The 502,594-nt window shown below is 38.6% G+C and overlaps 1 protein-coding gene, 3 long non-coding RNA genes and 1 pseudogene across 10 annotated transcripts; 3 read left to right on the forward strand and 2 right to left on the reverse strand.

The window, feature by feature from the left end:
- Positions 1–16,649: 16,649 nt before the first annotated feature.
- LOC123381235 lies at positions 16,650–313,147 on the reverse strand. Of its 2 annotated transcripts, XR_006588017.1 has the most exons (4): positions 313,016–313,147; positions 304,603–304,721; positions 60,549–60,674; positions 16,650–16,818 (listed from the first exon to the last, which is right to left on the reverse strand). It is a non-coding gene; the product is annotated as an uncharacterized LOC123381235 (long non-coding RNA). The 2 variants fall into 2 exon arrangements; XR_006588018.1 differs by lacking the exons at positions 16,650–16,818; positions 60,549–60,674 and adding an exon at positions 282,338–282,394.
- LOC101096015 lies at positions 228,248–228,856 on the forward strand (annotated as a pseudogene).
- RBBP8 (RB binding protein 8, endonuclease) lies at positions 294,836–406,036 on the forward strand. Of its 4 annotated transcripts, XM_019815064.3 has the most exons (20): positions 294,945–295,000; positions 313,075–313,159; positions 316,710–316,915; positions 331,890–331,932; positions 340,595–340,690; positions 351,521–351,633; positions 359,000–359,066; positions 370,567–370,742; positions 374,101–374,205; positions 378,404–378,501; positions 380,331–380,437; positions 381,986–382,874; positions 382,957–383,080; positions 387,075–387,163; positions 387,803–387,920; positions 391,451–391,594; positions 395,440–395,509; positions 399,596–399,692; positions 403,132–403,273; positions 405,127–406,036. In XM_019815064.3, the coding sequence occupies exons 3-20, from the start codon at positions 316,807–316,809 to the stop codon at positions 405,222–405,224; spliced, it is 2,685 nt and encodes an 894-aa protein (XP_019670623.1). In that variant the 5' UTR covers positions 294,945–295,000; positions 313,075–313,159; positions 316,710–316,806; the 3' UTR covers positions 405,225–406,036. The 4 variants fall into 4 exon arrangements, with proteins under 4 accessions (XP_019670624.1, XP_019670623.1, XP_011286376.1 ...); XM_019815065.3 differs by lacking the exon at positions 313,075–313,159 and having other exon boundaries at positions 294,836–295,000; XM_011288074.4 differs by lacking the exons at positions 294,945–295,000; positions 313,075–313,159 and adding an exon at positions 313,586–313,792.
- Positions 406,037–415,297: 9,261 nt separating this feature from the next.
- On the forward strand, positions 415,298–421,859 carry LOC109493360. Its single transcript, XR_002737083.2, has 4 exons — positions 415,298–415,569; positions 417,592–417,792; positions 418,806–418,954; positions 421,143–421,859. It is a non-coding gene; the product is annotated as an uncharacterized LOC109493360 (long non-coding RNA).
- Positions 421,860–446,064: 24,205 nt separating this feature from the next.
- LOC109493361 lies at positions 446,065–471,042 on the reverse strand. 3 transcript variants are annotated; one of them, XR_002147573.2, is made up of 4 exons: positions 470,705–471,036; positions 456,617–456,681; positions 455,773–455,914; positions 446,065–446,586 (listed from the first exon to the last, which is right to left on the reverse strand). It is a non-coding gene; the product is annotated as an uncharacterized LOC109493361 (long non-coding RNA). The 3 variants fall into 3 exon arrangements; XR_006588062.1 differs by lacking the exon at positions 446,065–446,586 and adding an exon at positions 446,615–450,236 and having other exon boundaries at positions 470,705–471,042; XR_002147574.3 differs by lacking the exon at positions 446,065–446,586 and adding an exon at positions 446,615–450,239 and having other exon boundaries at positions 470,705–471,040.
- Positions 471,043–502,594: the final 31,552 nt, after the last annotated feature.

Raw genomic sequence — 502,594 nt, forward strand, 5'->3', positions numbered from 1 at the left:
TAAGTGCACGATTGAGTGGCATTAAGTACATTCACGTTGTTGTGCAACCATCATGACCATCTATCTCCAGAACTTTTTTATCTTCCAAAACAGAAATTCTGCAGCCATTAAACATAAACTCCCATCCCCTCCTCCCCCAGCCCCTGGCAACCACCATTCCATTGTCTATCTCTATGAATTTGAGTACCTCATAAAAGTGGAATCATATGGTATCTGTCCTTTTATAATCGGCTTATTTCATTTTAGCATAATGTCTTCAAGGTTCACCCATGTTGCTCATATGTCAGGATTTCCTTCTTTTTTAAGACTGAATAATATCCCATTGTAAGTATATATCACATTTTGTTTATCTGTCAATGGACATTTGTCGAAAATATTTTTCAAGTATACAAGAAAAATAAATAAAAATCTCTTTTAGGAAGTAAAAGCATGTATGCAAGAGACTTAAAGCTATATTTTTTAATAGACTACTGAGGATTGATAGAGTAAAAAAAATAGCTTAATCATTTTATGGAGCTTGTTTTCAATTAAAGCTACAGAATTTGGTTTACCTAGCATTATAGTCTCTGCCGCCACCTCCCACCCCATCCGAACGTCAGCATAGGGTCACATGTGATGGGTACACAATAAATGTGTGCTCAGTTTCCAAGTCAGACACAGGGAAAATCAAATGAGGTATATATTATCATGGTTTTTCTTAAGATTTCCATTGACTATACTAAAGAAGAATGCAAAGGTTCTGGCAGAAATCTGGTAGAAAGAACATTCTCCTGGAAGAACAACGTATCTGTTGATTTCTTAATTTCTAGCAACAGAAACAAACCCTAATGGAATGAGCCACAAAGGAGTTTATTAAAAGAATATTGTGTAGCTCATGGAATCACAAGATGGATAGAGGGCCAGGCTTGAGGCTTCCAGAAACAATGCCCCCAAACCATGTCCAAAACTGGCCTGAGGAGGAAAACACCACCAAAGGTTATGCTGACACTGACCAGGGGGTGTCCACCTTGAACTGCCACCAGGACTTCACTGCACCCAGCCACTACCACACATTGCCATTTCTGCTCTGGATACAAATCTCACACTGTCTGCAGCTTCCCAAACCTACAAACCTGGACCTCCATCTCAATAGCAAAATGGATTCCACAGAGGCCCTTGCTCAAATGGTAAGGCGTGTCTCAAGTAAGTACAGTGATTGATGGGGCGCCTTTATAGACACGCCTCAAAGGTGTCTGGGAAGTAAGTTTTGTTTCTTCTGAGGGAGGTGGGATGCATCAGGATGATGATTCCCCACATGTAGAAAGGGTTCAAAAGGTGTGGGCGTCCTCTACTGAAGGTATGGGGACTAAGATTATAGGGCAGAGGAACAGGTAAAACCCAATCCTAATTATTAGAATCAGCAATTATTTTAAAATACCATTAACACCTGATGTGGAGAAAGCAAAATGAATTGACAAGTTTTCAGAGAGTTCATTTCAGCTCCCACTGCCATTATAAACTTATAAAGCATCACTGAGAACTTCTCTCTCTAGAAAGAGTTTTGGCCTTAGGGCACCTGGGTGGCTCCATCAGTTAAGCATCTCCAACTTTGCTCAGGTCATGATCTCGCAGTTCGTAGGTTCAAGCCCCACATCGGGCTCTGCACGGACAGTGTGGAGCCTGCTGCTTGGGATTCTCTCTCTCCCTCTCTCTCCCCTCTCCTGCTCTTGTGTGCACTCTCTCTCAAAATAAATAAATAAACTTAAAAAAAAATAAAGAAAGAAAGAGCTTCGGCCCTGGTAAGGGAAACCAGAGCTCAAGTGAGCAATAATTCATAGCAGCTATAATGTTTAAGGAAGGAGCCGTACCGTGTACTTAGACATTTGAGTTATTGTTCCTCTATTAATTCCTGTACATTTTCTTCTATATTTTGATTGTGAAAGAAAATCTACATTATTATCTTAAATTTACATTCAGGTTGGAAAAGTAGAAAATATTAGATCATATCTTAAAACTTCTATTTGTATTATCCACATTTTTTTCATTGACCCTTACACCCTCAACCAAATATCACCAGGCAAAACAGACACGTGCCTGAAAAAAAACTACTGCCAAAGGGCTGGTGTTGGTGGCTCTGACTTATTGGAAATGGCAAACATGCAAGGGGTCACGTGCATCAGCTTGGAGTCAGATGTCAGAGAAAGAACATCGTTTCATCTGACAATGGCTTTCTCCCTAAATTACCCCAAATGGGCCAATCCCTAAGTATCACAGTTGTCATGAGTTTTTAAAAAAGAAAAGAAAAATAACTTCCATGAAAACCTATACTTGCAAGTAACTCCGTTTCTAATAGTTACAGTCACGCACATCAAGGAAATCTACCTACTGGGAGATATGTTTGTTTACTGGCATTTTCCCCAAAGTATTAGTCCTTGGATTCTTCAACTACATATAGTCTTCGTCCATGAAAAAGGATTCATTAAATATACTCAAGGTGACCGAGAAAAAAATTTTAATCTACAGTTGACACTTCCAAGTATCATGGTGAACTGATTTGGTTCATAAAAATGCTATTTAGCAGAATTTTTCTTACTTTAAGTTGCTAAGGATACTATAAAAATTGTACCTTCAGGAAGATCTGTGGCAGTCTAATGAATGTACTATTAAGAAAGAAAGAAAGAAAGAAAGAAAGAAAGAAAGAAAGAAAGAAAGAAAGAAAGAAAAGCATGGAATCCAAAGTAGAAAATGAAAATCATAGGCTAGAAGAATAATTTTTAGCCTGAAAGAAAGAGTTCAGATCATCTAATCTAGGGTTCACAAATACTTGGGGGTAAGGAGAGTTATCTTCTTAGTTTCTGTCCAAGGAAGACACAAGGCAGCAGTTTCCAGCTGAGTCCACACATACATAGTCTCATAATCCTTCTTACAGACCTCTAGTAGCCTCTATCATACACATATGTAAAGAAACTATTTGCAATCCCTGGTATTCTGAGCTCCTCAGTTGACATACATGTGAAAGCTGAATGGCGGGTGGTGACTAAAGTCTTGGCCAATGTCATGCACCTAGGAAAGACTCAGCATTATAACCCTGATCATCTGTGCATGACTTAGATTGAATACATAGAGCCATAGAATACACCGCACTCAGCTGATTGCAATCAAGGTTCTGAATTCCCAAGTTTAGTAATCGTAATGCTCCTAAAAGAGGTTATATTATCAATTTTATTATTTCCATTATAAGAGAAGTACAATAGGAAAAAATAACATGGCTTGTGATGGAGTGTGTATGAATTCATTTATTGTTCATAAAAAGGGAATTTTATTCTTTTTACCATGATTCAAAGGAAAATATTAAAGCTTTCCCTGTACATGAAATTATGATTAGATTATGGGTGTGATTTAAATGTAATACCCTTAAAAACAGGGGATGGGATGTACAGAATTGGGACAGAAGAGCTCTTTTGCATGAAATTTTCTTTGTTACAACAATGAAAAATTCAGACTATACCATTAGCACATGCAGTTTGAACAACTATTTACCTCCATATAAAAACAATGATGATCATAAATATCTTTTGGATTTAAGCATGCCTTGCTCCATCCACTAACACAGCCTCATTATCTTGTTTAAGTTTGATGTGTTGTATCCATCACTCCATTCAACTCACAAGTGAAAATAAAACCTAGAAATTAGATGCCTAGCAGTAAAAGTGCCCAGAAAGAAGACAAATAAAAGAATCACTCTTGGTTGTAATAATTCACCTAAGATCAGAGAAGTCTTATATAGTGACACATGCTGTTTCTAGACTTTTTTTCTCAAGTGTAATTTTGTTGATTTTCTTTTAAAAAGTTTTTATCAATATAACACACAAACACATACGCACGCACACACACATTACACCCTAAAACCAACTACTTTTCAACTTTTTAAGCTGTTGATTCTAGTATTTATTCCTGTATTTCTAAATAATATGTCTTGATTTATCCATTTATGGTTTATCCTTTATGGTAGACAAAAATTTTAGCTCCCCTATATATCTTTTTTCTTTCCCTTTGCACTCTCATTTTTTTTGTTAGATCCATAATCATTATTATAACTATGGAAATATTGTTACTATATTGCGGGATCATCTAGGAAAGCAGTGTTCTATGATTTCTTTCTTGTAAAACTTTGTATTTTTCTTAAAGTTAATAGTTGCCTCATATACTCATATATTTAGTTTTCTTTGATGGTATGGCCAAATCTTCCAACATTTCCCTACAGCTTTGTAAAATGCCTCTCAATACAATTTTCCACAAAGTCAAAACTAAAAGTTTCTCTGAGCTGCATTTTGCTTTTTGTGGAGACATTTTTCCTCCACCTGCTCCAGTTTTCCTGGCTGTTCCCTCGGTCTCTTGCACAATTATTGCGCTAGTGCTTTCCTTGGCACATCTGCGACACTGGATACCCCTCTTTCCCAGATTCCATGTCCTCCTCTTTCTTGGAATACAGTAGCCTTCCCTTGTCCATGACTTTGCTTTCCACTTTCAGTTACTTGCAGTCAACTATGGCCCAGAAGTAGATGATCCTCCTCCTTCTGATGTATTGTTAGAAGGTCAATACTAGCACGACACTAAGTCATAATGCCTATTCATTCATCTCACTCATCTCATATAGGCATTTTATCATCTCACATCCTCACAAGAAGGACGAGTACATATATATATATATATATATATATATATATATATATATATAACCCTTAAGATTCCATCAAAAAACTGCTAGAATTGGTGAATGAATTCAGGAAAGTCGCAGGATACAAATCAATATACACAAATCCATTGCATGTCCGTACACTAATAATAAAGTAGCAGAAAGAGAAATTAAGAAAACAAAAACAATAAAGTACCCTACATATGCTCCTTTCCAATTGCATGAATGTATCAAAATAAAGGATTTTACTGTCATTTCCAGTTGATTCTGGAAACAAATCTAGAATTAGTATTTTCACGTTTTCCTATTTTTATTTTATAGAAAAAATATATGTATATAGATGTACATGTATGATTTTTATAAAATCTTATATAAAAATATAAAATTACATATATATAAATATATCTATAACCAACATATATATGGATTTGAAACACACTAAAAGTTTATTATGATAGAGTAGCATGGTGTACAAGCAGAATTTAATCTTTTTTAAAAATAAACATTTCTTTAAAAAAAGAAAAAGAAAACAGAGTTTTATGTTGCTAACAATAAACAAACAAACTTCCAGCAGCTCAAGAAAATTGGAAACTCAGAACTCCCAGGGTTCACAGAGGCTCTGAACTTGGCCAAATCAACTGCTTCGAACCCATTTTTTTTTGTGGGATTGGGGACAGCTCAGTTCTTTCCATGGCAACCGACTGTGCTGTCATAAACACTACAGGATGGTCTCTAAATGATCCAGCAGTTGCTGGACTACGAGGGAGATAAGATCTCATTAAAAATACAAAAATTGGAGCTAACATACCAGAATATGGAGATATATTGACAAGGGGATCTACATTATATATACACAGTCCTTTCTCATTTGGCCTCATAAGGAAAAAGGCCTTGTTTGGTGAAAACCAATATGGATTAATTTTGGTCTTCCTTAAATAGTTCTTACACAAATTACCTGCCAACAGTAAAGGTGGTAAAGAGAGGGAAAACCAATACAGACAGTCCTTTTTGAAGTGTGATTTTGCCTTTGTCCAAAAACATCACCCCAAACTTAGGGTAATTTTTTAGTTAAGAGCTATTTTTCCTCTTAAAAGGATAAAACGCAGAGGCTCCTGGGTGGCTCAGTCGGTTGAGCGTCTGACTTCAGCTCAGGTCATGATCTCACAGCTTGTGAGTTTGAGCCCCACGTTGTGCTCTGTGCTGACAGCTCGGAGCCTGGAGTCTGCTTCAGATTCTGTGTCTCCCTGTCTCTCTGCCCCTGACCCACTCTCATTCTGTCTCTGTCTCTTTCAAAAATAAACATTTTTTTTAAAAAGGATAAAACTTGCTGTATTCTTTCCTAATTAGAAAAAAGTCTTATCCATAAAATTTAGAAACACATAAAACATAGAAAATAAAAATCACCTATAATTTCACCACCCTGAAAAAAAACTTTTTAAGCAACTAGAATCATGCTGAATGTAGAGTTTTTTAAATAATTTTTTAATGTTTATTTATTCTTGAGAGAAAGAGAGAGAGAGAAACAGAATATGAGTGGGGGAGGGGAAGAGAGCAAGGGAGACACCGAATTTGAAGCAAACTCCAGGCAATGAGCTGTCAGCACAGAGCCCAACGCGGGGCTCGAACTCACAAAGATCATGACCTGAGTCGAAATTGGACGTTTAACCAACCGAGCCACCCAGGTGCCCATGAATGTGGAGTTATATCTTGCTATTCTTCATATAGCATATCATGAGCTTTATTGTATGTCATGAAAAATGTTTCACAAACATGTCATTTAGCTAATGTCTAGTATATGAATGCACCATAGTTTGTATAACATTTTCCTGTTTTAGGGAGATGTTTCAATGAACTAAATTTTTCAGTATCACAAATAACGTAATGGTGAACATCACATAAATAAACCTTTACTCACATTTCCTATTATTTTATTGAAATACATTATTAAATATGAAATTATTAGGAAAAGGGTTATGAACATCTTTAAGGTCTTTTCACTAAGAACCCTTTTCAGAAGTTTTCTCTATTCTTACTTGTTTATATTCCCAGATGCACTTTGTTTAAAATTTTCACATTATAGAAAAAGTTATAGGGATAACATCAAAACTATAAATTCAAATGGGAAGAACTGACATTTTTACAATTTTCAGAAACTTGATATGTGTATCCATTTATTAAAATCTTTTATATCTCAATAAACTTTTGAAGCTTTTTTCATATTGTTCCCACACATTCTTGTATTTAAATTTTTTGTTGCTATTATAAATACAATATTCTTGTCATTGTATTGTTTAATCAGAGATTGCTGGGATAGAAAAATTAGTTACTAATTTTAGAAATATTTATCTTCTAACCAATTTATTTAACTATCTTGTTATTTATAACAAGCTTATAGTTGGTGCATTTGTGTGTGTGTGTGTGTGAGAGAGAGAGAGAGACAGAGAGACAGAGAGAGAGAGAGAGAGAGAGAGAGAGAGAGAGATGTGGCATATAATCATTCTAGCTGAAATCATTACATTTTGGCTTTTTCTTTCCAGTAGCAATCCTCCTTTGTTTTGAGTTCTTGTCTCTTCCATTGGGCACAGCTTTCAGAAAAGTTAATTAGTAAAGGTAATAGATGGCATATTTGATGACAATAACCTTGTACATGTCCCACCGCTAAATATGTTGGTTGTTAAAGTTAATACTGGAGGAGGACACATGTATATCTCTAAAGGAGTTACACAGGTAGCAGGAATACTGGAGCAGACCAGGTGAAAGATTATAGAGCTTGATGGAAACTGTGACAAACCAGAGGGTATTCCTTCCAAAGGGAGCACACAGCAGGTGCCCAGCTGAAACCTATTATATGCTATGAAAATGTGGACTTACTGTTAACAGATCTTTCATTTTTTTCATGTTAGAAAAGTTACCATTAACCTAGTCCTATACAACAGGCATTTAAAAAATGTTTGCTGAAGTGAAACAATTCAGTATATTTAAGAGAAAAAGGCACTGAAAATTAAGGACTTCTATTTCTTACTTAGAGTAGTTTTTTTTAAGTTTTGTCATAATTCATTATCCTAAAAGACTCAATATAGGAAATTTTGGAAATGCATAAGATAACGACATTTTTAAAGTTAAATATAGCATCACCACCCAGTCAATGGCTAACATTTTGGCACATTTTTATTCTAAACTATTATTGAATACATAACATATAAATATATGCACACATATATTTCGTTGTATTTTTTAGTCTCTCATGTGTACAATGTATAAAGTAAATAAGTAGAAGTACATTTAAGTGTTTATAAATAATATTACTATAAAATTAAGGTTATATTTTATATAATGTTTCATAATATACTTTTTCCAGGTCACATTATATATTATATGTGAACATTTTCTCATGCCACTAAATGATTTTTAAAATACACTTGGAAAAAATAATTCTGCATAGTATTCTATCATAGTAATGCATCATAAATTATTTAACTAATGTTCTTTTTGGGTTATATAGGTTTATCCAATTTTTTAATGTTATAAATATTGCAACAATAAAAAGTCATGTACATAAATCTTTGTACACGTCTCTGATTAGTTCTTCTAGATAAATTCCTAGACGTGAAATAACGAGACCCAAGGGCAGGAATTTTTCAAATTTGGATATACATTGCCAAGTTGCCCTTCAGATGTGGTTGGGTACGTTCCCACCAGCAAACTACAAGATTGTTCACTCTCACCTCCCCAATATTGAGTATTAATTTTGTCAATTTGGTGGGGGAAATGTTTTAATTTATATTTCTTTGATTACAAGTAAAATTTAAATGTGTATTTGAATATATTTATTGGGGTTTTTATATTTCTTCTTTTGTTAATTATTTGCCTATATCCTTTGCCAACTTTTCCATTTGGATGTACATCTTTTTTGAAAATATTTTTCACTTTATATATCTTAAGGATGTAATATGTTAGTCACATATATTTCAAATATTATTTTCAGTTTATTTGTTTTTGTCAGTGTTGATTTATTTAACATAGAAATTACAACTCATAAAATATTTCATTGTTTCAATTTTCATTGTTTGGTTCTTTTTCATCATGTTTAGGAAAACCTTTTCAACTGTAATATCAAATAAGAAAATCACTAATACATTTTCTACTTCTTTCAAGATTTCTTTTTTTTTTAATTTAACATTATAATTTAGATGAATATGTGTGATGGGGTGAAAATAGGGACATATTCTTGTTTTTGTTTTGTTTTCCCCCGACATTTAGTCAGTTGTTGCAGATTGATTTTCACATACTAATGTCACCCTTTGCATGAATTTGGGAAATTTTATTATTTTTTAAGCAAGTTCTAAGATTTATAAATACTAGGATCTATTTCAGAACTTTCAAGGCTCACCAGTTTTGTCCAGTGTGACACTCTTCAAATTATTATATCCATATAATGGAGTTTATTATGTGAGAGTGTAAATCCTTCCTATTTATTTTTGACAATTTCCTGACCTATCAATAATTTGATAAAGGTATAAATCAACTTGGTTCTCAATGTCTTGTTTTACTCTATTTATAAAATAGTGTGTAAGTGATACAGAGGTTCCTCAAAAAGTTAAAAGTAGAACTACCCTACAAGCCAGCAATTGCACTACTAGGTATTTATCCAAAAGATACAAAAATACTATTCAAAGGGGCACATGCACCCCAATGTTCATAGCAGTGCTATTAATAATGGCCAAATTACAGGAAGAGCCTGTATGTCCATCGACAGATGAATGGATAAAGAAGATGTGATATATATACAATGGAATATTACTCAGCCATCAAAAAGAATAAAATCTTGCCATTTGCAACAACATGGATGGAACTACAGTGTATTATGCTAAGTGAAGTAAGCCAGAGAAAGAAAAATACCATATGATTTCACTCACATGTGGAATTTAAGAAACAAAACAGATGAACATAGGGGAAGGGAAGGAAAAATAAAATAAGATAAAAACAGAGGGAGGCAAACCATAAGAGACTCTGAACTATAGAGAACAAGCTGAGGGTTGCTGGAGGGGAGGTGGGTTGGGGAATGGGCTAAATGGGTGATGGACATTAAGGAGGACACTTGTGATGAGCACTGGGTCTTATACGTAAGTGATGAATTACTAAATTCTATTCTTGAAATAAATACTGCACTATGTGTTAACTAACTGGAATTTAAATAAAAACTTGGGAAGAAAACAAAAATTAAATTAATTAAAAAAATTAAGAACACTTGAGGCTATCAGAAATATTTTAACATTGACTGTATATTTGGTCATACTATGCAATTTTTCTTATTTTGTTCTAGTGGTGGTACTGTGATTATGTTTTTAAAAATGCAGTGCTTGCTTTTTAACAATATATATCAAATAATGAAAAAAAACAATGTGTACATGATAAATACTTTATTTGGCAACAATATTAATGTCAATTCTTTTGTACCATGAATTTCTTCTTCCTAGACCTAATTAACCATTAGAAAAATTAACCAACTTTGAGTACAGTATTTAACTTCTCTTAGCCTCAATATCTTCATCAGGAAGAATGGAAAGAGAAAGAAAGAAAGAAAGAAAGAAAGAAAGAAAGAAAGAAAGAAAGAAAGAAAGAAAGAAAGAAAGAAAGAAAAAAAGAAAGAAAGAAAGAAAGAAAGAAAGAAAGAAAGAAAGAAAGAAAGAAAGAGGAGGGCACCTGTTAGAATGAGCACTGGGTGTTGTATGGAAACCAATCTAACAATAAATTTCATAATAAAAAAACTAAAAAATAAAAAAATATAAATAAAAGAAAGAAAGAAAGAAAGAAAGAAAGAAAGAAAGAAAGAAAAGAAAGAGGTGGAGAGGGAGGGAGGGAGGAAGGTAGAAAAAAGAAAGGAAGAAAGGAATCTCTTCTGATATCCAGTTTTAAAATACCTGAGTAATGTCTCTTCTCACAAATTATTCAAAACCCTCAAAGAATAAAAAACAATTTTAAATTGGATCTCTAACAAAACCAAGAAACATCTGAAATCTGAAATCTGAAACCACAGAACGGAAGGAGGATAATATAAAAGAACGAGTATCCAACGGGAATGTGGGAGAATGGAGATAGGATAGAAGTAGCTAAATTTCTTATTTTAAAAAGTTAGCAACCCCTTTTCAAGATAAGAAGTGCACCCTGAGGTGTAAATCACAACATTTTTCCCCATCAATGGGTGTGGTGTGTGCCAACCAGTGAAAGGCCCTTTCCTGGGCCTGGCTTGGATCCCACAAGAAGCAGAAGCAGAGAAGGCAAGATTGAACAAGGAATCACACTGACAAACCATGTTTGCAGGAAGTAGTCTGTCAAAACAGGTAGAAGGAAAGGAACTACCTTTTGAGCTGCCTTGCAATGCCAATTCTGGTTGGTTTGCAAGAAATAAAGGCTGAAAGAACTCTTGAGACACTCTCAGCTATGTGTCATAATAACTGCTGATCTGGAACATGGACCTCTACCTAACCTGTGTGAAGGTCCTACAAATAGTTGGTCTGTGTTCATTATCACATGAGCAACAATCAAAACGAAAAGGATAAGATTTCATTATTTAAAAACAGGAAAAAATGACGAGTTGAAGAAATTCACCAGAACACTGAAAAAAGTAGATGAAAATTTTGTGCAAACATTTCATTATGAATTTAAAAAACTTGGTGAGAAGAAAAATGTAAAGCTCCAGCAAACAATATAAGCCCCAAATAAATGAAGGTACACATCATATTCACAAGTGATATAACACAGTAAGATGTCAATAATCTACTAATTGAATACAAACTAAACTTCCACTTGGATATTTTTCAGAACTCAATGGACTTATTCTCAAATGTATGTAGAAGGATAATGTATGTCCAAAAACCCAAATAGCTAAGTAAGATGTCGTAAAGAAGAGCAGAGAGTGTAGACTCCTTACCATTTATCAAGATACTGCAAAGCTTTAGTAAAAAATCCAGTAAAGTTTTGATGCACAGATACATAAATCAATGGAACAAATAGAGAGACACAGAGCTCAAGAATGGATCTATGTGTATGTGACAAATTTTAATACTATAAAAAATGAAAGACATATTCATTAAATAATGACATTGGAAAAGCTGGCTTTTTTATGGAAAAAAAGAAAGTTGGATCACTACCTTACACCATAAACCGGGGTGGACTTTAGATGATTCAAGACCCACTTGTAAAAAAGAAAGCACTATACGTCAGTAGAAAACAAGACAAGAGACTGTTTCGGTTAAATAGGAATGAGTAAAATCTTCCTAGACAAGATCTTCCAAAAATAAAAAACCACTTACAATATCAAAATTAAATGTTTTTGTTTAATGCAAGACACCATAAACAAAGAAAAAAGACAGATGACTAACAAGAAGTTCAGACTCGCTAGTAATCAGAGGAAAACAAATGAAAACAACAAAGAGATACCTCTTGACACTTATAAGAATGGGAAAAAGTTGGAAAAGTGGATAATATCAAGAATTGACTAGGACATGGAAAGAATGAAACTTACATTTACTGTTAGTGAATGGGTAAACTGGCATAGACATTCTGAAGTGCAATCTGGCAGTATTTAGAGAAACAGAGCATGTGTCTATTTTATGACTCAAAAATTCCATATCTGGAGTTACATCCCAAAGAATTCTCAAACTAGTTGGGACTTGAGCAAAAATATAAATTGTGACAGTCTGGGTGGCAAATATGGGGAATTAAAGGCAACCTTAAATGTCATCTCATCACATAGAAAAATACATAGGTAAAGTGAGCTGCCAAACGATGGAATAGTACACTGCAGTTAGAATAAATGGATTAGATATCCAGACAGTACAATGAATAGTTATTAAAAGTACAAGATTGAGTAAGTAAATAAAAGGAACAATCCTTATCTTCTCATTTCCTTCATCTTTCTATTTCCTTTCTTATCCGACTTAAATTCTGTGTTCCGTGATTATAACCACTCTTTTACATATGTCTAGACTTTCTTGTCCTTCTTCACTTTGTGGTATTAATCTCACTATTGGAGTCAGAATTTTTAGAAAGGAAGAAAGGAGATAAAGATTTAATATCAACAATAAAATAGAAACCTTGTTGTCCTTACTTTGAACTGGAAGTAGTATAAACTAGTATAAACTCATGGCAGAAGTAATCTTTGAAACATAGGCATGCACACATTTCCCAGCTCCATCTAGTTAAAAGGCCTAGCTACGATAGCCAACACAATAGCAATAAGCACCCCTAATGTCCAAACTTAGTTTCTAAAAATAATTTCCCACTAAAAGTAACTAAGGCTTCTGGGGAAAATGTCCACTTCCAGATCTGGGACAGGAAATGTGCAAAATAAGCCTGGAATATCTTTTTAAACAAGTAGGTAAAGAACTATCAATGACTTTATTTGTGTCTAAAGACCTCAGGAGCCAATTTCGATAGGTTCCCACTGGCCAAAGACAGAACAATTTGAATATCGATGAGTATAATAACTTCAATGGACTAAAACATACCAAATATGTTTAAAATCCATGCATTCATAATAATACAAAACAAAACAACTGGTCACCTTTGACAGATATTAAGAATCAACTCTTTATTTTGAAAACTAATAAACAAAGGGAAAGAATCAAGTATTTTTCTTCTCTTTCTTATATGAATGCATCTCCAGTGATTACAGTTCAGTGTACTTTGCATCCATACAAATAGTTAATGAGGAAAGCATCTCTGTTTAGAAATAGCCCATCTAATAAATGAAGTAAAATGATACAATTAGAATATCACCATTTCCCAAGCTCTAATAAATCAACAGACCCAGGAAATAATTATCAATGACTTCTAATGCCACAAAAAGAAAAACAACCAGATGTTATTTAGTCTTCCCCTCAAAAAAATCAAATCTGAATTTGATCACATCTCTAGATCTAATTAAATTTATAGGAAATACAGAGGAATAAAGGAATATGATAACCCCATGGGGAGCCAATCAGCAAAATCCAAAATATAAGAACCTCTAAAGGATAAACGATCCAATTTCTTCAACAAAAATGTGCAAGGTAAAAAAAAAAAAAAGCTAGAGGGTGAACCTATAGATTAAAAAGAGATTTAAGAGATATAAATAATTGTGATATATGGATTTTATTTAGATCCCAATTTGAACAAGTGAACTACAAGAAAAAGACAATTAAGGGAACATGTTCATTGACTAGATATTTAAGGATATTATGAAACTATTATGAAATATTTTAACATACAAAAAGTTGTGCTTTTTTCAAATTACTATCTTTTAGCGATCTACACTTAAATATTTACAGAGGAAATTATACAAAATCTTGGGTTTGCTTTACAACAATCTGAGTGGCAGAGGGAAGAGAGCTGGAGGAAATGAAACTGGCTGTGAGTTGAAAACTGTTGAAGCTGGATGATGAGTATGAGGAGTTTCATCACCCCATTCTCTCTCCTTTTGATGTGTTTGAAATTTTCTATAATAAAATTTCTTAATTAGTTATAATGGGATAAAAAAAAATCCTCTTTACCATGGGAACAAAAATGTAAAACACCTAGGAAAATGGGTAATTGGTATAAGAAAATAAAACTTTAGAACATTATTAAAAGGCACAATAGAAGACTTTAACAAATAAAAGTGCACCATTGGGTGGTAAACCCCATCATACAAAGACGATTTTCCTAACCCTAACTCTTCTCCATAATGTAGTCTAAGAATAAAATGCAATCCCAATAAAAATACAAAAGTGTTCTTATATGTCAGTAAGCTGATTCAAATAAAAAAAAAAAAGTAAGTACATATGATAATCCAGAAAATCAGGGATGAGGGATAAGGGAAAAGGGACAAACCCTAATATACATTAAAGTCTTATGAGACTAGTGCAAAGAAAAGATCAGTGGAAGGGAAAACAAAATTCAGAAATAAATCTAAAAATACAAAGTAACATAGCACAGAATATAGGTGGCATTTTAAATATGTGAAAAAAGATGTATTAATAATGTCATTGAATTAGTGATTAATCATCCAAAAAAAATTAAACTTGGACCTATACTACTAGAAATCGACATGTGATATAAAACACAAAAGCCATTAAAAAATATTTGTAAATCAGCTTATATAAATAGCAAATACTAAGCAAAGCAAAAGCAAAATCTTAAAAAAAAATCCAAAGTCAAAAGACAAATCAGGGGAAAATATTATACCATACATCACAATTTCCGTAATATATAAAGAACTCTTACAATTAAAAAAAAAAAAAGACTAACAATCCAGGAGGGAATCAGAGTATAGGATACAGATACAAATGGTCAGTCTGCCAAAAAGTAAATGCACGTGACACTTAAACATGTGAAAAGATGCTTCAACTCACCAGTGCAAGTTCACAGCACACAGCACACTGGGTTTCCACCAGGGTGAGGAAACACTCATACGTTCTTAGTGTAAGTGAGAATCATTTAAGTTGTTTAAAGGGAAATTTGACAATATTTCCAAATTTTTTTTTTTTAATTTTTTTTTTCAACGTTTATTTTTATTTTTGGGACAGAGAGAGACAGAGCATGAACAGGGGAGGGGCAGAGAGAGAGGGAGACACAGACTCGGAAACAGGCTCCAGGCTCCGAGCCATCAGCCCAGAGCCTGGCGCGGGGCTCGAACTCACGGACCGCGAGATCATGACCTGGCTGAAGTCGGACGTTTAACCGACTGGGCCACCCAGGCGCCCCAATATTTCCAAATTTTAAAAGCACACACACTTTGACCCAGAAGTGTTGGTATAGAATTTATACTGTAGCTATACTCAAAATGTTGAAGTGAAGTATGCACAAATTTACTTACTGCAATATTATTTGTCACAGCAAAAGGCTGAAGCATCATAAATGTCCATCAGCAGGGACTGCTTAATAAAATATAGTATACCCAGACAATGGGATACTATACCCCAGTTAAAAAGAAAGAGGCAGGCCTTAACATACAACTTGCAAGGATCTTCTAACATATTTAATACACCAAAAATACTATTATATGAAAAAAGTCAAAGTGCAGAATAGTATACATACTATGCAGCCATTTAGTAAAAAGGAGAGTAAAAGAATAAAAGAAACTGGTAGGTGTGGTTGTTTTTTTTCAATTTTGTAGCCTGAGTATGTGTTAACTCTTCAAAAATAACTTCTGATGGTTTTATGAAGATTAATTTTGTAAGATAATTTATGTGAAAGTCTTTGTAAACTTTGAAGTTCTGTGCAAATACAACTTAAATAAACCGCTGTTTACTGGGATTAGATCCTCACTTCCTGGGTTCAAGAACTGATTCACTTTCTGTATAGTTACTCAATATCTTGGAGTCTTGATAACTGAGTCTCAATTTCTTTCTCTCTGAACAATAATCCTTCCATCTTCATAGGAATTGCTATGAGGACCACTGAAGACAATTTATCTGAAAGTGCTTTGTAAACGACAAAGTTTTCAAAACTGTAAGTTGTCATATTTATAAAGTTAAAAGTTAAAATGTATGGTGTAAACTCTGAGTGACACAGGATTACAAAGATGGACAAGATCGGATAAATTAGCCCTGTACCGTCTAATACGGTGGCCATTCCAATGTTGCTACTAGCACTTGAAATATGGCAAGTTCAAACTGAAATGTGCTGTAAGTGTAAAACAGACATCAGATTTTGAAGACCTAGTAAACAAAAATGTACAATATCTCATTGATGTAAGTTTATATAATATTTTTGAGATACTGAATTAAATTAAAACATCATTGAAATTAATAATTGCACCTGATTTTTTATTTTTTTTAATTTTTTTAACATTTATTTATTTTTGAGACAGAGAGAGACAGAGCATGAATGGGGGAGAGTCAGAGAGAGAGGAAGACTCAGAATCTGAAATAGGCTCCAGGCTCTGAGCAGTCAGCACAGAGCCCGACGCGGGGCTCGAACTCATGGGCCGCGAGATCATAACCTGAGCCGAAGTCGGAGGCTTAACCGACTGAGCCACCCAGGCACCCCGACACCTGATTTTTTAAATATGCCTACTAGAACACTTCAAGTTACATATGCAGCTTACCTTACATTTTGCTGGACAGTCCTGGACAAGACAGTTTAGGAGTGACTTGTTCAAGGCAAGATTTGGATTTGACCTGAAAGGAGGAATAAGGACTTGAAGAAACAGAGAAGTGACGAATTTCTGGCATTACTGGCAACATATGCCAACATACAGGACAGTCCTGTGCAGGGCTCAAATTCAAGCCTCAGTGAAGATGCTGCCTGAATGGTTGGAAGAAATCCAAATGAGACGAGGCAGAGTTGGATAAGCAGTTTGAGTCTAGATAATGACAGAGTTGGAGGATCAATCTGAAGTTTGCATCTCACTGGGAGTGTTTGTAAAGCAGGCTCGGTAAAGCAAGTTGAGGCAGGGAATAATGCCTGCCAAGCAAGGTTTTACCTACAGTCCACTTGTTATTATCCCGTTGCAGTATATGTGTTCACTGTGTTTGCTCTATACCAAGACTATCCGGATTTGGGATGGTTCACTGTTAATGAAGAAGAAGGAAATGAGGAAGAGAAAGAGCTAAAAAGGGAGTCCCTATTTATTGGAACTTAGAGCACTGTGCTAGGCATAGGCATAGTACGTACATATGCTACCCCACTTGTTCTCGTACAATCCTATGGGAACCTGAGCATTGTCTCCATTTTACATAAGGCAAGATCATTCAGATATAAGTTGTCAGAGGTCATTCCAGTTATTCCATACAGGACTAGCACTGAAGGCCAGTTCTGACTGACCAATTCTCACTATACAATGCTGCCTATTAGAAAGAAAAAATAAAAAGTGAACGACAAACCATGCTATTGAACATATTTCTTCACTTCCAAGCCTACATAGTAAAAGTGTGAAAGGAGGAAGGGATGCAGATTTTCAATGAAATCCTGGTGGCTTTGAATAATGAACATTCTACTCCTAGCTCCATGACTATAAATAAATAAGACTTAAATGAATTCATGCATTAATATATCTGGGGTGAAATGGCAAATTTCAAATGAGGCTTTTAAGCAGATTGAGGATTTGTTGTTTTTTAAACTGACCACACATTTACTGAGAAATTTAGAGTAGGGTGATATCACTGTGGTTCAGATTTTGAATCTCTGTGGGGGGAAATGGGGGAGGGGGATGGAAGAACCAGAAAACATGCCATCAAGTGACTGTGGGAGGGGAAGAAGTCATTTCTGTCATATTCTTCCTAAAGAGGTTACAAGAAAGTGAGCAGTTTAATATCCAAGGAAGAAATAAGGTATAGATGAAAGAGTCTAAGATAGTACGGGTGGCATGGGGAGTTATATCTACCTGGTATCTCCTTCCCCTTGGGGGAAGGGTCATGACTTCCATGTTCATGAATTTCTAATCTAGAAGATATCCATGCAAAACAAAGACAATACACTTATGGATCAACATAGTCTCTGCAAGGAAGGGACGTGCCTGATCAAGCTGTCAGAAACCACCCAAAGTCTCTCAGCGTGTGCCCCTTTGCTGTTCTAGAAGCTGTGTCAGTTCTTTGAACAAACTTTATTTTTTCAGGCAACTCACCAAATGGTGATGTAAACCTCGAAGGCTGACAAGTTGGATCCCAGTTCTAGCTTTTTCTCAGAAAACTTTGCTTTGTCGGTTAGAACAACTTTTAGAGGACGCAGACAAGACTTTTATTAACTGGGATAATAATTGGCAGCACCGGAAAGTTAGAGCAAACCCAAGTTCTGGAGAGTTAACTAGATGTCAGAAACAAGTCTCTGCTCACAAAGGACATAGAATTTAATAAAATATACACAATCAAATACTACTACAAGATAGCATAAAATAAAAGCACATGAGTAGTATAAACAGAAGCAGATCACCACAGTATTGGAACAAGGAGAATAGAGATAAGAGCCATTATCTGATTCCATGTAAAATTCCATCTTGAACCACGAGAAGCTAAGAAGGGAGCGTTAGTTCTTGCTGCTTCTTCTGATGCCTTTGATGTTGGAATCAGGATAAATTATAGAAAATAGATTTTTATAGCTCTTCCAGAAAAATTCTCTTAATTATATGTATGATTAGATGTGTCCGCATACTATAAACTCAGAGGATAGACTCCTAATTGTGAAAAACAATATTAAAACTAATGTATGAATTAAGTTGTTTCTTTTTATTGTATTAAATTTGCAAGGAAACAAAAATAAATGAAACAAACAAAAACTCTGAGGATTAAAAACAGAATGACAGCTTGGTTCGCATATCTTATTTCTCTGTTCCACATGTATAATAATTCAGATCACAATAAGAATCTTCACTTTGTAGGCCATATAGAATGCAAAGAATACATTCCTGAGTGGTGCAAATGAGGAGGTGGGCAACAAAGTGAAATCTTGTTTGCATCGTCTTGCAAATTTGGCATTCAATTTTCCAACAGGGAAAAAATGTAATTTCAATTCCTTAATGCTGTGAATAAAGTTTGACAGCTGTGAAACTGACTTATATACTGATTTTGCTTACACGGTCACATAATCTATCCCTTATGCTAGGAAATCTAGGTGGTAGAAATAATCAGTATTTCAGATACAATTCAAGAGGAGTGTGTGGTAAGGTAAATGGACAATATAACAAGTTGTTTCCTACAAAGATATTCTGAAGCATTCTTTGAGATAGTACCAGAGGAAAATGTTTTACTTTTTATTTTTAAAAAAAATTTTAATGTTTTATTTGTTTTGAGAGAGAGAGAAAGAGAGAGAGAGAGAGTATGAGCAGGAGAGGGGCAGAGAGAGAGGGAGACACAGAATCTGAAGGGAGGGGGCTCAAACTCATGAGCTGCGAGATTATGACCTGAGCCGGAGTTGGATGCTTAACTGACTGAGCCACACAGCCACCCCAAAAATGTTTTAAATTTTGGAGTTAATGCTCTTTTGGCTAGCCATTTTAAAAACAATCTTATGGGAAAATGTTCAATCATATTATTAATAAAATCAGGGCAATTATAAACAAAATATATTTGTTGCCAAACAAATTAGCTAAGATTGTTTTTAATGAGGATACCAATGCTGTGAAAGTATAACGTAGTGGGCATTTTCATACATTGCTGATGTGAGCATTCATTGGAACACTTGTTTTCCAAAGCAATTTAATGACACATATCAAAAGTCTTTAAAGCATTCAAGCCCTTTGATTCACTATTCCTACTTCTGGGAATCCTCTTATAAAAAAAAAATAGAAATGTTGTAGAAATTTTATGAACAAAAATCTCACTAATGGAATAAAAGTCCTTCCCTTCAGTCTGACTGAAACAATTTAGGTCATGTACTCACCACTGGACCACGCACAATGCCCAGAGCATATTCAGACAAGCTAAGACTGAGTTTCTGAGCCAGCCATCAGAAGGAAAAATGGGAAAATCAAGACTGGCCTAGACTAATCACTAAAGACCCCCAGAGCTGGAGTCAGTTCCTGGAACTATGTTTCTGTTACACAATGGGAGAGGAGTTGAATGCATGATAGGAGCTGACCTCCTTGGCCACCACATCTGGTCCTCCAATTTTCCCCACTTCAGTGGCCCCTGGATCTGCCAGCTTACTTAAGCTGATAAAATGGAATCATCCCTCATAGTCCCCTTTTCCTTGTCCCCCACATCCAGTGCAACACTAAATCCTATTATTAGGCAGAACTGTGTGAAATTCCCGGTACGTGGTATCTTTGACTTACAAAGTTCTACCTGCAAAATATTTCTCAAATCCACTCATTTTTTTCTTCTCCACTGTACCACGCTACTTGAAGCCACCCCATTCTTCACAAAGACAACTGCTATGCCAACCTAACCAATCTTATTTCCGCTCATCTGCATTCCTCCTTTTAAAGCTCATCAATGGGTCCCTATGGCTCATAGAAAACACCGCAAACTTCTTAGCCAGACTGTGGAAGCCCTGCATCTTCACACTCTTGCCTAGAAATCTGGTCTCCTTTGAGGTCACTCTCCCCATCACACTCTGTGCTCCAGATTCACTGATCCCATCTTCCTCTCTCATATCCCTCCTGCCATGCCCTCTGCCTGGAGTGCTTCCCCCTCACTCATCAACTTGCCAGTTCTATACATCCTTCCTATTTCCACCTCAATTTACCCTCTCAAACCAGCCTTTCCTGATTTCCCAACCTAGTTTATTACCTGCCCCAGCCCCCAGTTATTCTCTCATAATGACCTACTTGTTTCCTTTCTGGAAACAATTTTTAGTTGCCCATTTATTTTGTTGTTGTTATTGTGTACTTGTTTAATACTCTCTTTCTACTACACTGGAAAGTTTTTTGTTTGTTTTTGTCTTTTTTGTGTCTTTTTTGTTTGTTTTTCATTATTACTGGGGACACAACAAACTTTTTTTTTAATTAATTTTATTTATTTTTGGGAGAAAGAGTGAGAGAGAGTGCAAGCAGGGGAGGGGCAGAGGGAGAGGGAGAGAGAGAATCTCAAGCAGGCTCCATGCCCAGCACAGAGCCTGATGTGGGGCTCAACCTCACAACTATGAGATCATGACCTGAGCCAAAATCAAAAGTCAGACGCTTAACTAACTGAGACACTCAGGCACCCCCATAGTAAACTTTCAATAAATATTTGTTGAATGAATAATTGTATGATAAACAAATAAATCAATAGGCTAGATTAAAATGTTGATAGGAAAAAATAGGCTATAAAATTGTGTGGCCACTATTATTATAACTATTTTGTTGGACCAAGCATTAAAGAAAGAAAGGCTCAGAAAGAAATAAAACAAAATGATAATAGAAGTTGTTTGGATGATGGGATTATGAGTAATTTGAATTCTTATCTCTTTGCTTTTCTGTACTTTCAAATTTTCCTTAAGGAGTATCTAAAACTTGAAAATTACATATTTTACAACTTTGAGAGCAATCTTTACTTCCTCTATAATTCTCCTTACAAACATGAATTTTTGATCTCTCAATATTTATTATAAGTTGTTCTATACAAATTTTTCCAGCATATATAACCAATTTCCCTCATTATGGCATACAGAATTTGAAGAATCTACAGGGAGATTCTAAATGGAATCCTTGCTCTATATGGATACATGACAAGAGAGTCATTAATTCCTTGTTCCACAGTGTAAAGAAAAGTAATTTGATTACATAAAAATCTACATGGCATTGTCTATTATAATAAATAATAGATAAATGTGTATATGTCATATATGAATAATATAGAATTACCCGTTTTTCCATATATGTTGGTGTACTTGACATTTCCTAGCAGTTTCATGCACATAGGTCTCTGAAACTCCATCATTGGGACTTTCAGAAATCAGTGTAATCATCAGTAAAGATCACTGTCTATTTCTTGAATAAATTCTCTGTTCATCCCCACCAAATATTCCAAAAACCTTCCCTTCACTCTGACGTCTCCATTTTTAAAATATCAGATGTGTTCATATAATAAAAGGGGAATGCAAAATTCTTTCACTTCCCAACATCTTTCAAATCCATACACTTCTTGTCTCATATCTCCATCCCACCTTCACCCCTCTAATCCAGGCCACTGTCATCTCCAACCTGGACACAGCTACAATCCCCTAACTGGTTCCTTCCATCCATTTAAAAACAAACCACCACCACCAACAACAGCAACAACAAACACCTTTATTAGGATACAGTTTATAGAAAATACAGCACACCTATTTGGTCATACATTTCAATGAGTTTTGACAAATCTATACCTCCGTGGACTCACCACCACCACTATAAAGATGTAAAACATTTCCATCACCCCAAATTTTCCCTTATGCCCCATCCTAATAAATCCATTGTATGGAAATGCCACATTGTTTATTCATTCTTTCTTTATGGACACAAAAGTCATTTCCAGTTTTTTGGCTATTGTGAATACATTTGCTACCAACATTCATGTATTAGTCTTTGTGTAGACATGTTTTAATTTCCAATGGGTAAATACACAGAACTGCTGAATCATATGCTACATATATTTTTAACTTCATAAGAAACTGCCAACTGTTTTCAAAAGTGGATGTAACATGTTGCATTTGACCAGCAATGTATAAAAATTCCAGTTACTGAGGTGCCTGGGTGGCTCAGTCAGTTAAGCACCTGACTCTTGATTTTGGCTCAGATCATGATCTCACATTTGTGAGATCAAGCCCCAAGTCGGACTCCATGCTGGTCATGGAGGCTGCTTAAGATTCTCTCTCTTCCTGTCCCTCTGCCCCTCCCCTGCTTGCTTGTGCTCTCTCTCTCTCTCTCTCAAAAAAAAAAAAAAAATCCAGTTGCCAACATCCTTACCAACATTTGGCATTGTCAATCTTTCCAATTTTAGCTATTCTGAAATGTGTATATTGATACCTTATTGTGGTTTAAATTTACAATTCCCTAATGGCTAAAGATGTTGAGCACCTTTTTATGTGACTATTAGCTATTTATATATCTTTCTTTGTTAAGTGTTTTTCAAACATATTGCCCATTTTAAAAACTGGGTTATGTGTCTACTTATAATTGAGTTATAAGGTTTTTGTTTGTTTATTTGAGTTATAAGTTTTTAATGTGGTTTAGGTACAATTACTTTGGCAGATATATGTATTGTAAACATGTTCTCCCAGTCTTTGATATGAACATTTATATTCGTGAGAATATTTTTCAAAAAGCAGAAGATTTTAGTTTTGATGGAAGTCAATTTATCAAAATTTTCTTTTATAGTTCATGCTTTTTGTGTCCTAAGAAATCTTTGCCTACCTCAAAGATGTAAAGATTTTCATCTACATTTTTTCCAGGAATTTTATAGGTTTTGCATTCCCATAAAAATTTTAGAATCTGGGGGCACCTGGGTGGCTCAGTCAGTTAAGTGTCCAACTCAATTTCTGCCCAGGTCATGATCTCAACAATTTGTAAGTTTGAGCCCTGCATTGGCCTCTGTGCTGACAGTGTGGAGCCTGCTTGGGAATCTCTCTCTCCTTGTCTCTCTGCACCTCCCCTGCTTGTGCTGTCTCTGTCTCTCTCTCAAAATAAATAAAAAATTTAAAAACATTTTAGAATCTGGTTGGAAACTTTTACCAAAAAAAAAAAAATCCTGCTAAAATTTAATTGGCATTGTGTTGAATAGATCACTTTGCAGAGAACAGCTATCCTACAAATATTGAATCTTCCCACCCATGAATCTGGTATCTCTTTTCACTATTAAATCTTTTTTTAATTTCTCTGAGTGATGTTTGACAGTTTTTATTGTAAAGATGCTGCACTTATTTTGTTAAACTTATCCCTATGTATTTCATCCTCTTTGACCCCTTGTATTTGGTATTTTTTAATTTCAACTTACAACTGTCCATTGCTAGTATATAAAAGTACAACTGATTTTTTAGACTGGTTTTGTATTCTGCATCCTTGCTAAAACTTATTAGTTCTGGTAGCTTTTTGTAGATTTCTTAAGATTTTCTTTGAACATGGGGGCACCTGGGTGGCTCAGTCTATTAAGTATCTGACTTTTAGTTTTGGCTCAGGTCATGATCTCATGGTTCATGAGTTTGAGCCCTGTGCTGACAGCACGGAGCCTGCTTGGGATCCTCTCTCTCCCTCCCTCTGGGCCCCTCTCTGATTGCTCTCTCTCTCTCTCACACACACAAAATAAATAAATTAAAAAATTTTTTTCTTTGAATACAATCACATTGTTAGCAGATAGAGAATTCTTTCTTCCTTTACAATGTATGTGTCATTTATTTGTTTTTCTTGCCTTTTTGCAGTGACTAGAACCTCTAATATTGAACATAAATGGTGAGAGTGGGCATCCTTGCCAAAATTTAGTAAGAAATCATTCAGTTTTCAGAAATAATCATGTTAACTGTTAGGTTTTCAAGAATACTCTATCAGGTTGAAGAAGTTCCCTTCTACTGCTAGTTTGCTGCGAGTTTTTATCCCAAATGGGCATAACATCATTTTGTACATTATTGAATTCTACTTGCTAATATATTGTAAGGGTTTTTACAGTCATGTCTGTGTGGTATACTGGTCTTTAGTTTCTCTTTTTTTTGTCATTCCTTTATCTAGTTTTGGTAGAGAAGCAAACCTGGTCTCAAAAATTATTTGTAAAGTGGCCCCCTCTTCTCTCTTTCCTGAATGATTTTGTATAGAAATGGTGTTTCTTTCTTAAATTTGAATAGAATACACCATTATAATTATCTGGGTCCAGTGTGTGTGTGTTTGTGTTTGAAAGTTTTTAATTAGTAACTCAGTTTCCTTAATGCAGATAGGACTCCTCAGATTTCCTATTTCTTGAGTAAGTTTTAGTAAACTTTCAAAGAATTTTCCCTTTTCACCTAAGTTTTCTAATTTATTGATATGATTTTCAAAAAATTTCTGTATTCTTTTAATATCAATAATATCTGTGGTAATGCCACTTTTTGCCCATCAGTCTACCTCCCATTTTAACAGTTTTATTGATTTTTCAAAATACCAACTTTTGGTTTCATTTTGTTTTCTCTATTTTTTTTTTTTCAATTGTATGGGCCTTCTCTTTCCTTTCTTCTACTTGTTTCAGGCTTAATTTGCTTTTTGTCTTTCTAGCTTCTTAAGATAGAAGCACATGATTTGCAATGCTTTTCTTTTTTCCTTATAATTTCTATTTCCTCATTACATCTTATGTTTTTCTTTATACTCTGGGTCATATTTATAATAATTTACTGTTCTTGTCTGCTAATTCCATTATCTCTCTTATTGCTATGTGTGTTTCTATTTATTTTTCTTGGTTTATGGGTCACAGTTTCCACTTCCTTTGTATGTCTAGTAATTGTTTAATGATTGCTGGACACTTTGAATTGAATGCTGTCCAATGCTAGATTTTGTATTGCTTTTAGGACTGCTGGGCTTTGTTGGTAGACAGTGAAGTTATTTGTAAATTGGCTTAATCTTTTGAGGCTTATTATCATGTTCTTTTAGGGTGGGTATAACGTAGCTTTTACTCTGGAGCTGAGTTTATGCTATTCCTAAGGCATCATTCTTTTGGGGTCCCTGTTAAATACCACAACTATTTAATAAAATCTCTCCTCTTTGGCTGAAGGGAATTAGGACAATTTGCAGCTCTGTTTGAGCTATGGAAATTACTTGTATTATTCGTATTGACAGTGTTTTCTTTGAGATTTGTTCTTCCTTGGCTTTACAGGGTTCACCCTATGCATGTGTGTATTGATACTGATACTCAGCCAAAGACTCAAGGGAACTTTTATGCAGATTGCTTCCTGAAACTTTGATCTCTTTCTCAACTCCGAAAAATTGCTGACCTATATTTGAGCTCCTGCTTCCTGCACCTAAGACTGGAAATTACCTCCATGTAGAAAGCTTTAACGATGGTAGGGCTTACATCATTTGTTTCCCTTCTCTCAGGGATTACAATCCTGTGCTGCCTGTTGGATAATATCTGAAAATAGTTGTCTCTTATATTTTGTCCAGTTTTGTCATTGTTTATAGGGGAAGCATAATTTCAGATCCTATTTAATCCTCATAGCTGGAAACATAAATTTCTTCTCTCCACTTCTGACATCTGCCATTCATTCTCCATACTGTAGCCAAAGTGATTCTCTCAACACAAATCTGATCATATCAACCCCAAGCTGCAATGAAGAAGGCCATACATGGTCTCATCCCTACCTACCCTGTAGCATAATTTGTCTCTATTCCACAATTTCTACTTTATGGTCTAGCATTACTAAATTACTTCCAGTGATATGCTATGCTCTCTCTCACATCCAGACTATTGCAAATATTCTTCTCTTGGTTTAAAATACATACATATCCTGTACCTCACATACACATTATCCATAATATCTACTTGTCCTTCATAATTAATTTCTGTTTCTTTTTCAGAGAGGTCTCCTACAAAACTTAGAGTTGGTTTTACACCTGCCTAACACTGTAAGAATATCCTGTATTTGCCTTACAATAACCCTCATCATTTCATTATAATTACTTATTTAATATATCTTCTTCATTACACTGTTAAAGCCAAGTGAAAGTTCAACATCTCTCTCACTAAATCTGTTAAATCTCCAGTGTCTAGTATAGCAGCTGGCAGAGTAGATATCAACAAATATTTGATGAATAAATCAATGAAAACATAAGGTAATTAGCCAAAGAACTGATGGGGGGGGGGGTGGGATGATGGAGAGATAGAAGAAGGAAACAAACAACAAAATGAATGTTCAAAAAACAGAAGGATCTTAAGGTCGACACTTCCATTTTGTTGATGCCATGGGTCAAATTTTTCAGATGTCATTTAATTCCTCACTTTGTTTTGCCTGTGTCAACAGAGACACTAAGATGAGAATGGTTCTCTCCCAGAACCAAGAAGACTCAGGGTAAATGTTTTTCCATAATGGAGTTATCAGAAACAATCATGATGAACAAGTTTCACAATAATTGAGGGTAATACCTGATGATTCTATTACTCTGTCTTGGGTAATTCCATGGAAGAGGGAGAGCCATTATTCCTTAACTTGTTTTTTTGTCACCACTGTTGTTTTAGTGTCAAGGTAAAAGAATGTCCACAGACCTGATATGATATTCATCATCCTAATGAAGTCATGTGAACAAACAGAATTAGGTTGTGGCAATCAAAGATCCAGGAAAGAATGTTTAGAAGAATTGAGAGATTCCATGTTTCATAGAGAAAAACTATGCAGAGGTTGTAACATTTTAATTCAAAAGTTGTGATCCATTGCCTGAAACGTAGAAGTGACCTGCTCATTTGTCCTCATTCAGTCTTTATCATTTATCACTTTACCAAAAAATAAAATTTACTCCCATCTGTAGCCTGGATTCCCACAGCATGCATTTCAGCACACTAGGGCTGCTTATGCTCCTTGACCTACCCTATTTACCACTCCAATCTCCAGCTCTGGGCCAGCCTCGTGTCCTCAAAGTCATATTGGACATTTCTCTGGTAATCATCTCCTCTCCAGCTAACATCTTTAACCCTTTCACTGATTAACAGGAACAAGTCACCCAACTCTGGGGACTCTGTGCACTCCAGAGCCATGTTATTGACCTCAAAGGGTTCCCCAGTGCTGCTCAGCAGTTCTTAATTCATTTTGTAATGCTAGGTTGCATTCCACACTTGCAGAATCTTCAAACTGTGGGATTTTGTAAATACCTAGAACCTAGAGTCCAGAAAATCCAAATTCTTTATTTTATAAATAAAAAACAGAAGAAAGGCCAAAATAGAAAATCACATAATTAATGATAAAGGTCTGACTATAATCCTGAAAAGGTAAACTCTAACTCCTTATCCCACTCAGTTCACCTGTGCCCTGACACTTCAAAGCCTGGGCTTTCATTTTAATGCCCATTCCACTGACAAAAATAGGTCACATAGCAAAAACTCCCTCAATTTTCCCAATCTCTCTCTACCCCAACATGGTAGGGTGAAAAGAATATTGCCAGAAAGACCAAGATCCAAATCTCAGGTCTGTCATTTACTACCCACGTGATCTCAGGGAAGTTACTAAACCCATTTTGGCGTAAATTTCTTTACTTGTTAAGCAGCAAAAATAGACTGGCAATCTACCCTGTAGGGTTTTTGTGAGGGTCTGAGTGAATGAGTGTAAAACAAATAAATGGCTGACAGATAGATGGTCAATGATGGCCGCTATTTTTATTTTAGCTCTTTTAGCATACTTTTCTCTCCACCTGCAAACTTGTCCTTATCTATACCCACACCTTCCTCCTTCCAAACTCCTTCCCTCACAAGTGTGGTTTTCATCTTCCTCCTCTGAGAACCCCTTTCCATCTGGCTTCTCACCTGCTCAGAACTCCCTTGGCCTTGACAACACCCTTAGAGAGGTTGCCGCAGAGTGGTTCCAACTGGGGAGCAGGGAAAAAGCAAGTGACAGGTCCTGGACACGGTGGATATTTGACAACACTAAGGGAATTTTGATATGCCTTCTTCCAACCACTTTGGAGAAATTTTGTCTTATTGAATAACAAGTGTCTAGCTCTTTTATTCCATTTACCACCAATTTCTGGGGGGGGGGGGGAGGGCAAGGGGTGTAAGTAATAAACCTATATATGCCATTTAATCATTGCTCAGTTACTATAATGCCTGGATGACTTGTTAAAACATGAATTTCTAGATCTCAACCCTGAAGTTTTCACTGAGTCTGGATTTGGGCTGAGAATTTTATTTCTAACAAGTTCTCAGGTGCTACTGGAGTCCTTATTCAGGGACACCATGAGAACCACTGCTCCACAGCCTTGTTACTTTAAGTGTGGTCTGTGAACCAGCTCCACCGTCCTCACCTGGGAGTTGTCTCAAATGCAGAATGCAGGACCCGCCCCACTGACCCAGAATCTGCATTTTAGTAAGATGGATGTGATTCATATACACATTAAAGTCTGAGAAACACTGCTCCGGACCAATGGTTCTCAATGCTCAATAAATGTTAAAATCACAGGGAAGGTGTTGTTTGTTTGTTTGTTTTAAATACTGATTCCTGGACCCCAACCCTGAGATTCTGATTTAGTTAGACTGGAATGGGGCCCCAAGCATTAGTATTTGTTAAATACCTGGGAATTTTGTTAAAGTGCAGATTTGGACTGAAGGGGGCTAAGGTGGGGCTGGGTTCTACATTTCTAAAAAGCTCCCAGATGATGTCACATTTGTGGGTTACATTACACTTTAAGTAGCAATCCATTCCAGAAAGGGCCATCAGCTCTCTCCTACTTCCCAGAGTCAACCACCTTTTTTCAACTCTCATTCATCTTCAGCTCTCTGCAGCTGTTATCCATTCTTCCTGCCTTAAAACACTGTTTCTCACCTTTGACTGCAAATTGCCATCACCTAAAAAGCATTAACAACTACTGATTCCTGGGTTCCACCCCGAGATTCTGATGTAACTGGCATGGGAGGCAGCCTGGGAACTGGAATGTCTACTTTCCCCTGATATTCCTGATGGGAGCAGAGTTGAAGAAGCACTGGTTTAAAACCATTGCTTGCCATATTCCTGAGATATAGCACTCTTCTATATTTTCTCCTACCTCTTGATAACTTCTTAGTATCTGTCATTTGGCTACTTGCTTTTTTTTAGTTAAAACATTTTTTAAATGTTTTATTTTTGAGAGAGAGAGCACAAGCAGGAGAAGAGCGGGGGCGGGGGAGCAGAGGATCTGAAGCAGGCTGGGTGCTGATAGCAGAGTAGCCCAATGCAGGGCTTGAACTCATGAATCGTGAGATTATGACCTGAGCCAAAGTCAGACACTTAACCAACTGAGCCACCCAGGAACCGCTGTCACTTGCTACTTTTTTTATTATTCTGATGGCTTTCATCCATCACTACTTTAGTAACATTATTCTTATATGTTTATGAAAACATGACTTCTAAAGCTCCCCAATTCTGCCTCTCTTGATGTCTACATTTGAGTTACAAGTCTATTCATTCTCATAGTCACCCAGACTCAAAACTAGACAGGTGGAAACATCCAGACAGAGCTTGATTCCTCTTTCTGATGCTTCTGCCCTGCTCAGCCAGGGGCAAGCTGTTTCTTCTCCTCTCCTTGGATGTCTCTCCTGCATGGCTTTTCACTTCCATTTCCACTCATGGCTGCTTCCGGCCTTCCTGGTCTTTTGTGGCTACTACCATAGTCTCCAAAATATCTCTGCTTCTCACTTCTCCCCCCTGACTCAGTTTACACATCTTGACCATGGAGCCAATTCATCATCCCACCTCTATGGCATCTATGAACATCCCATTGAAGTAGCATTCTCAGGGGATCCCATCATGGGAATGCTACAATTAATTATTTTACAAAATAATGTCTCCTCCCTGACACACATGCCCAGCCTGCCTTCTCTGGTGCCTTTCTTTTCTTCATGGCACTTGTCACCTTCTAACTTCATATTATTTGTTTGTTCTGTTTATTATTAAGTATCTGTCTCCTACCATTGGAGTATAAGCTACATAAGGGCAGACAATTTTGTCTCTTTTGTTCTTTGACTTGTCTCAAGAACCTAGAAAACCTCTGGCACTCAATTGTTATTTGCTGAATAAATTAATAGGTTTCAACGATAGTCAGCAATGTAGATATCAGTTAAATATTCATAAATTAGCTAAGTCCTGCTACCAGAGTTAGGAGCTCCCTGGCAGGACCCCCTCAAGCCCTTGTCCTCCCTGCAGACAACTCTGGGCTTCAGGGGGTGGGAGGGTGAAGAAAGGATGGGAAGTAGAGGTCAATGGGGAGGGACAGAGGAGAGTGGGGAGAAAAGTCCTCAGACAAGCCAGTCAGAAAACTGATTTTTGCAGGCCTTTGTTTGGCTGTTCCCTATCCCAGTCCGTCTATAAGATGCGGAAGTCCCTTGTCTGGTCACTATTCAGCCCTGATGCAAACTGCAGAGGGTTGCAAGTACTGGACAAGGGCTAACCTACCAGCTGAGAAACGCTCTACAGGCAAAAGTGACTTCTTCAGGGCCTCCCTGCATCAAGGACGCGGCAATCTTTCTTCTCCGAGATTAACCTGGCCTAGAGCCACAGTAAACACCCAATCTCCCTTACAGGGAGGAAAGATTAAATATCTGATTAAAATTTTTGGCTGCTAATTTATTGAACTTGGATAGATGGACCGTTTGGAAGTCATGTGACTTTCCCAGTGTGTCTGCCTCTGTTGTTCCATGGAGCGGGGTCATGGGCTTCGTGTGGGCGGGTGGGGACTGGTAGGCCAAGGGATGCTTTCTCGGGCCACCTCTGGACACTCAGGGGCCAGCTCTTTTGGGCCGGTTAGTTCAGGAATGTCCTCATCGACCATGGCAGTGAGAGGTCTCAACCTCTCACTCTGTTCTTGTCGCTTTGTAGATTGGCTCATTTCAGTCCTCCCCCGCCTATTGTTCTCAGCCGCCCAGCAAAATGATGTCATGGGCAGCTTAAAAGTATACAGGAAGTCTTCAAAGCTGAATGACTTCAATATACTTTATTCCGTGGACTCCTGCTGCTGGCTGTCTATAGAAACCCTGACCCCACAGGCCTCAAGGAGGCAGCTGTCCATTGAGAGACCCTCTCCCCCTGCAACAACATTTTCTCCCCCACCTTAGGGCCTCTGTGCCCACTCCTCACGTGCATCCCAGAGCCCTGGACATAGGCCAGCACCAGAAGGAAGAAGGGAGGCTAGGAGGAGAGCCAGAGGGGTAAGGAGGTCAAAGGGAGATTTCTCAAAAAAACAGAGGCCCAGGACTCCTAGGAGAACCAAAGGTCACCTTTACTGGCCTTTGGATAATAGTCAGTCTGGCAGAGTTGCCAGTCATGGCAATGTCCTCACAGAGGGCAAAGTGACAGCAACCACAAGGGACTTGCCTCTACTTGCGAACAGCAGCAAGGCTGCCTTGAGACTGCTGCCCAGTGATTTTGAGTAAAGTTAAACAGATGGCAGTTTGTAACAGGGTAATAATAACAAATATATGTGCAGGGCTTTAAAGTTTACACAGCAGGCTTTTATGTATCTATTATTGTAAGCGGCCATCACAAAATCCTCATGAGGTATTAGCTCCCTTTTAACAACGGAGATCAAACACATAAAGCAGAGGGGCACCTGGGTGGCTCAGTCTGTTGTGTGTCCAACTCTCGATTCCAGCTCAGGTCTTGATCCCAGGGTTGTGCGATCGAACCTGTGTCCTGCTGAACATGGAGCCTGCTCTCCCTCTGCCCCTTTCCCCCCACTCTCTCTCTCTCCCACACAAATAAAAAAAATAATGATAATTAAAAAAAAAACATAAAGCAGAGTCTTTTTGTTGTTTTTACTTACACAAGGTCACCCAGATGTCAATGGTGGAACTGGACTCAAGTCCAAATCTGACCTACTTCACAGCCCTCCACTTTGTGCTGGAATTGGGGTCCTAGCTTCCTTTCCTTATTCCTACTCTTTATAGAAATTGCCCTAGAGGCTCCTGGGTGGCTCAGTCAGTTGGGCGTCCGACTTCAACTCAGGTCGTGATCTCATAGTTCGAGGGTTCAAGCCCCGCATCAGGCTCTGTGCTGGCAGCTTGGAGCCTGGAGTCTGCTTCAGATTCCTTGTCTCCCTCTCTCTGCCCCTCCCCCGCTTGCAGTCTGTCTCTCTTTCTCTCTCTCAGAAATAAATAAACATTAACTCTTAAAACAAACTGCCCTCAACGAGCCTTGGAGCAGCTAGCCAGTTGGTAGTGTTGTTCCATCTTATGGAACTACCAGAACTTCCCTTTGCCGGCCCATAAATGACAGTTTGTGCTGGCCCTGGTGCGTTTGCCTGTCTCTGCCTGCTCAACCTTCCAAGGCTTTGGAGAGAACTGATTTCACATGTCCACAGACTGGCCCTTGTGGTGAGGCTGGGAATTGTCTTCTCGTTATTACAGACACTGGAGACACTGCAGTTCAGTGATGCTGGCGGTGAGGTAAGTAAATGTACCCAGAACAAGGTGCGTGACTTTCCAAAGGCATTTTCCACTAACACATAAGGCAGATGTCTTAATCTGAGGTCTATAGACAGAATTTCAGGGGTCTGTTGAAAAATATGGAAGAAAGTTACATCTTTCTTTTCATTACCCTTAACTAAAATTTAATTTCTCCAATTATGAATACACACTACATTAGTATTACAGCCGTCCATTTTGAAACCACAAAGTTTTCAAATCACATTTCAGTTGTAGCAGATAACTCAAAATATCATTTATGCTCATCACTACTTGGAATTATGGCAATTAGGCCTGCTGTTAAGTCTTGTTATTTATTATATTACTAAAGGGAAGCATATATTTTAATATCACAAATTTATTGTTTAGACATTTTGATCATGCAGGCTCTTACCTGCATAGAAGGAACCCGACCCGCGTTCAACATCCTTATCTTCACCTGGCCCTAATTATTTCTTGAAGTCCCTATAGATATTTCAGACTATATTTCCACATAATTGGCTTCCTTTGTAATGCTAATGTATTTCATGCATTTAAGAACATTATTCTCTGGGGCACCTGGGTAGCTCAGTGGGTTAAGCCTCTGACTTTGGCTCAGGTAAAGAGCTCAGGTGGTGATCTTACAGTTTGTGAGTTCGAGCCCCACCACGGGCTCTGTGCTGACAGCTTGGAGCCTGGAGCCTGCTTCAGATTCTGTCTCTCTCTCTCTCTCTCTCTCTCTCTCTCTCTGCCCCTCTCCTGCTTGCACTCTGTCTCTCTCTCTCAAAGATATCTCAACATTTTTTAAAAAATTAAAAAATAAAAGCTTAAAAAAAAAAAGAACATTATTCTGATAAAGAGTCCATAGGCTTCCCCAGACTGCCAAAGGAGCCCATGTCCCAATACAAGGTAAAGAGCCCCAGATGTCATTTTGCTGGAGTTGGAAGGTTTAAGGAGTAGAAGAGGCTTGGTAACTTGACCTTCCCACCATCTGCTGGGACTTCACTCTGGGAAGATGGAACATGATGGCCAACAAGTCAGGGCCATGTCCAGTGAGGAACTGAGGCCTTGTGGGAGGCCGTGCTCACTGGATATCTTGCCGGGCTGCTGTCCAGGCTGCTTCACACTTTCACATGTACCTCAGGAACTGTATCTTCCATCTGTACCACCACTAGTGCTCCTTCTCATGAAGTCTCACATTAGCACTCGGAAAGTTTTGTTTTGTGTTTTGTGGCTACACAGTCACACTAGTCACCCCCACGTCTTTGCCTCTAGCTATCTCGCTAACTTTAGAGGAAGTAGGGTCAGGATGAGCTGTTCTATGTATAGTTATCAAGCCTGATTTCATAGAACATTTAAGTGGCAACAGTGCACCAGACATTATACAACATGGCAGCCAACTTGAGACCTCTCCGTGGCCCTCAATGTGGAGAGTAGTCAAGCCAGGGGTCAGGAGGGAACTGCACTGTTGGAACTAGAGGGTATGCACAGTCATGAGTGATTTTACCCAACCTATCTGGCCTAGGTGGTGTGATCCCACAAGACACTAATACTTACTCACTGTACACCAGCCATGTTATTCTGGATTCTCAATGCTCATGTAACTAGAGTAACTCCAGCTCTTCCCTGTCTATGAAGACATGGCTAACTCTCAAGGGCTTGTGGCCTCAATCAACCCTCATGGAAGGAATCCAACCCCTTTTCAAGATCCTTTTCTCTATCCAGCCCTGATTATCTCCTGAAGTCTCTGGGATGTTTCAAACATTCTTGTGAATCAGTCTAGATTGAATCTTGGTTACCACCCCTGTAGCCTGACACAGGAATCCAGGCCTCTCTTTACTGCTGACCTTGCTGCCCCATGCCACTAGGCTATGGCCACCCCATACTCCTGCTGATCTCTGCTTCCCCTGATTGAGGATCAGTTCTTGGCTACCAGTCTCAATCCTCCAGGCATTTCGCTACCAGCAGCTGGCTGCAAAAGGTGAAGAGCTCCCACTGCTGGAGCGTGCTACGGCAGGGCAGCCTGGGCTCAGAGAGCAACACCTTCTCTTACACAGATAGCCCTTCCCACCTCAGGGTGCACAGAGCTCTCCAGAGTAGCAGAGTAGGTACAGGTTCAAGAAAAACCAAGCTGGGCATACTTAGAACTGTACTTTCTCTTTAGTGAGTCAGATTCACCATACTTGACACGCCTTTCCTTTGGCTGAATCCTCTCTTAGATTTGAAAGATTCCCTCCTGCAATCTGACCTCTGATGCTTTGCTCTGCCCTCCAGACAAACCTGAATATATCAGGACCACGTTCAAGGACCTGATTTAACTTCTATTATTGCAAGCCTCCCCAGCCCCGAAAAAAATCCAAAACACAATTGTCAGGAGAGTGAAGAGGAAAGGATTATTCTAACACCACACCCCAAACCTGTCTATACTTGGTAGAACTAGTCTCCTTCAGATGCTCTTGAGGAAACCAGGAGTGAGTAAGGCAGTGAGAAGACTCCTGCACTGACTTTCTGGACTTCCAATACAATCTTGGCGTTTGGTGAGGTGGAAAGAACTCAGACTTTAGGGTTAGAGTAAGCTCTGCTCCAGTAGCAGCTTTGACACTTAACTGTGAAACTTGAGTAAGATCTCTCGGGGCCTACTTTCTCATATAGAAATGGGAAACGGTCATACTTGCATTTAGGGTTACTTGGAGGATTCATTGGAATACCTAATATACAGTACCTAAGACAATGCATTGCCCATAGTTGGCAATTGATACATCTTAATTCTTATTTTGAATATTACTTTTTTTTTCTACACTTTGGTGTACCAATTGGATGTAAGAAGCATTGATGGGAGGTTTCTGGAATTGCATTAGCAAGCTTATTGATTAGACAAATATTTCTTTGCTATTCACTAAGTCCTGAAAAGAGAAACATAAAAAATATGAAATTGTTTATGTTATGAAATAATAGCATATATTTCTGACTAATCTGCAGAGTCAAAAGTTATACTATTTGATATCAATATATAGTAAAAAGAACAAAGAAGCAGAGAAGAGAAGTTATACTATTTATGTACCTATACATGCCAAAAATATGCCAACATTCTTGCTGTATTCTCTAAAGGTCACATTACAATGAGGATACTGAGATACTCTAGACTCGATCTCTAGAAAATAATGCCATTTTTTTCTTCTTCTTTCACTTTCCTGTGTGTGTCTAAGACTTAGGCTTAATTGTCCACTTCCTACATAAATCCAACTCCAGTTCCAAGACTCATTGGCTTTATTCCAGACATTAAGTACCCTGGCTTAGTTAGAGAGATGTATGTAGCCTGTTCTTCTTTGGGTTCGCACCTGAGACCAACAACATTCCCAGGCCTGTGCACTAAGAGAGAAGCAGCACTGCTAACACACTGAAAGTATCCAGAGACTTGCTTCATTTGTCACTGATGCTTCCCTCCCAGTAATTTCCAAGGCAGCTTTCACTGTGATCTGCTTCACGTGGAAATTCTGAGCAATGCTCTATTTAAATTCAGCAAAAGCCCACTTGTAACAGAACTGGGGAGAGAGGGTGGGCAGCAGGATGACGGAAAGGGGGAATCTCCCTTCTTTGGCTCCACACGATTTGATTCTGTGACCTTCAAAGTCTGAAAAGGAAAATTGAGTTGATTCATAAACAACCAGGGACTAAAATACTTCTGGTTTCCTTTTATTGTACTTCTGGGAACCAGCTGATTATGTTCAAAACTCTGGGTGTTTAAAGCTGATTCAGGAACCATAGTGAGTTTTCTAGGCTGTTTATTTTGACATTTTTGTCTCATTTTTGTCACTCAGTCATAAAGGAATAGAAAATGTTCATCTTGAAAGAAGGAAGCTGATCAGTGATCAAGACTGCCAGGTTAAACACCAGAAACAAACACGAAGGGCTGAGTTCCCACAGATCCCCACCGGGCCCATTTCCAGAACACAGTCTGAAAGACAGAAGGGAGACTGCTCTGCCTCTGGACTTAGTATTTAATCTCAGGTGGCTGACACATGCCTCGTGCTTCAACTGTAAGGATGGTGATACTGAGACACTAAACAAAACCTGGGTCACCCTTAAATAAATAAAGAAGGGAACAAAGAGTTGGTGTGGCCATAATGCCTTGCACTTCTACAGCGTTCGCAGAGTTCGAAGCTGTAAGCATCTTATAAGCACGTTTTGTTTGATTCCTTATCACAACCCAAACAGGATTAGCCCCATTCCTCATAATTTCATGGCTGAAAGCTTCCAGCACTGATGTTCTTTTGAGAAAAAAAAAAGTAGGTAGTCTAAAAATAATTAGGAAGAGACTTTGGACCACCCCTCCCACAGAAGAGAAACGTCCCCCCCTCTGAGCTACAGGTTCAGAAGAGTGCTGCCTACCACCATCCTTCTAAAACATGCTCATGCAAGTATTGGAGAGCAGCTTTTATCCATCTTTCACTCTGATGCTTTACATAAGTCAAAACCTGAAGGATACTCCACAAAATCTACTTTCTTCTCCTTTTCGTGACCTATTAAATTTGGAACCCAACTTAAGGCTACCATGTAAGATGATGGGAATAACACAGCCCCATGCTTATAATTTATCTCATCTTGCAGGAAACTGAAAACTAAACTAGAATAATCAGGGCTTGCCACCTAGATGCTTGCTAGCTATTTCTCTGATTTGGGGCAGGGGGAGTGATTCTGTTTTTAGGTGTTTTATTCTACAGTGTTGCAACATATTTAATTTTTTGGTGTGGTATAAATCTAAGTAAATAATGATAATAGAGGGCAACAAAGGTCTCCAAGAAGCTCTTCCCTGGGAGACAAAAGAGCAGCAATCTAATCTTTCTGTGCTTGCAACTTTAGGTGATACACTGAACCTCTGGATAGTACTCATCAAATAGGGGAATAAAAACATCATCAATTTAAAAACAAGAAATTGGATCAATTTGCTTATAGTGTTTTTGTTTCTTAAGGCTTTCATCAAAGCATTTAACTCTATAACAATCTTGCAGATGAACTCAAACTCAAGCCACAAAAATGTATCTAAAATTGTCTGTAACAGTCAAACATAGGTTTTGCACTGACATTTGGGATAGAAGTGATGCAAATCAGTATTTCTGTCTGGCTCTCATAAACTGTTGCTTATCCTGATCAGTAACCCAAGCACCTGCTAAGGATGCTGAGGCACAAAAGATGAAGGCTTGCTGCTTCCAGACTGATACGAAAAGAGGAATGGTCACTGATCTTAGAGAAGTTTCCATTTCTCAGTGTGTTTTTTAAAAACTCCTTTCCTATTATGTTTCCTAGGTTGCCACAAACTGAACTCCCACATTTTATTTGTAGCTTCTTCATGTCTTAGATTGAAATGCTGAGCGATCTTAGATTTCTAAGTAGCCTCTCAGCTCCCTGAGATAAACATCTGCTCCTTCCTCATCCTCAACTCAGTGCCTCATCTGCACCAGGGACATAAGAAGGGTTGAACTGAATCAACCCGACCTCTTCATTATTCAGCTGACTCTTTAGCTTTTGCTAAATGTTTCTTAGCTCTAGCTGGGAACCAGAACATTAAGGAGATTTTACTAACAACTAAAAATAATACTAAAAGTAGGAAGTCCTAGCCCAGAAGAGATTATGTCTATCTCAAATTAAAAACAGCTGAGAAATATTAATATGTCCATTAGAGTACTGTAAAATGCTCCAATTTTACAATGCTTTCTCTGTTTCCCTCATGAGTCAGGGATCCCACTTGGAGTTCATCTGCAACTTCTAATTTGCATAAGAAAGACTTTCATTGCAAAGCATCAGAGTCACTTTGCAAATTCAAAATATCCACATAAACTGTTCATTTTTATATGTATTTGTAAATATTTTCCCTAAGTCACTTTTAATAACATAATCTCATTCTTAATACAGTTTGACTTGGGAGTTTTTGATGTCCTTCTGGAGTATAAGGTGTAGGAAAATACAGAAAGGTATAATTATCCCTGAAAGTAAGAGAAGTGATGCACATAGAAGATGTACAGCTTGCTCGTTGTCTCCAGGGTGCCCAGGACTCAGGAAACTTCATAGCGACAGTAGGATTCTAGTAGCTGGTTTTTCATCGAACACTTTTTCAATAAGGGGTGCCTGCCAACCTGCCATAACACCTCCCTAAACTTTGACAGGGTCTCCATCACCATTTTGACGCTTCGAGGAAAGCTGGCTTGCTTTTTACAGAATCCGTTCTCAGGGAAATGCTGTGAGAAAGCCATAAGCTCTACATGTAAAACACGAGAGCTCCCTCTACAGCAGGTACCAGCCAGTTGCCCTGTGCTGGGACCCAGATTGAAGGCAAGAAACAAAACAAAACAAAAACAAAACAAAACAAAAACAAAACAAAAACAAAACAAAACAAAGCTCTGTTGGCTTCTCTTCATGAGTACACGGTAGGGTGGGAATGAGAAGGTAGAATTGCTCAGTTTGCCAAGCAGAGGAGAGAAGCAAGGAAAGAGAAGGTATTGTGTAAGAGAATGGAGTGTATGTAAGCAGATTATTGCTCTGCATAAAGCTTTCCTGCAATAACAATGAGCAATTTAGTTCCTTTCAAGTTATACAAATTCTTGGTTCTCTCTCTCTCTTTTTAAGGTGGAAAAGGAACAGCAGAAGGGGTATCATGAGGAGGAGGTGGAGGAGGAGGGAGAAAATTAGAAAACAATACAGCAGCAAGCCCGGCTTCCCAGCACCCCTGCAGAGGCACGTCCCACCACATTCCTCCGGGCGCCATCGACTGACCAGATGAAGAGCTTCAGGGTCATCAAAGGAAGGAGAAATGAGGAGTTGCCTGAATCTGTGTTGATTGGTGCATTGCACAGGATGAAATGTAAAACTCAAAGGGAAAGGGCAAAGCAGATGAGGAATTATATTCCTGAAGAAACCGTGCAGTTTGAGAACTGCGAAATGTCACTGGCAGGTAGCCCATTACTGTTATGAAAATGTGAAGTATGTGCACGGCAGACAAAGGGGACCCACTGTAAACACAGCTCAATAATTCTTTCAAACGACACACACACACACACACACACACACACACACACACACACACACACAGACTGTATTTACCTTTCAGAGACACTGGGTCACCCTGTCTTACACAGAAAGAAGGAAATGTCTCTAACACCTTAAAATCTTGAGTGCATACCACATACCACAAAATTTGAATGTGGCTGATAATGGGCACAGCGGTCATTGAAAGGTAACCAACTCAGCAGAAGCATTCATGTGGGCAATATGTTCCAACAATATCTAAAGGTTAATGTATGTCCTTTTCCCAGAAGTCAGTGTATATTCCTTTACTTAAAAGGTAAATACATTAGAAATCAGACTCTTTTTTTAACCTTCAAATCAAAAATAAAAAGTGGGTGAGAGCTTTCTGCCCACCTCCCACATCTGCTCCCCATCTCTGCAGAGACAACCTGGAGTGCTAAGTGTTTAACAACTTTAATTAGATTTTCCTAGAAAAATAAAATTTGGGCATGGACTAAGACAGGATTCTGGAATATGTTTGAGATGGTGCAATCTTCTTTAGTACTCTTTACTGAGAAAGAGGGAGGACGGGGGAGAAATAAAGTTAACTGAGGATTAAAAAGTTAATGGGTGACTGGTAAATCAGTAAAATCTGGTATATCCATACAATTGAATGCAATTCAGCAATCTAGAAAAGAACAAAATACTAATAATACATTCTATAACATGGATGGACTTCAAAAACACCATGCTAAGAGCAGCTGACCCCCAAACCCACATATTGTATGACTCCATTTGCATAAAATGTCCTACAAAGGTAAACCTATAGAGACCAAAAGTAAAATAGTGTTCTCCTGGGGCCAAGAATGGGGATTAACTATAAATGGGAGTGAGGGATCTTATTGGAGTGATAGGGATGTTCTAAAATTGGATGATGGTAATGATTGCACAACTAAGTTTACTAAAAATCACTGAATTGTATACTTTAACTGGGTGAAATTTATGGCATATAAATTATACCTCAATAAAGTTTTTTTAAGTGAATGGATGATTTGATAGAAGCAGCCACCAATTTGATTTAATAAGATTGTAAGGAAAGAAAATTTTTAAAAATGAAAATATGTAACTGCTCCCTTAAACTCCCTTGGGTAGGTCTATACCTAATGCGACTAATTATAACACTTTGTTTCTTTTTTTCAAGTTTATTTATTTTGAGAGAGAGAGAAAGAGTGGGAGGGCTTGAGAGAGAGAGAGAGAGAGAGAGAGAGAGAGAGAGAGAGAGAGAGAGAGAGAACCCCAAGCAGGCTCCGCACCTGCAGCATGGAGCCTGACGTGGGGCTTGAACTCAAAAACCACAAGATCATGACATGAACCGAAACCAAGAGCTTAACCGACTGAGCCACCCAGGTTCCCCTAATGCTTTGTTTCTTAACTGGAGTATTTCACATACCCCATATTGGAGTTACCTGTGTGTGTGTATGTGTCTCTCTCCTGGACTGTGAGATTTTAGAAGAGAGGACCCCTTTTGTATTTATTTCCTACCATCATCAGTGCCATGCACACAGACGCTTTCACAGGGGAGATAAAGAATATTTTCTGATTTAAAAACTCCCCCCAAAATTTTTTTAAATAAAAAAATAATCTTTAGGAAAAGAAAAAGAGTTTATATGGAACAAGAGAAAAGATGAAGCATCCAGAGGAGTTAGATATTATGTAAATATACATATTTTCTCTAGAAAACCAACTTCCAAGTAAAGGCCTATTAAATAGAGAGAGCATTTTTGGAGAGAATCCAAGTCTTCAAAGGAACAAAGAGAAGAAATCTAGGTATAAATTAAATACCAGAAACAAAAATGTATCTATTAACATATCACAATATTATCTCTGCAGAAGCCTAGGAGCAGAAAGCAATAGTAAGCACTGAGAAGCACTTCTAAGCTGTGGGGTCTGGTACAGGAGGCAGCTGTCAAGTGTGGGGGCTGAAAGTAATGGTCTGGCAACAGACTACAGACTGGTGGAGCAGGCAGCTTTGGTAAACCATGAGAACAGGGCATTGTCAGCAGACACCTGAGTGGGGGGACGCATCTTCAGCTGATCAATATTTACCAACGAATACAATCCTCACACATGGTATTTTATTGCAAAGACAACTCAGCTGAGACATGACTCTTCTGTGGGGTGCCCGGATAGCTCAGTCTGTTATGCATCTGACTCTTGATTTCAGCTCAGGTCATGATCTCACGGTGGTGAGATTGGGCCCCACATTGGGCCTCACGCTGAACATGGAGCCTGCTTAAGACTTTTCTCTCTCTCTGCTCCTCCCCCCAAAACAAATAGATAGACAGATACATAGATAGATAGATAAAATATCTTTTAAAAATACCTCTGGAACCAAAACCACCAGCTAGAATGGTCAACCAAGACCTTCCTCTGGCCATATGATTGGTCTGCTGTCTTGGGCAAAGCTTGTTTAAGACCCTAAGTTTCAGGAGTTACCCCAGGGAACAGAGTCCATCATTTATCCGAGTTGGCAGCAGTGCCTAGGACAAAGGCTCAAATATTGAAATAACCAAGTAAACATCTGTTAGACTTAAGTTTGAAAAGAAAAGAAAGAAAGGAGGGAGGGAGGGAAGAAGAAAGGGAGGATAGACAACAATCCTTAAAAACAGAAAAATAATGATTAAAGGGGTAGAAAAAGAGCATCAATTCAATTTTACAGTTGACTAATTTGTGTGGGTACCCGGAGAAGCTAAGAGATGACAACTATTGTCACTTTTTTAAAAGAATAATTTTGAAGAAATGTTGGACAGTTACTCTAATTCTCTGCAGAGAAACCAAGAAAAGGCACTTAAGTTGCCAAAAGAGGAAACTTCAATTAGCCATAAAGCAATCTTGACAATATGGGTAACTTAGCAGGTTCCTAGGAGAGTCACATACCATTCATCCCTGGAGATGTCTGAGAAGGCAATTCTTATTTTTCTTAGCTGGAGTAAATATAGACCTGTCTGAGGCAAGAAAGAAGCTGAACCAGGAACTACTTCTGCTCCCTTCCTGATCTCTGATTTTACTCGATTTTCTATTGCTTATCTTCCAAATGTGCTTGTAATAACCTGCCCTCTTGCAAGCACCTTCTTGTAAATGAGATGCCTATCTGGGTTCATCCCAGCTAAATAAACTGAATTCAATAAAATCCATCCTGGGTTATGCTCCAGGAGAGTTATTACCCCACGAACATGCTACTGTTGCTACTGTTACCTAATGCTTTAACTTCTCCTTTAGGCTTGAGTTATGCTATGTTGTTGTATATCTAAGATAAGAGGCTGTCTGGAGTCTGTTCAATGTTATCGCATAACACACAGTGACTTTTTTATTGAAGGCACCCTATGAGTAGCTCTGCACTGATGCAGGTTTTATTGAAACTAATTCAGAGACTCTGTGTGTGTGTGTGTGTGTGTGTGTGTGCATGTACACACATGTGCACATGCATATGTATGCACACTCATTCATACATACTTAAGAATACATGTATTTTTTAATGTTTTATTTATTTTTGAGAGAGCACGAGTGAGGGAGGGGCAGAAAGAGTGGGACAGAAGATTTGAAGTGGGCTCTGCACTGACAGCAGCGAGCCCGATGCAGGGCCTGAATTCACTAACTGTGAGATCACGACCTGAGCCAAAGTCAGACACTCAACCAACTAAGCCACCCAGGCACCCCAAGAATATATATGTATTTTCAAAAATAAATGTTGAACTGAAAACAAAGTCATGATGTTACTCTCCACAGTTAGCTGATAATCTGTTCTGCATTAATCTGCCAGACTGGGATGCTCTGTGTTGTATTAATCTAGCTTAAAACTTTAAGTGAAGACACCAGTCACTTAAATAAATGCCAGCACAATGGGAGTTTGCTTGTCTCTCCACCTGACTCTGCCCAACTTCCACTACTTCGGATTCTTGAAGATGCAACAATTTCCAACCACGAGACCCCCAGACTGCTAGGCCTTCAAAAAGTTAAAAATGGGGTATTCTGATAGAGTGTCAATGCTTCAAAAAGCCTAATGGAAAATTTACATTTCCTAAAAAAGTTGCAATGGACAAACAGTCTGCCTTGTTGGATTTTCAATTTTATCAATTCCTAGAATCATCCGGATTATCTCATAATTACCAGAAGCTCTAGCTGACATCATACATGATTTTGATGGATTAATTACTGGGAGAAATTCCTTAAACTTGTAGTTTGATGGGAGAAAAATATTTCAAAGCATGGAATTTAAAAAAGAAAAAAAAACACGTAAATTCCCTGGTAATAGAAAGGTTTGATATGTCTACTATGAAAACAGCATGAAGGAACAGGAGAGCATTGACCCAGGAATCACCATTTTATTAAATAAAAGCATACCCAGACATCTCATAAAATAAAGTCCAACTAAAAAAAGAAACAAAAATACATGTCATACTTCTACTTCCTGCACCATGATTCAGGACCCAAATTCAACATGAACCTGAAAAACTTGACAACCATTTCCTCCTTACTCCATGGGCCCAGACTTCTGAGGCAGCCAGAAAAATATTCTACGTTTCTTTCTCCTGCCCATCTTCTTACGTCTATTCAGAGAACACAACTTCTAGGGAAAAAATTGTGCAATAAGTAGTTGCAAGATTAGTGTTGGCATTTCTGTGCTTCTGACCAGAGGCAAAGAAAGAAAAATTTTCTCTAGCTTTTTGTTATTTGGAAACTATGAATTTTAGAGTACCCCATCAGTTCTGAGTATCAAAGAAACAAATAATGAGTAGGAAAAGATGCCACATCAATAAAGCAACATTGTCATAGAAGAATGTCAGCTGGAAACTGGAAGTTGGACCATTAGCTCTCTGAAAGTTTGCCCTCTAAGCTGTAGATCAAATAAAGGAATGTGACAATCGCATGATACAAGCAGGTTGAAAACAGGAAAATCCACACATTGTATGTGGTATATCCGTGGATTAGAAGATCATTTGGCCATAAAAAGTAATGAAATACTGACACATGCTACAAAATAGATGAGCATTGGAAACATTTATGTCAAGTGAAAGAAACCAGATGCAAAAATTAAACAGTATATGACTCAATTTGTGCGAAATATTCAAAAAAGGTAAATCTATAGTGACAGAAATTAAGTTATGACTACTTGGGGCTAGGAATGGATGGGGATAGGAAGGGGTTGCATATTTCTGGGATAGTGCAAACACTCTATCACTGGATACACATTTAAAATGGGTGAATTTTATGGTATATGTTATACCTCAATAAAGCTGTTAAAATATTGTTAAAATTTTTAAATCATAAGACATGTTCACTGTTTACATGCTCAACACTCAGCATAGTTCTGGCCACATGGTCGGTGCTTAGCACATGTTTACTAAATGAGTGGATGAATAAGTGAATGACGTAATAATCAAAAAGTTAACACACACACACACAAAAACAATTTTGTGACTTACACAAAGACCTGTGCATGCATGTTGAAAAGACTCATTATATTCCAGGTCAAAAAAATTATGAAGCATAAACCTAGATATTCTGGCTTAAAAAATTATTAAAGAAGAATTTCTACAAGAATTCAGAGAACAGGGGCGCCTGGGTGGCGCAGTCGGTTAAGCATCCGACTTCAGCCAGGTCACGATCTCGCGGTCCATGAGTTCGAGCCCCGCATCGGGCTCTGGGCTGATGGCTCGGAGCCTGAAGCCTGTTTCCGATTCTGTGTCTCCCTCTCTCTCTGCCCCTCCCCCGTTCATGCACTGTCTCTCTCTGTCCCAAAAATAAATAAAAAACGCTGAAAAAAATTTTTTTTAATTAAAAAATAAAAAAAAAAAAGAATTCAGAGAACAGAAAAAGATTTACAGAGGGTAGCCTAGTATTTCTTCTATGCAACAGTAAATATCAGAAGAAAGTGGAGGAACACACACACAACTTTAAAGAGAAAAGGGACCTCCAAACATTTTCCTTCCCAACTCACTTGCCTTTCATGTGGGAAAAACATTTTCAAATGTGCAAGGCTTTAACAAATATGTATATCAACTATATACCTATCCTCTTATTTAATATTTTATCAGACAGGATAAGATTAGCGAAGCTACAGTTACTAACAAGCCCCAAACCTCAGTGGCTTAAAACCACATAGGCTATTTGATCACACCTAGTTCCTGTGTGTGTGTGTGTGGGGGGGGGGGGGGGGTGGAATCGGGATTATTTGCTGATTGCTGTTACTCAGTGATCCAGGCAGAGGGTGAAGTTCCATCTTGAACTTTCCAGAGGGAAGGAGAGCTCTGGAGAGCTCCCATTGGCAAGTCCATTCACAACTCACTGGCTAGAACTAGTCACATGGCCTCACCGAACCAAAAAGGGGCTAGGGAATGCAACTCTACTGCGTGTCTGGAAGAACTCTGGAAGTGTGGGTGGAAAGAGGGACATGGACTGGTTAGGAATATCAGAACTGGAAGAACAACATCAAGGCAAAGTACCTTACAACCAAACCCTGTTCCACCCAACAGATGAAGGAACCCAGGACCTGCATTTCCTGACTGCCAACCTAACAACAGAAAGCAGCCCAAGTAAGCTGATTCCTCCTCCAGATGGAACAAGAGTCCCACAGTAACACTAAGTGAGCCTAACAGCTCAAACAAGTGAATATCAAATGGGAGCCCTGCTAACAATAAGCAGTCAAGTGTCTGGCTCCTTCCACACCATACCTCAGACTCCCTTCTACAAAGAGGCACTGGGCAGCTGAGCAGCCAGCTAGGACCTCCCACCACAACAAGTGCCCAGCAGGAAGCCTCCTTATCCCATAGACCAGAGATTCCCTTCCCCCACCTTGAGACACCCAGCAACTCAGCCTTTGGAAGCACCCTCTGTCCCTTTAGGCAGAAAGTACTAGCAGGTACCTGTGGGAGCTCTGGAAATCAAATTGTCATTGGAAAATAGTTCACAAAATAGGTCAGGACCTTCATGCTAAACCTAAATAGGGTGGCTGCCCCAAATAAAAAATTTAAATAGGATCCAGAATCTCCTAAGATAATAGCCAAAATATCCAGGATGAAATAAAATCCTCAGTCACACCAAGAGCCAGGGAAACCACAAACTGAATGAATATAAAGACAACTGATGTTACTTAGGCTTCAGAGATTAGATTGAGGACCTCTTTAGTGGGGGTGGCATTATTTTGCCTGCCATGGTTCTAATTCATGTGTAGGCAAAGAAATGAAATATGAGTTAAAAAATCACAGAAATATTATAGAAAGTCTAGCAGTAGATTAAAACAGACATCGGGGGGCAAAAAAACAGACAAAGGATTTTGAACCAGTGGGGAAATGATTACTTATTCAACACTTATCATTATTATTATTATTGTAATCAACTGGATTACAATTGGAAACTAATTAAATTGGATACCAACCTCACATACTACAATAAAATTAATTCCAGATGGATCAAAGATTTAAATCTAAAAAAAAAAAACCATAAAAGAGTAATATAAACTATGGAGAAAGTTTTTATATTTCTAAGTGAGGAAACCATAATATGCAACCACATAAAAATTTTAAAATCTGCATAGTAACACCATACCATAAACAAAATCAAAACACAAACCATGAGCTATGTTTTTTTTAATTGCAACTCATTTCATTGCATAAGGTTAATTTTGTTAACATATAAAGAGCACCCAAAAAATCAATTTTAAAAAACTACCCATCCCACAATTGGCAAAAGTAATATATAGTCCACAGAAAAGATATTCAATAAAATCTCTCTTAAAAACATAAAAGCAGAAAAAATAAAAACTACCCTAAGATACCATTTTTTACCTAGTAGTAATAGTGATAAATCTGATGACACACTTTATTAACCAGGGTATAAGTCTGTAGCACTGGAGTAGATGTTAACTGATAAAACCTACATAGAGAGAAATTTGCAGCATCTGCCAAAACTAAAAATGCACATACATTTTGATAAAACAATTTTGTTTCTAAAATTTTGTTGCAAAATACATATGGGTAAAACAGAATATGTATAGAAATATGCATTCAACATTTTTAGGTATAGCAAAATGTTGGATATAAAATGTTCACTAATAGGTCTCTGGTTAATTACAGTAATTCAAATATTGAGATGTTCTGAAATACTCTTCAGTCATGAAAAAAAAAGAAGTAACTTCTATGTACTGTTTTGGATGAATCAACAGGATAAATTTTAACTTAAAAAATGTTGAACAGCAGGGCACCTGAGTGGCTCAGTTGGTTGAGCATCCGACTTCAGCTCAGGTCATGATCTAGCAATGCATGAGTTGGAGCCTCCCCCCCAGGTCAGGCTCTGTGCTGATAGCTCAGAGCCTGGAGCCTGCTTCAGATTCTGTGTCTCCCTCTCTCTCTGCCACTCCCCAACTTGTGCTCTGTCTCTCTCATCTCTCTCTCTCTCTCTCTCTCAAAAGTAAATAGAAAAATTTTTTTAAATGTAGAATAGCATATAGGTCTGCTGATAATTGTGTTAATTAATAGATCAGTTTACAAGGCCAAGTAGGAATAATTTTTAAATTGCATGATTCTCTTTTTTCCTTGAATCATCAAAAGTTGATTATAAATATATCTGATACAAAATGTTATTGTTATAAATCATCTTTTAGGCATGATAATAGAATATCAAGTGTAAGCCAGCAGAATTTGTGTGGGTAGCTCGCCCTTTTCTTTCCACCTTTCCCCAGCAAATATTCTGGGAAATTAGGCACTTTCTTTTCCCTGGATTAAGTATGCTTCACTGTGACATCATTCCCTCTTCCTTCACCCAATTATCCCAACTTGACCGTAACTCAAACTACATTCTTTTCCCATTGGAATTTAAAGTTTCAAGAAAATGATATTTCAACCACACAAAAAGAGCCTTCAATTTAACAGTTAACTTTTGGGGTGCCTGGGTGGCTCAGTTAGTTAAGCGTCCGATTTAGGCTCAGGTCATGATCTCATGGTTCATGAGTTTGAGCCCCATGTCAGTCTCTGTGCTGACAGCTCAGAGCCAGAGCCTGCTTCAGATTCTGTGTCTCCCTCTCTCTCTGCCCCTCCCCTGCTCACACTCTGTATCCCTCACACACAAAAATAAATAAAGATTAATGAAAAAAATTTTAAAGGTTGATTTTCATAAATCCCTGTTACTGCACAAATCACTTGATAATGGTTATATAGTTATCCTACCTGCCTTAGTTTTCAGAAATGCTATATCGTAGGGATACCTGGAAAGAGAGACTTCCTGCAGTTTATGGGCACATTTGTTTTCATAACCTATCTTCCAGAATGACTGTTGACTCCTTGGTATCTATTCTTTTACTTTGCTTATTAAATATCTTGCATTAGAATGTGCAAAGTAATATAGGTACATTCTGCCTTTCACCCTTGGTCTGGTTCACTCTCAAATCTTTGTCTACCAGGAAATGTGATTGTTAAAATGGAAGTCCTGGAACACAGATAAGGAATGACACTCTTCCTGCAGATGTAGACTTTATATCAGAGCAACCTATACATTTTGTAATTTGGCTTTATTTTCCATAACATTCACAGCGGACACCAGGCTTTGAGACTGTTGAGTAAGTGACCCCTATTATCTATCACTGGGAGTAGAAGTCCAAACACTGCTACGCCTTGGTATCAGTGTTGTCAAGGAAAACCCCGTGCAAGCAAGCACTGGATGGAACACAAAGCATAGAGAAGACACAAAGCAAGATCAGCTTCAGTAGTGGGTGTTGGTCCCCTAGGGTAAGACAGTCCCTCCAAGCAGCCAATACAGGCAATTAACCTGCACACACTCCTCTTGTGCCTCAGAATAAGAGACCCCAGACCCTCCGTGCAGGAGACAGGGATAGTATAGTAGTGGTGCCATTTGACAGACCCTTAAACAGAATTAAGGACTATACATTGAACCTGAAATAAAGAAAGATCCCCCACAGAAAGCATCAAGCCCAGCACAGGTGTGGTGGTATGAGGCTGCTTTTTCCAAGAGTGACCCTATGCCTGGTGATGGCTTTCTCCTTCTCTGGAAATGGCCTCATACACAAACCATGTCTGTTTATAAGATTCTGCTCTTTTAGCCACAGGTGTGGGCTGATGGCTGACCTAATCTGGACTAATCAGCCCTTACTCCCAAATTTTTGTCCCAGAGGAAAGGGACGTGAGAGGTACTCTCTATCTCTCTGGGGTGGGAAACACAGAATGTGAAACCCAGGAGCTGTTGACTGCCATGGATTCTGCTATGTGGAGAAAACTTATATGCATAGGCAAGAATTAAGGCAACAAGGTAGAGCCAAGCAGAAATGAGACATACAAGAGAGTCCTAGTGGCCTTGAAGTCTTAATTCCATTGGACCTTGGGCTTCACTGCCTCTTTGTCTTCCCCATCATCATGTGAAGAATTCCAAAAAATTTCCTCTGAACTATAGATTTTGCCTAAGCTAATAGGTGGGGTTGGGTTTCTCTGGTTCCAACCAAATCGGCTCTGACTAATGCACATTGCCTACATGAATATATTCACCTGCCCCAACCTAACTTGAGTTCTGGATATGAATACGTGGCTTTACCACTTACAAGCTGTGTAATCTCGGGTAGTTATTTAACTTCTTTTGAGTCAATTTACTCATATGTGTTATAAAGGTTATAATAGAATCCACCTCAAAGGACTCTTACAAGGTTCCAGTGAATAAATAAATGAAAATTGCTTATAACCACGCCTGAAACATGCTAAGTGTTCAAAAATCAACTATTATCATTACCACATATCACTATACTTATATATGTCATATGCAAAATATAATATAATCTAGTGATATGTTTAGAACAATAATGAAAACAAACTCTTTTGTCTGTTCATCATATGCCAGACATAGTGCTAATTTAATCATCCCATTTAACACACAAAATCTATGAGATAGGAAGTATTATTCACTCCACATTACTGACAAGAAATTACATAATCTGCCCAAAGTCAGACAGCTAGATATTGGCAAGATTAGTAATTGTGGAGACATGCCTTTTTTAGTTCAAAACTTACACTTTTTTTCACTTTTTTTGGAGTGTGTATATGAGGATGTATAATATATGTAAAGAAAAATGTACAAAACCTAGATGTTCTGCTAAATGGGTTTTCATAAAGCGCACGTTGTGTGCCACCAGCCAGGCAAAGAAACAGAACATTGTCAGCATGCCAAGTGGCCCCACGAAGGCTTCTCTCAAACTCTCTCTTACCCTCTTCTCCAAAGGCAGGCTGTGCTTATAGTGGCTTGTATTGTGTCAAGGTAGGTAAGCTAGAACTATATTTCCCAGAGTTCAAGGTTTGGGTTTGGTCATAAGAGAAATTTGCTGAAGATTTGGAAGGTAGGAATAAAGTAGCAGTCATTCCACTCTGAAAGTCCCTGGAGAGCACCAGGCACTGTTCAACACTGACACTGATGTGCTCACTTCCCTCATTGGGGAGCAACCAGGCCTATGGGCCCTTCAGGCCCACCAACCTCCCCTTCAGCTCCTCCCAGTGCTAAGCCAGGTGTATGCTTCATGGCTGAGAGAAAAACATAGGTATGTTTGTCCTCATGAGCCCCAGGTTGTCCTTTATGGTTTCAGTGTGTCTATACATAGTCCAGGCTGTCCTTATTCTCATGGGGCTTTCCCTCTCAGCTGCAGCTCCTAGACTCCCAGCCTCCTAGGCCCACCCCCAAAGGCAGGGGAAATATCCTTCCACTGACTCGTCAAATCCTGACAATTGCATAAAATCTGGTCCCTATATTAAATCCCTTAGTCCATAGCACTCTTAGTTTTGGTCCCTTGTGGATCCTAACTGGGATAACTCTCCTTATATCTCTAGCACTATAGTTCACTTGGCCTGTTTTGAACTTTATGTAAGTGGAATCACACAGTATGGATTCTTTTGTATCTGGCTTTTTAAATTTTTTTAAAAAGTTTATTTTATTATTGAGAGACAGAGAGAGAGCATGAGCTGGGCAGAGAGAGGAGGAGACACAGAATCCAAAGGAGGCTCCAGGCTCCGAGCTGTCAGCACACAGCCCGACCCGGGGCTCGAACCCACAAACCACGAGATCATGACCCGAGCCGAAGTCGGACGCCCAAAAGACTGAGCTACCCAGGCACCCCAGTATCTGGCTTTTTAAAGTTCAATGGTATGTCTGTGGGATTGATCCGTGTTGTAGCATGTCACTGTAGCGTGTTCCTTTTCAATGCCATTCCATGTGTTATATGAATGTATCACAGATAATTTATCCATCTTAGTGCTAATTGTTGGTTGGGATGTTTCTACTTTGGGTTTGCTGCGAATAATGCTACTATGGCAAAATTTTCAGTCGAGTCTATATAACTAGAAGTGAAATTACTGGGCCATAGGGTATTCATTTTTTAACTTTAATAGAAAATATTAAACTATTTCCTAAAGTGTTTGCACCAATCTACACTCCTGCCTGAAACCTTTTATTTCTGTTTTAATTTCTCAGTTTGTACAATTATACATATCCTCATCTTCCCTTTTGTCATACCCTTCCCCCCCACCAGCATTTCCTTTTTTAATGTTCTCTAGTTTTATCCAAGACAAGACTTAGCCTTGGGTACTTCTTGCTGAAGTTTTAATGTCTTTCAATAAAATCAGACATTAAAAAAAATACATTACCAATACTGTATGCATTGCAAATATCCTACTCAGTGGCTTGCTTTTATACTCTTTCAGCAGAGTCTCAGATGAACAGAACTTCCTCATTCTGAAGTCATTCAATTAATCAATCTTTCCCTCTGGTTAGGACTTTTTAAATTGTTTAATAATCTTTCTCTACCCCTGAAAACATTAAGAGATTGTCCTATATTGGCTGCTGGAAGCTTTGTTGTTTTGCCTTTTACATACAGATTTATAAGTTTCAAATTAATTTGCACTTGATTTCATTTCATTTTCATTCTCAGTATGAGACAGGGGTTCAATTTCATTTATTCCAAATGGTTATCAAATTGATCTAGCACCATTCATTGAAGAGAACATCTTTCTCAAAAATAAAGTCATAAATGAATATCTGTTCCTGGTTCCCTGTTCCATTTATTTATCTCCCTTGGCACCGTTACCACATTGTATATATTATTCTAGCTATATATGTAGTGTGTCTTGATATCTAGTACAGCAAGTTCTCCTACTTTGTTCATCTTCTTCAAGAGCAACTTGGCTATCCTTGGTCTTTTGTTTTTCCTACTAAATTTGAAAAACAGTTTATCAATTTTCACTAATAAAAATCTGTAAGGATTTTTGACTGAGATTGAATCTATAGATGAACTAGGGAAAAAAACTTACATCTTTAAAATAGTGAGTCTTTTTATACATTCTTTAAGCTATCTCAATTATTGTCTATAATTTTCTGTGTGGATCTCTTAGACATCAGTTCACCAGTAGGCAAAAGTCTGAGGAGAATTGGAGTATTTTCCTATTCTCAAAGTGTCCCTCCCAAGATATTTACCAATTATAAGAGGAAAAACAGGAATTGTATAGTGCAGAAACTTGGCAGACACTCCCATAACCAAGTGATCAAGGTTAACACCAACAGCAATAAAAAATATCAACAGCCTGATATAATGTAGCAAAAAGGACGATATTACATTTGTGATTTTCTTGCCAAAAATGCATAATCTCGGGGCACTAGGGTGGCTCATTTGGTTAAGCGACCGACTTCAGCTCAGGTCATGATCTCGCAGTCCATGAGTTTGAGCCCCGTGTCAGGCTCTGTGCTAAGGGCTTGGAGCCTGGAGCCTGCTTTAGATTCTGTGTCTCCCCCTCCTCCCTCCCTCTCTCTCTCTCTCTCTCTCTCAAAAATAAACATTAAAAAAATTTGATGCATAATCTCAATCTAGTCATGAGGAAATATCAGACACACTAAATTAAAAGACATTCTACAAAATAACTGACTACAACTCATCAAAAGTGTCAAGCTCCTAAGGAAAGACTGAAGAACTGCCACAGATTGGATGACACTAAGGAGACACAGCAATTAAATGCAATATGGGATCCTAGGTGATCCTGGAATTGAAAAAGAACATTAGGGGTAAAACTGGTGAAATTTGAATGAGGACTATAGCTTAGTTAACAGTATTGTCCAATGTTAATTTACTTGTTTTAATCATTGTACTATGGTTATGCAAGTTTGGGAAAGGATGAATCAAAAGTATATGCGAACTTTCTGTACTATTTTTGTAACTATTATGTAAGTCTAAAATCATTTCAAAACTTAAAGAGAAAATAAAGCTATATGATCCATGAAATAAACAGAGTCTTCTTTATTCTTTTTATATTTTCTGAAAAATTTGTGTAAGATTAATATTATCCTTTAATATTTGGTAGAATTTTATCAACAAAGCCATCTAGATTAAAGTTTTCTTTGTGGGATAGCTTTAAATTATGAACTGAATTTAATTTATAATCATAGGACAACTAAGATTATCTAATTTCTCTCAGGACTATTTTTAATTTATCTACGAACTTACCCATTTATCCATTTCACTTAATTTTCAAATTTGTTCACAAAGATTTGTAATATCTTCTTATTTTTTTACTGGCTATAGGATCTGTAATGATGTCATATTTTTCATTTCTGATATTGGCTATTTTTCCTTCTCTCTTCTTTCTTATCATTCATGCCATTGTTTTGCTAACTTTGTTAGTTTCAAATAGAGAAATTTTAACTTTTTAGGAACCTTTTATTTTATGTTTGTTTTCTCTTTTACTTGTTTTCTTATATTATTTCATTCTTTCTACCTTTTTGATTTTATTCTTTTACTAACTTCTAGAAATAGATGCTTATCCATTGGTTTCAGCCCTTCTTATTTTCTAATGTATTCATTAAAGGCTATAATTTCACTCTAAGTGAATCCTGCCTGCAATTTTCCATATTTGATGTCATGTTTTCATTACATGTTTTAAAAGTGCTTTACTGTCTCACAAACTTATTGTGTTCACTTGTGTGGCATATTCTTCACCTTTCCCTTTTCTGAAAATATTTTCTTAATTACTGGAATATATAATGTAAAAGAATTCTACTAGGCATACTAAGGACACAAAAAGATTTCTGCCTTCAAGAATTTCACTGAAGAGGTGAGATGTATAAACATGAACATAAAATCATGAGTACACATAAAGTATGGTAAATGACACATGAATGGTACAGACAATAAAAAGAAAAACTGTGTTTGGAGAGAATTTCATGAGGAATGTGGATTTTAGCTGAATTTGTACTTATGGGAAAGATTTAGGTAGAGGAGAAAGGATATGAGGGACTGGGATAAGCAAAGACTTAGTGGGTAGATAGTTCAAGGGGATAACTGGGAAAACAGTGTAAGCCACTTTGATTTACTGAAGAATTTGTGTGATGAAATAAAAGAATTAAAGGCGAAAAAACTTGGTTCATCTTACATATCATTTTGAATATTGGGGTAATGAATTTGATATTATTATCTTATAGAGAAGAGAGAACCATTTAAAAATTTTTAGATTGGCATTTGAAGTAAAGAATATTGTAGGAATATATATCAGTAGCCTTGAGCTGGGTAAATTGAAGGAAAAAGAAACTAAAAACAGGAAACCAGGAATGTGTATGAAAGTCTTTATTGGGGTGATAACAGTGGGAATTAAAAGGTCTATATGAGAACTTATATGTTATTGATATGTTATTGTTATTGGGGATATGTTATTGACTCCCACTGAGACTTTGGCTCTAGTGAATAAGGACAGAAGTATTTATTTCTCTTATCACAAAGAAACTATACATTTTATTTCAGGCTGAGAAGGGAATTAGAAGTAACAATATAGGTAGCTTATAGCGTTTGTTTAAATGTTTTTTCTCATTTTTTCTTTTTTTGAAGAAAGTACTTCCTGGTATTTTGGATGTTATTTCGGCTGTTTCAGCACGTGTGTGAGGAATGGTTGCAAATTTCACTTTGTCAATTACATTAGCCAAAAGATAGTGTATTGCATTTCAACCTGATGCCTTCCACATTTGTATAGATCCCAAACCCCATAGTTTAGCAGTGAGGCAAAAATATGCCACATCTGCATGATCCTAAAGGTCATTCCCTTGAAATGTATCATACTAAATGGAATTTTATTTCTTGCCAAAAACTTTGTGGGCGTCTGTCACAACATTTATCTTTCTTCCATCAACAGCAGCAACAGAAGCAGCATCATAATATTTTATGTTCAACCTTGGATGACATCAGAGACTCTCCAGTATGTTTCTATGGGTTTTCACCATATTCCTGGAACTTGAGGCCCACTGTTCCCACATTCCCCATCTCCTCATAATTACAGATCAAGATTTACTTTCTTTTGTAAACTTTGCCCAGTTAACCCTGCCCACTAGCAAAATCACTGACTTACCTTTCTCCACAATAAAAGTTTATATATGCAAATGTCTACTTCCCTTGCTTTGGTTTTTGTCTTTTCTAATAGGTTACAAACTCTTTATGAGCTGTGAATGTTCAAAAAAATGTCTTGCAACTGACCAACCGCTATTCACTGATGATTTGTTAATTTCATAGGCCTGCATATGAATTTCTGTTATTCTTCATAACTTTATCCTTTCTCCCAGACCCACAGTTTCATAGACTCATGTTATCAGATCACCTCCTGGCATTGTGAAAACACTGGAAAACACTGACAATGCTGAGAAAATGAGAAGACATTTGTCTTCTCCATTGTTATGCTATAGTCCTCAAAGCTGCCTGAAAAAAACCACAATGTTTTTACTGTCAATCATGAAAGTGCTGGTGTTTATGCTGAGAGAACTTGTTTTGGGAAGGAACACACCTTCCCCACTCCTGGTTTCTCTGAAGGATTTTTCCTAAGCACTTATAGCTTCCTGGCCCACCCCTTACTTTTCACCATGGAGATAGAGGGAGTTACCTGACTTGATAAGTCTGGGAGAGGAATTGGATGTTTCCAACTCAGCATCTTCTTATCATCGTCTTCCTCTTGGGAGCCAGCCAGGCTCCTCTTTGCCAGGAGTTCTACAGGGTAAGACCTGTAGAGGGCAGCCTTCAGAGGAGCAGTGTTGCCTGAGGCTGGTAGGTCTGCCTCTTTCCAGTGTTATTAGTATTAAGCTGTCCATGTCCACTTCTGATACACACTTAAACTTCTAACAGCTGGACTCTTAATTTCCATCTGAATTACTCTTTTTTTAAAAAAATATTTATCTATTTTTCTGAGAGACAGGGACAGAGCATAAGTGGGGGAGGGGCAGAGAAAGAGGGAGACACAGAATCCGAAGCAGGTTCCAGGCTCTGAGCTGTCAGCACAGAGTCCAACGCGGGGCTCGAATTCACAAACCACGAGGTCATGACCTGAGCTGCAGCTGAACACTTAACCAACTGAGCCACCGAAGCACCCCTGACTTACTCTTTGTTTTATGCCATAAAATCAGTCGTGAAAGGAGTGGGTTTATTGGGTCCCCCTCTAACACTAACAGTATTACCAGACATTTGGCTGGCATTGGCAGAAGTTAGTAAAATCCCAAGGCAATAATGACCTCTATGAACGTGAGCATGGCAGACATTCCCTGAAAGCCTGTGTGAGAGTTAGCACTCACAATGGCCATTGTGGTCCCCTACACTTCTGTCTGGGATAAACTACCAAGTTTCTCTCATCCCACTGTCTTGTGACCTAAAGCCACAAACTAATCTCAAGGAACACATGGCATCCTACAGTGATCAACCAATATCCTTTCTTTATCAGGACAGAGCCATTTCCCATCCTGCCTGATTCTATAAGCCATTATTGAATGACAGTTCTGCACATATTGTGATCCTACCATGATTCTTATCTCCTACTCTGCAAAAGCACTAAGGATAGTCTAATATATGCCCATTACGTTGAATTTTTTGTAGCCTCCTTTTAAGTAGCCCATAGCAAGTGGGATTATTGCAGTGGAGTGGAGTGCTTTTTAAACTTCAAAGGAAAGAAGTCCTCTATTCCAGTCTATAAGTGCATACTTTAGAATTGTTCTAGGTATTGGCAATGTCCTACCAATCTAAAGATCAGGAATCTAAAGATTGTTTTCTAATAAAACAGCTCAATTTCAAATGAGAGTGTGGCCAAAATCAATCTCAGAATTCATCTCTGTAGCTTCAGTGCTCTACTTCTAAATGACACAGAGAGCCTCAAAGACAAGTGGTAAAAATAGACACAAGTGAAACCTCCTTTCACTGGTTCTTTCCTCCTACCTCCCACCCATACTCACCTAGTTTCCAGGCCTTTCTCTCTTCTATGCTCAGATATGGCTGATGTATATGGAAATAGAATCTCCCAACTTTCCCTCTCTGAGACCAACTGGCCTTATTATACAATCTTAGCTCTTGTTCCAAGAAAACTAAGATCAATCTCAAAAAGCGGTCTTCTGAACTTGGCAGACACTTGTGTGGGAAAGTCTTTAAACAAAAACAAATTTGTTGACTTACTGGGACAAGAAACTCAGAGAACAGATAAAATGTTCCATGAGCCAACTCTGCCCTCAGCTTCAGCATTCACACTTTTCTCAGCCAACAGTCCTTGTTCCACTATAGCTGAAGCCAACTCATCAGCTTGTCATTAGGTCAAATGCCTTTACCAAAGGGCCAAAAGAACACCAATGCATTCATGGAGAGAATCCCTAACTTCAGAAATCTTGGGCTTTGGTGCATGATGAAGGAAACATCTGATCAACAAAAGAAGGGAAGAAAGGTATTAACAGCAATTACACTGAAATGACTTTTATACCTCCAGTCCATGTCAACCAATTAACTTCTTCTGGCTACACCCTTATCTTCTCCAAGGGTACATAGAGAGGGGTCCTTCTGTCTTTGTTACAGTGGGTGACAACATGACAAAACTGACTTCCGCTTCAAAACAGAAATATAAATAAAGATTAGGGTTCCCCAAGGAAGGAAGTTGCTTTTCCTTTCCCAAGCAACAGGCAAAGGAGGCAAGGAGATGAGGGTTCTGGGGAATATCAAAATAGGGGCAGCTCCTTAAACAAGCGAAAACAATATTGTTAAGGGATAGTCTTGAGCCAGGAACAGAGATACTGTTAAGAAAACTGGTCTTATGAAGGACCAAGGCAGCCAGAAAGCAAAGTGAATCTTTTTATATTCAGTGAAAAACACTAGAGGCTCATGCCGACCCAGTGGATTGATATATCATTCAAAAGGTAACCTAGCCCTCTAGGATTTGTGCCTGTGCCCAACTTTTTCTTCCTCTGTGGTTCCTCAGAGAACAGGTGCTTAAAACTTGCACATGTGAGCAGAACAAAAGATGCAAGAATGTCAAATAACTCCCAAGCACAGTGTTGCATATTTTTAGAGCTGTATGTTTTATTGGTTGTTTTTCTCAAGAGTTAATAAGAGTAGAACTAACAGAACTGCCAGAGATGCTCAGCCTTGCTTGCTTACTACAATACCCTCTGAGCAAGGCAATCCTTGTCTTCCTCAGAAGTCCCAGTCTTTATTGAGAAAAATCAATCATAAGAATGAATATCAAGGAGCGCCTATATGACTCAATTGGTTAAGCATCCAACCCTTGATTTTGGCTCAGGTCATGATTTCATGGTTTGTGAGATCAAGCCCCGTATCAGGATCTGTGCTGACAGCACAGGGCCTCCTTGGGATTCTCTCTCCCTCTCTCTCTGTCCATCACTCCCCACTTCTCTCTCTCTCTCTCTCTCTCTCTCAGAATAAATAAACTTTAAAAAATTAATATCAAGTCCAGTTACACTGCACTCAAGCAAAGACCTTTATTTCCAGGGGCTCAAAGTGCTTCCCAAACATCAATCCTGTGGTCTACAATTTTGATCAATATGTAGCTAATAGGTTAAATTTATCTTCTAAATACCAACATCTACATTGAAATCAAGAATGGATCCAACCAACACTGACATGGAAGTCAGTGTCCTACCAATGTAACCCAGGGCCATCATATCAGTGCTACTAAAAATGTTATTAACTAATTAGATGAACACCATTAATGCAAGTTGTGATGTAATGTTATTGATAGTGTTGCTGTCCTATTGATTCATGCCATTACTCTGAGCCTGGACCCAGAGCTATTATCCACTCGCACCCCCGAGCATAAGCAGGACCCACAAGGCTGATAGTATTTTCCCACATTCTCAGATAATAACAATACTCTTTGTTTTCTGTGAATAAACTAGTCTTTTCAAAGGGAAACTCATATATTATAACTAATTCCCTGATTTCTTTTCACAAAATACAGAAGCAAATGCATTTGGTAGAGCTTGCAGCCTAGAACTCACATTTTCCTTGCAATGGCATGCTCTAGCTCATTGACCATGATAAATTGTTAACTGTGAAATAATTTCTACAGTATTTTATAGAATTTAAAGAAAACAATTATATTCTTTCAGAAACTTACCACAAATTAAGCAAGGCCAAATTTACCAAAATTCCTCAATTGTAATCTCCACAAAATCTCGATGCTGGAAAGAAACTTGAAAGTTCATCCATTTTCAAGGCTTCAGAAAAGACAAGACCAAAAGAACTGGGGGAAAAAGAAAAAACAGAAAACCCTGGATTACAGTCCTATCTCAGTCACTAATCCATTTGACCTGAAACACATCACATCATCTCCCTCAACTTCAATGTTGTTACACACACGATGCTAGCTTTGGACCAGATTATGTGTAAAGTGCTCTCCAAAGTGAACACTGGTGATTCTATGAAATCAGACTGCTTTTAAAGTTGACTAGAGAGAAAGAATCTACATCCTGCCTTAGAGATATAAGCCAGAACTTTATAACTTTCAAACAAGAGGAATACTAATTGTCATATCTGACATCTGGGGAAATTTTAACCTATAAAAAATCCAAGCTTCTACAGGATCGTTAAAAAGTGAAAAAACTTTTCCTACTTGAGACAACCTAAGAGAATGACAGAATGAGAAGACAGAAAATGTGTCACTATTTGCTGCTCTTATTGAATGCCATCTGTTACATGACTGCAGACCAGGTGAATAGTGTACCTGCCAAGGAAACAGTTCAAATCTCTCTCTCGAGGTTCACTCCCTTTTACATGAGTTTCATCACAAAATTATATACAATAGAATAAACATTAATTACTCATGTACTACGCTGAAGTTTTCTGGATCATCACTATAAACTTACCAGAAGAACATGTCTTATAACTTTTCTGCTTCTAGATTTAATACTTTATAATAGAACTAAAATACTCAGAGTCAAAATAACTCTAAAAATGATTATAGGCGGGGCGCCTGGGTGGCGCAGTCGGTTAAGCGTCCAACTTCAGCCAGGTCACGATCTCGCGGTCCGTGGGTTCGAGCCCCGCATCGGGCTCTGGGCTGATGGCTCAGAGCCTGGAGCCTGCTTCCGATTCTGTGTCTCCCTCTCTCTCTGCCCCTTCCCCGTTCATGCTCTGTCTCTCTCTGTCTCAAAAATAAATAAACGTTAAAAAAAAAATTTAAAAAAAAATGATTATAGGCAATTAAAAATATGTCTAGGGGTGCCTGGGTGGCTCAGTTGGTTAAGTGTCTGACCTCGACTCAGATCAAGATTTCAGTTTGTGAGTTCAAGCCCCACATGGAGCTCTGTGCTGACAGCTCAGAGCCTAGATCCTGCTTCCTATTCCATCTCTCCCTCTCTCTCTGCCCCTCCCCTGCTTGCAGTCTGCCTCACTTTCTCTCAAAAATAAATAAACATTTAAAAAAAATTTTTTAATAAATAAATAAATAAGTAAAGCAGCATAAAATATAAAAGCAGCAGCTGAACATTAAGTTGAGCAGTTGAACATTAAGTATTTTGGTTTTGGGCTTTAACTATTTGGACAACCAATTTTTGTACTAGATATTTCCAAAATGTAAATCAGTTAGTCAGATAGATAATATATGGTGAATGTACTTACATTCTCTAAGAGTGAAAGCATTCATGGATATGGAAAAATCCCTTCCCTTTCCAAAAGGATAATTTATGTATTTTTTTAATTGAAGATAATGGGTGAAATTTAGGAGTTAAAACATAAATTTGGAAAACTTCCAGTTTAAAATGGTAAATAGCACCTAATTAAACCTCTCCCAGTTTCTCAACTTTGAAGACAAGCCTAGTTGAAGGAAAATATCCTATGGAAGTACACAATCACTCAAAGATAAATATATAAAGCTATTCACTAGAGATTTTTTATTTCAAAATAGTTAGAAATTACCTAAATGTTTACCAAAAAAACACAAATTTTAAATAAATTGTCTAACACCAATGAATGGATTGATTTGTGGCATTTATAAATATTGAAATATGTATATTTACATGAAAAAATGTTCACTGTGTAACAAATGTGTATTTGCCAAAACATTTATATTGATCATCTTTGGAAGACAAAATAATAGTGTATGTTCCCTGCACTTTTTATTTATTCATTTATTTTTTTTAATTTTTTTTTAATTTTTTTTTCAACGTTTTTTATTTATTTTTGGGACAGAGAGAAACAGAGCATGAACGGGGGAGGGGCAGAGAGAGAGGGAGACACAGCATCGGAAACAGGCTCCAGGCTCCGAGCCATCAGCCCAGAGCCTGACGCGGGGCTCGAACTCACAGACCGCGAGGTCGTGACCTGGCTGAAGTCGGACGCTTAACCAACTGCGCCACCCAGGCGCCCCTATTCATTTATTTTTAACAGCTTTATGAGATATAATATCCATACCATAATATCTACCAGTGTGCAGTCCAATGGTGTTCAATATCTTTACAGAGTTAAGCAAACATCACCAGTCTAATTATAGAACATTTTGTCACCTCAAAAAGAAACTCCATACCCAATAGCAGCCATTCCCCATTCCAATCCTCCACCTCCTCAACTACCCCCTCTCCCCCCTGCCTCACCAACTGACCTAGGCAACAACAATATACTTTCTATCTCTGGATTTGTCTATTCTGGACATGTCATATAAATGGAATCATACAATGTGTGGTTTTTGTGTATCATGCTTTTTTTCACTTAGAACCATTTTGCAAAGTTTATCCAAATTGCAGTGGGTGTCAGTATGTCATTCCTTTTTATGGCTGAATAATCTTCTATTGTATGACAGATCACATATTATTTATCCATTTGTCAATTAATGGATATTGTGTTGTTTCCACTTTTGAGTCATTATGAAAATGCTGTTATGAACATTTGGGTACATTTTTGTATGTATTTCATTTCTCTAGGGTAGCTACTTAGGGGTGGAATTGTTGGATCATAGGTTAACACTGCTTAACATTTTGAGGAATGTTTAAATTGTTTTCCACAGCAGCTATCATGGAAACTTTACATTCCCATTAGCAACGCATAAGGATTCCAATTCCTCTACATTCTTGTCAAAACTTGTTATTGTCTGTCTTTTTATATACGGGGGGGGGGGGGGGGGGGGATGGGTGAAATAGGTGAAGGGGATTAAGAGCACATTTATTTGATGAGCACTGAGTAATATGGGGAATTACTGAATCACCACTTGAAAATAATATTGTACACTTGAAAATAATATTACACTGTATTTTAACTACACTGGAATTAAAATTAAAAAATGTTTAAATATTGTCTGTCTTTTCTATGATATCCATGCAACTGGATACGAATGGTATCTCCTCACAGTTTTATTTCCATTTCTCTGATAACAAATTATGTTGAGCATTTCTTCATGTGTTTATTGGCCATTTGTAGATCTTAGATAAATGTCTTTCCAAATCTTTTGCCCATTTTTTAATTAGTTTGTCTTTTTATTGATAATTTGTAAGAGTTCTTTATATATTCTGGATACAAGTCTCTTATTAGATATACAAGTTGCAGATCTTTTCTCCCATTCAGTGGATTCTTTTCATTTTCTTGATGGTGTTCTCTGCAGCACAAATATTTTTAATTCTAATGAAGTACACCTTAGCTTTCTTATTCTTTTGTCACTTGTGCTTTTGGTGTCATAGCTAAGAAACCATTTGCCTAATTCTAAGGCAGATGACTTACACATATGCTTTCCTCTAAAAGTTTTATACTTTCACCTCAGATACTTAGGTATTTAATTCATTTCAACTTAACTGGTATTTTATGATGTAGGGTGAGGGGGTCCAACTTCCTTCTTTCACAGATGGATGTCTACTTGTTTAAGTACCATTTGTTGAAAAGACTATTCTTTCCTCATTGAATGGCTTTGCCATCCTTGTTGAAAACCAACTGACTGCAGATTTAAAGCTTTATTTCTAGACTCTCAATTCTAATTCCATTGATCTATCTTTATGCTGGTACTATAGTGGGGCACCTTGGTGTCTCAGTCAGTTAAGCATCCAACTTCAGGTCAGGTCATGATCTCACAGTTCGTGGGTTTGAGCCCCGCATAGGACTCTGTGCTGACAGCTCAGAGCCTGGTGCCTGCTTTGGATTCCCTGTCTCCTTCTCTTTCTGCCCTTCCCCTGCTCACACTCTGTCTGTGTGTATCTCTCTCTCTCTCAAAAATAAATAAGCATTAAAAAAAATTTATGCTTGTACTATATTGCCTTGATTACTTTAGCTTTGTAGTAAGTTTTGAAATTGGAAATAGTGAGTCCTTCTACTTTCTTATTCATTTTCACGATTGTTTTGGTTATTCAAGTTCCCTTGATAACTTACGATCAGCTTGTCAATTTCTGCACTCTGCACACATACACACACACACAGACACACACACAAAAAGCATCTCAAGTTTAATAAGAATTGCGTTGAATTTGTAGATAAGTTGGTGAGATTTGCCACTTGGGTAATATTAACTCTTCTACTCCATGAACATGGAATACCTTTCCAATTATTTAGATCTTCCTTAATTCCTTTCAACAACTTCTTGTAGTTTTCAGAGTAAATTTTGCACTTCTTCGTTAAATTTATTCCTAAATGTTTAATTACTTTTGATACTACTATATACAGAATTATCTTATAATTTCCATTTTGAATTATTCATTGCTAGGACATAGAAATATATTTTATTTTTGTATATTGATCTTGCATCCTGCTGAACTCCTGTTTTGGATCTAATAGGTTTGGGGGAATTATTCATAATATTTTATATACTAGATTATGTCATCTGAGAGTAGAAATAGTTTTAATTCTTCCTTCCCAATATGGATGATTTTTATTTCTCCTTCTTGCCTAATTGCCCTGGCTAGAACCTCCATTACAATGTTGAATAGAATGGTGAAAGCAGACATTTTTGTCTTGTTCCTGTTGTTAGGGCTCTTGCTTTTTATTTTTTTTTTTTTAATTTTTTTTTTCAACGTGTATTTATTTTTGGGACAGAGAGAGACAGAGCATGAACAGGGAAGGGGCAGAGAGAGAGGGAGACACAGAATCGGAAACAGGCTCCAGGCTCTGAGCCATCAGCCCAGAGCCTGACGCGGGGCTGGAACTCACGGACCGCGAGATCGTGACCTGGCTGAAGTCGGACGCTTAACCGACTGCGCCACCCAGGCGCCCCAGGGGCTCTTGCTTTTTAATCCAACCTGACAATCCCTACCTTCTAATTGAGATGTTTACATTTAATGTGGATTTTATATGGCTAGGTTTAAACATATATTTTTAATATACATAAACATATTTTATAAATGCATATTATATACATATATAAGCACATATTTTACAAGTATGCATTTATATATAAACATATTTTTGTATGGTTGGGTATAAACATGGGATAATCACAGGTTGTACTTGCTGTATGCTTTCTTACTTATTTCTTTTCTTGACATACAAAAAGCTGTACATAGCTGAGGTGCACCACTGGATGAGTTTGGAGATAAGTATTCACCCATGATTGCTTTGGATAGTATGGATATTTTAACAATTTTAATTTTTCCAGCCCATGAACATGAGATGTTTTTCTATTTATTTGTGTCTGCCTTAATTTTTTTCATCAGTGTTTTTTGATTGTTAGTGTACAAGTCTTTCACCTCTTTGGTTAAGTTTATTTCTAAGTATTCTTTTTGATGCTAATATAAATGGAATTTTTTTCTTAATATCCTTTTAGGACAACTTGCCATTAGTGTATGGAAACACAACTGATATTTGTATACTGATTTTGTGTCCTGAAACTTTGCTAAATTCATTTATTAGTTCTAATAGTTTTTTGGTAGAGTCTTCAGGATTTTCTACATATAAGATCATGTCCTTGACAAAAAGATCATTTTACTTCTTCCTTCCTGATTTGGATGCCTATTTAGTTATTTTTCTTTTCTAATCACTCTAGCTAGCATTTCCTGTACTATGCTGAATGTAAGAGTGAGAGTAGGCAACATTGCTTTTTTCTACATCTTGGAGGAAAAGCTTTCAGCTTTTCACCATTGAGTATAGTATTAGCTAGCAGCTTTTCATATGTGGACTTTATTGTGTTGAATTAAGTTCCTTTGATATTTAATTTGTTGAGAGGTTTATTTTTTAATCCATAAAAAAGTGTTGAATTTTTTAAATGCTTTTCCTGCATCTATTGAGATGATCATGATTTTATCTTTCATTCTGTTAATGATGTGGTGTATCACATTGATTGATTTGTGTATGTTGAACCATCCTTGCATCCCTAGGATAAATCCCATTTAGTCACTTTTAATGTGCTGTTAAAGTTGGTTTGCTAACATTTTGTTGAAGGCTGTTGCATCTATGTTCATCAGGGATATTGGCCTGTAATATTCTTTTCTTGTGGCATTTTTGTCTGTCTTTTATATCAGACTAAGGGTGGCCTTATAAAAATAATTTGGAAGTGTTCCCTCTTTTTCTATCTTTTGTAAGAGTTTAAGAAGATTGGTATTAATTTTTCTTTAAATGTTTGGGAAATTCACCTGTGAAACCAACTAGTCCTGGATTTTTCTCCTTTGGAAAAATTTTTTATTACCGATTAAATCTTCTTATTTGTTATTGATCTGTTACATTTTCTATTTCCTCTTAATTCAGTTTTGGTAGGTTGTATGTTTCTAGAAATTTAACTATTTCTTCTAGATTATCCAATTTGTTGGCATATAATTGTTCATAGTAGTCCCTTATATCTTTTTTGTTTCTGTGACATTAGCTATAATGTCTCCTCTTCCATTTCTGATTTTATGTATTTGAGTCTCCTCTCTCTCAGTCCACCTAAGGGTTTGTTGATTTTGTTTATCTTTTGTAAAAATGAACACTTAGTTTCATTGATTTTTTCTATTCTCTATTTTATTTATTTTTCCCATAATCTTTATTACCTCCTTCTTTTTGCTAACTTTTAGCTTCATTCATTCATTTTTTAGTTCCTTAAGGAATAATGTTAGATTGTTCATTTGAGATCTTTCTTCTTTTATAATGTAAGCATTTATCACTATAAACATTCTTATTAGTACTGTTTTTGCTGCATCCTATAAGCATTTTTACCTTGTGTTTTTGTTTTCATTTGTCTCAAGATATTTTCTAATTTCTAATTTCCTTTTTGATTTCTTCTTCAGCCCAATGGTTGTTCAAGAGTGTATGATTTCTATTTATACCATCTGGTCTTTGTTCCTCTTTTCCTCTTTTTCTGCTTTCCTTTGAATTGAGTATTCTGTTTCCCATTTTACATCCTTTTCATCTAATTAGCCAAATATTAAGCAAATAGTATCGAAATATCTTTGTGATTATTTTAGGGCTTATAAAATACATATTTTAATCATTTCAGTCTGCCTTTAAGTGATATTGAACCACTTTACATACAGTGCAAAAACTGTATAATCCTCTACTTCCATTACTTCCTTCCCTGTGTTTGTTATTCATTTTAATTCTACATGTTATGATCCCACACTACATTGTTATTTTTGCTTTATACAATTACTTATCTTTTCAAAAGGTTTAAATAACAAAAAGCTATTTTTATTTACTTAAATATTTACCATTCCTGGCACTCTTCATTGTTTTGTTTAGATCAGAGTTTCTCCATGTGGTACCATTTTTCTTCTGCCTAAAGGATTTCCCTTAATATTTCCTATTACACAATCCTGATGATAATGAAGTCTTTCACTTTTACATTATTTTTAAAGATATTTTGAAGAATTGTAAATGGACAACTTTTTTCTCTCAGTTCACTAAAGATATTGCTCCATTGTCATCCAGCTTTCGTTGTTTAGAATGAGAAATCTGCTCTTACATTTATTTTTCTTCTTCTGTAGACAGTGTATCTTGTTTCTCTAACAACACTTAAGATTTTTTTAAGTCACTGGTTATAAGCAATTTGATTATGATGTGCATTGAAGTAGTTTTCTTCATGTTTTTCTTGCTTATGTTCATTCAGTTTCCTAGTTCTGAGGTTTGTAATTTTCACCAAATTTGGAAACTTTTCAGCAATTATTTTTTCAAATTTTTTTCTATCAACCTCCTTCCCCTTCAGGGACTTCAACTACATATATATCAAGTTGTCCTATTGTTCACTAATGCTTTGCTCATTCTTTTCAGTTTTTTGTCTCTGTGTTTCATTTTGGATAGTTGTTATTGGGATATCTTCAATTTCACTAATACTTTATTCTGTAATTTATAATATGCATTAATCTCATACAGTGTATATTTTATCCTAGATATTGTAATTTTCATATCTACAAGTTCAGTTTTGGTCTTTTTTGTTTTCCTTGTCTCTACTTAACTTGTTCAATCTTATTGAACACAGAATATAGTTATAATAACTATTTTAATTGTCTTTCTTTATCTTCTAATTTGTTTCCTTTGGGACAGTTTTAATTGATTTTTCTTCTCATTATTATGGATCATATTTTTCCTTCTTTGCATGACTACTTGTTTTTATTGACTTCTACACATGATTAATTTTTACCTTGTTGGGTATTATTATTGTATTTCTATAAACATTATGGGCTTCATTCTGGGATCTAGTTAAGTTACTGCAAATGGATTAATCTTTTTAGATTGTGCTTTTAAGCTTCACTAAATAAGACCAGAGAAGCATTTAATCTAGGGCTAATTTTGCACTATAACTAAAGCAAAATCCTCCTTTGTACTCTACCTGATGTCTTATGAATTATGAGATTTTCCACTTTGGCTGGTGGACAATTACTATTCCTATGCCTTTTTTGAGCTCTGAAGATTGTTCACTGTAATCCTTTTGGGTGTTTTTTCCCCTGGCCTTGAATAATTTCCTCACAGACATGCACTGATTGGTACTCAGCTGAATACTTACAACTTCAACTTCTACAGATCTCCAGAGTTCTCTCTCTTTGTGCAGCTCTCTTTTCTCCAGTGTTGTCCTTAAAACTCTAGCTTTTTTGCTTCCCTCAATAGTCACCTCTTTCTTCTCAACTTAAGGAGACCACTGGGCTCTTGTTGGGTTAGTTCTCCCTAGGAGACAGCCTGGAAATTTTCTCCAAGTAGTAATCTGAGGAAATTGTAGACTTCACCTCACTTGTCTCCCTTTTCTCAGGGATCAATGTCTTTCATTGGCTGATGTTCAATATCCAAGAACCACTGTTTGTCCACATATTCTGCTGCTTCAGGCAGGACAATGAATCCAATCTCCATTACTTCAGCTTGGCCAGAAAGAGTTGATCATAAATTTTGAAAATTTCTTCTCCCTGCAGAGTCTCTGTGTTCAAGTTTTCTATTGTTGTATAATAAATCACTTCAAAAATTATTGAATTATCGTGATAGTAGTATTTATTTTACTCATGAATCTGTAGTTTGGGCATAACTCTATGAAGACAGCTCATCTTTGCACAACCTGGCATTAGTTGGGCGGTTCAAAAGCTGGGGGGTGGAATCATTGGAATCCTCATTCATATGTCTGGTCACCGAGGCTGGCTATTAGTTAGGATCTCATGTGGAGCTGTTATCAGAACACCTCATGCCATCTTGTCATATGGTGACTTGGCTTCTTTATAGCATTGTAGTTAGGTTCTCAAGGGTAAGTGTTTAGAGACAGAGAAAATCATGTGAGCGCTACATCTTTTTTTTTTAACCTTGCCTTAAAAATTACACTTTAATTTCATCACATTCTTTAGAAGCAAGTCACTAAAACCAGGTCATATTCAAGGAGAGAGGAATTAGACTCTACCTTTAGATGTGAGAAATGTCAAAGAAATTGTGGACATGTTTTTAAAACTCCAAACTTTGTTTTCTCTATGCTGCATTTTTTCTGCTTATTTTGATCTCCATTTTTCATATCAGATATTTTCCTCTGTCATCTGATATTCATTGGTTGGATGTTCATAATTAAGATAGGGGTTCTAAAAACCCCCAAGTGTGTGAAAAGGTTTGTCGATTCTGACCTTTACTTTATTGTGGTCTGTTGGAGAAATTAAAAAATATGTTTAGGTATTTCTTCCTAAGCCAACCAGATTCCCTAGGGGGAAAAAAAATGTACAATCTCTTCTTTGGAGGAGGAAGGTGAATATTCTGGGACATGAACGAAGGAAGAGAGCTGTGATGCCTCAGATTCCAGTATGCAAATAATATCTAGATCCCCATTTTCTGTCCAGTACTTCCATTCTCAATTGAACTTGAAGTTCCATCTACTTATCCCCCTCTGGAAAATATAATTTTATTCTATATCTGGGGTGAAAGAAGGGCCATTCATCAGGTGGCTCATCAGAGTGTAGGAGGCAATGTGGGATCTGCATAGTTTTTAAACAGACTTTCAAACAATCCTTCTTATTCAATCACCACTTCTAGAGGAACCTAGCACCAGCAATCTCTGAGTCTTTGGACAATTGCTCCATGTAAATCAGGTGGATTTCTGCTTTCCCCACTGCTGCCGTAGGATTTCTTTTTAGTAGGTTTGCTAAGAATTTGTCACTCATATCCATCAGCTTGTCCACTTCCAAAATTCTGTCTTTGCTGTCTTCTCTCCCACCCTTCCCCTTCTTTAGGTTTAGTCTTTTTTTTCTCATTCACCTAATAATATTTATTTTTTATATGAAATTTATTGTCAGATTGGTTTCCATACAACACCCAGTGCTTATCCCACCAGGTGCCCTCCTCAATGCCCATCACCCACTTTCCCCTCCTTTCCACCCCCCATCAACCCTCAGTTTATTCTCAGGAGGTTTAGTCTTTTAAAAAATTCTTCTGTTGCCATTTGATGGATGAGGGGAGAAGCAAGTGTAAGGATGTGTTTAATCCATTAACTTTTCTCAGAACTCAACCTTATTTTTTAAAGCTTTACCTTCAGGTTACTCAATGCCAAGATTTTCCAGGTTCAACTATGCTCTTTGTAACATCCAATTTTCTGACTAGTCATTCTCTGCTCCCTGGGAATCTCTCTAGCACTCACTTAACAAATCTTCTTCCATTTTTTTTTTTTTTTTGCCAGATGTTTGTAGAAATCCTCCTAAGTGGCTACTAACCATTTTCATGCCTTTTCTGGATGATTTGGTCCAGTTGGTTAGAAAAAAAAAAAACAACAACCCAAACACTTCCAGATTAGATTATCCACATTAAAATCGTAACCTTCAATGTTCTTTCAGTACTTAATACTTTGGGGATTCTCCTCAAAGTTCCACTTTACATTTTTATTCCTATTCCAATCCCTGTCTGGATCACACATATGTATATCATGTTTCTACTTCACTTTTTTCTCAAAAGAAACATTAAATATCTAATACAATGATCACATTTACAAACACATGACATAATTTATTTTGTCTATAGATAAAGCAAAGTAAAATAAAATTCAAATTTTACTGGTGATTAGGATATTTCTCTAGAACTCACTTTTTTTCTTTAAATCCTCAGGGCAATCAATTGGAACTAATTACTGTCTACAATGAACACAGAAGCCTGGAATAGTTAAGAGTTTGTCAAATGTCGTGCAGCGAGATCATGGCAGAACTAAACTTAGTCCTTTTCAAACTTTCACACTGATTCATATGTGCTTAGAACCTGTTTTTAAAGGAATAAATAAGTGCTATTAAACATTTATCTAGCTGAGGTAGATAATAAGCTGAGGACAAAATAATAAATTTTTATCTACCCATCACCCAATTCCAACAATTTTCAATTCATGATCTGTCTCATCTCATTCATACCCCACATATTTCTGTAATTGGATTACTACAAAGCAAATCCCTGAAATCATATCATTTCATAAATGATAAACCTTTAAGTTGAAAATCAATCAATAGTTTAGATTAACTAGTATCAATTACCTGTAACAAGTTTAAACTATGAATAAAAAGTTCCTAATTAAAAGTGAGCTCTGGACAAGCTGAATTTGGCTTACAGGCCAGAGAATGCAGATCCCTGGCCTCCTGGATCTCTCACTAATTAATTAATTAAATAAAATCTTTGGAGGATCCAAGATGGAGGAACAGCATGGAAGTTTTTTGTGTGTCTCATGTCCATGAAATAGAGCCAGACCAACACTAAACCATCCTACACACCTAGAAAACTGATTGGAGGATTAACACAACAATCTGCATAACCTGAACCACAGAATTCAGCAGGTACCTGGCGCAGAGAGGTGAACTTGGGGAATGAGAAGGAGCAGGAAGGGAGGTGCTTTTGCGAGCAGAGAGAGGACGGAGACTGGGGGGGAGGAATACGGGAAAAGCACCCCTCCCCAAAAGCAGGTGGAGAGAAAGTGTAAAATTGGAAACAGCCTCAGGGACTAAACTAAAAAGGGAGAAAGGAGAAAGGAGAGGGTTTAAATTCCATTAAGACTGTAAACAAGGGGAGTGCAAAGTCTGCAACTCCACAGCTCGATACCTGGCAGTGCTCTGGCGGGAAAGGCAAATCCCCAGGAACAGAGTGGGGTCCAGGAGGTTCTCGGGCCACATGGGGAAAAGCAGTCCCACTGATGGAAGGACATTTGGTAGAGACTGTTGAAGCCACCTGGTCCCAGCAGACCCCAGAAAATGGCCACAATCACTGGTGCTGGAACAAGGTCATTGAGGGTGAAGCCTGGGGCCAGATGGGTGCATGATTTTCCATAATCCCTGAAAGGTTGCTGCTACACTATCTTGCGAACTTTTTCTGGGGGGGGCTGACACCTGGCTGCAGTCTTAGGGAACCAGCAGCAGCAGGGTCCAGCAAGCGTTCGTGGGTGCAGCCGGCACCCAGCCATTGCTCGGTGAGACCCTCCTGCAGAGGGGCGAAACAGGTCAAAGCTGCAGTCCTAGTCTGACTTCTAGGGGAAAACGAACAGTCCTACTTCAGTCTATAAGCAGGTCCATCTATTCAATTTTCTTTCTTTTTTTTTCTCTTTTACACTTTTATTTTTCTTGAATATAGAAAGAGAAAAAATTCATTTTTATTTTCAATTTTTATTAAAAATATTTTTATTTAATTTTTATTACTATATCTTTTACTTTTGTGTAAATTTTTTCAAATTCTATTTTACATCCATCATTTTATTTTAGTCTACTTCAGTGTATTCACCTTTTCAAATTTTCAAACGATTTCCTTTTTTTTTTCCTTTCTGTTTCTTTTTTCTCCTTTTCATTTCTTTTCTTTTTCTTGAATGCAGAAAGAGGAATACTTCATTTTTACTTTCAATTTCTATTAAAAATATTTTTCTTTAAATTTTTACTATATTTTTTGCTTTTATGTAAATTTGTTCAAATTCTATTTTACTTCCATAATTGTAATTTAGTCTACTACAGTGTATTCACTTTTTCAAATTTAAAACGATCTCTTTTTTTTTTTTTAATTTTTTTTTTCAACGTTTATTTATTTTTGCAACAGAGAGAGACAGAGCATGAACGGGGGAGGGGCAGAGAGAGAGGGAGACACAGAATCGGAAACAGGCTCCAGGCTCTGAGCCATCAGCCCAGAGCCTGACGCGGGGCTCGAACTCCCGGACCGCGAGATCGTGACCTGGCTGAAGTCGGACGCTTAACCGACTGCACCACCCAAGCGCCCCAAAACGATCTCTTTTTTCTTTCTTTTTTTCATTTCTTTTCTTTTTCTTGAATACAGAAAGAGAAAAAATTCATTTGTACTTTTAATTTTTATTAAAAATATTTTTTAAAAAATTTTTCCACTATACCATTTACTTTTGTGTGTATTTTTTCAAATTCTATTTCACTCCCATCATCTCATTTTAGTCTACTTCAGTGTATTTATTTTTTCAAATTCTCAAACAATTTCCTTTTTTTTCTCCCCCCCTTTTTTTTTTCTCTAATCTGTCAAACCACTTCAACACCCAGACCAAAAAACACCTAGGATCTAGCATCATTTATTCGATTTGTGTGTGGGGGGGTTTAATTTTTTAATTTTAATATTTTTTTAATTTCAATTTTTTTAATTTTAATTTTTCTACCTCATTAATTCCTTTTCTCCCTTCAAAATGACAAAATGAAGGAATTCACCCCAAAAGAAAGAGCATGAAGAAATGACAGCCAGGGATTTAACCAACACAGATAAAAGCAAGATGTCTGAGCCAGAATTTAGAATCACGATAATAAGAATACTAGCTGGAGTCGAGAATAGATTAGAATCCCTTTCTGCAGAGATAAAAGCAGTAAAAAATAGCCAGAATGAAATTAAAAATGCTATAACTGAGCTGCAATCGTGGATGGATGCCACAGTGGCAAGGATGGATGAGGCAGAACAGAGAATCAGTGATACAGAAGACAAACTCATAGAGAATAATGAAGCAGAAAAAAAGAGGGAGATTAAGTCAAAAGAGCACAATTTAAGAATTCGAGAAATCAGTGACTCATTAAAAAGGAACACCATCAGAATCATAGGGGTCCCAGAAGAGGAAGAGAGAGATATAGAGGTAGAAGGGTTATGTGAGCAAATCATAGTGGAAAACTTTCCTAACCTGGGGAAAGACACAGACATCAAAATCCAGGAAGCACAGAGGACCCACATTAGATTCAGCAAAAAACAACCATCAGCAAGGCATATCATAGTCAAATTCACAAAATATTCAGGCAAGGAGAGAATCATGAAAGCAGCAAGGGAAAAAAAGTCCCCAACCTACAAGGGAAGACAAATCAGGTTTGCAGCAGACCTATCCACAGAAACTTCGCAGGCCAGAAAGGAGTGGCAGGATATATTCAATGTGCTGAATCAGAAAAATATGCAGCCAAGAATTCTTTATCCAGCAAGGCTGTCATTCAAAACAGAAGGAGAGATAAAAAGTTTCCCAGACAAACAAAAATTAAAGGAGTTTGTGAACACTAAACCAGCCCTACAAGAAATTTTAAGGGGGACTCTCTGATGGGAGAAAAGATGAAATATATGTATATATATATATATATATATATATATATATATATATATAAAATATATTATATAATTATATATATATAATAAATACCAAAAGCAACAAAGATTAGAAAGGCCCAGAGAACAACAGCAGAAACTCCAACTCTACAAGCAACCTAATGGCAATAAATTCATATCTTTCAGTACTCACTCTAAACATCAATGGACTCAATGCTCCAATCAAAAGACATAGGGTAACAGAATGGATAAGAAAACAAGATCCATCTATATGCTGTTTACAAGAGACCCACTTTAGACCTAAAGACACCTTCAGATTGAAAGTAAGTGGATGGAGAACCATCTATCATCTATCATCTATCAGGTCAACAAAAGAAAGCCGGAGTAGCCATACTTACATCAGACAATCTAGACTTTATTTTTGAGACAGAGAGAGACAGAGCATGAACAGGGGAGGGGCAGAGAGAGAGGGAGACACAGAATCGGAAGCAGGCTCCAGGCTCTGAGCCATCAGCCCAGAGCCCGACGCAGGGCTCGAACTCACGGACGGTGAGATCGTGACTTGAGCTGAAGTCGGACGCTCAACCGACTGAGCCACCCAGGTGCCCCTAGACTTTAAAATAAAGACTGTATCGGGGTGCCTGGGTGGTTCAGTCGGTTGAGCATCCGACTTCAGCTCAGGTCATGATCTCGCAATCCGTGAGTTCAAGCCCCATGTTGGGCTCCAGGCTAATAGCTCAGAGACTGGAGCCTGCTTCAGATTCTGTGTTTCCCTCCCTCTGCTCCTTCCCCACTCATGCTCTGTCTCTCTCTGTCTCTTGAAAATGAATAAATGTTAAAAAAATTTTTAAAAAAAGACTGTATCAAGAGATGCAGAAGGGAATTATATCATCATCAAGGGGTCTATCCACCAAGAAGACCTAACAATTGTAAACATTTATGCACCAAATGTGCGAGTACCCAAATATATAAATCAATCACAAACATAAAGAAATTCATCGATAATAATACCATAATAGTAGGAGACTACAACACCACACTCACAACAATGGACCGATCATTTAATCAAAAAATCCACAAGGAAACAATGGCTTTGAGTGACACACTGGACCAGAGGGACTTAACACATATATTCAGAACTTTTCATCCTAAAGCAGCAGAATATACATTCTTCTCCAGTGCACATGGAATGTTCTCCAGAACAGACCATATACTGGGACACAAATCAGCCCTAAGTAAGTACAAAATGATCAAAATCATACCATGCATATTTTCAGACCACAAAGCTATGAAACTCGAAATCAACCATAAGAAAAAATTTGGAAAGGTAACAAATACTTGGAGACTGAAGAACATTCTACTGAAGAAGGAATGGGCTAACCAATGGGTTAACCAAGAAGTAAAAGAGGAAATTAAAAAGTATATGGAAGTCAGTGAAAATGATAATACCACAACCCAAAACCTCTGGGACACAGCAAAGGCAGTCATAAAAGGAGAGTATATAGCAATCCACGCCTTCCTAAAGAAGGAAGAAAGATCTCAGATACACACACAACCTAATCTTACGCCTTAAAGAGGTGGAAAAAGAACAGCAAATAAAACCCAAAACCAGCAGAAGGCAGGAAATAATAAAGATTAGAGCAGAAATTAATGCTATTGACACCAAAAATAACCAAAACAAAACAAAACAAAACAAAAAACAGTAGAACAGATCAATGAAACCAGAAGCTGGTTCTTTAAAAGAATTAACAAAATTGATAAACCACTAGCAAGTATGATCAAAAAGAAAAAGGAAAGGACCCAAATAAATAAAAATCAAGAATGAAAGAGGAGAGATCACAACCAACACAGCAGAAATAAAAACAATAATAAGAGAATATTATGAGTAATTATATGCTAATAAAATGGTCAATCTGGAAGAAATGGACAAATTCCTAGAAACATATAAACTACCAAAACTGAAATAAGAAGAAATAGAAAATTTGAACAGACCCATAACCAGTAAGGAAATCGAATTAGTAATCATTTTAAATCTGCCAAAAAACAAGAGTCCAGGGCCAGATGGCTTTCCAGGGGAATTCTACCAAACACATAAGGAAGACTTAACACCTATTCTCTTGAAGCTGTTCCAAAAAATAGAAACGGAAGGAAAACTTCCAAACTCTTTCTCTGAACTCTTTCTCTTGATTCTAAAACCAGACAGAGACCCCACTAAAAAGGAGAACTATAGACCAATTTCCCTCATGAATATGGATGCAAAAATCCTCAACAAGATATTAGCTAACCAGATCCAACAATACATTAAAAAAATTATTCATCATGACCAAGTGGGATTTATACCTGGGAAGCAGGGCTGGTTCAATATCTGCAAAACAATTAATGTGATTCATCACATCAATAAAAGAAAGGACAAGAACCATATGATCCTCTCAATAGATGCAGAGAAAGCATTTGACAAAATACAGCATCCTTTCTTGATAAAAACCCTCAAGAAAGTAGGGATAGAAGGAGCATACCTCGAGATCATAAAAGCCATATATAAAAGACCCAACGTTAATATCATCCTCAATGGGGAAAAACCGAGAGCTTTCTCCCTAAGGTCAGGAACAAGACAGGGATGCCCACTCCTGCCACTGTTGTTCAACATAGTATTGGAAGTCTTAGCCTCTGAAATCAGACACCACAAAGAAATAAAAGGCATCCAAATCAGCCAGGGGGAGGTCAAACTTTCACTCTTTGCAGATGACATGATACTCTATATGGACAACTCAAAAGATTTCAACAACAACAAAAAAACTGCTAGAACTGATTCATGAATTCAACAAAGTTGCAGGATATAAAGTCAACACACAGAAATCGGATGCATTCCTATACAACAACAATGAAGCAACAGAAAGAGAAATCAAGGAATCGATCCCATTTACAGCTGCACAAAAAAACATAAAATACCTAGGAATAAATCTAACCAAAGAGGTGAAAAATCTATATGCTGAAAACTATAGAAAGCTTGCTTATGAAAGAAATTGAAGAAGACACAAAAAAATGGAAAAAGATTCCATGCTCCTGGATAAAAGAACAAATATTGTTAAAATGTCGATACTACCCAAAGCAATCTACATATTCAATGCAATCCCTATCAAAATAACACCAGCATTCTTCACAGAGATAAAACAAATAATCTTAAAATTTGTATGGAACCAGAAAAGACCCTGAATAGCCAAAGCGATCTTGAAAAAGAAAACCAGGGGCGCCTGGGTGGCTCAGTCGGTTAAGCGGCCGACTTCGGCTCAGGTCATGATCTCGCAATTTGTGAGTTCAAGCCCCGCGTCGGGCTCTGTGCTGACAGCTCAGAGGCTGGAGCCTGTTTTGGATTCTGTGTCTCCCTCTCTCTGACCCTCCCCCGTTCATGCTCTGTCTCTCTCTGTCTCAAAAATAAATAAACATTAAAAAAAAAAAAAGAAAAAGAAAACCAAAACAGGAGGCATCACAATCCCAGACTTCAAGCTATACTACAAAGTTGTAATCATCAAGACAGTATGGTACTGGCACAAAAACAGACACTCAAATCAATGGAAGAGAATAGAGAACCCAGAAATGGACCCACAAACGTATGGCCAACTAATCTTTGACAAAGTAGGAAAGAATATCCAATGGAATAAAGACAGTCTCTTCAGCAAGTGGTGCTGGGAAAACTGGATAGCATCATGCAAAAGAATGAACCTGGACCACTTTCTTACACCAACACAAAAATAAACTCAAAATGGATGAAAGACCTCAATGTAAGACAGGAAGCCATCAAAATCCTTGAGGAGAAAGCAGGCAAAATCTCTTTGATCTTGGCCACAGTAACTTCTTACTCAACACGTCTCCAGAGGCAAGGGAAACAAAAGCAAAAATGAACTACTGGGACCTCACCAAAATAAAAAGCTTCTGCACAGCGAAGAAGGAAACAATCAGCAAAACTAAAAGGCAACTGACAGAATGGGAGAAGATATTTGCAAATGACATATCAGATAAAGGGTTAGTATCCAAAATCTATAAAGAACTTATCAAACTCAATACCCAAAAAACAAATAATCCAGTGAAGGAACGGGCAAAAGACATGAATAAACACTTCTCCAAAGAAGACATCCAGATGGCCAACTGACACATGAAAAAATGCTCAACATCATTCATCACTAGGGAAATACAAATCAAAACCACAATGAGATACCACCTTACACCTGTCAGAATGGCTAACATTAACAACTCAGGCAACAACAGATGTTGGAGAGGATGTGGAGAAAGAGGATCTCTTTTGCATTGTTGGTGGCAATGCAAGCTGGTGCAGCCACTCTGGAAAACAGTATCGAGGTTCATCAAAAAACTAAAAATAGAACTACCCTATGACCCAGCAATTGCACTACTAGGTATTTATCCAAGGGATACAGGTGTGCTGTTTCAGATGGACACATGCACCCCCATGTTTATAGCAGCACTATCAACAATAGCCAAAGTATGGAAAGAGCCCAAATGTCCATCGATGGATGAATGGATAAAGACATGGTATATATATATACAATGGAGTATTACTTGGCAATCAAAAAGAATGAAATCTTGCCATTTGTAACTACGTGGAGGGAACTGGAGGTTATTACACTAAGTGAAATTAGTCAGTCAGAGAAAGACAAAATTCATATGACTTCACTCACATGAGGACTTTAAGAGACAAAACAGATGAACATAAGAGAAGGGAAACAAAAATAATATAAAAACAGGGAGGGGGACAAAACAGAAGAGACTCATAAATATGGAGAACAAACTGAGGGTTACTGGAGGGGTTGTGGGAGGGGGGATAGGCTAAATGGGTAAGGGGCACTAAGGAATCTACTCCTGAAATCATTGTTGCACTATATGCTAATTTAGATGTAAATTTTTAAAAATAAAAAAATAAAATTAAAAAAATAATAAAATAAAAGTGAGCTCTGTGAAGGTGACCATGTATGGATATTATTTTATATTTCAACAGGAAAATGTATGTACTGATCTAAGCCAAGATAGGCAAACCTCAGAAATCTCAGCTTCGGGCCTGACAATTACCCAACCTCTTGACTCTAGGTCTAACTTCTGCCCTTTGTACTTGAACTTCATTTTAGTTTCACTGGTTTGAGCTGCTCTCAACAGATGTGGACTTGCCTCACCTCTCTGGTTCTTCCTATTCTATTTTAAATAGTATTTATCTCTACATTTTGAAGCACAGGTTAATTTCCAAAACAAAGTAGAAATTCATCTGATGCTTATTTAAACAGTGAGGAGGATGGCAGAGAAATCTCAGTGAAGGACAAACTACTGGTCATGGCTCTGGGCTCATCTGATCTGGGCAGTTTCCCTTTCAATTTTTAGTATGTTTTGCTGCTCACAAAAATTTTGACACCCAATTACTTCTCATCTGCAGAATCATTCAAATAACCTTGGGGGTGCAAACCAGCCAGGGTGGCCCCTGCATCAGGCACAACCAGGGGACCCCTGTGGGTTGCCCAATCAGGCTTTATTTCTAATAATCCCTTAGCAGCTTAGATCTTAGACAGAAGATGCCTTCTTGGTGCCATTAAGAGCTTTTTAGGAAACAATGTAAGTGTCCATCAATGGATGAATGGATAAAGAAGATGTGGTATGTGTATACAAAAAAGAAGGAAATCCTGTCATTTGTGACAACATGAATGAAACTTGAGGGCATTATGCTAAGTGAAATAAACCAGACCAGAGAAAGACAAATAGTGCATAGTGTCACTTGTACATGGAATTTTAAAAAATAAGGTCAAACTTAGAAACAGAGTGGAAACGTAGTTACCAAGGGTGGGGGGAGGTAAGAAATAGGGATAGGTTGGTTAAAGGGCATAAACTTTCAACTATAAGATGGATAAGGTCTGAGGACCTAATGTAAAATGTGGCTGACTACAGTTGATAACACTGTACTGTATAATTGAAATTTGTTAAGAGAGTACTTCAATGTTTCCCCATATATGTGTATATGTATGTGTGACATGGTGAATATGCTAATTAACTAGGGAAGAATCTTTTCACAAGGTATACATGTATCAAATCATCCCAGTGCAAGCTTTAAATACCTTACATTTTTGTCAATTACACCTCAACAAAGCTGGGGAAAAAAGAGCTTTCCATTAACGTAGAAGGAACGAAGGGGATGAGAGAAGAACACTCTTTTCCTGGGGTGTTTCCTTACAGAGTGCTCACTGCTCCAATAGCAGGAGACACTTTGTGGATATAAGAAACTATTTTTTTAACAGTGCTGTCTTCTAAATGAGAGAAAGTCCAGATGCCAGACAGTGTTCTGCCACCAGAAGGCCTATGTCAGCATCACCATGTGGACTCGTGCAGTAAAGCCCCAGAAGAGAGTTGGGGTCGGTGTCGGGCTCAGCTCAGAAGGAGGAACTTCAGAGTGTGCACTCCCAACTCCAGTGAGGACTTGCCTGTGTGACCTCAGGTCACAGACTTCATCAGGACCCTCATGGGTAAAGCAGAATTCACAACACCAAGCCAACCACACAGGTCATGTGAGTGCAACAGCAGCCCTGCTGAGAAGGTGTTAGAGAATAAAACACTTCATTCTTGTAAAAAAAATGAACCTTTCCACTAATCTCTATGCCCCCAAATTGTGACCGCTGGGTCCTTGATTTGTACAAGTAAGAGAGAAACGGTTTTGGAGAGCAAACTGTCTTGGCCCTGAGAATAATTTCTTACTTGTGTAGTTGAGGACGGTTTATTATGGGTCTGTTTAGTGTCACAGTCAAGGGAGGGAAGGCATAAAAGGCTGATCCAAGAAGCCATCTTGCTCAGAGGAGTGATGAAGTACATTTTTGTGTGCTGAGGCACTCTTATGGGTTAGATTTCTTTGCAGAATGAGCCTAAGTAGGCAGGTACAAGAATAGAACGGTTCACTGAGAGAAGATTATTAGTGAAACCAGAGGCTTATCTGGCCCTGTGTCTCTGGGGGAGCCGTACAAAGAGGGAGAACTAATCCATTCCAAGAAGAAGAAAGAGATGGCGACTTATCCCTAATTTGATATATCACTCATATGGTGGGTGGGAAAGTTCTTTCAAGTCCTTTTGGCCTGGGCAGTAAATTATTCTTCAAGTTTCTGTTTTGTAGTGGTCAGTGAGCTGTGAGTCATACTGTGACTCACAACACCATCATCAATGTATATTTTGGGGTGACACTGGGTTCTCGGGTTCATACTGATAAGGCAAGCTAGCCTTTGTTGTGACTGAGTCTTTTTCCGTGCTACGTGTTTTCTGTGTTTTCTTAGCTGCCATAGTCATCCTGATGGTGTCATACCACTCAGAGTGACCGAAATGCAAAACACTCTTTGAAACTAGGCAGACAAGAACAGTAAGCATTTGGAGAATTTAAAAATGCACACCCACGTGTCGGGTCCATTAACGACGTATTTGTAAAATCATTTTCATTTTTATCTTGCTTTAACAAAAGGAAGTACACTGATGTTCTGTTTCGGAAAAATATTCTCATTCTGCTGCTCGATAGCTACGTGACCTAGGGCTCATCTCTTAGTTCTGAGGGCTTCAAGTTTCCTTGTTCACCGTATACAACACTTATTCTATAGTAACATATTAGGCTTCGAAAAAAAAAAAAAAGCTTAAAAAGTAGCAGAACATATGTCTCTCTTTCAAAGGGCCTTCTTGGGCCATACCTCCCTCAACCCAGGCTATGCCCACTGATGATCTCTCTGTGAGCAGCTGACGGTTTGAGCTTGGTTTACAGGTGGTTCATACAATATGCTGGCACTAGTGAGAAATAAAGGATGGGAAACTTAGAGCCCCATTCAAGTATATTCATCCATTGAACATTTATCCAACATCTACTATGTACCAGGCACCAATCTAGATGCCAAGGATACAGCAATGTCAAAACCGAACAAGTTTTGACTCTCATAGAGCTTACCTTGTAGTGTGGGAAGATGGACAGTAAACATCATAAATAAGTTAATTGTATAGAAGGTGTAAAGACCTATGGAAAATTAGATTAGGCTGTGAGCTAAGGAGTGCTGGTATATTGGCAGGGATTGAAATTTTCTTTCTTTTTTTTTTTTTAATTTTTTTTTCAACGTTTATTTATTTTTGGGACAGACAGAGACAGAGCATGAACGGGGGAGGGGCAGAGAGAGAGGAAGACACAGAATCCGAAACAGGCTCCAGGCTCTGAGCCATCAGCCCAGAGCCTGACGCGGGGCTCGAACTCACGGACCGCGAGATCGTGACCTGGCTGAAGTCGAACGCCTAACCGACTGCGCCACCCAGGCGCCCCGGGATTGAAATTTTCAATAGTAGGTTTGAGCTTGGGTTCACTCCAAAGGTGACAATGAGCAAACTTGAATGAGGTGAGAGAGTGAGCCATAAGGATACCTTAAGAAGAGAAAAGAGCCACTGCAGACAGCCAGGGATGGAAACATAGCTGGTATGTCAGAGGGAGGAAGTGCAAAATGGCTAGTGGCCGGAGCAGAGTGAATTCAGTGGAGAGTAAGACATGTGGTTGGAGGTACATAGGAAGCCAAATCATATAGGACTTTGTAGGGGCTTTGTAAGACTTTTGACTTTTACTTTGAACAAAATGGGAAGCCACTGGAGGATTTTGAGCAGAGGAGTAGCAAGTTCTGTCTTACATTTTATAAAAAAGATCAATCTGTTCAGTGTGTTAAAGAATAAAATGAAGTGAAGTGGTAACTTTGGAGATGCTAAAGCCATTTAGGAGACAAAAAGATCCCTATGCTTTATGCCCACTCTCATGGGTCCAACCTACATCTTCTCTCCCTATTTGCCCCTGATTTTCTATGATTCCTTCCAGACCTCTGACCAATGAGCCAAGCCATTCACCACTGCCCAGGAGCCTTAAATACCTACACTACAGGCCTCTTCTTCCTGTTTGGTTACATTCATGTGAAGTCAGTCTGAGTGGAGTTACAATCATGTGTTACACTCATGTGTAAAGCTGCATAATGGTTAAGGCAAGGGAAATGGCCAAAGACACCCAAGATGGGTTAAATTGAGAGGATATGAAGGGACACAGAAGAAGTGTCTCAGACATAAGGAGTGTAGGTTACGGTTAAATTTATGATATAGCCCTTAAAGCACAATTAAGACAATATTGTGTCAGAACTGGGTGAGGAATAGACATTCACCAAACATCCTGCAAATGTAGATGAATGCCTCGCCTTACTTAAGGAGAGGATATGTAATTTCCTGCTTTTTTTTGAGAGGTGGCTACATTATACTCTGAAGGAACATGTTTTTGAGGAAGAACGCATTTTTTAGCTAGCATGTAAGTGGATGCTAGCAGCCAAAGAGTGGACTATGGTGGTTATTTTCCTTTTTAAAAAATGCTTTGGCTGCCTAGCATCTGATTCCCTTAATAAGTGTGGAGAATTTGCAATTGTGTGATGTTGGTGGGAAGTAGGGCCTTGTCTACTGCAATGGAAACTGAAAGTGCCAGATAATTTTTCACCCTGATCCTTCCAATAAGGGCATGAGCACCTAGCTCAACTAGTCAGATGCTCTTGCCTAGGAATTTCTTTTTTTTTTTTAACGTTTATTTATTTTTGAGACAGAGAGAGACAGAGCATGAATGGGGGAGGGTCAGAGAGAGAAGGAGACACAGAATCTGAACCAGGATCCAGGCACTGAGCTGTCAGCACACAGCCTGACGCGGGGCTCAAACTCATGGACCGCGAGATCATGCCCTGAGCTGAAGTCGGACGCTTAACCGACTAAGCCACCCAGGCGCCCCGACTTGCCTAGGAATTTCAATCTGAAGAAAGATCTGCAAATAAGTAATTAATTCATTCCACTAATAAAGATGGAAGCATCCAGTGTCCAGTGACAGCAATGTGTCCTGTCCAGGATGGCAGCAGCAATACCATAACTGCTATTCCTCAAATGTGGCATGACCTTGAATCTGGTTCTGCCTATCTAGATTTTTATAGCTCCTGCTATTTTCCAAACCTGGTTCTTTAGCCTTCCTATTGAGCCTTCCTGAGAACTACCAATATCCTTTCAACAAATTTCTTTTTTTTCCCCTTAAGTTTAGGAAAATTGATTATTATTGTGCATAACAAAAATCCATGCCTGGTATACCAACCGTTACTTACCCAATATTTTTCTATTCTCCCATCATCCTTGCTATTTGAATCTAGATTTTTAAAAGGTCAGCCATGTAGCTCCAGCCAAGCTGCTTACATTCCCACTTCCCTTTCAGCTAAGTGTGTCCACATGACACAGAAATGGTTAATAAGGTGTAATCAAAATTCTGTTAATATATCATATTAGATACACCTTGTGTGTTACCTCCTATTCTTTCAGTATCAACTTGTCCCAGCCCTTAGCCACTTACTCCATCTCAATTATTGCTGTGGTGACAAACTCCATGCTGTATGAAGTTCTACTGCCTGAATCCAACATCCAGAGTCTCTGGCTCTGCCTCTTCCTACCATTCTCAAACTCAGAGGAAGGACTACATTTCAGGACATGGACATTGGTTCCCCTAGTAGCTGTTCAAAGCGCCAGGTAACACCACCTAGAAAAGTGAAAACTTAAACCAACAAGAGGCAGGACGTGGGAGAAAACCAGATGATAAATACTTTTTTTCACTCCTCCATCTACTAGACTGTTCTAAGCCATGGCTTTTCTACATAGCCTGTATGGTGGCATCTACACAGCCTGTATGGTAGCCTGTATACATGGCCAAAAGAGTAGACTTGATCAAACAAAAGCTCTGTCTCTTAGTGCCTTGAGCAGAGAAGCAGTACCTGGCATAGAAGTATATCAAGTTTCACTTACTTGCTTCCTCACTCCTCCTTTATCTCACTCTTGCTACCAGGGGATAGTACCTCCCAATAAGGCATTATTACCTAAACCTTGCCAAGAGCCTTGATTTTTCTAGGGAAACCCTGCCAAAACAATCTCTTTTAAGACCTTTTCTGATAAACAGAGCAGGCTGGCACAGTCCTTTCTCCCTTCTTCCCACCTTGAACATGGACATGATGTCTGAAGACATTTTGTAAACGTTTGGGAAAGGCCAAAAGAATCAACAAAGCACTGGTCCTGACAGAGTCAAGTTGCTGAACCATAGTCAACAGTTTAACTACCTGTAAAACTCTTGCACATGAGAAAAACTGATTTCATTTTTTAAACCATTGAAGTAGGGTTTCCTGATACTTACAGCTGAATAAAATCCTAACAGATATACCTACCCAAGAGCTATATTTCCAATTTCTTAATAGTATGTATTGTCACACAATCAAGGTATTATAATAAAAGCTAAAACTTTTATGCAGAAATAGTTGTCTTTGATTTTGCTTTGTTTATGTGAAGCATGGCTCTCGATCCAATTTCCAGTAAACATAGTGAATATTTCCACCTCTCTTATCTGGCCCACTCTGCAATTCCATATGCTCCTTACCATCTCTCTGGGAGTTCTTAAGCCTCCTACTTTTGAGTTTCTCTCCAATGTTTATGTTTTTGATTTCTGGGTCCCTTTCACTGAGGCTTCCTTACAAACACATATTACACAGATCTTCTCTGAATACTGTGTGTGTGTGTGTGTGTGTGTGTGTGTGTGTGTGTGTGCACGTGCACGTGCGTGCATGCTGGGTCACTGAGAGATTCATCTGTGTTATGGAAAGGGAGAAATGCCAGATTTAAAACAAACAACCAAACAGATGCGTGCATGCACATGCACACACAAACACACACACACACACACACACACACACACACAATCTTCTAGAAACTACTAAGAACAGAGTAAAAAGGGGCAAGTAAGGGATTCTGTCCTATCCTCCATTATTTTAGGCCTCCAGCAGAGAAGAGAAATACATATTTTAGTCCTTCAGTGATCTAAGACTTAGAATCACTTACAACCAATGATAGCAATGGAGAATCCTTCAATCTGGCAGCGCTGGAATAGATATGTAAAAGAAAGACCCTAGGGGTGACTGGGTGGCTCAGTTAGTTAAGTGTCTGACTCTTGATCTCACCTCAGGTCTTTATCTCAGGGTCGTGAGTTCAAGCCCTGCATTGGGTTCCATGCTGAGCATGAAGCCTACTTTAAAAAAAAAAGACCCTAAACTTCTTCTAGTTTTTTAAATTTTTTTTAATGTTTATTTATTTTTGAGACAGAGAAAAGAGGCAGAGTGTGAGAACAGGAGGGGCAGAGAGAAAGGGAGACACAGAATTCGAAGCAGGCTCCAGGCTCTAAGCTGTCAGCACAGATCCCGATGCAGGGCTCGAACTCACGAGCAGTGAGATCGTGACCTGAGCCGAAGTCAGACGTTCAACCGACTGAGCCACCCAGGTGCCCCAAAGACCCTAAACTTCTGATTGCTTCATAGATTAGCAGAGTCTATCCTTTGTGAAAGAAAATGGAAGAGATACCAGATTTATAATAATATATACCAAAAAAACTACACTTTATTCATATAAATTTAATAGGTATAATCTCCTCCGATGTTCAGTATATTTTATTATTTCTCAAAATTATTTTAGAATTAGCTCAAAGACCCATATAGCAGATTGACAAGAAGTCCAGTATCACATTCTTAGGCCTCTCTTGTCTCTTCTTAACTATCCTAGAACCTTGTACTACAAAGGAGTTCTGCAGAACTTTCCCTCCAAAATAAGACAGAAAGAACCTTGCTGTCTATCTTCCAATGATGCTACAGAACATTGGATCTCCTCCTCTGTCATTGTTCATCTTGCCTACAAAAGATTTTCATATGCCCCTACCCTCCAGGTACCCAGAGATCACCAACCTCCTCCAGAAAGAGGCTACTCAAAGGCACTTTCACTATTCTACAACCAGGGTACCCCTTACCAATTTTCTAGGTTCTCCATTTTCCTACAAAGTCTTAGTGCTCCCAAAGGCACTATGTAGAACTGACTCAGTCCTCTCTACAGTGGAACCCGCAACCACTAGCCCACTGCACAATCTCAAAGAACCAGGCAGGAGTTGGGTCACTTTGCTTTTCAATCTCCCAAACACAAAAGATTCCTTTCCTTTCTCAACAAAGGAAGATGGACCTTCAAATTATGCAGGGCTATCTATAGATGGATGTGTTCAGAATCGGCCACAGATGCCTGGAAACACCTTTGGCTCCATAATCACAAAGGCTTAACCTCTAAATGGAAAAAATACCTTCTGATCCTCAAAGTGTAAATTATTACTTCATGACCATCAAGGGAACTTTTAGGCATCCCTCTTCCCAAAAGCTATGAAAATAAAATACAAGTATAGCATTTAGTAGATTCCCTCCTTCACACACAATAACCAGGAAGAAAATTTAATGGAAACATTCTGCTGTATAATGGACCCCCTACTGGTTTGTCTGCACAGACTCTCAAATTCTGAAAAATGGCCTGTACCATCCATATAGTCAAGCAGTAGTCTTCCAATCTTCCTCTCTTTTTTTCTGCCTTTTCTGGTTTAATTTGAACATTTTATATGATTCCGTCTTCTCTCCTCTCTTAGTATAATCAATCATTATTCTTTATTAATTTTTTAATTGTTGTCCTAGAATTTGCAACATACAGTTACAAACTAATTCCTCTCTGCTCACCTTAGAACATTGCTCATTCATTTCACTTGTCCATAAGCTATAATCACCAAATACAGAATATTATTTTCAGCAGTTGTCTATTAGATAAATTCAGAATAAAAGATTTTATTTTACCTTCACTTAATCCTTCTGTAACATTCCTCTTTCTTTATGTAAATCCAAGTTTGTGAACTATTTCATTTTCCTACTCTCCGAAGAACTTCTTTTAACATTTCTTGCAAGGCAGGTTTATTGGTGACAAATTCCCTCAATTTTTATTTATCTGAGAAAGTCTTTATTTCTTCTTCACCTTTGAATAATTTCAATGGATACAGAAATGCAGGTTGGTGGCTTCTTTCAAGATCTTAAATATTTTTCTCTATCTTCTTGCTTACCTGGTTTATAAAGAGAAGTTCTATGTATTCTTATCCTATTCTTCTGTAAGTAAAGTATTTTTTTTCCCTTTCTGGCTTCTTTCAAGATTTTCTCTGTCTTAGGTTTTCTGAAGTTTGAATATAATATGACTAGAGGTAAACTTTTTGGTATTTATCTTTCTTGGTGCTCCCTGATTTTGCTGGAACTCTGGTTTGGTGTTTGTCATTAGTTCCAGGAAATAGCCATTATCAATGCAAATATTTCTTCTTCTTTTTTCTCTCTTTCCTCTCCTTTTGGTAGTCCCATTACATGTATTACTTTTCATAATTGTTCCATATTTCTTGAATATTTCATAACTTTTTTTCCATTATTTTTTCTCTTTTGCCTTTCAGTTCATGAAATTTCTATTGACATATCTTTAAGCTCCCTGATTCTTTCCTTGGGCATGTGCAGTCTACTGATGAACCCATCAGAGTCATTCTTTATTTCTACTACAGTGTTTTGTTTTGTTTTTTATTTCTAGCATTTCCTTTTTATTTCTTTCCATCTCTGGGCTTACATTACCCATATGCTCTTGTATATTGCCCACTTTTTCTATCAGAGCCCTCAGCCTATTAATCATAGTTATTTTAAATTCCTTGCCTGATAATTCCAAAATCTCTGCCATATCTGAGTCTGGTTCTATTGCTTACTTTGTCTCTTCAGATTTTTTGTGTTGTTGCTTTTTAGCATGTCTTCTAAATTTTGTTGAAAGCGAGATATAATGTATTGGGTAATAGGAACACAAGTAAGTTGCCCTTTAATATGAATGTTTTTCTGGCTAGAAGTTACACTGTGTCTATCGTTTGCTGTAATTTTAGGTGTCTGAGGCTTCAATCTCCTCTAGGGTCCTTTGTTTGATCTCTTCTGTTGCATTTGCGTTTCCCTGTAAACTCCTTCTTAAATAGAGTTTGAGCCTTCCAGTCATTTCAGCTGTAATTCTGTAATTATACAGGAGTCTTGTGATGTCATGATAAGGGGTGTCATGGAGGCAAGCATTCTGTAATTCTATGATTATGTTTCAATCTTGCAGTGGGCTTGTGCCCCTGGGGTGTGACTTCTAAGCTCTCCCCTCTTCCACACACACATGCTCACACGAAGCACGAAAGTCAGCAAGAGCTGCAGTTAGGTATTTCCTTTCCTACATTTCACTGAGACCCTATAAAATAAATGACCACCCTAAGTTTTTAATTCCAAACCTATTCCACACTCAAGTGTCCAGCAATTCATCAATTACAGTTTAATTTTTCCTAACTGTTTCTGGTTCCAGTGGCTTCTACTCCCAGAAAGCTATGATACTCTATAGCTGCCTGTCTCTCCAGTTTGAGGAGTGTTGGTTTATCCTGTGATCTCAATTCACTGATGGATCTAAAAAGAGTTATTGATTTTAGGTTTGTTCAGCTTTTTTCTTATTATGACAATGGTAGTGACAATTTCCAAGCTCCCTACATGCTAAAGCAAAAACCAAAAGTTTAAATCTTTTTTTTTTTTTTCAACTTACGGGAATAAATGTTTTTTGTTCTTGGGAAGGAATAATATAGCAGATGCCAATTTCCCTTTCTGCAATGTGTACAATAAATTCCATTCAAATTCCCAATCGCTTCTTTCTTAGAATTAAAAATATATTTTTTAAATTCATCTAAAAAATTAAAGATGTAACAAATAGCCCATGAAATATTTATTTATTTATTTTTAATGTTTTATTTTATTTTGAGACAGAGAATGAGTGAGGGAGGGGCAGAGAGACAGGGAGACACAGAATCTGAAGCAGTCTCCAGGCTCTGAGCCACAGCAGAGAGCCCAACATGGGGCTCAAATCCAAGGACCCAACATGGGGCTCAAATCAAGATCATGACCTGACCTGAAGTCAGACACTTAAAGAACTGAGACACCCAGGCATTCCTAGCCCATAAGATATTTAAAAATTAAGGAAGAAAAAGGGCCTGTTCTACCAGATATCAAAACACATTACAAAGCTATAGTAATTAAAATAGGAACTATGCCAAAATGTACATCCAGATAAATTAGCACAGGATAAGTGATGCAAAAATAGACCAAAGTTCATTTGAGAATCCATTCTGTGACTAAAGTAGAATTTCATGTCAGAGTGAGAAAATAGGGATTATGCAATAAGTGTTATTGAAACAACTGGTTAAACATTTTGGGGGAAAGGGAGAATGAAGTAAGATCTACCTTGATACCTTGAAACAAAATAAATTCCAAACAGTTCAAAGTTTTAAATATTAAAAATTAAACACTAAAAGTGCTAGTAGCAAGGAAGATGGTTGGCTTAAATGCATCCTTGCTGCTCTCTCTTCCAAGCTCTAATCCAACTCCCAACAGCCTCCACTGTTTTCAATCTTATTTTTTTTAATAATTAAGATACTTAATGCAATAAATTTTCACTTGAGTTTAGTTTTATCCATGTAACGTAAGCTCTAGTGTGAAGTGTTCTCTTGTATATAATGTCTTAATCAATTTGAATTTTCCTTTTGTTTAAGTTTTTTAACATTTATTTATTTTTGAGACAGAGAGAGACAGAGCATGAGTGGAAGAGGGGCAGAGAGAGGGAGACACAGAATCAGAAACAGGCTCCAGGCTCAGAGCTGTCAGCAAAGAGCCTGACACAGGGCTTGAATTCACAGACTGTGAGATCATGACTTGAGCCAAAGTTGGATGCACCCCTGGATGCACCCAGGCACCCCTGAATTTTCCATTTTGATTACTGCTTTGATCCAAGAGTATCTCTTAAATTCCAGGTAATTAAGTTTTTTAGTCATCCTTTCATTATTCATTTTTCAGAAGTTTTGAAGGAAATTTGAACCTAAAATCTTTATACCCAGACAAACTAGCATCAAGGAGAGGAAACAAAATTAAAAATTTGTACACATACAAGTACTCAATAAACTTACCACACACATTCTCTGAAAGAATTAATTACATACTCCATAAAAGTGAAAAACAATTCAGAAAAAAGGCAAGATTTGAAATTAAAAAGTGATGAGCAAATGAACCAGTATATTTTACAATAATCAAAATAATTATTAAATAATTATTAGTACACAAAATTGATAGATGAAATAATTATTGGTACAAAAACTTAATAACTAAAAATCCTGGAGAATTTCAACATGCAAGGTAAAGGAAGACTGAAAGAAGAAGGAAAGAACTGAAAACAAACAAAATTTCTTGTCTTGAAGCAGGGAGTGTGGGAGCAAGGGCTGATATAAATACTAATTAATTTGAAATATCCAGATAAACTTAAATATGTACTTTAAAATGTAGGTGAAACCACGCAAAGAATAGGACTAGCATATTCAGCTTCCAAACCACTAGAGGAAAAGAAGTAAAATTTTAAAAAATATAATCAATATATCAAAAAGATGAGAAAGGAATCAGAAATAGAAAGGGAAGGAAAGAAGAAAGTGAGAAGAGCATGAGGAAAATTAGAAGGAATGCATGGCAAATGAAACTGTAAAGTAAGATATCAGTATCGTATCCAAAGATGTTATTAATCACAAGAAATGCTGCTGTTTTAAATTTCTCAATCAGACTGTGGGAGAATAAAATCCCGCTATATTTCGTGTAATGTATCATAGATAAAATAATTTTTGAAATATTTTTTAAAATTTGACTTTTAAATTTCAAATTCAAAATCAGAAGTCAATAAGAGAAAAACAAATACCATACAATTTCACTCATACGTGGAATTTAAGAAATAAAACAAATGAATAAAAAAAGAAAAGAGATAAGCAAAAAAAAAAAAATTCTTAAATACAGAGAACAAACTGGTGGTTGCCCGAGGGGAGATGGGTGGGGGGGATGGGTGAAATAGATAAAGGGGATTAAGAATACACTTATCTTGATAAGCACTGAGAAATGTATAGAATTATTGTATCATTACATTGTACACCTGAAAATAATATAACACTATGTATTTTTTAACATTTATCTATTTAATTTAAAAAAATTTCTTTAACTTACATCCAAGTTAGTTAGCATAAAGGTCAATAACAATTTCAGGAGTAGAATCCAGTGATTCATCCCCTACATATAACACCTAGTGCTCATCCCAACAAATGTCTTCCCTAATGCCCCTTACTATAAACTGGATTATAGTTCAATTTTTAGAAATTGGAAAACTTGAAAATAAAGGTAAAAAGGATATAGCAAGCTAATGTTAACAAAGAGAAAACAGGAATAAAAATACTACTATTATATAACAGAGAATTTAAAGCAAATAGTATTAATGTGAAAAGAGGAATATTTCATATGAATAAAAAGCTTACTCCAATGAAAGTCTGTGAAAGTTTGAATCTTTTAGTATCTGAAAACATCAGATCTCAAGCCTTATCAAGCATAAAAATTTGACGGGAAACTTCTTAAAAATGCTGATTCTCATGGTCTGTCTCCATTTCTACCACCAGTTCAGTGCAACTTATCATTTACCTGATTTACAGCAACATCTTCCTATCAGGTCAAAATTGCAATTAAAATTTAAACTTGAGGCTGGGGCGCCTGGGTGGCTCAGTCGGTTGAGCGTCCGACTTCGCTCAGGTCACGATCTCACGGTCCGTGAGTTCGAGCCCCGCATCAGGCTCTGTGCTGACAGCTCAGAGCCTGGAGCCTGCTTCGGATTCTGTGTCTCCCTCTCTCTCTGGCCCTCCCCCCGTTCATGCTCTGTCTCTCTCTGTCTCAAAAATAAATAAATGTTAAAAAAAAAAAAATTAAACCTGAGGAATTAAATGAGATTGAGAGAAGGACTAGTAACTGGTTCAAGGTTACACAGTTAGATAGTGGCTGAGACCATTATCAACAAACACTTAAGAGTTGGGAGAATTGACAAAAAAAAGCATTGATTCAAATCGATTTCACATCAAAAAAAAAATACACACACACACACACACACATATATTTCTTTCTTTCACATCAAGACTGTTTTTTCTAGAGCTTACATTTTGCTCACAACATCAAGTTTCTGCATAGATGCTCCATGTAGGCAAAGCTGACCAAATGTGGGACAGCCATGAGTCAGAGACCAGACAGACCTATCTGGATGAGTCAGGAAATCATGGAAGGTTACACCATGGACCAAAAAAAAAAAAGAATGAAGCAGAGAGTAAACATATTGCAGCTGGTAAATAACACAGCTCAGACTCAAATCCATTATACCATCCTGGGGGATCTGAAAGAAGGTTACGGGCAGAGATTTACCAGAAATTTTCATAGTCAGCCAGGTGGTCAAAGACAAGGAAATGCAACCAACAGGGACAGGCAATAAATAACCAGCAAACAAATGGATTATAGATAGGACCAGGTGGAAGGTGGGGAGTACAGTACTGAGGAAAACCATGGAGAGCAAAACTGCACACAATGGAGTAAAAGGTAGAATATAGTGCTAGCAACCTGACAGTATCCAAGTCCTTTAAAAACCAGGATAGCAGACAGGAAACCAACCCAGGAATTCAGGCAGGAAAAGTGAGAACAGAAAACATCTACACTCACACAGCTTACTAATGATGTTAACATAGCCTTATTATTCTACTGTCTCCATCAAAATGACATTACTATTCCAAGAAACTCTTGCTCAGGAAGATAAACATTCAAACAACTATAATATTTAATGAATATCAATTTGTACATCTCTGTAGTAGATAGTAGCAAATGATAATTTACTTCTCAAGATTCTTTGAATCCTCTCACCTCAAACCCTCATCTTTCTACGTCTAGTCCTAAGCTATTATATCAGGATTCTTATCCAATCCTAATCAAGCCCTCATATTGCAAGACCTGCCTTAAAACCACATTAAGAAAATTCACAAATGTTCCAACTTTACCTTTCCACCTTGAGACACTGCTAAAACTCTGTTTAAGGTAGTGCTCTCCTTACTGGTTAGGAAAAAACTCAACTTTATCTTACTTACAAGTTGTCACAGTGAAATTTTCAAGGATCCAGCACTTGACAATACTGGAGGTACAATTTGGAGGTCCAAATCCAACCAAGACCTTCTCATTGCCATGTGGCAAGGTCCAACTTAACCCATTTCTCCCCAGATATGTGTAAAACATTCTTAAATAAGAAGCTAAACAAAAACTAAAACTGACTGTAGAAAGTCTAATAAAGGAAAGACTCATCATACTTTATCCTGGCCCTTGTAACATGCCTGTCCTTCCAGGTAAAAAACCCCAATAGGCCATAGATTCACCAGGTCCTTGGGCCATAAATAAAAGTCATTCAGGGCTTTCCTGTAGTACTAAACACCAATACTCTTTCATTTTAGGTGCTCCCTGAGACTTCATGTTACACAGTTGTAGATCTGTGGCTGCTTTCTCTAAGTGTCCTATTAGGTCAAAATCTTTGATACTTGTTTGCATTCTGTAAGGAAAATCAACAATATACTTCAACTGTTATGCCCCAGTGATTTACTAAGGTATCTACTACTTTTCATAAACCTCAGTAGGGATCATAGGAATCTTACATTTCCCTGTGATTTTTATTGTTTTGCAATATGTGGATGATCTTTATTGTGTTCTAAAACAAGGTTAAACTCTAAGACTAACTCCATACATCTACTGAATGTTTTAGCTCAGTAAAAGCATATTTCCAAAGAGAAGGCAAATGATTTCAAGTAAATTCATTATATAGGACAGGGATTGACAAACTATAGCCACAAACCAAATCCATCCTACTGCCTACTTTTATAAATAAAATGTTATTGGAACAAAGTCATATCCATTTATTTATATACCGTCTATGGTTAATTTAACATTAGAATACCTGAGCTAAATAGCTGTGACAGAGACTGTATGCTCCACCTTTCAGGGTTCCCATATCCAATTCCAATGGGGGGGGTTGTTCCTTCTCCCCCAAATACCAAGCTGACACTATCTACCCAGAGAGAGCATCTACCCAGGGTTCAGTCCTACAAGACTGCTTCCCACCCCCCACTTTAGATGCCAGTCACAAGCCCCAGGCTATTACCGTTGCTTCAGACCAACTGGCCATAGATTGGAGGTTCCAACAACTCCCTCCTTAGGTTTGATTAACTTGCTATTGTGGCTCATAGAACTCAAACACATACATGTACCAGTTTATTAAAGGATATAATAAAAGATACAAATTCACGTCCAGATGAAAAGATACATAGGCAAGGTATGGGGAAAGGGCTCACAGTTTCCATGGTCTTTGCAGGTATGCCACTTTCCCCACATCTCCACATGTTCACCAACCTGTAAGCTCTCTGAACCCAGTCCTTCAGGGCTTTTATGGAGCCATCACTGCATAGTCATGACTGACTAAGTCATTGGCCATTGCTGATTCAACCCTCATTCCTGGAGATCTCCTCAGAGATCAGGGGATAAGGCTGAAAGTTTCAAACCTCTCATCATAGGGTTGGTCCTCCTAGCATCTGGCACCCACCCTTGGGCGGGGTACAAAATTTGTCTTCATTAATATAACAAAAGACACCTTTATTGCCCTTATTATAGGAAATTCCAAAGATTTAAGGAGCTGTGAGCCAGAAACCATGAAGAAGACCAAATACATATATGAAATACTATTCTTATATATTCTTGTAAATATATGTCTGATAATACATTTCTTATAAATCATATTATCACACCCACAAAGATATTTACTATTTGGTCCTTTACAGAAAAAGTAAAAGTCACACCCTGATCTAGGATACAATTTATCCCAAGGAAACGAGTCTCTTACTCTTAACCAACCATAGGCCCTTCAAATTTTTACTAGGCCAGGTACAATTAAGATCAATCTCACTGACCCAAGTACAATGGATTCTCAACTTTTCTAATTGCCACTTCACTATATGACTTAGCCAAGTTTTTAATAACAAAACCTCTTCCTTGGGAATGTAAACATGGACAGGTCTAATTAATATTAGCTCTCCAACAATCTTGCTCTCTGTGCAGACCCTCGACATTTGGACTCAACTCCATGAAAATTATAAGAGATCAATAGCTTACTAACCTCTCCTTCTTAAACCTGTGGCAAAAAGCCTACCCACCTTCTCAATAATTGCAGCATCTAAACCAGTAGAGATGTCTACAGACTTGGTTTTATGGTATCCTTTAAATTTGATGGCCCCTCATGCTGTACAGTCTTTGCTGCTCACTGAAAATGCACAACACTTCTTAGGAAGTAGGCTTACCTCATATGAAATCCTATTTTCTCCCTCACATTATTTCCATTCATCATCACAATACTTTAAAATCCTTCTACTTTTCTTCCATTACTTGAAACAAGAAACTCATGACTATGTAACCTCTGTTCACAAATTATTTATGGCCTGAATAGATTTATTAGAAACCCTTTAGAAAATACAGATATATATTGTATTTGTTGATGGGTCATATCTTAAGACTGACATAGCAAAATATTAAGTGAGAATATCACCCTTTACCAGAAGCAAAATCTGTCCAGATGGAAGAACTCACCAAAGTTTGTCAGTTAGATAGAAATAAAAGGAAAATTTCCACTAATGCTAGCTGTGCTTTGGGGGGTAGTCCCTAATTTTTGAGTACTTTGTAAATAAGGGTGTTTTTTTTTAAATTTAGAGAGACGGAGTGCAATCAGGGAAGAGGGTCAGAGACAGAGAGACAGACAGACAGAGAGAGAGAGAGAGAGAGAGAGAGAGAGAGAGAGAGAGAGACTCTTAAGTAGGCTCCACACAATGAGAAGCCTGACACGAGGCTCAATCCCAAAACCCTGGGATCACAACCTGAGCTGAAATCAAGAGTCGGATGTTCAACCAACTGAGTCACTTAGGCACCCCTGTAAAAAGGGTTCTTAACCCCCAACAGGAAACCCAATTCAATATGGTCAACAAATTAAAGAACTTTTGTGTGTTCTGATGTTTCCTAAGGAGATGACTATTACAAAGGTGAGGCTCATACAAAAGAGATAACACAGAGGCTAAAGTAAATCCTGCTGATCTTTATGCCAGACAGCAGCACTCCTAAGATCCTAGCCCTAATGACAACCTGAGAGATTAAAATTTGGGGGATATTTTTTTTAAAAGGCTTTTATAGAATGCCAGTCATTAGATTCAGAGTCAGGAAAAAGTACTGGGAAAAATCTAGATATAAATTGCACAAGGATATATAACACTGTACGTTAACTATACTGAAATCAAAATTTTAAAAAATTTAAAAATATGTATTTTAATTTAAAAAAATAAATTGCACAAGGGTAATCTCTGGCATTCTAAGAATAGCTTCTTAAAAGTACCATAGAACCTCAAATGAAAACTTGCAAGAATTTTATGTGAGGACACTGCAAGGACAAATTGGTCACTAAACTCAGTGAACATTAATGGGGAAACTTCACTAAAATTTCTGAGGGTGTTCCTAGTACATATCTCATCTGTGGGTAGCATGATCCTGGTAAAACTGTAAAAGTGGTACATGAACAAAGCCCAATCCTCAGAGTCCCTTTCAATAACTCCAAATTAATTTCATATGTCTACTTGCTTGCAGTGGGTTTGGAATGTATCCTATATACTGTTTTCTTCTTGGAATGGACTGAACACTTTCCTTGATGGAAAGCTTACAGCACTAAGAGTAGCAGAGTGTGTGTGTGTGTGTGTGTGTGTGTGTGTGTGTGTGTGTGTTGTATTATCAACCTACAGAATTCCAACCTATTGCTCTAAGGATACCTATTTTACTGGGTGTATTGGGTAGACTCTAAGATGGCCCCCCATGATTCCTATTTCCTGGGGCTCATACCTTTGTGTAATCCCCTCCCTTTGACTGTGGTCAGAACCTGTGATTTGCTTCTAATCAATACAATATGACAAAGGTGATGAGATACCACTCCTGTTGTTGTTGTATAAGATTTGTCTTACCGGCAGACTCACCCTAAAGATCTCCTTACTGACTTCATGAAGCAAGCAGCCATGTTGGGGAAGTCCACATGACCATGGCAAGAAATAACAGGCAATTTCTAGGAGCTGGGAACAGCCTCTAGCCAACAGCTAGCAAGAAGCTAGAACTCCCAGGTACAACCACAAGGAAATGGATTCTTCCAATAAATTCAGTGAGGTCAGAAGCAAATTCTCTCCCAGTAGAACCTTCATATGAGAATACAGCCTACCAACACCTTGACATCAGCCGTGTGAAATCCTAAGCCAAGGACCCCGTCAGGTTGTACCCAGACTCTTGACCCACAAAAAAGATAATAAAAGCACTTTTTTTTAAGTCAGTAGGTCTTGAGTAACTTGTTACACAGCAGTAAAAAACTAATACACTGGGACTGTTACTTAAGAGCTTTGCAAAGTTCTGCCATTTACTCAGAAAGGTTCCTGTCGATATCAGCCCCAATCATCAGGAAAGATGGAAAGAATAAATAGGATTTGTAAGCCTGAAATTAGCAAAATTTTCAAGATTCTTAAACTTTTATGCCTTAAGGTATTACCACTGGTTTTAATGATAATAAAGTTATCAGTTCTCTCTGGGGTTCATCAACTCTCCCCCATAAATTAGTGACTGGTCAACCCATGCATTAAGAATTATCACCTCTTTGGGGCACCACGCTGGCTCAGTAGGATTATCACCTCTTTTAGCCTCCACAATATTGCAAACAGACACAGTCAAATATTACAGGGAACTCATGCAATATACCCAGTATAACATCGATAAGTATCAGCAGCCTTTCTTTCACATCACCCTATAAACAACACACACATTTATATGACCTGAATCCTGGAACTTCTGTGACTGAACTTTCACAGAAATAGAAATTGAAAGTGAACTAGAGAAAGAGAACTAGGGAAGAGAACTCCGATCTATTTGGAGGCTAAGTCACTTTCACCAATATCACAATAACACACACTACTCCTCTTTTGTTTTAGAGCTACCTGATTTTATTAATATTCCAAGTTTTATTGCCTGGCACCAAACCATTCTTGATGGGTAGTGCCAAAATGTTACAAATCTACTTTCAGCCCTGTTTTGGGCAAAGACATTTCATAGGTGGCTTCCAATGACTGCTATTAAATTTGTTGCATAAAAACCTTCTGGTTGTTTTTATTACCTCGGTAAGCCAATACCTGCCTTCACGATAATCCCTGACATCACTTAGAATCCATTTTTGTATAATAGCTTACCCTCTAGAAACTGTTACCTTCTAGGAACTGTTGATAGGTCATATATTTTAAAGAGAAAACTGAATCTTAATTTGAGAACCAAAACTCTAACCCTTCTCATATTTCTTTACTTCATACTATACAAGAGATTCCAAAAATAGAGAGAATTTTGCATGCTATGGTTCAGAAAATACAGAAGAGGTAGACAATGCCATTACAGCCATAGAACTCCTTGCCTGGAAGGTCCATGTAATCTGATAGATGGTGGATCAGAACAGAGCCATTTTGGATATAATATTGGCCTCTTGAGGGTAAACCTGTACTATTTTAGGGGAAGAATGTTGCACTTAGATCCCTGCAGGCCTCTCTGGGATCTTTAACATTATTCAAAATAACCATCAAGCAAATACAGAATCATAAATTTAGGTAGTATAGATAATCAGCTGGTTCTGTGGGCTCTTTAGATTGGGGATAGGCTCTATTCTCTTGGTTTAAATTGGGAACCCTTGGTTTCTGGCTAAGAAGTGGACAATGAACTCCAATCATAGTATTGGCCCATATTGCTACAGTGTTTAGAGGTGTGATCTCTAGAGTCTTAAATACTGCTGTATAACTACTGCCAAATGATCCACCCATATGTCTTACTTGTGATGTGAATAACCAAAAAGAACAGAAAAACCTGACACACACATCCCACCACCACACACACACACTCTGATTGGTCAAATGCCCAAATGTTGATGGTCTAGCTTTCAGCTCAGGCTTAATGACCACAAGGTGGGACACTCAGAAGCAAAATCTTCCACAACCACACAGCTTACTATCAACATCAACATGACTATACTATTACCCAATATTCACTAACAGGGCTTTACTATTTCTAGAAATTCTTGTCCAGGAAGATAAAAGTTGCAAATCGTCTGTATTATACGTTTTAGAAAATTCCTCCATAAACATTTAAATGAACATCAAATGGTTCAACTCTTTGATGGCATCAAATGAAAGTTTATCTCCAGGATTGTTTGAATGTCCACCTTCAAAATTCTTGCCTTACTGCCTTTTCCACTTCCACACTATTATATCACGATCCTTGACTGAACTTGATACTGAATATCAAGCCCTGATATTGCAAGACTTGCATTAAACTAGATTCCAAAACCTTATAATAACCATAATTTTTCCCTCTCCATTCTGAGATGCTACTAAGACTCTCTCAAAGTAATGTTCTCCCTTACTACAACAATATTAGGCTCAGCTTTGTTTTGGTGTCATTTTTGAGAGGTCACAGTTTAACAAGGGTCAGTTAGGAGAACTGGGGAACTGAGGAATAGGAGAGGGGCTTGGTTTAGAATTCAGAAATGACAGTAAACTCTAGAAGAACCAGCTATAAGGCAATGTGGACTCACAGATTGAGGAGCCCTTTTATTTGTTGTATCTAAATCCTGTTTCAAGCATCTGCAATGGCATGGAGCAGGGGCTATTTCCAGCTATAGGTAATGAGGAAGAGGGACAGCAAGGTAGACAGGTGATTAAAATGTTTGCCTTTGGAGAGGAGCAAGGACAATGGAAGTTAACTAGAATTTATAAATTTTATCCCCAAGTGCACATTTAAATGCTGGAAACTTGGAATCTTATTTTGAAGCTGGTTTAGGGCAATTGAGGAAGGAAAGGGTCCAAGAGAACTCTTACCTGTATTTTATTCATGGATAAGCTCTCCCATCTCTCTGTGGCCAGGTTTTTACCATGTACAAAGTATAAATGGTAATTACTTTCTCTAGTCTCTTCATTTTTTATTCCCTTGCTCCTTTGCTTTGCTCTACTGTACTTTTATTTCTCCTTTCTCTTTTACCCCCCTCTCTTTTCTAATTTGCCATGTTCCCTTCATCTTTTGTTACAGAAACATGTCTACAGGAAAAACACTCGTTAGGACCTAAGAACTGAAAACTGGAGGAAAAAATTAATATTCAAATAAGAATTTGTTGAAAGAACTAACATGAATAAGTTATATGTCCCATGTCTATGTTTCAATATCTGTCATAGCAGGTAAAGAGATCAACATTATCTGCAAATGCTTCACATTTTCCAGCCAACGTTTAATCATCCAAAGGCTGATGATTATCCAGCTTTCTTGCTTTGATCCTTGAGAGGAAAACTGGCATAATGTAGGAGAAAGAACACTAGCCAAGCTTGATAAGTCTTGGCTTTTTCACTTATTAGCTTTGAGCCCTTGGGCAAGCTACTGAACCACTCTGAAGCTCAAGTGCCAAAAGAGACTGTCCACTTTACTATGTTGTGAAGGGCCAATAAGATAATGCTTGCCTGTAAAGTCCCTGATGCATTAACAGTAGTGACTATTATCATCACAATGTAATAAATATTTATGGATTGTTGCTGGCTTCCTCATTGTAAAAAAAAAAAAGGGGAGACTGGGAAATCATAAAACTGGACTGGCAGCACCATTGCAAAGTTTAAGAAAGTGCTTTGTAAACTATAAAATAAACTGCAAAATCAAATAAGGCTTTCTTTCCCTTCTACATATCTTAAAATGTTTACTGTTTATTACCAGCTTCAAGGAAAATGAACTTCAAACCAAGCAGTTATTTCCCATAACTAGTCAAGAGAGGGAGTTGGAACTACTGCTTCAAATGAGATTTGAAACATCTATGAATCTGGCCCCTCTGTGCCATGTGCCACCCCACCATGTTCAGTGAAAATGGATATTCCTTTCCATTTCCTTTTCCTCCCTGTAAGGTGTTACGGAAACAAGAAGACTTGGAGTTTAGACACGCCTAAATTTAATTCTTGACTTTGCCTTAAAACAAAGAAATTAATATCTACTCCACAGAAAAAAAACAAAATAATTTTTGTGAGGCTCATGGTAGCCCAAAGATTGACTTTTTTCTATCCTGAGGGCTTACAACTTAAAACAACTTCAGTGTGCACATTTCTCCTTGATTTCTGACACCACATGCCTCAAGTTTTAATCACATCTCACAAACCTACCTTCAAATTATGACTCTTCCACTAAATTATTCAACCTCAGTTTCCTCTTCTATTAAATGGAGATAATAATAGAACGTAGTTCATAGAGTAAGGAGAACAGATGAGAAAGTGCATCCAAATGCTTAACCTGGTGTCTGGCACATAATAAATTTTAGCCAGCAGAACTATAGTAATAGTAATAGCATTAACATTCCAGATATATTCTAATTCTCATCTTAACACTCAGATGGGTCAGTAGCAAAGCTATTGAGGTAGTTTGCCACTTTTTCCTTCTTAGGTTTCCTTGGCTGTATTTCTCTCTCTCCCTTCCCAGGACAGTTCTGTTTCAGTTCAGCTGTTGGCTGGAACATCTGGCAGGGTGCCCACCCTGACGTTTTCTGTTTATGGAGCCAACAGGGTGGGGAGGTGGGGGGTTTGATCATCTTGACCACTGAGACATTGGAATCTGTTGAGTTAAACATTGCTCTACTGTTACCATCCCCTCCCTTTTTTTCTCCCTCCCTGTGAATGAATCTGGAAAGAATGAACCTGAAGTCTATCTTGAACAGCTATAAAACCTTTATGGTACGTGGGCTGCTCCTCGAGGAGTAGGGCATTAGCCTCCCTGTTCGTTCCTGGAGTAAACATAACGTGTCAGCATATTCCCTAACACAGGGTCAATGTCTGAGGGAGCGGTGCTGTCGGTGCCTGGCACCTGCTGGTGTGGAGAGGTCAGCTGGCAGCAATACACCACAATCAGCTTTGATGACTGCATTAAGTACAGAGCTCACTGCTCCAGTGCCTTTTAATTCACCAAGTAATATTTATCCTGTGACAGCAACATCTCCAAGACTCTACACTTTTGCTCAACCTCCTAAACTTGCAGAATTAATTCTGTAAGAACATATACTGTATTCTTCTGTAAGAAAATATAACATAAAATAATATACACACATATATGACAGAATGTATTATATAGTACTTACTATCCAACATTAAATTTGCACTGATTTTCTAAGTTATCTCTATGGGAAGAACCTAAAGTAGAATTTTTCTCTTTCTTGGAGGCACATGCTAATTCTTGATTCAGGATTTAGAACCGCCCTGCTGTGCTGTTTTATGTCATCCATAAAATGCTGCCTCCCTAATGGCAACAGTCTGTCTCTAGACCCTCAGTCTATGATTTATCACAGGAGCCATCTTTAAGGGATCTGTGGCACCATACCATAACTAGTGCCTGCTTACGTGAAACTTTTCAAGTTGTAATACCAGATCTGTAACCCTTTTTGAGTCTATGGAAGGGACAAGAGAAAGCATAATTCATTTTACTGGAAGTCAGCATTATTATTCTTTCTGTCTTTATCCTATGCCCGCCAAACAGTCATGTCCTATCGCCAGTAATTTTCCTCCAGTCAGTTCTCCAAAGGCCTCTCTGGCCAGAGTCCTCCAAGACTCCTCATCTCTATGGCACATTCTATATTATCATTTGGGTTTTATTGTAGAACCAATTAGACCATATTCTGGGCAGAACTGTTCATTGCTTACAAGCATCAGGCCGCCAAATAGCTAGTGGCAGCGAATAACAATTGTCATAATGATTGATATATTTACCTTTGCTTCATGACATAACCCTGGGAGGTCAGTTCAGAAGTGCCAGCTCCACATTACTAACAAAGATTATGAAGTTAAGATGTTTGTTCTCGGGGCACCTGGGTGGCTCAGTTGGTTAGCATCCAACTGTTGATTTCTGCTCAGTTCATGATCCCAAGGTTGTGAGATCAAACCCTGTATCAGGCTCTGCGCTGAGTGTGGGGCCTACTTAGGATTCTTCCTCTCTCTCTCCCTCTGCTCTTCTCCCCAGCTGGTACTGGAGTATTTGCTTATATACTCTTTGCCTGTCTTCCTACATAGGACTATGAGCCCCATAAGAGGAGAATTTTGTCAGTTTTGCTCACTGCTGAAAATCCCCATCAACTAGCATAGGCCTGGCACAAAGTAGACATTTAGTAAGTCTGCTCTGCTGAATGAATCAAGAAGTGAAGCTATGGTGAACCAAGAGCTGGAAGGCAGAATAATGTGAATTCAATGGAATCTTTCAAGGAACTTAAAGGTTATTTGCTACAACTTTATTATGCCATATTTCAGAAAAACTATTTAGCACCACTGAGGAATCCACTGAAAGACTCACAGCTGGTGACTGGTAGAGAAAAAAACAGATGCCATATCCTCTTCTTGTATCCCCAAATCATACTTCTTTTTATCATTCCTTTCATCTTAGGATAAACCAACTATCAAATAATGTATACTTACACTCTCATCACTAAGCTAAATTATTGAACTCAACGCAAATAAAGAAATTGAGGTCTAATAAGAGGAACTTCAAAGACACCCAAATTAATAACTAAACCTAGAATAATATAGAAAATGGAAAGCACCTTTCCCACCACTTACTGCATATTCCTATTTCCATGTCACCATTATTATGTATTCTTAATGCCCCCTTCAGTTTGCCTTTTATTATGCCAATTAACAGACAGGGAAATTGATATTGAGGCAGAGACCAAGAGGAGAGAATGGTCCAGAAAAACTGACATAGAAGTGCAGTTTTGAGGTGGTTTATGGTCATGATTAACTGCACAGAGACATTTACTAAAGGGGAATAAAGGAGAAGACATTTTGTATCTAATAACCTGACTTTTATCTCCAGTCGCTTTAGCTATTTAGTATGTGTGAAGAAGAAGGATGCTGGAAAACATAACAAGCTGGCGTACAAGCTCCAGATCTGAGGATTGGGGGGATTTCTTTTAACCATTCAGGTTCTGTTCATTTGCTATAAGCAGCAAATCTGGCTCTGAGCCCAACCCCTATAATGGAAGATTAACATGATAACCGGTTGCACTACTTCCCCTCCCCAAAGACTCATCCTTAACTTCCTTTTGCTAAATCACAAAGTGTGTTTTTCATTTGCAGTTCAAATGGGGGTGGTGGTGGGGGGGGGGGGGGTCAGGGGAAGATGTAGTTTTTATAACCATCCCCCCTAATTAAAAAAAAAAACTCAGCTTAAAAAAACAACTTAAGCAATAGTCATTTTTCAGTTTTTCTATTAAAGTAGAATAATTTACTTTTTATTACAGAGAAAAGTTTTTGTTTCTTTAAACACCACTTGAAATAGTTTCAAAGTGTTGGGAAATCAGTACATGAATCAAAGACATATCCAAGGAATCCTGTAAATTTCAGTGAAATCCCGTTTGCCACAGATTTGGAGCATTTTCTCTCTGTCCTTTTGAACTTGTTTCTGTTATGCTGCTCTTGCAAAACATCCTTATATATACTTTAAAACCTCTGACAGTGCAGTTCTTTTCATAGCTCACTTGCAAATCATTTGGTCACTAGCTGGGGATATGCAGGTGGGTGGGGAAGGGAGCTGGGTAATCTTCATTATCAGAATTGCTCCTTTTTCCCCAAGATTCTGAAAAGAGCACTGCAGACCCAGAGATAGTGGCTGTATTCGTAAGAAGATCCAAATCTAACATAAGCTCCAGGAACTATGCAAGCCAAAATATAGAATATGGATTGGTAAAGGCCTCCAAATGTCACTGGCCTGTAAGAAATGATGTAAACAGGACTGGTAACCATGAGTGCACCGAAAATATGTAAGAAGGGGATAGGGGAAGAGAATAGGGACTAGGAAAATAGATCCTGTTTTGACTTGATTTTCTATTTTAATATGAAAGCCATGGAGTTTTTATCACCTAATCCCAGCCTACAGCTGATAGATAATCCTGTGGCCACCCAAGAAGACACCTTAAAAAAATAACAAAATATATTGTTACCAAATGGTATCGTAGGATTTGGTAGTGTGTGTGCACACTTGTGGGGCTAGACTGCTCAGTTCCTAATATCAAGAATATCTTTAACCCATCCGGAGACTTGTCAGCACTACTTAAGAAGGTCCTCAGGGCCTAATCCCAAATTCAAGATCCTTTTCCCTCTTTGAAATCCAAAGGGGTAGTTAGTATCATTTATCTAGAAAATATATGACTAACAGTTAAAACTTGGCATGATGTCAACTCAAGTATTCAGTTACTAGGCACAGAAAAAAGTCCTTCAGAGAGGAAAAAGCACCTGGAGGCTCTTCTATTTGGCCTCAGTCCAATCTATTAGGTGTTTATTGAATTGAGCAATGCACAGTTCTAGGTTTATTGACTTTTTTCCTCCACACCTTAACCTTATGTTGACAAAGGGTCTGACCAACAAAACATATGTGACCACCTCTGCTGCTGAGGTCAAACACAGGGAGCTACCAGTGGTCCTCAAAGTTCTGAGCCCCAGACACCATAGACTTAGGGCCTTCTGCTAGCATTTCAGTCATTACATTATAATTAACATGTTCTTTTAGCAGACATTGAGGATTCTTTCATTTGGTGAAGCTACATTTACCAAAACTGTCTACGTACCAGGATGCATTTGGTCAAAAGTCACCACTAAGTCTAGGCAAGGGCAAAACCCAAGTGTCTCCCACACAGGCATCACTGAAGGATGCTAACAAGAGACCTCTTTCCTAGGGCCATTGACAAGGTGCTTTACTGAGCATTCAGTTTAAGTTTAAGTGAACTCCACAAATAGACACCCTAGGCCAACTGTAATCATATTTGAAGCCTACCTTCCCCTGACTGTCATCTTTCCTCCTCTTTTTATGGCTCCTCAGCACAGATAACACAGGTTTCTCTGAATTCGTGCACAGGTTGCTGTCTGTGAGCTCTCCTGTCACTGTGGACTTGTAATGCCTGCCCCAGATGCCTCCTACACAAATGGGTACTGTGCCATCATTTCCTCTCAAGAAGAAGCCCCTGGAGACATGTGGAGTATATAGCAGGGATTCAAACACTTGTTCTGGGTAGGCAAATGAGTAAGTGAATGCATGAGGTGAGTGAGGGAACAAAAGACCACGCCTACGTTTATTCCTCTCTAACGAGGTTTTAGCTGACTATCCACTGTGGCTTTTCCTGCACTTTTTCTTCTTTTACTGTACATCTTCTCTTCAGGGAATCGAGAAATTCTACAACTCCTTCTCCCTCATATTCGTTCTCTTAACTTCACATTCCCAATTTTATTTTGTAGTCAGGGCCTGTGGTTTCCCACCCCATGTGGATAGAGTGTGGGCCTGTCTTTCCCAGTGACCCTAACCTGCACGCCAGGGGTGCCCCTTTCCACTGTTCCTCTCCTCATGGCAGCCTTCTTCACCCACTTTCTGATTGCACTACCAGGCCTCTCACATCTAAGTTAACTTGCCCTCTATATTTGCACATATCAATATGTTAACATGACCCTCAAAACTCCTCCCAAAACAACAAAGATGATCCCCCTGTCACTGCTAGAGAAAAATACTCTTGAAAGAGTGTAAAGCTGGGTTTCAAACCGTGATAAGATTGCACACAGTATAAAAAGGAAAAAGAGGAGCACCCGGATGGCTCAGTTGGTTGAGTGTCCGACTCTTGATTTAGGCTCAGGTTTTGGTCTCACGTTTGTGAGACTGATCTAGCCCCTGCATCAGCCTCTGTGCTGACAGCATGGAGCCTGCTTTGGATTTTCTCTCTCCCTCTCTCTCTTCTCCTCCCCTGTTTGTGCACATGAGCTCTCTCTTTCTCTGACTTTCAAAATAAATGAATAAACTTTAAAATAAACTTTCAAAAAAATACTTTTAGGTCATAGATCTGCTCATTGAAGCTGAAGAAAGAGAAAACAGAACCTGTAGTCTTTGTCATTTAAAACTCTACTCCTCCTATGGTTAAATACTCCATCTTCTCATTCCCTAGTAGGTAATCCATATTGCTGGATCCCCCCAACTTACTTTTTCTTCATAACCACAGCCAGTGATGAGTTCCATTGATGGGGACAGAGAGTGGTCATGGCTAGAGCAGCAGACAAGCTAGGTGTAAGATTGGCTCTGACACTTGACTGTGTATAACTAGAGCCAGTCATAGCTCCCTAATCATTAGTTTCTTTGTCGTAAAGTGAAGCTTTATGAGGTTATTGGGAGGACAAAATGGAATATATAAAAATGCATGGTAAGCTATTTGTAAAAGTAGCACTGAATATTTATTGAATGCTTAGTATGTTACAGTCTCTGTGCTAAGAACTCCACATACCTCCTGTCAGCTACTCTGAATGTCAGCATTACTTAAGAGAGTCTTTTGGGACGCCTGGGTGGCTCAGTTGGTTAAGCATCCGACTTCAGCTCCAGTCATGATCTTGCGGTTTGTGAGTTCGAGCCCCGCATCGGCCTCTGTGCTGACAGCTTGGAGCCTGGAGCCTGCTTCAGATTCTGTGTCTCCCTCTCTCTCTGGCCCTTCCCCTCTCGAGCTCTGTCTCTGTCTCTGTCTCTCTCTCTCAAAATAAATAAACTTAAAAAAATTTTTTTTTTAATTTTAAGAAAGTCTTTGGGGCTCACCAATTCAAAATGCTTTTTCCTCTTTGAAATCTGAATGGGGAGCTATTACATTTATCTAAAAAAATATTTGAGGGGTGCCTGGGTGGCTCAGTTGGTTAAGCGTCTGACTTCAGCTCAGGTCAGGATCTCACAGTCTGTGCGTTCCAGCCCCGCGTCAGGCTCTGTGCTGACAGCTCGGAACCTGGAGCCTGCTTTGGATTCTGTGTCTCCTTCTCTCTCTGCCCCACCCCTGCTCATGCTCTGTCTCTCTCTGTCTCAAAAATAATAAATAAAAACATTTTTAAAAATTTTTAATAAAAAATAAAAAAATATTTGAGTAATAAGTAAGTCTTCATTTTACAGAACAGGAAACTGGGTCTGAGATAAGTGATTTACTTTATCCAAGTTCCCACAGCTAGCACAGCTCAAAGCCCTAGATTAAATCAAGTCTGTCTAACCCCAAGTTTTAACTGCCATCCCATTTTTTGTTGTAGAATTCCTTTAACAGCTCTGCACTAGCAAGTGGGGAGATGCCATGAAAACTCTTTGTTCTTTTCCTTTTCCAGAGTAATTTGGAGGAACCAAATTGGTAACATGCATTAAAACATTTGGTAAACCATAAAAGGCTAAATAATAGTAGGTTATTTCAGTCATTCACCTCTCTCCAGCAATAAAAGGGTGTGACTATGTTGCTGATAGCGTTTATTATATTAAACCAAGTATATTGAGTAAACAGCATCTATTCCTGTTAATAGAAAATCTAAGAAATACCTACCAGGGGAATTTCCTATTTAAACGTGAGCCATGGATTACTTCATGTTTTATATAGTACAGTTACAGTTTTTTGGTTTTTTGTTTTTATCTAGAATTTCCTGAAACTGGCAATTCCAATGCTGCATGGCCTAAACTACCTCCATGCCAGGCAGACCCCTCTCTCCAGACCTTCTGCTGACCCCCAGCACTGGCTACCTTTAAACTAAATCCTAAATCCCCACAAAACAAGAAAGAGAGAACTTTATCACTTTTACATTTCAAAGTCCTTTATCATTTGCTACTCACAGAAATGCTGAGGGGAAGATTATTTGACTTCTTTTATAAGAAGAAAATTTAAATGCAGTTAAGAATAAGGCATTCATCTAGCCTTACAGATAGAATGTGCTGGACAAAAACAGACACATAGACCAATGGATTAGAATAAAGACTCCAGTATTGGACCCACAAATGTATAGCCAACTAATCTTTGACAAAGCAGGAAAGAATATTCAGTGGAAAAAAGACAGTCTCTTTAACAAATGGTACTGGGAGAACTGGACAGCAACATGCAGAAGAATGAAACTAGACCACTTTCTTATACCATTCACAAAAATAAACTCAAAATGGATGAAGGACCTGAATGTGAGACAGGAAACCACCAAAACCCTAGAGGAGAAAGCAGGAAAAAAACCTCTCTGACCTCAGGCACAGCAATTTCTTACTCGACACATCTCCAAAGGCAAGGGTATTAAAAGCAAAAATGGACTATTAGGACCTCATCAGGATAAAAAGCTTCTGCACTGCAAAGGAAACAATCAACAAAACTTAAAGGCAACTGACGGGATGGGAAAAGATATTTGCAAATGGCATATCGGACAAAGGGCTAGCATCCAAAATCTATAAAGAACTCACCAAACTCCACACCCGGAAAACAAATAATCCTGTGAAGAAATGGGCAGAAAACATGAATAGACACTTTTCTAAAGAAGACATCCAGATGGCCAACAGGCACATGAAAAGATGCTCAATGTCACTCCTCATCAGGAAAATACAAATCAAAACCACACTGAGATACCACCTCACACCAGTCAGAATGGCTAAAATGAACAAATCAGGAGACTATAGATGCTGGAGAGGATGTGGAGAAATGGGAACCCTCTTACACTGTTGGTGGGAATGCAAACTGGTGCAGCCGCTCTGGAAAACAGCATGGAGGTTCCTCAAAAAATTAAAAATAGATCTACCCTATGACCCAGAAATAGCACTGCTAGGAATTTACCCAAGGGATACAGGAATGCTGATGCATAGGGGCACTTGTACCCCAATGTTTATAGCAGCACTTTCAACAATAGCCAAATTATGGAAAGAGCCTAAATGTCCATCAACTGATGAATGGATAAAGAAGTTGTTTATATATACAATGGAATACTACTAGGCAATGAGAAAGAATGAAATCTGGCCATTTGTGGCAACGTGGATGGAACTGGAGAGCATTATGAAATAAGTCAGGCAGAGAAGGACAGATACCATATGTTCTCACTCATATGTAGATCCTGAGAAACTTAACAGAAGACCATAGGGGAGGGGAAGCGGAAAAAAAAGTTACAGAGAGGGAAGGAGGCAAACTATAAGAAACTGAGAATAAACTGAGGGTTGATGGGGGGTGGGGGAGAGGGGAAAGTGGGTGATGGGCATTGAGGAGGGCACCTGTTGGGATGAGCACTGGATGTTGTATGGAAACCAATTTGAAAATAAATTATATATATGTTATATATATATATACACATATATATATGTATATATGTGTATATATATATGTGTATATATATATAAGATAGAATGTGCTGGAGTTGAGTGAGACAAATTCAGGATATCTGAATGCCTCCAATTTTGCAGTCTCAGATACTTATCCACTTTGACATGATCTCCTGTTTGTTGCTATGCTTCCTCTCACAGAAGTATCTACATCTATTTAATTCCATCCAATTTAACAAATTGCTACCAGGCATGTTGTAGGTTCTGGAAATTGAAAAAGGAAAAGACATGATCTCAGTACCGAAAGAATTCCCAATCTAAAGGAGGGACAGACACACCTGGCTAGCTGGCAATTGACTGTAGTATAGTGAACCGGATGACTTTTTAAAAATTTTTCTAATTATGGAATGAAAAGCTTTCTACCAAGTAAGTTTTAGATATCAGCTTGGAGCTGAGGAGTTATCTGGTGTTGAGTGATAGACACAGGCCACCTTGAGAGGAGGATGTCTGGGTTGTATATGGGTGCCTGGGCAGAGATCAGGACAGATGGGCCAGACATATTCCTTCCGGTTTCCCCATATTCCCTCTGGAATAACAAACCTACCCTCTGTGACTTTTGGTGGCCTGATTCTAGCAAAGGCCCTATCTGCCTCTTCCAACCACATCTCTCATTCCCACCACATATGCTGGGCCTATTGAATCCTTCCCTCTAACCCAAGACTCCCAAAGGCCAAGAGTCTACTGTGCTCTCTCAACCCCTCTCCCTCTCCTCACATAGGAAAACCATGCCCTTGTGCTAGAAATCCTTACAGAACCAGCATCCTGGGCCTCACTTTTTTCCTGAAGACACGAAGAAGCAGAATCTACAGCCCAAGAAGAACTCTAATGGGAAAACCCTGAAGGGTGACCAAGAGCATCTCAAATGTGAGAAATGGGCAAGGGGTCTGGGGATAGGGGACCCCAAGAACTGACTACAGAGTCAACACACAGATCCTTGCTTTTCAGTATGCATAAGTGTGTATGGGGTGACCTGAATATGACCTGCTCAGCTGTCCTGCTACAGGGATCATAGCTGACTAATGGCCCATCTATTGCCCTACTCAATCACTGCCATGTTTGAGCCTAGGCCATGTTTCCAGCAAGCTGCTCCAGCCAGCAATGACAGGGAACCAGTGCAAGCACATTCTTGTGAGACTTCAGTCTCCTCTAACAGGTTCCTTGGGCTCCAGGACTGGACTACCCATTGGCAAAACCTAGCAAAACCCTTCTTGAAACTGCTCTACAGTCTGGGATTCTTTCCACCAACTCTTTTTTCTTTCCCCTTCTCTTTCAGAGATGTCAGACCTATATCTTGGTCTGAAGGCTGTCCCTGCCAGCTCCTTCCCTTCCCTTTTATTCTTCACAGGTGTTTCACCAGTAAGTCTCTAGCACATCTAATTCCACCTTGACATCTGCTTAGAGGACCAGAATTTACGTGGTGTGTTACACAGTGTTAAACTAACCTGAACTGTGACACTGGTACATAATAGGGTACTCTGAGCTACGAATTAAAAGCAAATAAAGTCATTAAAATATGGTTTGGTGGTATAGAAGTAATAATAATCACAGGCATTTATATGAACTGCCTACCATGTATGCTAACTATGAGAGGAAATTGCAATTATGCACGTTATTCAAAAAATTAGCTTTGTTTTGTGTTTGATTTTGGCACTGAACTACATTCTTTGAATCTACTAAAAAGAATGAAAATGTTTTTAAAGATTCAAGGAAACAATGTAGACAAAGACTAATTGTCTTCAAAACCCGCGTAGCAGAAAGGGACAAATTTAATGGCTCTCCTGAAGACATTTAGCAGCAAAGATTTTTCCTGCTTGTGTCTCCCTTGGATTATGAGATTTCAAGTGTGAGGAAAGAAACTACCTTCATTTCCTCATGTGATCCTTTCATTTTTGTTTTTCTTCCAACCAAATATTGCCTTCCTGGGATCGTTCCCCATTCCCTAACGAAAGTGGCTTCATAAAGAGGTTCATGCTCTCCAGGGCACCCAAACCTATGACTGGAAATACGGGCGCCTCGTTTACTGACACTGAATGTGTCAAGCAGCCTGGCCCTGCAAGCAGGCAACAGTTTGTGCTGCCTGAGGCTCAGAAACCACAAGCTCAGGATTTGATCCTCAAACCCAAGTAGCTGCAGATGAGCGTAATCATGTCCCATCTGTGAACACACGGTCTTTTCACCCTCTTTGTGAATCAAGTCCACTGGGGTAAGAGAGTGCTGTCCCTGGGTGGCAGATAGACAAGTTGAGACAGGAAAGGTCAGAAGTTCACAGGAAATGGCAAACCCTCACCCCAGTTTGCATATTGCTGCTCTTCTTAGCTTTTGGGTTTGGATACAATCCTCTACAACCAGGCTTTTTGCCTTGACTCACACTGAGAAGCTATGATGAATATCTTCCTGGGGCTCTGAGGGTTCCTAACACAAGGTAGAAACTGCCAAGTGGACTATTTTTGTGCAACAAATCTTCTAACATTCTGGTGAAGAGGTGAGTAACATTTCTTGTAGATCTATCTTGAAGGTAATCATCTAGGCATTATTCTGGGCATTTGATATATCTTACCATATTTAACTCTCACTACAACCCCTTTTCCTGATGAAAAAAATTAGGGTCACAGAAGTTAAATAACTTATTTAAGGTCTCACAGACAGAAGTGGCAAAATCAGTATTCCAACGATGTCCTGTTGAACTCTCAACCTCTCTTTCTTCTCCACCACATTACCACTCAGGAGTTTTCTCTGAAGATAAAGGGAACTTTGGGTCACATAGGTATTAATTTCCTATTGTGGCTGCACAAGTCACCACAGTAACTTAAAACAACACAGTTTATCATCTTATAGTTCTGGAAGTCAGAAAAGTCCAAAATGGGTCTCACTGGGCTAAAAGCAAGGTGTGGCCAGTGCTGCATGCCTTCTGGAGGCTCCAGGTGAGAGCCATTTCCTGTTTTTCCAGCTTGTAGGGGCCACCCATGTTCCTTTCCTCATGGCCCTTTCTTCCATCTTCAAAGCACATCACTACAACCTCCACTGCCATTGTCACACTTCCATTTTCCAACTCTGACCCTTTTGCCTTCCATTTACAAGGACCTGTGTGATGCCATGGGGCCCACCAGGATAATGTCCCCATCTCAGTGTCCTAATTTAATCCCATTTGCAAAGTCCGTTTTCTTTCTTTTTTTTTTTTAATGTTTATTTATATATTTTGAGAGGGAGGGAGGGGCAGAGAGAGGGGGAGAGAGAATCCCAAGCAGGCTCCGTGCTCAGCACAGAGCCTGATGCAGGGCTCGATCTCACAATCATGAGATCATGACCTGAGCCAAAATCAAGACTCTGACACTTAACCAACAGAGCCACCCAGGCACCCCTGAGAGTCCCTTTATCAGTAAGGTAACACATCCACAAGTCTGGGGATTAGCACAAGGACATCCTTGGGGACCATTTTCTGTCTACCATACCCTGTCTTTGTCCTCCCCTTTTGGGTCCTCTTACATGGCTTGCACAAGATCTTTATCTGTCAGTCTAAATCAAATAAAATCTCTTTGAGACTTCTACTAGATCCTAAATCTTCCAAACTGAGTACCATTTCTTTGTATATAATGGTAAGCATCTACTACCTGAAAAGCCAAAAACATAGTTGCAACATTTCAACAAGCTAACATTATGGATACTTCTTCTTTTTGGTTGTTTTGCTAAAGAGGATGGTGACATTGGAACCTGAAGAGGCTATTAATTCTCCTTAATGAAAATTAATTTTATGCTTGAATTCTTTTCTGCTTTGAATGTTGAAAAGTTGACATAACATTTAAGTCTTTAGAGTTATCAAGGTCACTAGTATATGTCATGTCATTTCATTCGACTAATAGCTTTTTGCTTAAAAGTAAACTGTACTAAGCAGAAAAAATAAATATTTTGAATAGTCATTTCCTGTTAGATAAAAATTAACACTCCACCTTGACAATAATATATAACTGTTTAATATTTTGTTTATGCTTTGAAACCTGTTAGTTTATCTTCATTTAGTGGAAATCACCACATACCAAGTATTTGGGGTTAAAAAAAAAACTTTTTTCAACGTTTATTTATTTTTGAGAGACAGCAGAGAGCCCGACGCGGGGCTCAAACTCACAACAGTGAGATCATGACCTGAGCCAAAGTTGGTTACTTAACCAACTGAGACACCCAGGCGCCCTGGGTTTTTATTTAATATTTATTTTCCTAGGTTGAAGAAACTTGTAAAACTGAGCTGTATCTAAATCTAAAATAATAATTTTGTTAATATAGTACTCTTAGAAACTTGTGTTGCTTTAAAAATGGCATCCGCATGACTAAAGAATCTATCCCATTAAAAAAAATTTTTTTTAATGTTTATTTTTATTTTTGAGAGACAGGGTGCCAGGAGGGGAGGAGAAGAGAGAGAGGGAGACACAGAATCAGAAGCAGGCCCCAAGCTCCGAGCTGTCAGCATGGAGCCCCATGCGGGGCTTGAACCCATGAACCGTGAGATCATGACCTGAGCCGAAGTCAGATGCTCAACCTACTGAGCCACCCAGGTGCCCCAAGAATCTATTCCATTTTAAGTCTGCAATGTTCTTCCACCTGAATGCTGCAGAGATGAGCTCAATCCACAGTATCGACCTTCTCTGCAACGTTATAGATGCTAGCTGCTAGGTACTAGGTGACATTCACATACATAACAAACTTCCATACAAAGTGGTGAAACACAAAATAGTTTGAGGGGGAAGTAAAGCAGTAATTTATCATCACTGCAGTTATTAACTCCACATCAATACCAGACAGAGTCCACTAGTTTTTGATAGAAATATTATAGGCTATAGGTCATATACAATTCCAGAGTGCCAACTGCAACCGTGTTCCCTTTTCTCCTTATTAAGAAATCATGTGGAAATGAAAGTGAGGAATGATAAAGAGTTATTAGAATAAACTTAAACCTTGAATTTAATTTAATTTACTTTTAAAATAATTGCTAATATACTTGTATAAGTATTGTTTAAATATGTATACAAGTATTTAATAATTACAAGCACTGATACTTTATTGTTAGAGATAAATCACTTAATAACATTCAGGATAGATATGAGGCAGAAATGGGGAGGTCCAGTCTATCTTCTAAGACCTTTTGTTTTCAGCCTGACATTGTCTCCTCTTTTGTCTGTTCTGAACAAATTGCAAAGTGATAAAATAGACCTTTCATATTTCCTACCTCTCCTATTTGGGGTCTCCCTCCACCTCAGCACCCCAATCTCGACTCCTGACTCCCAGGGCCTCCACAGTGCAATCCTGCAGCTTTTCCCACACTTCATGTCTTCTTTTTCCCCGATAAAATTTACCTGTTTGATGATCTGTTTTCTAGGACTCTGTTCTCTGCAATATGAATATGACCACTAATGTGTTGCTATGTTATTTCTCCTCTGGTCACATGTTGCATTTTAACAGGCATCTTCCAGAACTTGTCTTAACCAAAGGAGCTCATAGGAGGCAGCAGATATCTTTGGGTGAGTTCAGCCTGATATCCCACTCTCTAGTAATTATACTATCAGTAGAGTTGGCTTTACAGCACTTTGTCCCTTCCCTTATTGTGCCTTTAACAACAAAATGGTACCATCTAGTCTATGAAAAGCAGTTTTACCAACTGAATATTCACATATATAGAATCCAGTAGAATACACCTATGAGTTCTTTACTGATTCAAGATATCCACTGTAACCCATATAGATGAACTACCATATAGAATGGTTCATCTAACCCTGATATTCACCTCATTCTACCGGCTTCTCTAACTTCTTTTTTTTTTTTAATGAATATAATTTATTGTCAAATTGGCTTACATACAACACCCAGTGTTCATCCCAACAAGTGCCCCCCTCAATGCCCATCACCCATTTTCCCCTCTTCTCTACCCCCCAACCCCTCTCAGTCTGTTCTCTGTATTTAAGAGTCTCTTGTGGTTTGCCTCCCTCCCTCTCTGTAACTACTTTTTCCCCTACCCTTCCCCAATGGTCTTCTGTTAAGTTTCTCAAGATCCAATATGAGTGATAACAAATGATATCTATCCTTCTCTGCCTGACTTATTTCACTCAGCATAATACCTTCCAGTTCCATCCATGTTGCTGCAAATGACACGATTTCATTCTTTCTCATTGCCAAGTAGTATTTCATCGTATATATAAACCACATCTTCTTTATCCATTCATCAGTTGATGGACATTTAGGCTCTTTCCATAATTTGGCTATTGAAAGTACTGCTATAAACATTGGGGTACATGTGTCCCTATGCATCAGCACTCCAGTATCCCTTGGGTAAATTCCTAGTAGTGCTATTACTAGGTCATAGGGTAGGGATAGTTCTATTTTTAATTTTTTGAGGAACCTCCACACTGTTTTCCAGAGCAGTTGCACCAGTTTGCATTCCCACCAACAGTGCAAGAGGGTTCCCATTTCTCCAAATCCTCGCCAGCATTTCAGCCACTCTGACTGCTGTGAGGTGGCATCTCAGTGTGCCTTTGATTTGTATTTGTATTTCCCTGATGGTGAGTGACATTGAGCATCTTTTCATGTGTCTGTTGGTGACCTGGATGTCTTCTTTGGAAAAGTGTGTATTCATGTCTTCTGTCCATTTCTTCACTGGATTATTTGAGTTTGGTAAGTTCTTAATAGATTTTGGATACTTCTAACTTCTTTCTTAACTTTTGGGGCCAACCACTTGCTCATCATGTCCCCATTCTTCAGGGAGCTTCTTTTTCTGCAGGATCTCTCTCTTTACCTTCACTACCATGAGACTTTTGGTCTCTTAAGACCCTCCAATTCTCCCCCAATCCTGGGATTCTTTCTCTTTTTGATATCCAGAAGGGGCTAGTCAGTCATTTCCTTCCATCTGATTTGGGTTTCTTCCTAGATGAATCCAGATAAAATTTCCACTAATGAAAACAGAGGAGGAAATGGAAAACCAATCCTATTAGGGTCACATCTTCACATTTCCCAGAAAGACTCTTAACATAATTCCCCAGTGTTTTTAGACTTAAAAAAAAAAAAAAAAGAAGTCTTTGTCTTCATTCTCTACCTGGAATTGCTCTAATTTGATACATAATTTCAGAATGGGGATACATATAGTCCATGCTTCTTAGAAAAAGAGGGAGGGGGGAAAATCAGTCCTGCCTCAGTTCATTCCTTGATTCTGCAAACATCACTGGCCACTTACTCTATGCCAAGCACTAGAGGTAAAAAGTAAATCAGTCAGACACGATTTCCTGCCCTCCTGGAGCTTCTGATTCAGATTCTAGAACTGGAACAGGCTTTAAAGACTTTTTAATTCAGTGGTTCCCAAATTATCTACCATTAATATTCTATACAATGTTAATTGCTCTTTTTTTGGGTGCAGTGGAGAAAGGAATTGTGTTCAATGGTTAAGTTTGAAATGTCAGGTTAAAAAAAGTGAAGCAGTTTCCTCACTCCAGGTCTTTAATATGCTAACACACTTTGTGATTCTCTGAAAGGGAGGGGAAAAGGAGGAGACACACTATAACAATTGCTTTCCTCAAACTTATTTCAACACAAATCCTTTTTGAAGAGTACCTATTAACACCAACTGTTAACAAAACATATTTCTGTTAATGTTTCTAGAACCCAAGTCCAAATGTACATGAAGAAATGGAGGTGGCCCAGAATGGTGAGGGGGCAGAGTTGAAACCAGAACTGGGTCTCCTTATTATTGCCATGATCTTTTGACCATGCCATACTGCTTGTTTCTACTATCTTTTCTCATCTCCTGGCAAAACATATAAAATCAATGTTTCTTCCTTCTTTACTTCCCTTATTCTTCTCAGATAATGGTCATGGTACCTATCTTTTCACATGTTTGCTGGGTTTTTTCTCTGTTATTTATAATGTTGGATCTTAAGCTCTTACATGGCAAGGACCAGTTTTTAGACAATAAAATAATGGACATTTTGTGCTCAATGTTTTGTAGCTAAAAGATGATAACAACTTCCCTATGCACCTTTCTCTTCTAGCCTCATATCTACCTTCCTTCCATGGACTCACTCTGCATCCCAGCCTAGAACTACTGAGGCCTCTTTTCTGCAATAATAATACCAAACCTGAAGTGGGCTATTCTTGGTATTCTGCCTTAAAATTTGCATTCACAAGCTTTCTGATTGATTTTACCTACTTACACAAGAGATTGATTAATAATTAATACATCTAATTCACATGTGATTAACTACATTCTGGACAAAATATACAGAATATTCATCTTGTCATATGGGACAGGTTGTACATGAGAATATTTTTGAGTGTGCAAGTAGTTGGACTTATGCAGGTCTATGTTTAGTTACAAATCTACCTAGCTACGAATTAGATCATATGGACATGATTGTAGATTTTGGAAACTTGAGGGGGAAAAAATACCTCTCCACTATCTCAATTTAAACAATATCCATTTTCCTAATAAATAGGGGCTGTTATACTGCCATCTTGTGGTAAGTATGCTAAAGAGCTAATTAAATACATATTATTACGTAATGCCTAAAAAAGGAAAACAGTTTTTTTAAGTATTATACAGGAAATTGATATATTTTACCCTATATAATCAAGTGGCTATAAATGTATCATTTGGACCCTTAAATCAGATTTTCCCTTAATTTTACCTTAATAATCAAACCAGCAAATGGTCACCACTGAGCACTCACTGCACATGTGACCCATTCACTCTGTGGACGGATTTCCAAACTTGTGATGGATAAAAATAGGAAACACATGTGAGCAATCTATGAAGCAAGCTCTGGTGAGTTATATCAGGAAGTATGGCCTAAGAAAGTGACTTTAGCTGTTGCATCTCTGGGATCTGGTAGAGAACAATGCTGATGTGGTCCACAGGGATTTGGTACATTAGGGTCAGCCATCAAACATTCCACCTACATATGGTCTTGTAGGCCTCATGTGAGAGCAAAATGCCAAGGAGCTATGATGCTCTGACAAAGAGTGACAACTAAGGCCATTTTCTCACTTTTTGACAATCAGCGTTCCCACAAGGCAAGGGAATCACCCAGGACCAGGTCAAGATAATACTTGTTCACTCATTCTTTCATTCAACCAATAATTATTAAGCATCTAATACATGCCAGACACTTGCTAAATGGAGAAACTATAATGGTGAGAAATGATCTAATGGTGAGACAGTCTCTGCTCTCATGGATTTTAGAGAACACTAAGGGGACTTGAACAAGATGGGCATCAATGGAAAATGATAATCTCACATGTGCTCTCTCCTCAGGTCTTCCAACCTGCCCCTGAGGGAACCTATGCCAAGTTCTGAAAGACAAGGCAACAGTGACAAACCAAACGAGCTAGCCAAATAAGAAAGTTTTAACTCTAAAGAAACTGAGAGGAGAGAACCTCCATGTTAGAGGCCCACTGAAAGATCTTAGTTATAGATTTAGCTCACATAACAGATGTTTACTGAGTTTGTAGTATGAATCTAATACTGTGTTAGAAGATACAGATAACTTAAAATCCAGGCCATGCCTACAAACTGCTGAATTCTCATTGCAGAACAATGAAAAGTTAAGTAATGTGAAGGATCATAAAGCAACTTAAAATAAAATCTAAATGAATGGTACTGGCAGTAAAGGACATAACAGAGATCCATGAAGGAGACAGAAACTCCTTCATGAGCCAGGCCTCAAAGATGAGCCCAAATTTGATAAGTAGAAAGGAAGAAATAGAGGCTAAGGAAAATCATCCTAGATGACAGAAATAGCAGAGAGCAATAGGGATAAGATATGACTAGAAATGTACACTGAAGAACATAAGAAGGAGTTTGAGGGGGCACCTAGGTGGCTCAGTTAAGCATCTGACTCTTCATCTCGGCTCAGGTCATGATCTCACAGTTTGTGAGATGAAGCCCCACATCTGGCTGTACATTAACAGCTGTATTTTGATCTCTCAAAATAAATAAACTTAAAAAAAAAACTTAAAAAAAAAAAGACATTTGCGACTCCCGGTGCCTGCTGAGAAGTCCATTTTTCTGAGTATAAATAGAAATTCACAATGTTTGAAGAGTGTGCTCTAGTCTATGGTTTCTCTTATTTTCCCCTCTAGCCTTAATGCCAGAGCTAGCCAGCCAGGTGAGCAGGAAAAGTGTCACCAAATAATAAGGTCATCAGCCTACTGCCAGAAATGAGCGGAAGAAGGCAAAGACATACTTCTATCAAGTCTCCCATCTCCTCTCCCTTGTCAAGACTTCTGGTCTTGACCTCAGGGAACAGCCTGCATTTTCTCTCCAGGAAGCAAGTTCCAGGATATTTGTCATTCAGAAGGGAGATGACAGTTTCTGGGAGAAGTACTTAGAGTAGAAAATGTGGGGTTTACAGCATGAGGCATGCCCAAGTCTCCAGTAAAGCAAGAGCTGAGAAAAGATCCACAGGGTTCCCACGGCACTTATACTGCAGAGGCACCTGGGAAATCACCTGATCAACATCATCCACTTCCCTTACCTGCTGTGGGTATCTCCTGGGTCCCTGCCACCTCACTATTAAGTAACCTGCACACTGACTAACTTCCCTATGTTCTTTCTTTTTTCTTTCTTTCTTTCTTTCTTTCTTTCTTTCTTTCTTTCTTTCTTTCTTTCTTTCTTTCTTTCTTTCCTTTCTTTCTTTCTTTCTTTCTTTCTTTCTTTCTTTCTTTCCTTTCTTTCTTTCTTTCTTTCTTTCTTTCTTTCTTTCTTTCTTTCTTTCTTTCTTATCTGAATCATATTAGGTTAGGCTGTGTTCCTTTACACTCCATTATTTAATATCCACATTTTGAGAATTCAAATTTACCAATGCATCTAATGGCCCATGAATCCTTACTCATGACATAGGGTGATTTATAGTATTATGGCATAGGACAGAAATCTGCAAACTATGGCCCACGGGCCATATCCTGCTCACTGCCTACTTTTGTAAATAAGACTTTGTAAAGATGACTGAAACACAGACATACCCATTTGTTTGTGTATTTAGTATAGACCTTTTGTACTACAATGGCAAAGTTGAGTGGTCGTGACAACACCATGTGATGCACAAAGCCTAAAATATTTATAACCTAGGACTTTACGAAAGATACTGCTGGCCCCTGGTACATAACAGATACAGTGGATGATCACAAGACTGGAGTTCAGACTTACTGGCTGAGGTCTGGTCATCTCTCAAAATGTCAGTTTATCACCTCAAAGGTGAGAATGATAGTGCCTGCTTTGTCTACCATGACACTGCAGTAAGGAGCAAATGAAGTAACACCTTAGTACTTATTAACCATACACATATAGTTCTAGTGCTCCAGAGTCCCTAATCTTCCCATCGTAACTCTGCAACAGCTCCAAGACACCTTCCCACCTCCACAGAGTGAGCCCAATCTTCCTGCTGGCTGGATTCCTTACCTTGGTTGGGTTCTCATCCTCTGTCCTAATGCTGCTACAAAAGGGCTTCCAAATAAGCCTTTGGCTCCTGCTAGTCTCTCCTTTCCTTTGGTATTTTTGTCAACCACAACAAATTCAAAGCAGGGGAACTCAGCCATTTGCTCGATGACTCAATGACAATGGGTGACTAAGCTTTAGAGGGACAAAGCCAGCTGCAGCAATCAGAAGACTGTGGCTAGGTCCAAGAATGAATAGAAGATATGCACAGATGTTTAAAATGTAATGAGAAGAATTTGAAGACAGTGGCCAGAAGTTTATACTTGATTCAGTGAATGGTGGGAAGTCCCCGAGGACTGAGTAATAAAGCTAAAGCAACCCGTGCGGAGAGAACCCTCAGATAAGGTGGGAGGACCCCAATGAGCTGCTTTTCTTGCATGGGACTTCCTCCCAGTCTCCATTTGACACTGGGACCAGGCCTAAAGTTACCTTTCATGACCTCCCGCCCCTTGCCCTCTGGCTTCCTCAATGATTAAGAGCCTGGCTCTGGGCCTGACAGTAAGCTGTAGCCTCCAACTCAAAGGAAGCTCAGCAAGAATGACCTTGGTAAATCCACTCTACAGAGCACCATAGATGTCAGTGAGCATCTTTCAGAGATTTATGGCCCTGAACCTAGTCTTGTTACTTAGCAATTCCACTGAATTTTCCATTGAGCAATACGAGCAGGATAACAACAGAGCTGCCCAAGGTTAGCAGCCTTCTGAAGTCCACCCAGTTCTACACAACTTCTTCCTAATGGTATACAGAGGAGATTTATTGGGATGTTTTTGCAGGCCAGGAAATTGCCACATGCTTTTGTCATTGACAAAGGAGCAAACGTCACTGCCCAGTTTCTGTTGGACTTTCTCCACCTCATTAGCTCTTGAACTGGAAATGATGAAAACAGGCTGATTCCTTGTTCAGTTATCAGGTGGGAAGGCAACCCAAACAATATTCTAATTTCATTGTTTTCACTTCAGGGATTATTGATGGCAACTTTAGGGCACAGCTTATATTTGGATTTCCACTTGGTTTCCTGTTCTTGTGGGATTCATTTGAATAGTTACTTGCTTGGCATTCAACATTTCTCTTATTAGGTTGGTTCTCAACTAGTGAGGGAAAACTACAATGTCAGAAGTAGTTTTATTTCCATCATCTTTGCAGACGTAGCAAAGTCAGTGATGAAAACTGGTTTTTCTGTATAGATGGGAAAGCTGTAGATTTGGCATCAATCATAATTTCCATAGGGTTATCTCTCATCTACTCTTCCTTATAGTCAGGGAATTTCCAAGACACTAGTTATGCCTGCCCTGGCATAAAAGTAATCCAGAAAGCAAGAAATGGTAAAAGTACCATAGCACAGTAAACATCATATTGGTAATAATGGAACTGCATGCCCACAACAGCATTCACACTTGCCACATTCCCTCCATGATACCAGTTAGGGCCTGCAACATGGGGCAAAACAAGGAGGGGATGTAGTTAAAGATGGCTTTTCTGAACTGGGAGATTAGAACAAGAGTAGGGCTGCTAGTAGAAGGCTGAGATATTGGAAAGTTGTACCATTTTTACTGCTTTCGGGCTTTCCTGTGTTTTAGCCATCTCTCTTAAATGCCATCTGAAAAATACTAACACTTTACTATAACTGAATTCCATACAGCGCTTTAGCACTCATTGAAGCTAAGGGTGTATGGAGGAAAGGAAGTGCTCCCAAATTTCTAAAAGAGCTCTGGGTCACAGTAGGGAGGGACTCAGCCTACAGATGCCTAGGTTCCAACAGCTGCTCTGAGTCACTTATCTTTAAATCATACTTCCACCTGTCAAAAAAAATTATGAGTAGCAACTTAATATGTTACCTTGTTTTAGGATTTAGAAAGGATACAGCTCTGGAAAGGCTTTTGGAAGCTCTAAAGCATAAAGATATCCCTCATCCCTCCTCGCTTCAGAGGAAGTTAAACAGAAAGTAATACTCAAATTTTTATATAGAAAAGTGAAACAACGTCCTCTCTAAAAGCTATCGCTTGGTAGTGAAACCAAATTATCAACATTGGTCCCAGAGATTGTCTTCCAAAAGTCCTTCCCACTACCTCAGTTTCTACACATGCTCCAGCCTCTCCCTGCCCACCACCACACACACATTCTCTGCGGTTGAGGACTGTCTGTGAAACTCCACTCCCTTCCTTTTCCCTAGTCACAGTTACAGGAACTATTGCAAGATTAACTCTCTTGTATTATGTTTCATTCAACAGAGCAGCAACTCAAGGGTTTTGGCTTCTGGAACAAGTATAAAAGATCTACAAAATATTAAGTTCCTTGGAAAGAATCTTTTAAGACAATTTCTGTCGGTGAAAACTGTCACATCAGCAGCCACAAAGTCTGAGTTTATGTTTGTTCAATGAACAGGTAAAGATTCACAATACTGTACAAATATCCCACCAACCTACAAGACTAGGATAATATAAATTCCATGTAACAAGGCAATTCCTTACTCATTCTCATGTTGCAATCTCCACATAATAACCTGATGCCTTCCTAGCACTTTCACATGAATTATGTCATTTAACTATTCTTGTAAATACCGAAAATAATAGTGATAATGATGGATGTATAAACACACCACTTAACCTGCCTTAGCCAAGAGTGTTTACATCTTTTTTGCTTTAATTAAGACTTTATTTTGATCAGTTTTAGTTTTACAGAAAAAATGAGTTGTTTTTAGGGCAGTTCTCTTTAGGGCAGTTTTTCTTCTTAAAAGCTAAGATGTATTTTGCTGCGATGAAAGTAATTTATTTTCCAGAGTGAGAGGCAATGTACAAGAGGGTAATCATGGAGCCTGGAATCATATATTAATTCTACCCCCATCGGCTCTGTGATCTTTGGTAAATGAATTCCTAATCCTATTTGAGCCCCAGTTTTCTCATCTCCAAAATGAGAACAACAATCAACAGCATAGTGCAAAGGGCTATAAGGATTAAATGAAATAACAATGATAAGTACCTACCATAGAGCAGAGCGCAAAGTAGGTGCTCAAGAAATGTTTGTTTTGTTTCAATTCATGTTGTATTTTAGAGGCTAAGAAATTATTGTACCAAGGTATTCCACATAAACTTCACCTGGGATTCTGATCTTCTGCATGAGTTTACTCTGCCTGAGGGCTCTTGCATTAGACTAAAAAGGGAGAAAAGTTTCTTCTGATCCACACAGAAACAGGGAATTGGTTTCCTACCGAGCTTGTTAACTGAGCTTTTTCACTTGCTTTGAAGAGATGGGATTAGAGGGAAAGCCAAAAGAATACAGAGAAACAGCGTCTGGACCAGGGCAGGGCTATGCCTGGCAGAGGAGAATGCTGAAAGAAACAGCAGAGCACTGAATGGAGCTCAGCTGGGTATAGCAAGTGCCCAAGTAGATCACCTAGAGGCCCAGAGGAACCATTCCCAAATGGCATTGATGCAATCTGGTAAAATACCAGACAGCCCTGAAAACTTCCAGGAGTGCCTAGGGGAGCTTTGTAGGGTACTATAAGATTCAAGTGTAAACAATTGTGGACAGCAGACTCTGGTGGTAATGTTATGTGAGCTCATTTGTACTCATAGGCTATGGAACCTGAGGACATTCAGGTTGTGCCCTCAGCCATGTCATGGATGGGTGGCTGCAAATCAACTCGTTCTGACAGCATTTTTCTACCCTCGATGGAGGAAAAGGAACAAGAACTTTGGAGGCATGTACAGGAAGGGAGGATGATGAGCTAAGAATATAGAAAAGAAATGGAGAAAACAAAAAGAACAAAGATTTATTTGCTAACCAAGAGAGTATTCACAAATATTTCTCCCACTATCCCATCCAGAAAGATTTTAAGGCCCAGAAAATAAAAACACCTGTTGAATATCAACTGATTAAAGCTCCAGGGAAAACCAGCAAATGTCTTCATTTCCTTATTTGAGGACTTTTTTTTACAATCAAACACAAAAGGAGAAAGTTTTAAGTAGGTGCCTGAGTCAGAAGATATATGAAATGTTTGACATATTGCTTAGTTGTACAAAGAGAAACTTCAAAATAATTTATAATGCAACTTTTTTTTCAGATATTTGCTTTGGAGGAGTCTGGAAATTCTATAAACAGAAATATAAGGACTATAATTTTTTAAATGTTAAGAAGCAAAGGCTTCCCCATGTACTAATTAATACAACTATGTGTATCTGTGACTTCAAACTTAAAAGGCAATGACTTCAATCCCCCAGTCTCCTTCCCTATGGATAATACTTTTGTTAAATCAACACAACTCTGAGAGTGATATGAGTCTTCCTGCTTAGACAGCAGTTCAACAGTTAACCTCCTTCTAGTTCTTTCCTGAGAAGGCAGGTCCTAACATATCCTTTAAAGGTGGTATCACCAGTACCCTAGAACTTCTCCCTAATTATCACACTTCATTAGATAAAAAAGCTGTGTGTGTGTACAGTTTCTCACTGTACCAAAAGAAACATATAAACCAATAAAGCCAAAACAAAGCAAGTCAACCGCATTAATAATTTTTTCAATCGATATTGAAGTTATTTAATCCAAAGGTTTGTACCAAGTGACAAAAAGGAAATAACAGACATCTCTTCAGGAAAAAAAAAAAGCCATACTTTTAAATAGGAATTTTTGTTTTTACCCCTCCCTCTATTAATAGACTTTAACTTGACTCGAGGCTAGGAATGGTTTGGCAAGATCAATTCAAGAGTGTGAAATAGCTTCCTTAAACTCCTAAAGTGGTTTTGTCAAAATTAAGCTTAGAATTGAATCTCCAAAAATTTTTAGATAGGCCATGGTTCATATTGTGCTTTTCCCCATTTACATATGAAGGAAAAAATCCTTATAAGTCTCCTGTGTAGACTGAGTGGCAAAGTATTATTTGATTTCAGCAAATTCATGAAAAGGGCAAAGTTAAAAATTAAAAATACAGATTAAGAAATTAACATATTTGGGCACCTGGGTGGCTCAGTTAGTTAAGTGTCCGACTCTAGATTTCTGCTCAGGTCATGTTCTCATGGATCGTGAGATGGAGCCCCCGCATCGGGCTCTGCATTAACATCGTAGGGCCTGCTTTGGAGTCTCCCTCTTCTCTCTCTCTCTCTCTCTCTCTGCCCCTCCCCTGCTTACACTCACATGCCCTCTTTCCCTCTCTCTCAAAAATAAATAAATAAACATTAAAAAAAAGAAAAAAAATTAAAATATTTGATAACACTCTGAATTAACTAAAGGCAAGTTTACATTTAAGTTTAGATTTCTTCTTATCTACACCTGTTGAAGTAAGCCTTCTGAAGCAAAAGAGGGGTGGGGGATATATTGTAGTCTGCTAAGCTACATTCATTTTGAGTGGGTTTTAGAGAGAATTAGGAAAATTCCATTCGGCTGAATCATAACTAACAAATTAGTCATAAGTTTCCAAAGTTAATCAAAATTCTGTGAAAAATATTGTTTAATAGAAGTTTTTAAAGCATGTAATATGAATCCTTGCAAGAATACTATTGCAAAATATAACTGAACTGAACTGAAATAACAGTACAAGATGATGAGATGAAAATGATTTTTCTTTCCATATTAGGCCATTTCCTGTCAGATGGTCAATTAATACTCTGCAAGCAAAAAGAAAGCACACTCACACAGAAATCTGTTGCATTTCTATACACTAGCAATAAAGTAGCAGAAAGAGAAATTAAGAAAATCCCATTTACAATTGCACCAAAAAGATTAAGAGACCTAGGAATAAAATTAACCAAGGAGGGGAAAGCCCTGTATAATAAAACTATAAGCCATTGATAAAAAGAAACTGAGGATGACACAAACAAATGGAAGATATTCCATGATCATGGTTTGGAGGAATTAATATTTTTAAAATGTCCATGCTACCCAAAGCAATCTATAGATTCAATGCAATCCTTATCAAAATATCAAGGGCATTTTGCACAGAACTAGAACAAATAATCCTAAAATTTGTGTGGAACTACAAAAAACAAACAAAAACAAAAAACAAAACAAAACAAAACAATAGCCAAAGCAATCTTGAGAAAAAAGAACAAAGCTGGAAGTATCACAATCCCAGATCTCAAGATACACTACAAAGCTGTAGTAATCAAAATAGTATGGTATTGGCACAAAAATAGACATATAGATCAATGGAACAGGACAGAGAGTGCAGAAATAAACCCATATCTATATGGTCAATTAAACTACAACCAAAGAGGCAAGAATATACAACGGGAAAGGACAGTCTCTTCAACAAACGGTGTTGGGAAAAGTACACAGCTACATGCAAAAGAATGAAAAGAGACTACTTTCTTACACCATACACAAAAATAAATTCAAAATAGATTAAAGACCTAAATGTGAGACCTGAAACCATAAAACTCCTTAAAGAAAACATAAGCAGGAAATCTCCTGGACATTGGCCTTAGCAACATATTTGTGGCTATGTCTTCTCAGTTAAGGGAAACAAAAGCAAAATTAAATTGTAGGACAACACCAAAATAAAAAGCTTTTTCACAGCAAAGGGAACCATCAACAAAGTGAAAAAGCAACCTAGTGAATGGGAGAAAATATTTGCAAATGAAATATCTGATAAGGAGTTAATATTCAAAATATATAAAGAACTTATACAACTCATCACCAAAAAAAGCAAATAATCCAATTAAAAATGGGTAGAGAACCTGAATGAACATTTTTCCAAAGAAGACATAAAGATGGCCAGTAGATGTGTGAAAAGATGCTCAACATCAGTAATCATCAGGGAAATGCAAATCAAAACCACAATGAGGTTATCACCTCACACCAGTTAGAATGGGTAGTATTAAAAAGATAAGAAATAACAAATGTTAGTGAGGATATAGAGAAAAGAGAAACCTTGTACACTGTTGGTGAGAATGTAAATTGGTGCAAAAAAAAAAAACCAGTATGGATGTTCCTCAAAAAATTAAAAATAGAAATACTGTATGATCCAGTAATCCCACTACTGGGTATTTACCTAAAGAAAATGAAAACACTAATTTGAAAAGATACATGCACCCCTATTTTTTTGCAGCACTGTTTATAATAGCCAAGATATGGAAACAAGTGTCCATTGATGGATGAATGGATAAAGAAAATGCAGTGTGTGTGTATATATATGTATATGTTTTACACACACACACACACACACACACACACACACGCACACAATGGAATATTACTCCACCATCAAAAAGAATGAAATCTTACCATTTGTAACAACATGGATGGACCTAGGGGGCATACGCTAAGTGAAATTAATCACACAAAGACAAATACCGTATGATTTTACTTTTATGTGGAATCTAAAAAACAAACAAAAAACAGAAACAGACTCATAAATACAGAAAAAAAACTGGTGGTTGCCAGAGGGGACAGGGGTGGGAGGATGCGTGAATAGGTGAAGGGGAGTTAGAGGTACAAACTTCCAGTTATAAAATAATTAAGTCATGGAGATGAAAAGTGCAGCATAGGGAATATAGTCAATAATACTGTAATAATGTTGTATGACATTATGGTGACAGATGGTAACTACACTTATTGTGATGAGCAGTGAGTAATTATAGAATTGTTGAATCATTCTGTTGTACACCAGAAACTAACATAATGTGGCATGTCAACTATACCTCAAAAACAAATACAAAATTTTTTTAAAAAGGCACACTCAAGAATAGGTCCAACTTCTTGGGCTCCTGGGAAACAAGGATAGAGTAACTGCTATCTCTATCATGTGGTGGTCAGTAGCCTCAGTAGCTGCCACCCACTTCTCATGTTCGACCCACCATAAAAGCATGCCACCCCATGTATATGAGACAATTATGTATGTGGGTAAAATATTACCAACACTTCCCATTCTCACCAAGTGGCAGCCCCTCTTCCATCCCTTTGTGATCCCCTCAAGTGTCCCTTCTTCCTTCTAAACTGAATGCCTCTACCCTACTTCGGATCCCATGCACTCCCTCCCACCTACCTTCTTGAGAATCTCATGTCCTCTATCACTCCCCCTCTCTTCTCCTCAGTGATAGCTTCTTTTTATCAACATTAATCATACTTGAGTCTTTTCCATCTTATAAAACCCCTTCCTTCAGCTGCTACCCTATCTTCTGCTCCCTGTCACAGCCAAATTTGGAGACATAGTGCTCCTTTATCAATTCCTTTACCTTCCTCTTCCATCATCTCCATCGCCTCTCCATTGAACCTGATTTTACCAAGGTCTTCAAGTTCCCCATCTGATGGGCCCTTTTATGTCCTTGTGTGACCTCTTAGCATGTTCTGGGTACTGATTACCCCCATGCTTCTCAGGGCTCTTCCCTGGGCCCCCTGACACCACTGTCTGCTGAGATTCCTCCTACCTTCTGCCATCTCAGTCACAGACTCCTCTTCTCCCAAACCCCTCAAGGCATCATCCCAGGACTGCTGTGCCTTACCTTTGGTACACTCTCCCAGATGGTCTCATCAATAACCCACTGGGATGGCCCATGAGTCCTCAAACTCAACATGTCTGTCCAAAGTTTGACCTGGTCAAAGTGATATTTCTATATTTTTTAGATTTTTTTAAATCTTTATTTTTGAGAGAGAGAGAGTGACAGCAAGCAGGGGAGAGGCAGGGGGAGGGGGACAGAGGATCAGAAGCAGGCTCTATGCCATCAGCAGACGGCCCAATGTACGGCTCTAACTTACGAACCATGAGATCATGACCTGAGCCAAAGTCAGATGCTTAACTGACTGAACAACTGAGGCACTTGGGACAAAGTGATATTTCTAAAATATGTATCAGATGTCATCTACACAAAACCCTTCAATGTCTGCACATCCTGCTCTGTGTAAAAACCTAAAGCATTACAATGGCTTACAAAGCCCTACATAACCTGTCTCCATTCTTTCACTTCTGTGACCATGTCTCCTACTACTCTCTCCCTTACTCAGACCACTCTAGCTGTACCGACCAGACATGCTCCAACCACAGGGCCTTTGCACTTGCTTTTCTTTTGTCTATTCTTCCTCCAGATATAAGCACTTGCTTTCTTACTTTCATCCTTAAAGACTTTAACCAACTATCACCTCCTCATAAGGCTTTCCCTGAAAATCCTATATAAAACTGTAACCCACCCCCTGCCCTAGCACTTCTTACCCACTTTTCCTGATATCTTTCTCTTTGTAACACTTATAAATATGTGACATACTATATATTTTATTTATTGTCTATTTCCCTGCACTAGATTATAGACTACATCACAGCAAGAATTTTGGTCCCTTTTGTTCTTTATTGTATTCCTAATACTAAAACAGGGCCTGGTACACAGGATACAGTCAATAAGTAATGATTAAATAAATAAATGAATGTATCTCTAACCCTTCACTCCCTAAGCCTGCTATTTATCGTTTCAATAAACAGCACTCCCATCTACCCAGCTACCCAAGACAGAAAGCCAGAGCTATTATGGACTCAGCTCACTTGCTCTTACCCTACATTAAACCATCACTCAGCCCTCCAGCTATCTCCTAAAAACAGCCCTCCTCTCCTACTTCCTGTCACATAGTTATTTCCTATTCATTCTTCAGGTTCCAACCTAAACATCATTTTTACAGACTATGTCTGTTATGTTTCCTTTAAATATCCAACCAGGTCTAATACATGTCTGTTCCATACTAAGCTTTCACCCAATATTTGTTGAATGAATAAATGGCATTTCTCAGAAATGCCCTATTAGGTTCCCCCACTTTCTGTTGTTACAGCACCCTGTAAATTTCATATAACACTCATCTCACTTTATGATAATTACTTTAACGTCCTTCTTCTCCATTAGACTAGAAGCTCCCTAAAAACAGTAATCTGCATGAAGGTGAGGAAGCAAAGGAAGGTCCTAAAACACAGAAAGGACTAGGATGACTATTACAAAATCATGCTGGAAACACAGGGGAGTCAGTTGAATAAGGAGCTTTATTGCAGAGGAATGGAATCAGAGAAAGGGACTTCATCTTTAGATATCAAAGAGAGAAGGGACTATAATAAAACAAGCTAGGCAAATTTGGTCTCAATTATAGCACTAGTTAATTTGTAGTTTGTCTTGATTATTAAATCACTGAAATTTAGCCAACACAGTATTACTCATATTTTCACTTACAGATTTCAAAGTCTTCTAATTTCAAGCTTGTATATTCTTCTAGGTATCAGACTGCAGTCTAATTGTTCTAATAATACTTTTAATTACTTTACATAGAGTTTAATTGCTAATTTAGAAAAACATCTACCTATATTTGTGTAGACAGACATCCACATATGTGCATACACATACAAATATCCATTTTATATATGAAGAAACTGACACAACAGGATTTTTTATTTACCTCAAGATTGCATAATTCATAAGCAGTGGAGCCATAATTGAACTGAGGTCTGTCTGTATGACTTCAAAATCCATGCAGTTTTACTATTTCACAATACCTCCACAATAACTTCCTATTACCATATAACTTTCTATTACCTGTAGGAGATTTATATCTATGGACTGTAAATGTAAATTCAGAGTGAAACTATTTGCATAAAGAATTATGGTAAAGATTAATATAAATTAAGATTATCTTAGCCCAATAATAAGAATTTATGGTAGTTCTTAGATGCATTTGATATTAATTTGCTGAGAGGTGATGACAGAAATGTCTACCTTGAGGGCTTGTTGAGTAAATGATTCAGGATGAGGAGAAAACAGACACAAACCCTTCTACCCACTTCCAATTCCAACACAAGCTATGATCAATAACAAATTATAGCCTCAAATATTCCTGAATTCCAGAAATATACCTTCAAAGGGGTATGCATAAGCACAGAGAACACTGAATCTGCATTTTTTATATAATTTTGGTGATTATAAATGTATCAGTTTGATTCAACCTTCCAATTGACAAGAGTAAAAAAACTATGAAGCATTTATAATCCCATAAAACTGAGATCTTCAACAGCTAGGATTTATCCCAATAAATGAGGAATAGATTTCTACCAAGTTTCAAAGTCCTGATAACTATATCACTGTAGTGACAAGACAGTACTGGAATCAAATATAATACAAACTGTCATGCCTGACTAAGCTACTTGATTGTCTAAGGCAAAAGCTCAAGAAATTATTATTTATAAAACTTTTCATCATAGTTATTTTTTAACCTTTAAAATTAAATCACATTATTACTATAGTTTTGAAGGCACATATATGTTGCCACTAGTGTCTATTATAGTCATCATTTCACTAGACAGTGACACAGTCAACAGTTGGTTCTAAGTATTTAAATGCCTGATCTATTTAATTGCCCCATTAGAGACTTTTAGTCTATTACTAACAGTATTTACACTTTCATTAGCTTAAGCTCAAGGAGGAACAAAATAAGACACACAATTGTTTTGATAGACTCAACAAAGAGTTTTGATGTTCTAACAGATTCAAATTAAGACAGTAGCCAACAGCTTCATAAATAAGCCATTAGGATATAAACAGAAGAATATAAATAGTTATCTCTACCTCCTATTCTCTCAGCTCTTGCCCTTCCTCTTCTCTGGATACCTCCTCCTTATCCATACAGACTCCGGTTAAAGGGCCTTTTCTCCTGAATTAGGCACCCTTATGTGCTCTGTCTACTTTCCCTAACATTCATCATGCTTTGTTGTCTGATTTTGCTGCTAGAGTATAAAATCCTTGAGGACAGGGCTCATACCTGTCTTGTTTTCCACTCTGTGCCTAACACCCAGGAGAGTGCCTGACCCACCTGAAGTATGCAATACATGTTTGCCAAATTGCAATGAAATTGAAGTTAATTCCACCACCATCAATGATTTTTAGCTTGGACCTTAGTGAAGCCTGTTAGTTTCACTCCATGTTACCTGTAAGAACATGTCTATGGGCAAAAAATCACATACATAGATTTTCAGAATAGCATTATAACAGAGAAAAATTAAAAAATGGATAAATAAATTATTAGAGTCCTATAAGAGGATATTTCAAAGTCTAGATAAGGTTATATTTCTGAAGTGGTTTTGAATGACATGGGGAAGTTCTCATTATATTATGAGAATAAATACATAATATTTATATAAATACAATATATTATGTTAAATAATAATAAAATTAATATTTATAGAGTGTTATGAGCCAGCCATTCTTCTAACAGCTTTATATGTATTAACTAATTTAATCCTCACAGGATATCTAGAAGATCCCCAAGTGATTCATATATATGTGAAAATTTGAGAAGCACTAACAATTCCCATCCACTTTACAGAGGAGAAAAACTAAGGCCCAAAGAGTTAACACCATTTTCCCCAAATCACACAGCTCAAAAGTGAGACAGGGCAAGAAGAGAAGAGTTGGATTCAAACCCAAGATGCTCGAAACTCAGATTAGTGTTCCTTCTGTCACACCGTGTCATAAAGCTTTGAATTTGATGGATGTTTCTTTGTCTCCCCTTTCTCCCACCTCCAAATGTTTTTCACCCTGTATAGGACCTAAAGCTTGGTAATGCACAAACACTGTGTCATTCCCTGAGGAAATTTAGTGTTGGCAGAGGGAGGCTTAGAAATTAAGTGCCTGAAAGCCAGTAACTGGCCCCAGAGATCTCCAAGGACTGCTGTCCAGCCCAAGATTCCATGACATCTGCACCACAGCCTTGAATAGAAACCAGAGTGCCGGTATCCGATGCAGTGAGAATTTATTCTGTAGTTATCAAAGCAAACCAAAGGTTATCAGCGTGTTGGACATTTAAAGATTAAGTACAGCTGATCGCACTCAACTCTTATGCAGGTAGCTTAACTTCAGTGGGTCTGGTCTCTCTCTGAAGGGAAAATGGAGGTGTTTATGATCCTGTATCATAATGGGTTCCAGGTGACCCAGGCCAAGCGGCTGAGTCAGGCCCTCTCTTCTTTGATTTACATGGCAGGATCCAGGCCATCCCTCAATTGAAAAGATATAGTAATGAGCAAATGCAGAAAAAGAAAAGAGAGGGGGGGGAAAAAAGAGCTGAGGGAAAACCTGGAGTGCTTTTCCAAGTCCAAAGTGAGCTATGGCTGCCCTCTCTGCCTCAGAAGGTACGATCATAAATTTCTAACTAATGTTTAGCACTGGGGCTCTGGCTCATGATATATTACACAAGACAAGATGCCTCCAAGCAGAAAACACTGTAATTGGGGAGCAATAACATCTGTGTCAGTCATGGGACTGCAGTTAAAGCGAACTAAGAAGTTACAGTCTGGGCTGCACATGCAAAATAATAATATGCACATTTTTTAGCTAAAAAGATATGTCATCAAGATATGGGCCTCTTTAAATTCTTTGGTGTCATGATAGCCTGAAGAGTATCAGTAGGACCCCCAGATTTCTGTTTTAACATTAGCGCTATGTTAGCCAAAACCTAAGGAATTACAGTTTGGAAGGCAAGGAACTCTGACGAAATCAGAGTTTGGGCTTGCTTTGGGGGGGTGGGGCATGGATTTTAGGTCATTGGTTGCAATGCCTTGCATTGCAATGCAATGCTTTGCCAGATTGACCAGGTCACTTAACCTGAGCCTCCTAATGTGGCATGGTCAAAGAATTCATGCATGACAGAGGTGAGTCTCAAACCCAGATCGTCTGGCTTTAAATCCTGTCATCCTTCTCATGCATCTCTGCTCTAATGTTGATATTTAAGTAGTTATAACACAGTGAGTAGAAGCTTAGTTATTCTGGGACTGAAATGTATATGAAGTTCTTTTGTTCCTTGATAGATCAAAATAAAAGAGAACAAAAAACTGTAACCTTTCATTTTAAAAAATTCTCCAGTAGCATGACAATACCTAGGAAGTGAAACCACCCAGAAGTATTCACGAAGAGACTGCCAGTTAGGGAGAGCCTAAAGAGATCTAAATTGAGTTAAAATGTCTGCCTATATGGCCAGCCTCTGAGGATACTATCAACTCTGATAACTGATGATTCTTCACTGTACAGGCCCACCGGGCCCAAAGTCCACCTGTAACTTCACAAACACGCTCTTTCTTCATAGGGTGGCCAGGACTGTACCAATTTTGCACTCAAAGTCCTGGGACTGAGTCCCCAGAAAATAGGAATCACCCAACTTCTTACTACCATGCTGTGTCTCCTTGGCCCTCATCCAAACCAGCACAGTGCTCTTAACTGCATCTTTCTACACATAGGAAAGGCTGAATGAGCGATATAAAAAGACCTTGTCGGGGCGCCTGGGTGGCGCAGTCGGTTAAGCGTCCGACTTCAGCCAGGCCATGATCTCGCGGTCCATGAGTTCGAGCCCCGCGTCAGGCTCTGGGCTGATGGCTCAGAGCCTGGAGCCTGTTTCCGATTCTGTGTCTCCCTCTCTCTCTGCCCCTCCCCGGTTCATGCTCTGTCTCTCTCTGTCCCAAAAGTAAAAATAAAACGTTGAAAAAAAAAATTAAAAAAAAAGACCTTGTCACTCTACTATGGATCTTGAACCTCTAAGAGGCTTCTCTCTCTTTTATTCCAACTTGCATGCTCAAATACCTGGGCAAGTACCTGGGTTTGTTTTTCTAGCTAGTCTTAGAGCATTGCTTCAGGCGGACTGTGTGTTTAGCTTTACCACCAGACAGTGTCTTTCACATCTACCAGCCCCACACTCCTCCTGCCAGACCCAATTTGTTTTTTTTGTTTTTTTGTTTTTGTTTTTGTTTTTTTTTTTTGCTGGACCATCGCTTTTTTTTTTGTTGCTGGACCATCGCTTATCAAGGAGTGCAACTAGGCTGCCCTTATGCCATTACTGCTGCCCAGTTCTAGCCAATGTATGATATAATCCAACATCAAACCTGTCATGTGGATTTCTCACTGCCAAACTACTACATCAGCTCTGGATCTGAAGAGAATTGCCAGAATTATTTAAGAAGATGATTATTTAGGGGTGCCTGCGTGGCTCAATTGGTTAAGCTTCTGGCTCTTGGTTTTGGCTCAGGTCATGATCTCACAGTTTTGTGAGTTTGAGCCCCACATTGGGCTCTGTGCTGACAGCATGGAGCCTGCTTGGGATTCTCTTTCCTTCTCTCTGCCCCTTCCCCACCTGTACTGTCTCTGCCTCTCAAAATAAATAAATAAAAACAAAAGTTTTTTTTAAAGATGATTGTTTGAAGACATTAGCTTTCTAAGGATTAAAATACACCATTTTTATAACCTTATTTGTTTACTTGCTTGCTAACTAGTGTTACCTTTCACCGTATTGAATATTCTCTTCTGGTGGTTCAAAAAAGTTCCTTTGATTTTTAACAATAAATTAATTCTTATTATGACCAAAATGAGAGAATACGAAGTATGGTAGATTGAAAAGTCCAATTCTTATATTTTGTTGGATTGAAGCCTGTTGGCCTATTTTAAACTATTTTAAGGGTGTTTTTTATGTTTTAAATTTATGTCTCAGGAGATACTGTGAAGGTGAAACTACATAGAATGGATCAATACTCAGCACAGAGCCCCAAACCATACGTCTTCTTTACTGAAAAGTTAGAGACATTCCTAAAAATCTTTAATGTGTGTGTTGTTATTGTTGTTGTTGTTGTTTTAAATAGAATCCTATCTTACAAAAAGGATCTATACAAAAAGAATCTGAAGCAGTCTTCTGGAAAGATGAACAATATCCTCAGGCTCTTATTTTGGAACTTCTAACACTGCTAGGCTGGTCAAAAGAAGCAGAGAAGTTGAAGGGAAGATGCTAAAATGTCCCCCGGTTAAGAAAGTGTTTAACATGCTGCAAGATTCTGATGCCTACCTGAAAAACACTGGAATAAATTTCCACCAGTGGCAAAATCTTCTGGTAGTCTATTCAATATGCATTCTCTCCTTCCTTAGTAACATTCATTCTCCCTTACAGCTAAGGGTGACCAAGAGATGTAAGTGGAAATTTATAAAAGAAGCTCACTCAACTGGGAAGAACAACCTTGGGATCTTTGGCCTCCCTCTTTCTTGCCTCTTTCTACCTAAAATGTGATAGGTTGACAGATTTAGCAAATAAAAATACAGGATATCTAGTTAAATTTAAATTTCAGATAAACAACAAATAAGTTTTGGGTATTAGTATATCTTATGCAGTTTGGGACATACTTACAAAATGACATTTACCTATAATTCAAATTAACCGGGCATCCTTTATTTTATCTATTTTATCATGTCTCCAAGAATATGTACATGAAGACTAAAGTAGCCATCATGGACCATAAAGGGAGCTTATGGCCAAAAGTCACACACCAAGGATGATAGAGAGGAAATACAGAAGAGTCCAGTCACAGAAGACCAGGAAGTGCCATACTGACTTCAGGCCACTTTCCTCAGAACTTTTTTTCTTAATGTTTATTTATTTTTGAGAAAGAGAGAGCACAAGTAGGGGAAGTGTGGGGGCAGGGCGGGGGCAGCAGATCTGAAGCAGGCTCTGTCCTGACAGCAGAGAGCCCGATGTAGGGCTTGAACACATGAAGCGTGAGATCATTACCTGAGCCGAAATCAGATGCTCAACCAACTGAGTCACGCAGGCGCCCCCTCAGAACTTTTCCACAGGAGATAAATAAAGCTTTATCTTCTTTGAGCTGCCATTATTTGAAATTTGTTACCTGTAGCCAAACTCAGTTCCAACTGGTAAAACACCATTTCCACGTTCCTTTTCCTCTTCACCCACTTCCATGCTTCTTTTTCTCTCCCTAGTGTCCATAATGTGCATTTTAGGTTGATTTTATTCATTTACAAGGATGAATGGAGACAGAAAATTCCACATAATAACTTAACGCCCTTTCTACATCCTCAGAAACAGCTTGAACTGAGAGGAAAAACATGGAAGTATGATCTGAGGTCCTTTAGAAAAATAACGCCTGTGGGACCCCCAAAAGACCACCAAGCAACAATGAGATTTCCTTCAAAGGGCTACCATGAACATATTGTATCTGGGAGAAGTTTGTTTGGGGGAATGTGTGCAGTTAGGCAGAGAGAGGAAGCACCAATGAAATTCTGAATAGAAGGAGATATATTAGAAAATATCCAATTCTATTTTATCTCTGATTCTATGGTACTGTGCATTGTGTGAATAATTACAGCTAATGGTTACTGAACACTTACCATATATCAGAACTATACTAAGCATTTTACATATTTCTATATACCTACACATTGTTCAACCCTCATGCTCACCCTATCAACCTATGAGGTTGATATTATTAATAACTTTTATTTTGCATGTAAGGAAACCAAGGGTCTGAAAGGAAAAGGAACTTCATCCAAATCAAAAGTATGCAAATGTGCAGCAAGGGTTTGAATCCAGGTCGTTCTGGCTCCAACGCCCCAGATTCGATGCCCTTAATCATAATATTGTGCTATTTCCACTTTATCTGATGATTTGACACAGACATTTCAGAACTCAGTTCAGTTGTTTCATATGCACACATACACACACACTCACACACACACAGCACATATATACATACACATATAACTAACTCCTAAACTAAGGGGGGAAAAGTATACAACTCCTCAGGAAAATGCGTCAAGCACATGTTAAATAAATTAGAGTCCCACTTTCCAACATCCTTCAATTAACCCCTGCAGATGAAAGGATGCTCTGCGTGGATTCAGTTTCCTTCTAAAAATAGCTAAAAGCACAATACAGACAGTCCCAAACTTACAATGGTTCAACCTAAAATTTTTCAACCTTACTATGGTGTGAAAGCAATACACATTCAGTAACAACCATACTTCAAATTTTGAATTTTGATCTTTTCCTAAGCTAGTGATATGCTCTATGATAATCTCTCATGATGCTGGGCAGTGGCAATGGGCCGGAGCCCCACGGCAGCCACACAATCAAGAGGGTAAACAACCAATACACTTACAACCATTCTGTACTCATACAGCCATTCTGTTTTTCACTTTCAGTTCAGTATTTAACTACACGAGCTATTCAACACTTCAGCATAGGACTATGTAGGCTTTGTGTTAGTTTGCCCAATTATAAACTAATATAAGTGTTCTGTACATGTTTAAGGTAGGCTAGGCTAAGCTATTATGTTTGGTAGGTTAAGTGTATTAATTGCATTTTTGACTTATATTTTCAACTTACAATGGGTTTATCAGGATATAACCCCATCATATGTTGAGGAAAATCTATACAAAACAACATATTTTTATCAGGTTGGTTGTTATTCTGAGCCCTGCTTATTGAGTAGAGAAACTGATACCCAGAAATCAGAGTATCCTAGGAAAGTTAGAATTGGGGGAGGGAGGATTGGGGGATACACCTGGAGTAGAATTAAAATTTAACCTAAAGTGACCTGAGAAACAAATGTTTAACCTCTACCAGCTTGCTGTTACCATGAGAACAGTTCGATTTTTAGGTCTCTTAAAACCACAGATTGACCAGGCAAACCCACCACACAGACTCACTTTGCTGTAACTTAGCTTTCATATTCCCTAAGAACGTCCACAAAATTTGGACTGGGCTTAGCCTCCTTGGACCCGCAGACACAGGCCATAGTAGTGTAATATGATGAAGAGCTCCCTCTGAAGATGGCTGAATCACAGGAAAAGCACAAACCAAGCAGGAAAAATGTGCCTTGCACTTTTCCACGGAATTCACCTACTGCAACTGGGGGTGGTTAGGTTTTCATGAATAGGGCACCCAAGGAGAATAGTTAATAACAGACTGATCCAGAATTGAGAAAGAATAGCATGGCATCTTGCCCCAGTCATGAATAGATGACATAACAAAGAGAGAGGAAAAAGAAACAAGGAACCCAGGAGTAATGGGAGACCAGTGCTCACCAGCCAGGCGTCTGGTGAGCACTGAGTGTGGGAACTTTTCCTTGCCTCTGAGACACATATTGTTGTCCAACAATGGCACGGTGGCTGACGTTGCAAAGTCTCCATTTCAGAGGAGAAACCAGCAGAGGTGTTCTGCTCCTCCTCTCCCCTTTGGGAAATCCTGGGAAGTGCCAGCCAGCTTACATTATTGTTAGAGATGTGAAATAACAACATGCAGCAAGCTGTGTATTTATAACAGACAGGGAATGGGATTAATAGAATTCTCAGGGCCTCCTGGCAATGCCATGCAGAAAAACTTGCTCAGGACGGGGACACTACAGGATAGCAGTGGAATCCTGGCTCAGCCATCAACTTGACAACAGACTTTGGCAAGTAACCCCACCTCTCTGGTCCTCAATGTGCTCACCTGTAAAGTAAGAAGGTTATATTACTGGACTAAGGCATCTCTTCATTCAACAGTATTTATTAAATTAGACTTACATAAATGGATACCTCATGGATCTTATGTTCTAATGAATATAATAGACAATGAAGACGCAAATTAATAAATGTCTTTTGGCAATAAGGGCTATGAAGGGAAAAAAATCATGGTAAAGGAAAGACAGTAATGAGTTAAGATGGCACTCTAAAGTAAGGTTGTCAGGGAAGGCTGCTCCAAAGACTAGACATTTGAGCAGAAACCATAATGATGAGAAGGAGCCAGGTAGATGAAGATATGGGAAAAGAATGTCCCAGGCAGAAGGAACAACCATACGCATCCATAAAATGGGGACATTTTTGGCATATTCGAGGTATATCAATGGGACCAATGTGGCTGGAGTAGAGGAAGCAAGGGGAAAGGTGGTTGGGGATGAGCTGGGGAGGTAAGCAGTGGTCAGATCTTCTAAATTCAGAATCAGATTTTAAGTTTAATGTGTGACTCAAAACCACTAGAAAATACTAATTGAGCCTTAAGCCTTATTAAAAGATCACCCTGCTGGCACAAAAACAGACACATAGACCAATGGAATAGAATAGAAACCCCAGAACTAGACCCACAAACGTATGGCCAACTCATCTTTGACAAAGCAGGAAAGAACATCCAATGGAAAAAAGACAGCCTCTTTAACAAATGGTGCTGGGAGAACTGGACAGCAACATGCAGAAGGTTGAAACTAGACCACTTTCTCACACCATTCACAAAAATAAACTCAAAATGGATAAAGGACCTAAATGTGAGACAGGAAACCATCAAAACCTTAGAGGAGAAAGCAGGAAAAGACCTCTCTGACCTCAGCCGTAGCAACCTCTTACTCGACACATCCCCAAAGGCAAGGGAATTAAAAGCAAAAGTGAATTACTGGGACCTTATGAAGATAAAAAGCTTCTGCACAGCAAAGGAAACAACCAACAAAACTAAAAGGCAACCAACGGAATGGGAAAAGATATTCGCAAATGACATATCGGACAAAGGGCTAGTATCCAAAATCTATAAAGAGCTCACCAAACTCCACACCCGAAAAACAAATAACCCAGTGAAGAAATGGGCAGAAAACATGAATAGACACTTCTCTAAAGAAGACATCCAGATGGCCAACAGGCACATGAAAAGATGTTCAGCGTCGCTCCTTATCAGGGAAATACAAATCAAAACCACACTCAGGTATCACCTCACGCCAGTCAGAGTGGCCAAAATGAACAAATCAGGAGACTATAGATGCTGGAGAGGATGTGGAGAAACGGGAACCCTCTTGCACTGTTGGTGGGAATGCAAATTGGTGCAGCCGCTCTGGAAAGCAGTGTGGAGGTTCCTCAGAAAATTAAAAATAGACCTACCCTATGACCCAGCAATAGCACTGCTAGGAATTTATCCAAGGGATACAGGAGGACTGATGCATAGGGCCACTTGTACCCCAATGTTCATAGCAGCACTCTCAACAATAGCCAAATTATGGAAAGAGCCTAAATGTCCATCAACTGATGAATGGATAAAGAAATTGTGGTTTATATACACAATGGAGTACTATGTGGCAATGAGAAAGAATGAAATATGGCCTTTTGTAGCAACGTGGATGGAACTGGAGAGTGTGATGCTAAGTGAAATAAGCCATACAGAGAAAGACAGATACCATATGGTCTCACTCTTATGTGGATCCTGAGAAACTTAACAGGAACCCATGGGGGAGGGGAAGGAAAAAAAAAAAAGAGGTTAGAGTGGGAGAGAGCCAAAGCATAAGAGACTGTTAAAAACTGAGAACAAACTGAGGGTTGATGGGGGGTGGGAGGGAGGAGAGGGTAGGTGATGGGTATTGAGGAGGGCACCTTTTGGGATGAGCACTGGGTGTTGTATGGAAACCAATTTGTCAATAAATTTCATATAAAAAAAAAAGATCACCCTGCTTAATGAAAGTAAAGAGATCATTTATTTATTCAGTAATAATTTAATGAACACCAATGTCCATCAGGTTTTTTTGCAAGTGCAAAGAGGGTATATCAGTACATTGAAAAGGTCACTGTTCTGATAAAGATCACCTTCCAGTGGAAGACCACCTGGAAAATAATTGCAGTGGTCTATTGAAAAATGATAATGATTTGGGGAAAGGTGGTAAAAAGGAAATAATGTGGGATTGCCAGATTCCAGATTTGTCGGAAGATGGAGCCTAAAGGATTTGTTGGGAGACAGATGTGGGGGTAAAAAAATAAATAGTAAAGAATGACTCCTGGATATCTCTCTCTCTCTCTCTCTCTCTCTCTCTCTCTCTCTCTCTCTTTCTCTCAACATCCCTCTCTCCTCTTTTCCTTTCTCCCTGCCTTTCCCTGTCTCTCTTTCTCTTGTTTTCTAACGTGAGCTGCCTTCTGAATGCATCCGTCCCATCATTCTAATTTCTGCTCAAATATCACCTCTTCAGAAGGGTCTTCCCTGATAACTTTAGAGTGCCGAGTTAACTCACTACTCTCTTTCCTTTTACAATTATTGTGCCATTTGTTGAAATGAGAAAAATTTAGGGAGGCGCACAGCCTTATCTGGAAACCTGAGTCGGAGATGTTAAGTTTAAGATGCTCATTTGCTATCAAAGAGAAGACACTGAACATACTAGTTTGACATGTAGCTTGGAGACCAGGGAAAGTTTGGGGATGGGCATATAAATTTGGGGTATTATCTAAGATATACTGAAGAGAAGAAGATTAAGTACTTCCTAGAGTATTCCAAAAATTAGAGCTCAAGAAGGGGAGGAATAAGTAGCTAGTGATGTAAGAAAATGAGGTGAGCATGATGTCTCAGAAACCAAGGGGAAAAAAGTGTTCCAGAAGAAAATTAAATAGTGTTCTCAATTCCTTGAGAGTTGAGTAAATATTGAAAAACAACCACTGAATTTGACAACATGGAGGCCATTCGTATTCTTGAGTGTTTCCAGTGAATCTATAGAAATAAAATCCTGATCCAAGTGGGTTGAAAAAAATGGGAGATGAGAAATTAGACAGTAAGTTTAGACAGCTCCTTTACAGAATTTGATCATAAAGGAGACTAGAAAAATAGGCAACAGCTACCAAGAGGGGAGTGTTTGTTTTTAAGATGGAAGCTGTAATATGAAAAACCAACTGAAAAAAGTTTTTTTAAAAACAATCATGAAAATTTGAATGAAGACTAACATAAAATGATATGAAGGAATTGTTATTAATTTTGCTAAGAGTGATAATGGAATTGAGATTATGCTTTTTTAAATTCCAGATGAGATATGTATTGCTAAATAAAATAATATCTGGGACTTGCTGTAAAATATATGAGCAATAAAAAGAAAGTTTGGGAGAGACAGATGAAACTAGACTGGCAAAATGTAATTGTTGAATTTATATGATACATATATGGAGTTCATTATGCTCTTCTCTATTTTTGTATATATGACAAAAGTTTTCTAAAGAGAAAGAAACAGAAAAAAAGAGATGAGAGTTAGTTACATTACGAGAGTCTGCTGCTGCCATAGTGGTCCAGCCACCTGCTAGGGTGGTGTCAGAGGAGGCAGACTGGGAAGCCAGGGCTGTGACCACCCCCTGGAGTTAGGGAACTCTCTCTCCTGTTTAGATAGCAGTAACAGACATCCTCTCTCCTCCAGCCAGAATGTTGTCAGCAGAGGCTGATCCCACCCACCCCCCAGCAATAATAAAACACCTCCTCACCCCTTTGCTCCTCACCCCCACAGAATGTCAGAGAAGACTGAAGGGGGGAACATGACTTCCACCCCCACTCAGCAGTAATAAGGAAGGACCTCCTTCCCCCACCAGTATGGAATCAGAGGAAGTCTGCTAAAACAGAAGATTTAAATAAGATCCAGAGTCTCATCACACTATACCCAAAATGTTCAAGATACAAATGAAAATCACTTTCATACCAAGAACCAGGAAAATCTCAACTTGAATGAGAAAAGATAATCAACAGAGGCCAATGCCAAAATGACAGAGATGTTCAAATTATCTGATAAGAATTTTAAAGTACCCATCATAAAAATGCTTCAAAAAGCAATTACAAGCACACCTGAAACAAATGAAAAAAATAAAAATCTCAAATAGTATGCACAAACACATCCGGTTAGGAAAACGAGCTTGAAGAAAATCACTATCTTCCACATTGCTCACAATGAGAAACTGGGTGTCCCAGAGTCAGGAGACTTTGAATAATCATAGTCCACAGCTGGTCGGGTGCATCACCACCCCTGGAGTCCCAGCAATTTAACACATCACTCATTTCCCAAAACTCAGGCTATATTTCAGCAACTCCATAGCCTGTTGCATCACTGAATGTTTTCCCAGCTTGCTCCCTGGAAAAAAAGGTTCAGGATTTCAGTGTCCCTTCAGTAAGAATGTTATATACAAATTAATGCTGACTCCCCAAGACTAAAATTTCACGGATTTCTGAAGTTTCATCCTGTTTCTCCTTTTCCCAGGAGTTGTAAACTTGAAAACATTTATTAATACTTTCCAGAAAGGTCAGTTAGAACACACCCCCGGGGAGGTAATCAGAAATGAGTTGTGGTGCTCATGCTCTCACCATTCCAGAAAATGTCTGCATGCTTCCTATTGGTGCAACATCCATGGAACAAAAGTGGTAGAGAAACAAAGAATGGAAGGAGCACAGCATATCCTCAAAGTCTGATGTTTGTGTTACTTTGTCTACTTTTTGGCCTTGGTTCACAGGTCACGGCACCAGTGGATGTGTCTTTTTAAACTCAAGATACACATAAGCTTATTTCTGAAAGAAAGGGAAAAGGAACTAACATTTATTGAATACCTAAATACCTATTATTTGCCAGGTTCTATACCAGATACCTTACATGTTATCCTTTTATTCCTCAAAACAGTTCCACGAAGTAATATGACTATCACCATATTACAAATGAGGAAGCTGACATTCAAATAATCAAATAATTTACCTAATGTTCAACATGATTTTGAATGCAGGACTGACAGATCCCTAGGCCATCATGCATCTACCGTACTATGAAGTTTACCAATAGGTATCAGGTTCTCAGAACAACCTGCCAGCTGAGGGGAACTCTGGCCTCTTCCCTTCTTCCACATAGGAAAGTGTTTTGTTTTTTTAAGTGTCCATTTATACGCTAATTTTAATGATCCTACCTGTGGAGGAAATAGATTTGATTGCACGTTCAGTAGATAGACTATTTACGTGGGTACTTGATCCTCTTTTTCAGATACCTCCAGTGCTACAGTCTAAAGTTTTTGTTTTTTGTTTTTGTTTTCATTTTTTAAGTATCTGAAGAAAATAAAGTATATACAGAGAGAATGGCTATGCAATAGCAGGAGGCATATTTTGGAAAAACTAGGTCTATTATGCCCAAGGTTCCGTGCTAAACACGGTGTAAGAACTAAATACAAGGTACGGTCTTGCCCTTCATGAAGGCTTAGGAAGGCATACCACATAGAAAGCTGCTAACATGTATGTGGTCCAGGCAGTCTCTGACATAGAAACCCCAACCCTCAAACAATCCAGCATCCAAGCAGCCCCAGACTAGGTACAGGTGCTAGTGCCACCAGGGCTTTCAAATCTCTCTCCCCAAACAGATCCCCCACTGCTGAAACCACCAGAACCAAGGATGCACTATTCACACGGGCCAGCCACTGTAATGAGATGGGACCCGGTGAACTCTTCCAAAATATAATGATACGTATTATAGTTAGGTTCCAGTCCTAAATCATTACAATTCACTTCCACTGTGAGTCAAAAGGGCTTATATGGAGCAGCCTGAAAAACTATGTACCATTTTTAGCGTTGCTAAAACCACCACGAGTAACATCATCTTCCCTATGACAGAATGCACTGGGACGTCTAAACAACTGACTTACAAACAAACCAATGGGACACAGCATATTTGTAATACCTAATAAGTATTAGGTGAACATAGGGGAGGCTATCTGTATGGGACTAAGTATCAAGTGAGTCATCTGGGTAAGGGAGAGAGAACTGTGTGGACTGGCATGATCAATGACAGCTTTAGAAAGGACTAAGGAATGTTACCTGGATTCTGAAAGACAGGATTCAGATCGGCAGATGTTGCAAAGCTTTTGCAGATAAGGGGTGATATAAGCAAGCTTTTGGGAAAGGGAAACACCCTCCCAGGGGTCCACGGAAGTACAAACTTTTCTCACTGGAGCAGAGGGTCCAGTTGGAGCATAAAATCTAAACAGTTGTGGCCGTGGTTTGGTGCTTACATCAGTGAGGATTCCAGCAGGAGACAGAAACCACACCAATTATTTTAACTGAGAGAGTTTAATATAAAGAATTGTTCATAAGGCATAAAGTTGTTAACTGAGCACTGGAAAGGGTGAAAGAGAACTCTAAGATATCACAGATGTAGCAACTTCAGGAAGCCACTATTACCTACCCCTAGGGCTGGGACAAAGGGAGAAAAATAATTAAAACTTATAGGAACAAAGGGAAGAAGAATAATTAAAACTTTGAAAAGTTACAGGAACCCTCTGAGTAGGGGCTAGAGCTGAGTCTGTGAGTGGACTCAAGGAGGCTGGTTCTCCAAGTGTGGGGAAATGGCAAACTGGATTCAGCTACTGCTACTACAGGAAAGCACTGTGGCACCCAGAATGAAGAAATGGGGCTGGAACTACAATCACAGGAGCCACAAGCAGACAGGAAGCAAAAGAAGCAGCAAGTCCCTTCTCTCCCTCCAGCTCCCAGAATCCTTCTAGCACCTCCTGTTGGCGGAACCAACAAGGATCCAGCAGGCAAAGCAGGAACGCAGCTGCAGTCTCCCAGCCTCACAGGGCAAAATACAACAGAATAGGGGTTGAGCTGAGACACAACAGCTCAAAAACCACCACGGGGCCAACCTGGAGTGCCCCGAATGCTGGGCTCAAAAACAGTAACTGTCTCCTGTAATAAAAAGGGAGACATTTAAACTTTTTTTTTTTTTTGGAGGAAAGTTATAGGATAAAAGTGGAGCTTTAAAAAGTTTAAACTGGTTACAATGTGTAGGATGCTTGGAATGAGGCTAAAAGCAGAAAGACCTGTTAGGACACTATAATACATTAGGCTAGAGTCTGCATAAAGCAGGCAACATGGAAATGGAAAGGAAAGAAAAAAAGCAAGAGATACTGCATAAGGAAAACTAACAGCATGGTATGACTAGTATTATGAGAAAAAAGAAGAGTGAAATTTCAAAGATGATCAAATATTCTGCATACATTTATGTAATATGAACTTCTCTGAAGGTCATAAGACACTGTTCTACTTAGCTTATAATGAAGGTAGCAGTCCAAAACTGTGAATTCAAAAGATTATTCATTGGGGCACCTAAGTGGCTCAGTAAGTTAAGTGTCTGACTTCAGCTCAGGTCATGATCTCACAGTCTGTGAGTTCAAACCCCACATCAGGCTCTGTGCTGACAGCCTGGAGCCTGCTTCAGATTCTGTCTCCCTCTCTCTCTGCCCCTCCCCCACTCACACTCTGTCTCTCTCTCTCTCTCTCTCTCTCTCTCTCTCTCAAAAATAAATAAACATTTTAAAAAAATTTTTAATGAATTATTAGGGGCACCTGGGTGGCTCAGTTGGTTACGTGGGAGCTCGGATCATGATCTCCCAGTTCACGGGTTCGAGCCTGTCAGGCTCTGTGCTGACAGCTCATAGCCTGGAGGCTGCTTCAGATTCTGTGTCTCCTTCTCTTTCTGCCCCTCCCCAACTCTCTCTCTCTCTCTCTCTCTCTCTCTCTCTCTCTCTCAAAAAATGACTAAACATTAAAAAATTATTTTTAATGAATTATTAATGATATTGAGACAACTGGGTATCCATTAAAAATAAAACATAAAAATGTTTCAAAGAGTTAAACAGAAAGAGAAAGAGAGAGATTATAAAAGTAATAGAAAAGTACATGAGAGGGTTACATATAGACTCAAGGTGAAGAAAGCATTAGGCACAAAACCTAAAACTTCAAAAGGAAACAAAAATTCTACTATACCCCCCCATATTAAATTCAATGTAAAAAAACAATAAAGTAAAATGACAATGGAAAGTTTGGGGAAATATTTGCAATATAAATGACACAAGGAATTAATTTCTTTAAAATGTCAAGAACTCTTTATAAATAAAATTTCATGAAAAAAGAAGATCAACAAAGTAACTGAAAAATGAACACAAGTTATGGACTGTTTACAAATAAAGGAAATATGAATAGTTCTTAACCATCTTAAAAGAAGTCAGCTTTGTTCAGAATAAAAATTTTTTAAGTATAACCAAATATTGTTCAGCTTTCATATTGACAAAATCAAAAAGTCTGAAAATGGAGGCTGGATGTGGAAAAACAAGCACTACTCTCAGACATTGTTGACGGCAATATAAACTGGTACAACTGTTTTAGGAGGACAATTTGTCAGTATCTTACAAGTTTAAAATGTACACACACTTTGACCCCAGCCTTTTTACCAGGAGTTTATCCTACTTAGATAATCCTCCATGTGTGCAAAGAAATATATATATATATATATATATATATATATATATATGTATATATATATATATATGTATATATATGTGTATGTATATATGTATATATGTGTATATGTGTATATATGTATATATATGTGTGTGTGTGTGTATATATATATATATATATATATATATATATATATATAATATTATGGACAGAGATAGCAGTTTGTGCATTGGATAACCACGGTGGTTTTCCTTCAGGTAGCCTAACGACAAAAAGGCTCAACAAGAGGAACTTCAAAATCTCTGGCGGAAACCCACACCAGAGGTTTCCAAGCAACTGACATCTGAGAACAAGATATATCTCCTGACAATAAGACTATGATTTTGAACGCAAAGCTGAGGGTCTTACAACTTACTTGGGTACTCAATTTCTGACTCCTCCTAACACCTTTACAAATATTTGAGGCAGCTCGTTCTGGCAGCATTTCATTCCTTGTGGCTATAGGACTCATGGCAGCTCGCTTCTTCACAATGGCAAGGGAGAATGAATCTGCTAGCAAGACAGAGTTTATATGATATAATATAACCATGGGAATGACATCCTATCATCTTTGCCATATTCTATTGATTAGAAGCAAGTCACAGTTTTCACCGACACTCAGGGGTAGGGGATCACACTAGAACATGATTACTAGGAGATGGGGACCCTGAGGGCCACACTAACACCTATCCAACACACCATGTGTTGGAAAGAATGTAGGGTGACCATGTATATCCTGCTACACATGCAGCAGGGGCTTTCTGCTTTCAGCCTGCTTCAGTGTTGTTTGTGCTATTCTGTGACAATATTTGCTGCAGCATTGCTTGTTATAGAAGGTTGGAAACAACCTAACTATGTATCAATGGAAGATTGGCTAAATATATTACATTACACTCATAGCATGGACTATTTTGCAGCTGTTTTAAAAAATGAAGCAGAATCATATACACAAATCAAAACAATCTCCAAGACATATAGCTAAGTAAAACTAAGGCAAAGGACATAATAGTCCATCTAATATGCTGCCGTTTGTATTAAAATAAATAATGGGGGAAAGGGAGAGAAATATCACTTAATGGTATAAATAACTGGAAAAGTTGCCTGAAGGAAAATGGAAGACTAAGGAATAGGAATGGGAGAGAAACTTTATACACTAGATATGGTTTTTTTTTTAATTTTTTTTTCAAACGTTTATTTATTTTTGGGACAGAGAGAGACAGAGCATGAACAGGGGAGGGGCAGAGAGAGAGGGAGACACAGAATCGGAAACAGGCTCCAGGCTCTGAGCCATCAGCCCAGAGCCTGACGTGGGGCTCGAACTCACGGACCACAAGATCGTGACCTGGCTGAAGTCGGACGCTTAACCGACTGTGCCACCCAGGCGCCCCACTAGATATGTTTTTTACTTATTTTTTAACTATGTGTATCCTGCCTATTCAAAAATAAATTAATACAAATTTTCTTAAGGAATTAGACTATTTCATCAAGAAAATGTTGCCATTTTATTTTTAGAGCGCCCCGATTCAATCACTTATTTTATTTCGCTCCATTATACTCCAGCCCTGCAGACGTGTTCCTCAGGAAGGCGTTGGTTGGTTGGGACCATAAAAAGAAAAATATTGCCATATATTTCTATAAGCTATATTGGACACCTCACATCACACATTTGACTTTTACTTGTATGTGAGCCCTGAGCTATCTGTTCTGTCCCATCTGCTGCTATAAAGACCAACTCTAAGTGAACTCAGGTCAACTTCATTGGTACAATCTGAAAATGCCTGCCATATATCCACCCTGTCACTGTTAGGAGAAGCAGTCCATTATGGGCTTTCACACACGCTTGCTGAGTATGCCAGACTGCAAGGTTTATCTGTTTCCTACTACTGAGATGTTTCTGTAGCTAGTCATGTAGGCAATTAAGAAGGTCAAGGTGACCACAGCCTGACTGTCATGTAACTGCTCACCCCTGGGGAAGGGGGGCTGATTTGATTTCTGCTTTTTAGGAAAATGTTAGGTCATTGGCCCTGGGTTCCCCAGGAACACATACCCACTGTGTGCACAGACTCCATCTGAACCATCAAGTTACCTCCATGGGCCTTGGGAGAAAGGGGAAACCAGCACTAACATGCTGATGCTTGTGCTGCTTGCTGAGTCATGAGTCATAACTCTTCTGTCTCTGACCCAGTCGTAGGCCTTCTGGCAGCGTCCATGAGACCATAATAGGGTAACTTGTAAGTAGACTAAGTAAATTCCAAGCTTGTAAATAGGGTAAAATCAAATCCCAGACCCAATAGCTTTAGAGACTGAGACATAACTTTCAGGAAGGGAAAGAACAAAGTCCCTGTGGACCAGATTTGGAGATATAAGAAGACTCCCTGGGATCCAGCAGCAAATGCTCTTGCCAAGTGATGGCAACAGGAATAGAGTAAGAAACCTGCCACTATCCTACCTGAGAGTGAATAGGAGTTAACATTTAATGCTTATTTTATTTTTGAGAGACAGAGACAGAACATGAGCAGGAGAGAGGCAGACAGAGAGGGGCAGAGATAGAAGAGGACACAAAATCCGAAGTAGGCTCCAGGTTCTGTCAGCACAGAGACCAACACGGAGCTCGAAGTCACAAACTCCGAGATCATGACCTGAGCCCAAGTCAGGCACTTAACCCATTGAGCCACTCAGGCATCCCAGGAGTTAGCATTTAAAGGCTGGACAGTGAGGGGCACCTGGGTGGCTCAGTTGGTTAAGCATTTGACTCTGGCTCAGCTCATGTTCTCACGGTTTGTGAGTTCAAGACTCACATCAGGCTCTCTGCTGTCAGCACAGAACTGGCTTCAGATCCTCTGTCCCTGTCTCTCTGCACCTTCCCTGTTCACTCTCTCTCAAAAAATAAAATAAACATTTAAAGAAAATAAATAAATAAAGGCTGGACAGTGAAAGGTAGAATTAAAACAAGTCACTTAAATGATGACTTAGTTATTGTTTATACTTTTATGTAATACTGTTCATAGCTGCTTTACTAAGAGGTCCCCAAAGCTGAAATAAATGGTGTCAGTAATGATGACCTTGCCTCTCAATATAGGACTTTGGATGAACAGGAAATAGAAATTTATTTGGTTAGTAGTAACCAGCTGCCATGCCCTTGGAAAATGAAAGTAAATACAAAGACTTGCTTACTGGTTGCAGAACTGTTCTCTGGATAAACACATGCTGATCCGTTCCCCCACCTTCCCTGAACTTACCTGCTTAAAGGTAAAAGATGATTAAGATTGGGACTGAAGTCTGTCTAATCCCAAGGGCTCTGAAGACCATACGCATCCATCTGAGTATGCTTGGGAACTTTGGGGAGGAAAGGATTCAACCTTTTATGACTATGTTGAAGACAAGGCCTAAGTCACAATTCTACCTGATCAAGTGCAGGAGGGGGAACCTAAATTCAACTGCTAGTGTTTGTGCAAGACTCACAATGGGGAAGGGAAGCTAAAGTGATCTTGTGGGTGGGACTCTTTAAGTGGGTTCAATGTACTGTTTTTGTGGCTTCACTATTGAATATGTAAGTGTTGCTAATGTTTTACATGTTTTACTATGAATGTTTATGGGGATTTTCCTGATAGAGCCACATATGTAGATGAGGTATATAAATCAATTCCCAGACCATCTCCCTGTCCCTTCCCAAGTGATCCAACAGAAATAACACAGAAACCTGGGGAGGTAGAGTGGGGAGGAAAATCACAGACCCAATTCAAGACTTTAAGGCAGCAGTGGTAGTACAAGCAGCAACACAATACTCCTGCATGACCTTTGAAAAAGGCTAACAGGAACTAAAGTCTTACAGTGGAATATCACAACTGAATTCAGTCATTGCTTCTAAAGCTGTGGTAGTTCCAGGCATTGTGACTATAGTTTAACCCATTTTACATAGACTGATAGCATTTGGCCTCCTGTCCTGAAAAGTGCTAATGCCTTCTTTTCTATACCAAAGGCACCCAAGTACCAAGATAAATTTACATTCATGTAGCAAGTCCTCTCCCAGGAGTACCTAATCCTCTGCAATTGTCACCAAATTGCTTTGTCATCCAAAGCTTTCACTCTATAGAGGATGTTCTATTGGTCAACAGATCAGAAGCCTCATTGTCAACAGCCTTGAATATGGTGTTACCACACCAGCACGGGTGGCTGATAAACCCTAACAAAAGTCAGGGAACTGCTCACCAAGTAAAGTTTCTTGGGACTGGGTGGACGGACTCACAATCTTTACTCCCCCTCCCCAGAAATCAGTATGCTGTGTGTTGGTTCTTTCAATACCAAAAAAACAAAGCCCTGAACCTTATTTGGCTATTGGAAACAGTATGTGCCCTGCTGTGCATCTACTAACCTGCAAATCTGCATGGGGCTTTGAATAGGCCTCAAACTCCATTGCACTGGAAGCTGTCCAGCAAGCTGTAGCACACTCTGTACATTGGGACCCCACAACCCTAATGACCTCCCAGAACTACAAGTCTCTGTGGCTAATGCTTTTGCCAAATAAGGTCTTTAGAGGAATGAGGTAGACTCTACCCAGAGGCACTCCTTGGAGTTTTGGACTCATCATTTCTCCAATATGAGCATCCTTTAGAAAAGCAACTGTTAACCTGCTAGTAGGCTCTTATCAAAACTGAACACCTAAACAATGGAACCTTGTGACTCCCCAGCCCGGCACCCACATTTTAGGATGGTTCAATTAGGACACAGGCCTTTGCCAGCCAAGTGGAAATGGTATATTCAAAACTGCAGACAGCCTGACCCTAGCAGTATTTCAGTTTAATGCAAAAAAAGCATCTGTTAACCTCTTTGGGGGAAATTTTATCCCCACTCTGCCACCTAAAGCAAAGTTGGTGGCTCACAGAATTTCCTCTAAGTGCCTGGGACTAATTCACTGATGATTCAACTAAGTTGAAAGCTGATGTATTCACTGGACAGCTGGAGGTTTCCAGTCCCAGTAAAATTTTGGAAGAAGGACTGCATCAAGAACAAATCAGCACAACAGGCTGAATCAAAAGTCATAATCCTTGCCTTAGACATGACTCCTAAGGACTAAGTACATTATATTTTTACTGATTCTTAGATTGTTGCCAAAAGTCTAGGCACCTGATTTGCCACTTGGAAAGAAGACCACAGACTGGAGATTAAAGACATTATTCTTTGGGGCTATAAACCATGAAAATAAATTGACTGACAATCTGACAGTCTGGGTTATTCATGTAGATCCCTATGATAAGGGTCTATTCTCTGGTAAGACTGACTAAAATCAAGGCTGCACCACCCAGATGAATACCATTACCATTTGGATCCACCACTGCATGGGACATGGTATTCCCTCCACCATTATTAATAGGGTACAAAGTAAAGCTTCAGATACAAAAGCTACCATTGCAACTCATGCCAAAATCTGGTCCATTTGTCCTGTGCTAAAGAAGCCCAACCTTTCTTAGGCTACCAGTGGTTGTTGACCTTTACTCAGGGTATGGTAGTATTATTGTTTCAGTCCAATCAGAAGAACCCAGCTAGTTTATAAGTAAACTGTCATGTTTTTGGCTTTCCAGATCATTTACAGTCTAACAATAGTGTGTAGTTTGTTATAAAACCCACAAATAGAGGTGCCTGGGTGGTTCAGAGTTAGGCATCCTTCTCTTTATTTCAGCTCAGATCATGAAATCACAGTTTGTGAGATTGAGCCCCTCATCAGGGCTCCGTGCTGACAGTGTGGAGCCTGCTTGGGATTCTCTCTCTCCCTGCCCTTCTCCCACTTGTACTCACTCACTCTCTCTCTCTCTCAAAAATAAATGAATAAATGTTTAAAAAAATTTTTTTGAACTAAAATAAAATAAAGCCCACAAACAATGGGACAATAATCAAGATATTAAATGGGCATTTTATACCACTTTCCATCATTGAGAGGTGGAATAGACTTCTAAACTAACCAACTCAAAATAATTTCTAACTCCACCTCCCTTATCTCCTCTTTTGGTCACTGCTAATGACCATCCCTCAAGCAGAATAGCATAGTGAAAAGAAAACGGGCTTTGGATAGAACTGGGTTGAAATTCTAGCTCTTCCACTTACTGTGTGACTTCAGACAAGATGTTTAACCTGAGTTTCACTTTCCTCCATAAAAAAAGGGGGGGGGATAATATTGCCTACCTCAGACAGTTGTTTTGAGGGGTAAATAAGATAATAATGTGAAACACTTAATACAGTGCCTGACTTCACATGGGTCTTCAATAATGATGGCTGTGAGTAAAGAAAACAGAAACAGCAGAGCTATAATAGAAAATGGACATGAGTAGTATTAGATGCAAATGAAAAATGACTCTAGTGTTTGTTGCTTGGGCCCTCATGGAGAAGGCACACATAGAATAAGGACATAGAGGGGATAAAATGTGGACTCTTATAAGTTGCCATGTTTTCTTTGGAAATTTTTGCTCTGTTTTCAGTTTTCCCCATTGAGAATCCCCCATGCTGGCCACCTATGTTTGTCTGCTTCCCACACAAAATCATCAGGGACAAGAGGGCATCTCCTTCAGCTGACAGGAGAGACTCACCAAGTGACAAAGGCCTCCCTGTGGAAGAAGTAATCTCACTGTCTCATGGATTGTCCAAGAAAGGTAGCAAAAGATAACTAAAGATGTCCTGTCACAGGTGGGGCAAATGTGTTATAATGCCACTTTGCTTATTCTAGGTCAGTTTTACTCCAGTGCAGGCGGTGGGAAAAAAGACTGTCCAAGGAAGGACTACACAGACATTCATGGGACTAATTTCAAGTATCTAGGAAAGTTTTTTTTTTTTTAAATATCTTTCTCAGAGTACTAATGAGCTCCCAGGCCCTCAGTCATGAGGCCTTCAAAGATTCCTGATGAAATGATATTTCATTTATGGGTGCATTCCAAAGGATGGACTGAGAACTATCTTGTTTCTTCTTTTTGAAACAAGTTTTTTTTATATGAAATTTATTGTCAAATTGGTTTCCATACAACACCCAGTGCTCATCCCAACAGGTGCCCTCCTCAATACCCATCACCCACACTCTCCCACCCTCCATCAACCCTCAGTTTGTTCTCAGTTTTTAAGAGTCTCTTATGTTTTGGCTCCCTCCCTCTCTAACCTTTTTTTTCCTTCCCTTTCCCCATGGTCTTCTGTTAACTTTCTCAGGATCCACATAAGAGTGAAAACATATGGTACCTGTCTTTCTCTGTATGACTTATTTCACTTAGCATAACACTCTCCAGTTCCATCCACGTTGCTTACAAAAGGCCATATTTCATTCTTCCTCATTGCCACATAGTATTCCATTGTGAATATAAACCACAATTTCTTTATCCATTCGTCAGTTGATGGACATTAGGCTCTTTCCACAATTTGGCTATTGTTCAAAGTGCTGCTATAAACATTGGCGTACAAGTGCCCCTGTGCATCAGCACTCCTGTATCACTTGGGCAAATTCCTAGCAGTGTTATTGCTGGGTCATAGGGTAGATCTATTTTTAATTTTTTTGAGGAACCTCCACACTGTTTTCCAGAGCGGCTGCACCAGTTTGCATTCCTACCAACAGTGCAAGAGGGTTCCCGTTTCTCCACATCCTCGCCAGAAACAAGATTTTTTAATGAATAAACATATCAAAGGCCTATACACAATGAATTGGTGTCTGGATCTTTCTTGGACAAGCTTTGGGTTGAAAATCCAAAGCATCTGTGCAATGAGGGCAAAGATCTCAGAACATTTGTACACGTGCTTTTAGCCATATTTTGCAGGGAGCAATGACCACAAGAAGGGAAACAAGAGTCCATGTTCCAGGCTTCCTGAAACACCATCTCAAAGCAGTCCCACAGTGTGCTCTCAATTCTGGATAAAGAGCCTGAGAGATCTCCTCGGGGTCCAAGAAAGGAGCCCTCTCTGAATCACAGAATGACAGAAGTGGAATTGTAGAAATGGTCTTTAGTGACAACAAGCCCAATAGAGAATTCTCATGCTCAACAGCTCTGAGAGGTGGCATCCAGCATCTGATTACATCCAGGAATTGGATACTCATTGTCACCTGGGATGGAGCATTTCCATACTTGAATTGTGACAATTTTCTGGAAGCACTTTTGAAACGTGAGCCAAAGCCAGGCACTGTGCTATAATCCTAGCCTTCCAGGAAACAAAGTTCTCTTCCATCTCAGGAATGCAGGAAAATACACTATGAGATTAGAATGACTAACAGGTCTGGTTTGCCTTGGACTGTCCTGGTTTTAGCACTGAAAGTCCTATTTCCTGGGAAGCTCTAACGAAGTATGCCCTACAGCTAAAAACCACAGGCTTTCTAGTCAAAAGGACCTGAGTTAGAGCCCAAGATTCACCATTTAACCAGTTGCATAGCTTTAAGCAAATCAATTCTTCATTCTAAGACTCAGTTTCCCCCCCCCCATACAATGGGGTAATAATTACACACCCTATGGAATTGATGTAAGAATAAAATAAGTAATATGTGAGAAGAGTAATATATAAGAGAGCTTAGGAGAGTGCCTTGCATATAGTGAGAGTTTATAAATGCTAGCACATACAACTACTAGAAGCATACTATGACGTGTATTGACCAAAATTTTCCTTCTTTCCAATTTCCAATCATAATCTTTCTTCTATCCTTTGAAACACTGCAGAGCAAGTCTATTCCTCATCCAAATGAAAACTCTTCCAGTATTGAAGGCTGGAGTATGCCCCACTCTCCACCCCAACCCTAAACCACTCTAGTCTCCTCTTTTTCAGACTAAACATCCCTGGCTCCTTTGACCATTGATCATATGACATGGTTTCCATGACTTTGACCCACTTGTTAACCTTCTTTTAGATCTATTTCTCTTAAAGCACAGGCCAAGAACTGTGCACAATCCCTTGATGTTGTCCACCCAGCACAATGACACTTGGACCATTACCTCGTTTCTTCTGGATGCTCTATTTCCATCACATGGCCCCAGATCACATTAGCTTTTTGGCAGTCTTCACCCAGTTGGCTTATGTTAAGCTGACACTCAGCTAACACCCTTGGGCCTTTCTCTTAGAAACTATTAAGTGAGATCTCCCTTGTTCTGGTTTCAGATGATTCTTTAAACAAGAGTCTAAATTTGTCCCTGTTAATTTTATCATGTTGGTTTCAGCCTATCCTTCTTGGTGTTGAGATGTTTATGGCTCTTCAGCCTGTTAGCCAACATATTAGCTGTTTTTCTCAGTTTTGTTTCATCTTTAAATTTGATAAGAATGCTTCAACCCGTTGATTAAAAATACTGAACAATTTGAGGCCAAAAATAAAATCATTCAAAAGTTCTGTAAAGGTTAAGTCTGGTTAATATTAACAACTTCTACCATTTGTTCAGTAATGGCTCTGAGCCAGGCACTGAATTAGATACACTACGAATATTATCTCATTTCACTGCACACATCTCTTCAAAGTGAATATGATTGTCCTCTTCTTACAAATGAGAAAACAGAGGCTTGAAAATGTCAAATGTCTAACTCAAAGTCAGACAGCTATAAGTGTTGTAGCTGCATTTTGCAACCAGGTTTGTCTGATAGCAAAGACAAAACTGTTTCTATGGTGTAAAAGGAGTTGCTGATATTGTGGGGAAAAAAAACCCTTTAAGCCAAAGTTCTATTTGGAACCCCAGAATGGGGTAAATGCAGTCACCCCACTTCCCTGTGGCTTTCATCACAGTGACCCAGTCACAACTCAGGATATAAACACTTTGCCTCATACTACTGTCCTTACATAAGGGCACTGTCCTTCCTTGCTTCATCCTCACCCCTACCTTCTTCCCACTCTATCCTTTAGTATTCCAGTTAGTTTTCAAGAAACCATCTTATATTCTTACTCTCCCTTTGCAACCCCTGACATTAAACTAAAACCTAACGGCACTGCTTCCCTGATCAATTTTGCTCACAGAGATCCATTCATTCAACTAGTCCTTCACTTAACAAGTACTTACTGAGCAAATTCCCTTTGCTGGCACCGTGCCAGTAACAAGAGTAGGACAATGGAAAAAAGATATGGTCCTTTCCCACAGAGGGTTTATAATCTAGGGGAGGAGCACACCTCAAACAATTACACAAGTAAGTACCTAGCTGCAAATATGATAATCTCTGCAAAGAAGTTCAGTGCTCTACGAGAATATACGGTATAAGCACCTACTCTATCTGGACAACAAGAAAGATCTCCTTAACAAGTGTTGACGAGGATGTGGAGAAAAAGGAACACTCGTGGACTATTGGTAGAAATACAGATTGGCACAAACACTGTGGGAAACACTATGAAGGTTCCTCAAAAAATTAAAAATAGAATTACCATATGATTTAATAATTCTACTATTGGGTACTTATCCAAGGAAAGCACTAACTTGAAAAAACATATGCACCCTATGTTTACTGCAGCATTATTTACAATAGCCAAGATATGGAAGCAGCCTAAATGTCCATCAATAGATGAATGGATAAGGGAAATGAGGTATATAGAGAGAAAATGTTACACAGCCATAAAAAAGGATGAGATTGCGCCATTTAGGACAACATGGACAGACCCAGAGGATATTATGCTAAGTGAAATAAGTCAGACTGAGAAAGACAAATACCATATGATTCCACTCATAAATGAAATCTTAAAAAAAAAATCAATAAACAAACAAGAAAGCAGAATCAGAACTGTAAATAATGAGAACAAACCGATGGTTGCCGAAGGATGGGGGGTGGGCAAAATGGGTGAAAGGGAGAGGGAGATACAGCTCTCCAGTTATGGAATCTAGTAAGTCATAGGAATAAAAAGCAGAGCATAAGGAATACAATCAATGATATTGTAATAGCGATGAAATGGAATAGATGTTAATATGTTGTGGTGAGCATAGCATAATGTATAAACTTGTCAAATCACAAAGTTGTGCACCTGAAACTAATGTAACATTGTGTGTCAATTATACTGGAGGTAAAGAAAGAAAGATCTCCTACTTTAAAAAAGAATCTTTATTATACCTATTGTCTATTATGTCTCAGATAGCAGTAGCACCTTTTATATATGACATAGTCCCTAGGTACACAATGTTAATAAAAGACGTAGAAGGAAATCAACATTTATAGTACAGCACAGTACCTGATATGTAAAAGATAAGCACAAAAGCATTTGAATAAGTACTAGGAATCAGGGGGCACTTCCTGGAAAGCACTAAAGTCCTCATTTTGATAGGTAAGAATTACTGAGCCATGGAAAGGGGGCATTCCAGTCAAAGGGGAGAACGTATGCAAAGCTTTGGAGGAGGTTTTATCATAACACATTTGGAGATCTGCAAGTTCACTATGGTTAAAACAGAGCATATATTTAGAGGTAGGGATGATTTTGACCCATCTATAGGTCACACTGACAATCCAAACCTTAAAAATAAAAATCTTCAATGATAGATGGTGATTCACAAATACAGTGTTGACTATAAATAAATTATAATTACAATACTTTGCTAGAAAAAATATTTGTGGATAGAAAGTATGTGTGTGGATGTGTGTATGTGTGTACATGTAGCAGAGGAAGATTGGAAGTTAAAACAAGTTAGACTCCAAAATTCTTTTTATAAACAACCTGCAATAGTTTGACTAGGAATTTGTTTGCAGTCCAGGTCATAACATCATAAAACATAGCCAAAAATGTAGCTATGACACTGCATAAACAAAAGGAAAATAAAGTACATTCATACTAGCATGCATCTCGCTAATGAGACTAAGTTTAAAGGTAGGTCGAAGTATCCAGCTAATGAAAGGATTTTTTTTTTTTTTAAGTCGGAAGGTAGTAGGGGTGCCTGGGTGCCTCAGTCAGTTAAGCGTCCAGCTCTTGATTTCAACTCAGGTCATGATCTCATGGTTCCTGGGTTCAAGCCCTACACTGGGCTCTGTGCTGACAGTGTGGAGCCTGCTTGGAATCCTCTCTCTTCTTCATTCTCTGCTTCTCCCCAGCTTGTGCTCACTCTCGCTCTCGCTCTCTCAAAATAAATATTTTTTTTTAATTTTTTTTTCAACGTTTATTTATTTTTGGGGGGACAGAGAGAGACAGAGCATGAACGGGGGAGGGGCAGAGAGAGAGGGAGACACAGAATCCGAAACAGGCTCCAGGCTCTGAGCCATCAGCCCAGAGCCCCATGCGGGGCTCGAACTCACGGACCGCGAGATCGTGACCTGGCTGAAGTCGGACGCTTAACCGACTGCGCCACCCAGGCGCCCCACAAAATAAATAAATTTTTTTTAATTTGGAATATAATGCCACAATTTGTCTGTCCTGGCAATGGTGCCTACAGACAGTCATTAATCAGAAAGGGAATTATTTCTTTATGGAATTCAGCTTCAGTTATTTTCCTCTTGACCTTACCTGCAAATATTTAACATGGAGAGTCATGCTACATCCATTCCCCACTGGAAAATTCAACACACCCTGCCAGGATATCTCCTGAAGCCCACTCTTCCTCTTTATTCAGTCCAGAAAGTACCAACTGAAATTGAGTTCCTTCCCATTTCTCACAGATATGTTTCTGTCACTGTTAAGAATTATGGAAATCAGGGACACCTGGGTGGCTCAGTGGGTTAGGCATCTGACTCTTGATTTTAACTCGGGTCTTGATCTCAGGGCTCGTGAGATTGAGTCCCACATCCGGCTCTATGCTGACAGTGTGAAGCCTGCGTGGGATTCTCTCTCTCCCTCTTGCTCTGCCCCTCTCCCCAACCCTCAAAATAAATAAAAAAGTATTTAAAAAAAGAATTATGGAAGTCAATTTTAAAGGAAGGAGTTGAAAGCCTACATATGGGGTTGTTTAAACAAAACCACATTTTTAGTCACAGATTAACCAAACTCAGTGATCTAGACACTCAACTTTGAAAAGTTTATTCTGCATGTTTAGGTTTGTTTGGTTTTTTCCTCATAAAATAATTATTGAGGTTTTGGGATATGACCAAAGCCTGAAATGAAATTTGGGGCTATCTTTTTTAAAATTCCATATACCAGCAGATGTCTTTTACGTTTGCTTTAAAGACTGAGAACAATCTGAGGGTTGATGGGGGGTGGGAGGGCGGGGAGGGTGGGTGGTGGGTATTGAGGAGGGCACCTGTTGGGATGAGCACTGGGTATTGTATGGAAACCAATTTGACAATAAATTTCATATTAAAAAAATAAATAAAGTTGGCAGTAAATCTCAGATTTACAAAATAAATAAATAAAGACTGTCTTTAATTTCTTGCTTCTTTTTTAAATTAAAAAGCCATATCAGAAGGAGTATAGGTTATTGAAACATTATCGATCTCTCCTACTGCACAAGATTCACTACATAAGAACTTATTCTACTGGTTAGACCTAGAACTCATTATTATTAGAATAAATAGTAAGGTTACTTCATTATTGGACTGTAATTTCCATTTTCACTTGCTCTTTGTCCTTAATGTTGCCCTTCTAGTATTAATGAGTAATAAGATGCAAATATGGAAAGCATGCTCAGCAAATTTCTAGATGATAAAAATGCAGGAAGGACAGCACATTTTTGATAAAAGAATCAAGATTCAGAAAGAGCATGAGAGGCTGGAACAATGGGGTAAATACAGCAAACAAAATTTAGAATGAAAAAGTACAAGATCCTATACATAGTTTCAAAAATTAACTGCAAGTTTGGTGACAGTAAGTACGTAAGAGACTTAGGAATTTTAATTAAAAATAAGTGGAGTATGTGTCAAAAGTGTGATATGATTCCAAAAGAAATCTAATGGTCTTTATGGTACTCTCATAAATATATAATACTGAGAATGAGAAAAATTGGATAACTCAGTGCTAAATTCAACCCTGGGTACACATATTAGAGTATGGGTGGGATATGCTTGGTAAAACAACCTGAATCCAATTCCAAGAGTGTTCAAGAAACTAGCTTATTTAACCTAAAGACAAGACTTGAGGTACAGACAGTAGCTATCTTCAAATATTTAACAGAGGAAGAATTGGGATTAATGAGCATAAGTTTTAGGGAGAAAGACGTCGGTTGAACAGAAGAAAGAACTTTTCATAGTCAGCCAAAGAGTAAGACAAAGGTGGAATGTGCTGGCTCTAAGTCCCCTGCCCTTCACTGGTATATTCAAGCCCAAGCAGGACAATCCCAGCCAGAAGAAAAGCAGCAAAGAAAAGCAGTGAGGACTCAAGCATTACGTGGCTTATTGGACTGGATAATCTATGATCCAGCCCTTTTGGACAAACTCAGCTATCACAAAGGGGCTTATCTGGGCCCCCACAAAGCACAAGATCTCTTACAGCTGTCAGAAAGTATAGCCTCGAGTGTGGTAAAGCTGACAGGAAGCTAATGTTTTAGTTGTTCTACATGCAATCTTAGCCAAAAGATCAAGAAGCAATATACTTCAGCAGTGTGTAGTGGCTTGAGAAAAGGACCATTATTTTATGTTGTGACCCTTCTTCCAACTAGGTGAGATCATCCTCGTATTTCCAAGAACACTGCCCAGGCCCTCTAGGGACTTTAGAGTGAAGTAATGCCATACTTGAGCCTTTCAGAAAAATGATGCACTGAGAACAAACCCAACTCAGGACCCCTAAACACAAATCTAAGGATGCTTTAGTCAAAGCAAAGAATTTAAAGACCTATAAAGATAGAAGCTTCACAGACTAAACTAAATAGGTAATTTATTTACCTAAAAAATTTTCAGACCATGTATTTTTAATGCTTGGATTTCCATCTTGATGCAGTCAATAAAAGAAACAAATCTGCATGATGCCCCGCTTCACTTTATGTCGTATCCACTGATATGAGGTAGCATGTGGGAAGTGAAGTAAAACTTAGTATCCTCATTTCCTCAGATTTTGTTTGAGGGTATTTTTCTAATTCTGTGAAAATATTTTTTTCTATTCTCTCTGAGAAAATTGCTGATATTTGACACCATAACCACACTCAGAACTGCAGAACTATAGTCAGAAGTATAAAAAGATCATCTTTCTCAAACCATAAGGGAACAAGTACAAGAAAAAAGAAAAGCAACAATCCTCTGAACTTTAAAAACCAACATCTCTTCTATCAGAATATTAGAGAATAGAGATTATTATTTAACTCAATTAAGTAAAAACTTTTTAATTTTTTTAATGTTTATTTATTTTTGAGAGAGAGAGATAGAGACAGAGTGCAAGTGAGGGAGGGGCAGAGAGAGAGGAAGACACAGAATCCAAAGCAGGCTCCAGGCTCTGAGCTGTCAGGACAGAGCCTGATGCAGGGCTTAAACCCACAAATGATGAGATCATGACCTGAGCTGAAGTTGGATGGCTTACCCGACTGAGCCCCCCAGGTGCCCCTAAGTAAAAACTTTCTTATAGTCAGCTGTACCCAAAGATGAAATGCAGGGGCCCAGAGCTCTCCACCATGTGTTAATCTAAAAGAAGCATTAAGGGGCGCCTGGGTGGCGCAGTCGGTTAAGCGTCCGACTTCAGCCAGGTCACGATCTCTCAGTCCGTGAGTTCGAGCCCCGCGTCAGGCTCTGGGCTGATGGCTCAGAGCCTGGAGCCTGTTTCGGATTCTGTGTCTCCCTCTCTCTCTGCCCCTCCCCCGTTCATGCTCTGTCTCTCTCTGTCCCAAAAATAAATAAAAGTAGAAAAATAAATAAATAAATAAATAGATAAATAAATAAATAAAAGAAGCATTAAAAGAAGAGGACTGAAATCAAGAGCAAAAACCTAGTGGATATCTCGGTCCCAAGGTCCCTAAAGACATGTTTAAGAAGCCCCAGAGGCCACTATGACATCCAGCTAAATAGGTTTGCAAAGGAAGCAGGGGGCTTGTGTCCATTTCCAGTGGTATCTTTGTTGCCCTCAATAATTTTGCTCTTTGTAATGCATATTTGAAAGCTGATAAGAGAACAGATCTTAAAAGTTCTCATCACAAGAAAAAAACTTTATGTATGGTCACAAATATTAACTAGATTTATTGTGGTGATCATTTCATAATGTATACAAATAACAAATCGTTACATTGTACACCTGAAACTAATATAATGTTATATATCAATTATATCTGAATAAAAAAGTGACAGGATATCCTCTACTGGATAATGGTTGATAAATTATGTGGTACCATTTTAAATAATAATAATAATAATAATAATAATAATTTTGCTTCTTAATGCTAAAGACATAAAACATATACAGGCAGAACTGCTTTAGTTGAATTGGGTGGGAGTGAGTTTAGATAGATGAAGAGAAGGCCTGCTTTTATTTGCCTTGATTGGGAAGTCCTGGGTATCCACCTGCTTCTTTCCAGAGCATCGCACGAGACTGCTCTCAAGAACTGTCACAGTGCTGGGAAAAGTCTTAAACTAATCCCTAGAGACAGGGCACCCTGACACTTGAAATGAACAAAAGGGCAATTTCCTTCACTTCCAAACCAACATTACAAGCTTTATTTTTTTTAACAACATTACAATCTTTAAACCCTCTTTTAGAAAACCTTGTATAAAATGTTTCTTCAATAAGCAGTGTTCTGACAAAAGACCCCCACCACCACCACCACCAAGTCTTTGCTACTACTTAGTTAGTTGACTATCTGCTATCACCACAGAGCAAAACCAGGGGAGATTTCTGCTCTAGGGGTCACAACTTGTGGAGTTCACACTTTTCCCACCCTCTTGTCTCTAAGTATTCCTTAATACATTTGAATTAAATTATAGAGCCAGCTCGAATTAAATTATAGGCCAGAGACACATTTTCTATTAGTTAAAGGGCAGTAATCTTTTGGCAAGTCTTATGTATTTCTACCCCAAGGTGGAAATTCAACCTCATACATTCCTAAAAGAGACATGATCTTATTGGAAATGATTATCTTTCTCTGGAAAGAACCAACTGGCTTACATTAAAGCATTTCAAAATATTTGTGTCATTCCTATAGGGTACTTGCTAATTTCAAAGAGAAGATGCACCTTTACAATAGCAAGATTTACCATGTTAACCAAGTAATGAAACTAAGCCTCACTAATAGTGAGACAACCTGACTGTTATGGTATTCTGATGTGATGCACAAAGCGTCACTTACGACATACACTTGTCAAAAATGTTCAACTGAATCTAACTGAGCCTTTAGACATCACTTCCAGTTTACAGGAAGTAAAGAAGATAAAAGAACAAAGCTAAAAACAAAAAACAAACATAAGAAAACAATAAGACAAATCCAGAATGTAAAATGTCTTATAAGTGGGGCGTCTGGGTGGCTCAGTTGGTTAAGCGTCCGACTTCGGCTCAGGTCATGATCTCATGGTTCGGGTTCGAGCCCTGTGTCAGGTTCTGTGCTGACAGCTCAGAGCCTGGAGCCTGCTTCTTATTCTGTGTCTCCCTCTCTCTCTGCCCCTCCCTTGCTCACGCTCTGTCTCTCTCTGTCTCTCAAAAATAAATAAATGTAAAAAAAAAAGAAATGTCTTATAATAACTAGCTTAGTTTCTTTAAAAAGTCACTGTCGCAGAGAAAAAATGTTAGTGAGTTATTCTACCATAAGATACTGAAGAGACATAATAATCAAATGCAATACATGAAACTTCATGGAGTCTGAAGTTGAAAGAAATACAAATAAAAGATATCATCAAGAAAAACTAAGGAAATTTCAGCATGGGTTATATATTAGCTGATTAGGGAACTGTTAATTTCTGAGATGTGATGGTAGAATTAGTTATGTAGTAGAATATACCTACAGTCAATATATATGTGATGAAGTATTTGTAGGTAAAATGCCACAATATCCAACTAATATATGTGTGTGTGTGTGTGTGCATATGTGTGTACACATATATACAAAATCCCAAGGCATCTACACACACATACACACACAAAAACTGAAACTAAAAGTAATTAAAACAAAAACAAAAACCCCTGGCAAAGATGTCGAAAATTGAAATCATTGTCTACTGTTGGGAATGTGAAATGGTGCAGCTGCTATGGAAAACAGTATGGAGATTCCACAAAAAGTTAAAAATAGAACTGCCATATGATCTAACAATCCAATTTTGGGATATTTACCCAAAATAATTGGAATCAGAACCTCAAGTATTTGCATTCCCATGTTTGTTGCACCGTTATTCACAATAGCCAAGAGGTGGAAACAACCTAAATGTCCATCAGATTAATAAAGAAAATGTGGCATATACATACAATGGAATATTATTCTGCTATAAAAATGAAGGAAATCCTGTCATATACTACAACTTAGATGAACCCTGAGAACATTATGCTAAGCGAAATAAGATAGTTACAGAAGGGCACATGCTGCATGATTCCATTTATATGAAATTTCTAAAGTAGTCAAACTCATCAAAGCATAATGTAGAATCATAGTTGCCAGGGCTGGGGGAAGGAGAAATGAGGATTTTCTGTTCAATGGGTATATAGTTCCATTCATGCAAGATGTAAAAGTTCTAGAGATCTGCTGTACAACATTATGCTTATAGTAAATAATACTGTACTACACACTTAAAAACTTGTTAAGAGGATAGATCTCATGTTATGTGATTTTTTACCACAATTAAGATGTTTTTTAAAACTTCCTAAAACTAATAAGTTCAGCCAGGTTACAAGATCAATGCCCAAAATCAACTGCATTTCTTTATAAGCAATGGACATATGGAAACCAAAATTAAAAACATAATGCCATTTAAAATTGGTCCAAAGAAAATGAAATACTTAGGTATAAATGTATCAAAATGTGTATAAGATCTCTATCCTTTAATTACAAAATATAATGAAAGAAATCAAAGAAGACTAGGATAATTGGAGATTTCATTGATTGTAAGATTGTGTTTATATTGGAAGACTAGACATAATGAAGATAGTTGATTCCCCCCAGATTGAAGTATAGTCTTAACACAATTCCTATCAAAGCCCTAGGCAAGTTAGGGGCACCTGGGTGGTTCAGTCAGTTAAGCATCTGACTCTTGGTTCAGGTCAAGTAATGATCTCACAGTTCATGGGTTCAAACCCCATGTCAAGTTCTGCACTAACAGTGCAGAGCCTGCTTGGGATTCTCTCCCTCTCTCTCTAGCTCTCTCTCTGCCCCTTCCATACTTGTGCGCACGCACGCTCTCTCTCTCTCTCTCTCTTTTTCCTCTCTCTCAAAATAAACAAATAAACTTAAAAAAAACAGGCAAGTTAATTCCAAAATTTGTATGGAAAGGCAAAGGACCTATATTAGCCAATACAATACATCTTTCTGATGTTAAGACTTATTATATAATCACAGTAATCAAGACAGTGTGATACTGGCAAAGGGATAAACATATAAATCAATAAAATTGAATTAAGAATCCAGAAATAGACTTATACATATTGCTTAACTAATTTTTTACAAAGGTGCAAAAGCAATTCAATGAAGACAGAATAGCCATTTCAACAAATGGTGCTGGGGCAATAGGACACCCATAGGCAAAACAAAACAAAAAACAAAAACAAAAACAAAAACAAAAAACAAACCTTGACCTCAAAAATACAGAATTTTAACTCAAGGTGGATCAAAGATTTCCATCTTTGTGCCCCCATTCATGATTGCCACTAATTCATAACCAGCCTTGACTCAATGATATGAACCTAGACATCTATAGAAGTTAACCATATGTATACTAAAGTGACCATTTAAAATGGCACCAGATTCAGAAGATTTGCAGGTGAATTGTCTCTAAATTCATTGAAAATGAATCCTGTGTTATCCTGTTTCAGGATATGTGGAGGTAGGGGGAACGAAGGCTCCTTAATCCATTCTACCATAATACTAATGCCAAAATCTAATAAAGATATTCCAATAAAGAAAACTAGAACAATTGTAACTAATAAAAATTAAAATCTGAGATTAGATATTAACAAACCAAATCTAGCAATGCGTTGAAATAGTTAATCTGTAACTAAGTAAAGTTTATTCCAGAAAAGAAGCCAAATTTTCCCAATTTTAAGAAATCTATTAATATTATTTATTACCTTAAAGAATTAAAGGAGAGGGGCACCTGGGTGGTTCAGTTGGATAAACGTCTGACTTTGAAGTGGGCAGAAGACATGAATAGATACTTTTCCAAAGAAGACATCCAGAGAGCTGACACATGAAAAGATGCTCAACATCACTCATCATCAGGGAAATACAAATCAAAACCACATTGAGATATCAACTCACACCAGTTAGAATGGCTAAAATTAACAACTCAGGAAGCAACAGATGTTGGCAAGGATGTAGAGAAATGGGAACCCTCTTGCACCGTTAGTGGTAATGCAAACTGGAAAACAGTGTGGAGGTTCCTCAGAATATTAAAAATAGATCTACCCTATGACCCAGCAATAGCAATAGTAGGAATTTATCCAAAGAATACAAGAGTGCTGATTCATAGGGGCACATGTATCCCAATGTTTATAGCAGCACTTTCAACAATAGCCAAATTATGGAAAGAGCCTAAATGTCCATCAACTGATGAATGGATAAAGAAGATGTGGTTTATGTATACAATGGAGTATTACTCGGCAATCAAAAAGAATGCAATCTTGCCATTTGCAACTATGTGGATGGAACTGGAGGGTATTATGCTAAGTGAAACAAGTCAGTCAGAGAAAGATAGATATGTTTTTCACTCATATGTGGATCTTGAGAAACTTAGCAGAAGACCATGGGGGAAAGGAAGGGGGAAAAATAGATACAAACCGAGAAGGAGGCAGGCAAACCATAAGAGACTCTTAAATACAGAGAACAGAGGTTTGATGGGGGGGGGGGGGGAGGGCAGGGGAAAGGGGAAAATGGGTGATAGGCATTGAGGAGGGCACTTGTTGGGATGAGCACTGGTGTTGTATGTAAGTGATAAATCATGGGAATCTACCCCCAAAACCAAGAGCACACTGTATACACAGTATGTTAGCCAACTTGACAATAAATTATATAAAAAAAGAGAAAGTCCAACTTCAGCTCAGGTCATGATCTCACAGTCCATGAATTTGAGCCCTTCATCAAGCTCTGTGCTAACAGCTCAGAGCCTGCAGCCTGCTTTGTATTCTGTGTCTCCCTCTCTCTTTGCTTCTCCCCTGCTCGTACTCTATTTCTCTCTCAAAAATAATTAAATATTAAAAAAAAAATTTTAAGACTTTAAAAAAACTTAAAAGAGAAAAATAAAAATAAGTGATTACATAGATACACACATACCCTTCAAAATTAAGATATTAAATCAGATATTCCTAAGCTTAAAAATTTTTTTAAATGAGAATACTTTCTAAACATGACAAAGCATTAAATAAATCAATAAATATTGGGAGAAAGGACAAAACTAATTTTTTGCAGAGAACTTGGCACATGCCTATAAGATGCAAAAGACTCAACCAAAAAGTTATTGGTCCTAAGTAGAGAATTTAGTAATGTAGCTAGATATAAGATAAATATATAAAAATTTTTAACTTATTTTTATATTGGCACTGATCAGTTCAAAAAGAAGATGGTGGTGGGGAGGGAGGTTAGAGCCTATTCAAAATAGTGACATTACCAGGGGTGCTTGGGTGGCTGAGTCAGTTAAGCATCTGACTCTTGATTTCAGCTCAGGCTCAGGTCATGATCTCACAGTTGTGAGATCAAGCCCCACCTCAAGTCCTGAGACAAGCCCCGCACCAACTGAAGTTGGGACAAGTGGCTATCCATGTAGAAGGAAATAATGTTAAATGCCAAAATAAATTTCAGAGATGCCTGGGTGGCTCAGTCGGTTAAGCATCTGACTCTTGATATCAGCTCAGTTTGTGATCTCCTGGTCATAGGATCGGAGACCAGCATCAGCCTCCATGCTGAGCATGGAGCCTGCTTAGGATTCTCTCTCTCCCTCTCCCTCTGCTCTTCCTTCTCTCTCTCTCTCTCTCCCCCACCCCCAAAATAAATAAATAAACTTAGGAAAGAAAAAGGAAATGAAAAGAAAGGGGAAAGGCAAGGCAAGGCAAGGCAAGGCGAGGCAAGGCAAGGAGAAAGGAAAGAAAATAGAAAAGAAAGAAATGAAATGAAATTTCAGGCCTAAAAAAGTAAGTGAAAAAAAATTACATGAACATATTTTAAATAGTAAAACATTTTTATAACCTTGAAATATAGATCATCCTAAACCAGATTAAAAAAACCCTCCAAGGGGCGCCTGGGTGGCGCAGTCGGTTGAGCGTCCGACTTCAGCCAGGTCACGATCTCGCGGTCCGCGAGTTCGAGCCCCGCGTCAGGCTCTGGGCTGATGGCTCAGAGCCTGGAGCCTGTTTCCGATTCTGTGTCTCCCTCTCTCTCTGCCCCTCCCCCGTTCATGCTCTGTCTCTCTCTGTCCCAAAAATAAATGAACGTTGAAAAAAAAATTTTAAAAAAACCTCCAAGTCCATAAAGGGGAAAAACATAGTATTGATCACATAAAAATCAGAAGTTTCTCTACAGAAAATGAGATCATAAGCAATGTAAAAACACAATAAAAGAGAGAGAGAAGGGGCCAATATTCTAATATAGTCCATCCATTCCTGGGGCATTAGATGAATAGAAAGAGAAACAATTGTCTCTTATTTTATACTTTTTTAAGTGTTGAAATTACAAGACTTTCATTTTTGAGGTCGTTTGTTAGTTTTCAGAAAAAAGAATAATTGCATTGGAAGGTAGATGCCAGATTATGACTGATTAAGAGATCAAAGGGAATTCAGAAAATAGAAGAAAGTGGAGACAGGCAAGAATGAGATAGTGAAAGTGAGGGAAGTTATTTCTTAAGTTGTGGACACTTTCATATTTAGAGGAGAAAAAGCTAGTAGAAGAGAGAAATGAAAGATACAAAAGAGTGAGGGAATGAGACTCAGATGGAGAGGAAAGAATTACTTTAAAATTAGGGAGTTACTTCTTCCTACAAGACAGGATGGGATTTGTCCCAGGCAAGTAAGTTTTAAGGGAGATAGGAAGAGAACAGAGAGAATGCCTTTCTAATGATGGTCTCTTATTTCCTTTTGGCTATTTCCTTGCTGGCTGAGAATGAAAAGAAATAAAACAGGATAGAATTCCTAAAGAAAATAATACATTTTACTTATTTATTTTCTTAAGTAGTACATTTTAAATAGTTGCTGTGGGGAAAAAGAAAGCAAGCTGACCAAGGACAAGTCAGAAGGTTTTCTGAGCATTATGGAATGCTCGGTTGGAATTTGTATTAATGCCAGTCTGGTTGGCCACACAGTCTTCTCTAGCTGCATTCCTAAGACAGAGAGCAGAATACAGACCCTGGAAAACGGATTCACCTAGAGTGAGAGATTGATTGGGTAGACGGGATAAATATGCAAGGAGTAAAAGGAATTGAGGACATTATTATGATCACCAGTGAAACCCAGACTTGGTGGGAAATGAAATAAAGACAGGAGGACCAGATAAGCCAAAAGAGTGGCTCCTAAACTTTATTATGAATAGAACGCATCCTCAGAGGAATCCAAGGAACATACTCTGAAAAATGCTAGTCTAGAAGAATAGAGGAGTATACAAGAAATGAAGTTTCAAAGAGTCAAAAACATGATAGGAGTAAGATAGATCCAAAGGGAAGTTGGGTATAGATGTAGTTCAGACTTTGGTGCATTGTCAGCAAAGGAAGAGAGTTAGGAGTTTAAGGGTTTTTGGTTTTTTGTTTTTTAATGCTGCTACCACACACTATATATCCTTCTCTGCCTTAATTTCTCCACTAAAAATATTAAGATGCTATTTTTCCTTCCTTGTCTTTTAGTCAAGGGTAAGTGTCACTACTGAGAAGTGTGAGATTTTTTTTTTAACCTGTAAACCAAAGTTAAGCCAGTTAAGTTTGAGATATGGTCAGATAATATACCTAGGAGGCTTTCCAACCTATTAGGTTTTATCATTAGGGAGGTGATGGGATTTTGTTTGTTGTAGTTTTGCTTTTTTGAAATAAGGTCAACAACTTGGGGCCTGTGATGGTTAATTTTATGTCACCTGACTTGGCTAAAGAATGCCCAGATCTTAATGGATTATTTCTGGAAGGGTCTAAGGGTGTTTCCAAAAGAGATTAGCATTTGAATGGGTAGACTGAGTAAAGAAGAAGACTTCACCAATCTGAGTGTGCATCTCCCAACCCCCTGTGGGTCGGAATAGAACAAAAGGTACAGGAAGGATGAATTTGCTGCCAGTGAGCTGAGACATCCATCTTTTCCTGCCCTCAGACATGGGTGCTTCTGGTTCTTGGGTGTTTGGACTCAGACCAAATCATACCTCCAGCTTTCCTGTTCTCCAGGCTTCAGATAGCTTCTCAGCCTGCATAGTTGTGTGAGCCTATTCCTAAAATAAATCTCCTTTTATACATGCATATATCCTATTGGTTTTTGTCTCTGGAGAACCCTAATACATTAAGTAATAACTCTAATACTGAACTAAATGTGATAAGAAATATAAAGAAATAAATGCCATGATATCATCCTCAAGGAATTTAGAGTCAAGTTGGTATGGCCAAAGGAACAAGAAATAATGATTAGTAAGTGGTTAGATTGCCTAGAGAAAGCTCCTGAAAAGCAATTAAGGAATATTATTCATTGGATTTCAAATGGCAGTTGATGATTATGCTAGTAAGGAATGTCCATTCTTATGAGAACCTCACTAATTAAAAAAAAATTTTTTTAATGTTTATTCATTTTTGAGAGAGACAGATCATGAGCAGAGGAGGGGCAGAGAGAGAGGAAGACACAGAATCCGAAGCAGGCTCCAGGCTCTGAACTGTCAGCACAGAGCTTGACATGGGGCTCCAACTCATGGACCTCGAGATCATGACCTGAGCTGAAGTCAGCCGCTTAACAGACTAAGCCACCCAGGCACCCCAGAACCTCACTAATTTTAACAGAGCTTCACTAATTGTGGGAAAGCTACCTAATCCACCCTTTGCATTTGGATTGGCAGTTTTTATTTTTCTCTATTTTGAAGAATTTCCACTCCCACAGACTTAAAGACAGTTGTGGAATGTGGCTTTCCTTTGCAAAAATCTAGTACCAACACTGTTCCCTCAGGCCAACAATTCCCAGGCTTTGATATTTTAGTAGTGATAACCATTATATTTGTTTTCATCATGAGAAAATCTAAGTCATTTTGGGCACAGGTTCAAGGTTACATGATAAAGGCATGGACCCCACCCCTGAACTCACTAACAAACTTAAACCATAATTAATAAGCAGTGGTTAAGCATGGAGAAAAGATAGGGCCAAAGTCACACCTTTACTATACAGATAATTTACCAAAAAGACTTCAACCTTTGGACAATGACCCCATTTTCTCATTTCTCAACCTGGAATTACATGCAGCTTATTTTTCTTTTCTTGCTTGAAGTGTTACCCTACATGATCATGGAGACCAGTATTGCCAGGGTTGCCCATTTTCTCCATGGCTAAATCCACAGGCATATTCTCTGTCCTCATTTCACTTGAATTATCCAAATAGTTGGCACAGTTGATCAATCCCTCCTCCTTGAAACACTTTCTTTTCTTGAACTTTTTGAGGCTCTCCATCCTCTCCATTTTCCTGCTACCTTCCTGGCTGTTCCTTTCCATTATCCTCTGCTGGTTCTTCATCTTCCCAACACCCTAACATTTGAGAGCTGAACCAAGCTTATGATCATTTCTCCACACCTGTTGTGATTCTGTTTCCCCACCTCAAGAAATGCACGTCTTTTCTCCCATTTAGTTGCCCAATCCAAAAATATCATTGACTCCTCTTTCCTCTCACACTCCACTTCTTATCTGTCAGGAAATTCTGTCAGCTCTGTCTGAAATATATCCAGAATGTGAACCTTCTCACCACCTCCACTACTTCCCTCCTAGCCAAGTCAGCATGACTCCTTCCTGGAAGTTACCAGTAGCTCCTTCCCTTGTGCTTCTAAAGTGTGCCCATAACACAGCAGAGTGAGCCTTTACAATAATGTCATTTCATATCACCTCTTTGCTCAAAATTCTCCAATAGCCCGCATGTCACTCAGAGTAAGAGAGTCCTTACAAGACTTAAGGTTTTCTATGAGCTGGCACCTAAAACTTTTCTGATTTCATCTTCTTCTACTCTTTCTATTCTAATGCCTCTCCAGCCACACACCTACTTTCTGTTTCCCCACCATTCCAGGAATGCTCCTGACGTGGGAATTTTATACTAACTATTCCCTCTGTTTGCAACTAACTCTCCCTCTATGGAGCCACATGACTCACTCCCACACCACCTTCAGGTCTTTGCTCAAATATCACCTAATGAGAGAAAGCTTCCCCAACCAACTTAAAAAAAAAAACAACAACAACAACTCATCCTAGCACTCTCTTCCTTTTTTCTGTATAATTTTTTCCCATAGCACATACCATCATTCAACATAGTATTTATTTTACTTGTTTACTGTTTACTGTTGCTTTCCCTCCCATCCACAAAATGTAGAGTCCTATAAATGGAATTTTTTGGTGTGCTTTCTTCATTGCTATTTGCCTAATGCCTAGAAAGTGTCTGACACATAGTAGGCACTTAATATTTTGAATGGCCACATTCATGTGATAGCCAAGTGATAAAACAAATCTCAAGTAAAGCCCAAACACAATGCTCTAAAGAAGTTGTCTCCATGACCACTTATCTTTTTACACTACCCCAAAGAACAAGAAAGTTTGCTGTTTTGCTTTATTTTGTTTCAATTCCCTTATACAGCATGTCCTTGGACAATGTATACAGCCCGTGCTTGAATCCCAGGACAGCTGCCCCTTTACATTTACTTTGCTCTGTTCTCCCTCCATCATGTGGTTTCTTCACCACAGTATATTCCTTTGTAAAGAGCAAAATTACATTACTAAAATGTGAATAAATTTTAGAGTTGTCCTGTACATCAGAGATAACTATAAAGCAATAAGACTGAAGCAGGATTTTTCCATTATAAAAAACAAACTCTTTAAAAAACCGTGGAGCCATTTTTTTTTCTTGCTCTTGACCTTGAGCAAACTGGGATGGTTAGTAATAATAATATCACCAGATTTGGGTCACTCAAAAGGGAAGAATGAAGTATAGTTAGTTATGGTAGGAATGGAATGGGGCTTAAGAGTTGAACTGAAGGTGTCTGTTGGGCATAGTTGCTAATTTAGGATCATGAAATGCTTCAAAACACATTTAAATATCTGGTATGCTCTGCTGTTGGGAAAAGTTCTCAGTCATATCCTTCTCACTCTGCATGTCAAATGTCAAAGCTAACAAAATAGCCAGGATGGATCTGTAATGTCTAAACTTGATGCATTCTAACAGGCTGGTTTCTACTGGCCACATACACATGTCAGTTTCTGTTATAGTTGATGCACATGGTCACTCACAGAACCCTGAGGTAGCTTAGTTCACTGACCATGATTTATATGACTCGTGGTTCCTGTCTAGTTGACTCATCCATTCTATCTCAACCTTTGAATCATTGGGGCCTTCCTCTAGTTTTGTCGGCATTTCATCTCTCAATCCAACACTTTCCTGTTCATTCCTTTAACCCACTGAGGAAACATGAGCCAATAAACATCACCACTTATCACCCCAGCCACCACACTCTTGCTCCACTCTGTCTGGGGCAATCTTGCCATCTCCAGCCTTTTTTCAGAGTTAAGTCTACTCAAAATCTTGTTCTTCTCACTCTTTTCAATACCTATGGTTCCATCACTGCTTATAAGAGCAGACAATATAAAATGAGGCTCAAAACAGTTTTCCTTACACTTGATTTTCATAGACACTTCCTCTAGCCTTCTTGTCTCACCTAGGGGAGAGAGAGGGGATAGCTAAGAAACACCTGCAAATGTCACAGCCCAGGGACAAAAGCCCAAGAAAGACTGAGGTTTAGTAATAAGATTATAGAATGCCTCCCCCATATTTTACCCCTATTACTGCCATCAAAGGACTCAGTATAATAACAGTGGCCTACAGCTAAGGAGCTACCAGACGCAGAATCTTTCTAAGGAGGAGTATGTAGGGAAGCCTGAAATTAATAGCATACAGAGAAGGCAAGGATGAAAGAGGAATTTGAAGTCTCTGGCACCAAGAACTATAGCAAACATTAAGCACAATTCAACCTACATCATTTGCTTCCCTGGTTCTCAGACCTTTGGGTTTGGACTAAACTATACCATCAGCTTTCCTGGGCCTCCAGCTTGCAGATAGCCTCCATTGACCTGTCAGACTTCATAATCACATGAGCTGATCCCTCATAATAAATCTCTTTCTATATATCTAGATAGATAGATAGATAGATAGATAGATAGATAGATAGATAGACAGAGTAGATCCTATTGGTTCTATTTTACTGGAGAGCCCTGACTATACAGAGCATCTTATACTTTTGAATGATAATCATATTAAGGACAATCTATAGTCCATTATAGACCAGGATATACCATAGACTCTCTAAATTAGTAGGAGGAAATTGAAATTTATTCTTAATCCAAACAAATTGCAAGGGCCCTTGTAAGTTCTCCTAGTCTAGTTCTTGATTTCTCTACCTCTTGATATGTCTAAATATCCATCATAGTTAAGCAAAATGCAATTAGAATTCAACTTGCTAAGTATAGGGGCACCTGGGTGGCTCAGTCGGTTAAGTCTCTGACTTCGGGTCAGGTCATGATCTCACAATTCGTGAGTTCAAGCCTCACATCGGGTCCTGTGCTGAGAGCTCAGAGCCTGGAGCCTGCTTCAGATTCTGTGTCTCCCTCTCTCTCTGCCCCTCCCATGCTCACGCTCTGTCTCTCTCTCTCAATAATAAATAAACATTTAAAAATTAAAACAAAAAACAAAAAACAAAAACTTGCTAAGCATTAATTGAATTTATACCATTCTAAGAAATTACAGTTAGAGAAATGAGTCCAGCTGCCTAAGATGAAGCACTGCCATATTTTTGGAAATTTAAAGATAAGGCTATCCTCTGCTTTCTTGAGGTGTCTTCTCCCTCTAACATGCTTGGAGGTGACAGCCTCCAAAGGCTAAGGCTTAGGAAGGTAAAACAAAGAGAACTATCAAAATAAAGTCTTCTCCTCCGAAGAAGAGTTGACCTAGTAAAATTATTCTCTGTAATGCCTTGGAAATGAAAAAAGTTCTGACTTTCCTTAACTGGTTCTCCCCCATGCTCAATTCATTCATAGAGAGAATTTCCTTTCTTGGACCGTCAAACATAACACATAGATATGTAGAAAATTTTCAGTAAACATATATTGAGTACTTCCTATGTGTCTGGCACTACAAAGAAATAAAAAAAGACATAAGGCATTGCCCTGAATGTTGCATAATCAAGTAGAGATGTAACATGTAAATATTCAGCATTTCACTCAAAGACCAGTGAGGAAAATGGAAATATTCTAGGTATTTCAGCAAAGAAATTTTTAAATTTTTTTTCAACGTTTATTTATTTTTAGGACAGAGAGAGACAGAGCATGAACGGGGGAGGGGCAGAGAGAGAGGGGGGCACAGAATCGGAAACAGGCTCCAGGCTCCGAGCCATCAGCCCAGAGCCTGACGTGGGGCTCGAACTCATGGACCACGAGATCGTGACCTGGCTGAAGTCGGACGCTTAACCGACTGCGCCAACCAGGCGCCCCAAAGAAATTTTTAAATGGGGAATTGGTTACACATTTGATAGAAGCATTGATAAAACGAAGAGGGGTGATGAAGCAACCCAGAGATTAACCAAAACAGGAAACCACTACCACATCTAGAGGTAGAAGGCCAGAGGAGGAGGTGCTAACAGAACCCAGAAACCTCAAAAGATGTAGCCCCTGCTGGAAACTGGAAAACATTCTTAGAAACAGAGAAAGAGAGAGAGACAGAGAGGGAGAGACTCAGTTATCCCTTCCTCTGCCCTCCATTCTCCTTCCAGAGCCTCCAATAAGATAAATTCATTTAAAAGGGGTTAGTAAGGGAGCCAGAGAAATGGAGTTTAGAGAAGGAAGAGGAATGGACCTGAGAAATAGGAAATGATTGGTATATGAAGCAGTGGTCCTTTAGGTGAGTCTAATATGTATTCTCACTTTGGCATACCACAGCAAGCTTCCAGGAGAACTCATGTTTATAGGAGAACTCCATGGTCACATGTACCTCCTGAAGACCAGATTGCCCTCATCCAAATTTTATTATGCCTCTACTATGTATCCTATCAGCTTATATATACTCAGTTTGCACAGTTGATAAAGACTGACACATTTCCATTAATGATTTTTGAATGTGAATATTTTACCTCTCATGTATATTTTAAGCTTTTCTCATACCATATAGTGTTTCCTTCTGCAACCTGTATCCATCCTCTATACCCACACTCTGCCCTAGATTTCTAGGTAGTGTAGACAACCTCTGTATTTAGAAATAGCTTGACCATGCATTAGTAATGCTTCATGAAAAAAATGTCTGTGGCCAAGTTAGGGTAAACCGCATATTGTTTTCCTCTTAGAGATTGGCAATGAAGTTGGTTAATGTAAAGACTCAGAAAAGTCCTCCAAGGTTTCTCAAATTAATTGAACACATAAAACTTTTGTTCTTATAATGCCTATTAATACTCCATGAATACACTTTGATAAACACTGATTCAGATCATGTCACCACAATGTCAGTCTTAGCATCAGTGGCATTTATTGTTCAAAGCATTGTGTGAGGTACTGCTGGAGATATTGAATTGTAAGATACAATCTATTCCCACAGATGATTATAATAAAGTTGAGCCTGAACATATAAATAGAGAGATAAATAATACTTTAAGGCAGCATGGCATAAGTACCAAATGGGTGGTCCAAACAAAGAGTGCAGCAAGGGTAAATAGGAGGCAGTACTGTTGTAATCTAAGTGGTTGGGGAAGGTTCTAGAAGAATATAAGACTTTAGTTAATTCTTGGGAGAAAACGCACATGCACACACACACACAGAGGCAAAAATCTGGATGGCATATTTGGGGAAATTAAGAAGACCAATTTAGACTTGTTCAAGTAGGTAGTGTCAAAGTGTAAAATATCTTGCTTTGATTTCTATAAGGATCTGGATCTTGATTATGCAGGCCAAGAGAACTATCAGGGGTCTTTGAGAGAAGAGGGAGCATCTCAGAGGTGTGTTTATAGAAAGTGTGTTCCCCTCACCAATTATAACGAAACTGTTCAAAAAAGCCTTTATCTTTGATCTCTGTCTTAGCCTGGGCTCCACCCAAAAGCAGAGCCTAAGACAGAATCTGTGTGCAGACACTTTATTTTGAACTGTGATCCCAATGAGCCAGAAAGGGGGACTAGGAAGAGTACAAGAGGGAAGAGGGGAAGCTAATCAATCAAGTTCCTCACCACTGTGAGCAACTGAGGCTTGGTCCCCCTGGAACCCTCTAAGAAAACCATGAAGAATACATCTCAGAATTATTCACTCAAGAAATGAAAGACAGGAAAATTTATCTACTAATGCCCATCCCCCATTAATCAAGGGGGATCTGCATATATGCTCCACAATGCCCAAGTGAGTTTCTGCAGACAATCCATTTAATGTAGGCAGAGAAGCACTGGGTCTGAGAGGAAGAAATAACCGTGAGGCTAAGGTATGGTGTTGTTGAGTTACACCTGCATGCAGCTGGTGACCCTTGCAATGGCTGGAGTAAAAAAGGGGTCTAAGAAGATGTCTATGTGAGAGGTGTCTTATATAATCTCCAAAGGAAGATCAATCCAATCCAACACCATATTTCCAGGTTCCTACCTGATTCCTTTCCCTTCAGTCCCATTCTTCAGAACTGCCACAAACCAGAAATATTCATCATCCATTCATTCAACAAATATTTGTTGAGGACCTACCATGATCTAGGCACTGTTCTAAGCTCTGGGGTTACAGTCCTAAACAAATAGACCAAATCTCTGCCCTTGTGAAACTTATAATTTAGTTGTAGGAGAAATGTACAAATAAATATGTAACATGTTGGATAGTGACAGAAGCTTTGGAAAAACAACACAAAACAATATAAGGGAATAAAGGATGCCAAATGAGGAGGAGAAGAATTTATTATTTTCTATAGCATGGGTTATAAAATGTGATATTTGCACAGAGGCATGTGGAAGAAACATACCAGATGGAAGTGAAACAATTACCAATACCTGTAGGCAAAGCATGCTTGGCCTGCCTGGGAAAGGGCAAAGAGGCCAGTGCAGCTAGAGCAGAGCAAGCAGGGGGAACGTGAAAGGAGAGGGGTCAAAGAAACAGCCTTAGGGGCGCCTGGGTGGCGCAGTCGGTTAAGCGTCCGACTTCAGCCAGGTCACGATCTCACGGTCCGTGAGTTCGAGCCCCGCGTCGGGCTCTGGGCTGATGGCTCAGAGCCTGGAGCCTGTTTCCGATTCTGTGTCTCCCTCTCTCTCTGCCCCTCCCCCGTTCATGCTCTGTCTCTCTCTGTCCCAAAAATAAATAAAAAACGTTGAAAAAAAAATTAAAAAAAAAAAAAAGAAACAGCCTTAGAAGAGGGTGACATACAGGCTCCGTGCTAGATATGGAGCCTGCTTGACATTCTCTCTCTCACTCTTCCTCTGCTCCTCCCCTGCTTGCACCCACACACGCACACGCTCTCTCTCTTAATAAATAAATAAATAAATAAATAAATAAATAAATAAATAAATAATGATTTAGAAGGAAGGAGGTGACATAGGGCCTTGGACATCATTATAGAACTTCAGCTTTTATTCTGATTGAAATAGGATGCTATTGCAGGATTTTAAGCAGAAGAGTCACATGATGAACTTACCTTTTTGAAGGCTCATTCTGATTGCAATGGACAATAAATGTAGTGGCACAGGGGTAGAAGTGAAGAGGCCAGTTAGGAAGGTAGGCAAGAGGTGACGCTGGACCACATGAGGATGACTGCAGTGGCTCCTAAGAAATGGTATGATTCTAATTACATTTTGAACTTAGAGTTCACAAGATTAGCTGCTGCATTGGATGTGCAGTATAAAAGAGAGTGAAGAGTCAAAAAGGACTCCAAGTTTTTTGACCTAAACAACTAGAAGAATAGAGCTGTCATTTAACAAGAAAGGAGGACTGCAGGCTTGTGGTTGGAGAAAATGAAAAGTTCAATTTAGGGCATGTTCAATTTAGGGCATGTTAGACCCAACAATATGGTCCAAATTCTAGTGACCTCAGTATATTAACTATGACTAATTGCAGAATGTACAATGTCACTGCTCCCTCAGCCCACAAATCACCAGGTATGTAACAGATGAACATCATGATCAGTGACCAATCCCGTCACTTCTTCCAGAGTCTGTCTGTGATTGATCACTGTGATCTCTTATTCGGTTCCCAGACAAACAGCAAAACGTGTCCTTGTGTTGCCTCTTTGTCTCTCAGTGATAAACCCACAAGACATCCCACCAAAATGAGTACTCAAAAGAGGAAATTAGCCAACAAATATGAAAGTGTAGCAAAGAAAAAAGTGGTAATGCTGGAGGTGAAATGTGAATCAAACATAAATGCAGTTATAGAAGGAATAGCTGACCGGAGAATGTTGACCCTGTCTCCAATCCAGATTCTACACCTGCAGCCACAGATGCCTGGTAAAGGCAAGCTAATTGACACAAAGACAGAAAATGGTTGTTAACAAAAAAGTTGAAGATGTCCCAGAGGAGGTGACACTAGAAAAAGACTTCACATTAGAGAACCTCTTGGAGATATATCACATCACTGAAAACATAAAGGCTAAAATACTGGAAGCTAATCCAAACTTAGAAAGGACTATGATAATTCACCAAGGCACAGAAAAGATGCTTGCTCCATACTATGTTATACAACAAAAAGAAAGCAAGCAGTTTTAACTACTCTTGTTAAGCATCTTAGAAAGAATTAAAACACTATTTCTCAATATTTCTAATGTTTAAATTCGTGTATTATTCATTTCTAAACATAAATCCTTATTTTTTTCATTTCCCTATACATTTATAACTGATATTAAGAGTTTTTAACTTTTGATAAGCTTTTGAAGGCTCCCCAAAAAACATAATTTTTCCCACTGATTGTTAAGAACACTTTGCACAGTTTCAACTTGCATGGTCATTATTATGGACTAATGCTGTGCAAAGTGAAGACTGCCTTTTAGGCTTAGGAAAAGAGGCCTAGGCTGAAGACATAAATTTGTGAATTATCACCGAAAAGATAATATCCCAGGATGAGATCACCTTAAGAATGAGTGTATGTAAAGAAAAGTCTAAGGACTGAGCCTGGGGTACTCTAATGATTAGAGGTAAAGGAAAGGAGTAAGAATTGACAAAAAAGGCTGACAGGGAGTGGCTAATGAGCTAGAAGGAGAACAGAGAGAGTTTCCCAAAGCCAATGAAGAAGTTTCAAGGACTGAGTAATCAGCACTATTGCTGACACAAGTTAGACAAGACCCAAGAACTGGCCATTGTAGTTAGCAATATAAAGGTTGCTGGTGGCTTGCTGTTTCAGTAAGGTAAGCTGATGAGAACCAGCTTACATGGAGTTCAAGAGAAAATAGAAAGAGAGAAAAGGGAACAATGACTATAGATAGCCCCTCTGAGGAGATTTTCTGTAGAGCATAGCTGGAATAGGGTGTTTTTAAGGGAACAGTGTTTTTAAGATGAACACTATTACAGAATGTTTATATGCAGACTAACCTAATTAACTAGAAAGTTACTGTCAAGAGATGTTGATGCTAAGGGAAGAGACAATTATTAAAACAATGTCCTTGAGAGAAGGTAACGTCTTGTGCTCAAGTGGAGGAGTGTACCCTGGACAGGGATAGGGCCTAACAAGAGAGCCAAACATTTGACTTCTTCAAGACTCAGTCAGCTCAACTATGAAATGAGACTGGACTAGACCACAGGTGATCAAAGTGTGGTCCCCAGACCAACAGCATCAACATCATCTGAGAGTTTGTTAAAAATCCAAACTCTCAGGCCCTAGCAAAGACCTACCAAATCAGAAACCCTGAAGTGGGTCCTGCAATCTGTGTTTTAACAAGCCCTACCACATATTCTGATACACCCTATGGCTCAGAGCCACTGGCCTAGATGATCTTTAAAGTATCTTCTGGCTGTAATATCTGTGAATCTATGCTTCCATAATCTATTCCTTCCAACAACTATTCATTGTTTTCGTAATACCAAAATACTACTTTCAAGTAAAAGTTTGTGAAACCCAAACTTTTTTCTAATTTTTGTCAGCGCCCAAGAGCCAAATGTCTGTGTGCAGCACCCACAAACAATAATGACACTTATGCATCTTAAAATCTTGTTCATGACCATGGTGCCTATGTGGCTCAGTCAGTTAAGCAACCGACTCTTGATCTTAGCTCAGGTCATGATCTCATGGTTTGTGGGTTCGAGCCCCATGTCAGGCTCTGTGTTGGCAGCGTTGAGCCTGTTTCAGATTCTCTCTCTGCCCCTCCCCTGCTCATGTGCTCTTGCTCTCTCTTAAAAGTAAATAAACATTTTTTTTAATCTTGTTCATGACCATTTCTTTTTTTTTTTAATTTTTTTTCAACGTTTTTTATTTATTTTTGGGACAGAGAGAGACAGAGCATGAACAGGGGAGGGGCAGAGAGAGAGGGAGACACAGAATCGGAAACAGGCTCCAGGCTCTGAGCCATCAGCCCAGAGCCTGACGCGGGGCTCGAACTCACGGACCGCGAGATCATGACCTGGCTGAAGTCGGACGCTTAACCGACTGCGCCACCCAGGCGCCCCGTTCATGACCATTTCTAACACAACTTTTTCATGGTGGAGTATTTGCCCTGGCTTGAAGGACATCAATAAGGCTTGCATTGTTTACTGTCGCTTTTTTATAATATATAAGTATACCTTTTCATGAAAAGTCTTTGAGAATTAATAGCCATTGCTCTCAAGTTGTGTGGCATTGTTTCATATTGCTTGAAGTGAGCTATTGCCCAAGAACAGAGCAGACAAGGAAAGACAGGTGACATTAACGCCATCCCACACTGTTGTTCTTTGTGAACTTGGGTCTCTCCAGCTACACACTTGGAGGAAATTCCATACAAACAGAGGAAGCCAGACTCTTTCTGGGAGAAGTTAGTAGCTGACTTACTACATTCGACATTGATGCCTGCTAAAGATAAAACCTGGGAAAAGGCCTCAGGTCCTATTCTCCATTGTTGCTGCCTGGGCCCAGTGTGTATGTCTGAACTGTGCGCACATTTCCCTGGGTGGGGAGCACCATCAGCATGCAGCTGTCTGTTCAGGATTGCTGATGTTTACAGTAGCAAGTTAACACTGCTGTATGCCAAAGCATGTTGTTTCTTATTTTAAAGATGAGAACAATTCCTTCTCTCCCCCAGTCCATTGTTGTTTGGTTTACTAGACTTGCAGGAGAAGGAAGCAGTAAATTACTAAAGAAAAAAAGTGCAAATCTCACCAGGGTGTGCTCCTTGAATTTGGATGAAGTTTAGCATACCGATCAGATGTGATGATACAGAAAACAGGTCCTCTTGTTTTGTAGTAAGTTGGTTCAGTGGAGTGAAATAAAAGTCATTACACACTTGACTGTGTTGGTATCTACACCCTTCTAGAAGTTCCAGGCACTGCCTAGCTTGATGGCTCCAGAAAGCCACCTGGTTAGCAAGCAGTAAGGACTCAGCAGGCCAAGGAGAATACTCACTGCCAGTAAGATCTCTCCATGGTTTCCCAAAGTCTTTTCCTTATTTAACTCCAGTAGTTACTATTACATTGTCCCATCAGTGCCTGTTAATAATTACGTGCTACAGTGTACATTGGGTGGCGGGGGGCGGGGGGGAAGGGGAGGCATAACTCTCTCCTCAATCACAAAAGGAAAAGGAAAAGAAAGGAAGATTTATCTTAAATTATTTTTTAGTAAGACAAATTATTTTCAAACCACATCTATGGAAAGCCAATATTAAAGAAAGGCCAGTAGATATATAAAGAAGTTACCTATAATCTTTTTTTTTAATTTACATCCAAGTTAGTTAGCATATAGTGCAACAATGATTTCAGGAGTAGATTCCTTAATGCCCCTTACCCATTTAGCCCATCTTCACTCCCATAACCCCTCTAGCAACCGTTTGTATGTTCTCCATATTTAAGAGTCTCTTATGTTTTGTCCCCCTCCCTCCCTGCTTTTATATTATTTTTGCTTCCCTTCCCTTATGTTCATCTGTTTTGTCTCTTAAAGTCCTCATATGAGTGAAGTCATATGATATTTGCCTTTGTCTCACTGACTATTTAGCATAATATCCTCCAGTTCCATCCACTTAGTTGCAATTGGCAATATTTCATTCTTTTTGGTTGCCAGGTAATATTCCATCGTGTGTGTGTATACATATATATACATGTATGTACATACATATACATACACATGTATACATGCATACACACACACACACACACACACACACACACACACCACATCTTCTTTATCCATTCATCCATCAATGGACATTTGGGCTCTTTCCATACTTTGGCTATTGTTGATAGTGAGAAGGTACCTATAATCTTAATAAATCATCTACTTCCTCATTCTATTCAACAAACCTTTCCTGAAAGCTGTCAGTTGCTGCCTGACTTAGCCATCTCTCTCTACTGCAATAGTCTCAACCCTAGCTGTGTGTACACTGGGTCACCTAGCAGAGCTTCAGAAGTTACTGAACCTGAGTCCTGACCCCAAGATTCTGAGGATTTGTGAAAATTCTCCTCAGGTGGTTCTAAAGTGCAGCCAAAGTGGAGACACTGCTCTGCTGGCTCCCTCTCTTTTCCCCTCAGCTCCCATCCACCCTTCAAAACCAGCACCTCTGGTTCCCTCCTCCTTAGCAGAGGCTGAGGTAATAAAGGCAGACCTGGTAGTTCTTAAGGCACAGATTCTCAAATTGCCTAATGTAAGAATCACTGGGGCACTTACCAAAAATAGGCATTTCCAGGCCCCTCCCCTGGAGATTCTGATTTAGTAGTTCTGGGACAAGGCCCTAGCATCTACATTTGCTCCCCATGAAGTTCATATGACTAGCAAAGTGGGGAAACACTATTTTAGGACTTTTCTACTCAAAGTGAGGTCAGTAGACTAGCAGCACTGACATTATCTGGGAGCTTATTAGAAATGCAGAATCTTAGGCCCCATTCCAGACCCACTGAAACAGAATCTGCATTTTAACAAGATCTCAGGTGATTCATATCACATTACAATTTCCCTAGCTAGTTTCCCTAACTTTGATCTCTAAAGCTTTTATTCTTCCTTTTTCCTGTCAGATTAATTCAGCCTCACCTCTGCATTGCAATAACAATTGCTCATGAGAAATAATTACACTGCAACTGATAAAATACATTATCTGAGTTATCATAAATGAGCTAATTATTTTAAAACATTTCCTTGAATGGTGTTTCCGGCTTCTTATACTCTTTTTTGGTAATAAGTAGGATGAGCCTTAGAGAGCATCAGAGAGCCTCAACATCAGTTTAAGAATGGAATGTTGTACTTGGTTCAATAAATAATAGATAATGATCTGCTTAAAAGCATAATAAACACTAACTAGAAGCTAAGGATAGAAAAGAATTTTTTAAGTTTATTTATTTATTTATTTATTTATTTATTTATTTATTTATTTTGAGAAAGAGAGAGACAGGCAGAGAACAAGGGGGAGAGAGAGAATCCTGAGGCTTGATCCCACGAACTCGTGAAATCATGACCTGAGCTGAAATCAAGAGTCAGTGGCTTAACCGACTAAACCACTTACACACCCTGAAAAGAATTTTAAAAGTAACTTAGTCCTTAAAATTTTTTTTTAATTTTTTCAAGAGGGGGGCACCTGGGTGGCTCAGTCAGTTGAGCATCTGACTCTTAATTTCAGCTCAGGTCATGATCCCAGAGTCATGGGATCAAGCCCAACATGAGGCTCATATTGAGCCTTCTTGAGATTCTCTCTCTCCTCTCCTGCCCCTCCCCTGCTCACTCTCCCTCTCACTCACTCTCTCTCTTTCTCTTTAAAATAAAAATAGGAATAAAAGTAACCTAGTCCTACCATTAATCTGAATCACAACAAATCCCCAAATCGAGCAGCCGTTCACTTTAGACATGGACACCCCCCCCTAGTGACAGAGAACTCATTACCTCTCTAGGCAGTCCATTTCATCTTTCCTCAGCTCTGATAAAAAGATTTTCATACACTGAAAAAAATGTTTTTCCATCTTTCTTTTAATTATAAAGTTTTTTTGTTTTGGAAAAAATTATAGAATTTTGCAGATTATGAAACAATTTATAGCAAGGACAAAGTTTCTCTGCATGGTTAACTTAATGTACATATTAAAAATGTCTAAATCAGGGCGCCTGGGTGGCGCAGTCGGTTAAGCGTCGGACTTCAGCCAGGTCACGATCTCGTGGTCCGTGAGTTCGAGCCCCACGTCAGGCTCTGGGCTGATGGCTCAGAGCCTGGAGCCTGTTTCCGATTCTGTGTCTCCCTCTCTCTCTGCCCCTCCCCGGTTCATGCTCTGTCTCTCTCTGTCCCAAAAATAAATAAACGTTGAAAAAAAAAATTAAAAATGTCTAAATCAGTGACAGCCAGCACGCTGGCACTGTGTATACACTGGTAAACAAAGGACATTCCCTGACCTCAACAAACTTGCAGCCTAATGATACACAGAATAAATCAGGAGTTAATATTACTCCGCCATAAAAAAAGAATGAGATCTTGCCATTTGCAACATGAATGGATCTCAAGGGTATTATGCCAAGTGAAATAAGTCAAACAGAGAAAGACAAATATCATATGATTTCATTTATATGGCAATCTAAAATAACAAAACAAATGAACAAAACTAAACAGCAGAAAGAGACCCATAAATATGAAGAACAAATGAGTGGTTGCCAGAGGGCATGAGGGCTGGGGGCTGGGCAAAATGGGTGAAGGGGAGTGGAGGGTACAAGGTTCCAGTGATGGGATGAATAAGTCGCAGGGATAAAAGGACAGCATGGAAGGTATAGTTCATGGTCATGATATTGTAATAGCACTGTATAGTGACAGATGGTAGCTACACCTGTGGTGAACATAGCATAACATATAGAGTCGTCAAATCACAATGTTGCACAGCTGAAACTAATGTAACATTGTGTGTCAACTAGGATTCAATTTAAAAAATAAATTAAAAAAATCAGGAGTTAAGTACTTTGTGATATGTGATAAAACAGAGGTAAATGCAGGATTATAGAAGTTTATCAGAGTGACACCTAATCCAGTCTGAAGGTTGACCATCCCTGAGAAGCGACATTGAAGCTGAAGCTGAAGCATGAGTGACTCTAAGTCAGTGTTGCCAGTTTTTGCATTGTATGAAATGGTTTTCTCTTTTCTTCAATGTTATATTGAATTTCTCTTAAATGATGATAACTTTCTACTTGCTTTTGGCTTTCAAACCTTAGAACAAGTCAATGCAAACATGCAATCTCATATCTGATTTAAAGCCTCTAGCACATTTAATGTGTTAGGACTGGGGGGAGGATAAAGGAAAAAGACAAGTGTCTTTTCTAACTGGACCCGGTAATGGTTTTCTCAGTACACCTCTGGTTAACATGGGATTCTCCTGAGGCAGGATCTCTTGCAGGCACACGTGTGAGTTCCTCAAAGGGCCCCGCAAGTCCTTCCCACCACACAGTTCCCAGACCCTTCTCCTCCTCTACCCCCACCGGCTGGTCCATCCCACAGCCCTCCAGGAACCGATGCCCCTTGCCAACAGGTAGTGTTCCTGGCTCAGGTATTGGCAAGAGGGCTTAATTTAGCTGCTTTTCATGGTGTCCATTATCCAGTTTGCAAAATACATGGTCAGCACACACACCAAAAAATATCATATTTCTAAATACTAGGAATGAACAATTAAACACCAAAATTTTAAAGACAATATCATTTAGAATACCCTCCCCAAATTAAGTACTCAGGTGTAAATCTAACAAGAAGGTGGAGGCTCTGTGCTGAAAATTATAAAAGGCTAATGAAATAAGACCTAAATAAATGGAGACACATACCATGTTTGCAAATTAAAAGACTCAGTATGCTTAAAATATCAATTCTCCCCACATTGATCTAAAGGTTTTTAACACAATTCCAATCAAACTCTCAGCAGAACTTGTTGTAGATGTATACAAACTAGTTCCATAATTTATATGGAGAGGCAAAGGAACCACGATAGCCAAAATGTATGCTACTGATTATAAAATTACTAATAAATATGGTAATCGAGACAGTGTTATCAAAGAAGGGATTCAGCCGTAAGTTGATGGAACAAAATTAAGATTCACACAAACAATGTCAATTGATAGTTGAAAAAAGATACAGAAACTCAAAAGAGAAAGAATAGTCTTTTCAACAAATAGTGTGGAACACGTGGACATCCACATGCAAACAACAAACTTCAGCCTAAACTTACACTTTATACAAAAACTAAATTAAAATGGACCTCTGATCTAAATGTAAAACAGAAAACTTTATAAAACATGGAAAAATATCTTCAAGACCTCAGGTTAGGCAAGTTCTTAAACATGACACTGAACACACAACTCACTTTAAAAATTAATAAATTAAACTTCATCGGAATTAAAAACCTTTCCTCTGAGGTTCCTCAAAAAGCTAAACATAGACTTACCATATGACTCAGCAATTCCACTCCTAAGATGCCAAAAGAACTAAAAGCAGGAACTCAAACAAATACTTGTACACCCATGTTCACTGCAGCATTATTCACAATTGCCAAACTTTGAAAACGGCCCAAGTGGGCATCAAATGAATGGATAAACAAAATATTCTATACACAAGCAATGGAATATTATTCAGCCTCAAAAAGAAGTGAAATTCTGATATGTGTTATCACATGAATAAACCTTGAAAATGTTATACTTTGGGGCCCCTGGGTGTCTCAGTCGGTTGAGCCTCCGACTTCAGCTCAGGTCACGATTTCACAGCTTGTGAATTCTAGCCCCAGGTCGAGCTCTGTGCTGACAGCTCAGAGCCTGGAGCCTGCTTTGCATTCTGTGTCTCCCTCTCTCTCTCCCCCTCCCCTGCTCACACTCTGTCTCTTTCTCTCTCAAAAATAAATAAACATTTTAAAAAATTAAATAAAAAGAAAGAAAATGTTATACTTTGTGAAGTAGGCCAGTCACAAATATTGTGACTCCACTTACATGAGGTACCTAGAATAGGCAAATTCAGAGAGACAGGAAGTAGAATAAAAGTTACTAGGAGTCAGGAGCAAGAGGGAATGGGGGAATAGTTTAATGGGTACAAAATTTCAATTTAAGGTGGAAAAAGAAGATTTGGAAATACGTAGTAGAGATGTGGTAATATTTCCACAACACTGTGAATGCAATAAATTAGGTACTTTAAAATGGTTTAAATTGTGTGTATATTTACATACCCAAGAAAACATTATATTAATTATATTATATATTATTTATATAAACAAGAAAATAATAGGGGAAAAAACCTTTCCTCTCTGAAAAACTCTGTTACAGAAATGAAAGGACAAGCTATAGACTGAGAGAAAATATCTATACATCACATGCCCATTAAAATAGACTTGTATCCATAATATATAGAGAACTCTCAAAATTTAACAGTAAGGACAGACTATGAGTGAGCCCAAAATTTAAAACAAACAATTAAAATTTGAAATAATAGGGGCGCCTGGGTGGCGCAGTCGGTTAAGCGTCCGACTTCAGCCAGGTCACGATCTCGCGGTCTGGGAGTTCGAGCCCCGCGTCGGGCTCTGGGCTGATGGCCCAGAGCCTGGAGCCTGCTTCCGATTCTGTGTCTCCCTCTCTCTCTGCCCCTCCCCCGTTCATGCTCTGTCTCTCTCTGTCTCAAAAATAAATAAATGTTAAAAAAAAATTATAAAAAAAAAAATTTGAAATAATAAATTAAAAAGCTTAACAGTAAGAAAAAAGCAATTTTAAAAAATAGGCAAATGATACTTCATTCAAGAGGACATACAATAGCAAATAAACTCATAAAAAGATGCTCAACATCATTAGTCATTATGGAAATGCAAATTAAAACTGCAGTAAGACATAATTACACACATATTAGGATTGCTAAAATAAAAAATCATGACAATACCAAGTACTGGACGGAGCAACTGGAACTGTCATATATTACTGGTGGGAATTCAAAATGGTACCAGCCACTCTGGGAAGCAGGCAGTTTTAATTTTAATTTTATCAAACTAAACATGTACTCATCATACCGTATGACTCACCAGTGACACTCTTATTTATCTTAAAAAAATAAAAATTATGTTCACCCCAAAACACGTACACAAATGTTTAGAGCAGCTCTATTTATAATCTCCAAATCTGGAAACGACTCAAGTGTACATCAATGGTCAATGGGTAAATGAATTTTTTTTAATGTGGTACATCCATCCAATAGAACACAACTCAGTAACAGAAAGGAACCAGCTGCTGATGGTATCTTAGTCAGTTTAGGCTGCTATAACAAAACACCATAGATTGGGTAGTTTAAACAACAGACGTTTATTTCTCACAGTTCTGGACACCAGGAAATCCAAGTTCAAGGTGCTAGCAGATTCAGTTCTTGGTAAGGGACTGACTCACAAGGCCGAGAGAGAGCTCTGATTTCTCTTCCTCTTCTTATAAGGACTCTAATCCCATCATGGGGACTCCACTCTCCTGACCTCATTTAAACTTAATTACCTCACAAACATACAACATAAATGAACATCAAAGACATTATACTCAGTCAAAGAAGCCAGTCTCAAGAAGCTATATACCATATGCTTCCATTTATATGATATTATGGAAAAGCAAAACTGTAGGCACCAAGAACAGATCAGTAGTTGCTGGGGGTGAGTGGTGGTGAAGGATATGACAACAAAAGGGTAGCATAAAAGAGTATGTTGGGTGACAGAACTCTTCTGTATCTTGATTGTGATGGTTGTTGCATGAATTTATGTGTTAAAACTCCTAGAGCTATACACTCCTCCAAAAGAGTCAATTTTGCTGCATGTTCATTTTAAAATTAAATTAAATTAAAAGATGGCATCAGATGCTAGTTGGGGAGCTAAGTATCAGAAAAGAACATTTTCTAACCTAAGTGTACTACAGGTGAGATCATTACTAGTTATAAGTAGACAGTAGAGACAGTCTATTTAAGAGAAAGAAGACTAGAAGAAAAAAAAAAGTAATGGAACTACAGTTAACCTTACAAATGTCAAAAGAGCAAAATATGTGGAGACAAATTAATACCAGCTTGTGAATCCAGTAGTGGAAAGAAGGCTCACTGGGAGGAAAGTAAGGCGTGCTGCTCAAGCACTGACATTCAGAGCACACTAAGAGGGATGTGAGCCTGAAGAAGAGAAGATTAACCTAATGCGAAGGAACATGAGCAACAGTCAGACCTGAAGAAGGCAGAGATGGTTCCTTCATGTCCATTTTGTCCATTTTGTTCTTTTGTTGTTGGTTTGTGTTTTTGTTTTTTAATGTTCACTTATTTATTTTGAGAGAGCACATGTAGAGGAGGGGCAAGGAGAGAGGGAGAGACAGAATCCCAAGCAGACTCCATGCTGTCATGGAGCCTGACTCCAGGCTCAATCCCACAACCATGAGATCATAACCTGAGCAGAAATCAAGAGTCAGACGCTAAGCCACCCAGGCACTCTCCCTCAAGTGTCCACTTTTGAAGGGAGCAATAAAGAGAGCCACTGATAGGGTGTCTGAACCCAGGAAAAGTCTCCCAAGAGCTTGGAGCTGCCCAGGGAACAGGGCCCCAGAGGAAGCCATTGGCATTCCCTTGAAGTGCCCTGAGGACAGCTACCAGGATATATACTAAAGCCCAAGTTAAGTAAGCATTGTGTACATTAAGGGTAAGGTGGGGCAGGGCAGTGAAGAGTCCAGTCCCAGCAGTTCATCACAAATGACAAAATCTAAATCTTCCATGCTTGGGTCATCTCTGTTCAAATGGAAATAGAGATAGATAATGGATGAACTGTTTGCTTCTTTCATCTATAGTTTGGGCTAGGGTGGAAGACTCTAGGTTTTCAGTTACAAGGAGCTATTAACTTGGACTTTCAAAATGAGAGTAAATTCTTTGAAATAAAACAGCATTATAGAGGTGAGCAGGTAATTTAAGAATTTTAATTATTGTATAGAAAATAGGAATGCATGGTGATGATATCTTAAAATATTTTTACTATATATACCATATAGTCTTTTTACATTTATTTCTGAAATGAATTCCTTAATGTAGCAGAGCAGTATGTAGATTACTATAATTTTCCACCAGAGGGAGCCTCAAGACTGTGTTTTCCCCTTGGGACTCTTCGTTTAACCAGTACTTTGGCCAAAATGTCTATCACATGTTGGTACTGAGACAATCCAAGATGGAGAAAAGATGTATGATTTGGAATGAGATAAAAAGATAAAGAAGAGAGGAGTGGTTCTGGCCTCCTTAAATGTCCTGCTTTTCCTCTGGGTTTTGGGAGGACTTTCTCCTGATCCTCTGGGGTGGGCAAAGTGAGGCTATTTGTCTGCCTTGGAAAGCAGAACTCTAGCCCTGTCTGAGCTGAACAAACTGTATAGGAGTACTCCCACTCCACCCACTGGCTGCCAAAGGAATGTGTTGTTCAGCTCAAGGAGGCCTTTACTAAATTTCAGGAGATCCCTCCAAGGATTATAAATGCCCTGACAGAGACAAAGGCAACCCAGCCCTTAGCCATACCATAGAATTTGGTGGAAGATGGTTTTAGTCTCGGGAAGGCTTCCTTTGTTAATTCACTCAACATAGAGGAAGCATTTACTGGGCAGCAGGTATTGTTTCACGTTTTAAAGGGGGTGCCTAATAATAAGAAAGATCTAACAATGAAATGAGCCCATGATTAGAAGAATACAAAGCCTGCTTTAAAACACATTTCTGAACAGAACATGTTGTTAGTGTAGTCTACATTTGAGGTCCTAGAAAACACCTATATGTCACCTATTCTGTGCAAAGGGAGGTTCAAAACTAGAAAAGACTTCTTGACAGACAGATATTAAGAAATGTACAATGTACAAATGTACTGAGAGTTTTCTCTTCATCATTCTTTTAAAACAAATCAGATATATGTGGTTGCGCAATACTTTCCATTCATAATCACCTAACTTCCCACATTAAGCCTCCCAAACAGACCTTGAAAACAAAAATAAAATTAAACTCTCAGCTTACCACCCACTCAGAAACAAACACACACCTCTGCATGGCTTGGCTTTTGTTTTTTTAATGACTTTAATTTACTGAAATAATTTTAAATTATTGCTTATCATTAAAGAGTGTTTCCTCTATTTCTGACCAGTTTTTTTTAATGACTTTAAATACCACTTTATTTTAACAAGTAAGACTTTGGGGTCTGGAGGATGGGGTAAAAGTGGGGTCCTGACAGAGGAGTGCTTTTCCCTTACTACTAGTTCAGCAGATTGATATGAGGAAGCATGACTGGTGTTGAGAGTACAAGCCCACAGGTCTGTAATGGGGGGGGGGGGGAAAGTCTTAGCATTCTTTTCCTTGGGCTCTAATCAGCTGAGGGAACTAGTGAAAGATGACGTACAAGATGGAATTTTTTCAGTGAGATCCTCTCCAGGCATGGTTTCTGATGCAAAAATGCTCTCACCAGGTTCGAGGGGTGCAGGTGTTCCTGCAGCTGCAAACACCGAGACAGCCAGGGGATGGCCCTGGGCCTCGGTGCTGGGTAGCCAGCTACAGAATTCCAGGGACAGGGGGCCCCTGATGTCTGCCAGCAGTCATGCAAGCGAGTGGGAATTCAGCTTTGGTTCCAGGGGACATAAAATGACCTGTTTCAGTAAAACAGAAACTTAAGAGGGAAAAACAAACCAGCATAAAATGTAAACTTAGCTATGTCTGTTTTGGTCCTTGAGGAGCAGAGGTGATCAGAATGACTGCAGAGACTCTGACACCTCACCCCTTCCTTTGGTTCGTGAACAGACACAGAATTGCAAGAACTTTAAGAGCCAAAGGTTAATCACAGAAAGGGATCAGTTTCCAGCTCCCAGGAACAAATCTGTGTAAGAAATTTGATGACATGTTCCTGGATTGACCGTTAAAAAACATTTTCCCAAATAACACCAGCTAACTTTCTGGATTCTATCTTTGGGACTATCCCCAAATTCAGTGGGGAAATCACTGTATTAAATCAGTTCAATTTTACTGGGGTATGATACAATTTGCAAAGCTGTATCATACAACCACATAGTTAGTGTGGATGAAAATACTATTAATTAGAGATAAGCATTTGTCCAAGAACTTGCTGTAATCGGATCTTGTGGGGAATTTAGTTCAGTACTTTGCCAATCAGAAATACAAAAGAGATTTAAATATGAAAAATTGAGTCCTCTAACTTACAGGAATAGGTTCTTGTAACTTTTTCTTTTTAAGAAAAAAAAATGTGTTCACTTCATCACACTCCTCTTCCTTTCTTAAGAAACATGACTTTGTTGAAAATAATAAGCAACGAGTCTTAATTTTTGGTATTATCTTTTTAAAAGACTTTCTAAAAATTGCCTTTTAAAAGTAGTTTAGGCTTGATCCCCCAAAAAAGTTATACTTAGATCATAAAAATAAAATTTCTAGGAGCACCTGGGTGGCTCAGTCGGTTGAGCTTCCAACTTCAGCTCAGGTCATGATCTCACAGTTCGTGAATTCGAGCCCCACATTGGGCCCTGTACTGACAATTCAGAGCCTGGAGCCTGCTTCAGATTCTGTGTCTCCCCCTCTCTCTCTCTCCCCTTCCCCACTCGCACTGTCTCTCTTTCTCAAAAATAAATAAACATTAAAAAAATTTTTTTAAATAAAATTTCTAAATAAAATTCTTTTAGAAAGGTTTTTACAAGATAATTTTAAAAATGTAAAGCTCACTGCACATTTCTTTATGAAGACTGGAAATTAGACATGAAAAAGTGATGAAATTTCTAAACAATCAACTTTTTAATGACAAAACATTTATATCTCAGAGCCTAATATATTTTTGTTTCCTAATGGCAACGGTATAAGACAAAGGGGCGCCTGTGTGGTTCAGTGGGTTAAGCATCCAACTTCAGCTCAGGTCATGATCTCGTGGTTCACGAGTTCCAGCCCCACATCGGGGTCTGTGCTGACAGTTCAGAGCCTAGAGCCAGCTTCGGATTTTGTGTCTCCCTCTCTCTTTGCCCTTCCTCTGCTTCTGCTCTCTCGCTCTCTCTCTCTCGCTCTCTCTCTCTCTCTCTCAAAAATAAATAAACATTTTTTTAATTAAAAAAAAAAAGACAAAGTCCTACAAGAATGAATTCAGAAAAACATGTGACCTAGCGAAAGGAACACAGTCGTTCAAGGTAGATCCAGGCCTAGAACACAAGTCTTCTTATCCAGTGCTCTTTCACTGTCATCATGATGTTCCTCTCTCCCCTGACTTGTCCTTCAATGATTTAGCAGGTGTCCCAAGCTCTCCTCTTGGTGCTGAGTCCCTGGACCTCCCTGGCCTGACCTTCTTGATGCAGCCCCTCATAGCCCACCTGGCCTCCCTCAGTTCATCCTTCCCTGATCATTCTTTCTTGCCTTGTACTAATAAGGCCATGCTAACATATGTCTGGCCTTTTTCTCCATCAAAAAGCCATATCCCCTTCCCTCAACCCCAGAACTAGGTTAGTTAATTTGCCTCATAGACATATCTGTCCATACACTAAGGAAAAAAAGCTATAGATGCTCTCCCCACTTGTAGGTAATATATGTAGTGTTTGAGACAGAGAAGACATTACAAAGGCATTGAGGCACCCCATGGAGGTGCCACCCTGCAAGTCTATGCCCAAGGCCAGTTATGACTACTAACCACATAGACCATGGAAATCCAACTGTTACCTTTAAGAATAAGTATTTCAACACAAGAAGATTCTGGCCTTTGGTAAACCAAGATCAATGTAACAATACAGTTGGCAGTTTACAAAGTAGCAAATAATAACTTCTATATAGTGAGCACCTGCCCCAGGCCAGACACTATCACTAATTAGTTAATTATTTAATTAATTAATTCAATATCTATTCATGAATAACCAGCTACTTGCTAGGCACATTTTAAGGTCTGGGGAGAAGAGAAAGCATGATGTTTTCAAGATAATTCAATAAGATCAGAATATGAAGTTGTTTTCAGAAGTGAGTGGAAAGAGATGAGGCCTAAGAGGCAAACCAAAGGGCAAACAATGAAGGAGTCTTGGTGCCACACGGATTTTTGATATTGATCTTTTTTAGAAAGAAAGAAAGAAAGAAAGAAAGAAAGAAAGAAAGAAAGAAAGAAAGAAAGAAAGAAAGAGAAAGGGCGGGAAGCCTTGTCGGACTCAGTCGGAAGGACGTGTGACTCTTGTTTCTCAGGGTTGTAAACTCAAGCCCCACACTGGGTGTAGAGATTGTTTAAAAATAAAATCTGTAAAAGAAAGAAAAAGAAAAGGAGGGCGGGAGCGAGGGAAGCCACAGAAGAGTTCTAACTGGGAAGAAATTTGCATTTGAGAAAAATTCTTCTGGCAGCAATACGGAGAATGGATGAGAGAGAAGCAAGATTAGAGAGAAGGTGATCAGTAAGTAATCCAGGAGTGAGATGAGAACAAGAACAGAGATGAGAAAAGAGAGAATCAGAAACATCTGAGAGAGTAGAAGTAGAATTAACAGTTCTTAGTAACTATTTGAATGAGGTGAGTTGGGAATGGAAATTGAAGGTGACTCCCATGTTTCCTGTTTGGATAGCTGGGTGAATGGAAGTACCATTGATGAAGATAAGAATAAACATCTTTGAGGAAGAAGTTAATGCTTTGATTTTGTCCATCGGATTTCAGATGTTGGTGGAATGTCTAACTGTCCAATAGGCAATTGGCTGTAGAGATCTGGAACTTTGAGGTATCAAGAACTGAAGATACAGATTTGGTAGTTTCAATGAATCAATCAGTAACCCTCACCAACAAATCTATAAAAGCCAGTATTATAAAAACCATATAAAAAGTGCATACTGTACATCTATGGATTTTATCTGCCTAGAAACCCCTTTCTTACTCATCTAGTAACAGCCTCTCCCTTCTTTTAGGAAACTGCTCTTCCCCCACCGCAGGCATGTCGTTCAGGTGGAGCCAATGTGGTGCCCTGTGCTCTCCAGGGCCAGTGACCCAAACTGGGCCATTACAATATCTTACACTTTTATCCACAGTGCTAGAGTGACCTGACCAGAGCCTCTTATCTAGGTTTTCCTGAATTGTAACTGGGATGAAGGGCCCCTTCCCTTGAAAGCAAAGTTGCACGCATGTCAGCACATAACCCCTGGCATACAGCACAGACAGGCAGACCTGCAGTAGAGGGCTTCAGACTGGGGCCCATGAGAAGTAGAGAAGGCAACCCCGACTGCAATAAGACCTCAGTTCCCATTGTGCTCTGTTACACCCCTGCTTTTCCAGTTATATCAATAATAAATTCTTCCCAGGATCCAAGCTAGTAGCTGAGTTTCTGCCACTAGTAACCAGAAGTTCTGACTAATACAGAAATTGAGACTTAGATTGGCTAAATCACTTAACCAAGCCAGGTAGAAGGCAGAACTGAAATCAGACCCAGGGTCAGGGAAATCTGACCACTGCACCATGCTGCAGAGTACTGAGTTCTAAGGTGATGCCCACTTTTTGGCTGGAGACTCTCAGGCTATGTTACATGAATAAAAAATTAAAAATGAGTCAAGAGCCAGGTTCAAATTCAGACAAGCTCAATCATTGCAGTATTAGGCAATCAATTAATCTCCTTGAGTTCCATTTGTAAAATGAAATAAATGTATGTCTTTCTCACTTCATAGGGATTTGGTTAATTAAGAGGCTAATATACATGGGGCACCTGGGTGGTTCAGTCAGTTAAGCATCCAACTCAGTTTCGGCTCAGGTCATGATCTTGCAGCTTAGTGGGTTTGAGCCCTGCATCAGGCTCTGTGTTGACAGTATGGAGCCTGCTTGGGATTCTCTCTCTCTTCCTCTCTCTCTGCCCCTGCTCCACTTGCACTGTCTCTGTCTCTTTCAAAAATAAATAAACTTAAAAAAAAAGACACTAATACATGTGACAGCATTTTGAAAATAATAAAGAACGTATCCCATGGTAAGCGTTGCCAATCTCGATCAGTAATAGAAATGTGTATTAAATCCATTCTTTCTTTTGTTGCTTAAACCTACAATCTTAGGGGTGGGAAACAGAAATCCAGAATGTTATCTCATCCATGTTAATTTCCATCTGAATAAACAGTCACTTCTGTGTTATTGTTGTTACCAAACGTTTACTGAACGCCAGACAGGGTCTGGGTGCCCTGCAAAATACAAAATCTAGAGAAATCTCTGGGAAAGGCAGGAAACCCAGAGCAATGGTTGGCATGGTACTTGGGAACAAGAAACCAAAGGTATAGTTCCCAAGCCCCCTCATAATTAACACGGTAGTGTGTCTACATTCTGAGCCTGTTCTGTGCTGTCTTTTCCATTCCCTCCTCTCATGGGGCATTTTTAAGCTGGTAAGACAATTCAATGTGCCTGTTTTAGGGGACAGAGCATGATGTTCTGTAATTAGGCTTGGTTCTGTTTATTGCATATACCACTTCATTTTGAAAACAGAACCCTGTCTTTTCCTTTGGGGTATTTTTTATGACATCATAAGGATGTCAATGTTTTTCTTTGCTGCACAGGTGTACCATGCTTAGACAATAGGAGATTCTTTGTTCTGAAAATGTACATGTAAATCACATTTCATCAAAATCAAATTACATCCAAACTGCAATGGAATCCCTGTAGAAACTCATATGGGAGGGTAATGTTGTGTATGGGGAAGATTGGCAGTTGGGAGTCAGGAAATCAAGATTCAAGCATTAGTTCAATCATTTCCTATTTGTGTGACTCTTGGCGAATCATTTAACCTTTTTGTCCAGTAGTTTTCACATCTGTAAAATGAAGGTGATAGCAGTTTTTGACCTAACTTATGGATTTTGGTGAGCATCCACTCAGATGTTTTTGAATTGGATAAAGACTAAATCCATATCAGGGTGCCTGGGTGGCTCAGTTGATTAAGCCCCCAACTTCGGCTCAGGTCATGATCTCATGGTTTGTGGGTTCGAGCCCCACATCAGACTCTGCTGACAGCTCAGAGCCTGGAGCCTGCTTCAGATTCTGTGTCTCCTTCTCTCTTTCTTCCCCTCCCCTGCTCGCATTCTGTCTCTCTCTCTCAAAAATAAATAAACATTAAAAAAAATTTTTAAAGATTAAATCCATATCTTCTGGGATTTCAAGCCCTATTCATAAAAATCCAATTACAAGAACTGGAAACAAGGAAAGGAAGGCAATGGATGTTAAAATGAAATCATCCTAGGCAACAGGCATATTGCTGTACATAGCCAGGGCTCAGTATTTCTTGAGTGAATATTTTAAAAAGTACAACTGCTTCAGCCATTTACTATCCTGTACACTGGAAACCACAAGTATCCCTACACCCAGGTGGCACTCAGTTATTCTTACAGCAAAGGTCACCAGCAACCTAATAAAAAATAATTTATTGTCCGAGGCCACAGACGTACAAACGATTTGCATATCTTAAGTCATTCATTTACCTGAGGAGTCTTTTATGTTTCAAGACAGTTCTTAGAATGAGGTTCTCAAGAAAGCAGCATCACAACCCACTCCAAAATTACATTTTTGAAAATGTAGAATCCTGGATCCCAGCCTAGATTTGGTGAACTAGAATATCTGGGGATGAAAGTAGATAATTTGCATTTTAACAAACACACATACACACATACACACATGCACGCGCACATACACATAACTAACCTACTCCTACACTGTAATTCTAAAATTTGAGAATGACTTTCAGGTTTCCAAGAATAAGAAAAACTGTATCTTTGGGAAAATCTGGCCCAGTAGAAATGCCTTCAATCTCCTGTGGCTTTTTCACACTAAATGTAATAAACACTTCCAGTGAGTCTTGGAAATTCATCATGCTATAAACAGTTAACTAAAATTGTATTAAACCTATAAAAAACCAGTTCCTGAAATTCCAATGTTATATAATTACACATATGCATTGTGAAATGTAATACAAATGTCACATGTTATGTAGCTAATCATCCACTGGTTTTAGTTTTTAATCTTTGGATTATTCTTAATATCTGGTTCTCTTAAAATGGGGCAAGAGCAAGGACATGGTAAACTGGAATACCCATCTTCTGAACAATGGGAAGGTCAGGAACTACATGACTGTAGGAACCAGGCGTCTAGGGATTGGGCAGTAAGTTGGGATAGTGATTGTCAAAACCTGCAAAGTATCTGAGATTTTGCCCTACTTGCATGCTAGCAAGTAAGCCTGCCACAGTTTTATTGTTACTGCTAGAAGATACACAATTACTGGATCAGAGAAAAGACTTTATTACTCAACCATAGCAAGCAGCATGAGCTTCATATCTGCAACCATTTCCCTTGCCTCTCGGGCCCCACAGAGGCAAAGTGGAAGTGGCCAAGTGGATGCTGAGCAAACTGTGGGTTTGTATCACAGCTGAGCAACCCCAGGCTTAGGAAGCCCAAATCTTATAATGGGTTGCAACCAACCTGCCAACCTTCGCTCCAGGAAGAGACCTTATCTTTGAAGGGAAACACTATTTTCCAAGACTGTTCACTATAAAACATTCTATTTTTTATTAAGTTTTTTTATTTTAATTCCAGTATAGTTAACATACAGAATTCTATTAGTTTCAGGTGTACAATACAGCGATTCAACAATTCTATATATTACCCAGTGCTCATCAAGGTAAGTGTACTCTTAATCCCCTTCACCTCTTTCACTCCTCCCCCTCCCCACCCACCTCCCCTCTGGCAACCATCAGTTTGTTCTCTGTAGTTAAGAGTCTGTTTCTTGATTTGTCTCTCTCCCTCTCTCTTGTTTCCTTTGTTTAGTTTCTTAAATTCCACACACAAGTGAAATCATACAGTATTTGTCTAACTTATTTCACTTAGCATTATACTCTAGTTCCATCCATGTCCTTGAAAATGGCAAGATTTCTTTCTTTTGTTATGGCTGAATAATATTCCAGTGTGTGTGTGTGTGTGTGTGTGTGTGTGTGTGTGTGTGTGTGTGTGAGAGAGAGAGAGAGAGAGAGAGAGAGAGAGAGAGAGAGAGAGAGAATATCACCTTTTCTTTTTTTTAATTTTTATTTAACTTATGTTTTTAGTTTACAACCAAGTTACTTAGCATATAGTGCAACAATGATTTCAGGGGTAGATTCCTTAATGTCCCTTACCCATTTAGCCCACCCCCCCTCCCACAATCCCTCCAATAACTCTCTGTTGGTTCTTCATATTTGAAAGTTTCTTAAGTTTTTGTTCCCCTCCCTGTTTTTTATTATTTTTGCTTCCCTTCCCTTATGTTCATCTGTTCTGTGTCTTAAAGTCCTCATATGAGTGAAGTCATATGATATTTGTCTTTCTCTGACTAATTTCGCTTAGCATAATACTCTCTAGTTCCATCCACATAGTTGCAAATGGAAAGATTTCATTCTTTTTGATTGCCGAGTAATACTCCATTTTGTGTGTGTGTGTGTGTGTGTGTGTGTGTGTGTATAAACGTATATATACGTATATATATATATACGTATATATACACACACACATATATGTGTGTATATATACGTATATATATTCACATTTTCTCTATCCATTCATCCATCGATGGACATTTGCGTTCTTTCCATACGTTGGCTATTGTTGATAGTACTGCTATAAACACTGGGGTGCATGTGCCCCTTCGAAAGAGCATACCTGTATCCCCTGGATAAATACCTAGTAGTGCAATTGCTGGGTTGGAGGGTAGTTCTATTTTTAATTTTTTGAGGAAACTCCATACTGTTTTCCAGAGCAGCTGCACCAGTCTGCATTCCCACCAGCAGTGAACATCACCTTTTCTTTATGCATTCATCTATTAATGGACCCTTGGATTGCTTCCATAAATTGGTTATTGTTAACTCACGCTGCAATAAACACAGGAGTGCATATATCCTTTAAAATTAGTATTTTCATATTCTTCAGGTAAATACCCAGTAGCACAATTACTGGATCATAGGGTAGTTCTGTAGGTTTTGAGGAACCTCCCTTCTGTTCTCCTCAGTGGTTGCACCAGTTTGCATTCCCACCAACAGTGCATGAAGGTTCTTTTTTCTCCACATCCTTACCAACACTTTTCTTATGTTTTTTTTTTTTTATTTTAGCCATTCTGACAGGTGTGAGGTGATATCATATTGTGGTTTTGATTTACATTTCCCTGAGGATGAGTGATGTTGAGCATCTTTTCATGTGTCTGTTGGCCATCTGTAGGTCTTCTTTGGAGAAATGTCTGTTCATGTCTTCTGCCTATTTTTTAATTGGATTATTTTTTTAATTTTTGGTGTTGAATTGTATAAGTTCTTTATATATTTTGTATACTAACCCTTTATCAGATATATCATTTGCAAATATCTTCTCCCATTCAGTAGGCTGTCTTTTTGTTTTGTTGATTGTTTCCATCACCATGCAGAAGCTTTTTATTTTGATGTAGTCCCAATAGTTTACTTTTGCTTTTGCTTTCCTTGACTCAGGAGACATACCTAGAAAAATGTTGCTATGGCTGATGTCAGAAACATTACCGCCTATGCTCTCTTCTAAGATATTTATTGTTTCAGGTCTCACATTTGAGTCTTTAATTCATTTTGAGTTTATTTTTGTGTGTGGTGTAAGAAAGTGGTCCAATTTCATTCTTTTGCAGTTTTCCCAACACAATTTGTTGAAGACACTGTCTTTTCCCCATTGCATATTCTTGCCTCTTTTGTTGAAGATTAATTAACTATTTAATCATGGTTTGTTTCTGAGCTTTCTATCCTCTTCTATTTTTTAAAAAATATTTATTCATTTTTTGAGAGAGAAAGAGAGTGCACAAGCAGAGGAGGAGCAGAGAAAGGGAGACAGGGGATCCGAAGCAGGCTCTGTGCTGTCAGCACATTACCCCAGTGCAGGGCTTGAACTCACAAACCGAAACTATAAGATCATAACCTCAACTGAAGTCAGAAGCTTAACCAGCTGAACCACCCAGGTGCCTGCTCTCCTCTTCTATTGATCCATGTGTCCATTTTTTTGTGCCAAGAACATAATATTTTGATTACTACAGCTTTGTAGTATAACTCAAAGTCTGGAATTGTGATACCTCCAGCTTTTTTTTTTTTTTCAATATTATTTTGGCTATTCAGGGTCTTTTGTGGTTCCATACAATTTTAGGATTGTTCTTCCAGTTCTATGACAAATTCTGTTGGTCTTTTTTTTTAAATTTTTTTTAATGTTTTATTTATTCTTGAGAGAGAGAGAGAGCATGAGCGAGGGAGGGGCAGAGAGAGAAAGGGACACAGAATCCAAAGCAGACTTCAGGTTCTGAGCTGTCAACACAGAACCTCCCATGTGGAGCTCAAACTCAAGAGCCGTGAGATCATGACCTGAGCTGAAGTCAGACACTCAACCGACTGAGCCACCCAGGAGCCCCCTGTTGGTCTCTTTTTTTATGTTTTATTTTTTATATTTGAGAGACAGAGAGACTGAGAGCGAGAAGGAGAGGGGCAGAAAGACAGAGATAGAATCCAAAGCAAGCTCCAGGCTCCAAGCTCTCAGCATAGAGCCCAACGTGAGGCTTGAACTCATGAACCATGAGATCACGACCTGAGCCTAAGTCGGACACTTAACTGACTGAGCCACCCAGGTGCCCCAATTCTGTTAGTCGTTTGATAGGGATTGCATTAAATATGTAGATTGCTTTGAGTAGTATGGACATTTTAACAATATGTGTTTTTCTAATCCATGAGTAGGAATATCTTTCCATTTGTTTGTGTCATCTTAGATTTCTTTCATCAATGTTTTATAGTTTTCATAACCTCCTTGGTTAAGTTTATTCCCAGGTATTTTATTATTTTTGCTGCAATTATAAATGAGATTGTCTCCTTAATTTCTCTTCCTGCTGCTTCATCAGCCCATTGTATCATTCATTTGCACAAAAGAGGATTTAGTGAGAGAAAAATCCCAACTCCACTCCCTCCTCCAAGAAAAGCATAAGCAGAGCATGCAGCCTGGTAAACAGTAGGTATTCAGTAAATGTCAATTCCTTTCCCCAGTCTCCCTATACATATCTTCCACATAATCTTGGTACTTATTTACTCTTTTCTTTGACATCTTCTCTTATGTTCCTCATTTTCAACTTTATAAAAAAATGTTGAAGCTAATAGTATGAGTCACAAAGGAATTGTCCTAGGTGGTCTTACCTACAACTTCCCCAAATGTCCAAAGGACTTTTTTGGACCTTTTGTCCTGAAGTTTGACTTTGTGTTTCTATGCCTGTGTGATGACACTAGGTGGTGCTGATGGCTTTATCCGAGCTGGGACACTTTTTCCAATGAAATAAAAGGCTAGCTTACTCATTTTGAATGGATGTTTTTATACATGTAAATCCAAAGGAGCAAATCTCAATTATTAATAATAAATAGTATTATTATTAATAACTATACTTATTGAAAGTATAATGGGAAAATATTGCTTTAAGTTAAGAATGATCATGGGCCTTTTTCTTCCCAAATTATTTATTACCTATTTTACCAAGGACAGAATTCAGCTATAATTGCAGAAGCAGTCATGTTACATTTATTTTCAAGAAAAACTGTAGACTGAAATCTTCTAAACTAGAAACTCACCAGTCTTGAGGAGTGACAATGTGGAGACGTGCTTTGTAGAGCAAGGCAGAATTTTTCTTCCAGATCCAGACATGTTCAGGCAAGAACATAAGACTACAGCCAGATGCAAAGGGGAAAAAATTCCTCTGCTGGTCCAGATCAACAAACAACTAAATCCCTAAACTAAAAGACTCCTTTACCAATGTTTAATATGTTTAATATGATCAGAAACTCAACTCAAGGGAAAAAGAAAGTCTGGTCTGAGATAACTGTTTATAGACTATAAACTCACAACCAGCATGTAATCCAGTGCCAATACAAAACACAAAAGAAGATTCATGTGACTCACGCTTCCTTTGAATTGGATTACAGGAGAAAAACAGTTCTAATTTGTAAATGCTAAAATCTCTTACTTTTAAATAACTCACTGATTTTACAACTAAACACACATGCCAGCTTTTACTGTCTTTATCCTCTATGGATACTGGTGCAGGGTCAGGCAGCATCCTTGAAAGTAAGGTCAAAATAAAAACTATTCCAAATCTTAGTGACACTTCCACCTGGTGGAAATTCCACACCAGGCTTTAGATCTTCATTATATATCTCATGAAACTGTCTTCGTGAATGGCTGCACCTGGAAGTCTGACACCTGGAGAATTTTTTTTTTTTGTAGACTAGATTATTTTTAAGTAAAGATAACTTTAGATTTTAAGTAAACATATCCACTCAGAGCTGCCAAAGGTCTCATTGTTATCAGTAAAATGGGAAATTTAAAAATAAATTAGGAAAAAATAAATATACAGGTAGATATTTATTAGTACATATTAGTTCTTGAGCAGGTAGTAGATTCTATGTCCATTATACTATTAAAAGCATAAATAAACAACTATAATAGTAGTGAGCACTGTACAATGTATAGAATTGTCAAATCACTATGTTATACACCTGAAACTAATATAACATTGTGTGTCAACTATATATCAATATTTTTTAATTGAAATCAATAAAAGATCCATTCAAGAAACAATGACAATAGTATTTTATGAGCCAAGGACAATGATTAATCCAATTCTGTTCACTTAAATAAATAAGTCAAAGGCAACATAACTTATTGTACATCAGTGTTGACTCCATGCCTTGCCCTTTGCATTGCCAGCTCTTCAGCTCAGTCCTAGATGATAACCTGAGCAAAGATATCTCAGAATCAAGATATCTAGTCTTCTACCTTGGTGTGAACATGAGTGAGTATCATGCTGATGATCTCATAGGGCTTCAAGCCAGAGCAAGGGGACAGGTGCTTCCTTTCTGAGGAATTAAGATGTGCATAGGTCAGAAGAAACACTGGAATTTTCCTTGAAGAACACTGAGTCTAAAGTCAAAAGCTTTGAAAGCAGCCCATTAAGCAAGGGAGCTAGACAAAGGTCAGGTGTACCAGCATGGAGTCAGGACAGAAAGGACAGACACAGGGCACCCTTCTCTGTCTGAGATCCTTTATAGCCAGACCCAACGTGTGCAATGACAAAAACTTGGAACCAAGCTACAGGGAGACACAGCTCAGAAGATGAAAAAAAAAGGCTCTGGTTTTGCTCAAGGTTCACAAACATTTTCTACATCAGTTCTTGATATTAAAGGTCTTCTTAAAACTAAGGAGCATGCCTTTCAGTAAGCCCAGAATGCTAAATACAAGTCAATGCCTTTGATTCCTTATTAGGAGCATACAACTATTTACTCACCAAATGTTTACCTACATTGTTCTTGGAACTCTTTTAGGCATCAGGGTCACTGTAAGGAAGAGTAGGAGACCCAGAAGTTAAACAGCAACAGACAGAATGGGCTCTGAATGTGACTTTCATATCCCTGGTAAGTGACTTTCCTATGGACATCTTCCTCACTCTCCTTAACTCATGTGTCTACTGAATTGGAAGTCCTGGTTAACTTAGGTTCTAATTCATTTATACTTCCTGGACTATACTTGTCCCAAATGTAAAAGCCTTAAAAACTCCTATTTTCATTACACTGTCCTCTCACCAGCAGGGTACCTGATCTCCTTCCCAAGACTCTAAAATGCTACAGATGCTAATGATGATACCAAATCCAAAACAAACACATTAGCAAGTCCCTGGAAGTGTGTAGAGCAGTGAACACAAGCAGGGACTTTCCACTTTGTCAAGTAAATGCATCATAGACCTTAGCCCAGGCAGTTACCAGGTTAGGCATAAATTCTTTGATGGGCTATTAAAGGGAAGCAAATAAACTGGAGGCAATTCAAAGGCAGGGACTATGTTCTCAACTTCTTTGTAATTCCCCACACTAACCTAGCACAATGCTTGGTTGACAGTTGTTCCTTGATCAACAATTAGTTTTTGTTGATTTATCCCTTTTACGTGCTTTTCAAACAAAAAATAGGACAGTGTCAAGAGGGTTACATGAGCAACAGAATATTCTTGACACACTTTCCTGGAACATAAAATTCACTCAAAGATATAGAGGCATAACACGTTACACTGTATTTTTTTTAATAGAGTGCAAAAATCTACATGAATTTTTAAGATAAAATATGAAAATCAAAGACAACTCACACGTGCAGCTGGGCATTTAAAGACATACTCTCAGACCTCAGGAGATGCACACTCACTATTTTTAGTGGAGAAGCCTGCAGCCTGGTTACACATACACACACACAAACACACACATACACACACACAATTTCCTTCCTCCCTCTTCCCCACAACTTACAGATTTTCTATAATTCCACTTTTAGGAATTTACGTTAATAAATTAAAATATCTATAATGAGTGCAAATATATATGTAAATATATGAGTGCAGCTCTTCCTCTGGGACTGTTTTTATTTTTTTTATTTTTTTAAATATGAAATTTATTGTCAAATTGGTTTCCATACAACACCCAGTGCTCATCTCAAAAGGTGTCCTCCTCAATACCCATCACCCACCCTCCCCTCCCTCCCACCCCCCATCAACCCTCAGATTGTTCTCAGTTTTTAAGAGTCTCTTATGCTTTGGCTCTCTCCCTCTCTAACCTCTTTTTTTTTTCTTCCCCTCCCCCATGGACTTCTGTTAGGTTTCTCAGGATCCACATAAGAGTGAAAACATATGGTATCTGTCTTTTTCTGCCTGACTTATTTCACTTAGCATAACACTCTCCAGTTCCATCCACGTTGCTACAAAAGGCCATATTTCATTCTTTCTCATCGCCACATAGTATTCCATTGTGTATATAAACCACAATTTCTTTATCCATTTGTCAGTTGATGGACATTTAGGCTCTTTCCATAATTTGGCTATTGTTCAAAGTGCTGCTATAAACATTTGGGTACAAGTGCCCCTATGCATCAGCACTCCTGTATCCCTTGGGTATATTTCTAGCAGTGCTATTGCTGGGTCATAGGGTAGGTCTATTTTTAATTTTTTTGAGGAACCTCCACACTGTTTTCCAGAGCGGCTGCACCAGTTTGCATTCCCACCAACAGTGCAAGAGGGTTCCCGTTTCTCCACACCCTCTCCAACATCTATAGTCTCTAGGACTGTTTTTAAAATAATGAAAATTATGAAATAGGTGGCTTAGTCGGTGAAGCAACCCATTTTGGCTCAGGTCATGATCTTGTGGCTTGTGAGTTCTAGATTTTACTGTAACTTAATTGCCTGTTTATTTCTCTAAAGCTCGACTATAAGTACCATGAGAGTAAATGTGGAGTATATCTTGTTCACAAAGGTATTCCCAGCTTCTTAAAAGAAAACACTTTTTGAAAGACTGAACTTATGTTGAATGACTGAATCAAGACCACAGGAGGAGAATTTGACTTTACACAGAGAAAAGCAAGCAGTCATATAAACTAAAAACACCTCTTCCTTAGAGAATGGAGGAAGAGATAATAAGAGTATGTGTCTTGTTTTTGTTAGTTCTTGATAAAAAATATTAGATTTAGGGGTGCCTGGGGGTGCCTAGGTGGCTTAGTCAGTTAAGTATCCGACTTCGGCTCAGGTCATGATCTTGAGGTTCATGAGTTCAAGCCCCGCGCCGTGCTTTATGCTGACAGCTCAGAGCCTGCAGCCTGCTTCAGATTCCGTGTCTCCTCTCTCTGCCCCTCCCCTGCTCATGTGCTCGCTCTCTCGCTCTCTCTGTCTCTCTCAAAAATAAAAAATAAATTAAAAAATGTGTTAATAAAAAAAGATTTAGGGGCACCTAGGGGGCTACAGGTTAAGCATCTGACTCTTGATTTCAACTCAGGTCATGATATCATGGTTTGTGAGCTCAAGCCCCATGTTGAGGATCTGCACTGACAGCGTGGATCCTGCTTGGGATTCTGTCTCTCCCTTTCTCTCTCTGCCCCTCCCCCCTCGTAGGTGCATTCTCTCTCTCTTTCTCAAATAAATAAATAAGCATTTTTCAAAAAGAAAATATTACATTTAATCATATGAGATAGCTATTATTTGATAATTTCTTTTACCTACAAAATGACAATTTCATATAGGTCAACTTAATACAATCTTGTGGTATCAAACCTGGAGAAACCAGTTTCCTGATACCAAAGATCAAAGGTTGGAGCCAGGTCCCTGAACTTTAATCTCTTTCAGTGGCCTTTAATCTGTTAATTTTGATAAATGAGTCAAGAATATATCTCCATGCATAAGATATGACTGAAGCAATTGAAGTTGAACCACTTTTACACAAGACATGTTCTATCCAGGTATATCCCTACCACCTCCTCTGGTCTCATACACCTGTCCTGCCCATATATTTATGCTACCAGTCTAGCACCTTCAAAAATTTGAGTTTGGGACCCTCACTTAGGAGCCATACCTGTTTTTTCTTGCCCCAGGTCAAACTCAAGACAAATGTTTCTGGTTTCCCTGTGCACAGCCAGAGAGTAAGCCTGGCAGTTTTCTCTAAAAGACCATCATTCATTCTTGTTAGTATCTGAGAAAGGAACATCTTTAGGATCAGGGACAATGACTGCTTAACATATAAAATGTTCACAGAATCTTCATATCCCACATGGTGTTTAATAGTTACTTTTAAAGATACAGTGACAGAAATATAACAGTTTAGTTGCCTTGGGTGAACAGACGAGTTCAGATTCTGTGTCTTCTTTAGTAAAGGTTGCTATTCCCCTACCATATATTCAAAAAATGTAGAGGGAATTTAGATAGGCTTTACTTCATATTTTGCCTGTAACAAAACCACTATACTGGATGAAAACTAGAATTGTCATTTATTTCCTAGCAAGCAAATAAATTTTATAAAGCTAGGCATTAGTCCTGAATTTTCCTTATATCATCTCTTATTGTTAATGTGGTTGATCTCTTTTTGTGCAAGTAGACTGTATGTATACATTACAACATAAACTAGAACACTCGTGGAAAAATGACTAACATCAGCTAATAACCAGGCTGGATCATTTATGTTCCAAATGTTCTTTTTCATCCACCCACGGTTTTTTCACCTGAAATCTCCAGATATAATCTTCCTTATAAGAGAATATTCATGCTAAATTGACATAATTCCAACACTATTGATTGGTTTGGACAATGTAGTGGAGTAAAACCCAGTCATTTGGGGTTGTTTAATGAAACAACTGATTGAGTAAACTGTTTACTTTTCACCTGTGGTGTTAGTTTAATGTGAATGCAACATTATTATAGCATCAGGTCAAGTGTAGAAAAAATCAATCCTACTGTAAGGAGTGGACAATTTTCACTCTTCAGGATAGATGACTATTATAAAAACTTCCCCTTACAGTCTAGGCAATTTGAGCCATTGTGATAAATTAACAGCTATAATATTCAGCCGAGAATAGTATTTTGTGAAGCAGGGCTCTTTCTGGTCTTGTTCACTCTTATTTGTTTAGTGTCTACATTGTAAGCATTCAGAAAATATTTGTGGGAGGAGTTAATGAAAAAAAAATCACTGGGGGCCTGGCTGGCTCAGTTGGTAGACCATGAGATTCAACCTGAGGGTCATGAGCTCAAACCCCACTTTGGGTGTGGAGCCTACTTAAAAAAAATCATCAATTGCCTATCCATCCATAGAAAACATTCTGTCAATAAAAAATCTATCGGTCACATTTGATGTCTCAAGACCTCCAAACATAAAGACTCCTAAATAATTGTAGAACTGAAAAAAGTACTGTGGGCCCCAGTACTGATTTGGGTTTGAGACAGTGGTTTCCAAACAAACATGTACTGAGATCATCTAGAGGACTGATTAAAATCAGACTGCTGGGCCCCAACCCTAGAGTTTCTGCTCAGTAAATCTACCCAGGGCCTGAGAATCTGCATTAATAACAAGTTTCTAGGTGAAGCTGATGCTGCTGGTCTAGAGACCACATTTTGAGAATCATGAATTAAGAGAAACAGACTACAGTTGACCCTTGAACAATACCGGGATTAGAAGCATCAACACCCCACCCCCATGAAGTCAAAAATCCATGTATAATGTTTGACTCTTCAAAAACTTAACTACTGGGGCGCCTGGGTGGCTTGGGCAGTTGAGCAGCTAACTCTTGATTTTGGTTCAGGTTGTGATCTCATGGTTCATGGGTTGGAGCCCTGCATCAGGCTCTGCGCTAACAGGGTGGAGCCTGCTTGGGATTCCCTCTCTCCCTTTCTCTCTGCCCCTCCCCTCTTGCGCATGCATGTGCACACACACACACACACACACACTCTCCTTCTCTCAAAATAAATAAACAAACTTAAAAAAAAAAAACATTTAACTACTAATAGCCTACTGTTGACAGAAAGCTTTACCAATAATATAAACAGTCAATTAACACATATTATATATGTATTACATACTTTATTCTTAAAATAATACCTAACTTTTCCTTAATTTTTATGGTATTTCTAGGCTATTTCATCTACAAGTTTTTTCAAATTGTTGAAAGTCTCCAAAAATTTTTCAAATATATTTGTTGGAAAAAATCCTCATATAAGTGGACCCGCATAGTTCAAACCTGTGTTGTTCAAGGGTCAACTGTATTTGGTAAGAACAGCCTTTTATTTTGTTGACTAATACATTTCCTGCAAAAGTCATGTTTACAAGCAGATTTCTTGCACATGCAACACAATCTTATCAGTTCTCTGGTATTCATATTGTCTCTATTTTCCTGTATGGTATCCAACAGTAAGTCTTTCTAGTTCAGTTAGAACCTGTCAATTCACTGGCAAGAAAAATTTCTGCAAGCACACCACCCTTCTTGATATTACAAAACTGTCAAACAAAATTTGCTTTGCTGGGTAGGCATTATTTCTTAGACTAAGTTTAACTGTTATCCACATTATAAGACACTCCTTAGATAACACATGTCATTAAAAGCATTAACAAACTATAGCTACTCTTCATCAGACTGAGGTACGACAGGTGCATTGATGGTAAGATACCTCCAAACGGTAACAAGACTTATGGACAAAATTTTGGCAGATTGGTAAAAACTGTATGCACAGTAATACTGATAATGTTTCTAGCTTCATCTCCAGGGCCTAGCCAGTATAACATACCTATCTTTGTTAAGAATTTTGCAGGTACTTCATAAAGGCTAAATAATCCTCATCTTTTAGGAAAAACATAATCTCTTGCAGGTTTTAGAGGTATGAATCTATTAATGTTTTTTTAACAAAAGAAGTATTAAAAAGAGAGTAGGCTCCTTAGCTGCTCTAGTGGGAAGTTTAGTAAATAATTAAAAAACAATAGCCCAGCACATTTACTGGCCCACACCTTTCTCTTCACAATATTATGTGGAAGGGCCACCACGCCAGCACGTGCTCAGGAGCATCCTCCCTCCCACCCAGGGGAAGTGCTAAGCAAGAAATGATTTACTTCAAATGCTGCCAAGGTTGAGTATCTAAAGACTGGTTTGAGTTGCACATCCAGCAAGGAAGCAGGTTTGGGGCAAGTGCAAGCATCTGAGGACAGGAAGGCTTTTTGACAGTCCCTGGTTGGAGTTTTCTCAAAAAGATTTGCAAGATGCCAAGTAAATCGTGAGGCTTCTTGCCTCACCTCCTTTTATGTCCCTCCTTGAACGTTCTTGTATAAACTTGTCCTCAGGATGTCTTTCCGCCTCTTATAAACTCCCACCTCTGGATAGCCTTGGCACCTCTACCTTACCCTGAGGCCCTTCGATTACTTGCCCATTTCACATTTCTGTGCTTAAAAACTTCCCTTCAAGGCAGGAACGCAATATACACTACACTCTCCTTTCTGGGTCAGGCAGACCGGGTGGTCATTTCTTAACCAAGTAGCCTTTCATGCAAGCTGTAATCCTTTGTCTCAGAAGATGCTCCTTCTCTCTAGAAATGAGAAAATAAACTACCTTGACAAATAATTACCCAGCAAGGGCTGTATGAGAGACCCAACCCTTTAAAGAACCAGTTCCCAGACCATTTTGATTGAGAGCAAAGTCGGAACTGAATCCAGAGGGGAAAAAGCAGCCAGCAACCATGATGCATGTTGCACCTCTCCAGGTGCTCCTGGCTACCAAAATCTGTCTTGGTGTACTTGGAGTGTTATAACAAAATACTGTAACTGGGTGGCTTAAACAAAACAAGTTTATTTTTCATGTTCTGCAAAATGGATAGGTTGAGATTTTCCAAACTTGCAAGTTCTGGTTCTGGAATTGTTTAAAAATTCATTCTTCAACTCATTTTTCTCTTCTCATATTTTACTATAAGCAGTTAGGAAGAACCAAGACACTCTTCCAATGCTTCGCTTAGAAATCTCCTCAGCTAAAAATCCAGTTCATTGCTTACAAGTTCTACCTTCCTTGCAACCGTAGAACATGAACACAATTCAGCCAAGTTCTTTGCTACTTTATAGCAAGGACTGCCTTTCCTCTAGTTCCTGATAACACGTTACTCATTTCCACCTGACACTCCATCAGAACCACCCTTAATGTCCTTATTTCTACCAACATTACACTCATGATTATTTATGGATTCTCTAAGAAGACGGAAGCTTTCTCTCTAGCTCGACTCCTTTCTTTATGAGCTCTCAGCAGAATTTTCCTTAATGTCCCTATTTCTCACATGCACCTCAAAACCCTTCCAGTCTCTACTTGTTACACCTCCCAAAGCCACTTCCACATGTTTAGGTATTTGTTACAGCAGTATCCCACTTCTCCCCCAAGCACCTCTTACCTCCAGCACCACTTCTCCCTCCAAGCAAAGTCCCATCAACTAGATTGGGATTTCACACTTTCCTTTGTTCCTCTTTCCACAGCTCCAAAATAACAAAAGTTTCTCATTTACCACATGGAATCACATTTGTCCTTCCCTTATCCAACCAAGATTCTCTTGACTGCGTTTATCTTAACTCTTTAGCTTAAAATTTAGCTTATATTGGCTCATAGTTTTTCAGAGCCTATTATGTGCCAGGCACTGTTCTAGTTGCTGAGGATACAATAGAGAACACAACAGACAAGAACCCTGTTCTCATGCGGAAGACAGACAATAAGTAAATACGTTTAAATACATATGTGATTTCAAATAGTGATAATTGCCATGAAGAAAAACAAAGCAGGGTAGGAGAGTCATAGAGAAGAAAGACCTCTCTGAGACACATATTTGACCAGATGTTATTTAAAGCCATGACTCTGGATGAGATCACCTCAGGAGAAGAGCAAATAAAGAAGAAAAAGCTGAAGACTCAGCTCTGGGGTATTTTACCCTTTCAATTTCAGTAAGAATAGAAAGACCCAGTAAAGGCGACTGAGAAGGAAGCAGCTGGTGAGATAAGAAGAAAACTAAGAAAATAACAGGTTCTGGAAGCCAACAACAACACAAAAGCGATTCAAGTAAGAGGGAGTAATCAACTGTGTCACATGCTGCTAAGAGATTGAGTAAGATGAAGATTAAGAATTGTTTATTGAACTTGGCAAGAAAGAGATCTTTACCAACATTAAGATTGGTTTTAGTAGAATCAGAGACAAGAGCCTGACCAGAGTGTATTCCAGAAATAATGGGAGGTGAGAGAGTGATTACAGACAATTCTTTCAAGAGAACTGTTATGAAGGAAAACAGAAATGGTGGGGGATATGAATGTGAGGTCACGAGAGACCTTTTCCAGATGGAGTCATATTACAGCATGAGGTTGGGATGATGAGTAAAGAGGAGAAAACAGATGATGCAAAAGAGATAGGGGATGATTGCAAAAGCAAAGTCTTTGAGTAGAAGAGGGGCCACGACCCAGTGCAACTAGAGTTAGAAGCTGGAACAGTTTCCATGTTGCAACAAGAATAAAAGCAGTATGTGTACAGATGCACAGTAACCAGTAGATTCGTTGGTCAGAAGGTGAAGTTGTTCTCTTGTAACTGTTCCTGTTTTCTCAATTAGATGCAAAATCATCAGTTGAATGTGAAGATAAAGGAAGGGTAGTTACAGGGTTGAGAAATAAGGTTGCTGCACTGCCATGAAAGGATCACTTAGAACATGTGGTCAGGGGCACCTAGATGGCTCAGTCGGGTAAGCAGCCGACTCTTGATTTCAGCTCAGGTCGTGCTCTCACGGTTTGCGAGTTAGAGCCCCACATCGGGCTCTGTGCTGGCAGTACAGAGCCTGCTTGGGATTCTCTGTCTCCCTCTCTCTCTGCCTCTCTCTCTCTCTCTCTCTCTCTCTCCCTCTCTCTCAATCTCTCTTTCAAAAATAAATAAATACACACTAAAAAAATAAAAACATGTGGTCATACGTTTAAAGTGGGACCACTCAGCACAGCTGGATGTTTTCCTCCAGCTACATTAAGCAAATTTCAGATTAAGAGCTTTTGCTCTGCACCGTCTCTCTGAGTGACTTCATCCAAATCCATGACTTAGCCAAAATTTATGTCTCACGATTCCCAGATCTATGTGTGCAGCCCAAACTTCTTCTTGGAACTCCAAATTCATAATGTCTACTACATTTGTCACCTTAAAATCTCCTATCTCTTAAACTCAACATATCCAATACTAACATAGTATTTTAAAAACGAATCCTCTAGTCCTTAGCTCTGCTAATGACCTAACATCCTGAAAGTCCTGTTACATTTCTTCCCTGCACACTGCACTCCTTGACCTCCAAATAACCAGACTCTTATGGATCCTAACTTCTTCATATCTTGCATAGCTGTTCCTCTCTAATTTCACTGCCATTTGCCTAAAATCAGTCTTTCATCACTTTTACCTGAGTTCCTACAACAATCTCCTGTCTTTTTGATGTCAGTCTATCCCTACTTCAATCTATCTGCTGCACTGCTTCTAGGCTTCTCTTTGGAAGATGCAAATCTCATCACTTCACTTCCCTACTTAAACTATTTCACAAGTTCTCTATGTCACTTAAAGAGTAAAATTCACTTCAAGGTGTGATATTGACTATCCTGTGCCTCATGGCCTTTTCTTTCAGTTCCAATTCCTTGCAGTTTGCCAAACCTCATGTTGTGTCACATTTATGTACCTTTAAACATACCCCTCATTTGAAAAAATCTTCTCTTCCTCTTCTATTACAACTAAGTGCTGGACCTTCCTGTAAACGTTATCCTAACATCTCCTGCAGCAAATCTCTTATGTACTTGCGAAGCACCCTAACTACACTACCCTTATACTCACTTATCACACAGCCCTCACTTGACCCCACACCACTTCCAACTACCCACCCCCATCTCTCTGCTCTCCTCTATAGCAAGTCCCCCACAAAAAAACTGTCCATACCCACTGTCATCCCATCCTCTCCTCCCTTTTCTCTGGAACACATTAAGTTGTTTTTTCATCTTGACATTTCTAGCAAAATAACTCTTGACAAAGTCACAAATGTCTTCAACATGGCCATGAATAATGGTCAACCCTTAGTCTTCATCTTACTGATCTAGCACAGTTGCAGCATTTGATACAATTGATTACTCCTTCTCTCTTGGAAGACTTTCCTCTCTTGGCTTCTAGTCAGCGCCTTGTTCTCCTCCTATCTCACTGGCAGCTACTACTTCATCCCCTTTGCTGCTTCTCCTCTTCAGTCTGATCTCTAAAACCTGGAGTGCTCTTTTCTATGCTCCACTGACTCACTCTCTAGGTGATGTTATCAATTTCATAGCTTTAAATAACATCTGTAAGGAGAGCAGTGCCCAAATATGAATCCCAAACCAAACATCTACACTGAACTAGACTAGAATACCCAACTAACGACTTAACACATGCACTTGAATGTCTAGTAGGCAGCCTACCAAACTCCTTCAGCAATCTTCCCTTTTCAGTAAATAACAATTTCATTCTTCCAGTTGCCCAAGCCAAAAACCTTGGAGTCATCCATGACTCCTCTTTCTCTCACAACTCACCTTCAATCCACTAGCCAATCTTGTAAGATCTGCCTTCAAAATATATCCACAATCCAATCACTTCCTACTCATCATCCTGGTCAGTCCCATTCTGTCTCACTCAAATTGTGTAACAGCCTCAACTGGTCTCCCACCTTCCATCTTGTCTCCTTTCAAACAACAGCCAGAGTGTTTGAAACAAGTGTACCATGTCTCTTCTCTGTTCAGAATCTCCAAGTTTTTCCCATATCAGAGGCATTACAATGTTTTATAAGACCCTACATAATCTAGCCCCTCAACTCCCTCCCTAAACTCACCTTCAACAACTCACCCCAGGATTCTACTCCAACTACACTGGCCAACCATGGTCCTGGTCCTGCCTCAGGCCCTTAACACCTGATGTTTCCTCTGTCGGGTGTGTTCTTCCTGGGGATATCCACATGCTCACTCCCTCATTTCCTTCACATCTCTGCCACCTTCTCAGAGAGGCCCTGTCTGACTATTTTCGATTAAACTTGTCACTGTCTCTTATATTGTGTTTATTGCTTTATCTTCTGTCTTATTCCATTATAATATAAGCTCTGTTAGGACAAGTACTTTATTTTATTCACTGCTATATACGTAGCATTAGAAGAGTGCCAAGCATTTGATATTCAATAATAAATCAAATGGATTTTTTTTTTTAAGTAGGCTTCATGCCCAGTCTGGAGCCCAACAAAGGGCTTGAACTCACAACCCTGAGATCAAGACCTGAGCTGAGATCAAGAGTCAGAAGCTTAACTGACTGATCCACCCAAATGCCCCTCAAATAGATTTAAATACTGTTTTATTTATGTGTCTCCTCCACTAGAATCTATGCTCTTTTAAAAGAAGGACCATATCATATTCAACTTTAAATCCCCTTTGCCTAACACAATGCCTTGTAAGTTCAATCTATTTGTGAATAAATGACTGAATGAATATACAACTCAACTGCAAGCATGAGGATATCTATTGGTTAACCAAAAAATTGATACCATCAGTCAAGGGAAAAGAGAAAATGTGCTCCTGAAAGAACCTGGGCTCCAGAGGTGGTAGGAGACTCAGGTCAACTAATTGGAGCCTCACATTTTAGACATGGATCTCCATCAGAACCATGGCTTCCAGGACAAGGACAAGTGTTCTGTTTACTAGAACACAAGCTGAGAGGATGTCTCTACCACCATCTTGCAACAGCATGGGATGTTAGACTGAAGAAAACACTACAGAAAACAGAACCAGGAAATGTAGAACCCAAATCCCAAAGGCATTGCTTGAGCTCTGAATTCAGTACTGCCCAAATATCTACTCCCTAGACTTTTAAATTATGTGAATACATTCCCTTTTTTGTGTAAACTGGTTTGAATTCAGTTCTCTGTCACTTTCTACAGAAAAAGAAAATATTGATTGATTCAGGATCTTTAAAAAATTAGATTCTTCTCTCTCAAAAATAAATAAACATGAAAAAAAATTTTTTTAAGTGGGGGCACCTGGGTGGCTCAGTCGGTTAAGCGACTGACTTCCCCTCAGGTCATGATCTTGCAGTTCCTGAGTTTGAGCTCGCATTGGGCTCTGTACTGATGGCTGGGAGCCTAGAGCCTGCTTCAGATTCTGTGTCTCCTTCTCTCTCTGCCCTTCCCCACTTGCACTCTGTCTCTTTCTCTCTCTTAAAAAAAAAATAAACATTAAAAAAAATTTTTTAATTAGATTCTTGTGCCCCAATGTCAGATATTCTGATTGATTTTTTCTAGGCCCTGGAATCTATATTTTAACAAGGTCCCAGAGGCATCCAGGTTCTGAGTTGCAAGCAGCAAACCAAAGTCTAGCAGAACTAAAGTGAAAATAATCTATTAAAAGGACATTAGGCAGGTTACAAAATAAATAGGAGGTCTGGAAAACCAGGCTTGGAGCTACATACCAAGAAATTAATGCCAAAATCATGCTGCCAAACTCATCCAGTAAAGCAGTCACAGATAATGCCAAAGAATGGTAAACACTATGACTTGCACAACTGCTCCCAGGAATTCAATTGTGAGGCAACCACCATCACCCCTAACATTGCTCCCACTGCTACCCTGTAAATTCAGTCTTGTTGCAACTACTACTGAAAACCAGTCCACTGCTACTGCTAAGCCAGAAGCTTGATTTTGCTACTTCTGCTAATGCTACTAGAAAGCCAGAAAGATTTTTCTATGATCCTCTCTCCTTTACATCACTAGCTCCTCTGCATCCCACTGGAATTTTCTTTTTTCTTTCCTTTTCTTTTCTTTTCTTTTCTTCTCGAGAGAGACTACAAGGGGGAGGGGGAGGCAGAAGGAGGGGGAGAGACAGAATCTCAAGCAGGCTCCACCCTCAGCACAAAGCCCAAAGTAGGGCAGGATCCCAGGACCCTAAGATCATGACCTGAGCCACCCAGGCACCCCTGCAATTTTCTAATTCTAGAAAAGAAAACAGGTAATGCCTTACAATGATACTCCCAATTGGAGAAGCCTCTAATCATGCATTTTACTCAACTCTGGGCTGAGAATGAATTTAGAAACAACAAACCATGAAGTAGGATCAACCAAAAGAAGTCTTTTATTCTGCCAATGAGCAAGCTACAAGGAGGGCCATCTTTTGCTTAGAGGTCCAGAGTTTATTTTATACCACTGGCATTGTTTCCCTCTTTCTCATATCAAAAGACATTATAAATATTTCTGCTCAGACATACCAAATATACCATTTTGATCAAACTGCTAGAACAGTCCAGGCTTACAAACGATTTTACTAATTTTTCTCTTCAAATTTGTCAGTGAATTAATAGTCCATATAACTTACTAGTCTAATGCCCACACGCTAAAGATTAGAACCACCTAAATGAAAATTATTTTAGTGATGTGTTCCAGGACTTTGACATAATTGTGGCATACCTACCAAAAAGCTAGTAAGATTTTTCTGTTATCTTTTTTCTTAATGTTTATTTTTGGGAAAGTGACAGAGTGTGAGTGGGGAGGGGCAGAAAGAGGGAGACAGAATCTGAAACAGGCTTCAGGCTCTGAGCTGTCAGCACAGAGCCCAATGGGGGACTCGAACCCACAAACTGCAAGATCATGACCTGAGCCAAAGTCAGATGCTCAACCAACTGAGCCACACAGGTGCCCCAATTTTTCTGTAATCTTATAGTAAAATTAAACATCAAAAATCTTTCTCTATAACCCCTTCTCTCTTTAGCATGAGAATGAAAGGTTTCCCCCTCCTTACCCATGGACTTTTGTCCTTAGCAGTTGTATTCAAATTATTCCAGTCAAACAACTGGTCCCATCTCTAATGATTCATTGCTTTGCTTTAATATATTTTGTGTTCCCTCGTGATCTCTGACAGAACTCTGGAAAAATAAGTTTGATCTCTTCATTAAACTCAATATGAAGTGTGGCTGGCATGCTCGCTGCTTCATTCAACATGCAGCTGTTACCCACCATCAGCTTTTTCACATGGTGCAAATTCTCAGGTGATGGGCCAGACTAAGAATGAAGATTTTTCTGGCCCTCTTGCCACAACAGAATCTGTTTCTCACTCTGGCACCTGGATAGCTGACAAAGTCCCAGCAGAAGAGCCATCTTCCCTGTCATTTCACTTTTAGGCATGCAGACCCACATGCTGATTAGCAACCTGCAGGCACTTTCTTGATCTCTGACAATACTTTTGCCTATGAATTCTGCCTCCACTCTATACCCAGTTTGTATACTGCCACGGTACCATTGGTAGAAGCTGTTGCAACCCACCTTTCCTCCTTGACAGTTTATTTCAGTGGCTCCCACACACAGCTAAGGTTCTGAGTCACTGTCTGTCTGTTTTTCCATGGCATGACCTCAGGGAAAGGCTTTGCAAGTGTTTGATGATGGGGCTTTTACCTGCACCTTGGTTGGATCTTCTTGGAACAGTGCTAGAAGGTATCCCTCCTGAGCACTGAGACCATGCCAGTCCTTTGTCTTTTTTCTCATCTTTGTTCTCTGGCTCCTAGGCCTTCCCCCAATAGCTCTGTTTAGGTTATATTACCTCATGTGCAACTAGATTTGTACAGTTCTCTTCTGGTAGCAAAAGCAGAATGTCGTTCTCTTTTATCTAAAGAACTGAACCTCCTTGCAAAATCTGTAGAAGGCGCTGGATCACAAGCCTTGAATCTACTCCGCAATGAGCACATTTCATATCCTGATTTAATCAAATCGTGGGATACATAAGATTTATCAAATTATAGAAACAGAAGGTTCTAAGAGATTTCCTAGTTATTTTACCTTACAAGAAAACAGAGGTTTGGAGAGGTAGGTTATTTTTTAAAATAAACAGCTAGTGATAAACAGATCTAGGACTAGAACCCAAGTTCAGGGATCATTCTTCTCTACCACTCTGCCTTTTCTTCTAAACTTTTTCTTTTTGTCCACATGAAAACTTTCTGCTAAAGATGCCCTCAGCATGTAGTTACTTAATGAATAGTTTAATGGGAGAGAATGAAGAAAGAGATATACTTTATATCAGTGCTTTATAGGATGGCTGAGTAATGGCCCCTCCCAAAGATATCTACGTCCTAATCCATTGAACCTAAGAATGTGTTACCCTACATTGTAGAAGGGACTTTACAGATACGATTAAGTTAAGGATCTTGAGATAAGGGGATTATTCTAGATTATGTGGGTGGACCCAATGTAATTACAAGAGTCCTTATAAGTGAATGTTGAAAGTAGCACAATATAATAGAAGGTAGACTGTCATAACTTAAAAATGCATGTTAGATACACTAAGCAACCACTAAAAAATAAAACAAAGAGTATAGCAAAATTGAGAGAAAACAAAAGTTTTTTAAATATGCAATTAATCCAAAAGAAGGCAGGGAAAAAAGGGGGGGAAGGGACAAAGAACTTATGGACAAATAGAAAGCAAACAGTAATACAGAGCAACATACAGCTTCAGAGATTCTGGGGACACCATCAAGCATGCCAACATATGCATAATGTGAGTTCCAGAAGGAAAGCAGAGAGAAAAAGGAGCAGAAAGAATATTTGAAGAAATAATGGCTAATAACTTCCCAAATTTGAGGAAAGATATGAATCCTGACATTCAAGAAACTCAACAAACTCCAACTCTGATAAACTTCACATATAGGATAAGATCCACACTGACATGTTATAATCTAATTGTTGAAAGCCAAAGACACAGAAAGAATCTTGACAGCAGCAAGAGAGAAGTAACTTGTCATATCCAAGGGATCATTAAAAATATAAAAAGCTAGTTTTTTTAAATCTTACCAGTCCCTTTCTTCTTTCCTTTTTAAAATTTATCTTTCCATTTTGAGAGAGAGAGCACATGCACGCGCACTAGCATGGGAGGGGCAAAGAGAGAGGGAGAGAGAATCCCAAGCAGGCTCCATGTTTCCAGTGTGGAGCCAGACATGGGGCTCGATCCCACAAACAATGAGAACATGACCTGAATCAAAATCAAGAGTCAGACGCTTAACTGACTGAGCAACCCAGGCACCTGAAGAGCTAATTTATTAAGAAGCCACAGATTCCAGAAGGCATTGAGATGATTTATTTAAAGGGCTGAATGGGGGAGAAAAAACTGCCAATCAAGAATTATACATCTGGCAAAATTATCTTTCAAAAATGAAGGAGAAATTAAGATATTCTCAGGTAAGCAAAAAATTGAAAAAGCTCATCACTAGTAGACATTCCCTATAAGAAATGCTAAAAGGACTCCTTCAGACTAAAATGAAAGAACACTGGATAGTAACTCAGAGCCATATGAAGAAATAAAGAACTCTAGTAAAGGTTTTGTATGTACCTACATACATAGGTAAATACAAATGGCAGTATTTTTTTTTTGTTCTGTAAACCCTCTTTTTGTTTCCTATATGATAAGCCAATTAAATAAATAAAATAAATACATAAATAAAATAAAACCCCTTGTTGTTTCCTGTATGATAAGCCAATTAAATAAAAAGCTAAGTTCATAAAAAGCCAAATTCATAAAAAAATTATAATTCTGTGTTAATAGGTATATGATGTATACAGATAAAATTTGTGACAATAACATAAAGAAAGCAAAGCTGTGTAGGAGCACAATTTCTTTATGGTACTGAAACTAAGGGCAGTGCTTCTGGTGGTCCTGTGGATCTGTCTCTTGCTTCAACAGTGTTTGGAACAGATGGAACAGACCCAGGGATGCCCCTTCTACTGTACAGTGGATCAGAGATTTATTTAACACCAGCAGGTTCAGAGGAGACCGTTTCTCCAAAGATCTGAGCACCAAATGCAAATGGGAAGGGTAATTTATAGTTGTCAGCTTCCATATCTGTGGGGGTTTTCGCCCGCAGCAAACAGGGCAAGAAGAACCCAGAAGAGGGGTCTCCAAGCTAGAGACCAGAGCTTGTTTTAGTCCCATCTGCCATCTTATGGTGTAAAACTTCATTCATTTTCCCAACACTACCAGCCTCTGACCACCCTCCAACCTTTTTTCCAGTCACAACATTCGGAGCCATCTTCTTGCCCACCCTCTGCCTCCAGGACCAGCCAACACCCGATTTTGAACTTAGTTCCTCATCACCGATCAACCATGAGCTCCCAGATTCATCAGAATTATTCCACCAAGGTAGAGACTGCCCTCAACTGACTGGTCAATATGTATCTGTGGGCCTCCTACACCTACCTCTCTCTGGACTTCTATTTCGACAGTGACGATGTGGCTCTGGAGGATGTGGGCCACTTCTTCTGCGATGTAGGCCACTTCTTCTGCGAGTTGGCTGAGGAGAAGCCAGAGGGGAGCTGAGCATCTGTTGAAGATGCAAAACCAGCGCAGGGGTCGCGCCCTCTTCCAAGACATGCAGAAGCCGTCCCAAGATGAGTGGGGTGAAACCCTGAATGCCATGGTAGCCTCCCTGCTTCTGGAGAAGAACTTGAACCAGGCCCTTTGGGATCTGCATGCCCTGGGTTCTGCCCACGCAGACCTCCATCTCTGTGACTTCATGGAGAATTGCTTTCTAGATGAGGAGGTGAAACTCATCAAGAAGATGGCTGACCACTTGACTAATCACAGGCTGTCCGGCCCCCAGGCTGGGCTGGGCGAGTATCTCTTCGAAAGACTCACCCTCAAGCACGACTAGAAGTCTCTGGAGCCCAGCAGCCTTTGAGAGGGTCCCTCTGGCATTCCCCCAGGTGCCAGGGCTTGTGCTTGAGTCTCTCCTTGTATCCACTAGGCAGCTTTTTAACCACCCTGAGCCCTCTCCCAAGCCATGGACCAAATGAAAACAATAAAGCTTTTTTGCAGAAAGAAAGAAAGAAAGAAAGAAAGAAAGAAAGAAAGAAAGAAAGAAAGAAAGAAAGTTGGTATCAATTCAAACTACAGTGTTATAAATGCAAGATTATTAGTTATAATTCCCATGGTAACCACTATGAAGATAACTACAAGTTTATACAGAAGAGGAAATGAAAAAATCACATGATACAGTAGGAAAAAAAGATCAAACACAAATGAAGGCAGTATTAGAGGAACTGAGAAACAACAACAAAAAATTTGATACATAAAAAACACAGAAAAACGGCAGAAATAGTTCTTCCCTATGAGCAATTGCTTTGAATATAAATGGATTAAACTTACCAATTAAAATACAGATACTGCCAGAATGTATTAAAAGAAAAAATGATCCAACTATATGCCGCCTACAAGAGACTCACTCTAGATTCAAAGACAAAGTTTTCACCTCAAATTGGAAGCAAATAGTTGTCATAATTAAGATGGAAAAAAACTGCATAGGCATGTGGAGCAGGAAAAGGGTGGACGTCAGGAATTCAGTGTTGGACACATTAGGTCTGAGATGTCTGTAGACACTCCAGTGAAGATACTGAAGAGGTTGGATATATGAGCCTGAAGTTCAGGGGGAAGATCCAAGCTAGAGATAAATATTTATAGTCATCCTCACAGATTTGGTTTTTGGTTTTGGTTTTCATTTTTGTTTGTTTGTTTGTCTTTCTGTTACTGACTTGTTATTTAAAGCTCTTGGAATAATGAGATATAAAGAAAGAGTCTGTGTTGATAACAGTTCTAAAAACTGAGTTTGGAGTCATTTCAGCATAATCATTTGGAAAAAAAGAGTAGGAATCAGTATAGGAAACAGAAATAGTGGTTGATAAAGCAGGGAAATCAGAAAAGCCAAGTGATGAACAAGTTTTAAAGAGAAAGCATCTGCTTTGTCAAAAACTACTCTGTCTTTTCTTCCCAGGTCTGGTTTGAGACATTCTCTCACCTCATAATTGGTGTTTTCTCCTCAGGGGGTAGTTTATTATTAAATCCAAAGTCTCATCCACAAGAAACAATCATAATGGGTTACCCATGGTTCTGATGCTGCGTGCGTGTGTGTGTGTGTGTGTGTGTGTGTGTGTGTGTGTGTGACATTATAGTCTAACCCTGAAGAGTAGAATGGGAAAATCATGGACTCTAAAGCCAGTCTTAACTCCACCACTTCTATACTAGTTGTGTGGCCTTGGACAAATCATTTAACTTCTCTCTCAGCCCCAGTTTCCTTGTGTGTGCAGTAAGGTTAACAATACTGTAGCTATCTTATAATCTGCTGTTAGAATTAAATGACTTTCTATATGTAATGACACCATAAGAGTTCAAAAATGTTCATTCCCGGCTCCTCTTTGACATATGGGAATATGCCCATATCTCCATGTTCTTTCAACTGCTGAAATTGAATATCTTCTCCTGCTGACTGGCTTTTTGTTCTCTGGATAATGGCTTTTATAAAGAAAAACTTATTTCAAATGCAGATAGTTAGGAGGTAATGATTTGACTTGTTCTATGAGGAATCCTTTAGGAAAAGGAAATATTCCTTCAACAAAGTTGCTTTGACACTAAATGGGTGGGAAGTGAGAGGAGAAAATTTTACGCAGGCCCATTTGAAGCAATGGAGATGAAGATATCTCTTTGAATATAAAGATAATGTAGCTCCTAAATCAAAACTCTTTCCCCAACACCTCTAACCCTTTATTCTTAACTCCCAACCATCATCAGACCTCTTTCCCTACTACCCCTACTAGCACTTCTCCCCTATAAAACAAAAGATGTTACAATTGCTTTTCCCATTTCAAAATCATGAAGCTTCCACATGGAATTTACTTGCTATTTATGTTATTGTGATTTTTTAATTGGATTAAGCCATATTTCTTTGGGGGTAGGGTGCAGCGTGGTGGGGGTGAGAGGAAGGAGAAAGGAACTGTAGAACAGAGAGGTATGAAATGAAACCATCTGAAAGCCAGAACCCTCCAAGAAAGTGAAGGTGGTTAACTCTTTAAGGCAATCTCCTCAACCTCTTTCCCTTGATTTCTTCAGGATGCCTCCTTGTTTACACCATTTGGATTGAGTAATCAAGAAGAAGGAGTGTAGAAGAAGGTGCATTAAAAAAGTTTTACGATATGCTATCAAATCACAGAAAGGGCAAGAGAGCCTTAGTCGTGTCACTTTTAAAAGGTAAATAAGCTTCAAAAACTACATGTAGTCTATAGCCGTACCTACTACAGTTGGAGAACTCAAAACTAATAGTATCTATCAGCTTGCATGCAGGATATGACCTGCATATCCCAACTGCTAACTGAAACACGTAGTTTCTGTTTTGATCCTAATAACACATAGCATTTTATTCATTTAGACTCAGAGGACTCCTGCAGCCCTGAACAGGGTTCACTGAAGTAATCTCTCCTGTCTCTGCCTTATCTCCATTATAAATCCAAGGTGTCTTTGGAGATGGATGGGTACCAAGTTATCTAACTTAGGCTGGCCATACAGGCATCTGGGGAATTTCTCCTGGTAATACATTAAGAACAAAGAAGTCCCAAAGTACAGAGGACATATGCAGTTATGCTTCACCATTCTTAGTTTTTCTACCCAATATTTATCACTATTCCCAAAATACCAAAGGAGAAACAAAAGAGTTACCAACAGAAAGAAGGAACTTGGAAAGAAATTAGAAAAATTATGATTTATCAAGATAACAAGGGAAAAGCACATGCTCTAGCAGTATAAGAAAGTTACCTCATAGGATTCATACTGCAGATACCTAACATGAGCTGGAGGAACAGCCTGGATCGCCAAATGTCAAGTAACATCATTATTACCAATCTCTCTGGTAATTATCAAACTTTTTGTTACGGTGTCTGGACTCTAATAACACCACTCAGGTGAACAAAGAGAGAAAGAAAACATGGGGAAGAGGGAAAAACAGGGCAAATACCTACTTCAAAGATAAAACCACCTGAATGATACAGGAGTCTTGAAAGACTGCCTGAAGGAATCAAACTGCATTACAGGCCAGGAGCAGGGCTTTGTTTCTGACAGTCTCCACATGGTCCAAAATTCCACAGTGATATAGTGTGATCATCTGGATGAGCTGAAACATTCAGCTGTACCATGGCAAAAGGACACCCACACTCATCAGGTCCAAAAGCCACTATGGAACCAAAGAGAATGGAAGTTTGGGGTCTAAATTATCTAATCTGGGTTAGATTTGTTACTCCACTTTGCTATGATATAAACTGTTTAGATACATTTATTTAGTTTGCCTTCTTTAAAATTAAAAATGAAGAGTGGTCATGTAAGTGATGTTAAAATATCTCAGAAGGACCTCCTTAGCCTAGATCCTGTCAGTTGTTTTCAACTGTAAAACACACATATGTTTAACCAGTGAAGAAAAAAATCATTAGCAACTGGGTTGCCATGTGTCAGTCATGAAAATGCTCCTCTCAGACCTTTTGGTGTGAGAGCATAATTGACTGACAGCCTCAGATCCTGTCCCTCTGGATCCACCATTGCATTTGCCCTAAGGCCACACTTCCAATGGACTGCTCCCAGCCAATGACAGCACAGCAGAGGCACTAAGACAGGCCCATTCTGGCAAGCCACAGGACTCTTTGGTGACTGTGATTTCAGGATTCCCCATCAATCTGGCCAAATGTTTCTTGGCACTATACTGCAGTCTGAGACACTTCCTACACAATCCTCTATCCTTCCCTCTCTTCTACATGATTGGAAGACCTTTCCCCATCTTCTCCTGCTGAACTAATGTGCCCTGAAGGCCTGAAGGACTACAGGAAAAAAGATCTGCATTTCAACTATCTATCAGAATGTTTTAAAACTTTACAAGGGCACAGAGACTTACTTATTTCTTTATTTTTATTGCAGTGTAGGTAATCTGTTAAGCAAAGCAGAGTCTGAAGATGACTAAGAAAATAAACCTGGAACAAAAAGGCTTTGCATCTTAAAATTTGCATAAAACATAACCAGAGCACAAAGGGGTAGATGCAGCCTCAGTGCCCAGGTAAACATGCACTGTGCCTTTGGTGCCGATCCCACAAATGGGATCTGCCCAAAGCTGGTCTTACGTAGTTCCTAACTTGTCTGAAAATGTTTAGAGATTGTCATTCCTGGATCAGCACTTTTAGTTTGGGTTTTAGTGCCAAAAACACCTTTAATTCTGTGGTTTCCATTCATCTGCTATTGGCTTGACTATTGATTCATGCAACCTCACCCAAAGAATAATAAATGGTTTGCCAGTTCTAGTGGAGTAAACCTAGATTAGAAGCCGTAGTTTGGTGGACGCTGCTCAGACGAGTCAGGTTCTGCCAGGTTGGTGGTTGACTTAACCTAAAATAAAGTGCAAGGATCTACTCGCTTTCCAGATATGTCCAGGATTCTAGGAGTGGTCCAAAGTTGATTTGGATCCATGAAAGGTGTGGTTCTTCTGGGATTCACCTGGAACACAGGGATCCTAGAGATATTCTTATTCCTTGTGACTAATGAACAAATCATTTAATGCCTCTGTACTTTCATTTCCTACTGGATATAAATAATCCCTCTTTGAGATGGGTTGTAATGCTTTACATATTTGTATAAAATGGCTTGAACTGCTTTATTAGGAAAAGGGAAAGAAGTTCTCATATGCACCATTTTTAATATCAGGACAAAGAATTTGATCAAACCTTCAGGCTTAGTTCACTAGACTTTCTCAACTTAATTGATCTTATGTATGCTGAAGTCTCTTGAATGAACATTTTATTGGCACATTTTATTTTTCAAGGGTGACTAGTATATCTAGCACTATGATGGATATTAAATAAATGCACATCAACGTGCAGGAAGCAATATGGCAAAATGAAGAAGTCATTGACTGAGAATCCTGAGACCACAGTTCAAGTTCCACCTGTACTGCTAATGCACTATAGAATCTTCCATGAATCACTAGGCTTTAATTTTCTCTTTTGATGTCAATCACCTCTTAAATAACATGCATGTCTTTATAAATAAAAAACCTATCACAATTTGTGAAGTTGTTGCTCATATGAGTTACTATAAGGAGAAGCTACTTTTCTGAAAAGAAGAAATATGGAGATATGTAAAAGTAAATACTGTCATATTTTATTTTTCTCAAAATCTGTACCGCTTTTTAAAAAACATTGTGGTATAATTCAAAGAGTGCTAGACCTGTGTTCTAAAAATGGATTTGCAGGGCGCCTGGGTGGCTCAGTGAGTTATGCATCTGACTCTTGGTTTCAGCTCAAATAATGTCTCACAGTTTCATGGGTTCAAGTCCTGTGTTGGGCTCTACACTGACAGTGCAGAGCCTGCTTGGGATTCTCTGTCTCCCTCTCCTTCTGCCCCTCCCCAGTTGTGCTATCTCTGTTTCTCTCAAAATAAATGAATAAACTTTTTAAAAATATTTAAAAAAATAAAAATGAATTTGCTACTAACTGGTTTGGGGGATGTGGGCAGCTTATTTCACATTTGTACGATTCAATTCTCTTTATCTGTAAAATCAGGGTGTTAGGTTAGATTAATTCTAAAGACCCTTCTTACTGAATCCAAAGCCTATTCTAGTCCCAATAGTCTATAGTTCTTCCAGGTGACATTTTTAAATGTCTGCTTTTTTTTTTTTTTTTGTCCTGATTACAGTGGTAATCCTGTTCATTTAAGTGTTCAAAGACTACTGAGATATATCAAGTAAAAACTTAAGAGTCAAGGCTCCTGGGTGGCTCAGTTCATTGAGCATCTAACTCTTAATTCAGCTCAGGTCATGATCCCAGGGTTGTGAGTTCAAGCCCCACATCAGGTTCTGCACTGAGTGTGGAGACTGCTTGGGATTCTCTCTCTCTCTTCCTCTGTCCCTCTCCCCTACTCGTGATCTCTTTCTCTAAAATTAAGAACAAAAACAAAACAAAAAAAACTTGAGTCCATCATGATGTTATTCTTTAGAGATTAGTGCTACCAGCTTACTATACAATTTTTCAAAATTAAAAACAAATTTTTTAATGTTTATTTACTTTTGAGAGACAGAGCATGAGCAGGGGAGGGACAGGTAGAGAGGGAGACACAGAATCTGAAGCAGGCTCCAGGCTCTAAGCTGTCAGCACAGAGCCCAATGTGGGGCTTGAACTCATGAACCATAAGAATATAACCTAAGCCAAAGTCAGACGCTTAACCGACTGAGCCACACAAACGCCCCCTAATTTTTCAAATTTTTGACTGATATACTTAGATAGATGTATTATTAGTATAATTACTATTTTACAAAATGAAAGCATGTCATACATGCTTTTATGATATTTACCTTTTCATTTAATAATATATAATGAACATCTTTCAGTTGGATATGTGTAGCTCTATCTCATTCTTTTTCATAATTCTTTTCCACTGAATCAATATATCCAATTTATTTATCTCCTATTGATGAACATTTAAATTGTTTTAAAATTTTTATACTGAGCACCCTGGACCACCTATAGGCATCTTTGTTCATCTATTTTTGTACAACTGTGAAAGTATTTCATTAAGGTAAATTCCCAAAAATGAAATTTCTGGATGAAATGGTACAATTTCATATGTAGAGCCAAACTGCTCTCCTATAAAGTGTTAACAATTACATTCCTACAATGTATGAGATAAGAACACTAAGTGGTTCTAAGCATGCTAATTCAGGTGTACCATGTGCCAAGGAACAGGGAGGCATATTATCTATTTTCGGCCTTGCCTTAAAATAAATCTAAGCTAGTGCTGACATAAAGGATATACCCTTAATTCAGACCTGGTGGATCTGCTATCAGACGTTTCACATGTGGTCCCAGAAAGCAGAACTCATGCCAATGTATAGAAATTATCGTCAGATAAATTCTGACTCCATAGGACAAAACTTTCTAGCATCAGAATTTTCCCCTTAAAAAAAATGCAGTCCTTCTTAACTAGTGAGTACCAAGTCACTGTATTATAGATGGTGTTCAATTGAAGGCTGGACCGTTGTCAAGTAAGTAATCAGATCTGATGACCTCTAACATTTCCTTCAGATTCTAAGGCTCAAGGATACCTAGATTTGAAGGATAGGAATGAGGGTTAAAATCTCCCACAGACACTTGCCTATCTAGACTGTCTCAGTCAGAATAGCAATTTTTATGTCTTCTCTAGCCCTCATATTTGAATATTTCATTGGGTTAATTTTTGCAATTTTAGGTAACTACCTCTTTCAGCGCTCAAGGTTAATATTTCTATTTCCATTTATTCAACAAGTATTTGTTAAGCCCCTAAAATGTGTCAGGCAGAGTACTAGCTGAGGATCCAAGAGTGAACAAAACAGACAATTCCAGCCTTCATGGAATTTATGGATTATGCACATAAACATTTGCTACATTTGCAGGCAGCCATAAAACATTTATTTTAAACGACTATAAAATTAATCAGATAGGCTATCCGGGAAATGTGAATATGCTCATTAAGAGAATCAGAGGGGTGCCTGGGTGGCTCAGTTAGTTAAGCATCCAACTTCAGCTCAGGTCACAATCTCGCAGTCTATGAGTTTGAGCCCTGAGTTGGGCTCTGTGCTGATAGCTCAGAGCCTGGAGCCTGCTTCAGATTCTGTGTCTCCCTCTCTCTCTGCCCCTCCCCTTCTCGAACTCACTCTCTCTCTCTCTCTCTCTCTCTCTCTCTCTCTCTCTCTCTCTCTCTCAAAAGTAAACATTAAAAAAAAAAGAAAAGAAAATCAGAAACATGTGACTAATATTTTTAAACCATTACTCACCGTTGATTCTTTTCAGTAGACATAAAGAAAAACAGAAAGCAGAAATAATTACCTGAACTTCTGAGGTAAAGGGAAGAGCCAAAGTAATTATCTAATCCAAAAGAAAAACAAACAAAAACACATTTACTCTGATTGTCTAGGAAATTGCATCTGTGTTCGCTTTTCACCTTTGGGTCTTAAAAGGGCCCAAATTCTAAGATTAGAAACCTCTGAATACTCTAAGAACTTGATGATATCTCTGGCCCCAAGCCTAACTAATGTTAAATTTCATCTGTTGGAAAGGCTCAGAAACAAGAGAAAATAAGGAGAGAAAGATCTACAGGATGGCTTGGGTTGAACTGTGTATGTTTATGAAGAAAAGTGCCAAGTAGACCACATGTGTCAAGGGGAAAAACACCATAAAGAGATATCCCAAAGAAACTTCTGTGCCAAAACTCTTGGGTAAAAATATCATTATCTCAGGGTACATTCCTCTCCTGTCATGCATGCATGAGCAGAATGCTTCCTGTCGAAAGCTCATTCCAAAAATGAAATGTAGTCCCATGGCAAGCCTAGCTTCCCATTAAGGCAGGACAGAGTAAACAAAATAATCCTCACTTTCAATTACATTGCTTTATTCTAGGCAGGATCTAGAATGTTCAGGGAATAGGAATCATTTGAGAAATTCTGACCCTCTGAAATATAGCCACCCCAGTTAAACTTAGCCAAAGGTTTTTAATGTGATTTTCAAAAAACTCAGGAAGGAAATTTTTATACCTCAGGAGCTTAAATAAAAAATCTATCAACTATTTCTTTATAAGGTTCCCAACCTGCCATCAGTGAAAAACATTACCTTATATCCTGTGATCCAAATGTGGCCCTGATCATGTGTAACTAACAGGTAAAGCCACAGGAGCAGATATGGTTCCTCTCCTACAACTTGAAGGTTAACCCATTTGATGTTTCATTTTCACTCCAGATATTCCTTTCTTTTTTTTATCATGCTCAGGATACAGAATTCTGTATCCTGATATATAATGTACATTTTGACCTTTATTAGGTTGCAACAAGTTAAATGGCCAACCTTAGACCATTTCGACCTATTAAAACAGCAATTTCACATGGGTTCAACTCAAGCAAGGTCTCATCTTTCCAGACTTCAATATTTTCATCTATAACTTGAGGCCATTTAATAAGATGAGTTCAAAGATCTTAGGTCTAATATTCTATGATTCTAAGAGTTGCAGTGTCAAGTTCATATATAGATACACAGGGGAACATAAGCATTGGTGCCATTTGCTATTGCTACAGAAGGAAGAAAAATAATTCACTAAACAAGTATTTACGGAACACCTACTTTGGGCAAGGCTCTATTAAGTAGGTATTCTTATGATATACAAATGCTGGAGCTTGTTAGGCTATTATGAAGAGAAAATTCTAAAATATTTGGGGGGGGTAATTTTTTGAGCTTTAAACCAAATTTAACTTTGTGTATGTCAAATGCTTAGTCATACTTACAGATTGTAAGAAGAATGCTTAATAATTACACTCATGATTTTCTCCCAACACCCTCTAGAGCCCTGGACTGAGTCTATGAATGAGAAGGAAAAAGCTGCACCACAAGAGTTTCACAACTTCTTTTGGGCAATCACTTCATTATAAAGGGTAATTTATGAAGTTATAAATGTGCCAGATTCTCTAGAGTAGGTGCTCACTCTTATGAATAAGCAATAAACCACTAAAAATACAATAACTCTTTTAGGCAATCAATCATTCATTCCACAAACATTGCCTGGCTGTTTATTATGTCAGGCACTGGGCTAAGATTTGAGATACAGAAACAGTCCGTCTCTTCAAGGAGCTCACTTCTATTGGACAAAACAGATAAATACTTGCACTACCTTGAGACAAGCATGTGCAAAGTACTATAATGATATAACACAGCAGGAGAGGAGCATTAGGGCACTCAGTTCACAGAGGTGAGATCTAAATTAAAATTTGAAGATAGAAGGTGTTCACCATGTGGTGGGCATGGGGAGAGTGGGGTAGGCAATTGTGCAAAATTGTGCAAAATATGCAGGATGTGCAAAATATGAAGACCTGAGAAAATATCCTATGTTCAGAAAAAGGTAGGAACATCTAAAGGGTATACAGTGTGAGGCAAACATGTTAAAGGAAATAAGACTGGTAAGGTAGATTGGAGCTAGATTTTTAAGGCCTAAAGGCCAGCTAAAGAATATGAACTGTATGGGGCGCCTGGGTGGTGCAGTCGTTAAGCGTCCGACTTCAGCCAGGTCACGATCTCGCGGTCCGTGAGTTCGAGCCCCGTGTTGGGCTCTGGGCTGATGGCTCAGAGCCTGGAGCCTGTTTCCGATTCTGTGTCTCCCTCTCTCTCTGCTCCTCCCCCGTTCATGCTCTGTCTCTCTCTGTCCCAAAAATAAATAAACGTTGGAAAAAAAAATTAAAAAAAGAATATGAACTGTTTTTGCATGTAACACAAAACTGCTGAGGGGCCTTTGAACAGGAAAGTAGTATAATCAAATTAGAAAATGTTGAAAGATTATCAAATGACAGTGTGGACGATAGTTTGAGTAAGTTGGAGTCGTCAAGATCAGCTAAAAAGCCATTTTAACAGTATTGAAAAGAGATGAGGAAAGACTAAATTGAACAGAGTAAAACACTCTAAATGACCACTGACTAGCACCCAGAAACTTAAAATCCTTCATGTGTACCAGTCAATCCTGAGCTCCATGTATTCACAAATCAATCAATTAAAAACTGTGTAATGCCCAAACAACTCTTACAACTGACTTTTTTCCCCAAGAAATTGGCCAGGTTCCATAGCACAGCACAGGAATAATTACCTGTTCATTGATTGCCACAAAATCATTTACGCTGGGGAGACAAAAAGCTCATGGAAGGGTTTTTAAGATGAAGTAGATACCCCCAAAATTCTAATATCACATTTAAGTCCTCCTGCTTGAGTATCACATTAACTCAATATGTTAACTCTTAATTTTCCATGTAGAAAGGAAACTGAAAGGATAATCTTACAATAGGAAAACAAAATTCAGAGCTTATTTGGAATCCTTGAGGTAACTCTCTGCAGCAACAATGCCATCTTCCTATATTTTTGCTTAGATTAATTTTAGGATTTATTTTCCTTATTTGGAACACAACTGTAAGCGGTAGGTCACAAACAAGCTAGGGTATAGAAGGCTTGGGAGCTAGCATTTGCTACAGATATCTAAAAATACATAATACACATGACAAAAATAAAATTTGATTCTCAATTTCTAGATATCAAATAACTAGCTGGTGGCATTCTCATTCTAGTTATTAGACAACTATTTAGGATGGAAGGACCGAGGTGGTCAAATGAAAGAGTGAATTACTGCACCCTCACCAACTATGAGTCAAAGGAACATGTTTCTGATGGCCCAATGTAAGCCTGAACAAGAGAGAGTCACCCCTGGGGGACATAGAATTATTCAGGTTATCTATTTTAACTTGATATATTTCAGGAGTTGGAGGTAAGATGGAAGAGGAATAGGGCAACCCTAAGCTTGCCTCCTCCCTCGAACACAGCTAGATAAATATCAAAACATTCTGAATACCCAAGAAATCAATTTGATATGTTTCAATAGTTTGCGGTTTTTGAGGTATGGGTTCATTTCATCTAAGTTGACAAGTTTACATGAGTAGAGTTGTTCATAGCTCTCCATTATTATCCTTTTAATGTATGCAGGGTTCTTTAAGGATACCCCTTTTTTCATTCCTAACATTAGTATCTTATGTCTTTTCTTTGTCCTGATTATAGTTGTATTCATTCTACTGATCTTTAAAAAAAAAAAAAAAGGCTTCAGTTTCATTGGTTTTCTCTCTTTTCTGTTTATTTCACTGATTTCTTTTCTAAATTTTATTAAGTCCTTCCTTATGCTAACTTAGGGTTTATTTTGCTAGTTTATTTGGTCTTCTGGTTTCTCAAGGTGGAAGCTTAGATTATTGATATGAGTTATTGATCTTTGTTGATTTCTACTGTGGTCAGAGAACAGACTTTGTAGGATTTCAATTATTTTACATTTATTCAGGCTTGTCTTATGAACCTGGATATGGTCTATTTGGTGAATGTTCCTTATTCATTGGAAAAGAATATGTATTTGAGTGCCTGGGTGGCCCATTGGTTAAGCGTCCAATTCTTGGTTTCCGCTCAGGTCATGATCTCATTGTTGGTGAGTTCAAGCCCCGTATCAGGCTCTGCACTGACACTGTGAAGCCTGCTTGGGATTCTTCTCTCTCCTCCTCTCTCTCTGTCCCTCCCCTACTTGTGCTCTTTCTCTCTCTCTTTCTCAAAAATAAATAAACAAACAAACAAACAAACTTGGAAAGAAAGAAAGAAAGAAAGAAAGAAAGAAAGAAAGAAAGCAAGCAAGCGAAGGAAGGAAAAGAAAAGAAAAAAGAAAAGAATATGTACTCTAGGGTTATTGGATTAAGATACTCTATAAATGTCAGTTAGTTCATTGAGTCATTCAGTTCTTCTATAGTTTTATGATTTTCTGTTAGTTTTATTATTGAAAGAAAAGCATTGAAGTTTCCAATACAATTGTCAATTTATCTACTTCTTTCAATATTGCCTATGTTTTGCTAAATGTATCTTGAAAGTCTGTTGTTAGGTACAAACATATTTAGGATTTTTATGTCTTCTCAGTGAACTGACTCTTATCACTACATAATGTCTCACTTTATCCCTGGTAATTTTCTTACCCCTGAAATCTACTTTGTGTGATCTTATGATAAACTTCTCCAGCTGTCTTTTGACTAGTGTTTGTATGATATGCTTTTTTCCATTCCTTTACATTTAACCTTCCTGTATCATCATATTTGAAGTAAGTTTCTTGTAGATAGCAGATACTTGGGTGATGCCTTTTTACCCATTCTGATTATCTTTTAATTGGTGCACTTAGATGTCTACATTTACATTAAATATAATTATTGACATGTTTAGATTTAGGCCTACTATTTTGTTACTCTCTCTTTTTTATGTTTTTTCCTTCCTCTGTTATCCTTTTCCTTCCTCCTTTCGGGTTATTTGAGTATTTTTTAGGAGTTTATTTTAATTTATCCAATATGGGGTTTTTTTTTTGTTTTTTTACTTTCTCTTTGTATAGTGTATGTGGTGGTTGCTGTAGGTATTACAGTACACATACTAAAGTTATTCTCAGCCTAATTAGAAGCAATTTTTTTGCCACTTCAAATGCAGTGTAGAAATTTTTCCACAATATAGATCCTTTTACCCTCCCAACTTCATGTTGTAATTGTCTTGTGTATTACATCTACATATATTGAAACCCCCACCAGACAATGTTACAGCTTTTACTTTCAACTATCAAATATATTTTAAATAACTGAAATGGAGAAAAGTTGTCTATTATATTTACCCAGATATTTGCCATTTATACTGCTATTCCTCATTCCCTCTGGGAATGCTCCAAACATCCCTCTGGTATCATTTCCTTTCTGTGTTAAGAATTTTGATTTATAACTCTTTTAAAATAGGTCTGTGGGTGATACATTCTACTAGTTTTCCTCATCTGAGACCATTTTTATTTAACCTTCATATCCTGAAGGACATTTTAACTGGATATTGAATGCTAGAAGACAATTCTGTTCTTTCAGCACTTTAAAAATGCACCATTTTCTTCTTGCCTGTACAATTTCTGGTAAGAAAACTGTAGTTATTTGAATAATACATTATTTTTATCTTGCTTCTTTCAAAATATTTGGTCCTTAGTTTTTAGTAGTTTAACTGTGATGTATCTAAGCCTAGATTTCCTTGGGTTTGTCCTGGTTAGTATTCACAGAATTTTTTGAATCTGTAGGTTTGACAACATGGATGAACCTTGAGGACAATATGCTAAATGAAATAAGCCAGTCACAGAAATACAAATACTTCATGATTCTGCTTATCTTAATTCAGAGTCAAATTCTTAGACTCAAAGAATGGAATGGCAGTTTCTAGGTACTGGGCACAGGGAAAATGGGGAGTTACTGATCAAATCAACAGGCATAATGCATCTGTTAAGCAAGATAAATAAGCTCTAGAGACATGCTGTATATCACTGTACCTATAGTCAACAATAATGTCTTTTTTGTATACTTTAAAACTTTCTTAAGTCTGTGGATCTTATATTGCGTTCTTACCACAGCAAAACATTAAGAATAAAAAAGGAATGTATGCTCTTACGTCTTTGAGCATATTTTGCCAGATAATTCCAACAGCTGTGACATATTAGCATCTATCAATTCTTATGTCAGTTGAGATTTTCCTGGTGTTCAGTTCTGTTCTATGTGTGTGTCACCCAAGGACCATTCTGAGACTTGGGCTGAACTTAATTCAGTTCTCAGTCTTTGGTATGCTGTTTAGGATAAGATCCATGCATGAGAGCTCAAGAATGAGCCCCAGAGTTCACAGACAACTTTCAAGGTTTTATTCTCAGGCTCCCACTTTCTTTATAATCCCCCTGGTGTTCCTGGTGTCCTATGGCTCCCTTTTCAATGATCTGGTCAGGAAGCCGGACTTCTCTACACACTTCCCAAGACTGATCCCTCTGTGGGGCCAAGCAGCAGGATAATAGAAAGAGAGAAAAGATAGCAGCAGAGATTCGCTTCACCCTTTTGGAACTACAACACCTACAATCAGAGACAAATGTTCCTCTCCCTCAGTTGTAGGTGCTGAGGGCTCCAGCTGCTGCTCTTCCTGCTGCCACTGCCACTACCACAGTACGACTGCCTAGGGACTGGAGCACAAGAGAATGGAAAAGAGATTCAAAAGAGGAGAAGAAGGAGAAAAAGGAGCAGGATTTCCCCCCTTTTTTGAGTGTTAACTGATCCCTTTTCTTTTCCTTAAGCCAGAACTAGAGGTTTTCTCTTGGAACTCACTCTGTCCATGTGTATGCCTGCTTCTTGATTTGGAGCTACCTCACGTTCAAGCTAGAGGTTACCAGAGGATAAGAAATGGTAATCTCATCCTACTTGGTGGTGTTTTGAATTCTTTTCTTCTACCATCTGCCTACTACTATTTACTTTTCAGAATCCTCAAATTCATTCTGTCCGGGTTTTATAGCTTCAGTGGGAGAAACGAGGTGGAATATGCTTGTTCCACCTTACCTGTATCCAGAAACTTAGCAGGCATTTGCAAATATTGTGCCTGCACCTTCAAAAGATTAAAATTGCAGTATTGCTCCCATTAAGCTGATGTTTGTTTTTTTCCATTTGCTTAACTATAAGTAACCTACTTCAACCACATGTTATCAATTGACCCACAAGAGGTACTGTTTATTTTCAGAAATCAGAAGCATTCTTACAGATAATTTCCAAAAATACTTAGTCATGTGCTTTCTACTTTGCTGTTTTCTATTTTACTAGGCTGAAAGATTATAAAACATTCAACTATACAAAGACAAAATTTGTATTTAAGAGAAGAAATAAGAGTATTGTGTTGCTTGACAGCAATTTGAATCCCTGCATGGCTGGACCATTTGATTATGCTATTTAAAGCAACAAACAACAGCAGACAGAGTCCCAACACACCAAGACGAGCCAACTGAAAGGCCACTGACACAAATAAAGAACTATTTTTAAAAGACATCTGTACCACTATCTAGTATTTGAATCACTCCATAATTCTGAATCATTTAAAGATATTTTTCTATTTGTGTACCTAGTTTTGCAGTTTACTTACATTTATTAAGTCTTAAGATCACCATAGTCTTTCATAAAATAAACATTTCATGAAAGAAATATAGGCAGGAGCTCCTTCTCCCAAAAGGCATATGTCTTGTATCCCCAAATAGAATGTTAACTCTTTGAGAGCAGAAATAATATCTTTGTTAATATATGCTATAGAGCTAAGTATAATGTCAGGAAAATGGAGTTGTCGAGGATAAAAAAAGACTATGCATAAGCCTAGACATTAAAGAAAACACATAAAGACAAACAATGCAGAAAGAGCCGATAGGATTAAATTTCATATATCTCAAGTCACAGTGGAATTGTCTAAAAGTGGGGAGGAGAAGTTGAATGAAAATTACCTGTCTTCGGGATATATGGTAGGAAAAGAAGAGTGGCTGCAAATGAAAATAACTGGATTTTTAGGTAATAAAGAAAATGAAATGTATGATTGTCTTATCATATTAACTTGATGATAATAGTTTACTAAAACCTCTGTTCATAGACTTTTAGAAGTTAGAAATAAAACATATTCTGACCATGTAAAGCATTCCTTAGCCAATAAAACTTTAATGGATAGCACAGATTTAAAATGAATCTGTACAAACTTTTCTCAATGATCCCTCTCATTTCACATGTGAAAGACAAATATAATTAAAAATATAATTTAAAATTTAAAAACCAAATATATACTGTTTATCCCAATAGATATTTATAGAAATATAATTTTTTTAATGCTAAAAGGGATAGGATGGATTTCCACCAGTCATCTAAATTGAAGGTAGGAAAGTAATCACAGCAAGAATGGACGTGGAAAGCCCACAAATAAGAATGTTGAGATCACAACTTACTAATTTAAGGTTTTTAGGAGCTAGCTACCTGATCCATAGGTGGGAAGCTAAGACTTAGTAAAAGGACTATCTGTTTATAAGCAGACTGTTTCCAGAAAAAAAAAATACACAGATTCCTCTTTTTAAAGTTAATGAAGACATCTGCTTCCACACCAACCAAGTTATTAGAGTTCAGCCATTTTATTTTCAGGATTTCCTCAGTACCCAGGATGGTGTTCTACACATTATAAATTCTCATTATAAAAGAATCAATTTTATTACTCTAGTCATATTGTATATATTAGTTGATTTCATTCAGTTTAAAGTATTTCAGTGGGTTTTCTCCGAACTACACGAAGAATAGAATATGAAGATTATAATTGACTGCCAGTCCTAAATATACTATTTTACTTGCTTTAATCACCAACACAGTGCCTTTGAATATAATGGGCATTCAGTAAATGTCTGGAGGATGAAAGTAATCAATGTATTAGCTGGACTCTAGCCCCTAATGAAGGGAAGGAATTGGTCCATCTTTCTTGTGGCTCCCTGCACCAAACTTTCAGAGCCAACATGCCCACAATGAAAGAACACCATCTGAATGAAGCTTCACAATTGCTCTCTCATTACCACTGGGCTTCTGGCATCCAGCACATCTTAACGTCCTAGTGTTAAGGAATGCATTCTGAGCCTCTGCCGGCACAGGCATGTCATAGTGATGCTTCTAAAACAAACCGGAGCTCAGTTTTGTTTCAAGTCTTTACTTGCTTTTGATGGAAGGTGTGCTGGCAGCTGTTGTCATCATTAGCCTTGTGGCAATACTTTTTCCCTTAAGTGTCTTATGTCTCATATGAAAGCTAAAAGCTTGTTAAATAGGGAGGGACTTTGGAATATGTGCCAATGTCAAACAGTAAAGTTTTTATTTTCTCCTGTTGTAACAGCTTTAAATTTCCAAATCTTGGTCCCTACCACCACTCAGGATTTTAGGTTAGATAATGGGGTGAGAACAGAAAGATCTCAATTCCATCTCCACCCTTTTTGATCTTTACCAGAGAACTAGTAAATGAAAGATTTAGAGGCTGCTAGGCACCCCAGTGTGGAATTCTCCTATAATCTTGGTGTTTATGGGATGAGTGAGCTGTCTATTCATGATTTTATAACCCCAAGTCGAGATATGTGAATCCTTATGAACAACCCAATACCGTCTTCAGTGGCATTGACATTTCCCTGACAGCTGACCCAGTGGCACATTTAGAAATCCATAGTAACTAATATTCATTGAGCACTTACTATGTGCCAGGCAATATCTTTAGTGCTTTACATCATAAAATTTTCACAAAACACTTTGAGGTGGATTCTTATCACCATTTTACAGATGAGAAAACCTAGGATTGAGGAGATATGGAACTTGCTCCAGTTTTTACCCATTATAAAGAAGACTTTAAAAAAAAAAAGTAATTAGCATTTGGAGATGTGTTGAGTAAGAAATTGCTGTGGCTGAGGTCAAAGAGGTTTTTTCCTGTGACAAATGGATAAAGAAGATGTGGTTTATATATATAATGAAATACTACTTGCCAATAAGAAAGAATGAAATCTGGCCATTTGCAGCAACGTGGATGGAACTGGAGGGTATTATGCTAAGTGAAATAAGCCAGGCAGAGAAAGAGAAATACCATATGTTTTCACTCATATGTGGATCTTGAGAAACTTACCAGAAGACCATGGGGAATGGGAAGGGGAAAAAAAAAAGTTACAGAGAAGGAGGGAGGCAAACCATAAGAGACTCTTAAGGACTGAGAACAAACTAAGGGTAGATGGGGCGGGGCGGGGGGGGGGGGAAGGAGAGGGGAAAGTGGGTGATGGGCAGGGAGGAGGGCACTTGTTGGGATGAGCACTGGGTGTTGTATGGAAACCAATCTGACAATAAATTATATTTTAAAAAATAACAAAAAGGAAATAAAAAGAAATAAATATCTAAAGAAAAAAATAAATTGGCACTGATTAATATTATGAAAACATTCGCTCTTCTAGACTGTATATTCCTTTAAGGCAAAAACTATTATCAACTTCATATTTATATCCCCCACAATACCTAGAACAAGGTACAAACTTCTTACATAAAAGTAAGAATACAAACTTCTTAATAAAAGTTTATTGAGCAAATGAAAGGCCCATGGTTCTAAAATGGCTGTGTATTTCTCTTTTCCTCCCTCTCTTTCAATCTGGAAATTTCCAATTTTTTCATATTAGAGGATAAGTTTAAATTCTAGAACCACATACTTGTTTGTCAAATTTGCCAGGATCCCTTCTAATCCCAAAAGGTACAAAAAGCAGCCAAAAGCAGCAGCTGCTTAATAGGTGAACTTCAACACCACGAAACAGGCTGAGACAGGTCATTAAGGGTACAGAATCCATTTGAAATTGCAAGTGAAATTTTGGGAAGTAGAATGTATTTATCAGAGTTGGAATTTGGCCAGGATTCTAAGGAAAACACCAATTACTTTTTCATAATATAAAGCAGCATGTAAATACTTTTTAACTGAACTGCTGTCTAAGGTAAGAATTTCAGAGACCCATAGAAAGGGATACATCATCCTTGGACAGATTCTTCCATTGAGAAGCATTCTTTATACTTTCATAATAAACTCTCATATATAACAAAGAAAACCTCTTCTCAGGTTAGTGGCAAAAGTGAATCCTGGTTAACTGAGTTGAAGGAAGTAAGAGGTCTTTCCAGCAGTTCAGTCTATGGTGCACATTAAATTCATTTAGATAGCTCCCTTCTGCAAAGTATCTCCGTAGTCTCAGATATCTCAATGCAGAAGACACCCCAAGAAAGCTGATTTCATCAAAATAGAAACTTTCTCAGACAGCACCTTTCTGTCCAAGATAGTTTAGGTGTGATTTTGCTTGACATGAAAGTGAGGGAATGCATTAGGTAACTTTCCAAGGTCTCCAACCACTTTGAAGAAATTATATTAAAGGATCTAAATCAAAACACAAATAAATAAGGAAAAGGAATCTATAGACGTAAGAGATGTACCAACTAAGGAAAATGCGTATACCATGTTTGAAATCTAACTCAAACAAAGCAACTTAAAAAAAATGAAATCATTAAAGACACTGAACACCAACTGAATATTTGATATTAAGTATTTCTCTCCATTTTAAGCGCAGTAAGTACATTTCAGAGATACATACTGTAATATTTGTAAATGACATTATATAATGCCTAACATTGGGTTCAACATGATATAAGGTAGTGAGAAGTTGGTGAAGTTATATATGACACAAGATTGTCCATAGTTTTGATAATTACTGAAACTCAATTTTGGGTACATGAAGTTTTACTATACTATTTTCCTCCACTTTTGCATGTTTGAAACTTTCCATAATAAAAAAAATTTTAATAAATTGAATGACTATTCACAATAGGTTTTAGCATACATGGAATGAGTCATGACTCAAGTGTAATTTCTGGTAACAACTTTCCTTTAAAAAATGCAATAATGCAAATAAATGACAGTGACACTTTTATAGCAATAATGAGAATTTTTGCTAATTTACAAAATAAGCAAATTTTCTAAAACTTAAAAAATTAAAAACATAAACCCTAACACTATTGTTTACTTTAAATTTGTTTCCATTTTTGCAGTAAAAAAGTTTTTTAAAAAAATGAATCCTAAATCAAGCAAATCACATTATTTTTCTAAACTCCAACTGAAATGAACTCAATCAAATAAGGCTTTATTGACCAACAGATAAGGCTAAAACACTTTTGGTAGGTTTTTTTTTTTATCACTTTTGTTTTTAAATGTGTAACAAACTCATTCATTAGGGGTTTGTAAACATTCAACTGAAATTTACTGAGTTCCTATATGCTCTCATTAACATGCTAAAAGATACTGTGAATACCATAGAAGTAGGAACTTGTAGCCAAATTTGAAAGATGAGATTTACATGGGAACATAATAATAATTAAAGCATAACAAGTCTGAATACTCAATAAATTAAAGTGCACTGCTAATCAAACCTATAGTTTTTCTTAATGATCTCTGAACATAACTGAACCCAGGCCACCTGGGTGGCTCAGCCCGTTAAGCATCCAACTTCAGCTCAGGTCATGATCTTGCAGTTCACAAGCTCAAGTCCCACGTCAGGCTTTGTGCTGATAGCTCAGAGCCTGAAGCCTGCTTTGGATTCTGTATCTCCCTCTCTCTCTCTGGCCCTCTCCCGCTCATACTCTGTCTCTCTCTCTCTCAAAAATAAATAACACATTAAAAGAAGAAAAACCTGACCAACCAATTTATCATTCAGTCCAAATCCCTACATCTCTCAATTTACTTCATTTATAATTATTATTTTATTACTGCTTCAATTTTGTTTTAAACAAAATTGCCTGAAGTCCTTTAAACATCTATGCAGGCAGACTGTGCATTGACTCCACATGATCCTCTCTTCTAGAGTTCATATTTTGTCTAATACCCTCCCCTTGTGTGTGGATTTCTAACAAATAGAATATAACAAAGATGATGGAATGCCTATCACTCCTGTGATTATGTTATGCTATGTACCATTCTGTCTTACTAGCAGATTCACTCTAGAGACTCTCCCTACTAGCTTTATGAATTAAACAACTATGTTGGGAAAGCCCACGTGGCAAGAAACCTTGAGGACCTGTGGACAGCTGCTAGGAGTTAAGGGTGGCTTCCAACTGACAGTCTGCAAGAAGCCAGGGCCCTCAGTTCTACAGTTACAGAGAAATTAATCCAGCCAACAACTTGAGAGACTTAAAAACACATTCTTCCCCAGTCAAGCCTCCAGATAAATACATAGCCCAGCCAACGCCTTGGTGAGATCCTAAGCAGGGGACCCAGCTAAGCCATGCCTGGATTCCTGACCACAGACACTATGAGATAATAAATGTATGCTATTTTAAGCCAATAAGTTGGTGGTAATTTTACAAAGCAATAGAAAACTATTACAGATGAAATTTTAAAAGAGGTCACTTGAATTCTGCTATGCCTTGTTTAAAAAAAATACAAAGCTGGATTTGCCTGACTAAACTGAGAATGTCTTTAAAAAAAGACTTCTATTCCACCTTAAGAAGAACAGTTTTTTTTCAGGATTAGCCAGATTTTTAGGAAGACACAGTTATTGCAGAGGAAGCAGTCCAGGAAAATTGGTGTGTGCTATATCTGAGTACAAAAGGAAAATGGACAGTATATATCCATTAATCTCAAAATTTAAAAGAACATTGTACTCCTGGGATACTTAATCATTATTTATTAATCTTTTTATATATTATTGCATTCAATTTGCTAAAACTTTAAGAACTTTTGAGTCTATGTCTATGAGGGATATTGTTCTATAGTTTTCTTATAATGTCTTTGTGTGATTTTTGTATCTGAATAATTCTAGCCCCATAGAATAAATTGGAAAATATTCCCCCTGCTTCAGTTTTCAATTTTTCTATATTGTTACTGATATTTTCTACTTTTTCCATCAATATGGAGAGAGTGTTGAAATTTCAGGCTAAAATTATGGACTTGTCAGTTCTATCAGTTCTGTTAGCTTTTGGTTCATGTGTTTTCAAGTGTTGTCAAATGTTTAAATGTTTAGGATTTTTATCTACCCTTGATAATAGCACCCTTTATCTTTATGAAATGGCTTCTTTATTCCGGTAATATTCTCTTCTCTGAGATCTTCGTTTGGCACCATTATAGCCACTACATCTCGTGGGGCACCTGGGTGGCTCAGTTGGTTAAGCGTCTGACTTCGGCTCAGGTCATGATCTCACAGCTCGTGGGTTCAAGCCCCGCGTCGGATTCTGTGCTGACAGCTCAGAGCCTGGAGCCTGCTTCAGATTCTGTGTCTCCTTTCTCTACCCCTCCCCTGCTTGTTCTCTCTCTCTCTCTCTCTCAAAAATAAACAAACATTTAAAAATATATATATATAGCCACTATATCTTGTTTTTGATTAGTGCTAGTATGCTACATCTTTTTCCATTCTTTCATTTTTTATCTTTTTTGTGTCTTTATTTCTAAAGCAGGCTTCTTGTAAACCATTTACATCTAATGTGACTATTAATTTGGGTGGGTTTAACTATTTGTTAACAACTATTTGTTGTTTTATTTATATTTGCCCAACCTGCTCTCAGTACCACTTTTCTTCTTTTTCTGCCTTTTATAATTTTTGAATTGATTTTTATGATTCCATTATATCTCCTTGATGTCATGTTATAATTCTTTGTTCCAGTGTGTGTGTGTGTGTGTGTGTGTGTGTGTGTGTGTGTGTAAATTATTTTAGGATTCACTTATCACAGCCTACCAACAAGTAATATTATATCACTTCATATTAGTACAAGACTGTTACAACAGTATCCTTCCATTTCTCCCCTCCTGATCTTCATGCTATTGTTTTCATACATCTTATTTCTGCAAATGTTATAAACCCTACAATGTGTTATTATTATGTTTGCTTTAAATAGTCAGTTACCTTTTAAAGAGATTTTTAAATAAGAAAAAAAAATGTCTTTAGGGGCACCTAGGTGGCTCAGTCGGTTAAGCATCCGACTCTTGTATTCAGCTCAGGTCTTGGTCTTGCTGTTGGTGAATTCTAGCCCCACATCAGGCTCTGTGCTGATGGTGCAGAGCTTGCTTGGGATTCTGTCTCCCTCTCTCTCTGCCCCTTCCCTGCTTGCTCTCTATCTCTCTTCATATATAAATAAACATTGGAAAAAATTTTTGAAAAAGAAAAAAAAGAAAAAATGTTTAAAATTGTCTTTTTTTTTTAATGTTTATTTTTGAGAGAGAGTGTGTGAGCAGGGGAGGGTCAGAAAGAATGGGCAGAGAATCCCAAGCAGGCTCCACACTGACAGCAGCAATACTGATGTGGGGCGTGAACTCACAAACTCTGAGATCATGACCTGAGCCTAAGTTGGATATTCAAACGACTGAGCCACCCAGGCCCATCTTTTAAAATGTCTTCGGGGCGCCTGGGTGGCGCAGTCTGTTAAGTGTCCGACTTCAGCCAGGTCACGATCTTGCAGTCCATGAGTTCGAACCCCGCGTCAGGCTCTGGGCTGATGGCTCAGAGCCTGGAGCCTGTTTCCGATTCTGTGTCTCCCTCTCTCTCTGCCCCTCCCCCGTTCATGCTCTGTCTCTCTCTGTCCCAAAAATAAATAAACATTGAAAAATAAATAAATAAATAAATAAATAAATAAATAAATAAATAAATAAAATGTCTTCTACATTTACTCATATTTACCATTTCTAATTTCTTCATTCCTTTGTGTAGATCCAGATTTCCATCTGGTATCATTTTTCTCTTTAACATTTCTTATGATGTAGGTCTGTCACTGATGAATTATTTCAGTTTCTGTGTTTCTAAAATGTATTTTGCTTTCATTTATGAAAACTCTTTTCACTTGATATTGAATTATAAGTGGACAGGGTTTTTTTCAGCACCACTTTGCAGTGCTGCTCCACTAGGCTCTAGCTTACATTATTGCCAACAAGAAGTCCTGTGTCATTTTCACAGGGACATAAAATGTCATTGACATTCCTTATGTCAATAAAGAGTACCTTTATTCTTCTGGACATAATGTGTCTTATTTACTGGATGTTTTTATTATTTTTATCACATTTTAATATTTTCTCCCTATCACTGTGTTTTAACACTTTCTCTTTATTACTGTTTTATTATGGTGAACATTTTTCATAATTCTTGTGCTTAAAGTTCGTTGAGTTCTTGAATCTCTAGGTTTATTATTTTCAGCTATTACTTCTTCAAATAGTTTTGTTTTTTCTTCCTCCCTCTTACTCCTCTTCTTGGAGATGCCAAGTACATATATATTAGACTGCTTGAGATTTCCCACAGTTCACTGATGCACTGTTGACTTTTTTCCCAGTCTGTTTTCTACCTGTGTGTATTAGTTTCCCAGGACTGCCATAACAAATTACCACAAACTGGGGCTTAAAACAACAAAAATGTATCCTCTCATCGTTCAAGAGGTCAGAAGTCCAAAATCAAGGTATTGGCATGATTGGTTCCATTTGGACACTTTGAGGGTACAAGAGTCATATGCTTCTCTCCTAGATTCTGGTGGTTTCTAGTAATCCTTGGCATTTCTTGGCTTGTAGATGCATCACTTCACTCTGCTTCAATCTTCACATGGCCTTCTTCCCTTCTTAGGGCTTTGCTCACTCATTGCCTTTCTCTCAGGGATCACTGTGTTTCACTACTGGATGTCCATTGTCTGAAAGCTGTCTTTTCATATATTTTGTTGTTGTTGTTGTTGGTGGTGGTGGTGGTGGTGGTGGTGGTGGTTAATTGTGTCAGCCAGGAGAGTAAATACAGTGTCCTCTCAATCTTGTCCAGAGGCAGAAGTCTCCCACTAATCTTAAGTAGTACATAATTGGCACAGCCTCTCCATGAAATTTGGCATTTCTCATTCTGATAAGTACATTTATGTCTCACAAGTGCAATATCTCTCATAGAATTAAATCACTAAATAAATACCCAGGGTTGTTTATTTAATGTTTAATTAATAAATGACTATTTATTATTATAAATTCTAATATTAATAGATTGTTGTTCATAATAATTAATGTGACACACACTTTGTATGATTATAGACTTACTCCTATTTTGAAGAGCTGAATGTTCCAATCATTGAGCTGTGCATTTCAGAGTGTTGGGATGCACACCAACTTTGTTTAGGGATAGATACCTTTACCTGTAGGACCCAACATATGTGACTTTTTAGGCCCTTTAAAAGACAGAAAAAGGGACGCCTGGGTGGCTCAGTCGGTTAAGCATCCGACTTTGGCTCAGGTCACGATCTCGTGGTCCATGAGTTCGAGCCCCATGTCGGGCTCTCTGCTGACTGCTCAGAGCCTGGAGCCTGTTTCAGATTCTATGTCTCCCTCTCTCTCTGACCCTCCCCCGTTCATGCTCTGTCTCTCTCTGTCCCAAAAATAAATAAATGTTTAAAAAAATTTTTTTTAAAAGACAGGAAAAATTGAGTTCAAACTGTTAAGTATATTTTATCTTAACTCTTCCACTTTGGAAAAAAAAATTACGTGTGCTTTGTTTAGTTTCTCAAAAGACCTTATGCCAGAACAATGTGGAATCTAAATAGTAATGAATACTGTGAAGTCTATAAAGTAGGTATAGATTTCTGCTAATGCGCCCTGGTAGCTGCCTACAGCAAGACTTTTTAAAGTCTAGTAAATGACAGAAAATCTTCTATTTAGGGGATGCCTTAAACCCATTTAATCCTAGTCTGTGTGCTTTCAAAGAGTACCACCCAAAGGATCCTCTTTAGTGACTTATGAGGAAGGAATGGTATAGCATTCACTTACCCTGATTTTTTTTTTCCTCAAAATACTTGTTAGGTGGTTTACCCAATGAGAAAGTAGATAATAAGTTTAAATGTTGTGAGTTTCCTGTAGTGGAGTTCAGTCAAAGAATACAAGGAGAAAAGTTCTAGGTATAAGAAAGCAGATGATGTAACTGAGCACCAGCAACAGAGGGCTCACAACTCTAGCTACACATTTTAAGCCTTCCATATACCTGTCCCTGCATGCCTGGACTTTCCTTTAGCCTACAGCTGCTTTGGGTAGTGAGACTGCTTCACTTGCCGTGGCAAGGTTCCGTCTATTATGAATACACAGTGACGAAAATTATCTGAATGGACCCAATTGTACATTATGCCATGTCCCACTAGGACTGGGAAGAATAAAGGCAGTGACAAAGCCCGCAGTGCAGTCCATAATTGAATAGATTCTCTTCACTATGTTGGGAAAAGACTGTTAACTGGGACATGTAGCCTTTTCTAAGATTGGTGTGTTAGATGCCAAAAATGGAAATAGTGACATTCTGAGTCATCCTTATGTCAGGCATTAGATATTTATCCCTTCAGGAAACACATTTTTAACCAGAAATTACTTATAATTTCATAGCCAAGTTTTAACCCTGTAGAAAAAGTTTCTTCTCAAACCCATGATATTTCTACTTCCCGAAACAATTCTAGGTTATTCAGGGAAGAGAGTCTCTGACTTTTTGTTATTGTTTAGATAATATTTACCTGTTGCTGAGCTACAAAGGACATATCCTATTTCTTATTTTGTTCTCAAGAAAAAAACTTTCCAAAGAAAGACATTTTTTCATTTGTGTCTCTAGCTTTGAGTTGATCTTACAGGTTTGGTTGCCTGCTGAAATAGAATAGTAACTCCTGTTAGAGCCTGAAGCCTGCCTCTCAGTGTTTTCAATATAATCTTGAAGACTTTGTGTACTGGGTCTCATTTGTTTGCTTATTTGTCACATTTGATTAGAAAGAGTGATACAGGTGATACTATTTTTCAATCTTTGAGAGAGACATACTTGTTTAATACTGTGAGAGCTGGGGTTTAGCACCTTGCATGTAGAAACCAACATGAATAAAGCAATTATTAATAGGTATAATAACACTAAGAATCATTACTACTTTTTCATAGTACTCATACTTACTTGGTCATCTTGAACAAATATGAATACGGCAGAGGAAAAACCAACTTTCACAAAAGAGCTCATTATGTCCTCACATAGCAGAAAGAGTAAGAAAGCTCTCTGGGGTCACTACTATAAGGGCACTAATCCCATCGTGGGAACTTCATCATGATCTAATCACCTCCCAGAGGCTCCACCTCCAAATACCCTCACATTGGGGATTAGGTTTCAACAAATGATTTGGGGAGGGAGGGTAATCAGCCTATAGCACGTTTACAAAAAAATAACTACCATATGTTGGAGGCCTGTGAGCCAGGCACTGTGATGAGCACATTAATTTGTTAGCCCTCCTAACATCCTTATGAAGTAAGGGAAGAGAAGGCATTCATGAATGTACAGTGAGTCATTTAAATGGATGGCACAAAAAAATTGGCATTAGGAACTATAGCAGTCATGATCCAGGAAATAGGATAATTGAAAAGAGTTTATTCAAAGGACTCTTTTTGAAAGTGTGAGCAGATTTTAGAGAAGCTAATGAGGGATAAAGTAGCACCCTGTGAGGTTAGCAACATCAGAGCACAAAGGGGAGGAGAGGTCACTATGACTTGCAAAAAAGGGAACAGTCCAGAAGGCCTGGTGACAGGAACTGTGGCCTCCATGAGAGGAACATAGCCACCTAGCTGGTATTGACTTCACAGGGAGGGAACTGGGAAAATAAATGCCCAGACCTCACTCTCCTTCCTTCCTCAGATTTCCTGCTGGTGTTCCCCACAGACCAAACTCAACCAGAGGCCACAAGATATGAGAGCTTAACATGCAGTCTAATGGTTCTTAAACTTTAGCGGGCATCAGAATCACCTACAGGGCTGCCTTGTTAAAAGAGATTGCTAGACCCACCCCAGGGTTTTTGATTCAGTAGGCCTGGGTAGAGACTGAAAATTTACATTTCTAACAAGTCCCGAGACAGTGTTGATGCTGCTGGTCCTCAGGTCACACTTGGAAAACCACTGATTTCACCTAAACAGGTCAACCTCTTCGAGCAGAAAGCAGAGTAGAGAAGAAGGGTAGAGTGTGCAATTGGAAGACATCCAGTACAGGAACAATGAAAGCTGGTTTGAAGACAACAGGCTTATTTGTTATCATGAAAACAGTTGCCTCTGATGTTAGTTCTTTTGTTCTTTTTTTTCTCTGTGTGAAGACTGAAGATTTATTTTGCTGCCTTGCTGCAAGCAAAGACAAGCTTGTCGTATCTTCAACGTACCTCCCAAATAGCCTCTTTAAAGCCCCCAAAACTTCAGGCAATGTCTAGTCTAGACTGCCTCTCACTGGCCAGAATTGGTGCCTACAAGGAGGGTGTTGACAAGCAGAATAGTAAGGATCTTTAATTTTTCCTTATACCAGTGTTCAAGAGTGTAGGATGCTCTCTGGAAAGGAAAATCTAGAAAACTGACAGCTTCAATGCTAAATCTGTAACAGATGCTTATGAATTTCCTGACTATAAGAAAATATTAAGGGGCACCTGGGTGACTCAGTTGGTTTCTTGATTTTAGCTCAGGTCATGATCTCACAGTTTGTGAGCCTCCACACTGACATCACAGAGCCTGCTTAGGATTCTCTCTCTTCTTCCCTCCCTCCGCCCCCCACCCATCTCTTTCTCTCAAAATAAATCACTAAGCTTTAAAAAAAGAAAATATTAAATTTTGGCGAGCGGGATAATCAAGACTTGTAGTAACTGCCATGTTGGGTATAAAGATTACTTAAAAAAAATAAAATCTTAAAAAAAAGCGGGGGGGGGGGGCCTGGCTTGTTCAGTCAGTAGAGCATGTAACTCTTGATCTCTAGGTTGTGAGTTCCAGCCCCACACTGGGTGTAGAAATTACTTAAGAATGGCTGAAGTGGATGCCCAGTTATAATACAGAGTTAATATAAGGGTATATTATGTTAATATACAGGGTATATATATGTTAATATACAGAGTATAAGGACTATTACTAGTCCTTAATGTGTTTCCATTAAAGGCCAACAACGACATTATGCTGAAGACAATGGACTCCTTCCTAGCAAAGAAGAAACAGAATGTAAACCTAAGAGCTAAAATTTTACCCTGTATTGGGGTGGCTGGGTGGCTCAGTCAGTTAAGCATCTGACTTCAACTCAGGTCATGATCTCACGGTCTGTGAGTTCGAGCCCTGCGTTGGGCTCTGTGCTGACAGCTCAGAGCCTGGAACCTGCTTCAGATTCTGTGTCTCCCTCTCTCTCTGCCCCTCCTCTGCTCATGCTCTCTCTCTGTCTCAAAAATAAATTTAAAAAAATCAAAAAAAAGTTTAATTTTACCCTGTATTATGTAAACAAAGTAGAGCAAGTCAGATTAATGAATGACCTACTTGGGAAAACCTATAGACAATGGCTCAATCTGTGTGTGGTACTGAAAATCTTGTATCCATTTCTAATAGATATCTAATTTATATAAAAAATTAAAAGCTCTCAAGAAAACTGTCAAGCCATAATTATCTTATTTATCCTCTCAGGAGCTTAACATTGGTTGTCTACTCAATAAACACAATGTTTGGTGGGGGGGGGGGGTGGATTTTTATTAATTTAAAATTTCAATAATGTGTGCTTTTTCTGCTTTACCTGCAGAAAAAAACTGATGGGATGTCAGATGTAGGTTAGGTTGAGAACAGTTATTGAAATTAGAATCCTAGTTGCTGCATTACTGGAGAAAAAGGAAGTAGGAGTTGTTAACCTACATATTCTCCATTTATTTATTTATTATAGACAATCTGCTAAGTATTTGAATTCTGAATACTAGTTTAAGAATCAAACCAAAGAATTATTCTGCTCAGAATGTCATTAAGTTTATCAGTTTTCTTAGTGGCCACAGTGTTCATCTATGAAATTTAGCTTAATACTGTGTTCTTCAAAAGTAAGACTATGATGCAGAGTAAATGATGCTGTATAAAAACGGAAAAGAATGGATACACCAATAACCACTAAACAGCATACTAAGTTGGATTATTTGGCCAAATAACAGAAATTAAGTCAGTCCAAAAATAACAATTATAAGCCATTCTGCCCACAACTTTACTTGCATATGTCTCAGAAAACAACAGCTTTGCACTAATTGCACAGAAAGAGCACAACCTTAGCTATTGCTTGGTCCACCATGATCCCTAGATATACTGGAGCTCCACAGTGGGATGGAATCCAAGACAGAACTGAGGCTGAGGGAATGCTATGAGTCTAGTCAGGAGTCTAAATCACAGTGCCTGGGATCAGGGGGCCAACTCTGGGCTATAATCTTTTTCTAAGAAGGTTGAATAAGTAGACTAGGTGTGAAATGAAAGCAAAACATCTAGAGGAAAATGGTCATCAGTTGGTTGAATAGCAACATTATTTTTAAAAATAAAACTAATACCAATTGCCAGAAATTTTCAAACAGCAGTAAAGGACATGAACTGAAAAGTAAAAGTACTTTTATCCTTTATGACAGATAATTTTATGTATCAACTTCACTAGGTCACAGGATGCCCAGATATTTGTTTAAAATTGTGGGTGTGTCTGCAAAGCTGTTTCTGTATAAGATTAACATTGGAAACAGAAGACTGAGTAAAGCAGATTGCTCTCCCTAAGTAGGTGGGCATCATTAATCCATTTAGGATCTAAATAGAATTGAAAGGCAGAGGAAGGGAGAACTCTCCCTTTCTACCAGAGAATTTGAGCTCAGATATCAGTCTCTTTTTGCCCTTGCACTGGGATTTACACCTGGCTCCCCTGGTTCTCAGGTCTTCAAATTCAGACTGAAGTATACCACTGGCTTTCCTGAATCTCCACCTTGCAGACAGAAGATCATGGGATTTCTCAATCTCCATAATTGCCTGGCTGAATTCCTTATACCAAATATAAATATAAATATAAATATATATATATATATATATACATACATACATGTATATATATGTATGTATACACACATACACACGTATAAAAATCTATTGGTATTTCTCTGTATTAATTACCCAATTAATATGCCTCTATCAACTTCTAACCACATTTCTCACAAAAGGTTTTCTTTTGTAGTCTTCCAGGAATTTCCTATGGAAATTCAAAAATGTAAATATATATATATATATATATATATATATATATATATGTATACACACACACACACATTTACATACATATATATATACATCATTCATTTATATACAATAAGATTATACTATATACATTGATCTGCAAATTGTTTTTCATTTGACGTATCTTAGAGATTTTGCTATAGTGGTACATACAGATCTACCTCATGAAATGTATTACCACATAGAACATAGTTACCATAATCTAATTAATGAGTTACCTATTGATGGATATTCAGTTGTTTCTAGGTTTTTGCTATTAAAAACAATTTGTAGCAGGCAAAAACCTCTTTGATCTTGGCCACAGCAACTTCTTATTCAACACGTCTCCGGAGGCAAGGGACACAAAAGCAAAAATGAACTACTGGGACCTCATCAAAATAAAAAGCTTCTGCAAAGCAAAGGAAACAATCAGCAAAACTAAAAGGCAATCGACAGAATGGGAGAAGATATCTGCAAATGACATATCGGATAAAGGGTTAGTATCCAAAATCTATAAAGAACTTATCAAACTTAACACAAAAAAAACAAATAATCCAGTGAAGAAATGGGCAAAAGACATGAATAGACACTTCTCCAAAGAAGACATCCAGATGGCCAACCGACACATGAAAAAATGCTCCATGTCACTCATCATCAGGGAAATACAAATCAAAACCACAATGAGCTACTACCTTACACATGTCAGAATAGCTAACATTAACAACTCAGTCAACAACAGATGTTGGCAAGGATGTGGAGAAGGAGGATCTCTTTTGTATTGTTGGTGGCAACGCAAGCTGGTGCAGCCACTCTAGAAACAGCAGGGAGGTTCCTCAAAAAACTAAAAATAGAACTACCCCATGACCCAGCAATTGCACTACTAGGCATTTATCCACAGGATACAGGTGTGCTGTTTTGAAGGGACACATGCACCCCCATGCAGCACTATCAACAATAGTCAAAGTATGGAAACAGCCCAAATGTCCATCGATAGATGAATAAAGAAGATGTATATATATATATATACATACAATGGAGTATTACTCAGCAATCAGGAAGAATGAAATCTTGCCATTTGCAACTACGTGGATGGAACTGAAGGGTATTATGCTAAGTGAAATTAGTCAGTCAGAGAAAGACAAAAATCGTATGTCTTCATTCATATGAGGACTTTAAGAGACAAAACAGATGAACACAAGGGAAGGGAAACAAAAATGATATAAAAACAGGGAGGGGGACAAAACAGAGGAGACTCATAAATATGGAGAACAAACTGAGGGTTACTGGAGGGGTTGTGGGGGGGGGATGGGCTAAATGGGTAAGGGGCAGTAAGGAATCTACTCCTGAAATCATTGTTGCACTATATGCTAACTAATTTGGATGTAAATTTAAAACAATAAAAAATAAAAAAAGTTAATAAAAAAAAACAATTTGTAATTAAAACTACACTGAAATACCATTTCCCATTTATCACAGTGACAAACCAAAAGTTTGAAGGTACACTCCTATCAGCAAGGCAGAGGAGAAACGGGCATTCTTGTATATTGCTGGTAGGGATGCAAAATAATACAACCTCCATGGAAAAGAATCTGGCAATACCTAGCAAAATGATAAACATTTTCCCATTAACCCAGAAATTCCATTTTTAGGAATTTATTTCAAAAATATAGTTGCAAAAATACTAGTAGATGCTGTGGTGAATTACCCCAAAGCCTTCTTTACGACATAAGCTATGGGTGATCCCATTCTTGTGAGTTTGGCAGCAGATGGTTCTCAGCTGAGATTCTCTCTAAAAATTATCTTTTGCTGAAGACAGCCTCCTCCCAATTCTTATCCACTAAATAAGGATCCTACCCCCTTGCTTCAAGGAAGCACAATTTTACAGAGTCATCTAGTCCCAGAACTCCCCCTGGGATTGGCTGAGGCCCCTGGTGCCACTCCATTGCAGTTCAACTCTTCCCAGTACCCAATGCTACTTACTTAACTCCTTCAAAGGTTATGATCTCAAAAGCACTCACCAATAACTTCCTACATGTAAATCTCTGCTCAGGATCTGTTTCCCAGGGAACTGAATTGATTGGTGCCAGAAAGGTCCAAGGAGGCAGACTCGAAAATGGGATTTTAGAGTTGAGGGCCATATCACTGCTGGTAAATGGAGCACAGATAAACTGCCATGCTGTAGCAGTGCAATTGTTAAAACTGGTACATGTGGTAAACTGGAACAGAACAATAGTGGAAGGGAATTTGCTAACAGTTGTAATACCTCAAGTTTTTGTGAAAGTATTAAATATAAGGACAATTGAATCAAATCACTGTTGTTGAGTGCAACTGATAAACTACTAAAGGACAATCAAAAGCTAAGGATAATTATTAATTTAAAGAGAAATGCAAAACTCAAAACTCAGAAATCCTCCTGGGCAGTAGACAAAGAGACTCTTGTTCCCTGCAGGCAGAGGACAGAAGAATCTGACGATCAGGCTCAGGATTTAATTATAAGTTGCAGAATTCCAGAGAAAGGTGAATTATCAGTTCTGCAAAGTCTGACATGTCAAAGTCCCTGGTGGAGAAAGATGTCACAGTCAGAGCCCTGTTGAGGTCTGAGGATATCTGAGTTGATTCACTCAAAAACCTTGAAACCTCTGATCATCCCCTCGAAGCTTCTGGGCCTAGATAAATGGCCTACTCCTCTAACTTAAAAGCTAGTTCCACCCCACCACCCTTGCTTGGGGACAAAGCATACCCTCCCCTCTGAGATCAAACCCCTCTTCTCCTCATGACCATCACCAACACATAGGGTCAGCCTTGATATAACCCAGAAGAGGAAGTGGTAGGTCTGCCAAGGGAAAAATGGACCACATGCTGAAGGAAGTGGAAGATTTAGCCTATTTGTACAGTAGGAGCTGGGAAAGTATACCTAGAACTGGATTCTGAGGGTAATGGGTCAGTGGAAATGGAACATCACATTAGACAAGGGTTGGTTTCTCCACATGGGAGAACTCTCCTGGAATAAAGGATCTAGCAGCTTGGCTAGAACCCCAGGAGACAGTGCTGTGATGCTGACAGGATAACTCTTAGAGGCAGAAAAATCGAGAGCCTATACTAAGTGAAGTAGAAATGCCAGAACTGCTTTGGGAAATGTTGTAAGAAGTGGTCAAAAGAAACAGAAATAGGCAAGAATGGATATACTCTATAAAACCAGAAACTCAGAGTTAAGTATGTTCCATGTGAGAGCTATAGGACAACTTGTTTTCCTAAGTGATAAAGAATGAGCACCAGAATTACTGACAAGCTCAGTGTTGACTATCCTCTATAGGCCAAACCTGACAGTAAAAGAGAGAGTGTTACAGAACTAGTCTTATTGATGGCAATTGAATCTTCTTGATAGGCTTCCAAATTACAAAGGCTAGGTGATAAAGCTAAGCTACTAGAAGCAAGGTGGGCACAATTACCACAAGGAACAAGAAGTTCATTGTGGAAGTTGGTGGGGAGGGGGTGGTGGGGAGACCTGAGCCACAGAAAGATACATTAATAGAGCACAATATCCTTGGGGCTGGTTAAATAGGCAGCCAACAAAAGTATTGCCCAATTTAAATGATGAAAAGAATTCAAAGATGGATACAAGAGGCTGGAGGTAACTATATATACCAATAAAAAGATGCAATTCCTTGCTTGGTTCCAAGACCTGAGCCAGTTCTCAGACCTGGAATTCACTGACTAAAGAAGAAACCAGGCCCCAAGGAGAAATGATTCTAAAACACCACAGCAAGCATATGTAGGAATTATTTTCCTGTTCTTTACCAAAGAATAGAAACATCAAAAATCGTCATTATTATGGAACTGGTTGGCTAAGCTGTGGTCCATCCAAACATGGAATACAATTCAGCTGTGGAAAGGAATGAGGCATTTCTCTATATGCTTATATGTAGGGATCTCCAGAAGACATTATTAACTGGAAAAATAAGGTATAAATGATTGTACATAGTATGTTACCTTTCATGTAAAAGGAAGGAATACTAATATATACACACATTTCCTTTTATTTCCAATATGAATTAATGAAAAGCTAAACTGAAAAAAAATATAAATCATATTCTGGGGGCAAGGGTGGGCACAGAGAAGAAGGAAAAGGCAAGAAAACCAAAGTACCTTATTTATAGCATCAAAAGGAACGGGAGTTACCTTGAAGAGTTTTCACTGGCAAAGGAAAACAATTTGAGCATGAAAAAGAATTCTGTCTCCAACTGATTAAAACACAGCAAATAAAACAACAAAACTCAACAAATACATATAAATCCATGAATTTGTAATTAAATTTTTAAAAACTTCATCCATTACCATTAGAGGTTTGTTAAGGCACAGAAACTTAGTGTTCTGAAAAATTAATAAGTGAAGAGAAAGAATCAAGCATTTACCCTGCTTTCATATACAAAATATATTTGAAAGTAACCAAATACTTAATAAGGGCAAGTTCTTCCTTATAGAATTCCAGCTAATAATACATCACCATTTTGGAACCCCTACTTAAATAACTGATGTAAGCAATAATCATCAATTGGTACTAAAACCTTAGATAAAAGTTTAATGGAAGCTTTCCAGTGGGTGGAAAGCTGCCTGCTAGCAGCACCAACTATGAGACAACTGTAGTTATCTCCTGATGTGATATAATAAGAAGTACAAGGCATCATCTATGAAATATCCTACCCCCACCCCCAATCAAACCTGATTATAAACAAGCTTTTATAACTTAATACCAATTTTTAGGAAACACAGGGTATAGAAGGACAAGTTAAATGACACCATGATGTAAAAATGAGCCCAAGTCCAGAATGCAAAGATTCTATGGATGAATGACCCAGTTTATTCAACAAATCAGAAAAAAAAAAAAAAAGAGGTAGATTACAGGTTAAAAGGAACTTAACAAATGTAACAACCCAATGCAATATATACACTTTGGATCATGTATTTTCTTATTGCTGCTGTAACAAATTACCACAAACTTAGTGGTTTAAAACAACACAAATCTTACAAATTTATTATCTTCTGGAGGTCAGAAGTCTAAAAATGGGCCTTATGGGGCTAGAATCAAGGTATTGGGCCTGTATTTCTTCTGGAAGCTAATGGGGAGAATCAGTTCCTTGCCTTTTCCAGTTTCTGGAGGCTGTCCACATTTCTTGGCTGGTGGCCCCCTTCCAGCAATGGCATCACTCCAACATCTGCTTCTGCCATCGTCTTCTTCTCTGACTCTAACTTTCCTACTTCTCTCATATAAGAACTCTTGCTGTTACATTGCACATACCCAGATAATCCAGGATAATACTCCCATCTCAGGATCTTTAAGTTAATCACATCTGCAAAGTCATTGTTGCCATGTAAGATAATTTTTCATAGGTTCCAGCGATAAGGATATGAATGTTTAATGAAGGGAGAAGGCTATTATTCTGTCTACCACAGATTCTGATTCAAAGCAGCTATAAAAGACATTTTTCACAGAACTGGGAGAATCTAATCATAGATTATGTATCATGTATAGGAATTGACATTAATTTTTTAAGGTATGATCATGGCATTGTGGGTGTTTTCAATGTAGGGCATCTGTTGGAGATGCTTACTAAATTATTTATAGGCTAAATCATATGATATCTGGTATTTACATCAAAATTTGTTTTAAAAGAATAAGGGAAATAAACGAAAGATAGGCAAAATACTAAAAACTGTCAAGAGTTGGACTATGGTCACATAAGGAAGGTTCAGATTAATTTTTCCTCTACTATTGTACACAATTGAAAATGTCCACAATAAAAAGTATTTTAAAAATCAAAGATAAGGGGCTCCTGGGTGGCTCTGTCGGTTAAGCGTCCAACTTCAGCTCAGGTCATGATCTCATGGTCTGTGAGTTCAAGCCCCACGTCAGGCTCTGTGCTGACAGCTCGGAGCCTGGAGCCTGCTTCAGATTCTGTGTCTCCCTCTCGCTCTGACCCTCCCCCGTTCATACTTTGTCTCTCTCTGTCTCAAAAATAAATAAACATTAAAAAAATTTTTTTAATCAAAGATAATTTGTTTTCTTAAAAAAAAAGAACACAAAAGAAAGAGGAGAATTGTTGTCCATATATCTTTGCATACCAGTGTGAATGTATGACAGTAAAAATTCTTAGACACAGAATTGCATCTAAAACATTATAACTGCTTTACACATACACTAAGGTTGAACAATTAAATGAACAGATGGTGAGTGAGTCAGGCTTCTCACCGTCAGAGATGAAAGTTGCAGATAAACAAGAAGGAAGGATAGAATGAACCCTGTGGTAATAAGTTAGAGTTGGAGACATCATTATGAACTCATATTTAGTTTAATATTTATACAGATAGATACCGACCAATTATAGATGTATATGTATAAATATGTACACATATATATTTACCTCACTCTGAACACCCAGAGGAAACCAGACCTCAGCAGCAAAGAACAACCCCAGCACCCACATCTGGGTTTCTAAATACCATTTTCCAATAAAAGAAACCAGGGATACTTAGGAAAATGGCTGATTTCTAGGAATGGGGCAGGGAAAGAAAATAAAAGATGAGTATCCTATAGCATTGGAAAGGAAGCTCTCACAAACAACAACAAAAAAAGGATGGAGCATGTCAAGGAGACACAGAAGCCAAACTGGAAGAACTCCTAATGGCCAAAGCTAGAACAATTTGAGCACCAAAATAAGTAACACTGCATTGAATTATAGTCCCAAATTATAAAAGAAATATACATGAGTTCATTCAGACATGAATAAGTGGTTGAATAAATGAGAAGCGACAAATTATCCTTACTGTGCATAGATTATTCCTCAATAAAATTGAAAAGGAAAAAAAAATATTTGTTGAGTCAATTTATCAGTGGTGCTTACAGCTTAAGTAAACTCTTTAGAAATTCTGAATAAACTGTATTGGCAAATTTTAACTCTAGGATGCTGGGCAAATAGAGTTTTTACTTTTCTCAGTCTCAAGAAGTTTCAGAGTACTATTTACTATTTCTCATATATCTAGTAGATAGGCTTTTCTTTAGCTGTCCCAAGGGGATATGAATTAAGCGTTCTGAAATCAGCTGGCTCAAATATAAATCATAGACCTATGTTCAAGCATAACTGTAAAAGGAGAGATTATGCTTGAGTGTAGGTTCCATATTATGATAATGTTTTGCATATTCACTTCAGCCATTAATATAAAAATCTCAAAACACTGAAATGTCTTGATTAACAACTTTCTTTAAGGGCAGAAACATGGCACCTCCTCATAAGTAAAATCTTAGTATCTTCACAAAATGCTGATTTCCATTCTATAGTCCCTATCAACTCTAGTCCACAATGTTTCAGAGAATCACCATATGTAATGTGAATACCAAACTCTGACCTAAAAAATTTCTATAGTATTATCAATTCCAAAATATAAAGCAAAATTGATTTTGAGATTGCTAATTTCTACAAAACAGCTTTTTAAAACAACTGAAGAAATATGTACTTTTAAAATGAAGTTGCAACATTATACAATAACTCTGCAGATACTTAGAACAGAATAATGTATTTCACAGTTAAATTCAGATTAGTTACATTTGATAAATTTGACAAAGCAGCAGTAATACACACTACAAGTGTATTACATTATTCTCTTTAATCAATAAAGCAACGAGAACATAGTGTTAGGCAAAATACCACAGTTAGAAAAAGTAAAGCAGATATTGTTCACTATATTCATATAAACTTTCCAACATTTACAATGGAAGATGAAATTTTAACTCCTAGCCATGAAAGCAATAGGAATAATGAAATGCTAAAATATGCACTATGTTTTATTGAAGTACACTTAAGTTACAGAAAATGAGGATTATGCAAAAAATCTAGAGACATGAACGACAATAATAAATTGCTTAAAACTCCAAGTTACACAGTTAGAAAAAAGAAACTTTGTTAAGTAATATCAATTACTATCTTTTGCACTAAAGAGATGAAGTCTTTAAGTAATTCCGCCCCCATTTTCCTTTCTCAGCTATGGTTTATCCAGTGATCTGAGATTCATACCATCCTTATTCTCTAGGGAATAACATGAAAGTGACTGTTTGAAAATAAAAGGAGGGATTGAAATCCCATACTTCAGAAGACAGAACCGGTTACCTGACATTCAATACCAATCCTTGCCGTGTTAAGAATGTCAGTGTTTCACATGCCCCACTCAGGAAAAGAGTTGTTTCAATACACGCTTCTGTGGCTTTATTCAGTTTGGTTACATCTCAGGGAGTTTAATTTCATGCAAAGCTTTCAGATAGTTCTTTCCGGTGACAGGAGCAAACCTGTCCCATAAGGCAGCAATTGGGAGTTCAGGGAAAATGAAAGCGACCTAAACTGATCAGAACTTTGGCCTTGCCCTGGAGTTAGCCTTCAAGAATTGAGAAAGATGTAGTGTTGGCAACTCCTGAGATAATTTTTAAAATGTAAACATAATGGAATGGAAGATGATCTGCTTGTATTTGGGGCTTATATTATGGCTATAAAGGGAAATGGCAATAAGAAGCGAATGTCAGAGGTTTAACTAAACTGAACTGATTTCATGAAAGGCTTAAGAATCAGCCTGACTGGGGAAAGCGAGGTAAAACACCTGTGCAACTAGTCCACACATGAACAATGCATTTATTTTCAAACAAAGAGCAGATAATGCTCAAGCTTTGGAAGGGGAGATCTATTTTTCAGAGAAAGTATGGACACCTGAAAGAAACACAAGGGGCATTGTGTTTAGGAATGAAACATGTGATCTAGGGAAATGCCAGTTTATCCAAGCTTTGGCTGGGTTACTGCTTTGTTAAGAGAGAGGACATATTTTTGAAACAACTGTGATTAACTGAGGTTTAATGTGTCTTCTTGTAATTACCTATAATTTTAAAAGATTACATTGTAGCTTGTAAGCCTGGTTAAAGGACAAATCAGGTGATTTTTAAAAAAAATACAACACACACATGTGTTTTATTGTTTAGAATACAGAGGAATTCTATGTTTTGCTATTTACAAAGAGTAATTTTGTTGATTCATTCCAGCTTCTCTCTTTACCTTTTTTTTTTTTTTAAGTTTATACATTTGAGTAATCTCTGTACTCGACATGGGGCTGGCTCCAACTCACGACCTCAAGATCAAGAGTCACGTGCTCTTCCAACTGAACCATCCAGGCATCCCCTCCACCTTTGGTTCTTAGCATGGTCATATTGTCATCAGTTATTTAGTATTTCTCAAAGTTTATGTAATCATGCAAAGTGACTGAAAAATCATTCTGTACAACTGGGATTTCAAGATAAACTTTCACAATTTATCTTTAATGGGTCTTCTTGCTCTGTCTTCTCCTTAATTCAAAGGATAATACCTAAGTGAATTTTTCTTACACATTCTAGAACTCATAGACACAAGAACTCTCTGAATCACAAGCTAGCTCAAAGAATGAAGACAGATTGCTAGTACTGCTTTTTGAGTCTCATGGCATTTCTGACAAGAGGGCATTCTCCTAGCATTAGTCTTTAGCTGTGTGACTTCATGCAAGTTTGATACTTAGCTTCCCCACCCTTCTTTTCTCCATCTGTAAAAATAGGGAGCCAACTAAGGATTATTTGGAGCATGAAATCTTATAGTTAGTGCTTCTAAAAATTTACCAACACATTTACCAGTCACTTTGATCAACATTGTTTCTTATATCCTACTCCTTTCTTCTGCACTGTTTTCTTCTGACTAAATTACATCACTTAGTGTCCTTTCAGAAAGGATCTGTGAGTTTTACTCTTAACTGATATTTTGGGTGTTACTGACTTGTAAATAAACAGTTTACCTGAGGTCTCAGAAGATATTATTTCATAGCTGTATTCCGATGCTGATGAGAAGTCTACCATCATACTGTTATTTATATATAAGCAATCTATTCTTTCTCTAAGGTTGAAGGGGGATAACTGGAATTGAATTAATTTAAGGTTCCTATGTTGCTTACCCAGAAAACAGATACTGGTTAGCTTTAGATTTGTTAAGACATGTATATACTTTAAGAAAAACACTGAAATTATAGAATAGTTATTAAACAAGTAGAGGGGCAGAGAATAAACAAAACTGATCAAATCAACTGAAGCAAAGTGATAAAGAAGAAAATCAGGGGGGAAAATGGAGCAAATGGAATTACAAAATAAGATGTTAAAAATAATTCTAAATATGTCAATAATCACTAAGTGGAATACCTACAAAATACAAAACAGAGACTCCAAATCTGCTTTCTTAAATCCAGCTATATGCTGTTAACAAAAGATATTTAAAACATTAGAGCACAGAAATGTTGTAAGTAATCTCATAGAAAAAAAAAACATAACAGAGATTTCTGAAAAGATGGTGGAATAAGAAGCACCAGGAATCTGTCTTCACAACCTAGACAATAAGTACACCAGCAGAATCTGTCTGGTATAACTATTTTGGAATTCTGGAGTCTATTGAAGGCTTGCAAATTCCAGGGAAAGATTTGGTAAACTGAAGTTAACAATGGCCAATCTCAGCTCCCGGCACGGTAGTAGTTACCTATCTCACATGCCCAGCCATAGGGCAGGCACTGTGCACATGTTCTTGGAGCAGTTTGCACATACCTTATGGGAGCTAGAGTGAGTAAAAATGACCCTGTCCTCCAAATATTGGAAATCTGTGCTCTAACCACTGATTTCTACTTCTAAGCACAGAAGTGCGAAAGGTGGGAAGCCATTGTTGTTGCACCTCCTCACATTGATGCAAGCCATTTCCCTGGCTGTAGTGACTTTCAGAGGACTTAAATAGCTGCCTGTCTCCCCCCTTCATTTTTCTCTTTCCCCTTTTAGAGTCAGACATTAAAGACTAGGACACTCAAAAAAACAGAAAACCCAAAGGAAGGGAAAAATCTGATTTCCAGAGTTGCCACAATATCAGATTCAAATGTCCAGTATTCAGCAACAACAACAAAAATCACGAAGCATTAAAAAAAAAAAAAAAGGAACACATGACCCATTCAAGGGAAAACAAATTAATCACGAGAAACTGTCCCTGAAAAAAACTGATGGCAGACATGACAAAGATGTTAAAACAATTGTTTGGGTGCCTGGGTGGTTCAGTCCGTTAGGCGTCCAACTCTTGATTTCAGCTCAGGACATGATCTCATGGTTTGTGGGATCAAGCTCTCTATCAGCACAGAGCCTGCTTGGGATTCTCTCTCCCTCTCTCTCTCTCTGCCCCTCCCCTGCTCACATGCATGTTCTCTCTCACTCAAATAAATACATACACATTAAAAAATAAAATAAAAAAACTGTTTTAAAGATGCTGAAAAAACTAAAGGAAGAGGATAGTCAAGAAAAGGGCATATGGAAAAAATCAGAATATCAATAGATAGAAAACCTAAAAAGAAAGAAAGAAAGAAAAAAGTCTAGAGCTGAAAAGTACAATACTGAAATGAAAAATTTACTAGTGGGATTCAAATACAGATTGGATCAGGCAGAAAAACGAATCAGTCAACTTGAAGATAGGGCAATGGAAATTACCAAGTCTGAGGAACAGAAACAAACAAGACTGAAGAAAAGTGACCAGAGCCTGAGGAACTTCTGGTACAAATCAAACAGACCAATTCTGGGACATTTTGGGAGTCCCAGAAGGAGAAGAGAGAGAGAAAGGGGCAAAGAGAATATGATGAAAGACATGAACATAAACATCCAAGAAGTTCAACAAGCTCCAAGGAAGATGAGCTCAAAGATATGCACACTGGGACACATTATAGTCAAACTTTCAAAAGATAAAAATGAAGAGAGAATCACAAAAGTAGCAAAAGAGAAGTGAATCATCTCATATAAGGAATCCTCAAAAAGATAATCAGCAGATTTCTCATCAGAAACTTTGGAGGCCAGGAGACAGCAGGCTGCTATATTCAAAGTGGTGAAAGAAAGAACACTTGTCAACCAAAAATCCTGTAACTGGCAAAACTGCCCTTCAAAAATGAGGGAGAAATTGGAGTGCCTTGGTGGCTCAGTTGGTTAAATGCCTGACTCTTGGTTTTGCCTCAGGTCATGATCTCACGGTTTGCAGGTTCAAGCCCTGCATTGGGCTCTGTGCCATCAGCACAGAGCCTGCTTGGGATTCTCACTCCCCTGTCTCTCTGCCCCACTCCTGCTCACTCTCTCTCTTGCTCAAAATAAATAAATAAGCTTAAAAAATTTTTTTTAATTTTTTTTCAACGTTTTTTATTTATTTTTGGGACAGAGAGAGACAGAGCATGAACGGGGGAGGGGCAGAGAGAGAGGGAGACACAGAATCGGAAACAGGCTCCAGGCTCCGAGCCATCAGCCCAGAGCCTGACGCGGGGCTCGAACTCACGGACCGTGAGATCGTGACCTGGCTGAAGTCGGACGCTTAACCGACTGCGCCACCCAGGCACCCCAAATTTTTTTTAATTAAAAAAAAGTGAGGGAGAAATTAAGATATCTCCAGACAAACAAAAAATGAAGGAGTCATTAAACCACTAGTCCTGCCCTGCAAGAAATGCTTAAGGGAATCCTGCAAGATGAATAAAAGGATACTAGACAGTAACTTGGAGCCAAATAGAAAAATAAAGTTTTCAATAAAGGTAAGTACATGGGCAAATATAAAAGCGAGTATTATTGTAGGATGCCTGAATGGCTCAGTTGGTTGAGCATCTGACTCTTGATTTTGGCCATGATCTCATGGTTTGTGAGTTTGAGCCTCACGGGCTCTGTGCTGGCAGCACAGAGCCAGCCTGAGATTCTCTTGTCTCCCTATCTCTCTACCCCTCCCTCCTTCTCTTTCTCTCTTTCTCTCTCTGTCAAAAATAAATTAAAAAAAATTTTTTTTAATTTAACAAAAAAATCTATATGTGGAATTTAAGAAACAAAACAAATAAGCAAGAGAGAGAGAGAGAGAGAAACCAAGAAACAGAATGTTAACTATAGAGAACAAACTGATGGTTACCGGGGGGCATGGGTTAAATAGGGATGGGGATTAATGAGGGCACTTGCTGTGATGAGCATCAGGTAATGTATGGAAACATTGAATCACTATATAGTACACCTGAAACTAATATTACACTTGTATGAGAACTAATTGGAATTTAAATAAAAACTTAAAAAAAAAAAGGCACCTGGGTGGCTAACAAGCTCAAGCCCTGTGTCAGGCTCTGTGCTGAGAGCTCAGAGCCTGAAGCCTGCTTCAGATTCTGTGTCTCCCTCTCTCTCTGCCCCTCCCCTGCTCACACTCTGTCTCTCTCTCTCTCAAATGTAAGTTAACATTTAAAAAATAAAACCCACAATGAGATACCACTTCACACCCACTAGGATGACTCAAACCAAAAAGTCAGATAATAAGAAGTATGACTGAGAATGTGAAATATCAGAAACCCTCATACACTTCTAGTGGAAATGTAAAATGCCACTTCAGGAAACAGTCTGCCAGTTCCTCAAACAGTTAAACATAGAGTTACCATATGACCCAGTAATCCCACTCCTAGGTATCTACCCAACAGAAATGAAAATATATGTTACACAAAAACTTATACACAAATGTTTATAGCAGCATTATTCAGAAGAGCCAAAAAGTAGAAACAACCCAAATGTCCATCAACAAACAAATGAGTACATAAAATGTAGTATATCCATGCAATGGAATGTTATTTGGCAATATAAAGAAGTGATACATACTACAACATGGATGAAACTTGAAAACATTATACTAAGTAAAAAATGTCAAAAACAAACAAAAACATATTATATGATTCCATTTATATAAAATATACAGAAGAGGAAAATCTGTAGAGACAGAAAGTAGATTAGTGGCATACAGTTTGGGGGATGGGCAATTAGGGGTGATAGCTAAAGGGTATGAGGTTCTTTTTTAAGAGGATGAAAATGTTCTAAAAATAATTGTGGTGACTGTTGCACATATCTGAGTTGTACACTTTAAACAGGTGAGTTATTTTTATGTGAATTATTTCTCAGTAAAGCTATTTTTTAATGTTTATTTATTTTTGAGAGAGAGCATGGGAGAGGGAGAAAGAGAGAGGGAGACAGAGGATCCAAAGCAGGTTCTGTGCTGAGAGCAGAGAATCCAATGCGGGGCTTAAACTCACGAACCATGAGATCATGATCTGAGTCAAAGTCAGCCACTTAACCAACTGAGCCACCCAGGCATCCCTAAAGCTATTATTTTAAAAAATGAATTAAACGGAAATCCCAAACTGAAAAGTATACAACTGAAATGAAAAATGACTAGATGAGCATAACAGCATATTGGAGATGGCAACTGAAAGTCAGTAAATATGAAGACAGATCAATAAAAATCTATACACTATGAAGAACAAAGAAAAATAAGATATAAAGACACAAAATGATTACAAGAGAAAGAACAGAAATATATATGCCAAGCAAACAGGAAAAATAACAAAGCTGGTAGGGCTATATTAATATTAGACAATGAAGGACTCAAGCTAAAGAATATTACAAAGGATAAAGTGGGAAATTTCATAATGATAGAGGACAGTTCATCAGGAAGATCTAACAATGTAAATATATATGTATCTAGTAAGAATTTCAAAATTCATTAAGCAAAAATTGGCAAACATAAAGAAATAGACAAATCCACAAATAATATTGGATGTTTTTAATAACCCTATCTCAGTAACTGATAAGACAGGTAGAAAAAAATTCATCAAGGAAGTAGATGGTAAACCATCTTGACCTAATTAATATTCATAAAACTCTCTAGCAACAACTGCAGAATGCACATTCTACTCAAGCGTACATGGAAAGTTCACTAAGGCAAGATATATACAAGGGTATAAATTCTCAATTGTTTTTTGAAAGTTTAAAATCTTACACAATGGAATTAAATTAGAAAATAATGACAATAAGGCATGCATGGGTGGTTCAGTAGGTTAAGCGTCCAATTCTTGATTTCAGCTCAGGTCATGATCTCACAGTTCATGAGTTGGAGCCCTGTGTTGGGCTCACACTGACAGCACACAGTCTGCCTGCGATTCTTTCTCTCCCTGTCTCCCTCTGCCCCACTCCAACTCATGCTCGCTCTCTCTCTCTCTCTCTCTCTCTCAAAAATAAATAAACGTAAAAAAAATAGAAACCAGGGGTGCCTGAGTAGCTCAGTTGGTTGAGCGTCTGACTTCAGCTCAGGTCATAATCTTGCAGTTCGTGAGTTCGAGCCCTGCATCAGGCTCTGTGCTGACAGAGCCTGGAGCCTGCTTCAGATTCTGTGTCTCCCTCTCTCTCTGCCTCTCCCCCACTCACACTCTGTCTTTCTCTCTGAAAAGTAAATAAACATTACAAAGCTCTAATCATCAAGACAGCATGGTATTGACACAAAACAGACACATAGACCAATGGAATAGAATAGAAACCCCAGAATTAGACCCACAAAAGTATGGTCAACTAATCTTTGACAAAGCAGGAAAGAATACCCAATGGAAAAAAAGACAGTCTCTTTAACAAATGGTACTGGGAGAACTGGACAGCAACATGCAGAAGGATGAAACTAGACCACTTTCTTACACCATTCACAAAAATAAACTCAAAATGGATGAAGGACCTGAATGTGAGACAGGAAACCATCAAAACCCTAGAGAAGAAAGCGGAGAAAAAACCTCTCTGACCTCAGCCACAGCAATTTCTTACTTGACACATCCCCAAAGGCAAGGGAATTAGAAGCAAAAATGAACTATTGGGACCTCATCGAGATAAAAAGCTTCTGCACTGCAAAGGAAACAATCAACAAAACTAAAAGGCAACCAACATGATGGGAAAAGGTATTTGCAAATGACATATCGGACAAAGGGCTAGTATCCAAAATCTATAAAGAGCTCACCAAACTCCACACCCGAAAAACAAATAATCCAGTGAAGAAATGGGCAGAAAAGATGAATAGACACTTCTCTAAAGAAGACATCTAGATGGCCAACAGGCACATGAAAAGATGCTCAATGTCACTCCTCATCAGGGAAATACAAATCAAAACCACACTGAGATACCACCTCACGCCAATCAGAGTGGCTAAAATGAACAAATCAGGAGACTATAGATGCTGGCGAGGATGTGGAGAAACGGGAACCCTCTTGCACTGCTGGTGGGAATACAAACTGGTGCAGCCGCTCTGGAAAACAGTGTGGAGGTTCCTCAAAAAATTAAAAATAGATCTACCCAATGACCCAGCAATAGCACTGCTAGGAATTTACCCAAGGGATACAGGAGTACTGATGCATAGGGGCACTTGTACCCCAATGTTTATAGCAGCACTCTCAACAATAGCCAAATTATGGAAAGAGCCTAAATGTCCATCAACTGATGAATGGATAAAGATGTGGTTTATATATACAATGGAATACTACATGGCAATGAGAAAGAATGAAATATGGCCTTTTGTAGCAACATGGATAGAACTGGAGAGTGTTATGCTAAGTGAAATAAATCATACAGAGAAAGATACCATATGTTTTCACTCTTATGTGGATCCTGAGAAACTTAACAGAAGACCATGGGGGAGGGGAAAGAAAAAAAAAGAGAGGGAGGGAGCCAAACCATAGGAGACTCTTAAAAACTGAGAACAATCTGAGGGTTGATGGGGGGTGGGAAGGAGGGGAGGGTGGGTGATGGGTATTGAGGAGGACACCTTTTTTTTTTTTTTCAATGTTTATTTATTTTTGGGACAGAGAGAGACAGAGCATGAACGGGGGAGGGGCAGAGAGAGAGGGAGACACAGAATCGGAAACAGGCTCCAGGCTCCGAGCCACCAGCCCAGAGCCTGATGCGGGGCTCGAACTCACGGACCATGAGATCGTGACCTGGCTGAAGTTGGACGCTTAACCGACTGCGCCACCCAGGCGCCCCAAGGAGGACACCTTTTGAGATGAGCACTGGGTGTTGTATGGAAACCAATTTGACAATAAATTTCATATTTAAAAAAATAAAATAAAAACAAAACCTCCAAAAAAATAAAATAAAATAAAATAATTAAAAAAAATTTTTTAATAAAGTAAAAAAAATACAAACTAATTACAGTAAGATATTTAGAAGTCAAATTATTTCTAGATATTTGGAAATTAAATAACACAATTCCACGTAATACTGAAATCAAAGAAAAAATCCATAAGAGAAATTATAAAATATTTCTGGTGTGTGCCCCTTGACACCCCTCTGGTAGTCTTTCCAGGGTCAAGGAAAGAATGGAGACAAAGGCTGATGATGATCTAATCTAAATGTAGTCTCTTACATTCTTTCAATTTTTTATTTTGAAATAATTATAAATTCACAAAAAATACAGAGATATCCTAGATACTTCACTTCAGTTTCCCCCAACAGTTATATCTTAGTAACTATAGTTACTCAAAATCAAGAAATCTCAGGGTGCCTGGCTGGCTCAGGTGGAAGAGCACATAATGCTTGATCTTGGGGTCATGAGTTAGAGCCCCATGTTAGGTATAGAGATTACTTAAATAAAAACTTTTTTAAAAATCAAGAAAATTCAAAACCAAGATATTGACATTGTCATTTTCTGTCCCTTTGGTCACATTTGTACATTCATGGAACCATCACCACAATTAAGATACTGAACTATCACCACAAAGATCTCTTGTGCTACTCCTCCCCCACCATCCCTAAACTCAAGCAACCACTAATTTATCTCCATATCTATAATTCTATCATTTCAGAAATGTTATATAAATGAAATTAAACAGTATGTGGCCTTTTAAGATTGATGTTTTTCACTCAGCATTATGCCCTTGAAATTCAGCCAAACTATTATAGTTAAGTAGTATTCACTGTCCTTTTTATAGTTAAGTAGTATTCACTGTATGGATATGCCACCATTTGCTTAGCCAATCACCTATGGGTTGTATTGTAGGACGTTTTGGTTGTTTCTTGGAACTATTATAAATAAAGGTATGAACATTTACATAAAGGTTTTTTTTTTTAACATAAATTTTCTTTTTCTCCAGGATAAATGACAGGAGTCACTGCTGGATTATGTGTTAAATACATGTTTAGTTTTTTTTAAAAACTGCTAAACTATTTTCCAGGGTGGCCATACAATTTTATACCCCCACCTGCAATGTGTGAGAGATACAGTTTCTCCCTTTCCTCACCAGAATTTGGTACTAGCACTATTTTTTTTTTAATTTTAGCTATTATAGTAGGTATGTTAGGAATATCTCATTATAGTCTTCATTTGCATTTCCCTAATGGCTAGCGATGTTGAACATTTTTTCATGCACTAATGCCATCTATATAGCTTCTTTTTTTTTTTAATTTTTTTTTCATTTATTTATTTTTGAGAGACAGAGAGAGCACAAGTGGGGAGGGGCAGAGAGGGAAGGAGACAGAATCCAAAGCAGGCTCCAGGCTCTGAGCTGCCAGCACAGAGCCCAACGCGGGGCTCGAACTCACAAACAGATCATGACTTGAGCCGAAGTCGGATGCTCAACCAACTGAGCCATGCAGGTGCCCCTATATAACTTCTTAAGTGAATGAAGAGTGTCAAGGTCACCTTGGAAAAAGATCGCGTGGGATGGGAAATATTATTGCCTCCATTTTTAGAAAATATAGTCTACTACAGGCTAATGGAAAAGTGGATCTTGAGCTAAAAAGGATTTGGATAGGCAAGTAGCAAGGAAAAACATGTTGAGTGTATAGTGTTATGTATACTCTATCATTGCAAAATTATAATTTCCCATGTTTTTAACCTCTACTTTTCCTCTTTTTCTCTGCAGCCCTGCACATCAAACTATCTTTCTCCTTTAAGAAGCTTCCTTAACTTTTCCCAATCTCTTCCAACATCAGTTCAGAAAACAACAAAAGGATTATATTGTGACTGTTCATCCTTTGAATGTGGGGAGGATATAAGGTCCATGTGATACGCAAGGTCATATGAAGGAAAAGGAGTTTTACAAATCGAAAGAGATAAGGAAGGGGACCCTACTTTTTCAATATATAGAAATTTATTTCAATATATAGAAATTTCAATATATAGAAATTCAATATATAGATTTCAATATATAGAAATTTATTTCTGTCTTTTCCCAGTTAAGTGTATTTATGAATTACTAACCTAACCTTTATACAATGGCTACAAAATGCAAAGAGAGGGTGCCTGGATAGCTCAGTCAGTTAAGCATCTGACTTCAGTCCAGGTCATGATCTCATGGTTTGCGAGTTCAAGCCCCACATGGGGCTCTCTGATGTCAGCACAGAACCTGCTTCAGATTCTCTGTTCCCCTTTCTCTCTGCCCCTACCCCGTTCTCTCTCTCTCTCTCTCTCTTTCTCTCTCTCTCTCTCAAAAATAAACATTTTAAAAAATTCATCTTTAGGGGCGCCTGGGTGGCTCAGTCGGTTAAGCATCTGACTTCGGCTCAGGTCATGATCTCGCGGTCTGTGGGTTCGAGCCCCGCGTCAGGCTCTGTGCTGACAGCTCAGAGCCTGGAGCCTGTTTCAGATTCTATGTCTCCCTCTTCCTCTGACCCTCCCCTGTTCATGCTCTCTCTCTCTCTCTCTCTGTCTCAAAAATAAATAAGTGTTAAAAAAAAAAACTTAAAAAAAATAATAAAAAATTCGTCTTTAAAATAAAATAAAATGCAAAGAAAAGGCAAAGTGAAGATAACACTGACAAAGCAAATGCAACACCAAACATTAAGAAACCAGCCCAATCTTTTCTTCATCAGACTATCTTAATTTAAAAACACTAACAATATAATCAAATCTGCCAAGAAGCTAGCCAAAATGAATCTAAATTACTTCTTAAACTATTTAAAGCAACTGCAATTATCATTAACAATGAACTTTATTATGTACTAATATGCTACTAGTAATAGAGGTACCTGTATATATGACTTACAGATACACAAAGATCAACAATCAGAAAGGTTTGGACACTACTGGGCAAAAGCATTGTTAGCACAGAGCTCTGCCCTTCTCTCCCCTTACCTAACCCCCAGGTTAGACTGCTTGTGTGAAGGTCAGGCTGCTGGTTTCAACTCCTACCCAGACTTCCTGAATTCCTAGGTTCTCTGTTCCATCTTCCCCCGGGTACAGGTGCCTGGAGGACATATGGCCCTAGGTACCACTGAATGACTTGAGCCTGTTTCTCTTTGCCTCAGTTCTGGATAGATTGCCGAGGTTTGCAACTAGACTCTCATCTCCATCTCTAAAACTGGTACTAGAGCCAATCATCTAAATTGAATATACTTCTTTTTTTTTTTTTAATCTTGATCTCTCCTTGGTACCTAAGAATGAGACTGGCAGCCTATGTGACTGGGACAAAACAAAGAACAAGGCAAAGAATGCCAACACCTACAGTTCTAGTGAGTCATTTACAACAATTTGCTCTGAGTATAATGTTCTTAAAATCCAAAGTTAAGAATAAACTTTATAGGTTACTAAAAAATAATAATAATGTAGTGCTTAATGGAAATATCAAGAACCAACTATCAAATACCAAGTGCCTCCCCAACATAAAGATACATGTACAATGACACTTTCTGACTCCCATGCTCTGTTGGTCTATGAGTTCCTTCAAGACAAGAACCATGCCTCAATGCATTGTTGTTTCCCCAGGCCTAGCACTGAAAATAATAATTAGTATTATTTTTAACCATTGCTACTACTTTTTAACATTTACTATGTGCCAAATTCTTGCTAAGTACATTGAAAATATCACCCCATTTAATCCTTGTAATAACGTTATTATCCCTCTTTACAGATGAAGAAACTAAGCTCAGGAGCCAGGTATCTTACCCAAGAACTTAAAACTAGTACATGGTTGAACAGGGTTTTGAGTTCAGTTCTTTCTCATTTTGGAACCAAAACTCCTAACAACTATACTAGAATGCCAAGGAGGAAAGAATTGGAAGGACAGGAAGAGAAGCTTGCCACTGTGCTCCAAGCCAAAAGTAAAGACATGTTGCTACTTAGAAACTGTGACCTCCAGCCATGTTTCCAGCTAATTACACCTTCTCTGACATTAAAGACACTGGTCATGACACTCTCAGACACAGGAAAGCTCCTTCTAACATGGGTCACCGAAAAAAATAAACTGTAGTGACACAGGTATAAAGTGAAAATAATAAATGTGAAATGAGCTTTTGTAAAGGTAGCTGAGGTTACTTTTCCTTGGTGAGTCTAGTTATTATTGCAGCACATAAAATGAAGCTATTTGCAAATTCATATCTCTTAATTTGGCACAAGGTAGCAATTTAAAGGAAAAAAGTATGTGTGGAAAAAAAAAATCACTGCTTACAGCAGCCCTCAGAACCAAAGAATGATGCAATTTTCACTGCATGTCTCCTCAAGTTGGAGAATTCATTAGCACCTATATAGTACTTAGGTAATTTCAGACAAAGCAAGTTGCAATATTTAACCATAAGTTCATTTTGCTTTGTAGTTCTATGACTTCATATTGGAAGTTTAAGCACACCAATTACTACAACTTTAAATACAGATATAAAATACTCATTTCAAGCTCTTTCTCTTTTAAGTCTTTTTCAATCATAACATTTTCTAAGTAATAAACTTCCCAAGGGCTTATTCTGGGAAGCCCTTATTCTTAGTTTTAGACATAAAAATTGAAAAATATACTATATTGCTCTTTTCTGCTCAATTCTATATAGTTTTTACATCGATTTTCTAATAGTAAATAATGTTTAAGATAACTGACCAGCTTCCGGTTAAGCATCCACTGGAAACTGTCTCGGGTCAACAAAGGTGGGCCCCATCAGCCTGATATGCACTAAATAACCTGACCCTGGCCAAAATTGAGTGCTCAAGCACGGATATATAATCTAACCTCTGTCAATCTGATTCTCCCTCCTGGTGGGGGCGGGGGGGTGGCGGGAAGGCAAGAATTCTACCACTGAACCACCAATGCTCCCTCCTGGGGATTTAGAATTGAAACCCAATTCTAATCAGCCTAAGGCCCCTTGCTGAAATTGAGTTGCTGCAGGGATTTTTTTCTCCCCCATCAACACTAAGAGGCAAAAATAACAAAGGTAAAAATTACATTATCTTAACAACATATACCAGTGCTATAGACTGAATTATAGGTATACCTCACAGACAGTGGATGTTCATTCAGCTCCAGACCACCACAATAAAGCCAGTATCACAATCAAGCTAGTCAAATGAATTTTTTGGTTTCCCAGTGCATATAAAAGTTATGTTTACACTATACTGTAGTCTAAGTGTGCTACAGTATTATGTTTAAAAAAACAATATACATTCCTTAATTTAAAAATACTTTATTGGGGCACCTGGGTGACTCAGTCGGTTAAGCATCCAACTTCAGCTCAGGTCATGATCTCAAGGCTCATGAGTTCAAGCCCCACTTTGGGCACTGTGCTGGTGGCTCAGAGCCTGGAGTCACTTCAGATTCTGTGTCTCCCTCTCACTCTGCCCCTCCTCTGCTCACACTCTGTCTCTCTCTGAAAAGTAAATAAACATTAAAAAAATTAATAAAAATATTAACAAAAAATGCTAACCATCATCTGAGCTTTCACGAAATTATTAACTTTTTGCTGACGGAGGGTCTTGCCTTCATGTTGATGGCTGCTGTGGTGGTTGCTGAAGGTTGGGGTGGCTGGGGCAATTTCTTAAAATAAGACAACAATGAAGTTTGCCTCACTGATTGACTCTTCCTCTCATCACTAATTTCTCTGTAGCATGAATGTTATTTGATAGCATTTTGTCCACTGTAGAACTTTTCAGACTTTATTCATCTTATAACTGAAAGTCTGTACTCTCTTTTTTTTTTTTTAATATTTTTTTTCAACGTTTTTATTTATTTTTTGGGGGGACAGAGAGAGACAGAGCATGAACGGGGGAGGGGCAGAGAGAGAGGGAGACACAGAATCGGAAACAGGCTCCAGGCTCCGAGCCATCAGCCCAGAGCCTGATGCGGGGCTCAAACTCACGGACCGCGAGATCGTGACCTGGCTGAAGTCGGACACTTAACCGACTGCGCCACCCAGGCGTCCCAAAAGTCTGTACTCTTTTACCAGTCTCTTCTATTTCCCCAATCACTGAGTTTCCCAGGAACTACCATTCTACTCTCTTTTTATGTGTTCGGTTTTTTCTGAGTCCACATATAAGTGATACCATGCAGTACTTGTCTTTGCCTGGCTTATTTCACTTAGCATACTGTTCTCCAAGTTCAACCATGCTGTCACAAGTGGCAGAATTTTCTTCTTTCTCGTGGCTGAATAATACATATATACATAAACAATATATAATACATATAGAGTGGAATATTATATATCTATTATAATATTTATGTGATTAAGAATAATATATATCACATTTTCTGTATCCATCAATGGATATTTTGGTTGTTGCCCTATGTTGGCTATGTGAATATGCTGCAATAAACACAGCAGTACTAATATCTCTTTAAGATACTTCTTTTCCTTTGGATGCATACACAGAAGTGAGATTGCTGGATCATATAGCAATTCTAATTCAAGTTTCTTCAGGAACTTTCATACTATTTTTCATAGTGGTTGTACCAGTTTACATTCCCACTAACAGTGTACAAGTGTTTCCTTTTCTCCACATCCACATCAGTTTTTGTTATCTTTTGCCTTTTTTATAACAGCTACCTTGAGCTGAAGTTGGATGCTTAACCGACTGAGTCACCCAGGTGCCCCTAATAAGTTGTGAGGTGATATTTCATTATTTTGATTTGCATTACCCTGATAATTAGTGATGTTGAGCACCCTTTCATGTACATATTGACCATTCTTTGGGGAAAATGTCTTTTCAGGCCCTTTGTCCATATTATCTTTGGGTTTTATATTTTTGGTTTTGCTACAAGTTGTATGAGATCCTTGTATATTTTGGATATTAACCACTTATCAGATATGTGGCTTGCAAATATTTTCTCCCATTCAGTAGGTTGCCTTTTCATTTTGTTGACGGTTTCCTTTGCTGTGCAGAAACTTTTTAGTTTGATGTAGTCCCACTGCTTATTTTTGCTTTTGTTTCATTTGCTTTTGTTGTCAAATCCAGAAAAATCATTGTCAAGACCAATGTCAATGAGCTTACCGCCTATTTTTATTTCCAGGAGCTTTACAGTTTCAGGCCTTACATTCTCCAATCCATTTTGAGTTAATTTTTCTTTATGGTGTAAGATAATGGTCCATTTTCACAAATGGCAGAATTTTCTTCTTTCTCATGGCTTAATAATACATATATACATAAACAACATATACAATATATACAGCATGGGACTGTCCAGATTTCCCAACACTTTTTATTGAAAAGACTGTCCTTTCCCCATTGTATGTTCTTGGCTCCTATGTCACAAATTAATTGACCATATATGTGTAGATTTATTTCTGAGCTCTCCATTCTGTTCTATTGATCTATGTGACTGTTTTTATGCCACCACCATACTGTTTTGATTACTATTCTTTGTAATATAGTTTGAAATCAGGGAGCATGATGCCTCCAGCTTAGTTCCTCTTTTTCACAATTGCTTTGTCTATTCAGGGTCTTTTGTAGTTTCCTACAAATTTTACAATTGTTCTATTTCTGTGAAAAACATCATTGGAATTTTGATAGGAATTGCACTGGATCTGTAGATTGCTTTGGGTAACATTTAAACATTTTAATAACATTCCAATCTATGAGTACAGAATATCTTTCCATTTATTTGTGTCTTCTTCAATTTCCTTCACCAATGTTTCCTAGTTTTCAGCATATGGATCTTTGACCTACTTGGGTAAATTTATTCCTGAGTATTTTATTCTTTTTGATGTGATTGTAAATGGGATTGTTTTCTTACTTTCTCTGTTAGTTAGCTGTTAGTGTATAGAAATGCAACTGATTTTTTATATTGATTTTGTATTCTGAAACTTTACTGAATTCATTCATTAGTCCTAACAGTTTTTTGGTGGAGTCTTTAGGGTTTTCTATATGTAATATGTCATCTGCAAACTGAGACAATTTTACTTCTTCCTTTTTTATTTTGATGCTTTTTCTTTTTTCTTGTCTTCCTTTTTTATTTTGATGCTTTTTCTTTTTTCTTGCTTAATTGCTCTGGCTAGGACTTCCAGTACTATGTTGCATAAAGGTAGTTGAGAGTGGGTATCTTTGGCTCCTGATCTTAGAAGACAACCTTTTAGCTCTTCACCACAAAGTATTGTTAACTGTGGGTTTGTCACATATGGCCTTTACATTCCTTCTTTACCCAACTTGATGAAATTTTTTATCATAAAAGGATGTTGAATTTTGTCAAATGCTTTTTCTGCATCTATTTAGATGATCGAATGATTTTTATCCTTCATTTTGTTCATATGGTATATTTATTCATTTGCATATGTTGAACCATCCTTACATCCCAGAAATAAATCCCACTTGATCAAGGTGTATGTTACTTTTAATGTACTTTTGAATTTGGTTTGCTAATATTTTATTGAGAATGTTTGCATCTGTGTTCATCAAAGATATTGATTTATAATCTTTTCTTGTAGTGTCTTTTCTGGTTTTAGTATCAAGGTAATTCTGGCCTCATAAAATGAGTTTGGAAGTATTCCCTCCTCTTCAATCTTTTAGAAGAGTTGAAGAAGAATTGGTATTAATTTTCTTTCAGTGTTTGGTGAAATAATTTGATCATGGACTTTTCTTTGTTGAGAGTTTTACAGATTCAATTTCCTTTCTAGTGATTAGTCTGTTACGGTTTTCTCTTTGTGCCTCAATATTGATAGGTCGTATATTTGTAAAAACCTATCCATTTTTTCTAGGTTATCTGTTGTGTTGGATTATAATTGTTCACATTAGTTTCTTATGGTCCTTAGTATTTGTGTTATCAATTTTAATGTCTCTTTCATTTCCAATTTTTTTATTTGAGTCTTCTTTTTTTTCCTTTGTCTAACTAAAGGTTTGTCAATATTTTTATTTTTCAAAAAAACTGGCTCATAGTTTCATTGATATTTTCTACTGTCTTTTTAGTTTCTGTTTCATTTATTTCTGCTCCAATTATTATTTTCTTTCTTCTATTAATTTGGACATAGTTTGTTCTTTTTCTAGCTGCTTAAGATGTAAAGTTATGTTGTTTATTTAACATCTTTCTTTTTCTTGGGACACCTGGCTGGCTCAGTCAGTACAGCATCTGACTCTTGATCTCAGGGGCAGGTTCAAGCCCCTCTTTGAGTGTGAAGCCTACTTAAAAAAAAAAATCTTTCTTTTTTCTTAATGTAGGCATCTATCATTGTAAACTTTCCCCTTAGAACTGCTTTTGCTGCATCCCATAAGTTTAATATTCTGTGCTTCCATTTTCATTTGTTTCATGATTTTTCAATTTCCCTTTTGATTTCCTCTTTGACACACTGATTGTTCAGGAGTGTGTTATTAAATTTCCACACATTTGTGAATTTTTTAGTTTTCCTCTTGTTATTGATAACTAATTTCACACCACTGTAGTCAGAAAAGATACTTGGTATGAAATCAGTCTTACATTTTGCTAAGGCTTCTTATAGAATGTTCTATGTGCACTTGAGAATAATGTGTAGTCTGCTGCTGAATGGAATGTCCTGTGTATGTCTGTTAGTTCCATCTGATCAAATGTGTAGCTTTAGCCCAATGTTCCTTATTAATTTTCTGTCCAGAAGACCATTGTTAAAAGCAAGGCATCAAAGTCCCCTACTATTTTTTTTTTCATCAATGAAAAATGTTACTAGGAGTGGGATTGAGGTTTAAGGAAAGTAAACCATAAAGTGACAAATCTGAAAAGAACCTTAGACAGTCTAACCCATAGTTCTCATTTTAGAGACAGAATAAACAATGCTTAGAGAAAAGAAGAAAATTTTTCAGATCACCAAGTCAAAAAGGGTTTGGTTCAAATTCCTGTAACATGTATTTACTGAATGCTCACTCTATGTCAGGCAGACCCTATGTTAGGTATTGGAGATACAATGTAAAACAAAGGAGACATAGCCTCTGATTCCTTGAGTTTGCTTTTAAATTGAAATATAAGTGACATATTATATTTTATGAGTTTCAGGTAAAAAAAAAAAACCCTGATATATGTATATACTGCAAAATGATCATCACAGTAAGTCTGGTTAACATCCATCATCACACATAGTTACAATTTTCTTGAGATGAGAACAGTTTTTTTAAAGAATGGCAGTTCTTTTTTTTTTTTAATGTTTGTTTATTTTTGAGAGAGAGAGAGACAGAGCATGAGCAGGGGGAGGGGGACAGAGAGAGATGGAAACACAGAATCCAAAGCAGGCTCCAGGTTCTGAGCTGTCAGCACAGAGCCCGATGAGGGGCTCAAACTCCCGGACCCAAGACCATGACCTGAGCCGAAGTTGAGTGCTTAACCAACTGAGCCATCCAGGTGCCCCAAGATGAGATGAGAACTTTTAAGATTTACTCTCTAACATTTTTAAACTTTAAACAGTACAGTATACAGCTTATAAATAGACATTAAAAAAATAAAGTAATTACTCATAAAAGTGAACTCACTTTGCCATTTTGTTAATTGTTTCCTGGTTGTCTTGTAATTCCTTTGTTCCTTTCTTCTTTTCTTGCTCTCTTCCTTTGTGATTTGGTGAGTATCTGTAACGCTATGCTTAGATTCCTGTATCTTTTGTGTGTGTATCTATCATAGGTAATTTGCTTTGTGGTTACCACAAGGCTTACATAAAACATGTTATAGGGGCACCTGGGTGCCTCAGTCAGTTAAGCGTCAGACTTTGGCCCAGGTCACGATCTCACACTTTGTGAATTTGAGCCCCACGTCAGGCTCTGTGCTGATAGCTCAGAGCCTGGAGCCTGCTTCAAGTTCTGTGTCTCCCTCTCTCTCTGCTCCTCTCCTGCCCCCGCTTATGCTCTCTCTCTCTTCAAAAATAAACATTTTTTAAAAGTTAAAAAAATACATGTTATAGATATAACAGTCTATATTAACTTGGTAACAACCTGACTTCAAACACATACTAAAGCTCTACATTTTTACTCTCTATCCCAACATTGTTTTTGATGTCACAATTTACAGCTTTTCACCTTGTGTATCCATTTACAGATTACTATAATTATAGTTATTTTAATACTTTTGTATTTTAATCTTTTTCATAGATGTAAAGTGATATACCTACCACCATTACAATATTAGAGCATCTGAATTTAGATAAGTATTTACTTCACAAACTTTAATATTTTGTATTCTTAGTATCATTTATTTAAAAATACTTCTTAATTTCTTATTTTATTTCATCATTGACCCATGGTTATTTAGGAGTGTGTTATTTAGTTTACAAATATTTGGGGATTTTCCACACAACATTCTTTTATTGACTTTTTAAGTTTACTTATTTTTTGAGAGAGAGAGAACATGCATGACCATGAGCAGGGGAGGGGCAGAGAGAGAGAGAGAGAGAAGGAGAGAGAGAATCCCAAGCAGGCTCCACTGCCAAAGCAGAGCCCAATGCAGAGCTCAATCTCACTAACTTGTGAGATCATGACTTGAGCCAAAACCAAGAGTCGGCCACTTAACCAGTTGCCATCCAGATGCCCCTCTTTTATTGACTTCTAATTTAGTTCCACTGTGGACAGAAAACATACTTTGTATGATTCTAATCTGTTTAAATTTAAGACTTATTTTAGGACACAGAATATGGTAACTTGGTAAATGTTCCATATACCCTTGAAGAGAATGTGTATTCAGTTGCTTTTAGGATGAGTGATCTATATATATCAATTATATCCAATAGGTTGATAGTGTTAAGTGTGATTTCCTTTCTTATTCTATCAATTACTGAAAGACGGAATGAAATGTGATCTCCAGATACAATTGTTAAATATAATTATGGATTTGTGATCTACGTAGATTAGGTGTCCTTGATGAATTACCCCTTTATTTTGAAATGATCCTTTTTTATCCTTGGTAATATTCTCTGATCTGTTTTTAAGTAATCTCTACACCTAATGGGGAGCTCGAACTTACAAAACCCCAAGATCAAGGGTTGCACACTCTACTGACTGAGCCAGCCAGGCACCCAGTAATACTCTCTAATCTAAAGCTTATTTTGTCTGATACTAATTTACTCCAGATGTCTTTTGACTAGTATTAGCATGGTATATCTTTTTCAATCATTTTATTTTTAACCTATCTGGGTTTCCAGATCTAAAGTATCTTTACTGAGGACAGTATGAAGTTGGGCTTTGCATTTTTTTTCCAACTTGACAGAACTCAACTTGTTCTCTCTTAGAGATAACTATTTTTTGTTGATTGATACAATGTCTTGAAAACCTTTGTTTTATACATTTTGTCCTTGTTTTTTCAGGTGATAGGATAAATCTGACCCCTATAAGTACCATCTTGGATGGAAGCAGCAGTCTTAATGTTTCACTCTTAATGTTATAGTACCTGCAACCTTCTTCAAAGGAATGTTCTTGGGTTACTAGAGCCACTTCTTGTGGAGAGGTGGAAGTACCTGAGAGTTTACAAATCCCTGGGGTAGCCAGCAGCTGGTAACTTGTTCGGGGTATGAAAGTCTAGTTCTTTTGCCTCCAAGTGGGATAAACTCTGACTTTATACTTTATGCTTTGGAGCTCCCTGAGACCAGGCTGATGCTGAAATCATATCCTTGCTTTTTTATTCTCTTTTCTTGTCTTGCCTCCCTGACTACCTTACTGACTTCATATTAGAGCACATTTCTAATTAATTACTTGCACCTGAATCCATATCTCAGTGCCAGCCTTTGGAGAACACAACCTAAAATTAGCTTGCATTTTAAAATTGCTTTTCTGTAAAAATGTCTCCTTGATTAGTTTATTTTGCTTTTGCTCCCACATTTTTTGAATTGTTCCATTTGCTCAAAAGAACTTTAGAATAAAAGTGTTGAGCTGAATAGATATTTAGAATATATCCAATCAAACTTCCTTATTTAATAAATGAAGCAATGGTAAAAAAAAAAAAAAAAAAAAAAACTATCTAATCCATGTTTACATAAGAGTAACTAACAGTACCTGAGAGTAACCGAGGCAAGCTTCAAATCAGGTTTCCTAATTTGGGCTTATTCAGGTAAAACATGCTTTTAATTTTACAGTGATCAGGTTTTACTAGGTCTTGGATAGTATGTTGCAAACGCTTACTTATGAACACTGCCAGATATAAATGTTTGTGCAAACTTTTTCTGCAGGTGCAAGTTTGTACTTGTACAGTTTAATTACCTTCTTCATTTTATGATCTTTGAACATTAACCCTTGGTTAATTGTGAGGCAAGTGAACATGTACATTTTAAAAAATCTTTTAAATTTAAATCTCATACCAAAAATCAGTCATATTCCCATATCTCCTCCCTCCCTCCCTCCTTCCTATCCTCTCTCTCACTCTCTCTGCACTCTCATCCTCCCTCTTCCTTCTTTCAGTCATAGGCAATTCAAATTTGAAGTAAAAACCAAAGTCTTCAATACCTTATTAGTGTGCAGCAACTCTACACGGTGCTGTGGTCTTGGGACTGGTATCTCCATTTCCATACTTCTGGATTAGTGGTTTCATCTTTCTTAATTTACTCTTATTTTGTAGAACATCCCTCAGTAGCATCTTAATTATTCTTTCTGGTAGATTGCCTCACTTCACCTTCTATCTCCTGTAGACTTTATTTCTGCTCTCATATTTTTACTTTCCAATATCTCTTTTTTATTCTCCCAAAGTTCTACTTTTAGCTGGCCTTCTGTTCTTACTTTATGTAATCAGTATCTTATTTCTTTGAAGATATTAATATAGTTTTCAAAAAATTATCATTCTGCTCCCTACATTAACTATTTTCTGTAAGTTCATTTTATCTATTGGTTTCTTTTTGTCTCTTTCATGCTACATGCTCTCTATATCTGTTGCTGATATATCTGTTGCTCTCTATCTGTTGCTGATTTGCAACTCTGTGTGCCTAGGTGGGGTTTATTTATTTCTATTAGGGTGATATTGACTGGTTTCTCATCTTTGGCACTATTGACATTTTGGATCAGATCATTATTTGGGGGGCTAGGGACAAGGAAGGATGCATTGCGGTGAACTGTAAGATAGCATCCATAGCATCCGTGGCCCCTACTCACTAGATGCCAGTAGCACACCTCTTCCCCACTTCACCCAGTTGTTTACAACGGGAAATTTCTCCAGACATTGCCAAATGTCCCTTGGAGGCAAAATCATCCCTAGTTAATAACCACTGTGTTATAGTAATGGAATTTTTGAGAGTTTCTTGAGATAAACTCTCCAGTTTTCTGCTTTCTGAGTAAGGAGTATAAACCCGGTTACTAGCATTCAGAAGCCTAGCAAAGGAATGGACCTCCATATCTCACCATCAACATAGAGACCTTGACTTAATCTCTGCCACAGGCAGAATAATGGTGTCTCAAAGACATCCACATCCTAATCCCAGGAACCTGTGACTATTTTATGTTACACAGCAGAAGAGAATTAAAGTTGCAGATGAGATTAAAGTTGATAATCAGCTGACCTTAAAATGGGGAGATTACCCTGGATTATATAGTTGGATTTAAAGGTAGAAGAGGGAGGCAGCAGAGTCAGTGTCAGAATGATGCAACATGAGTGACTGGCCATTTGCTGGCTTTAAAGATGGAAGGGGCCATAAACCAAGAAATGCAAGCAGCCTCCTGAAGCAGATTCTCCCCTACAGCCTCCAAAAAGGAGACTGACATTAGACCATTGAAACCCATTTTGTACGTCCCATCTTCAGAACCATAAGATAATAAATTTATGTCCTTTTAAACCACTAACTTTGTGGTAATTTGTTATAGCAGCCACAGGAAACTAATATAATCTCATTGCTTACCAGTCACCCTCACCTCTGCTTGATATTCTGAGACCAGAACCAGCCTAGGATAATCTCTCCAGCATGAATCAGTAACTCCTACCCCAATCTTCTCTCAAGGTTAAAGAAGGGGCAGTCTCCAGGCATCTAGATTGGGGGAGGGATCTAGGGAGCAAACTGCTCCTTAAGCAGATTTTAAAGTGGTTTGTTGTTGTAGTTGTTGTTTTAGAGAGAAGCAGAGCGTGAGTAAGGGAGAGGCAAAAAGAGAGAATCTCAAACAGGCTCCATTCTCGGCAGGGAATGACCCACACAAGGCTTGATCCCATGACCCTGGGATCATGACCTATGCTGAAATCAACAGTCAGACACTCACCTGACTGAGCCACCCAGATACCCTCTTTAAGCAGATTTTTAACTAATCGTCCCATTTCAAGCCCCCCCCCCCACTCCCCATTTACAGGTATCTCCTGATTCCAATTTCCAATGTTTCCTAGAATTTTGCAGCAGAGATATACTTGCTTTTATTATTGCAAGTACATTTCCTCTTTCTCTGCTCCACTAAATCAATCATCATCATCATTCCTTCTTCCATCATTTTCATTCCTTCTTCCAAAATGTATGGACATCTCTTGCCTGCTACCTCTCTCATTCTTTTTGATCCTTAAGAGTTCATGCTATTGATTCTTTACTGCCATTTGAGCAGGATTTTATTTTATTAATGTTTATTTTGAGAGAGAGCATGAGCAGGGAGGGGCAATGAGAGATGGAGACAGAATCTCAAGCAGGCTCTGTGCTATTAGCAGATCTCACAAACCGCAAGATCATGACCTGAGCTGAAATCAAGATTCAGACACTTAACTGACTGAGCCACTGAAGGGTCCCTTGAGTAGAACTTTAAAAAATGAAAATTATGTAAATGAACACCCATATGTTTAGCTATCATATTTAATGAGTTTTATTTTTAGCTGACATTTTATGGGGCCCTTACTGATTTTTGGATAAAACCTCATGTGAATTACAGCATTTGAAGTTTACAATAACTTTAGGTGTTAGGTTCTATTATTTTCATCCATATTTTAGAAATAAAACAAATGTTTAATTCAGGTGACAAAGCTAATATGGAATAAAACTGGGATGGAACCCAAGTGTTTTGGACTGCCAAAGCCTATTTTCCTAACCAATTATGCAATCTTGTTAATTTCTACTTTTCACTCTAGAGCATGGGTTAGGAAACTACAGCCCATTCATCAAATCCGGCCTGTCACCTGTTTTTATAAAGTCTTATTGTAATATAACCACACCCATGCTTTGCCTATGGCTTATATCTGCTTTTGAGCTATAATGTTCGAGGTAAATAGTTGAAACAGAGACAATCCGGCCCACACACCCTAAAATATTTACTCTTTGATCATTTGCGGAAAATTTTGCTGACCCCTGTTCAAGAAAATAACCTTATTACTAAGTTTTGAGGTCATGGTATACTCAGATACTTTTAAAGCTTTTATTACTGAGTCAAATCAAAAACATTCTTTTTATTGTTCCTTCAAACTTTTGTTATCCTGCAGATAGCAATCTTTGGTCATGGTTAAAAAAAAAAAGTCTTTAAACCAATCTCCTTTGTGAAGTCTTTCCCATACTCAATCATACTTACTCCCTTTTCTGTGCTCCTACCTCAATTACTATAATTATAGTACTTATTGCAGCTTGATTCCCATAATAGTTACTAGTTGTGATTCCCCTAGGATCTAGCAAGTGCTAGGCCTGAGTAGATATTTACTTAATAAGCATTTACTAAATACTTTCTAAGTGTCAGTGTTCTAGACACTGGAGCTATAAAAGCGAATATGGCAACTTTTAATTAATATGTATTCTATATAATTAGGTACAAATATAGAAAAGGAACTGAGTGTGAAGTCTGGGGCTAAGGTCCCTTGCAACAGCTGCAACAGAATCACCAGAAGTGCTGGGGTACCTCCAGATTTACTGAATCAGAATCTCTGGAGGTGAGGCCTAGTAATTTGTTCATAATCAGCACTTCAGATGATACTTAAGCAGTTGAGTTTGAGAATCACTGCATCAGCAGATAGGAAGGGCTGTTTCTAAATGTACAAATATTATGGTAAGATATGATCTCTCTTAATACAACCAATTTCTGTCAAAATATGATCTTCTGTTGTTTACTTCTTCCTTCCAAAACATTACTAGACATACTTAACTGGGAACTTGGACATTGCTCCCATCTCTTAGTAAACTTCTCTTTTATACCATCGCAACCCTGGACCTGGCACAGATCCTGGCACATAGTAGGTGCCAATAATTTGTAAGTTCAACTGTTGAATATCCAAAGCAAAACCCTTCATGTTGTCCGAATATGTAGCAAATAGGAGTTTTTCCAACTTTATAATGGAATGGTATGAGAATCATTTGAGTACAAGGAAGATCACATATCCAGGCAAAAGTTTGGTCAACCTATACCTCGTTTTCATCCCTCTAAGAATGCTTCCTTCTAGCTTTCAGGGCCACTACCCTTGTAGGGAATATCAACCTCCCTCTCAAGGCTAAACTAAACCAAGCAGAGCCAAGTGGACTAGTGGAAAAGGTCAGACATTATGGATTCTTCTTCATTGTAGATAATCTCTTTCTAGAGGCTTTAATCTGCAGAAAGCCCCAGAGTACATTTTTAAAAGGATTACCTACCTAGAGGATGATAGATACTCAAGTATCTACAATGAGAGGTTTATAACAATGGACTCTTGCTATGCCTGACATAGATCTATCCCTCCCACTAGAACTCTGAATTATTTTGCTGGAGGCTACAACATTCTGAGCAGTTTGTTGGGAGTGGATGGGAGGCGGGGATAACTCACCCATACAAGCTTAGCAGAGCTGAGCCGCTGCAGCTTGTTGGGCTAGCCTTTGATGCAGACTGGTTGGACAGGTTCTGGATCTACAGAAGAACCGGTTTGACTGGCCTGTTATGCCAACATATTCTGGTTTGAGTCCATGTTCCACAGACGGTAGAAACCTGCCCAGCCAGTTAAATGAAAGGCATATTAGGTTATCCATTGCACACTGTATATAGCTTAGATGCAGCAGGAGTCTTCCACATAGCAGTGGTGTCTAGCAAACTCTAGCGTGGTCCAGAGAGGGGGCTTTCTCTCATCTACTGTTTAAGTTCGTAGCTTCAGAAGTCAGAAGTGAAACACCTTGTGCTTTTGACCCAGAGCAGAGGTTTTCTAAAAAAATTGAAGGGTAAGTTAATATATTTTTTCTATTTCTCAATTGTCTGTGCACCTTAATTTAAGGTTAAATTAAGAAATAATGTTTAAACAGATTATCTATTTTTAACATGGTAATACCTAGATTATACCCTTCATGTCAAGTTGGTTAGATATTTTTTTATAGTACTTATGTATATTCATTGATTTGTTTAAATAAAAGTTATTTGGTATATAATATACTATACTTTCACTATACTTTTTTGTAAGTTAGGCATGGCTATAGTCATGAAGAAAACTGGGTTGAATAATTTTGCTAAATCTAATTCACCTATTAATGATTCATCTTAAGCCATCTACTTCTTTGATAATATACTATCATGTTTTATAGGCTGTTGCTATATGGTAACAATTTTATATGGTAAATCTAATTGTGGATACAATAATAATTGCCTTTTTAAGGCATTAAAAAAAAATGTTGGCCTGCTTGGTGATCTTAAGTACATTAGAGGAACAATACACAGTAGGAATTGAGGAGTGTGAAAAACAAAGATTGTGGAATCTGGTAACTGATTAACTATTGGAGCTCAAAAGCACTTGCTGAGCTGAATAGAAAGGAATGAAGACAGGTTTTGTCATGCCTATTAGGTCTGAAAAACTTAAAGAATATTTGGATCTTCCTTTAATTTATATTTTAAAATGATTCTTTACCCCTCTCTTTCCCTGATGTAATTAATTTAAGTTGTTGTGTCATCTAAAATCAAAGTTACCAATCCCTTTATATTTATTTTGGCATACCAGACTACCCCCTTAGTTATTAATATTGGATTGAATTGAATGCACGTATCTTCTGGGCATTCAGTTAACATAGCAGCTGACACATGAATTTATCTGGGAATTAAAACGACTTTTTAAACAGAATTATACTGAATACTTTCCTGTCAAGAGCTATCAGTAGGTCAATTTAATATGACTTTGTCTTAAAATGAGCAAGACTGATGTATCTTTTTTTTTTCATTGTCCCTAGAGTCCTCACTGTGTCATTATATTCAAACTCAAAGACTCTAAGTGTTTCTTTAGGATGTTAATAAAGAATTTTAAGGTGAGAAATATGTTCAGATGAGATATCATTTTTTTGCAGGGAAGGTCTTGGATGCTTTTCAATCCTATTCCAAGGCAATTCTGCACAATACTTCTGCAAATTCAGCTGAACTTCAAAAAAGTTATGCAATGTTGAATCTGCATAAGGAATATGCTGATTCAGCAAACCCAAATTAATTTTATTCAGTATAAACTGTATTCTGACAATTTTGGGGGGAGGATATGGATCAAAATTTTTAGTTGGTTGAATGTTTCTCTTTGCAATCAGTTTTCAGGCAAGATATACATATATGTCAATAAGGTATACTTTTAGAGTTTCTGGTAAGTATATTCTATATAGTAATTTAAAATTCTTAAACTATGCTGTGTTTAAAATACAGGGCTTACTCTTTTTTTTTTTTTTATTTTTCAAGTTTATTTATTTGAGTAATCTCTGTGCCCAATTTGGGGCTGGAACTCAGGACCCTGAGATTAAGAGTCACATGCTCTTCTGATTGAGCCAGCCAGGTGCCCCCAGGGCTTACTGTTTAAAGATAAACTTATGTGGGGATTCCACTTAAGTGGATTTATTTAGTGAGCATTTTTTATGTTTATGGTTTTGAGGAAAGCTATTCAGAAACCAGGTATATATTTCATATAAAATCTATGGGTAAAATTTCAAGCCTAACTACACTTTGGAAAAGGATTCTACAGCTTTCATATAATAGAATTCCCAGTTTCAAATATATGAAAGTCCTATTGAATATGACCTTTATGTATTCCTGTAAATTGATCCCTTTAAAATAATGATACAGTGTGATGTTTTGGTTAAAATTAAGGACATATGGATTTATAAATCAAATTAGGCACCTGTAAATGTGTGTGTGTGTGTGTGTGTGTGTGTGTGTGTGTGTGTGTATTTTATACAGCCCTACGTTATTTCAGGGCTCAGGTCAAGAAGTGTTCTTTAAAAATCTTTATTCTTTAAATTTAGTCAGGGATGCATTCCTTTGTCCTTATTCCTAGCTGCTTTGTTTCACACAATGACTCTTTTTGTCAACAATGCTAGCTATTCTTAACAACTGCAAACTCTTTCCTTCTTGAATATCTTCATATGTTTCCTACCAAAACCACTTAGAATCATGACATTTTTAAGCTTGAAAAAGTCTTAAAGAATAACCAATGCATCCAACTCCTCAGTTTTCAGTTGAATGAAAAGCCCAAAAATGGAGCTAAATCACTACTATAAAATCTAAAGGTAGAGCTGGGACCAGAACATCCCAGTTTTCTGAATACCAGCCCAGACTAATATTTTTCACCATCGTACAATGACTCATCTGAATACTACATGAAATCTAATCTGTTTTCTAAAAGAATTGTAAAAAGGTAAAATTGTGTTGTATAGTTATACTAACGAGTCTTTGCTGATTCATTCTATAAACAATAAAAATGTTTATTAGTACATATGCATATATACATATATATTTTGTGTTGTTTTAAGAACTCTCATATAGGTATAATTTAGGATTTACCTAAGAAGTTAGTACATCTAAAATTTGATTGCAATTGATGGGAAAATTTCCATGAAGTTATAAAGATCAGAATTGCAGGATTCAAAATCCATTTTAGAGGTGACAGAACCTGCTTTTTTAGGGGGTGAGTTCTTAAGACAGTGCTTTGTATGCAAAGTGCTCAAAAAATGTTTTAAATGTTTTTAACTTGAGCAATTCCAAGGAAATGGGACCAGAGAAAGCTTTAGAACCAAAGGCTCAAACGTTCCAATTCTGATTCCTAGAACTAAATATTAATTCTCCTAATCCCCTTATTTTTTCACAGGTAAAATCCTACCTGAGGGATGCTACTCAACTTTGGTAAATTTAGTTTAGTCCAAGTGGACTCTGAAAAATAATCACTTCCACTCGTTTCTCATTTTCACAATCAAGAGAAAAGGTAGTATACTAAAAAATACATGGGCTTTTGAGCCAAAGTAAGATGGATTTGAATACTGGCTGCTACAAACAAGTTTATCCTTGGGGATTATTTAACTCTGACTTCTCTTTTCTCCGTCTGTAAGTTAAGGAAGTAATACCACTCTCTCAGTTGTTGGGAGAATTAAATGAGATATTGCACGTAAAACACCTAGCATAGTCCCTAGAACACAGCAGATGCAACAAATGTCAACACCCTTCCTACCTCTTTAATAAAATATATAATAAATTTCAACAAACAGCTTATGTAAAAGAAGTCAAAGTTTAGCTTGGAATATACAATTTATTTTTGTCAGAGACATAAAAACTAAATTAGCAACTGTGGAAAGTGTCAGGGAGGAAGACCTTCCTCTGCCCTATGCTCCTTCTAGCTGGACTTAGAATCAATTGACATAAGACAGATCAACAGGAGAAAATAAAATTTAATAGGCATTTGAGAATTCCACATGGACTTGAAGTTCCGAGGGAAATGAGTCAACAAAAAGCTTATAAGAGCAACAAGATGAGTAGGGTTTGAGGATACAAAGGGGAGGAAGGCCAATAACAAGAAGTTAAGGAGATGTTTAGAAAAACAAAGGTTGCCTTATTATGTAGATAGGTCCCTTAGGTAAAGGAGAGTCTCGGTTAAGAGATCAAAAGTTGCATGCTCTACGGACTGAGCCAGCTAGGCAGCCCTAAAATTTCAAATTTCGATATCTATACCAAAGGAAGGAACTGTGGCAGGGATAGTACAAACTATACCTTACTTGTGCCTCATATCTAGGTTTTTCAAAGACATTTCATATCTATTTATATCTATTATTTTATATGACATCAAATTAGTTGGTCAAAGATTTCTATATGCTCTAGGATTGTGTTGTTTCTATACCAATTAAATTATTTCTTCAGGGCTATAGAATATGTTTGTTCTTCCAAAAGAGTCTCTTCCAAATTAAATTTATTGTAAGTCAATATTAAATTACATTTCATTCTCTTGATAGTAAATAATGATACAGAGATTGAGTGCAAAATGTGTTGGGTATAAGACATAAGAAGGAATAGGATTTAACATTTTCTAAAAGTAATATTAAATTAATGACAAATTGATTAGAAGGTGAAGCCAAGGAGCAACGTTCACACATGAGATATTTCTGAAGTCAATATCATGGGTCAGAAGGGAGTTCAGAATAGTGTGACAAAACATTGTAAGAGCTGGCCTAACTAAAGTTGGGTGGATTGACACATATTCCAGTGCGTAAATAAAGAGCAGGAAATAGGTTATGACTTGATCTTAGAACCAACAAATAGATCCACTTATAACACAAACTGATCTTAGTAAGCTCTTACAATCAATTTTACTTTCCTGAAAGATGTTTAATTGCTATACAAATAAGCTTTAATAAGCTGTACATAATTTGAATTTATACCCGTGGTAAATGAATTTTTTCTCTTAAAATGAAAAGCTTGTAAGTAGATGGTATACCTAAAGACAAAAATATCACTTCGCCAATTTAACCCACTAAGTATATAATATTCTTATTAAAACTATTTTATTAGATTTAAAAAATTAGCTTTATTTGACTACTCATTAAATTATTGTTTAATTTGCATATTTATTTTCATGTACTGAGAGTGGACTGTAAACAACTGAAAAGAAGGCAGGGAGTACTATAAATCTAAAATATATTTTAGGGGCACGTGGGTGGCTCAGCCGGTTGAGCACTGGATTCTTGATCTTAGGTCAGGTCATGATCTCATGGTTCATGGGACTGAGACCCTCATCAGACTGCACTGACAGTGGGGAGCCTCCTTGGGATTCTCTCTCTCCCTCTCTATATGCCCCTCCCTCACATGCATACACACTTTTTCTCTCTCAAAATAAATACAGGCTATCTATATGGGATCGCCTGGCTGATTCAGTTGGTAGAGCATGCACCTCTTGATCTTGGGGTCATGAGTTCAAGCCCCACATTGGACATAGAGCTTACTTAAAAAAAAAAAGAATTATTTTGTGGGGGGCACCTGGGTATCTCAGTCGGTTAAGTGTCCAACTTCAGCTCAGGTCATGATCTCGCAGCTCGTGGGTTTGAGCTCCACATCAGGCTCTGGACTGACAACTCAGAGCCAGGAGCCTGCTTCAGATTCTGTGTCTCCCTCTCTCTGCCCCTACCCTGCTCACTTCCTGTCTCCTCTCTCAAAATAAAAAAAATTAAAAAATTAAATTAAAAAAATTTCTGTATAAAATAGCTAACTTGGATAAATTAGCACTAACAACCAAACTTGCTATACATCAAAGACTAACTGGGAAACAGAAAATGTTATAGCCCATCGTTAAAGACATACAGGCTTCTGCACTGAGAGCATGGAGCCTGCTTTGGATTCTCTCTCTCTCTCTCTCTCTCTCTCTCTCTCTCTTGCCCTCCCCTGCTTGTGTGCACATCCTTGCTCGCTCTCTCTCTCTCTCTCTCTCTCTCAAAATAAACAAATAAACTTAAAACAAAAAGACATACAGCCTTAAAAATAATCAGAAAACTACTGCCTTAGAAATTCTGTATTACTGACAAAGTGAAAATATAACTTGCGTGGCAAATTTTTAGTTTCAAAGTTCTATCTTAAGCCTATTCTCCTGAAGGTGCTTTGCTAAATCATTACTACATGATTTAGATTAGGATTAAGAAACACTTCCCTCTTGAAACATTAAGATATTTGATGTAATCAGTAATTTTATGTAGCTCACAGTATATTAAGGGACAAGGAACAGTATTATAGAATTCTGTGATAAAGTTCTTTATAAAAAATTTACATTTAACATATACAGGTCTAGGGCGCCTGGGTGGCGCAGTCGGTTAAGCGTTCGACTTCAGCCAGGTCACGATCTCGCGGTCCGTGAGTTCGAGCCCCGCGTCAGGCTCTGGGCTGATGGCTCGGAGCCTGGAGCCTGGAGCCTGTTTCCGATTCTGTGTCTCCCTCTCTCTCTGCCCCTCCCCCATTCATGCTCTGTCTCTCTCTGTCCCAAAAATAAATAAAAAACGTTGAGAAAAAAAAAATTTTAACATATACAGGTCTAAATTTGGAGGGTAGGGTCTCCTCACTGAAAGTAGATGGTAGAATCAGTCACATTTCTAAAAATATTAATATCATAACCAATTTTCAATAATGTGATAATTACCGAATGGTAAATACCATCTACGTAGCATTTTAGAGAGTGGTTAAATTCTTTTCTAGTCACTTTCCAAGGAATTGTTTGACAAAATTTAAAATAAACATATGTTGCTCAGGAATAAGTATATGATTTTTTAACTATAATATCAGACTAACCACTGGAACCTGGCCACAGGCCACTGGAACCTGGCTACAGGCCATTCAGCAACAAAGGTTGTTTAGTCCATAGTGCAATATCAGCCTCTTTTCCCACAGCTTGACTTGTTAAGATGTGAGCGTTTATACTTTGAAATGAGTGACATGTTGTTCTAGTTCCACCAGTAAGTGTAAATTAAACACATCTAGCATAAATGAAATTCTCAGCAGTTCATTGGTACCATAACAAACCACATGTTTGTACTAATGTTAAAGCCAATCAAGTAATATCAAGTCAAATTTTTACAGAGGACCCTGAAATTAAAATTAGGTTCTTTTTAATCTGACTGCCCAGTGTGTAGTTTATTAGCTCAGTTTATTAGAACATGTGATTAATGATATCATGATACTAATTCAGTCCCTGTGGAGTAAGTTGCTTTTCATTTATTTCTTGGTCACAGATTATCCTCAGCAGTATTATTACTGTAATAATGTATCAATGCTTCTCAAAGTGTAGTCTGTAGACCATCTGACTCACCTGGAGGATACCTATTAAAAATGCAGATTGCTAAACTCCATTCTAGACATATCACATTAGAATCTCTAGTGGGTAGATCCCATGAGTCTACATATTTACTGATTTTCCAGATTATTCTAACGTCCAATAAAGTTTGAAAAGTGGCAAGAAAATATTCTCTGGCCTATAAAAGACTGAGCAAGGCTGTATAATTTCCTTTAAATCAAATCATTATTACTACCAGAAAAATAGCCTTGACTGTACAAGTTCCACCAGTCTTGGGTCAATATTAACATCCTCTCAAATTACTACATACAATTAATCTGACTGTCCCATCCACACATGCAAACTTTCAAAAGTTAATTTTTTTTTAAGTTTCTTAATGTTTATTTATTTTTGAGAGAGACAGAGACAGATGCGAGTGGGTTAGGGACAGAGAGCGAAGGAGACACAGAATCCGAAGCAGGCTCCAGGCTCCAAGCTGTCAGCACAGAGCCCGACGCGGGGCTCGAATTCACGGACCATGAGATCATGACCCGAGCCGAAGTCGGACGCTCAACCGACTGAGCCACCCAGGTGCCCCAATTTTTTTTTTTAAGTAATCTCTACACCCAACACGGGGCTTGAACTCACAACCCTGAGATAGAGAGTAACATGTTTTACTGACTCAGCCAGGCAGGCACCCTGGAAATGGAAATCATATGTTTAACCTTTATCTCTTAGTTTGGGTTCTCCATGGAAAACAGAGCCTGAATCTTCCAGATTATGTGCAAATTGTCTATGTGAGAAGCCATCCCAGGGAATAAGAGCTGGGGATTAGAAGAAAATGGGGAGAGAGCATTTGGAGTGCTTCCTTCAGTACAGGCAAAATGGGACTCAATCCCAGGCCCCTGTTAGGAGCCATGAAGTCTTAGAAGACTGGAGAGAAGCATTTATCCTGCCAGAAGACTGGAGAGAAGCATCTATCCACCAGTTCTGATTTAGGTTAGTTACGGGTTGCCTCATAGGTTGTTAATTTCTTCACACTTTCAGGCTATGCTTCTATTTCCGAAGGCTTCAGAGAAGCCCCCCAAGCAGAAAGTCAGGAGAAGGGCTGTCAGGTTTCACCTTACGAATCTGATTGCCATTGGAATGTTATTGGACTGGCTAAAGCAAGCAGGGCCCAAGAGGAGTCCGGCACATCACTATTATAGGACAAATATGACCAAACTGATTTTTCCTTAATTTACCAATACAATTTTAACTAATATACTATGCAAGTAAAATAGATTTGCTGAAAAATGAGTATAGCAATTTCAAATGGCAAGTGAGGAACTTTAGCCTATTTTTGTCTGATGTATTTGATCCATTCCCACAAAACCTGAGATACATTGAAACTTGATCTTTTGTGAGAAAGGTATTTTCTAATAAACTACATTTCATTTCCTGAATTTCGCCGCCAATTTTTAAAGGGCCAAACAGCACCAAATGAACAATTAATAGGTACTCTGTAAATACTTTTACGTCCAGTATTGATCCAAAGGCTTTATCATTTAGTTTACATTGGTAAAATTATAGTAAAAACAGATTGACTACATTGGACTCTCAAGTAACACTTCTCATTACAGTGAAACACAGAAGTTTGAATAGTACAAGTTTGTGTTGGACTATGTCCAGGAGGGTCTGGTTACAAGAACTAATTCATTATAACCTTTATGTGATCCTGGAGCATGGGTCTGAAGAATACATTAGAGGAAAGCTGTAGTCAAGTAGATTAAAAACAGGAAACTGAAGTAGCCAGTTATGTGCTTTAATTGTGTAAATGTATTAATTGTTGCATAATTATAAAAACTTAGTTTAGTGAAAATGAGGAAGAAATAGGTTTAAATTAAAAATAAATCTGATTAAAAACATATCATCTTTTCATTGAACTTCAATTATGTTCAAATGGAGTGTCTGAGTTTTTAAAAATAACTCTCTTAGACTGGTTAAATCAGCTAATGAATTGATATGGGTAAAATACAGAAATTAGACTGAAGGGAATAGAAATAAAAGTGAGGACACACACTACTGAACAAAGGCCATTAAGAAGAAATAACTATTGTCAGAAGGAGTTATCAAATACACTCAGATCTTCACTAAATTAGCTCAGATCACAATCAACTTGATACCAACTCCCCCTTTCTTGCACCTGAAGCTCAGTAGATCATAAATTTCTATTAAGTAAATAATTTCTTACAACCACAAATTTCTGAAATACATGAATAAATTAGTTTCTCCTTTCTATACGATTTTGCAGTTGGGCTAGATGATTTTTAAAGTCCCTTGGAATATAATGGAAATAACAACAATATAATAACTCTACCTGACTTATTTAAACTTAATTATGTGAATCAAATAAGATATGTAAAAGCACTTCAGTTATAATGTAATCCTTTCTATAATTATAAATCTGTCACAATTTGCATAGCAATTCAACAGTTTCACTACAATTACATAACTCAGCAATTGAAGAGATCTCTGATTAGCCGTAGTTCTTAAATCTATCTAGTACTAACAACAGTTTCTTACACTGTTTGGATACATTTATAATCATTTAATCCTGTTAACAATCCTGTATGTAAAATACCCAAGGTATATATTATCTTCGTATCACTGATAAACAACTGAGGCATGGAGATGTTAAATTACTTGCTCAGTAGGATTATTAAAAATTAGAATTCATTCAACAAATTAGGTGGAGCTGCTGCTCATTTCCCACTGTCAACCTATACAAATACATTACTATATACTTACAGTTTCCAGAATTCACAATGATTTCCCATAGCAGAAACTTTGCACATGCCTTCGGCCTAGAAAGCCTTCTACCACTCTGCTCCCAATAGGCAAGTTGCTTCAAACTTCTAGAAGTCTTCCTTAAGAAATTACAGATATATTATTTCATTCCTATAATAATCCCTTCGGACACAGGTAAGTATGAGTATTCTCATTTTTTGGTTGGGAAAGTAAGACTTGTCTAGGCAACATGCAGATTATCAGAGATAGGGCTAGAGTTTAAATCTTAACTCCTAGGTCCTATCTCCAGCTCAGGACTTGCATAGTCCCATAGGCCAGGAATATGGCTATAAGTCGTCATTGATTATAGAACCTGGTGAGTTTTTTGGAGCATTTTCTGCTCTGCTCCCTTTGGAGATAATAACATAATTCAAGGTCCTTCAATCTATTTAGCTTTAAGCTTACTACATGGGAGAATCTAAAACTCAGGGCTGGGAAAGCTAAGAATGAACACTTGCTAACTCCATTAGAAGTCAATTTATATTCACCTCTCAAATGTCCACTATTTTTAAAAACTGTTTTATTTATTTTTGAGAAAGAGATAGCGTGCAAGCAGGGAGGGGCAGAGAGAGAGAGAGGGAGAAAGAGAATCCCAAGCAGGCTCTGTGCTTGTCAGCATAGAGCCCAATGCAAAGCTTGAATCCACGAACCATGAGATCATGACCTGAGCCAAAATCAAGAGCCAGACATTTAACTGACTGAGCCACTCAGGCGCCCCTCAAATGTTCACTATTATAAGCCATGTAAAGGAACATGTATGCCATGATTTCTAGTAAGTACAATTATTAATGCAAAAAAGTCTAAAAAATGAACTGAGATTGGTCCATATAATAGGTGCTTCACTCCAACTCTGATTGAGAGAGCCCAATTTATTTTCCTTTTATAAATTATGAGACTCAAATTGCTATCATATTTTAAAGCCCTTTTAGTAACCTTGTAAAAGTTTTCTGAAATAAACAGAAAAATGTACTGGGACTGCAAATTAGCCTTTAGGTAATAATTATCAAAATTCAGAAACTTTATTTGGTTATTTTCTCAAAAGTAGTTTCTAAATTAAAAAAAATAGAAAAGCACAGAATAAACTTTAAACAGATTTTATTATTCAAAAATAGCATGGTGTGGCCCCTGGGCAGCTCAGTCATTTAAGTGTTCAACTCTTGATTTCAGTTCACATCATGATCTCATGGCTCATGAGATCGAGCCCTGCTTTGGGCACTGCACAGTGTGGAGCCTCTTTGGGGTTCTGTCTCTCTGCCCCCATCCCACTCATTCTCTCTCTCTCAAAATAAATAAATATTTAATTTATTTTTTTTAATAAGAATTTTTTTTTTAATATGTATTTATTTTTGAGAGAGAGACAGACAGAGAGTGAGCAGGGGAAGGGCAGAGAGACACGGAAACACAGAATCCAAAGCAGGCTCCAGGCTCCAAGCTGTCAGCACAGAGCCTGACATGGGGCTTGAACTCATGAACTGCAAGATTATGACCTGAGCTGAAGTTGCATGCTTAACCAACTGAGCCACCCAGATGCCCATAAATAAGTATTTTTAAAAAATAATTCAGTTAGGTCTGTACATAGTTGCAAAGGAAATATTCTTGACTATAAAGGGTAATTGAAATCTTCCCTCTTTTTTAAAAATTTTTTTTGAGAGACCACCCATGAGTATGAGCTGGGAAGGCACAGAAAGAGAGGGAGGAGAGAGAATCTTAAGCAGGCTCCTCACTCAGCTTGAAGCCTGAGGTGGGGCTTGATTCCAGGACCCTGGGATCATGACCTGAGCTGAAATCAAGAGTAGGATGCTTAATCAAGAATAGGATGCTTAACCAGGCACTCCTAAATCTTCCCTTTTTTTATTAGTTTATATTTCAAATACCTTAAAGCTCTGACCATATGATTTATCACCCAACCCAGGACATTTTTGAGAGTAGACAGGAGCCTTATTAATAATTAAACCAGAACAATAGACATTAACCGGAACTATTGCTGGTAAGCCTAGGGATATGGTCACTTTAGATAAGAAGCACATTAGATTTGTTTAGTATCCTAAATAATCCTCAAAAAGAGTCACCAAAGGTGTGAGGTAAATTCAAACATAATTTAATTTCACTAAACATTTCTAATACTTCTGATTATAAGAAGTAAAATTGAAAAAGTATTGGCTAGAACTGAAGGTCTCCTTTAAGAACTAAATTCTGAATGTAAAACATTTTTGGAAAGGTAACTATCAAAGCTTCCTTAACCTCAGACTAACATATGGATTAGGAAAAGCAAAAAGCTGATATTTTAAACAGTCTATTTTTCTCATAGAATAGAAAAAATTGGGGCAAAAAAGGTCTGCCATTGTGTTTGAAGACGTGTAATTTGTGAGGCATGAGTGCATTAAAGATCACAACTATTTGTCAGTATTGAAGAAATTCATCAAAAATGGAAAAAATACCATATAAGAGGTGAACCATTAATTTTTTTAAGTGGACAAAGCAATGAATATTAAACGTGTTTGCTCCTGTGAGCCTATTAAGGAATGCTTTAACTAATAGAGTCCAACTGCCAGGGACTTATTCCTACAGTTACCCCTTCATATTTTTTTAAAATTTTTAATTAATTATTTACTTATTTCAAGAGGGGGGAGGGGGGCGGAGGAAGAGAGAGAGAGAATCTTTTTATTTTATTCATTTATTTATTTTCAGAGAGAGAGGGAGAGACAGTGTACAGGAGGGCAGAGAGAAAGAAAGGGAGAGAGAATTCCAAGCAGGCTCTGCACTGTCAGTGCACAGTCCAGGGTGGGACTCAAACTCACAAACCATGAGATCATGACCTGAGCTGAAACCAAGAGTCAGACGCTCAACCAACTGAGACACCCAGGCACCCAAGAAAGAGAGAGAGAGAGAGAGAGAGAGAGAGAGAGAGAGAGAATCTTAAGCAGGCTCCATGCTCAGCACAGAACCTGACCCGTGTCTGCATCCCATGATATGATCCGGGGCCAAAAGCCAAAAGCAAGAGTTGGGGGGCTTAGTAGGTTGGGCATCTGACTTCAGCTTAGGTCATGATCTCACAGCTTGCGAGTTCGAGCCCCACGTCAGACTCTGTGCTGAGAGCTCAGAGCCTGGAACCTACTTCTGATTCTGTGTCTCCCTCTCTCTCTTTGCCCCTCCCCCACTCTCTTTCTCTCTCTCTCTCTCTCTCTCTCTCTCTCTCTCTCTCAAAAATAAGTAATAAAACATTTAAAAAATTAAAAAAAAAGATTTGGACATTCAATTGACTGAGCCACCCTGGCACCCCCATAATATTTTCCATTTACATTACTGTAAATAAATACTGTTCCCACAGCTTCCATCATGGTAGCATTATACATATGTATATAGAATGCAAGTATAATACTGTATTTACTGGATAAAAAGGTACATATTAGTTTCACAAGATTCTCAAAATAAAATCTACTTTTCTATTCTACTTTCTTAGTGATCAATCTTAAATTCTTTTATCATCTCCACAGCAGATAAATGTCAGTGTTAAGAGACAAGACCTAAGGGCTAAATAACAAAATTCCTGGGCTCTATAAACCCATATGCATAGGTATGAAATACTGCCAAGCAGTCACTGTATTATAAAATGGCTGACCTGTAAGAAAAAGAAACTCCTTTCCATACATAATGAATGATTTTGCAGTAATAGATCATTAACATTCTTGATCAGCCTGGCATTATTTAAACTAGGCAACTAAGCAAGTATACAGTTTATCATATAGTGTATCAGAATCTTTATCAAGTATAATGGGTTCCTAAATTGGGCAAATTATATATCTAATAAAACTTTGCCCATTACTGATGTGAAATGAAGTAGCTAAGTGAATGATATTTAAGAACACAAATATCATTTTATAAACTATCAACTAGTTTATAAAAAGAAATAAAGAAGGTATATATAGCCATAGTAAAAGTCAAAATAAAGTTTCTTATATCTAAGTTAGAAGTTGGCCAGACTACATAAGGCTAATTTTTCTAATTGGAAAGCAATGTATAATTTTTAATGTTTGTTATAAGCACATTAATAACCACTTAAGACTGTTAAAATAAAAACTGTAATAGTGACATCTTCTGAGAGTGTTAGATATATCTTTTAAAACAATTATAAAACTGTTCAACCCAACTGGAATCTTGCCACCCTCAATTCAAATTATAAACAAAACATTTTGTCACTTAGGGCAAGATCATCAACTGACATAAACTCTTATCCCTAAACAACACTTAGTAATTACTGTAAACAACTTAACAATTAAATCAAGTGTTCAAATTGACACAAATGCTGACAGTGAACATAATTTTCTTTTGTCTCAAAAGTTCCTTTCCCACTTCTCTCTCAAATAGCCTTTTGTCTTGTTTTTAATAATTCTAAATAGTTCTTACTAATTCTAAGTAGTTTTAAAATAATTCTGGCTAGGTTCACAGCTCACCCTAGTTTATTAAGTATTGTGTGTCCATATTAGAGGTGCTGACAGTATTATGTAAATAATCATAATGGGTTTAATCACTTTTAAATTTTTTGCTTGGGGATATAGGCCCTCAATGTTGGGTCAGGGGAGGGGAATGGGGTGATGAGGGGAGTGGGAAAGAGATGAGAAATGCCCAGCACAAACAGCAGAAATAGCCTAAGACTAGGAATCAGTTATCTGTGCCTTAGTCCTTGCTCCAGCCTGGTTCTTCAGGTAAACCATGTAACCTCACTTGTTCATTATACATCTAGGCCTGTGCTGTCCAATATAGTAGCCACTAGCCACATGTGGTTTTGAGCACTGAAATGCAGCTATCCAAATCCAGTTGTGCTATAAAGTCTCATTAATAAATTTTTGTATTGATTATATTTAAGCAATGGAGAGCCACTTAAGGATTTTAAGCAAGGAAATGCCAGGATCAGAAATAATGGTTTAGATCTCTGGCAGCTGTGTGGACACTGTATTAAGGTGAGGAAGACTGGAAGCAAGGAGACTCTATAGTCTAGGTAAGAAATAACACGGCCTAAATGAGGGTAAAAGGGAATGGAAAGGAAAGCACTAATTCAAAACTATTATTTAGGAATAACACCAATGTAATATTGTGATTCACTTGTCCTGACTCCATGGAAAAGGGTTTGATTTTATTCTAAGGTGATGGGAAGACCCTGGAATGTTTTTAGCAGGACAGCATTTTGTTCTGGTTAAATCTGTTATCTGTTTAAAGGACTACTCTGAGTGCTGTACACCACAGTAAGGGGGAAACAGAAGTAGAAGGATAGTTGATCTAAAAAAAAAAAAAAAAAAAGGAGTCTATTGCTGCAGAAGAGGTTTAAGATGCTGATGACGCCACCCCAAGGTGGATGCAGAAGAGGTGGGGAGAAGCAAGTGGATTTGAGTTACTTTGTGACTGCAAAATGGTATTGCCTAATTCACAAGGTTGAGAAAGGAAAAGTGAAGTTCAAGGAGACCACACCTTTTGACCCCAATTGTTCTGATTAACCTGGAGACTAGGGTGTCTGCTGAGAGTGAGAATACTGTACAGAGGCTTGAGGAAAATAGTGAAGGTTTGGAAGACAGCAAAGGAAACAAGAGCAGCTGAACAAAGTCTGTTTTAAGAATTAATTAATGCCCTATATGAGGTTTGAAACCACATAATTTTAGTGACATCAGTATAACCTGTTGTGTGATTTTTCCTTTGCAACCCTCAGCCATTCAACTATAGGAGTTAAGCAGACTGTAGTACCAACAAAAGGTTTCAGGTTTAAAATGATTTGAGTTAGATGATTTTAAAATCTACATATTTCCAAAATTCTACAGTTCTAAGAATCCTAGAGTTTTTACTGCTACCACACATTTTTTTCTTATTGTGGTTAAATGTACAGATGTACATATTATAAAATTTACCATTTGAATCATTTCTTCACACAATTTTTAAGTCGAGCATCCTAATCAGGGGCCTCCAACGGATTATAGGTGTGCTAGGACATTAAAATCCCAGCCCTCGAGGGAGCATCGCTGGCCCTGGTGGCTGAAGTTCCAACTTCTGCTGCCTCTGGATGGAAGCAGCCTCATCTTTTTATCACAATGTGTAATACAATTATTGCTTTTCTAAGCATTAAAAATGTTTGGGAACCATTGTTCAAAGCCATAAAGTTTTCCCACATATCTTTAGAACCTCATAATTTATTCCACCACGTGGGGTTTAAAGCTCCTATTGGGAGAGACTATGAGTATGCCCACTATTTCCACTGTTAAAGTGATCGCCATAAAATCTCACATGGATCATCTAAGAATTTTGAATGGATTCAAAGATTTTCTCTACTTACATAAAAAATAGTTAATCCCTTAAACTTTATTCATTTATCCACACAGTACTGACTTTATGGCAGACACTGGGTTAGTTTCTGGAGGTAAAAAGGTGAACAAGACATGGTTTTGACCTCAAGAAACTTAGTCTAGTGGGAAAAGAAAATTATTCAAATATTTAAAACTGTAATAAGTGTAAGATGGGAACATACACAGTGCTATAAGAGGATTTAATAGAAAAGACTATTAAAACAAGATAAAACGATTAGTAATAGCTGGGCAAAGGGCAGGGGTAGGTTTGGTTGATAATTCCAGAGGCAACAGCACACAAAGACCTAGGAGACACTAAAAGGTCAAGGCCAGATGGCAGAAAATGATTGGAAATGAACCTGCAGAAGTAGTAGAGGCAGTTCAAAGTGGCTTTCTTCGAGGAGTAACAGTAGGCCACTGAACGGTTTAAGCAGCCATTTTCAGATTTATTTTTCAGGAAGATCATAGTAGCTACAATGTAAAGAAGTAGTCTAAAAGTGGGTAAAATTTAAGGTGGGAGGAGGAAAACATGGATTTCTATTTTTTTCTCACCCTTTTAAAAAATGTCTTTAAAAATATGTTCGATAGTCATAAAATAACTCAGAAGTACCAATAAGGGCTAGCTTTTTTCCAAGCACATACTGTGTCTATGAACACTGTACTAAGCAATTTACATGTACTAATTCATTTACTCTTCATAATCCTATATGGTTGGTACTATTATTATCCTCAGTTTACAGGTAAGAAAAATGAGACAGAGGTTAAGAAATCCATCCAAGGTCACTTGGTAAGGAAGTATTAGAGCAGTATTCAAACCCAGAAGTCTGTCTCCAGAGCCTGTGACTTACCCATTAGACTATTACCATTTTTCAGCAATACATATATACAATTTATCTTTTTTTTAAAAAGTAAGCTTTACACCCAGCATGGGGCTTCAACTCACACCTTGAGATCAAGAGTTGCTTGCTCTACGACTGAGCTAGCCAGGTGCCCCTATTTTTTTGCTGTTGTTCTTTTACATGCATGCAATTTAAAATTTAAATATATACATGAATTGAGAACAGATACTCATTTTTTTTTTTTCTGAGCACCAGTGAAGAGAAAGGTTTAGATGGGGTTGTTGGTTGGATGGATATGGAAAGCAGACTAGCAGACTAGGTTAAGACACAATGGTATTTTTGGAACATTGTGGAAGTGATGAAAAGAAGGGGATTGATTTGGGATATATTTGGTAAGTAAAACTGACAGAATTTGGTGGTAGTTTGGATAAGCGGGTTAAAGGGGGTAAAGGTGTCAAGGATGATTATTTGGATTCTGACTTATATAAATGCATTGGGTAGTGAAGCCATTGGCAGAGGCCAGAGGAACAAGTTACATCATTTTGTTCTGATGGTTTTTCTTCAGACCACAAATACACTGTTCTTTCAGTGTATGGTTAAATGACAAATTGATTACAGGCTCTTCCCATTTATAACAAAACTTTCCATTATAAACATTTATACAAACAACTATGTCTCCTGTGTTGTATTAGAAATGGCAGTCAATTTTTCACCCATTTTCTTTAAAAGTGTTATGAAGTCTTGTAAACTTTGGAAGCAAATGATAGTTACTCTAACAGGGTAATGAAGATTTAGCAACCCTCTTCCCTAAAAATACCAACGTTCCTATAGCATTGCTCCAATGGTACAGAAACATCCTATTGGGTGAAATCCCAAGGAGTAAGCTCTGATATTCATCCCTTAACATGAGTGAGTGGAAAAAATTAACTTTATAGCTTGTATTTATGATTTTTTAAACACTACTTAAGTTTTAAAGTTTATAATACTATGCTTTATCTCCCTCCCAGGTCTCATAAGTATTAAAGAACAGTATTGGACTGGTTTAAAAGATACTGTGATTGTAGCCTATTGTTTATTTTCAACTTCATTTGTAGAACTGCTAATGCTAAAATGCTTCTTTTAGAAATCAAGTAGGAAAACAGACTAACAGGTTGACCATTATAAACACACAGCCACAGAAAGCGTTGATTTAAAAAAAAATTCAATTACCTAACAGCTTGTTATCCCAACAAATAATGCTGGGCACTTCTGATTCCGTCTCATTTCAGGGTCCTCAGGAACTTTCCACTTACACATCGCTTTGCTACGTGGCCTCACCACCCAGTCCTGTCAGGTCACGTCACTAATCTGCAGGTAATAGCTACAAGGCAGAACGCTACCTTAGACTGATCCGTGTCCATTCCTTTATCAGTTAGTGTTAACTGTCCCTGTGGTAGTGGCCACTTACACAGGCTTTCCTGAAATACGCTAACGTCAGACACACGGTAACACCACGGGCTTGAATTTCCCAGACGGAAATGCCTGAGTTTTCTCCAGCGCATCTCAAAAACGCTGTGGCGGCCGCCAGCTCCCGGAGCCGTCCCGTAAACAGCAGGGGCTGGCGCTCGACTCTCCAGTCGCCACCCTTAATTTTAGAACACACGGGCCACCCAGCTCTTCCGCCAGAGGCGTGCGGTGCACCGCCTAGCTCGGCGGCCGGAGGAGGGGCGTGACGTGAAGGGAACTCCTCCGTGACGTCGAGCGGGCTCCGAGGGGGGCGGGCCCGGGCGCCTACAAGCCCGGCCGGCGGCCCTCGGGCCCTTCCCCACCGCCGGAAAGCGCGGGCCGCCCTGAGGGGCCGGCTTTCCCAGAGGGGGGGTTGGCGGATTAGTGAGGGAAAGAGAAGAAAAGCGAGTGGCCGTTCCTTCACAGCCCCGGAGTCGTGTCTGCTTCCGTGCTGGGGCTTTCGAGAATCTTGAGGAAGACTTGTAAGCCGTGAATAAAAAGGTATCTCCTTCCCCAGACCCGGAGTGCTGGGTCTTAGCGGCTACTTCCGGTCAGGAGCTGCCGGCCGAACGTAGGCATTTGGCCCCTGGGGTGGGGGTGGCGTACGGCTTCGGGGCTGCCTGAGGAATAAGGCTGGAGCCCGGATAAACTCCGCTGGAGGTGGGCGGGAAAGGAGGACGAGCCCGCGCTCCCTGCGGTTCTTTGGTCTCCCGCGCTGGCTGAGGATTCGCTTACCCACTACGAGCCCGCCCCCGCGCATGCGCCGCCGGCGGAGGGTGGGGGGGGGTGCGCGGTGCTCGCTTCCCGCGTCAGTAGCGCTGCTGGTTTTTGGAGCGTTTGGGTGGCCGCGGTGCTGGGGGAGAGGTTGGTGGCTACGGGTGCTGGGATGGGCATGGGAGTCTCTGGACCTCTGCTTTGCCCGTAAGAGGACCTGTCCAGTCCCTATGCGTTTGTCTCGGGCACATGTGTGACTCCAGGCGCGGCCCTTGCCCTGTGTGAGAATACGTGCGGTGGGTGCTACTGGAAAGAGTTTACTGAGCACCTTCACTGTGGTTGGTGGTTTACAGTGCTACAGGATGCATAGAAATGTATTCAATTATTACAGACCTTTGAGCCCGGAATGCACTTTGAGGCACAAGGTGCACATTTCTGCGAAATTAAGGCGCATCCTCGTGTAACCATAACGGTTCAAACCAAAAGAAATTCTGACCAAAGTGCTGGCCGTGTAGGATAGGCTTGAGATGGTTTTTCGAGCCAGAATTTGCAAGTTCAGTGTGGGTAAACTGCTTTTATGTGGTGAAAAAACACTTTTTTTTTTTTTTTTTTGCTACCTCTCAGGGTACGTTAACGAATGCTTATTTTATTTACACTGTTTTAAGCAATTGAATACTATGCAATTTTAAAATATTCATTGAAGTCATTAAAATTTTGTTTTAAACTATTAATAGAACTAATTACTGTTGGGGGGGGCTCCTTTATTTTATAAAATATTTATTTATTTTTGGGAGAGCACAAGAGGGGATGGGGGCCGTCAGAGAGAGGGGGCAGAGGATGGGAAGCTGCTCTTGGCTGACAACAGTGAGCCCAGTGCTGGGCTTGAATTCGTAAACCATGTATATGATCATGACCTGAGCCGAAGCCTGACCCTCAGTTGACTGAGACACCCAGGTGCCCCATCTTAGGCTACTGGAAAGTATTTTGCAGTTGATTAACATCGCTAGAGTATGAGGGCCCCCCCCACCCCCATTTAGCTGTGTTGGTCCTAACAGAATGACCTTGGGAAAGTCACTTAATTTCTTAAACCTGTTTTTCCAACTCTAAAGTGAAATTAGTAACAGTAGCTGTTTTATAGAGTTCTCAAGATTAAGTTTAAAAATGACTATAAAGCAGCACGGTATCTGGCATATAGTAAACAAAGGGTGGCTTTTACTGACAGTAGTGTAAGCCAGTTTATCTTTTAAGGTTAAGAAATAGAATTCAGGCCTTTCTGGAAATGAAGCTGTGTTAATTCACCCAATCCCTCTTTTAAAAACTCTGTTGTGGAAATAATATACACAAGAGAGAGACCCATCCATTACAGTTTCAATAATTGTCAAAGCAGGCCTACTGGTTTCATCTCCCTACCCGGCATTCATGTTTTGTTTTAGCTGGAGCATTTGAAAGCAAATCCAGAACAGGTGAGTTTACCTGTAAACGTATCAGTATATATCTCTTTAACAGCTAAGGACTTTTTTTTTTTTAAATATGAGCAAATTATACCCAAGACAATTAAAAATAATGCGCTAATATTCTCTAAAATCCAGTACATGTTCAGTTTTCACTGTCTCAACAAAGCCTAATCACAGTTTTGTTTTTTTTTTTAAATTAAGTAGGCTTCATGCCAAACATGGGGCTTGAACTCATGACCCTGAGATCAATAGCTCTACATAGTGAACCAGCTGGGTGCCCCCAATCACAACGTTTATAAAACTTAAGAGTGTATTTTTCCAGTCTTCTCCTTTAGAAGTGTCATTGCTTATTTTAGCTTCTTCGTTAGAGACCTTGAGAAATTATTAGTAAGAAACACTTAAATCAGTTTGGGCATGTTAGTAATGGTAAATCATTGGCTAAGGAGCCATACGTGAGGTTTAGTAAACTTACTAATCGTTTTCTTTTTTTAGTGGTAGCTAGTTAATGGTTTCAACTTAAGGACACATTAAAATATTTATGAATCCACTTGAACTTCTCAGTATCCTGTTGCTTCCTTCAGGGGCTTACACAAGTAATTATCATTCACCTCTACCCTAAGAGGGACACAAAATAGCCTTACCCTTTTTGTCTTGTTACTAGACGTTTCTGTATTCATAGTTCTTTGCTGTGCCTGTATCTTGCTCACTGATTTCTCTTGTAATAAGAAAGGTATTCAGATGTTCGTGTGTATTAATCACAAACATCTTTCTTGCTCTTTTATAAGGCATGTGCTTCTATGTATATGTAGATGTATATATGTGAATACTGTTTAAGTCAAGGATATTCAGAATGTTTTCCAGTTATTGGTTCAGTATATCGTTGTACTTCATATCAACTGAAAAGTTTAACAAAAAATAAATTCTTTTTAGAACGTTGCATTATTCAATGCTGATCATGGATGACTATAAACCTCTCAATATCAGAAACATCTCAATTTGAGTAATTATTCCTTTCTAGGAGGAATAAGAGAAAGTTTGCCTTAAAATTTAGCTTAACTAAAGACCAAATAACTGAAATCAGGGTTCTCAGCATAATTGTCTTTACTTCCCATTCCCCAGATTCTCAAAATGATTGAGTGTAGGTAAATAAGGAAAACTTGAGAATAGCTGGCTAAGCTTGAAGATATTCTAACTTAAAATTACATACAGATAAATGTAAAATTCATTTGTGTTGCAATCTGTTGTTTCAGGTATTTCAACTGCCCAAGACAACTTCATACCTATATAATGTAACAGAAAAAGTCAGAAAACATTAGGCAAATAGAAGTGTGGAGCATATTAAGAAAGATGAACATCTCTGGAAGCAATTGTGGAAGCCCTAGTTCTATAGATATATCTAATGACTTCAAGGAACTTTGGACAAAACTAAAAGAGTATCATGATAAAGAAGTACAAGGTAAGAATCTTTTTTTTTTTTCTTTTTTCAACGTTTATTTATTTTTGGGACAGAGAGAGACAGAGCATGAATGGGGGAGGGGCAGAGAGAGAGGGAGACACAGAATCGGAAACAGGCTCCAGGCTCTGAGCCATCAGCCCAGAGCCTGACGCGGGGCTCGAACTCACGGACCACGAGATCGTGACCTGGCTGAAGTCGGACGCTTAACCGACTGCGCCACCCAGGCGCCCCCTTTTTTTTTTTTTTTTTTAATTTTTTTTTTTCAACGTTTATTTATTTTGGGGACAGAGAGAGACAGAGCATGAACGGGGGAGGGGCAGAGAGAGAGGGAGACACAGAATCGGAAACAGGCTCCAGGCTCTGAGCCTTTTTTTTTTTTTTTTTTTTAATAGTACACCAGTATTCTATTGAGACTAAATAGTTATAACTTTGTGTGACAGTTCAGGGATCTCATTTTTAAGGGACCTAATAAAGGTAATTTTTTGTGAGTCATTTATGATTGAGTTGTTGCTCTATAACTATAGACACCTACTATGGGATGTAGTTTTTGCACATTTTAAGTTATTTACTATGGTAATATGTGTGGTGTGGTGGAAACGGCATAGAAATTGTTGATTGATGACCTGGATGTGAATTCCGAATTCAGTTATCTACTTGATCTGTGATCTCAGCCAAGATATATAATCTCTAAACTTTTTTTCCTATAAAATTATGTGCAGGATTCTTTACAGCCATTAAAATACTAAAGTTATTCTTCAAGCTTTTGGGAATCTATTTGCTACCAAGCACTGAGATATGAAAGTGAATGGCAGTTTGCTTTCAAAGAGCCTGGAGTCTAATAGAGATAGAGCCATGTAAACAGATAATTACAGTATAATGAAATAAATGCTAAAAGGTTTATGTGAAGTGCAATGAGTGTGAGGAGAATTGAGCAATTGTGGTTGAGATGAATATATAATTATTATTTGTGATTGTGTTAAAACGTACTCCAGATAAAAGAATTTTCTCTTAAAGGTAGACTCAACATTTGGTATTAATATCTGTCTAATTCTGTTACTTTAACATAATACGTTTTTCCCATGGGCGGAAATTGCTTGGTATTATGTTTGTTTCTTGCTGCAACCATAGGTTTAATACTATAGTGCTTGACAATCTTCACATTACACTGGAATGCCATTAAAATATAATCCACCTAATCTTACATTTTCAAAGAAAAAAATATTTCATCTGAAAGAAAATATAAAGAATAAAAAAAAAAACCCAAACCTCTAAATTAGACTATATTCTCTATCTTTTGAATGTCTAGATCGATCAAAAACTTTTCAGGTATTCTCTTTATATTTTAACCAAATCAGATTGGTTCAAAAGAATGCATCATTCATCAGAGATGAGCACTAATGGATCCTGGGGTCATGAGTGTTCCTAATGCTGAGAATGTTTTTTTTCTGTCCATGTGTTGCTTTTTTGTACTTAGTTATAATTACCTTTGCCCCAGTTTTCTGGAATGGGCAGACAAAGACTGTATATGGTCAATTTGAGAAAATATATAAATGGCAATAAAATTTGTTTCTTCCTGTTGGGTAAAACCAAAGCAATAAATGGCAATTTTCTCATAAAAAAAAAAAAAAAAAAAAACAACCATGATCCACCTAGTATGTGGGTCTGTGTTAGAACTTTTCTGTGGTAAATGTAGTTCTTGGCAGAACCTCATGATAATGGACTCATCATGAATTAATGAAGCATGGACCCCAGAAGTATTCTTGCATACCCCAGTGTACTGGCAAACTCTAGTTCAAGAAAAGTTTTGGGGTACACTTACCATATGCCATACCTTATGAATAAGAATGAATCATATATAGTTATCTGGGAACATAAAGGAAGAACCGGGTGTGGGTGTGTGTGCGCGCGCGCGCCCTTGAGAGAGATTGATTGATTGATTGATTGATTGATTTACTGTCAAATCAGGCTTTACCATTGAAATGAGTCTAATTAGCCAGACAAAGAAGATTGTAGGAGGGGAACGTTTTAAGAGAATAGCTTAAGCACAAGTTTGGCAGTAACAGCTTGATTTTAATCAAAGAACTGTAGATAAGTTGGTATAGCTCACAGAGAAAATGAGGTAAGTGATGGGAATTTATTGGTCAGGTGGAAAGAGGATGGTGCTAGAAAGGTAGATAGGTTCAAATTATGTAAAACATTATGTACTATGCTAAAGAGATTGTTACCATGCTTTATCTTTAGGATTTAGTCTAAAATTTTCATTTTCAGTGCTTACTTCTATTACTTGTATAGGTAGTGCTGTGTTGAGAAAGAGGCTATGTGATGTACTTGTTACTGGATCTAGGATGCCAATATTTGAAAGCCATCTCACCCTTAAAGGTGGTGACCTTGTGCAAGCTATTTAACTTTACGGTGCACCAGATTCCTTATCTATAAAATAAAGATACTAATAATAGTTACTTCACATTGTATTAAATATTTTAATATATGTAAAACATTTTGAAGAGTTTATGGCACATAGTAAGCAATATATGTACTAGCTATATGTGTTTAGATATTAGAATGCTGTCCTTTCTGAAGCAGCACCGTTATAATTATCTGTGCCCGCCGTGTACTATCCCAGCCAGATACAGTGAGATACTATAAAAAAGTTATAACAGAGATTTCACATACTGATTACTTTTACGTTCCTCTTTATGATTTTTGAAACTGCTAATTTCTAGAAAGAAACAGGAAAAGAATGGCCAAAAAAATAAACATGAGAAAATTTAAATGGTTAAGAAATCTTGGAAAATTCTTACTTTTATCTCTTCTTGGCGAGGGGGAGAAGTGGGGATACTTACTTTTTAAAAATTTCCATGAAATATACATAAAATTTTTCATCTTAACTGTTTTTAAGTGTACACTTCAGTGGCGTTAAATACATTCATGATGTTGTGCGACTCTCACCACCATCCATCTCCAGAGCTCTTCATCTTGTAAAACTGAAATTTTATACCTATTAAACAATAACTCCCCATTTATCCCTGCCTCCAGCCCCTGGCAGCCACTATTCCACTTTCTATCTCTGTGATTGTGACCATTCTAAATATCTCATAACAGTCTTTTTGTGACTGGCTCATTTCACTTAGCATAAGGTCTTCAAGTTTCATCCGTATTGTAGCATATTACAGAATTTTTTCTCTTTTAAGGTATATACAATATTCCATTGTATATACCACATTTTGCTTATCCATTCATCCATTGTTGGACATTTGAGTTGCTTACATCTTTTGGCTGTTGAGAATAATGTTGCTCTGAACAGGAGTGTACAAGTAATCCAAAGATACACTCCTTTGGAAGTGTATCTAGAAGTGGGATTGCTGAATTATATGATAATTATATTTTTAATTTTTTGAGGAATTACCATACTCTTTTCCATTTTTACATTCCCACCAGCAATGCACAAGTGTTAAGTTTCTCCACATTCTTACCAACACTTGGTATCTTCTGTTTTCTTTTATTTTCTTTTGATAGTCATAGCCATCCTAGTGGATGTAAGGTGATACTGCGATTTTGATTTGCATTTACCTAAAGATTAGTGATGTTGAACATTTTTTCATGTACTTATTGGCCATTTGTGTATCATTGGAGAAATGTTTATTCAAGTCCTTTGTCTATTTTTTTTTTAACGTTTATTATTGAGAGACAGACACAGAGTGTGAGCAGGGGAGGGGCAGAAAGAGGAGGGGGAGACACAGAATCTGAAGCAGGCTCCAGGTTCTGAGCTGTCAGCACAGAGCCCGATGTGGGGCTTGAACTCACAAACCGCAAGATCATGACCTGAGCTGAAGTTGGATGCTTAACCACCTGAGCCACCCAGGCGCCCCTCCTTTGTCCAGTTTTTAATCAGCTTTGGTTTTTTGTTGTTGAGTTGTAGAAGTTCTTTATATATTCTGGATATTACTCTTTTATCAGATACATAATTTGCAAATATTTTCTCCCATTCTCTGGGTTGCTTTTTCATTCTGTTCATTGTGTTCTTTGACATACAGAAGTATTAAATTTTGATATAATCCACTTTATATTTTTCTTTTGTTGCCTGTGCTTTTGGTGTCTTACCCGAGAAATCATTGCCAGATCTAATATTATTTAGCTTTTACCCTGTTTTATAGTTTTAGCTCTTATGTTCGGATCATTCATCCACTTTGAGTTACATTTTGTATATGATACAAGGGCCAAATTTCATTCTTTTGTGTGTGGATATCTAATATTCCCAGCACCATTTGTTGAAAAGACTGTTTCCCCATAGAGTTTCTGGGCACCGTTGTCAAAAACCATTTGATCGTATATACAAATATGAGTATACTTCTGGACTTCCTCTTCTGTTGGTCTACACATCTGTCTTTCTGTCAGTACTATACTGTTTTGGTTATTGTAACTTTTAGTAAGTTTTGAAATCAAGAAGTGGGATCTCTAGTTTTGTTCTTCTTCAGGTTTGTTTTGTCTATGTGGAGTCCCATGAGATTCCATATGAATTTAGGACAGCTTTTTCTATTTCTGCAAAAATCATCATTGGACTTTTGATACAGATTGCATTGAATCTGTAGATTTCTTTGAGTAGTATTGACATCTTAACCATGTTAAGCTTTCCAGTCCATGAATATGCCAAGTCTTTCTATTTATTTATGTAGTTTTAATTTCTTTAAGGAATGAATACTTGATAATTTTCAGTGTACAAATCCTTCATCTCTTTGGGTAAGCTTATTCCTAAGTATTCTTTTTTTTTTTTTTTTTTTAACGTTTATTCATTTTTGAGAGACAGAGACAGAGTGCAAGCAGGGTTGGGGCAGAGAGAGAGGGAGACACAGAATTTGAAGCAGGCTCCAGGCTCTGAGCTGGCAGTACAGAGCCCTATGCGGGGCTCCAACCCACAAACCATGAGATCATGACCTGAGCGGAAGTCGAACGCTTAATCGACTGAGCCACCCAGGTGCCCCCTAAGTATTCTTTTTGATGCTATAAATAGAATTGTTTTCATTTCCTTTTTTTTTCCTTGAAGTTTATTTTTTTTTTAGTAATCTATACACCCAGTGTCAGCTTGAACTCAAGACCCTGACATCAAGAGTTGCATGCTCTTCCGACTCAGCCAGCCAGGCATCCCTCATTTCCTTTTCTGATTATTTGTTGTTAGCGTGCATAAACAGAATTGGTTTCTGTGTATTGATTTTGTATCCTGCAACTTTCCTAGAAGTCTTTACTTATTGTGGTTTTTTTTTTTTTTTAATTTTTGAGACAGAGAGAGACAGAGCATGAATGGGGGAGAGTCAGAGAGAGAGGGAGACACAGAATCTGAAGCAGGCTCCAGGCTCTGAGCTGTCAGCACAGAGCCCGACGCGGGGCTCGAACTCACGGACCGTGAGATCATGACCTGAGCCGAAGTCGGACGCTTAACCGACTGAGCCACCCAGGTGCCCCTAATTGTGTTTTTTTAAATTCCTAGGTGAAGTAAACATTAGAAACTCTTTACTTTTTTTCATTATGAAAAGTTGGAGTTCAGCTACCTCTACTATACGTGTATCCTTTATGCTCTGTTGTGCTCATTCGTTGACCAATCATTCCGTTTCATGTTTTCATTAAAGCCCTCTTTCAGCGTATAGGATTGCTGATGTAATTGAGGTACAGTTGTGTTCATTTAGAAATCAAGGTATCTATTATTGTTTAATCTATTTTTTTAACTTAAGCTTTTTTCTAAATTGTCAAAACACAAAGTAAAAAAAAGTTTCCCACCCCCACAACACAAACTGGTAACCACTTTTATAATCTTTTGTGTTTATATTCAGTGTTCATTTCTAATTTAAAGTTTAAGGTTTTTTTTTCTTTTTTTTTTAGGAATTATTACATATATACAAAAGTAAAGAAAATCATAAAATGAACTCCTATATAGTCATCACTCAGCTTGAACTATCATCAATAAATGGCCAGTCTTATTTTACTTGTATTCCATGTACTTCTCTATCCCTCTTTCATTCAGTTATTTTGGAGTCTCTGCCATAATTTATCTATAAATATTTAGTATGTGTTTGTAGTAGGCTTTTTAACTAGAAAGAACCATTATCACGCTAACAAAACAAATAATTAACATCTAGTACCTATTAGATGATAGTGTTCAATTTTCCACAATTGTCAAAAATATCTTTATAGTTCAAATCTGTATCTAAAAGACATCTCTGTGATGTGTGATTACTATGTTAATTTTTTCAATGTAATTTTTGTATTTTTCTTATGAAATTAAGTATCTTTGCTAATGTTTAAGAGTGATTTATATTTTTTATGAACTGTTACATACTTTATTGCTTCCTTTCTTTTCTTTTTTAAGTTTATTTATTTTGAGAGAGAATGAGCAGGGAGGGACAGAAAGAGTGAGGGGAGAGAGAGAATCCCAAGCAGGCTCCACACTGTCAACGTGGAACCTGACACCGGGCTTGAACTCACAAACACTGAGTTCGTGACCAGAGCTGAAGTCAAGAGTCAGATGCTTAACTGATTGAACCACCCAGGTGCCCCATTGTTGCTTATTTTCTAGGATTGTTGGCCTTTCTCCTCTAAATTTCTAGGACCTGTTTAGTTCAAATATTTGAAAAATTGGGAATTCAAATTTGTTGTTAGTGATAAAGATCTTATTTTAAAGTAAACTATGCTCATGGTCATATGTCTAAGGATAAATATGAATATTTTACATTAATTCTGCTCATTGACTATACTGTTTTCCCCAGAAAATCTATCGTAAAACTTTGAGGAACAATTCTGAGTTTTAGTACTGACTTGCTATTCATTCAGTGAGGGTCGTTAGATTATATGCTAAGAATGATAGCAGTTGCTGAGGATACAACAGTGAAGAAGACACAGTGAGTTTTGGGGGCTTTGAATTCATTTTTTTAGGAAAATATATAATATAATTGTACAGTGAAATGGTAGCAAAAATAAGCCACATACGAGAGTCTGCCTTGGTAACCCAATAACAACATTGTAATCAGCTACATGCACTACTTATAAAACTGGGAAGGAATAAACAGTCTGACAATTTATGTTGAAGAGCAGCAGTATCTTCTTTTTGGTTTCTCATGCTGTGACTGTATCACATAGATTTACCAATAAGAACAGCTTCAAGTTTAAACTATTATGGGAGTGTCACTGCTACATATTATAAAACTTACCCTAGGTGATCTGGAAGTGAAGCAAATATAATATCTTGAAATATTTTTGAATAGAACCAGACATACTTGAGTTGTTAATAAACATTTGATAGGAAACTAGTATTCTGCCATCTTCAAGCATAAGGTTAGGTTCTTTATTCTTCAAATGATTATTTCTGTTTTATAACTGGTTTTAAGAAGATCATTAAGTTTTTATTAGGCAGAGTCCCTATCTTACTCATCTTTACATCCCTGTAGGTAAAAGTACTTGGCACATACTAAAAAATTAATAAGTGGTATATGAATGAATTGCATAGTTTATAGCTTGGTCAATGTGATATTTTCTTGAACATCAGTATTTTCAATCCCATTATATATGGAAGTATCAACTTTAAAAATTTTTTGACATTTATCTGTTGTTGAAAGACAGAAAGAGAGCACTAGTGGAGGAGGGGCAGGGTGACAGAGGGAGACAGACTCTGAAGCAGGGTCCAGGTTCTGGGTTGCCTGCACAGAACCCAACACGGGGCTTGAACCCACAAATTGTGAGATCATGATCTGAGCTGAAGTCGGACACTTAACAGACTGAGCCACCCAGGCCCCCTGAAAATATCAATATTTTATATCTGTTTAAAATCTTGAAATATTTTACTACCCATTTACTTTAAATTTTCTGTTTTTAGACAATACTATAGAAAGCTGGGAAAGGAAAAATAAGTCCCCATTCTACAAGAATGGCATCTGTGCTTTTTTGTTTATTCTTTCCTACTTTTAAAAGAAATGTGTGTAGCTTTATGCATTGTTGTGGTCAATATTCATAGTGTTTTACACGTGGCTTTTTTTTTTTTTTTTAATGTTTGAGAGCGAGAGAGAGACAGCACAGGTTGAGGGAGCAACAGAGAGAGGGAGGCACAGAATACGAAGCAGGCTCCAGGCTCTGAGCTGTTAGCACAGAGCCCGACACGGGGCCGCAACTCATGGACCGCGAGATCATGATCTCAGCCCAAGTCGGAAGCTCAACTGACTGAGCCACCCAGGCGCCCCATATATGGCTTATTTTTAAGTATTATTTCGTTATTTAAACTGTGCTTGCTTTTCCATGTTGCACATAATCATTTTAGAATTTTTATATATGCCCATTTAAAATTGGGTCAGGGGTGCCTGGGTGGCTCAGTCGGTTGAGCATTGGACTTCAACTGGGATCATGATCTCGTGGTTTGTGGATTTGAGCCCTGTGTCAGGCTTACTGCTTGCTGTCCACGCAAAGCCTGCCTCAGATCCTCTGTCCCCCTCTGTCTCTGCTCTTCCCCTGCTTGTGTGGTCTCTCACTCAAAAATAAAGAAACATTTTTAAAAAATAAAATAAACAAAATTGGGTCAGTTTTATTTTTAGGCTCTTAATTTAACAGGGATAAAATATTTGGCAGATTTCTTCATGTTCCTTAGTGTTTCAGGGTCTTCAGGAAACTCTTACTTTATGATGAGGAAGAGTCAAGAAAATAATATACTTTTTTTTTTAATGTTTATTTATTTTGAGAGAGAGAGTGTGTGAGCACATGTGTGCATGAGTGGAAGTAGGAGCAGAGAGAGAGGAGAGAATCCCAAGAAGGCTCCATGCTGCCAGTGCTAAGCCTGATGTGGGGCTTGACCTCCCAAACCATGAGATCATGACTTGACCCATAATCAACAGTCGGATGCTTGACTAACCGAGCCACCCAGGTGCCCTAATACACACTTTTTAATAAGAAACAACATGCCAAATTCATCAGATTATACAACATATAAAACTTACAAATATTACATGGTGGATAATTCTTCTAACTTGTGGACTCCTCATAGCTATTCTCTAGTACTCATCACACTCTCAGGAGAGTCAGTTTATATACACTGAAAATGTTAAAAGAGGAATACAGCAGGTTTCAGTATATTTAGCTAATACCCAAGTGCTTTATGAATGGTAGGTATTGTATATACGTATGAACTGATGAGAGAAGATAATTTCTGGTTCATTATAATATGAGATTGATCAGAGTTCTTTTTCCAATTTCAAAATCCCTTATGGATTCTTAAAGGTATTAAATGAGCACTATTGTTTTTAAAAAAATAATGTTATTTAAAAACATTTGGGTTCAGATGAGGCAAATTTGCTGAAAGCAGACTTTTTATGTATTCTACACAGTTCCATATAAAATTAGATCTTCCAGCTATGTGATAACATCAAAGACATGCCTGAAGGGTACTTAATTTTTTTGAAAGTGGGGGATCCACTTGGAGAAACCCGTATAAGAGGCTATTTGAAAGACATCAAACATGGACTTGTCTGGACTTTGCAGGTTTTGAAGTATATATAGAAATCAAAATTGACTCATTACTTTTAAACCTTTATGTCACTTTAAAAAACAGAGAAGAAATGTTTTGAATGGTAGTACTTGAAATACATAATTTTTACTTAGATGTCCAAGAAACTCTTCCCATATACATGGGAACTTATATACATCTGAATACACCCACTGTATCTTGAGATTTTTTTTTTTGCTTCATTTGACCAAAACATAATAAAATGATAGATAAACATGTCATATGCAAGACAGTTTGTACACTGATCACAAGAATATATTAAGCTATATGCATTCTTTTAAAGCTGGCGGGGAAAGAATAAAGTCTCCCAACTTCTATTGAACAGCAGTGTGCAAAGACCATTTTTGTTGGAAAAGTCTGGAGACATTTGTGACTGAGTTTTTAATATTTTTTATTTTTAGTAAAATTGTATCCCTTCATGATTGTTCACTTTAGTGTCTTATGTTCCTTTTGTGACAAATGGTGCTAGTATCAGGGTCAAAAACAAATTGTTATTGATAAATGTTACTGGTAACTTATTAGAGCATGTTTTATGTTTTAATAGAATTTAATAGAAATTTCAGAGTTCTTTAAATTTCAGAAGTTTGAACAATTCAAAGTATTCATTGGGTACAATATTTTTTTGCCTTTTTAAATCTCTGTCAGTATCAGGTTTGTTACTTAAGAGCACTAATAAATAGAATAATAAAATAGAATTTAGAATGTTTATTTTTTAAAACACCATTTTATTTTTTAAAGACCTTTATTTTTAAGTAATCTCTGTGCCCAATGTGAGGCTTGAACTCACAACCCCAAGATCAAGAGTCATACCCTGTACCAACTGAGCCAGCTAGGCTCCCCAGAATGCCACCATTTTAATAAATGGTCTCTTGTTCATGCCAGGCTCTATTATCAGCATCTCATCTAATAATGTTTTCTGTATCTGGTAAATACAGTAATCAGTTCTTTTAGAAAACTAGGCAGATTTTTCTAGACAAAATTAGAACCCCTTTGAAGACACACAAAACTATAGAGGTTCTAATACAACAGGATAAATACTTCTTGATTCGGTTTAGGGTTGTTTCATTTATTTTCTCAGATGTTTCATCAAAATTCCTAAAAGATGACATTCATATTAAGGCTACATAAATTAACAGTGAAAGGAATTGCGTGTAATTATGGTCCATAACATCAGTGTCATACTCATTGTTAATACTGTAAGTAACTCTCCCATCTAATATTTTTCCATTTGTATTAACATCTATAAGTTCAGTTGAGTCCATAAAAATTAATTTACCTATTTTGAGATAATTAAAATTTAAGACTTAAACTAAGCATCTTATAAAGACAAGAGTTTTCACTTTAGAATTAAGATAATTTATTAGGCCCTTGCAGAAAAACTAGTGGTAATATTTTGGTCGAGGTTAAATTACTTGAGTTGTATACATAAAGCCACTATTTGTCAACAAAGTTATTAGGCTTATTCAAAACCATAGATAACTTGTTTTAAAGTGACAGTACATACACTGCATATATGGTCTGTTCTGGGTAGAGAACTAAAATAAGTAAAAGTTAACATAATGATTTTTATTTTGCTTATAACAAATTCTTGTCTCATTTCTGAATTCTTATTTAAACTTGTTTCCTGTGGTGGTCCTTGGGTGGTTCAGTCAATTGAGCATCTGACTTATGGCTCAGGTCATGATCTTTGGTTCGCGAGTTCAAGCCCTGCGTCAGGCTCTGGGCTCTGTGCTGACAGCTCAGAGCCTGGAGCCTTCTTCAGATTCTGTGTCTCCCTCTCTCTCCCTTTTCTGCTAGTACTCTATCTGGCTGTCTCTGTCTCTGTCTCTCGCAAAAATAAAAGACATTAAGAAATAAATTAATATTAAAAAAATAAAATAAACTTGTTTCCTGTGTTATAACTACACGTATGGGCCCTTAATTTTTCATTTCCTCCAATATCCGTATGTTAGCCAGAGTAGGGTTAATTTGTAGTACAGCACTTGGTCTTGTGAATGCTGTTTCCTCAATAGGTATCTCAGGTTGCCAGTGTTACAATCCCAAATACTTTGTTGAACAGACTACCTGTTCATACAGGAGCTACATTGTATAGCCTCATTCCTTCCGATGGGTGTGGAACAGGATTAAAGCACACTTTATAGGGGTTCTAATTGTAGATGCCTAATTGACTTGATGAATAGCAAATGCTAAAATTTAAACACACACACATAGACACACACATAAACCTGTTTCAGGGCTGATCTGCGTGACAGAACAAATGCCTCACAGGTGTTGAATGCTTACAAGATAAAAGAGTACTCTTTCCATATTTCCCAAGAATTTTCTTTTGATGTTTATATGGATTTTCTATCTCATTGTTTCTTAAAATGGTCATGGCAATAATCCTTTTCATCTTTGGCTGCACTGAGTTTTAGAAGTTGGGTAAAATTAAAAATAAAATCTATCAATAAGTAAATTTTCGGGGCACCTAGGTGGCTCAGTCAGTTAAGCGTCCGACTTCAGCTCAGGTCATGATCTCACGGTTCATGGGTTCGAGCCCCGCATCGGGCTCTGTGCTGACAGCTCAGAGCCTGGAGCCTGTTTCAGATTCTGTCTCTCCCTCTTTCTCTGCCCCTCCCTCACTTGCATTCTGTCTCCCTCTGTCTCAAAAATAAACATTAAAAAAAATTTTAAATAAAAAAAGTAAATTTCACACACTTTGGAAAGAAGAGAGTGAAAAACTGCTGACTCTCGTCTTTGGCCTAGTCAGGTCATAAGTTTTTTTCTTAATTCTTTAAGAATGATTTGATGCTTTACTAAGTAAGTACTTTCAAGTTTTCATGAGTATGTCATTATCTGAAAAAGAAGGAAGCTTCTCAGTCTGGGAATTTGACAAATGGACAGATTTTTTTTAAACAGCATACCAGTTTTTATTCTTAATATTAAAAGAAATATTTTCCTTTATTATGTTTTATATTTTAACGATTTTCCAACTATTAGGGCAGATCTTTTTCCATAATTTTTTTTAAGTTTTTATTTTGAGCTTATTGTAAATTGACATGAAATTTTAAGAAGTAATACAAAGAACTGTCCTATACTCTTCAGCCAATTTCCCACAATGGGAGCATCTTTTACAATTATAGTACAATAGCAGGACCAGGAAATTGGCATTGATACAATTTACCAACCTTATTCAGATACCCCCAATTTTATATGCACTCACTTCCACGGTGTTGATTTTAGATGCCTGTGACTACCACCAGAGATCCCTCATGCCACTTGTTTAAGCCCTCAGCCCCCTTTTTCCCATCCCAACCCCTCCAGTTTGTGGCTACCAATAATATGTTTTTTATAATTTTTTCCTGTCAAAAGTGTTAGTTATGTAAGTAGAATCACATCGGATGTACCCTTTGAGATTGGCTTTTTTTTCAGTCAGCGTAATTTCCTTGGGAACCATCCAAGTTGTTACATGTATCAACATTTCATTCCTTTTTATTGCTGAAGAGTACATGTGGTACAAGTATGTACCAGTTTTTTTTGTTTGTTTTGTTTTTTAACAGTTCACTTGTTAAAGGACATTTGGGTTGTTTCTAGTTTGGGGCTGTTATGAATAAAGCTGCTGTGAATATTTGATTATTCATAACTTTTTTCTCACAATTCATAATATTTGTTTATTCACATTTTAGGCTGTAAAAATAAGGGTAAAGTGTATCCTATCAGTTGGACATTTCCTAGAGGTGAAATTTGAGAAACAGGGCAAAAGTCTAACACAAAACAGTTGTCCAGGGCCTGCCTTTTTCTATATTCCTGGCAGCAAATCCTTACTACTTGGGATGATAAGAAGAGGTGGCTTTCCCATCAGTATTTATACCATCCTATCAACTTTATCCCTAGTCAGCATCATGGAGGGGGATTGGTGGAGAAATGTATAATTTTTTTAAAACTCTTATTTGTCTAAATTCTGTTTTTCAATGCTTGTCCTAAATTATAGTGAAAAGTCCTGTTCTTAGAAATAACAAATTTATTAATGTTTCTATGTACAGTATATGGAAAGTTTTTCTAAATGTATAACTTATTAGAATCCATAGATAAACTATCAAAGGCAAATAGTAAATCTTTGATTTTTCAATAATTAGTCAACTAATACCTATTTATTGGGGACTAATCCTACCCCAAATGAAAGAAATTCTTGAGTGGATACAGAACTTCTAAACTTGCTAAGCATTATTTTAAAAAGTAAATAAAATATCCACAATTAGAAAAAGTGTAGAATAGTAAAAAGATTGATTTAGGACTCAGAAAAATCAAACAGAGAAACTTTTTCCTCCTTTTATGATAATCATACTATAGAAAATAGAGGTCATAGAGAAAATAGAAAACCAAATAGTTTAGCGTTGCTAAATAGACAGTTTTTTTCACTTATTTTAATAACATCCCATCAAGTAATTATATCATATTTTATTTAAACATCCCTATTTTAAGCAGTTTATATTGCTATAAATTGTTCAGTGTCCTTTGTGACTATGAGTTTCTCTATAGTTTGGATTATATTCTTGGGTTAGAATCCAGGAAATGAGATACTGATGAAGGAGTCCTATTACGTATTGCTAAATTGCTTTCCAAAAGAATTCTATCCATTTATAATATCTCCAGCAAGTATGGGAGTATAGTTTTACAGCACTTTTATCAACATATTGGGTATTACAGTCTTTATAATTTTGCTAAGTAATTGTTTTGGTTTGAATTTATATTTAGTTGCTAGTAATGTTGGATAGATTTTTGTATTTGTTTAATGACCATTTTTCTCCTTTTGTTAGTTATCATTTACAAAAATTCGAAATGTCACTCTATTTTGTCCATATCCTTCCTTGCAGTTTCAGTGCCCTTCAGCCTGCTTTCTTCATGATAACTGCTTGAGTCCCATAGGCAGGAGTCTTCTCTTATGTGTTGTGTCAGACTCAATTAAAATAAGAAATATATGTAACAGCTATCTTGAGTGTTCTTCCTTAAGTATTTTAGCGTAAGCAATTTTGCTCCTCATCCAGGACTTCCTGCAATAATCTATTTTAATCCCAGAAGACTTGAGCCTACATAAGCATGGTTGCTGTTAGCAAATACATAGGCTATGTCAGAACATAGACCTTCATTTATAGTGAGCCTCTAATTATATGCTTGCCCCTGCTATTATGAAGGAAGTAACTCACTTTAGGTGGAGAAAATTTCACTCTACTTAGCTGTCATATAATAGACTAAAGGCAGTAATGTTGCAGATATACTTTTGTGACCTTGGGGTACAAATAAGGGAAATACACTCTCCAAGCTAATGGGACCTGGCTTATTATTCAGAGCCCAGAGTGAGTAACTTAATAGTGTAGCATTAGACTCATAAAGAAACTCAGATCAACTGCTTTAGAAATGGTAAATGTATAAATAAAATGCCGTGGTGTTTTTTTTCTTTTTCAGGTTTACAAGTAAAAGTAACAAAACTGAAAAAGGAACGAATTTTGTAAGTACCAGTATATAATACTGATTTCTTATTTTTAAATTAATTGATACTGACGTCCTATTTGACCTCAATGGCTTATTTATGAGAAAGTTAGTTTACAGCATGGACCTTGGATAGTTGATCACGAGTTTTTCAAAATTCTAAGGTAAAAAGAATAACTTAATTTTGAGTATATTCTTAGTTAATATTTGCATATATTTATACATTAATGTAATTTTTATATATACATACATACGTATGGGTATGTATACATATAATCTTTTTCCATAAAGTATTTATTAAGAAAATAACTGTTCTATAAATTCATTTTGATCTGTCAATGTTATTCTTTTCTCATCTGTGATTAACACCTGGAATTTAAGATACTGCAAGAAGGGAGCAAAATCTGGGATTTCTGAACTGATACAAGAAATGAGACAAGGGGCTCCTGGCAGGCTCATTCGGTGGACCCGTGACTCTTGATCTAGGGGTTGTAAGTTCAAGCCCCACATTGGGTGTAGAGATTACTTAAAAAAAAAAAATCCTTAAAAAAAAAAAAAAGGAATAGGAGCAAATGAGACCCCTTTTAACTAGTTTGAAATTACCAAAAGTTCCCCTGAATTGTTTTATTTTTTTTTAATATGAAATTTATTGTCAAATTGGTTTCCATGCAACACCCAGTGCTCATCCCAACAGGTGCCCTCCTCAATGCCCATCACCCACTTTCCCCTCCCTGTTTTGGTTATTAAGCCTAGAATCAGATCTGATTTTCTAAGTCCGAAGCAAATTTTACTCATGGTTCTTTAGGGTTTCCACATTCGGGAATCTGAAACAGATGCATCATAGAATGTTATTGCTTATAAAAAAATTAATACCATTTTTTTTAATATTTATTTATTTTGAAAGCAAGAGTGTGTGTAGTTATACAAATAGGGGCAGGGCAGAAAGAAAGGGAGAGAGAGAATCCTAAGCAAGCCCCATGCTCAGCTAGGAGCCTGACATGGGGCTCAATCCCACAACCGTGATCATGATCTGAGCCCAAATCAAGAGTCGGATGCTTAACTGACTGAGCCACTCAGGCCACCCCTATGTCATTGTAACTAATACTGCATTTACTTTATGATATATACCAATGGGCCTTAGTTACATCATATTCCTCAAGCTTCCAAGGCTCCAACCAAAAGCTGGAGTTAACAGTCACCCATCAAAACACACCCATTTGTTTTCTCCAATATGATATGAAAATAAAAATTGGAAAGTTCCTTTTACACCTAGAAAATCATGTTTGGGAGATGACTTTGATTCAGAAATATAAAACCATAAGTTTATAAACAGTTTTTTTTTTTTTAAGAATGATTTTATGATCCTATTTAATTAGTGATACATAATGCTTTGCATTATTGAGAATGTACATATTCCTGCCTTACAGATGTCATTTTAAGTATCTCAGGCGTAGAATAATTCATTTCTCTGTTTCTTATGATTAGTTCCCACCATTGCGAGATGTTCCTATAGAGGAAATTGAACAAGCCTTTTCTGAGTAGTAAATTTAGGGTATATATCTTGTTAGTTAGGATTTTGCAAAGTACTCAAAGTATTTCCCTGCAAGATACTTATTAATTACATAGGGCAAAATTATAATATTATAGCGGAGAAACCGGACAGAATTCATCTCAAACTATCAAAGTTAATATCACTAGAAATCAGATATGTCAGCCCCATGTACCTCTTGATTTGATGCACTAAGAAGAGCACAATGTTATTCCTGTAGTATTCTTACCAAAAATGCATAGCCCAGATTTTATCGTGGGGAAACATCAGAAAAACCCACATTGAAGAACCATCAAAATAACTGGCCAGTACTTTTCAAAGGTCAAGATTGTGAAAGACAAAAATGATGGAGAAACTGTTCCAGATTGAAGGAGACATGACATTAAGTGCAATGTAGGATCCAGGATTGGATCCTGGACCAGAAAAATAATGTTAGAGGAACAGTTGGCAAAATTTGCATAAGGTCTATAGATTAGTTAATAGTATTGTGTCAGTTTCTTGATGTTCATAAATGTATTCTGGTCACACAAGATGTTAATATTTTGAGAAGTTGAGTAACAGATACACAGGTACTCTGTTGTGTATTTATAATTTATTTATAATAGACCTGAAGTTATTTTAAGATGAAACCAAAAAATGAAAAAACAGGGCAGCTGGCTGGCTCAGTTGGTAGAGCATGTGACCTTTGATCTCAGGATCTTGAGCCCCACGTTGGGTATAGAGATTACCTAAAATATTTTTTTTTTAATAAAAAAATTAACATTCATTCCTTGAGTCTGAAGAGATCAACTTTTCTTCATCTGTTGGATATTGAAAAAATTCAGTATTCTTTTAGCAAGGAATAGGAAGGAAATGGCTGTTGGATAGGCAACCAAAAATGTCACTACAGTTAGACTAATCCTACTACTGTGGTTCAGAGAGTAGCAGCCAGTGCAGCTCTTGGGGCATGATCTCCTTTCATGGCACAAATGACCTTTTTTGTTTTTTTTCTTTTTAATTTTTTTTTTTAATTTTTTTTTTCAACGTTTATTTATTTTTGGGACAGAGACAGAGCATGAACAGGGGAGGGGCAGAGAGAGAGAGGGAGACACAGAATCGGAAACAGGCTCCAGGCTCTGAGCCATCAGCCCAGAGCCCGACGTGGGGCTCGAACCCACGGACCGCGAGATCGTGACCTGGCTGAAGTCGGACGCTCAACCGACTGCGCCACCCAGGCGCCCCTTTAATTTTTTTTTTAATGTTTATTTTTGAGAGAGAGAGCATGAGCTGGGGGGAGAGGGGGGTGGTGGTGGCAGAGAGAGAGAGGGAGACACAGAATCCAAAGCAGGCTTCAGGCTCTGAGCTGTCAGCACAGAGCCTGAAGTAGGGCTTGAACTCATGAACCGTGAGATCATGACCTGAGCTGAAGTCGGGCGCTCAACTGACTGACCCACCCAGGTGCCCCACCTTTTATTTCTGTAGCCAGTAGGTATTTCACAAACTCTCTAGCCTTTTAATGCATTTTAAATAGTGTTGGTGGTATTACCTTATGTTTATGTATGTCCGAATTACCTGAATACTTGCCAAAGAACACTTTATATGTAAATTCTTCCCATAATGAGTTATTACAAAAATAAATATATTGAAATTGTGTTAGTTGGATAAAACAGGATCGTTTTCTTGGTTAATAAGTAAAATTTATCTTTTATCCACTTGAAATCAAAAGGGAAACATCTTTGTTTTACTTAGGAATAAATACTCTTTTCTTCAGTGGTGAAAATATTTTGAGTCCTTTGAGATTTCAAATTATGAAGTGTAGGGCGCCTGGGTGGCTCAGTCAGTTAAGCGTCTGACTTCAGCTCAGGTCATGATCTCACGGTTTGTGAGTTCAAGCCCCGTGTTGGGCTCTGTGTTGACTGCTCAGAGCCTAGAGCCTGCTTTGGATTTTGTGTCTCCCTCTCTCTCTGCTCCTCCCCCACTTGTGCTCCGTCTCTCTCTCTCTGTCTCTCAAAAATAAATAAATGTAAAAAAAAAAAAAAATTAAAATCACGAAGTGTACTTATTCTGTTGTTTTCGTCTTCATTTTTATATATAGCCCAGCTAGTGTTGGTTGGTACAGACATTGCCAATCAGAAGATAAGCTACATACCAAACTTAAATAGTTAATTACCGATCACTGAAGTTATTCTACAACTGTCCTCTTTTTTTTTTTTTTTTAAGTTTTCAAGAGAGAGAGAAAGTGCGCGAGTCCGAAAGGGGTAGAGAGAGGGGGAGGGAGAGAGAGAGAATCCCACCCAGGCTCCTCACTGTTAGCACAGAGTCTGACACAGGGCTCAAATGCATGAACTGTGAGATCATAATGTGACCTGAAGTCAGACACTTAACCAACTGAGCCACCCAGGTGCCCCTACAAGTATCCTCTTTTATGTACAGTAACACTATATAGGAATTCTTGTTACCTCTGGCCTTTTCTAAAACCAAAAATGCAATGTTTTAGAGTCGATTATTAGTTAGACAAGGAGCTTTTATATTGTACCTTGGTTTGGTGTTGGTTAATGGTCATGTTAATGCTGTATTAACAACCTTTGATTAGAATGACATCCTTTAATCAAAATGTTGATCACTTTTTTTTTTTTTTTTGAGAGAGCACAAGCAAGGGAGGGGCAGGGGGGTGGGGACAGAGGATCTGAAGAGGGCTCTGAGCTGTCAGCACAGAGCCCCATGTGGGTCTTGAACTCACCAACTATGATGAGATCATGACCTGAGCCGAAGTCAGATGCTCAACCAACTGAGCCACCCACGTGCCCCAAAATGTTGGTCAGTTGCAGTATTGAAACTCAGAAAGTATTGTCTGGTATTTGATCATACATTTTAAGCTACTTTCACTAAATGTTGTTAAAGGATTTTGTTTTATTTAAATGTATTCTTCACGTAGCCTTAGTAATTTTATTTTCTAAAATATTGCTATTTTAAATGATTTACAGTTACAAAGCAGTATTTCCTCTTAGCTTGAATCAGAATCATCAATTGAATGATGATACATAATTAGAAGTGATCTAGATTTGCTTATGACCAATGCACTATATTACTGACTTTCTACACAAAATGCATTTCTCCATACCTGTAACCAATCAGCCACATGAAAAACTTCTTAAATTTGTAAATGACTGCTGAATTTTACTTTCTCAAAAATCATCTATAACACTTTTGAATTTTAAAGAATGGAAAACATTTTAAAAGCAGCTGGTTTTTCAGTAGCTAGTAATAATGCCTTACTTCACCTATAGTTTAGAGTCGTTTGATCCTCTTAGCAACCTTCTAATATATATTGTAACTACTTTGTACCTGTGTACCTCAGGTAGTTTGGGGTTGTACATTTTGGAAGCACAGGTAAGTAAATTCCCTGAGTAATCAGAGAATTAAAGGGATGCTTTATTTTATAGTAAGTTAGATATTTGCACTGTGGGACCAGGAACTTGGGCTTTCTTATATTAGCATAATCCCTATATCTCAGTATATTTTACAGTATACAGTTAGGATGCAGGAATAACCAGGATGTCTTAGCTCCATATTGTTAGGATAGCTATATTAATAAGGTAGAGGGTCCCAACCCTTAGGGATTCCCACCTGGAAGAAGAAGAAGAGAAATCAATAATTTTACCATATTTTGTCTATCACTTGATTGTTTGAGATCTATGTTTTGATGATAGTTGTCTCTGCACATGGTTAATGCTTTTCTCTTACACAGATTCATTTATCAAATTAAACATGTAAAAATGTTGACAGGTGAATATTATGGAATTTTTTGAAAAGTTCTACTTAAAGAACTTAAGAACTTTTGAAAAGTTCCACCTGATTCTTTTAACCTACTTGTGGACATGGACTGCATCTGTTTTTGTCAGTGTATATCCATTACTTACCAACTGATGGACTGTTTTAATGGTCAGTTAGTGAATCTTGTCATCATCCTATTTATTTGCCATTCTTTATTTTTTTTTAGAATTGTTTGGGTTTCTTTTTTAAATTTTATTTAAAGATAACATTTGCCATATTCAGCCATCCAGCTTTATGGCAATCAAGATATTTAAATTCACAAATTTAAAAAATTACAAAGGAAAAAAAGTCCTGCAGTTGTGCAGGACTGTTGTCATACTTTTAATTTCTTATAACAAAGGTTATAGAGAATATAACATGAACACATATAGTTTCCCCATTTTCTTTATTCACAGTAGTACCAGTTTTGATCCCTATAGTGCTTCTCTACCCCTCCAGTATATGACATTGATTTTAAACTAATGAGAAGACTGGTGTATGTAGTATATGGGAGGGTTTGTTATCTGTCATTTTATAGTCACATTTTCATATACAAGATTTATCCACTTTTACACACGAGTTATATTTACATGCCATTTATCTAAAATGTTCATTTGTCTCAGAAGGACAGAATGCCATCTACCAGGAAAATGATTCTGAGTATCCAGTAAGATGCTGCCTATGGGATAGATACATTGAGCTTACCTTAGATGAGTGAGGTTGGTTATTTGTCTCCTAATAACTAACTTCCTTTAGATGAGGTCCAAGGTAGCTATAGCTTGCAATGCATTTCACTCCTAATTTTTTTTGAAATTGCATGACTCTTTTTTGTACCATTTACAACTCATCAATTTGCTTTCTTAAGGAATTTGTTAAATTGTTCCTACAATTTATAGAACCCTGTTATGTTTACCACTGAGTTGACATGAATATTTTATTAAGTAATTGAGGTTAGTTTTAATTTTAACGTAGGTCATCAGTCTATTTGGTTTTAAAACAAACACTACTATGTTCTGAATCATTGCAAATAGACAGGAGTAGAGTATGTGGATGTAGGAAAATCAGACATTACATTACTGTTACAAATTTTCTCTTGTGGGGAGCCTGGGAGGCTCAGTCAGTTAAGCATATGACTTCGTCTCGGGTCATGATCTCATGGTTCGTGAGTTTGAGCCCCGCATTGGGCTGTGTGGACAGCTCAGAGCCTGGAGCCTATTTTGGATTCTGCATCTCCCTCTTTCTCTGCCTTCCCCTGCTAGTGCTCTGTCTCTCTCTCAAAAAAAATTGAACATTAAAAAAATTTTTTTAATAAAAACATCTTTTCTCTTGCTCATAATTTAAGAAAAAAACTTTTCCTATGAACTTTTCATTCCATGTGTGTGTGTGTGTGTGTGTGTGTGTGTGTGTGTGTGTGTAATTCTTCAATATGTGAATCTGGAATATAATATTTGGTTATATTTTTATGATCTAGATTATTTAGATTAAATGCTAATATTAAATAGATATTGGCAGCTTATCTGTTAACTTAGAAAATGTCTTTAATTGTTCCCCCAAACTTTGAAAAGTTTTTAATTTGGTTATATTTGTTGAATATTTTAAAAGCAGGATTAATGAAAGGTTGGTACTGCTTCTGAATTAAATATATTTTCTAGAAATATTAGAAAAGCATTTTTTTAATTAAGCAACAGCCAAATTAATGAGTTTCAGCTATCACTGTTATTATTTCCAAAATTTCAGATGGCTACAAATGCTACCAGAACTATATGCAGTAGTCTATTACTTTTAGGTGTATTGATTTTTCATTTTTTATTCAATATCAATTACTCAACCAGTATATACAAAGTACCCCCTATATTGGGTATCTGACATTTTTACTTAGTTGTCTGACTTATCTGTTTTGCTGCCAGTGATACTACATTCTAGCCATTTTGGTAGTCGTTTTGACATCTACTTTTTGTAGTAGACTGGTTTGTCATAATTTGATATTTTAAACCCTTGAGGGGACTGGGGAAGATGTTTCAACCACAGTATTTTTTTCAGCTTCAAGACCATACAGAAAATCCCAATCAAATTTCTAATGGGTTTTCTTGGAATTAATTTATATGCATAATTTATATAATAATGTGATTTTTAAAAATATGATAATGGAAGGGTAGAATATGACACTATCTTGGAAAGTAATCAGGTAATCTACTAGAAGAAAGTTTTAGGGGCGCCTGAGCAGCTCAGTCGGTTGAGTGTCCCAACTCTTGATTTTGGCTCAGGTCATGATCCCAGGGTGGGGAGTCCCCATGTTGGACTCCACGCTCAGCATGAAGCCTGTTTGAGATTCTCTTTCTCTCTCCCTCCCTCTGTCCCTCTCCCCCACAAACTCGTTCTCTCTCTCTCTAAAATACGTTTAAAATAATAAAATAATTTTAAAAATTTTTGCTTTTTCCTACTATAATATCACAATGGTAAACACTTAAATAGAACCTAGTATGTGATTGTACTTTTCTGGGTGCTATACATATATTAATGCTTACTTAGTCCTTGCGAGTGCCTTATTGGATATATACTAATGTATCATTTTTACTTGCACTAGGTCACACAGCTGATAAATGAGACCTGAGATTCAAACCTAGGCTTTAGGATCTAGGGTTTGCATGCTTCCACTCTACTATAAGCCCTGACTTAAAAGTAATACCAAGTAAGAAGTTTAGGCAACACAGAAATTAATAAGAAAGTATAAATCTCCCATAATTGGAATAGAGATGAGTGGAGATATCTGTTACTTACATTAACAAATACAGACAAAATAATAAAAAAAACAGTAAGTGTACATTTTAATAGCATTTTTGACAACATTGAGTCAACGATGACATCAGAATCCACTCCTTCCTCTGTGTTCCAACACTGTATAATGAATGTCTGGTACTTAAGACAATACTTTTATAGTACACAAAAATACTACAGAGCACATTCTAGTATAATGTGAAGTCTGATTAATAAGATTTTTTTTTTGAGAAAGAGCACACATGGGTTGGGGAGGGGAGCAGGCAAAGGTAGAGAGCATCTTAAGCAGGCTCCACGCCCAGCATGGTGCCTGACACAAGGCTCAGTCTCACAACTGTGAGATCATGATCTGAGCCAAAATCAAGAGTTGGACACTTAACCTACTGAGCCATTCAGGCACCCCAACAAGATATTTAAACTTTGCCCTTGAAGTTTATTTTGATATAAGAAATACATGTTATATAAGTGTGAGACCATACTTTGGAATTGTTACGATAGAATTATCCCATTAGGATAATTATCCTGCTAGGATTTTCTTTTTAAAAATGTATTTCTTGACTTTTAGAGATGCACAGAGACTAGAAGAATTCTTCACCAAAAATCAACAGCTGAGAGAACAACAAAAAGTCCTTCATGAAACCATTAAAGTTTTAGAAGATCGGTGAGTCGGGTTCTTGGGTATTCTTGAGTAAGTGGTGATTTCCTCCTTTAATAGAACATTGGTTTTAATTTATAAAACAGTTCTGGGACTGATGTGCTCTTTTCCCAAACTGATGTCAACTTTGGATAAATATATACTCTTACAGATTTGTTTTTTTTTTATTAATTACAGGAATCTCATCAATTTACCTTTTAATATTTCTTGTTTTTTGGGTTTTTTTTTAATGTTTATTTGTGAGAGAGAGTGAGCATGAGCAGGGGAGGTGTAAAGAGAGAGGGAGACAGAGGATCCGAAGTGGGCTGTGTGCTGACAGCAGAGAGCCTGATGTGGGGCTCAAACTCACAAACCATGAGATCATGATCTGAGCTGTAGTCAGATGCTTAACCGAGTAAGCCACCCAGGTTCCCCTAAATAATATTTATCTGGTGTTGATATAAGATGAGCTTAAGAGTAGTAATGTTCTGGGGTGCCTGGGTGGTTCAGTTGGTTAGATATCTGATTCTTGATTTTAGCTTAGGTCATGATCTCTCAGTTCAAGAGATCAACCCCACATCAAGCTCCGTGCTGTCAGTGCAGAGCCTGCTTGGGATTCTTTCTCCTTCTCTCTCTCTGCCCGTTTCCCACGTGTGCTCACACCCACTCTCTCTCTAAAATAAATAAATAAACATTAAAAAAAGAAAGAGTAGTAATGTGTTAATTCATTTGATGCTTTAATTCCATTTTTATGTCTAAGTAGGTGGAAACTGCTTCACAATTCTGTTTGTCTTCGTGTTTCTGCCATTCTCTTTTTTTCTCCTACATATTTCTGTAGGCAGTCTAGGATTCTTCTTTCTGAATATTTCCAAGATAATGCCTGCCACTTAATTTCCACATACATCTTTATTTCTCACTCCTATGAGATTACCACCCTAGGTTAGAAGAGACTTTCAGATTTTGCTGTATTCCTTTGTCTGAACTGCAATCACTATGTAAGACCTTGAACTACCTGTAACAAACAATGTTTCTTGCATTTATAGTCAATTTCCCTTTGTTATTATTGTGTATAGGTCACAGGAGGGCTGGTGGCTTGAGTTTGCCACTGTACCTTTAGTGGTGGAATAATTTAACACTCCATCTGTGCAAACCACAGTTGTACACTTTTCTTCTACAACTGCCGTCCCAGAGAAATGCACATTTACTGGAATAGGCAGCCTATTGTGGAATGAAGTTACACGTGCGCTGGAATCATAGATGCAAATTTGAATTTCAAGTTTATACTGTGCCCTTAATTCAGATTCATAAATAAATATTGAGTCCTTGCTATGATCTAGGTATAGCTGTAGGTGCTAGGGATAACACTATCCTTAGTGTCATGGAGCTTATATTTAATTTTTAAAGGTTTGGAGTGAGTCATGCAAGTAAGAGGCTTTCAGATTATAAGTGCTGTGACGAAATAAAATTGAGTGGTGTAATTAAGTGACCACAGACATTGGAAAGTGAAGGGATAGGTGTCAGGAATGGCCTCTCTGAGGAGGTACCATTTCAACCGAGACGTAAATAATATAGGTAAGAGCTACTTGAAGAACTGAAGATAAAAAGAGAACAGACAAATACAGAAGCTTTAGGCGGAAATAAGTTTTGAAATATTTGAAGAATAGAAAGTCTGCAGTGGTTCTAACTTGAGTAGGAGGATGAATGATAGGAGATAGGATTGGAAAGGTGGGAGTAACTACATTATGTAGGATCATGGGCAAAAAGTTTGGATTTTGTTGTAATCAGAAATAATTGGAGGTTTTAAGCAGGGAAATCACAAAGGAATAGGAGCAGGTATTGACAGTATCTGTTATATCCAAACAGACATGTCAGGTAGATAATTGTATATGTGAATTTGAAACTAACTACAGAGATTAGAGCTAGAGAAAAGAATTTGAAAGTCATCACCTGCATATAAATGGCATTTAAAACTTAGATTGGATAAGAGATCTAGGGACATCTTAAAGAGTGTGGGAAGAGAATAGAAGAGGCATCGAGCTCGGACATACTGATTAAGGTTTAATGAAGAATAAGGACCAAGCCAACAAACAAAAATGAGAAAGAAAAATTATCAGAGTAGAAGAAAAGCCAAGAACATATGGCATGACACCAACCACACTTTCTCCACAGGGCTATTTTAAAGATTAAATGAGATTAATGCAAGCTAAGTACATAATAGAAATTTTTAAAAACTTACAGTGTCCCTTCTAATTGGTGACAATGATTTCAGCCTTTAGCACTCTAGTCAGATCCAGTCTCTAGAAAGCCATTTGACCCCTTTTTTTTCCCAGTCCAGGATCAAAAAGGAAATCATCAGCTACTTTTCTGTTAGTGTGGTGAGGCATTTCCTTGTTTTCTCTGGATATGTAGTAAAGCGTTTGGGAGGAATGGTGGGGGGTCATATTTTTCTCAGGCTTTAACTCCTCAGTGATTGATATGTATTGAGGGCTTACTTTGTACCTGTACCCAGGCATCTAGTACTTAATCTTCACATTAATGCTGGTGTGGTAAATCCATTTTACATAGGAGGAAACTGAACTGGCAAAGAGGTAAGAAGCCATAACAAGATCACAGTTAATGGATAATTAGGTTAAATTTGACCCTACAAACCCCCCAGTTTCTGTTTTCCTGAAGCCTTGTCTGTATGTTGTCTTAATTTTATAAATGTTGTGTAAATGAATTATACCTTAACTGATCATCTCAGAGTATTTGTGCTTGACCTAAAGTTAACAAAACAGGTACTTTGCAATATTAATTCCCCAATATTGTCTATTTTCTAGTCTGGTTTTTTGGAAGTTTTTTTTTTTTTTCGGTTTTTGTTTTTAATTGCTATTAACTATATACTACCTTTAAATGTCTAGGTAACATTTGGTAAAGTTCTGCTTTATTTAAAATTTCATTTTAAGTTTTATGTCATGTAAGAAACCCAGAGCAAGCTTTAAAAATCTATAAAAATTAACGTTTTGCTAAGACCTTTAAAAAGCAAAATGTGGGGGTGCCTGGGTGGCTCAGTCGGTTGAGCGTCTGACTTCAGCTCAGGTCACGATCTCGCGGTCCATGATTTCGAGCCCCGCGTCGGGCTCTGGGCTGATGGCTCAGAGCCTGGAGCCTGTTTCCGATTCTGTGTCTCCCTCTCTCTCTGCCCCTCCCCCGTTCATGCTCTGTCTCTCTCTGTCTCTCTGTCTCAAAAATAAATAAAAGCTAAAAAAAAAAAAAAAAAAAAAAAAGCAAAATGTGTTTTGTTAAAAATTTCTTTTTTTTTTTTTTTTTTTTTTTTAAGTAGGCTTCACTCCCAGAGCAGAGCCCAATGCGGGGCTTGAACTCACGACCATGAGATCAAGACCTGGGCTCAGGCCAAGAGTCGAACACTTAACCGACTGAGCCACCCAGGCACCACCCTGTGTTTCATTAAAATTTCTAAACAGTAATTCTGAAACTTGCTACTTACTCTTTATAGGATGAAGCAATTTTTATTTTTTATGCTAATGTTGTGAAAACATTGTGAGATGTTTAGATGAAAAGAATTACCTGGTAAAGGTAAATTTGATAATAAAAAGTTCTAATTTTAGGTGGCTTATGTTTTACTACACTAGTATTATAAGAGACTTTCCCTGAAGGAAACAAAGTATTTCACTAAATGTAAGGAATAGTCACTGTGATGTGGATAGAATGCATTAAAAAAAATCTGAACAAAGCAGTTAAAACATGGTTGTCTAGTAGATTTTAATATTTTTAAAAGCATTTTTGGCAGTTGTAGGAAACTCCTATTTCATCTGTCATTGAAAGGGAAAATTTGTGTTCATAATCAGGGGATTTGTGGTTGTGCAACTATTTTTCAAATACTAGACCAAATGTCCTCTTTTTGTGTTACTCATAGGTTTTAATTTAAATATTTTTCAGGAGATCTCTGACTTTCTAGACTAGGTTTAGTTTTGCTGTGTGCTTTAATAGTACCCTGTATTTCCGCTGTCATGATGTGAATCATGCTTTGCCTTAATTACTCTTTTACTACCTGTCTTTTTTTAGTACACTCTAAACTCTTTAAAAGAAATTACATTATCTTGGCCACTGTTGTATTTCAGCACCTACAGTACTCATTGTAGGTGATCATGAATATGATCACCTTTTGAATGAAAATGAATAATTTTTTTGAAGTTTATTTACTGTTTATTTAGAGAGAGAAAGAAAGAGAATGAGCTGGGGAGGGGCAGGAGAGAGAGCGCGAGAATCCCAAGTAGTCTCCAAGCTGTCACATGGAGCTCAATGCGGGATTTGATCTCACGAATCATGAGATCATGACCTGAGCTAAAATCAAGAGTCGGACACGGACTGAGCCACCCAGGTGCCCTGAAAATGAATAAATTTGAGGAAATCTTTTTGGGGTATAACAAACAATTGAGCATACTTGTTAATCTGGTAAGTTTTAATTGCAAAATGAAAGCTTTTATTTCTTCATCTCTATGAAGAAACTGGAATATAATTCAGAAAGCATGCTGCTTTCTGCTCTTACTAGGGGAATTATTCTTCTTTGCCTGTTACTTGTATATAGCTACTAAAATTACATTCATTCTCCTGTGAAATTGAGGGTTTTTCTTTCTCTGACAGCAGCAGTGGAACCTTGATGGAAATAGGAACCTAGTGTATTTTCTCCTATCAGTTTAAATTTAAACTAGGGTCAGTGAGCAATCAAGAGTTGACTCTTTCACAAATACTGTTATCAAGAGTGGCAGTTGACTGGAGAAAACTGGAAGTAATAAACAAGCGAGAAAATGTTTCATTTTATAACTATGTCAGTGGCATTTTTAAAGTTGGAAACTAGGTGTTCCAAGGGGTTGTTTTCAATCATGACATTTTAACATACCAGATTTTATTTCTTAGAAACAATGAAGTGTTCAATTTTTACTGAAAAACTGACTAGCAGAAGACTTCTAACTAATCCATTAGAATTGTTCCATGCCATTTACCTCTTTCAGGGTTTTCCAGTGACTTTTCTTTTTCTTTTTTTTTATTTTAATTTTTATTTATTTATTTTTAATGTAAGATTGATGCCCAAAGTGGGGCTTGAACTCACAACACTGAGATCAAGAGTCACATGTGCTACCAACTAAGCCAGCTAGGCGCCCCTTCGATGACTTTTCTATGTCATGTGCTCTTTGGCCTCTGTAGCTTAATAATTCTGTGTATAAATTTACCACAATCAGGTCAGCTGTTTGAGTGTTTATGGCATGGACCCTAAGCTATTAATTTGAACAAATCTTAGAACTGTAAATATGAAATGTCAGGTACTTTAAGCAGATAGTTAAAATTGAGTTTTCTCTTATAACAGTTTAATAGTCTCTTGGTTTTGGAATAGTTGGGGTTTTTTTGTTTTTGTTTTTTTAAATTTATTTAGTATTTGAGAGAGAGAGAGCACACGCATGAGCAGGGGAGGAGCAGAGAGAGAGAGGATTCTCCCAAGCAGGCTCCACACTGCCAGTGTGGAACCTACTGCACAGCTGGATCTCATGAACCGTAAGATCATGACCTGAGCTGAAATCAAGAGTCAGATGCTTAGCCAACTGAGCCACCCAGGCGCCCCTTGGAATAGTTTACAGAGATTTATTTCTTTTGGAATTTTAAAGGCATAAATAGACCTTACTATTAGCTTTAGAAATGCTTGAGAATCCGAAAACATTATGTTATAGCAGAAAGACAAGAAGGTGTATGTCCTTTCTAGTACCTTAAATTCTCAAAAAGATGTTACACAAAGTTTATTAGAATATAATATTATGAAATTAAATACTTGTTAGCTTATTTTATCATTTTTCCTTTTCAATTTTTATTAAAGTAATGCATATGCATTATAAAGTGCATAGTTACTATATATTCCTCTTTTCCACCCCTACCAGTCCCAGTTTTTAGTGCTCCAGATTCTAAATGATACATTTTCACTTTAACCCTTGATTTATCAATTTGAGACCATCTTATTTCTTACTATGAAGATGAGGATACCATTTTCCTTTGCATATTTTTGTTTTTATTTTTTATTTTATTTTATTTTTTACTGTAGAGGGAGCACGAGCAGGGGAGAGGGCCTCCACACTGAGCGTGGAGACTTGACAGTGCTCAATCCCATGATCGTGACCTAAGCCAAAATCAAGAGTCAGCCGCTCAACCAACTGAGCCACCCAGGCTCTTCTCCCTCACATATTTTTGAATAGTTATATTTTAGTTCTTCTATTTTATCTTAAACCTTAATACATACATTTTTATAAAAATATGTCTTTACAGGAGTATATTTTAGAAAAATGTCTGAACAGTCTCCCTGAGCTCACCACTGTATTGCTGGAGGATAGTAAACTATTTATTTATTGACTCTAAGTATTCTCTGCTAAGGCAAGATAGCATTTCCTTCTCTGCAGATCTGATGTCATGACCTCTGTGCCACTCCAGGAGACTTTTTTTTTTTTTTAAGTTTATTTATTCATTTTGAGAGAGAGTGAGGGAGGGGCAAAGAGAGAGGGAGAGAGAATCCCAAGCAGGCATTCTGCTGTCAGCATGGAGCCCAACACAGGGCGTGAACCCAGGAACCATAAGATCATGACCTGAGCCGAAGTCAAGAGTTGGGAACTTAACTGACTGAACCACCAGGTGCCCCAGTAGACTGTTTCTCCTGTCCAGGCCACATAGATTCTTTCCTACTCTGTTTCAAATCAGTTGGTCAAATCAGCCCATAATTATATTATGACAAGGACATACTTCTATGTGTTTGCTGGTTTTTCCCAGAAGTTCTAACTACTTTTTTTCATACTGAGATAAGAGACATGTTTTCCTTACTATGCCATTAATACTATGTAATGTGTCATTCTATTTATTGACTATCATCTTCTTTTTTCTTATTCTTGAAGGTATATTTCTTGGGCTAAAAACCTTCCTGTACCAATTTGGACCATTTACTTTCTAGGTTTTTCTATAGCTGCCATTCTGGAATTTCTCTTCACTGGATCTCCCTACATTAATTCCATTATTTCTTTCAACTCATGTTAGTCCACAAGTGCACAGGAAGTAAATTTTCAAAGAGTCCTTGCATGTCTAAAAATGTCATTTTACTGTTGATTTAGATGATATTTTGAATGGATATAAAATTCTAGGTTCGAGATAGTTTTTGCTCCAAATTTTAAAGACATTTTCTCAGGGGCGCCTGGGTGGCTCAGTCGGTTAAGCGTCCGACTTCGGCTCAGGTCATGATCTCATGGTCCGTGGGTTCGAGCCCCGTGTCGGGCTCTGTGCTGACAGCTCAGAGCCTGGAGCCTGTTTCGGATTCTGTGTCTCCCTCTTTCTCTGACCCTCCCCTGTTCAGGCTCTCTGTCTGTCTCAAAAATAAATAAATGTTAAAAAAAAAATTTAAAAAAGACATTTTCTCATTATCTGTTAGCATCCAATGTTGATAAGACTGATACCATTCTAATGTTATTCCTTTATAGGTAATAGATATTTTTTCCTTCCTGGAATTTAAGATCTTTTTATTGTTGTTCTGAAATTTTGTGATGGGTGTGTGTGTGTTTGTATGTGTTTCCTTTAACCTGTTGGACACTCAGTCTAAAGACTAGTATCTCTTAAGGTCTGGCAATTCTTTTTTGTTATTTCCTCTCTCCATTTTTATATGTTCTCTATTTCTGGAGTACTTCTTGGTCATAAACTGATTCTTTATAATCTTTTCTCTGATTTCTGTTACATATTTTTTTTTCCTTATGTTCTGGAGGATTTCTTCTATTTTATTCTCTAGCCCTACTGCTGAGGTTATTTTGATAATCACTGTTTAGTATTCAGTAACTATTTATTTATTGAACATTGCTTTTATATACATGTGTGCTATGGCCCATTTTATAATTTCCCTTGTGATTCTTCTTGAACTCGTTCTTTATTTAGGAGTTCATTGCTTAAGATTCACAGATTTTCCAAATTTCCTTCTGTTTTTGATTTCTGATTTGAGTCCATTGTGGTGAGAGAACATGCTTTTTATGATTTCAGTGCTTTTAAACTTACTGAGACTTGTTTTGTGACCTAGGAAGAGGTCTGTCCTGGCAAATGTTCCAACTGTGCATTCTGCAGTTGTTGGTGGCATGTTATGCAGAGGTCAGTCAGGTCTGGGTGGTCGTTGGTTTGTTCAGGCCTGCTGTATCAATGCTGATTTCTTGTCTCACTTCATCTATCCGTTATTGAGAGTGGACATCTATAGCTGTTACTGTTGAATTTGTTTTTCCCTTCAGTTCTCAGTTTTTGCTCTCTGTATTTTGGGTCACTAGTGTTAGATGCATATATGTGTATAATTGTTTTATTTTTGTAGTGAATTGACCCTTTTATTATAAAATTCACTGTACTAGTAACACTTCCTGTCTTACAGTCTATTTTATAGTCTGATCTTATCATAGATGCTCCAGCTTTATTTTGGTTTTTGTTTGCATGGTCTGTCTTTTTCCATTCTTTGCCTTCAGCCTATACGTATCTTGGAATCTAAAATTTGTCTATTGTAGGTAGCATATTGAATCTTAATTTTTTTGTCCTGACAGATCTGCCTTTAGATCAGAGTTAGTTATAAGATCTCTCTCTAGATCAGAGTGTTTTATCAATTAACAATGTAATTATTGATATAGTTGGATTTAGGCCATTTTGCTTTCTGTAGATCTCATGTCTTTTTTGTTCCTCCTTTTCTGCCCCTTGCTGCCACCCCAAAACTTGCTTTTTCTAGAACTCTTATTATTGAAAGGATAAACCTTTTAAAATAATTCTCTAGTTTTTTAATCTTTTCTATTTGCTCTTCGCTTTTTGAGGTGATTTTCTCAACTCTATTTTTTACCTTCTATTGAGCTTGGTTTTTTTCCTGCTGGCTTTTTTTTTTTTTAAGATTTTATTTTTGAGTAATCTCTATACCCAATGTGGGGCTTGAACTCAAAACCCCGAGATCAAGAGTTGTGTGCTCCACTGACTCAGCCACGTGGGGTTTCCCTGCCCTGCTGTTATATTTTTAATTTCCAAGATTTTTGTTGTTGTTGTTCTCAGAATATTTCCTTTTATGGCAATCCTGTTTTCATTTATGGTTTGGTATCTTCTTTATTTCTCCTGAGAGTATTCTTTACAGTTTGGTGATGGTAGTGTTTTTTTTCTTCTCCCTACTTTATTTATTTATTTATTTATTTATTTATTTATTTATTTATACGTATATGTATATGTATATGTATATATATGTGTATATATATATTTTTTTAGTGTCTTGCTCTAGTATCTTTCACTTTATAAGCTTTTCTGAGATGTCTATTGATATATTTAAGAGAAATGGATAAAAGTTGAGTAGAAGCTGTGAGTGGAATTGTGGTCTCTGAGCTTCACTCCAGGTTGATCTGCCTGGTCTTTTTCACCGATAATCCCCAAATGGCGGTATCTTTAGGTCTGATTTCCTAGAGGAGGCTCCTTTATTTATTCTGCTTTCTGGAATGTGTAATAGGGCTGGCTACTAAAGTCCTGGAAGCCAAGTAGATGATGAGGGCCTAGGCTAAAGTCTAAGAATTTGGCATGAATATACATTTATTTCACTATTGTACTCCTACCCTTACTTACATCTTGTGTTTCCCAAACCTGTATCTGTGTCTGTTTTAGACCCTCTAGAGGGTAAATCTCCAATATTCTCCTAGGAATGGAAGGGGGGATCACTTGAGTACTCAGAATACAGAAGAGAATATGTTGATATGATGATTTCTTGAAATACTTAATATTTTTTAAGTTTATTTATTTTGAGATAGAGTGTGAGTTGGGGAGGGACACAGAGAGGGAAAGAGAGGAACCTAAGCAGACTCTGCACTGTCAGCACAGAATCCAATGCAGGGCTTAAACCCACGAACTGTGAGATCGTGACCTGAGCCAAAATCAAGAGTTGGATGCTTAACTGACTGAGCCACCCAAGCACCATGATTTCTTGAAATACGTTAAATTACTTATTCTGGGTACCCTTTTTTTTTTTTTTTAAGCTTCTGGGAATTCTGTAGTGTATATCAAGTTGGTTCTAGGTCAGTGCTGTCTACTAGACTTTTCTGTGATTAGGACACCCTTCACTGACAAATAGTGAAAACTTTTTTTAAAACCTTTTTTTGCATAATAGTAAATTGTGAATTTTTCTGACGTTGGGTTTTTTTAAATGCTGACAAGAGCAAAGTATGGAGTACCTTTTTTTAACTTTGTACTCTTTGACCTTTAGTATTCATTCAACTAAAAAAGTTGTTGATCACTCATGTGTCATATCCTATGCCGAGCAATACAGAGGCAAGCTTGCTTAAGATATAATTCAGCCCCTTGGTACTGGACTAAAGTTCATATTCTAACTATAATATATTAAAACAAGGTCGGATTCTTCAATAAATAAGGTACTTTGGATAGAGTTTAAAATTGGCAGAATTTACAGAATTCCACTCGGAATTGCAGTCTTGTAGAAAGTGGTGATGTGGCATGATTTCAACCTATTTGAGAACGTGTTAAAGGTATAATACATCATTGAACTATTAATTTTCTCCATATTCGCCAAGTCAGTTATTTACATCTTATAAAGTATAAAAGTCTTGGAGTTCAAATATAAGGAAATATATTTTAGTATTTGAAAAAAATTGAATTTCAGCTTTATGGAGATACAATTGACAAAATTGTAAAATAAAGTGTACATAATGGTAATTGGTAAACATATACATTGTGAAAGAATTCCCATCGTCTGGTTAATTAACATAGCCATCATCTTACATATATTTTGGTGAGAACATTTAAGTTCTTTAAAAATATTTTGTTTTTGTTTCCTAGATTAAGAGCAGGATTATGTGATCGCTGTGCAGTAACTGAAGAGCATATGCGGAAAAAACAGCAAGAGTTTGAAAATATCCGGCAGCAGAATCTTAAACTTATCACAGAGCTTAGTGAGTTTCCTTTCTTCATTAAGTATTTAAAGCATAATGTACTGTTGTTAAAACCTATTATTAAATTGGTTGCAATCAAATGGATGGTTTACATACATCTTTCCTCGTGTAGGCAAAAGTGCAAATGTCCTTTATTCCCTTTCTGTAGATTTAATTTCATACTTATTTTAGTAAGAAATAGAGTACAAAAAGTAGTATAAATGCTGTGCACATTGGCCCTCAAGTCTCACCAAGATAAGAAGAAATTTCCTTTGCTTATGTCTACATTTGCTTCTTTAGTTTTATCTTTATTTCATGTCATTTGGCTATTTAGTAAAGTCAAATACAAAAATACAATTTAGTGTTCTGCAAAAGTGTACACTTTCTGTGGTTTTCATGACATATTAGTACAAATATATCATTTTCAGTTTAGTCTCCTTACACATTTAATGTGGGGTTTCCTTACATTTTTAGCCTTCTCTTAAATGTCTTCTCTTCCATTATCTCCTAACCTTATTCACTTCTAACTATTCATATACTCTCTTAGTGACCTTTACCTTGATTCTCTGTAAACAGCTCACAATGAACAGCTCACAATGAGCACAAAATCTAATTAATTTATCTTCTTTTCTATCTTCTGACTATTTTCTTTCTATTAATTATATTGCTATCCTCTGGTTACTCAAGCAAGAATAAATGAATATTTCCTCATTGTTTCAAAAAGAGAAAGAACATAGTTTTATTCTGTTCCTGGGGGTAACTATTATTAACAATCTGATAATGTATTTTTCCAGGTCCAGGTTTATCTTTCTGTGTCTCTTCCCCTGTTTTGTCCCCTCCTCTCTTTTTTATTTTTTTATTTCTATTTATTTTTATTTTATTTTTAAGTACTGTCTATGCCCAGCATGGGGCTCAAGCTTAGAACCCCAAGAGAAAGACATATGTTCTACTGACTGAGTCAACCAGGCAACCCACAACCTTGAAAGTTTACCATGCATTCCTAAAATGTAAAGTTAATGTCTTGACCATCTTCTGAACAATGTACAGACCTTAAAACACCTTAACTCTGCTCACCTCCTTCTCCACTTACATACTGCTTATGCCTAGCATTCATTTCCTTTTTTTTTAGCCTATAAGTTAGAAACTTTTTTTTTTAATGTTTATTTTTGAGAGAGAGCGTGAGTGGGGGAGGGACAAAGAGGGAGACACAGAATCTGAAACGGGCTCCAGGCTCTGAGCTGTCAGCACAGAGCCCGACGTGGGGCTCGAACCCATGAACTGTGAGGTCATGACCTTAGCTGAAGCTGGATGCTTAACTGACTGAGCCACCCAGGTGCCCCAGTTAGAAACTTTTCTAAAAATTACTAAGACAGTTTTAAAAGACTCAACTACCTGTTTATCAGTTTCTTTGCTTATTATTGCTTTTTGCACCTCCATTTCCTTCTGGGATTATTATCCTATCTGAGATACATCCTTTCGAGGGTATTGGCTGGTTCTAAATTCTCAGTTTTATCCAAAAATGTTTTTATTTTACATTTACTTTTGTAAGCCTATTTTGCAGGGTAACAATCATTTTTCTCTGGCTGCTATGATTTTTTTCCCTTCTTTTTTGGTGTTCTATAATATTAGTATAATTTTAACCAGGTTTTTGTTGTTTTTTTTTTTCAAAAAAATTCTGTTTAGTATATATTATAAAATCTGTGGAACCACATTTTTTTTTTTGAGATTTTATTTTGAAGTAATCTCTACCGTCCATTGTGCAGCTTGAACTCATGACCCAAGATCAAGAGTTGCATGTTCTACCAAATGAGCCAGCCAGGCACCCTTTTGGAACCACATCTTTAATTATACCTGGAAATAGCTTTTCAAATATTGTGTCTTCTCCATTCTCTGTTTGGGTATTCTGATGAGACCTCATCATTCTGTCCTTTGTATTGCCTGATACCCCTTTCCTGTTTTTCATCTTCTTAGTTCTCTCTGCTACATTCTGAGTGATTTCTTCAGCTCTCTTGTTCATTATACTAAGGACTTCAGTAGTTCTCTTGTGTTGAGTTGTTTTATTTCAGTAACCAAATTTTTCATTCCTAAAAATTCTATTTAATGGTTCTTTTTCTTTTTTCTTTTTTTAATTATTTTTTTTTAAATTTTTTTCAATATATGAAGTTTATTGTCAAATTGGTTTCCATACAACACCCAGTGCTCATCCCAAAAGGTGCCCTCCTCAATACCCATCACGCATCCTCTCCTCCCTCCCACCCCCCATCAACCCTCAGTTTATTCTCAGTTTTTAAGAATCTCTTATGCTTTGGCTCTCTTCCACTCTAACCTCTTTTTTTTTTTTCCTTCCCCTCCCCCATGGGTTTCTGTTTCTCAGTTTCTCAGGATCCACATAAGAGTGAAACCATGTAGTATCTGTCTTTCTCTGTATGGCTTATTTCACTTAGCATAACACTCTCCAGTTCCATCCATGTTGCTACAAAGGGCCATATTTCATTCTTTCTCATTGCCACGTAGTACTCCATTGTGTATATAAATCACAATTTCTTTATCCTTAATGGTTCTTTTTCAAGTCTACCTAGTTGTCTTTTTTTCTTTAAGTAGGCTCTGTGTCCAATGTGGTGCTCAAACTCATGACCACAAGATCAGGAGTTGCATGTTCCACCAACTGAGCCAGCCAGGTACCCCTTCTTTTTTTTTTTTAATTTTTTTTTTTAACATTTATTTATTTTTTGAGAGACAGAGACAGAGTGTGAGCAGGGGAGGGATAGAGAGCGAGGAAGTCACAGAATCCAAACTAGGCTCCTGGATCTGAGCTGTCAGCACAGAGCCTGATGTGGGGCTCACACTCACGAACTGCAAGATCATGACCTGAGCTAAAGTCGGATACCTAACCCAATGAGCCACCCAGGCACCGCCCTCACTTTTTTTTTTTTTAAGTGAAATGTTTTAAAAAATGCAGAAAGGTAGGGACAATACTAAAGAACCCTCATACACATTCCATTTAATCTGGAATAGCTCCCTTTCCTATTTTTTTCTTTCATGACATTAGTTTCTTGAAGTAGGGTCATTTTCTTAAACTTTTGTCACCTTTTGGATTTTTTTAAAACATTTTGTCTTTTCCTTTATTTCCTATAAAGTAGATATTGGATCTGAAGGCTTGATTAGGTTTATATTAAGCATTTTTGAGAGCAGTACTTCATAGCTAAAACTGTCCACTTCATATTTATTGCATCTTATCAGGAGTAAGATATTGCCAGGTTATTCCACTCTTAGGGATTCTAAGATTGATCACTGGGTTAAGGTGATGACTACATTTCTTTATTATAGAGTTACATTTTCTCCTTGTACCACCAAATAATCTGAATAGGGGGGTGGATGTTTGATACAGTGAAGTCTTGCAAAAATACAATTCTTCCTCAGTCTTTCTTAAATGGTTTTAGCATCCATTGGTGAGCCTTGCCTGAATTAGTTATTTAATTAGAGATTATAAAATGCCAAGTTTTCATTTCTGTTATTCTTTCTACATTCATTAGCTGGCATTTTTCTGTAAATAAGATTTCACCCTTATCAGTTGGGACTGCTGATTAGCTTGGAATGTAATATAGTTCCTACTAGAAAGGCATGGTCTTAATTTTAATTTTATTAATTTAATTTTTTCCCTTTAATTGCCAGTTTTCAGAGTAAGATCTTGTGTAATAGTTACCAGCAATGGTGACAAATAGTGTGTGTGTGTTTATGTATGTGTGATGTTTCATTTTATTTTTGATGAGAGTGGGGGGTCTCTTTTTGTTTTTCGGGGTTTTTTTTTTTTGAGTAAAATAAATACATAGGATTTTATATATTCAGTGTGTGTCATTTAGTTTACTCATTTATTCTCATTGATGCTCAAATTATTTCAGTCTTGTCTGCCTACTCATTTTTTGTTATCACTTCTAGTGTGTTAGTTTTAGGCATTCCATTTAAATCTTTTAACATTTCATTACTATGTAAGATAATTCTATTATCTGAAATACTTGGGAATCCATATATGAGTTACTTTCTGCTGACTGTAGTGGTAAGTAAATGAGGGTTACTTTGGCTCCATGCTAGGAAAGGAGTTTGGGCTTAAACTGGAAATCTCAGTTTCAGTCCCCCTACCAGTGCTGGTACCAACATCTGCTTACCTATACTGCTTGTGTTTTAGCTCACAGTTTTGTTGTTTTTTTTGTTGTTGTTGATGATTAAGGAGGTAATGTGGGAGTCCCTTGGATTTCTCTTCCTGTGAGTTCAGCGTTTAATAAAAATTACGTTTTTGTGCAGGATCTAGTTGTTTGTTTTTTTAATGTTTATTCATTTTTGAGAGAGAGACAGCATGAGTGGGTGAGGGGCAGAGATAGAGAGGGAGACACAGAACTCGAAGCAGGCTCCAGGCTCTGAGCTGTCAGCACAGAGCCCGACTCGGGGCTTGAACCCGCAAACTGCAAGATCATGATCTGAAGCCGAAGTCGGATGTTCAACGGACTGAGCCAACCAGGTGCCCCGATCTATTTGTTTTTGTGATAAGATCACTAACAGTATATCTAATTCGCTTACCCACCCTAAAGTGTTCACTTAGCCCAAGAAGTTTTTTTTTTTCTGTTTTGTTTGTTCGTTTGTTTATTTCTAATGTTTGTTCCTTTCCATTCTGTTTCTTCTTCTGGAACTCAGATTAGCAAGATGCTGGGGTCTTCCCACACTGCCTAATTTTTCTTAATATTTTGTAATTTTATTCTCTTGTGCTGAATTCTGGGAGAATCATTTAGATGGATATTAATTCTGTCTTCGGTCACATTTTTTCTACTTTCATCCCATTTATTTTGCTTTTAACTTTTATGACCTTTGTTTCTTTCATGGCAGCCTGTTGCTTGTTTTTAATGAACCTATCTATCACCCTTTGAAATCTGAAGATGTTATCAGATATCTTTTGTTTCTTATATTAAAACTACTTATCCAGAATTTTTATTACTGCTTTTTTGTTTTGTTTTGGTTTGGTTTGGTTTGGTTTTAGAGCATGAGCAGGAAAGGGGCCGAGAGAAAGGGGGATAGTGGGGGACAGAGGATCCAAAGTGGGTTCCACACTGACAGCAGCAAGCCTGATGCAGGGCTAGAACTCACAAACTATCAGATCACAATCTTAGCTAAAGTTGGACGCTCAACCTACTTAGCCATCCCAGTGCCCCATGACTGGTTTTTAATTCTTTTAAAATTTTGGATTTTTTGTTTTGTTTTGTGTTAGTTTTTTTATGTGTTTGTTTACTCTTGATTGTCTATAATTATAGATGTCTCTAAATTGGTGATTTTGTTAAATGCAGTCTCATTTCCTTGGCTTGAGGAAGAATCCCTACTTTGCTAACAGTAAATGCAGATTCTGATTTACAGGAGCCCTACTCCAATGGCAGAGGGTGGGAGAGAAGGAAACAAGACTGGAGAGGTTTTCTGTGGGGTATGCGAATAGTTGGTCTTCTAGGTACGGGAGTACTTCTCTCTCCTGATTACCAAAAGTTAATTGAGAGCATTGCCCTGATCTCCTTGTCTTAGGAGACAATGGACTCTCCAGTGTTAAAAGTTGTGGAAATCTATCCCCCTTTAGCCTAAGGGCAACTATCAGTTACCCTTTATTTGCTCATTCAGCAACTTCTGGGCCTTGCTGCCTAGACTGGAATAAACATGAGGTTCTACTGAAAAAGCTCACTTTTTTTTTTTAAGGCCCTTTCTTTGGTTGGTTTTCACCATCAGTCTGAGGCTATCTATTTTTAAATCATTCATGAATTTTTTTAAAGTTCTGATCTGCTAGTGACACCCATTCTGGCTTTTCAGTATTGGAGTTGACTTATTTTTAGAGTTGTTTTGTCATTTCATTGGGATTTGGAGAGGGAGAGTCAGGTAAACCATCTTAATTAGAAATTTAAGGCCATCTTTGTCTACTCTCACCATACGGAGGATGAGTTGCCAAATAACTACTGATTCTGCCTTTGTAAAATCTCTTCTACCTGTCCTCACTTCCTATTTCTAGTCCAGATACTCATTTCTTCATTTTTTTCCTTGCTTTGGCATGTGCTGTATATACTAACAAATCAGTCTTCCCATCATTCATGTATGAAAAATGACACCTGGTAATCTTTTAAAATGAAGTTCAGGGGTGCCTGGGTGACCCAGTTGTTTAAGTGTCCAACTCTTGGTTTCAGCTCAGGTCATGATCTCATGGTTTTGTGAGTTCAAGCCCCGCATCAGACTGTGCGCTGACAGTGCAGAGACTGCTTGGAATTCTCTGTCTCTCTCTCTCTCTCTGCCCCTCCCCACTAACACTGTCTCTGTCTCTCTCAAAATAAATAAACTCAGAAAAATATTAAATGAAGTTCGGATTTCTTAACCTGTTTTTGAAGGTTTCCTACCGTTTATTATACCCATTCTTTCTGTCTAACTTTGTTCATTAATTCTTTGCATAGAACACTCTGTCCAGCTCAGTTGTCCTCTCCTTGATGAATCCCTTCCTCATCTACTCAAGAGCCCAAAGTAACCTTTTTCTCCTTGGAATTTCTTTTAGTGCTTTATCTGTACTTCTGTAATGCCTTTCTCACTTTCAGTTGTATAGAACATGTTTATGTAATATCCGGTCTCTCATCGGACTGCACTTAATGTTTAAATTACTGTTCGTATCTCCAAATTTTTGGAATATGATTAGCTTTGTTTGGTAGAGATTAGTTCTATTTACTGTGATCTAGAAATTCCTCCTAGTGCAGTACACGCTTAAGCAGTGACATCACACAAGGGTTTATAAAAAATTTTGTGCTGACTACAATAGAAATTATAGTCTAAAATTGAATTTCTGCTTTCTAAATTCAATAAACATGGACAAGAAAATTTAGCCAGGGTAGATTGAAACAAATACTATTTCAATGGATATATTTAAATTACTGATACCATAATTAACTAAGGAAGAAAATTTGCTTATACTATAAAATTACACTGCTATTCAGTGTTGGTTTACTTTTGTTATCAGATTGATTTCAGATAAATGTCCTTTACTAAAATAGTGTTTGAAATTAGTAAGACTGAGTAATAGATGGAATGCTCTCTTGACCTTAGTATGAATAATTAACCTCTATTCCCCAGTACATGAAGTACTTTTTCTTTTCTGCCCACAAGCATAAAATAAAATTATCAGTTAATCAGTTACATGGAACTGGCACAATATGAGATGTAGTAATCACTGCCTAGTAACAATAATCTTGCACAATAATGTTAACTCTAACATCATGACTTGGAATTAGAAATCCTAATTCTCCATAATTACTGGTACTGTTGAAAAAGCCTGACATACATGTTAATATAGCTATAATGTGTGCTTCTTTTTCATGTTATGTTTAAGTGAATGAAAAGAATACTCTCCAGGAAGAAAATAAAAAGCTTTCTGAACAGCTGCAACAGAAAATTGAGTAAGTATTTTTCCTTAATTGCAGCAGCAAATTGAATATTTTCCCTCAACTTTTCTTCCTTTATTATACTTAGCTATACAAACTGTAAAGGCATTAAGAGTTGCAGATTTCATTTTAAAAAGTTATAAAGTTTTCTGCAATAATATGAAGAAAATCACTTTTCATTTGTGTTTTGGGAGTATATATGAAGAGTGTATGCATCTCTTAGGTTAGTGTATATATAAAGAAAGTATCAGAATGTTTTCATTTAAAGCATTTTAATTTTTATAATTATTTGAAATATTTATATTTTAAATAAATATTTGTTTCCTTTTCAAAGCCCTGACCCAAAAGCTTCATAAAAGCAATCTGAATAAATTATTTCCTCTTACACATTTCTCGGGCCTGGAGAACTTCTTCCTTTTTCTGCTCCTCTCCCCCCATTTCTCTTAAAGAATAAAAATAATAATTTTTATTCTGTATTTCATGTTTTTTATATCTAATAATCCTCACTATGATTCTTTAAGGTAGTTTTATTATTTCTGCTTTATAGAGAGGGAAACTGAAGTTCACAAAAGTCAAATAACTTGCTATGGTCTCACTAAGCCTATCACTCAGACTCCTATCTTTTGACTTAAAGGCCACTCACTGTTCTTTCCATTATTCAACAGTATCTTTAAAAAGAATCTTTTTCTGAGTATGGTCTGACTGTCACAGGGTTCAGATATGGCCAGTTCTTAGTTCCCATCTATATAAAACTTGTGAAATATTTTAAGAGTTAGGATTCAGGATAGTCTTAATGGTTTTTATAGGGCTCTTAGATCTTCTATTGTATTTGAGTGGGCATCTCTAAAAACTGGTAAACTATGCAGGTATAACGTATTAATTTGCTTAGAATAGTTATTGTCTTATGTATAAACACATCTCACAGGTGGAATTAACATTCTTATCCGTATACTTTTAAGTAATGGATATTCAGTAGGATTTTGATATTCCTCCAATGTTAATCAGTTCACAAATATTGGTAGCAAAGGGAATTTTGAGGGGAGATAATAGATGAGGAAAGAAGGCTATAGGATTAGACTGAGATTATTAAACATGTATGTATGAAAATGTCAACACTTTCCAGTTTTACTCATGATCATGTTGAGGCTAGAACACACATCCACAATCTTTTATACATGATTCTAAAACTCAAATTCTAAAATTCAAAAGTTTTTTTTTTGGATGTTATTCACAATTTAACCTCACCTTAATCCACAGAATGCTATTTATAGTCCTTATTTATCCCACTTCATGTTAACATTCCTATGCTTTGCTGTGAAAATATCAGTGTGTTTGACTACAGAATGATGCCTCAGGTGCCACTGGAGGTATTATGTAATAAGCTGTATATGCTCTGTATTACCCTTCATGATAAAAAAAATCTGAATTCCAAATCACATCTGGTTCCAAAGATTTCAGATAAGTGATGGTTGTCTTAAATTAATTAATGTTCTGTGAAGTGATTTACAGGTAGCTTATGGTATTTTGAACACCTCAGCCTTGATATTTATGAATACCAAAGATAAACAAGATAATGAACATATAGAGGTTAATACAGAATTAAAGAGTGCATGCCTCCAAAACCAAGGTGTAAAAAGTGAATTGAAATTAGATAATGTCATTTACCTCGTGAAATACAAATTCAGATTCACTCAGAATTAATTTATTTTTAGTGTTCTGAAAGTCACAAATTTGTCTGTTGAAGCTCACTGGCATCTTAGAAGAATAAAAGCTAAAGTTTGAAATTATAGTAAAGGTTAAGCATAGAGATGAACTTCAAGATATGCATGTTTTATTTCGGACATGGCTTAATCAGATCAGTGAAGGGTTATTATCTAGTATGTCTTTCAGTTCTGAAATTTAAGATAGTTCTCATTAGTCAACTTATTTTCAAAGTAGCTTGCTGTCTTAAACAAATTTACTTTTGCTTGACAGTTTAAAAAAATAGCAAGTATTTTCTTTGACTACCTAAACCACTGTAACATTATGCTGTTAGTGCCTGAAATACATCTGAACTTTAGAAAAAATGTTTGACTTATATTCTGCTTGTTAAATGAAGTAAAACCTGACTCACCTAAGCTGGTTTTGATGTTACAGATATCTTATATGGTAGGACAGTTATTTAGTGACACTGTAGTAAGAAATTAGTCAGGAAAAAATTGCTGTTATAAAGTTAATTGTGTGTGTATATACATATATATATATATATATGCATATATTCAACACTACCAGTCACCAACAACAAATACTTAAATGTTGAGGTCATGGTTCTTTTTGTTTTGAGAAATGGATATGCTGAATCAGTGAAGGTCAAAGGAGTCTATACACTTAAAGGACTGTAGGATTCATTTCATTCAACACTTTTCTAAATTGAATTCCTTATATAACTTCTTTAACAAATAGCCATTGTTTGAACACCTCTACCATAAGCTTAATCTCTCAAGCCTGTTTAATTTTAGTGAGGTTTTAGGAAGTTCTTTCTAAGTTTGTGTAGAAATAAATCTACTTACAGGTTATTTGTTGATTCTAATTTTGCCTTCTGGGAGCATCTGGAACAACTTTTACCCCCTCTTCTATTTTGCATTCATGAAGAGAACTGTCAGGGCCCTCCTGAGTCTTTTCTTTAGGTAAATATCCTCTGTTCATTAACTCAGGCGTCATTACTTCACAACTTCAAAGTACCATTTCTTTTTAATGTTTTAGTTTGTCAATATCTTAATTAAGAATTCAGTATTCTAGGGGCGCCTGGGTGGCTCAGTCGGTTAAGCGTCTGACTTCGGCTCAGGTCATGATCTCATGGTCCATGAGTTTGAGCCCCGCGTCGGGCTCTGTGCTGACAGCTCAGAGCCTGGAGCCTGCTTCAGATTCTGTGTCTCCCTCTCTCTCTCTGACCCTCCCCCGTTCATGCCCTGTCTCTTTCTGTCTCAAAAATAAACGTAAAAATTAAAATTAAAATTAAAAAATTAAAAAAAAAATTCAGTATTCTAGGTGTTGTATGACCAATAGGGCAATACTGCCCTCACCATTTTTCTGTGTCTTTTTAATTACATTAATTAATGTGGTCAAAACACGTGAATAGTCCTGGATGTTCCTTATTGGGTTTACTGCCAACTAGAACCATTAAGTCAAAGTCTTCCCTAATTGTAGACGTGTTGTTTTTGATAAACATACAGGACTTCAGAGTCATGGCTTCATATTAGGTTGTTGAAGAAAACCTAATAGGGTTTAGCCTACTCCTTCATTTTATTATTATTTTTTATTTTTTTATTAAAAAAAATTTTTTTTAATGTTTATTTATTTTTGATAGAGACAAGAGACAGAGCACGAATAGGGGAGGGGCAAAGAGAGAAGGAGACAAAGAGTCTGAAGCAGGCTCCAGGCTCTAAGCTGTCAGCACAGAGCCCGATGCAGGGCTTGAACCCACAAATTGTGAGATCATGACCTGAGCTGAAGTTGTATGCTTAACCGACTGAGCCACCCAGGTGCCCCTATTTTTTAATTTTTTAAATCTTTCCTTTTTTTTTTAAGTTTATTTATTGATTTTGAGAGAGAGAGAGAGAGAGTGTGTGTGCACATGTGAGTGGGGGAGGAGCAGAGAGGGAAAGAGAAAGAGAATCTCAAGCAGGCTCTGCACTGTCAATGCAGAGTCCATTGTAGGGCTCAAACCCACAAACCTTGAAATCATGATCTGAACCAAAATCAAGAGTTGGATGCTTAACTGACTTTTGGTTTCAGCTTAGGTCATGATCTCATGGTTTATGAGTTCAAGCCCTGCATTGGGCTCTGTGCTGACAGCACGGGGCCTGCTTGGGATCCTCTCTCTCCCAATCTCTCTGCTTCTCCTCTGCTCATGCTTGCGCACGCTCGCACGCTCTCTCTCTCTCTGTCACGTAAATAAACTTAGTTTTATTTTATTTTTATTTTTTAATTTTATTTAAATCCAGGTTAGTTAACACATAGTGTAATAATGGTTTTAGGAATAGAATTTGGTGATTCATCACTTACGTACAACACCAGTGCTCATCCCAGCAAGTGCCCTCCTTAATGCCCATTACCCATTTAGTCCATTCCCCACCCAACACCCCTCTAGCAACCCTCAGTTGCTCTCTGCATTTAAGAGTCTCTTATGACTTTCCTCTCTCTCAGTTTTTATCTTATTTTTCCTTCCCTCCCCTATGTTTGTCTATTATGTTTCTTAAATTCCACATATGAGTGAAATCATATGATACTTATTTTTCTCTGACTTACTTTGCTTAGCATAATACATTCCAGTTTCATCGACATTGTTGCAAGTGGCAAGATTTCATTCTCTTTGATTGCCAAGTAATATTCCATTATGTGTGTATGTGTGTGCACACACACACATGCACACGTACACACACACCACATCTTCCTTATCCATTTGTCAGTTGATGGACATTTGGGCTCTTTCCATAATTGGGCTATTGTTGATAATGCAGATGTAAACATTGGGGGCATATGCCCTTTCAATTCAGCATTTTTCTATCCTTTGAATAAATACCTGGTAGTGTAATTGCTGGGTCATAGGATACTCCATTGTATATATATACCACATCTTCTTTATCCATTCATCCATCGATGGACGTTTGGGCTCTTTCCATACTTTCACTATTGTTGATAGCGCTGCTATAAACATTGGGTGCATGTGCCCCTTCAAAACATCATACCTGTATGCCTTGGATAAATACCTAGTGGTGCAATTGCTGGGTCGTAGCGAAGTTCTGTTTTTAATTTTTTGAGGAACCTCCATACTGTTTTCGAGCGGCTGCACCAGTCTGCATTCCCACCAGCAGTGCAAAAGAGATCCTCTCTCTCTGCATCCTCGCCAACGTCTGTTGTTGCCTGAGTTGTTGCTGTTAGCCATTCTGACAGGTGTGAGGTGGTATCTCACTGTGGTTTTGATTTGTATTCCCTGATGACGAGTGATGGTGAGCATCTTTTCATGTGTCAGTTGGCCATCCGGATGTCTTCTTTGGAAAAGTGTCTGTTCACATCTTCTGCCCATTTCCTCACTGGATTATTTGTTTTTTGGTGTTGAGTTTGATAAGGTTTTTATAGATTTTGGATACTAACCCTTTATTTGATATGTCATTTACAAATACCTTCTCCCATTCCGTCAGTTGCCTTTTAGTTTTATTGTTTCCTTCACTGTGCAGAAGTTTATTATCTTGATGAGGTCACAGCAGTTCATTTTTTTGCTTTTGTTTCCCTTGCCTCCAGACATGTTTCCCTTGCCTCCCTTCCCTTCCCTTTCTCAGACATGTCCAGTGAGAAGTTGCTGAAGCTGAGGTCAAAGAGGTTGTTGCCTGTTTTCTCCTCTAGGATTTTTATGGTTCCCTGTCTTATATGTAGGTCTTTCATCCGTTTTGAGTTTATTTTTGTGTATGGTGTAAGAAAGTGGTCCAGGTTCATTCTTTTGCATGTCACTGTCCAGTTTTCCCAACACCATTTGCTAAACTGATTGTCTTTTTTCCATTGGATGTTCGTTCCTGCTTTGCTGAAGATTAGTTGGCCGTATATTTATGGGTCCATTTCTGGGTTCTCTATTCTGTTGCATTGATCTGTGTGTCTGTTTCTTGCCAGTACCATACTGTCTTGATGATTACAGCCTTGTAAAATAGCTTGAAGCCCAGAATTGTGATGCTTCCAGCTTTGGATTTCTTTTTCAAGATTGCTTTGGCTATTTGGAGTCTTCTCTGGTTCCATACAAGTGTTAGAATTGTTTGTTCTAGCTCTGTGAAGAATGCTGGTGGTTTTTTTTTTTATTTTATTATTATTTTTAAAATTTTACTCATTTTGAGAGAGAGAGAACAAGTGGGGAAGGGGCAGAGCGAAAAGGAGAGAGAGCAAGAATCCCAAGCAGGCTCCACACCAGCAGTTGCAGAGCCTGATGAGGAGCTGGAACTCATGAACTGTGAGATTATGACCTGAGCTGAAGTCGGGTGCCCAAATGACTGAGCCACCCAGGCGCCCCTGCTTGTGTTACTTTGATAGAGATTACATTGAATGTATAGATTGCTTTGGGTAGTATCATCATTTTAACAATATTTATTCTTCCAATGCATGAACATGGAATGTTTTTCCATTTCTTTGTGTCTTCTTCAGTTTCTTTCATAACCTTTCTATAGTTTTCAGTGTACAGATCTTTTACCTCTTTGGTTAGGTTTATTCCTAGATATTTTATGGGTTTTGGTGCAATTTTAAATGGGATAGATTCCTTGATTTCTCTTTCGGCTGCTTCATTATTAGTGTATAGAAATGCATTTGATTTCTGTCATTGGTTTTATGACATTGCTTTTTATACGTTGCTGAATTCATGTATCAGTTCTAGCAGTTTTTTGATGGAGTGTTTCAGGTATTCCACATAGAGTATCATGTCATCTGCAAAGAGTAAAAGTTTTACTTCTTCCTTGCCAATTTGGATGCCTTTTATTTCTTTTTGTTGTCTGATTGCTTCGGCTAGGACACCCAACACTATGTTCAACAACAGTGGTGAGAGTGGACATACCTGTTGTGTTCCTGATCTCAGGGGGAAAGGCTCCAAGTTTTTCCCTATTGAGGATGATATTAGTTGTGGGTCTTTCGTATATGGCTTTTATGACGTTAAGGTATGTTCTTTCTATCCCTACCTTCTTGAGGGTTTTTATCAAGAAAGGATGCTATGTTTTGTCAAATGCTTTTTCTGCATCTATTGAGAGGATCATGTGGTTCTTATCCTTTCTTTTATTAATGTGATGTATCACGTTGATAGATTTGCAGATATTGAACCAGCCCTGCAGCCCAGGAAAAAAATCCCACTTGATTATGGTGAATAATTCTTTTAATGTATTGTTGGATCCAGTTTGCTAGTATCTTGTTGAGAATTTTTGCATCCATGTTCATCACGGAAATTGGTCTGTATTTCTTTTTAGTGGGGTCTTTGTCTGGTTTTGGAATCAAGGTAATGCTGGCCTCATAGAATGAGTTTAGAAGTTTTCCTTCCATTTCTATTTTTTTTGCAATAGCTTCAAAAGAATAGGTATTATCTCTTCTTTAAATGTTTGGTAGAATTCCCCTGGGAAGCCATCCAGCCCTGGACTCTTTGTTGGGAGATTTTTGATAAACTGATTCAGTTTCTTTACTGCTTATGGGTCTGTTCAAATTTCCTATTTCTTCCTGTTTCAGTTTTGTTAGTTTATATGTTTCTAGGAATTTATCCCATTTTTTACAGATTGCCCAATTTGTTGGCATATAATGCACAAATAAACTTTTTTTTGAATCTTTAAAAAATAAATAGAAGAGCACTATTGATTAAATACTATTATTTGGGCATTGGATTATGACTTTACATATATTGCTTCCTTTTCACAGCCTTCCTACAAAAAGGAAGCAGGAGAGTACAGTACCATACTTTATAGATAAGGTACTAAGGCTCAGAAAGGTTAACTGATTTACCCAGTGTGATTTGTAAGTGTCAGACCTAGCATTTGAACCCAGGTGTACCTCACTTCAGAGACTGTATACTCTTTCTATAATTTTGTGCTAAAACAGCCTCAGAAGGTTATCTACCTGTGTAGGTGGCAGAGCCTGGATTCTCTCTTTTCTGATTCAGTTCATTGAAGTTTATAATCTCACATTTCTCCTGCTCTATTTTGTTTTGTTAGATTTGGCCCATTATTCCAACCTTTGGGGGTCTTTCATGTGTTGATTTTTTTCCTGCCATCTGTTAGGTTAGCTTTCATTCTCTGCTTTATGTCTTCTACAAATGTGAATATTCCATTAAGTACCCTGCATCGAAATCATTTAAAAAATGTTAAATAAAATCTGCCTGAGGATGGAGCCCTGAGGCGTTTCCTTCATTATCACTCTTCATGAGATGGTATCAAGAGAGTCACTGTCACATGCCTTCCTGAGAAAGCTAGATGTTCAATTAAGCAGGTCCTAAGTACAACTGGTTTAATAGCTCTACTTTTGAAAATTAGTCTTTCAATTTTTTAATGTTTATTCTTTTTTTTTTTAACATATTTTTTTTAACGTTTATTTATTTTTGAGACAGAGAGAGACAGAGCATGAATGGGGGAGGGTCAGAGAGAGAGGGAGACACAGAATCTGAAACAGGCTCCAGGCTCTGAGCTGTCAGCACAGAGCCCGACGCGGGGCTCGAACCCACGGACGGCAAGATCATGACCTGAGCCGAAGTCAGCTGCTTAACCGACTGAGCCACCCAGGCGCCCCTTTTAATGTTTATTCTTGAGAGAGAGAATGAGTGGGGAAGGGGCAGAGTGACAGGGAAACAGAGTCCGAAGCATGCTCCAGGCTGTGAGCTGTCTGCACACAGCCCAACACGGGGCTCAAACTCACAAGCCGTGAGATCATGACCTGAGCTGAAGTCGGATGCTCAACCGACTAAGCCACCCAGGCGCCCCTAAAATTAGTCTTACTTGAATTATTCATATTATAAACTTATACTACTTCCAAAAGATCCAGATATTGGACTCAATAGTTTATAGCGTACAGACCTTTTTCCTTTTTTTGAAAACCAAAATGTTTAAGTGAACTTAATGGCTATAACTATTCCATTAAGTTTAAATTATATTTTAACCCACTGTAAGTTCTTCAGAGGAAAAAAGCTGAATGTTAAAAACTTTTGTAGACTCTTTACAGAGGGAGACTCTGCACTTTTAAAGGTCTTTAGAAAAAAAGAACAACTAAAGTTGTTGTGACAGGAATTTAAGCAGGGGAGGCCAACAAATAAAACAGACAATCAAAAATTTACTCTTGGGCTGTTAGAAAAGTGAAAGAAGAAAGATGACCAGTGTATATAATTAACTAAAGCTGTGGCATGAACTTTTTAACGTTTCTCAGAAAATCTGAGTGAGATCTAATGCTTTAAAGAAGAAACTTTGTTAATATATGGAAGTTATTTGGTTTTTTTTCCCCCTTTTATGGCAAAAGAAGATAAAGCCAGCACTTGTTTACTTAGTTTGCACGTCTAATTAGATCTAGGTTTTTTGGGGTTTTGTTTTTGTTTTCCTTTTGTGATCCCAGCTACTTATAGATTGACTGTTCCAGGAAATCAGTTTCTTGTAACTCATTCATGTTCCAGGTTGAATTTTCATGACTAATAGGTGGATAGCCTCTGACGTGATTAGTTAAAGCAAGGTTGGGTAGGTTTCACACTCCATTAATTTATAAGTCTTTCTCATATGACCTTAACTTACTCTGTTTTTCCAGAATAAGACAGTTAAAAATTAGATATTAGCTCTAAAGATTTTCCTCAGTATAGAATATAGGATTACAGACCACAAGTAATACTGGTGTTACCCAGGAAATTAAGATACAAATCTGTGTTAGGAGTAATTAATCTTGTAATTTTTTTTTAATCTCTGTTGGTCATAGTTATAAGATGTTCATTACTTTTTGTTTGGAAATAGTACTACAAATTGATAATGAGTATAATAGACAGACTGGTTTTGTCACATAAAGCCTAAATGCCTGACCAACTGGTAAGAATTGGTCAATAAAGTCAGTAATGGGAAACTCAATTGAGTAAAAATTATTTACTCAATAACCACAATTCAGTCCAAACCCAGTCTTTAGGTACCATTGGTCCTGAATTGAGTTGGGCAAAAACATATGCCTGAATCAACACAAATTTATTTTTCTAATGAAATCTGGGGATCTCTCATATTCCTTCATTCAACAAATATTTACTGAGCACATACCAAGTGCCTACTCATGTTCACTTGATGTAACAATGAATCAAAGATTCTTTATCCTCTTAGAGCTTACATTCTGGCAGGTGAGCAATAGACAAGTCAATTATATACTATATTCAAAAGCCATAAATACCATGGATAAAGCAAATAGCAAAATAACAAGCAACAGGAGTACCTAAGGTATGGGAAGGAGGTTACAATTTTTTTTAAGACCCCCCCACTTTTTTTTTTTTGAGAGACACAGAAAGATAGCATGAGTGGGGGAGGGGGAGAGAGGATTCCCAAGCAGGCTCTGCACTGAGCCCAACGCAGGGCTCGTCCTGAAGAACCGTGAGATCATGAACTCCTCCTGAGCTGAAACCAAGAGTCGGAAAATTAACTGACTGAGCCACTCAGGAGTCCCAAGAGGGTACAGTTTTAAATAGCATGTTTAAGATAGGCACTGATGAGAAAGTAAAACTTCAGCAAAGACTTGAAGGAAATGAGATCACTAAGTAAGTGATGTCTAGGGATGAGCATTCCAAGCAGAAGGAAGAGCTAGAGAGAGAACTCAAGTTGGGTATGTTGAGGAACCTTGAGGAAGTGAGGGTGATTGGAGTATAGTATAAAAAGAGATCCCAGGTAATGGGGGAGGGAGACAATGAGATCATGTAGGACCTTGTGAATCATTTATAGGGCTTTGGCTTGTGTTTCCAGTGAAATGGGGAGATAAGGCAGGTTTTAATCAGGAGTGACATGATATGACTAAGTATTAATAAGACTTTTCTGACTGATGTGTTGAGAGTAGACTCTAAGGGGGCCTGGATAGAAGTAGCAGTAGAAACTCAAAGTTTGAATCCTACTTGTGATCAGTCATTCGTCTCATAGTCTGTACTAAGGATAACATATTGAATGTTTATCAGTACTGTCCTGGGAATCTGGCTGCTGGGATTTAGATCCTGCTTCTGCTCCTTACTATTTTAGTAAGTGATTTAACTTTCTCATTTGTAAAATGAGAGTACTATTGATAGCTCCTACAATTGTGATAATTAAACAGATGCACGTAGCACTTTGAACAGTACCCAACAGTATAAACCTCCATCAATAATATTATCAGTGTTAGTATTATTCATCGCCCCTTATTTGTCACTTGCCAAGTCATGTTAATTCTGCCAGTGTTTAATATTGGTCCCTTCCTTTCCATAGCTATTCTCAACATTCTAGTTCAAACCCCCAGAAACTCTTGCCTGGACCATTATAGCCACTGCCTAATTGATTCCTTGCCTCCTTTCTTTCTGTTCCAGTCAGTGTTGCAGTCTTGCTGCTACATTGTCACGTTACTTCCATGCTGTGAAACCTTCATCAGTTCTTTTCCTCTTGCTTTCTAAATTATGCACGCACTTAATCAAGGCTCTTTTTCATGTAGTTTCAGCTTGCCCTCCTCTAACACCAAGTACACAGCATTGCGTGCCTTTACTCAGATGTGTGGATCCTCAGCTCATTTTCTCTGCCATTTGAGATTCTTTTAATTTTACCTCAAGGTACCACCAACTACACTTTGTACTTCACTTCTCACAATAATATTCCCCAATTGGTACTCTAATCATTTGCGTACTTCTCTAATCTTTATATTTAGATTTGGAACATTAAACGCAAGGAATTGCATCTCTCATAGCTTTATACCTATGTTCTTTTGTAGCTCCATACTAGGTAGGGATGTTTTAGTAAATATTTGTTGAATTAATTTTTTTTTTCCATTTGCCATTACTTTCCTCTAGGAATGATCAACAGCATCAAGCACCTGATCTTGAATCTGAGGAAAGTGTTATTCCAGATTCACCAATAACAGCCTTTTCCTTTTCTGGCATTAACCGGCTACGAAGAAAGGAGAACCTCCATGTCCGATACATAGAACACACACACACTGAGCTGGAAGAGTCTGTGTGTACAAACGGTAAGGACTGGAGTTTCATTTTAGTTATCTGGTTTCATATGAAAAAGTATTCTTTTGTATGGTGAGTTTTTCTGTTATTCCATCTAGTGGAAGGAAGATAGTCATCAGTCAGGGAGCTTCTATTACAACTGTAAGTTTAACTTCCATTAGTGAAGTGACTGGGAAGGCTTTTTCTGTCTAGATTATGTACAGGCCTTCATTGCTTATCTGAATATGTAAACATCCAGCATTTTATAAATGTGGTACATGTTTTTTTTTTTCTTTTTTCCTTTTATTTAAAAAATATTCCTGGGTATATATATCTGAGTGGGATTAGAAGGAAAGGGGAAAGGAATTTAACATTAATTTTCACCTGTGTGCCAGGTAATAATACAATTTGAATGCATTATTACTAGATTTTAATTCTTATGACAAGCTTGGAAGGGAGCTGTCAACATCTTCATTTTATAATGAGGAAAGGTACACTCTTTGGAGGGGTTAAATAATTCACTCAGGATCACCTGTCAAGTAAGTAGATGAATCAGAATTCAAATAAAGATCCTCTTGGCTCTAAACTTTTGTACTTCCCATGCGTTAAGTATGGCTACTCCCACCAGTAGTTCTAACTGGCTATTTTTGTTATAATTTGTAGTGATTGATGGTGACCAAGAAATGGCTCTATAAAGTATAAACTTTATGGCTTATCAGTGGCATATTTCTAATTCCAGGCCCATTTACCATTTCTGTTAAATACTTTGGAACTACCTTTGCATGTAGCCCTGAAATTTATCATGTGATACGATGCAATGATTATTTCTTTTAATGTTGATCTGGAGTAAATGGCAAAGACTTTTATTTTTAACCCTAATTGTTTATAACAAGGAAAGCATTTGGAGGGAAGTGGTGTACGTACTTCTGGAGATGTTTTCATAATTCAAAATAAACTGTTTACCGTAGCTATGCCTTTAAAATAATAAGTAGATCTTATTCTTTGATATTGGAAAATTGACACCTTTTTTTCCCCCATTTTATATGAGCTTTCATCACCATCTAGTGGAAGACAAAAGAACTGTTAAAAATCTTACATGTAATTAGGAACTAAAGTAAAATATAAGGTCTTGGATCTAAAATGAACATTCAGGGGTGCCTGGGTGACTGAGTTGGTTAAGTGTCTAACTCTGGATTTCGGCTCAGGTCATGATTTCACGGTTCATGAGATCAAGACCCACGTCAGGTTCTGCACTGACTGCGTGGAGCTTGCTTGAGATTCACTCTGTCTGTCTGCCCCTCCTCCGCTCATGCTTGCGCGCTCTCTCTCTCTCTCTCTCTCTCTTTCTCTGAAAATAAACATTTAAGTAAATGAACATTTATTCGCCTTTTAGTCTATCAGAAAGAATCACTGTAGATAAGCATTTATAATTTAGACCATGTTTAAATCCATCTGTAAGAATACCTAGAAAAACAAATCATCACAATTTTCTTTATTACGAAAGTCTTGTTTTATATCTTGTATGATTGCTTCCGGTTTATTTCTTTATCATATGAGAACAACCTGTAACTATTTTAAAACTTAATTTGTCTTTTTTAATCTTGCTCTAATCATTTTTACTTGGGATCTGAAATTTTGGTTTTAAAATATAAGATCAGGGTGCCTGGGTGGCTCATTCAGTTGAGAATCCAGCTCTTGATTCCGGCATGGGTAGTGATCTCACACTGAGCATGGAGCTTGCTTGAGATTCTCTGTCTCTGTCTCTCCCTCTCCCTGGCTTCTGCACTCTCCCTCTCTCTTTAAATTAAAAAAACATTGTTTTATTTAAAATTTAATTTTAAACTAATTTATTTAAATAAAGTGACATCAGTCAGTAAAATTAAAATATATGTGTGTGTATATATGTGTATAAATATAACCATTTTGAGCCATGCAAATTATTTTAAAACTGATTTAATGACTAGTTGGCACCCTTGCTTATTTTTTTTTAATTTTATATTTTATTTTTTAAAATTTATATCCAAATTAGTTAGCATATAGTGAAACAATGATTTCAGGAGTAGATTCCTTAGTGCCCCTTACCCATTTAGCCCATCCTCCCTCCCACAACCCCTCCACTAACCCTCTGTTTGTTCTCCATATTTGTCTGTTTTGTCCCCCTCCCTGTTTTTTATTATTTTTGTTTCCCTTCCCTTATGTTCATCTGTTTTGTCTCTTAAAGTCCTCATATGAGTGAAGTCATACGATTTTTGTCTTTCTCTGACTAATTTCACTTAGCATAATACCCTCCAGTTCCATTCACGTAGTTGCAAATGGCAAGATTTCATTCTTTTTGATTGCTGAGTAATACTCCATTGTGTGTGTGTGTGTGTGTGTGTGTGTGTGTGTGTGTGTGTGTGTTTGTGTGTGTGTGTGTGTGTGTATACACACCACATCTTCTGTATCCATTCATCCATCGATGGACATTTAGGCTCTTTGCATACTTCGGCTATTGTTGATAGTGCTGCTATAAACATGAGGGTGCATGTGTCCCTTCGAAACAGCACACCTATGTCCTGTGGATAAATGCCTAGTAGTGCAATTGCTGGGTCGTAGGGTAGTTCTATTTTTAGTTTTTTGAGGAACCTCCATACTGTTTTGCAGAGTGGCTGCACCAGCTTGCATTCCCACACCCTTGCTTTTTTTTTTTTTTTCAAGTTTATTTATTTATTTTGAGAGAGAGAGTGGAGGAGGGACAGAGTGAGAGGGAGAGAGAAAGAGAATCTCAAGCAGACTCTGCACTGTGGGTGCAGAGCCCAATACCAGGCTCACAGTCACAAACCATGAGATTGTGACCTTAATGGAAATCAAGAGTCAGACGTTTAACCAACTGAGCCACCCAGGTGGCCCCTCACCCTTGCTTATTTTAAAGTTTATAGTGTGTTATAATATTATTTTCTAGTTATAATTAATAAGTCTATTTCCCTTTACTTTGTGCTTCTTTTGGTTTTCTTTGAATTAAATCCTTAAATATTGGAATGCTTTCTAAAAAAACATGTTTCAGGATTTCCTTCCAGAAAATAAAAGCTCTAAAAAAGATTGCAGAGGTATATGATGCAGTATTCATTTTAAATGAACCTGACTGATTTGCAACAAATACATAAGGAGAAGATGCATTAAAACATTACAACTCTAGGAAACTTAGGTCAGAAGAAGCTTATCTGTTCTAGTCCCTCTCTCTGTCCTAACTTCCAGCTTTGTTTCTTAGTGATACCAAAGGAATGAACTTTTTATTAGAATCAATAAAATAATACTTCTAATGCACTTAAGGACAGGTTTGTATTGGCTTATCAAAATAATATTTTGTATCATAATTGTTTGTTTATATGTAATTTCTTTTTTTCCCCTTAGAACTCAGAAAACTTCCAAAGTCTTCAATTCATCCACAGAATAAACCTAATGAAAGTGAAATTCTGGTGGCTGACACTTGTGATCAGAGTCAATCCCCAGTGTCTAGTAAGCATATTGAGATTTACTTCATAAGTTTAAAATTTGTGGTTACTGGTAAGGAAGAGTGGCCAGAAGTCTGAATTACACAATATTTTCCATATGATTTTGTTTGTATTGTTGGTTGTGTAGTAATCTTTTTCATATTGGAAAATAATGTCCCATTATTCATACTAATATCCGTAGTCATATTAATATCCCTAGCCATGTTAATACAGATTGCTAATAATTTTAAGTAAACAGGCTTTACTGTGGTTTATTCATTCATTCAACAAATACTTGAGTACCTACTGTATACCAGGTACTGAAGAAAACAAAGCCCTTAACTTCGTGGAGGTTGTAATCTAGCTGAGCGAGAAAGAAAATGAATACATATTAGGTAGAAGCAAGTGTTCTGAAGCTGGGTCAGAAGAGAGACTAGAAAGCCTCACTTTAAAAAGTGACGCTTGAGGAGAGATTTACGGAAGCAAAGAAGTCATATGGACATAGGGGGAAAGAGCATCCCAGGTAGAGAAGTCAGAGCTCGTAGGCCTTCAGATGAGCATGCTATTTGGTTCTTTATGAAGGATGGTAAGGAAGCCTTCATGACTAGGGCAGAACAGTGTGAGTGAAGGGGAGATTGGTTTGGGCAACTCTGTTCTTTAGAGCTGCTGTTTATTAAGAGGAAAGAGACTAGGAGTATCAGGTTCAAGAATAGAGGTGGAGAGGGGTGCCTGGGTGGCTCAGTTGGTTGAGCATCCAACTTCGGCTCAAGTCATGATCTCGCTGTCCATGAGTTCAATCCCACATCGGGCTCTGTGCTGACAGCTCGGAGCCTTGAGCCTGTTTCGGATTCTGTGTCTCCCTCTCTCTCTGCCCCTCCCCCACTCGTGCTCTGTCTCTCACTTTGTCAAAAAAAAAATAAATATTTAAAAATTAAAAAAAAGAAGAAGAAAGGTGGGGATAGGGGTGGTTAGAAATCAGAAGTTTGGTTTTGAGAATATTCTGAGATACTGGAGAGTCATTCAGGTAAGACTTTGGATGAGTAGTTAGATCTGAGTTTAGAAAGGTCTAAGATGGAGATATGAAAGGAAATTGTTAGCATGTAGGTGGATGAGATTACCAAGCAAGTGAATGTAGATAGGGAAGAGAAGAAGTTCAAGTACTAAGCTCTGGGGTGCTTCATTATGTAAGGTAGTGGTTTTCAGGGGCACCTAGGCGACTTATTCAGTTACGTGTCCAATTCTTGATCTCAGCTCAGGTCTTGATCTCAGGGTCATGAGTTTGAACCCTATGTTGGGCTCCATGCTGGGTGTGGAGCCTACTTAGAAAAAAGAAAATAAGGGGTGCCTGGATGGCTCAGTAGGTTAGGCATCCAACTCTTGATTTTGCCTCAGGTCATGATCTTGCGGTTGGTGAGATCAAGCCCTGTGTCGAGCTCTACACTGACAGTGTGGAACTTGCTTGGGATTCTCACTCTTCCTCTCTCTCTCTCTGCCCCTACTCTGCACTCGCTCACACTGTCTCTCTCTCTCTCAAATAAACATTTTTTAAAAATTTAAGTAGTGATTCTGAACTATTTTTCCCACCCCCACACTAAACTTTTAAGATGTTTTTTCCCCTAATTATTTTTCCATGAAATTTCAATACTGCAGATACACTGTATGAGTGTATGTAGGTGCTTTGTGTATAAAAAGATTATTTTGCCTTCAAATAACCATTTTTCACCTCTTCAGAGGCAATATTACAGCTGTCTAGATGGTGATTTAGAGGTTGTGAAAATGAGGAGGAACCAACCAAGTAAGTAACCAGAGAAGGAGCTGCCAGGGAGATAGAAGAACTGAGATAAAGTAGTGTCCTTTGAGCCAAGTGGAGAGAGAAAGGAGTGGTCAACTGGCAGACTGTGCTAATAGGTCAGGCAAGATGAAGACTGAAAATTCACTATTGAATTTGGTCACATGCAGATCTTCTGAGTGTTAACGTGAACTGTTAAAGTGTAATGGTATTCCTCTAGACTGTTGCATGCTCAAGAGAAGCGAGCAGAGAAAGCAGAGAGCACTTGTAAACAAGTCCTTCAAGATGTTTTGTGGTAAAGGGGAGGGGAAAATGGGACAGTAGCTAGAGAGAAAATGGGTCAAGCGAGGATGTGAGAAGATGGGATAGTACAGCATATGCAGCATATTTTTATGCTGATGGAAAGATCAAGTAAAGAGAAAGAAATGAGTCATTCTAAGGAAAGAGGAAACTGTTACTACATCTGTGAAAAGGTAAGGGGAGATGGGATCCAGATGCCAGTTGGAAGGGTTGGTCAAGGTTAATCACTTACTCATTTAGTATGAGTACAAAACTTATACTCTAAAAGCTAAGAAATCATTTCATATTAGTGTGTGTGTGAGAGGAGGACAGACTGTCTAGCAAAGGGTGCTGAGGATGTAACACTGAGTGGTAGATCCTTGCTTGTCTGCACTCTGGGGCACATTCTCCTCTGCTGCTGCCAGGATTTTGCTCCCTCCGTTGCCCTCTTAAATCTTCAGCTTCTCTGCAGGTTCATTCTTTTCAAAATATGCACATGTTATCTTCCATCTTTTAAAAATAACCCCTGTTGGGGCGGCTGGGTGGCTCAGTCGGTTAAGCATCCAACCTTGGTTTTGGCTCAGGTCATGATCTCATGGTTTTGTGAGTTTGGGCCCTGCCTTGGGCTCCGTGCTGACTGTGCAGATCCAGCTTGGGATTCTCTCTGTCCCTCTGTCTCTCTCTCTCCCTCTACCTCTTCCCCTCCCCCATTCACACTATCTCTTTCTCTTCCAAGTAAATAAATAAACTTAATTTTTTTTTAACAAATGACTATGAATAAAAATAACGCCTCTCTTAATTGTCTCCATTCTTAGCTACAGCTTCTCTTCAAAGCTGAAAAAGTAGTCTGTGTTCAGTAGCTCTTCTGTATTATCTCCCATTCCCTCTAGTTGAATCCAATAAAGTATAGATTCCACTCTTCACCTCTCCACACCCCTGTGGGAGAGAGAAATCCCTCACTGACCTGTCTGGGTTCATATCCTACTACTGTTATAGCTTTTGCATTTTGATTCCCAGCAATTAAAACACCTATAGTTCCCTAAACATGCAATTTTTTTTTAAATTTTTTTTAACGTTTATTTATTTTTGAGACAGAGAGAGACAGAGCATGAACAGGGGAGGGGCAGAGAGAAAGGGAGACACAGAATCTGAAACAGGCTCCAGGCTCCAAGCTGTCAGCACAGAGCCCGACGTGGGGCTTGAACTCACGGACCGTGAGATCATGACCGGAGCTGAAGTCGGACGCTTAACCGACCAAGCCACCCAGGCGCTCCTCTAAACATGCAATTTTGTTTGACATATCTGAACCCTTACACATACCTAGAATCCTTCTTTCTGTCCCCAGCCTGTTTGACCTATCAAGTTCCTCTTTCTTTCCAGGGTCAGGTTAGGCATCTCTTAGTGTATCTTTCCTTGATATTCCCAAGGCAGATTTAGGAATCCTTTCTTTATGTTTAAATCAACACTTATGTGCACCTTTAATGTTCCTTTAATGTGTATCACATTTTATCGCAATTCTCTTTTTTACTTTCTGTTTCACCCGTATAAGCCCTGAAGCTCCTTGAGGGCAAGAACCTTTTTTCCTTTGATCAAGTGCCTAACACATGCCTAGAACATAGTATGTACTCCATAAATACTTGTTGACTGGTTGAAACTCTGCATATATAAAGCTTTGTAAAATACTTGAACACAGGTGATTTCTGTGTTTAGCTTAAATCTTGAAAATAATGCAGAGTTGAAAATCTCTTCTACAAAGTATATTGTCATAAAAGGCACTATAAATATGGTTTTATATTCATGCTGTAACTTAGGGCACAAGAAATCCAGCACAATTATATATGATTTTTTGGGTTTGTTTTTTTTTTCTGAGTGACAATGAGAAAAATAACCTACCCATTGCATTCAGTCCATTTAGGAAAAGTAGGAAATCTTAGCTGAAAAAGTTTGGCAGATGTAGATGTTAGATACCTGCAATTTATTGCCATTTGTAGTAGATATTTTGGACTTTTTGGCACAGATGTTTTGCACAGAATTTTAAAATTATTCAGTGCTATCTTGTAAAGTGGTTCTTTGAGCCTCTTTCCTTTTTTGTATTTTTCAATACATGTCATTTCTACAGTTGTATAATTGGGTTGTTTTTTTTTCCCTAACTTAGAAACACATGGAACAAACCATTGTCCTACTGATAAGTCATCTTTTAATTTGGCTACAGTTGTTGCTGAAACACTTGGACTTAGTGTTCAAGAAGAATCTGTAAGTAATTGTTTAGTTTGGTGAAAATATGAATTAATTGCTGTCCTTTAGTGTTGGTGTTTAGAGTATTAAGCAAAAGAAAAAGTATTTTATCCCAGGGTCATCAGATAAAGACCTAGAACAAAATTGATGTGGTTAGAAAGGCCTATTTATGGTCTCTACTTCAGCAGTCCCAGAAATCTGGAGTCTTTAGAATTCTTGGCATATAGGTTGTGGGTTGAGTCAAAATTTTAGGGAAGTGATGATGGCATAGAGGGTTTGGCCAACCCTTTCCTGTTTACTCTATCCTACCTACCCCTATCCTGTTCCATCTAACTGAAGACTTAAACCTTAAGGTTGGTTTCAGAATTTATTGGAATTTTTCAATATCCTTTAAATTAGGGTTTGATTTGGAAAACAGGCTGAATTCTTCGGATTCATCTGATTCTATGCCACCTGATTCTTAGGGATTGGGTCAGAAATTGATCCCATGAATTAATTTTTGTTGTTTTAGTACTTCTTTATATCAGACACATTCACTTTGTTTCTTAATTGGTCCCTAAAAATAGAAAACTTAAAATTGCAGAATTTCAAGTTTTATTTATTTTTTATTTTGATACCACTTTAAAATACTATTCCTTTGCTTTAGTCAGTAAATGTATATGTGCTCCTACAAAATTGTCTTGCTGTTAAAGTTTTAAAAATTGAATTGAGGGGCACCTGGGTGGCTCAGTCAGTTGAGCATCTGACTTCAGCTCAGGTCATGATTTCACAGTTCGTGAGTTCAAGCCCCACATCAGACTCTGGGCTGACAGCTCAGAGCCTGGAGCCTGCTTTAGATTCTGTGTCTTCCTCCCTCTCTGCCTCTCCCTGCTGGCACTCTTTCTCTCTTAAAAATAAATAAACATTAAAAAATAAAATAAATAAAAATTGAGTTGATTTTTCATTATGTTTAGATTTTTTTTCTAAGTTTTAAATCCCTCTTCAAGTGGTAATGGGTAATTTTTAACCTTTGAGCTTTAAATGTGTTTTAATGGTTTCTAATTCTTCCTACCCATAAATCTGACAAATAAGTAGTTTCAGCACCAGATAAATTAAGGGAGCTGATCTCTAAAGACATGTTTCTTGAGGTATGATCCACAGGCCAATAGCATCTGTATCACCTTAAAGTTTTATTAGATATAGAGAATCTCAGACCCCACCCAAGACCTAACTGCAAGCGAACTTGGTTTTAACAAGATCCCGAGTTGACTTGAATACATGTTAAAGTTTGAGAAGCACTGCTCTCTGAAGGAGTCTTTTAAATTCATCTTCTGTCAGTGTAAATAATTATCTTTATTCCTTTCCCCCCATCTAAATAACGTTTTTTGGAAGTGTATGGAGTTTTACATATGAGTAATAGAATGTGCTTATGTAAAATATTGGGGCTTTTCTCTCTCTAAACTTAAAAGTGCTTATTTTTTTTATTGTGGTGAAATGTGCATAACAATTCAGTGGCATTTAGTACTACACAGTATTACACAGTATTACTACACACTACCACATCTCTGGTTCCAAAAAATTCTCATCTTCCCCAAAATAAACCCTTTACCTGTTAAACATTCAGTCCTCATTCCCAACTACCCACAACCCCTGGCAACCACCAGGCTGCTTTTTGTCCTTATGGATTTAGCTATTCTGGATAATTCATGTGAATGGAATTTTGCATTATGTGGGTTTTGAGTCTGGCTTCTTTCACTTAGCCTGGTTTTGAAGTTCATCCAAATGGCAGAATGTATCAACATTTCATTCCTTTTTAAGAATGAATAATCTTCCATTGTATTTATATACTTTATATTTTACTTTTGAAGGAATCTCAGGGTCCCACAAGCCCTCTTGGTGATGAACTCTATCATTGTCTAGATCACAAGAAACAACCTTTTGAGGAATCTGTAAGAAACAATGAAGATACTTTAAGGTAATTTGGGGCACTTTAATAAGAATTTGCAGACTATTGGTGAGATCTCCTTACAGTTGAGTTCCATATAATTAATGATTTCTCTCTGTCAGCATATTGTATTAATTTTTATTTTAAAAATATTTTTCCCCAGTTCATGGTCAATTGAGGGCTTTTTGCATTACTATAGAGAGAAGAATATTATTTTGGGGGTCTTTTTATACTTCTATCAAGCAGTAGTTCAGAGTCCAGCCTTGTTACTCTGCCTCTATAAAGACCCAGTCATCCCTTCTGTGTTTGTATTTCCAAAAAAATGTTATAAATGGATGTTATATAAAATGCATTTATAAACTTAGGTGAATTTTCAAGATTGTGTTGTGTCTCATATTTACTAATTTCAGAACATCCACTAACTTATCTTATCTATATTTGTGTAGTATTTTGCTTTTTTAAAAGTGCTTTCAGCAGTGGGGCACAGGGGCTGCATAGGTCAGTTGGTTGAGCATCGGACTCTTGATTTAGGCTCAGGTCATGATCTCATGGTTCGTGAGTTCAAGCCCCTCATCTGGCTCCATGCTGACAGTGTGGAGCCTGCTTGAGATCCTCTCTCTCCCCCACTCTCTCTCTGCCCCTTCCTCTCATTCTCTCTCTCTCTCATTTATTTATTTTTGAGAGAGTGAGGAAGAGAGAGCAAGCGGGTAAAGAGAGAGGGAGAGAGAAAGAATCCTAAGCAGGCTCCACACTATCAGCACCAAGCCTGATGGAGGGCTTGAACCCCCAAACCACAAGGTAATGAGCTGAAATCGAGTTGGATGCTTAACTGACTAAGCCACTCAGGCACGCCTAAATAAATAAAGAGAGAGAGAGAAAGAAGAAAGAAAGAAAGACAACTTTAAAAAAAGGTGCTTTCGGTTTTAGATACATATATCACATTTAATTTGTCACATTAATTTAGATACATATATCACATCTAATTTGTCTCATGAAAGTAGGTTTTTGATTACTCCCATTTTTAGTCAACAAAAACACAGCTCCCCAGAGGTTAAACGTCTTATTTAATACTACATAGCTGTTAATAACTAGAGCCAGAGCTCTTACCCATGCCACATCTTCTAACTGAAACCTAATACTCTTTCTACTACCATAACTGTCTCCTCTGCTAGAAGCAGGCTGGGTCTTAAGTTGTGTTCAATTCTGTAGTATAAGATTTTTATTTTTTGAAGTTACTTATTATAAGATTTCATAACAACAAAAGAATTTAGGTCCCCAGTGAATTTATTAAGCTATGATTTTCGTATATAGTGAAATTGCTTAAATTACTAGGAAAAATATTTATGGACAGGAATATCAAGGTATTGAGATAAATTTACTGTATCGTTTTCCTCAGCTTTTTGTCAGTCAAATGAAGAGAAGCTGACAACTCTACCCTATTTCAAATGTTGGTTAATTATTTGAGTCTAATACATGGCTAAGACCTCACTACTAATATTCTGTATTAGTGTAAGTTTTCTCATATGCCTGTCTTTTAACTTTTACCCTATTTCTTTTTACCACTCTTTATTTTTTCAGGTTTTCAGATTCTAATTCAAAGACTCCTCAGGAAGAGTTAACTACTCGGGTATCATCTCCTGTATTTGGAGCTACCTCTAATGTGAAACGCAGTTTAGGTTTGAATACAAGTTTGTCCCCTTCTCTCTTAGAGACTGGGAAAAAAAACCTTTTGAAAACAGCACCCTTCAACAACACTTCTAATTCTAGACTAGGAAAAACAACTTCAAAATCTGAAGATAGTGCCCTTTTCACACAGCATAATCTTGGGTCTGAAGTGAACAAGATCATTAGCCTGTCATCTTCAAATAAACAGATGCTTATAAATAAAAATATAAATGAACCCAAAAGTGAACAGGATAGTTTTGATCACATTAAAGATGCTGTCACTGATAAACATGCAGTGCCACTGAAATCACTGGGAGGCAGAACATCCAAAAGGAAGAAAATTGAGGAAGAAAGTGAAGATGAAGGAAGCTACCCTCAGGCCTCTTTTGATAAAGAAAATGCTTTTCCTTTTTTACTGGATAGTCATTCTTCCGTGAATGGAGACTATGTGATGGATAAACCTCTGGATCTGTCTGATCGATTTTCAGCTATTCAGTGTCAAGAGAAAAGCCAAGGAAGTGAGACCTCTAAAGTCAGATTTAGGCAAGTGACTCTCTATGAGGCCCTGAAGCCCATTCCCAAGGGCTCTTCCTCAAGCCGAAAGACCTTAAGTGGGAGCTGTATATTAACCAGAGATTCCCCAGAGGAGCCCTGTTTACAGGCATGCGTCCTCCAGTCCTTGGGTAAATCATCTCCAGATAATAAAACACCATTACAAATCAAGGAAGAAAATCCCATCTTTAAAATCCCTCTACGTCCGCGTGAAAGTTTAGAGACAGACAATCTTTTTGATGATGTGAAGGTTAGTGTCAAATGTTCAAGTATTTTTATTAAAAGAGTTGTTTATGATTTTATCTAGATGCTAATAATTCTTCCTGTTTTAGGGAGCTGATTCTCATGAGCCAGTAAAAATAGGCAGGTCAGTCCATGGAGCATGTGAACTTACATCTGTTCTTCAGTTAAATCCATGTAGAGTTGCTAAAACAAAGTCTGTACAAAACAGTCAAGGTATGTATACTGTAAATAATATTTTCAAAAAAAAAGTATTGGGGCATCTGGGTGGCTCAGTCGGTTAAGTGTCCGACTTTGGCTCAGGTCATGATCTCGCAGTTTGTGAGTTTGAGCCCTGCATCGGGCTCTGTGCTGACAGCTCAGAGCCTGGAGCCTGCTTGGGATTCTGTGTCTCCCTCTCTCTCTGCCCCTCCCCTGCTCCTGCTCTGTCTCTCTCTGTCTCAAAAATAAATTAAAAAACACTAAAAAAAAATTAAAAAAAAAAAAGTATTTCCATTCTTTGGTAATGACTTTGAGTGTTATAGTATATACATTCTTTGGATATATTGAATTGTTTGGGAGAAAATGTTATTTCTTCCTGCATATTTGTGTTTATGGGATGATTCTCATTGGTTTCATTTTATATACGATTTTCCTGCTCTCATGCTTTTTGAAAAAATGAATTGAGTAATTGTCTTTAATACCTACTTTTATATGTGATTTCGTGGATTTACCTCTTCCATGTTATTTCTTATTTTCTTTACAAAAGCTTTAAGAATTTTAAACTATATGGAATTTTAAAATACATAAAGTAGAATTTTCATCATCCAAACTTTGTTCCTCACTCCATAGGTAGCCTGTCCATATGTATATATCTATTAATGTGGGGTTTTTTAAGCTTCCTGTTAGAAAATCTTTTCTTTGCTTTTAATTAATATGTATGTTAATTTTTTCGTAATTTTGCTGTGTTTTTAAGGGAGTCTTTTTTTGTTTTTTGGCTATAAAATTTTTCTGTACTTCATATGCAGTATTTTTTCTTTTATTCTTCTTTGCAAAGTGTTTCATTCTGGGTTTATTTTCTTTTTTTCTTGAAGCACATTCTTTAGTTGTTCTTCCAACTAAAATGCTTTGTTTTTTCAGAAAGTTTCAGTTTCTGTATGAAAAACCTTTTTTCACTCTCACTTCTGATTTTCTTTTACATTTTTGATTTTGGGTTTTTTGTTCATGGTTGCTCTAGGGATTATAGTATACCTGCGTAATCTTTCTCAATCTACTTAAAGTTAATTTTGCCACTTTGTGTTCCGTGGCTGTGCTTTATGTAGTTATCATGTATGCCCACATTCATTGAAAACTACACAGTGTTACAGTTTTAACTTTTAAAACAATTTTTGATACAAAAATCACTCATTCAAGTGTACAGTTCATTTATTGTATATCCTCACAGAGTTGTGCAGCTGTCATTGTAGTCTAAGTTTAGAACATTTTCATCACCTCAGAAAGAACACTACCCATTAAGTTAATATGCAAAATGTGTGAAGAACTCACACAGCTCAACACCAAAAAAAGCAAATAATTCAGTTTAAAAATGGGCAGAGAGGGGTGCCGGGGTGGCTCACTCGGTTGAGCATCCAACTCTTGATTTCAGCTCAGGTCATGATCGCAGGGGCGGGGGATCGAGCCCCACATCAGGCTCTGCACCAAGTGTGGAGCCTGCTTGAGATTGTCTCTCTCTCTCTAAAATAAAAGGTGAGGGGCAGAGGACCTGAGTAGACAGCTTTTTCAAGAAGGCATATGGATCACCAACAGACCCATGAAAAGATGTTCAGTATCACTAACCATCAGGGAAATGCAAATTAAAACCACAATGAGATATCACTTTATACCTGTTAGAATGGCTAAAATAAAAAACATAAGAAATAACAAGCACTGGCAAAGACATGCAGCAAAAGGAACCCTCGTGCACTATTGGTAGGAATGCAAATTGGTACACTTTGTTTCGGGTTTTTTTTTTGTTGTTTTTTTTTTTAATTAGCACATCTTTTATTTGTAAAATAAAATGGAAAGGGCCTTTCACAAAAATTAACTACACATACTTTTCAGAAGGAAAACAAGAGCTCAAGGTAAAGATTACTTTTTCTAGCGAATTTCTTTATATATATATATATACATATATATGTGCGTGTGTGTGTGTGTATACATATATATACATATATACATATATACATATGTATATATATGTATACACACACACACACACACACACACACACACACAATTTATTGTCAAATTGGTTTCCATACCATCCCCAGTGCTCATCAGGTGCCCTCCTCAATGCCCATCACCCACTTTCCCCTCTCCCCCACCCCCCATCAACCCTCAGTTTGTTCTCAGTATTTAAGAGTCTCTTATGGTTTGCCTCCCTCCCTCTCTGTATCCTTTTTCCCCCCTTCCCCTCCCCCATGGTCTTCTGTTAAGTTTCTCAGGATCCACATATGAGTGAAAACATGGTATCTGTCTTTTTCTGCCTGACTTATTTCACTTAGCATAACACTCTCCAGTTCCATCCACATTGCTACAAAAGACCATATTTCATTCTTTCTCATTGCCAAGTAGTATTCCATTGTATATATAAACCACATCTTCTTTATCCATTCGTCAGTTGATGGACATTTAGGCTCTTTCCATAATTTGGCTATTGTTGAAAGTGCTGCTATGAACATTGGGGTACAAGTGCCCCTATGCATCAGCACTCCTGTATCCCTTGGGTAAATTCCTAGCAGTGCTATTGCTGGGTCATAGGGTAGATCTATTTTTAATTTTTTGAGGAACCTCCACACTGTTTTCCAGAGCGGCTTCACCAGTTTGCATTCCCGCCAACAGTGCAAGAGGGTTCCCTTTCTCCACAGGTACAGCTACTTTGGAAAATGGTATGGAGGTTCCTCAAAAAATTAAAAATAGAATTACCGTATGATCCAATATTTCCACTACTGGGTATTTATTTACTTAAAAGAAATAAAAATACTAATTCTAAAAGATCTATGCACCCCTATGTTTATTATATTATTATTTACCAGAGCCGATATGAAAGCAATCCAAGTATCCATAAATAATAGATAAAAAAGATGTGGTTATGTATGTACAGTAGAATATTATTCAGCCATAAAAAAGAACGAGATCTTGCCATTTGCAACAACATGGATGGACTTGGTATAATGCTAAGTGAAATAAGTCAGAGAAAGGCAAATACCATATGATTTCTTATATGTAGAATTTAAGAAGTAAAACAAACAGAAGAGGCAAAACCAAAAGACTCTTAAACACCGAGATCAAACTGATGGTAGCCAGAGGGGAGGGAGGGGTGGGGAATGAGTGAAATAGATGAAGGGGATTAAGAGTATGCTTATCTTATGAGCGCTGAGAAGTGTATAGAGTTGCGGAATCATATTGCACAGCTGAAACTAATGTAACAGTGTATGTTAATTATACTTAAGTTAAAAATTTTTTCTAAATAAAGAATACCCATTACCAATCATTCTGCATTCCTCCCCTCTTCCCCAATCCTAGGCAACCACTAATCTACCCTCTGTCTCTATAGATTTGCCTACTCTGGAGTTTTCATATAAATGGAATCATATAATATATGATCTTTTGTGACTTAATTTTACTTTCATTTTTTTCATTATTACAGATAATGCTGCTATGAGCATAGCTGTTGACTTACAGTTTTATGTAGATGTATCTTTTCATTTTTCTTGAGTTACATAGGAGAAGAATTGTTGGGCCATATGCTAACTCTGTTTAACCTTTTGAGGAACCATCTGCTTTCCAAAGTGGCTACTAGCACATGAGGTTCCCACTCTCCACATTCTCACCAGTGCTTGTTATTATCTGTTTTTTTACTCTAGCCATCCTACTGCATGTGAAGTAGTATCTCATTGTGGTTATGATTTGCCTTTCCCTGCTGGCTAATGCTGTAGGACATCTTATCGTGTGCTTTTGGCCATTTGTATATCTTCTTTGAAGGGATTGTCTGTTCAGATCCTTTGCTCATTTTCAATTGGAATATTTTTCTTATTATTGAGTTGTAAGACTTCTTTATATTCTCTATGTCCTAGATAGTCTCTTTAGCAGATATATGATTTTCAAATCCTTTCTCCCACTTGTGGATCCCATAATGGTTTAAGAATTTTTAAAATCCATTTTTAATTCTATTTTTTTCTCCTTATTGAAGATGTATCCTTTGAAAATAACCAGTGGAGCATAGATCCAGGAGCAGACCTTTCTCAATATAAAATGGATATTACTGTAATAGATACAAAGGTAAGTTAGAAAATAAAACCAAAGCACATGTGGTTATTCTAGTAAGTTGTTAGTTACCTTCCTCTCCTAACTCACTCTGTGACTGTAACATAATCGATTACATACTGCTTAAAACCTGCATTTACTCATTCAGAAAACTAAGAAAAATGCTTTTTCTTCTAACTTTATGATGCTTTTGATAATAACTCTTTTGGCTTGTATTTAGGTTCAGTGTAGTTTAAGAAATTATTTTTCACTTGGTAGCATATTCCTGAACTATTTCACTGCTGCTGCAGTATAAATTGTTCTTTGTGTACGCTGATGTTCGTTACTGTGAGGCAGGCTGGAGAGGAAGGGAGGAGAGGTTCAGGGAGTTCAGTGGGGCATACCTCTCCCTTCCCTTGGCAGCAGGCTTTCTTTTCATAGGCTTGAGAGAAGATGCTTGTACGTTGAAGCTAAAATACTTCACAGGCATATATGTATAAATCTATGTATATTCCTAAAGGGTAAAAATAAATATAACTTAATGCTGAAGTGTACACTTAAAATATGGTTAAAATGGTCAATTTCATGGTGTGTATATTATACCAAAATTTTAAAAACATAAATGTAAGGCCATGCAGGATAATTGTTAAAATTTTTGAATTTTTAAATATTTAGGATGGCAGTCAGTCACGATTAGCAGGAGGAGAGACAGTGGACACGGACTGCACATTGGTTAGTGAAACGGTGCTTCTAAAAATGAAGAAGCAAGAACAAAAGGGAGAGAAAAGTCCAAGTAAGATTTGATTTTTTTTTTAATTTAATAAAAATGTGGAGGGAAGTTTATAGTCATACCATTACATTGATGACCACAAGTGACCTCTTCACCATAAACCAGGTTTTTTTCATCTTTTAATAATATTAGATTTTTCTTAGTAAAGCTCACTTTCAGTATTTCAAGGGAAAAAAATCTTTAGCCAAAACTTTTTTTTCCAGAAAAAATTTAAATTGTTTCCAAGGTTCAGCAAACCATAGTCAGCTGCCTGTTTTATAAATAAAGATTTATTGGAACACAGCCTCAGTTATTTTGTTTATGTATTGCCTATGGCTGCTTGCATGGTACCATAGCAGAGTAAAGTAGTAGCTGCAGACCTTATTGGGCCCTCAGGCCTAAAATATTTCCTGTCTGACCCTTTAAGAAAAAATTTGCTGATCTCTAGTACTTAGATCTATTTTGTAAAAGGGAATCTTGAGAGTCCTGTTTCAGAAATATGAATTTCCAGAGTAATTTATAGGGTAAAAAGGGGAGAGTCTACTGAGAAGTATTTGTATAGATTTGCAAATTAGCAGTTAACTAAGAATAATGGTGTATATACTGAGCTACTCTGCCATATTTTGCTTCTACAGAAAAGGGGATTTGGCCAAATTAGGGGTCTACAGCCTTTTGTAAGAACTTAAGTCTTCATCTAGAGCCTTGATTTTCCAAAAGAGGTGGGAACAATGCAAGGATTTTGGTTGGCACCACCTTAGCAACACTCCTAACTACAGATGTGTATGGCATGAGAGCAACTAGACCAGGAATAGTGTCACTTACACCCTTATGTATTAAGGGGTTAGGACCTGCCACGGGGGATGCAGTGCCAAAAGCAAGGACACTCTCCAGTGATCAGCTGTTAGAAACTGAGGGCATTCAGACTATATGTACATTCCCTATCTTCTTCTGAATATTCTTTAGTCTACCTGCCCAGGGCTGAAGCCAGTCTTGTCTTTGCTTTTTTTTTTTTTGAAACACTTTATCTCTTGCTGCCCTAACTGCAGTAAGTGAGAAAAAATTGTAGTAGTCTGTGCCTTAATTCTTTGTTCTTTAGGAATGAGTAACTACATGACCAAATAGCTAGCTGCCTACATTGAGAGGACAGTACCTATAAACAGAAAAAAACCTTTAACAGTGATTCATTGTCCTTTTATAGTGAACGACACTAAGGTAACTTTCTTCTTCAGAAGGTACTTTGCTTTTAAGATTACTTTGTTCTGGTACCAGCTCCTAATATTGTTGAAAAAAAAAGAAAAAAGGCAAAACTAAAATATGACTACTGTGGCTTCAAATGTATCGGGTCACTTTAAAGAATATGATAGTTTCCCAAATATGTTTGAAGCAAGAATCATGTGGAAGTAAGTTTAGAATTTGAACTAATGAGTGGAGATAGTTTTGGCTACATAGACATTGTGCATACTATTGCTATATAATAAATCACTCTGATAACTTAGGGATTAAAACACAACAGTCATATTCTTGGCTTTCGTAGTTTCTGTGGTCCAGGAAAATTAATGAGGATATAATCTATAATCTATGTTTTCAAGTATTTCAAGTCAGAAATCAGACCAACAGGTATGGTTCAGTCAGTAGAGCATGCGACTTTCACTCTTAGGGTTGTGAGTTCAAGCCCCATGTTGTGCATGGAGCCCTACTTAAAAAAAAAGACCACCAACATAAACTAGGGGGGGTGCCTGGCTGGCTCAGTCGGTAGAGCATGTGACTTTTAATCTCAGGGTTGTGAGTTTCAGCCACCCGATGGATGTGGAGATTACTTACCAAGATTTTTAAACGTTAAAAAAAAACCATAAAGTAGTGACTTAACATTGTGATTTACTAGCAGTATATACAGAATACTTGGGATACCTAGCACACTGCCTGGCACGTAGAAGTTGCATATTACTTACAAATTTGATCCTCAATGTAAAAAAAAATTGTTTACTCATTCAGTAAATACAGAGCTGCAGTTCTATAAAGGGAAGTGTTTCAGAAACTGGAAATAATGAATAAACAGAACAAAAGTACCTACTTCATGGAACATGCCTTCTAATTTAAGGGGAAACAATCAAATGTGGGGTATGATAGATGATAAGTTGTGGAGAAAGATAAAACAGGGTAAGGGTGCTGCAGCACCATGGATTAGGGAAGTTGTAGTTATTTTATAGAGAGTAATCTTGGCAGGCTTCTGCTCTATCATGTTTGTTGGCCAACTGGATCTATTTCTGTTTTTTAGTAAACTGCTGTTTTTCAAAATGTGATTATATAGTGAGAAATGTTGTTAGTACTCTGAAGATGAATTTAGCACTTAGCATATCAAATAAGGAATTTGTTCCTTTTATTAATACTAAATTACCAAGTGTTAATGGTGGCATAAAATTAAGCAGATGAGCAAGGTTGTATAGATTTGAATGTCCACTATTTATACATATCTTATTTATTAAGCTTCATATTTTTCATCATTCTGATGCATTTTCTTTTTTTTTTTTTTTATGAAATTTATTGACAAATTGGTTTCCATACAACACCCAGTGCTCATCCCAAAAGATGCCCTCCTCAATACCCATCACCCACCCTCTTCTCCCTCCCACCCCCCATCAACCCTCAGTTTGTTCTCAGTTTTTAACAGTCTCTTATGCTTTGGCTCTCTCGCACTCTAACCTCTTTTTTTTTTTTTTTTCCTTCCCCTCCCCCATGGGTTCCTGTTAAGTTTCTCAGGATCCACATAAGAGTGAAACCATATGGTATCTGTCTTCTCTGTATGGCTTATTTCACTTAGCATCACACTCTCCAGTTCCATCCACGTTGCTACAAAAGGCCATATTTCATTTTTTCTCATTGCCACGTAGAATTCCATTGTGTCTATAAACCACAATTTCTTTATCCATTCATCAGTTGATGGACATTTAGGCTCTTTCCATAATTTGGCTATTGTTGAGAGTGCTGCTATGAACATTGGGGTACAAGTGGCCCTATGCATCTGATGCATTTTTTATTCCTCACAGTTTTTTGATAGGACTCATTTTAGAGCAGTATGAATTATACATGGACTAACAGAAAAAAAATTTTTTTTTTTAACGTTTATTTATTTTTGAGACAGAGCATGAACGGTGGAGGGTCAGAGAGAGGGAGACACAGAATCTGAAACAGGCTCCAGGCTCTGAGCTGTCAGCACAGAGCCCAACGCGGGACTCGAACTCACGGACCGTGAGATCATGACCTGAGCCGAAGTCGGCCACTTAACCAACTGAGCCACCCAGGCGCCCCTAGAAAAAGTTTTTCAATGTTTGTAATGACAACAACAAAAAGCATTCTCTGCGTATGAGCAAAGGACATTTAAAGCCCTAACATAAAGTCTTTGTAAATACAGTAACTACCTAGGCTTGGGGATTTATTGTTGCCTCGTGTACATCGGAGACCAGTTTATCTTGTGGCAGTTACTATAAGTTTCATATTGGTCTACGTGGAAACCAAAAAGCTTGCTTGTTGCCCTAAGCCAAAGCTCTTTTACATAGATGGAGAAAGAAAAATGAATGATAGCTTGGAAGATATGTTTGATCAGACAACACATGAAGAATATGAATCCTGTTTGGCAGATAGCTTTCCCCAGGCAGCAGCTGAAGAAGAGGAATTGTCGACTACCACAAAGAAACCAAACAGTAAGGCTATTTTCTTTCTAATTATGGCTTCTCAATTATACTAAGTTCAGTAAATTAAGTCACCAAGCTTGATGAGGTAGGTAGGTATATATGTATGTATGTATGTATGAGGTATGTATTAACAATTAAAATTAACAATTAAATTAACAATTAAAATTTCATATTTCTTTTTTTTTAATGTTTATTTATTTTTTGAGAGAGAGAGAGAAAGAACACAAGGAGGGGAGGGGCAGAGAGAGAGGGAGACATAGAATCTGAAGCAGGCTCCAGGTTCTGAGCTGTTAACACAGAGCCCGATGTGGGGCTCAAACCACGAGATCATGACCTAAGCTGAAGTTGGACGTTTAACTGATTGAGCCATCCAGGTGGCCCTAAAATTTCCTATTTCTTGTATAAGTTTCTTTTAGATAGTTTTCTTTTGAGATAGTTGCAGACCAATAAAAGTGTTAGAAAAAATACTTCAGAGGATTCCCTGTACCTTTCATTCAGTTTCCCCTTATGTTAACATATGACCATAAAGTATTCATCAAAACTAAGAAATTGATTGAATACTATGAATTTCTTTATATAACTTACGCATAATGTTTGTAAAAGTTTTGAAAAGGTTCTTTATTAAGTAATAAGTTAATCATTGTAATAGAGTGGAAGGAGAAAGTTTTACAGAAAATTCAGACTAACTTTGTTTGAATGCTTTACCTTCCCAGACAAAATAATGTAGCTACATGTATCAGTGTCTTTTTAGAATTCTTTTTTTTTTTTAATGTTTATTTATTTTTGAGAGAGAGAGAGACAGAGCATGAGTGGGGGAGGGGGCAGAAAGAGAGAGAGAGAGAGAGAGAGAGGGAAAGAGGGAGAGAGGGAGAGGGAGGGAGACACAATCTGAAGCAGGCTCCAGGCTCTGAGCTGTCAGCACAGAGCCTGATGCGGGGCTCAAACTCACAGACCACGAGATCATGACCTGAGCCGAAGTCAGATGCTTAACTGACTGAGCTACCCAGGTGCCCCTTAAAACTCTTTTTATTAGGGATGCCTGGGTGGTTTAGTCGGTTGAGTATTTGATTCCTGAATTCAGCTCAGGTCATGATTTCAGGTCATGAGATAGAGCCCCGTGTTGGGCTCCATGCTAATAAGCATTGCCCCTACTTAAGATTCTCTCTCCCTCTGCCCCTGCCCCATTCATGCTCTCGCTCTCTCTCTTAAAAAAAAAATTAAAGAAATTCTTTTCATCAGAAACAGTAGTTTATAATGTAGGATAGTAATCAAAAGAAGAATAAGTGAAACTCTTAAGCAGATAATCTGAATTGAAAGTTAAAATTCTTGCTAAATGTCTCATTTTCTTGTTGTAAGTAAAAAAGAACTTTTAGTCTAGTGCAAAGGTTATAGATGAGAACACCTTCTGCTATGTAGTCTGTCTTGATGATGTTTTCTTTGTGCTTCTATCAGTTTTAAAAAAATACAGCCTAGGGGCGCCTGGGTGGCTCAGTCCCTTAAGCATCCCTTTGGCTCAGGTCATGATCTCATGGTTCATGTGAGTTTGAGCCCTGCATCAGGCTCTCTGCTGTCAGCTCAGAACCCACTTCAGATCCTCTGTACAGGCACCACCACCAACCCCCGTCTCATTCACTCTCTCAAAAATAAGCAAACATTTTAGAAAAAAGAAGAAAAAAGCATTTCAAGCTCTGACCTCTGGGGTTCGCAACCTTAAAAGGTCTTTCTTTCACAGATTGAAAGTTCATTTGTTTTACAAAACACAAAGTGACCGCCACAGGATCACTTGAAATGAGAGGAATCAGAATCTTTGGATCACTGCAGAATGCCCCACAGGAAGGAAGCCCATAGCATCTCTGTATCATAAAGAATTCAGAGTTGACAAAACTCTATGTATTTTAAATGTAAATTGGATTGCATTATCTTCTCACTTTTAAAAACCTTCACTGAAAGGATATTTGGATGTCCAGTAAGCACATGTAAATGTCCTCAACATTATTGGACATGAGGGACTGAGATACCACTGCACATCCACTGAAACGGTTTTAAAGTCTGATAATATCCAGCATTAGCAGAGGTGAAGAACAATTGGAACTCTCATACTTTGCTGGTGAGGATATAAAATTGTACTGTGGAAAAGAGTTCAGCAAGATTTTTTTTAACAGCCTTATTGAGGTTTGTCAGTTTCTTATAAAGTTATGTATACATTCGCCCTATGACCCAGCAATTCCACTGCCAGGTATATAGACAAGAAAAATGAAAACACATTCACAAAAGATTGTGTTCAGAAATGTTCACAGCAGTGCTATTTGCAGTAGCTCGAAACTGGAGACAACCCAGATGTCCATCAACAGATGATTATGAATTGTGGTAAACTCACATAATGGAATACTATCTGTCAACAAAAAGGAGGGTCCTAGACTCAACAATGAATTGCCCAAACCTGTTGAGCTAAAAAAGTCCAAAAGATGGACAAGAATACATACTATGTAATTCCATTAATACAGAGTTCTAAAACAGTTATAACTAAGCTGTGGTGGTAGAAATCATCCCTCCATAGTGGGGGAGGAGAAACATCAGAGAACATTCTTGTGCTTGAGAAGCAAAGGAATAGGAGGAAACTTCCACGGGGGATGGAAGTTCTATGTACGCCTTGATTTAGGTGGTAGTTGCACTGGGGTGTATGTTTGTCAGAATTAATCCTAGTATACTTAAAATCAGTGTGTTGCCTGTAATAAAGTAGATTCTTTTCAAAAGTCTTCAGTGCACTCTATTGCATTCACAACAAAATTCAAACTCCTTTTGGCCTCCAGGGCCCATCATGATCTGGTACTTGCCCACCTCTTCAATCTCATCTTTCCTAACACTTACCTTTCTTTGCTAAATCTCAACCACACTGGCCTTTTATTAGTTCTTATAACATCCCATACTTTTTCCCATCTCAAGACGTTTACCTAGAATATTCTCCACTCCTGCTTCTTGTGGCTGACTTCTTTTTATTCATCAGTTACTACTTTCCATGTCCTTCCTCAGGTAAGCCTTAACTGTCTACTTAATGTCTGTTTCCCTCACTGTGGTATAAACTCCATGAGGACAAGAGACCTGGTTTCTCTTGTTGGACATTGCATGTCCAGAACTTAGAACAATGCTTCGTAAATTTGGACTATTTGAATAGACCATAGCAGTTGGCTGTTTGGGTCCAGACAACTTGAGATTCAGGTCCATGAACTTTAGTTCTTATCTCCAATTTTCTGATAAAATTCTTTAACCTCTGTCTCCTACTTAATCTACCTCAAAGACACATTATAAAAATCAGGACTAGGGCATCTGATTGGCTCAGTTGGTGGAACATGCAGCTTTTGATCTCAGGGTCATGAGTTTGAGCCCCGTGTTGAGCAAAGAGCTTATTTAAAAAAAAAAAAAAATCAGCAGCACTAATAAGTGAAACATATGAAAAGCTGCCTTGTTATTGTGTTTGGTACCAAGTGAAAATGAGCATCAAAGTAGTTCTTTTGAAGTCTAAAATACTTTTATATACAATCTACACGTGTGTACAGGTACTTGTATATATAGGTTTTAAGTCTAAAATAGTTTTATAGGTGCGAGTTTTTATCTGTAGTAATTCTGAGGTAAACAAGATAGTCAGCACCTCATCATTATGCAGATGAAAAAGAAACAAAAAATTAGTTGCAGAAATTTAAACAAATTGCCCAGGAGCCTAGAGAAGGAAATTCAATTAGAATGGAAGTTTTGATATAGGTTATTTTTGTTCCAAAAAAGCTATTTCTCAGTTCTGCATTCAGTTTGTGTTATAATTAAATGCTTGATTCTTTTCCTTTATGTGTGTTTGTTTACAGCTCATGGTGATAAGCAAGATAAAGTCAAACAGAAAGCATATGTGGAGCCATATTTTAAAGATGATGAAAGGTAAGTTGGTCCTGATTAATACCAGCAATGTGACGGGAAGTACAACAGTACTATCTTGGTCAGCGTACCTCTGAACTGTTAAGTTCTTACTTTGGTTAAAATAGAGCACATTTTATTCATTTTATGGTCATAAAAAAGAAGGACTTAAGCATAAAAATGACAAATACTACAAATAAAGAAATTTATATCACTATTTTTTTGACAAATGGTAATAGTTATTTTCTCTCTTTTTTATAACAAATATTTTAATTCTTATTCTGTTTTATTGTGGACTTTATTTGAACTCCAGCAATTTGTTAAATTATATGACTATTATTTAGTATAGGACTTTAGGTGACAGGCCTTAGGTTGTGCTTGAAAATTATTTCATGGGGATTTTTAAACCATAAAAGAAAAACTAAGCATCTTGATTTTGAACCATAATGCTACTTTGTGACTTTCATTCAAAGATGGCAAATTCTGTAATTTTTAATCATGTACCATTCATTCTAGAAGTGAATTTAGGCATAATAATTCAATTCAAAAGAATTTTTATGCCTTTTTTTCTTCAAGTTATGATGTTGGCAGATTGAATCCCTCAATAAGCAAAGTATATTTTATACTTTCATTTTTTAATGGTGTTTTTTAATGTTTATTTATTTATTTTGAGAGCAAGAGCAAGCACAAGCAGGGGAGGAGCAGAGAGAGAAGGAGAGAGAGAATCCCAGGCAGGATCTGCGCTGCCAGCGCATAACCCAACATGGGGCTTGAACTCCTGAACTGTGAGACTATGACCGAGCCAAAATCAAGAGCTGGATGCTCAACCGACTGAGCCACCCAGGCACCCCATACTTTTTTTCTTAAGGTTTTTGTTTTTGTTTTTTTTTTGTGTGAGTAATCTCTATACCTAATATGGGGCTCGATCAAACTCATGACCCCAAGATCAAGAGTTGCATGCTCCTCTGACTGAGCCAGCCAGGCGCCCCTGTATTTTGATTTCTGTTGAGAATTTTAGAGATCTGACAGGCTAAGATAAGTTTTTATTGATACCTGTAAGACTCTAACAGATAAGAGCTGTCGTTTTATTGCTAAATGCTGAATTCTTTTCCTTTATTTACCAGTTCTCCAAAGAAATAGTACCCTAGCATCCCAAATATGGCTAGGGAGTTTTTATTTGTGGTATCATTATGAACTCATGGATTTAAATATTTCATGTGTTTCAGTCTCTTACACTTATTTATACTCAGATCGTATTGCCACATCTTGGCCCCAGTCTCTTTGAATGAGCACTACCCCAGTCTTTCCTAGCTTGCTTGCTTCTGGTATGATATATCATGTTCTAGGCTCTCTTCCTAGAGAACCCTGGAATCTGCCATTTTTTCAGGAGCCCTGGTTTCTTTTAGTGAAAAACAAATTTAGTCTAACCACTAGTGTTGCTCATTGCTACAGTTAGTCATTGTTTGTAGATCTTTTAGGTGGTGGACAGAATTAGGAATAAGGTTTTTGTTTCATTTTGTTTTTTTAAGATAACTATACTTTTTCACACCAATAGCTCCATTTCAGGTTCAGAACTACAGGATTTTTATGTAATCTCTTCTTACATCTGTATCTACTTTCCCTTTCCTGAAAATTTCACTTTTCAGTGCTACCAACATAATTTCTTCTTTAACTTTATTCTTTAATATTTAGAGCAGTCTCAGAATAATATAAATAATCATCGATAATGTGATTTATGAAAATGGCTTAACATGTCTTTGTGGGTTTTTTTGTTCTTAAGCTGTATCGTGTTATCTGCCATCTTTTCATACAATATAAATTCTAAAAATGAAAAAAATATGTCTATTATAAATGTCCAGTCACCATATTTTAAAGCCATTTGGAATAATTATTTTTTGTGTATGTATACCACCAACTCATTGTCTAGGTTTGTTTTATTTTGCTTTTGAATTTTTTAGGAATTATTTTTCTTTTTATTTTTAATTCTTTTTTTAAGTTATGTAAACTGTGTACGCAGTATCAGACAAGGTATATTCAGATAAGTCTAGCTTCTAACATTGTCCCCTTTACCTGTTAGCTCCCTATCCCATTTGTTAAAAATTATGGTTTTCAATCCATTTTAAAAAATAAAAGTAAATATCTATACAGAAATATATTATCATTCTCTTTCCCCTTAGACAAATGGTAGAATGCTATATATACTTTTCTCTATTCTGCTTTTCCTTTTTTCATTTAAGTATGTATCCTAGAAATCACTTATAATAGCATATAGTGGGGGCACCTGGGTGGCTCAGTCAGTTAAGCGCCCAACTTCGGCTCAGGTCATGATCTCATAGTTCTTGAATTCAAGCCCCGCATCAGGTTCTGTGCTGACATCTCGGAACCTAGAGCCTGCTTTGGATTCTGTGTCTCCCTCCCTCTGCCCCTTCCCACTGACACTCTGTCTCTCAAAAATAAAACATTAAAATGAATAAATAAAAATAGCATATAGTGATATTCTTCATTTCTTTTTTTAGTTACTTTTTTTAGTATAATAGTACTTTATTGATGGTACCATAGCTGATTCCTTAGTAATGGGTATTTGGGGTGTTTACAGTTATGCTAACAGAATGCTGCATTGAATAATATTGTACATTCTCTTTTCATAATTTTGTGTGTCTTTGGGATAGACTCCTTGAAGTAGGATTGCAAAGGAAGAACTGTCATTTCAAATAAATATGAGTAGTTTTATTTATGCTGAAACCATTAGATAGCTGGAAATGCAGGAGGTGGGTGTGATGCATGGGTACGGTGAAAGTCTCAGAGTCAGCATTGTTTCTTTCCCCACAGACAATACTAGCAAACCCTGGGAAGGTGGGTTGTGTTGCATGAGGGACAAGAAGCTTAGTAATCTTTTAGGTGATGCTTTAAGGTCTGCTACAGATGCCAGTCTACTAGTAGATTCCCTGCAACATTATAACACACTATAGAAGCAAAATAGACAATACTCAGAGGAGAGGATCTGATATGGCCAGAAAGTACTCTACATAAGCTTTTAAAATTCCATAAGCTGTTTGAAAGAAAGCAATTTTTATCTGTCCTTTTCATTTACAGATTGCTCTAAGGTTGAGAGTTCTTGGGTTTAAGGACCCAAAGGACCGATAACCTCATACTTTGACATAGAGGGATTAAAGCTTTCTTTTGATGGAAAGTGCTTGCCAAGTAGAGGGGCTTAGGATCAAAATACCTCAAAGTGGGTATGTTACCAACAAGTCATTTTAGAAATTAGTTTTTGTGAGTCAGACTGTTTAAGCTCACTGGGGATGTCTTTAATATAAACAAATACATGTACCATCACTTGAGGCATCATTTACCTATTTTAGAAGTTTGGACTTTTCTATATTGGGCTTTAAAACTTAAAGCAGGATACAAGTATATTAAAAAGTTCTGTGCTAAAAAAAAATGTGTTTTTTCTTCCCAGAGCACTCCATACCTCATTAATACCTCAGTGGCTTTGACCTTTCCTAGGTTTCCAGTAGTTCCCAATAGGATCTGATCCATTTAAGGACAAGGGCAAATAATTGTTCCTAACATTTTGAAGAATCCAGGGTGAATGTAGGCAGCAAAATAAATTTTTGGAGAAAATGACAGATGACATGTAAACAGATGAATCTTTTTTTTTGAGGGGAGTAGGTTAGCCCAGAAATACAGGTTCTTTAAGAAAACTGAGTTAACAGAGGTAGTTATTCTTTCTTGGTTATGTTATAGAATACCAGTTCCTGACTTTAATAATACAGTATTCCTTTTTAAATTAAGTTATTTTATGTATTATTTTCAGCCAATCAGACAAATTTTCAGGCAAAAATAGGAAGTAATAGTTCTATTTTTTCAGTTAGAGAACAATATACATAAAAATACCTGACAAGTAGTAGGCACCTAATAAGTATTTAATGAAGAATGCATGAAAAAATAATTTTCTAACATACTGAATAAACATTTCAAATAAAATGAGTGAATGTTTTGGGATTATTTCTCCTCTGGGCCTTCACCTTTGTTAATTAAAAATCTAAACCAAAGATCTTTGTAGTAACAAATGGATTAATTTTTAAATTTAATTCATTTTTCTCCCAGAGAGACTAGCTTACAAAATTTTCCTCATATTGAGGTAGTTCGGAAAAAAGAAGAGAGAAGAAAATTGCTTGGACACACATGTAAGGAATGCGAAATTGTAAGTACTAATGTAAAGACTGTCTGGTGGGTTTTTTTTTTTTTCTTTACTATGGCTTTAAGATTATAAATGCATGATTTAAAAATCATAGATAAAAATCTAGAAACCTAGTTTGAGCCAGGAATAGCAGGATAAATAATTAAAGAGCATACTCGTTGTGACCTGAAAGATATAAATAGATGAAAATGAAGGCCCTCAACTTCTCTAAAATTTTCATCAAGTGAATCTGGAGCCTAAGCCCTAGTTCTTTTTACCAGCTTAAGACATTTGTGCCATTTTTCTTTCCTGTGTTTATCTGTATTTGTTTTAATTTTTTCTCCTGGTGTTATGTTACAGCAAAGGCTCTTACATATAAACTATTTGGGGATATTTCTGGTATTTTATTTAAAAAAAATTTTTTTTACATTTATTTATATTTGAGAAACAGAGCACTAGTGGGGGAGGGGCAGAGAGAGAGAGGGAGACACAGAATCCAAAGCAGGCTCCAGCTGTCAGCACAGATCCCGACACAGGATTCAAACTCACGAACCGTGAGATCATGACCTGAGCCAAAGTCAGACGCCCAACTGACTGAGCCACTCAGGCGCCCCTTGGTATTTTAGCAGGAAACTTTAACGTTTATTACTTACCCCAGCACTCTCAGGAAATGAGATATATTCATGTTTTTTTCTCAATCAGTGGTATGGCCATAAGCTCGTAACTTTTTCCCCAAATATTCCTTCTTAAACAAATTGTGATGAACAGGCTCTATTTCATCCTTATAGCACAAGTATGTTTTCCTCTTATACATTGTCTGTCTTGGACTATTGAAGTAGGTGGTACTAATCCTCCTGTCACCAGATATCTCTCAGGCAGGTTCTGTGTTTTCTTGAAACATGCTTCTTTAATTTCTTCCCTTGCTATCTGTTAGGTATTAGATGCCTGCCTCTAGCGATTTAGTTCCCCCTTTAAATTTTCTTTTTAACAGCTGTGGGCTAGAAAATTTGATAACCAAGCAGATTAAAGTTATATATGGATAGCTTGTAGTGCAGGTAAGCATTTGGTGAGAAATAGGCTCTAACTACCAGTGGGAGTGTAAATTGAGATTGCTATTTTGGAAGGCAGTTTGGCAATGCAAGCAAAATCTATATCATGGGTTTTCATAACACAAATTGAACATGTCGTGATTTCTTAACTAAAGAACATGGTCTGTACTATGCAAATCCCCAATTTTTAGTTATAACCACGACTCTTACACTACCAGTTAGAAAAAAAGCTCTTGTGTTAGAAACACTTAATTTGCTTTCCTTCTTTCAGGAATCATTGCTTGTGCTGTTATTCAGTCTCTAAAATCTATTGTCTCATACATTTAATTCCAATTTTTTTCTTGTTTAAGATAGGAGATAAGTCTGTTCCCTGTTACTCTCTCATGACCAGGAGTCAAATTACCAGTCCTGTGTATTTAAATACTATCTATATGCTTACGGTTCCTAAATGTGTCCCAGTGTCTCTTCCACCTGTGGAATATGTAATACACATGTGGAGGTATTATAATCATGTCAAGTTTCAGCCTGCCGAAAGCAAACCGTTTCCACCTCTGATTCCCAAACCTCACTTGAGTCTCTTGTATGTCCATTCTTCTAGCTGCTTAAACCAAAGCTCTTATAGTTACCCTCTGTTCTTTTCTTGCATTTCTCAGTAACAGATCTATCAGCAAATCCTATCAATTCTACCTTCAAAGTGTATTCCATTTCCACCCACTTACTGTCACCACCGCTAACCCCATGGACGAAGGCACCATTTCATCTCGCCTGGACTATTGAAATAACTTCTAAGTGCTTTTTCCTTGTGTTGTTTTGTTTTAACTAGTCAACAGTTTTTAGAAAGCAGTGTTAGATTCACAGCAAACTTGAGCAGAAAGTACAGAGAATTCCCATATACTCTGTCCCCATTTTTCTTTTTTATTCTTGTCTCTTCACAGTGTTTCTTTCTTTTAAAGCAAGGTATTTTTGAGATGTTAATGATTTTATTGCCCCCAGTGGGGAAATTGCCTGGGATTAAAGGTCTTTTTTATGTCAGCACTAAGTGCTTCAGTTCCTGGCCTGTGTGCCAGAGGGGAGAGAGAATCAGGAATGTAGGGTGTCGGGCAGGACAGGGCTGGGCCTGAGAGCATCAGCACAGGGTGGCTTGGATAGGACAGGCATCTCCTTAATTTCAGTCTTCCCAGTGTACTTTTAACACAACATTGAATGGTCTTTTTTTTTTTCCCCTAGTGATCTTTTTAGAATAAAAATTAAAACTTGTCATTTCTCTACCTGAAATGCTTAAATGTCTTCCCATCTCACAAAGAACTAGATAGGATCCAGCATTCTTATCAAGGATAGCAAACTCTGGCACCCCACTTCCTCTCTGATTTTGGTCACCACCCTCCCAGTTGCTTGCTGTGTTATAGCTACACCAGCCTACTGGCGCTTTTGTGTATGTTTGTAATTTGGTGGCGATGTTTCTATAAATTGATTGATAACCGTGATTCTCTAAGGTCATCCCACCCCAGTGTCCAAGCTCAGGTAACAAAGGCTTGTCAGGGAGAAAGATGAAAAAGGTAGTCCCCAAAATAGTTGTTTCAGAAGTACTCAGAAGCCTTTAATTTGTGTAAAAGAAAAATGTATTTACAATCTTTACTTCAGTCTTAAGTTCTAGTCCTGAGTCTGCCACTTTCAACAGATGATATCACCAGTAGAATTACCAATTTGGTTTTCAGTTTCTCAAATATAAAGTGGGATTGGCTGGATTGTGTGATCCTGCCGTGTGTTCTATTACACTTTACACTACTGCTTTGTTTTTGAAAGACCTGTACATTTTTTACATACAAGTTTTAACCTTGTTTTCATGAAGTTCAAGTTGTTTGGATTGCAGTTGCAAGAAATAATTATGTCTTTGATCCTAATTGAAAAATATAGTTTAAGCGGGGAAGTCCTGAAGACTGCAGCTTTCATAGCTGAACTTGTATTTGTAAAAACCTAAATAAGAAAATTACTTCAAAACATACATGTTATATCCAAATAACAACTGAGAAAAGTGCCAAAGTGCAGTTTTGTTGCTGGTCTAACAAAGTTGACGTTGCACCATATAGATTGGCTACGCCACGAAGCACACTGTAAAGTTAAGCTGGCGGGTTTTGTTTTTGGTTTTGTGTTATAAGACTTTACTGATGAAAAAAGCATCATATTGGTTCACATTGTGATACAAGCTCCAAGCTCCTTTTCTCATTTGTGAAGCGAACATTTCACAGACCAGCATTAGTGCTACTAGTATTAATTACTAATACTGTCTTCAGTGAGTGTTGTTCCCTAGCATGCTGAATACTTTGACAGCTTTCTTAGCTTCTAGTTTATAATCAATAAGCATAATAGTCCATGTATTATTTCTAAGTGAAAAACTTACCAGTTTTTATTATCAGTATTATGCAGATATTCCAGCAGAAGAAAGAGAAAAGAAGCTGGCTTCCTGCTCAAGACACCGATTCCGCTACATTCCACCCAACACACCAGAGAATTTCTGGGAAGTTGGTTTTCCTTCCACTCAGACGTGTATGGAAAGAGGTGAGAATACAGGTTATAATATTTTGGAATTAGTTTTTTTGAAATAGTGTATATACCCAAGTCTAAACATTAGACTTTTTTCCCATGGTTTTCTTTACCTTCTGCTCAGGGGCTAGTTCTGTAGCATAAAAACAAATTCCTAGGGGCGCCTGGGTGGCGCAGTTGGTTAAGCGTCCGACTTCAGCCAGGTCACGATCTCGCGGTCCGGGAGTTCGAGCCCCGCGTCGGGCTCTGGGCTGATGGCTCAGAGCCTGGAGCCTGTTTCCGATTCTGTGTCTCCCTCTCTCTCTGCCCCTCCCCCGTTCATGCTCTGTCTCTCTCTGTCCCAAAAATAAATAAACGTGGAAAAAAAAAAAAAATTTAAAAAAAGAAAAAAAAAAAAAACAAATTCCTAAGATAAAAGGCTTAACTTTAACTTAACTTTAACTCTGAGTAATGCCACTGGAATCAGAGATTGTGTATAATCACTTTAATATAGTTGTATATTCTTTATCCTGGTTTATCATTCAAATTTCAGAAAGTAAATTTCTCTTTTATCCTATCATCAAAATGACTTTTAATAAAATAATAACATTATAAAAGTTGCCAGTAAGGTATGTTAAAAAGAGAATCTTGGGGCGCCTGGGTGGCTCAGTCGGTTAAGCGTCCTTTAGCTCAGGTCACAATATCGTGCTCCGTGAGTTCAAGCCCCGTGTTGGGCTCTGTGCTGATAGCTTGGAGCCTGGAGCCTGCTTCAGATTCTGTGTCTCCCTCTCTCTATCCTTCCCCTACTCGTGCTCTGTCTCTCAAAACTGAATAAACATTAAAAAAATTTTTTTTTTAAATCAGGCAACTTGAATTGTCCGAAGTTATTTTTTAAAATTACCTATAAGAAAAGAGAATCTTTTTAAAGTGACTAGTCTGAATTTTAGATTTTAAAACCTCACTTATCCAGAATGCTGGGTCTTTATAAACCACATCTGAGTGAAAAGGACCTTTGTTTGGAAGCTGTTGGAACTAATTCCTTCAAGTGTAGCATTTACATTTAATATGATTTGAGAATGTATACAGCTTTGAAGCCCCAGATATTTAGTGGTAAGATAGTTTTTCCATAAGATGCCAAGTCTCCTGTAGCTATTACCATATTTTCACTTTCCCCATTAACAAGCCAAATTAAGTTCCTTTTGACGGATGCCACTGCCTGGTCTTCACATAGAATTAAACAATCTGTATAGAGCCTGTTATTGTGTGCCTACCATGGCCTAAGGGGGTATAGCAGAGCGCATACCGCATGACTCAAGACACTAGGAGAATTAGGTAGTTCAAGAGTACTGGGGCACAGGCACATCATCTAAATAAGTAGCTGCTGCAGAAAGTCTTTTTGATAAGCACCTGGAATTATCATAATAGCAGACTGTTCTTTATGATTGTTTAGCTATTTGTTCCCATTTGCAACCTGTAGGAGGCAGACTAGGAAAGTACTTAAGAACTCTGGTTCTGGGGGTTAGACCAATCTTGGGCAAGGTCCCAGCTCTTCCCCATCTCATAGCCTTGTGAACTTGAGCAAGTTCTTTAACTTCCTTGGGTCTCCATTACCTCATCTGTGAAGTAGGTATAGTGGAAGCTACTCCAAAGGGATGTGAGCATTAGCTGAGGTAATGTATACAATACGTTTGATAAATGTTTGCGGTTATTGTTAGTATCAATGAGGAGACTGATGCTAAGTAGTGAAATCATGCATTAACATCACACAGCTAATAATCACAGGCTCATGTAAACTTAGAAGGCATTAAATAAGACAGTTTTAGTGAGTACATGCTGAAAGAGAAGCATGGTGCAAATACAGTCTTCTAAATTTGTCGTTTGTTTTTAAGGTTACATTAAGGAAGATCTTGATCCTTGTCCTCGTCCCAAAAGACGGCAGCCTTACAATGCAATGTTTTCTCCAAAAGGCAAGGAGCAGAAGACATAGATGTTGAAGCAAAAACAGGATGGAGGACAATGTTTCTTTTTAGTTATTTATAGTTAAAGTTGGGATTAAACGTTGATTTTTTTTTGATCTTCTGTAAACTGACTTATAAATCGTTTTTCTATTGAAAGTGTTTTTAAATGGCATTTGCCCACCACACAAACAACTATTTAAAATGTGGATACGCTTATGTTATATTTTCTTGCTTTTGCATCTTTAAAACAATAAGGTGTTTTCATTTTGCACTCTAACTTAAGAGTTATTTACTTTATTTGGTAATACCTAATTACAGTTTTGAAAATATGATAGTTGTAGTCTCTGATTTGTTGCCTTTTAGGTCTTTTCACTCAACCTTCCCTTGATACTTACATTCAACAGTGGCTTTGTGCTAATCATTACAAATTTTCCTTCCCTTCATCAGTTGCTCCTCTGTAGGTCATTCCAGTATCTGACATTTAAGTCTTTAAAAAAAAAAAAAAAAAGGCTAAATTTTAGTAGTCCTTTTAACTTTCCAGCTTCTTTCTTTTTTTGATTTAAAAATGAGCTCCTACTCCATAGTGAATTCTTTTAGAGACTCAACCACAAGTATCAACCTTTTTTCCTTTTTCATATATTATAAATTAACACAGTCCTCTGATCTGATCATCCTATTCCAGGACTTCACAGTCTCTTCATCATACTTTTCTAAAGTTTTCAAGCTGAATGTGTCAAGTTCTCTGCGCATGTGTTCTAGTTCAGTTGTATTTTTTTCTCTGGGTTGACTAATACTATTAACTTCCAATTTGGCAATAAAACAGATCTCTCGATTCAGCAAATTTCTGTTCCTCTAGGACCTAGTGTCTGAGTCATCAAAATGACCGGCCACATCTGTGTCATCCACTGTTACTGGTGGCATTTTATCAGTGTCTTTTTTGAGTGTCTCTCTAATCCATATCTTGACAGTATTGCTCAAGCAGGAGTACATGAGACACTGAATGGAATGCCTCAATAAAATCTAACTGTGTAGATAAAACTCAGAGTTCCTAAAAATCTCTGCTTAATCTCATCTTCTTCATGTGTCAAGGTTCTCATGTGAACAAGTGACATCAATTTGTGTTCTCAGAGAGAGGATCACCAAAGAAATCACATATACTGAGTACCTACTATACGTCAGACCCCTTATGTGCATGGTTTGGCTCTGAGTGTGATGTGAATTTTTTTACAACCCTGTCCTAGCTTCTATTCAGCACTTGTCTTCCCTTCCCAAATGGTTTATCCTATGTTTGATTTTTGTTCTCTGCTGGCAGTGAACCAATCTCTCCAAAATAATAGCAGCCATTCATTGGTAACTTGCTATATGCCAGAAGCTGTGTTATACTCTTCACATAGATTTTTCTCTTTTAATCCTCAAATAATCTTGTGAATTTATGTGTCGGCTTAACGTTAAGCTGCAAAAAAATGGACCCAAAAAACAAATTAAACAACAAGTGACTGGTTTTATTTTTCTCACATTAAAAAGTCTGGAGGTCAGCAGTCCAAGGCTGGTAATGCAGCCCCATGATGTCCTCACGGATCTGGATTCTTGTGGCTTTCATACTTTGTATGTGACTTTCATCCTTGTCACTATAAAATAGTTATGCCACCTCTAGCATCACGTCCATGTTCTAGACAGAAGGAAGGGAAAAGAGAGCATATGTCATTTGTTTTTGTCCCTCTTTAAAACGTTTTCCACTTAAATAAATAGACTTGAAAATAAAAGGGGACACCTGAATGGCTTAGTCAGTTGAGTGCCCAACTCTTGGTTTCAGCTCGGGTTGTGATCTCATGGTTTGTGAGTTCGAGCCCCACATCAGGCTCAGCACTGACAGTGCAGAGCCTGCCTGGAATTCTCTCTTTCTCCCTGTCTCTCAAAATAAATAAACTTAAAGAAAAATAAGAGCATGCAGCTCTTGATCTCGAGGTTGTGGGTGTAGAGATCATTAAATAAACAAACAAACAAACAAACTTAAAAGGGTTTCCAGAAGTCCCTACCCAGTTACTTTCCCTATTTCTCAATGGCCAGAATTGTCACTTGGTTACCTCCAATAACTAAGAAATGAAATTAAAGCCCAAGATTGCCTAATTCCAGAATCAGAGTTTGTATCCACTATAGTATAGTGCTTCTAAAGGCCAGGAGTCTGAGAGACACCTGGATTTGAACAGGGTACCGTAGGATGTGCAGTTAGAGCTCTATACCTCCAGTGGATTTTCCTTTTTATTGTTTAAATATTTATTTTTGAGAGAGAGGAAGAGCGAAGGGGGGAGGGGCAGAGAGAGTGAGGGAGAGAGAATCCCAAGTAGGCTCCACACTGCCAGCACAGAACCCAGCGCTGGGCTCAATCCCATGGATCATGAGATCATGACCTGAGCCGAAATCAAAAGTCAGATGCTCGACCGACTGAGCCATTTAGGACCCCTGGATTTTCCTTTTTAAAAGGCAGTTTAAGCAGAGACAGGAAGCAGGAGATTGTCTACCTGATAGTTTACAGTAATCCAACCATGTATAACCAGCATATTTCATTTCAGTCAACCTGTGAGGTTGAGTAAACTGAGTTCCCTATCCCATTTTATCTGTTATTGACCAGCTCTACCTATAAATGAAGTGATAAAACAGACACTTTTTAAAAACACTTGAGTTAGCATATGTGGAACTTGAGAAACTTAACAGAAGACCATGAAGCAAGGGAAGGGGAAAAAATGGTTTCAAACAGGGAGGCAAACCTACAAGAGACTCTTAAATACAGAGAACAAACTGAGGGTTAAGGGGCGGGGGAGGGGAAAATGGGTGATGGGCATTGAGGAGGGCATTTCTTGGGTTGAGCACTGGGTGTTGTATGTAAGGGATGAATCACGGGAATCTACCCCTGAAACCAAGAGCACTGTGTACACTGTATGTGAGCTAACTTGACAATAAGTTATATTTTAAAAATAAAAATTTTAAAAATTAAAAAATAAATAACATTTGAGTTAGAAGGATGTATTTAAATGCAAAACTATTTCATGACACATAGTACATTCTCAGACTTAAAAAGATAACATAGGGGTGCCTGGCTGGCTCTGTCAGTGGAGCATGAGACTCATGATGTCGGAGTTGTGAGTTTGAGCCTCACATTGGGTGTAGAGAGTACTTAAAAATAATTTTTAAAAAACCTTTAAAAAGATGCTATGTATTTAAGAGGGCATTATTCATTTGTAAAGCAGTATGTATACATGTTAGATAATATTTTAATAACAAATCTGCGTCAATCACTATATATAGTTTCAGGTTGGCTGTAAGCTTTTTTAAAAGATTTTATTTTGGGGGCACCTGGGTGGCTTAGTTGGTTAAGTGACTCTTGATTTCAGCTCAGGTCATGATCTCACAGTTAGTGAAATTGAGCCCTGTGTCGGGCTCCGTGCTGACAGTGCAGAGCCTGCTTGGGATTCTCTCTACCTCTCTCTCTGCCCCTCCCATGCTCGTGTTCATTCTCTCTCAAAATAAATAAACATTTTTTTAAATAAAAGATTTTTTTAAGTAATCTTCACACTCAACATGGGGCTCAAGCTCATGACCCTGACATCAAAAATCAGATGTTCCACCAACTGAGCCAGCCAAGCACCCCAAAGACCTCTGATTTTAAACTTTGAAAACATGCAAAACCCTGTGCGTCAGCACTTAATGTAGGAGTAACACCTTTCCTGCCTTTGATAATCGGGTATCCTGATGAAACCATGTGAAACCGAAGATTGTCAAAGGCAGTAGTTTGAATGAGTTAATCATGGGTACCCAAACATACATAGAAGGCCTATTGTCTTGGAGGAGCACAAAATGGAAAACATTTTCTAACGCCTTTCATTATCGTGAAAATTTTTCCCAAAGTCCAACAAGAAAGGCTGCTATTGGTAGGCTCAAAGTGTATTAGAAACTCAAGACAAACTGCGTCTAGCATCTGTGTTTAAAAATGCCTGGTGGGGTGCCTGGGTGGCCCAGTTGGTTAAGCGTCTGTCTTGATTTTGGCTCAGGTTATGATCTCACTGTTGGTGAGATCGAGCCCTACATCGGGCTCTACGCTGGGTGTGGAGCCTGCTTAAGATTCTCTCTCTCCCTCTCCCTCAGCCCCTCCTGTACTTGCTGTTTATATCCAAAAAAAAAAAAAAAAAATGCATAAAGGGGGTACTTCGCTGACTGAGTCAATAGAGCAGGCAATTCTTGATTTGGGGTTCAAGCCCTACATTGGGGGTAGAGTTTACTTCTTTTAAAAAAATTGTTTTTAGGGACGCCTGGGTGGCTCAGTCGGTTGGGCGTCCAACTTCAGCTCCGGTCATGATCTCACGGTCTGTGAGTTCGAGTCCCACGTCGGGCTCTGTGCTGACAGCTCAGAGCCTGGAGCCTGTTTCAGATTCTGTGTCTCCCTTTCTCTCTGACCTTCCCCCGTTCATGCTCTGTCTCTCTCTGTCTCAAAAATGAATAAATGTTAAAAAAAATTTTTTTAATTGTTTTTAAATAAAAATGCATAGAGCACACTCTTGGGCCCTCTAAAAGGAATAACTGAAAAACTGCGAAGATTCCTCCTCAGATTGTCTTCAATTCTTAATTAGTTACAAAAAGGGAATAGTCTTACATAAGCCAAATAACACTAATACATTTACTTAACAAATATTTATCTTTACCATGCACAATACTAAGTACAGTATCAGAATCTGGCAAAATTTTACAAATTTTCTCCAAAGGAGCCAACTTTTAAAGAAACACCAAAGAAACTTACTCTGTTAATCCTGACATATTAACATAACTGCATGGGATTTTTTTGAAAAATATTACTTCAGAAATAAGCATTTGAAATACATCTCAGGAGCACCTGGGTGGCTCAGTCGGTTAAGTGTCCAACTTCAGCTCCGGTAATGATCTCATTCGTGGTCTGTGGGTTCAAGCCCCACATTGGGCTCTGTGCTGACAGCTCAGAGCCTGGAGCCTGCTTCAGATTCTGCCTCCCTCTCTCTCTGCCCCTCCCATGCTCCCGCTCTCTCTCTCTCAAAAATAAACATTTAAAAAAATTGAAATGCATCTCAAATTTTACCAGCTGTCTGTTCTCAGCAAGCCTAGCAGTTTAAGAGACATTTCAAAATCTTTCTCTGCTTAGTCGATGCTGTTAGAAAGGTTTCTTAGGAAACTCCAGTGTCCTTACACTTGAGTTCTTGAGCACAAAGAATTAATGAAACAATTGTTTATCACACCAGCAGAGGCCAGAAGAGAGCTGTTTTTGGAGAATAATCACTGGAAAGTAGGGGATGAACAGGAAGGACTATGATAAAAGAAAATTTCTAGGATGAATAGGATATGAATTGGGAAACTTTAGTACATAAATGAAGGCTCATTGGGCAAAAATGAACTTTCAACATAGCTATTGTTGGCATAAAACCAATTGGCAGAGGCAGTATATCATGGTCTTCAAAACATTACAAATATGTATTTGCCATATGCTAGGCATTTGGGGATATGAGGAGATATGTGAGATCTTGTTATTACCCAGTAGGACACCAGACATAAATGTGGAAAGATGCCTGAGAGATTGAAGAACCTTAGACTGAGTGCCAAAAAAGAAAAAAGAAAAAAGGATCATTAGAACTCAGACTGCCTAAGGATAAATTAACCTAGACAAGCAGCAAGGAAAAGATAATGCAATATAAGTTGGGAAATTCACCTGAATGTGTAAATACTAATATACTGAGTCAAAAGGGGCCTTGGAGAGAATTGGATTGTATCCCCTCCCTTTATAATGGGGAAATAGAAGCCCAAAGAGAATTAGTGACTTGCTAAGATCTCAGTGGGCTTGAAGTAGAATGTAGTGTGGGACTTCAGTATGGTGCTTTCCCCTTCCTAAGTGCTAGAGGCATACTTTCTAGATCAGTGTTACAGCTAGGGTGTAGAGCTATGCAGTATTACTAAAAGAGGCAGTACACTTTTTTCTTTTTTTTTTTTTTTTTTTTAAGATTTTATCCTTATGCAATCTCCACACCCAATGTCTGGGCTCGAACCCACACCCCAAGATCAAGAGTTGCACACTCTACCAACTGAGCCAGTCAGCCACCCACCCTGGCAGTACACTATGTCTTAAAGGCAAGACTAAAGAGTTTAGACTTGAGTCTGCAGTCCTATGGTTTTCAAACCATTAGTAACATCCCTTTATTAAATCTTATATGTGGGGCACCTGGGTGGCTCAGTTGGTTGACTGTCTGACTCTTGATTTCTGCTCAGGTCATGATTCCAGGGTCATAGGATCAAGCCCCATATTGCACTCCAACGCTGAGTGTGGACCCTGCTTAAGATTCTCTCTCCCGCTGTCCCTCCCCAACCCTCAAATTAAAAAAAAAATTTCTTTTGAACTAAATCTTACACAGATCTCCGTTAAGCAATGATATTTTAAAGGCATAAGTTTATTTCAAGCATTCAAATTTAATAAACCTTTACTTAAAAATTCAATCAGCAAGACTAGATAAATACAAAATTGTGAAATGAATTATGGGTGACAGGGGACATCAGCCTCCATATCCATGATATTCCAGTCAAATGTTGGCCATATGCCAGACCAATTAAACCAAAGTATCCGGGAGTAAGGTCTAGGCATCAGGATTTTTTTTTAAAGCTCCTTAGGTGCAGCCAGATTTGAGAACTACTGCCTTTAAGTCACTGTTAGAGGCTAGTTCGATGTTATTCAAACTTTAGTATACATCAAAATCACCCGGAAGCCTATTAAGCCACAACTATCTGGGCCCCCCACCTCAAAAAAAATTTACATCTTTTACATGTTCTTAGGTGATGCTAATGCTGCTGGTCCAAGGATCACAAGCACCTAATCATAAAAGTCACCCAGATGCTTGATAAATAGAGATTCTCAGGCTCCTCCTGTGGGGATTTTGATTCAGGTGTAGCCTGAGCATTTATAGGTTTAAAAAGTTCCAGACCATTAGGATGAGGCAAATCTAAGAAATTTTGCTTAGAACAACAGAGAAAACTAAGTAGCAAAATTTTAAATTTCCAGCATCCCCCGACTAAAAATACTTTGGGCTGGATAGTAATGCATTAATTTAGGTAGAATTATTAGGTTAGCAATAGATGTGAAATGAAATTTTGGGAGGGGGGTAGGCGGGGGTATTGAGGCATCAAGTGTGCAAGAAAAAAAATTTAGTAATCTGTTATAATATTCCAAGCACAAAGAGCACTTAGGTCAAGATGATGGCAGTAGGAATGGGGAAAAAATTTTAAGCAACCCCTTCATGGTTGTTACATACCAAAACTGTGGTAGTTCTGAGAATCCAAAGATGAATATGACACCCTATCACCAACTCAGTGGTTACAAGGGACATTATGAGGTAAGAATCAGTTAGACGAGGTCTCCCACTGGAAATGAGGAGAGACCCTTGTTCCACACAGTATTTATAATTGTACAACTTTAAAAAACAGGAATGAATTCATTCATAATTCTAAAGTGAGTTTTCTCTTTTTTACACATTGAAGAATTCAGCAACAATGGCATAGTAGATATTTACCCAAAAGTAATTTATTAAATCATAGTCAGGAGTATTTTATAGGGCTGCAACAGTTGGCTTGGAATGTCCTTTCTAATGCATTTCCCTACTATGTGTTACTGTCCACTGAAGCTCAGGAGCCCACGTTATCATCCAGTTGGAGATTTGTCTAAGAGATCTGCCTTTTGTTTTCTTTTCTTTTATCCTTTATTCACTTAGTCGCTCAGATAATCATTCATTTGTGCTTACTGACTCTGGGCCCTTTCAGTGTCCATTAAGATTTCCACCAAAGACTGGCAGAACAAATAAAAGATGAAATTCAGACCAACCATAGACCATCAGTCTATCTTGATAAGATATTTAGGAGAAAAAAAGCACTCAAAATATGAAGGATAATATGGATTTCCAGTGATCCAGGCAATGGCCTACCAACTTAAGTCAATAGTTCTTGGGAAAATAAAGATATAGGCAAGCTAGAAAAAGCTCCTAAAATTAAAGTTATTCAGGTTTCCAGGTAGGATCCATGCAATAAAAATCATTCTTTATAATGCAGTAGAGATCTGTTGGAGCAACACCAGACAGGGATTCTTTTTCTCTTTTTTTTTTTTTTTAAGAGAGAGCACAAGCTGGGAAGAGGGGCAGGGGGAGAGACTGAGAGAGAGAGAGAGAGAGAGAGAGAGAGAATGTTAAGCAGACTCCATGCCAAACATGGAGCCCAACTCAGGGCTCAACCTCACAACCATGAGAACACGACCTGGGCCAAAATCAAGAGTCAGGTGCTTAACCAACTGAGCCACCCGGGTGCCCCCAAATAGAGATTCTAAGGCCAGAGGGAGGGGAGAAGCCTTGATGAGGCAAGCTGAATTCTGCTGACAGTGTTTTCATGGGGCGGGAGGCTGAGCGGTCAAGGCTTCACCTACCAGTGTTGCTACTGGGAATCTGAGAACCCAGCTGAACTGCTGGTCGTCTCACAAGGCTGCAGTGGCAACACCGGAAACTTGGGCCTCGTTACAACTTTGCCCTTAAGATGTTTGTCAAATGTTGAAGTAAAACCTCTTCCGGGGAAAATGGTTAAAATGGTATATTTTATTTATATTTTACCACAGTGAAAAAATTTAAAAGACGGTTTTCAACAGATTCACTGTGCTAAGGAAACCAACGATAAAGTTCAAGACCTGCCATGAGAAGATGCCCAGTTAATGCCCCAGACTCTTCGTTGAAAGACCAGGAGGGCTGTGATGTCAGAATGGGCTTAACAAGGGCAGGCTTTGCCTTGCCAGCCCACTTGCCCGCCACCCAGTCCTTGGTTGGTGGTCAGTCCCCACCCTGCCTATCAGAGGAAAGTGTGACTCCTCTCTGAAGGAATATAACCTCGTATCTGGAGCCTCACAGTGTTCAACATTCAATTTAAAAAATTCTAGACAAGCCAAAAGACAGTTTCAGTTATATATTCCATACATGTGGAGGAGGGAGGAAGACAGACTCACAAGTGATCCAGATACTAGAGTTAATACACAAACACTTAAAGATCACTGATTACTATGCTTAAGAAAAGAAAATTTGAGAAAATTGATTTTTAGAGACTTTCACCAGAAAATTATAATATTTTAAAAATCCAAAGTAAATTCTAGAACTGAAACTTAGAATATCTGAAATTGATAACTCAATTGACGGCTTTAGATACAGCAGAAGACAAAATCAGTAAACTGGAATAGGGGTTAATAGAAAATATCCAAACTGAAGCAAAGAGATTAAAAAACAAGGAAGATAAAGCAAGGAGACTGAGAGACATGGGACACATTGAAGAATTCGAACGTACGTGTAATTGGACTCTCAGAGAATGGGCAGAAGCCATGGTACGACTCTGTTGAGCCTTTTTCAAAACAAAAGACATCAACCCAAATTCAAGAGGCTCTTCAAACCCCAAGCAGCAGACACACAAATCAAACCACATCTGGCCACATAATGGTGAGATGCTAGAAGTCATGAGAAAAATCTTAACAGCACACAGAAAAGGGAAAAATTCATTAACTTCAAATAACAATAAGATGGCTGATTTCTTAAACTGGGAGCCAGGTGACAGTGGGATGACAACTTTAAATTGCTGAAAAAAATAATTGATAACCTAGAATTCTGTGCTCAAAGTCTCTTTCAAAAGTGAAAGAAAAATATATTTTCAAAGAAAAGCTGAGAAAATTCATCACCAGCAGACTTGCAGTAAAATACTATCTTAAGTCCTTGAGGTCAAAGGAAACTAACTGCAAGCAAAAACATGGAATTATAGGGAGGAATGAAGAACACTGGAAATAGTAAATATGGATGTAATATACTGATTGTCAGATATTTTATCAAGTGGATTCGATAGGAAGTTAGCATCAAGCTCAAGAAAATCACAGATATGGGCACCTGGCTGGCTCGGTTGGAAGCGTGCACAACTTTTGATCTTGAGGTTGTGAGTTCGACCCCCATGTGAGGTGGAGAGATTACTTAAATAAAACTTTTTTTTAAAAAAGAAATCAAAGGTAAAACAACAACAACAACAACAACAACAACAACAACAGCAAAATGTCCTGCTGAGTATGCATTTGGTGGACAGTTTCAAAGTATCACAGGGTGAAAAGTGAATGCTAGAAATGATCTAATCCAACCTTTCATCATAAATACATTTGGGGTATATGATTGTCTTTCTTTTCTACAGATGAAGAGGTAAACTTGAAATTTGGAGTTATAAATGACAGCTGCAATGTTATGCCAACTTGATTTAGCATAAAAGTTATTTCTGTATTTTGATTGCTCAGCATCAAGATCATCTGGATCCACATAGGTAAGTTGTTGTCAATGGAAAACATTTTTAGCCTCCATCTTGTATCATAGGACACTATTCTATTAGACTAATACAGAGTCTTGAAGAAGAGTGATAAAGCAATTTCAAGACAAAGGTGAATCATTTACAATACCTAACAAGGGCTTATATTTGTTTTCATAAATATATCAAGCCACATAAGTAGCCAAAACTGTGTGCATTAATACTCACTTGTCTGGGCGCCTGGGTGGCTCAGGTCATGATCTCATGCTGACAGCATGGAGCCTGTTTGGGGTTCTCTCTCTCTCTGCGCCTCCCCTGTGCTTGCTCTCTCACTCTCTTTCTCTCTCAAAATTAAACATTTATAAAAAATACTCACTTGTCTGATGGATTATATTGATGACAGCAAATGCACCTGAGTCTCGCTTGCTATGTTTTCTTTTTTTTTTTTAATATTTATTTTTGGGAGATCGCAAGCAGGTGAGGGGCAGAGGCATGGGGACTTAGGATCAGAAGCATGCTCTGCGCTGATAGGCTGACAGGATCGAGCCCAATGTGGGGTTCAAACTCACAAACAGTGAGATCATGACCTGAGTTAAAGTTGGACACTCAACCGACTGAACCACTTAGGTGTCCCAACTATGTTACAATATATATAGTACAGCTGTGATGTGTAATGTATTAGCTGCACAGTTTTCTGTGAGCAGACATAACCAGGCCAAATTTTTTTAAAGGCTTGTGTAAACTTTCTAATTGATGCCACATTTGTTTTTAAAGAACATCTAATATATGCCCAGAGATAGTGGGGAAAGTTGTATTCTGAGTTGCCTCAAAATTTGAGTTAATCTAGCAGTACAAGTTAACTCCATGTTCTTCACTTTATTACACTTTTATGTATAACATGGCATATTTTTTTAAATTACAGGCTTTTAATATTTATTTATTTATTTATTTATTTATTTATTTTAGCGTTTATTTATTTTTTGAGACAGAGAGAGACAAAGCATGAACGGGGGAGGGTCAGAGAGAGGGAGACACAGAATCTGAAACAGGCTCCAGGCTCTGAGCTGTCAGCACAGAGCCCGATGCAGGGCTCGAACTCACAGACCGTGAGATCATGACCTGCGCGAAGTCGGCCGCTTAACCGATTGCGCCACCCAGGCGCCCCGAGGCTTTTAATAATTTTAAAGGTGTTTTTAAAAATAAAATCAGAATTAGGGGCGCCTGGGTGGCGCAGTCGGTTAAGCGTCCGACTTCAGCCAGGTCACGATCTCGCGGTCGGTGAGTTCGAGCCCCGCGTCAGGCTCTGGGCTGATGGCTCGGAGCCTGGAGCCTGTTTCCGATTCTGTGTCTCCCTCTCTCTCTGCCCCTCCCCCGTTCATGCTCTGTCTCTCTCTGTCCCAAAAATAAATAAAAACGTTGAAAAAAAAATTAAAAAAAAAAAATAAAATCAGAATTAAACACTTAGGAGCCTGAAATACCTGTGTTCTTTTTGAAAACCATTTCCACTTTAATAACACCTTTTAAAATATTAATTAATGAGGAACGCCTGGCTATCTCAGTCGGTAGAGCATGCAACTCTTGACCTTGGGGTTGTGCATGGAAGCCCCACACTGAGCATGGAGCCTACTTTTTAAACATAATTAATTAATTAATTAATTATTAATTACTTAGGGGTATCTGGCTGGCTGGGTCACTGGAGTGTGCAACTCTTGATCTCAGAGTTGTAAGTTTGACCCCCACATTGGATGTAGAGATTACTTAAAAATAAAATCTCTTTAAAAAATTAGTTAATTTAATAAAATATTAATTTAATCAACTAAAATAAGAATATCTGAAAGCAGAAATTCACACTGAAGAACTTATTACCAAGATGGTAAGGAAAATCACAATGCCTCCCCACTTTTTCTCAGAAGTCTAGACTTCATTTCACATTTGCTTGTACTCTGAAGAGACATTCATTCATTCATTCATTCATTCATTCATTTTCTCATCCATTTGACAAATATTTACGAAGTGTCCATGTCCTTGTCACTGTTGTAGGTGCTGGTGATTCAGCAGAGAGCAAGAGAGGACAAGTCCCTGCTCTCCGAGTTATATTCTATAAGGCGGCAGGGACTATTTTGACAGTAGCCTTCAGGGAAGCCCTCACAGTAAGGCGATCAGAATTAAGTAAGGAACTGAACCACAGGAATATCTGGGGGAAGAGTTTTCCAAATGGAACAGCAACAGAAGAGCTTTAAGGTAGGAGCCTGTAGTGTGCTGAGTCCTCACTACCTGGAGCAAAGCACATGGGGGTCTGGTGGGAAATGTGGTCACAAAGGAAGGCAAGGACAAGATGCTGCAGTGCTTTGTGCCCAGAAAGGACTGGATTTTCGTCTAAGTGAGATGACAAACCACTAGGGGAGGGCATGTGATTTGCCCTGGCCTATTTAAAAGGATTATTCAAGCTGATGTGAGAAGAGGATGAGATCATAGAAGGCAAAAGTAGGAGTGGGGAGTCTTAGATTTTTGCACCGGGTGGTGAGAGGTGGTGGTTTATGAGGCCTCACAACGGAGTTGACCTAGGTGTCACCTGGTGACTTAAAAGGATGGAAGGGAAATGAGTCAAGGATAGCTCCAAAGTTTCTAATTTGTGCAGCTGGGTGAAAATGGAAAAGAAGCAGATATGGGATGGCGTGACAGGAAATTTGTCTTGCACAGGTTAACACTGAGATGCCCATCAGGCTTCCAAATAGAAGCATTAGGTAGCCAACCGAACATATGGCTCTGAAGTTCAGACAAGAGTCTAAGGCAGGAGATAACAGTTTGGGGGGCTTCTACCTCCAGGAGCTATTTAAAGCAATTGGCTTGCATGGAGTCACCAAGGTTTGGCTGTAGACAGAAGAGAAGAGTCTGGGAAGCTTATGTTAGATTGGGAGTGTACCCTCAGAAGAGTCTGGGTGGGGAACATTACCTGCAGAGGATTACCAGAGGCTTCTTCTAGTAACAGAGGTACTAGATTACAGGGCATGATGACAGGATGATCCCTTAGGGCAGGTGGATAATTGGTTATAATTATAGCCTCCTTGTCCCTACTTCTCAGGAAGTTTGTATTAGCTGGGGGGTAAGGAGGAGTGGCGGTGTGGGGGAGGAGGTGTTGGTAGTGGAGGGTGGTCTACCTGGGGCAGACTGAGATTCCCAACCATGAAGCATAAAAGCCTCACCAATAAAGGCTCAGAGTCCCTCCCCTAAAGACTAATGTCTGGCCTTTCTAGATCCCCATAGGCTGCACCAGAATGTAATGGACAGCAGGGGACCTGTACCTCAGCTACTGCTTCTGTGCCTGTGAGTCCCCACTGGAAACACTTGCAAAAGGCCTATTTGAGTGCGATCGGGTCAGTCACCCTTGCTTGAGTGGCATGTGGTAAGTTGCAGTCAAGTACTGCTGATCTGGTAACCCTCTTTCTCCATTACATCAATGTGCATGTCTATCTTTATCCTAATCTAGTATGTGCTGACATTACTGTTTGACATTGCAGTTTGATGGCATTTCCTTTCCTTCCAATTTCCCAAACCTCATCGTGGGCCCCAAGTCCTGTCAGCTCACATGAGAGGGTTTGTTGACAAACAAAGGATCCTCCCCCCCACCCCCCAGGGATCCTCAGACAAACCTGATGATGAAAAACAAAACAAAACAAAACCAATAATACAGCCAAGTAGCGGGGTCAGGATGGGAGACACTTAAGGCAAGCTCGGTGACTTTTTTTTTACACCCACACACAATAGCAGAAGAGGGATAAAGTCTTCCGGAATTGGATTAGACTTTGTTGGCAAAACTTGGAGTCATGCTTCCTGTTTTCTAATGCTTGCTCTTGAAACAGTTGCTTGAACAGCATTGAATTCTCTTTCTAAACAGGGCCTTTCTGCACTCTCCACGTGTCCCTGTAAGCAAGCACCCTCCCCTCCAGTCTCCAACACACCCTCTCTACAGAGGTGCAGCTGCTCTGAGTGTGGGTCCAACCAATGACAATGGCACTGTGTTGAGGCCATTGGTGGTGCATCGCACTTCTGCACAAAGCCGCAGTAAGAGGAGGCAAGGGTTTACTCTTTCTGATCCCATTTTAAAACAACTTTGTGTATGGATTCATTAAACTCGCAAATGGTACAGCAGGAAAAATACTCAAAGCCCAACACAGTGCCTTAAACATAGAAGGCTTTCATATATGTTTCTTGAATGAATAAGTGATGAAGGAGTCTGAGAACCAGAAAAACTGGTGCTTGTCCAGGCTCTGCCAACACTTGGCTGTGTTACCTCTATGGTCTCTTTTTCTCTTTGGGCTTTAGGTTCCTCGTCTCTAAAGTGAGGATTGGACAATATGACCTTTGAAGTGCCACCTTGCTCCATCAGCTTCTCACAATTAGATAATTAGCACCTTTCAGGAGGCCAGACTGGAAGGGGTTAAAAGTATGGCCTTCAGGGATGCCTGGGTGGCTCAGTGGGTTAAGCATCCGACTTGGGCTCAGGTTATGATCTTGCAGTCCGCGTGTTTGAGCCCCAGGTCTGGCTCTGCTGACAGCTCAGAGCCTGGAGCCTGCTTTGGACTGTGTCTCCCTCTCTCTCTGTGCCTCCCCCACTTGCTTGCGCGTGCACACTCTCTCTCTCAAAAATAAATAAACATTAAAAAAATTAAAAAAAAAAAAAAAAGAAAGAAAAAAGCATGGACTTCAGGGCCAGGCAAACCGGGACAGGATCCCTAGCTCCACCATTTAGAGTGTGACATGGCCAATGCACTCAAATTCTCCAAACTTTCTGCACTCCCGAGTAACAAAGTTATTATGAGCATCCAATGAGATGCTGCAGGAGTTTACTCTAGGGCCTGGTACACAGTGACTATTTGATCATTGAGAACTGTTACCATTATTGTCCGTATCGAAGACACAGTGGTGATGAATCAGAAAGAAAGCTTCTTGGGGCGCCTGGGTGACTCAGTCGGTTAAGCATCCCACTCTTGGTTTCCACTCAGATCGTGATCTCACGGTTTGTGAGTTCAAGCCCCACATTGTGCTTCACACTGACAGTGTGGAGCCTGCTCAGGATTCTCTCTCTCTCTGCCCCTCCCACTCTCACTCTTTCTCTCAAAATAAATAAATAAAAACTTAAAAAATATTTAAAAATAATAATGAAAGAAAACTTCTTGCACAAGTCCGAATTTGAGTTGGGCCTTGAAGACTAGTTAAGATATAGACAGACTGGGGGAGCAAGGTGGGAGAGGGAGTTGCATGAAGGAAAAGGGGTCATATGAGCAGAGGCCCGGAAGCAGTAAAGCAGGAGGGGTGTTGCAGGCTGTGGCGGGGGCTGCACCAGGCAGGAGCATCCAGTAGAGACGTCACAGCCCATGGGCACCCATTAAGTCAGGACCTCTATGTCAAATCCCACAAATGACACAAAAGCTCTAAGCCCCTGAAGCCTCCCTAATTTCTGAATGCTCAAACTCTGGAGGAGGGATACAAAGCAAGTTTCAGTTGGCCATTGAGTCATTTCAAACACTGCCATTTTTTAAAAGTGAGTTTATTTCATGGATATTAATTGGCCATTACTTATTTGCTCACAGTGAAGTCAGCAGAGACTACAGGTAGATGTGGAGCAGGCTTCCCAAACCCGGATGAAAACTGAAAGACCAAATCAGTACTTCCAGAACACTCACAAAGGGATTTTCCAAAACGTGCGCAACCTGGTTTCAGATCTCAGGACTTGAAAGAGAAGTCAGTTTGACCCTCTATCAGATGCAGCACACAGAAGGCCGATAGCTCAGCTGGTGGGTATGCATTTCAGGTACAAGGTATCTGCTCGGCGGTGCTACCTATCCTCCCAACTCGCCTTGCTGGACACCCCATTTGTTCCGGACAAGAGAGGGAAGCCAGGTGAACCTGACACAGCTGCTGAATTATCCAGAGATGTTCCCCGGCATACCCCTTCTTCACTCTCCACATAGCAAACACGTGAAAGCCTCCTTAAACAGGAGAACAGGGCAGTGGGGAGTCATGGTGAGACTTTCCCCCCAAAATACTAAAACAAAAAACTAAAACATGACCACTTAGCAATATCCTAACATCAAGGGGGAACAATGTGGAAATGTGAGAAATATGATTGTTCACGAATTCAGCTGTGTAAACTAAGATGGATATCGTGGTTCTATTTGTCCTCTAACAATGTAAACATTGCATATTTTTTATTCATTAGAAACTGAAATGAAAAACCATAGCCTTCAGGGTGCTTGGGTGGCTCGGTTGGGTGTCTGACTTTTGGTTTTGGCTCCGGTCGTGGTCTCACAGCTTATGGGTTCGAGCCCCCTGTCAGGCTCCTCACTGACGGTGCAGAGCCTGCTTGGGATTCTCTCTCTCTGCCCCTCCCCCGCTCATGAGCATGCTTTCTCTCTCAAAATAAATTTAAAAAGTTAAAAAAAAAACTATAGCCTTCATCTCTCAAAGAGATAAACCACTGCTGTGTGGGTTTTGTCTCCCTCCTCTGTTTAATCATCCAATTCCTTTGACTTTGTCTCAGCTGAGTAGAGCCTGATGTAACTTCAGGGGCTCCAGAACCATTTGCCTGTGACCTAACCTGAAATGCTCCTCCTCACAGAATTATTTCTTTATGTTAAGGCATTCTACAGAACTCCAGGACTCTCCTATTAAAATGTGAGCGTGCCAACCTACCACACCCAACACTTTAATGGTCATTCTCACTTGGGCACAGGTTCATTTCTCAGGTAATCAGTTGTGGTGTTGTTAAAGAAGAACAGGGTCTTGGGGAAGGGTTTCCTGAAAAGTGAAATGTTGAAGAAAGGAGAGAATAGTCCAAGGCACCAAGTACTTCCCATGGAGCAGATAGACCATGTGTTGACCAGGAAAGGCAACAGAGTGGACTTTAGAGCACCTGAGAGTTTGTTCCTTTGCGTTCCTAAGTACCTGTACTAAGTACTAAGTACCTGTGGTGAGCAGAGCAATGATGGTGGCAGGCTTCCTCTGCAGAAGCTGGTTTTTAAGCTACACTGCATGACAGGGCCCCTTCAGTGGCCTTGGGCAGCAGGAAGCCCAGGACACCTGGGATGCTAGGAAGAAGTCAATAAAGAAATGGTTCCTAAGAGGAGGCAGGAGGGTACCACGGCAGTTCCTGTGCGTTCCTGGTTTGGGTATCTCATCAAGATAGAATTTGTGCTTGTTTATGGGGAGTTTTGATAGATATGCCCCATCTGTCAGTGTTGCTGCAACAACCCTGGCAGGTTTGCTGCTAAAAAGCAACATCTCAGTAGCTCAGCCTTTACTGGGAGTTTGTATGGTGTGACCCATAGCCCCAAGAGGGTCCCTTTGACATCACTTACTTAGTATTGTTACTTTCATAATAATATTAAGACTCATTTGCCTTTTCCTCTGTATTAACATTTTCACTGACAGAGCAAACAACTGTAGGTAAAACTGATGCTTAAGGCAACCATGGCAGTAGTCATTGTATTCTTCACTGCTAGGCACTGACAAGGAAAAACAGCCATTGCCACCTAAGAATGTCCTTGCTGGGAGTGCCAGGCTGGCTAAGTCGGTGGAGCATGAGACTCTTGATCTCAGGGTTGTAGGCTTGAGCCCCATTTGGGTGTAGAGATTACTTAAAAATATTTTTTTTGATTGTTTAATGTTTATTTATTCTTGAGAGATACAGAGAGACAGAGCATGATCAGGGGAGGGGCAGAGAGAGAGGGAGACACAGAATCTGATGCAGGCTTCAGGCTCTGAGCTGTCAGCACAGAGCCTGACATGGGGCTCGAACCCACGAACCTCGAGATCATGAACTGAGCCGAAGTCAGACATCTAACCTACTGAGCCACCCAGGCGCCCCAAGATTACTTCAAAAAAAATCTTTAACAGAGCGCCTGGGTGGCTCAGTGGGTTGAACATCTGACTTCAACTCAGGTCATGATCTCACAGCCCGTGGGTTCGAGCCCCACATCGGGCTTTGTGCTGACAGCTCAGAGCCTGGAGCCTGATTCAGATTCTATCTCTGTCTCTGTCTCTCTCTCTCTCTCTCTCTCTCTCTCTCTCTCTCTCTCTCCCCCTCTCCCATTCAGTCTCTCTCTCTCTCTCTCTCTCTCTCTCTCTCTTGCAAAAGTAAATAAACACTTAAAAAAATTAAAGAAATAAACAAAATCTTAAAGAAAAAAGAATGTTCTTGCTGAAGCAGTAAAAAATAGTGTTAATTGTATTAAATTTCAACATCTTTAATATTCTGCATTGGGATGGTTGTCTTAAGGAAAAGCACTTGCTCAGTTGAGTTGCAAAGCTGAAGTATCAATTCTGCATGGAAATGTCATTTCAGAAAAAGGACTAGTAGAAATGATTATTAAGACTGGATTATTTAGCAGACATTCTCTCTTAAATGAAGTAAGTAAGCCTGTCACTTCGGAAAACAACTCTCCGTATTTGTTGCCGATAGTAATATACAAGCTTTCAAGTCAAAATTAGAATTTTGGAAAACTTGTATCTGCTACTAAAAGAATTTTTGATGCGATTGTTGACGGTACTGATGAATGTGATTTTTTACTATATACTGAAATGTGTCAACAACTAGGAGCTCCACATACCCCAGCAGAATCCATATTTTGATTGAACAAATTACTATTTGTTACAAATCAGGTATGGGGAAAAGATTCAAATTGCAAGATAGACCTATGGATTTTAATGCAAATTTTCATTGATATGGTTTCAGATTCTACATTGCAACTGACCTTTAAGAAAGTACCTCTTGTTGAATAGGGTTTATAGAGCATCAAAGACTAATACCCATTATCTGAAATTCTATATTATCTGAAAAATCTACAAAAAGACTCTGATACCTGATTTTCTTCCTACCCCTCAACCAAAACAACATATCACAAACAAATTAAATGTAGAAACAAACATGAAAATCCAACTGTCTTCTGTTGGATTGACATTAAAGAGATTTAAAATATCTCTTTTAAGTTTATTGTTTGAGATAATATATAATTATTTTTCATAAATATTTTATACTTTATATTAAAATATAACAGGATTATTTTTGTTATTTTTAGAGAGACTAATAAATAAATATTTAAAATATCTCACCTTGGGGTGCCTGGCTGGCTCAGTCAGTAGAACATGCCACACTTATCTCAGGGTGGTGAGTTTGATCCCCACATTAAATCTACAGATTTAATCTGTCTACAGATAGATTACTTAAGAAAAATAAAATAAAATTTTTGGGGTACCTATCTGGCTCAGACAGTAGAGCATGCAACTCTTGATCCAGAGTTGTGTGTTTGAGCTCCACCTTGGAGGTAGAGATTACTTAAAAACAAAATCTTAAAAAAAAAAAAAAAAAAAAAAAAGCAAAAAATAAATAAAATAAAATATCTCACCCTTAATTTCTAACATGGTGAATAACAATCCATATAATTGACATTAAGCAAAGCTTTTTAGGGTCCTCAATTTTTTCAAAAGAATTTTTTATTACTTTAATTTAAATACTTAAATTTAAATATTTAAATATTTTATTTAAATGTAAATATTTAATTTAAATTATATTATTTATTTTTGAGAGAAAGAGAGACAGAGTGCAAACAGAGGAGGGGCTGAGAGAGAGGGACACACAGAACCCCAAGGAGGCCCCAGGCTCTGTGCTGTCAGCAGAGAGCCCGACACAGAGTTCAAACTCCCAAACGGCAAGATCATGACCTGAGCCCAAGTCGGACACTTAACAAACTGAGCCACCTGGGAGCCCCTCAATAGTTTTTAAGTCAAAAGGGGTCCTGACACCAAAACATTTGACAATGGCTAGTATGGTACAGAAAGAATGCCCTTATCAACCCAGACCCCATTGCTGATACTAGCTGTGTGACCAGAGGCAACTGGTTGGTCCTCAGTCTTTTTTTTTTTTTAATTATCATTTTTTAATTTTTTATTTTTATATCCAAATTAGTTAGCATATAGTGCAACAATGATTTCAGGAGTAAATTCCTTAATATCCCTTACCCATTTAGCCCATCCCCCCTCCCACAACTCCTCTAGTAACCCTCTGTTTGTTCTCTATATTTAAGAGCCTCTTATGTTTTTATATTATTTTTGCTTCCCTTCCCTTGTGTTCATCTGTTCTGTGTCTTAAAGTCTTTATATGAGTGAAATCATATGCTATTTGCCTTTCTCTGACTAATTTCGCTTAGCATCATACCCTCTAGTACCATCCACATAGTTGCAAAAGGCAAGATTTCATTCTTTTTGATTGCCGAGTAATACTCCATTGTATATATATACCACCTCTTCTTTATCCATTCATCCATCGATGGACATTCCATACTTTCCATACTTTCCATACTTTCCATACTTTCACTATTGTTGATAGCACTGCTATAAACATTGGGGTGCATGTGCCCCTTTGAAACAGCATGTTTGTATGCCTTGGATAAATACCTAATGGTGCATTTGCTGGGTCATAGGGAAGTTTGATTTTTAATTTTTTGAGGAGCCTCCATACTGTTTTTGAGTGGCTGCACCAGTCTGCATTCCCACCAGCAGTGCAAAAGAGATCCTCTCTCTCTGCATCCTCGCCAACATCTGTTGTTGCCTGAGTTGTTGCTGTTAGCCATTCTGACAGGTGTGAGGTGGTATCTCACTGTGGTTTTGATTTGTATTCCCTGATGATGAGTGATGGTGAGCATCTTTTCATGTATCAGTTGGCCATCTGGATGTCTTCTTTGGAGAAGTGTCTATTCATGTCTTTTGCTCATTTCTTCACTGGATTATTTGTTTTTTAGATGTTGAGTTTGATAAGTTCTTTATAGATTTTGGATACTAACCCTTTATCTGATATGTCATTTGCAAATATCTTCTCCCATTCTGTCAGTTGCCTTTTGGTTTTGCTGATTGTTTCCTTCGCTATGCACAAACTTTTTATTTTGATGAGGTCCCGATAGTTCATTTTTGTTTTTGTTTCCCTTGCCTCTGGAGCCGTGTTGAGTAAGAAGTTGATGCGGCCAAGATCAAAGACATTTTTGCCTGCTTTCTCCTCAAGGATTTTGATGGCTTCCTGTCTTACATTTAGGTCTTTCACCCATTTTGAGTTTATTTTTGTGTGTGGTGTAAGAAAGTGGTCCAGGTTCATTGTTCTGCATGTCACTGTCCAGTTTTCCCAGCATCACTTGCTGAAGAGACTGTATTCCATTGGCTATTCTTTCCTACTTTGTCAAAGATTAGTTGGCCATATGTTTGTGGGTCCATTTCTGGGTTCTCTATTCTGTTCCATTGATCTGAGTGTCTGTCTTGATGATTACAGCTTTGTAGTATAGCTTGAAGTCCAGAATTGTGATGCCTCCTGCTTTGGTTTTCTTTTTCAAGATTTCTTTGGCTATTCGGGGTCTTTTCTGATTCCATACAAATTTTAGTATTGTTTGTTCTAGCTCTGTGAAGAATGCTGTTGTTATTTTGATAGGGATTGCATTGAATATGTAGATTACTTTGGGTAGTATTAACATTTTAACAATATTTGTTCTTCCTATCCAGGAGCATAGAATCTTTTTCCTTTTTTGTGTGTGTCTCCTTCAATTTCTTTCATAAGCTTTCTATTGTTTTCAGTGTATAGATTTTTCACCTCTTTGGTTAGATTTATTCCTAGGTATTTTATGGTTTTTGGTGCAATTGTAAATGGGATCTATTCCTTGATTTCTCTTTCTGTTGTTTCATTGTTGGTATATAGGAAGGCAACTGATTTTATATCCTGCAACTTTGCTGAATTCATGAATCAGTTCTAACAGTTTTTTGGTGGAATCTTTTGGGTATTCCATATAGAGTATCATGTCATCTGTGAAGAGTGAAAGTTTGACCTCCTCCTGGCCAATTTGGATGCCTTTTATTTCTTTGTGTTGTCTGATTGCTGAGGTTAAGACTTCCAATACTGTGTTGAGTAACAGTGGTGAGAGTGGACATCCCTGTCTTGTTTCTGACCTTAGGGGGAAAGCTCTGTTTTCCCCATTGAAGATGATATTAGCGTTGGGTCGTTCATATATGGCTTTTATGATCTCGAGGTATGCTCCTTCTATCCCTACTTTCTTGAGAGTTTTTATCAAGAAAGGATGCTGTGTTTTGTCAAATGCTTTCTCTGCATCTATTGAGAGGATCATGTGGTTCTTTCTTTCATTGATGTGATAAATCACATTAATTGTTTTGCAGATATTGAACCAGCCCTGCATCCAAGGTGTAAATCCCACTTGGTCGTGGTGAATAATATTTTTAATGTATTGTTGGATCAGGTTGGCTAATATCTTGTTGAGGATTTTTGCATCCATGTTCATCAGGGAATTTGGTCTATAGTTCTCCTTTTTAGTGGGATCCTTGTCTGACTTTGGAACTAGGGTAATGATGGCTTCATAGAAAGAGTTTGGAAGTTTTCCTTCCATTTCTATTTTTTGGAACACACTCAAGAGAATAGGTATTAACTCTTCCTTAAATGTTTGGTAGAATTCCCCTGGAAATGCCATCTGGCCCTGAAATCTTGTTTTTGGGGAGATTTCTGATTACTAATTCGATTTCCTTACTGGTTATGGGTCTGTTCAAATTTTCTATTTCTTCCTGTTTCAGTTTTGGTAGTTTATATGTTTCTAGGAATTTGTCCATTTCTTCCAGATTACCCATTTTATTGGCATATAATTGCCTATAATATTATCTCATTATTTTTTTTTTCTGCTTTGTTGGTTGTGATCTCTCATCTTTCATTCTTGATTTTATTTATTTGGGTCTTTTCCTTTTTCTTTTTGATCAGACTGGCTAGTGGTTTATCAATTTTGTTAATTCTTTCAAAGGACCAGCTTCTGGTTTCATTCATCTGTTCTACTGTGTTTTGGGTTTTGATAATATTAATCTCTGCTCTAAACTTTATTATTTCCTGTCTTCATCTGGTTTTGGGTTTTATTTGCTGTTCTTTTTCCAGCTCTTTAAGGTGTAAGGTTAGGTTGTATATCTGAGACCTTTCTTCCTTCTTTAGGAAGGCATGGATTGCTAGATACTTTCCTCTTAGGTCTGCCTTTGTTGCGTTCCAGAGGTTTGGGGCTGTGGTATTATCATTTCCATTGGCTTCCATGTACTTTTTAATTAACTCTTTAACTTCTTGATTAGCCCATTCATCCTTTATAGGATGTTCTTTAGTCTCCAAGTATTTGTTACCTTTCCAAATTTTTCTTGTGGTTGATTTTGAGTTTCATAGCGTTGTGGTCTGAAAATATGCACGGTATGATTTTGATCTTTTTGTACTTGTTGAGGGCTGATTTGTGTCCCAGTATGTGGTCTATTCTGGAGAATGTTCCATGTGCACTGGAGAAGAATGTATATTTCTCTGCTTTAGGATGAAATGTTCTGAATATATGTGTTAAGCCCATCTGGTCCAGTGTGTCATTCAAAGCCATTGTCTCCTTGTGGATTTTCTGTTTAGATGATCTGTCAATTGCTGTTAGTGGGGTGTTGAAGTCCCCTACTACTATGGTATTATTATCAATGAGTTTCTTTATGTTTGTGATTAATTGATTTATATATTTGGGTACTCACACATTTGGCACATAAATGTTTACAATTGTTAGTTCTTCTTGGTGGATAGACCCCTTAATTATGATATAATGCCCTTCTTCATCTTTTGTTACAGTCTTTATTTTAAAGTCTAGATTGTCTGATATAAGTATAGTTACTCCAGCTTTCTTTTGTCAACCATTAGCATGATAGATGGTTCTCCATCCCCTTACTTCCAATCTGAAGGTGTCTTTAGGTCTAAAGTGGGTCTCTTGTAAACAGTTAATAGATGGATCTTGTTTCCTTATCCAATCTGTTATCCTATGTCTTTTGATTGGGGCATTTAGTCCATTAATGTTTAGAGTGAGTACTGAAAGATATGAATTTATTGCCATTATGTTGCTTGTAAGGTTGAAGTTTCTGGTGGTGTTCTCTGGTCCTTTCTAGTCTTTGTTGCTTTTGGTATGTATGTATGTATGTATGTATGTATGTATGAATGAATGTATGTATGTATGTATGTATGTATGTATTTATTTATTTATTTTATCTTTTCTCCCCTCAGAGAGTCCCCCTTAACATTTCTTACAGGGCTGGTTTAGTGGTGATAAACTCCTTTAATTTTTGTTTGTCTGGGAAACTTTTTATCTCTCCTTCTATTTTGAATGACAGCCTTGCTGGATAAAGAATTCTTAGCTGCATATTTTTCTGATTCAGCACATTGAATATATCCTGCCATTCCTTTCTGGCCTGCCAAGTTTCTATGGATAGATCTGCTGCAAACCTGATCTGTCTTCCCTTGTAAGGTAAGGACTTTTTTTCTCTTACTGCTTTCATGATTCTTTCCTTGCCTGAGTATTTTATGAATTTGACTACGATATGCCTTTTTGATGGTCGGTTTTTGTTGAATCAATGGGAGTCCTCTTTGCTTCCTGGATTTTGATGTCTGTGTCTTTTCCCAGGTTAGGAAAGTTTTTTGCTAAGATTTGCTCATATAACCCTTCTACCCCTTTTTTCTCTCTTCATCTTCTGGAACCCCTATGATTCTGGTGTTTTTCCTTTTTAATGAGTCACTGATTTCTCTAATTCTTAAATTGTGCTCTTTTGCTTTTGTCTCCCTCTTTTTTTCTGCTTCATTCTTCTCCATAAGTTTGTCCTCTATATCACTGATTTTCTGCTCTGCCTCATCCATCCTTGCAGCCATGGTATCCATTCGAGATTGCAGCTCAGTTGTAGCATTTTTTATTTCATCCTGACTAGCTTTTACTTCTTTTGTCTCTGCAGAAAGGGATTCTAATCTATTTTTGACTCCAGCTAATATTCTTATTTTTGTGATTCTAAATTCTAGTTCAGACATCTTGCTTGTATCTGTGTTGGTTAAGTCCCTGGTTGTCGTTTCTTCCTGCTCTTCTTTTGGGGTGAATTCTTTTGTTTAATCATTTTAAAGAGAGAAAAGGAATTAATGAGGTAAAAAAAATAAAATAAAAAATTAAAATTGAAAAAATAAAAACAACAACCACACACACACACACACACACACACAAATCAGATAAATGAAGCTAGATCCTAGGTGTGTTTTGGTCTGAGGTTTGAAAGGGGCTTGATAGATTAGAGAAAAAAGGGGAAAGAAAAAAAAAGGAAATTGTTTGAAATTTTGAAAAAATGAATACACTGAAATAGAATAAAATGAAATGATGGAAGTAAAACAGAATTTGAAAAAATTTACAAAAAAGAAAAAATATAGTAGAAAAAAATTAAAGAAAAATATTTTTAATAAAAATTGAAAATAAAAATAATTTTTTCTCTTTCTGTATTCAAGAAAAAGAAATGACAAGGAGATGAAAAAAAAGAAAATTAAATAGATGGACGAGTGAACAGACTGAAATACTATTTAAATTACTTCGTTTTCCCCTAGAAGCCAATGAAGCGTTTTATAGTCTGTAAACTAAGCAGCCAGAGAAATTTGTGTTCCTGAGGAGCGAGGTTGGCCCAGTTGGGCGGGGCTTGGTGTAATGGCTCCATTCTCCACTAGATGGCGCTGCTTAGCTTATTGGGGTGGATTGTTGCGGTGCTTGTAGGTGCGTATGGGCATGCGCGAGGGCAGTGAAAATGGCGTCTAGTATAGGAACTCTGTTCTCCCGGATCAGCAATCACCCGCCCGTCCTTTATCTTCGGCTTCCATCCACTCCCCGCTTTTACACGGTCTGTGACCAAGCCCCAGGCAGCACCTCCCTCCTGAGTTTTGTCTCAGATGCGGCTGTTTTTCCCGACCCCTTATTTCTGAGGGACTGCGGCTTTGACCTGATCTGCCCGTTTGCGGGAGGGCCTCACCGAGCAATGGCCGGGTGCTCACCGCTCCTAGGAATGCTCGCGGCCGTGCTGCTGCCGACGCCCAGAGACTGCGGCCAGGTGCCAGCCCGCCCTGGAAAAAGTTCGTGAGACAGTGTAGCAGCAGCGCCTCAGGGATTATGGAAAATCACAACACGCATCTGGCACCAGGCTTTACCTTTAATGACCTTGTTCCAGGACCAGCAAATGTGGTTGTTCTCCCAGGTCCACTGGGGCCTTGCCTTTGGGGGACCGACACAGCCTCCACCAGGTGTCCTCCCAGCAGGGGAACCTCCTCTCCTCGTGTGGCCTGAAGAACCCCAGACCCCACTCTGCTCCTGAGGATTCGCCCTTCTCACCAGAGCACCACCAGGTATGGAGCTGCGGAGTTTCATACCCTGCATTCCCCCTGTTTATAGTCTTAATGGAATTTGAACCCTCTCCTTTCTCCTTTCTCCCTTTTTAGTTCAGTCTCTGTGGCTGTTTACACTTTTCCACTTTCTCTCCAGCTGCTTTTCCTGTATTCTCCACTCCCCGTCTAGCTCCCTGCCCTCTGTGGCTTCTCTCTCCCCCAGTTCACCTCTCAGTTCACATACCTGCTGAGTTCTGTGGTTCAGGTTGTGCAGATTGTTGTGTTAATCCTCCAATCGGTTTTCTAGGTGTGCAGGGTGGTTTAGTGTTGGCCTGGCTGTATTTCATGGATGTGAGACACACAAAAAACTTCCATGTTGTTCTGCCATCTTGGCTCCTCCCCTGGTTCTCAGTCTTTTTATAAATATAAGACAGTAAAATCAGTTCTTACTCATAGGTTTGTTAAGAACATGAAACAGGAGTGCCTGGGTGGGTGACTTGGTTGAGCATCCAACTTCAGCTCAAGTCATGATCTCACATTTCATGAGTTTGAGCCCCACATCGAGCTCACTGCTATTAGCACAGAGCCCTCATTTGATCCTCTGTCCACCCCACCCCACCCCTGCTCTATCCCTCCCCTGTTTGCTGTCTCTCAAAAATAAATAAAACAACGCCCCCCCCCCCATAAAAGAACATGAAACAAAGCAAAGTAATACCCCTGGGATCTGGCACATAGTATGAACTAAAAAGAAAAATTAAGAAAATTTAGTCTCTTTTCTATAAAAAGATTTTGTTTCCAAGATATGAAACTTCTCTATTAGTAGATCTAAAGTCATAATCTTTTTAATGCTATGTGGATCATCTCTTAGACAATTTCAAGATCTCTAAGAAAGGCTCTTCATATGAGATTTTAGGAGTTAGTGGGCAGTTAAGGGCTGAAAGTGTCAGGGTCATATTAGCTACAGATTTATCAACATGCAGAGTACCTAATGTCTACTCTTTAATTAGTATGGGGAGGTGGGAGGGACAACTGTAAAGGAAAAGAATCTGTTTTAGGGAAAAAAAATACCTGAATCCATCTAAGCAGAAGTATAGTGAATAACATGATCTAAAGTAACATGAATTTCTGAGAAACACGTGGCATCCCATAATAGAACTAAAAGTTTGGAGTGCCTGGCTGGCTCAGTCAGTAGAGCATGCGATTCTTGATCCCAAGGTTGTGATTTCGATCCCTATGTTGGGTGTAGATATTATTTAAAAATAAAATCTTTTTTGGGGTGCCTGGATGGCTCAGTCAGCTGAGCGTCCGACTTCGGCTCATGTCATGATCTCGGGGTCCGTGAGTTCGAGCCCCACGTCAGGCTCTGGGCTGACAGCTCAGAGTCTGGAGCCTGCTTCAGATTATGTCTCTCTCTCTCTCTCTCTCTCTCTCTCTCTCTCCCTCCCTCCCTCCCTCCTTCCCCCACTCATGCTCTCTCTCTCTCTCTCTCTCTCTCTCTCTCTCTGTCAAAAATAAATAAACACTAAAAAAAAAATTTTTTTTAATAAAATCTTTTTCTTTTTTTTTTTAGGTTTATTTATTTATTTTGAAACAGAGAGAGCACAAGCGGGGGAGGGGCAGAGAGAGAGAGGGAGGGAAAGAATCCCAAGCAAACTCTACACTAAAAGTGCAGGGCCTGAGACAGGGCTCCAACCCACAAACTGTGAGAACATTACCTGAGCCAAGATCAAGAGTTGGATGACGTTTAGCCAACTGAGCCACCCAGGCACCCCACCCCACCCCCCCACCCCCACCAAAATAAAATCTTAAAAGAATTGAGAGTTTAGCCTCAAGTTTTCCCAGACTTACTCTTTTTAAGGAAAGTGTTGTGCTTATGATTCATGTTTTTTAAGGAGATAATTATAGATTCACATGCAGTTGTGAGAAAGAATACAGAGAGATCTTATGGACCCTTCACCCAGTTTCCCCCAATGGTAACACCTTGCAAAACTGTAGCACAATACCACAACCAGAATATAACCTTTGATACCAGCCATCTTACTCAGATTTCTCCAGTCTTATCTGTAAACATTCGTGTACATTGTGTACTTAGTTCTATACAATTTTATCACGTGTTCAAGTATCCACGGCAGTCACCTTGACAACCAATAATCTGTTTTCCATTTCTAAAGTTTTATCATTTCAAATGTGTTCGATAATTGGAAGCATATAAGATGTAACCTCTGGAATAGCCTTTTTCCACTCAGTGTAATTTATCCAAATTGTTGCACGTATCAATAATTTCTTCCTTTTTATTGCCGAGGGGTGTTCCATGGTACAGTTTGTTTAACCTGTAGGAGGGTATCTGAGCTGTTTCCAGTCTGGGGCTATTACAAATAAAGCTCCTATGAGCATTCATGCACTGGTGTTTGTGTGAACACAAATTTTCATTTCTCTGGGAAATTGCCCAAGAGTGTCATTATTGGATCATATGATAATAGCATATTTAGTATTGTAAGAAACTGCCAAACTGCTTTCCAGACCAGCTGTGTCATTCTACATTCTTAGCAGCAATGTATGAGGGATCCTTTTATCCACATCCTTGTTGGCATGTCGTGTTTATTTATTATTATTTTAATAATAGGCACTATTTTTTATTTTCATCATTCTGATCAGTATGTAGTGATATCTCATGGAGGTTTTCATTTGCATTCCTCTGAAGGCTAATGATGCTGAACATGTTTTCATGTGTTTATTTCCATCTGTATATGTCATTGAAATGTCTCTGTATACATTTTGCCCATTTTCTAACTGGATTTTTTAATGGTTAAAAGTGGTTTACATTGAAATGGAAATCTGCTTACTTTTGTCAATAGGACATTCATCTGGCAGAATTTATTTAAACGGAAGTCAGTTTTACCTCCCAGCAATTTCAGAGGTGCTAAGTGTTGTTTATGGCTACCTAATGGGTACCAGTTTTTAAGATAGGATCAGAAAAAAATAAAGCAGGTGGACTCCCCAGATCCTTAGGATCTTCCCCCCTTCTGGGGGTAGTGCTTCACACACACACACACACACACACACACACACACACACACACACCCTTTCCACAGGTCTGCCGGTTCATGTTTATTTCTTTCAACAAAAGGGTGTCAAGCCAGTATGAACTACTTCAGGTGAAGACATAGACTGAAGTGGCTTGTTTCAATTCAAAGCATCTATCTGCCCCCATTCTAGGGTGAGGACCTTGAGGGGCACCTGGGCCCAACTAAGTGGATGACTCAGAGATGATTACTGGCTCCCTCTGTAGAACCTGGGCCCAGACCATACTCCGCTTCCAGAAAGTCACGTGGCCAGCAGGTGTGCACAAGAGTCCAAAGGGAAGGGAAGCCAGATGCCTCTAAACTGGGAGTTTGGGGATAGGAATCAGAGAGCAGATGTATGAAGGAAGGTCGCTGCTTGGGCAGTACTATTCAGCCTTAGTCAGCAATCCCAGGCTTCCAGTCCTCTGCCCCAACCCACCTTATCAAAGCTTTGAACGTATCAGCACAGGCCAGCACTCCACAATTTAGTAAGCTGTTCTAAGCCTGACAAAAGATGTTAAAAATATATCTGAAAGTGTTCATTTCAAGCTTTGATTCCACTGTCTGCACATCCTTTGATGTCACATAAAAACTTTCATTCCATTGACCTTGCCCTTCTCAACACAGCTCCGTTTGCTCAGAGAAACCTAAGACGTCTGTTTCCTCCTTCAGAAAAAAAAAAAAAGAAAGAAAACTTTTTCCATTTCATTTTATATTTTCAGTTCCTTTTAGATGATAAGCTGACACTGAAGCACACTAATTGGTTATGTTATTTTTAAATGAATTTTTAATGGCAAATAATTTGTTCCATCTGGGAAAAAGGCTGATGGCATTTTCAGCAACCAGGCACAAATCAAGATGGATTATTTCCAGCATTAAAAAAAAAAAAGTTTATTTAGATCCACATCATACTGGTGGTTCAGTGTCAGTGGCATTTCCTGATCCTGAAGAGGGGCTAAGCCCTTGGCTGCTTCCCTCATCCCTTGAGGTCACTTGCCTCTCACAAAGTTAAAGACTTTTGCTCGCCCCCTTCCCCCACCCCTCCGTGATTTCTGTCAACCAGTTTCTGGTGGTTGCCGGGCACTACTGTGCTTCACACAGTGGTGGTCGTTTTCGCCACCCTTATCCCGACCATCGACCATCGGGAAAGGCATGAGGCGGTATCATGCGTCAGCAGCTGACCTTGGCTTGTCCGCGTGCTGTTCCCACAGCAAACAGCCTCTTATTTAAGAGGAGGGAGCAGAAGGAGCCATCAAGCATTTAGGGAAAGCAGGGGATAAGATAGTCCTGAGGCCCCATTTTGATCCATCCAACTCTCCCATCTGCCCTCTGGGAACTCCACAATTAAAGGCATCCATAAAAAGAAAGGAAAAAATAGTTCACTGTACACTCACATTCATAGCAGCGTTTTTCACAATAGCCAAAAGTGAAACAACTCAAAGGTCCGTGGATGGATGAATGGATAAACACAATGTGGCATATATGTACAATGAATAATTTTTTTCTTACGATGAATTATTATTCAGCCGTAAAACGGAAGAAAACTCAGGCACATGTTTCAACATGGATGAACCTTGCTAAGTGAAGTAAGCCAGACACAAAAGAGCAAATATTGTATGATTCTGCTTACCTAAGTTCCCCAGAGCAGTCAAACTGATAGCAGCAGAAAGTAGAATAGAGGGTCCCCAGGGGCTGGGAGCAGGGACTAGGGAATTGTTTAATGGGTATAGAGTTGCACTTTGGGATGATGACAAGTACTGGAGATGCACAGGGTGGGGGGAGGGAGAATGGCTGCACAGCGGTGGGAATGGATTTAATGTCATTGAATTACGCACTTAAACATGGTTAGGGGTGCCTGGTGGCTCGGTTGAGTGTGCAACTTTGGCTCACGTCATGATCTCATGGTTTGTGAGTTCATGCCCCGCGTTGGGCTCTGTGCTGACAGCTCAGAGCCTGCAGCCTGCTTCAGATTCTGTGTCTCCCTCTCTCTTTCCCCTCCCCAGCTCTCTCTCTCTCTCTCTCTCTCTCTCTCTCAAAAATAAATAAACATTAAAAAAATTCTTTAATGGTCAAAAATGGTAAGTTTATGTTTTGTATATTTTACCACAATAAAAAAAGGAAGGAAATATGTTTGTACTTTTCACTTTTTTTAAAGATAGAATTCTGGGTATCATTGCTAAGTGAAGCAATGAATGATTAGTGACCAAACTACCCAGTGGAGTGCTGGTAAATGTGCATCAACCAACTTTCCAACAACAATAAAATATCTGTATGCAAATATGTGTACATAAGTTTATTTTTTTAAGTTTATTTATTTATTTTGAGAGAGACAGAGAGAGAGACGCAGGAGGGGCAGAGAGAGAGAGAGAGGGAGAGAAAGAGAATCCCAAGCAGGCTCTGTACTGTCAGCACGGATCCTGATGATGGGCTCAAACACACAAACCATCAGTTCATGACCTGAGCCGAGACCAAGAGTCAGGTGCTTAACCGACTGAACCACCCAGGCCCCGTGTACATAGTTTATTATAAATTTTACCAATATAATGGATGTGGATCACATAATTTACAAATAGTAAAATATACAAATCTTATATATCCATTATTTGTCAATAAAACTGAAAAAATATATATAAACTTTTTATTTAAAATTCCACATAGGCAATTGATTGTCACAGAATGATTTCATTCACTTTTGCTGAACACTTGTATTCACAGCCAACAATGGCTGAAGTTGATGAAAAATACAGTTCTGATATGAATCTTGGTTGATATGTTAATTTAATGAGTAAGACAAAAATGGGACAGTAAAGACATACGTGGGACCATCACTCATCAATGATGTAAGCAAATATTTTGATGAATTGGATGATAGTTTTTATAATATGTCTTTTTGTGTGTTTGTTTTCTTAAGTAGGCTCCACACCCTGAGGCTTGAACCCTGAAATCAAGAGTCATGCTCTACTGCCTGAGCCAGCCAGGCACCCCTTCCCTCTCTCCTTGATCTAGCATAGCAGGGACTTATGTTTGAAAGGGGGCCTTAGGATCCTATATCTATCAAAGAAGTATGGGGAGGGGCGCGTGGGTGGCTCAGTTGGTTAAGTATCCAACTTTGGCTCAGGTCATGATCTCACAGTTCATGAGTTCGAGCCCTACATTGGGCTCTGTGTTGATATCTCGGAGCCTGGAGCCTGCTTTGGAATCTATGTCTCCCTTTCTCTCTGCCCCTCCCCTGCTCATACTCTGTCTCCCTCTTTCTCAAAAATAAACATTAAAAAAAAAATTTGTTTTTTTTAAAGAAGTATGGGGATTTAAGTTTAAAAAGAAAAAAAGAAGAAGCATGGGGAAACCTACCACAGGCTCAGCCTTCTGGGCATTTTCTTTCTAGTCTTTCGATGCTCGGTACAGCCATTAAATGAACTCAACAATCAGAAAAAAGGGGAAACTCTACAGGATGTATCTTAAGTGAGAATTGGGGAGCTGTCCATTAAATGGGATTTCATTAGTGAGAAAAGCATGCCACAGGAGATACTGGTGGGAAAACTTAATAAGCACTATGATAGAATGAGGCAATAAAAATAGTGCAAATTTCTAGAGGCCTGATTAAGAAAATATTTTTATTTATTTATTTTGTAAAGTAAACTCTACCCCTATCCTGGGGCTGGTGCTCATGACCCCGAGATCAAGAATCAAATGTCCTACCAACGGAGCCCGCCAGGTGCCCCAGAAAATATTTTTTAAAAACCACAAAACACAACTCAGTGACATCTGGTCATCAAATATCATGTAATTCATCAAGACTTTTAAAGAGGAAAAAAAACTGTTACTGACTTATTATAAAAGAAAATAGTTCTCATAGACCCTCCATATTGCCTTTAAATGACTTTCATTATATCTTTTAAAGAGTACAAACATAAACGAGGCATAAAGCCCTATGCATATAACCCTCATATAATTGTAAAAATAAATGTACTTCAATACAAAAGAAACCACAAAAACCAACAATATTTTCATGAGCAACATTAATTTAATGTGACGAATGATGTTCTTAAAAACGAGTTGCCACTGTTGGGTTTTAATTGGTTTGTTGAAAAAAAAATAAATGAATCAATCCGTGAATAAATCTTGACTTCCTCGGTACCAGTAGCAGGCAAACTACTGGTACCGATCAGTATACCATCCCCCATCCAGTGCAAGGGCATCCCATCCGCCCATCCCCCACCGACTCTTCACTGCCACGTAAACATTCGGGAGTGGAAAACACTTAGCTCTCATATCAGGAGAGATATTTTCCCACATTTGGCACTATTAATAAACAAACAAAAGAAGAAAAAGCAAGGAAAGCATATGCACCACATCGTTCATAAATGCGTTTGGTATTTCATTTCACAGTATTCAAGGTTGCCTGGGGAAAAGATTTTACTTGCTTTATTTTCCTATAACTCATTTTATATTGGTTGAGATCCCATTCCTGCTCAGCAATGAGAAATTCCTTACCAACCCCCTGCCCCTCCACAGGGAAGATAGTTTCTGATTGTCTTCCTGGAAAGGAACCTTTCATTCCCATTCCCCTACAGGCAGCAGGTAGCACTGTTGAGCATCACCATAGACAGAATCCACCCTGGGACTCTGTAGTAGAGGGCAGTGCTGATGTCAGCTCGCACTCCACTTTCTATTCTCTTTCTATCTCTATCTCTTTTCTGCAAGGCCCGTTTCCCCTCAGAAGGCCTGGGACTGTGATAGGCTTTCTCGCTGGCCTGGGGCTGCCCTTGCACCCTGACACACCGCCACCACCACCCCTCCCCACACTCCCCACCCCCAGCCCCATTTTGCCCTCAGGTTTTCTCTGCCTGTAGAGCTCTGTGCTCCCCGCCCCCCCCCCACCCAGTTCCTTCACTCAACACACCCGATGAACCATAACCAGTTTCTTATCTCAATGTGAGGGCTCTGTTCTCTGTTTTCCAAGCGTTTGGTTGGTTATCTGGAAAGGGAGGGGATGGGGTGGGAGGGGGTGCCACTGAAACCAGGGGTTTGGCATTTATGTTAAGTATTGGCATGACTTTGTGTTAAGTATTAGCACTATAGCGAATTCCAGCAAATTCTGTGGACCTTCAAGGGAAGCAGATTTTGCCATCCCCAGATATGCCTCTTTGGCATATATTGATTGTCTTAAGCTGATTATTTTTTAAGAAACTGCAAACACAGGTAAAGCTGTGAAAACTGAGAAGTTTCCCTTTTGTAAGAAATATTTACATTAACAAGAGAAATCTCCATTTGTAAGGAGATCTCCATGTACCTGGAAGAGGAGAATGTCTGAATCTCTAGAGGGGCAACTGGGTGGCTCAGTTGGTTGAGCGTCTGACTCTTGGTTTCTGGTCAGGTCATGATCTCATGCTTCGTGGGTTTGAGCCGCACTCGGAGCTTGCTTGGGATTCTCTCTCTCTCTCAATAAACAAACAAACATTAAAAAATAAAATAAAATATATCTCTAGAAATCTGTTACCAATGGAGAAGGCAAGGACTTAAATCTGCATAACAACCTTACCTTTGTTTATTGTGCTTCTCCTTTTTGTCTTAAGCTGAAGATGGTATTTAAGGTTATTTGCTTTGGCCATTTTAGGGAGTTACTCAGTTTTCTGAGGCCCCTCCCATGTATAGCAGGTGTACCTGTTACTAAACTATCATTTGTTTTTCTCCTGTTACTCTGTCTTATGTCAATTTAATTATTAGACCAACCAAAGAGCCTAGAAGGGAAGAAGTAAAACTTTTCCACCCCTACAGCTCCCTGACAAACCAGCACTATGACTACTCCCTGAGCACACACAGTGATTGTTTCATGGCAGCAGATGCAGCTCAGGGGAAACTCACTGATAGGAACTATTAATCACAATTGAAGCTAACAAGAATCAACATAGAACAGATAAGATCAGCCATCTGCAGAAGGATAGCACTTCAAACAGAGTTGTAGACATGAGCCAGTAGCTCTGCCAAATATAATCAGGAGACAAGAGCTCCTCTCGAGTCAATCAAGAGACCAGAGGGCCACTATAGTATGGGCCATTGCATCCTTAGGACTGGAATTTTTTTGTAAATAACCTATTTTATCACATTGTGACTGACGTCCTAATAGGAGGATGGTGTTCTGTATGGATGCTAGAATCTAGGGGAGGGAGCCAAAGAGTAAATATTTGTCAGTGTTTATCCTACGCTATAAATACTATGTATTTGACAGGTCACTGAAAAAAACAAACGCCCAACACTTACAGGACACTTGCCATGTGTGCCAGGTCAGGGGTAAGTAAGCTTTAAATCCACTCTCCGTTAATCCTGACAAACACATAATGAGGTAGGTTTATCCATCAGTCTTTTGTGAGTCTGATTACTGGGAATCAGTCTCCCAAGCCTGATTTGCTCTGAGGGATCTGATGATACTGGAGAGCTGAACTTGCAAAGCCAAGAGGTTGGAACATAGTGACCCCGCCAACATACAACTTCTCCGAGGGTGCCAGGCCGAAACAGATGGCTGGACTCTCTTCAGTCGTCTTGATTACAAAAGAGATCATCTGTTCCAGCCCTTGGTTGACCCGGGCAGCTTATCAAAGTCATGTTTTTGTTGCAAGATGCTAGACTCCAAATATGCAAAACCCGGATTGGAACAGAGACATGATGTGGAGTTCAAATGGACCAGTCTCTGCAGAAACTGGAACTGTTTTCATCACGCATGCCTTTACTCCAAGGCCTCGTAAATAGAAACAAGAATGCGTTCCACTAAAGACAGGTGACGTGTCCTGGAATAGCTTGTAGGAGCAAAAGTGGGCACACAGTTGGGGAATGCACTGGCAAGGATTCCAACTGCCAGGAAAGAAGAGGAACCCTCGCTCCCAAAAAAGGCATCTTAAGAGAAAATTTAAAACTTGGATCATTGACATGATAGTCTTATTACAACATGTAAATATCTAAAAGGAGGGAATTATAATTATTCTGACATTATACAGTCTGAGCTGATGACTCCAAGTGATTGCCCCTTGGCGCGGGGAACACCCATCTGCTGCCCTTGCATAATCTAAACCAGCAGGGCTGGGGAAGACTGGCCTGTTGTTTATTGCACCGAGATGAAAGTGGCTAAGTGTGTCTGGTTTGGTAATTAGACCCTTTATTACAGCTCTCAAAAGAAAGCCAGGCCCAGCAAGTTTTTTTTTTTTTTTTTTCCCCAGCAACTTTCTTTGTAGCAAAATATTCCTACCTTCTTCCAGACATGGATACTGATCTAAGAGGTATATGTTTATCCTAACAAAAGTATAAAATATGCATATGTATATGTAGAAAATATGTATAAAGTAATGTATTGAAGATCAGAGAAAACTTATAAAACAGTATGGACTCATGATCTGAAAGACCGTGAGACAGGCTTCAAATATGTACACATGGATGTATGAATGGAGGCCCAGGATATTGCAACAATATGGACTCCAAGGAGTTGTGGACAGAAAGGAAAAGGAAATTTTGTAATATACTTTTAAATATATTTAATATTTTGTAAAATGCATATACATATTTATGTTTTATTTATACATATATATATTCTTAAAATACTGATTTACATATTACATATGTAATATATTCTTTATATATTATATGTAATATATTCATATTATATTTATACATATTTATTTTTTAATACTCCTTTTTCTTCCAATCCATGTCTCCTTAAATCCATGCTGATGCAATATGCTGAGGTCCCTATTCATTCACGTCCCCGCCTTCTCCTATTCTTCCACAATCAGATAAGGGAGATAAGATTGAGAACAATGAGCATAGTATTTGTGGTATTTTAGTTTAAGGATGTGGGGGAGTGGTACAAAAGGGCAGCTGTTTCCAAGACTGTGTCTCCACATGTGGGGACAGAACAGTTCCAATGATTCCAGCTGTCTTTTTTAATTTTAATTTTAATTTTAATTTTTTTTAAGTGAACTCTACCCCAACGTGGGGCTTAAACTCTTGACTCAAGAGTCAAGACGTGGGGCTTGAACTCTCGACGTCAAGAGTCATATGCTCTACTGACTGAGCCAACCAAGTGCCCCCTCAACCAACTCTTTCAGTCAAACCAAGCACAGTGATCTGCCTGCAACCCTGTGTAATCAGAACTTCTAATCCTCACATCTCTCCATGACTGTGTGGACATAAAACATCAATCAGTCTGACCAAAAGCTACAGGCAGAATAATTTGCAGAATTTTCCTACTTCAGTTCTTTAAAGAGACAGTTTCAGAAGGCAATGATAAATTGAATGAAAGTGTGAGTAAGCCTGTGGACGAGTAAAAATAATTTATAGGCAGAATATGTCCTTTAAAATTTTACAATTTTTTTTTTGGCCAATTATTAAAGTAATATAGTTCATTGTAGGAAATACAGCAGAGCATAAAGAAAAAAAAAAAAAAAAAAAGAATCACCTCCCACCATGGCTGTGAACAACTTTTTCAACCTAAGTAGTGGAGCTAAATGAACCTTCCACGATCAACAAATGTCCTCAAGTGTTTTGGTGTCTGCCTCTCATTTTAAGAATTCTCATCCATACCCCCAAAGCCAATGACACTTCCCAGGCCAGCCTTGGTCTTGGACAGAATTGGGAGGCCCTATAAAGTGAGCGTTCAGGGTCCCCAAGTAGGCTGCTGCCCAGAAATACTGTTCTAATCTGCTCCCCAGAACCAGAACTCAGGAAAACAGCCCTTATTTCACAGTGAAAATTGGCTAAATGTGAATACCCATTGCCTTAAACTCATTCACAGTAAAATGTAAATAAGACGGGTTGATGTTTCTACAAAGAAAAGAGGGACATCCCAGAACTCCAGACATCTGTGGTAGGAAGCAGGGTGCCATGAAAAACCATCCTCATTCAGGAATGAGCCATTCTAATGTCAGGCAGTCCTTCTTGTTAGTGACTTTTTTTTTTTTTTTTTTTTAAATAGGCTTTATGCCCAGCACAGAGCCCATCACAGAGCTTGACCTCAGGACCCTGAGATCAAGACTTGAGTTGAGATCAAGGGTCAGACGCTCAACTGACTGAGCCACTCAGGTGCCCCTTGATAGTGACTCTTTTAAAGCCTAAACCGGCCCTATCATAACTTTAAACATGGCTATTCTTTGAGCAAAAGCCACCTAAGGGCACTTGTCCTCCACTGAAATGGCGCTATGGCACCTCTGTCACTTGGGAAAGCTGGTCTGGCACATAAAAGTCAAATCACAGACATCCTTTCGTGTCTACCTCCCCCCTTTGGAAAATAGCCTCTTTCTCTCACATCTCCTGTTAAAATTAAAGTAGCAGTGAGCCTATCAGGCCAAGTTGTCCAGTTTCACATGAGAAATTTCTCATCGTTCCCCAGCACACAATCTTTCATGGCTTGTCTCCATGTCTGAATTAGACATGGCTCTGAGGTCACTGAACCTCAAATTGATGAAACCCCTTGAATTGGCTTGGACAAAGAGTCATCCTGTGTATTTGTTAAATAAAATTATCTAGTGTCTTTCAGATTCTTTTACAATGAACTAATTCCCTTGTTTCTTGGGAATTCTTTGATATTCCAAAAGCTTCTGGCACATTTTACATGAGACTTTTCTAGGTTCTTCTTCCTTAGAAACAGGAAGTTGACAAAAAGCTCCAAACATTTATTTTAGTTCCCAAAATTGGGATGGATGTCCAGAGGGTTCTAAAAATAGTAAACAGCCCTTCAACACTGAATTTTGTCTTTACCAAAATATTCAATCGATCTAAATTTAGTCTGAAATCTATCCAAGACCCACCTGGTTAGGTTTGGAGACATCTTGACACTCACTAATATTCTTGGGTCTGAAAATATTACACCTGGAAAATTGCTTTGTTTCCATCCCGTCACAAGATAAATGGTTATAATAACAACAAACATCGTTGGCGAGGATAGCTTCTTTTCATTGAACCATTCATTCTATTCTCTCTTTCATAACAGGAATTGGTGTTTCTAATCTAGGGACCACATCTACCTTGTTGCCTGTTTCTTTTTTAATAATACATTAGGTGAAATCTTTATAAAATTAGTGTTTTAAAGTGAACTGTTTCAAAGTGAACAATTCAGAGGCATTTGTTCTATTCACAGTGTTGTGCAACCAGCATCTCTATCTGGTTCCCAACATTTCCAGCATTCCAGAGGAAAACCCTGTGCACATTAAGCAATTTCTCCCCGTTCCCTCCTCCCCAACCCCCAGCCCCTGGCAACTACCCGCCTGTGTTCTGTCACTATGGATTTATCTATTTGGGATCTTTCATGTAAATAAAACCGTACATTATGTAGATTTTTGTCTGGCCTCTTTCACTTAACATACTGGTTTGGAGGTTCATCCACAGTGTAGCGTATGAGAGTGCTTCATTCCTTTTTGTGGCTGGATAATTGTCTATTGGGTGTGCATATAACGATTTATTTATCCATTGATGGATATTTGGGCTATTATTACCTTTTAGCTATTATGAATAGTCCTGCTATAAACATGTTTGTACATGTACTTGGTCAAGTTCCTGTTTCAATTATTTGGAGTATAGACCTAAAAGTAAAAATTGCTGGGTCATATGGTAATTCTATGTTTAACTTTTTGAAGAACTGGTCAAACTGCCTTCCACAGTGGCTGTACCATTTTACATTCCTACTAGAAATGTATGAGGGTCCAATTTCTCCACATCCTTGCCAACACTTTTTTTTTCCTTTAAAAAAATTATGGTTATATGAGGCACCTGGCTGGCTCAGTGGGTACAGCATGCAACTCCTGATCTCAGGGTTGTGGGTTCGAGCCCCACACTGGGTGTGGAGATTACTTAAAAATAAAATCTTCTAAAAATAATAAATAAAATTATTATTATAGCTATCCTAGTGTCATTGCCTGTTTTTTTTAAATAAAGTTTTATTTGAACATAGCCATGTCCATTCGTTTACATGTCTATGGTGCTATAATGGCAGAGACTATATAGACTATAAATCTGAGATATTTACCATATGGCCCTTTAAGAAAAAGTTTGCTGGGGTACCTGCGTGGCTCAGGTGGTTAAGCGTCCGACTTCAGCTCAGGTCATGATCTCAGGTCGTGATCTTCATGAGTGCAAGCCCCACATCAAGATTTCTACTGTCAGCACAGAGCCCACTTCAGATCATCTTTCCCCACTCTCTCTCTGCCCCTCCCTCTCTCATCGCGCCCCCCCCCCTTTTCCCCTTCCCTTTCTCAAAATAAATAAACTTAAAAAAAAATTGGCCCAACGCATTTAAGAAAAAAAAAAGGAAAAGGTCGCTGTACTCTATTTTGGAAGATTAGCCCTTTTTAATTTGTCATTTTACTTGACAGCTCCCCAAAATAAGACCAAATAATATTGTGAGCTTAAATGAATTATCTTATTTTTAGTCTTAAATTTCTTTATGTGTAAAAAGATACAATAGGGCTTATCGATTTCTTTATGTGTAAAAAGATACAGTAGGGCTTTGGAACTTTATAATAATCTGAAAAACTATGATATTTCCAAGATGGCCAATTAGTTTGCAGTTTATACTTAATGTAGTCTGTAACTTCTTCGGCTTTCTTCTGGCTTAAAGTAATGGATTCCTCCATAATTCTCTTTGATCTATTCATCATACAAGCATAGAACAGTGGCCAATTCCCAGCTCATGCTGTTCTTTCTCTGCACCAAGTTGCAATGATCTGGTAGGATTGTCTAGGAAGGTAAGAACAAACGAGCAAGTGGGAATTCCTGGCTTCCCTAGAGAGGAGAAAAGAAACCCTGTCAAAACCAAATGGCATCATTAATGGTTCTTGAATACACAGCTGTGCCCAGTTTAAGACTAAGCAGACTTTCTGCTGCTCCTTAACTTGGGGTGGGGAACCAGGAAGAAAATGAAGAGAAAGAGATGGAGTGAGGGAGAGAGAGAGAGAACAGACTATTTCATGGTACGTCACTAGAGAAATGCTGACATTGGACAGCCTATCAGTAACCTATCCCCTTAGAAGGCTGAGAGCATGAGCCAGATACTTAGCAGGATCCTCGATCTGAACAGCTCTGCCAAGAGTTGGGTGTGGATGAGCCCCTAAAAATACTGTAGTCCAGCCCCTCACTTTGAGATGAAATGAAATGAAGCTGAAATGAAAGCCGAAAGGGGCTTTGAAATGAAGACAAGTAAGGCGCCTGGCCCATATTCACTGGGGGAATTGGCTGTAGATCATGAATAAGCCCGGATGCTCCCATCCGGGGGAAAGGAGATACCAGCGCAGACAGCAAAGCAGATGTTTTGTAACTCATCGGATGAAATGTACATGTAGGGCAGTCAGGAAAGAAGGGGGATGTAAGTAAATGTCTCCTGCTGCGGTCAGGAAGGGCACACCTGGTCCTTAGGGAGCTGGATGACATACCTGGGCATTTCTCAGCATCGTGTCTCAAAGATGGTTGGAATGGAGCCAGGCCATGAACAGAGAGCGCTGTGTTAGGCTTCACCCATCAACAAGCGGGGGTGTAATTGGTGAACAGACTATAAACACTGTGGAGAGGGCTCAGAGGGTGTGTGTCCATCCCTACACACAAGGAACCAGGTGTTCTCCACCAAGCGCAGCCGATGCCCCAGTTTGGCCTGGTCTGACTCAGTTGAACCGACTTCTGTCATCAGCAAGTCCTGTGCATGTATCCCCTGTGGTCTTGCCAGTGCCAGAGTCGAGGTGGCCGCTACTTGATATGAAGTCTTTTTATTATTGTGGAACACCTTCTAGTTCTGAAATTGCTCAAAGGTCATTTTCTCCCCAGCTCTACTGAAATATGATTGACAAGAATTGTATATACTTAGGTTGTATAACATGATTTTTTTTAAACTGTGTGTGATGTGGTTTAATAGGTGTGTCCATTGTGAAACGATTATCACAGTGAAGTTACTGAGCACATCCACACCTCAGATAGTACCCTTTTTTTTTTTCCCCAAACTTCATTTTTTAAATCCAGGACCACCTGCTCCCTGAATCTCCTTCTAGTCCCATCCTGCTTCCTCCCCACACTTTTACACAGGCTGTTTCCTCTGCTGGAAGGTACAGGTTCTATATTTCAGTCAACTTCTACAAATCTCTCAAGACTCAACTCAGATACCGCCTCCTCCAGGAAGTCTTCCCTGACCCCATCATTTTCCTATCTCGTTTTTACCATTGCATGGATCATACCCTAACATGCTTTCCCGTTTATCTGTCCTCCTTCTCAGTGACTCTGCAAGCCTCTGGAGGACAGGCGCTGGCTCTTCTACTTCTGCCTGCCTTACATCTAGTTCCCTGCTTGCAGCAGGCACTCAATGGCCAAAGAGATGAAGGGATGAATGATTCCAGCGGCCATCTCTCCCTCTGAGCACCCTCCCTGCTTAGGCTCTGAGACGGGACTTCCCTTATGGGTGCTTTTTGGAAGAGAGCAGACTTTTGTCCCCATTACCCTGTTGGGTTGTGAGCCAAAGCTCACATGTGTCCTAATGTGACCTTTCCTACCTCCATTAAATGGTCACCACCAGCGCAATCTCTCCACTAGAAACCTGAGTATGATTCTTGGCCTGAGTTTTCATACTCGCTTCAATAACTTCTCTTCAATTCTCCCTCTGTCACCCACAGCAGAGGAGACTGGGCCCCTAGAGACAAACTGGGGAGACAGCCTCCTGACTGCACCTCTTCCATAAATCTATCACCCACACTGCAGCATCTTGAACACAACTCCAGACCCGATCCAGCTACACGGCTCCCCTCCTTAAAGTCTCCCTGGCTCCTGGGCCCTCGGGGTTGTCTGGGCCCCTGAGTGGGGCACACAGGCCCTTCCACAGCTGCCGTCCTCCCCAGGCGCCCTATGCTATCTGCCCACCAGAAGTCCCCTGCTCCTTCCTGACCCTGGGCCTTGTATCTGTGGTTGTCTCTATTTTGCCCTTCCTTGAGTCCCTCAGACTTCTCCCCAGCTCAAAAATCGCCTTCTCTGAGGAGCTTTCTCTTGGAGACTGAGCCACCCCCCTCTCCCTCCTACCTCCCACCAGTCTGGCTCCCCTGGGAGCACCTCCACGTGGCTGTATCCCAGTAGGATGGCCTTCTCCCCAGTTACATGTGAACTCCCCAAGGGAGGGCCTGTCTGCGCTTTTCTCACCTCCCTGACAACTAACACACTGATTAGCAAGAGAATTGCCATTTACAAGAATGTCTAAGCCAACTGGGTCTTTTGGTCTTCATGAAGCAGGGAGGTTAAGGAGCAGAGGGGGCAGGACGTGCAGAGGGAGGGGCAGTCAGGCATGTGTTCTTCTTGGCTGGGAGCCAAAGACAAACATACCCAATACCTGCCTTATACCAGCTGAGGGTCAGCTATTTACCTGCTAATTATGCATGCAAAACATCCTCATATCAGGCCCATCCAGTCCTGGCATTGGTCATGTTAGCCGAGAGGGCTGAGTGGGGTGAGCGGGAGGTTTGGATGATAGTAGCAGCTGGAGGGGAGGGGAGGGCAGCAGCTGGTGATGAAGGGGCACCCTGGCAGCACTTGGTGCTGGCCCTGCTCTGGTGCCCTGCAGCTGTCACCAAGCAGGAGACAACTGTCATTCTGGTGGATGTGTTAGTATCCCTTTCCTGGCTAACCTCTGGGGAGCATTATGGTGTAAAGGAAGGGACAGGATTCAGGACTGTGGAGACCTGGGCTCCAATCCCAGGTCAGCCACTGGTAGCTGTGTGATCTCAAGCAAGTTACTTTTTTTTTGTTTTAATATGAAATTTATTGTCAAATTGGTTTCCATACAACACCCAGTTCAAGCAAGTTACTTAACCTCTCTGATCTTCAGACTCCTCTTCTAAAAAATAGAAATTAAAAAAACAAAACAAAACACCTTACTTCTCAGGATTATTCACTCCTAGAGAAAATATTTTTTGAGTCCTCATGTGTATCATCTCTTATTTAGTGAATAGGAATACATAATTATTTAAATATTAGTTTCTTTCCTTTCTGCTATTTATTCCCTAGTCAAAGCCCACAATCCTTAGACAAATCGCCTCCATTCTTTCTCTCCAGTGCACACAATATTTCCTCCGAGGTAAGATCATCTAATAGTAATAGTAACATTTAACATTTGTCAGGTACTTACTGCGTGCTGGGCACTATTTGACGTACTTCGATATATTCACTAATTTAATGCTCATAACACAGTGAGATTGGGGTTTTACAAGTAAGGGAAAGGAGGCATGGAGAGCTAAGGAATTTGTCAAGGTCACTCAGCTTTCAGATGATGAAGCTGGGATTTGAACCTGGGCACCCCAGTTCCAGCCCATAGTCTGAGCCCGTATGTTAGAGATCACACAGTTCAGCCCCTCTGGATGATACCGTGTCTGCAGAGCCGTCTCTCTCCCCAGTCCCTCCTCTTCTCTGCTCTGCTGAAGAAAGTGAAGGTCACTTTGAGCTTTGTGCAGGATTTGGTGACATGCTTAAAGTTATACAACTACTTGTGTCATTTGTCCTGAGTCCCATTCCTGTGCCCTTCCCATGACATTAGGCAACACTACACAATCTATGTGAAGGCAAATGGCTGAAATTAATTACTATTTTGAGGAAATCATTTATGACTTTATCCTGCTAGTTGTAACAATCATTCAAAGGTATCAGATCTGATGGTAAAAAAATATATGTATTCCCATTAGATACCATGATGTTTGTTTTCATTAAGACCAATCTGAAATGCATTCTTTGTTTTTGCTGGTGTTTCAGTTTCTATCCCCATAAATATTTGTGCTGTTGTCTTAGTTTCAGTTAGTTTTTGCTGTTTTCCTTGGACTGGGTTTTTCTGAAGGGATGGGGGTGCAGTATTTACAGTCATCTTCAAAACTTTGTATCCCCAAAGCACAGTAGCCATAGCTCAGAGATGACATCGATGTACAGTCAAAACAAGCCTGGGGGGCTTCGTGAGCTCAGCAGTGCTGTGTCTCAGCAGCGGGGTGACCCTGAATCTCAAGACACCCGGAGGCAGCCTCACCAAGGAACACTGAAAACAAGCCCTCCGTGGAATCTTTGTGAACTTTGCTCCTGAGCTGCCTGAGGTCATCATAATCCAAAACCTAAGTCTAGGAGAGAATGCTTTCTTGTGTCAAAGGGGTCCACAACCCAGGAGATAAGAGGCGGTAGGCGGCATGGAGAAATTGGGGCATGTGTTTGCAGAGGGTGGTGTGGGCGATGAGACATTGTAGGAAGAAAACTACCTGCAGATAAAAGAATTTCCCAGCTCACTGTGTGAGTGGACAAATTCCCCTGAGTTTTGATTTCCCCCAGAACAACATATATAATATAAAACAGTGATTTCCACTAAAATGCACCAGAGAAACAATGATACAATTCATTATGACAAAACATCTATTGCATTTTTAAACCCAGCAAAAGAGAGCTTTGCCAACATACTAACAAAACAACAAAACACGGCAAGCTAGTGCTTGTTTTGTTAGTATGTTTGCCATGGAACTTCCCATGGGCACCAGCCCTAAGTGTTGCAGACACATGGAGGAGGGTGAGGCCAGTGAAATGTGCACGCTGGAAAAGCCAAGTTCTCTATGTCACAAGGGGGGACCAGGCATAGTCACTGGGGCTTTCACCCTAGGGTAAGGGGAGCTCAATGCCAAGGCAAATGTTAAAGCCTTCTATGGACTAAATTTTATCCCCCAGATGTATATGTTGAAGACCCAACCTGCCATGTGGCAGTATTTGGAAATAAGGCCTTTGGGAGGTAATTAAGGTTAAATGAGGACATAAGGATGGAGTCCTAATCCACTAGGACTGGCGGCTTTATAAAAGGAGAGCGCTTCCTCTCCTTCCCCTCCCCCTCCCTCAGAGGAAAGGCCACTCGAGGACAAAGCAGCCATCTGCAAACAGGGAAGAGAGCTGTCACTAGAAACCGAACCCTGCTGGAACTTTGATCTGGACTTCCAGCCCCCAGAACTGTAAGAAAATAAATCTCACCCAGTCTGTGATGTTCTGTTATGGCAGCCCCAGAAGACTAAGGCACTGACAGTGTCTTCATTTTTGTTTTATAACTCAAAAGAAAATCAAGTTTTCTTTCAAATATATTAATCTCGGTGTGCCTGGGTGGCTCAGTTGGTTAAGTGTCCGACTGTTGATTCTGGCTTAGGTCACAATCTCACGGTCATGAGATTGAGCCCCGAGTTGGTCTTCACACTGAACATGGAGCCTGCTTGGGATTCTCTCTCTCTCTCTCTCTCTCTCTCTCTCTCTCTCTCTCTCGGTCTCTCCCCTCCCCCCCCCACCACTCATACTATCTTTCCCTCTCAAAATAAACTTTAAAACATATATATATTAATCTCTGCAACTTCTACCTATACACCCAATAAAAACAAGAAAGTTACAATTCCAATGGAAAAGTCTTGGGGCACCAGGGTGGCTCAGTTGGCAAAGGCTCCAACTTCAGCTCAGGTCATGATCTCACAGTCCGTAGGTTTGAGGCCCGCGTTGGGCTCTATGCTCTGGATTCTGTGTCTCCCTCTCTCTCTGCCCCTCCCCCACTCGCACTTTGTCTCTGTCTCTGTCTCTCTCTCTCTCAAAAATAAAGTAAACATTAAAATATTAAAAAAAAAAGAAAAGAAAAGAAAAGTCTTACTGGGTACCCTTTTGTCTCAGGGAGGTCGCCTAGAGAAAAAGTGGATTTCATTGTAGTCTGTCTGCCCATTCTCCTCGGAATCAATCTGCTCTTTCAAAAGTTCACAAAATCAGGGGGCGCCTGGGTGGCTCACTCAGTTGGTTAAGTGTCTGACTTCTGCTCAGGTCATGATCTCACAGTTCTCAAGTTCGAGCCCTGCGTCAGGCTCTGTGCTGACAGCTCAGAGCCTGGAGCCTGCTTCGGATTCTGTGTCTCCCTGTCTCTCTGCCTCTTCTCTGCTCATGCTGTCTGTCTGTCTCTCTCTATCTCTCAAAAACAAGTAAACATTTAAAAATTTTAAAAATAAAAGTTCACAAAATCAGGAAATGCCAAGGTTGCAGAGGATCTTAAGTGTTACTGGTCGAGTCGTGCACAAAAGTTTCCATTTCATTCCCAGAGTGAACAGACTGAAAACTCGCACATTGGATTTCGACCACTTCAGGTCATATCCTGGCTCTCTATCCCAGTCTTCTCATCTATAAATGGGAATAATAGAATAATAGCATCATCTACCTCGGGCCAGCTGTAGAGAAGAAATGAAATACGTAGCCCAGAGTAGTGTCCAGCACCCCATACGTGCCCAGTTAACGTTTACTATGATCAGTCTTAGAACAGTCAGAGAATACAAAATACTCCGCAACGGAGCTAAGGCTACAGACCTCCCATTGGCGAGTCAGTGTGTCCTCTACGCCTGCCAATTAGTTATCTATGGATCTGTCAAGCCAATTAACTGAGTATCATAATAAGCGGAGGAAAATATTAGAAGAGAAGGACAATAGAATTAATTAAATGAAATCCAATTCAGGAAATCCTTTCGCTCAAGACAAGTGAGGCCATTGTCTACATGACACAGAAAGGTACTCTTTGTACAGATGGCTCACTGCTCCACACGATGAGCCTGGCACCCCTGCTCGATTAGCATGCAAAGGGATGTCAACAGAGAGGCTTACACAGTGCAGACCCCTTCCCAACATGGAGAATGGGTGGCCCTGGAGGACATATAGGGCACCTTAAGTCATAGGACAAAAATACGGCCCAGCTTCCTGCAGCAAACATCTGCATGAATTTTTAAGACAAAATTTAATACCTTGAAGAGCTTTCAGGCATGCCATATTCTGTCTCTGGCTGTGCCTCCAGTTCCACGGGGACTGCGAACTCTGCTCGGCCAGGGAGCTCTGGGGCAGGGGGAAGAGCCCCAGACGTGGACAAAGCTTCGTGCCTGCCACTTGTACCTGGGCTATCCCAGCAGCCTCCCAGCTGCTTTCTTCTTTCCCACAGAGTGATCTTTGTCAAACTGGACAGGCTCAGCCCATCCTCCCTGAGGAAACACCGTCCACACCTCCGTCTGGCCAGTGGAATGAAGTCCGTGTTTGTTTAACTTGGCACAAGGCCTCACAGCCTAACTCCCCACAACGCTTAATTTAATTTAATTTAATTTAATTTAATTTAATTTAATTTTAAGCTTATTTATTTTGAGAGAGAGCAAGAGAGAGAATCCCAAGTAGGTTCCTCAGTGTCAGCACAGAGCCCAACGTGGGGCTCGAACTCACGAACCGTGAAATCCTGGCCTGAGCCCGAAATCAAGAGTGGAATGCTTAACTAACTGAGCCACCCAGGCGCCCCTCCCCACAGCCTTTTAAGCCTTTGCTATCCCTTGCTGATATCCTGTGGCTGCCCTCACACCTCTCTCCCTCCACACCTCAGCCCCCTGTTCTCTATCAGTCTTTCCCTCTCCTTCCCGGGCTGTCCCACCTGCAAAACCTTGGCTGTCTGAGATTGCATTCGAAATCCCTCCAGTGCAAAGCTCTCCAGCCCCTTACCCCCAAAGCCCTGGTGCCCAGAACCCAAAGCTGAATACCATCAGCACTTCACTACCAGTATTCACTGGCTGTTCAAATTAGTATGTAACTGGTTGTCCGTAGGCGCTGACTACAATTTTGTTCCCATTCGCTTTTCTAGTTTGCAGAGAAAGTTTCCGGACGAAGTTCGAACTGCTCTTTTGAAATGAAATCTCAGCAGATTTCATCTCCAAACAGAATTAAAACAGGAAGTGAAATTCTAAAGCGCGCTCCACTGTGACAAAAGTTACATTACGAAACCCAAGTGTCCTCATCTGTTAGGTGGCTCCAGTGTCCTCAGGGGCAGAAGGACTTTCCGGGGCTCCCACAGTTGAGATTCCCCGGAAATTCACTGAAAGAGGTTCTCACTGCGTTTACTTCGCTCCAAAACGTGTGAGGGTTTTGAATGCCAAGAAAGCCCCTGTGACTCTAAGTCAGATCCTGGGAAGAAGGAGCTGCAGGGAGCCAGGCTGGAGGCCAGCAGCAGCTTAGAAGACACAAAAGTGTTTCCTTTATTTAACAAAAAAATAAATAAAAAACCTTTCGTGGAGGAAGTTTTGTGTCCCCAGGCAAGTTCCGACTTCACTAAGCCAGCAGAGCTAAGCTCTGCCAGCCTCTTCCAGAATGAGGGAGAAGAGAGGTGCCTGTGGTGCACACCAGGGCCGCGTGAACCAACAGTGAATTCTGCTCCTTTTATAAATAACAAACCAAGCGCTCCTCACTCTTATCCCAAAGAATCCATCAAAACCAACCTTGCTGTGAGGACATCACCAGTTCTCAAATGCCTCTGGTTTTGTCTGATCGTGTTCATGTCTTTATTTTCTTGTTGTTTTGTTCTTCCCACAATGGGAAGTAAACAAGCATCAATAAACAAATGAACAAAGAAAAACAAAGCAACGGCCATGCTGGGAACACAGGCGTGTGCCCCAGCCGGCAAGCAGGGAAAGGCTGAGACTGACGCAGGATGCTTTCTTCAGAGTATGCTAATATTTTGTGCTGCCCCAATCTCCACAACAGCCCCTTCATTTTATTGTTATTGTTTGTTTTGTCATCCATCCATTCATCTAACAATTATTGAGCTTTATTGCATTGAGAGTCACCCATTAACACAACATTAGTGGTTCTTAAACTGTAGTGCTTCAGTCACCCCGTGACTTACTAAAATGCAGACACGGGACCAGAATCCCTGACTTGTGTGGCAAGGGGTGGGGCGCTGGAAATTGCATTTCTTAAAAATTTCCAGAAGCTGCAAATGTTACTAACCCTAGGAGCACAGTCTGAGAAGCCCTGCATGAATACATTCGCCACCAAATCCCTAAAAGGCCCAGAACTTAGTTGATGCTCAATAATTACCCACTAAACTGAATTGAAGCCACTTTGAAACAATCCTGGATTCTCTGAGATAACAGACCAGTTTGTGCAAATACTTACACATTTTCCCTGCTGAGGCAGACGCAACTGTGCAAGAACAACTTTACAGAGCACGGTGCCCTCATTTGTACACCAAATATTAGGTTGGGAACCGACTAATTTGCAGCTGACTTAGTAGTGAGTTGACACGGTTGTAGACATCCTGGGAATTATTAAGAAAAACAGGAAAATTACTTTACCATTTTTAGCACCTGCCCCTGCAGGCACTTCCTTCTTTTCCTTCACTCTTCCTCCTCATCCTCCTTCTCCATCCTCCCCACTTCCACCTTCCCCCTCCTCACCTTCCCCTTTTCATCTTTCTCCCTTCTCTACCCTACCCTCTTCTCCACTCTCCCCCCTTCTGCATCCTGCTCCCTTTTCTCCACCCTCCTCCCCTTCTCCATCTTCCCCCATTCTCCATCCTCTCTCACTTTTCCACCCTGCCGCCTTCTCCACCCTCCCCCCTGCTCCTCCATCTCTACAAGGCTATCGGTGAATACTTGTACAAATACTTTGAGTTCTTTGGAAGAGAGAAACTGTATTGTTGCCAAATGAAATAAATAATTTCTCTCTGTTCTTCTTTAAGAAGGTACACAGGGCAATATTATCAACCAAAAAAAGAACCCCCAAAACATGTCTTCTTTATACTATCTTGTATCAAACTTTAGGGTAAACAGCCTCATTTTTTTTATGACCTTGAAGTCTGTAGTCAAAGGTGATTTGTGGATTGGGTGTACCAGTTGGCTATTTTATATAATACCTTTAAATTTATAATGATGGCTTGTTTTTTATAGTGCCATATCAAATATCCTCCTGGGTTCTTGAGTTTCTCTCACTATTATCAAATTATTTTATTGCTACTCACCAAGTGGCAAACCTGAAGAACCATAAATTGTGTGGGCTTATAATTCAGCTTTTGTCCCCTCTTGGCTATCTTGCAGAAAGAGAAAGTAACTTTATAATTCTTATAATTTAAAAAATACATATCAGCTAAAAAGTTATTTGTATCTCAGATTACCATTCCAGGTAAAAATTTAATGTGCATTTCAAATGCCGTGTGTCTTTCATACATCAGTGTGGTTCTTTTTTTAGTGTTTTCATAACTTTTTAAAAAATGTTTATTTATTTTTGAGAGAGAGACAGAAAGAGCACATGCACATGAGCAGGAGAAGGATAGGGAGAGTGGGACAGAGGATCCAAAGCGGGCTCTGTGTCGACAGCAGAGAGCCTGATGCAAGGCTCAAACCCACAAACTGTGAGATTACAATCTAAGCTGAAGTTGAATGTTTAACCGACTGAGCCACCCAGGCGCCCCTGTTTTGGTAACTTTTGCAAAGCTTTCTTTTTATTAATTTTTAGAAGATGAACACTATATATAAACATGTTGGGGGGTGGGAGGTGTAAAGGTACCTAATGAAATGTCTAATAGCAAATTTTTATACCTCTGTATGAGAGTCACAAATAACATTTTTAACTACAGGAGCTCTAAATTTTAACCTTACCTTTGGCTATGTATATAAGGAGAGGTTGACACTATAAACTGACCCTGTCCTGCCTCTCGTTAAACAGCACAAATAATCTAGGGGATGACCATCAACCCCTGAGAGGCTTAGTGGAAAAGATGCAGGCTTCCTCTGCTTCCCAGTACATAACATTTGAACCGAAATCAGAATGGCACATATGAAAGCCACAGATGTTATCAGCTCTAGGGACCCTACAGACTTGCATGATAGTGGTGAATGAGAGAAGATTCTAGAAAATTATACGATATCCCAGGCATCTCTGTTGTTTTTAAGGATAAATGCTAAAAGGAGATGATAGTTGTATAGATGATAGATATATAGCATCTATCATTTATTCAGCCCTTATTGAATGATAGGTGCTGGGCCAGTTGCTAAATCTTTTTTTTTAATGGACATATAATTCACATACCATAAAATTGACCCTCTAAAATCGTACAATTCAGTGGGCTTTAGTATATTCACAAGGTTGTGTGACCATCACCATTATCTAATTCCAGAATATTTTCATCACCCCCACTAGATAAAAGTATTATAAAGTCAATTTTCTGTGCAACAAGATAAAGATAATTTTGGTTTCTTAGCAGTGGTTTAAGAATTCCTTACAGGAAGAAGCTTGCTTTTGCTGAGAAGATGCTTTGATAAGGCCAAGCCCAGAGCAAGGGGAATGTGACTGAATGGCAGAAGAAGGACTCACTTTGGCCTCCTGAGAGGATGTTGCTGCAGGGCAGGGAGAAGGGACCATACTGGAGGAGAGGTTTCATTTTATTCACTGATGTATCCCAAGTGTCTGGAACAGTGCCTGTCACATAGCATGTGCTCATTACATGTATGTTGACTGGTTTAATTCTGCTTTTATTAGATATCAGGCTCTATTTATATCCACATGTATGAAATCACATGATATTTTATTTTATCTTGTTTTATTTTTAATATATATTTTTAAAGTAATCTCTACACCCAATGTGGGGCTTGAACTCACAACTCTGAGATCAAGAGTCGCATCCTCCACCAACTGGGGCAGCCAGGTACCCCTAGATCACATTTTCAAATCACCTTGTTCAAACCTTCGGAATCTTTGTTGGTGTTTTGTCACCCGGATCTATCAGTTTCTGAAAGAATGACTTTTACATCTTCCATTCTGATCAAGGCATTTGTCAGTTTCCCCATGTGATTCTGATCCTTTTTACTTCATCAATTTAAAGGCTGTGTTGCTAGGTACATCTGTCAGGATTCTACACTGCAAACAAAATTGACTTTGGCCCATTTAAGCAGAAAAAGTACCTCCCAGAATTACTGGAAGACCTAAAACAACTGGGCTCAGTGCTACCCAGCCAGGAGCTGCACAGCAAGCCACGGAAGAAGCCACATGAGGAAGTTGTAGATATCATGCTATCTCTGCAAAGCTACACATGCTGTTCCCCAATGCCTTGAGCAGCTCCCAGCAACTGGAATGTGAGCAGCAGAGCCAAAATGCTGCCACAGGAACTCAGTCTTGCTGGAGACCCCAGCCTGCTGGACAAATTCTATAGTTTCTGCTCTCTTGTGTCACTAGCTCCTAAATGGAGGGAGGCAAATGTTTGTCCATCGGCAGAGCCTTGGTCTCATGACTTGCCTTGGAGGACAAGACACTGGCAAAATGACAGTAGGGTATTTTGAGCTTCTATAGGGGGAGGTAGAGAATCCTTCAAAATGAGAAGTGGATGAGGACGCTTGGCAGGATAAATGTCTATTCCACATACATATACATTCCTGGTTATTATATCTTCTTGATGTGTTTGGTCCTTGACTTACACATTTTGCTGTGGGATCCTGAGCTGTGTTTTCTCATGTGCCCTGCAGGGCTAATATTGGTCAGGGGAAAGATTGGAGCTGGCCTTCACAGAATTGGACAGGAATTCCTATCCTGAAGTCTCTCTCTCCCCCACCTGGATCCCCACTACATCTTGCTTTGTTTCAAGCCCAGTATGGCAGGAGGAAAGGCTTTCCTTTAGGGAAGAAGGAAACCTGCTTTTTTCTCTTCCTTCTAGACTTCCCACACCTGGCTGCTGGCAGGCAAATCCAGTCCACCTCCTAGAGGACAGACGCTCCTGACAAAGATTGTGCCAGCTCTTGCTAGAGTCAGTGTTCCTAAAAGGGAAGGAATCTACCTACAGTTCACTTCCTGGGTTCCTTAGGAGCCAAAACTTGGCCTGGGGGGAGCGGGAAGTCCATTTCTGAGAGAAATGAACAGAAAAGGGGAAAGGGGACTTTGGTTTAGCTTTGGGGCTGAAATCTACTTATACCAAGTATAATCCAGGTACATAGACAAAAAACTATCACCTACTTAAGACATAACAATTTAGAGGAAAATGCAGCAAACACTGTATGTCCAGTTTCTGAAGCCTGAGAAATAAAGCAGTCACAACAGAGACACTTTGTAGCCCTCCTGGATTCCACCTGCATCCTACCCCAGAAGTTACTACTATATTACACACATTTTTTTTTAATCATTTCCATGTGTTTTGGCATGGAAAATAATATACATATGCATTGTTCTGCAACATGTTCTTCCACCCAATATTATGTTTGGGGGATTTATCCATGTTCACACATGTAGCTCTGATTCTTTCATTTTAATGGCTATATAGCACTCCTTTGTATAGACATATCACAATTTTTTAAATTCTGTTGATGGCCACTTCAATGGTTTCTAATATTTTGCTATTATAGGCCATGCTGTCAAAATAGTCTTGTTGTTTTTTTTTAATTTATTTATTTGTTTTGAGAGACAGAGAAAGAGAGAGAGAGTACGAACAAGTGGGAGAGGGGCAGAGAGAGAGAATCCCAATCAGGCTCTGCGCTGTCAGCACAGAGCCTGATGTGGGGCTTGAACTGTGAGATCATGACCAGAGCTGAAATCAAGAGTCAGACGTTTAACCAACTGAGCCACCCAGGTGCCCCAAAATGTTTCTATTTCCTTGCACACATGTAGAAGAAAATCCCAGGAAATAAATTACTTGGTTTGAGGACATACACATCTTTTTTTAAAAATTTTTTTTTTCAACGTTTATTTATTTTTGGGACAGAGAGAGACAGAGCATGAATGGGGGAGGGGCAGAGAGAGAGGGAGACACAGAATCGGAAACAGGCTCCAGGCTCTGAGCCATCAACCCAGAGCCCGACGCGGGGCTCGAACTCACAGACCGCGAGATCGTGACCTGGCTGAAGTCGGACGCCCAACCGACTGCGCCACCCAGGCGCCCCATGGACATACACATCTTTAATTTTACTAGCAATAACCCAGTTGCTTTAGTGGTTGTACCAATTCACACTTTCATGGTATTTTTTTTTCCATGGCACTGTGTGGTCCCCAACATTTGTAATTGTCAGTCTGCTTTATTTTGTTCCAATCTAGCAAATGTGAAGTGTTATGTCACTGAGGTTTAATTTGCATTTTTCTCACTACTGGTGAGGTTGAGCATATTTGTCACTCTGTTTCTCTGTTTCTCTTTCCTGAATTGCCTGTTCATAACATTTGCCCATTTTCTACTGGTATTTTTACGTTTTTTCATTGATTTGTAGAAATTCTTTATATATCTTGGAGAATCTTTTGTTAATTATACGCATCACAAAAAGCTTCTCTTACTCTGGCTTATGTTTCACTTAATTTATAATGTCTTTTGATAGACCAAAGGTTTTTTTTTTTTAAATATAGTCAAATATTTAGGACATTTGGAATAAACATGAAGGATTGCTGGGTGTTCTCCAGGGAAAATTATGCATTGTTTAGAGCTCATTTTTCCAGGTTATTGGATTTTAGCTGCTCATTGTTTTGAGCTATTTTACAAATTTTATATTGCAGATACTGATAGCTATGTAAAATAATTCTTGTCTCTGGACATGAAAATAAAATTCTGTCTGGTGGCAGTTTGACTCAGTCTGCTCATACTCCTTAATCCCCTTCCCCAAACCTGCCTGTGGAAATTTATTTCAACATGCCTTTATTCCCTATAAATTTGTGGTTCTCTGCTTTCTCATTTTAACAGTTGTAATGTCTGCCTGGTTCCCTCATTAATAATGAAGTAAATAAAATCTTTTTTTTAAGGTTTTATTCTTCTCAAACAACCTCTCCACCCAACATGGGGCTCAAACTCACAACCTGGAGATCAAGAGTTACACGCTCCACTGACTGAGCCAGCCAGGCTCACTGTAAATAAAATCTTTAATATGTGTTAATTTTATGTCTGTATGATTTTACCTTTTCTGAAAATTTCCCTTAACGAACATATTAATCTTTTCCTTTGCTTTGTGTTTTTGAGTCTTAAGAAATTACTCCCTCACCCAGGCTTATAAAGATATTCTCACCTATACTCTTTAGGCTATTAAAGTTTTACTCTTGTGGCACCAGGGTGGCTCAGTCAGTTAAACTCTGACCTTGGCTCAGGTCATGATCTCACAGTTGGTGGGTTTGAGCCCCACGTCGGACTCTATGCTGACAGCTTGGAGCCTGGAGCCTGCTTCAGATTCTGTGTCTCCCTCTTTCTACCCCTCCCCTGCTCATGCTGTCTCTCAAAAATAAATAAACGCTAAAGTTTTATTCTTCTTGTTTAAGCTCTCTGCAAAAGTTTTTTGCTTATGATGTAGGATGGTGATGTGATTAATTCTTTTTCCCTATGGAGAGCCAATTTTCCCAGCACCATTTACTAAACTGTCCACCTTTCCCCCACTAATTGGTAATTCTATCTCATTTGTGTATAAAGACTCCTTTATGCATAAGTCTGTTTTAGGGTCCCTGTTCTGTTCTTGTAGTGTGCTTTTTCCATTTCTGCACCAGTGTCACACTTCCATAATTCCTGCAATATTGTAAGAAGTCCTAATATCTCCTGCCATTTTCTTTGTGTTTAAAATTACCATGGTTGGGGTACCTGGGTGGATCAGTCAGTTGAGCGTTGACTCTTGATTTTGACTCAGTTCATGATCTCACTGTTTGTGAGTTAAAGTCCACGTTGGGCTCTATGTTGACAGCGTGGAGACTGCTTGGGATTCTTTCTCTCTCTCCCTCTCTCTGCCTCTCCCCCATGCTCTCTCTCCCTCTCTAAATAAATAGATAGATAGATAGATCTAAATAAAATAAAATGAAATAAAATTACTGTGGTTGCTATTAGCTCTTTACTTATCTGTATTAATTTTAGAATCAGCTTATAGAGATCCACAAAATATCAATCAGGATTTTTCATCTAAATTCTATTGGATTGGGGCACCTGGGTGGCTCAGTTGGTTAAGTGTCCCCTTCTTGATTTCAGCTCAGGTCGTGATCTCATGGCTCATGAGTTCGAGCCCCAAGCTGGGCTCCGTGCTGGTAATGCAGAACCTGCTTGGGATTCTCTCTGCCCCGACTCCATTCACACTTGCACATGCATGCACTCTCTCTCTCAAAATAAATAAACAAATAACTTTAAAAAATTTTAAATTCTATTGGATTCACAGATTACTTTAGAGAGAATTGACTCTTTAGGATTTTATGTCTTCCCAACCACAAATACAATATATGTTTCCCATTTGCTTAGATTTCTTAAAATATTTTTTTCATAGAGTTTTATAGTTTTCTCCATGCCAAGGCATTTTTTTTTCTTTCTCACTAAGTCTTATACATCATTTGTTAGTTTAACTCCTAGATAAGTTGCGGTTTTGTTGCTGTTATAAATGGTATTTTTCAGGATGTTTATTACCGGCATATAGTAATGCAATTGATTTTTGATATTATGTCCAGCAACCCACATATGTTCCTAAAGTTAGAATGTTAATGTGTGATGTCTCCACCAATTCTTAGTCCTCCTTGGACACAAGGAATTCATTTCAGTTTTCAAACCTTCCTATGGAAGATTTTTCAACTGAGTACTTTGCAGAGTGTCAAGCACATTGCAGACACATTCAATAAATTTTTGTTAAATAATGGCCAAAAGAAGGCAATTTCATTTGAAGGATTGTGCATTTCTCTATGATCTGAAAATTCCATATTCAGCTATGTCAGCATTAAGAACATGATAAATGCACCCCCTCCCTTCCGATTTTATATAGGTAAAATCTGCCTGAAATAAACACTGAGAGCAAGCCTGAAAGAAGGAGGGAGGAATGGAATATCATAAATTGATATCTAGGGGCAGGTGAGGAGAGGGTACTGTTGCTAAACAACCGACTTCATTCCTAGCAGGTGCTGACCCAGTTCTATGAGGGTCTCTTTCCCTCCCTCCTCTTCCTCATCCCCTCCTCTTCTCACCTGATAGAGTCAAGAACATTGCAGATTGAGATTTATTTTCCCTTTTGGAGGAGGCGTGTTGGCATTAAGTTCAGGTTGTGATGTAGTGTTCGTTCTGTGATCGCAGAGTTGGATCGTTGAGATCTGAAAGGAAGCCTAGAGATACAGTGGCCCTGTCTCTGAAACAAATTGTCCCCTGATGAGAAACTCCTAACAGAATGCTGAATCAGATGGAGACTTCAGGGTAGGAATGATGGGTTCTGCTATGGTATTTGAAATGATTGTGGAATAGCTACATGCATACTAAGGAATATGGGACTGGAGGCAGCTGAACTGTCTGAAGCAGAGACCTACACTGACAGATCATCAGTCCAGTGTTAGGGGAGGTTGAAGTCAGGGCAGTAGACAAATCATCGCAGAGGGTTTGTAGTGTGAGAAGAGAAGAGGCTGGGCACGGAGCTCCCAGTACACCACCTCTCAGAAGAAGGAAGGCATTGCCAGAGGAAGAGATGCCTGTCAAGAATGTCTACAAGGAGGAGCTGGAGGGTTAGGAGGTGAAGGGGGGGAAGTGGGGACAGAAACCATGCAATGTTTTTAAGAGGAAGTGGGAAAGGAGCAGATGCCAAGGAGAAGTCAAGGAAGATCAGCAGAGAGTGGACTTAGTCCAAGGTGGCCACAAGTGACCATGGTGGGTGGATGAGTTTTTTGCTTGTGCTCCTTGCCCTTGAAATGATGAGACCCTGGTCTGGCTAGGTTGGTCAAGCCCCTTACCTTCTACAGGTCTCTGTTTGCTCATCTATCAATTTGACATCATAACAACTTCCTTGAGGACTGTTCTAAGGATTACCAAAAAGATACTCAGTGTCTTGGTGATGTCTCTGCCCTACACTCCTTCTATCTTTCTCCTGTCTCACCCAAATCTCAACCTTGGAGCCCATCTGACAGCTTCATGCCTCCCATTTCATCTGAGCCTCTCTCTGCAAATTCCTTTGTGCTTAAGTTTTCTATGCAAACCTTATTCTGATGCATGGTGGAGAAGGCTGCACCCTTCCCCCACCCTGTACTCCCCAACCTTCCTGCAGAAACATGATCCCACCCCACCCCAGACCTCAGTTATCCCTTCTGACCCACTTGTATTCTCTGGAAGTTGAGGGAACAAATGAGGCAAGTGTCTCCTTGGAGATACACTGTCCCTTGAGTGATTCTAAATGGAGATGTTCAATTGACCCTTCTGTTTTCTCCACCAAAAAGATGTATGGTTGCTAGGAAACCAACAATAGGTATTAACCACACCTGGCAGGAGAATGTTCCTAACCTGAAGAGGAATTATATTCAGAAGAATTTTTAGCTGCTGTTTCATTATCATCTTTCAGAAATTTAATTTGACAAATCTATATTGAACTTGTACATGCAAGGAACTCACAAAGCAGAGACGTGATCATGTCATTCCTCAACTCAAAAGAATTCCATGCCCTTCTGTTCATAAAAGGAAGTCAAAACTGCTTATCTGACCTACAAAGCCAGCCTTGCCTACCACACTCCCTACCCCAGCCTCACTTGGCCACTGCTCACTTTCTCCATTCTACTTTTTGGATCTTCCTGAAATCTCATCCTGCTCTTGCCTCCACAATGACTCACCATTCTTCAAAACCTTGCTTAAAAGATACTACTAAGTCTAGACAGAATGAATTCCCTGTTCCTGTTCACTGATAATTTCAGGCATGCATGCATTCATTCAAGTAAGATTTTTCTAGGGCGCCTGCGTGGCTTAGTCGCTTAAGCATCTGACTCTTGATTTGGGCTCAGGTCATGATTTCATGGTTCGTGGGTACAAGCCCCACATCAGGCTCTGTGCTGACTATGCAAGCCTGCTTGGGATTCTCTGTCTCTCTCTCTCTCTCTCTCTGCACCTCCCCCACTCATGCTTGCTCGCGCTCTCTCTCTCTCTCTTAAAATAAATAAATAAGCCTTTTAAAAAAAGATTTTTCTCTACTATGTACTGAGCACCTTATTTGCCTTCTTTCTTTATAGGGCTCAGTTGGTAACTGTTCTATTCTTGCCTCTATCATAAGGATTCCCCATTGGTGACAAAACTATAGCAACTGGTAATTCTTTGATTTCACAAATTATGGTCCTGACTTAATAAATACAGAGTTGAGAATTTTAAAATTTAAAAAGCAGCTAGTAATTATCTCAAAGTGGCTTTTTAAAAATTAAATACGCTCTGTTGCCCAATCATGCTTAGCACAGCCATGGGAGACATTATCCTGTATTGAGGCTTCGTTCAGTTTTTATTAAATTTGGATGTTCTCAGAAGGCTTCTACTCAAGAGAACAGGTATTGTTTGAAGCTCCATAGCTCATTCCTAAAGAAATAAATGGACTCTCCCTATGATACATAAACAATTCACCAGTTATCAGCCATCAAACCCAGATTGTTAAGATAGCCAACTTTTGTTTTTCTTTCAACACATGCTTAAAATTCTCTCTAAATCTCTTTGCATAAAGAAACCCCACTTCATGCAGCCCCTGCATTTTGCCTGATGCCATTGTGACAAAATATCTGATGGTGCAGTGGGTCTCTGAAATTGTCTTTACTTTGCTTCCCTTATGTATGTTCCCTTGAACTGGGTGCCTTTCCCAACACGATCCTAAATTACAACCAGTTGTATTGCCAGAGTCTAGTGTGAAAAGCAGAAGGCAGTTTGAGTATTTCGGAGGGAATTTAATAGAAGGAATTCAATATATAATTGATGAAAGAGTGGAGAAGCCGAAAAGAGATTAACAACAGCTGGAAGCTAACAAGGCTGAGAGGGCAGAGTGTTCATGGAAGCCAGGATTCGGCATCACCTGGCAGAAGCTGATACCAAAGAGGAGAAAAGCTAGAACCAAAGACACCACCCAAGGAAGAGAGAGAGGGAGGAAAGCATCATGGCTTCTCCCTTTCTCCCCACTCCAGTCTTCCAGGAGCTTCCAATGGCTAAATAGAAGCTACATCAAGGCCAGAGGGCAAGGACCTGAGAAATGTTGTTCCCTGAAATAGCAGATAGAGAGAGGCAGAACAGAAGCAGGGGGGAGGCAGGAGAGGGGTCCGACAGCAAACAGCAACACAATCAGCAATGCTTAACCGACTGAGCCACCCAGGCACCCGTAAAAATCCTCTTCTAAGGGAGAAAATAATACCTCTGCATTATAATCATGTCCCATATTTACATTTTAAGTGATTTTCAGGAGTTTGTCTCCAATTAATAAATGTCTTTCTTTTCCACACTTAACATTCAAATACCTACTCGTAAAAATGCATCTTACTCCTATTTTTGCCAAATGTATTCCCTAGAGGTTTTTCTCGGTTTGGTTCTATGTTTAGCAGAACTTTCAAGTAGCACATTGAGAGCTTTAGGCAAATTTAAATAATCTCCTTTAAATTAGAAGGAAAGTCTTAGTGCACTGCAGGATCCCTTGAGCTCGGCTGAACCCCACTCATCTGAAAGCCATTTGCCCAAAACATTCAGCAAGTACTCCTGGGAAATTCTGTACATGCTGGCAAGATCAGAACCATGTAGTGCAAGTAGGAATCTGCTAAAAAGCACCTAGAATAAGGGGAAACAACATAGGAAGATCATATTTCTATTCACAAGTAAATAGGACTATTAAAACCGCGTATTTACTATTGGAAACTATAGTCTTCAGAAACTCTTGTCCACATTTAAACCACAATATTTAACCCTTCTATTATTTTCCTCCATCTTTTTTATTATTAAAATAATAAATATTCATTATAGAATGTTTAGAAAATAAGAGAAAGTATAATAGTTAAAATTTTTGAAACTTCATAACTTCAAAATCCAAAGTTAAACTCTGTTAACATTTGAATCATGTTGCGTGTGTGTGTGTGTGTGTGTGTGTGTGTGTGTGTGTAAAACAACCTGTGGACATACCACACAAACAGTTACATATCCTGATTTTTATCACTTACCATTTTATTTTGAGGACTTCCTCTGTAATTTTTCTCATTGAAAAATCATTTTAATTGGCTCATAATATTCCATCTTATGACTGTACTATAATTTAAGGTATTTCCCTTTTGTTAGACATTTAGGAACCACATTGCCACTTATGCCTTGACAAGCCACCATGAAAAGACTGGTTTTTAGTCTATAAAAAGGAAGTAACATCATCTTAAAAGAAGCTGGCATTTCCTCTTCTCAGGCTCTGATTATCAGTCTTAGCTTTGGTTTCACATTAACTGCTTTCAGAGGCTTCTCTTTCTGTTATATTGAAGAGTAGGAGTGAGGAAAGAGGCCACCGCCTAGAGGAACTTGGACCCAAGGGATAGCCATGGATAATTATTCAAGTGACAATTTTGAAGAAGATAAGCCTTGCTCTTGTTTATAAATTGCAAGTCACGGGGCACCTGGGTGGGTCAGTTGGTTGAGTGTCCAACTCTTGATTTCCAAGTTATGATCCCAAGGTCATGGGATCAAGTTCCATGTCAGATTCTTGGGATTCTCTCTCCCTCTCTGTCTTCCTCTCTCTCCACCCCTACCCTGCTCATGCTCTCTCTCTCTCAAAATAAATAACTTAAAAAACAGATTGTCTCTCTCTCTCTGCCCCTCTCCAGGGCTTGCACTCCCTCTCTCTCAAATAATACATACATACATACATACATACATACATACATAAATTGCTGTAGGAGTGTATATATATATTTATTGGCACCTGGGTGGCTCATTCGGTTAAGTGTTGGACTCCTGATTTTAGCCTAGGTCATGATCTCACAGTTTGTGAAATCAAGCCCTGCATCAGGCTCAGTGTGTTAACAGCACAGAGCCTGCTTGGGATTCTCTCTGTCTCTCTCTGCCCCTTCCCTGCTCATGTTGCATTCTTTCTCTCTCTCTCTCTCAAAATAAATAAAAAAAATTTTTTTAAATAAATATGTGTATTTAGATTCTTAGAACCTCTGTTAAGTGAGTGATAAATTATGAATGTAAGAGAAAGTTATGGTGAAGCGTTTGATTGGACTTATTTGGGGTGTACATTGGGTTTTCTTGTCCCTTTTGTATTTTTTTTAGCAAACAATAATGATTTGGGGTGAGATTGGTCTGAGTAGACTTTATAGTACTTAAAGGAGGAGTAAATGAGATGATGCATAAAGAATTCAGCTCAATGACTGACTCACTGAAAATACTTCCCAGATGTCAAATGCCATTAGTATCATCATCAGTATTTTCATTTGAATAGAAATTCATAGCTTACAAGAACTTTCACATACATGTATACTTTTAGTTGTCACAACAACTTGGGAAAATAGGCAAGAATGAGGCTCCTTCTGGTCTCCAGGTGCTTCCACACTGTAGCTCATGATTATGGCTTACTCATTTGCTGATGGCATTTTTCTGGACTGAATAATGAGAAACTGTGATTTTGGCAAAAGCAGACAGACTGAGTGGACAAGGTTGGCAAAATACTGTCTATTCTAGCAGAGACAGAGACTCCCGACTCCTTGCTAATGAACTGTTTGATTTTAGGCAAGTTACTTAAATCCCTCTCAGTGTTTAGCCAATGCCAATAAAAATGATAGTAATAATACCACTGTACCCTTTGACCTAGGGTTAATGTTAAGCACAAAGGAAGATAAAGCAGTCAAAATTATGTCTTTTTAGGAGTGGAACTTAGAGAAGTATTTTGACAAGACTATTCTAAACAATAGTGCACTCACAAATTCAATATAATAATCTAAGTGTTCTTATAGAGTGTTCCATATGAGCATTTAACATCCCTTTCCTTCTTTTATTTTTTTAAAAGTAGGCTCACACCCAGCGCCCAATGCAGGGGCTTGAACTCACGACCCTGAGATCAAGACTGAGCTGAGATCAAGATTCGGATGCTTAACCAACTGAGCCAATCAGGTAACCCAACATCCCCTTCCTTCTGCTCGATCTGCTTGCAGTCCCAGTATATAGTAATCCTTTAAACTGTTAACACAGATCTTTTTAGCACCCATCTAGAGGCAAGAAGTTGGAGGGGAGCTACATCTGTGGGAAAAAATCCAAGGGGATAGCCACGATTCAGTGAGAGACTGTCTGAAAAGTTGCATTCTAGGTCAAGATAATGACTCCCCACATAAACTGAAGAGTCCAGGGGCTTCAGTGTTAATGGTTTGGCACTTAAGATTGCTACAGATTAAGGTTCATCAATTTGTGTTCAAAGAGCTGCCCCCAAAGTCAGCAGGGTTAATCAATTCTAACCACTAAGGAATCAAATAGCCAGCAAATGCATCCCACAAGGGTGTAAAGGAAGAAACCTGCACACACTAATTGTCCTAATTATTTAAGAACCAGTCATGACAAAGAACCAATCATCCCTATATTCTGTTGAATATTAGCACTCAACCATTAATGGACTCGACTTATATTCTCTTCAGTTTTAAACTACTTTATAAACACAACTGAAAAGCAGCCTTTTTGCTTTCATTAAATGCTTGGATGAGAATTGAAATGTGAGTACATCAGAAGGACACACATTTTCCAAATTAGCAGGACAGGTAAGGAAAAAAACAGGAGGGCTGGTTAAATCACGGACTCAGAGTTCCCAGCCTGGTCAAGAGCTTTCCAGGAAATACAAAGAGAGGCAGAAATAGAAGTGATATTTGGATGGTGTTAAACTACATTTTGCTTTACCCAAGAGAAGATGTGGATGTCAGTTGGCTAATACAGATCACCACGCTAGCACAGATAAAACATACAGCAGTAAGACTTGTCATGATCTCACAGTTCATGGGTTTGAGCCCCACGTTGGACTCTATGCTGACAGCTCAGAGCCTGGAGCCTGCTTCGGATTCTGTGTCTCCCTCTCTCCCTGCCCCTCCCCTGCTCACAGTCTGTCTCTCTCTCTCTCTCTCTCTCTCTCAAAAATAAACATTAAAAAAAAAAAAAAGACTTGTATGATACAAACAGCTGCTAAAAACAGAGCATGTGACAAAGTCTTGACTTGTCCTGGCATTATCTCAGGAAATAGAGGAAGCAAGCAAGTAGGAATAGTTACAACACAAGATTTATGTTTGGTGAAGCAGAAGGAATGTGGAGGTGATATAGAAGGGTGGGATCCTGGAGAATTAAGCAAATGTTTCCACCTTAATCCTTGTTGGCTTAAAAAAAAAATAAAGATACCATAAAGTTTATCAAATAGTTACATACCATGAATGATGTCTGTGATTTGCTTCAAAATTACCTAATGGCAGCGGGGGGGGAGTAGGTGGAGAATCGTAGGCGGCTGTATAGAAAAAAACAGGAATGTCTATGAGGTCACAATTGTTAAAACCAGGTGATGGATCCATGGGTGTTCCTTATACTATGCTATTTGTGTGTGTTCCACATTTCCCATAATAATAAGTAAAACAAAAGAAAACAAAATAAAATAATGTATGACTCATTCCAAGGCTAAAAAAAAAAAACTTTAAAAGGAAGAATAACTTTAAAATATGACAAGCCTTCAAAAAAGAAACAGTGTATTGACAGAGGCACAAACAATCCCATTTAGGGAGAAAATGTGTGTTTCTGAAAGATCTAAAGGCAGATCTCAAGCAGTGTGACTCAACAAGGAGCCACTTGGAAATCTGGGGGGACATTTTTGCTTATTGTAAATCCCTAGCAGTGCTGGTTCTCAGCGATGGAAGGCCAGGATGCTCAAACTCTTTCAGTCCAAGGATCACAGACCTGCTTTCTCAATGCCAGCAGTGCCCCCATTGAACAGCAGTGATGTGAGGAGACCAAAGTGCCAAAGTGGCCACTGAGGCACTCTTCTATTAATCTGATGTTAAAGTCACATGGTCCATGAATAGGAAGGATAAATGGTAAAGGCTGAATAATGAAGACCCACATGGAATTGCGAGAAGTGGGTCAGGAAAGCCAAAGGTTAAATGGTTAGAGGCTTGATGAGATTCAAGAGTCAACACCATATTCAGGTATAATAAGAATATAACAGGGGAGCCTGGGGGGCTCAGTTGGTGGAGCATCTGACTTCGGCTCAGGTCATGATCTCACAGCTCACAAGTTCGAGCCCCCCATTGGGCTCATGGCTAACAGCGCAGAGCCTGCTTTGGCTCCTCTGTCCCCCTCTCTCTGCTCCTGCCCTGCTTGCACTCTCTCTCAAAAATAAATAAAAAATGTTAAAAAAAATTTTTTTAAAGAATCTAACATTTGCAGGTTTTAGAAAGAGGGGAGAATTTCCTCTAATCTAGAAAAGTTAGCACAAACATGGTTAAAGAGAGTTGGAAAGCAAAATGATAAGAGGATAAATAGTGAGAAAGCACTGCCAGGAACTTACGCTCATCCCCAACACGCCTGCAGGAGGTCACTTACCCTGCGACTCAACACTCGCCTCAGGCTCTGGAATCCTCCTGTCCTCATTAAGGAAAAGTCTAATAAACCATAGGCCAGTGGCTCCATCCATCAGTGGCCGAGCAAGGCTGACTGCTGGAAACAGCATGCCTGGTCTGGCCGTGCACACTATTGATCAGGTCCTAACTTCAAGGAGTTCCTAGTCTGGCTTAGCGAAACAAGACACATTGAAAGAATAATTCTGAACATCAAAAGATACCCTAAGATTAAGTCCTAAATGAACTGCACAAACGGTTAATAGCATAAGTGAAAGAAAGTCGAAGAATGTGGCTCAGATCAGCAGGGGGTGCTTCATGGAACCAAGGGATGGAACCCTGATGTTAAAAGAGGGCCAGGTTTTGGGGTGTCTGGGTGGCTCAGTCAGTTAAGCAGCTGGCTCTTGATTTCGGCTCAGATCACGATCTCACGGTTCCTGAGTTCAAGCCCCGCATCAGGCTCTGTACTGCTGGCATGGAGCCTGCCTGGGATTCTCTGTCTCCCTCTCTCTCTGCCCCTCCTGCATTCTTGCGTGCTCTCTCTCTCTCTCTCTCTCTCTCTCTCTCTCTCTCTCTCTCTCAAAAATAAATAATAATGAAAAAAAGAGGGGCAGATTTTGAGTAACTGTAGAAAGAAAAGAGAGGACGCATTTGTGGAAAGTACAGTATTTGGGGGGAGGAAAGAAAAAGAACTAAGGCCTCATCTGTTGGCCATGTCTTGGTTTAGGACATCAACTCAAACGCCTCTCCTGGCTGGCAGGTGGCCTTCCTATTGAGGTAGTCCTGGGCCCTCACCTTCCATGGCATACCTGTCACCAACTCACTGCTGCTGAGGCCCTCAGGCCTCTTTGCGCTCTGGCCTCCCATCTCTCACCTCTCTTGGCCAAACGCCCCAACGCCTTGGCCTCATACAGGGAAGTGTCACTGGCCACCCTTGGACAAACAGCCCAGATACATTCCCAAGAAAGGGAATGAGCACAGTGTCTCACTATGAACCAAATTCATGGCCTCTGGGTGCTTTCATGTAATCAAATCCAAGGGAGAAGTTTGTGTGCAAATGTTCTCTTTTTCTCTCTAGGGATAGATTCCTTTTTATTTACTCACTTTTTGATTTTCTGAAAATGGGTACCAAACCTGACAGAGAGATTCATTTAAATGTGTCATGAATGATGGGCTGGGATGCTTTCAAATAATATTTACTGAAATGCTGGTAACTGAATCAGTAGCAGTATGGTATCTGGAACCAGCTTAAAAAGCTTTGATCCATCAAACTCTCCACCAAGAGTTGATAAATCTATAATGAGCTATGAGACAAACTGTGGCCAAAATAAACCTGGTGTGTAATTCACGTATATGTTGGGGTGCTACTCCTCGTGGTAGCCTAGAATAAATCATCGGCGGGGACTGAGTGGCTCAGTCAGTTAAGCGTTCGACTCTTGATTTTGGCTCAGGTCATGATCTCGTGGTTCATAAGTTCGAGTCCCACATTGGGCTCTGCGCTAACAGTGCAGAACCTGTTTGGGATTCTGTCTCCCTCTGTCTCTGCACACACTACCCACCCCTGCCCTGCCGCCCCTGCCACTGCTCTCTATGTCTCTCTCAAAATACATAACAATAAACTTAAAATAAAACAAAGCAAATCATGTTCCTTCTCGATATGATTGTTTTTTAAGTTTATTTATGTTAAGAGAGAGTGGGCGGGCAAGGGAGGGGCAGAGAGAGAGGGAGACAGAGAATCCCAAGCAGACTTGCGCTGATGGCAGATCCCCAACACAGGGATGGAACCCACTAACTACGAGATCATGACTTGAGCCGAAATCAAGAGCTGGCCACTTAACCACTGACTGAGCCCCCCAGGGTTGCCCCTTCTCAATGTGATTTTCAAAAACTATTTATCATACATCTTATGTAACTTAATTAAGTTTCTGACATCCACAGCCTTGTAATTAAGGAAAGATATTTTTTCTTCTAAAAATTAGAAACAGTACTTCCTAGTAAAATGCCCAAATAGACACAAATAGGATGGGGTTGGCTATATAATAAAACGTATCAAGGGGCATCTGGCTGGCTTAGTCCGAAGAGCATGTGACTCTTGATCTTAGGATCATGGGTTTGAGTCCCAAGTTGGGTGTAGAGATTACTTAATAAATCAAACTTTTAAAAAATGCTTTAAAATATAGTCCCCTTGGAGGCAGATGAGGTGAGGGCCAGCAGAACACTGTGTTTCTCTTTATTTGCTGGCTTTGCCAATACCATGTTTGGGTTCTTGGTTGGTGCTTATCTGAAATCATGTTGACACAGGCATGAATGTTCTGAATTTTTGAAGTGTGTGTGTGTGTGTGTGTGTGTGTGTGTGTGTGTGAGAGAGAGAGAGAGAGAGAGAGAGAGAGAGAGAGAGAGAGAGAAAGAGAGAGAGAGTATGTGGCTGTTGTTGCTTTTGGTATGCTTGCTGGAGCACATTTCTCTTAATGAAGAGCTTTTGAGAAGCTGTAAACCTTTCACAACATACAGACATTTGATAACAACTGCCTGTGATCCGTGGGAAACACTGGAGCCTCAAAGCAGTTGATAAGGTTCACATACTACTGTTTGGCATAAAACACTCGGGCACGAGGGACTACTACAAAGTTTCTGTGAAGACAGTTTTCTAGACAGTTTCTAGGAAGACCATAGCTTGGACACATCACTTTAGTGTATTGGTAACTGAGTTTTTAGAAAGACTGTACTCAGCTCTCTATTCTGAACTTTCAATCTTATTCTGTTCCACATTTTAATAGATTCAAAATTGCTAATACTAATATAAATTGGTGAAGGGATTTCTTCTGAACACTAAACTGGAAAGAGTACTTTTATCTTCCACAGAGCCTGAATAGGACGTGAGATAATGCCTCTAGCACAGTGCATTGTGCATGAAGTGTTTTCCAAGGAGTCGCTCAAATGTGTCTTGATGGATCGTTACCAAAAAGCTGATCAAAGACAAATATTAAAATGAACTATGAAGTTCAAGCTTATTCAAACCCCAAGCATGTGGCATGTTACTCATTGAAAGCAAGGGTGCTTCTGCCTAAAAATCTTATTTTGGTCTCTTAAAATTCTTGGGCTATGTTTAGAGAATGTGTTACAGATTCATCTTTGTAAAGTGGACACACTTAGATTCTAAGAAACAAATTGTAAGCACAACGTTAATTTTACATAGCGTGAAGTATGTGAAGCGCTTTGAACGTTATGCACATATCATTAATTTATGGCATCTCCTCTGCTGGCCCCGTCTCCCGTGCTGGCTGCAGAAAGCAGGTCAACAGGCCAGGACAGATGTGTGGCCTCCCTGGGCCAGGCTGAGAAAACATTCCTTAAGTGTGTTGTCTCTGGCCCAGCTGTTTGTCCAGCGGCACTAATGTAGCCAACAGGTCACTTCTGGATCTCAGCCTGCTGAGTCCTTCCTACTGCGGATGGGCCAGGCACAATACTGCAAATATCAGCTACCTGATACTGAACACTGTGTCTCAGGTAGCTTTCATTTGTCCTAACCAAACAAAACAATACCCCCAAAAACCAAATGAACAAATAATTTTTTTAATGTTTGTTAATTTTTAAGAGAGAGAGAGAAAGTGAGAGAGAGAGAGAAAGTGAGAGAGAGAGAGAGAGACAGAGTGCAAATGGGGGAGGGTCACAGAGGGACACACAGAATCCAAAGCAAGCTCCAGGCTCTGAGCTGTCAGCACAGAGCCTGACGCAGGGCTCGAACTCATGAACCGTGAAGTCATGACCTGAGCCAAAGTTGGAGGCTTAACCGGCTGAGCCACCTAGGCACCCGAACAAATAAGTTTTTTAAGTTTCTTTATTTATTTTGAGAGAGAGAGAGAGAGAGGCAGAGAGAGAGAGAGAATCCCAAGCAGGCTCCAACCGTGAGATCATGACCTGAGCTGAAATCAAAAGTCAGATGTTTAACCGACTGAGCCACCCAGGCACCCCTAAACAAATAGTTTTATCAAAAAGGCTGCTTAAAACTGTTTTTTAAACAGCTTGTCCAAGAGTGAAAGAAGAACAGAAACACAGCCAAAAGTGTATTAAATGTCCCTCTTCGGTTCCATTCTCACCCTTAGTGCTAATTTTTTCGGTGTTGTGGCATTCTCAGTCCTTAAAAAAGGACACTTGTAACACGTTTTCACTCACACCACTTCTTACACCAGGTGAGGGTTTTTTTCCCCTCCACATCAACCGATTCTCCAACTCTCTGGACACTGACTGGGTGTCATACAGTTCAATTCAGTTCTGACACTCACCACCCAGAATTGGTACAGAGCCCACCGCTTTAAGGGCTCAAACCCACAAGACTGTCACCCATTCAGATGCCAGCCACAAGTCCCAGTTTACCGCTGATACTTCTGACCAGTTGGTTATAAACTCAAGGTTCTCACAATCCCCTCCTCAGGTTTGAAAATTTGCCAGAACTGTTCACAGAACCCAGGAAAACACTCTACCTGCTATTTCTGATTTATTATAAAGGATTCAACTCAGGAACAGCGAAATGGAAGAGACACACAGGGAAAGGGATAGGGGAGGGACGTGGGCCTTCAGTGCTCTCTCTGATGTCACTCTCCCAGCTCCCCACATTCACCAGCCCAGCAGCTCTCCAAACCCAGTGTTTAGGGGGGTTTATGGAGCTGTCATTGCACAGGCAGGCATGATCGATTAAGCCATTGGTCACTGGTGGTTGGACTCAATCTCTAGTCCCTCTCCCTCCCAAGAGGTCCAACTCTCTAATCATGGCTTGATCTATCTGGAGATTAGCCCCCATCTTGCAGTTACCTAGGGGCCAGCCACGAGTAGCCTAATTAGAACAAAAGAAGCTCCTATTATCCAGGATATTACAAAGGATTTAGGAGATCTGTGTGAGGAACAGGTGACAAAGACCAAGTATATATTTTTATTGTAATCACACGAGGTTTGTTACTTTTATTGATTCGGTATGGAAGGGAACAAACCCCATAACTCCCTTCTTTTTGCTTCAATGCCTCTAATTTCACCTGAGAAGCTTGCCAGCAGATGACAGCATTCACAGCCATGAGAAATGGCTTTGTTTTAGGTAGTATTGCTTTCTAGAAGCCTCCTTCAGCTTACCTTCCCTTCTGGCTCTTGTGAGTCAGTTATCTATTGATTGGTCAGTGTGCTAAAAACAGATCAGGGGGACCTGGGTGGCTCAGTCAGTTAAGTGCCTGACTCTTGATCTCAGCTCAGGTCATGACTTCATGTTTCCTGTGCTGGAGCCCCGTGTCGAGCTCTGTGTTGGCAGCCCAGAACCTGCTTGGGATCCTGTCTCTCCCTCTCTCTGCCCCTCCCTCTCTTACTTTCTCTCTTTCTCTCTTTCAAAAGAAAGTGGAGTTCTGACTCCGATGGGCCCAGCAAAATCAGAAAGACCTACCCAAGAGGGAGCAAGGGGGAGAAGACCCCATTACCCATGAACTCTTCCTCTTTCTTTCTTTCTTTCTTTCTTTCTTTCTTTCTTTCTTTCTTTCAGATTTTAATGTTTATTTATTTTTGAGGGGGAGAGGAGGGGCAGAGAGAGAGGGAGTCTCTAGAATCTGAACTAGTCTCCAGGCTCTGAGCTGTCAGCACAGAGCCTGATGTGGGGCTCAAACCCACGACCCATGAGATCATGACCTGAGCTGAAGTCGCACACTCAGCTGACTGAGCCACCCAGACACCTCTCCCTCAAACTGTTTCTATAGAAACCCCAAAGTCTCCTTCCTTCCTGCTCTTGCTGTCCTCCACTCCACACTCCCCAAAATGTCTCATAGATTCTCATCTAAAGTGGTTGTCATTGAATTTCTTAAAACAGTCACTTTGAGAAGACTATGATCGTATATTTACAAATACATTTTGGGATACCCTTTTCTCAGAGTCTTTGAAATACTTCCATCTGCCAGAGCTTTTGACTCTTCCAGGTGTATAACAACTTGAGTTTTTTTTTTTAATGTTTATTAATTTATTCGAAAGAGAGAGAGAGCACACGTGTGCACGAGTTGGGGAGGGGCAGAGAGAGAGAGAGATAGAGAATCCTAAGCAGCCTCAGAGCTGTCAGCACAGAGTTAAATGTGGGGCTTGAACTCAGGAACTGTGAGAGCATGATCTGAGCTAAAATCAAGACTCAGATGCTTAACCGACTGAGCCACCCAGGGGCCACTCAGCAACCTGAGTTTTAAGCTTTGGTTATAGGTCCCCTCCTGAAGCATCCGTGAGAAGTGGTAGGAGGAACCAGAAGCTAAAGTCCCTGGAACAGATGAGGGCTTTGAACCCCAGCAGGCCTGGGAAACACTCCAAGAGCAGATGTCACAGTTATTCCCCTCAAGACCTCCAAGAAAGCACCATGAGAAATACAGGAACTGTGCAGCCAGTGCGGGCCTCACACTGCTAAAGGGGGAGCCACTCACAGGAAAGAGTGAACGACCCCCGTCCCTCCACCCTCCCCAGCTCTGTGCAGAGCAGGCCGCTGAGGACAAGAATGGTGACATTCTCCTGAGACACACACCACAGGGAGCTTCCTGGGAGAAAGGCTATTTCCTGTCCGAGGCCGGGACACCACCCTGAGAGGATGTGGCTATCCATACATATGACGTAATTCTGTTCCTCATCCACCCAAAGCCGTCCCTGAGGGCCTCCCTTTGTACTTTGGGAACGGCCCAAACTTTGGGATGAGGAATTTTGAAGATTGGTTCCACTACGCGGGTGAGTGATGTACCCTAAGTCTCATCTGTTGCAGGAATAAACTGTGCCTAAATCTTAGCTTTCACACCCATCGGGGAGAATTCTGCCTTTCCTGGTATATTCTGGGCCTTTTGCTGCAGGGTTAGGATAAGGGAGGAAAAGAAGAAGGGCCAAGGTAGGCTGATTTGACTTCTACAGAGAAGAACAGAGAGCAACTATAGGATGAAGGAAAAATCCATTGGGAAAGAATGAGAAAAAGGAGGGAGAGAAACACCAGAGTAGGCTGAGATGGGGGAAATCTGGGGCACGTGTGGAGGAAAAGAAGGACGGAGATTCAGGGGACAGCTGAGGACAGGCAGGACATGTGAACCATGTTTAGAGAGAGAAAGAGAGCTAGGAGGCTTTGTACGGTTATTAAATTGTCCTTTAGCATTTTTAGAGATAATTCCGTTAAACGTACAAATAGTCGGATCAGATAGGTTGTTGAAAACCATTGCCTTCATCAGCTTGTCCGAGAGTTAAGATAAGAACAGAAACACACAGAAGCCTATTACATAAATGTCCCCTCCTTGGCTCTGTGCTCACCGCCAGCTATAAACTCCAGCAGGTCAAGGGCTTGAACATGCCACAATAGCCCTGGTCCCTAGCAAGCATGGTTGCTGGCACAGGGAAGCCGCCAATCAGATGTGTCACTGAATTCATTGTTTTCTGTGGCCCTTCCAAGTTTCAAATCTGAAGAAGGTTGAGAGAGAATTACAGCCTCCTTTACCTTTGCTGTCCTGGGCCAGGGGTCCCATGAGGTGTGATGTGGAGACAGCCGTTCTCTGGGAACCTCTGGGATGAGCCATAAACTTTCTAGAAGCATCTGTGCAAAGCTCATTTATGTCGTTCAAAACTTGTTGCATCAAAAAGAAACCTCATAAAGGGGTGCCTGGGTGGTTCAGTCAGTTAAGCATCCGACTTCGGCTCAGGTCATGATCTCGTGGTTCATAGGTTTGAGCCCCCATCGGGCTCCATGCTGACAGCTCAGAGCCTGGAGCCTGCTTCCGATTCTGTGTCTCCCTTTCTCCATGCCCCTCTCCTGCTTGTGCTCTGACCCTCTCTCTCTTTCAAAAATAAATAAACATTAAAAAAAAATTTTTTTAAGAAAGCTCATAAAAAGCTAAACCACCAGTGTGTTTTAAGCCATTTCCTATACTTCTGATAGCAATAATAAAATGGGGTGCCTGGGTGGCTCAGTTGGATAAGCGTGCCACTCTTGGTTTCAGCTCAGGTCATGATCTCATGTGATTTTAAGATTGAGCCCCGAGTCAGGTTCCAAGTTGACAGCAGTTGGGATTCTCTCTCCCTCTCTCTCTCTCTCTGCCCCTCCCTCAATCACTCACATGCTTTCTCTCTCTCTTTTTCAAGATAGATGGATAAACATTTTTTAAAAATACTAAAAATTAAAAAGCAATAAAATAGAAAAAATACTTCTCAGGCAAAGGAAATGTTTTTGTTTATACTTATGGTCAGGTGAGTATTCTCCATTGTGAACTGACAGGTTTTTAATATTTGATGCAGGCATCTGAACAAACGTATTTTTAAAAACTTTCTCCCTTTTTTTTGTTCCATAATATTCACTGGTTTTAGTGGTCCCCAAAGTGGCATGGGATAGTTTTATGTAGAATTATATTTGGAAATAGAGTCAGAGGAATTTATGAAGGCTAAACCATTGGTTTATGTTACTTTTTAGTTTTAGGGACTATTCCCATCAGATTTCTTTGTGTGATTTTTGTGTACCCTCATAAAACCGGGAGCTAAATAAAGGGGAAAATAAGGCAACTTTGTTTCCCTCTTCTGCTCCAAAGCTCACACCCATCTCATTTTTACTTTGCTGCAGAAATGTAATTTGCTTAACCTCCACCCCCACGCTCCGTGCAACAACTAATTATATCATCCCCTTATTTCTGCAGGGAGGAAATAAAGCAAATAAAGGGAATCACTTTTGGGTGAAACCAAAATGCTCCCGTGGAGTGGCGTTTCAATTCCGAAACCCCTCACTCACAGATCTTTCTGCATGATGGAGACTGAAGGACAGAGAACCTCAACCACATTCTCCAACCCTGGGGAATGCTAAGCACCTATTCCCACAGTCTTCAAGATTTACTGCAGAACCAGCAGCAAGTGCAAACATTCACCCAAATTCCTCCCACCCCAACTCGACCCTCGGGAGAGAACAGGCGGTTGTTAATGTGTGCCCGTGGGGCCTAGAGATGTTTTCAAGGGAAATAGCTAGAACTCGCATTCCCATCTAGATTTCAGGGGCGACTTCCACACCACTTACAAGAAATAATGGTATTTTTTTCCCCTGAATAGAAAAGAATGTTCGTGTAGAAAGTTTAAAAACACAAAAAAGAGATCTGAAAAAAGAAAATCTCAGAATCCTAAAATTTTTGGTGGTGAATCCTTCTAGGCTGCTTTTATGCATGTTTATGTTTATGGAATATATATGTAATGAAAAATAAAATGACTCTACATTTGCTAGATAAATTTTTTTTTTTTTTTTAGTTTACATATTTATTTTGAGAGAATGAGAGAGAGAGGGAAAGCAGGGGAGAAGCAGAGACCTGGAGACAGAGGATCCGAAGCAGGACAGAGGATCTCTGACAGCAATGAGCCCAATGTAGGGCCCGAACCCACGAGCCAGAGATCATGACCTGAGCCGAAGTCAGACGCTGAACTGACTGAGCCACACAGGCGCCCCTAAATTGATTTTTTAAATTAACTATAGAACATGGATATGTTCCCACTTTATTCAATACTATCTCATATCAGCATTTGAAATGGCAATTTGAAATGGTTACATGAAAGGAGTACTATGACTTATTTAACCAATTTAAATTAATCCCCATTGCTGGACATTAATCCCAATTTTCTGCTATTAAAATTAATTCTTCTGAGGCATTTTTGTATAAACCTCAGCAATATGTCCTTTGGCGTAAGTTAGGGGATGTTGAAATTCCAGGTCGCAGAACACGCCCATTTTAAAGGTTTTGGACATACAACTTTATTTATTTAAAAAAAATTTTTTTTAATGTTTATTTATTTTTGAGAGAGAGAGAGTGGGGGAGGGGCAGAGAGCAAGGGAAACAGAATCCAAAGCAGGCTCCAGGCTCTGAGCTGTCGGCACAGAGCCTGATGCGGGGCTCAAACTCACAGACCATGAGATCATGACCTGAGCCAAAGTCGGATGTATAACCGACTGAGCCACCCAGGCACCCCACTGACATGCGGTTTAAACATCAATTTTCAGTCTTCCTAGTCTTGCCAACGTTGCAAGTTATTTTAATTAAAATACTTTGCCAATTTGATAAAAGAAAAACGTGACTTCACTGTGTTTTTACTATGAATTTACATGATTATTAATGACATTGAAGGGCTTTTTTCACTGTGTTTATTAACCATTTATATTTTTATTTTTGTTTTGACTATTTATATGCTTTCTTTAGGGTTTTTTTTGCAATACTTGTCTTTTTATTACTGATATAGAAGACCTTTTCAAATATTAAGGATAGTAACCCCCCCTTTTTTCTATTTTAGAGAGAGAGGGCACAAGAGGTGGGGAGAGGGGCAGAGGGAGAGAGAGAGAGAGAGAGAGAGAGAGAGAGAGAGAGAGAGAGAATCTTAAGCAGGCTCCAAGCTCAGCCAGGAGCCTGATGCAGGGCTCAATCCCACAACCCTGGGATCATGACCTGAGCCAATATCAAGACTTGGACGCTCAATTAACTGAGCCACCCAGGTGCCCCAGTAACCCTTTGTTAACATATTGGCAAGTTTTCCCTGGCTTGCTGTTTGCCTTAATTGTATTTGTGATTTTTTTTTTAATGTACAGAAGTGTTTTGTTTTCATGTTTTATGCAGTAGAAACTATATTAATCTTCCCTTTTGTTTTCTGACTTTGGTTGTATAGGCTTAAAAAGCTTTCTCTAAGTCCCACAGACTTTTGTCAATAAATCATAGCCATGCGCTACTGTCTTAATAGCTCTTCCATTATTGTGAAGGCCAGGACCAGCTCTTTTTCTTACTTCCCCCTTAAGTGTCCTGCGTTTAGTCGAATACAATCCATTCACTAAAAACATGTTTTAACTGAGCACCCACTGCATTCCAAATGTAAATGAATTAGACACCTGTACGAAACTGCTTCTTTGTGAATTTTCCCAGCAAATAACTGAATAATTAGCACATGTGACGAGTACAGAGACCAGGGCAGGAAGGGAACTGGAGAAATTTTTAAAACTCCCTGACCCTTGAAAAATTTGTTTTTACGTTTATTTATTTTTGAGACAGAGAGAGACAGAGCATGAATGGGGGAGGGTCAGAGAGAGGGAGACACAGAATCTGTAACAGGTTCCAGGCTCTGAGCGGTCAGCACAGAGCCCGACGCGAGGCTCGAACTCACGGACCTCGAGATCATGACCTGAGTCGAAGTGAGCCGCTTAACCGACTGAGCCACCCAGGCGCCCTGAAAATTTAAAGTTCAATACACTCTTGAGGGGATTAAAGAGGCAAGGTTTCAACTTTTTAAAAAATTTTTTTTAACATTTATCATTGACAGACAGAGAGACACAGAGCGTGAGCAGGGAAGGGGTAGAGAGAGGGGAGATGCAGAATCTGAAGTAGGCATCAGGCTCTGAGCTGTCAGCACAGAGCCCAACACAGGGCTCGAACTCACAAACTGTGATATCATGACCTGAGCTGAAGTCAATCACCTAACCAACTGAGCCACCCAGGCGCCCCTCAACTTTTTTTTTTTTTTTCAACGTTTATTTATTTTTGGGACAGAGAGAGACAGAGCATGAACGGGGGAGGGGCAGAGAGAGGGAGACACAGAATCGGAAACAGGCTCCAGGCTCTGAGCCATCAGCCCAGAGCCTGACGCGGGGCTCGAACTCGCGGACCGTGAGATCGTGACCTGGCTGAAGTCGGACGCTTAACCGACTGCGCCACCCAGGCGCCCCTCAACTTTTTTTTTTTAATGTTTATTTATTTTTGAGAGAGAGAAAGTGGGGGAGAAGCAGAGAGAGAGAGGGAGACACAGAATCCGAAGCAGGCTCCAGGCTCTGAGCTGTCAGCACAGAGCCAAACACAGGGCTTGAACCCACGAGTGAGTGGTGAGATCATGACCTGAACCCAAGTCAGATGCTTAACTGACTGAGCCACCCAGGCACCCTTGGAGAGGCAAGATTTATAAGAGACAAGTGAGTAACTGTAGTACAAGGGAGAAAGAAGAAGTAGCCTGTGAGATGGGTAAAAACTCTCATTGCTCACATGATGAGGATCAGGGAGGGCCTGTAGAGAAAATGGCATCTGAAGTGAGCTTTACAGGTAGAAATGAAGGAGAGAACACTCTTCCTCCTGCCCTTAAAGAGAAGAAGAAACAGGCGTGGTTGACCCAATCTCTCCCTGTAGTACTATAAAAAAAGGTTTCCAACCCACAATGCCCAGAGGAGGGGCTCAGTGAAGAGAGTTGGCATGTCTTTATACTGCCTTTTGCATTTACAATTTGCTTCTGGTATTTGGGGGGAGGGGGGTGTAGACAATTTTCTTTGTTACATAGTTAAATCTTTTCAAATGGTGTGGCAGACTGTACTTTCCAAAGATGACTGCACTAATATATATCCCATCTCACATGCTCTTCTTAGAAGGTGACTGTAACAGGCTTCATTGAGAGGTGGAGTCTCTTTTCCCTGCCATTGAACCTGGGTGGATCTCCATAATTGCCTCAACCAGTAGAATGTGGCAGAAGTGCTGTGGCATGACATCCAAGGCTAAGGCCTAAAAAGCAGTCCTGGCTGGCTCTCCTTCTCTCTCTTGGGACACTTGCACTCTGAACACAGCCACCATATTGTGAGAAAGTCCAGGCCACACAGATTCCTGGTCAATAGCGCCAACCAGATTCCTGGTCAACAGCCAGACAAGTGAACAAGGAAGAGTTGGAGCTTATGATGTCCTTTACATCTGAGATGATTATTGTGGCTTCTGGAGACTTGACTGGGGGGAAAGGGACAACAGATCAGGTGTGGAGGTAGGAAGAACAATAGGTTAAAGGCTTTAGCCATAACCCAGGACAGAGATGATGTGGTTTGGGTTAGGGTTATAGCAGTGAAATAGTTAAGAAGTAGTCCTATTTGGGAAATGCTTTGAATGTAGAGCTTATGGGATTTGCTGATGGACTGGATGGGAGTTGGAAGGGAAAGAGAGGAGTCACTGATGATATCTAGATTGTTTGCCTGAGAAGTTAGGTATTGGGTCAGTGATGGTGTGTCATTTATTGAGATGAAAACACCTAAGGAAAGAGTAGCTTTTCAAGGCAAGATAAGTCATTAATTTGATCCTGGGAATGTTCTATGAGAAGCCTGTTAGATATCCAAGTGGAAAAGTGAAATAAATAGTGGGAAATGTGAGTCTAGAGCCTTGAGAGGCCTTAGCTGGAGATACAAACATGGGAGTCATGGCATATAGATGGTGTTCCAGATACAATATCTGTGTAATAAATGACCTCAAAACTTAGCTTAAAACAGCTATTTCATTTGCCCACCAATCTATGGGTTAAGAATTTAGGGCAGGGCTGGGGCGCCTGGGTGGCTCAGCCAGTTAAGTGACTGACCATCAGTTTCAGCTCAGGTCATGATCTCAAGGTTCATGAGATCAAGTCCCACATAGGGCTCCATGCTGACTGCACAGAGCCTACTTGGGATTCGCTCTCTCTCTCTCTCTCTCTCTCTCTCTCTCTCTCTCTCTCTGCCTCTCCCTCCTCTCAAAATAAATAAAGAAACTTAAAAAAAAATTAAGGCAGGGCACAACAGAAATGTTTAGTCTCTATGCCACAATGGGGTCTCAGCTTGGAAGACTTTAAGGCTGGAGGCAACACGTAAGGTGGGTTTGGAATCACATGGAAGCATCTTTATTCACAAATCTGCCAAGTCAGGCTGGCTAGTTACTGGGACCTGAGCAGAGGTGGTCAACTGGACTACTCATAGTGGCTTCTCTATGTGGCTTGGGCTTCCTTACAGCATGGAAGCCTTGGGATGGCTGGACTATGTACATGGCAGCTCAGGGCTCCATAAGTGAGTGTACCAATGAACAAGGCAGAAGCTGCATCACCTTACCTAACTTAGCCTTGAAAGCTATGCAGCACCCTTTCCACTCCATTTTACGGGCTACAAGACAGTCAGTCACAGCCTATCTAGATTCAAAGTAGGTGGCGAGGTGGGTAGATATAGATCCCTTCTCTTGATGGAGGAATGTGAAGATTACATTATAGAAGAGCATGTAGGATGGAAATGTTTTTGTGGACAATCCTGGGAAATACAACTTACTACAGATGGTAATTGTTTAGGGCTTTGCAATTTGATGAGATCACTTAAGAAGCAAATGTAGACCAAAGAGGTCCAGAACTGAGCCCTGGGCACCCAACATTTAGAGAATGGGAGGAAGAGGAGCCAGTGGGTAGAAGGAAGCTTAGAGCAAAAGTCATTTTTTGCAGCAACTGCTCCTCCTTCCTTATGAAATTCCTTAGGAAGTGGGGTCAGGGCAGGTTCTTGCATTGGCCAGCAGTTGCTACATGGGGCCAGAAACAGCCCTCCCCAGTGGGCACTGCCTAGGGGCTCAGCTGAGCCCAACTCCTCAGCCCCACCAAGGTGATCAGTCAGTACCGCTGGTTCCTGCAATTTCTCAGTCTTCCAAAACACACGCAAGGAGGGGAGGGTAGTGTCCATAGGCCCTTCCTGTGGAGATGCGGTTGCCCAAGTCCAGAGAAACCCTTCTTTTAGAAAACCATTTTTGACCCTTCTTCAAGAGCTGAAGAAGCCTCCATTTCGCTCAACTTCAAAGAAAACTTAACATCCAAACAGTAGCATCTGGATTTAGATTTAACTTAACTTCAGTTTCCTTTAAAAGTATTTGGCGAATGTTGTCTCAAGTCTTGGAGAATTTCCTCAACCAAGAGAGTCCAAAGGTAATGATGCTTTCACCTCCAGGAAACTCAACCGCCAGAAGTTCCCTAAATGGCAGGTCCCAGGGAACAACACAAAATAATTAAATCCCTCTTCTCAAAGACCCTGCTATAATAGTTAAAATAAACAGTCTGTGTGTTAGAGTTGGAAGTTCTGTTATTATATAGCTGTCTTGCTGAAATGGGTTCAAACCTCTACAGAGTTATAAAGAATGAGGCGCGTGCTGCTCCTTTAATGTTGTTCTTGCTCATGCAAATGACGCCCTATTACACCCAGCAATGCTTAACTACTAGGTTAAAAACAACCACATAGCAATTTGGACCACTCCAGGGGGTGGAGTAGGTACCCTTACTGCTTTGTGGTTTTATGCAATTCGTATACTGTATACAAGAAGACTTGACCTGGGGCAGGCAGTAAGAAATGTGTAATTAGAAACACTTCCCAAGGAAATTACGATGACAAGTCAAGGCTTGAGGATTTCCGCAGGAGCCTGGAGCCGCAGATATTCATTATAGGTACTTGGAAGGCACAGCCGCCAGGCTGAAAACCGTGTCTAATTGCTGTGCGGCTGGATGCAGGCACCGAGGACCGCCCAGGGCCGCCCAGAGCCAGAAATGGTGTCTATGACAACACAACGCTCCATTTTTAAACTTTTCACTGCATAAAAAGAAATTGCTTACATTTTCCTTATTCTCTTTTTCTTCCTACCAATTTCAGAGTTTGTACCAGCGGTGAATCCCCTCTAGGTCTAGCATTTCCTGGTAACTAATGACTTTCTGGGTGAAATGCTTTTGGCTTTACCTCCAACCAGCCATTAATTACTGCCCCAGGAAGCATTTTCCAATCAAATTATTGTTTAACCAAAAATAAAGGAAAATGGACTTTTACTGCTGTCAACAACAATGATCAACTCTCCCTCTGAGTCTAAATGGGAATCGTGGCAGTTTTAAATTTAGGAAGTGTCCCTCTGGGGGCCAGTTAAGAAAGGCTTTCTCTAGATACAGCAAAGTTGCTCTGGGTGCCCTTGAGGACCTTTGGCTGTGGCCCCAGAGGATGCTGACCCACAGGCAGGAAGGATCAGGAAAGGTACACATGCACACCACCCCACCACCCCTGCTCCTGGGTCCCCAGTCATTCTTTGTCAGTGTCCTTCTAACCTTGCTGTTAAGGCAAATGCCCTAAATGCTTCTATGGGAGTGTCTGAGAGGGAGGATTGCTTCCATGAGCAGCGGATATGTAAAATCTGCACGCAGAGGGCACCTGGATGGCTCGGTCAGTTAAGTGTCTGACTCTTGATTTCGGTTCAGCTCAGGATGTCATGATTTGCGAGTTCAAGCCCACATCGCACTCTGTGCTGATAGTGCAGAGCCTGCTTGGGGTTCTCTCTCTCCTCCCTCTGTCTCTGCCTCTCTCCCACTGGGTCTCTCTGTCTCTCTCAAAATAAATAAACTTAAAAAAAATCTGCACGCATGATAATAGTCACACCTCTTGAGTACCGACAACATGCCAGGCAGGTGCTGTGCCCCATGGTTTACACACACCATCTGGAGTGAGCTCCATCAGGCCCCAAAGGGAGAGTACAGTCATTATTCCTGTTTCACAGATGGGGAAACTGAGATTTAGAGAGGGTAACTTGGCCAAGATCCACCATATCCTGGTGAGTAGCAGAGCCAGAACTTGATTCCCAGTCTTTCCATCATAGCCTTAGCTTTTTACTTATTTTCTTAATTTTGTTATCTATGTTTCCTCTAATTTATTATTATCTACATTATATGTGTGGCAAAATACACATCACATAAAATTTACCATCTTTTTTAAAATTTTTGTTTAATGTTTACTTATTTTTGAGAGAGAGAGTGCAAGTGGGAGAGGGGCAGAGAGAGAGGGAGACAGAGGACCCGAAGTGGGCTCTCTGCTGTCAGCATGGAGCCTGATGCGGGGCTCAAACCCATGAACCATGAGATCATGTCCTGAGACAAAGTCAGTCGCTTAACCGACTGAGCCACCCAGGGCCACCCATCTTAAGCATTTTAAGGTGTGCATGAAGTACACTCGGTGGCATGAAGTACATTCGCTTTGTTGTGTGGCCATCACCGCCGTCCATCTCCTGAGCTCTTTCCATCATGCAGAGCTGAAACTCTGTCCCCGTGAAACAACAGCTCCCCATTCCCTCTTCCCCCACATCAGCCCCTGGCAACCACCATTCCAATTTCTGTCTCTCGGAATTTCACTACTCTAGGTAGTGGGTTTTTGCGGTATTTTCTAAACTGCTTCTTTCACTTAGCATACTGTCCTTAAGGTCCATCCACATTGTAGCGTGCATCAGAATTTCCTTTTCTAAGGCTGAATAATATTCCATTATCTATATACAACATGTTTGTTTGTCATTCACCCATGGGGGGACCCCTAGGTTGCTTCTTTTGGCTGTTGTGGCTGTTGTGAATAATGCTGCTGTGGTTAACTCTTAACCACTAAGACACATTGAGACTTTGAGTGACTCTTAAAGGGGGGCACACGACCCACGGACTGCCTGACACCACTAACCTGCAGACCAGCCGAGTACCATGCAGTCGGCCCATCAGCCCGTTCCAGAAGGCGCCACCTTGCTGGCAGGGGAAAAAGGCGGCTGAGGCCAGAACGTCCTCCGGGTTAGCCAACTGGAGCTCCACAGCGCCACGCTGGCACACCCGATGAGGAACTTCGGTGTTCACTTCCAGTCTGTATCCCTGAGACTTACATTCTGGGGAAGACAAGGGCTTTCCAATCCTAACTTCTCAGTCCAGACTTGACTGCAGGATTCTCCAGCTGGACCAGAGCCTGTTCTGGGACACCACGGGCTCATCTGCCAGCCCCTTGCTGGCTTCTTCCACCTGGTGGCTCCCAGCGGGGTTGAGTGGTGGGCAGTGTTCCCCTCCCAGGGGGCACTGCCACAGGGGCTTTGTGGGAATGTGAGGGGCATTCCTGGTGGTCATATGGTCTGGTTTGGGTGCACTACTGATATTTAATCTGTGGGGCCAGGGACACAAGCCTCCCTGCCATGTGTGAGGCAGTGGCCCACAACAAAAAACTGTTTTGCATCCTGAATCACTTTCAACCGTCTCATTAAAATGTATCTTGTAAGTGAAAACCTCATTATAATTATCTGAGCCTAAAACCTAATTATGTTTTACAAATGAACACACAGACATTTTGCCTGGTTTTTTACATGCACCAGATTTTCCAGGAATGCAACTATTGAGTACATTGAGGGAGACTGTGTTTATTATACTTGGAACTTTACTTAGAGTTGTTCACCATTTTGTAAAATCATGGCAATGCCATTCCTAGTATTTGAGTTTAAAAAAAAAAGCATATACAACCTTATCAGTTACATTAAAAAAATTTTTTAACATTTATTTATTTTTGAGAGACAGAGAGAGGCAGAGCATGAGTGGGGAGGGGCACACACACACACACACACACACACACACACACAGAATCTGAAACAGGCTCCAGGCTCCAAACTGTCAGCACAGAGCCCGATGCGAGGCTGGAACCCACGGACGAGGAGATGATGACCCGAGCTAAAGTTGGAAGCTTAACCAACTGAGCCACCCAGGCACCCCTGTTGGGTTTTGTTTGTTTGTTTGCTTGTTTGTTTGTTTTAAGAGACACAGGGAGAGAGAGGGAGGAGAGAGAGAATCCTAAGCAGAGTCCGCACTATCAGCACAGGGCTCACACTCACAAACCATGAGATCATGACCTGAGCCCAAATCAAGAGTCAGACGCTCAAGCGACTGAGCCACCCAGGCTCCCCTATCACATACATTTGAATTGCCACATTCAGGAGAGTCTACCTTTAGGGGCAAGCATCCAACTCAGTTTTTAGGTCTTCCAGTGTAGTCCTGCCCTAGCATTTACATATTGAAATATACATTGTGTTATTAACATTTTCTAGTCTTTTATTTCTTCTTTATTTTACATTCAAGGCCATTACATCACTTTTACTTTTAAACATTATATGAGTCGGTCGATTATATTAGAACACAACTCTTTGTCCAAAACTCCTGGGGCCAGATATGTTTCAGAATTTTCCAGATTTTAGAAAAGTAGTGTGGTGCACATACGATGTATTATATAACCCCTCAGCGAGGTCTGGAACAGCATCCTCTAATCAAGCACACTAATATTTCTCCAGCAAAACATATAAATAGACATTTAGCGTGGGATGAATAAAGTCTATACTAAGCTTCAGATGAGCTGAGGGCAGGTTTTGCTGACAAAATAAAAAAAAACTGCTTTGGATTTTCAACACTTTTTGGATTCTGGATAAGAGATTACAGGCTTCTATTACAAGTGGCTCTCACTTTGGCCATAAGGAAGGGGAAGCATGAGGCAGAGGTGCTGGATCTGATAGGCTGAGACCACAGCTCCACCCACCACTCAAAGTCCGTTTCCTGGGGTTGGGGGTCTCCACCCTACCCCTGAGCTTCTCCCCTTCCCAAACCTCCTCTACGTTCAAGTGAATGTGGCCTGATTATTTTCTTTCCTGTCTGTCAGTTCCTGGACCTTTGTAAAATAACTTTGTCAGGTAACCGCCACCCTAGGTGATGCCCGAGGTGCCTGGCCACATGTGATTACTGCTCCCAGCGGGGCAGGTGGGAGTCCTGTGTGTTCAGCTCTGCCGGCCTTCCCAGCCAGCCTCCCCCACTTCCACTGTCATCCCAAAGGTAAGCTGTCCTCCGTGCCGGAAATGCCTGCTTTATCCCCCTTGCCTGCTGGGTGAGGATTCCTTTTTAAGCCGATTCATGGGACTTCCCCAAAGCCTCCCAAGGGCGTCTGTCCCTCCCTCAGGTGAGATCCTGTAACTCTCGGTACGTTCATTCATTACATCAACAGTGTCGACCATGTGCCAGGCACTGGGCTGGGCTGAAGAATGTGGGCCCTGTAGAACCTTAGATTTCACAGGATAACGTGTCCCAGGGCCCTGCTTAGCGCGTAAGACACTCATCGGCCTTCTGTTCTTGCCAAGGGAGCGGAGGTCCCGTTCGGTGTTGCCCCAGCAGGAGCAGTTCCGTTCCCACAGAGACAGGAACTCACACTGTGGCACAGCTACTTTTGTGCCAGACGCTCCACAAAGTTCTCTTCTCTTCAGAAAGGGGACGCTTGCTGGTGTGTGCCCAGGGGACAGAGTCCCAGGGTAAATGTGCTGTCTTTCTAGAATGCTAATTTCACTCAAAGATTTGAGAGGGAAAGTTAATTAGTGTAAGGTAAGTAATTTAAGACATTTTTACATTAAATCAGTCGTGGAGAGATTATGCAGCAGGATGCTAAATTAACACATTTTTCCCCCTCAATGTATTATTTGAAGAGGTAATACATGCATGAAACACAATCTGAAAAGTATAAAAAAGAGTTTAGAATGAAAATGTAGCCCTCTGTTCTCCAACCACCTGGCTTTATTCCCAGGAGGCAACCAGTAGTCCCAGATTCCTGGGAATCCTCCAAGAGATAATCTAAACATAGTATAAGTAAATACCTATGTATATGGTTGTTTTTTTGTTTTGTTTTGTTTTGTAAAAAATGATAGCATAAAATACACACTGCTCTGCAGTGTGCTTTTTTTCAGATAACACTACATCTTGGAGAGCTTCTCATAACATGTTCATCAAGAATTATGTCATTATTGTAACAGCTGCACAATATCTCATTGTATGGATGTGCCAGAATTTGTAAACCAGCCCTATGATGGTTATTTCCAATATTTTCCTATTATAAACAACACTACAACAAATATGACCGTGAATATTCTTCATTTGTACCTGTGTTAGTGTGTCTGTAGGAAGAATTCCTAGACGTGGATCACAGGGTATGCTATAGGGTCCAGTAGCCCTCGGAAGAGCTCTTCCTGGGGCGCATGGGTGGCTCAGTCAGTTAAGCGTCTGACTTTGGCTCAGGTCATGATCTCATGGTCCACAAGCCTGAGCCCCGTGTCCGTCTCTGTGCTGACAGCTCAGAGCCTGGATCCTGCTTCAGATTCTGTGTCTCCCTTTTTCTACTCCTCCCCCGCTCACACCTCTGTCTGTCTCTCTTTCTCTCTCTCTCTCAATCAAAAGTAAATAAACATTAAAAAAAAAAAAAAAAGAGTCTTCCAATCTACACTATATCAGAGCATCTGTTTCCTCCTCCCTCAGCCAATACAATAGACAATGATGTGTTCTCAAGCTTTCTGACCTTGGCCAATCTGATATGTAAAAACATGTATCTTGGTAGAATTTTTTTTTAAGTTTATTTATTTTGAGAGAGAGAGAGAGAGAGAGAGAAAGCACTTGAGTGTGCTTGCTAGTCTGAACAGGGTAGGGGCAGAGAGAGAGGGAAAGAGAGGATCCCAAGCAGGGTATGTGCTCTCAGTGTAGAGCCCACCAGGAGGCTCAATCTCATGATCCACGAGATCGTGACTTGAATAGAACCAAGAGTCAGACGCCTAACCGACTGAGCCACCCAGACACCCCTCTCGTTAGAATTTTTACTTGCTTTTCTAAAATTATGGAGACGTTTGAGTATCTATCTTTTTAAGTAATCTCTGTGCCCAATGTGACACTCGAACTCACAACCCTGAGATCAAGAGTTGCATACTCCACCATCCGAGCCAGCCAGGCACTCCTCTTTTTTTTCTTAATAGTTGAGACTCATTTGTATTTCTCTTTTTAAAAAGATTTTATTTCAGGGTCACCTGGGTGGCTTGATCAGTTAAGTGTCTGACTTGATCTTGCCGTTTGTGAGTTTGAGCCCTGCATCGGGCTCTGTGCTGACAGCTCAGAGCCTGGAGCCTGCTTCAGAATCTGTGTCTCCCTCTCTCTCTGCTCCTCCCCTGCTCTCCCTCTCTCTCTCTTTCTCAAAAACAAACACAAAAAAATTTAATGAAAGATTTTATTTCATTTATTTCATTTATTTTTAGTTTTTTAGTAATCTTTACACCCAGTGTGGGACTCAAACTCATGATCCTGAGATTAAGAGTTACACATTCCACCGAAAGAACCAGCCAGGTACCCCAAGACCCATTTGTATTTCTTATTCTGGGAACTGTTTTGTTGTTGTTGTTGTTGTTGTTTCATATCATTTGCCCATTTTTCCATTGGATTGTTGGCTTTTTTCTTATCAATATTTAGGAAAGGTAACTTGTGATTTCAATTACAAATATTTCCCTCCAGTATGTCTGTCTTTTGATTTAGTTTGTCTTTTGGTCCCCTCTTCCCATATAGTCAGTTATAATTTTATTTTTTGGTAGAATTTACCTTTGCATTTACAGCTTCCTGTTGTTGTTTTTAATGTTTATTTATTTTTGAAGGAGAGAGAGAGAGACAGAGCATGAGTGGGGGAGGGGCAGAGAGAGAGGGAGACACAGAATCTGAAGCAGGCTCCAGGCTCTTAGCTGTCAGAACAGAGCCTGATGCGGGGCTTGAACCCATGAACTGTGAGATCATGACCTGAGCCGAAGTTGGACCCTTATCCAACTGAGTCACCCAGGCACCCCTATAACTTCTGGGTTTTATTCCATTCTTAAAGAGGCTTCTCCCCTAACTGAGGTGATTAAAAAAAACTCTCATTAATTCATGCCGCCAAAAATGTACTGAGGTCTGACTCTGCCGAGCACTGCTCTAGGTATAAGAGTCACAATGCTCAACTAAACAAACCGTCAGTACATGTTCTGAGTTCTTTTGCTAAGGCGTTTAGTACTTTCCCTAAGTACTTTCATGGTTTCACATTTGCAATGAAATCTTTCTTCTGTTGGGAATTTAATTTGGTATAAACTGTGAGGGATCTTTTTTTTCCTTCCCAGCTAGCAACTGTGTTGTCTCAATATCATTGCCTAAATAATTTCTTTCCTTTACTGATTTGAGATGTCAGTTCTATCATATGCTAAATTACCATAGCTCATGCATTTTTAAACCAAAAAGAGGACCTCAAAGAAATGTCCTGCTTCAAGCTTCACCAACGGGCCCCTCTTTTTTTATTTTTCTTAATGTTTGAGACTCATTTAGGAGCTCTCTCTTCTGTCTGTAGGAGCACTTGGTGGGAAGTTTGAGTATCACTGACATTTTTTAAAGTCTTCTTTGATCTTCAAATAAGAACCTCCAAGATAGATAGTGTATCTCCATTTTCCAAGCAAGAAAATTAAGCCTAGAGAAATTAAGAAAGTGCCCCAATAGGCTAGACCCTACTGTTTTATCTTCCCCTCGCTTCCCTTCTGGGAATTGGCTGCGCCCCCCCCCCCCCCCCACCGTCCATCGCCTCCAACAGCCGACACCTGTTGGCCAAGCTCAGGGGGCCAGGGCCTGCTCCCACAAGCTTTGCCGATCAGTCTTTCTTCATATGCTTGAAATGGAAACCTAGAGGGGCCAGGCTCTGTGAGTTATACAGGGGGGTATCTACGATAGGCCGCATTTCTTGCCCATGGAGAGAAGCAGAGGACCCTAATCTGTAGAAGGAGATGGAGCCTGAATCAGGATCCCTAGAAGGTTGGGCAAGAAAGGGCGAGTGCCCAAGCATTCATGCCCATGTTTCTCTGTGCACCTGGTTGGGCTTTAGCTGCTTCCCTGTTGTGTTCCTCCAGACTCTTCCCAAGATTTTTAGAATACATTCTCCTTAAGCTGCTTTGACAAGGGATCCCAGGAAATGGCTGAACCTGGTCTGATCCCAGAAGGGTTTCTTTTTCAAGCATCAACAGGAGCACATCCCAAACAGGGGCCAGAATGCTGTTTCGGCTTCGAGTTTTGTCTCACAGGGCAAATGGAGTGTGTGACTATGGCCAGTGCAGGGGCTCCAGCGGCCAGTGTTCTCAGCCAGGCACCCTGTGAGCCCATCTGTAACCACGTTGAAGACTGCCAGTGAAAACCTAAAGCCTACTTCTTTTTCAGGGTGATAAAGACCAATAAAGTTGTGATTTAGAAAAATATCTTCTTAGCTTTTCCATTAGGCCACTGTGTGGTGTAGGACAGGAACTCATGCCGAAATTTAGCCAGCATTTTACGCTCTCATGTATTCTCTTCTCCCTAGAGTAGTCTTGGTTCTTTCAGGAATTACAGCTGCCCCCCCCTCCCCCACCCGGCCGTTGGAAATCTGGAAGCCAGTTTCTCCTTAATGTCTCTTGCATTTGACCCTTCTTTTCCATTCCCTCTGCCAATTCCAAGTTTTACTGCCTGTTGTAACAGAGTCCTAACGTTATTGCCACTGTGCCTTTGCATGACCCCAAATGTCCCATCTCACTTGTATACTGCAGTCCAAGTTCAAATATCACCTTCTCTGTGGGGCCTCTTTGACCCCTGGGATTCTTCTGTCCCCTGCTGACGCAGGCCTCCACCCTAAGATGTTACAGAAGGAACTATCCAGGGATCAGCTGTGTGACCAGAGGCACGTCACCATGCTTAACTTCTTTGAGCCTATTTCTTCATCCAACAGACAGGATAAATAGCAGGGGTGTGGTGAGAATTTGATAAACTAGTATGTAGAAATGACCATTTCAGGGCTTGCACATAAAAGGGAACCCACCTTTGTTCCCTTTGCTCTGCTTCCCAGTTTTTCCAGCAAGTTGTCAACTCTTTGAGGCCTCTGCTCTTACCTTACTCCGAGTACCTAGCAGAGAGCAGGACATAGAGCAGGAGCCCAATGCATGCTGAATGGACAAACATATAAATGGAAGAATGAATAGAAAACCCTCTCCGTTCCTTCACACTCTCTGTTCAACCCCATATGCACATTTGCCAAATTAATCCTCCATCAATTTGGCTTTCAACATACAATGTTACTTCTTGTTTAAAAATCCTCTATGGTTCTCTACTACCTATGGATTAAAATTCCTTATTTCATGTATTTATTTATTTATTTAAAGATTTTATTTTTTATTTTTATTACTTTTTGAGGGGGAGGGGAGAGGAAGAGAGAGAATCTCAAGCAGGCTCCACACCCAGCACGGAGTCCAACGAGGGGCTCAATCTCATGACCCTGGGATCACCACCGAGCCAAAATCAAGAGTCAGATGCTCAACCAACTGAGCCACCCAGATGCCCCTAAGATTTTATTCATAAGTAACCTCTACACCCAACATGGGGTTCCAATTCACAACCCCAAAGTCAAGAGTCACATGCTCTACCCACCGAACCAGCCAGGCGCCTTCGGATTTCTTTCAGATGTGGGGGTTCTCATGACCTGGCCTTGTATACTGGTTTCAACCTCATATCCCATTATTCACCGCCACCGCTCTTTTAAAGTAGCTGTTCTGGCAGGTCCACTCATTGCCAGCCGCCTCCAAAAAGCCTTTCCTCTCTGATCCTTCATTCACACTTGGTCCCCTCACCAAAAAGCATTTCCTTCTCTCTGACTAACCACGTCCTACCCTAGCTTTAGAGAAAGCTAGATGTCACCAAATATCCCTAAAGAAACTGAAAAAAGTCCCCAATAATTCCACCATTTGTTTGGGCACATTTTATTCCAGAACTTATTTCCATGCATTGAAAAATATTTTCTTTTTTTGTTAATTGAGAATAAGCAGTTCCTATAATGACCACATGCTTATTTATACTTAGATAAGCAAAAAGAAGCAAATAAAAATCATCATAATCCTGCTAGCCAGTGATTTAACTTCTGGTCACAATGTAGCCTTTAGACACGTCTTAGTATTTAAAACAACAATCCCATTCACTGAGGTTCAATTGAGATATTGTGATCTATCTGGTTTCTATTCTGCTTTATTTGGTTAGCATTGTTTCAAAAAACATTTTTCATGTCATTAAGAAAGCTTAGTAAAGATAATTTTTTCAAAAATAGAAGCACAATATCCCATTGTTTGAGTAAACCATAATTTACTTAGTATTTCCAATGTTCACATTGAGGGTTTCTTTTTTCAAGTTTTCTTCACTTAAAATAATGCTGCAATGAATATTTTTGTGCATAAATCTTTGACCTTGTTTCTCAATAGCTTCTTAGGATTATTACAATAACTACATTTCTGGGACGCCTGGCTGGCTCAGTCAGTAGGGCATGCAACTCTTCATCTCAGGGTCTTGAGTTAAAGCCCCATGTTGGGCATGGAGCCTACTTAAAAAAAAATAAAAAATAAGGGCGCCTGGGTAGCTTAGTCAGTTAAGCATCCAACTCTTGATCTCGGCTTAGGTCATGATCTCACAGTTTGTGAGTTCCAGCCCTGCATCAGGCTCTGTGCTGCCAGTGTGGATCCTGCTTGGGATTCTCTGTCTCTCTCTCTCTCTCTCTCTCTCTCTCTCTCTCTCTCTCTCTCTCTGCTTCTCTCTCTCTCAAATAAATAAATAAACATTAAAAAAATAAAAAACAACAGCTACATTTCTGGAGTTTACTATGTACCAAGCATTTACTGAATTGTTAGCATATTGAATATTGTAGATATTCCCATTTCACAGATGACAATGTTGAAGCACAAATCAATTACATGCTCTCTATGTTCAAAGCCATGATAGTAGGGCGGAAATTTAACCTAGGCAGTATGACTCCAAAGATCATGCTTTCAATCATGAACTTTTTAAAACTCTTCATACATATTGCTGCCAGACTTCTCAGAAAGGTTGTTCCAATTGATGCGACCAGCAGTATGGGTACCCATCACTCTCAATCATCCCTCTTTCAAGTGATTGCCAGGTGTTTGCATCGTGTGCCATGTGCTGTTGCCTCATGATGTTTGCCCATTTAACAGTCAAGGTTACTGTGCCAGTTCGTCCAGCTGAACTTCCCAGTGGCAGGCAAAGTGACGCCCTGCCCCCAGAATCTGGTCACATCCATCCCACTCTGATGTGAGAATGGCCTGAACAAATGCGAACACTAAAAAATAATGCTTTTATGCCTGGAGACGTAGAGCCCCATAGGCCCGCCTGTTTGTTCGGAGTGGACAGGAGCCTTCCTCTGGCGGCCCGTGCATGCAGACCATATGTCAGTTGCATGTTCTGCCCCTGTGATTGCATGAGAAGTGCTTTCTTCTTTGTCCATGGGCTGGCTATACATGCATACTGGTATAATAAAAAATTTATTCTTTTCAGATGATAAAGCTAAGCGTTTGCTATGATTTAAGTATAAATAATACTACAAAGAAAATTCAGTGTGTTTCTTTAAAATGCTAATACGGGGCGCCTGGGTGGCGCAGTCAGTTAAGCGTCCGACTTCAGCCAGGTCACGATCTCGCGGTCCGTGAGTTCGAGCCCCGCGTCGGGCTCTGGGCTGATGGCTCAGAGCCTGGAGCCTGTTTCCGATTCTGTGTCTCCCTCTCTCACTGCCCCTCGCCCGTTCATGCTCTGTCTCTCTCTGTCCCAAAAATAAATAAACGTTGAAAAAAAAATTTAAAAAAAAAAACAAAAAGAAAATGCCTGTATTATTATAAAAAAAAATGCTAATACTATAAAAACTCCACAGTTGGATGATGGGTGGCATGATGGGCAAGAACAATACCCTTTTGGAAGACTGAGGACATCTCATGGAAGCATCGGAAATGTATTTTCCTAACACAGTCCGATGCTAGGTTTCTACCATGTCCTCCTCTGCCCACTAGCTCAACAGTGTGCTTCTCTGGGGTTCCTTGTATCATGACAACAGCCAGCACTCAATCACCTACTATGGGCTGGACACTTGGGTGAAGTGTTTTACACACGCTCTGATTCCAATCTGCACAATAACCATGCAAGGCAGACAGGATGTGCTTCAGCCTTGAGACGGAGAAGTTGAGGCTTGGGCGTCACAGAGTTAGTGAGAGAGTTGGGATCTGCAAACTCAAGCCTGTGCCCTTCCCATGGTGGGCTGGCGGGATAGGCCACTTCACCCTAGACGGTTATCCCTTTTTGTTCACAGTTTGCTGGGCTGTATCCAGTGGAGATTTCTGATGGATCAGAGGAATTTGAAGAGAAAATGCATCTGCATATTGTCTTTGGATATCTACTCTAGACATATAGTGGGGATGAGGAAGAGTTACTGAAACACATCTCCCCAGATTAACGAGGTATTTAAATCCATTCTTGGCTTGAACTATTGTCCTTAACAAATTAGTAACACAGGCTTACCTGACTGTCCTTACAGTCCATGGACATGCCCCATCACCTATTTTTCTCAACTTCTCATGCAAATTGCAAGAGCCTGGAGGCCCTACATCATCTTAGGCAGGGACTGCAGTAAAATATTCTCCTTCTTTCTTCCACATAGTGCGAGGGGTCTGGAGGCAAAATGGTCTTATGTGGACCTAGGCCTAGGTGTGGACAATGTCAGGGACTGCCGGTACCAAGCACTGAGGGAAGGGCAGGACCTCAGGCAGGACAAGGAGACTTGGAAGTTGGCCCTATGTCAAGAAGTGGCAGGAACACAGTCTCCCCTGGGCATCTCTTGTGTAGGGAGAGGAGGAGGTCTTAGGTGGGTGGTGGTAGGGGCAAAGGTTGAAACAGCCTCAGTTCCAGGAGGTTTGCTGGGGGTTAGTCGAACCCTGTGCATACAGCCCTTTCTTTTAAGTACTTTGATGTATTTTTGGTGACAATATGGATGTGGCTTTCTCTGCCATTAGTTTGAGGGCTCCAGGACAGGATCGTAGCCTGTTCTCCTTGGCACTCACAGAACCTAACCCAGAACCTAGCAGGGGATTGCCATTTAGGAAATACTGGAAGGAGGACTATGAGCAAGTCACAATTTGTAAGCTGCTATCTATGGCTCTATGTTACTGACTTCAATTCTTCATTAAATATCCCTGAGCTTCTAGTCAAGTCTCTCTCTCTCCCTCTTTTAAGTATGCTTCACGCCCAGCACAGAGCCCCACGTGGGACTTGAACACCCTGATATCAAGACCCGAGCTGAGCTCAAGAGTCAGACACCCAACTGACTGAACCACCCAGGTGCCCCTAGTCAAGTCTTATTTAAGTGTTGCATCTGGTCTCAGATGTCTTGGAGAAATTAAGGAAGGAAATTAAAGTATCTATGTCAAATTGTCAAGAGGAAAACAATGATACCCCCATCTCCCTGCCTTTCTCTTTGGCCAACAGAAATGATCAGAAGTCCCCATGGGGAAGGTAAATTTCAGGGAGAAGAGCTGGGGCACTGAGAACGACCTCTTGGGCATTCTCCATTTCTAGTCTTGGCGATCTAACTTTGATTTGATGGAGGCCAGCAGCAGGTTTCTCACTGGCACCATACCATGCCTGTATTTTAGATCTACTAGTCTGGGTGGGAGTTCTAGCAGTGGGCAGTGGTGGCACTTTTATGGAACATGCAGTAAAACAATCTGATCTGAACTGGAGCCCGCATCTGACGTTTCTCATGGTCCTGCAGGCCTGGCAGGATTAGTGAAAACTGCAAAAACCTAGAGGCTAAAATATCCCGGCCTTTGTTGTGTGTACCTTCTATATTTTGCATTTTTCTAATAATAGCTACCTACTTAAGATACTCTGTTAGTTGCATAATTTATATTATCACTAATCCTCACAGCTCTGCAGGGTAAAATATTACTAAACCTACCTTTACAGATGAAGCAACCAATGCAAAAGGTTTGTAATTTTCCTAAGCTGGAGCCCCCAGAGATCACACGTTTGTAAGAACCTAAGCTGGCATCAGACCCCCTTGTTATTTCCACAGCGTCAGATGGTTTTTGTTACGAGTGATATCCACTGTCATCTCTAAGCTAATTTTCAGACTTCTTGTCTGCAAAATTATTTTAAAAAATATTTTTCTAATGTTTATTTAAAAAAAAATTTTAACATTTATTCATTTTTTGAGAGACAGAGAGAGAGCACAAGCAGGGGAGGGGCAGAGAGAGTGGGGAGACACAGAATCCAAAGCAGGCTCTGCGCTGTCTGCAGGGCTCGAACCCTTGAAACGCGAGATCATGACCTGAGCCAAAGTCAGACGCTTAACCGACTGAGCCACCCAGGCACCCCAATGTTTATTTACTTTTGAGAGAGAGACAGAGCGTGACCAGGGGAGGAGCAGAGAGGGAGAGAGACACAGACTCAGAAGCAGGCTCCAGGCGCTGAGCTGTCAGCACAGGGCCCCACATGGGGCTCGAACCTATGAACTGTGAGATCATGACCTGAGCCCAAGTTGGTTGCTTGACCACTTGAGCCACCCAGGTGCCCTCTGTCAAAATTATTTTTTTTTAAGGGTTAGTGATTACCTGTAGGTTCTTTTTCTTTCCTTCAAAAATTGACTTTTGTGTGTGTCAATTAAAACTGTTGGGTGCATACAAAAAAAAAAGTTTTTAGAATGGGCACTGTAAAGGGGCAATATTAAAGTAAATGGGGGGGACCCCAAAACAAAAACCTTTAGCAGACCAATAATTACATTTCAAATTCTAGTCCTCTGTGCCCACATTCCGCGAGGAATTTGTATGCAGAACTTCCTCTTCCTAAAGTGTTCCCCTCCTTCCCTCCTTAGCATCCAGGTCAGTTGAAATCCAGGATCTTCCCTGAGGCCACCCCACAGACCTCACCTCAAATAAAAAGGTTCTTTTTCATATTTTGATAACATTCACAGTACCAGTCTGATTGCTCATTTGATCGATCACTTAATTGGAGCCTGCCTTGCATTTTTGTTTAAATGTGTTCTGAGCTTTTGCTTTCCCATATTTTTGCTATAGAATTGCACAAGGGCAAAGAGCCACCCCTTCTTTTTTTGCTTTTGTAGCAAGGAGCTTCCATGTACATAGAAGTTGCTCAGTAATATTTAAATAGTGATTAAATAGGTGAAAAATAAGTGAATTTGGAATAATTCAGGGAGTAGGTTGATTGGATTGGTATAAATAACAACTGACATTTAAAAATTTTTTTAATTTAAATTTTACTTTTTTAAAGTTTATTTATTTTGAGAGAGAGAGAGAGAGAGAGAGAGAGCTTGCATGCACACAAGTAGGGGAGGGTCAGAGAGAGAGGGAGAAAGAGAGAATCCCAAGCAGGCTCCATGCTGTCAGTGCAGAGCCCGAACAGGGCTCCATCTCACAAACCAAACCTCAAGATCATGACCTCAGCTGAAACCAAGAGTTGGGGG

This window comes from Felis catus, chromosome D3, assembly GCF_018350175.1.
Source record: "Felis catus isolate Fca126 chromosome D3, F.catus_Fca126_mat1.0, whole genome shotgun sequence".
Lineage (NCBI taxonomy): Eukaryota > Metazoa > Chordata > Mammalia > Carnivora > Felidae > Felis > Felis catus.

What these genes read in the sequence shown, in the direction of transcription:
- RBBP8 (XM_019815065.3), top strand. Translation starts at nt 316,807, where the DNA reads ATGAACATCTCTGGAAGCAATTGTGGAAGCCCTAGTTCTATAGATATA. An exon ending in CAGCTGCAACAGAAAATTGA is followed by an intron (nt 359,067 to 370,566) that starts GTAAGTATTTTT and finishes ACTTTCCTCTAG; the next exon opens with GAATGATCAACAGCATCAAG. An exon ending in AAAGGGAGAGAAAAGTCCAA is followed by an intron (nt 387,921 to 391,450) that starts GTAAGATTTGAT and finishes TCTTTTACATAG; the next exon opens with ATGGAGAAAGAAAAATGAAT.